At 48.5% G+C, this 576,716-nt stretch overlaps 1 protein-coding gene across 4 annotated transcripts; it reads right to left on the reverse strand.

The window, feature by feature from the left end:
* Nucleotides 1–12,046: 12,046 nt before the first annotated feature.
* Nucleotides 12,047–476,127, reverse strand: NRBP2 (nuclear receptor binding protein 2). 4 transcript variants are annotated; one of them, XR_011278688.1, is made up of 19 exons: nt 475,825–476,127; nt 217,498–217,620; nt 206,137–206,238; nt 205,685–205,774; nt 202,896–202,936; nt 200,625–200,719; nt 186,410–186,433; nt 175,477–175,566; nt 156,893–156,948; nt 139,631–139,726; nt 137,562–137,694; nt 101,592–101,694; nt 79,921–79,971; nt 77,195–77,330; nt 31,195–31,248; nt 25,867–25,930; nt 24,740–24,795; nt 18,014–21,776; nt 12,047–17,970 (listed from the first exon to the last, which is right to left on the reverse strand). XR_011278688.1 is itself a non-coding variant. In XM_069621852.1 (18 exons), exons 1-18 carry the CDS (start codon nt 475,936–475,938, stop codon nt 21,696–21,698), a joined length of 1,509 nt encoding a protein of 502 aa, XP_069477953.1. In that variant the 5' UTR covers nt 475,939–476,127; the 3' UTR covers nt 12,047–21,695. The 4 variants fall into 4 exon arrangements, 3 of the variants coding, with proteins under 3 accessions (XP_069477953.1, XP_069477954.1, XP_069477955.1); XM_069621852.1 differs by having other exon boundaries at nt 12,047–21,776; XM_069621853.1 differs by lacking the exon at nt 475,825–476,127 and adding an exon at nt 306,262–306,420 and having other exon boundaries at nt 12,047–21,776.
* Between the last annotated feature and the right edge of the window lie 100,589 nt (nt 476,128–576,716).

A 576,716-nucleotide genomic window follows, 5' to 3' on the forward strand; every position in this document is an offset into this window, starting at 1 on the left:
TGCTTCTGGTAACAGTAGCTTTAAGGAAACCACTTCATGACCAGTAGATACATGGAGCTGTCCTGTAAGTGAACGCTCTGTGTACAAATGCGTTGCTTGGTCCCACATGTCATGTATTCTCTGACGGTCCAGGCATCCCCTCTAACGTGCACATAGATGGGTGTATGCAGAACGGACCAGCAGAAGGCAAGTCTGATTCAATTTCTTTGCCGCAACCTGTAAGGAATGTAGTATTCCAATATGGTGGCAGGCAGAGCCTAAAACTGTGCAGGTATCAAGCACAGTACCATCTGAATGCCCCTGGCTGCTCCTGTGCTGTGACCTTACTTGTCACTGGTCTCCCGCTCCATTTCAAAACCTCACACAACTAACACTAGCCGCAGATTCCGCCTCAACCAGTACACTACTCAACTCATAGCTTCCACCTGTAGCCTTTTGCTAAAATTACTGAACAGCCCCTGGACCCTCTTAGAGTTGCCACTGATGTGCCTTTGTGAAACCAATGTATGTTAGGTTTTCAGACTATGGTCTGCCTGAAACTAAGGTAGGTGCAGCATGCAGTAGCGGGTAGGCACTCAGCGTTGCATGGTCAACCTGGGGCAGTTTAGAGCTTTAGACATACCAAGTAAACGTACATTTTGTAAGCAACCTCAAGTACGAAATAACTTGTTGCTGTCTGGTTTTTGGTTCCCCTTCACTCTCCAACACTCACCCAACTACTATTTCTTGATTAGGTCCACCTGTGTTCTATGCAGGTCTCCACTCTCCCCGCTCTATCACTCAACCATCTTCCCTATTTAATGATTGGCTCTACCTGTGTCCTACACAAGTCTCCACACTCCCCGCTCTATCACTCAACCATCTTCCCTATTTAATGATTGGCTCTACCTGTGTCCTACACATGTCTCCCCTTCCGTCTTCTTGCTCTATCACTCGACCATCGTCCATGTTTCTTGGTTATCTACACAAGTATCCTATTACCTCATCCATCTCTACCCCCCCTCCAGCACTATCTGAAATGTTGTCAGGCCTAGTATGATAGTCGCTTGTTTTGTTCCTCCCCTACCTTTCTGCACCCCTCTCCCTCCTCTTGTTTTTCTCCGGCTCTACCAGAAATGTCGTCAGGCCTAGTACGGTAGTCGCCTATCTGTTTCCATTTCCTTGCCACTCTCCCCCTCCCTTCCTTATCTATGTCTTCGCTCTTGCACTGAAATGTAGTCAGGCCGAGTACGATAGTTAATTTCACATCCTTACTGTTCATGGCCTGTAAGAATGTCATTGTATTTTCCCTTGTTCCCTCCCTTGCCTTGAAGTGCTTTGAAATACATTGTGTATATTCGCTATATAAATAAACGATCATATCATATCATATCACTCACCCATCTTACCTATATGATTAGTTCTACCTGTGTATTCATTTTGTTTTGTATTTATTTTGTAGTTATTAAGCACTATACGCCAAAGCGCTGTACAAATCAAAACTTCACAGTACAATAAAAATGATCACAATGACAATTACCACATTATACAAGATGAGCTTTGAGAGAAGCCGAAAAGATGAGTAAGAAAGAATAGAGCTAAGAGAAAGTGGAAGCACGTTCCAGCAAGTAAAGAAAAAACATAAACGAGACCAGCCGAGGAGCAGTTAAAAGAAAGATTGAGAGCACAGATAATGAGAAGGAAAATCAAAAGGAACAAAAGCAGAAAGATAAAGAGAGAAAGACAATACAAAGCTTTGAAAACTAGACAAAGAAAGTTAGATTTAAGACAAGAATGAAAAGAAAGCCAGCCTAAAGACAATGCATAAGAAATTGCGTCACTGGGCGCTAGAGAACAAAGCAGATGAACAGAAGAATTAAAGATGGATTTAATAGGAGCAAGACGAAAAGCAGGAAGACCAAAGAACTGAAGAACAGTAAAAAAGCAGAGCTAAAACCCAGAGAAGAAATAACTAACTTTGCTGCATCAAAGGTAAGAAAGGGTCCAGCTGTGTGTATATTATACAGATGGGCTCGACAAGAACGGGACTACAAAGAAATATGAAAAGAGAAAGAAAATGAATAGTCAAAATAGAGACCCCAGGCAGAAGATGAAATAGAGGAAAGAGAAGAAGGGGGAACCGAAATACCACTAGGAGAAGTAGGGGGGGGCAATAGTAGACACAGGAAACAATAGAACCTCTGTGTTCGCAGAATTAAGAACAAGATAATTATCAGACATCCAAGATTTAATAGCTAAAAGGCAAGAAAAGTATCAGGAATAGTAGAAGAGAAAGAGGAGGAGGATGGAAATAATTGGGTGTCATCAGCATAAACATGGTGAGAAAACCCAAACGAAGAAATAATAGAAGCAAGAGGAGACGTATGTAGAGAGAAAAGGAAAGGACCTAAGACCGAGCCTTGAGGCACACCATGCCAAGAGAAATAGCTGAAGAGTTGCCAGCCAAGAAACAGAATAGGTACGATTTTCAAGATAAGATAAAGCAAAGAAGAGCAGAGCCAGAGAACCCAAGAGAAGAAAGTGAGGGAAAAAGCAAAGAATGATGAACCGTGTCAGAAGGAGCAGATACATCCAACAAGAAGAGTAACGAAGAGTGTTTAGAATAACACGCTGAAAGTAAGGAATCTGAATCTGAAACAGATCGTAAACAAGGAAGGATACAATTAGCAGAAACAAAAAGCAAAACTTGCGAATATAATGATCACTCAAAGAGCTTAGAAAGAAAAGGGAGCAGAGATATAGGTGTGAAATTAGGAGGAAACGAAGGTTCAAAAGAACGCTTTAAGATAGGAAGAATAGATGCATGTTTGAACGATGTAGGAAAAGTGGAAGAAGGGAAATATTAAAAGGATAGGTGAGATAAGACAGAAGAGAACGATAGACCTTGGGTCTGAGGGAAGAAGGTAAAGGATCACGGGGGGCAGCAGTGGAATGGGGTCTGGTCAAGAGAAGTGCAGCGTTAGATACAGAAAGCAGAAGAAAAGAGGAAAACGTGGAGGAATGAGAAGGAGCGGGAGGAACTGAAGCCTGAGAAGAAGGAACTATAGCTGATGGGAGACCTTAGAGGAAAAATACTGAGCCAAGTCAGAAGCACAGAGAGAATGATCAGGAGGGGGAGGGAGGAGTAAGTGGGATAAAGTTTGAAATAATGCAGATGCGAAGAGTGGGATTTAAGAAGATTAGAATAATAAGAACGCTTGGCAGAGAGAAAAGACTCCTAATGAAATGAAAAGAAGAAAGAGCAAAGGAATCAGCCAGAATGTGACTTACGCCACTAACGTCACAATCGGCGAAGAGACTGTTGCACGGAACAAAGCTTTTGTGTAAGCAAAGGTTGTGATGGTTTGAGAGTAGGTGAAAAGGAAGAACCTGGATAAAGATTATCTAAACATGAAGAACGAGAAGAAAAAAGAGAAGCGCACCATCCGTGGAAAGATCTGTGACGGGTGAGAAGAAAGCTTGCCAATACACGAAGAAACGAAGTGAGGAGCATTGAAAGCACGAGGGTTGCAATGAGGGTATGAGAAGAATAAGTAGACCCTACTACCCCATTTCTTTAATTTCTTTTTACTATTTTTACTTGCTCATTTCTTGATTAGTTCTACCTGCTTCCCACGCAAGATGACCAGAATCCCTTTCCAATATTAATGGGTCAACTGCAGGTTTTTCGCTTTTGTCCCTTTGTGTTTATCCAAGATGCGCCTTAATGCCCAAAAGGAGATACCCGCATCTTAGGAAGGGGATTTCTGGAAGGCGAGGCGCATGCAGATGTGTCCTAGAAGATCCTAGCGCTCACTGAAGTATCGGGCCTTTAGAGAAACACTAGAAATGCAGTTTACAGGACTTTGCAAACAGGACAGCCCTCGGATGGGACCGATGGGACCTTACAAACAGTAGGAAAGTGACCCAGGTAGTCACCTAGATGCAAACAGGACAGACCTTGGATGGGATCTTGCCAACAGTAGGAAAGTGACCCCGGTAGCCACCTAGATGCAAACAGGACAGCCCTGGGATGGGAACTTACAAACAGTAGGAAAGTGACCCAGGTAGCCACCTAGATGCAAACAGGACAGCCCTGGGATGGGAACTTACAAACAGTAGGAAAGTGACCCAGGTAGCCACCTAGATGCAAACAGGACAGCCCTGGGATGGGAACTTACAAACAGTAGGCAAGTGACCCAGGTAGCCACCTAGATGCAAACAGGACAGTCCTCGGATGGGAACTTACAAACAGTAGGCAAGTGACCCAGGTAGCCACCTAGATGCAAACAGCACAGCCCTCGGATGGGAATTTACAAACAGTAGGCAAGTGACCCAGGTAGCCACCTAGATGCAAACAGGACAGCCCTGGGATGGGAATTTACAAACAGTAGGAAAGTGACCCAGGTAGCCACCTAGATGCAAACAGGACAGCCCTGGGATGGGAACTTACAAACAGTAGGAAAGTGACCCAGGTAGCCACCTAGATGCAAACAGGACAGCCCTTGGATGGGATCTTGCCAACAGTAGGAAAGTGACTCCGGTAGCCACCTAGGTGCAAACAGGACAGCCCTGGGATGGGAACTTACAAACAGTAGGAAAGTGACCCAGGTAGCCACTTAGATGCAAACAGGACAGCCCTGGGATGGGAACTTACCAACAGTAGGAAAGTGACCCAGGTAGCCACCTAGATGCAAACAGGACAGACCTTGGATGGGATCTTGCCAACAGTAGGAAAGTGACCCCGGTAGCCACCTAGATGCAAACAGGACAGCCTTGGGATGGGAACTTACAAACAGTAGGAAAGGGACCCAGATAGCCACCTAGATGCAAACAGGACAGCCCTGGGATGGGAACTTACAAACAGTAGGAAAGTGACCCAGGTAGCCACCTAGATGCAAACAGGACAGCCCTGGGATGGGAACTTACAAACAGTAGGAAAGTGACCCAGGTAGCCACCTAGATGCAAACAGGACAGCCCTGGGATGGGAACTTACAAACAGTAGGAAAGTGACCCAGGTAGCCACCTAGATGCAAACAGGACAGCCCTGGGATGGGAACTTACAAACAGTAGGAAAGTGACCCAGGTAGCCACCTAGATGGGGTTTTGGGAAATCTAGACCATTCAGGCTTCTAGGCTCCAACGATGCCCTTTAGTTACACTGGGGTTCACTTGCTTTAGGGGGTATCCTGAACCTTGCTTTTCCTACTAGCATCACAGCACACCACTGTATTGGAGAGCCTTCAGAAGGTAGCCAGAGAGAGCGTGCGAGGCTACATTTCAGGAGTGAAATCGGGGTATCCTTATTTGCTTAAGCCCTGGAGCATGGGTTGGGCTATCATACATGTTTCACAGCTTTGCGGCCAGCATTCAGAAGCAGCTGAACAGGGCATTTTATTCTAAGATAGCCCCTCCTGCACAGCTTACCTTCGCAGACACCCCCACACAGCTTTTCCCCACACCAGAACAAGCCTTCACGCCTCAAGGGAACGCTTGAGCACTTCCCAGAAACACCCATTGCTGCCAGGTTGGGTAACGTAGCATGACGTTCTACACACAGTGGCTGCTTTCTCCACTTCATTGGCCTGAAGGTGCCTGGTGTGTCCATGAAACGTATCAAAAGAACTTACGTAGCGAGATCAAGGCATCAAAAGTCCAGTGGCCAACAGGGTGCAGACAATATATTGGGCCTCATCACGAGTTTGGTGGTAATTCGGCCTTCTGCCGTTACTTGGTCCTGTGGTTTAGCACGGTATTAGAAGCAATGTAATGTGCCATTTGTATAGCGCCTAGTGCCATTGGTATGGCCAAAGAAATGCTGTAGGTGAACGCCTGTGGAAGACCAAAGTCTGAGGAATGAGAGATTGGTCAGAGGACTTTAGAATGCGTGCGTGAATTTTAGCCAGTACAAAGTAGGTAGGAGTGGCTAAGTCCCTGATAGCGACCCATGTAGAACTGGGTTGTGGATGGGTTCTGTGGAGGCTGTCGGCAGGGTATGCGAGTCAAGGGGACCGATTACGTGTCCAGCAAGAACACATTTCTATCGTGAGACTTAGCTGCATTCTAGTGGCAGAGGTGTTGTGCGATATCAGATGAAGTATTGGGTGACTGCAGATGTGTGCAGGTGTGTGGCCATGGTTTGGGAGGGATACAGCTATCTTCCATCAAGATGGCATGTGATACATACCTGTGAGTAACGGCTGATCGCTTGTTTCGTTGACAGAGTGCAGGTCCTGTCAAGCAGGTCTACGGCAATCCTTTCTGTGCGTGCTTGGTACTGTCTTGGAGTCTCCTCTTTTAAAACATTCATGCCCCCGCCTACCTGTCTGTGGTGCAGTTCCCCCGAGAGCCAGATTAGGTCAGTCAAGACGCAGGTGGGAAAAGCAAGGTCTTGAGTGCCTTCCCGAAGGCGAGGTACTCCTCTAAGTGGTGGATGCTAAAAGAATTAGCGTTCCATATGGTGGGTGCTTGGATGGAGAAAGCAGATCCCCCAATTCTTGTCGATTTGGTGGAATGGATGACAAGGCAAAGAGCGGTGCCTGATCTCAGATTTCTGGTGGGTTTGTAGGGAGTGAGTTTGTGTTATAAATATTCGGGGCCTATGTTGTGCAGAGCACGGTGGGTGATGCACATAGCCTTGAAGGTGGACGGTCGCCTGATAGGGAGCCAGTGCAGGACATGGAGGGTGGGTGTGACATGCTCTCTAAGGGCCGAGGGCCAGGAGGACCCTGGCTGCTGTGTTTTGTGCCCGTTGGAGTTCTGAATTGAGATGCAGGGACGCCCAGGTATAGGGAGTTGGCAAAGTCTAGGCGAGAGAGAGGACGATGGTCGTTAATGCAGCAACTCTTTGAGGGTAGGGGGTGTAGGGGAAGAAGCATCAAAGAATGCATAAGTGTAGATAGCACGAGTTTGACACAGAGTTGATGTGATGAGTAAGCGTCAGATCTACGTCCATGATGAAATCAAGGTTCTTTACTGTGTTGGAGGTAGGGGGCTGGTGTCTAAGGAGGTTGGCCAATGGGCAGGGTGGGGGGAAAGGACAGTCTTTCTGCAGATCATGATTTTAGTTGTTCCGTGGTTCAGAAGGAGTTGGTTAGCAGTCATCCAGTAGACTATTTCTATGAGACGAGGTCAGGGCGTGGCGGCCCGGGGGGGGGGGGTGGAGCTGTCCTTTGGGATCTTGAAGATGATTTGGGATTCATATGCATAGTCGTAGCCAGTCAGGCCATGCAAATGGATATAAGCGGGGAGGGGGGTAGGTAGAGGTTAAAGAGAAGGGGTGATGGAGGGGCACCCTGTGGTACACAGTTGATGACAGGGCACAGAGTTGAAGATAAGGGAGGCATGTATGTAATTTGGGATGTAGGAGAGGAAGGAGGATATCCACTTTAATGCTGCATCACAGATGAAGACTAAGGTTGAATCAGTTCCTTGGAGGGGTCTGAAGCTGGATTGGGCTGGGTCGAAAGGAGGTCATGGGAGGGTTTTTTTGAGCAGGGGTTTGGCGTGTGATGTATTGAAAACAGCTGGGAACGTGCCTGAAATGAGGGATGCGATAATGATGGATCTTGCAATGCTGCTGGTACAGGTTGAGGAAAGGATTTCTTTTAGGAGAGAAGGAGGGCAGGGATCTCCAGGAGATTCTGAGGGACAGCTGCTGGCCAGTAGCGTAAGGAATTCAGGATGGAAGATCAGACGGAATGTACAGAAGAACGGGCGGGTGGTGGGCAGGTCTGTGTGGGAGCAAGGGGGCTGGGTGGGAGTGCTCCTAATTTAGAGCTGATGGTGCGGTTTCTTTCCACGGCTATTTTGTGCAAGTGGTCAGAGAGGGTGTCACAGAATGCATGGGTGTGGAGTTGGGGTGGATGTGCAAACAGTGGCCTTGAATTCTGAGATGATCTTCTGGAGTTCTCTGCTGGTGTTGGGGGTGTTGGAAATACTGTTGCAGAAGAATGATTTTTTGGCCTTCTGAGTTTCCACCCTGTAGGCTTTGATCTGTTGGACGTACGCAGTTCTAGTCTGAGGTGAAGGGTCAGCCCGCCATCTGCATTCCAGGATGTAGTTTTGGGTTTTGGAGGGAGTGGGTGAACCATCTGAGGGAGGGACCTTGTTTGTTGGAGGAGGATCTGAAAGGGGGTAAAGCTCGAAGAACCTTGGAGAGCCATTGGCCAAAATGGCTGACAGAGAGCTGACCCGCCAGGGGTGGGAGGGAGGGTAGGGGGGCACGCAGGGATTCAGCCAAGTCCAGAGTTACTTTGACCTTGTTCCATAGAGGGAAGCGGGGGACAGTCCTGGGTTAGTTCAGGGGAAGGAGGGTCTGCTGTCGAGACTGAAGATGGCAGTGCGGTCTATACAGATTAGTGGTGGGCGGGGAGGAGGCGTAGAGATCCGTTCAAAGAACTGATGATTGCATCCTGTGGCCGGCAGAACAAGTGGGGCCTGATACCAGTTGAGCCAGGTGGAGGGCTTCCAGGTTGTCCAGGATTGGTTGTGGCATAGGGCTATGCGGAGCATCGAACCATATATTCAGCCCCGCCCCTAGCATGGTGAGAGAGAGGTAACCAGGATGGCCGCTAAGGAGTCACTGAGGAATTCAGCATCATTTCAGTTGTAGCTGGGGGGGTGAGCGGGTTCTATATAGGAGTAGGAAGCTATGAGTAAGAGATGGGGTGATGAGAAATGTTACCAAGAGAGATTTGCAGTGTGTGTTGCAGGCTTGTTCCTCCGAGTGTAGAATGGCGAGGCAGGATTTGTAGAGGATGGCAATTCTGCCTGCCCTGCTGGTTCTGTTGTTCATGATAATGGTATAGTCTGGGCAAAGGACTTGCGCGCAATGTTTAGGAAGTCCTGGGAGGACCAGGTTTCTGTGATGAACAGGATGTCAGGGCCTTGAGAGGGTATATATTGTGTCCATTTTTGGCAAAGGATCTGGCATTAATTAGGATGCAGGATAGTCCGATGCTAAGATTGTCATTCGCTGTGAGGAGAGAACGATTGGGGTGTGGAGGGATTCTGAAGATGAAGGTGGCTGCCCACAGATAAGGGGGGCAGAGGTGGGCTGGGGGAAGGACTGGAGCGGAGATCCCTTCATGGGGGGCCAGTGGGTGGGCCCGAAGGCTGTACTCCAGGGACTGATGAGGGGTGCGGAGTGTATTCTTGGTGGGCGTGAGAAGAGGGCTCAAGAGGTGAGGGCACTTAGGGAGTTGGTGGGTGTGGCGGTGAAAGATGGAAGGAGCGTGTGAGGGGTGTGGGGCAGTGTCTGGGGTGGTCATGTAGGATTAATGTTGTAGGGGAGAGGTCAGGAGGGTGTTTTCTGTGGTCGGATACAGGATCAGGGTGCTGACTTTTTGGGGGGGTGGCACAACGAGGAGTGCCTGGTGTGGTACAATAGGTTGAAAAGTGATTTAACTGGGTTGGGTGAATATGGGGAGACCATGAGGGTGTATGTGAGGGGGGATGTCATGGTCTGGAGGAGGGATAGACTCTGGGCCTCATTACGAGTTGGGCAGAATGGGTTTAACGGCACTGGTAATGGTGCCAGTAAACCCATTCCGCCCTATTACGAGGTTCCCTTGTGGGACCCGCTCTGAACGTCTGGTCAGACCAGGCATCCTTTGCGGGTCCCGCAAGGGGACCAGAGAGCTAATAACGGGCCCGTTATTAACAGGCCCATAATTAGCTCCCTCCCCATTCCCATTGAGCCCTGTGGGGGCTCAAAGGGGGGTGGGTTTTTTGAATGAGGAATTACCGGGTCCTCCAGGGTTGGAATGACTCGGTAATTCCTCATTCAAGGAACCCGGATCCGAGTTTGGGGGCAGCCATGGCGCTAATAGCACCATGGCTACCTCCAAACTCGTAATGAGGCCCAGTGTGCGGTGTGCTGGGACGAAAGGGTCCAGGTTGTGCTGTTTCTGTGTTTTAAGGGATTCTGGGGTGTCAGTGGCGTGTGTGCGAGGGTCCGCAGGGCAGAGGATTGAGGGGCCATGGCTAGGGTAGCCAGGGCAGTGTTCAGGGAGGCAAAGGGTGGGACATGTCTGAGTCGATGAGTGGAGGGGGGAAAGAAGGCCTGGAGGTGGAGTAGATTTGGAGGGGGTGGGTGGGATGCATGTGGACTGGCAGGGCCAGTTGGGAGGTCTGTGTAGGAAGGATTGCAGGGTTGGTCTGGTACTATCTCTGAGGGGCAGGAAGAGGAGGGAGCGGAGGTGAGTAAGTCTGGGATCTGGCTAAAGGGGTGGGCAGCTTTCTGGTACGACAGCGCTCCCCTTACTTTGGAGCTGCTTGGCATGGTGGATGATTAGGCGCCTCAACCCTGGAGGCGGATACTGGGGTAAGAGGTTGTAGGGCAATGGAATTCCCGATTTAGGAGTCTATAGGACTCCACGGGGACTTTTTGGTGGATTTACCGCTGATTGATTTACAGCACAGTAAACCCACTCATTTTTAGAAGTGACTCAGCTCCAGCTCGTTGCGGGAGGTAAAGCCTCCACTTTACCGCCAAATTTGCAATTTGGCGGTGCGGCAACAATGGCAGTAATTTAATTGCTGTAAAAAAAAAGTGTAGTCAACAGAATTAGCACCACTTCCTTCCTGCAGCGCCGAACTTGTAATGATGCGGATTCTCTTTTGTAAAGCCATCATGTTTTAGCAGCAGAAAGGCAAGACCTGAATGTAGCCACTGTTAATTCTGCAAACAAAGACAGCTAAGAAATGTCCGTCACATGACTGGGCTGCGCGAGATCTGCAGATATCCCGGGTAGACAAAGGGACCGTGGTCAGGAAGGAGCAACCAGGCAAAGCTACTTCAGATAAACTCTTGAGGAGTGATGGACGGCACGTAGAGCAGAGGTCCCATTCACAAACTCCTCGTAGAAGATCTAGTGACATTGGAAATCAAGACATAACATATAGGGCCTCATTACACGGTAGGCGGTAAACCATGGTGCTATTAGCACCATGGTTGCCACCGGTACCATACCGGTACCACCATGGAGGAAAGGGGAATTACCACCCCATTCCAAGGTTGGCGGGGCGGTAATTCCCCTTTTCTCCATGGCCCTTCCCCATTCCCATTTTTGCCCCATAGGGCATAATGGGAATGGGGAAGGAGCTAATTACGGCATCACAAATTGCGGTACCGTAATTAGCACCAATGTCCCTTTGCGGGTCCCAACTGTAATGTCTGGTCTACACCAGCCGTTAAGGTCAGGTCCGGCAAAGGGACCTCGTAGTAAGGCGGTATGGGTTAACGGTCACCGGTACCCTTACCGGTGACCATTGACCCATACCGCCTTCCGTGTAATGAGGCCCATAGACTTGTATATGGGTGACTATCAACTGCGGGGGAATATTCCACCAGGAGGGGAGCGGGGGGTTCAGTGTCACATCCTAGTGATGACGAGAGGGAAGCTTGAGTTTTCTATGGTGTGACTCTGTACCCCGAGGTGGAATATCCCCCCCCATAGTTGATGGCCATCCTTGTAGAACTGTAAGTTGCGTATGGGTGCCTTTCAATCGTTAAAGGTAGGGTATCTTTTCCCCTAAGAGGGCCGTCACTTCCTGTTTCGAAGTGGCTTGGCATGCCGGTGAGGGATCCGCAAGAGGTGGGACCCCAACAAGCGTTTTTGTGGCAACGGTTTAAGGTAGGCGTGACATCACAACAGTGAAATAGGAGCCCTGTTTCACTGTAGTGATTGCAGAGATAATTATGACATTTGGGTTGCAATGTATTGTACATGATTGGCTTAAATGGAGGCCACATATAACAAGCCTATTACTACCCACGCCACTGAGAATCCGAGGTGCAATTGGCATGTCAGGCACAGGGTTCTCTTCCGACATGCATCACTCCTTCAATAGAGATTAAGGTAGACCACCGGCTAGCCGGACCTTTTCCAATGGCAAGAACGTGCAAAAGATCTGGCGGATACCTTCAGGAACATGCACGAACACAGGGACCTTGCCACTGATTAAAGACACAAATTCAACTTTCAGACATCTTCTAGCTGAGCCAGACTTGGCAATAAGTACAATAAAACAACTCGAAAAATGAAAAGCCGAACAAGGAGACCCAAAACAAGGGACTTTATTTTCTTATTTATAGATTTTGGGCAGTCAGGTTTCTTAAAATATAATAAAAACTAGAAGATAAACCATATACAATTCACAAGGCACATATTCCCCCAAGCACTGGATGTCAATGGAATGTCCTGGGACAGGCCCAGCCAGATTCCCGGGACAAGAGCTCTCCAACAATGCAGCTTATTCCTGTAGTGTACATCCAAGGAGAAGACCCCGGGCTCAACACGAAGGCTCTCATAGGTTGCGCCAGCCTTGGCTCACATGGCTACCCAGACTGGGCAGCAGGACAGGTAAGGGGCAAACACGTGCAAGGCCAGTGCAACATTTCTGCTGGATCAGTCTCTGGTTTGAGTTTTGGGTGGAAAGAACTCGCCCGGTAATGGAGTAGAGAAGAGAGTAGAGCATAGTGTGTGATGAGCAAGTTGCCAACAATAGACGGTGATGCCTTTATGAGTTCACGACTGCCCTGTGCTCAAGCATAATTACAAAGCGTACATTGACTTGCAGGTCTGATCTCAGACGAATTCATGCCATCAGTGAGAACAAATCACAAGGCTTGAAGCTGGCATTCAGAGACATTCTCACTACTGTTGGGTAATGGAGGAAGAGTAGTCATGAAGATCACATTTTAAATAAGCAAGTTGTGCTCAAGTCTAGACTAAAGGAGCCCGGTTTTCATGCAATGTGCTACCACTCTAGACTCCCCTATATCCCGTATTTTTGGGTGTTGGTTTCACAGGCAGTACCTATGATGGAATGATTAAAAACGTTGGCTACCTCAATTTACGACCAATTCCTGATGCATTGGTGTTGAAACCTACCCATGTTGATCAAGGAACAAGCCAACTGTCGAACGACAACTAATAATTAACCTTTTTCGAAGACGCCTTCAATTCTCCCCCGATGTGCGAACCAGTCAGTCTGTGTGTGTGATATTGCTTATATATGTCACCAGTGGAGGTTCGGGGGGGGGGGGGACAGGCTTAAAGAAAAAAACAGCCATATGGGCAAATCCTGACAATAACTATGTATTTCTGAAGTCGCATTAGATCTTGCATTTAAGTAGCTGGGCATCAATGAGGCCATCGTCCACCTTTTCAAGGTCACTGGCGTGCCGTAACTCGTTCCACCCAGGAAGTCAGTTTCATGACGGACTCACTTGACATAGCTGACCGAGCCCTGCTGGTTCATCTGCTCTGGGAACGACATACCAACTGGACTTTGAGACACACCATCCTGTCTAAGATGTCTCTAGATACCCTGGATGTCTCTACTGACCGTCTGATAACCTGCACTGTCGGTTCTCTTTACATGACCGCCACCAGTAGAGGTAGGAGTCGCAACATGGCAAACATTATGCAAGGCCACTGCTTCAAACACTTGCAGTCCAAGTGCCTGGTCCTGGCTAACCTGAAATATCAAAGCAGAACGGTCATTCCAAAAATACTTGTTGCTTGGAGGCGGAGGGATATGTGGCGCCGGACAAAAGGGCACCTTCATAAACTTCCAGTTTTGGACGTGGTCCTTTTAAATGTCAGGCGTGTCAAATTTAAATTTGGTGCAGGAACACCAAGCATCCTTTTTTGAAATTCGGAAAAAGTATTAATTATACAATCTCAACAAGGGCTTGCAGCCATTTTAAAAAGATGCGGATAGGTCTAAAATATTTCTAGAAAATAGTGAGATTGCTACAGGGAGCGGTCTTTTAAAATGACCAGTTTCTTGTAGGATTTCCAACAAATAAATCATGAAATAAGAATCCATTTGTCAAAACGAAGAAATAAAGGCTGGAATAGTTCCAGTAGGAAAGCGGCCTCCTTAAAATGGGAGGCCACACAAGAGGGTCCTTTTTTCCATAACGGATCTGTCGCTCGCCACGTTCATAGCAGGTTGGCTTCACCTCTACTGGGTGCCTTACTCATGTATGGACTGAACTATTCTCCAAAAAGAACGAGCTCCAATGAGCGTGAACCTCACATCAGGGGTCGCTTTCACTTTAGCACAGGTTGGCACGGACGGAATTTGCCAATTCAAATGCTGCAATTATTGGCCTGGAATGTTGGTTGATGCCATAGTGTGGCTGAGGCAGTGTGGCGGTATCTTGGTAAGCCACTGGTGGAATGATTCATTTTTCTTGGCATGTGCCCCATCTAAAATGGAGCTCCACCCCTTTCACATTAGCGTAGGCATACTGAATACATGCCACTTACAAGCCCTCCAATAAGCAAGAGTCTGGCGTGCTGTATAGACACACTGGCCCTCATTAGGAGTACTGCAGTGTGGTAAAAAAGTGGTGGTAAAGTAGCAGTAATTGCGGTACTGCCAAATTACAGCACCACCGTAACAGGGGTTTGGCAGTACGGTGAACAATTTATCTCCAGCAAAAAGATGTAGGCAAATATTCCACCTTACTGTCATATATCATATTTACCGCACAGTATTATCTGCCGCTCACAGTAAATCTGTTCACAATCCCCATGGAGTTCTATGAACTCCAAAAAGGGAGACCAACACCATTGGGCTGCCACTCATAATCCAGTGGCAAGTCCACGGGACAAAGTGGCAGCAACGGTAAACGAGCGTGCAAGTAAATCAGTGGATTTACTACTGAATTACCACCAAACTCGTAATGAGGACTATAACCCCTCCAGTTCGTCCCCGCAAATAACTCCTGTTCAGTTTCTAGAGATGTTTTGATGCATGTTCCAAGTTGTACATCTCCTGAGGCTTAAAAACCCATTAAGCTGTGGCCAGGGGCTGCCATGCAGAAAATCACATTGACCACCTTTGCAATAAAACATTCTGCCAAGAATCCCTAGCAGGTTTAGAGCGAATGTCACAAGAGCATCCAGCTGATGAGCGGTGTAAACCATACGCCAGACACTAGCCCTGGGATGTTAATATTCATGCCACATATCCTCCAGGCAAGGGGTGCTGGCCCAGCCCCCCTGGAAGTGCCTCAACAGCAACCCAAACCTCAAGCCTTCAGAAAATCACTCCAGAAGAAAGCGGATCCATGTATAGCACCTCATTACGAGGCGACTCAGCCACTGAAGGAGAAGACGAGAGCTCTGAATTGAGCAGAGCAGTAGACCCTGAGGTTGCAGACTTAAATGGGCACAGACAGCTAGGTCTGCCCTGCCCTGTAAATCGCAGAAAATCCTAACACATCGCTCAAGTGTTTCGGCACTACGCTCTACAGAGCTAGGCTGCTCGCTCAGTTTATAGGTCTTTAGGACCCAGAGGGCTTAACAAATGAAATGCTCTTCCGATTCTTACCCAACATTCAGGCATCTGGCAGAGTCGTGAAGACGGATCAGCCAGACCGGCGCCTTCCCCAGGATCTTCAATTGGCTGAGGTCCCTGACTGTCAGCCCAGGGACATTTTTTTTGCAGAACCGGTTTCATGTGCTCAATTTTTAATACACACAACAGCCGAATTGCAGCATTAGTTTAAAGAACCTGCAATTTTGAAATCCTATTAGCAGGCAGTATTCTCTCATACGCACCCACTGTTGAGAAAATTGAAATCAGACTGAACTGGCGAACTCCTGAACCGGAGGGAAATGGGACTTGACACTTGACAGTTAAAGTACCCAATGACAAAATCTAATCAGAGGATCTAAAGTACTGAGGTGTTAATCCAAGCTCCAAACTTAAGAGACTTTGACCATATGAGGGTTACGGAAGTCTCATTTTATCCGATCCTACTATCGAACAATGGCACATATAAACAGAAGAGGCACTCATTCACCTGCCTACTAATGCCACAACGAGTAGCCTTTGCTTATTCCAGAGCCGTGGAGTCCTCGCTGACTAGGTTCTGTAAATGTGCGCATTGTACACCGGGTAGCACGATGCATGCGCTTATCCCCTTATGGTGTCCATGCTTTCTCCGCCATCAGGGGGCACACATGGCATGACAGAGGACGGCCTTTTATTGCCACATCACCCACACCAGCGTAGAGAAGTACCTAGTAACGTGATGTGCAACAAACGAAGTGTGGGTGCACTCAACTGTGTGCAAGGTGCTAGGTGAGTGAGACTAGATAGAAACAAAACAGAAACCGATTGGTGGCAGCTGAATAATGCAACCAAAGTCCATGCAGGTGCTGTGGTAACATGCAGAAAAAGTGATAATCTAATGTGAACAAAATAAGGCTAACAAAAATGGGCGACTGTGGTAAACCTACCAAAGTGCACCACGGTAGGTACATGAGAAAAATAGAATTGTACAAATATTTACGAGTGGAAGAAAAAACAAATGAATGTAGCATGTGAGCTAAAATACCAGCTCGCGCGGAAATACCCAAAACATAAGTGGTGCTGCAGAATTATTTTACTTAATTCATAGGGACCGAGCGGCACTGTAACCATCCCAGAATCAAGAGGTGAAAGGCTTTCGGCACCCCTTGCTGCGGTTAGAATGTTCCATAACAGGTTGCAGAGTGGTCCTCGGACTGTCAGAAGGGCATCAGAATGGAAGAAGTGTGCCTGTCTGACAGAATCCCACTTCTTTGCCTGCAGCACTGCCCACACCGGTCTACGACCTGGTGTCGTTGCTGCCGCCGCACAAATTGTGTACACAGAACTCCGATTTAAGCATCACACACCCTGAATCTTACGCACAACCAGCACCTTCCGCCTGGAGGGCTTTCAACGCCTACTGCGAGTAGAGTGGGAGGACTTCCCTAGAGGAGTGCCTCCAGTATTGAGGTTCTTAGGGGCAGGCTGGTATAAGGGCAAACAACTCTGCAAGGGACATTTGCCACCCCCGAGCCCCATATGCTGTGTGTTGCACTGCATGTTGATCTATGGCAGATTCAAGCTGCAGATGCCACATTTGTGTTAGACCCTTCAATGGGGCAACACTGGTTGCTTGCAATAAACAATCTGCCCCCCGCAACTCCTTGTGGGTGGCTCCATCCGTTGCTGCCTGATATGCCTTGATTTTAGAACCAGCCCAGGCTACAAGACTCAGAGGTAAGATGTCCTAGACCCCCAACACCACATGCAGCAGTCGCGAGGATCCTTGTGGCTGCAATTCATTCATCAATTTAAGGATTAGGGAAAACTCGATGAGGAAATGTATAGAAAGGAAAAGTGGAATAGGGTGTGCAAATAAACTGCATAATGTCACAAAGCTGTGACGCGCAAAGTGTTGTGTAATGAAAAAGAGGAGCCGGGTTTCCATTAATAGCCACCAAGTACTCTCCTCTGGCTGGGTTGTAGATGGATCCACTTAGCAACTCTGCCACTATGGAAACCTGATAGTATACCGACGGGTTGGGACTTATGGTGAGGTGCCCACAGATAGTAAAGACACAAGTGGTGAAGAGCATGAATTATTGCGCATTGGTGTAGTGTACACGGGAGCTCTGACTGATCCTATCCAGAGGACTGAGTTTCCTAACACAAGGGTGCCCCGCTGCTAATTCAAGCTACGGAAATCAGAAAATATTCCTTTATGTGAGACTGAGGATCCAGGGTGGTACACAGGATCTGCATCGTGGGCATTGATCTACCCCCACTCAGATACGCAATCCTCCCACCTCGCGACCAAGCTCCAGGATGTTAGTGAAATGTCTTGCTAGCTACATCTTCCTGAAACGCACTGAAGATTAGCTATGTTGTGAAAGAACTACAAGGCGGTGTCTCTGTATCTGCTGCTGTACGGGCGGTTCATTGCTGTCTCAACATCAAGGTGTGTGTGAGGTGGTCGCAGCACACAAGTACAGCACTGCATCATCCTTTGCACAACGTGATATTTTCTGCAGGTGAAATTTGCACTAATCTAGCAATTTGCACTAATCTAGCAATAATATCAAATGGCATCCACTTTGTATTCAAACCTCATGCCAAAAGGCATCTACTTCGTATTCAAGTGTCTCAAACCTCATGCCAAAAGGCACCTACTTCGTATTCAAGTGTCTCAAACCTCATGCCAAAAGGTACCTACTTCGTATTCAAGTGTCTCAAACCTCATGCCAAAAGGTACCTACTTCTTAATCAAGAAACCTCACGTTACAAGGTACCTACTTCCTAATCAAGTGTCTCAAACCTCATGCTCAAAAGGTACCTACTTCCTAATCAAGTGTCTCTCACCTTATGCCAAAAGGTACCTACCTCCTAATCAAGTGTCTCTCACCTCATGCTACAAGGTACCCACTTCCTAATCAAGTGTCTCAACCCTCATGCTACAAGGTACCTACTTCCTAACCAAGCGTCTCAAAGGTACCTACTTCCTAACCTAGCGTCTCAAAGGTACCTACTTCCTAATCAAGTGTCTCTCACCTCATGCCAAAAGGTACCTACCTCCTAATCAAGTGTCTCTCACCTCATGCTACAAGGTACCCACTTCCTAATCAAGTGTCTCAAACCTCATGCTAAAAGGTACCTACTTCTTATTCAAGAGACTCCCTCTCAAGCCAGAAGGCTTCTACTTCGTATTCAATGGACTCACACCTGAAGACAAATGGCTTTTGCTAGTCAGTGAAGTGACCATAACCTTCTAAATACAAACCTATTCCTAACATAGGCAGCAGAAGCCACCGGGCGCGATTTCATTGTCCTGGACAGGATTGCTGGATTAGTGCAGAGTGAATTCAATTAGCAATGTCCCATTTGACCTGCAATACACGTGGTGCTCTCCATGGGCGCCTTGAACTCCGATTTTCAAACTAAACTAATACTTAAGAAAAAAAAATCAAAACGCCAACTGTGCCACCCAACTAATTTGCTAAAGCTTATTTGATTCCACTCCGTCCAATAGCTACTTGTCAACCAGCAGTGAGTGTTGCGTTATGCACCAAACTGCCCCCAAAATCAACACTATAACCCAACCCCTCACTGTCATTGCTTAAAATCCTCATACGCCGTCAGTATTTACACGTACACAGTTATTACCAAGGATCCCCGTCTTCTAGGTTCGCAGTTCCCATTAAAAACAAACAATGTACCATTAAAATCTTGTTGTTGGGGCACTAGCCTCTGAAAGCGGCAAACAGTTTTAGGGGAGGAACTGTATGTAATAATGGCCCACCGATGTGGCCATGGATGAAGGCACATTCGTTCCACACCAGTGAAGCATCAAGCCCTCAACCACGAGGTGTTTTCTTACCCTTGCGAGAAACGAGCAAAACCCTAGCAGTTTGAACGCTGTTCAACAGGGCCCTGTACAATTAGGAAAGTCCTACTAAAAGTCACAGATTCACATAAAATGTTCGGGGCCGAGGCGCTACAACAATGACATTATACACAATGTTATTATCTAGGATCAACGCTGCCTGCAGCCACGGTGTAAGGAGACCATCATTTAAAACCCACAGCTCCCACTATCCGAAGACACCCGGATTTTCACCCAAAATGGGATTAAATAGTGTTATTTGTGAACAAAAAGGAAGAGGTATGTGGAGCAGAGCCTCGGAACCCAACCGTTCCAACACACCCATGCCTTTCGCAACCTAGATCAGGGATTTAAAAAGCAAAACCTGATTGCTTCAATTTTTGGAGGCACAAGCACCGAAAGATCAAGAACATGGAAAATGTGGCTTTGTATTAAGAGGATCCAAAACAATGTTAATGATAATGGATTGTGGGGATGGGTGGCCACCACTGAAGGATATATGTCAATCAATCGGCTACACTGGCGTTGAGCAACACCCGTCTAAACACCCTCTTAAATTTGAGAATCCATTTCCGATTGATATCCTGCTCGTCCATGGCACGTGGAAGGGTCTGTGCACGGAGCGCTCTAAATCAAAAAACTTATCAATAAATACAAGCATGACCAGACAGGCAAATATACTATATAGGAAACGAATGCTGGCGGGTGGTTATGGAGAGTGATTGTGTCGGAAAATAAATACCTGAACGAAAAGACAGATGAATAATTCACTTGTGTACATAAATGTGAATAAGGCGATGGAAGAAGGCATTTATTGGAAGAATAATAGATGAGTCAAGCGCTAGACTGAACGATGGACAGGGTGAGAAGGGAAATGGATGCCGGGATGGCTCCTATCAATAATGGATCCACTGACGGCCAATGGAAAATCAGTGTAGCATGTAAACTGATTTGTGTACGTAGACAGCAGTGGACAGATGAAATGACGACCAAGTGGATAGAAGGATGGATTAAAAAAAAAAGAACCAACCAAAAAGGACAGGATAATGCAAAGAGGATGGCTAATACAATCAACAGAAGAAAAGATGGATGTTGGGTCACATGCAATACCGGATGAATGGATGGGCAGGAGAAATAATTAGCAGAGGATTCAATGAACACATGTTCAGATGGATAACCAGATGCAGGGACACATGAAAACATGGACAGACACAAGCAATAACAGATGAAGCATGAGTGGCTCGATAAACATAGCAGCAGACAGAATGAACAAAAGGCAGGTGAGTGGTTCCATGGAGAGAAGAGCGTATGGAAGAACAAACTGAAGTTGATGAACCAAAACAGATGGATGTGCTCAGTAGGCGAGACAAAGTAAACTAGTGCAATACTGTGCGGCAAAAACAAATCTTCTCAATCTTCCTAAGGCAATACCACTTTGTGGTCAATCAGACAGGTCATGGTTTTCACTGCTATGCCACCTCTTGCCATCAAGTGATTGGATACCAATATTTGAGAAACAATTATGCTGGTGTTTTGGCTTCAGTGCCTGCAATAAGACCTTTGTAGTGTTAGAAGTGACCCCAGAATGCACTGTGATTCAACATCATCTTAATCTAGAACATACATCAGTTTCAATACTACGATTGGTCCGGTCTGTTTTCCCACAGCTAGCGACGTCCCAACCAACTGCCTTGAAAAGTGGTTCGATAATACAACGCAAAGGACTAAATAATAGAACACTAACATTTTAGGTAAGATTACAAGCAGTGCGATTGCACAATAGAGTCGACTGCTTTCGTGGCCAGAACCTGCTCCCTGAAGTGAAGGTCTCCTGTCCAGCACTTGACGCGGAATGGAGAAGATCGGTCTCAGAGCGCATCAGGAGGGATTATGGGCCGTAGAGTTCAAAGAGATTGCCACTAAAGAAGCAGACAGACTATCTGGACAATAGATGGCTCTCAGTTACATGCACAATTTCAACGGTGTGATGAATTCTAGAACAAGAAGTCAATTTCAAGACATCACAAATAGTCAAAAGCATGGCCCAACATCTTCTCCTTCGAAAGCTATTGGTCTGCCCAATGTTGGCTCAGTTTTGCACCCAGGCTGATGTGAAAGTGTGTTTTTCCAGCATCTGGGTTCTGCTGGATTTCCGATGGGTCTTTCTGATGAAGTCATGATTTCATTCATGAAAATCTTCTTTGGACCATTAATAAAACAAAATTTAAAAATAAGAGTCAGCAATCCCTGTTACAATCACACTCTGTCTGCTTTTCTTTCTCTGGATTGAGGCAAGCCATCACGCTTGCCTTCTCAGGAAGACTCACTCTCCATGTGCGTCGGTGCGGAGCGCTAAGCAAAATGGACAAGTAAGCGCGAGTAACGCGAGAGGCCGGGTTCACAGTTTACGCCACGCTCCTCGCAGGTCCAACGCGGGTGGGGCCTGCATCCTTCACCAGCTCTGCCCTACGACATCATGACTTTTGCAGGAGATCAAGGTGGGCCAGGAGATCACTGGATCACCTCGCACGGGTGGAGACTGTGCTTATGGAAGGCATCCTCTAGCAAACTGGTCAGCTTCTGGCAGTCGTCCTGGCACAAGGAGAAATGAAAAGGTTATTGCAATGGGATTGCCAGTCGGTAACAAAGAAGATCAAATAGGACCAAGAATAGCAAAGGGGAGGAGAACTGGAAAAGCATACGGTAGCGTGTGTGTATATAGGACACCGGGGAAGAAGTGGGTGGGGGAGAAAAGCAGCAGCCATGAATGGAGGCGGCATTTGCAGTGTGCCATTAAAGGAAATCAGATTAAAAGATTCTGAGAAAAGCAGTTTGAGTTATGATGGAATAATGATAAAGAAAAAGAGTCATACAATATCAGCTGATACGAAGAAAGGGAAGACAGAGAAGGCATGGTGATATAGGGTCCATGGAGATGGAAGTGATGAAAATAAGCAAAATGTGATGTAGAGAATAAGGGTACATTTGTGGATGAGGAGAGGGAAGAAAGAGGCCACTGAACGACATGTTGGGAAGCAGAGTGCCAAGGAAGAAGGTACAACAGAGAAATCCAAAAGCACCAGGGCAGAAAAATCAGGGGTTTGCAGAAGAAAGGTGGCACGAGGGAGATTATGAGTAAGAAGGATGACTCAAATAGTTGTGATGCAAATAGGTGGAGGGGGTGCAGATCAGAAGTGATTGAGGAGACAAAAGGAAGAGCGGGCCTGATGGGATAAGAACAAACTGAGTGCTCAAAACCGTGAAGTAGAAAAGAAAGGGAGAAGAAGGCAGGAGAGATAGAGAAAAGAAATAACAACAGGTAAAAGAGGATATGTAAGTGAATTCAGAGAAGAGGAGAAAGATCCATGGTCATGTGGCCAGTGCATTTATGAAAGAGGGATAGAAACAAGGGTTTGGAGAGTGGATTCAGTGAAGATGCAGAAAAGGGGGAATTGAGAAACCAGGACCACCAAGGACTTTGGATTCAAAACGTGACTGCTTAACATGCTAATAAATTCACCAATGGGGATAAAACTGGGTGCAGCAAGAAATTGAATGAATCTGGTGAACCTGCTGCATCTTAACCCTTTTTCTGATTGGACTGTTGTCACTGTGAGGAGTCAAGAATGGAACCCGGACAAATGTTAGCCATGTTTTTGGTTAAAGACTTTTATTGAAAATAAGAGGGTTTGGGAAAAGGCCTCTCTGTCCCTGCTTTTACAGGCATCTCCCTACATAAACCTAATTTAAGGACCTACCCGTGTCAGGATGTCAAAAAAAACTGTACTGCATCCAAAGTTCTATTCTGACCCTCGCACTATAAACTAAACTCTAACGTGAAAAGGGAAATATCTTTAACCATGGAAGGTTTAGAAAAATATTCATAAAGGAAGAACAAATGGTTCAAACAAAGGTTCAAGGGAAGAGGTCTTGGCTCCACAGGGTATTTACCTTCCCCTAGATTCTTCTTTACTCCTTGAGGTTTTTGTACACCACAGTTCTTTGGGCCTCACTTGGCCAACTACCACACTTGCACGCAAACAATAATAGCTTTACAATTTCGTTTTTTTTCAGGATACCTGGTATTTCTCTCTTAGTGTGGTTTCTTCTTTCTTGTTTAACACAATCTTTTTCAATTGCCTGGTATACTCTCCTGCCATGGCTTCTGGTTTTCACACACTTGTGACTGCCTGGTATACTCTCCTGCCCGGGCTTCTATTCATTCGGGGTCTTTGCCCGCTTTCAAAACTGCTAATAGATAATGTTGGATAACGAATCCCTCTGATATGTTATCCTCTCTCTGCTTAAGTATTTGCACTGTGTACACTCACACACTAGAAGAGGGGCTTTTTGTGATTTAAACTCCCCCTTTTCAATATGTCCATTCTTTATCTCTTTCATAGTTAATTGGTTCCCAAATGTTCGCACTCGCCATGCTCACTGATATGCCCCGGTGTCCACGCCTGTTTTCCTCTTGGCTCCGGCAAGTGAAACGCTGCTTTCCTTCATCTGCGAATGCCCAGGAGTCCCTCACCGTCTCCCGGCGTGCAAGCAGCATCTGTTAGCTCAGCAGCTTCTCTCTTCTCCGTCGGTCCTAGCTCTTCGGTTCTCCGTTCCTCTCAGAGAGGTGCAGCTCTCTTGCCAGTCGCCACAGCAGCTGTCCTTGATTCTCGGTTTGGGCTGCTTACATTGGCATAGGTGTGTGCCAGGAAACACTAGAGGACTCGCTGAGCTTGCAGTCTCTTTTGCCCCACATTGCTTGATCTCTCTTCTTCATCATCCCAGTATTTCCAGAAGTCCATTGTTGACAATTAAGTTATGGAATTTAAATAAGCATTTTTAAAAGGTTTGATGGCAAGTCAGTCCCGATTAATTGACAAGTGGAATTGAGGAAGGGTGATTTCATCAGCTTGGCAAGGTCGACCAAAGTTGGAAGGTTGGTCCATAGATTGGGTAAAAGGGGTTTCCTATGGGCTCAAGTGGGAATGGGGAAGAATATCTGGCGTCCGTGAATGGGCAATTACCGGGTCCGGTAAGGCGGTAATGACCCGGTAATTGCCCATTCGCGGGCGCTGTAAAGAAAATGATACCGGCGGCAGCCGTGCCGGTTTGAAGGGCGCGGCTACCACCAGTATCATAATGAGGCCCAATGACAAGTAGAACTTAGTTTAAACCATAGTATTAGTAGGTTAATGGAAAGTGATCAGTATGTAACTAGGAACACACAAAATAACATTGCAATAAAGCAGATCAGTGAGTGTGGAATGGTGGATGAAACGGGCAAAAGGGTGAGTGGGTGGGACAACAGGGAAGTTAATGGAGGGAGAAGAGATTAAGCAGATAAGAGCACGGAGAACAGAAAGAAGAGGCGAAAAGAGAGAAGTGGACAAGTAAGGAGAAACTCCTTGAGGCCAGCCAGAGAAGGAGATCCTGGAGACGAGGCAGTGGGGGTGCTTAGTGGGGGCAAGAGGATGGCCCAACACAGAGTCAAGACAAGGAAGGAGTTCACACAGCTTGTGTTTGTACACCGAACACGGCGCAGCCTGGAGACCCACCTCGTGAATGAAACCATAGTGCACCAGCTCTGTGGCGATCTCCCTGGAGCTGTCCGCTGCAGAAAGAGGAAACTAGGTTAGTAAATCGAGATACTCCTGCCTACACATCAACATCATTCATGCGCATCAGAGTTAGGGGAATGTCTACTGAAAACCTGCAACGCCATTAGCTAAGGCGTCTGCGCGACCCAAGGCAATGGTGGCACCCAACCTATTCCACACCAGGTCTAGTGGCGATTTTAAGACTTCCCGAAACCATACTGCCTCCCTTTTCGTGTCACAAGGGTACAAAGATAGCGCTGGTCCCAAAACAGTCATGATGACAAGACACAATACAATGATCTAACGAATGGATACACTATCACATCCTCAATTAGAGGGTGGCAGCACTGCACTAGTTGCCTGGAAGTGACCCTTCTTTGAGTGACCCTATTTGTCAGCCGAACCACCTTCGATTATACCCCAGCACTGTCAGGTGCCCAGTCCTCCACAGTCGCGTTTATTTAAGGCCTACTCGCGAGAGTAAAGCAACCCAGAACAATAATAGTTTGACAAAATGAGGGCCCAGAAAAAATTGGAATCCACAACATTTGGAGTTCAGATCAAATCCTGGGTGTTACTACTTAAGGAAATGGTGGCCCAGTGACAGTAAATTCGATATGTTGAGGTGGTTGGTGGAAAACCTTTCTTGTACTAGGTGAGAATTGTGGACATTTCAATATTTATTAACTTGGAGGTGTTCAAGAACGCCACACTTGGGGTAAACACCTGACACTGAGGCAAAATCTGGACGGCCACTAAAAAACTGGGCGAAAAAAGGTCAGGTATACAGACATAAATTCTGGCCAAAAGGTCCAATTTACAGACGCCAGAAATACACCTAATCACACAAAATGAAACCAATGTGTCCGATCCATCAATTCACGTTAAATATAAAGCTCATTTACATTTCAGAACTACAAAAGAGAACCTTGTATGGGTCACACAGTCGAGAACTCCAAGAAGAAGAACAGTGGAGCCAAGTCATGTGACGGGCGTTGCCACCCAGCATAATCACAAACAAAACCACACAGACACCATGATCACAGATAGTACAAAAAACAAAACAAGGGGAGCGGCACACATACAGGGCAGGAGGTCGCAACTTAACTGCCGGTGCAGCTTATCCTCCAATTTAAGGGACAGGGTGAGCTGAAAAAGAAAACAAAAGCTTTTAGAAACAATGGAGAAACAAGACGAGGGTTGAAATCTTTGACTTGTTAAATGCTTGCTACCAATCATAAGTACCTGAACCAGGATACAGACCCCACTAACCCAACCCTCAATCTTCTGCATACTTAAACCCACACAAAACCACACAACCATCTCTCTCCCAGCAATCCGCACGCACTTTACCACACCACATCAACAACACAAACTTCACCCACAGCACTCGAGGCCTTCACCCGATCCGATACTAGCACCAAAGCCCAGCACTCGGTGTATACCGAGCTGAAGCTGCCAACAGCACACCACTTCTCCCACTCTACTTCTCCCCACTTCCCGACTAACCCTACCCCGCCCTTCCGGTTTACAGATCCGCCAGAGCGCCTGGGGACCAATTCCGTTGGCGACAGTGCGCTATACAAGTACCGCTAACATAACATAACGAATGAACCTCTGGCTCTATGATGTGTTCAGTGCTGCACTGCTCCCGAGCTACGTCTGCGCTATAACCATAGATAATAATAATATATAATAATGCATTTTAGTTATGTGGAGATATGGACAACCTGGAGATGTTGTAAATGGCTCCATGATATAATCTATTAAACAAGATGGGTGCAATTTAATGTTTTGTAATAATTAGCTACTTTCAATAAAAGTTCCATACAAAATAATAAAGAAAAGTAAAAAGTAGAGCAGCAGACAACCGGTACGAAATAAGCGTCCCGGGAGGATAGCTCAGCGGCAACGTGCTCGCCTTAGAAACAAGATGACATGAAGCAACACGCGCTTAGAAACCTCTGGGTATTAAGCGTGTTATAAATTTGCAACAAAGACATATTCCTGTAACAGTGCCTCGATGCCCCAGGGCTGTGTGAGCGCTTTAAAAATGCAAATTTAAAAAAATGTGAAAGGAAAGGAGTGAAGCAAGCCCCGAAAAACACTGGGCGAGGTGGGAGGAACTTCAGTGATAAGCCAGGCAAATCAACTGGAGGTACTGGCTGAGGTGGGAGGAGCTTCAGGGATGAGCCATGCAAATCAACTGGAGGTATTGGCTGGGGTGGGAGGAGCTTCAGGGATGAGCCATGCAAATCAACTGGAGGTACTGGCTGAGGTGGGAGGAGCTTCAGGGATGAGCCATGCAAATCAACTGGAGGTATTGGCTGGGGTGGGAGGAGCTTCAGGGATGAGCCATGCAAATCAACTGGAGGCATTGGATGTGGAGGCATTGGATGAGGGGGAGGGGATCTAAAAAGGGAAAGGCCATGCAAATCGGTATTACCCAATTTGATGTTTTTTAATTGATCGAATGGTACATCTGGTTGAATTCCGCCAGTACCATTCGATCGATTAAAATCGATCAAATTGTGTAATCACTACAGAACATGGGGAGCACGGGTGTCCCCCCCGCCCCCGCTAACCATGTTTGGCATTGATGCCCTTGGTTGTAGCAGGGGTGTCTACCGCTTCCTGAGGATTGGAGGTGAGGGACGGAAAAACAAAACAAAAAGAGAAAAGTGGACCCTGCAGCGTCGGATCTGACCCACGTAAGAGGAACGGAACTGATGCCGCAGGGTGAGAAGGAAGCGTACGTGCAAAAGGTAATTGGGGGGAGGATGGGGTGTATTAGGGTGGTGGGGGCAAAGATTTATGGAGTTTTGCCGCTGCAAAATTGGTTTCGCTGTGAAATTGACTACGATCAACTCCACGGCAAACAATTCTGCCACGCCCAAATCACACAGATTCATGCAAATCACCCAAAAGAAATGCACTTTGTGGTGGAACAACCAACATCAGAGAAAGATGAAGTCATTGGCCAAGAGGAATTAGTGATGTTTGGTTTGGGGTGGAGGGATCTGGTAAAAGTCACACCACTTATCCAGAGGGTTTGGGAGGAAATGGCATAAAGTATTTAGGGGTTAATGCCCTCTATGTAGCAGCAGTTCCTTTGTTTAGGCACCAACACACCCACCAATGAGGCTCATGTTTCCACCTGGAAAGTCCAGAAACTATGGAGATGGCCGTCTCCACATTTCCGCAGCCGTAAGGTCTGCTTTATTTTAATTTTGCTAGTTTTGCCATTGGGTCTTCTTTTGAATCTTGCAACAACCCACCTAATGATTCCCTCATCCCTTCTGGGGGTCGAGATTCGCCAGTCGTCACAATCAGGATGATTAGATTAACTATACTGTAGACTAGCACCTTGGTGGCACGCCTTATCCAATCAGATTCCTTGGAAAGTGGGCTGTATTCTCTGATGAAAGCACGCATTCTAAGCGAGCTATTGGCCTCTCCCATCAGCTCGCGTTGTGCTTCACCCACTCCACTAGTGCACCTTAACAAAACACCAAAAAACACCAAACGTGCAGAGAGACACCTCTTCTGCAACACCATGATCACCTTGGAAATGGAAAAACTACTCTAAAAGTTAGTTTCCTTTCCACTTGGTGGCCATGTTGGATTGTGGTCAGCTTTCATTAATGAGAAAACACTCACACTCAGAACATCTTTTCATAAATGAAAATGCTTGCCATTGGCACCAGGCTGAATGCCGCGTTTCTAATGACAATTAGCTGTGTGGGCACTGCCAGCCCATGTTAAAGGACACACTTAATTCAGGTGGCGAGGTGGCACCGCCTTATGCACTGCCAGAATGATGAAGTTAAGCCAAGTCAGTGGCCAAAAGGCACACCCAGCAAGACCCTATACCAAACAAGCATTGCCGGTTCAGAGTTCAAGTTTCTAACCTTTACTCAATAGGCTGTATTTCGTTTTTACTTTTGACTATTATGTGGCGCTAATTCACCATCTTTAAACCAAAACTGTTACATGGGAGGACAGCAATGGGAATATGGCAGATGGGGAGGGACACAAAGAGTATAGGTGGCTAGATACCCACTCATTGACTGGCTATGGCCAATGCTAATCCCATGGTCATTCCCCCCAGTTCCGTCCCCTCACCGCCCAAAACATATCCTACTGGGATCTCTCGGAGCTCGCTTTATTTATTTATTTTTTATTATGTCGTTTTGGTTAAACACATAAAACCAACATCCTGTGTACATTAAACATTTTTTTAAAAAGATTTCCAATATTTAAAAGACCAAATCCAATTTCCCACAATTTTAAAACATCAAAAATACATTTTCAAACAAAATTTTAAAAGTGAAAAAACTATAAAATGAATCAATTTTCCTAAGAAATTGTTGCCAAATAAAGAATACTGACAACATTCTTTTCATGTGTTCGCCAGAGTAGACAGCGCCCCAAAATTGATCTGTTTCAACATTTTCTATTTTGGAAACATCAGAGCTATAATCAATGTTGTAATTGGATATAAGCCAAGGACAATTGGGGCCTCATCACGAGTTCGGCGGTAGCCCTTAAATGTGTTACCGCCGCATTTAAGGGTCCACCCAATCTCGAGTCAGGAGTGTTTATCCCCGGCTCAGAGATAGGGGTAAACACTCCATCAAAACGCCCATTTCGGTGCAATTAACGGCGGCGGTATTACCACGTGGTAATTGCGCTGAAAATTCCCCATTGGGGAATGGGAAGTAACAGTTAGCGCCCAAGCCGTGATCCGGTGGCAATACCACCGGACTAGTGGGCGCCAACACAAATAAAGGTGGGCGGTATTACAGCAAGGATACCACCCAACTCATGATCAGGCTCTTAGGGGCTACATGGCGGATGGTTTCAACCGCAGTTCTACATACTCGGCAGAGTCTCTCAGACCGAGGAATACCCTTCCATGCGCCTAATATCTCATGGGCCGTTAACTGGCAGAGGCGCAAACGCAACATGAAATCCTGGGGCCTCTTATTGTTGCAATTTACCAGATAGTTGCCAGGATGAGGAAAACGAAACCCTTGCCTTGCGTACACAAGCTATTTAGATTTAGCCGACAGAGGTTGTATACGTTGACATCCATCCCCAGAGTTTTGCTTTCTCTTTAGGTTAGAATAAAAGGCCCCGCTACCGTAAAACCAATATCACTATAATATTTGCAGATTTCCTATTCATAATATTTAAAACATTTTGGTTCAGTCCATTCTCCCTTAGCCACAAGGGAAACTTTGTGTATTAAATGATCTCGATTGGTGTCCAGATCCAAAAATTTCAGGTAAAACACCCCGCGCTTTAGCTCCCAAATAGTTTTCATAGAGGTTGAGACCAGTTCGCAATTTAAAGCCTCCATCCCAACAAGGATTTCCAAATGTTCCCTTTCAATGTTTGTAGCCACAATACTTCCCTTTCCAAAAAGAGTTCAAGCCCATAGAACATGCCCGGTACAATATAACGTCTGTATAGTTTGACAAGACCTGCAGCCGAGTAGCCTGCTTTATAAATTGCAAGGGCTTTAATCAAGCGCGCTTTTTTCATGGTTTTCATCTCAACAAAGTTTCGCAGCATGTCAACTTTTATCCCAGAGAACATAAGTATTCCCAAATAGGTGTATGCCTTGACTGTTTCAATATTATGAACATCTAATCTCCAGGCGACATTGCGTCTTTTTCTATTTTTAACCATCAATAGCTATTATTTTTGACCTAATGGGGTTAATAATCAGACAATTTTCTCCAGAGCGTCTGCCAATGGCCTCTAAACTACGCTTTAATCAAGCCGTGACATCATCCTTTGTACTGAAAGTGCCTGCCACTGTTATTTCAAAGCAGTCTTCTGAGAATTAATGGCTTAATTGGAGCTGTAAATGCAGTAATGGTTAATAATAATGTCTTGGCCAGGTCTGCCTTCAGGCACTTGAATTATAAGCAGTGTGCGTGTCCCTTCACCGAACTCCTATAAAAAAACAAGCATTGGCAAAGCTAACAGTTTTTGGTTTGTGCAAAGGCATTTTCCAGGCAATGCTATTAGATGCCCAGGTACTCGCGCCATTTTGCACCTGCTACCATCAATGGCCAGTTCATATCACTACAGGCAGTGCCTCGCAAGTGCCTTTCCCATGCCTTCACAAAAGCCCAAGCTGTCGGCATTGCCAGTGCTTGCTCTTATAGCTGGGCCCATGAGTAGAACAGTGAAGTTGGCATAGCGAGGCAGGGAGGAGTGACTCCCACATGGACATCACGCCTGCCGCCAGCCCCCCCACCACCCCCCGTGAGAAAGTGCCCATCATGCTGGTTGCTGGTTGGCCAAGATCTGACCCACATTTTGATAGCATAAGGAGAGGATACAGCCAGGGCCAGGAACAGAGGAAACACTGGCCAGAGACTGAAGCGGTAACTTACGTGCCACCGCGTCTTCTCCTCGTTGCGCTCCAGGCTGCACTGCATCTGCACCACCTGTGGATGAAAAGCACACACCTTTGTCAGCATTCCCACTGGGCGAAGGGGTGCAATCGTCTACCCTCTTATGGACCCCATACTTTTCCCTCTAGTTCACAAAGCATCTCCAATTCATCAGGATCGAATGTTGTAGAGTGGTCTCAGAACCCAGCACAGGAATGCCACCCAAAGGGTGTACAATAGAAATGCAGATACACCCCCCGGTATCGGCCTCTAGAGGACCAAGGGAGTAATGGAGGGCCTGCTGATTCCACCCATTCATGTGTACATTCAATTATTTCATACGTTTGGAATTTGATCAGTCCTTTCATTTCCCCAAAAGTTTTAAACCCTCTTAAATTTGTCACAAACTAATTATACACACCAGACACATACCCATAAGTAGCTTTTACCATAACAAACCCACACAAGTGCCAGACTCCCAAAATAGCATCAAAAACGTCTTCAACTAATGCGACATGACAGCATTCACACATCACATTATTCCATTCAAAATAAAACCAAGCTACACAACACAATACATATTTAAATCCCTGTATTATGACAATTATGGACACCGAAAAAGCCAGCAGAAGTAAATCTGTGCAGTTGCATGCTCCAATTCCCAATGCCAACAGGTGTTGGCCATCAATGCCTGAGCATGTCTTCATCTGATCTACTCTTGCAACTTTCCACAGCAAGACATTAAATCATTACCAGAACTGACATGTTCTTCTTTCTGAGCTTTGTACTGGGCTATAACACGTCACCTAGCAGTGACGCCAAAGCACTAGGAGGTCCACACAAAAGGAAATGATAGCACTGATAAATGAGGAGAATTAGAGGACAATAATCCTCAGAGTGGTGTTCGTCACCGCTTCGATTCCTGTCCTGATGTGACGGAACACGAAAAAAAAAACGGTGCATATATGTTTCTGCACACTTTACTGTTCCATTTGTAGACGCCTTCATCAGGACCAACTTAGCGTTAAATGAGTATTGTATATTTTCGGCAATGGAGACTTTAAACAGTATAAAGCCGAGCTAATTACACCACCCCTGTCAGAAACCCAAAACAGATGCTCTTACAAGGTACAAACATCACGACCACCAAAAGAATACCAAGAGCGGCCAACCCAGGTGGAATAGGGGAAATCAGTGTTGGGGAGTTCTATGAAAGTCCACCTATGGCAGGACTAGAGCACACTCCCTCTTAGGTCTACGGGGCTCCAATTCTTAGGTTTGGCCTGAACTACCCAAAAGGTGTGGTAGCTATGGCCAAGTAGCCAGGCTTAGTCTAGGAGGGAAAAGGGCTGTAGGTAAACACAAAGAACTCAGGGCGCACCAATAGTCAAGAATACACGTATATACTGTGGATCTATACAAGTAGGGTTATAAATACTAAGGTAACTAACACAATATTAGAGTCACAGTTAAGTAAATGTATTCACATTTATCCAGGAATACATTTAAGCATTACTCCAGGCAATAGTAAACTTTAGACAAATACACACAAGTAGTATGAAGGCATCATGAAGCAGGACACAGACAACAGATTCAAAGTTCAAAAATAAATATTTTAATAACTCAAATGTCAGGATGGCTGAAGGCCTAACTTGCCCAATGCTAAGGTGGGATTTCCCTGCCTAAAGAAACTAAGGATAGTCTGAGGCAGAAAGTTCAACTGAAAGGTCTGTCTGTGTACACATTGCCATCACAACTAAAGCTAAACAATGTGTAGGATTGTCAGCAATAAACGGAACGGTGTTCCAAATAAAGTTCTGAGCTTCCTCCAGCTCCTGACGTACTTTCAGCTCCCCTTCCCCAAGTTCAAGACAGTTTCACAAAGTCTCTGGGTTCCCTTACCTAAGTTCAAGACAACACAATTCCGAAAAAGGTCTCCGGTTTCCTTTCCCAAGACTTCAGCTTGCCAACTTGGTCTCACACTCTCAATATTCAAAAACAATTCCAGGTCAACTTTACACTCCTTTTGGTTTCTTAATAGTTCAATCAGATTGCTTTCTCCCGATTCACTTCAGCAACCTCTTTGGCTTTCACAGTTGGGGTATCCCCAGTCTAGGCGCAGTTGTCGGACCACATGGTCCACCCATCACAGGTCACACAACCAGGAACCCAGGCTCCTAGGCCCACACAGGTTCTTCTGTATTTTTACCTGTGTAATTGTTCACACTCACTTGGCTTTTCCTGGTCAGCCTCTTGGCTTTGCCACAATGTATTCTTTTCTTTGCCAGTCTCTTGGCTTTGCCACAATGTGTTTTCGCATATAGTTCACTTTGTGGTGTTTTTGTTCCTTCGTCACCTTGCTTTCATACTTTTTAGCAATCTTTCATGCTTGGTTTCCATTGTCTTTCATACGGCTTGTGCTTTGTTTTCAATAAACAGTACTTGAATTTCACACAGACTTATGATCGAGTCATAACTTTGCTAAAAGCCTTCATTTAGTTCGATATTCGATAACTGATCTTTTAATCTGCTGCTTGCATTTTAAATTGTCCTTAGATTTCCCCTCAACCCATTGCTTTGGGTTAATTTAATTTTGCCCATGCTTTTTCATTAATTCAGCATCTATTTTGGCTTTCCCACAGCCCACAGGAGCGCCCCAGTCCGAGGGCTCGTCCCTTCTCACTCACCTGTCCCTGGCGTCTCCTCCGGGCAGCTGTGCTTTTGGCTTCTGCTCCACCGACACGCTTTCCTTTGACCGCGATCCCGGCTTACACTGTACCTTCTCTTTGTATCTCGCCAGCAGCTCTGCTTTATCACCGTGCACGCTTTCGGTAACTCTGCTCCTTTCTTCTTTGTCCGCAGCACCAGCTCTGAACCTCCGACCAGTGAAGCTCCACATCTGTGGCCTTCTCGCTGCCCACCCAGGCCTTGGCTCCATAGATTCTTGGGATCGTCTGCCGGCGTCCTGGCCCTCCTGGTTTAGGACGATTGTACCGAAAAAAAATGGTTGCAACGACCAAAAGTTCTAAAAATGCTACCACCAAAGGTTCAAACACCAAAAGTTTGAACCATTGGTGGTAGCATTGTAAAAACATAAAATAAATGGGGGCTGCTTTATGGTAGTGAGAGGGGATTGCGGGGGACACCCCCGCAGCCTTCCGTTTGAAAAAAAAAACGATCACAGAAGTGAAAAGGGAACTGGCGCTACAGGAACCCAGCATGAAGATGAAGGTAAGTGGGGTTTGTTTATGTTGGGGGTGTGGGTCGGGGGGGGGGTGTTGTGTGTGTGCGTGTTCGCATGAGAAAGATCGTTTGGTAGTTCGCACCTTTCTCATGCGAACGTTTTGCCCGCGGTAGTTTCAGCCACGGGTAAATCACTTAGATTCGGCCGTCCTACAGGACCCACTTCCTGGTATGCAGGATTCTCCCTTCAGGCCCTCAACGATTGGCCCCGGCTCTCTGCTGCTGGACACTCTCCCTTTTATACACCTGCAACCACTTGACAGGTTGCAGGTGTGAGTTCATGATTGTAATTGCCTGGTCGTAAATAGTGGAGCACTTGAGACATGCCCAACCTTTATAACACTCTACAAGCTTCTTCCTCGACTCAGTACTAGAGTGGTGAAATGACTTACTCGTGTTCAATGCTCCTAGTTGCCTCTTCCTCATCCCAATACTATAGTGGGTGAAATGAGGGGAGATGGTTTGCAAAAGCCCCAGAAAAGGTACAGGAGAGGGCGGGATTAGCTCTCATAAGGAAAAGGGGGATCCCCTGTCTTGCCTGCGAACCTCCTCTACTTCATCCTCCTCCTAGTGTTCCCGTGTTTACGATGTCTTTAGTGTTTTTTCCAGGCAGAGGGGAAAAGGGTCTCAATATTCAGTAAATGCAGGTGGGACCAATAGTTCATGGAATGGAAATGGGGGTTACTGCGTCTCACCAAAGGACAACCCCCTACAATTCCCCCAAGTCTCCCCTACCCAGGTGATCCTCCCTCGCTCATCCACCACCCGGGGTCGGGATCCAAGAGCGACGGCCCTCCCCATGCCACCTGAGCAGAGGATTGATTGTTTATGCGCTTTTTCACAAATGTTACAAAGCGTAAATGATGGGGAGAAAAGTGGGAGGACGGCTTCAGGTTTGTCACAGTCGTCAGAGTAGCATTCAAGTTTAGCAAATCAATTATTGTAGCCAAGATTAAGTAACCCAACACAGATACTGGTAAGTACTGTAAGGCAGCCTACACTTAAAAAGGTCCATCCCTATCTGGGGATAGAAGTCTCAGAATCAGAAGAGGCACTGGGGAACCAGGGCCCATGGACAGCAAAACAAAGGAAGGCAAACACTTTGAAAGTTGTCAAAATAACAGGTTTCTTCTGAGTTGCAGACAAGTAACATGTTTCGTTAAAAGGTGGTTCAGGGAGGTCAGGCCCACCCTCTGTAGGACTGTTGAACAAAGGACAAGTCATCAAGAGTTTTTGCAAAAAAGACGACGGGCACCATTATAGTACAATGGTGCCCCATGTGTCCATTAGCGCAGCTGCGACAACAGCCTGCAGGTGCGATTCACACAATAAAAAAAAAAATAATAATCAGTAGAAATCATCCACTGCCACCAGCCACTCAGATGAACTTGTCACTGCAGCTAGAAAGTTCTTGGAGGATAGCTCAGCTGCAACGTGCTCGCCTTGGAAACAAGATGACACAAAGTAACGGGTTCGATCCCCAGGCCCGCGCTTAAAAACCTCTGGGATGCAACTAAGAGATATTTTCCTGTAACAGCGCCTCAATGCCCCGAGGCTGTGTGAGCCCTTTAAAAATGCAAAATAAATAAATAAAATAAAGATAGAGGAGAGGTGGAAAAAGGGATACATTGTGTCCCCCTCAGCACTCCACATAAGGTGGGGGCAGGGGGTGCTGACTCCAAAAAAATAATAGTGACGTAGGATAAAAAGTAGCCCCCTGTCCTTGGAAACAATAGTTATCACAAGGGGGGGGGGAGATTGCAGAGCACCCAGCAGCAGTGCACAGAAAGATATGATATGATAATGATAGTTTATTTATATAGCGCCTGTACACAATGTGTTTCAAAGTGCTTCAAGGCAAGGGAGGGAACAAGGAAAAGTACAACAACATTCTTACAGGCCATGAACTGTAAGGATGTGAAATTAACTATCGGCCTGACGACATTTCAGATAGTGCAAGAGCTAAGACATAGATAAGGAAGGGAGGGGGAGAGTGGGAAGGAAATGGAAACAACCAGGCGACTATCGTACTAGGCCTGACATTTCTGGGAGAGCCGGAGAAAAACAAAAAGGTAAGGGAGAGGGGTGCAGAAAGGGAGGGGAGGAACAAAACAAGTGACTATCGTACTAGGCCTGACAACGTTTCAGATAATGCTGGATGGAGGAGGGGGGGGGGGACAGCAAGGGGATGGGGGAGCGACAGATGAGGTTGCTATCATACTATGTCCAGGAACAATTCTGATAGAGTAAGTGCATAGAAGAAAGTAAGGGGAGGAGATAGGAAAAGGGAGAGGGGAGGGGAGGAGAGAACAGAGAGTAAGCAGCCAAAAAGAGTGGCGAAGCAAGAGCGGAGAGCAAATACAAATGCAGTTAAGAAAGTAAGGGGAGGAGGGGAGGAGATGGGAAAAGGGAGAGGGGAGGGGAAGGCGGGGTGCTGCAATAATACATTGCAGATGCCTTAAAAGAAGGAAAGAATTTCTCCAAAACGATACTACCAAAAAGGGGTGAAAAGCGTCCCTAGAGGTGGAAGAAAAGAGGAGTGAGTGGGGAAAAAGGTTCCATCTCACTCAGGGTTGATCCAATCAAGAGTCCAGCAAGACGTGGTGAGGGGGCTCAAAAGAGGGGAGGATATTGCACAAAAATGAAATTCTACCCAACAATCAGTTCATAGAAAAGCTTGTAGATGGAACGTAGCTCCTACAATAAACCACAGCTACTACCAAATGTGCTCTTTGCTTGAAGAGTTGCTAAACACAAAGTTAATGCTATGTTAATGTTAAAGGACATTTGTACCGCGCACCATCACCACCGAAGTGGTCCCCTGGCGGCTCTGAAAAAGGGGAGGAGAGGGGGTGAGTTAGTGGGAATAAGCTAGAAAAGTGCAAGAGAGCAGTTATGTGCTGTTGGCAGCCTCAGCCCGGTGGGCCCGTTGGCTGGGCTTGGGGTGTTTTACGGTCCGTAGTCGTCGTGTGCTGTTGAGCAAGTCTATGTGTGGTTTGTTTTGTTGTTGCATTGTTGTGAAGTTTGTGCGGATTGCTGCGTGTTAGGCTTGTGGTTGTGTTTGGTTATAGTTTGAGAGGTGTATGCAGAGGGATGGAATTGTTAGTTGGTTGGTTAGTTGGCATTGCTGTCCTTGCAATTGTGGGATTCCATCTAGGTGCAGTACATGCTGACATTCACATTTCTATCCAAATGCAACGCGAGCTAAAGTTTAAAATTGTAAGTGTGGTGCATGTTAAGAATAACATACGAGTGTGGCACATGCTAACAATCACATTTCTATCTAGATGCGACACAGGCTAAAGTTTAGTTCCCTACATGTGTGGCACTGGCATATGCATCACAAGGCAACATTTACAATCCCTTTACAGTGGTCACAAGTCTTCCTAAGTATGTATTATTGAAGTCTATGGCAGTCTACGCTATGGAAGGTAAGGTAGAGTGACAGGGCTGTCGACGACATGTCGATGGCAAGCCCTTCTCAGGAATCAAGATCGGTATACACTGACCCCGAGAGCCCTTCCCCCGTGATACGCTGACACCCAGGGAAAGGTTCTCTCAAGGCATGAGCACTACTGGACACCCTCCATATGTGAGGACTCTCAGTCAGAAAGGCCATCTAAAGTGTGGTACATGCTAACGTTAACAATCCCGTCTAGGTGTGGTATATGCTTACATTGGCAAGTAGTTAGTTAGTATGTAACGCAGGCAACATGTACAGTTCAGTCAGCCTTGAGTAGATTTAGGCTGGTGGTCATGAATCTCATTAAGTATGCATGATGTGAGGCTATGGTAATCCACAAAATTGAAAGGTAAGATAGAGTGGCAGGGGCTTTTGGAGTAGAGTAATTGCTCTGCACCCCACCCATGCCACACTCAGTTTTGTTGGTGTCTGATGGCTTCCTTGGCGTCCCCTGCGGACACCTGCAGACACATCTTGGGGCCGTCCTTTGCCTCGGGGTCCTTCGCCGCAGGGCTGCCGGGCAGAGGGCTGCCCTTGGATGTCATTGATGTGGGGTATGGGGACCAATCCGGATGGAGTGGGCGTGTTGGGAGGCGGGTAGAGGGAAACCAGGAAGCGGGTGGGCTGGGGGAGAGGGACCACGCGCTGAGTGCGCTATGGTGCTTTTAAGCACCTTTGCAATATAAAATTGCATGGTTTGGGGAAATGGGGGTCAGGAGACTCCTTACCTTTGGCCTGGGCTTACTGCAAATGGCGGAGAACGCCTACTGCAGACCCTCGCAAACGGCCTCTTTTTTTTTTTTTTAGAAAGGACCAATCGGGACGAGGGGGAGGCGGGCAGAGGGAAACCAGGAAGCGGGTGGGCTGGGGGAGAGGGACCACGTGCCGAGTGCGCTATGGTGCTTTTAAGCACCTTTGCAATATAAAATTGCATGGTTTGGGGAAATGGGGGTCAGGAGACTCCTTACCTTTGGCTTGAGCTTACTGCAAATGGTGGAGAACACCTACTGCAGACCCTCGCCACGGCCTCTGTTTTTTTTTCTTTTTAAAGTTCAGATAGTTACTTTTTCCTGTCATTTAATTGCACTGTTTGTTTACTTATCGATCTAGAATGTATCTAATTAACAATAGTTAGCAACCAAAGTTGGCAGATGCCTTTCACGCACAACCAGTGCGTTGTCAAGTCCTGGGGTGTGTGGCATGATTTCCTCTAAATAGTCAACCGTGAAATCTGCATGGTCTCACTTTGTCGAGATAAAATGCAAACAGGTGTGAAAACCGACAAGTGCCCGATTCAGCAGCCAATGCCACACACACACACACACACACACACACCCCCCCCCCCCCCCCCCCGGACCCTCTGGACCTCACTGGCGGCACCACACAGCATTCCCCGGATTTCTGGAAGTGGTGAAACAAGGACCGGACAGAGCTCTGTGCAAGCATCTGGACGCGATGAACAAAACTCAAAGATCCCTACGCGACCTTGAAAACCACATTTCAAAGCCCTAGAACGCACCGTTTATGAGATATTTGCTCCACAATGCATGAAACATCAATGTGGTCGTAGAAGGGCTGGACATAGCTCATTTTAAGTGTCTCGACCCAAGAAACAAAACTCAATGGTTTGAAAATGTTTCAAGGCTCTAGGACACACCGTTTCCGAGATATCTGCTCCGCTACACACTTCTCCATGCCAGGGTGAGGCAACAGGTGGGGAGAGTGCACAGAAGGTCCCATGATTCTACAGCACAACTCACCTCCCCTCCATGTCTGCTCTGGGGTATGTAAGCCAGCCACACGCACCCATTCTCAGTGCAGTTTACTTCAGAGTGAAAAGCACATCAAGCGATAAGTGCCTCGGAACAGGGACCTACAGAATCACTAATTGTCAACATGTGATGAGTGTCCTCATTTCTGTCTACAGAACCCGGGAGGAGTACGGGTACTTTTTGCTAAGACTGGAGACGCGTCGGGTGAAATTGACAAATGGAATTACAAGGATACAGAGAGGTCGCAAGGATAGGTCGCGTGTATGATTTCACATTCTCAAATGACTGTGTAAAGAAAGGATGCATCCGCAAAGAGGGGAGCTCTTACGCAGACACAAAGTGAGTGAAATAGAGATCCTAAACAGCGGGAGCTGTGCAAGAAATAAAGGGAGAGCAAAATTCCAAAAAACTGATAAACCTAAGAGACCCATTGAAGAAGTGTGAACTAGCGGGCTTCTGGGTTCACGGAAAGGAGACCCGGAGAAGCCTAAAGAAATTACCAGGAAAAGGTACAGTGAACTCCTTTTGCCAAGTGAACTTTGTGCCAAGGGAAATTTTGCCAAATGAAACCTGGCACTTTATAATCCTGAGTGCCTTAAACGTGGGGAAGAGAGCTGCAGAAAGGCTCCATTGTCACGTTAATTTTACTTTGAACACTATTCAGTTGGCCAAATCCCATTCACCCGGTTATTCTGTAGAAGTGAGGACAAGCATAGGTTTTAACACAGGCAGTATTTTGTTTTGGACCAACAGAATTAGACTTCCCTCAGTTTTCTTTCAATTAGGGAACATTGCCATTTTAGAGTTAGGGCAAGTTGGGTGTTACACCATCCTGACCATCGAGAACAAAAGCTTTCAAACTGTGTTTCACTTGTCTGTGTCGTCTCTTGATACCATGCCGGTCTCACAGTGTGCATTAACAATACAAGGATGACATATGTTTATCTCGGTTCTATTTGAATTTAACTAACCAAAGATTAAGGACATTTTAACGAACCCCCTGCAAGCACTCTGTTTCCACAGGTTTAAAACCCCTCCCCACCATGTATATATATATATTTTTTTTAATTCTGTCTTTCTTTCTTGTTTTGTATTCGTTATAATCTCATTCTTTATTCTTTTATTAAGTATAATCACTGGATACCGTTTATATCACCCAAATGGGGATGTGCCTCTTCCTAGTCCCAGTGTGAAGGCAGTGCTTTTGGGGGACATTTTGGAGGGAAGAAAGGGCCGACAGTAGCCTACAAAGGCTTGAGGAATAGAAGGTTCATTCTGAAATGGGAATGGGGGATACCATGTCTCACCAAAGGACGTCCTCGCCCCAAGTTCCCTCCACCCAGGTGATCGTCCATCGCATATCCATCCCCAGGGTCGGAATCCAAAAACAATGGCCTTTTCCTGGCCACTCTGCTGGCTACCAGCCAAGAAAAAAGTAATTTCAAAGCACTTTGGAGCACTCTGCATCACCCACAGGGATCTTCAGGGCTGTGGAGTCAAATTCACCAAATGTTATGTCTTGGGACTTTGTATAGCGCCTTTTACCATTGGTATGATCTTAAAGAGCTGTGGGATGAACACCCTTGGGCTTGGGGACCGCAGTCCAGGTCAGTGGAGAGACTAGGGTAGTAAATAGTGCATGGCCGCACTCCGCGTGTGTCCAGCTCGGGCGGTTTACGTAGTGTGTAGTTGCATTCTAACGCTAGGCATGGTGCAGTGGTTGTGTGAGATCAGTAGATTGTATGCAGCGAGGCCGAGTGACCCGGGTTGCTGCATTCTAGCGAGGTGGAGATTGTGCATGAGATTATGCGCACAGCTAGGCCGATTTATTTCGTGGGGGATACGTCTTCTAAAGACTGAGGTTTTCATGGAGGTGTACAAGTATGTGTGCCGCTAGGCCGAATTAATGAAGTGGTATAACTGCCTTCTATTGTTGTGGTGCAGAGCAGAGAGTTAGCATATTGGTATATGCGAGTATCTGTGCAAATTGGAGAGAGTCCCTTATTCCTGATTAAATTCTAGTGCCTGTCGTGCTGACCATAACTCTGTAATTTAGAGGTTCAGAGCTATTAGTTCCTCCACGCGACATTCTCAGTCTAGCGTGGAGTTTGTTTTGTGTGAGCTTGAGCGTGTCATTCACTGCTTGACAAGGGTTATCGGTATTAAGTTGCCAGATTCCAAGCCTTTACTGGGATAAGCGATTGCAGCTCTCCGGTCGTCCCTGTGTCTTGTTAAGTCTTGAATTGCTTATTGGTTGACACCATCTCAGTGTGCAGTTACTTCCAGTTCTGTTCTATCGAACCTACGAGTAAATCCAAGATATGACTGGTACTCTGTGAACCCGAAGGTCCAGCATCAGACCAGGCCGTGTTGTTGGTGCTTTGTCTGACTGACATTATTGCCTGCAGCGGAGGTTTGAGTGTTCCTGGACTAGTGTGTGGTTTGTGTATTGATAACAGGTGACAGCCCATCAATGTCACTTGCAGGAGCCTGCCTTGCCAGACTCCACCTAATTTCAGAGCCTATTCCTTTAAAGGTGTAACAAAGTCAGTCCATTTCTAATGTTAGTGCATAACTGCTGATGGGCCCATTTGTTCGGGTTCTGGGTACTGTTTATAGCGAGCGGTTGGGTGTTCACGTCCTAATTTATGGTGTGAATTCTGAACATTACACGGCATCATTGTCCCTTGCGATAGCTACGTGTGCTACAAGTCTCATCTTATAGGAGAGCGTAGAGCATATCCGCAAAAGGCAAAGAGTAAAGAGCAAGCCCAATAAAAGCTTCAGAACATAACTGATACTGGGTCTCGGGTAAAGAAGTTCAGGGAATTAATTCTCAGACCAATCCGGGTAAGCATCACCTGATCAGGGGCCACATAGCCTAGCTGGTAAACATTAACAGAGGTATACGACTAAGAACGTAGTGCATACCTGGTGGAAGACCATGACGTTGCACTCTGCATTTCCGACTTGTTCTACTAAGCGACTGCCTCTGATGTATTCCGAAGTTAGGTCCCCCTTGGCAGTTTGGTGCTCCAGCCCCTGAAGGTAAGCGCTGTCCCGGAACGCTTCCCACCAGCTTTCATCGTCTTGTACACCATTTGTGCTCGTTTGAGCCACAGCACGCTGAAGCCTGCTCCAATCCTTTTCCTCTAACGTTGCGTTCGTGCTGGATCTGGCTTCCTACCTGTACTAAATCGCTAACTCCCTACCAGTCATTTCACCTCCTGGTTTTCTACTTTAAGCCTGTTCTCTTGTTACTGAGTTTCAACATACTCCAATTGTGTGCTTGTCAACTGCCTGCTATATGTAACTTCTGATGCTCATCACCTCTATTCTAGATAGTCAGCCAGGCCTGTTCCGAATCTGCCTGTTTCATTCAAAATGTGGGCATTTTGACTGTATTTTTGGAAGTTGTATCTGGAAGGTTTGAATCTGCTTGCCTTAGTCAATTGTTGCCATTTTGACAGTATTTTTGGAAAACAAATCCTGTTGCTCTGAACCCGTGAGCTGCGCTAAATGCTATGCTTTTTCACATAATTGGGACATTCAAATCAGTGCACTATCTGTAAAATACTGCTGTGTCAATTGCTATGCCTTTTACCCTTAGCTTGATTGTAATTTCGGGGTGCTCACTTTACTGGCTGCGGCTCAATTTTTGAATGTTGAAATGATCTTTCCCTCTTCACTTTGTAACCTAGGCCTTATCCCTCATTAACTTTGACTTACTGTTTCATTTGACTCTTCTTCACCTGCCCTGCTATCAGCCGCCTGCTGAGTTCCTCATGCATTGCGAAGTCCCTCTATCTGCTCTGCGCCCTCCCCCTGCAATTATGGTGCTCTCCATCTCCCCCCCATCTACTCTAGCTGCTACTCTATCACCTTTCCTACCTCTCTCTTGAAGTCTGGAACGAACACATTTAAGAAAGCACTCCTAGTCTCCAACCTATTGCTGATATCTACAAACAAGACTATCACTGACATCCTCTTTGCTGTCCCCTCTCCTGACCCAAGGACTCCCAATATAGTCTCTATCCTCTCCCTCGTTTCTTCCTCATCCATTAATGGTAGTACCAGATGGGACGTTCTCCTGGAACACTTCTCATCTTCCAGGTGTATCATTAATGTCTACCAGAATGGCACTATCATGGCCCAGGGCTCTCAGCCCAACCTGCTCCTTCTTGACAGGCGTTTTACGGCTCTCATTAACTTCCTCCCTTCTCCTTTCCTTCCTCCACCTGCTTGCCTCTGGCCTCCTTGTCCCCCACCAACGGTAGTACCTCGTCCTTGTGCCCCACCTTGGAAGACCTTCAAAGGTGGCAAACAGCTTAACTTAGCTACCCTCAATTCTCGCTCTGCTGTCAAACACAGCTCTGACATCTGTCACCTCCTTGAAGACTTTGACCTCTATGTACCCGTCCTCACCGAGACGTGGTTCAATGCCAGATTTGTAAATGCTTTTGACACTCCTTTCTGAGGCATACAAGATCCACTCCAAGCCGAGGTCTAACGGGTCTGGAGGCGGAGTGGCCCTTGTCTTCCCTGAATAAGTCCCTACTTCTATCATACCCACTCAAAATTACTCTTCCTTTGAATGTCTTGTCTGCAAGCTTTCTCTCCTCTCGCTCCCTCTCGCCACCATCTACAGGACCTCTGGCCCGATCTCCCTATTCCTCTTGGAGTGGGCCAACCTCGCCTCTTCTCTACTGACCTCTACCTCTAAGTTTCTCCTCCTTGGAGACTTCAATATTCATCTAGACTCCCCTGAAGCGGGACACTTCACTCTTCCGCAACCTGTGTGACTCTTTCCCTCACTATTCTTCCCTCCAGTTCTACCCACTCAGCCGGCCACACCTTTGACGTGTTCATCTCAGCCGACACCTGACTCTCTAACCCTCTCACTACTCCTCTCTCCTGGTCGGAACATGCCCTCTCCTTATTTAATTTACTGACCATGCTCCCCTCCCATCTGGAGCTCCTGGCCTCCCCGGCTAAGCCTTTGCCCGCACTGACAACCTCTTCCGTCCGTCGACCAATGAAGCAAGTGTCATTAGTTGCTGTTGCTGCCTCCTTCATCCCCCCCCACTCCTGCTAATCACTCACACTGACTCAGCCCTCGCTAACCTCCACCTCTCCATCTCCAACACCCTCGACATCCTTGCCCCTGCCGCGAGGATCCGCATGAAGCCTACCTCCAAGTGCAATAGTTGGTATGATTCCGACCTAGTGCTGAGCCGCGGACAGGAAGTGGCAGGCTTCTAGCACATCCTTTGACAAACTGGCATGTCGCCTGCTCCAGAGGCAATGCAGACTCTCCATCTGCTCCATGAAACGGGCCCATATTCAAGCCTGCATCTATGGGGCCACAAACCACACAGCTTAACTTTTCATAATCTTTAAGGAACTCAATTGTACTGCAGTCTCCACTTATTTTCTTCCTTCCCAGGTCCTCTGCACAGCTCTGGACTCCCATTTCACAACGAAAACTCAAGACATCCAGTCCGCTCTTTCCTCTACCTCCCTTACTCCTCTACCTGCACACAGGCCTCCCTTGCCCCCCCTCTATGCTTCCCCCTGCTCTCCTTCTCACCCATAGCACCAGATGAGGTCACCAAAACAGTTTGCTCTATGAAAGTCTCCTCCAAACAGGTGCTTCCCTGCTCCTCTAGGACTATCAAGGACAACATTGCCTCTCTGGCTCCCTCTTTGCCTAAGTTCTGTAACCACTCTTTAGCCACTGGCTCCTTCCCTTTGCCCCTCAATCCCTCCCCTTGTGCAACCCCTACTAAAAAAGCCATCTGAGGACTCTTGCTGCCCGGCTAACTACCGCTGTATCTCCACTAAGACCTTTGTGGGCAAACTCTTAGAGAAGATGGTCATCTCCAAATTGATCCATCATACTGAATCTGTGTGATGTCTCCACGATCACCAGTCTGGCTTCAGAGCAGCCAGAGGAACAGACACTTCTCTCCTGAACACCTGTGAAGACGTGCCCTCAAACTGTCCTTCCGTTCTCATCCTCCTCGATCTGTCCTCTGCCTTTAACACAGTCAATCATTCCACCCTCATAAATCGGCTCCACGATACCCTGTGCATCACAGACCTGGCACTGGATTGGTTGACCCCTTTCCTTTCGTATCAGCGCTCCCAAGTGCAACTGGGCCCTTTCCTCTCCTCTACCTCACTCGCTACTTGCGGTATCCCTCAGGGCTCTATCCTCTTGCCGTGGCTTTTCAACGTTTACCTCGCCACTCTGGCCCACCTGATCTCCACTTTCTCTCTTCATTTCCAGTGTTCTGCTGTTGACACAGCTCCCCTTTAAGCTTCCCTCCTCCACCTTCACTCCTTCCTCTCTCATTCCCGACTGACTGCTATTCAGGCATGGCGTTCTGCTAATGATCTCTGCCTTAACGCCAGTAAGACTGACATCCTTCTCATTGGGACTCCTGCCCCATCCTTCCTTCCTACTCTCTGGCCGCCCTCCTTGGGCCACCCTCCCCTCACCCTTGTGTGAGGCAAAAAAATCTGGGTGTCATCTTCGACTCCTCTCACTCTCTCTCCCCTCATATCGCTGACCTTGCCAAAAGGCCCACTTCAGCTTCAACTCCTCAGACATTCTCGCTTTCTTCACCTTCCCCCAGAACCTCAATATCTCCAAAGGTCTGGTTCTTTCCAGGCTGTATTTCTGAAACAGCCTCTTCTTTAATCTACCTCTCTGCTCCCTCTGCCCTCTTCAACTAATCCAGAATAGGACTGCAAGATCTAGGGACTGCATCTCTCAGGCCCTAAAAGCTCTCCACTGGCTCCCAGTGGCTGCAAGGATCAAATTCAAGACCCTCTGCATCATCCACAAGGCTTTCTTGGGCCTCGGACCCTGCTACATCCAGCTTTCTCTCCATAATACCTCACTGCTAGAGTCCTTTGGTCCTTTAGCTCCAACTTTCTGCAGATCAGACGATTCTCCAAGCAGAGAGTGGGGGGGTAGGTCGCTTTCTTTGGCAGGCGCCTCCCTCTGGAACAGCCTCCCTACCCCTCTCCGACTTGAGCCGGATCTTCTTAAGTTCCGGAAGCTTCTCAAGACCTTCCTTTTCTCCTCCTCTTTCCCTCTACCCCTCCCTTGCTAATCGCCACCTGCCTAGTAGCCTGTGCCCCTATGAGTCTTACTGCGGCCAGGCCATCCTTCAACCAGTCTTCCCCTGCACCCCATACCAGCACTTGCCTCCGGGTACCCTGCCCTGACTAGCTTACCGAGTCTGGTCCACCCCCCATCCTCGCATTAGTTGACCCCTACCCCTGGACCCCTCGCCACCTGCTCTCCTGGGCTCCCCTCAGCACTTTCATAGCCCTTGGGGCCCCCCTCCTCCTGCACTACCTCCTCTCTCCCATCCCTTCGCCCTGTATTCCCCCTCCCCCTGCACTTCTTGGTACTGCATAGCACAATCGGAATGTCACAAGGCCTAGTAGGTCCGTTATTGTTGTTTTCTCCTCTGTCCCCCCCATAACTCTTCTTTTCTGTCTTGTGGCGAAACACTTTTTGCTGTTTAGGCACCATACAAATGTTCAATAAATAAGGAAAAATCAAGCGCAGTCATGGCGTAAGAACAGGAGTGCTACTAGGACGGACTCAGGTATGGAGTCCTGGGCATTAGTTATCAGATAACTAGACAGACATCTCCTGGTGTGAGGATGTAGTGCGTTACCGGTGGGAGACAAAGAACAGCATAGTCATAGCGTAAGTACATAATTGCAGCTATGGACTAGTTTAGGGTAACACAGTTAATGTGTTGGCGCATGAAAGCGACTGGGCGTTCATCGCCGAACAAGTAGGGGGCCAGCAAGTTCATAGCGTTGAATTAAGTTGATTGCTGGAGCTAGTTTACGTGTCCCGGTTGTTCTTACTTGCAAGTAAAGATGGGTTTCCAAGTCATTACTTGGCCGTGGGTGGTAGGTCGGGTGGCCAAAGGGGTCCCTTTCATAATTTATGGGGGAAAGCCAGGTTTTCAGTGCTTTCAGAGGGCTATGTAGTCTTGGCTGTATCAAATGCGGGGAGGCGCCGAGTTCCACAAATGTTGGTGCCAGGCTAAATCTAAATCCTGGCTGAATTAGAGGAGGGAACCTCTAGGAAGAGGGCCGTGCATGACCTTAGGGTGCGAGTTGGGAGGCAAGGCATAATCTTTTCTTGTAAGTATTTGGGGCCGGCTTTGTGCATGGTTTGGTGAGTAATGCACAGGATTTTGAAGGTGGCCCTTTGTCCAATTGGGAGCCAGTTCAGGGTGTTGAGAGCAGGTCAGATGTGATCCCTTTGTCCTAGTGCAAGGAACAGTCTAGCAGCCGAGTTTTGGACTCTTTGCAGTTCGTTTAGATGGTACGCCTGTGCACACAGGTAAAGCGAGTTTGCATAGTCTAGCCTTGACATGACAACGATATAATTGCAGCCAGTCTATTGGGGTAGGTAAGGGAATATGCGTTTCAGAAGCCCAAGGTCGAAGTGACAGGATTTGGGTACATTGTTGATGTGATAGAGGGTTAGGTCAGAGTCCATTGTGCAGCCAAGATTTTTGACAGTTGGGGTTGCTGTGGGGGGGGTGGGGTGGGTGGCTGAGGGTGGCCAGGGAGACGGTTGCAGGAATAGAGCTGTTTTGCCACACGCCATAATCTCGGTTTCCCCTGGGTTCAGAAGAAGGTGGTTACTCGTCATCCAGGAGGTCTAAGTCTGTGCGACGGGCTGCTAGGGCAGGGTGAGGTTTGGAGGTCGATTTGGGAATTCTCAGGATGATTTGTGTCTCATCAGCATAATTACAGCAGGTCGGGCTCTGAAAGTGGATGAGCCAAGGCATAGGGGGGGTCATGCAAAGGTTGAAGAAAAGGGGTGAGAGGCAGGCACCTTGGTGTACTCCAGTGCTCACAGGGGGTGTGGTGGAGAGGTAAGGGCGAGACAGGTGATTTGCTGTCTGTTAGTGAGGAATGATGTGATCCAACTTAGCGCTGAATCTCAGATTCCTACAGAGTGTAATCTATTAATAAGGATTGTGTGGTTAACAGTGTCAAACGCTGCCGAGCGGTCAAGAAGAACAAGTGCTGCGCATCCTTCTGAGCCTGCAGTGACTTTGAGGACACCCCAGACAGAGATCAGTGTGGTTTCTGTCCCATTGCATGGGTGGAAACCTGATTGCACGAAGTCTAGGAGGTTGTTGGATTCCACTAAACAGATGAGCTGAGAGTATGCAGTGCGGTCAATGAGCTTTGACAAGAATCAAGTGTTGTAAATGGGCCTGTAATTGATTGGTTGGAGATGGTCAAGGGATGCTTTCTTTAGAAGGGGTTCGGGAAGATGCCGAAGATAAGGGAGTCGTAAAGGATGGACTTCGCCAAATTCTCCCGCACATGTGGAGGTGAAGATGAGATGCGGGCCAAGGGGTGAGGCGGAAGGTGGGTTGGCGGATAGTAGCTTGACAAATTCCTCACTCGAGATAGGGTTGAAAGAGCAGAATGAAGGGGTCTTTGAGGGCAGGAGGGTTGATTCTTGCAGAGCGGGTGTTGGGCGGGCAGTGAGATTGGAAAGTTTGGTGTCGGTTTCCATCCTGTTTAGGGTTGTTTGATGGAAGTCTTCAGAGAGGTAGTTGCAGAGCGTTTGCGAGGAGGTGGTCGAGGCAGAGGTGCAGGAAGGGTTCAGGAATTCCGTGATGATCCTGTGGAGCTCTTTGCTGCTGAAAAAAAGCTCTGAGGAAAGCTCGGCGAACCAGCAAAAATATACTCCTAAAAACCAAACAATAAGTCTGAAAGAAACAGGGAGCTTTGGCCTTCTCCAACATCATGGCAAAACTCTGAAATGCTCTCCCAAAAGGCATGCACACAATCCAGGATCACCTTCCGCTCCAGAAAATGCTAAATAATTGGCTTTTCATCACACTTTAATCAATATTCCAACTGGACTACACATCAAAGTGCCCCTTCTGGGAATTCTCTCACCGCTGTGAATTTTCTGCCAGGTAGTGTTAGAAAAGATGCATCTTTACTGCACCTTTCCTCCCATTTTTTTATGGACCCCAAAAGTTTTTGCTTTTATTTTTGATCCGGACGTGTGCTTTGTACATTGCAGTGAAGCCTTAAGCTTCACTGCACTGGCTTTTGCTCATATGTTATGGGGAAACTGGCATGTCCTTCAGGCTGTCAGTAATGGGAAAACATTACTTTCCTTAGTCTTGCGACTTTGTTACTACTTTTATTAACGGATTATCACTTGTGGTAACTTTTGATCATTGTACAATGCATCTTCCAATGCCTGTACAATGGGATACACTTTTTGTTTTGCACTAGACTAACACTCAAAGGATATTTTGTTACTCTAGGTGTGCTAAATGGACAAGCTGGTGCCAGGAGTGACTTTACGATTTTTTGGTGCTTTTTGTTTCAGCCTTTCCTCCTTTGGCTACAAACTGTGGCTAGTGTCAAAACACGGTCGTGCCACATGGTTCTTCGCTTGTCCTTTGTCCATCGTGTTCTTTAGCCTTCTTCCTTGCCTGCAAGGCCAGGAAAATCCTTATAAGGACTTCCAGTGCCCGGGAAAGCAGAAGCTTTTGGCGGTCCCACTGGATGGCTGTGTGTGTTTGAAAGTCTGACAGCAACAAGTGAGGCCCTTTGCGCCGCCGTGCTGCGGTGACTACTGTCCGAAACAGCTTACCTGCGTCGAGTCCAGTCCTGAGATGGGTCCTGCATCGTATCTTTCTCCATTCTTCAACAGAGAGTCCTTGCACCAGTAAAAGACACCAACCACAGATCAGCTCGAACCTGCAACCCTTGTGAATCAAGTACTGAGGCTGCTGGTGGGAAAAGCAACCTCGGACCTTCTTCCATTGACCCGCCAAGTTCTGGGAAGAATCAGAGTATGGGGGTAAGTTACAGTGGTTCTTACCTGCCCCTAAACTCCCTTTAAGGTTTTCATAACTTTAGAAAAAACCTTTGGCTTTGCCATTGCTTGCTCGCGCAAGCCTTCCTAAGGTTGGGGACACTTCTATTAGTTAGAATACACTGTCCTCTAAATCTTGGAACTGTTAACTGGACCACAGAGACCCTACCTTCATGGTTTCCTACATCACAAACTGTCAGAACTTTCCTGAACTATTGGCCATAAGGCCCCAGACAATTTAGGGAAGAACATTTGAAGTTATGGTTAACTCTCTGTGGATCTGTAATACATAAAACTAATCTGCACTTTTTTTTTTTTTAATACAGGAGTTTGATTTGTGTTATGCCCTACTCTAGTGGCTGTATATTTGTAGTATTTTATTAGTGTTGTGTGATACTTCTACCTGTTAGTAGACATTCATCATAGTGTTGTTGGCCATAAATAAATAACTTTCTTTTATACATACTGTCTAAGTGTAATTTGTGAATCCCATTGTGTGTACTGTGAGGAACCCGAAGGTGTCTCACTTACTAGTCCCTGAGGATCTGTCACCCAGCTATTGAATCCAGGGGAGGGGGGGGAGGGAGGATCACCTGGATGGGAGGTCTTCGGGGAGTGGAAGTGGGACACCGACGGGCGAGACACGGTACCCCATTCCCTGCAACACCTTTTTCCCATCCAACCCTGTAGGATATTTAAAAACTCTACCGCCACCCTTTTTTAACATGAAGACTTTCTTACACCGTAACAGACAATGGACTAATACCAGAGCCGTTTGCCTGACCCATGTGGTGGGGCATGTCAGGTAGAGTCAGACAATTGACAACCATCACACACACACACCGGACGCCCCTTTACCTTCCCCACAGGGATATGGGATAAAAGGTGGAGCACGGAAGCACACTACGAGCCAGACCGAAACGCACAAGACTACAGCTATACTGGACCAGCAGTTCAAACGGAGGAGAAAGGCGGCAAGACTGGGAAGGACGACGAAGGGGGAACTGCCCTTGCCCTTTTCAACTCAGACCTGGGAAGTCTCTGACAGGGAAATCATAAGACTGGGAGTTACAGCTGGCGTTTGGAGGAACAGATGTCAACGGTGCACAGGGGGCTCCCTCATTGATAGCGCAGGTGAGGCGTGCTGGCTATCGTGGTACAGTCCTTGACTCCAGAGGCAAGACAAGCCAACAGGTTCAACACAGCCGGTGACTCGGAGGAAGCTGATAGCAAACCAATGTGCGTTGAGCCAAAGGTTGCAAATGGCAACATTAGATGAACACAAGAACTTGAGAACAAAGTACTTGTGTGTGATTCATCTTTTGGGAAAGCCCGAGAATGGCCAGCTACAGAGAGGTCAGGCGCCACAGGAGTGCTCATTCGAGGGACTCTCATTGGCCCCCTTTTCGCTGAAACTGCAAGTACCAGAAGGACCTAGGAAAGGGTGACGTGAGATATCAGTGTTCCTACCAAGGTCACGTTGAATCCTTTTTTACAATCAAAAGTCTCTGACCCATGGGTGAGAGAAATCTAGGGGAAAGGATCCCCACTTTCTGATAAAACTGAACTGTGAAATAAGGCAAGGGTGAACCTGACCGAGGGATGCCGAAAGAAAGCTAGGCGAAGGGAATCCACGCTTTCTGGTAAAATTGAGCAAATCATGAACTGTGTGAAAGACAGCTATGTGAACCCAACGGAGGGATGCCAAGGGAAAAGCTACTGAGAGTGATTCCTGCATCGAGGTAAAGCAGAGTAAACTGTATATTTGGAAAACGTGAACCCGGTCGAGGGATGTCTGAGTTGTGGTTAAAAGTAATACACCCGTGAACAGTGTGTAGACAAAAGTGAGCCCGTCGAGTGTTGTGTGCAGTGGGAAGTTGTTTAATAAGACATTACGGTTCTTGAATATTGTAAGGTGCATTTGAAAGGCTGTAGTGAACGCGACAGAGGGAGGCCCAAGTTGCAAGAAGGATCCAAGCCCGGCAGAGGGAGATCCAAGGGACGAAGAGCAATTGCCTGAGGTACAAGATTACCGAAGGAACGTTCGTTTGTTGTTTTAATCCATCAGACCCTCTAAGGCAAGAGACTTTGCAGAGAAGAGTCTTTGACCCCTGAGGGTTTTGGTATCATTGAACTGGCATTGTGAGCCTCAGGCTGGAGAGGTCCAGGTGTATTCTGTGTTAGAAGTCCTGCCTCTGCTAAAAACGTGGGGCAGGGAGACCCAGCCATACCATCCCGACTTATTATTTTGTGAACACTTCTTTCCTTTCTGGTGAACATTATCCCACACTCTGTTTGTAACTTAGTGGTAAGGACTGGCAATAGTTTTATTTTACAAGATGCTACTAGGACTGCTTTAGTATTATTTGATGGTCGTAGTTTGCTCTCATCTTAGCTTTAGGTTTAGTTCAGGCGTTTTTCTCACTCATTATAAGTTCAATGAAGAACCCTGAACTGTGATCACTTGTGTCTGTCTTTACTGTTGCCACCATGAGTTCCTTACAGTACTCATTGTGGACCCTTTACAAGCTCACCCCCTCTTGAGACTTAGCCTAGGCCTTTCATCACTGCTACCTTGAACTGGTTTGGCTACAGCCCCCAGTGTTGTCCATCACTAATCTGGCTTTCTATACATCTGTTCACCAGGCCAGAGTATAGAAAATCAATCCTAGCAGGTACCCGGTGTAATTTAGTGCCCAATGAAGTTACCGTACCTTGACCTGGACGTTGTAGCAGTTGTTCCCAAGGACCCCACCATGACTCTACACCCTCTAGAATACCATCTCTTCACATTCCTGGGGAATTATTCACACAATCACCATCTACTGCACGCGCCACATGCTTTGTCCTCCTCCCTGTGTCCCCCTTCCACTTGTGTAGGACCATTCGCAGAATACATTAAACTGCCAGAGACGGCAGCAGACCATTCCAGGGTTCCTCACCATGTCTCCTCACAATTCTCACGACTGACACGTTGCCAAAGGGGCACCCCTTCTGAGATGTTGCAGCATACCTTTCAAATGGACACTATGTTGCCCACTTGCCCTTCCACTGATCACGCCAAAACCACCAAATGTTTGCACTTATGCGCTCAAACACACTAACTGCAGATTAAGAAAGCCACTTGCGCATGGCAATTCAAGAACACCCCCAGCAGATGGATATCAGAAAAACAAAACACCTCACCTCTACAACCAATTTATATCCTGCAGCCCCAGCCAATAATTCTAAGCACCACAGGCACACAAGGCTCCTCGTCAGACACAAATGCCTCTATGTTCTTAACACAGAACTGCGCGCGGAGCTCCAGGTAAGTTCCGATCTGCATGGATCAACACAACGGCAAAGCTCTCTTGCATTTTCCCCATCTATTACTACCCTAACTAACACTGCTTGTTACAGGTCTGCCAGAGTGTGCGTCAGTCACACCATGGCAGCTGAAAATGGCAAAGAACCAAGTAACAGAACAAAGCGCTGTAAAAATGGTTACAATGTAACCTAAAAAGATGATTTACTAGAAACCCGGCATTGTTCTGCTGAGGCTACATCCTGTCAAAGAAACCAAAAGGCTTAATTGTATCACTGTACTGAGTGCAAGCAGAGAGTGAAAGAGACGGGGAGAGAGAGAGAGAGAGAGAGTGAAAAGAGAGGGGAGAGAGAGAGAGAGAGAGAGAGTGAAAGAGACGGAGAGAGAGAGAGTGAAAGAGACGGGGAGAGAGAGTGAAAGAGACGGAGAGAGAGAGAGACAGTGAAAGAGACGGAGAGAGAGAGAGAGTGAAAGAGATAAAGAGAGAGAGAGAGAGTGAAAAGAGACGGAGAGCGAGAGAGAGAGTGAAAGAGACGGGGAGAGAGAGAGAGAGAGAGAGAAAGAGACGGGAAGAGAGAGAGAGAGAAAGAGACGGAGAGAGAGAGAGAAAGAGAAAGAGACGGAGAGAGAGAGAGTGAAAGAGACGGAGAGAGAGACAGAGAGAGTGAAAGAGACGGAGAGAGAGAGACAGTGAAAGAGACGGGGAGAGAGAGAGAGTGAGAGTGAAAAGAGAGGGGAGAAAGAGACGGAGAGAGAGAGAGAGAGAGAGAGAGAGTGGAAGAGACGAGAGAGAGTGAAAAGAGAGGGGAGAGAGAGAGAGCGTGAAAAGAGACGGAGAGAGAGAGAGAGAGTGAAAAGAGAGGGGGGAGAGAGAGAGAGAGAGGAAGAGAGGAAGAGACGGGAGAGAGAGAGAAAGAGACGGAGAGAGAGAGAGAGAGAATGAAAGACGGAGAGAGTGAAAAGAGACGGGGAGAGAGAGTGAAAGAGACGGAGAGAGAGAGAGAGAGAGTGATAAGAGACGGAGAGAGAGAGAGAGTGAAAGAGACAGAGAGAGAGAGTGAAAGAGATGGAGAGAGAGAGAGAGAGAGAGAGAGAGTGAAAGAGACGGAGAGAGAGAGAGAGAGTGGAAGAGACGGGAGAGAGAGAAAGAGACGGGGAGAGAGAGAGAGAGAGACGGGGAGAGAGAGAGAGAGAGAGAAAGAGACGGAAAGAGAGAGAGTGAAAAGAGACGGAGAGAGAGAGAGAGTGAAAGAGAGAGAGAGAGAGAGAAAGAGACGGGGAGAGAGAGAGAGTGAAAGAGACGGGAGAGAGAGAGTGAAAAGAGACGGAGAGAGAGAGTGAAAGAGACAGAGAGAGAGAGAGTGAAAGAGACGGAGAGAGAGAGTGAAAGAGACGGAGAGAAAGAGAGAGTGAAAGAGACGGATAGAGAGAGAGAGAAAGATGGAGAGAGAGAGAGAGAGTGAAAGATTCGGAGAGAGAGAGTGAAAGAGACGGGGAGAGAGAGAGAGTGAAAGAGACGGGGAGAGAGAGTGAAAGAGACGGGGAGAGAGAGAGAGAAATAAACACTTAGATTGTTTTAATTGATATGGTCTACAGTATAGTACAGGGATTTAATCTTGCCTTGGTTTGTGGCGTCAATGTAGCAGGCTCCTCTGCTGCAGGTGACCTGTAGTCCCTTCTAGGCAAGACCTGCGATGGAACATGACCTTGACCATGACCTTGCTGCATGGCGTAGCCTGAAGGTCAGTGGGAGGTCAATTTAACAAGCCCTCTGGATTATTCTCAGAGGTAAGTCGCAGCAAACCCCCACTGCCCCCACCCAACACAACTGCAGGCACGTGAAAGATTCAGAGACACTCTCCAAGGCCTGTAATTCATGGGGAATGAGCCATCTTCCCGGGGTGGATATTCCTCGTTCGTGGATATTCAAGGTTGTTCACTTACATTCTTCTCACCAACCACTGGATTTTTACCAGAAGGGGAGTCGCTAAACAGTCTTTAAGTACCAAAGGTGAAGGAGCGAGTGTTAGGAAAGATGTTCCTCTTTGCAGCTTTCCCATATACTTCAATGGGACACCCAGCATATCTGCTGAGTATTTTGTGATTGCTGGGAAGGGAGTTTGGGGGTATTTAAATCTAAGTGCCTGGCTTAACTCACTTGGTTTTGAGGGCACTGGCGGGTCCTTAAGGCTACCAGTGAGGGGGAGCATATCCCCCATTTAAGTCTGCTGTAACACTGCTACCTCCCTTAACGAGAGTAGTACAGGGTGTTGCCATTCTTCTTGGAATATGGGTAGTTTTCCCATAGGAAGTGAAGCCTTGAAAGCTTGGTGGCAGTGGTACCATTTTTCATTTACCTTGTTTTAAAAATGTGTTTATGTATAACTCAGCACATCGGAGAACATGTACATTAACATACATTAACAATTGATTAGGGCCCCCTTAAAATGCACCACAGGAAGACCTTCCCCCGGTACCACCCCCTTTGTCCGTGTCCCCAGCTTGGTCTCATCTTTCAGTCCCAACGAGTGGGTCCCGACTCTACGTCTTTGCCGGTTGAGTGGAGGGCTCTCGCGATCAGGCGTGGCTTGTGGGTCAGGGCCGGATAGTTCTGGTCAGTCTAACAGCGGTGTCCAGATGTTCATAAAGCCGTGGAGTAGGCCCGCTTTGGCCGCAGTGACCTTTTCAGCTATGAGAATGTCCCAGATTTTGATCCACCACAGGGTCGTCAGGGGGCCCTCCTCAGTTTTCCAGGTGCGCGCTATCGTAATTTTGGCAGCTAGCAGGAGTTGAGTTATCAGTGCTGCCCTCCGACCTGGTCTTGGGTAGGCGTCTGGGATCGGAATCCTCAATAGGACATGTTTGGGGGGCCAGTGGTATTACCGTTTGGGTGATGTCCTTTATTGTAGCGAGGCATTGAGACCAGAACTCTTATCTTGGGGCAAGTCCACCACATATGGAAATAGGTTCCTGGCTGGCCGCAACGGCACCAGCATAATGGGTACAACGCCTGCTGAAAGTGGTGAAGGCGGAGCGGGGGGGAGAAGTACTAGCGCAGCAATAGTTTGTGGTTGCATTCCCGATTAGTGATGCACGGAAGGCCGTGCGCGTCCTGGACCAGATGTCCATCCAGGTGTGGTCCTCTATGTCGTGACCCAGGTCCGCCTCCCATTGTGTCATATACGAGGGCCTGGCGCGGAGGGGGCCATCTTGTAGTAATCTGTAGAGAGCCGTGATCTTCCCTTGGGCCGGCAGATAGTTTGTCAATTCCAGCGGGGCAGGGGTTCGGGTAGCTGCCTCTCGGGTTAGAGGGTGAGAGCACCAGTGCCTCAGCTGAGCATAGGTGAACCTATCTGTTTCTGCCAATTGGTAGGTTTGTTTGTATTGTTCGAAGGTGAGGGGGTGGCCTCCCTCAAAGAGCTGTCCCAATGATTCAAGGCCGCCCGCCACCCAGTTTCGAAAGTTTCTTGGATGAGTGCCCGGGGAGAAGGCTGGGTTAAGGAAGATGGGTGAAAGAGGGCTCAAGTTCCCTGGAATACTTTTGTGCCTGCGGGCCCAATCCCAGGCCTTGATAGAATGTTTGGTGGAGGACAGCAGATCTGGCCAAGCCCGGCGTAGGGCGGAGGGGATGAACGGTAGAATGCGGAGGGGAAGGGGGAGGTGGAATTGTTCAATTTCTACCCACTTTGGGTGTCCCTGGGCAATTCCCCATGCCTGAAGGTGGGCCAGCTGTGCTGCAATTTGATATTTGCGAAGGTCCGGCACACCTAGACCGCCCAGTTTCATACTGCCCATCATTGTCCTTCGAGGGATGCGTGCTTTCTTGCCCATCCAAACAAAGTCAATTATTTTCCATTGAAGCCGCTGTAGTGGGGCGAGCGGGATCGAAACAGGAAGAGCTGAGCATGCATAGAGGAATCGTGGGAGAAGGTTCATTTTGCATGCCTTGATACGGCCCAAGAGAGATTTCCTGAGCCTGCCAGCGATTGAGGTCCTTTTCCATTTCTGTGAAGAGGAGGGGGGGGGGGGGGGGGGGGAGTTTGTTTGGAATGTTTTTGCTGGGTGGGCGGGGATCTGAACCCCCAGATATGAGATGGACTCTGTATTCCACTGGAGTGGGCTTCGTTGCTCTAGGGTTTCCCTCTGTTCTGGGCTCAGTCCCACCCCCAGAGCCACCGATTTCCCGAAGTTGATCTCCAACCCTGCCACTCTCCCAAAGCTCTGGATCTCAGTGAGGGCTATCTTCATGGAAGCCGCGATATGAGCGACAGTCAGTAGCACGTCATCTGCGTAAAGCGCAATTTTATGTTGGGCGGGGCCCACTTGTAGGCCTCTATTCTGGGGGCTTTCGGCAGATCCGCTGGGACAAGGGCTCCATGGCTAGAGCAAAAAGCAGGGGAGACAGGGAGCAGCCCCGTCTTGTTCCACATGTGAGCGGGATCGGGTCTGATAGGAGGCCGTTGACTCTCAGCCGGATCCTAGGCGTTTAGTAATTTGCTAGTACCCCGTTCTGCGGAAAGTTGGGCCAAAGCCAAAGGCTTCAAGGTTGAGGCGTAGGTAACTCCAGTCCACCTTGTCAAAGGCCTTGGTTGCATCTAAAGCCAGCAGGGCGAATTGTTGCTTTTCCTGGTTGGCAATCTCCATCAAGTCCAAGGGCCTCCGAATGTTGTCTTTTGTTGCTCTATGCAATATAAATCCTGTTTGGTCTGGGTCTATGATGTTGGGGAGGATAGGCGCTAGGCGATTGGTCAGGACCTTGGAGTATATATTAGCGTCCAGGTTTAATAAAGAGACGGGTCTATATGAACTAGTGTCCACAGGATCTTTCCCGGGCTTGAGAATGAGGACTGTGGTGGACTCCTGCAAAGTTGAGGTGATGGTCCCACTAGTGGCAAATTAGTTAAATAGTCGCTTTAATGGCGCCACCAGTTGTGGTCGAAATAGTTTGTAAAAGTGGGTGGAAAATCCATCTGGGCACGGGGCCCTGGGTTTCAGACTTTTGATGGCTTTGTCGACTTCCTCGCCTGTGATGGGGACTTCAAGTCCTTTGCTTGTCATGGGTGCGAGGGGCGGGAGAGCTGCCTCCTTAATGTAGGCTTTTTGTTTGCCCAATTTCCTTGGGGTCGCCAACATTATTTCCAATTGATGGGCGACTGCCAGGCGTAATTTCTCGCATTCTGCGAATTGGGTAACTCCCTGTGAGTCGTGGAGGCCCAAAATGGCATTTCGTCTCTTGACTTTGGCCAGTTTGCTAACCAACAGCTTGTTGGCCTTGTTGTTATTGATGTAGTACCATTGTTTTGTCCTGGACAATAAATTCGCATGGCGTCGGCATAGTGCGCTTCCAATCTGTTCCTTGCCACCTGTAGGGCCCTGTATGTTCTCGGGGACCAACCCTTTCGTTTGTGGGTGGCTTCCGCTTCTTGAACCTGCGCCTCCAGAGAGGCGCGGGTTGCCCGGTTTCGTCTATGGAAGGCCGCGCCTTGGGTGAACAATTCCCCCCCGAGCATCACCTTCATGGCGTCCCAGGTAATGGCTGATGAGGTGTCCTCTTCCCGGTTTTCCCTGAAGAAGTTCTGGATCGATTTGGCAATGGAGTCTCTCACCGCATTGTCATTCAGGGTGGAGTCGTAGAGGTTCCATTGGCGGCGGGGAGGGTGATCCGGATTATGGGCTTGAATACTTAGTGAGGCTGGGGCGTGGTCAGAGAGGATCCGGCAGCCCATGGAGACCTTGGGCCTCATTCCGAGGCTGGAGCTATCCATGGAGTAAAGAGCACCATGGTAAGCAACCATGGAGCTATTTACTCCATGGAAATCCGGCATGGTGAATGGAGTAATTACCGGTCCATTCCAAGGTTGGAGGGACCGGTAAGTCCCCATTCACCATACCGGTTCCCCATCCCCATTCCTGCCCCCATAGGGCTCAATGGGAATGGGGAAGGAGTAAATTACGGCACCGTAAATTACGGTGCCGTAATTTACTCCAAGGTCCCTTTGCGGGTTGGATTTTTAACGCCTGCTAAAAGCAGGCGTTAAATGCCAACCCGCAAAAGGGAACTCGGAATATGGTGGTAAGTGTTAACGGTCACCGTTGCCATGAACGGTGACCGTTAACCCTTACCTCCAGCCTCGGAATGAGGCCCCTTGTCTGTAAAGGTCAGGAGCTGGGGGGAAGCCAGTAGTAAGTTGATCCTGGAGAAAGTGCGGTGCACATATGAATAGAAGGAAAAGTCCTCCTCTTCCGGATGTAATATCCTCCAGGTGTCAACAATGTTTAGCGTCCGAAATAGATGAAGCAGTCCCGTTGCTAGTGTTAAGTCCCGGTGGGAGGGGGGGTGCAATCTATCTTTAAGGGGGTCTGGTGCTCCGTTAAAGTCTCCCCCAATGAAGATTTGTCCCTCGATGAATGGAAGGAGGGACTCCTCTAAATCCTGATAAAATCCTTCCTGATGGTTGTTCGGGGCGTAGGCTGAGATGAGAGTGTAAAGTTAGCCGAAAATAATGCACTTGATTGCGATAAAGCGACCCTCCTGACATAGTAGCGTAACTAGAATCTGCGGATTCAGGTCCTTCGCAAAGAGAATGGCCGTACCACCCTTCTTGGAGCCATTAGACGCTAGGAATTGTAAAGGGAAAAATCTGCTACGTAGAAGGGTGACATCGGCTGGAATCAGGTGGGTCTCTTGCAAGAACGCCACAGAGGATCCCTCGTCCTTCAGCAGTTGCAGGATAGATTTCTTCTTTGGGGGGGGGGGGGATTAAGGCCTCTGACATTTAGACTGGTAAACTTCAACTTCCAATGTGGGGGCAGGCTACCCGCGCAGTCTATCTGTGAGGGATGGATGGGGGGGGGGCATCATCAGCCATGATCATGGGGGGTATGGTGCGTTGGGTTCTCCTGAGGATGAGGGTTTTTAAATGGCCTCCAACTGGAGGAGTGAGAGTGAACTACTAACTCGGGCCCCCCAACGAGGGGGACAGATTTTTAACTATCGGTGAGGCCCCACGCCACCAGGCTAACGATAGCCAATCCAGTTGACATTCTCTCCAAGGGTAACATGATGACTTCCACCTTGGGGGAGGGTGTGGACCGCATGGGGTCTGCGGCAAGCTTCAGATAGCTTCAATAATTCCGTCACCATACAGGTTTCAAGACGTCGTTTTTTAGGGGTCATTTCGGTTTGCGGTTTCTCTGCACTCTTGTCCAGCGGGCGCGTTTCGGCTTGGGGGGGATGTTGCACCCAGGTCGGGACTCGCTCCGCCAGGGGGTGGGACCCCACACCCCCAGGGGAGCCTGGGCGCAAAATTGATGCTGCATCGTCCAGGTGACTGACAGTGCATGGGGTGCCCTTATGCGAGAAGAACAAGTTACTTCTTACCTTGTAACGTTCTTTCGATGGGATGTTCTTCCGACGTATTCCTTATCTTAGATATCTCCTTCCAGCTCTGCTGGCCTCGGAAAATATTTCTTTAGCGGGCGCTGCGCGTCGATGTCCTCCGAGTCAATGTCCCTCGACAGCCGCCATATCGACGTCGACGTCATCCTGCCTATAAAGGCCGCGCGCAGCGTCCGTTGCTCAGTTCCGTTTTGTAGCCCACAGTATTTCTGTCTGGACTAGACTAATCACCCTGCGTAAGCTGCAACAACAAGGGAAGTAGAACTGCGGGGATGGATGGGAGGGTCGATAAGGAATATGTCGGAGGAACATCCCATCGAAAGAACGTTACAAGGTAAGAAGTAACTTGTTCTTCGAAGGGATTGTGTCCTCCGACGTATTCCTTATCTTAGATAGGCTCCCATAGCAGTATTCTATTATTGGAGGTGGGAGTACTGACTTCACGCTGTCTTCTATTGATGAATAGAGTGCAGTACAGCCCTTCCAAACCTAGTCTCTTGACTGGAGGAGGAATCCAAGTTGTAAAATCGTGTAAAGGTATGGACAGACGACCATGTGGCGGCCGCACAAATATCTTTAACCGGCACACCTCTTTTGAGGGTCGAATGAGCCCTAAGGTTTTGAGGGGGCTCTTTCCCTGCCAGTTTATAACATTCCAAAATGGCTAAAATGATCCATCTGGAAATGGTCTGCTTAGTTATTGGTAACCCCAGCTTGTGACCTGTGTAACCTACAAACAGCTGGTCTGCCTGTCTTATCCTGGCTAGTCTACTGATGTAAAAACTTAAAGCCCTTCTAGGGTCCAGCCTGTGTAACCTCTCTTCCTCTTTCCCCGGATGAGGAGGATAGAAAGATGGTAGGGTAATCTTCTGAGTGATATGGAATTCAGAAACCACCTTTGGGAGGAAATTAGGCTTCACTTGCAGGACAACTTTGTCTTTGTGAAAGATTGTATGAGGGGGTTTACAAGAAAGAGCTTGTAATTCGCTCACCCTTCTAGCAGATGTAAGTGCTATTAATAAAACAGTTTTAATGGTAAGGAATCTTAACGAACAAGAATGGAGTGGTTCGAAAGGTGTGCCCATCAGGAAGGTTAGGACTAAGTTTAAATCCCATAGGGGAACCTGGAATGGTCTTGGGGGATAAACATTGGTTAACCCCTTTAGAAACTGTATTACCAAGGGTAACTTGAAATAGGATGGTTCTTCCGCAGTGCGCTTAAAGATGGATAGCGCTGCGAGATAGCCCTTAATGGTGCCAACTTGAAGGCCTGAATTCGCCAAATAGAGTAGGAAGGACAAAACCATTGGTGTACCACATGAAAAGGGGTCGATATTCTGTTCTCTACACCAGCTGCAAAATCTGTTCCAACGGCAGCAGTATAAAGACTTTGTTGCTGGCTTCCTTGCCGAAGGCAACACCTCCATAACATCATCAGGGAGGTCCCAATCCTTGTACCTCAGCCTTTCAGAAGCCAAGCGTGAAGGTTGAGGGTTTTGATGTCTGGATGGAGAACCTGACCTCCCTTCTGTGAGAGTAGGTTCTCTCTGAGTGGAAGTCGAATTGGAGGGCAGATGGACAAGTCTAGAAGGTCCGGGTACCACGTTCTCCTGGCCCAATCCGGGGCAATTAGGATCATGGTTCTCCGGAATCTTCTCAACCTCCTGATCATTTGAGGAATGACAGGGACCGGTGGGAACGCGTACAGAAGCGGAAACTCCCAGTCCACTATGAACGCGTCTCCCAGAGCTCCTCTCGGGGGAAATTCCCTTGAGCAGAACCGATCGCATTTCCTGTTGACGCTGGTGGCGAACAGATCCACCTGAGGGGTTCCCCAAAGGGCGAAGATCTCTTGAAGGACTTCCTGAGCTAGTTCCCACTCGTGGGAGACTGTGCTCTGCCTGCTCAGAGCGTCCGCTGTCAAGTTCTTCTCTCCGGCTAGGTGAACTCCTTCTTGGATTGCCCAAAACCAGAGCTGCATCGCCTCTCTGCACAGGGGTAGTGATCCTACGCCTCCTCTTTTGTTGAGGTAATGCATGGCCACGTGTTGTCCGTCATTATCAGGACATTTTTCCCTTGTACAGCTGGCAGGAACGCCTTCAGCGCAAGTCTGATGGCTCTCAGCTCTAACAGGTTGATATGTAGTCTGGACTCCGATGGAGACCAACGACCGCTGATGGTCAAGTCGTTGGCGTGGGCTCCCCATCCCGTGAGTGAGGCATCCGTGACTACTGTTATCTCCGGCCAGGGTTGCCAAAACTGTTCTCCTTTCAGAATGTTCTCCTGACAGGCCCACCACTGAAGGTCTAGAGCCACCCTGTCGGGAACCTGAAGAAGATCTGTCATTCTCCCTGAGAATTGTGACCACTGAGTCCTCAGTGCCCACTGGAGGGATCTCATTCTCAGGCGAGCCTCTGGCACTAGGAAAATGCAGGATGCCATGAGGCCTAGCAACCTCAAAAAGTCGAAGGCTGGGAGACGTTGGGCATTTTGGAACTTGGTAACCATCTGTAGAATATCTTGAGCCCTCACCTCTGGTGGCGAGGCTTTTCCCAGGGAAGTGTCCAGGATCGCTCCTATGAACTGGAGTCTCTGCGATGGTATCATTTGTGACTTCTTTAAATTGAGGGAGAAGCCCAGTCTGTGAAGGGAGTGGCACACGTGATTTAGCTGGATCTGAGCTTGTTCCGAAGAAACAGCCCTGATCAACCAATCGTCCAGGTAGGGGTAGACGTGAATCCCTTCCCTCCTTAGACTTGCCGCCACTACCGACATTGACTTGGTGAAGACCCTCGGGGCGGAGGTCAGCATAAAAGCAGGACTCAAAATTGATAATGAGAGTTGTCAATTGCGAACCTCAGGTATTTCCTGTGTTTGAGATGGATAGGCACATGGAAATAAGCGTCCTGAAGGTCCAGAGATACCAACCAGTCCTGGAACTGAAGGGCCTGAAGGATCTGAGAAAGAGTTACCATCTTGAATTTGTCTTTCCTGAGGAATTTGTTCAATTCTCGCAAGTCCAAGAGGGGTCTCAGTCCTCCGTCTTTCTTTGGAATGAGAAAGTAAGGGGAGTACCAGCCCTTGTTTCTCTCCGCTACAGGTACCGGTTCTATGGCACCTTTCTCTAGCAGGTCCAAAATTTCCTGCAAGAGGAGCGGATCTGGAGCTTTCTGAGAGCTGATCCCCGGTGGATGACTCTGAGGTATGCGCAGGAGAGGCAGGCAGTAACCTTGTGCAACTGTCTCCAATGCCCAAGCATCTGACGTGATAGCCTGCCATTCCGCCAGATGTTGAGTTAACCTGCCTCCTACAGGTGTCTTGTGAGGGAAGTCCTCAGAGTGGTTTTGGGGCGGCTGATGCAGATGCCGATGGTAAAGAGGCACCTGCTGTTGCTGCGGCTTTTGAATATCTACCCCGTCCACCTCGGGTAGTTCTTCTTTGTCCCCTTTGAGCCGGTCGTCCTCTACCTCTTCCGAATGCGGAGTAGAAGCGAAAGGACTTGCCCCTCCCAGAGGTTCCTGTGGGACAAAAAGGTGTCTGACGGATTGCAGCGCCTAGGGATTTTGCTGCTGCTTTTGAAGTTTGCAGTTTCTCTAAACTGTCATCCGCCTTTTTCCCGAACAAAGAAGAGCCATGGAATGGCATGTTCAAGAGCCTGGCTTGCACATCTGGGGCAAAACCAGACTTTCTCAACCAAGCGAATCTCCTGGTTGTTGTACTTGCCGCCATTGCTTTGCTGATACTGTCAGCCGAATCAATGCCCGTCTGGAGGGATTCGCACATAGCGTCTTTACCGTCCTGTATGATATTCAGGAACGCCTCCCTTTCTTCTCCCTCCGGGATGCAGTCAGCCGCTGTAGAAGCACACTCCCAAAGTGTATGGCTGAATCTAGCAAGGGTGCAAGTAGCATTAACAGATTTTAACGCCATGCTACATGCAGAAAAAACTTTCTTTGCCATAGCATCATATTTTTTATCGTCCCTGTCCTGTGGGACGGTAGGGTAAGCAGTCTTGACATCAGTAGAAGATGCTGCCTGTACCACCAGACTTTCTGGGGATGGGTGTTTTGACAAAAACCCCGGGTCTGCAGAAGATACACTGTATTTTGTAGACAGTTTTTTATTTACTGCCGGGACGACATCTGGGGTTTCCCGGTTCGTCATAACCTTCCTCTGAAGAGCTTTATGAAAGGGCACTACAGGATCCTCCTGTGGGCCTTTGTCAAGAATATCCGTGAGGTCATCTTGTTGGAAGGACTGTGAAGGTGCAGACCACCCCGTAAACTCTGTGATCCTGGCCATTAAGGCTCTATAGGGGGTTTCAGCATGCTCCCCTGGGTCTGGCCTAGCAAACTCCACCTCAGGGAAAGTGTCTAAGCCACTTGCCTCATGTAAGGAATCATGAAGATCCTTTAACCTGCGTTCTTCAGAGGATAACTCCTCTCTAACTGGGGTTGCAGGTCCCTGCAACTCAAATGTGTCTTCCTGTTCAGACAATTCACCCTCTTCCATAATTGAGGACATAGTTCTCAATTGTTCTGAACTCATAAAGGGTGTAAACCCCATCTCCAAGGCAGAGGGTGCCAAACTTGTCATAATCGGCCTCGAAAACGTCGATGTCGTCGACGTCGAAGGCTTCGGGCGTGGCGTCGAAAACAAAGGCGGAGGCCTCGATGACCTCGACAGAATTGGGATTCTGCTCGAGGAAGTCGACAACCTCGACGCCATCGTCATCGAGGACCTGGGGATAGCCACTGGGTGTGTCGTAACCGTGACTTTTCTTGGCGTTGACGCCGGTGTCGAAGATGGCGTCGAGTCGACAGACCCGTGTGTCGAAGGTCCCTTCGACAACGGCGTCGAAGACACCGACCTCGGCGGCGACGGAACCTTCGTCGATGGCGTCGAGGGAACCTTCGAAGAAGGTTTTGAGGTCATAGCCTTACTCGAGGGTTCGAGACGCGCTCGAGAAGCTTCTTTCACCGGGTACTGCGACTCGCGGCGTTTTTGACCTTTCGACCAGAGCATCGCTCTCGGCAGTCTTCGAGGGGGTCGAGGCCGCTTTCTCGAAGACGCACATCATATTTTTGCAGAATTCCTCCCATTCAGCCCGGGAACTGTTTCGTGGGGCAAGGGATTCTCTTTGGAGAAACAGAGGAAGAGGAAGACGGAGAAGGGGATCTTCGACGTCTCCTCTTCGAGTGCTTCGATCTCGAGGAGTGATGGGACACACTCCGAGACCTGGAGCGCGAATGGTGACGAGGAGACGAATGTCTCGACTTCGTCGAGGAAGAAGAAGCTTTAAAAGTCTTACCTTTCTCCAGCTTCCCACTACGCTCCTTCAGGGCCTTAGCTGTCATGGACATACAGTCCTCGCACTCCGAACAATGGTGTTGAGCTCCCAAACACCACAGACAAACTCTGAGGGTCAGTCAGCGACATCTTTTTCCCACAATCTCGGCATTTTTTGAAGCCGGACCGAGGAGTTGTCGGTTCCGACGAAGAAGCCATCGAGTACGGATCGAATATCTCGAGGTAAATAGGATTAACCTGACAAAACTGAGCAACGGTATTCCGAGGCACTGAGTAAGCGCGGAAAAACGGAACTGAGCAACGGACGCTGCGCGCGGCCTTTATAGGCAGGATGACGTCGATACGGCGGCTGTCGAGGGACATCGACTCAGAGGACGTCGACGCGCAGCGCCCTCTAGAGAAAAATTTTCTGAGGCCAGGAGAGCTGGAAGGAGATATCTAAGATAAGGAATACGTCGGAGGACACAATCCCTTCGAATTGTAGCGCTGTAGGAAACAGCCACCGGTAGCGGATTTTCTGGTCTCGGAGGAAGAGAGTGAGTGGACAGAGCATTCTGCGTTTCTGCAAGGTTAAAGGGGAGAGATCCTGAAAAATTTGGAGTGGGGAGCTCTGAAAAGATAGTTTGTCGCATGAGCGACCAATCGCCGAGATGGCTTTCTTTGGTAGTGTAGAAAGTGACTCTCGCAATTACATCTGGGGGGGGGGGGAGTCAGAGTCGGTCCCTCGACGGGGGCGAAGCCTATGGGTGCGATCCAGCAAGAGCTGGGTCTTGTCCAGATTCGGCAACAATGATTGGAAGAAATTGCCCACGTACTCAGGGAGCTCCTTGTCCGATATCGATGTAGGCACCCCTCGGATGCGTAGCATATTGCGCCGGGAGCGATTTTCCATAACCTCCTGTTTGAATTCCAGGATCTCGGTTCTATCCATTAGGGTCTGGATGGTGCATTGGACTTCCTCTAAGGAGTTGGAGTGCTCCAGGGCCAGTTCCTCGGACTCCCTCATCCTGTGTTGGATACTGCTAACTCTTTGCTCTGTTTGTTCTAATTTTGCGATGAGTTCCGTCATGCAGGATCTAAATTCTGACTTGATGTCGGACATGAAGGCCTGAAGATCGTCTTTGGTTGCGAGGGTCCCTCCATCCTCTATAGCCTTCTGTGGTGTGAGTTTGGGCAGGTTATGGTTTCTTTCCCTTGTCGGTTTCCAGCAACATGGTGGAGATATCAGCGGATTTCTGTGGTTTCAGCGCTTTGGCCATGGTTCTAGGTGGGGGGAGCTTGCAGTGAATCATCCAGAGGTTGACGTGTAAACTGACGGGTGGGGTGCTGGTTGATCCGCTGGTAGTATCGGGGTGCCCGTGAGGCCACCGTGTCTAAGGGAAGCAGCAGCCGAGGAGGGGATGCGGTGGGCCGGGGCGCCCCTGGGATAAGCAGGCAAGGTGGACTTCTCAGCCTCTGTAGGGTAGTGGCAACGCTAATAGGATGGGGTGAGAAGAGGGCACAGGGCTCACAATGGTGTAGTGGTGGTAAGCTTTCGACTCACCCCCTGCCACAAGACTCCAGGTGGAAGATGGGGGAGTTTGGACCTTCCCAACAGATGTAGGCAGGAGGTGGGCAGGGGCGCTCCAGGAAGCCGACGGAGGCGTCAGTGCAGGGTGAAAGCAAACAGTGCGGGGGGTCCGCAATGTTTGGGGGCCCCCAGAGGGGGCTGCTGAAATTCATGTAGGTGAAGGGCCGTTCTTGTGGGCTCCAGGGAGGAGTCTGGCAAAAGGATGAAAGACGTGGACTAAATAACAGATCAAATGGGGAAAGGACTATGGAAAAAAGGCAAATGATGTGATCTAGGGAGGTGGCTGGGAGGCTAAGTGATATATACTCCTGCTAGGCACCACTAAGAACAATTTAACCAAATTGCAATTATTGCAAAACAAAGCACTAAGAGCAGCACTTGGAATGAAAAAAAGGGTATTATATCACAGGCTAGGAGAGCGGTACATTGGCTACCCATTCAAGCCAGAATACTACATAAAACACTTACCACCACTCAAACGCATCACCCAAAATGCCTCCATGTATCTTAACCAATGTCTCACGCAAAACGCCGAAGATCCAACTCCAGCACCCACTTACTCATCCCCCGTTTCAAGAACTCAAGAACAGGTAGCTCCAGCTTCCCTGTAGCAGCCCCCAGAACCTGGAACTCACTCCCCCCAAACGTAAGCAACGAGCCTTGCCATACCTACTCCAAGAAATTGCCAAAAGCCTAGCTATTCAACAAATTCTAACGTGTCTGCATTGTAACCATTTGTCGTGCTAAATATCTGTAAGCCTACACTAATGTTAGCCAATATTTGCTTGTAACTACCATGTCACGTTTCCTGTTATCACCTGACAACTCTCTCCTTTGCAACCAGAATGTTTTACTGTAAACTTGTAACCTATGCCCTGACACCCCCGGGTTTGGGCGTATAATTAAATGTAATAAATAAATAGCTGGTGTTAGGAGTACGTACATTTCATTTTATTTATTTATTTGATTGGGTAATTATAATGCGCCTATACAGCAAATGGTGTTTGAAGGCGCAAATATAGCAGGGGCTGCGTGGAAGTTGACTTATACTATGACATTGGTTAATGATCCTTTAATGGACTGTCAGAGTTAAAGCAAACCAGAGTTTATTTGCATTTTTTGTAAAGCGCTCACACTGGGTGGGGGCATCGAGGCGCTGTTACAGAATTCTTTTGTTGTTGTCTTAGTTGCATATTTATAACATGCTTAAATACTCAGAGGTTTCTAAGCACGGTCCCGGGGATCGAACCTGTGTTGCTTCGTGTCGTCTTGCTTCCAAGGCGAGCACGTTGCCACTGAGCTATCCTCCTGGGACAGTGTTGGCACTGACCCCCGAACCTCCCTCCATCCCCACCTATCATACTCCCACAAATATGCAGCATCCATGGGTTATGATTTTAAATTCTATCAAAAGGGTGTACGTAAGGCAGACAAAAGGGGCTTCCAATGTTGATAATGGACACTTCCTGGGACTCCACTTCCTGCGGCGCATAACGCTCAAGCAGCGCCTCCGGGCACTTTGGTAAATGGATGTCCATGGTGCATTGGGACTAGTTCAGGAGATAGATAAAATCATTGGGCACAGAGTCCCCGGATTTATAGTAGTATTAGAAGCTGTGGGCAAACTCAGCCCACAACCACGCATACTTGCAAATGCTTGTGAGTCACCCAATCATGAGATACTTTCACAGGTTGGTTGTCAGGGGAACATCGAGGATTCAGTTCTGAAGCCAGAAGACCTCATGAAATACTTGCCAGGTCTGGTCCTGGCTTCCTTTTCCTATGGTTGCCCACAGAATATATGACCACATCGGATTCCATTCAAACAAGGAAATCAAGTCTACCTTAGCTGGGAGGCCCCTCAGAAATACTGATGCAGTAGCGCCACCCAAGGGCTCTGTGCCAAAGAGGATATCCTGCCCTCCTGCCACGTGCTTCAGGTGGCTTGCCATGGCTTCTCACTGCCAATTTATTTTCCAGGGCATGGGAAGAGGCGTAGCGCAGGTCTTTCGATCCAACGGCCAGTTCCTTCTTTAACCTGTATCTCCCGTCTCGCGAGTTCAGTACGCGCGCTCTCCATGGCCCGCCCAGCCTTCTCATTGTATCCATATTAATGCATCCTTTCTGTGCATGCATGAGTACACCGTGCTCCGTTGCCCCTCGGCTAGGTCAGCGCTATATTAAAGGCAGTACATATATACAAAGCTTCACCATCACATCCCCAACTTCATCTTCCAGCCCGCGTCTTCCAGCCAGCGTCTTCCTATGCGCGTTGGTACTCCGTCTCAAGATAACCCTCTTATGTTAAGAAATATTGGGGCTATGGCGGTCTTATGATGTTTTACCGTAAGCCTGTGGCGAGGGTTTGGGGCACTGACGCGTAGCTAGATAGCAGGGATTCCTTGAAGCCTTACCTGGCTCGTCTGGTGATCTCCGCGGCTGGCTAGTCAAGGCCAACTCCTAGGAGGAGAGCACAATGGTATCACTCCAAACATTTAGTAAGAGAACAAACACAGGTGCTTGGCTGGTAGTACCTGAGGGGAACTCGAAGGACCAACATACGCTCAACCGGGAGTTAGCCTCTCATGCAAAGATAAGCGAGAAAGAGCAGCTCCTGACTAACCGATTGCGATATTGATCCGATATTGTGGTGCACACAATGTTAAGTATAGGATCAACGCCAAAGACGGCACCGCAACTGTGCGATGTATGTATGTATGGATGCCACTCAGGACGGACACGAACATACAGGAACTTCCGGCTCTGAAATCTCAATGGCTTGCGAATACTAAAGCTTCAGCTTTTGGCTCCTTGCAGGTCGGGTGGGGTAACAGTGGGGTTTGTTGGTCTCTGGTGGTGGAGTGCTGAATGAGCTGCAGGCCAGCTTTTTTGCAGAAGAGCCAGTGGAGAAGATGTTCTCTCAGAGCCAAAGTTAACTCTTGATGCTGTGGGGCGGTGCCGCTTGCCCGGAGACTGAAGTAGCTGTTCTGGTTACCGGAGCATATCTTCATGGTCCAGTGTTCATAGATAATGTTGGACCAGGGCTTGTTTTAGCGCCCCAAACACTGACTTCACTGTTCTTTGTATTTTCATATCGCGAGGCCTCTGGCTCTCTGGTGCCATGGCTTCAATCATCCGGTGCTCCAGCCTCTGGGTCAGGTCCACCCAGAGATGAGCAGCAACTCTTGTTACCCATAACCCAATTGGTTAAGAGGAGGAAGCGTCTGTTCCTTGGGCCCCTCGGATTCTGACAGCCACATACACCAGCAGAACCTTGCTGTCCGATTGGTCTCATCAGGCAAAGTTTGCAAACTGTCCTCTTTGGTTTGACACATCCATACCACCCAACCACAGAGGAGTGCATAGAAGCTCAACCACAGAGGAGTGCACAGAAGCTCAACCACAGAGGAGTGCACAGAAGCTCAACCACAGAGGAGCGCACAGAAGCTCAACCACAGAGGAGTGTACGGAAGCTCTATCTGAGCCACTCAACCACAGAGGAGTGTACGGAAGCTCTATCTGAGCCACTCAACCACAGAGGAGTGTACAGAAGCTCTATCTGAGCCACCCAACCACAGAGGAGTGTACAGAAGCTCTATCTGGGCCACCCAACCACAGAGGAGTGTACAGAAGCCCTATATGAGCCACCCAACTACAGAGGAGTGCACAGAAGCTCCACCTGAGCCACCCAACCACAGAGGAGTGTACAGAAGCTCCATCTCAGCCACCCAACCACAGAGGAGTGCACAGAAGCTCCATCTGAGCCACCCAACCACAGAGGAGTGTACAGAAGCTCTATCTGAGCCACCCAACCACAGAGGAGTGTACAGAAGCCCTATCTGAGCCACTCAACCACAGAGGAGTGCACAGAAGCTCCATCTGAGCCACCCAACCACAGAGGAGTGTACATTAGCTCTATCTGAGCCACTCAGCCACAGAGGAGTGTACAGAAGCGCTATCTGAGCTACCCAACGACAGAGGAGTGTACAGAAGCTGTATCTGAGCCACCCAACCACAGAGGAGTGTACAGAAGCACTGTCTGAGCCACCCAACGTCAGAGGAATGCACAGAAGCTCTATCTGAGCCACCCAACCACAGAGGAGTATACACAAGCTATATCTGAGCCACCCAACCACAGAGGATTGTACAGAAGCTCTATCTGAGCCACCCCATCACAGAGGAGTGCACGGAAGCTCAACCACAGAGGAGTGCACAGAAGCTCCATCTGAGCCACCCAACCACAGGGGAGTGTACAGAAGCTCTATCCGAGCCACCCAACGTCAGAGGAGTGCACAGAAGCTCCATCTGAGCCACCCAACGATAGAGGAATGCACAGAAGCTCTATCTGAGCCACCCAACCACAGAGGAGTATACACAAGCTCTATCTGAGCCACCCAACCACAGAGGAGTATACACAAGCTCTATCTGAGCCACCCAAACACAGAGGAGTGCACAGAAGCTCTATCTGAGCCACCCTACGACAGAGGCGTGTACAGAAGCTCCATTTGAGCCACCCAACGATAGAGGAGTGCACAGAAGCTCTATCTGAGCCACCCTACCACAGAGGAGTGCACAGAAGCTCCATCTGAGCCACCCAACTACAGAGGAGTGTACAGATGCTCTATCTGAGCCACCTAACGATTGAGGCGTGCACAGAAGCTCTGAGCCACCCAACCAAGGAAGAGTGCACAGAAGCTCTATCTGAGCCACCCAACCACAGAGGAGTGCACAGAAGCTCCATCTCAGCCACCCAACCACAGAGGAGTGCACAGAAGCTCCATCTGAGCCACCCAACCACAGAGGAGTGTACAGAAGCTCCACCTGAGCCACCCGACCACAGCGGCGTGTACAGAACCTCCATCTGAGCCACCCAACCACAGAGGAGTGCATAGAAGCTCCATCTGAGCCACCCTACCACGGAGGAGTGTACAGAAGCCCTATCTGAGCCACTCAGCCACAGAGGAGTGTACAGAAGCTCTATCTGAGCCACCCAACTACAGAGGAGTGTACAGAAGCCCTATCTGAGCCACTCAGCCACAGAGGAGTGTACAGAAGCTCTATCTGAGCCACTCAGCCACAGCGGAGTGTACAGAAGCTCTATCTGAGCCACTCACCCACAGCGGAGTGTACAGAAGCTCTATCTGAGCCACTCACCCACAGCGGAGTGTACAGAAGCTCTATCTGAGCCACTCACCCACAGCGGAGTGTACAGAAGCTCTATCTGAGCCACTCAGCCACAGAGGAGTGTACGGAAGCTCCATCTGAGCCACCCAACTACAGAGGAGTGCGCAGAAGCTCAACCACAGAGGAGTGCATAGAAGCTCCATCTGAGCCACCCTACCACGGAGGAGTGTACAGAAGCTCTATCTTAGCCACCCAGACAGAGGAGTGCACAGAAGCTCCATCTGAGCCACCCAACCACAGAGGAGTGTACAGAAGCTCTATCTGAGCCACCCAACGTCAGAGGAGTGCACCGAAGCTCCATCTGAGCCACACAACGATAGAGGAGTGCACAGAAGCTCTATCTGAGCCACCCTACGACAGAGGAGTGTACAGAAGCTCCATCTGAGCCACCCTACGACAGAGGAGTGTACAGAAGCTTCACCTGAGCCACCCTACGACAGAGGAGTGTACAGAAGCTCTATCTGAGCCACCCTACGACAGAGGAGTGTACAGAAGCTCTATCTGAGCCACCCAACCAAGGAGGAGTGTACAGAAGCTCTATCTGAGCCACCCGACCAAGGAGGAGTGCACAGAAGCTCTATCTGAGCCACCCGACCAAGGAGGAGTGCACAGAAGCTCTATCTGAGCCACCCGACCAAGGAGGAGTGCACAGAAGCTCTATCTGAGCCACCCGACCAAGGAGGAGTGCACAGAAGCTCTATTTAAGCCACCCGACCACAGAGGCGTGTACAGAACCTCCATCTGAGCTACCCAACGACAGAGGAGTGTACAGAAGCTCTAACTGAGCCACCCAACCACAGAGGCGTGTACAGAACCTCCATCTGAGCTACCCAACGACAGAGGAGTGTACAGAAGCTCTAACTGAGCCACCCAACCACAGAGGAGTGCACAGAAGCTCCATCTGAGCCACCCAACTACAGAGGAGTGTACAGAAGCCCTATCGGAGCCACTCAGCCACAGAGGAGTGTACAGAAGCTCTATCTGAGCCACTCAGCCACAGCGGAGTGTACAGAAGCTCTATCTGAGCCACTCAGCCACAGAGGAGTGTACAGAAGCTCTATCTGAGCCACTCAGCCACAGAGGAGTGTACAGAAGCTCCATCTGAGCCACCCAACTACAGAGGAGTGCGCAGAAGCTCCATCTGAGCCACCCAACCACAGAGGAGTGTGCAGAAGCCCTATCTGACTGCGTGACCACAGTCTCTGGACCACTCAGAGTTACAATAATTTTCAATGTTTAATTGGTGTGTTCAAAGCTCTTGAGAAAAATCATGTACCACACCCTCCGCCTCCTGTAGACCTTTATTGGGGAATGTAACCCCAGAATCGAGGAAAAGACACAAGCTATGGGTTGTGAGGAAGTCAGGTCCCCGACTCCAACACCATTTCTGAAGGGAACTGCAGCCACGTGGGCTTGCCAAACGGGGCAATATTGCCAGAGCCACAAGTAGCCCGGAGGTGGCACAGGGTGGCACTGCTGTGCCCACTCCAAGTCCCTGGGCATGCCCTGATCAGAGAGCCATACCTTCGGGGCCAGAGAACTTAGAATGGAGGGTTGCCCCAGGGCTCAAGTCAAGGCAACACGCCTGTGACAGAGCCCCCCTTGTGTTTTTAAGGAATACAAATAAAATAAACAGTTTCTTTGGAAGGGTGTAGCTACGTGGCCGGGAAAGACGGCACGCTTAGCCACAAGACCAGGTTAACTCTGTATTAAAACAGCATCAAAGGTCTTCTGTCACCAGCCAATGCATGCATCACAGTTCGCCCCCGCAGCCCCACACTTTTTATTTAGGACTCGGGCCCTGGTTACAGCCATGTCCCCCACTCCTACCTGCATTTTGGGACAGGTGACCCAATGTCACGTGATCCATCGGCTTATGCAATACTTGGATCATGGGAGCTGGGAGGGTGAGCATAGACCCAGGAGTTCACTCTGTGCAGAGTCCTACGAGTCCTGCGATAGTTACAGCACGATTCCCTACTACAGTGAAACAGGCTGCAGTGGTGGAAAACGCTGTGGGCCTGGAGTCAAAACAGCACGTTCTGGGGTGCTAGAGGGGTTCCCTACCCTGCCTGGGTGCAGCGATCAGATCAAGAAGGCCAGGCTCCTGCATTATGTTGCCGCAAGGCTCTGCTCGCGGACAGGGTCCCCAGCGGACACCTCTGCAATCCACACCAGCTGTGAGGAGTCCAATGAGAACAGCAAAACACAGCACAACAGAGCTGCAGGGAAAAGCAGGCAGGGCGTCTGCAGAAATGATCGAACGCGAAAATACCGACTGCAAAATGACCGCAGATCTTTGGTCTAATTTGTTAGGGATTTGTGTACGTTTTTAGTTAAAAAAAATAGATAGGGGTGGCGTAAGGTAAGGGGGGGGGGGGTGCAGGGGTCCTCCCTCGCAATTATTAAAATAATAATTCGACCCAAATAGATTCGGTCCTTTTGCAGTAGGTATTTTATTTTCGACCATTTCACGGTAGTCCGGTAAGCAGCACATGGTCAGGAAAGCGAGATGGGAGCCAAGAGGTCTGCTGAACCTCATGTAAACTCAGGATGCCAGAGCAGCAACAGCCAGCGAAACCAAGAAAAGTTTCATGCAGTGGGAGAACAAGCGGATCCATCCGGAAGGAAGGAATTCATGAATCTTTTGTAACGCGCTTTAGACCAGGGGACCAGTCCCTAAGGGTGGAACAGGGATTCGAACCTGCGTTGCTCTGCGTTGTCTTGCTACCAAGACCAACGCGTTGCCCCTGAGCCATGGCCTATTAAAGACCAGAGTGAGGCCGAGCAAAAAGGCGAAGCAGTCTTCCAGCAGAGTGTAGCAGGGGACAGAGCCGGATCACAGAGACATCCAAGGAAACCGGACATGGGATCACAGACACAGGAGGCGAGAGATCTGGAAGATCCCTGGCCCAGCTGAAGCAGGGAGCACCAGGCCTTTTCCTTTTGGCTGCAAGCTGTGCACTATGCCCCCATTTATTAATTTTATTGTTTTTTATAACGCACCTAATACCAGGGTGCCAAGCTGCGGATCTGGGAATCGAACCTCTGTTCTTCTGCGTGGTCTTGCATCCAAGACCAGCGGTTTTCCCCTGGGCTAGCCTCCGTTTCACAAGAGAACTCCTCCGTTTTCCCCTAACCAAAAGGAGCATGGGGCAAAGCCGGGCACCAGATGCCTGTGTGCGTGCTATATCCTTGAGATTAGAAAACCTGGGGGGATGCCCGTAGGCCCACTAAAAAGAGAACCCCCAGACCAGTGGTTCCTAAATTGTTCTCAAAGTGAAACCACTTGACCATCTAGGCGATGATGCCAACCACTTCCTACTGATTAATAAAGGTAAAAACCAGACTTCTTGTGGCACATGTTTTGCCAGTCCACCACAGGGCTTGGCAATTTGAACGGACCGGCCCCCACGCTTTAGCTCTGGGCAATGTACGGATGCCAACACAGTGTGGATAGGGAGCCACACAGTTTTCCTCAAAATCATATACCATTGAAGCTATTTGATAGTCTCGGGAGGATAGCTCAGGGACAACGCACTCGCCTTGGAAGCAAGACGACACGGAGGACCACAGGTTCGAACCCTGGGTCCGCGCTTCGAAACCTCTAGGTATTGAGCGTGTTATAAATAACATATCATAGTCATATGAACTGGAACTGGGGAGGACGAGGAAGCAAAGTAAAGCACCAGGCTTCCCTGGTCCGGCTAATGCACACCTCAATGGGACAAACACAACGTCAAGGCAATGTACGATTGGACGGCTTCCGACTGCGCTATAAGCTCACAATAGTTTCGCCTCTTTATAGGACTATGGGAGCCTCTGTGACCAGATATCCCCACTTACCTTTCTGGTCTCCACATCGACAGGCTCCGGCGTGGGGGTCTTGGTGTGTGGCACTTCTTCCTGGGACTGGGAGAGGGCCCTTGGCAACACGTGGGGGCGAGCAGCAGCAAAGTTCATGAGTGGGTAGATGCCATTCCTATGACGGAGACAGAAAAAGGGAGAGAAACCAGTTAAAACTAAAAACAATGCCCAGGGAAAAGGTCAAATAGATTGTAGGTCCATCTTTGTGTGGGCAGGGATGCCTGGGGTACGCTCCCCAATAATGGTAAAGATGGAGATGACGGCGTTCAAAGGCGAGAGGAGAACAGGTGGCCGGGGAGTGAGGAGACCAACAGGTGAACTGGGAGTGACCGACAGAGGCGTAGCCAGGAATGTCTAACAAGTGGGGCCTAAAGCTAATGTAGTTGGGTCTTCCACAGTGACATGAACATCTGTAAATGCCCACACAGTGCTGCTGAGTGGGCATTTCCAGATTTCAGGTGGGCCTTGCCCGCTCAGGCCCTATCCTGTCTACGCCTCCAGTGACAGACAGGTGGATTGGGGCTGCAAGACCAGCAACTAGACAGATATGGATCATTCAGTTGGTCAGGAGAGAGGCAAGTCGGCCTGAAAGTGCCACAAACAGTCTAGAAGAGAGGGCGACCAATCAGTGGGCTGAGAGACATGGAGGCGAAGAGGCGGGCTAAGAGAAGTAGACCAATAGGTGCCTGCGAGAGAGGGCGATCTGAATGTACAGGTGAAAGGGAGAGAGGGAGGTCTGCAGGAAGAAAGGGGCTGATTGGCTCAGAGCCACATGTATCTCTGTATTTAGGACGTTCATGATCGCGCTATAAACCTGATCATCCCCTCATCATGAAACTGCAGTGCCTCCTCAGCGAACATCACATCTCTCACCTCCAGGTAGTCCCAGTTAGGCAGCTAGAGCGATAGCTAGAAAAAGGAGCAATTCCCCGCTAGGTGCTGCGGAGGAAGCCAACTGATCTTGGGTGGCTTTCGAAGATCAGTCTTTTTGGCTCAGGCTATTTGAGGCAGAGCCCACTTCCACACCATTCCAAACCCGTGCATTGCAAAGCCTCTCTTCCTGCGATTCTCCAAGGTCAGTGGAAAAATCCACGATCTCCTTCCTCCGATGGAGCTTTCTTAGACCGGCTCCAAATGCTTCAGTGCTGATTCTAGCCTCAGCTGACCTGTCCTGAAGGGCTATCATGGAGTAATCTTGCTGTTGCTCCTGGATCCATCGACATGATGGTCCCAACTCTGGGGTCCTCCAATCTAGTTTCCAGCATGGGTTCGGAAACCTTCACGCCGGCCGTGAGGAATCCAAGTCTACACTCCTGCACTCAGTGCAGGGTTCTCCTCCAGGAGGTCATGCATGGTCCCCAGCATGAAGAACGCCTTCATTGCAGCTCCTCGGGGACCATGGTACCCTGGTAACTTAACCTCCTCTTAACTATAACCAGGAGCCCATGCGGAAAACTTTCTAACACTTTAAGACTGCAACATAGCACCCAAAAGTGTACTTACTATGTTCACTGTGCTCCATATTTGATATTAAATGTTACTTTGTGTGCCTAGAAGGGACATTTGACTGTTTGATACTTTACGGTTTTTAGTACTTACCTTAAATGTAAATTATACTTTTAGATGTAAATTACACCATAACGTGCACATTTACAGTGTACTATACTGTGTAGACATTCCTTGATTCTGTGCTGATGCTGTGTGTAAGCTGTATTTTATTACCACCCCTCTCCCATCGTAAGAGTGAAGCCGGAATGATCCGTCACAGCTACCATTGCGAGAGTCAGAAACAATGCAAGGGAAACCTAGTCAACCACTACTGGTTGGACTTCTCAAGCCCCCGCCAGGGGCCTTGTGGACATGTTGATGCATGGAGTGCGATTATAATGTTCTAAATATATTAATTCATCTCGCCAGGTTTACTGCACAGGGTTTTCAGCTGAAAATCATCCACGAAACGAAGAGGGCTCCGAATTCCACCATTCATCTGACATTGAGCCCAACGTGGTTTCATTAGATCTCGCGAGCATTCAAAGTGTCTCACCCACCAATTATTAAATGCCTCACAGGCTCAAGGCCTAGCCCATAGAGAGACCCATGGACCTGTGCCGAAATAGGTTGCCCGTGTTTCCCACAATCAACTGTACAGACATACAAGGTTGGCCTACTGGCTTCCGTCCAGTTGAGTGGTAGCACCTGACACAAACAAGACTCACCCATTGGCCTCGAAGCAGACCAATGGAAGTTCGGCAAATCCAAAAAGGCTGCCCTATTCTGGGCCACTTAGTGCCACCTGGATTTAGTGGTATGGGTAGGGCTTGAGCGGGCAAGGCCCGCTCCAAAATCTCTAAATGCCCACTCAGCAGCACTGTGTGGGGCATTTACAGATGTCAAGGTCACTGTGCAGGGCCTACCACCATTGGCTTCGGACCCCATATGTACAGTTAGACAATCCTGGTTATGCCTCTGCCCGGAGTGCCCCATCCTTCTGAACATCCAAATGTACCTACATCTAGTGAACTCTGCAGCATTTTAGGTCGTCTTGGGTGCAGAGGCCTACCGGGAAATCTCCAGAGTTCCCAATAGGCCAGTCCAGCCAACATAACCCTGCGCCAAGATTCCTTTCGCACCCGGATGCTTCCATCATGGGGCTACTAGGCTTCCATACCTTCTCACGCATGCTTGCCTGAACAGGCGCCACTCACCTGACATCTTCTAGAAACTTGTCGAGCTCCAGAGAAGAGATTTGGGAATACCTGGGAAGAGAAGGGAACAGGGCAACAGTGAACAACAGAGGAGAAGCCATGTGAACCATTAGTGGAGATGGATGGAGACACACATACATGATTTCAGCGTGGTACTCCTTGGGCCGTGTTGCAAAAGAGGCATGGTCCACAGACAGGCAAGTAAGAGGATAAGGCAATTCCCAGGCCGAGGGCTAGTCAAGGGTAATATACTTTACAATGTTGGAGTAAAGGGCCCTCAGCTGACCTACTTCTATAGTCTGGACAACAAACATCTGAGTAAGGCTTAGAAGCACAAAATCAGAGTTACACAAACACGCACACACGTCTACACAATGAACACAAACTCACACAACTATAGTGCAGGAAGAGATTACACTTTTGCATATAGCGCTATAGAAACCAAGTAAAAATGAAAAGAAAAACACTAATATTACAGGGCACTGAGCAACCACAGAGGACTGTAGAGGTGAATAGGTCTGTGGTGGGTTGGATGAGTTGGGCAGTGGTGCTTATGTGGAGTGGGGGCTTTGGAATAGAGCCAGCAAGTGGAGGCGGGGTACTGAAGAGGCCGGGCTTATTTAAAGAGGAGGCTGCAGCCCAAATGGAGAAAGGGAGTGGATGAGAGACTTTGGCCCTCATTAGGAGTGAGCCGGTCATGAAATAATGCAGGTAAAACGTCCGGTACTACCGCTTCCGGCTCACTCCAAGACTGCCGGTAAAGGGAAGTGAACTACCAGCAGGCCTGACCTACCCGTAGAGTAATCACTGAAGCACTGCAACGTTAACAGTGCTGGTGCATCAGTAATTCCCATCCCATGGAGTCCTGTTGGGCTCCATGGGATGGGAATTTACCGCTGTTTTATACCCCAGTAGCACCAGTGGGTTACCGGTAGACTAGTAATGAGGCCGTTTGACTGGAAGGAGCATAGATGGGGCCATTTTAAGCACTTTTGGGGCCCTTAGCACGGACATCTTTGGGACCCCCCTCCACCAAACCAAAGGAATTAAGGGATCGAGAATACTAGTCGCGCCGCCCACCCCAACCGTCACGCTCACAACCTATTCGGTTGATATGCTGTTTCGCAGCATAATAAGCATGTCTACTCCCTTTAAGTCCCCTTACCTCTTCATTCTTGCTCTAATCAGAATGATAAACAGGTAGCATTTGAATACCAACATTAGCAGTTTACGAAGAGTTTACTGTTATAGTACATGCAGGATAGTTTTAGTTATCAATAACATCCAGGAAGGTATGCAGCCTGAAGTATTAATGCAGGACCGTATGTAAAAGGTACAAGTAACCCATAATAGACAGAGAACTCAGATTAGCTGCCTCACAGAATGCAAAAGTGCTCGAGCATGGATTGAGGAGACCAATTGGAAGGAAGGAGAAAGCTACACATACCATAGCATGGATAGTGGATGCAGATTAGAAGCTACCAGGAAGGCGTCTTTATCCAGACAGACTGAGATTAGAAGTGGGATATGGTTTTCAAACAGTGTTGCCATTAGATATCAAAGGAACACATGCCTGTGGTGTGCGATATAAATATGCTCACTATTGACACAGTGAAACCATGAATAAGGCTTTTATGGAGATAATACCATGAGAAGGAAATCACCCTGAAGGGCTGACAATTATGAAAGGTTTAGGGACAGGAAATATTGAGAGGTTAGGCAATACAACATTAAATGAGATTCCCAGGATCATACATTGGTTACGGGGTGAAGCTGGGATTTGTGCCAACTCTGCAATTTCTGCATTTGAACACTTTCTTTTCCAGTTCTTACCATGAACTAAAACAATCTCATTTTATAAAAAAGGACATGGAAAGTACACAAATCACATTACCAAACATGACCATTTTTAAACAAAATATTATAGAAGGGTGTTATGCAAAATGGGAATGATTCTAGCTTAATTCTCTCCATCATCAAGGGAAGTATATAAGAACCAGCATACCAATCAATGTGAATTAAACACATTTAATCTGGGTTTGTATTTTGTATTTTAAAGCTTTAAATACTTCCAAAACATTGGCTTGTGACATTTTCATTTATAAACGTGCATAAAAGCCTTGGACTTTTACCAAAAAGCAAACCGTTTTTGTGTCAAACAAGCAGACCTTAAAATATGCTGCCAGAGGCCTGCAACATCTGGCGCTCCCTTTTCTGTCTACATGGACTACATAAGAAGAAAGATCAAGTAATGGGCTAAACGATACCAGCAGCATGCAAGAAGGCAAACGTCACAGAAGACAGCACAGTAATGTAAGATATATTAGATGATTTGACCAAGATCACTGCATAGTCTGCTGGCAAATCCGGGATACAAACATGAACGCTGTCGTTCCATAGTCTTGAATTTGAATTGTTTTCACCTTTTGGACTAACAGTTTATGCCATTGTTGAAGGCGATTGGCTAGATTTTACAACACCCCATCTGAACAAGCCAATTTCTAGACCTTCACCATACGGATGATATGTTAGTTTTTATAGCAGCCCCTGTCTGGTACAGGTACATTGCTGATAATAGCACCTGTTGTGCTGCAAAACCCAGTACATATGCAGGCAAGTTTATAAACTTCAGACATAGAAAAGGCTCAGCCAGCCTTGCTGGAATGTCATATTCAAATTTTGCATATGAACACATTTCTCTGCAATGGGTGCTTCACACACTGAGCTAACTTCTGAACCGTTGTGGCAATCAATTTATCAATATACATTTCACCTTTGCCTATTGTACATGATCAACATAATTCCGACAGGAAAGAAAAAGTGCTACAGAGTTGCGCCGTAAGAAACACACAAACTATGTATACCACAGTGAACACAGAAAGCAATACATGATGAATTGATCAAGGGAGAATGTACTTGTCAAAACAGAAAGGCAATGGTTTTATAGCCTCAGCAGCACCCCATAAAATATCCTGACATGAGCTATGTAAGACTGGTGAACAATGTAATCTTACTTCTTAAGATCAGACAGCCCTGTGGGGGCCCCTTCCAAGGTGGGGGCCGTGGACAAGTGCCCCTTTTGCCCTCCCATAAAAACTCTGAGCATAGAACCGCCGGCAACTGTACGCCGACGGGCTAGAAGAATCACGAATACACAGAATATAAAACATAGAACCTGAACCACATAACTTTTTCATATACAAACGAAAGGATGTGTGAGTGCATTCTCTTTATTTGTATCAGAAAAACGTGCACCATATTCACAAAGGGCATCGGAATATGCGCTTCACAGATTCCCACCCGACCCACGGGGCACAATGACAGAAACCAGAAAAGCAAAGGAGCTCTAACACATTTAAAAAGCATGTCTCGATTCACAACAAAGCAGTGCTAAAAGGGAAAAGGAAAGCATCCACCTGCACCTCTTTCGAACAGGCACACAGGGATGTGCAATGCACATAAGAATTGTTTGTCCGTTCTTATTCGTTTTAAACTAGCTCAGCAGCGGAATGAATCACTTGGCAGTTGGTGAGCAGTTGCATCTAGGCCTCGTCGTCTAAGCCCCACCCACCTGTCAATCACTGCTAAACTGTTGGCGCCTTCCTGTTTTGCCACCCTTTTCCCTGCTTAAGCAGCCCTACAGCCTCTATCCTTTTGCATTTGGTGAGCTGGTGCAAGTTGATCTAGGTCAAGTGGTCTATGCCCCACTAAACTTAGCCCTGCCTCTTCCTTTCTTCTCTTAACTCTTAGATAAAGGGCATCTGAAGACAAGGGTAGCGAAGAAAAGGGCAATTCCTGTTTGGACCGCTCAGACAACAGCTAATCAGGTGCCGACATGTGTTTTGTCCCTCCGTCCCCACCATCACAAGCCAACGCCAATGACATCGCCCCTCCTCCAAGGCATGGACTTCGCAATGCAGCAACCTTTACCCACAACCTTTACCCACATCAGCCTCCCATCAGCACCCCCTCACCGTCCACAGTGTTGTCAACATCCGGTAAGATATGACCCATGCGGCAGACATCTCACCGACCTCTTCACTACACACGACATTGACGCAAACTGCTTCACCAAGACCGGGCTGACACCCACCTCCACCCACATCCTAGACGTTCTTGTACCTGACGGCTACAGCATCCAACATAGAGACCAGTCGAACAAGACAGGGTGATTCCTCACAAGCATACACAAGACCTTGTTGGTCTGCACCATACTAGATGTCGCCAACATTGGCTCCTTTGAAGTCCTCTCCTGCCACTTCCTGCTCTCATCGACGGGCACAATTACCTTCCATCTCATCTACAGACTACACAAACCCACCACCTGGCCACTACCATGTCCCTCACACACACCAACATCATCTTCATAGGCGACTTCAACCTCCCAGGCAACAAGGCCACCAAACCGATGAAGGAAGTTCTCCTCAGCCTTCTCAACACCCTCCGTCTCACACAGCCCAAGAAAGACCCAATGCACGAGAAAGGTAACATCCTCGACCTAATAATCACAGCACTGCCTTCCTTCCACTACAGCTCTCCTCTCCCGCTTGACTGGTCTGACCAGCTGGCTGTTCCTTTTAACATCCTGCACACCACCCCAGTCAAGCGTTCCCAGCAGAAACCCATCAGACAAACCTTCAGAACCTTCAAGAATTTCCCGGTTGAAGCCCCCACACGAAAGACCTTTCCAACCTCCACCTCACATAGATCAAACACCCCCAACTGAACTGCGACTCTACTTGAAGCACTCAACACCACTCTCTCAGCAGCAGTTGACCGACAGACGCCTCTGAAACAACTCGCCTGCAAACCGAAACTGTCAGCACCCTGGTGATGCAAAAACTCAACCTCAAGAGTCATCAGAGAAAATCTGGCACCACTCCAGGACCGCATCCGACCTGCCGCTCCTCCAGGAACTCCAACAACTAATCAACACAATCAAGGCCTCCAACTATCAGAACACCATAGCAGAAGCTGACAACAAAAGCAGAGCCCTCTTCAAAGCGGTCAAGCACTACATCAACCCGCTACCAGACTCTGCCATACCATACTCCGTCGAAAAATCCACCGCCATCAACACCTTCAATGACAAAATCAGCAAGATTTGCCAGCTCTGCATCTACGGACCTTCCTCCAGTCGTCCCTCAAAGCCACATCGTACACAGACGACATCCTCACAGCATTCATCCTCATGAACTTCCCAGCAGAAGCTCCCCTTCCCTACCTGGAGCTCATCAACAGCTCCTAACTCAAGGCACCTTCTCATCGACCCTAAAGATAGAAGAATGAATCCTCCCTCTACTCTGGGTCCTAATAACCTAGGTAACTTTTCCCCATCACTCATCTTCCCTTGCTAGGTAAGATCATCAAGAAAATGGTAGCCGTGCAAATGCAGCAACACATTGACACCAACAATCTCCTACAAACCTACCCATCCGGGTTCAGACCCAGATGCACCATACAGGTGGTCGACGATAGGCTGTACATCCTTGACGGCGGCAACCCCTACCTCGTGGTTCTACTCGACACAGTAGACCACCAGGGGCTCACGGACACCCTACATTGGACTCCTCTAGATCACCAATGCAACCCGCCATCTGTGGAGTCCCGCAGGGTTCCATCCTCTCCCCAGTGATCTTCAATCTATACATGAAGCTGTATAGGGGGGGGAGGTGTCCTAGCCACACACAACATCCATATATCCACCAATACACCAACACACAGCTCTACTTAAAGACTGACTCCATTAAGGACATCCACAGGCACAAAAACGGCCTCTCTGATCCGGTCTTGGAGGTCCACTGCATAATTGAAGCTCAACCTCTCCAGGACTGAATTGCTACTCACCAACAAAACCGAAATACACAGACATACAGACCTGGCTGTCAACCAGGAACCCTGAGAGCATCACACCAGAGTTCACCTCCTGTGCCAAGTCACTCAGGTTCCACATCGACAAATCACCTCTCCTTCAAGACACACGTAGTTAAGAAAACTCAGACAGATTGGTGTCAGCAGTCTGTCCAGCGCAAAGTCAAGCTCTTTCTCGCTCCATACAGCTTTAGATCCACCATTCAAGCGCTGGTCCTATCCCGCCTAGATGGAGGCAATGCACTCCTCAAAGGCCTCTCGTAGTGATCCCTTGTGCCCCTGAGAAGTGTCCTACATGCGGCACACGCTTCATCCACGGTCTACACAGATACAACCACATCACCCTGGTCCTCATCGACCTTCACTGGCTCCCACTGCACGCACAAATCAACTTCAAGTCTTGCTGCATCATCTATGAGGCAGTCACCCTCATGCCACCCAGCTACCTCATGGAGAAACTAGCTCTGGAGGACAGCGCAACATCAGAAGCCAGGACCTGAACAGACGTGAAATCCACCGCTGCAAATAGGAAAGCACCAGAAAACAAGCCTCCTCTGCCCACGCCCCAAGACTATCGAACCTCCGCTCAGTCGGCATCAGATTTGCTCCCACACTCCTACAGTTCAGAAAAGAACTCAAGATCCACCTCTTCAAGGAGTCTCTCCTCAACACCTACGCCATCACATTGCTCCGTGCCACCTGACTTGCTAGACAACATCCTCTGCTCTCCTCCTTGCCACCATGTACAGCTGTACCCCTCCTCTGTACCCCTCTGTATCCTACACCCCGCAGTATATCTGTTCTGTTACCACTGAAAAGCGATATGTTATGCATCTGTACTGTTGCATACCTCTGTAAAGCACTCCGTTGCTTCTCAAAGCTAGGTCCGCGCTCAATAAATACCGTAGTAATAATAATCTCTATTCCGATTGCATTTCTATCCATCTGAACGCTTTTTTCTTTTGACATTTCACGGTGGCCGCCTCTCACGGGGCCTACCATGAACCGCGCTCTGTGGGTTCTTTGGGGCTACGATACATATTTTTAAATCTCTATTGACATGCGTTACGTGCAGTGTAGACCACATGGTGGTTTCTTGGCATGGTGGACGAAATAGAGCGAGCAGAAGAAAAAAGGCAAGCCTTGAGGCGGATCCAGAAAACAGGAAGGGGTGGAGAAGTGCAAAGGAGAAGAGTGCTCCAAAGTGAAGGGAACGAGACAGGAGAAGGCACGACCACCCATGCATGCATGGCAGAATCTCACAATGCTCATAGGGGCCTGAGCAGCAGAGTGGAGACCACGAGCGGGGCAGGGGTGTGGAGGGAGCACAGCCTTTCAGTTTATTTATGAGTAAGCATCACCTGTGCTGGAGCACCACCAACAAATGCGCAGGTCACCTTTGTAAACAGGGTGAGCTGCGCGTTGCCCAGAATCACAAAAGTCAAAAATGTTGATCCTCGCAGCTTTCTTCACTGCGTGACCGTGAATCAGACCCAGAGTCCAACCGGCTTTCGAGATGCAGCTGATGGATCCAAAGCATAGGTTTCCTTGCCACTGGGGGCCAGTGTATGACTCAAATCCAGCATCACAAGACGCCTTTCAACCCCCAGGACCAGGCTGTATCGTATGCAACCTATCAAGTAGTTGCAAAGACCGCACCAGTGCAGCAATTGCTGCAGTGGTCCAATTCTGTTGCAATCTCAGTAATTTATACTGGTCTTCAATACATTCAGGTCTAGTTAACACTTGATCAGAGCTTTGGAAAAAAAACAGCAGAATCAGTAGAATATTGCCCGATTGAAAAAGATATTCCAAGGGAAGGAACTGGCCGGCATGGGAGCTCTTCTGTTGGACTGATGAATAAGATGCGACAGATGCCACCAGGCACGAGCCAGTGTGCAGGGTTTGATCCTCTTAAGAAATTGCAAGTGAAAGGCTAAGCAGATAATACCATTACACCGGGATCCCAGGCATAAGGAAAAGTCAGATGTATTAACTGGGCAACCCGTCATACCACGTACCCTTATATCAGACCAGCGTCCCGAAAGCTGACCCAAGATCCTTCACGCGCCAAGCAACAGAAGACCCTCTCTGAGAAGATCCACAACAGATCCTGCCATTTTGGAAAGCCGCGGCGCGCCCAAGCAAGGGTACCACATTGCTTACCCGATCAAATGAATTAAAAACAACTATTTAGGTGTAAGAGCAGCATAGACGTGGCACATGGTCATTACAAACACAATCAGCCAAAGCATCAAGTCTCATCCATCGTCCCACTGCACAGTCCAAGTGGACCATCCACCAACATGAGTGGAGCACAGCATAACCATCCTCCATGGATTTTTTCATTGATTATTAAAAGCAGTGTACAGGCCAGAGGAAACCAAACCTCTCAAATGTTATCGAGCAGTCTGTGGAAATGCGGAATCAATTTGCCATTTGGACTACACAGCAGGTCAATACAAATCCGGGCACCTCCGTGGGGCCCGTGGCCTCACATTCATGCACTGCACTAGAGGCCCACAATCCTTAGGCAGGAGGTATGGTTCATAAAGTCCTTAAATAAGCAGAACAAGTTCAGACTATGTATCGAAGATGACCGTGGCCTTACTGGCGTACCAATCCCTGGCTACCTTCCTTGTTACCCGTCTGACCCACACCTCCAGCTTCTGCTCACTGCGCTTTCACTACCACCCCTTTTCACAGTGCCTCAAAGTTCCCCTGGGCAGAAGTCCCTCTCAGGCCTACTCCTATCCCATCCCTGCAACTCAAACCAATCTCAAACAGCAGCCTGCTAGTCCATCCTACGCCAGTCTCATCGATGCCCCGCACCTCGCGTCCCTAACCCAGTCCTTCCATAACCTCCTTCCTCGCTGATCCCCCCCCTAGCTCGCGGCCAGGGGCATCCGTGTGGCATGGCTAGTCCCCCAGGATGCTGCAACATATGCCGTTAAGCATGTTCACTCTGCCAACTTCATTCGCTCTCTTCAGATTTCCAAGAAAGTTGGTGGGGTCGGTGTATATATCAACAAGGCCAATCACTCTGCTCCAATCCAAACTCTGGATTTTCCCACGCCCTTCTTCAAAACACTCCAACACAATTCCTTTCAACAACCGCCCACTATCCTTATAATAAAACATATTTTGGGTCCCCACAAGTCCTCTCCTTAATGCAACCTTTTTAACCCCCCCACTCATTGCCCCAATGGAGGATTTAACTTCTCACAATTCCACCCCCCACGTCTCTCCCTTACCGAACCCCTCTGACCTCCTTTCACAACCATCCTACTCATGGCCAAGGAATCTCCCTTGACCTTTTCTAGCTATCTGCCCTCTTACCACAACTAACCTACCACAATTGTGCCTCGTCTTCTATACCTACCCCCGCCTAGTCTTCTACGTCCAAGTTCAAATCAGGCTAGAGGTAAGGTCCTTCCTCCTAACTTTGTCCCCCCCTCCTCTATGGTCGCAACACCCCCCTTTGAAAACCACTATCCTTCCATCGTATTTACTCCCTGCACCCCTCACCAGCCTTGGATCACCTGAGGTATTTTCCAACTAAAGACAGCCATATGACTCCACCTTGGACGATGGTGCGAATCCTGCACCGCCTACTCTTTAATGCATAATCCCTTTGCTCATGGAGAACGCCAAGCCAACCTACTCCCCCCCACCCCCCACCACATTTCCTCTCTTGGCTCAAACCCACACATACTCCACTCTGCCCTACAAGCTGTGTTGCCAACGCCTTGGAACAATCTTCTCATCACTCTCCGCTAAAGAGTCTGCCCTCCACTTCTCATCCAAGATCTCAAAGATACGCGATACCCTTACCACATGCATCTCCTTCCCTACCACTGCCTCTCTACCCTATCCTGACATTAACTCATTCGCTCTCACTTCAGCCGCTGAAAAGACAACACATCAAGTACCCTCAATAAACGACATAAATATCACCGCTACCAGCTCGTGCCCATCGTCACTCTAACTTCCCCTTATCTAATGAGATATTCTTTGCCCGCTGCAGGATACCCTCTGCCAAACTGAACAGAACAGTCATATCAACTATGAACACTTCTCTCCTTTTCCCTTTGACTCCTGTCTCTCCTCACATCGCAGACCTTGCCAAGAAGGCTCACTTTCAGCTGCACCGCCTCAGAGGCATTCTCCCTTTCCATACCTTCCTGCAAAAACTCAATGTCTCCAGAGCACTCTTCCTCTCCAGACTGGACTACTGCAATCACCAATTCCTCAATCTTCCTTTATCCTCCATTTGCCCCCTTCAACTAATCCAGAATAGGACTGCAAGACTTATCCTTGGTCTCAAGCCCAGGGACCGTATCTCTCCATTCCTAAAATCTCCCCACTCGCTCCCAGTTGCTGCTTGGATCAAGTCCAAAACCTTCCGAATCATCCACAAGGCTTTTTGGGGACTGGGACCCCCCCTTCATCCAACTCTCTCTCCCTAAATACTTCCCTGCTAGATCCCCTCGGTCTTCTATCTCCAACTCTGCAGATCAGACGCTTCTCTAAGCAGAGAGTGAGGGTGGATCACTCTCCTCTGCAGAACCCTCCCTCTGGAATGGTCTACCTGCCCCTCTCATGCAGGAGACGGATCTCCTCAAGTTCCAGAAGCTCCTCAAGATCCTACTTTTCTCTTCTTCCTTCCCTCTCCCACTCCCTTGCTAACACCCCCATCTGCCACAGTGGCTGTCTGCCTGGTTCTCTCCGAGTTCGACAGGGCACCAGCCCCCCCCTCCCAGCCCAGTACACCCCCTCCTTGCACTTAGCATGTGAACCCTCACCCCCTGCACCCCATGCAATCCCTGGCACTTGCCCTCCTGCACTCCCCTTAGCATTCACCTAGTATGACCGTTATTGTTATCTTTCTCCCTTGTCCCCCCTCACACACCGTTTTTTGTCTTGTGGCGTCTTGACACACCATGTGTTGTATAGGCGCCTTACAAATACCCAATATACAAATAAATAATTCTGGGTTCCGGAGGAGTCACTCCACAGAAACAGCCTGACCCATGCCTCCAACTTTCTTGCCTCTGCACATCAAACTAAATTATGTACCATCTTCATCAGTCTTGACCACTGTGCAGCCTATATCACTGTGGACAACACTGCTCCCCTTTGCACCCTCTAACCTTGGAATTAATGAGACTGAACTTGTTGTTATTGCAGCCTACATCTCCGATTGCTCCTTCTCCGTATACTGGAACATGAACACGTGCCAGCCGTTAATAGGTGGTGGTCCTACAATGCTCCCTCCTCCAATCATTCTTCATCCACTGCACTCTGCCTCTCTCCAAAAACTCTTCTTTGGGATTGCCTGCAACCGGTTCGCTGATGACACTCAAGTCTTCTTCTCGTTTCTTACCGTCACCTGGCCCTCGCCTCAAAGAGGTCAGATTGCCTCTCTGCCAACCATCACTGGACGGCACATTGCTGTCCAATGGCCAACTCCTCCGGGACTGACAAGCCTACGTCTGAATTGGACTACAGGTTGAAATAGATCCCGGAGAAGTGCTGGCCTCTGTGGCTATGTCAGCCTTGCCGCACACGACGAAGGACAATTCCACTCTGAGATCTACTTCAGAACAAGGCATCAAACAGGTCTGTTGTAAACAGGACACAATCTCTACCAGATGGTCAAAAGGATGCACTGTATTCTTCAGACAGAAGATAGAGGAAGAATAAAGAGGTCAGAAGGGAGAGAGAGAGAGCGCGAGTGCGCATAAAGTGTGAAGGGAGTAGAAATATTAGACCGGAGGGAGAGAAACAGCAGAAAGGATAGAAGAGAAGGAAATATTTCAGAGGCGGTTGCAGTAGTCCAGCCTAGAGAGGACCAGAGCTCTGGAGAAATTGAGTTTTTGCAGGAAGGTGAGGAAAGGGAGAATGCCTCTGAGGAGGTGCAGCCGAAAGTGAGTCTTCTTGGCAAGGTCCGCGATGTGAGGAAAGGAGAGACAGGAGTCAAAGAAAAACAGAGAGAAGTGATCATTGTTTATAGGACTGTTCTGTTCAGATGGCCAGAAGGGAGTGAGGGGGAGCAGAAAGAGCCAAATGGGAGGCAGGGAAGCAAAAGTAGAAAAATAAAGGGCAAAGGGGAGAGACGAGACAGAGGACAGAATGGAGAGAGAAGCAACAAAAAGTTCAAGTGCATACAACAGAAAGAGTTTAAAGTGCAAGAAGCAAGACAAAGTAGAAAGAAAAAAGTCAAAACAGAAAGATAAAGAAGAAGGTGACGCGAGCAGAAAGGGGGCCAAGAGCCAAAACAGAAAGAAAAGATGTGAAAAGGACAGAAGAGAGCAGACAGAGAGGGAAGAGACCCGACAGAGGCGGAAGAGAGGCGAAAGCAGACAGAGAGGGAAGAGAGGCAAAAGCAGACAGAGGGCAGAGAGGGAAGAGAGCAGACGGAGAGGGAAGAGACCCGACAGAGGCGGAAGAGAGGCGAAAGACAGAGAGGGAAGAGAGGCAAAAGCAGACAGAGGGCAGAAAGGGAAGAGAGCAGACGGAGAGGGAAGAGACCCGACAGAGGCGGAAGAGAGGCGAAAGACAGAGAGGGAAGAGAGGCAAAAGCAGACAGAGGGCAGAGAGGGAAGAGAGCAGACGGAGAGGGAAGAGACCCGACAGAGGCAGAAGAGAGGCAAAAGCAGACAGAGAGGGAAGAGAGGCGAAAGCAGGCAGAGGGAAGAGAGGCGAAAGCAGAGAGGGAAGAGAGCAGACGGAGAGGGAAGAGACCCGACAGAGGCAGAAGAGAGGCAAAAGCAGACAGAGAGGGAAGAGAGGCGAAAGCAGACAGAGGGAAGAGAGGCGAAAGCAGAGAGGGAAGAGAGCAGACGGAGAGGGAAGAGACCCGACAGAGGCGGAAGAGAGGCAAAAGCAGACAGAGAGGGAAGAGAGGCGAAAGCAGACAGAGGGAAGAGAGGCGAAAGCAGAGAGGGAAGAGAGCAGACGGAGAGGGAAGAGACCCGACAGAGGCAGAAGAGAGGCAAAAGCAGACAGAGAGGGAAGAGAGGCGAAAGCAGAGAGGGAAGAGAGCAGATGGAGAGGGAAGAGACCCGGCAGAGGCGGAAGAGAGGCAAAAGCCGACAGAGAGGGAAGAGAGGCGGAAGCAGACAGAGGGAAGAGAGGCGAAAGCAGACAGAGAGGGAAGAGAGGCGAAAGCAGACAGAGAGGGAAGAGAGCAGACGGAGAGGGAAGAGAAGCGAAAGCAGACAGAGGGAAGAGAGGCGAAAGCAGACAGAGGGAAGAGAGCAGATGGAGAGGGAAGAGAGCAGACGGAGAGGGAAGAGACTCGACAGAGGCAGAAGAGAGGCAAAAGCAGACAGAGAGGGAAGAGAGGCGAAAGCAGAGAGGGAAGAGAGCAGACGGAGAGGGAAGAGACCCGGCAGAGGCGGAAGAGAGGCAAAAGCCGACAGAGAGGGAAGAGAGGCGAAAGCAGACAGAGAGGGAAGAGAGGCGAAAGCAGACAGAGGGAAGAGAGGCGAAAGCAGACAGAGAGGGAAGAGAGCAGACGGAGAGGGAAGAGAAGCGAAAGCAGACAGAGAGGGAAGAGAGGCGAAAGCAGACAGAGAGGGAAGAGAGCAGACGGAGAGGGAAGAGAAGCGAAAGCAGACAGAGGGAAGAGAGGCGAAAGCATACAGAGAGGGAAGAGAGCAGACGGAGAGGGAAGAGAAGCGAAAGCAGGCAGAGAGGGAAGAGAGGCGAAAGCAGACAGAGGGAAGAGAGCAGACGGAGAGGGAAGAGAACCGAAAGCAGACAGAGGGAAGAGAAGCGAAAGCAGACAGAGAGGGAAGAGAGGTAAAAGAGGAGAGCGCCAAAAGAGAGGAGAGCGCCAAAAGAGAGGAGAAAGCCAAACGAGGAGGAAAGAGAGCAGAAAAGGGGAAGAAAGCTGAAAGATATATAGAGAATGAACTCGGTTTTGCATGAAACAGCCAGCCCCTAGAAATTGTCAATGATTAATAACTGGGAGAGCTCCTAATATTTTCATCTGTGGATGCTAACGAGCAGTGCCATCTTCTTGAGTGATCGAGCCACCTAACTCCACCCTGAAGCCTGGAAAATGGGCAGTTTGAGAGTCCATGACCAATGCCCGCCAGAATACGTGGCCGCCTAAAAAGCATAAAGCACTGCGAGAACCAGGATGTCTTCTGCGCACAGAACAAACAAGCAATGTTGCAACATCTACAATAGAAAGGATTTAGAAACCCAAAGTAAGCAGTGCAACTGTGCCAAGGGGTGAGACTCCATAGCTAAAGAGGCCAGAAGACAGGAAGACTGCATGCATAAGGACAGCTCCTTCTGCGGCATACTGGAACGCCGCGGAAGGAGGCTAGGAGAACCTGGCACACACCAAGGAAAGCCTCAGCAGAGTGAGTGCCAGCAACAGGGGTGTGCACAGAAATACAAGTGCAAGAAAAGACCTAAGCAACCATGGAAAGCCCACAAAGGCCAGCAAAGGAGAAAAGTACATGATGTCTTTATCTCTATGCAAAGTATCAAAAGGATTTACACATCAAGATCTAGTCTCATGAAGCGGGGTGGGGGGCAACCATGAAAGTCGTGGGAGGCATACAGGCAAACCTTCCACCTCTTCTCGAGCACAAACCTTGCAGCCACGATCCCAAATCAATATGCACAATTCAGAGCAAAGGCAGGCATCTTTTTTAAAGTCATGCAAACTATATAGACAGAATGCAAGCAGAATGTGGGTGCGGAGCGGGTTTACAGGGTACTCCTTTCCCAATGCAAGACAGGGGAGACCGTCTGTATGCAGAATGTGGGTGCGGAGCGGGCCAGGGTTCTCCTTTCCCAATGTAAGACAGGGGGCCGTCTGTATGCAGAATGTGGGTGCGGAGCGGGCTTACAGGGTACTCCTTTCCCAATGCAAGACAGGGGAGACCGTCTGTATGCAGAATGTGGGTACGGAGCGGGCTTGGAACAAGTTACTTACCTGTAACTGTTGTTCTCCAGCATGGGTCTGGCATGGATTCACATGCTCATGAATATTCCCTGTCAGGGTGGAAATCCTCGGTAAAGAAAAAACCAGTATCAGTTTCGTTTCTGATCTGTCTTTCGTAGTAGTAACCAATCACTGGTCTCTGCGTCATACTGACCATAGCCAATGACTGCCCTCTACCTAAGCCCCGCCTCTGGCAGCCATCTTCAGATTTGGTAGCACGAGAAGTGGCAGTATGACCAAGTGAAGAGCCGCAGAGGGGTAGGCGGGAGGGTTCGCATGTGAATCCATGCCAGACCCATGCTGGAGAACAACAGTTACAGGTAAGTAACTTGTTCCTTCTCCAGCATGGGGTCTGGCATGGATTCACATGCTCATGAATAAAGAATACATAGCAGTACACACATGCACAACCACGGGAGGTGGCAAAGGCTCAACATTAAGCATCACATCAAACTCAACATTAAGCAATTCTTACCTCCTCACCAGGCTCACCTTAGGCGAACAGGTTGCGCAGCACTGCTTGGCCGACCCTGGACTCCTCCCTGGAATCCCGATCGACACAGTAGAATTTCAACACAGTGAAGGTGTGCGTCGACCTCCACGTAGCAGCCCTGCAGATGTCCAGCAAGGGCACACCAGATAGGAACGCCGTGGTAGCTGCGATCGCTCTGGTGGAATGGGCTCTGACGGCCAGGCAGCGGTCGGTTTGCCAACCGATGACAGTGCATGATACAGCCGGAGAGCCATCTGGAAATGGAAGCCTTCGAGAGAGCCTTCCCTTGATTGACAGGTCCAAAGTTCACAAAGAGTTGTGACGTCTTCCAAAAACCCTTCGTGCGGTCCACGTAGAACTTCAGCGCTCTAGCCACATCCAGCGAGTGCAAAGTCCTTTCAGCCGGCGACGAAGGGGACGGGAAGAAAACAGGCAACACCAAGGGTTCGTTGAGATGGAAGTCCAACGGCACCTTGGGCATGAAGGAGGGGTGCGTCCTGAGCACTACCCTCGTGTCGTGAAAAGTCAAGTACGGGGCCTTGCAGGAAAGGGCCTGGATCTCTCCCACCCGTCGCGCGGAGGTGATGGCCACAAGAAACTCTGTTTTCCACAACAAGAACTTCAACGGAGCCGAGTGCAGAGGCTCGAACGGAGGTCCCATGAGCTTGGTCGGCACCACGTTGAGCTCCCACGCCGGGGCCGGACCCTTCACCGGCGCGAACGATCTGAACAGTCCCTTCATGAACTCTTTCACCAGACGATGAGACCACAAAGACGTCCGCCCCGTGGCTCTGGTGTATCGGGAGATCGCAGCAAGATGAATCTTGATGGACGCGTGCGCCAGTCCAGCTTTGGCCAGCGTCAGTAGGTACGGCAGTACTTGGGGAGCCGTAATCCGCAGAGGGTTAATCTTCTGTGCGTGGCACCAGACAGAGAACCTCTTCCATTTGTGTCCGTAGCATTTAAGAGTTGAGGACGCCCTGGCCTTTGCAAGAACCTCTCTGCAGTCGGCCGGTATGTCGTATCCTCCAAACTCCAACGCTGCAGGAGCCAGGCCTGTAAGTTCAGCGACTTCGGGTTGTGATGGAGGATGGCGCCTCCTTCCCTGGAGAGAAGATCCGCGTCCACTGGCAGCTTGATTGACGGGGACGCTGACAAGTCCAGAAGGTCCGGGAACCATATCTGCCTCGGCCACGCAGGTGCGACGAGGATCATCCTGCACCATGACCTCTTGAGCTGGTTGATGAGCCGGATCAGCAATGGCAATGGAGGGAACGCGTATAGAAACAGGCCCTCCCAGGGGAATGAGAAAGCATCGCCCATGCTCCTCGGCTGGGGAAACCTGCTGGCGAACCTCCGGCACTTGGAGTTCGTCGCCGTCGCGAACAGATCGATCTGGGGTGTGCCCCACCGTCGGAAGAGGCGGTCCACTAGATCCTGTCGTAGTTCCCACTCGTGGCACGAGCGCAGCTCCCTGCTGAGTGAGTCGGCGATGGTGTTTTTTATCCCTGCCAGATGAAACGGCACCAGAAACATCCTTTGGGCGACGGCCTAATGCCACAGACCCTGCGCTTCCCTGGACAGGGCAGGGGACCTGGTTCCGCCCTATTTCCTGATGTAGAACATGGTGGTGGTGTTGTCGGTGAAGATCCTCACCACCTTGCCCTTGAGGGACGGAAGGAAGGACCCGAGGGGCCAAAACACTGCATGGAGCTCCAGGACGTGGATATGGAGGGACTTCTCCGTCGGGAGCCAAAGGCCTCTCGCGTGCAGATTTTCGGTGTGCGCTCCCCACCCTTCTAGGGAGGCATCCGTGGTCACTGTCTCCTGGTGGCCGGGGGTCTGGAAGTCCATGCCCACCGTCAGATGTGCGCGGGTGCCCCACCACCGGATCGCTCGTCGGAAACTCTAGTCGAGTGTGATCCTCTCCTCGAAGCTGCCCGTCTGGATCCAGCGCGCGTCCAGGAACTCCTGCAACGGGCGCATCCGGAGCCTGCACAGGGGGATGAGGTAAATGCAAGAAGACATCATTCCGAGGAGGGACTTGATGGACCTCACTCTGGCCGCGTCCGCAACCAGCATCCGCTGCACCTTGCCCAAAATGTCCCTCGTCCTTTCCTCCGACGGAGAGGCCAGAAGTGACACTGTGTCGAGCTTCGCTCCCAGAAACAGTGCGTCTTGCACGGGCACCAGGTGGGACTTGGCGTAGTTTATGGAGAATCCCAGGTCCGTGAGAAGTTGGACGGTCCTTGCCGTGTGCGCCACAGCGAGCTCCCTCGTCTTGGCTCGGATGAGCCAGTCGTCCAGGTAGGGGTAGACGTGGATCCCCTCTCGGCGCAGCTGCGCCGCCTCCGGTGCGAGGCACTTGGCGAACACCCTGGATGCCGACCTTAGTCCGAAGGGAAGGGCTCTGAACTGATAGTGACGCCCTTGGACCACGAACCTGAGAAACTTTTGGTGTCCCTTTAGGATGGGAATATGGAAGTAGGCATCCTCCAAGTCCAACGACGACAGGAAATCGCCCTCCTCCAGCTGACCCAGGACGTGTTGGAGGGTGACCATCCGGAACTTCTGTGCCTTGATGAATTTGTTCAGTCGTCATAGGTCCAGGATGGGATGCCATCCTCCCGTCTTCTTCTTCACGAGGAAGTATCTTGAGCAAACTCCGGGGCCCCGAAGCCTCTTAAGGACGAGCTTGATGGCGCCCTTCCTGAGCATCGCCTTTGCCTCCAAGAGAAGTTGAGGGACGTGATGTTCTTTCCTGGCCACAGGGGGGACGTGCGGGCACCTTTTTTGAAACTCGAGCACGTGACCCCGGGCTAGGGCGTCCAGCACCCAACGGTCGGTGGAGATGGACTCCCACACGCTGACGAAGCTCGCCAGCCGGCCTCCCACCGGGGTGCTTCGGTGGGGGCCCGACCCCACGGCCGGTTCAGTCCTGCTTCGACGAGGCTTTGCCGCCTTGACCTCCTTGGCGACGACGGCGGGGTCCGCCTGACTTGCCTCGTCCCCTGTAAGCTTCCTGCGACGACGAACGGGCCGCTTGACGGTAGGTGGAAAATCTGCCGCCGGAACCTTTGGAGGCACCCTGTTTGCCTCCACTGCTCCGAAAGGGCGGCCGCCGTTGCTGGAAAACCCCAAGAGCCCGGGCCGTCTCCGTGTCTGCCTTGATGGCTTGAAGGGAATCGTCCACTGTTTTCCCAAACAGGTTGTTTCCATCAAACGGCATGTCCAAGTCTCTGGTCTGCACGTCTTGACGGAAGTCAGTAGCCTTGAGCCATCCACGCCGCCTAAGGCACACGCCGTTGCCCAACTGGCGAAATCCAGTGTCAGCGATGTCCGTCGCAATCGTAATGGCGTGGTCCGACGCCACCTCTCCTTCCTGCAAGATCTCTAGGGCATCCGCCCTCTTGTCGTCCGGTAGGAAGTCCAGCAGGGGGGCCAGTTTGTACCACAGCTCCCTGTCGTAGCGGGCTACGATAGCCAAGGCGTTGGCCGCCTTAATCGTCGTCGCTGCAGACGAGATGACCCTGCGTCCCATCGTATCCAAGTCGACGTAGAGGCCGCACCCCCCTCCCCACTTTCTTCCTGGCCGCCGCAGAGACGACGGAGTCCGGGGTCGGCTGTGCCCGGAGGCACAAGGGGGCCGCGTCCGGGACCCGGTACTTCTTCTCGTACCGATCCCTGCTAGCCGGCGTCGTGGATGGGTCTTGAGGAGGGCGAGGCCGTCATCCCAAATATCATCCAGTAGAGGCCCGGAGAGGCCCGGAGAGGACCGTCTTCCTCTTGGCCTCGCACGTTGATAAAGGAAACCTTCCTTCTTCTCTTCCGGGCAGAGCTGGAAGAGCTCGGATGCCCTGGCGATCATGGAGTGAAACGATCCAATCTCGTCGGGCAGGGAAGCCCGGGTGGGAGGCGACGACGGCAGATCCTCGTCGTAAACCTCGTCGTCCGTACTCGTCGCGGCCGTGTCAGTCCCCGTATCATCCCCACGAGTCGTTGACGGGGAGGAGGGCTGAACAGGGCGCGATGGCTGAAAAGGAGGTGGAGGATGAATCCTTCTTCTCTTAGGGGGAGGGCTCCCAGAAGGGCCTGGCTCCGGGTCCCCCGTCGGGAGCGGTTCCTCCGCTGGTGGTAACGGCAGTCTCGTCCTTATCTCCGAGCATAAGGATTGTATAGCCAACAAAATGGCCGCCGAGTTGTCTTGCGGCGCTGGTTGAGGGGAGTCCGACGGGCGGTCAGGGGCCCCGTCGGCACCCTCGACGTTATCGTCGTCTCCTTTGTCGGGATCCCTCCCGACGGGCTGGCCTTCTTCCACACCAACGCCGTGGCTTAAGACTTCGATCAGCTCTTCCTCAGAGGTTGAGGCTGAATCCACGACGACCTCTGAGGCAGGGAGGCAGGGAGACTGAGCCCTGAGGTCGCCACCACTGGTGTAGCCTCCACAGGCTGAGCCAGGGCTGCCCCGACTGTCTCGATAGAGGCCTTGGCCGGATGGATTAAGGCTTTCACCACCTTAGGTGCGCTCACCGCCTTCTCCTTGGGGGGAGGGACACTGCCTCGCTCTCCCTCCGATGGGGCCTTCGAGCTCGACCGGGGCCTCTCCAGGAGCTTCGCCGGGTGCTCAGCCTTCCTCTTACCCGAACCAGAGCGTTGGCTCGTGGTTGATGGTGCCGGGAGGATGCGCCCTGCCTGCCGACCGTTCGGCGCTCCCGGTGCCAGTGGACTCGCGGTGCTTGGCCTTGTGTTGGACCCCCATCGCCGGGGCGTCCTCAAAGGTCTTAAAAGACCGCTTGGATTTCTTCTTCTTCTTCTCGCCTGACGGGCTCTTCCCTTCCAGCCAGTTGGCGAGACGTTGATGGCGGTCCTTCATGGTCCGCTCCGACATATTGCCGCAGAACGCACAGTCCTTCTCCACGTGCGTCTTGTCCTCATGTAGGCAGTAAAGACAAAAGGAGTGTTCGTCCTCCTTAAAGACATTCTGAAGCTGGCATCCAGGGCAGACCCTGAACAGCTTTCCGGGCGTCGAGCTTCCCTTCTCCTGGGCCATGTCCGAGATGGGCCTGAGAAACTTCTGGAGTCCTCCAAAAGCGTGGCTCGACGAAATCTTCACCCTTGAGGGGCGTAGACGAATCCGACACGGGTTCCCGTTGATCGGATGAAGAAACGGTGGAGCTTGAGGCTCTTTTTGACTGAAAAAAATCGAAGTTTTTGTGAAAAAACGTGAAAAAATAGCACTAACGCCCGAGAGCAATAGCACGAGGATCCAAACACTTGAACGTGCGGTAAAAATCTGAAGATGGCTGCCAGAGGCGGGGCTTAGGTAGAGGGCAGTCATTGGCTGTGGTCAGTATGACGCAGAGACCAGTGATTGGTTACTACTACGAAAGACAGATCAGAAACGAAACTGATACTGGTTTTTTCTTTACCGAGGATTCCCAGCCTGACGACGGGGAATATTCATGAGCATGTGAATCCATGCCAGACCCCATGCTAGAGAAACAGGGTACTCCTCTCTCAATGCAAGACAGGGGAGACCGTCTGTATGCAGAATGTGGGTGCGGAGCAGGCCAGGGTTCTCCTTTTCCAATGTAAGACGGGGGACCGTCTGTATGTGTCAGTCTAGTCCGTCATGGTCCACGTCATGGTCCACGTGGACCACCACAGCCAAGGCTGAGGACCCCAGATCTCGCTGGGATTTCATTTCCCCGTGCCTTCCCTTGTTGCAGGGTTTGGGGAAGCAGACAGGGGGTGGCACGCAGTAACAGGAGAGATTTTGGATGAGGGAGATATTGACCGGAGGAGCAGTGAGACCGAGTAAACATGGAAGAGGGCGCCGATAGTGACCAGGAGATGAGGTGGTGTGGGAAAGGGGCTTACACGTCTCCCTTCATGCTTTCTCAGAAAACGGTGGTCATGTGGGTACTATTGATACAATGATTTACCCACGTTTTAACTTCAGCGCCACAATCACCCCAAACCAAAGTAAAGCCTCCTAGAAAGTGATCGTTTATGCACAATAAATGTAATAGTTTGTGTATAGGCTTTGCGCTTTCTTTTTCTGGTACGGCATATGAAAAAAGTAGCCATTGTGCTTAATACTGGCATTATTGGAACCCTTCCTCAAAGGAAGCCAAAAGAAATGGTGTTGAGGGGCAGGAGAATGGGCAGCTTAGGGATGCTCAGGGCATCAGCAGGCGGAGATGTATAATCGGAGCACGGGAGCCCATGCTTCCTCAAGGACAGAGCTAGACTGGCTCTAGCAAAGCCGGTGGAGCCCCATCCATGGTCACTCAACATGCAGCGACTTCTATGCTGGCTGAGGCAGCTCCTCACCTCCACTCCACCGGGGGTTGTCCCTTCCGGGGTATCTCGGCCACAATCGTGTTGGGGTCGATTAGCTTGGTCTTATCTTCCACTGAATTTTCTGGCATTAAATCTGCAGAGGAACAAAAAAGAATTCAGTTTAAAGAGAGGAGTTTGCAGAACAGGAGTACAAGAGACATTGGCCATTTCCTTAGGAGACATGAGCTTTACAATAAGACTGGGGCTCTGTGTCTGCGCCCTTTAGCCCATGTGTCTGCCTGATCAGGAAACATAAATTAGAGTGGCACGTGGCCACTACAAGAGCCGCAGACACCTGGCGGTTCACTAGTCCCAAGATGTCCAATTCCATCGAACCCCAATTCCAATGCAACTTCTTGAGTAGTGATCTCCCCGACATCCTGTGTGGCTCCCAGGTCTCTGTATCTGGCCGATACATGCCAACATACACCACGTGAGACTTAGTATTGCTTAAATCGTTACAAATTCAAGACTACAAGCCCCACAATTCAAAACAAAAGATAAAAACAGGACTGGAGAAACACCTTCCAAACATGTGGAATGTTGATGCGAAAGCTACCCCCCGTCCATCCCACATGACCGCCAATTCTAGTGTCCAACACACTTGCACATCTTCAACCCTCCGAACCCTCCTTTTTCACTTCATTTCTGAGAGACGCCTCTGTTTTGGCGTCACTCAATTTGCCCACCCAATGTGGCTCAGATATTAATCTACTCCCCTTGAGACTCCAGATCCAGCTACTGGTGCTCATCTCAGCCACCACATATTACCCGTTATTCAATTCCCCCGCATTAGCCCATGTATCATCTGAAAGCGTGTCCTTGCAGCTCTGTGGGACAATGCAAAAGGGGGTGGGTCGAGATTCCAATTGGCCTATTCCCACGTCCTGGCTTCTGGATCCCACCCTAATTGCAGAATTACACCCTCCAAATTCTCTTCACAAAAGGAATCCTGAATCCAGTTCAATGAGTTTTGCTATTCCACCCATCTTAATAGAAGCCTAGCCGACAAGCCGCACTAGACTCTTCATAGACATCCATAGCACTGTGATGAGTTTATGGCACTTTGGAACGTGCATATGGTACTGGTTGGGATTACACCAGAATAATTCTGAATCCAAATATCCGAACCAACTCAAGAAGAGGGCAAAGTACTGTTTTATTAACAATTATGTAAAACAGGAAGTTACAACGAACATCAACAGACGTACACTCAGTCTCTCAATGACCTTCACAATAAATACAATTTTTATAACTGAACATACGCCTGAGGGACGTCATACTACGTGGCAAGAGTGAAAAACCTATCAAGGGTCGGGATTGGTTAAGGAAAAGATCTAGATATACATTTGTATAGGAGCTAGGATTGTTATTGGCTGTCCTATCATGTGGACAACGTATGCCTACTTCTTAAAACAACAAGCAATAAGGTCCTTCATTATACAGACTAATACAATTGGTTGGCACCCTTGTGCCATGTCTGGAACATTCGGTTCATTTAGCAGCACATAAGCCCAGACCCAGGTGCAGGGAGATTGGGCAGGAAGCTACCTCACCACCTAATTAGCCCAGCATCTCTCATTGCCCATGCCTTCTGCCATGAAATTGTCTTTGTACTTGGCCCTGTAGAGTATTCTTGTCTTTGGGAATGCACAGGAGTGAGGACACTCGCTATCGTGTTTGGAACTCCAAGTTCAAGCCCTATTTCCATCCTTGGCTCACGTGACTGATCTGGTCCATTTTGCAGCTTTTAAATGTTCTAAATAAAACAAAACTTGGCATTCTTCCTGTTCTTTCTTGCACCCCAATGTGAGAGGATTCCTCCTCTGCACGCTCCTTCTTCAGAGTAGCTAGCAGACCTCGATTTCTAAGATCTTGACTTCGGGCCAGGCAGCCTCGCTACGCAGCTCCATAAACCTGCTGTTCTGCTACGACGCAGCTTTCCAATCTCCTTTCATGGTTTCTGGGTTACTTATTTCATGATACCAATGTCCAGTTTCTGTACAATGGCGGCTTCATTGGCATTCTATTCACTACTCATAGCTAGCCTCTATGCTGACTTGATCTACCTTGCCTTTCAGCATCTGTATATTAATTGAACTTTTGTTTCTGCAACATTTTGTGCACGTGTAATCTTCTTCTATTACACTTGAGAGTTCACTGGGTCCTTTCCTTCATCATTTGTTTCTTCAGGATCCATACATTATCTTCAGTTAATATCTCGGGACGTCATGCACACTTTCTCACAATGTCATCAGTCATTTGCTTAGCTCTCTCTCATATTCCTTCGGGGAGTTCCTCTTGCAGATTATCATCGCTTCAGGTGCACATTCGATAGGGTGTCTCAAGGGGTCTTCTTTCAAATACTTGCTGCGGTATTGGTACAATAGCTGGTGTTAGGCAAGGCACAATCTCATGCCTCCAATCCAGGGAAGGTAGGGGGGCGGGATCTCCTGCAGATGTACACAGCTGTTCCTCTACTGTGACCTCTGGCTTTTGCTTTGCATTCCCCATGGTTCCAATATCCTTCCCTCCTCATTGCAGGAGTATGTATGGCATTTATATAGCGTGAACATGCTATGAAGAAGCAGTGCGCTGTACAGGGGTGAATATGAGGCATATAGAAGGGCAGGCACATTTTGCGGCAGTCTCCTTGGGAGATGGGGAGGCAGGAGCTGGGTCTTTATGGTCCCTGGTGCTTTGAGGAACTTCCTAAACAGCAGGGTCTCCAAACCTTTCCTGAAGACTAGCGCTGGAGGTCTGAGGATGTCGGGCGGGGTGTTGCTCCACAGCACCAGTGCGTAACAGAAGAAGGCCCGTTTCCTGGTCTCCTCTTTTCAGCATGTGTTACTTTCCAATTGTTCAATGTTGCGTGTGTATCTCCTGGAATTGTGACAGTCCCTGTAAATGTGGACCTTGCCAGCTAGGTAAGGTGCTGCTGAACTTATTATTCACTTGCCTAGAACATGGGTTATTTTGAAGAGGATCCACGATGGGATTGGGAACCAGTCAAGCTTTTTGAGAATGGGAGAGAGGCGATCGAGTTTACTCACGCTGGTGATTACTCCGCCAGTGGCATGGTGAACTGCACCGAGTAGTGAGAGGACAGAGGCAGCGATGTATGAGGAGCACGTTGCCTCCCTCCACGTATGGCTCATGTGCTAAGAATGCCTGAACAGCGGGCCCAAGTCAAAGTTCGGCAGAAACGTTTTGTTAACGCTACACACTCCCTGCAGCAGCCATGTGTCCATCATATACATTTTAGGCATGACCAATGGTCTATGTCCAGAGTGGAGGAAGCATTTATTTAATGCTCTTAGATCTGTTTTATGTACAGAACACAATTCCAGAAGGGGATATACTTCTCCCTTCCAAGCTGAAACATTTTGCTTTTATTTTTTAATCTGACCTGTTCTTTTTGCAGTGAAGCCTTCAGTTTCGCTGCACTGGCTTTTGCTCATTTGTCAGGGGCAAACTGACATGTCTTTCAGGCTGCGAGTACTGGGAAACATTGTTTTCCTTAGTCGTGCTACATTGTCATCACTTTTGGTAACTTTTTATCATTGTACAATGCATCTTACAATGCAGTACAATGAGGTACACGTTTTGTCTTTCCCAGCCTAGAACAACACTCAGATTTTTGGTTATTTTAGGTTTGCTTAAGGGACAAGCTGATGGCAGCAGTTACGTTCTGCTATTTTGTAGTGCATTTTACTTTAGCCTTACCACGTTTGGTTACCTCATGTGACTAGTGTCCATACATGGCTGTGCCACAAAGTTTTTTGTTTGTCCCTTGGCCATCTTTTCTCCAACCCTTCTTCTTGAACTGTGAGGACAGGAAAATCCTTATATGGACCTTCCAGTGCTCGGGAAAGCGGAGGATTTTCGTGGGCTACTGCAGGGCCATGTGTGTTTGAGGCCAGGAAGTGGGGTTAGACTGTCTGGTCCCAATTCAGAAACTGGTTTCAGTGTGTCTAAATGGTATGCATGAGCTGTGCCACTAGTGCTCCTGACCGGACCACTGCTGTGGGGTGTGTTGGAAAGATCCCTGAAACCATTCTTGTGAGATCCTAGAAGATACCCAAAGAAGTTCAGTATCCTGTCCAGCTGCAAGACATGCAAAGAGACCGTGGACCCGTTGGAAGAAAGCCTGGCGACCAACTGTTGCTGCTGTCCTGGAAGAGCCCTGTCTTGTATGTGATCTTCAGCAGTCCTGTGAACGAGCTGTGGCCTTTGGAGTGGAGGGAACATCTATTCTTAACGTCAGCTCAGAGTCGTGCGAAGAAGAGCCCTCGGAAGGGACCCTGGATCCCCCAGTGGCTGCCCAGCTCAGAGTTTGGGCTACTGTGCTGCAGACATTGCCTTTCCGAGGCCTATAACTTTGGGGGTCGACAGCTTGTGCAATAGGACACATCTCAGCCAAATGTTGTGGTTCCAGCATCAAGGGGTTCCAAGATACGAGGCAAAGTCCAACCGCAACAAGTGTGTCCCCCTGCGTTGCCGTGAATCAGCGGCCATCGTCCAAAAGAGCTTTCCTGCTTCCAGTCCTGTGCTGAGAGGGGTCCTGCATAGAGTTTATTTATTGAACATTTGTATGGCACCTATACATCAGAAAGTGTTTCCAAGCACCACAAGAAATAAAAAGGGGACAGAGGAGAAATAACAGAAAATGTCCTACTAGGCCTTGTGACATTCGGGTCATGCAAGTGCAATAACGGGAAGTGCAGACGGAGGGGAAGGGGGAGAAGTGCAGGAAAGAGGGCCTTGGGGTGGCAGACAAGTGCAAGGGGGGCTGGATCATACTCAGTAGGCTAGTAAGGGAAGGGTGCCCAAGGGCAAGTGCTTGTGTGGGAGAGGGGGAGACTGGTTGAAGGGGGGGTCTGGCCCAGTAAGGCTCATGAGGGCGACAGGCAACCAGACAAGAGGCAGGTGGAATTAGCAGGGGAGGGGAAGGAAGAAGGAGGAGAAGAGAAAGGTCTTGAGAAACTTCTGCAATTTAAGGAAAACTGGCTCAAGACGAAGAGGGGCATGTAGGCCATTCCAGTGGGAGGCTCCTGCTGAAGAGAGAGATCTACCTGCCAATCTCTTCTTGTAGAAGTTTTTGACTTGCAGAGAGTTAGAGCTAGAGGAATGGAGAACGCTAGCAGGGAGGTATTTAGGGAGAGAGAGTTGGATGTGAAGAGGCTCCCGCCACAGGAAGCTTTGTGGATAATTTGATCATTGCAGCCACCTGGAGCAGTGGAGATTTTAGGGCTGGAGAGATGCAGCCCTCTGGCTTGAGGCAAAGGATAAGTCTTGCAAGTCCTATTCGGAATTAGTTGAAGAGGGTAGAGGGAGGAAAGATTTAGATTAAGAGGGAGGCTCTTGCAATAGTCAAGTCTGGAGAGAACCAGAACTCTGGAGACGTTGAGTTTCTGGGGGAAGGTGAGGAAAGGGGGAACGCCTCTGAGGAGGTGAAGCTGAAAGTGGGCCTTCATGGCAAGGTCAGCGATGTGAGTTGAGAAGGAGCAGTCAAAGATGACATCAAGGTTATTTGCCTCATGAGAGCGTGAGGGGAGGGGGCCCAAGGAGGGTGGCCAGAGATGAGGAAAAGAGGAGGGCAGGTGTCCCGATGAGAAGGTTCTCAGTCTCAACTGGCCTTAAGGCAGAGATCGTTAGGAGCACACCATGCCTGAACAGCAGTCAGACAGTCGGGAATGGAAGAGGAGGGGAGCTTAAAGGAGAACTGCGTGTCATCAGCATAGCATTGAAAATGAGGTGAGAAGGTGGAGATCAGGTGAGCGAGAGGGGCAAGGTAAATGTTGAAGAGCCATGGCGAGAGGCGAGAGCCCTGAGGGATGCCACAGTTGGAGAGTGAGATAGAGAGAAAGAGACGCAGTTGCACTTGGGAGGGTCTGTTCAAGAGAAAAGAGGTCAACCAGTCCAGTGCCCGGTCAGTGATGTCAAGGGTATCACATAGCCAATTTAAGAGGGTGGAGTGATTGACCGTATCAAAGTTCTTCTGTATTCACCAACCTGAAGAACTTGCACCAGCATTTGTCGCCGACCGGACAAGTGCCCGAACCTGCAACCCCTGGACATCAAGCAACCTTGCACCCTCTTCTGAAGACCTACCAAGTCATACAAAGAATCGGAGTACAGGGGTGAGCTGTAACAGTACTTACCTGAACCCTCTAACTGCCTTTTAAAAAAAGTTTGGTAACTTTTAGAAACGTTAATAACACTTTGACTTTGCCATTGCTTGTTCACGCAGGAATTGCGAAAGTGGGGGACACTTATTAGTAAGGATAACTTGTCCTCTACCTTTTGGAACTCTTCATTGGACCCCAGAAGCCCTCCACTAACTTTTTTTTCCCACCTCACAAAAATGTGTGGAACTGGTGAACCTTTGGTCACAAGGCCCCATACATTTTAGGGATGGACTTTTAAAGTTAGTGTTGTATCACTGTGGTCCTGTAGTGCTGCATACTAATACTTACCTTCCTTTGCAGGGGGTTATGCATTTTACCCTACTCCAGTGATTGTATATATGTATCTTTTATTTAGTCTTGTGTGATAATATTACATGCCAGTAGTAATTTTTCAGTGTTATAAAAATACTTATATATTTATGGCCATATAACGGATTGTCTTGGTGTGTTCCTTGACGTTTCACTGTGTGTACTCATTGAGGACCCCTTACAGGCTCACCACTTTGAGACTTAGACTTGACAACACACCTTGCTACCTTAAACTGGTTTGGCTACAGCTCCCAAAGTTGTCCTCGTCACTTAACTAGGTTGGCCTTCAATACATCTGTCCGCTAGGCCAGAGTATAGAAAATCAGTGCTAACAGACACTCAACAGAGGAGGCTTCAAACTGGACATCATGGGACACCAACCCTCCAGGTACCGACTCCCACTGGAAATCAAGTAAATGTAGACTCATACCCATCACTGGAGGTGTGGTCGACCATGGTCACTGCAGCGTGCGCTCGAGAGGAGGAGCGTTGCGCCTATGTTGGGCACGCTGCAAAGTTACTGTAAAAGTAAGTAGTGCCTAACCACATAGGTGTACATGCATGATGCAGTGGGTCGGAAAATTGATCCACTGGATTGCCATGAACTAGGGAGTGTTGATCAAGATCAGAGTGACGGGTACTTATGGTCTCTGAGAAGTTGGGGAGGTGTGGCAGTGATGAACACGAGTGATAGACTTTCGGGTTAAGCTGAGGTACAGGGAAGGCTGGTCGGCTACGGAAGAGAGTCTCCACCACTGCAGACTTCATGTTTGAGGAATGGAAGGCAGGAGTGCGATGGGCATGAAACTTTGGTAGATGCCAGGCATCAGCCACCAGCTTTTTTGATTTGCAGGCGAGGTCCCTGCAGAACATGTACAAGGTGAATGGACCATACCAACAAGACCTTGTTTGGCTTTCAATGCCCAAGCAGACATCTCTGCTCACTTAAGTTCATGTTAAGGTCATTGGCATTACAGTAGACAACTGACCCTCGGGTGGCCCTGCAGTGCTGTTGGCTGGTCTAGGTGTATTGCAAGCCCAGGCCTGGGTGCATTGTTGGAAGAGTGAGGATGGAATATGCCCCATGTCTGATGATCGGAGCAAAGGGCAGAAATGTGCTCCCATCACAGTGCTACAGCAAACAGGTGTGCTCTGGGTTACATCGGTGGATAGGTGCACAGCTGTTTGTGCCCTATGTGCGTTAAGATTGATGGCATGTAGGAGGGCCTGAGATGTGCTCGGTTTGTGGTGCTGCACACTTGTGGTGGGAGCAGCATGGCATCCCTATTTGTATCTCCTTGATCCGGCACCTCCCGCTCCTTCGCAGAGCTGGTGCTATGACCTGCCAAGTAATCGTAGTGTGGGTGTCCAGGCCGTGTAGTGTGTCTATGGTGTCATGTGTGAGGCGCAGTGAAGTGCATCGATTGTGCTACTGTACGTAGGCTCATCGCGGAAGAGTGTGTGAAAGCGACCGCTGGAGGGTTGAAGTAAGCTGGAAGTGGGCTCCTGTGAGCTCCACTGGCTTCCTTGGCAAACTGGTGTTGCCTTCTGGGCCACAGTGGCACACACATACACCCCCATTCTGCCGCGTGCGTGCGTGCGTGTGTGTGTGTGTGTGTGCAGAGAGAGAGAGAGAGAGGGAGAAAGAGGGAGAGGGAGAAAGAGAGAGAGAGAGAGAGAGGGAGAAAGAGAGAGAGAGAGAGAGGCGTAAACCATCTAGCCCTGGAATGTTCGGATTGAATAAAAATAGAGAAAGGACTAGAACTCCCCTGGCCCAGGAATGGGCTGGGCAGCGGAGAGAAAAGAACCCAGAAGGATTTGAAAAGTTGGAAAGTAAGAGAAAAGGAGAGAAGCAGAAAGCGACTTAATGGAGGGGAAGGGGGGGCACTGCCAGTGCCTAAATTCCGGAATATTGCACCAGGCAGTGCATGGGGAGTCCTCCACCCCCACAGTGGAATCTAAGGGGGGGCCAAGCCGCTTATGTCAGGGGCAACTCGGCCTCCCCGTGGCACCTATCGGTTCACCCAGGGACCACGCTGGAAGGCCCAGTGAGATCCATGGCACAGGCAGCACGACCAACCCTGCCACGTGTGGGGTGGCGGGCCAGACCAGACTTCCCAGCTGTACTCCCAAAAGCATGCCACATGCCCAGCGAGGCGGCCCACTCAGTGAAGTCCACCCAGGCTGCGTATGCCAAGTGTAGCACGGGAGGTGATTAGAGGTGGGCGAAAAAGACTCCTGTGTGGAACAGTGAAAATGAAGTTCCGGGTTGACTTTGCAGCCAACCCGGGTGAAGAGTAGGAGGTCGGGTGAAGAGTAGGAGTCGGGTGAAGAGTAGGAGGTGGACTAAGTCCTGGGATGCTCCATTGAGCAGCCCGGGTGAAGAGTAGGAGGTGGACTAAGTACTGGGATGCTCCATTGAGCAGCCCGGGCGAAGAGTAGGAGGTGGACTAAGTCCTGGGATGCTCCATTGAGCAGCCCGGGCGAAGGGTAGGAGGTGGACTAAGTCCTGGGTTGCTCCATTGAGCAGCCCGGGCGAAGAGTAGGAGGTGGACTAAGTCCTGGGATGCTCCATTGAGCAGCCCGGGCGAAGGGTAGGAGGTGGACTAAGTCCTGGGTTGCTCCATTGAGCAGCCCGGGCGAAGAGTAGGAGGTGGACTAAGTCCTGGGATGCTCCATTGAGCAGCCCGGGTGAAGAAAGCCCTGTGCACCCATCAGAGCAGCCCTGGTGAAGGTCGCGGCCAACCACCTGCGTCTTACGACGCATAGCTGGGGGGAGGGGGGAGACGTGCCAGAAAATGGCCATGGCACGTGGCAGTGATCAAGGCAGCATCCCCTGTTGCCATGGGGATGCTGCCTGACCTCAATATGGCAGCATAGGGATGCAGTCTGGTTTTAAAAAGGTGCTGTGGGTGCAGCGGTGATGTCGGATGGGCCCCCCAGCCAACGGGACCCACCCAGAAAATAAACGGAATGCTGCGGGTGCGGCAGTGATCGTGGGTGGGCTCCATAGCCAACAGGGCCCACCCTGAAAATAAGAAAGGGCTGGGGCTGCACAGTGACTTACAACATCTATACAACATAAAACACTGTCAGAATGGAGTGACAGCTGCAGGCAGCCACCCCTTCATAGTACCTTGACTGTGTGGTGCGTGGTGAACATGGGCAGACCCCCACTCCTACAGGAGGCTGCCCAGGGCTGAGAAAAAAAGAGCACGAGCTGTGCGGTGTGTACCGGTGGCCCTACATGGTGGACGGGGTCACCCTGAATAGTGAAGAGAGGCCAGGGCCGCCCCCCCGCACCCTGTCAACTGTCATCCAGGAGAAGACTCAGCACAGCATCATCAGTCAACATTACCTGCAGAAAGCTCACTATCCAGCATTGCCTGCAGCCAGCTCACCAGCTCACTATCCAGCATTGCTGCAGCCAGCTCACTATCCAGCATTGCCTGCAGCCAGCTCACCAGCTCACTATCCAGCATTGCCTGCAGCCAGCTCACTATCCAGCATTGCCTGCAGCCAGCTCACCAGCTCACTAGCCAGCATTGCCTGCAGCAAGCTCACTATCCAGTATTGCCTGCAGCCAGCTCACTATCCAGCATTGCCTGCAGCCAGCTCACCAGCTCACTATCCAGCATTGCCTGCAGAAAGCTCACTATCCATCATTGCCTGCAGCCAGCTCACCAGCTCACTATCCAGCATTGCCTGCAGCCAGCTCACTATCCAGCATTGCCTGCAGCCAGTTCCCCAGCTCACTATCCAGCATTGCCTGCAGCCAGCTCACTATCCAGCATTGCCTGCAGCCAGCTCACCAGCTCACTATCCAGCATTGCCTGCAGCAAGCTCACTGTCTAGCATTGCCTGCAGCCAGCTCACCAGCTCACTATCCAGCATTGCCTGCAGAAAGCTCACTATCTAGCATTGTCTGCAGCCAGCTCACCAGCTCACTATCCAGCATTGCCTGCAGCCGGCTCACTATCTAGCATTGCCTGCAGCCAGGTTACCAGCTCACTATCCAGCATTGCCTGCAGCCAGGTCACTATCTAGCATTGCCTGCAGCCAGCTCACCAGCTCACTATCCAGCATTGTCTGCAGCCAGCTCACCAGCTCACTTCCAGCATTGTCTGCAGCCAGCTCACCAGCTCACTATCCAACATTGCCTGCAGCAAGCTCACTATCCAGCATTGTCTGCAGCCAGATCACCAGCTCACTATCCAGCATTGCCTGCAGCCAGCTCACCAGCTCACTATCCAGCATTGCCTGCAGCCAGCTCACTATCCAGCATTGCCTGCAGCCAGCTCACTATCCAGCATTGCCTGCAGCCAGCTCACCAGCTCACTATCCAGCATTGCCTGCAGCCAGCTCACTATCCAGCATTGCCTGCAGCCAGCTCACCAGCTCACTATCCAGCATTGCCTGCAGCAAGCTCACTATCTAGCATTGCCTGCAGCCAGCTCACCAGCTCACTATCCAGCATTGCCTGCAGCCAGCTCACCAGCTCACTATCCAGCATTGCCTGCAGCAAGCTCACTATCTAGCATTGCCTGCAGCCAGCTCACCAGCTCACTATCCAGCATTGCCTGCAGCCGGCTCACTATCTAGCATTGCCTGCAGCCAGGTCACCAGCTCACTATCCAGCATTGCCTGCAGCCAGGTCACTATCTAGCATTGCCTGCAGCCAGCACACCAGCTCACCATCCAGCATTGTCTGCAGCCAGCTCACCAGCTCACTTCCAGCATTGTCTGCAGCCAGCTCACCAGCTCACTATGCAGCATTGCCTGCAGCAAGCTCACTATCCAGCATTGTCTGCAGCCAGATCACCAGCTCACTATCCAGCATTGCCTGCAGCCAGCTCACTATCCAGCATTGCCCACAGCCAGCTCACCAGCTCACTATCCAGCATTGCCTGCAGCCAGCTCACTATCCAGCATTGCCTGCAGCCAGCTCACCAGCTCACTATCCAGCATTGCCTGCAGCCAGCTCACTATCCAGCATTACCTGCAGCCAGCTCACCAGCTCACTATCCAGCACTGCCTGCAGCAAGCTCAATATCCAGCACTGCCTGCAGCCAGCTCACTATCCAGCATTGCCTGCAGCCAGCTCACTATCCAGCATTGCCTGCAGCAAGCTCACTATCCAGCATTGACTGCAGCCAGCTCACTATGCCGCATTGCATGTAGCAGGCGTCACAGCCAGCACAGGGCTAGCGCCCCCAGAGACAGACGTCAAGGTACTGTGAAGGGATGGCTGGCAGGACTGGAGCACATCACCCCATTGTGATAAAATGTTATATATTGAAGTCAATGTTTACATGTACATATTTAAGTATAGTTATGCAGGGTAATAGTCAGGGCTTTAAGTGGGATAAGAAATCGAGGGGGGCCCTCATTTGGGGGCGTGGCCTGTGGGGTGCGTGGCCTAAAACGTACGCAAATCGTAAGGTATGCACACACACATATATATGCATGTTATATATCTGTGTGCGTACCTTACTATGGTTTGTGTACTTTGCAAGCCATCTTTTCTAAACATAGAAATATGTATTTCTATGTTTAGAAAAGATGGCCTGCAAAGTACACAAACCATAGTAAGGTACGCACACAGATATATAACATGCATATATATGTGTGTGTGCATAAACATAGAAATATGTATTTCTATGTTTAGAAAAGATGGCCTGCAAAGTACACAAACCATAGTAAGGTACGCACACAGATATATAACATGCATATATATGTGTGTGTGCATACCTTACGGTTTGTCTACTTTTCAGGCCATTTTTTTTAAAAAACATTTCGGGTTTATAAAAGATGGCTTTGAAAGTACACAATTCAAGCCATCTTTCATAAAGCTTTGACTACGGACACAATTGTCCGTCGGCAAAGCTTTATAAAAGATGGCTTGAATTGTGTACTTTTCAAGCCATCTTTCATAAACCTCGAAATATGTCAAGGAATCCCCAGGTTCGCCGAGGGTTAAAGACGCCTCGGCGACCTGGGGAAACAAAGGGACAGTAACTGCCTCTGGTGACCCCTCGCGCGAGGGGTCACCAGAGGCAGTTACTATGACTTACAGAAGTGGCAGCCAGGCACAGCATCGCTGTGGTTGGCTGCCACTTCTGTCCGATTGCCTGACTTCATGGCAGGCGCATCTCCCGTCGCGGCTGCCGCCGCGACGGGATAATGCATCCCGCCAATGTTGCATGCGGTGGGACGGGGCCCCGGCAGGGCCCCGGCTCAGTCCCACTTTTTGGAGACTGCCGGGGCCCGGCCCCGGCAGGCCCCGGCCCACTTACAGCCCTAGTAATAGTTAAGTAGAGGGAAGCATAGAGTTGGGGAAATTAATGGGGGTATGTTAAGTAGGGGTAGGACGTTACGTAGAGATGGCCATTATTTTAAATAGGGGGTAGAGGGGTGGTACTGGAGTGAGATGGTGAGATAGGGTGGCGACCTGCCTGAAGCCGCCCAGCAAGATGGCACCACCCACAGAGGCAATCCTCTGGCCTCACACTCCGTCTGGGTAGTAGCTGAGTTTAGGTAGGGCTTCAGTTGTGCCATACTAACCCTAAGGGTCAACGAGACCCCTGTAAGGAAGGGTGAGCTGACGTAGCAGGTCTCTAGCCAGTTGGAGCTCACGCCAGGGAACTCCTAGGGAAAAGGTATTAGAGTTTTCATTAAATAAAGAGGGGTCCTCATTGGGATACCCATAATATTCACTCTGGTGTCTGTCCCTAAGTGGTCAAAGAACTTGGTTGGCGGTGGTTCCCATGTGGACTGTCCCTTGTTCATGGTGAGAGATGTGTGCCCTTGCTTGAACCAGGGCTGGGAAACAGGGGCTACACTGGTGATAGCCACGTACCTCTATTTAGATAGCGAGGTGGTGCGGCCTTTTTACCATGTTGGTTGTTAATTGCTCCCTAAAAAGCAGCAAAATGGCTACCAATTGTTTTCTGATCCCTATGACGTAGCCATTTTCTTTTTGGTTCTTCTTTGTCATGTTTCATGGTGGGAACAGCTCGTGTGTAAATGGGATTCAGTTGCGACTGGGCAAGGGTCCCCCAGACACCCCAATGAATCCCGGCTTGTGTGCCAGTGAAAGCAGAGTTTGGCCGCCCCTAGTCTATCCTGATTGGATGGCCATAAAACATTTGTTTGATGCTTGTAGGGCTGGGATAGGACCCAGCCCTCTGTGTGTGTCAATGGGTGATAGCGCGTGCCATTCAAGGGAACCTACCTGGAACTGCGCCCTGTGTAGCTGGAGCAATGAAGCAGGTAGTGGCGGCTCTGTGCGGATGCTGTGTTGCTTCCTCCACCGCCTGCTAGGCCTGGAACTGCGTCCTGTGTAGCTGGAGCAATGAAGCGGTTAGTGGCGGCTCCGTGCGGATGCTGTGTTGCTTCCTCCTCCGCCTGCTAGGCCTGGAACTGCGTCCTGTGTAGCTGGAGCAATGAAGCAGGTAGTGGCGGCTCTGTGCGGATGCTGTGTTGCTTCCTCCTCCGCCTGCTAGGCCTGGAACTGCGTCCTGTGTAGCTGGAGCAATGAAGCGGTTAGTGGCGGCTCCGTGCGGATGCTGTGTTGCTTCCTCCTCCGCCTGCTGGGCCTGGAACTGCGTCCTGTGTAGCTGGAGGAATGAAGCAGTTAGTGGCGGCTCCGTGCGGATGCTGTGTTGCTTCCTCCTCCTCCTGCTGGGCCTGGAACTGCGTCCTGTGTAGCTGGAGCAATGAAGCAGGATGTGGCGGCTCCGTGCGGATGCTTTGTTGCTTCCTCCTCAGCATGCTGGGCCTGGAACTGCGCCCTATGTAGCTGGAGCAATGAAGCAGTTAGTGGCGGCTCCGTGCGGATGCTGTGTTGCTTCCTCCTCAGCCTGCTAGGCCTGGAACTGCGCCCTGTGTAGCTGGAGCAATGAAGCAGGTAGTGGCGGCTCCGTGCGGATGCTGTGTTGCTTCCTCCTCAGCCTGCTAGGCCTGGAACTGCGTCATGTGTAGCTGGAGCAATGAAGCAGTTAGTGGCGGCTCCGTGCGGATGCTGTGTTGCTTCCACCTCAGCCTGCTGGGCCTGGAACTGCGTCCTGTGTAGCTGGAGCAATGAAGCAGTTAGTGGCGGCTCCGTGCGGATGCTGTGTTGCTTCCACCTCAGCCTGCTGGGCCTGGAACTGCGTCATGTGTAGCTGGAGCAATGAAGCAGTTAGTGGCGGCTCCGTGCGGATGCTTTGTTGCTTCGTCCTCAACCTGCTGGGCCTGGAACTGCGCCCTGTGTAGCTGGAGCAATGAAGCAGTTAGTGGCGGCTCCGTGCGGATGCTTTGTTGCTTCCTCCTCAACCTGCTGGGCCTGGAACTGCGCCCTATGTAGCTGGAGCAATGAAGCAGTTAGTGGCGGCTCCGAGCGGATGCTGTGTTGCTTCCTGCTCAGCCTGCTGGGCCTGGAACTGCGTGCTGTGTAGCTGGAGCAATGAAGCAGTTAGTGGCAGCTCCGTGCGGATGCTGTGTTGCTTCCTCCTCAGCCTGCTGGGCCTGGAACTGCGCCCTATGTAGCTGGAGCAATGATGCAGTTAGTGGCGGCTCCGTGCGGATGCTGTGTTGCTTCCTCCTCAGCCTGCTGGGCCTGGAACTGCGTCCTGTGTAGCTGGAGCAATGAAGCAGTTAGTGGCAGCTCCGTGCGGATGCTGTGTTGCTTCCACCTCAGCCTGCTGGGCCTGGAACTGCGCCCTGTGTAGCTGGAGCAATGAAGCAGTTAGTGGCGGCTCCGTGCGGATGCTGTGTTGCTTCCTCCTCAGCCTGCTGGGCCTGGAACTGCGTCCCGTGTAGCTGGAGCAATGAAGCGGTTAGTGGCGGCTCCGTGCTGATACAGTGTTGCTGCCTCCTCAGCCTGCTAGGCCAAAGGACCACCTTTTTGCACCCACACGAATCCTGCTTCAGGCTCCTCCTCCTCTTGATCCGGAGGGGACATTTGGATCCTACACGGCCCTGCAATATGAACCCCAGTAAGACTGAAGTGGGAGCCCCTGCCACCGGCGGGGAACTGAAAGGATTCCTGCCGTTCTCAAATGCCTGCCCCGTTGTGGGATATTGTAGGCTAGACCCCTTCAGTAGTCCTTCCGCAGGGGACTCCACTGCATCCCTAAACTCTGACTGGAGCATCTTGTGACCTGGCTTAAGAGGTCACTATTGTGCTGCTGTCACGAACAGCTCTTCGCAGGTCTCCTTGATGGGTCCACCAATGGTGTTTTCTTCTCCCACCCATCGCCAGGGACTCTCCCCGCCTAAGCGTGCAGCCAGACTGCTGGGTCACAGCTACCACTGAGAGCCAGGAGTATCTCATGCTACACACTGCACAAGCTACTGGTTGGCCTTCTGAAGCCCGCACCAGTGGCTGCAGAAAACCTCCCCACAGTACTGCTGAAGCGTATAACTGCCAAGGCCCGCCAGTCGTACATGGTCATGGAGCCCTTGAAATAATCTACACTCCTAATAATGCTGTTTCCGGTATTCCCTTTTTATGTGGTGGAAAAAGCCAACGTTTTCAAAGGAAGAGTCGTAACAGAAGGCCCATTGGGCGATTAGCTGAGTGTTCGGAAATGATTGGATGACAGAAAAGGTGGACCCGCTCTTCTCCCGTATCCATCTTCCTTAAAAGGAGTGGTGAGAGCCCCCCCACCCGCTCTTGAGGCCAGTGAGCAATGGGGCGTGTGGTGGACCAGTCCGTACTGGGTGTGTTGGTGCACCAGTCCGTATTGGGTGCGTTGGTGCACCAGTCCGTACTGGGTGTGTGTCGTTAAGAGCGGTGAAGGTTAGTTGCGCCCCCTGACATTTTTCATACTGCAAATCTCAGCAAAAACAAAAACACCTAACTGAATGGGCCGGCGGGGGCAGCGTTTTTTTTTATAAGGGTGTATGTGGCCCCGTTGGTGGCGCCTTTGGTGACGGTGACAGGTGACCACGAACACTTGAGCCCCGCCAGCAGTCTAGTCACAGAAAGGTCGTAGTAGGCCCTGTACACGCAGGGCCCCCCGGATCCCAAGACAGTGGCTATTTCTATCGTGGGCACTAGTCTGCCACCCCCACCCTGACCAGGGGTCCAGCGCTTCCTAGAGAGCCAAGCACTGCTATGGATTTTCGCCTCCCATGAGTTTCCGCCTCCTCTGCTGGAGTGAGGCAAGTATGAGGCCCTCACTCGGGTCACCACTACCAGTGGATGGCGCCAGCTCTTCTGAGGAGTCCCACATCTTCACTCTATCCCAAGCCTGTCCTGCTCAAAATCCTCCAACAGAGGGCGAGTGAGACACATAGGGAGAGAGGTGGGGGCGTGAGGGGGGCAGGAGGAGGGAAAGAAGCATGAAAGAGAGGCTGCGAGCAAGGAGGAGATGGGCACGGAGCCGAGGCAAGAGAAGAGACCAGAGAAAGGCGTGGAGACCTGAGGTGAAAGGGCAAGCGACGGAGGGGCTTGCCATGGACTCGCCCCACTATCCTGCACGTGCCCCCAAGCTTGAGGACATCTGGTTCCCAAGCATGGCACCTCCCGTCTGCACACGCTCCGCCCGGGTACCGGATGCCTGCCTGCCTCCCTGGAACCGGTGTCCTTCTAAACACACAGCGGTGTGTACTTCCTCTGCGAGCACACACCCTTCTCCCAGACCCACAATGGGTGCTGCTGGGCCAGAGATGTCTATCGCGAAGGCCGCTCCATTCCCGGGATCCGGCGAGGGCACAGGGGGTGCCGGAAACCCCGGGCACAATGCGTGCCCCAGAGGCACGCCACCCTGTCCTTCCAGTGAGAGGGGACACACCCCAGCGCCAGTGGCACAGCGCGTGCCCCTGCCACGGCGATGGTCACAGAACAGGAGCCTGGCCAGTGCCAGACACCAGTGCACCCAGCAGCCCACGCACCGACCGTTCCCCTGGTATCAGATTGCAAAGAGACCCTCCTGAACCTAGCCTTTTCTCTACAGAACGCCATTGCGAGGACCACGCTTGAACCCATCCTGTTCTCTAAAGGTGAATGATATTAGATAAGTAAAGGGATTGCCAGCACCTATCCTGTTCTCTAGATATCAATAATGAAATGATCTGGAGTGTATCCATTCTGTTGCTCAGGGATCGGTATTTTAAGTTGGCATCCATCTTGTTCTCCAGAAACCAACATTTAAAGGGTCCAGCTGTTAACCATCCCGTTGTCTGGATATCAATATTGTATTGTCGTCATTTATAGAGCGCCATTTCCCCATTTGTATGGCCTCAATGGGCTTTTTGGATGGAACGCCCTCAGGGACTGAAGTCCTGGAATGGGGGAAGAACGTTCTAAGAGAAGACTTTAAGAGGCGGGTGTGCATTCTGCCAAGATTAGGACTTAGAAAGGGCTGGCTAGGCTCCAGTAAGCAACCCAAGAGGTCAGGTAAAAGGGCGGGTGCTGCAGGTGGCCAAGACAGAGCGCTAGTGCAGGAGACGATGTGTGTCCAGCTAGACCGCGTTTGTCATAGGTTGTCGCTTGACAGGAATGGCGGAGGCGTTGAGGCAAGTCTGGGGTTTAAGTGCGAGAAGTTATGCGAGCAGCTAGACCGAATTGGACATCGCCGTGGCTGCATTCTAGGGTGCGTGGATGGGGAGCCGTGCCTGCGGACTCGCAGCACTGTGGTACGGTTACCCCCAAGTCATCTAAGGCGATAGGCTGGTCGCCCAAATGCATCTAGAATGCTACCATAGAGATGGACTAGGCTCATGGGATTCTCTGTGTGCAGTAGGGCAAATACATTAAATAGAGATTGCTACTACATGTCTTCCACCTGTGTACAGGCGCGTTATAAATGACTTATCATATCATACTAAGAAGATTAACCAAGTGATCTAATAAGCGCGATGGCAGGGCATACTTGCATGAAGCACTGTGCATTTCAGCGGCTAACCTGAGCAGTCGGAGGTGCGAAAGGGGTTGGTCGCAAGTAAACTGGAGCGTCATGGGCGGGCTGGAACCTTGTAGGCTTGGTACTGTCAAATGGTACCACATGTGGAAATTAGATGCAGTGCCAGGCCACCAACCTATCTGGATCCAACCCTATGGCATGGGTATTGTACGGGTCTCTCCTGTTACCCACAATATATTTCCCATCCCCATCAGAAACCACCATCTAATTGCGTCATGTTTTATGCCCTCCAGGAGCATCTCAGTGCGTCACCATTCCTACCCCCAAATCCATTTAAGTGCATACCATGTCCTATACCCCATGTTAAACTGGCGCACTTCCTCTCTACCTCCAACAAACCTATGAACTGAGCGCTCTGAGAGCTTGGGCTAGCCCCTTTGAGAATTAGATGGGCCAATCTATCTAAGTGCATAACATGTCCTATCCCCAAATCAAACTAGGCGCCCTTCAACTGTTACCTCTAGTGATCAAGCTAATTGAACATTCTGTGTGTTTAGGGCAAGCCCCTTTGATCTTCAATTGGGGTAGGGTCTGCCGTGTACGGCATCTAGGTATTCGGCCGAGGCAGGAGTTTGGATGCGGCCCTGGTGTATTTTTCAGGCCTCATCTGCAACCCAGATACTTTCAGAGGCAACGTAAAGCGCCTATCAGTTTTTCAGGTGTTGTTTAGTAACCAAAGTGCACCAGTTAAGAGTGCAGGCGGTCCGTGGGGGGGGGGATGTGCCCGACGTGTGATCGTCTGCGGGAGTGGAATGGGATGAGTTTAGCACGGTGGGCCGCTGCGACATCAGCCAACATCCGCTGTAACATGAACGGTCAGTGTTTTAGTGGGCCGCGTGAGAAACAGTCGAGGATAATGCAGAGGTGGAATCAGGAAGAGGAAGCAAACAGCCAAGTTTTGAGGGCCTTTCTGAATGCGAGGTGGCTGTCAATGTGGCGGAAGTGGGACGGTAGAGAGTTCCATACGGTGGGAGCTTCGATGGAGAAGGAGGAACCTCCCAGTCTGATGGAGTTGCAATAGGGGATTCCAAGGAGAAGTGCTGCACCAGATCAGAGGAGCCTGGAGGGTTGGTAGCGTATGAGTTTATGCCGGAGGAATCCAGGGCCAGTGTTGTGGATGGCATGGTGAGTAATGCACATGGATTTCAAGGTAGTCCATTGACCAAAAGGGAGTCGGTGTAGAACTCTGAGTGCATGACTGATGTGTTCTCCAGGTGGGAGACGTCACTGGGAAACCAGGCCGCAGCGTTTTGTTTTCTTTGGAGTTTCCTTAGTTGGAACGCTGGTGCGCCTAGTTGAGGGCAGTTTCCATAATCTAAGCAGGAGAGGATGGCATAGATTTGGTGTGGGCAGGTGAGGTACGGGAAGTGTTACCTGAGGATGCGTAGGTGGAAGAAGCAGGTTCGGGATGCGCAATTGATGTGTTGGGAGAGGGATAGATTCGAGGCCAGTGAGCATTCAAGGTTTCTCACCAAAGTGGAAGTTGTCGGGGGTTGAGGGACTTTTTGAGTCCAGGGGATAGGTTTGGGGAAGGATAGCGGTTTTACGCCGCATACTAGGATTTCTGTTTTTCCAGGGTGGTGGAGGTGGTTGGTTGGTTGTCATCCAGTGGTCAATATCGGTGAGACATGATGAGAGATCCAGACTGGTGGCATCTGGTGATTTGGGGAGTTTCAGGAGGATCGGAGTGTCTTCTGCGTAGTTATAACAGATGAGGTTGTGGGAGCGGATGAGTGCAGCGAATGGGTCAAGATAGATATTGAAGAGGAGTGTTGAAATGGCCAACCTTTTATCCACCCTGTTCGCCAAAGATCATGATTGATAGAGGCTGGCTGGTAACCAGACTCTTCTTTAGAGACTAGTGAAGCAGTCCAGCGGGTACCATCCTGTCCTCTTCAGTTCAGCAGTGGTACTGCCCGGCATATACCCATCCTGCGCTTTTCTTCCCGTGTCCTGCTTTTGACAGAGAAAGGCCAGCACACTGTAAATGTCAGATTGTGCCAGTAAAGCGCATGGTCCTTAGGAAGGACACACATACGACTTGTTTCTTCAAAGTCATTTATTTCAGTTACCAGTTAATGTTCACATCATGCCGTCCTTTCCTCAGTGAGCACAAGGAAATGGCCCTATTAAGGTTGTGTTAAAAACATGCACAGACAGACGTCAGTTTGAAAGGTAGAAACTCCAAGGAGACCTTCAACAAAACCACCAAAGTGAAAAAAAGATATATCAATTATATTCAGGATAGGAAGAACCACTCACATGTGCAAACATGAGTGCTCGAGGGTACAGGCTCCCTGTTTCTACCCATGGTACAGAACAAAGCGGACTAAGGGGACAGCCAGAGACCCATTCAAACCTTAACACTGGTATAAGAGCAACATGACTCTAGGATCTATAGCCCAACGCCATGCAGTCAAGGCCTCAGACAGGCATGCTATGCCAGAGACAACGTGAGTCCAGTACCCGAGGCATGCTAAAGCACAGACACAAGGAGCCCAGGGCCCCGGCATGCTATCCCATAGACACAAGGAGCCCAGGGCCAAGGCAGGCTATACCACAGACAAAGGGAGTCCAGGGACCCAGGCATACTATCCCACAGACACAGGGAGCCCAGGGGCACAGGCATGCTAGCCCACAGGGAGTCCAGGGTTCCAGGCATGCTCTCACACAGACGCAGCGAGTCCAGGGCCCCAGGTATGCAATCCCACAGACACATCGAGTTGAGGGCCTCGGGCACACTATCCCACAGACACAGCAAGTCGAGAGCCCTAGGCATGCTATCCCACAGACACAGTGTCCAGGGCCCCAGGCAAGCTAGCCCACAGACACAGCAAGTCAATTACCTGAGGCATGCTCTCCCACAGACACAGCCAGTCTAGGGCACCAGGCGTGCTCTCCCACAGACAAAGCAAGTTCATTACCTGAGGAATGCTATCCCACAGACACAGCGAGTGCAGGACCTCAGGCATGCTATCCCACAGACACAGCAAGTCCATGGTCCCAGTCATGCTATCCCACAGACACAGCGAGTCGAGGACCCCGGCTTGCTATCCCATAGACACAGCAAACCCAGTACCTGAGGCATGCTATCCCACAGACACAGGCAGTCCAGTACCCAAGGCATGGTATCCCAGAGATACAGCGAGTCCAGGGCCCCAGGCATGCTCTCCCACAGACGCAGCGAGTCCAGGGCCCCAGGCATGCTCTCCCACAGATGCAGCGAGTCCAGGGCCCCAGGCATGCTATCCCACAGACTCAGCGAGTCGAGGACCCCGGGCATGCTATCCCATAGACACAGTGAACCAAGTACCTGAGGCATTCTATCCCACAGACACAGTGAGTCCAGGGCCCCAGGCACGCTATTCAACATACACAGCGAGTCCAGGGCCCCAGGCATGCTATCCCACAGACACAGCAAGTCCAGTACCTGAGGCATTCTATCCCAGAGACACAGCGAGCCCAGTACCGGAGGCATGCCATCCCACAGATACAGCAAGTCCATGGCCCCAGTCATGCCATCCCAATGACACAGCCAGTCTAGGGCCCCCAAGTATGCTCTCCCACAGACGCAGCGAGTCCAGGGCCCCAGGCATGCTATCCCACAGACACAGCGAGTCCAGGGCCCCAGGCATGCTATCCCACACACATAGCGAGTCGAGGGCACTAGGCATGCTATCCCACAGATGCAGCCAGTCTAGGGCCCCAGGCATGCTCTCCCACAGACACAGCGAGTCCAGTACCTGAGGCATGCTATCCCAGAGACACAGCGAGCCCAGTACCTGAGGCATGCTATCCCACAGACACAGCAAGTCCATGGCCCCAGTCATGCCATCCCAATGACACAGCCAGTCTAGGGCCCCAAGCATGCTCTCCCACAGACGCAGCGAGTCCAGTGCCCCAGGCATGCTATCCCACAGACACAGCGAGTCGGGGGCACTATGCATGCTATCCCACAGATGCAGCCAGTCTAGGGCCCCAGGCATGCTCTTCCATCGACACAGCGAGTCCAGGGTCCCAGGCATGCTATCCCACAGACACAGTAGGCCCATGGCCCCAGTCATGCCATCCCACAGACACAGCGAGTCCAGGGCCCCAGGCATGCTAGCCCACAGACACAGGGAGTCCAGGGCCCCAGGCATGCTAGCCCACAGACACAGGAAGTCCAGGGCCCCAGGCATGCTATCCCAGAGACACAGCAAGTCCAGTAACTGAGGCATGCTATCCCAGAGACACAGCGAGCCCAGTACCGGAGGCATGCTATCCCACAGACACAGTAAGCCCATGGCCCCAGTCATGCTATCCCACAGACACAGCGAGTCCAGGGCCCCAGGCAAGCTAGCCCACAGACACAGCAAGTCCATGGCCCCAGGCATGCTACCCCACAGACACAGCGAGTCCAGGGCCCCAGCCATGCTAGCCCACAGACACAGGGAGTCCAGGGCCCCAGCCATGCTAGCCCACAGACACAGGGAGTCCAGGGCCCCAGGCATGCTAGCCCACAGACACAGGGAGTCCAGGGCCCCAGGCATGCTAGCCCACAGACACTGAGTCCAGGGCCCTAGGCATGCTATCCCACAGACACAGGGAACCTAGGGCCCCAGGCATGCTAGCCCACAGACACAGGGAGTCCAGGGCCCCAGGCATGCTAGCCCATAGACACAGCAAGTCCATGGCCCCAGGCATGCTACCCCACAGACACAGCGAGTCCAGGGCCCCAGCCATGCTAGCCCACAGACACAGGGAGTCCAGGGCCCCAGCCATGCTAGCCCACAGACACAGGGAGTCCAGGGCCCCAGGCATGCTAGCCCACAGACACAGGGAGTCCAGGGCCCCAGGCATGCTAGCCCAGAGACACAGCGAGTCCAGGGCCCCAGGCACGATATCCCATACACGGAGTCCAGGGCCCCAGGAACGCTATCCCAGACACGAAGTCCAGGGCCCCAGGCACGCTATGCCACAGATACAGAGTCCAGGGGCCCAGATATGCGATTCTACAGACAGAGGGAATCCAAGCAGTGCTCATTTTGTAAAAAGAATAAGGGCCCGGCCTAAATATTTTCTAGCACGCCAGTGCCATGTCAGGGTGGCAGCTCAAGGCCTACTACTGCCCCCACCTACTGGCTCACCACAGTGTCAACATATTTGGGGTTGCAGCTGCAACTGCCATTGGCTTATTTGGGGTGATGTGGGATTTACAAACAATCAAAATAGCAATGTAGTAGGTGTGCTTTGAAATGCAACACCAACTTGTTTCACTAATTCTTTAAATGTATCATCTTCGTTACCAATTTCCTTTTAATGTATAGGTGGCAAGGGGAACATTTTCATCGGCAAGTCCCAGAAAGCAGAGCAAAAGTGCTTTCTTCCTATAGTAAGGCGGTGGATCAAGGCAGACACCATCATGACTGAACCGATTAACTGGTCTGTCAAGCACCACAGATCTTCTAGGCTGCCAGTCAGCACACACCCTCCCCTTTGCAGTGACCTTTCCCTGCACTTGGCCTTCTGGTGGTGCTACTGGCTGGTGACTTGTCATGTTTTCTCTGTGCCAGGTGCCCCCGGCCCCACTAACTCTAGCAACAGTGCGTCGCCAATCGCAGTCACGAGACAGCGTGTATTTAAGAGTCAGTGATTTATTTTGACCCAATATTGGTGCACCCCATGCTGGCTGCATACGAGAACAAAAGCAGCAAGTGCCAAGCTTAGCAAGGCCCTACATGTGCCCGCTGAGTGCCCCTGCTGCACATGCCAGCAAAGCCACCGTCAGACTCACCCTGGTACATGTACCTGCGCCCGCCCTCATGTTCACTGAACTAGTGACCTGCAGTTGTACTACAAGTTACTACAGTAGTGCAGCAGCACCAATGGAATGTTAGCAGACTAGGTTGCCTTACTTTTTTGGGAAATCAGTGATCGTTCCCTTACTTTATTCAACCCAAAGCACCGGTCCAGGACAGCAGTGATGGCAGCTTTATTTATTTAGTAACTTCTTCCCTACTGGAGATTTGAACCTGAGTCGTACGCAGTGGCGTATATAGGCTTTCTGCTGCCCCAGGCCCAAATAAGTGCATGTACCACCCCCCCACCTTTACTCCACCTCTGCCCCTTCAACAAACTGTCCGCCTTGTCCAAACTATGCCCCTTAACCCCCATTTTGGCTCCATAACATTGTAGGGACATTAAGGTTGCAGGGATTAGAAAGTTATTGCTTCCTCTCTATCAGTTCAAGCCCGTCATCTTCCATATTATGTTAGTTGGAAGAGTGTTTTAGACCTCTGCTGCCCAAGATTTGGAGAAGGCAGTGTGTTCTACAGTGGAGTGCACTAGAGGTAATTGTTACGGCTAATTGTCTACTTCTGGTTACATCTGAAAACAATCTTTTAGAGGAAGTGATCAGAACATAAGCCCTCTGCACACTGGACACAATTAAGAGAAGGTTAGGAGGAGGAATATCTGGTTTCTCTCACAAATTGCCTGCTGTCACTTTATGAGAAGCACCTTGACTGGCCTGTAACATTAATGCAACATAAAAGGTCTACGCCCCAGTCTTGTCAAACGATAAAGTTTACACATGAACTATATGCAAGTGTTACAGGCAATTCTTATAACAAGCATTGGCAATGCCAACAGTTTGAGCTTTCGTTTCGGCACGGGAAAGGTATTTGCCAGGCACTTGTGTAGTATTAGCCACAGATGATAGCAGGTGCAAACTGGTGCGAGTACCTGAGCATCTAATGGCAGTGCCTGGCAAATGCCCAATACTTACACACAAGCCACCCCGGTTGGGCTTGGCAATGCTTGTTTTAAACAGGACTGCAGTGAAGGACACACACTAAATCGAGTAACTGAAGGCAGCCCTGGTCAAGACATTTTTGTTACACCAGTAGTGGGCTCACAGCTTCAATGAAGACGTTCATTCTCAGAAGACTCCTTTGAAAAAGCAGTGGCAGGCACTTCTAGTGCAAAGTTTGATATTCAGGATTGATGAAGCGAGTTCAAAAAGTGCCCATGAAGTTGTGTTTTCGGTGGGCTGGGGCAGGAACGGGGTCGCAATGGCCATAGGGATTAGCACGGCCATGGGCAGTCGATCAGTGGGTAAACCCGCTTGTCCCCCTCCAGATTTGCCATTTCTACCCATTTGTCTAATGCAATCGTTTTGGCCTATAGGTGGCGCAAGACTAAAAAGCCCAAACTAAAAATGTTCAGTGTTGTTAGTAAAGGGGCTCCTGATGGTGCAGAGGCCCAGCAGGAAATGTCCAGGCTTCCCTGTGGGCCAGTCCACCACTGGTTCCAGTCCCGCGTTTTGGCTGGGCGAATGTTGCAACGTCTTTGCACGTTACATGGTTACAATAATAAACTGCATCTTCATTACGGTGGGCTGAGCCATTTGCTGAAAGCGCTGCCATTTTGCTGTCGATTAATCAGCTCCATAGAAAGACAATACCAGTCCTCGTTTGCGCCGACAGTGCGTTGGCTCGCGCTGCTGGAAATGAGCGCCTTTTCAGGTTTGGTGGCACTGCTAGTCATCAGGCAGGGACCAGAGTCCACACAACAGACGCTGCAGTGAGAATTTATAGCAGAAGAGCGGCAGAAACAATGGCCGTGCGTGGGGGCGGCAGCACCGGTGGCAAGCCCAGTATTTGTTTGTTGGATTATTTTAAATGCTAACAGACACGCGCGCGCTCTCAGGCACACATGCAGAATATTTGCTGAGAATGCCAGAGTTATGCGGTGACAATTTTATTTTTTTAATTTTATTTATTGTGCATTTGGTTACAAAATAAAACCTTAAGCACACATTTTGAATACAAGAAAACATTTAAGAAAAATCTGACAATCCACCAATATGCAAGCAATATTAAAATCTACACATCTAGTACATACATTTCCATCTTTAAAAACCAACATGATAAATCAAATTTCATCCCGGAGACTGGCCATTTACAACACCTTGTAAATATCTGTTCAAGAGCAATTTTACCTCCTCAATCCATGCACAGTAACCTGCACCTGTTATGGACAATGAGGTGGCACCATATAAGGTACTCCAAAACTGATTCCCCTCTGTGTTACCAGTCTCTGCTACCATGGAGGCAGATGCCTTTTCGTATTATGATTTTAGCCATATATAGGTAGAATATGTAAACTGAGGTAGGCGATGTATTCCCTCATTTTCCTATTGCACGGTTTCAACAGGTAGGAGGCCGGCCTATCCACCACAAAACCCCGTTGGATGTATTCCTTACATCGTCTTTTCTTAGAACGTTTTTGCATCCACTCAGCTCTGTCCCATGCCCAGGTCGTCTTCTTTAGCTGCCTCTCATAAACGGCCATTTCTAATATCACCTCTAAAGGAAAATGTATATTATCGCAATGTTCCCACGCCTCCTTGTGTAAGCAACTCAGAAAAGAATTTAAGGGTTCTACTTGTAGTCTTTTGGACACTAGCCCCATTATCGTATTGTCCTCTTTTGTTCTGATCACAAGAGAGCAATACAGCTTGCAACGCTTCAGTAACCAGTGTGTCTTACGAGAACGGAGGCCCATCTCACATCGTACTGCCTCCATCGGAGTCCCTTTTGGCACATTTAACATAGATTTAAGGATTTTCCCTTCCAGCGTGTCCAGAAAAGTTCTATATCCGGCCGAGAGCAGTTCCATTCCATACAACGGGGCAGGGACGATGCTACTTTGATATTTTTATTATGACACCTTCCTCGTCAGTTCCACCCACGCTAGCAATGCACAGTTTCTTTAGAATGCAGGGAATAACGTAGTCCCCATGATATGAGATCTTTGGTGCCACATTAATCAGGATCCCCAAGTCAATGTAGTGATTGCCTTCAAGCTTTATACCATTAAGCTTCCAACTAAAAGGAGTCTGGCCGTTTACCTCCATTTCCAAACACCATGATTAACAAATCATTCTCCCTAGCGTAGTCCAATACGTGTATGATCCATTAGTATTGTGTCATCCACATAGATGAGCCATGGGATTGGATCATTGCCTATCCAGGGGGGAGGGGGAAATTCCTCACGTCAGTCAAATAAAAATCAAAGTCCAATGTAGAACTGTTGTATAGAAAGGGGGCGCCAAAAGACATCTCTGTTTAAGTCCAACGTTAGATGGAACCTGGCACGTTAAATTCCCCTCTTGCGATAGGTGTAGTGAAACTACTACTATCGCTGTACAAGGCCTTGACAACATTATTATTAGACTACAGTATTGCGTATGGTCTAAGCCCCATGTCTTGAGCTTATTCCAAAGTTTGACGTGACACAGTCTTTTGCCTTTGAAAAATCCACATAGCACACATACAATTTTCCTCCATGATGTTTAGTATCCTCAATCATATATTGTGGAGCGCAGTTGTTATGCATTGCGCTATGAGATTTACGCAGGTGTGCTGTCTCCTCCACCCATTTAGTCTGTTTTTTTAGAAGCAATGTGGCAAAGATCTTCGCACTAGTATCCAGCATCGCAAGGAGTCTATAGTTAGTAGGTTTAGTTTCTCCACCTTTTTTGTATACAGGGACCAGGATAGATTCTCGCCAGCTGTCTGGAATCGCCGCCCGTGCCATGATTTTATCAAACCATTGGAGAAGGATCTCCGCCCAGCACGAGGGATTACATTTATAGGTACTGTACAAAAAATGGCACCCTCATTTGTGCGCACCCGCAGTCACTGCGACTTTGGAGGCGCACAAAATGAGGGTAAGATGTATTGCGCCCAAGCAGAGCGGGGGTGTCCCCCGCTCTACCTGTGCGCAGTAACAGGGGGTGGGAGGTCCCCCGCTTACCATTTTGGAATGCGGGGGAAACGTAAGTAAAAAAAAATAAAAAAAGCACCCTGCAGCGTCAGCTCTAACCCACGTTAGTGGGAAGAGCTGACGCTGCAGGGATCGCAGGGGGCGTGCGGCTCACTTCTGCGTGTACTGCCCTAAAGGTGAGTGGAGTAGGGGTAATGTAGGCCGGGGGAAGCAGGCACAGTGATCCATGTGATCACTGCGCTGCGCCGTAACTGCCGTCTGCATTTTCAGCCGTCGCTGTTACGGGGGCGCAGTGATCACATAGATCCGATTTATATACTATGTTTGCCACTGCGTCCAAGCCGAGTGCCCTGGACGTTTTTAGCCTTTTAATTGTCGCGCTCTGACACACTTGTGTACGAGCGCGATAGAAATAAAATATATCCTATCATACTGCGTCCATGTCTGCAGCTTCAAAGTCAGTACGTTTTCCCCCTTTAGGTGTAACCGCCTCTGTTTTGGGATCATAATAGAACGCTCCCAAGTATGTTATCCGAGATTTCTCTTCAATAAGGTTACGTTCAAGTGCTGTTTTCCCTGCCAGAAAAGACCTAAAGAAGGACCAAAAATGTTTTGCATCATTTGTGCGCAGCAAGTCAAACATGTTTATCCAGTTTGCACTAGAAAGGGAGCTTTGATGTTGTCGAACCAAGTTTTTAAATGTTGTGTTCAATTTCTTTAAGTGGGCTGGGCACATTGATTTAGACAGATAGTCTTGCTTCTTGACTTTTGCATTCTCCTTTTTTAGTACACTCTTTTTTTGGGAAAATGTCCATATGAAAAGCACTGTGCAACTGCCTATGTCTCCCCTTGCTCATACCATGCAAATAGAGTCTATCAAAGATTTCTATCAATACTGTATTCAGGTCCCAATCACAGTCAATCAGACTGTTCACAAATGAGGAGACATCATCCTGGAAATGAGAGTTTAGTCTCTCAGTACTTGTATTCGTCCAACAAATACAATTCCCATGGTTGCTTACCACCCCCCCCCCCGCACAAAGCTTTCTGGGTACAGGGAAACGTCTTGCTTCTATGGTATAACCCCATGTCAATACCAAGTGATCACTGAGATTAGTCTGGAGTAGGATCATGGGAGTACAACATGGCCACATCCCTTGGCTAACAAACACAATGCAAGTGGTGGTCTTCCAGCTAATCCATGTTTTCTCAATAGGGTTGTTGGTTTTCCCATTCAAATGAAGACACATTAAGTTATACATCTCCAGACACCAATTTCCTTCCCTTTTTTCCAGGGGCTCTCTCCCATTTTTGTTAATGGTAGGGACTCTTTAATACCATCTGCGTCAGGCAAGACGCCCTCTTGCCCAAAGATATGTTCATTGAAATCCCCTGCCATGATCACTCACCCAGTAGGGTGGTGATCGTACCAGTTGTCTAAAGTGTCAATCACTTTCGTATGAATCATAATTAATTTAGGAGTAGGAGGGATGCCGGAAAATGCATCTTATCCTATATGACACGGAGAGTACATAAGGTAGACAGTTTTTATAGGGAGAAAGAGGTCTTTGCCCCTATGGCCAAACCTCCCATGGTTCGGCCACGTAGATTTTGCATCGCTGTGCTACAGATTACATTAAAATCATCTATAATAAAAATCATCCACTCGCCAAGTCTCCTGTAACAAAAACACATCACATGAAATGAACACATTTAGGCCAATTGGATTCGTCAAAAAGGAATTAAAACCACGAGTGCCAGGAGGCCCACTTAAAATGAGCCATGTTCCCCGTCTTTCACGACCTGTTCATTTCATTCTCTTTAAAATATTCTAGGGCCCAAGATGCTGTGCTACTCCTGGCCTCTGCGAGCCTTGCTTTGGATGTAGTGAGCGGTGTCGTCATTTCCATAGGGTCCCAATACTTTGCTAATGGGTCGGCTCCCCACACCTCGCTCGTAGTTAATCTCCTGGCTGCCGATATTCTGCTTCCAGCAGGCAGTTCTGGGGGAGTCTTAACGCTACCATTGCTGGCGCGGGGAATGCCATAATGACCCAATTTGTGGCACTATACGCATCTGGCAGAGTTAGTTGAGTGATGTACTATCTCGTGATATTTCTCAGTGCTGGTATACGATAGAATAGTTTCATTAGAGTAGTGAGGGCTACTGGATAGAGGGTGGATCTCCTCCAATTTGATGCCCCTCCCCAAAGTTGAAAGATCCTGGTTTTGCTCTGCAGCAAAACTTCACAGTTTTCATTCCTTTCCATTTGTGAGGGCCAACTATGATATAGCCACTTGAACTGGGCCATGTGCAGCCATCACCAGGGAGGTCTCCATATAGTCATTACACGTGTCAACCCTTTTATCAGTGGGTCCTCCCAGTGAGACACCCTTCCTTGTTTTGGGCAGCTGTACTATTGGCGGCTTCAATTGTTCTTTTGACGAGCCTGGCCATAACCATCTTTCCAGCGTGCCACGCAATTCTACTGGTCATTTGCTACCGTCGACCAAGGTGTTTATGACTATTGTGGGCTCGCTTTCCCTCTGGCCTTGCAATGTACCCACAAGTACAACTTCCTGTGCCTCGTTACTCCCACCCGTCAGAGTGTCAGGTACATTTACAATTGGCTGCTCTTTTCGTGTTCTATTCCTTACTACAGTTGGAGGAGATGCGATTTTCCTTTTTTCCTTGCACCACCTTGTTTCAGCCCTGCCTTGCTTTTTGAGATGTGCGCCAAGACTACCGCTTCATATATTAACATGGACAGTTCCGGAGGCTCGGAACTCCTTTTTCCCTCTCCCAATGTAGGCTGCATTTGATCAACTGCAATCACCGTCGTAGAACGCACGTTGTTTTCTGAATGGGCCAGTGCCTTAGCTCATTATCCATGCTTGGGCACATCTGTTGTGTGTCACCCGTATTTTCCACCAGTTATGGATGCAGGGGCTGGGCATTTGCGGCCATGACAAATTCCACAACTTTAGCCAGGGTTTTCTTCACCTTCCGCTGTTCAGTTGCAAGCATAGTACAGAGTAGTAGTAACAAGTCAATCAAAGCTGCAATCGCGTTTAAAGTTACTGAACTCGACGCATCAACTTATGGCGCAAAGTATTCGGGGCACAGTACCCGCTGCATTGGTTGTTCCCGATTCCATGTCCGTACCAGTTATGCAGTCGCTCTCGCTCTCACGATCGCGGTCATGACTACTTGAGGGACTGGACTCTACTGCGTGCTTCTGTGAATTTGGTGAGACAGACAGCCTTGTTCCAATCGCATTTCCGAGGGTAGACGAGTTTAGAATCTCATTTGCCTCTACTCTAGTGAAAGTGCATTGAGGGAAAATGTCCGAATAAAATACTGCGATCTACCTCTATTTTGGGCCTTTTCAGAACTGTGTAGCCGATGGAAAAGGGAGAGGAGGATATTGGGGCAGAGGGATTAATATAGAGTCCCTGGAGGCACCTCTGCCAATGTCTGAAGAAACCAGTGCCAACAGCAAAAACAACCCAGGGGTGATGGAACCACATGAGACTCCCTTTAATATCGAAGGATCAGCAGGGGAGCAGACCGGATATTATCATCTTGTCCACTACATCGTCCCCATTGTTATATACCTCCTTTGACAATAACAATTAATTGGTAAAGCATTGTAATAAACTTGGTAGAAATGAATTGAGTCCAAATTGTATTTTTAAAATGCTACAAAGAAAATGAGTGCACATACAGACAGATTGACATTGCACTCCCATGGTAGAAACCCGGGAGAGGAGGGACTGAAAACAGGAAGGGCTCCCTCTGTGAACCCTGCCGAAGGAGACGAAGCTGTGGGATACTTCCACGGATATAGAGCACCACTCAAAGCCGCCCCCTGCTCCTCCATGCCTTGCCAGTGGAAAACAAATGTGCAGTTTTAAATCTGGATGTATGCATGAAAAGAAAAGAAAAGCAATAAATATTTGTAGAAGTTAAAAAGAAGGTTAATCCATTTTTTTTAACATTAGTGTTCTTGTGAAATCGTATCTTACATATATTTGAAAGTCGCTCTACATACAAATCGAAAATATAAATAGAAGAAATGCGGTAATCAGCTGAAAATGTATCATTTTATTTGGAAGATGCATAGTACATTTGCCATTCAAAGATGGTCGGCTTATTTCCAGAGAGCTTCCCTGCTTATTTCCAAGATGGCTGCCTCCATGGAAGAGCTCACTTAAAATTAAAGAGTTCTGAGATGGGCAGGGAATGTGGGGGGCGGGGAGGGCGGGATTACAACTGTTTCCCTTCTCAAATGCCATCTCCATTGGAAAAGCATTGCAGATCTACTTTCAAAGCACATCTTTGAAGCTCTTATGTTAATGACAATAGTTTCAGCTTTTAAGGTCGCGCTTTCAGCGCCACCTAATAGCCCAAACTAAAAATGTTCAATAAAAAGAACTCAACCCCCTTCTCATGGTTACAGTTCTGGTGTGAGCAGGGGGCAAAATGGAGATAAGGCAAGTTGCCTGCTGCAGCCAATGTACCTCCAATCTCTTGGTTTGGAGCGCCATTAAAATATGGCAAACTCGCAAGTGAAGTTAGTAAGCTCTGCCTGGGCATACACACCTCAGTAAAGCCAGTTGGAGAGGTTTCTTGGACTCTTTGGCTGTGCGTTCTCACGGTGGAGTAATGGATAAGGGCGACCCCGAAAATTCATGTGTGGGAAGAAACCGCATTCCTGGTAGCTGCACAATGCAGGCACATTTTATAACAAATGAAGTGGTAAACACTCTTTACATCATTGCTGTTTGTGCAGTTGTCCAAAATACCCAACACTCCAAGAGTAAAATAGAGCAATGGACTGGAAGTTCCAGCACAATATTGCCTTTGTGGTTATGGTTACATAGGAACATTTTGAGATTTGTGGGCATAGATATAGATGTCCTGCTGTCGTTTAAAGTACTGTTTCAAAGTAAAGGTCCTACCTTGTATTTTAAATATAATGAATGCAAAGATTGATAAGCATCACAGTTATGCATTGTGCGACATACTTTGCAGTTGGTTCTCCTGGTAGTACTGATCGTGCAGCAGAATGCCATCACAGACACGTGATGAACTCATCAGGGATGCAGTTTGCCTGCTTAGCACTGAGCAGCTCCTGTATAGATGGCTGAATGGATATCTTTACGGGACGCCTTTGCAGCTGCGAGACAGTGCGTACCTTTGCATCACAGGTTTTGTTCTCGCCCTTCTATAGCTCTGGGTATCCTTTCACAAGTTTCTTGATGCACGTGTGCATTCAGATTTACTCCTCGCCATTTTAACTTCTCTATGATCTCTTTCATGCTTGCACCTTTTGGGCGGCCACAGACCTCTGAAATGTGGCGCTGTGGAGAGAAATGAGTGCTGGGTTCTGAACATCATTTTAGTGCCACCTGTGGGAGCTCTGTACTTGACTTAAGCATAGGCAGGCACTTACTATTGTAAATGATTAATCATTTTAAACCTTTAGTTTTCTGAAGGGAAACCTCTCATTTTTGCAATGGTTTAAAAAAATGCATGTTGTGTATTTGAACATAAAAGTGATTGCTTAACACATTATGTGTGTCTTGATTAGAAAAAACTACGATAATGTTGAGTGGCACCATTAAAAACCAATGAGGTTTTGGCTGTTTTGCATATTAAAGAGCATTTTGGGAAGATAAGACTAAAGAGCTTTACATCTGTCATGTATGTCTGTGAGAGTTGTATGACTGAATCACTGAATACCTGAAGCACGCTGGGTTTGGTACAAGTTTCCTTTAAAAAAAAAAAAGTTTTAAAACGGAAAAAGTCACCCTAACAAAGCTTTTGCAAATATCAAGCACATATACAAGTTTGGCCATCAAAGACTTTAGCTGTCAGAGTGGAATGACTGCTAGCAGCTGAAAATTACTCACAGTGTTGGTTCAGGCAGACTTGGGACAACATTATTGGCTTTATACTTAAAAAATGACTACCAGTAAATTCAAAATAAATTGCAATCAAATGCTGCCCCTCTGGCAATCTGCCTGCCGGGGCCTAGTCAGCCTTGTTGTAAATACGTCTATGGTTGTGCGGGTAACACTCCAGTGGCACACCACGCTGAGCTATCTTGCAGGTAATGGGCTGCTGTTGTTCCTCTGTATAGACTGCCTGGGACATAACACCCATTGTCAAGCAGTCACAAAGCCCCGTTCTCAGCACTGATGTGTGCCTTCTGCAATGAATCATGGAGTGCTGCAGCCACAGTGTCTGTACAGGTAATGGGCACACGTGTGTGGCTATAGCCCTAAGCAGAACCCTTAAGAGTTGGGAATGGTGGGTGGTTGGAAGGCAGAGGCTGCTTAAAGCTGCATGCTGTGGCGGACAGTGACGAACCAATGGTTCTTTAAATGCTGCATTTTCTTTCGTTGTGCTCTCGTCAGTCTTAATAGTACTGTAAGCACAGCAGTGTGAGGTGCTGTGGAGAAAAGGAAGGTACAGTGTTTGCTTTGTGGGGGGGGGTCGAGTATGGGTTCGCTGGGGAGAAGGGGCGGGGCGGGGGAAACATAGTTCCACTCCTATTTTTCATTACACTTCGACCACAGACTAGAACAGTGTGCGGACATGACGAACAGGAGCGCCCCGCGCAGTCACCTCTCAGGTAATTATTTTTTTTTATTTATTTTTTACATTTGTAAAGTGCCCAAGAGCATCAGGGCACTGTTGCATCCGGTTACACTGATTAAAAACAGTAGAAAGTACTTAATGTCATGAAACAGGGGAGGACCTGTCTAGGTGAAGAACCAGGTCTTCAGAGCTTTCCAGAATGGTAAGTAGACGGGTTCTGCTCTTAGTTCGGGAGGGAGGGAGATGCAATATTTATTATTATTATTATTAATGAAACTACTCAACTTGCACGGCAGCGCCAGCAAAGCTAAACACTGTTGCTGCATGTGGTGTGACTAAGCCTGAATGACAGTTAAAGTAAAGTTGCCAAAACTCCACATCATAATTGGTCTTCAACGGGAACAGAAGAGACAGGAAAGGGCTTGACGCCTGGATATGAGAGTGGTGCGACAAGGCACCTTCAGAGCCAGTCGCCAACATCCTCCACCGCGCATGAGGCTGCGTAAGGCCGCCCACAATGAAGCCGTGCAAACATCTCGGCGGCTCAGGATCAGTGTGCATCACCCAATGGAGGGAGGGCAGCAAGATACAAAATGGCCGCATTGTGCAAAGTCTTTCAGCATTTGGGGGGTGGGGTTTAGACACACCATTGGTCTGGGGCTGATCTGACCCAGCCAGTGTACTGCACAATATTATGGGCTCCGCCTAGGAGGCTAGACACATCTATCAAAGAGGCTACATCATGCCACACAGTTAAGAAAAAAAGGGAGGGTGTGACGTAAGGGGATCTAGAAATAGCAAAATAAGGACATTCAAGAGGAAAAAGAAATAGGAAGCGATATGATATATCGCATTTATAACGCGCCTATACACAAGTGTTTCAAGGCGCGACGAGGGAAGGGAGGGGGAACAGAGGAAAGACAGACAACGATCCTTCTAGGCCAAGTGTCATTCAGATTGCGCAAGTGAATATGAAAATATGAAAAGGGGAGATGGAGAAAAATAAACAGAAAGAAAAAGGACAAGAGAGCAAGATAGACAAAGCGTGCAAGAAAGGTCAAGCGACCAGAAGAACTGGAAGCGTCGGGACCAGAGCGCAACAGAGCGGGAGCACCACCATCAGAAGCAAAGGGTGCGGGAGGGCGCAGGAGCTGGCTGGCACTTACACTGGTTATTGATGAAGCAATGGGCAGACAGAAGCTTGAGCGAGTGCACCTCAAAGAGCACGCGATGGAAGAGGAGGCTGTTAGCCGTTGGCCGCTTGCTGGGGTTGCTGGACAAACACTGGATGATGAACTCCTGCAATGGAAATAAAGAAGAGACTATGGAATAGACTCAAACAGAAGAGGTTGCTGTGTCTGCATGCCTCATGAGACGCCACACACCCCTACGTGCAGAGACTGTCCTGGAAACACTTCATATGCAGATAGAGGCAACCAATGAGAGAAGATGTCCTGTCCCCCGCCCCAGGGTGCAACAACCTATTAGCAGCTTCTCCGGCCGCTCCACCTGTATTCACTTGGTGGGAGCTTAGCAGAGCCACTATAAATACACAGGTTCAAAAAGAGCTTGGCTGATGAGCAGTGATATGAAAAGAAGGGTTTGGGTCATGAGGCCACAAGTCTTTGATCAGCAATATGGCCGCAAGCATACCTACAAAGGCCCACCATAAGACCTCCAAGTTGCTAATTCAGGACTTCCCTTATACCAACCAACGCAATCTGGTGTTTGGTGCAACTGCTACAACCGAAGTGCCCCAATACAGCAACTACAAGACACAACATGAAGCCCCGAACTGGGGTCAAGGAGCCCGGGTGATTGAGTAACATGTTGACCCTGCAGCCTACTGTAGCGGCTCGGCTTTAGCGCGCTACAAGTGCGGGGATCCGGCTACCCTTGACTTTGTAATGTACACCTCCAGAGTTCCAGAAGAGACTATGAGAACCATTGCACAGACTCGGGTGGCCACAGCTGGCGTGAGGCAGAAGGGGGGCATTAGAGAACTAAGACAGATACTAACCCCCCCCATACTAATAATGCACATTGATTGATCCCAGCTGAACTAGAAAAGAACTGGCCCAGTTGGCAGTGAGTGGCATCCACTGAATACCAGCAGTGGGACAGCCTCTAAATTACCCCTTTTACCATGAAAGCCAGCAGTCCATCGGGCAGTCCCTGGAGGAGCTGCCCTCATGGCCTTCAGATGACAGGACTGCCCCATGGGGGCGGGGGATTTCTATGCTGCACTCATAATTGCTGTGCTAGTCAAACAGGGCCTTCAAGGTGAGAAAGGGGCGCACTGGTTTGCTGTCAGGAACAAAGGAGCGCGTTTGGCTCGGGGAGATCTCAGGTTAGGTTTGACTGCAGTTTATCAAATATGCCCTTCACAGATGACGACACAACTATTTCAGGCATTTTTTAAAAGCAGTCCGGGCTAGGAGGATAGTTCAGGGGCAATGCAGTGGTCTTGGAAGCAGGGTAACGCAGAGCAACACAGGTTCGAATCCCGGTCTCGCACTTGGAGATTGGTCGCGGGTATTTAGCACTTTATAGAAGATGAATTAATTATTCAATTTCTTTGGGTGTTAAAATCCTCTCCCTCGACACCATTGTTCGGCTGATCTTCCAGGAGCTGGACGGTGAGTGTTGTAAAATAAAAGCTCTCAGTATTTACTCTACTGCAAGTATATTGCCCGAATTATAAACATTCTGTATAATTTTCTTTCTAAACCTCCACCCATTTTTTTTATCTGCAGTACAGGTTGGAAGCCTCGTCATTGGCATTACAGTTTACAAATCTTACATTTATGCCAATTCACACTTTAGGATACATTAAAAGGCACACACACCCTGCTTACTCTATAGAAAAGAATTACTATTGAGTTATGCAAAATATAAAAGTTTCCGTTGGTTAAAGAATTAAGCAGACTCTGAATAAATAACTTCTATTGCAATAGGGGTTAGCAATAACTAACAGACTCAAGATAGTCGCATGACAGAAGTTTGCAAGAGAGCTATGAGAGAATGAATGTGCCGGGAAAGTGAATGGTGCCGGGAAAGTGAATGGTGCCGGGAAAGTGAATGGTGCCGGGGAAGAGCGCAGCAATAAAGAGTAAGGGCAGCTAAGGGGAAAGTCCATTTGGAGGAGGGGTAATTGGGCACAGGGAGCAGACGGGGCATACAGATGTGCACTATGGCCGTACACTCCTATGCAGATACTACCAGCATCACTCACCCTCATGTTGGGGTCATCCAAGGACTGACCAGCGAGGGCAATTGCAGCTTCCGAGACGCGGGTGTCACCATTTCCTTGCAGCTCCAGGACGGCCATCTGTGCATAGACAGAGAAGACAGACATTACAATACAATAATCATTGCAGCGCCGGCTAACTCCTGATGTTTCCCCACTAATCGATAGCTATGATCATATAGCATTTGGCTAAGCTACCAATGAGCCCTAGGTTTTGGATTTCAGGTACAACAGAGAGACAAAGGGTTTAGGAAAGGGGTTCAGAAGACCACCTGGAACTTTATTAAGGTTTCCTATGTGTTACAGACAAAATAAATCTGTATTACAATCGGTGTGAGGTGCTCTCAAACAATTGCCATTTGGTAAAAACAGAACTCGGCTCCTACTAGTTGCACATTTTCTACTTTTATATAGAGAACTAGCATTTATGAGCCCTAACACTGCAATTTAAAACAAATGAAAGAAATCAAAGAAACCCATAAAACGTGGAAGTACCTTTGTGAGGAATTCAACCATCCGCGTGGTGGGTGTGCACTTGCCTGGGCTTTGAAAAAATTTGATATGAAATGATGGCAGATTAACCTCCTGAAAATGTATTGGGCTAATCCACACACATGTTCCTATGCTCAGTGCACGACAAACACATGGGCCTGTGCACCATGGGTGTACACAGCCTACAGGCGCCAACCACCCCCCTAACCCCATCACATTTAGTTGGAACGTGACAGCCAGGGGTACATCTAGGTATCTCAAAAGGGAGAGGGCAAAACCTTCCTCCGGCCATGGCCAGCCTGATTAAATGACAAAGGCTCCATGGATCTGCCCTATCCTTTGTTGGCCCTGCTGGTGGCAGCTATGCATACTGATGAGAGTTAATTAAAGCAGGCTCACGAAAGGCCTGGTCGCAGGGCTAACAAAAGACATGAAACCCCAACACCTTTGATATACATCTGTGTCAACCTGAAGCCAGCTCCTGCCTCTTAGTATCAAAGTCAGTGAAATGTCATGACTGGGACAGCCGTTTACAGTAGTCATCCCTGCAGGGGCACACCATTCAGAAGGTATGAGTATGTTGCTTGGCTGTGACCGAAAGTCTGGTCTCGCTGCAGCTTCAAGGGAGAACTGCTGCTTTAATCAAATCAGGAAACACAGAGGTCAATTAACCAGAGAGACCTTTCATCTTCAACAGACAGGAAGATAGGTGGGACTTGGCGGTACATGTTTTCACCCCTTTACCTTTCCTGTTGCAAAGCACTCTGGTTATGACCTCACGCATACAGGAGATTGTTGGTGGGGACCCAGTCTTGGTCCATTAAGATAGGCTTAGCCTACACCAATCACTGTGGCCCATTTGGTTTTAAAAGAGGGTCGAGCCCCTCTTTTGGGAGACCATCCGAGGACTTTGCAAGGAGTAACCAGAACAACTAATTTGGACCCTGGCTGAAGGTAGAGTCTGCCTTACAGCTTTTGCCAGTGAAGGAAGGCCAGGATTTCTAATGAGGGAAGCAAGATCGCTCCCCTAAACATCTCCCAGGAAACATAGTGAGATACCGAACCCAGAGGGCCCTTCAAGCAGCTCCAGGACTGGTACCCAGCCAGCACACAGTGTGTTCTGCTAGGCTCTGCAAGCAAGCGTCCTAGGTGGGAAATGCCAGAGAGTCTCTGAACCAAACCAAGGACAAGGCAGCTGCCTGCAACACTCTCCTCAGCTTTGGGCCGTCTGCCTTAAAGGACATGAGCCCAGTGAAGAAGCTAGGAGTACATCAACAAGCATCAACCAGCGTCTGCCTTAAAGGACTTTTTTTGAGCCACAACCGAGTGCACCACTGACTGTTATCATGCTGCAGTGGCCAACGTCATCCGAGACACCTCGACCAGTGTTTCAGACCGACCAAACAGTACTGAGATGATTCCCGATCCTGAGTCGCTGTGTAGGCCAGCCAGCAGCCGTCTGTCCAGCCTTGCTCGCCAAACTGTCTGCCACCTGATACCTGCAGCTGTCTCCCGTCTTGAACTCTGTCACAGAAGCTGCAAAGCTCCCTGAAACCGACTCTACACTGTCGAGCACCAAGAACTTCTCCAAGCACAAGTTACATTGTGGTTCTGTCCCCCTGGCTGTTCCTTAGTCATTGCTCCCTTTGTACTGAAACCAAGTATCCTTGAACTATTGTGATTGATTACTTTACCGACTACCCTCCTGTCAGTATCCAGAGTGCATCCCTTTTCCTTCTTGAAACTGTTCTCTGCATTCCTTTACAGGTTGGGTTGTATTTTGTAGAGTGCTAGAACTGTCTCTTGAATAATAATAAAGTAGATATTTGTATACAACCTTGAGAAATGCGTTTCATCCACACCACTTGCTGCGCCACATGCACAATTGTGTTGGAGTGAGTTACAACGCTGCTTGATAAATAATTTCAAATTTAAACCCACGACTCTTTTTCGGACTGCATCTACGCAGATCACATATGGACCCAAGCAGAAAAGCAGAGGACTAGCCCTGATTTGAGAAAGGCACAGTAAAGTGCCGAAACACGTGTAATCACATAGGGCCAGAAATAAATTGTATTGGATAACCATCAAACCAGAAATTAGAAATGATTTATCAAGCAGCATTGTAACTCACCCCAACACAATAGTGCATGTGACGCAGCAAGTGGTGTGGATTAAACACATTTCTCCTGTTTTTGCCAACGGAGTAGAGGAACTCGAGATCTCTGTTTCACGCACGAATGCAACACGTTTAAAATTATACTTGATTCTGGGCGCAGGGTACTTCAAAATGATATCACCTAAAAAGTTCCTCATGTGAAACATTTGTATACAACCTTGACTGGATTGGGTAATAATTGGATAATAAACATATCAAAACATACCACATGCTATCAGGGCAGACAGATTTAGTATTTAATTTACGTAAATTGGCACAATGACCCAAGGGTTTCTCAGCGCTAAACTGAAAGCTTAAGAGTGTACATGAGTAAACCAAAGGCACAACAAAAAGGTTTACAGTTCCTTTCTAAATTCATAGAGAGGGGTTCTTTTCCTGCTATTCAGTGGGAGGCTGTTCCATAGTCCGTTACCCATGATGGTACTGGATCGCCCATATGCCCTCGATCTTCCGAACCTTGGGACAAGAGAGGCGAAGGGACGAGCTTAGAAGCCGGGTTGAATGATGCCAAACAAATCTCCTTCTCAGATAATCGGTAGGGTTGCCATCGAAGGTCTCATGAATAGGTGTCAAAAGTTTAAACTTGATCCTGGCTTGAACCAGAAAGCCAGTGTAGCCTTTGCAAGATTGGCATAATATGGGCTTGTTTATGGGTGTTCTTAACTAGACAGGAAGCCCTGTCTTATAAGGTTTGGAGCCGTTGAATGGACTGCTTGGTTAGGCCAGCATAGAGGCTGTTACAATAGTCCAGTGTTGCGCCTATGATTGCATGTGCAAGTGTGGTATAGTCCACTTCTGATATCAGACGTCTGATGCATCTCCAAATCATTAGCTCGCTACTGATTTGTGAGGTAAGTGACGGAGAATAGTCAAAGATTATTCCTAATGATTTAGCTTGATCAAGAACCTGAATTTCACACTTGGATTCCGACATGTCAACAGACCGAGGGGTCCCTTTACAAAGCACATATGAAAAAGGGTTGAATATCATTTTGGGTCTATTCGGAATCAAAGCAATATTGTCATTGTATGATCCATCTAGCCGAAAGACTACCCAGGCGTCATCAGCAGAACAACACCCAGATCAGTTAAAAGATCATGCAATGATTTAACAGATGTTGAAAAACAAGGGTGATGTATATGCCCCCTGGGGTACGCCACACGTAAGGACGTATGAGCCAGATGAGTACCCCTTAACGTTTACTCTTGATACTCCACTTGGCAGAAATGTGTTGGAATAACTTACTGCCGTCTCACATACTTTAGCCACTTCCATAAGCCGGTCCAACAGAAGTGTCGGCAATCCGCAAGAAGAGAGTATCTTGAACATCCAATAATGCCACATCTGCACAGTGATTCGGCCGGAAACCAGCCTGCCTATCCCCCAGTAACACTTTGCTTTCCAGGTGATCCTGCAGTTGAATTTTAGCAGCCTTATCTAGTACTTTCAACAGAAATGGGACTTTGCAGACCGGACTACAATTTCCTACATTTCCTGGATCCAAGGAATGCCTAATTAGCAAAGGAGTAATACAAGTCAGTTTTAAAATATCAAGGATCCCAGCTGTCTGGAAGAACTGGTAGTAAACTGTGTAATCAATGGGGACAGTGCGTTATAACCTATACAGTCTGTAGGGTTTCATGTCATGACTATATGTTGCCTTTGCCACTGTAATGCACTTGGGGACCAGAGTGTGAGCGTAGTCCGTAATCTTGGGCAGCTTTTTATCTGAATTCTTATTTAGGCTATTTGCTGCACTGCACTTATCCAAACTAAGAATATTGTTGACCACATGGTCCATGTGATGCATAGCCCTGTCTTTACGGACCATGCTAGCCTTTTGATCCGTATCTTTAGCTGCCTCCAACTTTGCCGAAGGCTCCTGCCAATTGTGAAAGGAAGAGAGTCTACTCCCGATATCTTTAATATTTTAACTAAAGGCCAATTGAATCTGGTTACATCAAATACCAGTCCAATCTCTTTTGTGCTATCTGGGTAATTCTTTTGCTCCTGTAAGAAGTTGAACATTGCCTTTGTAAGGTTTAGCGGCTCTCAAAAGACGCTCGGTCAGAAATGTTTGTTTGCCTCTATTTAGGCTGCCTCATATCTTGCCCACAGGGACTTTAATTTCAAGGCATTTGCTTGGTCTGGGTATCACCTCCAAGTATGTTCCAATTTTCTAACATCCCTTTTCATGTTAGCAAGTACTTCGTCACCCTATTTATTCCCATAATGTTTGGCATTAAGTTTGTCTGATGGGTGCTATCTCATCAATAGTATGAGAGATGGTAGAATTGTGCAAGTTCTGCTACCCCAATGCCCTCCGCGTCTTCAGAATATTTCAGACTTTGCAAAAATGGGGTCAAGCTCATACACCAATAATGTAGGTTTACTTGATGATCATCTCGCCATTATTCATCAGGCTACTGATATATTTCTATTCAGTCCAACCCACCCATGTCAGTGAGCCATTAATTTCATTGATATTGTAAGCAAATACCCAGCCGAGAGATATCCCTCCCTTCCCTGACATGAGTGGAACATATATCTAAATATAGACAGGACAATAAGCGGAGCAGAGATATTAGTCTTTGATGTTATGTCGGCAAAGCCCCTGTAGAAAGAGGGGTCATATTTAGGTACACGGTATACAATCATTAAATTAATGGCATAAGAGACAGGGGTGTATGATGAGGTCTATAAGATTTCCCCATTGGAGATTAAGTAACGTATCTGTATTATTTGTATTTTATTTATTTGTATAGCGCACCAGGCCCAAAGGCACCTGGGCGCATATCTTGGTACAACATAGGTGCAGGTTAGACAGTAGTTACAGTTACAGAGGGTTTCATAAAATGATTCATAAGGTGACCATGGGTTACAATACCGATAAAGATGCGAGAAAGCAGGAAGGGCAAAATAGATGCAGTACATAGTAAGCAGTACATAATAAGCAGGAAAGACAAGATAAATACAGTACATAGTAAGCACAATATACAGGGTAGTTATTGGTGTTGTTGAGGGTGAACACAAATGGATTATTACATCAAAGTCAATGTATGGAATACAACAGTATCTAAAAGTTAGAAGATGGATATTGAGTGCAGTAGCAGGTAACGGCTAGTCTTGTGTGGAGGATAGCCAGAGTTTAGCTTTTTGTTTGAATAAAGTTGGAGTAGATTCGGATCTTATGGTTAGTGGAAGCGAGTTCCATAGTTCGGAAGCATGAACTGGGAATCTTACACCACCAGCTTTCTGAACTTTGTATCTGGGGATGGTCAGGCAATGTGCTTGAGCCGATATAAGTAGCCGGGTGGGCACATACTGAGAGAAGCGAGAGGCTAGATAGAGGCCTGGTTGTTCACACATTTGTGTGTGAGGGCGTGAGATTTAAGTGATATTCTTTGTGTTACTGAAAGCCAGTGTAGACTCTTCCTTGTTTCGGGATGTGTACAGATCTGGGGATGTTGAGGGCCGCTCTAATGGCATTATTTTGAGTAACCTGGAGTTTATTGAGGTTACGTTGGTTAGTCCCTTAATATAATGCATTGCAGTAATCGAGTTTAGACATAACCAATGTCCTGGCCAGAGTAATGCAGTTCTGTGTGGAAAGGAAGGGACGGCATGCTGTGATGAGCTTGCATGTGTACGCAGAGGCAGAGACAACAGCATTAGTTTGTCTATTGAGTGATAGCGTGGAATCAAGATAGATTCCTAAAGTTTTGGTGTCAGTGGACACTTTGATGGAGTTGCCATCAATATTGAAGGTTTTGAACGATGGGTCAAGCCTATTCAGTCGCTGTTGGGATCCCAAGATGAGAAGCTCTGTCTTGTCATCGTTAAAACAGCGCTCATGTTGGGCCATCCAGGCTTGAATGACTTGGTAGATGTCGTTCAATGCTTTGGAGTCAACCTTGTAATCACCAGTGATGGGAATGAGTATCTGTGTGTGGTCAGCATAGTTGGTGTAAGTGACACCCAGATAATCGAGTACATCAAACAAAAGTTTGGTGAATACATTATAAAGTGTTGGTGAAACACAGGAGCTTTGTGGCACCCCACACGGCACTGGAGTCGATCAGCGGATGAAGTGGGTGAGAATACTCATGTGACTATTGTCCAGGAAGGGACTGATCCATTTGGTGTCTTTTTCAGAAAAGTGGGCAGCTGATTTCAAATGGCGACAGAGGATTTGGTGATTGACCAAGTCAAAAGCTGCCGAAAGGTCAAGGAGTAATAGAAGGGCCAGTTTGCCATTGTCTTTTAAGTCCTCAATTTGAGATCTAGTAAGGCTGTTTCTGTCCCGTGCTTGAGTCTAAATCCAGATTGTCTAGTGCCGAATAAATTGTTTGTTTCTAAGTACTTCTGGATCTGTAGATATGCTGCTCTGTCCAGTATTTTTAGACGGAACGGGACCGTAGTGATGGGTCTGTAATTAGTTGGTATACAGGGGTCAAGGGTGGGTTTTTTCAGCAAGGGGATGACCCAAGAATCCTTAAGATTGTCAGGGACAATGCCCGACTGAAATGAGGAGTTGATAAAGGTATGGATGAAAGGGGCAAGTTCATGCGCAGATTCCTTGATAGTGGAGGCAGGACAGGAATTTCCCTGTCAGTTGGAGGGTTTCAGTTTGCTAATGATGCTTTCTACCTCTAGAATGTTAAGAGGAGCAAAGCTGAACGGTGTATGAGTGAATGTAGGGGTAGTCGTCTTAATGGTCGAGTGTTTCGTTTGGGAATTGGTTTGTAGGCAGCTTTGCTTAGCATTAATTTTAGGCTGTAGGGTAGTTATTTTGGTGAGGAGGGCTTTTTGAATATTGTTGCACCCAGTGCTGTCTTTGCTGCAGGTATCAGGGATGGACGAAGGGGGTTCTAGTTCTTTGAGAATTTTGAATAACTCCTTCGTGTTAGATTCTGCTTGCGAGATACATGGGTTGTACGTCTCTTTTTGCTTGTACAATCGCTTGAAGAGGTTGTCTTTGTTGGTCTCACATGGGAGACTTTTCCAGAGAGCTTCTGCGTTGCGTTTTTCTTTGCGTAATACTCTCAGCTGTGGGGTGAACCATGTGTTCAAGTGAGCACGCTGTTTAGAATTCCTTAATTTGAGAGGTGCTATGGTATTGATAGCTTTGAGTAGGGTTTGGTTAAAGGTGTCCACTAGGACTGTTGGGTCATCATGCAACAAGGCACAATAATTAAGTATTGGTAAAATGAGAAGGAGCAGTTTGTCCCTGGTGATGTCCTTTTTGTTTCTTGTGGGTATGAAGGGTGCAATATTAGGTTTGGGACGTGGGTCATTGGCTGGTATGTTAAAGATGATGATGATGTGGTGGTGGTGGTCAGACCATGTGCATGCAGAGTTGGAGCTTATAGATGTGTTACAGTTTAGGTCAGAAATCCAATCGAGCGTTCTTCCCTTGTTATGTTTAGGTTCGAGAATGCGATGAGAATCCTAAATTGGAGATATTAGTGGCAATCTCGCCGGCATGGAGGTCCTTAGGGTCCGATAGCCCGAGATTGAGGTCACCAAGTAGTAAGACTTGGAAGTTTGGTTTAGTGTTGTCGGTAAGTTTAGTTTTAGTTTAGTTTATTATTTGTATAGCGCCGCCTGGCCCTAGGGCATCCAGGCGCTTGCGATGAATACAACAAGAATAATACAACAGAAATGTACAAACCGATTACATATTTACAAATTTACAGTCTTGGTGCATGCTAGTAAGGTAGGGCTAGGCAGTTTACGTTTCTTTGGATAGAAGCCAAATTTTGGTGTTGTGTCTAAATCTGTGAAAGGAAGGTTCTGATCTCAGCTCGAGTGGAAGTGAATTCCAAAGTTTGGAGGCAAGCACGGGGAAGCTGGAGCCACCTGCTTTTTGGAGCTTAAATCTTGGGATATTTAAGCAATGTGTTTGAGCTGATCTGGTAGGGCGCGCTGGGGTGTGGTGATTGAGATTGTCGGATAGGTATCTGGGTGCTTGGTTAGCTAGGCATTTGTGTGTGAGTGAGATGGTTTTATATTCAATTCTTTGTGGTATGGATAGCCAATGGCAGGTGCGTCTGGCGTCCGAAATGTGTTCATGTTTGGGTATGTTCAGGGCTGCTCGCAAGGCGTTGTTTTGTATGACTTGTAGTTTGTTGATGTTTTTCTGACTGGTTCCCAAGTATAACGCATTGCAGTAGTCAACTTTGGAAAGGACTAGCGCTCTGGCTAAGGTGATGCAGTTGGATGGTGAGAGGTAAGGTCTGCTGGCATTGATGAGTTTACAGGTGTAAGCAGTGGCTGATGATATGGAATTGATCTGTCTTGTCAGTGTGAGGGAGGAGTCGAGGTAGATTCCTAGGGTTTTGACGCTGTTAGAGACGATGATGTTATTGCCGTCTATAGTGAATGCTTGATAGAGTTTGTCGAGTTTATTAAGTCTGGGTTGGGAACCTAGGAGAAGAAGTTCGGTCTTGTCGTCATTGAGGCATAGGCCATGCTTGGCCATCCATTCTTGGATAATGGAATAAATGTTGTTGAGAGCAGTGAGGTCGGTGGAGTAGTCGCCTGTTAAAGGGATCAGTATTTGGGTGTCATCTGCGTAGTTGGTGTAGATGACACCCAAGCGGTCCAATATGTCAAAGAGGGGTTTCGTGAACACATTATATAGAGTGGGGGAGACGCAGGAGCCCTGGGGGACACCGCAAGTGACTGGGGCTGGGATGGCAGAGGCTGTGGGTGCGTAGACTCTCATGGATCTGTTGTTAAGGAAGGAATGGATCCATGCGTTGGCGTTATCTGAAAATTTGGCTGCTGAGGATAGATGTTTGCAGAGGATGTCGTGGTTGACCAGGTCGAAGGCGGCCGATAAGTCAAGAAGGAGAAGGATGGCTAGTTTACCATTGTCTTTAATGTTGTCCATCTGTATCTTAAGGTCAATCAGGGAGGTCTCAGTGCCGTGTTTGGGGCGGAATCCTGATTGTCTGAGTCCTAGTAAGTTATTTTTCTCAAGGTGGTTCTGTATCTGAAGATAGGCAGCTCTGTCGAGGATTTTTAGTAGGAAGGGTACGGTCGTAATGGGTCTGTAGTTGGTGGGGACATTAGGGTCAAGGGTGGGCTTCTTAAGTAAAGGAAGAACCCAGGAGTCCTTGAGGTTGTTGGGCACTATGTTGGAGGTGAAAGATGAGTTGATGAGGGAAGTGATGAAGGGAGCAAGTTGTTTGGCTGCATCTTTAATGACTGGGGCTGGGCAGGTATCGCCTTGGCATTTGGACGGTTTAAGAGAGTAGATTATTTCTTCAACCTCTTTGATGGTTATGGTGGAAAACTCAAAGAGGTTATTGTCATCATTTTGGGGGGTGGTGTGGGTGTGTGTAGAGGGGGTGATGTTATCAGTGAGGGTGAGGCTTTCTTTCTTTGCCAGGATTTTGGCTTGTAGTGTGGCAATTTTGCCTAGGAGTGCTTCCTGGATGCTCGTGCACCAGTGGATGTCTTTGTTACAAGTGTCTGGAGTGGGGGAGGGTGATTCGAGTTCTCTCAGGATACTGAATAGCTCTTTGGTATTAGATTTGGCGTTGCTGATTCTTTCATTGTACATGTTTTTTTTAGACTGGATGATGGCTGATTTATAGATGTTCGATGCCAGTGCGTAAGATGTCTTATTAATAGTGGATGGTGACTGTTTCCATGCTAATTCAGCTTGTCTTTTGGATTTGCGGAGTGTTTTTAGTTTGGGGGTGAACCAAGAATTGAGGTGTGCTCGTGGTTTGGCTTTCCGAAGCTTGAGTGGTGCTATGGTGTTTATGGCCTTAAGGATAGTTGTGTTGTATAACTCTACTAGTTCAGTAGGGTTGGTCATGGTGGGTGAGAAGTCGATGATGGGTTGGAGTAACGGGAGGAGTTTCTCTAGTGTGATATTTTTGTTGTTTCTTGTGAGTGTGGGTGGGGCATTGGAGGAAGGCCCTGGTGTTTGAGTGCCTTTGTTGATGGTGAAGGTAATAAGGTGGTGATCAGTCCAAGCGCATGGAGTGTTGGAAAGGATGGTAGTGTTGCAGTTGAGGTCAGCTATCCAGTCAAGGATGCGGCCTTTGTTGTGTGTGGGTTGTGTGATATGGTGGGTGAGTCCTAATTCTGAAATTGTGTTGGCGACAGTGTGAGCTTTGTCATCTTTCTCATCATTGAGACCTAGATTAAAGTCTCCTAGGATGAGTAGTCGACAGTTAGGTTTGATATTGTCAGAGAGTAAAAGGGCTATGTCGTCATTAAAGGATAGTATAGGGCCTGGCGGTCTGTAAATGAGGTGGATGGTGATAGTGCTTGTGTGCGTTGTGTATAGTTTGAGGGTGAGTAGTTCCGCTGATGGCAGTGATTGGTTTTGTATGTGTCTTATGTTGATGGAGCTTTTTGCAATAATGGCTACTCCACCACCTTTAGCTGTTTGTCTGTCTGCACGGTAGATGGTATAGTCATTGGGTATAGCAAGTGATAGAGAGGGGCCAGACGCTGGGTGGAGCCAGGTCTCTGTAATAGCTATGATGGACATGTCATCCGAGAATGAGGTGAGAGGGCCTGGAGGTCTGTAGATGAGGTGCAATGAGGCAGTGTTGGTATTGGATGGAGAGAGTTTGACTGACAGGGACTCGGCAGAGCTAAGTTGTATGTTTGGGATTAGTCTCATGTTGATGTCGTCTTTGTGTTAAATGCAACGCCTCCTCCTTTGGAGAGGTTAGAGTGGCGGTCATTTCTGATCATGGAGTATCTGTCTGGGATAGCTAAAGCCAATAGCGGACCTGAAGCTGCATGTAGCCAAGTTTCTGTGATGGCGATGAAGTCAAGGTTTTGTGATGTGATGAGGTCAGCGATGTCAAGAGCGTGAGCCGGAAGGGATTTAGCATTGATAAGAGCTCCCTTTACCTCTTTTTTAGGGGAGGTCATAGGGTGGTCGGGCTGTGCCTGCATAGTAGGAGGCGGGTTGATGGTACGGCGTCGGTGAGTATTATGATGGGAGCAAGGTATGTGAAGGAATCTGGATCTCAATCTGCGATTCCTCATGTGGGGTGAACAACGTTGATTGGGGGTGGGTTTTGTTGCAAAGTGTTGTAACCACAGGGCGGGCGAGTTAAGATAAGGATTGGTTGTGTGGACAAGGTTTGAATTTATAGTGTTGCTATAAGTGGGCATGATGGGCGTGGTGATGTGGTGAGCCAGAGGTTTGGTGACAAGGTTCATGGTTGAGAAAAGTGTAATAAGATAGTGGGTCTCGGGTGTAGTGATACTACGCGATACACTGCGTGTACAAGCTGGCAAGGTAGTCGTAACCAGGTGTGCAGAGAGGAGGCAGACGAGGAGGTGCAGCAACATAGCGAGACACAGAAGCAATGTGGGCTGGCTAGATATAGGTAGACTGATAAGAGTGTGGCAATGGAACGTGGTCAATAACACTGTCACTAATGGTGGTTGTGCACAGTAATGAGATACAAGTCGGAGAGCATGCTATTAAGTGCTAGCACAATCACACGTAAGCGCGAGATAAGGGGAGACGGCGGGGGTTATAATGCATAAAGCAAGCACTATTGAAGGCTAACAATAAAGAAAGCAAAGGTTCTTTGAACATAGCTATTTCACGGCAATGCAACAACTCTACAGCAATTTGTATTTAGTGATGGAGCCCACATGTTGGAAAGGATACAAGGCGTGACTGCGAGTCTAGATGCCACGTAGTATTAGGATGTACAAGAAAATGCAGAAATGAAGGAGTGTAACAATAAAAGTGCACATCAAGACAAAGGCAGTATATGAGCTGTGTCTTACGTTAAACAGGTTACAGGGGATAGTTATTACTGTCGACTAGCAGAGAGTCAGGATTAGTACATCGCTGGCCTGTGATGCTATAGGGCGTGATCGCCCAGTATGTGCTCAGTGATTCGGGGTTAAGGTATGCATGATTGCAGCAGGGTGATCAACACATGGTCAGTCTCTTCCCGGAAGTCAGGAAGTTGGCAAAGTGTTTGGCCGGTGTAGTGCGAGGTAGTGGATGTCTGATGGTTTCTGATGAGAGTAGAAGGCTCTTGGTTCCGACTGCATTGATGAGTCTACTGGGCATCTAGAGATTGGGCTCGGCAAGGGGTGAAATGTTCATAGAGGGGGTTCCGCGGAGCAGTGTCCTGTGCCGTTCTGCCGGTGCAGACAGGGGCAGACAGGAAGGGGCCTTCGTCTGCGTGGGCCTTAGGCGAGATGGGCCAGCTTCCGCCTCCGGCTTGCCTCACTGCCTATGGCTGTGTACCCAAGTTGGTTGCTAGGCAACCATTGTAAACGTGGTGAAAGCGGCGGCCATCCAACGTAGCAGAGACTTTAATTTCCCCAAATCCCTACTAATCAAAGCTACGCCACCTCCCCTCCCTGCTGACCGGCTTTAGGTGATCAAAGAGAAACCTGGTGGGAGGGAGGCCTTAATAGAAGGCCCTGAATAATCTCTGAGCCAGGTTTCTGTAATAGCCAACGTGTCTAGATCTCCATCTGTAGTGAGAGCAAATATTTCCATAGCATGAGCTCGAACGGAGCAGACATTTAACAAAGCCCACGCAAGATGGTTCGGATCTGAAGCATTGGAATTTACCTTGCAAACAGGATTGACATCCGCAGGCTCGCGCATCAGGTCGTCTGTACCAGTCACCCTAGAAGGGCACATCTCGTAAAGAGAGGAATGAGGCGATTTATTGCACGTTCCAACTGGATCAGGGATTCCCTTGTGTAGGGGAAATGTGGTCACTACAAGTCTATGCTTGCGTGGGAATATAGTTGCCCTCACTATACGAGTAACCATTTTATTGGTTGAGGATTCTACGTAGGTTGAGTGACTTGCCAAAGGCACTCTGCTAAACCCAATAGCTGACTCCCTGATGGTCTTTGCCTCCAATAAGGGAAGCATGGAAGGGCCATGAACTATACCATCTGGCTTCTGGCTCATATGTGATTTAAGGCCTTCTATATATTGGTGGCTGTTTCTATAATGTCCTCATGGGATACGGTAAGGTATTTCTTGATGATATTCGCTACTCGTGCAGTGTGAAACAGTATATTTATTTCAGAAATAAGAAGGCACACAAGCTGTACTGTGACAAGAGCCTTCTCGGTGCAAGTTAGTTACGTCTGACAGGCGCTGCCTGGTGATGTAAAAGAGCTGCGCCCCTCTGATCTAAGAGTAACCTATTTTCCTAGCAATCTGTTCTTTCATGCAACTCATGAAATAAAATACTAATCATTTAAAAGCAAGCTATGAAAAAGGGTGCATAGATGCAATTATAATGTGCACAAGTGCAGTGTCAGAACATTTCATCAATCCTAAATTTTATAATTGAAGAACTTGTAAAAATAGACTATTGACTGCCATGGTGCACGTCGGAGGTGGCCGTGTTAGGCGGTGCGGCTTGACTTTTCCTCTATCGTTGTAGGGTGCTTTACTCGGAACACAGAGTTCAACTCTCGCTGTGACAGAACTCAGGCACGGCGAGCCGAGTTTGTTGGCGATGCGTGCATGGCCGCGTTATCAGCTGTGTGAGTGTGGCGTCATACAGTGGTTGGGGACCGGCGACCCCCTAGTTCCTGACCGGCGGCTGTTTTTTCACCTCCTGTCCCTTCAGCTACTTACTGCCGGCTGCCTGCGGTCACACGCGGGAATACGTTGTTGTTGCAATTCGTAGCACGCCCAGAGCGCTCGTCTCAGGATTCCGATGGGCCTGGGAGCATTATTGTCGGGTAAGCTCCCGTTGCTCCTCCTCCGCTCATTTCCAGTGGTGCTGGTACAGTGCCTCTGCATTTTCGCTGCAGTTCTGTTGCCATTATGTCAGGTCTGACGCCAAAGAGCGTCTTAAGTGGGGATAAAGCTACTGTCCAGCCCAAAGACCAAGAGAATACAGAGATTTCCAGTCCTCAATATGCTTGGAGGGTGTTCCTTACCCCGCTCACCTTCTTTGGCTCCCCATGGGAGGGGCAGTGGATTCTCTGAGGTTCTTGCTCTAAGTGCTAAAAGGAGATGAAAGCTCCAGAAGGACCAGCTCCTTCTTAATCTTTTTTCCAGCAAAAAAGAAAAAAAATTAAATTGGTGCATCTGGGAAAAGTGGGAATGCAATACAATCCTGTACGCATTCCCCTACACCACCTGCACTTAATCCCTTTGATGATCTTGATGCAGAGAAAGGGGGCACGCTAAGATCGAGGCACCTGACAAATCCGAAGCCTACAATCAGATGAGTGACCAATCGACATCAAGTCACCAATCTTCAAAAACGGGACAGTCAGGACTCATGACTCCAAACATAACTGAGAGGGGGTTGGATAGATCTAAGGTTCCTGACACTTGGCTGCTCCATAAGAACAGGCTTCTGCTGGACCTAGCAGCCTGTTCAGACCTTGCAGAGTTTGTCTTGGGTGGCATTGGTGGGCTCAAAACCTTATGAGTTGGAAATATCAAGCCCCCATAAGTCACTACAACCTGCACATAACACAATGGATAAATACTCGCAAACAACAGCTATTCAGCAGGGGTTACACATCAGGGCTGTCAAACTGACACCTCTGAGTTACCGCCATTGAGGTCTATGCAGCAAGTGAAACTAGCAGTCTCTGTTGCATGTCCTGAGATCAATAGGTTTGAGACCATGGACTTTTCAATGAACAAGGACTTACGGATCAAGAGCTCTGCTATGGGGAAAATGACTGACTATAAGCTTAGGAGCTTTACTTCGGATCCCAGAAATTCCGGCATTACAAATGTGACGAAACCAGCTCAGTCTGAATCCAGGGAGGTCCTTAAGAACAAAATATTAGCTTGGCTTAATCGAAAAGTGATATCCAACTGCGTTAGACCTCAGGACCTGAAGGTTCTTAGGAGAATACATATCGGGAACGAGTGCAGCTCAGAGAACACGGACTGCATTGTAGTGGGATGTGGATCCAGTAGCCTATCCTTGTTTTTGCATAACATTATCAAGTTGAATCCTCTATCACTGACTTCTAAATTAAATATTGTATTGAACTGATCTCCCCTAGCTATGGACCCATTACTTTTTACCGTTTGGCCTCATTTTATGTTTTATGTTGTATATTTGTATGTTGTCTTTTTGTCTGCATGCGCCATCATGCCTCCGGGTCCATGGAGCGCGTTATAAATAAATACATGTAAATTGTTTTAACAGCTAAACTACAAGCAAGTAACTTGCACAATGATAACAGATTCAAATGAAAAGAGAACATCAAAGGTCAGACTCTTCAGCAGCTGGGCATTTACAATAATTCTGTAAATCTCCCTGGTGGTCCACTTGGGCCTTTTCCTTTACTTCGGACCACACAGCAGCATCAGAACTGGGTGGAATTCTCTGGCAGCTACTGTACAAACTAACACTAAAGAAATCAGGCTAGAACCTTGGCTCGGTTGCCCACCACCGACACCCTAATTCTCTTGAATCTACGCCATTGATACTTGCAGATGAAAAGTGCATGTAAAGCCAAACCAGAAGAGCACTCACCAGACCCAGGGCAGGAGACACAGTTTGTCCTTAAATCACATCCGTGACCTGTGCACGAATTCCCCCTTCGCCAACAAATAGGTCCAACTTGCGTACAACGAGATGTACTTGACAACCCACATACTGCATAGGCACCATTCTTAGGCAGGTCTGCTCGCCTGGACCAGTGTCTCCCATCATCATCATCATCTCAATGGTCAAATTGCAGAACACAAGACAGCATGACCACTCCTGCTCGGATCTAGACGCACGCACAGGGATCGCTTTCCTGGCTTTAAAACTGCTCCAGGCCAACCGGTCACACTCACCCATTGCACCTGGTGCATGATCCAGCCATGTCATCCACTTCCACTCACAAAGACACAACTCCAGGCTGAAATGTACTACAATGACCACTGCTCCAAAACAAGAATACAAGACGCGTAAGCCATGCCACAGCTGCTGATCAATCTGAAAAGCATGATGACATCCAACGGGCTATACCACCCAGAAAGGAAACATGGTAATCAAAGGTGGTGACATAGCAAGTTCTACTCAGCTGCCCCATTTATATACCTAAATACCAGGTCAAGTGCAGGCGACACCAGAGCGGGTGCCAGCGCACAGGCATTTCCAGCTATAGACAGAGGGGTACAACAGCAGCAGCATCGCCTCCGGGACTCCACAGCCCATGCACTGTACGGAGAGAGAGCAAACCTGACTGCACTGTCCACGTAGCCACGGACCATGGCAAGCAATGATATGATATATGATATGGCATTTGTAACGCGCCTATACACAGGTGTTTCAAGCAATGGCGAGAAAGCTTAGCGGTACTACAGAGACTGCACGTGTAGAGTCACCCTTTGCATCAACCTTCACACTATCTTAGTAGATACCTGATCTGCTGCCAAACTGGAGACTTTTTCCACTTTGTTCAAGTAAGTTCCTACTATTAATCCTGACTCTCCAGTTTACCCACACTGCAGTTCATGCAAATAACCTAATCTACCTGCCCCTGTGATTAGCCAGAATTGGGAGCTCGTATAAGCAGGCTGATGCGGACCCCAAGTGTTGAATGCTACACACACACGTACCTCAAGTGCACACATCCCGAAGGAGAAGATGTCCACAGCCGTGCCGTCCTCCAGGGCTGCAACAAAATGCAAGGACAACACATTAGAATTATACACCACACACACACACACACACACTACTCAAATTAACCCCACCCAAGTGTGAGATATTGCTGGACCTTTCTAACATTCTGTCACCTTTTAGTCATTTGAAAACATATGAAAACATTTAAAAACATATTAAACATTTGCTTTCATAAGCATTGGAAACACATTTCAAAATACACCATTAAAAATCCCAATCCTCCCTTTATGCGGAAAAAGCATTTAATCGAATCAAATGGAATTATATGTTTGAAGCCCTCAAATGGCATGGCCTTGATACCCCCTTCATTTTCATAATAAAAATACTTTGTTCTAATCCCAAAACTGCCATTTTCATTAATGGGCAAATGTCTCTATACTCCCCCCACCCCCTTATTCAGAGGCACACGTCAGGGATGTCCACTCTCCCCACTCCTCTTCCTTTTAGCCTTAGAACCCCTTCTTAGAAGGAATTAGACAAAATGACAGCATAATGGGTATACAGTGCGGCAATGTGCAGATTAAAACAGCGGCATATGCGGACGATATATCACTGCCGCTAAAGAACCGGGATACCTCCCTACCACATCTTGCAGACATCATCTCACAATTCTCTTTAGCATCCGGCCATAAGCTTAACGGTGACAAATCGGAAAGCTTACCTCTCAATGTGCAATGCACGAAACATCACACACGCTACGGGTGTGAAATGGTGTCCTACCGGCTTAAAATATATAGGCATCCATATCTCCAATTCTATCAAAGATATTACCAAACATAATAAAGGATCTCTAAGAGATCACTAACTCTTGGTCGCCCCTGTACTTGTCCCGGTGGGCCCGATTAGAATCTATTAAAATGAGGATTTCTCCCATTATCATGTTCTCTTTGTATATTCTACCAACACCTCTTCCCTCCTCCTCCTTCAAATCTCTAGATTTGTGTTTGATAACATGTCTATGGGGAAATAAGAAACACAGAATATCACTATGCAAACGCTAAACACCACGTATCGTCAGGGGAGTGGGATTTCCGTGTTTAAAAAAATATTTTTGTCTTGAAACAAGTACAGCTATGGTTTACTCATGAACAGTCCAATGATGCGCCTCGATGGCTGGGTCTGGAGAGAGCCATGGTGTCCCCTCTACCTCTGGCTACCTCGTCAAAACGAAAAATAGATTTAGAAAATGCACAAGTATTATCCTATCTGCCCATTACCTCAGAACCTATATGTTTCCGTATGCTTCAAATCCCTCCAAAAATATCTCATATCTTTGGTTTAATTCGCTGATTAGAGTTAAGAAATGGTCCATTTTCTGGAGGCTGTGGCTCTCTTTAGGCATCAAATATCTTAATAAAATGTTTGTACATGTTGTGCCAGTTACTTTTAACAAGCTTGCTACTAAATTCCATGTCCCCTTCTCATACATGCAACAATACATGTCCATCATTGATGTAATTGTAGAAAACTATGACCCCCTCAGACGTAATACTGCGGCCAATGTAGATAGACAATCATTGCACAATTCCAACAGAATGGCCTCCCTGTTCCATAAAGCTCTTTTGGAGATGCCTTCCATGGAAAATATGCGAAACTGCTATCAGGCTCGGCAACAAGACTGCGCTCTGCAAGACCATCAACTACAATGGCCTCCAGCATGGAACCACATATCCAGAAACACCTCATCAGCGAGTCTATTGCAAACCCTTTGCTTCCTTCACCATAGAGCGTCTATCACCCCCTCTTTACTTTTCAAATGCGGCTCCACGCAAAATGAGAACTGTTGGAGCTGCCTTCAATCTACAAGAACTTTTAAGCATATGGTTCTCGATTGTAAATATGTTATACCTATTTAGCTCAGTGTGTGGAACTCGCTAAAAGAAAATGATCACCTACAGTTTGATTTTTGTCCGCAAGTTCTCTATACTGGAAATGTTACGCCAATACATATTATGGATAAAAATAATGGTCATTTGTTTAATCTCCTTGTGTTAGTCGCCATCAAAACTATAACGTCCAACTGGAAAAATGTAGACCGACTTAATTACAAGGTGTGGTGGAATTCAATACGTAATATTCATAAATTAGAAAGATGCAATTCGTACACTCCTCCGCTACTACTAAAGCATGAATTGAAATGGAAACCTTTCATAGACTGTTTAGCCTGTGATACCTCTGCTTAGTCGATACCCAATAAGTCAAGTTTATGCGCTTCATCCCTATGCTTTTCCCTCTTATTCCTACCCTTCCTCTTGTATATGCTCCGTCTGCCCCGTCTCGTCTTGATATACCTCTTATTCCCCGCTACTGCCCCAAAATTTAAATATTCATATACACTAACCTCACTCATATCCATGCAAAACCTTCATGTATTCCAACAGACAGTTTATTATGCACATTTGTTAATTTACTGCTCTAATAATTTGATGAGTTTAATTGCAATCCTTTTATGCCTTGTATGGTTGGGACTAAAAAAAACATTTAAACAACAACAAAAAATCCCAAGCTTAAAGACAGTCGGCCACCCTCTAGCCCCACTTCATTTGTTTCATGCAGAGCTAAATCACAGGCTGGAAGTGGAGGTCTGCGTCATGAAGCTGGAGATACCCGCTTATTTTTCCAGCTTTAGGCAGGCTCAAGCTTATTTATTTATTTATTTATTTATTGTTCGCTTGTTAGGAGCTTATACGAGTTGGTGGCAGAACTCTCTCTTCGGCAGGGGCCTCCCTCTGGAACAGCCTTCCTGTCTCCTTGAAACAGGAGGAGAACCATCTCCGGTTCTGGACGCACCTCAAAACCTTCCTCTTTGCCTCTGCTTTCTCGCCCCCTCTCCCCTGCTAAACTCTTGGCAGAAACTGCACCGGTTACCTGGCCAGCCTTTCTGATTCTCGGGCCCAGGCCCCGCCAGTTGCCCCCCTGCACTGCCTCACTTGCTACCCCGACACCTGGGGACTGCTTTTCTGTATCCCTACAGTCCCCCTACCAGCACTTATGTCAGCACTTACCTTGCACTTGCCACCAGTGGCCGTCTTTATCTTATTTATTCTACTATCCCTTGTACTGCACTTTTCTCCTCTTCCTTCCCCACGCACATCTACCTCTCCCCCTCCCCATGCACTTGCGCGATCTGAATCACACCTGGCCTAGTAGGATCGTTTTCTGTCTTCCCTTTGTCTTCCCCCCTCCATTGCCTCGTCGCGCCTTGAAACACCAATGTATAGGCGCGTTATAAATGCAATATCATATCATATACAGCAAGTAAATTCTGTTTCAAAGCGCCCACAGGGCAACAGGGCGGAAACATGCTATTGAGAGACATTAATCAACATAAGATAATAAATACAGTGGAGGGGGAAAAGAAATTGCAAACCTACTCTGCCTTGTGAGTATTCAGACAGGGGCTTGTGTGGCAAGAGCTGGTCAGGTGGAATTGCCCATTTACCATCATCCATAGTTACAGAGGATAGATACGGTCCATAACCACAACCGAGTCTGCCCGTTTCCCTACCTTCATTAATATTTTATAATGAGCTTAATACCGGAGACCAGTCTCGAAGCGCAGGACCTGCATTCGAACTTGTGTTGCTCTGCGCTGTCTTGCTTCCAACACCAACGCATTGCCCCCGAGCTATCCTCCAGAGGAACAAAGCCTCCAGCTGGCACACGGATTAGAGCCCTGAACCTGCCCCAGGTTTTGATTCTGACCTGCTGGAAAGAGGTCACACCCTATCCTGTAAAGAGCTTCCTGGTGCTACTCCTGAGGCTCTACCAACTCGCCTGCTCATATGTTGCCTTACACTAGAGATTGCGTCAAAGCTTTTGGAGTACAACTCCCATGAGCCCACCTCGCACAGCCACTGCTGAGGGTTCATGGGCATACTATCCCCAAACATCAGCAGGTTGTAGACCTCTGTCGCAGAGGCGCACATATTATGGACGGTGCGCAGCTCCGCTAGTGTACGACCTCCCCGGAGGGGTTTACGGGACTATGAGATCCCTCACCATGCGGATGGTCCTGCTCTGCTCATTCTCGTTTCTCCATTCATCCTTCTGTTGCTGTGGCACCCACAACTGGACAAAACACCTCAAACGAGGCCTCCACCCTGATACCAAACTGGTAAGACAGGATACTTTTACCGGGAGTTCCACCATTAACGGTGGCCTCAAACATTCTTCAACTTCTTGCAGTGTAGAAGTTTGGGACGAAATTGGTTAAAACACCCCCCAAACCTCTCTTCGGTCTGCTGGCCTCCAGTACAACATTCCCGAATGCATGGCTTTGAACAATATTTCCTTACATTTTGACTCGTTCTCTCCGTCCAGGGTGTCAAGATGGTTAGAAATCCTGGCGTTTTTGCAAGCGGACACACTGGATTCTGGTTCCTAACTGTAGGGTGAGGGTAGAGGAGAGGGGGCAGGCGATACTGGATGGAAAGGGGGGGGAAATGTTGTACCAAATTTATGAATTCATCATATTACTTGGACCTTGGTTGGCACCTTGCAGTCCATCTCAATAGTGAGATTGTGTGAGTGGCCATCAAGCAGTAGATTGCTAGGACAGACTATCAAGCACAGGCCGGAGATTGCTAGGACAGACTATCAAGCACAGGCCGGAGATTGCTAGGACAGACTATCAAGCACAGGCCGGAGATTGCTAGGACAGACTATCAAGCACAGGCCAGAGAGTGCTAGGACAGACTATCAAGCACAGGCCGGAGATTGCTAGGACAGACTATCAATCACAGGCCGGAGATTGCTAGGACAGACCATCAAGCACAGGCCGGAGATTGCTAGGACAGACTATCAAGCACAGGCCGGAGATTGCTAGGACAGACCATCAAGCACAGGCCGGAGATTGCTAGGACAGACTATCAAGCACAGGCCGGAGATTGCTAGGACAGACTATCAAGCACAGGCCGGAGATTGCTAGGACAGACTATCAAGCACAGGCCGGAGATTGCTAGGACAGACCATCAAGCACAGGCCGGAGATTGCTAGGAAAGACTATCAAGCACATGCCGGAGATTGCTAGGACAGACTAGTAAACACAGGCCGTAGATTGCTAGGACAGACTATCAAGAACAGGCCGGAGATTGCTAGGAAAGACTAGTAAAAACAGGCCGGAGATTGCTAGGACAGATTATAAAGCACAGGCCGTAGATTGCTAGGACAGATTATAAAGCAGAGGCTGGAGATTGCCAGGACAGATTATAAAGCACAAGCCAGAGAGTGCTAGGACAGACTATCAAGCACAGGCCAGAGATTGCTAGGACAGACTATCAAGCACAGGCCCGAGAGTGCTAGGACAGATTATCAAGCACAGGTCGGAGATTGCTAGGACAGACTATCAAGCACAGGCCGGAGATTGCTAGGACAGACTATCAAGCACAGGCCAGAGAGTGCTAGGACAGACTATCAAGCACAGGCCAGAGAGTGCTAGGACAGACTATCAATCACAGGCCGGAGATTGCTAGGACAGACCATCAAGCACAGGCCGGAGATTGCTAGGACAGACTATCAAGCACAGGCGGAGATTGCTAGGACAGACTATCAAGCACAGGCTGGAGATTGCTAGGACAGACCATCAAGCACAGGCCGGAGATTGCCAGGACAGATTATAAAGCACAGGCCGGCGATTGCCAGGACAGATATAAAGCACAGGCCGGAGATTGCTAGGACAGAATATCAAGCACAGGCCGACGATTGCTAGGACAGATTATAAAGCACAGGCTGGCGATTGCTAGGACAGATTATAAAGCACAGACCGTAGATTGCTAGGGCAGATCATCGAGCACAGGCCGGAGATTGCTAGGAAAGACTATCAAGCACAGGCTGGAGATTGCTCGGACAGACTAGTAAACACAGGCCGGAGATTGCTAGGACAGATTATCAAGCACAGGCCGGAGATTGCTAGGAAAGATTATAAAGCACAGGCCTTAAATTGCTAGGACAGATTATAAAGCACAGGCTGGAGATTACCAGGACAGATTATAAAGCACAGGCCGGCGATTGCCAGGACAGATATAAAGCACAGGCCGGAGATTGCTAGGACAGAATATCAAGCACAGGCCTGCGATTGCTAGGACAGATTATAAAGCACAGGCTGGCGATTGCTAGGACAGATCATAAAGCACAGGCCGGAGATTGCCAGGACAGATTATAAAGCACAGGCGAGAGATTTCTAGGACAGATTATAAAGCACAGGCCGGAGATTGCTAGGGCACATTATCAAGCACAGGCCGGAGATTGGTAGGAAAGATTATAAAGCACAGGCCGTAAATTGCTAGGACAGATTATAAAGCACAGGCTAGAGATTGCCAGGACAGATTATAAAGCACAGGCCGGCTATTGCCAGGACAGATTATAAAGCACAGGCTGGAGATTGCCAGGACAGATTATAATGCACAGGCCGGAGATTTCTAGGGCAGATTATCAAGAACAGGCCGGAGATTTATTGGTGGGGCAGCCTAACTCACCAGTCCCCCCCTGAATCTCATCACCAGTGTAATAAGCCGCAACTCTACTACAACCGGGAAATTATACAAAATTGTAGCCCGTCAACCATAACCGCAGATCGACAAGTTCAGAACTTCAGCCTTGACACCGTCTGCCTGGTGGACAAGAGCTGCACAGTGCCTACAAGGGTATATTTAGTGCTCTGCAACTTTCAGAGGTCTTCCTAAATGATAGTTAAAAAAATTCCTTTGGCCGAAGTAGCTGCTTCCAAAATGTGACAGGAGCTCTGAAAAAGGAGCATAAGAGAATGTTGGCTTTCCAGAAACACAACATATGTCGTCACACTTTGGGATTTTCAGAGATCCATGAATCCTTCCGATAGGGCTCCGTTTCACCATCTTCGCAGCAGCTCGGTGGGGGCACCAGCACGCGGCACAGTCTCACTTGCAAGACATGATTTTTGCACGGGCTGCAAAGGGCAAAAGGGAGCAAACACAGCTGCTTGATCCCCGGTTTGATGTGGTTGAGTTTCTGTGGCCTCCATACCAGCCTGGCAGCCGCATGAAGTCTTGCCTTCGAAGGAGCGGAAGTAGGTTGAGGCAGAGGAGCCAGGTCAGAGTTTCCCAGAGTCAATCCTAGAGATAGGAAAAGCCTGGAAAAGGAACGCAGACCAGAGAAATGGTAGCAACAGCAAACGAAGCAAGTCACGTGCACGGAAAATAAACCAAAGTTGCCGATTTCTGAACACAGACACGCAAAGGGAGCTAGGAGTCCAGATAGAAGCCCAACATATTTAGCAGAGGTAGACATGGAAGGAGTGGCAGATTTAAGGCAAAGGGCCCCGTGGGCAGCACCTGACACAGGGCCCTAGGTGGGGGGGTCATAGAGGCGGAGCCTTGGGTGGGCGGAGTTAACTGTGGTCACAGTGCACAATGGCAAACTTTAGGGACAAAAGCAATTTTTTATTAAGTTGTCTTCATTACAGCTACCTAGGGGTCTAGCTAACTGGAAACAGCTGGGTCTCCTCTGCAGGCTTTGCTATTAATGCTAAATATTGTAAACTTAGAGGACATACGCGTCCTTGTAGCAGAAAAGTGATGTCATTGTGTTTGTGCGGGCGTTGCTGCAGCCATGCATTGCAAAATGGCAGCATTTCATAGTGTTAAGCTTTTGCTGCACGAGTTGGAGAGTGAAAACCTCGGCTCTGTATAAGGGTGAACTAGTATGGAATTACAGAGCCCTTTACAATACTGTGTATCTGCGTGTACTTTAGATGCAAAACAGATCAATGTGGACGGTGTTAAAAACCAACCAAGAAGAGCATTGATGTTTGTGACAACAGTGTGAAGAGCTGCTTGTGATCGCTGCAGGACCAGATGCTGTATCTATTAGTTTATTCATTTGTTTTTTTTCCCAAAAGATGATAGAATGCTGTGACACTCCCCAATCATACCACACCCCTATGTGCCCGATTTACAAAACGTTTCCTATGGGATTTTTCCATTGAAAAGTGCTTTTATGGCGCCTTCTAGGGTAGGGCTGTGCTCCGTAAAGTTCCTAAATAAAGGAAAAGTAAAAAAAAAAAGCAACACAGAACAACGTGCTGATGCGGATTGTCGTAATATTTAAAAACCTATGTATTGCAGCATGTATTTTGAAGAAGATACTGACATTTGTATATAACAAAGCCCTAACCCTGCGACAACTAACATGCAAAACACGCCACAAGAACTGTGGTGGTTTTTTTTCCCCATCAGTGACCAACCCCCCTCTTCATTTTGCACCAACCTTGTTTGGCTTTGTTTATGCTGTGAACGCTGTCACATAAAAGCCTGACATGTTCCCTCAGGGCTGACAAACAGTGCTAAGATCCACACTGAGCCACACGGCGATGGCACGTGTGCTCTCTGGCAGCAGTCAAGGGGAAAGTGAGCAGAGACCTTGCCACAGCTCTAAGGGCCCTGTGCTGTGTGGAAGGGGCGGGCCCTAGAACAGGGGCCCACTCGCCATTAGTCTGACTGACGACCGTTAGATCCGCCTCTGCATGGAAGGAGTAGCTCAGGCACCATCCAGCACGGTCTCCTTTCGGCCTCCAAATGGTAGGGCGGTAATCAGGCGGTACTTCTGCTGGTCAAGGGAATTTAGTTCCTAGCGAGGGGGGGGGGCATCGTCAGCATAGAATGTGGGTTTCATGGACGGCAATGGGAGCGAGATCCTGCCAAGGGAGCGCACAAATTCCGACCAACAATAGTCAACTGTAGAGCCACGGGCTGGGAGAACGATGCTGGTTTCACTACATCGTCATGAAGATTGTTGGAGAAATAGTGTGTGGATACGCCATATTTATGAATGGAGCGGGGGTGTTGCGGGGGTCCTACAAGGAGTTGCAACCATGGGCAGATTTGGAAACAGAATGATTAGGAGCCACAGTAACGGTCCAACAGCAAAACTGCGTCCAAGCAGGGGTGGACTGGCCTATAGGGAACTTTGGGGAGATTTCCTGGTAGTCCTGTGCACCCCGGGCAGGGGTGGACTGGCCTATTGGGAACTCTGGGGATTTCCTGGTAGGCCTCTGCACCCCGGGCAGGGGTGGACTGGCCTATAGGGAACTCTGGGGATTTCCTGGTAGTCCTGTGCACCCCGGGCAGGGGTGGACTGGCCTATAGGGAACTCTGGGGTGGACTGGCCTATAGGGAACTCAGGGGATTTTCCCGGTTGGGCCTCTGCACACTGGGACTCTTTTGTGTTTTATTTCCAAATGTTCTCATAGGAAAAGGGTTGGGCTTGCTGAACAGGTGTAATATTGGACCACTTTGACAATTCTTATCAGGGCCACCTTTGGTTCCCAGCCCGCCACTACACCTGCCTGCCAAATGCACAACCTTTGCTGTTTTGCACCATACATCTTGGGTGGTTCACCCCACCCTTGTGAGTTTTCTTTCCTCCTGACCGCCTAGAGTAGGTTGTTTTTCAAGCACTTGAATTGTGATTGGGTACTTTCTCTTGCCAAGGTGTTCATGAGCTGCAAGAGTTCTTACAGGGTCTCATTGTACTCTCGTTATCACTCCTCCCAGCGTATAAGCCTGGTTTGTCTCATTGCCATGAATGCCCCCTTTGCCTCTTTCCTCCACCTGCCATTCGGTTGACGGGTCTGAGCACCAGGCACTGCTATTTCCCCTTTGTTGGGAATTCTCAATTAAGGGGCTGCCTAAATTGCCCAATATTTGCACGAGTCCATTAAGTAATCCTACTGCTTCCCCGCTAGCCTGGTTCTTTCTGAGCTGGCTGCATTTTGGCTGCCTCTGGCAGGATCTTCTGTCCTAAATCCTACTCTGACTTTGTGGGCTCCCAGGTTGGCATCTTCCCCCCCCTAACGCTAGCTCTGATCTCTTGGCAAGAAGTGCACAGAACCAAGAAGTCGACCCAATCAAAGTATCTCTCTGGGCTTCCAAGCCTATGTACAAGTCCGCCATATTTGAGGCTTGGACGCAGGGATGGACTGGCCTTTAGGGAACTCTGGAGATTTCCCGTCGGCCTCTGCAACCCGGGTAGGGGTGGACTGGGCTATAGGGAACTCTGTAGATTACCCGGTAGGCCTCTGCAACCCGGGCAGGGGTGGACTCGGCTATAGGGAACTCTGGAGATTACCTGGTAGGCCTCTGCAACCCGGCCAGGGGTGGGCTGGGCTATAGGGAACTCTGGAGATTACCCTGTAGGCCTCTGCAACCCGGGCAGGGGTGGACTGGGCTATAGGGAACTCTGGAGATTACCCGGTAGGCCTCTGCAACCCGGACAGGGGTGGACTGGGCTATTTTCCCCGTAGGCCTCTGCAACCTGCGTGCAGAGGCCTACGGGGAAATCTCCAGAGTTCCCTATAGGCCTGTCCACCCCTGGGCAGGTGACGACCGTTCGACTTTAGCAGACAGACATTCAATCAAGTGAAGAATACTAACCCGAGGGAGAGAGGAGCAGCGATGGAAAGAGCAGCGATGTTAAGAGCAGGGCAATCCCGCTACCAAGTTCATGGGACCGATTTTTATAGAAAATGTCCTAGCATTTAGGAATAGAAATACTGCCCATTGTGTACATCTGGAGACTGGCCAGTGATGCCGGTGGTCCTCTAAGCAGAAGAGAGCCAAATGGGGCGCACTCTGCAAGTTCAGTCGCATGGAAAATGCGCTACTGATGACCGTATAGTCACGCGAAGGGGAGAGAAAGAATTGAAGATGCTTTAAGAAAGCAGAGGAATATTTTGCTGCGGAAATGCGTTGCAGTCTGTGATAGGAGCGGGTGATGCAGAGAAGAGATGACATACTGCCCAAGCATGTCACGAAGAAGGGTCGAGTGTGGCATGCTAGAAAGGGTGCGTGCTTGCCAATTGGATTGCCTGGAATGCAGGCAAGGACTACATTCCAAGCAGAGGTCGAAGTGAGCAGGAACGGTCAGAGCAGTGTTCCAGTACTTTTTTTAAAACATTTTTTTTTACTGTCAACAACTCCATTGCTTTCTAGTTTTTGCAACCATTTTCACCATTCCGGAATTGTTCTTTGTTAAGTTAAAAGCACTCGTCTCCAATTTACCAGAGAGAAAACGAAATCTGTTTGAACTCAATTGGCTGTCAACCAACATGACTGCCGCCCTTGAGAAATGTGTTGCACGTTGCCATCTTCCTTCCTACTCTGTCCGCTGCCAGAAACATTGGTACACTTCTGTCACTGCTTCCAAGCAATGCAAGAAGCTCGCTTCCTCTCCCGGCTTAATGGCATTCTTACTTTAGTCATCCAAGTCCCTGGATTGGCCCCAGTGCTCCTCTTCGTGGCCGGAAGAGGCATCTAGAAGAGCGCTCCTTTTTGAAAGGAGTTTCTTGCCAGTTTTTATAGCAGCCACCTTTTTGTTTTGCTCAAGTGAAACTTGTTTGTGCGCCAAGTGCCTTGTGCCCGGAGGTTGACCAACCTTTGGTAATTTTGAATAAAACTCATATGTACATATAGCCGAGCCCAGATCGCCATAAAGCCGGCTAGCGTGGTGTACACCAACCACTAAAGGCATAGGAGACCTTGCTAAATGCCCCTGTGGGTCTGCGGGTCTTTAAAGCCTGCCCCCCCCCCCACTGCTCCAGCAGTTTTGAGGTGCATATCACAGGACTGTGCCAAATACACATTGGGGTCCAACAGGAGCGGCCCTTTGCACTGTTCTGAAAATAAAAGCCACAATAAGAGAGAGATACTAGAATGGCAAAGGTGGGATTGCAATGGTTCTAGTCCGTCATCGACATCATCTCATCGGGCATCTCCCACAGCTCACATCTGTTCTTCTCCTCTTGGATGATCTGCAGCTCTTGACATGGTCCTTCACCCCTCCGTCCCTTGCACCCCTTCCTCCACAGGTATCCCTGGCGCCAACTGAGTGGTTTTAATCCACATAACCTGCATTTACTGTACTGCAAATGTCCTCCTACTGTGGAGGCCCTCAGGATTCTGTTCCTAGCCCTCGGCTGTGTTCAACAAACAGCATCCCTTTTACCTCTTGGACCCTCTTGGTACATGAAGGATTTAAAGATGTTCTCCCTCCCCCGCTCCACTTATTCGATTCTCTATACACTGGACTCGCGCGTCGGGGTTGACCACTAGAATCCTTACAAAAACTCTCTGCTTCTGTGTTTCCTCAACAATTCCATTCCCTTTGATCTGCATCTCGGACTATTCTCACCCGTAAACCGTGATTTACACGCAACCATTTCTCAACAAATCACCCTTGTTGCTTGGTCATGGAACATTAACGTGTAGGAGGTTAGGAAAATTAGTCAAGACTTGATAGAGAAGGTTCAAGAAAGTAAAAAGAAAATGGACCATTGGTCATCGCTTTATATTCGGAAGCATTTTAAAGAACTTCTCTTTTCACACTTTCTAAACCCTCTTCCTGCTCATTTACTTTCATGCTTTTCTGCTCAAGGTAATGGAAGTAGCTTCCTCATCTGGAAAAACTGCATCTATACTTTATGAAACTGCTGGCCCGTGGTCTGTTTCTGATCAGGCTCGCAGAGTGTTGTTCCCATTGGGTCCAACTCCCAACCATTAACTGGTCCAGATTATTTTCTCCTGTCGGCTCCGTGACAGCCACAGAATGCTGTGAAGGTCCAACGCCCGCATCCCTATTAGAATAGATCTGTCTATAGAATCAGGACTAACAAATAGTCACCCAACTAGAGGGATGAGTTTTCCAGGCATACCTTGAAGGGTACGCTGCAACACATCACTCGGACCATCTCGCTACACATGGTCTAACTTGACTCTCCAATCCGGTTTTCTGGCAGATGTGGAATGGAACAGCGACTGCGCAGGCGGCAGGCCATGGCATGGCATGAATGCGCTGGATGGTTAAGTCTCGTGCTTGCTTGCGGTTCTGAATCTCTCAGCAGAATGTGACATGGCCAGCCATGGGGCACATCTCTCCAGGCTTTGCGTTTGGGGGACAGGCCCTGGAGTGGCCACCATTCTTCGGCACTGCACTTTCAGTTCACCAAGGCGACGCCCTGCAGGCGAGGCCTGCTATCCACATCTCGTGGGGTGCCACAGGGATCAGCCCTGTTCTACATCCACACTGATTTGCTGAGTGATCGGCTTCTGCGCCCAGGCCTCGCCATTAAACTGCTAGACAATGACACAATGATATGTCAAAGTGTGCGCCTAATAGGCGTCCTCACACTGCGGGACTGTCTTGCTGCCAGAGAAGAGGTCCCACTCCTCCCTCAAAATCAATCTCACAAAAACAGAACGGGTGTTATTGACTTCTGCAGAGTTCATCTTTGAAGTGTAGATCGTACCATCCTCACCACCGTCCCTTGGTAGATCCAGCTTTGGCTCGGATTTGTGCTCGCTTGTTTTTGCTTGGACTCTGCTCCAACTCTAAAATCAGAAATAAAAAAAAAATGGTAGATGGAAGATTTTGAATTAATCTGAACCACTGGCACTGCTCTGGGCAACCTTCCACAACACGGTTGAACATGTCTGGAGATGCTTGTAGTCTCGTGCAGAGGGGATGTGACGAAGCAGTTTGGGCTGGACTGCCCCTTTTGGGGTGGGACTAAGCCTTGTTAGGCAGAATTGCATGCAGTACCCTCTGGGATCACCACACACAATTAGGACTACAGGTGTAAGCCAGACCAACCTTTGGTATGAGTCTGTACCACACAGTTTGTTGGTAGCAAGCTGAGCAGCCAGGCTTATCTCAAGAGTGAATGTGAGCAGCACAAGTAGTTACACAAAGGACTGTCAATAACAGTGGTTCAAGTACACACTTATATTCAAGATTTCCTGGTAAAACACTTATTAAATACACAATCATTTATAAAACATTTCACCTGAAGAAGACAACTTAATATTATAGACCAATACACTTCAATACAAAGGTTTTTGAGACAGGTTGAGCTCCCTTGAAAAAGGAGCCAGATGGCAGTTCAGTTACTTAGCAGTGAGCAAAAAGGACAAAAGTAAGTAGAATAGATCACATATACTTCAAAAGGGACAATGTAAGTAGAATAGATCACATATACTTATTAGACAGTGCAAATAGTTTCATTTCACCAGGGGAGTTCACTTCAAGTCAATAGGCCAGGCCAAAGTCAATGGGCTAGTGTTCTGGATAGGAAAGAGCAGTTCTGGTATCAAATGGTAAAGTCTTTGCAAAAGTTCTCAGAAGTAGTTTAGGCGAAAAATAATCATTTGTGGGGTCACAAGCTGATTAGGCCTGTAAGTTGGGAAAGTTTCACAAACATTCACCGCGGGAGTGGCGTTCTCCCAATCGGGTTGGCACAGTACCTTTTTATGAAGAAAACAAATGTTGCTCAAGTAATGGTTCCTGGCAGTTCCTGAATAAGCACGTGATCGTTGAAGAAAGCAAACAAAACAGAGTCATTTCCGTTTCCAGTAGCTGTAGATTCAAGAACACAAACTGGTTTCCCTCTCACTGGCTAAACCTTAACCAGCATTGAGAATGGTATCCAGGTGTCTTCTGAACTGATTGGTCCCACCAACTCAAAGGAAGAAGCCGTCCATTGAAGGAGCTTCTCTGTCGAATGGAGTTGTGGCGATTCGGACCTGCAGCAGGGCTTCAACAGGCAAACCAACGGTCCAGTGGTTGCAGCAGCCGTCCTCTTCTAGCTCGTCTTCGGTTCTTTCGTTCCAGTGGTCGACTCTGCCTTCGAGTCCTGGAGAATCACCTTTTACACAGTTTTCTCCCTTTCATTCCAGCCTAGTTGTCTCTCACCCAGCAGGTTGGCTGTCCTTGCCGGACAGTCAGCCAGCCAATCATGCTAGGAGACTAAGCACAGGGAGTTTCGGGCACCTCCCTCACTTCCTGCCCACCCCAGACACTCCGATGCCAAAGGCACACAAACAAAGGGACCAAACCTGGTTTGGTGCACAGAGGCACACACTAGTAGGACATTTCCAAAAAGAAATGGCAAAAAAAGAAGACCGGGACCCCTTTAAACAAAAGGGGCAGTCAGTTACTTAGCAATGAGCAAAAAGGACAAAGGTAAGTAGAATAGATCACATATACTTTCTAGGCAGTGCAAATAGTTTCAGTTCACCGGAATAGTTCAATTCAAGTCAATAGGCCAGGCCAAAGTCAATGGGCTAGCGTTCTGGATAGGAAAGAGCAGTTCTGGTATCAAACGGTAAAGTCTTTGCAAAAGTTCTCAGAAGTAGTTTAGGCGAAAAAGAATCATTTGTGGGGTCACAAGCTGATTAGGCCTGTAATTTGGGAAAGTTTCACAAACTTTCACCACGGGAGTGGCGTTCTCCCAATCGGATTGGCACAGTACCTTTTTATGAAGAAAACAAATGTTGCTGAAATTGTGGTTCCTGGCAGTTCCTGTAGATCTCGCTTTTCCTGAGCCTCAGTCGTGGGGATAGGAGGGAGGACATCAGGGGACTCCGGCACTGCACGTGATCGTTGAAGAAAGCAAACAAAACGGAGTCACTTCAGTTTCCAGTAGCTGTAGATTCAAGAACACATACTGGTGTCCCTCACCCTGGTTAATCCTAACCAGCCTTGAGAATGGTATCCAGGTGTCTTATGAGTTGATTGGTCCCACCAACTCAAAAGGAAGAAACCGTCCTTGAAGGAGCTTCTCTGTCGAATGGAGTTTGGCAATTCGGACCTGCAGCAGGGCTTCACCGGGCAAACGAACGGTCCAGTGGTTGCAGCAGCCGTACTCTTCCAGGTGGTCTTTGGTTCTTTCATTCCAGTGGCCGAGTCTGCCTTCCAAGCCAAGAAACTCACCTTTTATCCAGTTCTCTCCCTTTCATGCCAGCCTAGCTGTCACTCAACCAGCAGGGTGGCTGACCTTGCCGTACAACAGCCAGCCAATCACGCCAGAGTGCATTTGGGTCTCCTCCCTCACTTCCTGCCCACCCCAGACACTCAGACGCCAAGGGCGGACTTCAGTCCTGAAGCCCGCCAAAGGCATACGAACAAAGGGACCAAACCTGGTTTGGCACGCAGAGACAAACACTAGAAGGACCTTTCCAAAAAGAAATGGTGAAAAAACAAGACTGGGACCAGTTTAAACAAAGGGGCTTAAGGCGCTATCTTGAAAAACATGGCTTCTGTGATTTTTAGCTACCGGTGTTCACGGTCGGGGAAAAATCCTGGTAGTTCATTGTAAAACCACTGCCACCAGCCTTTTCAATAGGAAAGGGTAGAACCTGACTGCTACATGAGTGTTTAGACACAGAGGATACCATGTAACCCCTCCAGCACTCCATTGTAAGATCGTGTGTGCTGGGTCTATGAATTTTGAAAAGACTAGTAAAGTCAATTTCACTTTACATTCTCTGGGAAACAGTGGTTCATACCAGAGAAGGTTTCTAAACCTTTGGGAAGTCTAAAAGACATCCCTGTGCCACTGCACTGAGGGTGCTGTGTGACACACATGAAAAGATGATGCCTATGGAGTTATCTAAAACTCCATAATCAGAGAACACAAGTGTAAAAAACACATCAAAACACACGAGAGTGGGAAAAAAGGCTCACACTCTTTCCAGGTAAAAAAAATCAAGTCCTCAAAATTCTGCAAAGTTGTTGGGGGTCTCTAAGGTGAAGGGAATTAGCATATTTATGAGAATTCTCCCCAACAAGCCTGATGTGCATATGGTCTTTCCCCTTTTGTAATGGCTTCGCAGGTGACGAACGCTGGTCTGGAGGGTTGCCCGGAGCAATTTCCAGAGGTTAAGATCAATTCTAAACCTTCCAGCCATCACCTCTTTATTTTTGCTTACTCTAAAATCACACATTTGCAAACTCATTTGCACCCGTCGATCAGCTTTACCTGGTTTTTGACTGCTGCGGATAGCTGTTTCTAGACTGGATGGCGGAACGGTGTGTGTAGTAAAGTTGAAGTGCTGGTGCCTCGAGTAACTTCCACTGGTAAGTCCTGTTTCAGTTATATCTTTAGGTAAGTACTATGTACATGTAGGACCCACCAGTGCCCACCAGCCAGGTAACCATCCCTAATGGCCTTGGGTGGGGATACCCAAGGCAAGTCACATGCCATTCATCACATTGCACACATGACATCACCCACACGCATGTACCCATACACGCACAGGCAGAAGGAGGAGAAAGGAAAACAGGTCCCAGACCTATCTCAGATTTCCAGCATCTGCTCCTTCTCCACGGGATCAACACCTCCTACCGCTGCCAGGTTGGTGATGGGTGCAAAGGAAATCGATGAAATCGGATCTATTTCGTCCGGTCGCACTGGTTTCCCTTGCACTTTCTGAAACGGTTTCAACATCAATTTGAAGCCCTTGTCCTGCTGCACAGTACCGGCGGGCCTTACGCTACGCGCAACACCGACTCTCCATCGCGATGCATCAATGGATGCTAATCGTGCCATTTCTGCCTATGCCCACTTGCTTTGGGATTCTCTACTCGCCATAACCAGCCTTTTGCAAAGTGTTAGAAACACACGGATTTGCTTTGGCTTTTACTTTGGGATTTCTGCTGTTCTACATTTGTGGGTGGGTGGATCTTCTCCATTTTATCCTTTAACAATTATTTTGTTTATTTAGTGTTTTTATGGTTCATTAAACCTTATAACACTTGCAAAACATAACCAAAATACATATACTATTTATCCAAACCATATCATCACTATTTACAAGTGCAAAATTATAGCCCAATCAATTCCAAACATCTAACATCAATCAGAAAATGTGTAATTTATTTGTAACAATTACATTATTTAATTTCTAGAATATTCCCCTTTTTCTTTATACAATGGTTTACTTTCTGATTGCTCCAAGATTAAAAATAAATGAATACACTGTCCTTCCTAACTACGCCATGACCTCTTTTCAGTCCATCCACAACCTTTTGTTTTGGGCGACTATCCATCGATTACCATTCTAGACATTTTTGCCAACGCCAGTGGCTGGTCTGTTCTCCAGTCCCCCAGTTTCACGCCTAAGGACTGTTTTAAAAGAAGTTACACTTTGGCTCCTCCCTATCTCACTCCTTGCAACTCCCCATCACTGCATTAGAAGTCTTTACTCTTCATCACTTTACCTTTTTACTGCTACCCCTGCCCCCCCCCCCCGCTCCTTCAGTATTCCGCTTCTTGTGGTCCCATTTCATCCACATCACTTCTTCCACCCGGTGCACCTTTTATCACACAGCACTTTGCATGCAGGCACTTGGCTTAGCATGGGCCTACAAGTCACGTCAAGCAAAGCTACATTGGTTTTAAAGGCAAGACTAGCTGAACGGGGCCCCGGTGACATGTGGACCGTAAGCAACTTTGCCTTTTGCTTCCTGGAGCTGAAACTGAGAAACACAGTTGCCACTTGTCAAACAGCGCCCCCTCAGGCTAATCAATATTGCTTTTCCTCCTTTTGCTAAATGACTTGCTGTCATTTCCTGCATCTATTACTACTGATTTAATGTCAAGGTCTTAGATAAGAGAAGGAGGTTGTTAAGTGAGAGTGTAGGCCATCAGCATGCAAACCATTTGCAAGCTACCCTTCCATAGACAAACCAGAGAGATGCGCAACTTTACCTCCATACTCCGGCGGGAAGAAGTGTAGCGTCCGGTGCTCCTCCCTCTGGATTTTCACCGGGCTGCGGAGCTCATCTGGAACCGGGAGTTCTGCGTAAGGGAGAAGGAAACATTACTCCATTGAGATGAATCTTCTTCAATCTCAATGAATGCACAACCTACAACCATAAGAACCAACTCTCCACACCCCAGGTCTGGACACCACAGCGGCACCAAGTAACAGGATACAGAAATACTCAGCACACACAGCACAAGAGCCACAATGTTTACACCATCAAAAGGGTCCTTAAGGCTTACACCATTAATGGTAACTAAGAATAAACATCACTGGTTATCAAAGACAGTCAACAAGGAAGGTCAATGTCCTTGCATCAAGTTCCATTATGAAAATGGTTAACACCATTTACACACGTAGCACTCTTTGCAACATATGTGGCAGAGTGGTATTACCAACACAAGGGCATTGTTACTTTGTCTCAAAGTGTCATTCCTTATTCTTTTGTAAGACCATGTTTCTTGCATACAGTAGGTCTCTCCTTTAAATCCTTTCTTGGGTTTGCCACTCAATAGACTGTTTTGCTATCTCTTTCCAAGTCTTCCACAATTCTCAATCCTTCTCAAGTTCAAATACTTTCTAGGCGCTTCTCAGGGTTCTCTGTGCTAATCTTGTGTTTAGATGCTTTCTGGGTCTTAAGAGGTTCTCTCAAGCTTCAGCGTCTCCGCCTATCAGTCAGGTCCTGGGAGTCCGGGATGGTCTCCGCCATCCTCATGGTACTTCAGCTTGAGGCTTCCTTCTCCAGCTCCAAATGACAACTCGCTACTTCCAGAAATCTTGCCCATCTTACACCCCGTCCACTTGAGCTCTGACTGACTGGGAGCTTCCCTCCAATTTCTTTGAAACTCCCAGAACCTATGGAATTCCAGTCTTGCCTCTCCTACAATCAACCTCTGCTTGCTTTCTGGCCCTTGTCAGATGAGGAATGTAAACTAGGTCATATGAAGGGGAATCTAAACAAGCTAGACTGGTGATCTAAACAATGTCGGCCATCTTGATTTTTGTGTGCGGAAGCCATGACGTGGAACTGCTACATCTCAGAGAGAACATTGATCAAATGCCAGTTTCCAGGTGTAACAGTTTTCTTTTCTGGGTTTATGGAGGATTGGTCACACAAGCTTTATTATGCAACAACATTCCAGGTAAAGAGGAACAGGGGCAATTAAAAAGGATTGGGTAATTTAGAGGGTGATAGAAAGCAATTAAAGCAGAAGCACACAAATATAATTGGAGGGTAAATAGGTAACCAAAAGGGTCCCTTCGCCCCACCCATTTGCCAGCCAGCCCCAAGAATGTGCACCCCATCCAATCATTAGCTCTACTCCCAGTTCAGTCTCTCCCCTCCACCATCAAGATTTTGAAAGGATCTGGAAGAGGGTAGTGAAGCGTAAGATGCCATTGCTGCACAGGTAGGGAGTCCACACGGACAATGCATTGCCCAGAGCCTTGGCACAAAGTGGGGTGTGGTGCCTAGGGCAGATGGGATCCACAGCTGTGGACATGATCCCAAGGTCTGGAAGAGCTATTCACTAGATCCAAAGCTCAAGATCTGTAGGCCGATAGGGAAGGGGCATCTCCCCCAGCATGATCTCAGACTACCCTGCATTGATAATTAAAAGCCCGCTGCTACACTTAGCCGGCCCAAAAACAACAGAACCTAATTATTTTTGTTAGCAGCAAATAGTGCTCCAGCAAGATTAACAGTAGATACCAGAACGTAATTCGAGCAGGTGGGTGCTGTTCTATTTTCACAGATAGCTGAAGATCATGGCGGCACGGTGCGAGGCTTTAGGGCCTGTATTTAATAGGCATTGTAGTAGGGCGAAAAGAAATGACTGTAGGCAGGGTCAGGATATTTCCCTAGAACCCTAATGTATCAGTGGGTAAATGATTTAGGCAGAACTTGGGCTCTTAGCACAACTTGCAGGTACCGGTGATCAAGCAAGCAAGGAGGCCACACTCTTAGGAGTTGAGCGGGACAGACACAACACAGGATCAAACTTTAAAAAGACACTGAATAAAAAGACCACACCAGAGTTAAGCACACGTTATATAGCTTTGCGTAAAGGTAAATTATGTACATGTGAAAAACCAAAGGGTCTTTCCCAAACTACTTCCCGGGGATCTTCTAAGCAGGTGGCCAGGAGCAGACCATCACTTTTGGATCCCAACTCCATGGGGTGGACATGCAAGGGAAGATCTCCTGGGTAGAGGGCCTTCAGAGATTGGGGAGGGAATACCCGAGCGTGAGACATGGCACCCCCCCCTTTTCTTGATAGTGACCTTCCCAAAGCCCCTCAGCCTTTATAGGGTATGTTCAAGCACACACTCCTTTTCCCCAAACACTATCCAAAGACTGAGCCGAAAAAGAGTAAGTAAGAGGAGTGCAGATTTCCCATGAGAAACACCACTATGGTACTGGGACGAGGAAGATGCAGATCAAAGCAATAAAACTTCCCCAATGGTCACGTCCCACTAACGAGGCCAGGCGGGGTCAGGCAATTGATTTCAATTATGCCCACCTGCACCTGTTAATTACTCAGATGGATATAACAGGAACACACCTGTTTGGCAAAGCGAGCAAGTAGGGCGAGTAGAGTGAGTTGGACGGCGGGCCGGAGAGGCAGCAGACCCAGAGCTGCCCAAACCAAGGCCACGGAGAGCGAGACGTCGGGACACTAATACTGCAGAGTGTAGCAGGAGAAAGCGCGGTGAGAAGGTAGTGTCTGCAGAGACTCAAGGATTTGTCAGATGGGATCCGTGGGGCGTATTAATCCCATACTCTGTGTGGCAAGAGAGGTGCTCATTCCGGTGGGAAAAGCAGAAGGGTATGAGGGGTGGGTAGAGAGACCCTGGCCTCAGACAGCAAAAACACTGAAGGAAGGAGCGGCGAAAACCATAACCGGTGAGTTTCTGAAGTGAAAGAAAAGCCTGTAGTTGTCGAGATACGGCTTAGATATTGAGATATGAACAAAGAGAAAGAACGTATGAAAAAGGATATTCAGTAGCAGAGTGGTCACATATAATGGTACACACATCCCAAAGTCTCTGTGAAGGAAAAGAAGCATTGCTGCAGCAGGGGAGCTGAACGCGAGTGAAGTGTGAGCAAAACTGAAATCCTTTTGAACAAGAAACTGAAGTAAGAATAAAACTGTAATGAGATACTGTGAATGAAACAAGAGTGTGAAGAAGTGCATTGAGGTGTCCCTCAGGCAGGAGGTTGATCCAGGAGGTCCGAAGAGACCCCATTTTAAAGACCAAAGCTAGGCACCTGGTTGCGTGACCTGTAATGGGTGGACTGTGTGGTCTGCAACTTGCGCCACAACCGGGGGCTGGGGGACCTAAGTGAAAGAAGGAATCATTTGAGATACTGAAGTTGAAAGTCAGATGGACTTGGTTTTGCATGGGGAAGGGAGTCCCGCAAGGAACAAATGAAGAGGGATATTTTCAAAAGGAACTGTTGTGAACTTTACTTCTGTGTTTGGAAACAAACTTTGAACATTGGTACATTGAAGGATAACCAGGAGGGTCTAAGCCAGAGACCAGGGGAGCATGAAAGAAACTGAAGAAGTGAATCCAGATAAGGAAAGGTCCTGTGAGTTTTGAACCCTGAGAACTTGTGGAACTTTCTTAGCCAGAGTGTCTTGAACTTGGGGAAGGGAGCCGCGGAAGAGATGCATATTCACAATGACTTTTTGATTTGAACACTATTAAGTTGGCCAAATCCCACACATCCTATTACTTTGTAGAAGAGAGGGCGAGAGTAGGTTTTGAACAGACCGTAGTTTACTTTTGACTGACAGACTTAGATTTCCCTTAGTTTTCTTTTCATTAGAGAACATTACCACCTTAGGGTTGGGGCAAGATAGGTATTTTTCCATCCCGACCATCAACAATAAAGGTTTTCCAAGTCCATTTGTCTGTCATCTCTTGATACCATGCCGGTCTCAACAGTAACAGTTAGGCAAACCTGAAAAACACCCAAAAGCTGGTGGGTGGAATCAGGGAGAGGATTGAAAGTGGGATAGCCATTTGTTTAATCACACCAGGCCTTGGTATGATCAATGTTCTCCAATGGGAGCAGGCAGGCTTATTCAAACTCAACGGTGGCACAGATCTCCCTTAGAAGTAACCGGGATGATGGACTGACCCATGATTCAGAGTGGCAGGTGGTCCTGATGCCGAGCGGTTAGAAGGGGAGAAATAGGATGCGTGTTTGTGACAGCGCGAGTAAGACGCAGCTCTGAGTGTCCTGAGGATGTAGACATGTGTATCTTCACGATGAAAGCAGCAGGAGTGCTGAGGAGGAGGTATGGTGCAGACGTGCCTAGTTCAAGGGGGGGCACCAGCACTGGTGGCAGAAGTTGCCAGAAGGGCTCTAGGGACGGCACCAAGTCAGTAGCATACAGCTAGGCTTGTGGGCACGTTATGTCGTCATTCTCCTTGTTTTGGTCGGTCATAATATTTGGTAGTCACAGTTCTCAGACTGTCAGCGGATGAGTGGTTTGGTGGTTATTATGGTATTTATTGGGTGCAGACCGAGCTTTGAGAAGCAACAGCACGCTTTATAGAGCTAAATACCAATACAGATACATAACTGCACACTTTACAGAGGTGTACAACATTACAGATGCAGAATGGAGCCCTTTTCAATGTTAACAGAACAGATATACAGTGGGGTGATGGATACAGAGGGGCACAGAGGAGGGGTATCGCTGTACTGGGTGGTGGAGAGGGGTGGGCAGCTTCTAGTGAGTCAGGTGGTGTGAGGGTCGACGTGAAGGCCTAGGATGCGAGACTCCTTTAAGAGGTGGGTCTTCAGTTATTTTCTGAATTGTAGGAGCGAGTCCGATACTGACAGAGAGGAGGTTCCATAGTCTTGGGGCATTGGCAGAGAAGTCTTGTTATCGGAACCTTTCCTGGCTTCTGGTGGTGCACTGTCCGCCGGAGATACTGAGTTTCTCCGAGGGGTAGCTGGGTGATTTCAGGGCGACTGTCTTATCGATGATGTAGCAAGACTTGAAGGTGATTTGTGGGTGCACTAGGAGCCTTTGATGGCGGTGTCCAGTTAATATGTCGAATGACAAAAATGTCGAAAAAATTTGGCCCCAAAAAAAAAAAGTTGAATGTTATTTTTTTATTTTAATGTTTTTTTTTGCTTTCGTGCATTAAAAAAGGTGTTTAAAAAAAAAAGCAGGGGGTTGGGGGCAAACCCCCATTTCGAACTGAAAATTTGAAAAAAATGACATGCGACTTTTTTTTTTCGGCCAACATTTTTCAACATTTTTGCATTCGAGATTATGTGATTCGACAATGTCACTTTAAACCTTTGATGGCCTGCGTAGACCTTTGATGAGGCATGCGGCCACGTGTAGGACACTTCAGGGGTACAAGGGAGGATGACGGGAGGCCTTTGAGGAGTGCATTGCCCCTATCCAGGTGGGATAGAACCGGTTCTTGAACGGTGGATCTAAAGCTGTCTGGATGGAGAAAGGGCTTGACTTTTCGCAGGAGGGAGAGCCTATACCAAGCTGTCTGAGTTTTCTTGAACTTGGCGCAGGAGGTGAGCTCGGGTGTGAAGCCCTCTGGGTTTATGGTTGATAGCCAGTTCTGTATGTCTGGGTGTTCGCTGCTGTAGGTGAGTTGTACAAATTTGTCCTTGGAGGGGTTGAGCTTCAAGTATGCACTGACGTACAAGACTGGATCAGCGAGAGGCAGGTTTTGAGCCTATGGATGTCCTTGATGGAATCGATCTTGAGGTATAGCTGTGTCGTAGGCGTACTGGCTCGGATGGCTCCCAGCAGCTCCATGTATAGATTGCAGATCACTGGGCAGAGGATGGAACCCTGCAGGACTCCAAAGGAGATGGGTAGCATTGGCGATCTAGAGAAGTCCATCTGAACAAACGGTTTGCGGTTGGCGAGGTAGGACTTGAACCAGCGTAGGACAAGGTTGCTGATCCCAAATGCGCCGAGTGTCTGTAAGCACCTGGTGGTCTACTGTGTCGAAAGCAGCAGAGAGGTCAAGTAGAACCGGGAGTGGACATCATCAAGGATGTTGAGGGTGTCGTCGACCACCTGTATGTTTGCTGTTCCCGTGCTGCATCCGGGTCTGAATCCAGATTGGTAATTTTGGAGGAGATTGTTGGTGTCGATTTGGTGCTGCAGTTGTGCGGCTACAGCGTTCTCAATGATCTTACCTAGGAAGGGAAGATGGGTGATGGGGTGGTAGTTACCTAGGTTGTTGGGATGATCCAGAGTGGGTTTCTTTAGTAGAGGCAGGATTTGTCCTGTTTTTAGGGGAGATGGGAAGGTGCCTTGAGTTAGGGAGCTGTTGATCTCCAGGTAGGGAAGGAGAGCTTCTGCAGGGAGGGTCTTGAGGATGGATGCTGGGAGGATATCATCTGTATATTATGTGGGTTTGAGGGCAGCCAGGGTTTCTACCAGGTCCTCCGTAGAGAATGTCTCGAATGTTGTCCAGGGTGTGGAGATTTTGTGAGGAGGAACGTGAGGTGGGTCTGTGGATGCAGAGCTGGTGTCTATGTGCTGGCAAATCTTGCTGATTTTGTCGATGAAGAAGGTGTTGATGGCAGTGGAATTTTCGATGAAGTGTGGTATGGCAGGGTTGGGTAGCGGGTTGACGCATTGCTTGGCCGCTTTGCTGTCGCTTTGGTGCCACTTTTGCTGTCGGCTTCTGCTATGGTATTCTGATAGTAGGAGGCCTTGGCTGTGTTGATTAGTTGGCGGTTGCTCAGAGTTCCTTGAGGCGTGCCAGGTTGGATGCAGCCCTGGAGCGGCACCAGTTCTCTCTCGTTTCCTGATGACTCTTTTGCTGAGGTTGAGTTCTTGCGTGTACCAGGGTGCCGACGGTTTTGGTTTGCAGGTGTGTTGTTTCAGAGGACCGTGTTAGTCGATTGAGGCTGAGAGGGTGGCGTTGAGTGCTTCCAGTAGCAAGTTCTAGTTCGGTTGGGGGTGTTCGGTCCATGTAAGGTGCAGGTTGGCAAGGTCTTCTGTGAGGGCTTTTACTGGGAAGTCCTTGAAGGACCTGAAGGTTTGTCTGCTGGGTTTCCGCTGAGAGTGCTTGACTGCGGTGGTGTGCAGGATGTTGAAAGGCATGGCTAGGTGGTCAGACCAGTCAGCAGGAGAGCAGAGATGTAGTGGAGGGAAGACAGTGCGGCGAGGATTAGGTCGAGGATGTTACCTTTCTCGTGTGTTGGGCCTTTTGTGTGCTGTGTGAGGTTGCGGGTGTCGATAATGCAGACGAGAGCTTCCTTCATCGGTCTGGCGTCCCTGCCTCTGTACCATCATGGTTGGTGGAGGGATTCAGCAAGCAATATGCACTTGATGGCAGAGTGTTCAAGGCATTCGAGAACAATGGTCTGGCAAATCAGGGGGAGTGAGCAGCAACGTTGGTCCCACTTTGGTAGGAGGAAGGCTGCTTTCCACAGGGTCTTGGAAGGTTGAAGGTTCCAGACGGACTCTTCCCACCCCCCCATACCTGCCCATGGCCGATTTTCATACAACCATTTTCTTTCTCATCCATAGACATGCACCCAAGGGTCTACGTGTAAATTGAATAGACCCTCCAAATGTGGAATTGAGGCTTTGGAGGAAGAAATAAGTGCCCCAATTAGGGGGCTGCATCCAATAAAATGTTTTAGTGGTCATCAAACCTGTGGGGCCCCCCATACACAAATATACAAGGTTTTCACAGAGGTAAATTGGGGTCCATCTTGTACCCTTACCTGGATGGTGCAGGGGCCTCCTCAGGGGAGTGCATGAGGTACGCGCCTCTCTGAAAATCCTTTCGAGGACAATCACCAAGACAGTCGTGAGAAAGTGAAAACATACATGCATAACGGACCAGATGTCGAGTGAGGACTTTTGGCTCACAGCAATTGCCACCAAATCCCCATGGAGGGATCCTAGACCAAGGCTTACTGCGTGCCGTCAAGTAAGGGTAACTATAGCGAAGGACTTCACTCCCAGTTGATCGAGGGGAAACAGCGGGATAACGAGGGGGAGTAGGAGAAGAGTGCCAAACGTCAAAACAGCTGCCCAGGCTCCCCATCTATGATTAGGGTAGACCACTGCCCCAGGTAAATAAGAGGTGCTGGGGACGACTAACCGTGCCACTTGTCCCATTTCTGGAGGTCTAATAAAAAGGTCACAGGAGCAGTGGTTCATTTCAGTGCCTGGTTTAGGCCCTGCTGGCAGCAGCTCCAGTCTTATGCAGACTTCATGGTTTCGATGACACTACAGAGCTGGACTGGACCGACGATGATAATAATAATGGAGAACTGCTTCGACTCCTGTAACGTTGCAAGACCGTGAGAAGAACTGGAGGGGAGATGAAGTTGAAGAGACCCTTTTCAGGATCGCCAGGCACCGGGATGAGGATGAGTGAACGCAAGTTCTAGGCAGGCCCCTCTTAACTGCGGAGAGCAGCAGGTCGACCAGCTTAGAGTTCCATAACTAAGGTTCTGGTAGAGCTTCCAACCCTACAGTCAGAAGATGTGTGTCGCTACTCTAGATAGTGCAGGCCCTTTGGTTTCCCAGTAAGACTACCACATTAATAAAGTAGCAGGGCAACAGTGCAGGACACAATACTGGTTAAACCCACCAGTCTTAAAGGAGGGGGGCACCTGGTTTGAGTCGCCCCTTAGAAAAGAAAAAGGCCCAGGGCTTACCAGTTGTTGGTTTGGCCAGTGCAGGTTGCAGCTGCTGTCCTGTGGCGTCCTGTGTTTTTGTTCTAGTGGGCATCCTCTAGCCGGGTCTGAGAGGGCAGTAATGCGCCCAATAAAGAACAGGACTTAGATCATGGGGAGCAGGCATTTTGAAAATAAGGTACTCAAAAATGTATTGTTGCAGTTAAAGAAAAGGTGCATGGTAGTGCAGCAGAAAAGGAGTAAATCGGTTCACTGCCACCACCCTGTTCAGAGCATATCACAAAAGTAACCAAATTGTTACTCGCCAAAACGTTAAGGGGATACAGGCTCGTCCTGCAGCATTACACTCAAGGTGGCCTGTGTTCCAATCTAAAAACAAAGGTGGAAAGAAAATGAAAGACTTTCCCTGCACTGGTAACAAACAGGGCTGATCAGTGCAGCCCAAACGAAGTGAGCAGAGCAGGTGAGTGAGGCAAAAAGGGCAAAATGGACCCCAAAACATCAGTCAGGATGCATACCATTGGCAGGTATGCTGGTGAATAGATCCGAGCCAACAGTGGGGAGTTGCAAAAAGAGACCCTTTCCTAACAGATGGGAACCAGTGATTTTAATGGGTGGAACGATCCTTACAGTGACCCTACCAAGAAGCCCCATCCATGCAACAGAAGGGCCAGGCCACACCCATGCCAATGTGCCCTCTGCCAATGAAGCCCCCGATAAACCTTAACAGAGTTGGTGAACACGCTTAAGCTTTCATCCATCAATTCATGCAACCCTCCTGCACGTCCCCCCACACCTCCACCAAGGCCCATACTCCAACAAGCCATGCAGTAACTTCTGCTTACTTTACAGCCATTTGTCCCAAAGCAGTGCAGATGTGCAAAGAGGATTGGTTGTCTCAAAGAGAAGTGTGACGGCAGCTGGATGAAACAATGGGACAAATGCCTAAAACTAGAGACATCGCACAAGAAAGACTCCAGATCCAAAAAAAGAAAAGGGAGCAATCTTTCCACGAAGATGGCTATCTGTCCCATAGCCAGTGCAACCATGTAGCCATCTACCCATCAATCTGGGTCCCTTCCTAGATATCCCTCTGTCCCATAGTCAGTACCCCCATTCAGCCATATCCATCTAGCCATCAACCAGGGTCCCTCCCCTAGATTTCCTCTGTCCCATAGTCAGTGCAACCATGTAGCAACCTAACCATCAGTCAGCGTTCCCTCAAACATCCATTGGCCTAATGAGTGCAACCTTGTGGCCATCTACACTATCTATCCATCAGTCAGGGTTCCCTCCTAACTATTCATCTGCCCCATAGTCTGTGCAATCTTGCGTCCGTCCGATACTCAGTGCAATTTTGCAGCCACCCACCCATCCATCCATCCATCCATCCATCCATCCATCCACATTCCCAGTCATCCACCCATCCTTCCACCCACCCCACATATCCCACCCACCTTGTCATCCCTCCGTCTCATAGTCAATGCAACCGTGTAGCTATCAGCTCGTCTGCCCAACCATCAGAGCCCTCTTCTAGATATCCATCTTTCCCATAGTCAGTGCAATCTTGTAGCTATCCATCTGTCCATCAGTCAAGCCCCCTCCCCTTCGATAGCCATCGGTCAGTCAATACGAGCTTCTGACTTCACCTGTTCTTGTATCAGTCAACCTTTCACCTATCCATCCATAAGTGCACCATCCCAGCTTCCCATCTGGCCACTAGTCCGAGCAAACTCCCAGTTGTGCATTGGGCAGCCAGGGCAAGCTCATAGCAGTGCATCTGTCCATGTATCTTTGCAAGGTCATATTTATACGTTATTTTGCCCGTTTGTCAGTGCGACTGCCTAGCTATTCATTGGTCCGTCAATGGAAGCCCCTAGCCATGTACCTGCTCATCAGTCTAAACCACATGTTTGCAATCCATCTGCCGCCAGCCAGACCAACCTCCTAGTTATTAATGCATCTACTCAGAAGTTTCCCTATCAGTCATTGCAACCTTCGTCTTGCCACACATTTCATCTTTCTACTTAGTTAGGCATTCACCCTCCAAACCTTCACACTGTATATGTACTGCACATCTTAGCCGCTTGAAAATGTATCATAAAGAAAGGATCAGGTACGGATAAAGCACTTGCATCACTAACCTGTACTGCACAAGTTTTCCATTTTAGGCAAATCTAAAATGACGCATTCAATTCAGAAGCACTCACCGTTTGCAAACACTCTGTGCCAGACTGCAGTCCAAGCGGCGGGGGATGTAGGAGAAAAGAAAAAAGGATTAGAGAGATTTCATGGACAATGAAAATTAAGCAGCTGCATTCACCAGATTCAGGAAGCGGAGCTAAACCCAGACAAACATCGTGTACAAATACACCACTGGCACCCCACCAGAGGTGACACCGACCTCCGCCCCGGAACCTTTCCACGCCAGTGGATCCTCATGGACTCTCCGCTACAAGGAAAGGATGTCCTGACCCAGAGGCTGGTGGCACTGCTAGGGATTAATGGGCGGGCACCAAATCCACTGACCTTGACCATTGGTCCATTGTTACCAGGGCGGACAGGGTCATTGCTTCCGGCATTTCTCAACCACTTCCATGAAAAGCAACCCATTCCAGCTTAGTATGCAAACTAAGGTAGAAAATGCGTGTATTGTTTAATACTGGAGCATACATGTATATTGATACTCCTACTCCAGGCTTCAAGGGCTGGAATCCTGACTGGTTTTCAGGATACAACTCATTAATTAGGAGAATAAATTTGCATACATTTAAAATAAGCATATGCAAATTGCTTCTCATGAATTATTAATAAGGGATATCCTGAAAGCCTGTCAGGATTAGGGCCCTCAAGGCCTGGAGTTGGACAACCATGGGTGTGATATTAACATGGAATCAGTTCAGGATTTCTTCAATACTGCCAGGCTTCGAAGGGAATCCTGTGTGTTACAAATTGTTCCAAATATTTATTTAGATTTTTTCGGGGCGTACAAGACAATGCACTGGATTAGGTTCACGTATTTTGAAAGGGGTACATTGCGTTGGACTCAAGTTCAATATTCAAAGTCAGAGTTCGCTCATGTTCGATCATTTCCCAAAACAATGAGATACAGAGGTTTTGAACACGCTCCGTCTTGAAGCGGTGGACACCATTGATTCTTAAGGCACATGTTCAATGTTTCGGGCACAGGGAGCTCTTCAGGCGACAAAGGGACATCAGGAGATGCGTAATCGTAACGGGGTGGGGAACAGCCCCGCTTTTAGGCATTGTTGATACACACGCCTGCCAGGAAGACTTGTGGGTTAGAAACAGGCTGAGTATTAACAGGGTGGGCAAAGCACTGTTTCGGGTACGTTTTGACACCCCTGGGGGGAGGACACAACTTCATATTAATGGGTATGGAAGAAGTTAATTATTGATTGATGAACACAAGTGCATTCAAAGGATCTCCTTTATTGCCTGTGATTAAGATTGTTGGGGGTGCAAGAGGATCCACTGGGTTTGGTGCTTGTCGATGTCCTTCGGAGGGCAACCATGGAACACCGAAGGTCTGGAGTATCGTTTGTAGCCCTCGCTGAACATACTCTCTCTTTACAGATTAATAATCCTAAATGCAGTTCAAAGCACTTACCCGCGCTAGTGCGGAGAACGGGTAGGCCACGTTCTTGGCACTTCCTTCCCTGTGCCAAGATCAGAACATACATGTTCTGAATGCATTTGTTGGCAACTGCACTCGAGTCAGCGGATTAAACGTCGCCCGCACCTTCAGACCAAGGTGGCAATCATCCAGCATACCTATACGGCTTCTGTACCAGCCTCCCGTGCCAGTCAATGCTGTTAAAGAATGGGCACGTCACTGCTGGTGCTACAAGTGCCAAAGGGAAATGAATAACTGAAGAAAGAAGAATTGGCCTTACGCAGCCACGTGGAAGACCCCGGCCAATGCACTGATAAATGACTTACACCCTGAGGAACCCCGCGGCAGACAGCACATCCCCACATGTACCCACTCTCCCTTTTTAGGCGTTGACCTTGGGGTAGCATTGCTGCCTTCTCCTCACTCACCTTCTGACATTCGTTTTTGTCGCTGGTCCTGCTGTCGCTCCCCTGAATGCTCTCTTTTTTCCACCTCTTTCGATCCCTGCCCCCATCTTCCTAGTGACACAGGCCTGTCTCATTCTTCGGTGTGAAGGGGGGGGGGGCACAGTTGTCCCTACCATACTATCTATTGTACTGTCCTTTTGTGGGGGGACACTCCCAGGAACCCAACCTGTTTTTGATATTTAGCAAAAGGGGACACCCAGGTGACCCTAGTCCCCCCCTCTTTATTTGTATTTATTCATTACCTCCCGTCCCAACGCCCCCCCCCCACCACCTACCTCCGCATGGTGGTTAGGAAGTAAAAAGTGTTTACTGTAACATCCTGATGGGCGAGGGGAAACAGTGTGTGGACCTCACAATACTGTTGACCCATTCTACAGTGGTGGGTGCAGGACAGCGGCAGGTCTATTGAAATAGTAGCCGCTGGGGTCGGCTGTGGGCTTCTTTAACAGTTACGGTTGTGGCTATTTCATAGCAGGTGGGGAAGATGCCTGTTGAGGGGGGAGAGATTGTAGAAAGAGGAGAGGTGGCCGCTGCAGGTTCATTGATCATTTGCACAATGGGAACACAGAGAATGGGCATGAGTTTAGTGGGAGAGAAATGGCATAGTGAAGAAAGTGTCGGAATAATAGGCAGGGGAGAGAGGTCCAGGGTAAGAGCCAAGACGCTGGACAGGGTGTCGTGTATTTTAGGGATACTAGAGGGCATGGGAAGCTTGGCCTGGAGGGTCATTACTAGTTTATGGGTTGAGAGAGCGTAGTAGAGCTAGTTAGAGGATTTTGCAGAGTCATGATGAGTAGTAAGGGCAAGGATAGAGCATTTGTAGGCAGCAAGATTGGCAGATGAGGTATTTTTGTGCCGTCAGCAAAGGTGAAGGTGTACAGAAGCTCTTAGATGTTGGAGATCTGGAGAGATTAATGGCTTATGGTGTGGGCAGAGGGGGGAGAAAAAGTGAACGAGAGAGGGACGTGAAAGCAGAGAGGGAAATTAAAAAGACTGCCGTAGCGCTCCTGCATACGAACACCGCATAGCCTTAGGAACACTTTTACAGACTGGAAAATGCATGTTACTGACTGGGTAGTTAAAGGAACAGAGCATCAACCACAACCTGCTTGTGAGCCACCGCAGCTGGCACCAGTATAGACCAATTTATTCTTTTCAGTCTCCCTAGCCCCTTTCAACCTTTGGTGTCTTGTGGAGTCCCCCAAGGCTCATCTTGTTCCCTCATCCTTCCTAATGCCCATGTTCTGCCTTTCAATATCTTTGCTGGGGACGATGAGATCATCCAGAAATGTGCTGGTGACCAGAGAGTCGAGGCACATAGTTGCACATGCTTAAGGTGGACAATCGGGGATGGATGGGCTGCAAATGGTTAAAACTTAAACCGTGACAAAACAGAAACAATTGTAATTGGGGCGATGTGAGCCACTATGGCATCCCACCATCAAACTGGAAGATCTGGGGCCATTCCCCCGGACTGATAGTAGCGATCGGAAATCTTATTTTAGGATTGCCGCCAAGTTATCTCTGGTGCCTCAGGTAAATCCAGAGTATGTTAGGAAAGTCATCCACACTCCGGCTCGGGGTGGACAAAACAATGGCTGCTGCAGGTGGGGGGCGGGGGGGTTGCTTAGTTTATCTTAATGCACCACTTTAGTTGGGATCTCCGTTGCAACTTCAGAGTGTAATGAATGCGGCAACACTGTTGGTCTTAGGCCACACTGATCACACTTCACTAGCCTGAGGAGTCTATAGGCTCCCTGTGAACAACGGGTTGACTTGATCCTACTTCACTAGCATGAGGAGTCTATTGGCTTTCCCGTGAACAACGGGTTGACTTGATCCTACTTCACTAGCCTGAGGAATCTATAGGCTCCCTGTGAACAACGGGTTGACTTGATCCTACTTCACTAGCCTGAGGAATCTATAGGCTCCCTGTGAACAACGGGTTGACTTGATCCTACTTCACTAGCATGAGGAGTCTATTGGCTTTCCCGTGAACTACGGGTTGACTTGATCCTACTTCACTAGCATGAGGAGTCTACTGGATTCCCCTTGAACAGCTGGTTGACTTTGGAGTCTAAGTCTTGTTCATCACAGGAACTAAACCCTGCTTATTCATCAAAGGCATATTGACTCCCCACCTCCTATCTAGACCCCACCACCTCCCGTCTTCACAGGGTCCCAGAGGTCTTGGACAGACCCAAATAAATCAAGCCCACCCGTCCCACCTCCAAACTATAGAATGCTCTACCCCAGGTTTTAAGACCAGCAAATGCATGTCACATTGTGCAAACGTTGAAAACCTTGCTTTTACCCACTTATCTGCTCCTTGCTCTGCAACATTGCCCGTCCACAGTCCCCAAGAGACTGATAGGACGAGTCAGTTCCACAGGCACATAAACTAAAGTGACCTGTACCCCCTCTCCTCCCCTGCCCCCTCCCATTTATTTGACCTCCCCGCCTCCTTCATCTTCTTTTAGCTCCCTCCCTCGCTCGCTCGCTCCGATGACCGCCCTCCACCTTCCTATCCTTGCCACTCTTGAATCACTTATGTTCTCCCGCATCTCCGATCACCTTCCCACCATTACTCTCGCCACATTCAATTTCTTTCAATTTAATTGCATTTCATTAATCTTTAATGCAATGGGAGAGAAACAGGAGGCCTTGTACTTATGCTGCATTAAGCCTGACTAGCGGGCATTTTGTTTTTCTCAACACCGCAAAATCACTGCTTTTATCAGAAGTGGGCAGGGCTTACCCATCTGAGGGAAAACACAGCAAATGTGCTCTGAGATCTGACTCGACCCTACATGGCAGGGCACAAAGACGGTGCAGGTTTGGTACATTTCTGTAGTCAACTGCCTTGCCAAAAGGTGGCTTTTCACCCACCCTAAATCAAGCAGGTTTATTTTATTTATTTTTATTGTATTCATTTATAAAGTGCGCAGCAGCCCAAGGGCATCATGGCGTTGTTACGGAAATCATAAACGTAGGTTACAAGTGGATATTTGTCTTATTTGAACAGCCACGTTTTGAGGGCTTTACGGAAAGCCCCGTTGGAAGGTTCTGCTCCGAGTGAGGGGGGCAGCGAGTTCCATTGTTTGGCCGCAATATAGGGGAAGCTAGCACCTCCCGCTTTGTCACGTCTGACTTTGGGGAGCAGTAGTTTGTAGGTGTACAGTGTTCTAGTGGGTCTAGAAGACTGGGCTCCGATTATTTTCCGGGAGAGAGAGGGCGGGGCTGAATTGGTGCGGCACTTGTGAATGATGGCTAGTGTTTTGAGCAGGGCACTCTGATGGGCAAACAGTTGACTTTACGTTCTTGCTCTCATGATATGTTCCCTTTTTGGGATGCCGAGAGCTGCCCGGATCGCATTATTTTGGATGACTTGTCGTTTTTGGAGGATGTGCCAGCGAATAGGACATTGCAATTGTCCAACCTTGAGACTTTGACGGCTGTGCCGATGGAAAGGCAACTCGCAGTGGACAAGAATGGTCTAGCTGCGTTCAGTAGTTTGGTGGAGTAAACTGCGGAGGAGGCAATGGAGCCGACTTGGAGCGCCAGAGAGTGGCATCTAGGTACACCCCCTAGGGTCTTAGCAGAAAAGACCGGGATCTGTATGTTATCTATTGGCTGTTGAGTTTCTTTAGTGTCGCCGGAGGACCTATTAGTAGGATTCCGGTCTTGTCCCTGTTAAGGTATAAACCGTTTGCCACCATCAAGACCTGGATGGTGGAGTAGGCTGTATTGAGGGCCTTTGAGTCTTATTCGTAGATGCCTGTGAGGGGGAGGAGGACTTGAGCGTCATTGGCGTAGTTGGTGTAGGTTATGCTGATCGAGCCCAGAATGTCAAATAAAGGTCTGGTGAAGATCTTATATAGTGTGGGAGAGATGAAGGAGCCCTGTGGGACTCCGCATGGAATGGGGGAGGGGACAGCGCTCACATGCTCTGCAAACACTCTCAGGAGTCTGCCCTCAAGGAATGTGTCAATCCAGGATGTTGCCTCACACAAGAAGCTAGCCGATGTAGTGAGGTGGTGGCAGAGTATTTTATGATATTCTATTTTTTATTTATTTTGATTTTTGTAAATGCGCCAACTCGTTGAAGGGCTCAGGGTGCACGTAAAACAATAGAAGGTGAGCGTCAGATAGAAGAAGACGGATTTAGATTCAGGGAGCATTAAGGCTGCTGATAGGTCCAGAAGGAGGAGCAGAGCTGGCTTGCCTTTGTCTCTGATTTCGTTCATTTGATTTTTTTAAGTCAAGCAGCGCACTGAAATAAGTGGCTTTGGCCAAAATAATTGCCTGTTTGTACACTATAGATGCTTTCGAGAACTCTACTTTAGCGGAGTCAACAGGATTTTTTTATCGGAGTTCGAGTAGCTCAGGAGTGAACCATGAGTTGGAATGCCTAATGGGTTTTGCTCTCCGAGCTGTGAGGGGCAACAGAATCAACTGCCTGCTTAGGCATGGAGGTGTACATGTCTGCAAGTATGTTGGGATCCTTGCAGAAGGAAGGTTTGAACTCTGGTATGTCCAGGAAGGGGGTCAAGTTATCTTTTGTCAACTTCTGTGAAGTGCTCACTAGTGCTGGAGGTAGAGGGATGTTTGCAGGCTTGTGTTTCTTGGGATGAGGGATGGAGAAGTGTATGATATGGCAGTCTGACCATGGACCTGGGGAGTTAGATATGATGGATGATTGACAATTGAGGTCCGCAATCCAATCTAGAGTGTGTCCTTTGCTATGCGTGGAAGTTGTGATGCAATGTATAAATCCTAGGGTTTCGAGAGCTTCGGTGAGTGCCATGGCTTGCGTGTCCTCAGGGTCATTGAGGCCTAGGTTCAGGTCACCCAATAGGATAATCTTGGAGGAGTTCATTAGGTTGTCATTAAGGAGGTGTAGGAGATTATCATGGAAGCTGGACACGGGGAGGGGGTAGACAATGTGAAATGTGATGGTGCAGGTGGGAGAGATGGAGAGCTTGAGTGACAGGATGTCCCCATTTCCTTCGAGGGAGGAGTTGATCTTTCTGAAGGGAAGGGACTCTTTGGCTAAGAGTGCTACCCCTCCTCCTCTGGCATTGGGGCGGTCGAGGGGATAGATTGCGTAGCCCATGGGCAGAGCTAGCGATATCTAGGCCTCCTGGAGCCCGGTTTCTGAGATGGCTAGGGCTATCCAGGTTGTCGGAGGTGAGCAGGTCATGGATGTACATGGCATGTGCTGGAAGGGATTGGGCATTTATGAGGGCACTTCGGGGCATGGCGAGTTTCTGGTCCTTGGAGGGATAGGGGGACAGAGTGAGAGGGATAGGGAGAGAATGTATGTATGTATATGTATGTATTGGGGTAGGCCTAGAGTAGTACCATGCAGGGGTTTGCTGGCAGCACTGGGGTGTCTGACAGAGTCAACATTAGTGAGCATTCTGGAAGCATTGGGTCTGGGCTTGCAATGCCAGTTATGGGACGGTTTGCTGTGTCGGCATGAGGTGGAGCAACAACCTGTGCAGTAGATACACGAGTCAGCAGCATTTGGCAAACCAATCTGACCAGTATGTGCAAGTATAATGGCAGTAATGTTCTGTTTAGTAACAGAGGGTTTGCGAGATACATTGGCGTACAAGAGTCCGTTACCCGGCGTAGCACGGAGTGAAGCTTTGTAAACATCAGTCAGGCTGGTGTTTGGCATGAGGGCTGGGTAAATAGACAGTGAGGCGAGTGTCTTAGTGCTGCTGGTCAGAGAGCCTGTGAGCACTTTAGATGCCTGTGTGCCCCTCCGTGTGTGTTGATCCCGTTGAGTGTCATGTTTACAGTTTGGCTTTGCAGAAGATGAAGTGAAGCCTAGAGGGCTAGTCCGGCAGTTATTGATAGGCTGCGGCTGTATGGTCTCTGATGCAATGCAGGACATCTTCTTGGTGGGAAAGTATGGTATTAGAGCCGGAGGTGGGCCTCGGTGATTGCAGGCTAGTCATCGCTGGAACGAGGCCTAAGATGCCTTACGGGGCAGAGGGGGGTGGGGTTTGCGCGCGAGTTCCGGTGGCGCAGTATTCGTTGTGGGGTGGGATCAATGCGGGCGGTAGGAAGTGGAAAGGGGCGGGCTTCAGGATGTACTGCGCACAGGCAGGCATGATCACTCTAGGGATAGGGGGTGGCAGCGGGGATCTCATGTTGCAGAAACGGCTCTGGGGACTCGGCTTACCTTCAGTGCGGTATAGGGAGGTGAATGTCGTGCTGATGATGGGCATTGTGCGGGGGACTCTCAATGCCACCATGCTACGCCGGCGGGGACCGGCAGAGACTCCTGATGTGGGCCTTTGCTTCTGGGGGATTATGTGCTGGGGATCCACGGAAAAGGTCAATGCAGCCACATGAGATTCAATATCTGAGGCTACAGCGCTGTTCCTCAAGCCTCTTCCAGCCAGCACAAGACACTGCCCTTGTGCACCAGTGGCCCGTTGCTTCTTGAGACTAATGGCCAAAGCCATTGTGACACACTAGAGCAGAAAATGCCATGGCATTCTGCTCGACCTCAAGGCTCATTATCCGGCAGACAGTGTTGTTTGGTGCCACAGAGAGATGGAACCAAACACAGGAGATTCTGGTTACCCTTCTGACAGAACCAGTGGCAGGCCAGGTTTCGCGGGCACTGGTGGCTGAAGGGCTACTATGCCCCTATAATGAATCACAATCTTCGCCATCAATTACAACAATCAACAATATGAAAAGTTAATTACCTGTAACAATAGTTGTGCAGCTGGACAGTCATCTGACATTGTCATATTTTGGATGGGGCTGGATTTATAAGAAGTATTTTCAAATACTGGCCAATGATTGGCGTCTGCTATGGGCAGGCGCATAATGAGACACTGGTGTGATGTTGACCCCAAACCCAAATGTACCAGTGGCATGATTCAATTGTTATTACACTGAACCTCTTTTCCGTAACGCTGTGCCCATACAAACGCATATGATCAATCTAGTCATCAACACACTTTTTCCAACTTTATACCAGGTGGGTTGTATGTCAATATACAACATCCAACTTTTAAAACTGTTGCACCAGTCAAGCTACTTGATTCTGAAGTAGCCTGAACCTGCCAGAGGTTTAGTTAGATACTGTGCACAGGGTGCAGGGTAGGAAGCCCTGTAAGAGGTGGGGATAATTTGAGAAGTCTGCAATGTTAGATGAATTATGGAGCACTGTCTCACATACACATCTTACCTAAACAATCTAAATTTGGGCCGTAATATGTAGTTAAGGACTCAAAGCTGCTACTTTGCAAATGTATTGAAGAGGAATGTTACCAAGAACAGCCACTGCCTCTGCACCCTCTGTGTAGAGTCCAGTTTTCCTGATATTTGAAAACTATATGATATCTGTACACGGTTTGCAACATGCCTGCTAGAGCAGACATCCCATGTCTTGTTCACATACCGCATTAAGGCTCTCCACATGCCTAATAGGTGAAGACTCCTATTATTCGAGGAGTGCCACAGTCCATGAAGATAATCATTAATCGAAGGATTAACATAAAATAACTGGGTAGTTCTGTAGCATGTGCAGCTTCTTTGCTGAAATAGACTATTCTACTCTCTGGCTGATGAACTAAATCTTGTGGATGAAATAACATTTTCCATCAGCGAGCGGTTTGTTCGATGATTATAGTTAACAAAATAGGAGTCATGTCCCATACCTTGACTGCAGACAGCCTTTGATGGACACATTTAAGACCCAAGAAACCTCACCGGCTCCCCTGCAAAGACCAGTCTATATAAGCAGTCTGCTATGGATTACAACCCAATACCTCTTAACATCTTCAGTCGATGCACAGAATTCATAATAATTCAGATAGGAGAATGAGACCATCAAATAGTTAAATACAACTTTTTCATATAGAATACTGGTAAAAACGGAATTTGGTATAGAGAATCCCAGTTCATAGATAAAAGGAGGACAGACTTAAGATTGACTAAAACCCTCCGATCCCAGTCAATAGGACGGACAAACTGAAATCAAGAGATCATCTGCCGAATAGAACCTTGAATATACATTAGTTTGAAAAGATAAAGAACAATCATTTGAGTAATTTATAGCACAGAGCCCGGGGAAAATTCGTCCTTTGTTCACATCACTGGTTTTAGCAGAAGATTGAAATACTTAAGTGACCGATCTAAAGCATCGGCCTGGGATAGAGTAGACAACACAGGAAAATATCATCAGCTTAGTAAAACTGATATTCTTATACGCCATTATCAAATTAGTCAACATATCGGTTCTATGAACGGGTCAATTAAAGCAAACACAGATGATATTATAATAAACGTTCTTACAAACAAAATAAGCACCGAAAACACAAAGCAAAAATGTTAACGTCATTGTTCCCACTTTCCTTCGATCTACACACCATCCCCGATCTCATGGACTGGGACGCGTCATTATGGCGATCTAACAGGATGTGAATGTTTTCTAGAAAGCCATCATACTGCGGTTGCCCTATGCGACTCCTCGGCTAACACAGCTGCCCGAACTATTAACACAAATGTACGCGTGGCTTGGGAGAAAGAGGCATCATTATTAAACTGGATTTATTGGGGGGCAGGGGTACGACCCTTGATAATATACTGGATTTCAAACATGTTGTGGATAAATGTGCAATTTGTAAACAAAGTCCACTATATAACGAGTTTATCTGCAGGGCTGTCCAACTCTGGGCCTCAAGGGCAGAATCCTGATGGGTTTTCAGGGTATCCCTCATTAATATTCATGAGGAGAAATGTGCAAACATTTAGAATCAGTGTATGCAAATTTAATGAGGAGTATCCTGAAAACCCAGGCTGGATCCAGGCCATTGAGGCCTGGAATTGGAATATTCCGATCTAACAGCAGATCTGCTTCGCACCTACCCTCCGCAGGGTTCCTCAGGGAGTTTGTTACACTATCCATGTCATAAGCACATAGCGTGGATACCACTCTGCCTTCCCCTGTACCCCACAGCGTACTCTATTTCTATGTAGCAATCGATCAAGTAACGTTTACCTTGCGGTTCCTTGCCGCTGAATGGAGAAGGGTTCCTGCTCACTGTAGAGGATACGCTGTAGGTCGAGTAGCCAAAAGGGCACGTAGGAAAGCCTTGAGTGCATTTTTCTTTACGTCATCCAGAATCACATCCAGAACAATCTGTTTAAATGCATCTAGTGAAAGGTTTGCATTGAACAGATCCAGAGAGTGACTTATGCTCCCCTTCTCCATGATAACAGCATAAACCAGTTCGAAGGAAATAGGAAGGCTACATGTGCCCGACAGGGATCTGTGGGAAAGACAGGATGTCCAAGCCCACATCCCCAATTAGTGCCTCCAATGACCTGAAAGTGCTTTTGCCGGCATTTATTTTTCCCAGTTTGTTCCAGATTTTCTTTAGAACAGTGAATAGGAGAGGGGCAGGGGCATCGACCGCACTTTAAAGCAAGATATGTGGCCCATCCGGTATCCGAGAGCAGTGGAAGGATGGATGGTGGGTGGAAAAGGCCATGTCTACAGAGCCGACTTCTATTATGAACGGCTATGCCTCGGGTGAGGGGCGATTGCGAGTATTAAATGTTAATATAGAGCCTAGTTCGTACAGGTCGTTAATGAGATCCGAAGCCCACTGACTACGGAGCAAAGGGAAGAGGGGAATGTGTAAAGAGCACTTCCTAGATGTGAATGTTCTACTTTGCACTGGATTGGGAGATTATTGACTACTAAATAACTCTGTGGTCATTGGTCCACATTCACTGTGTTTCTGGCATCGAGAACTCAAGTCGGCTAAAGATCGAGCTACGTAGTTATTGAGGAAGATTTACCGGCACAGAAGTTCTATTTGCTCTAAGGAAATTTGGGGTCATGATGAAGAGGGTCAACAAGGATTTGACTCTTTCTCGCTCATAATTGTGTAGGCCCATTGCTGCACATAAACAGTCCACTCTCTGGATACAATCAGTCATGAAACTCTTATAGCAAGCGGGGGGGGGGGAGGAGACGATCTATTGCGTTAGGCTGGGACTGGGCATAGAGCCACAAAAAGCCAGGGGGGATATATTGCGCTAGGCTAGGATTCAGTTTATAGACCCACCAAAAGCACAGAGGATCTATTGCGTTAGGCTGGGACTGGGCGTATAGACCCATTAAAAAAAGGGGGGTATATTGCGTTAGGCTGGGACTGGGCTTATAGATCCACTGAAAGTAAAGTCCAGTGGAATTTCAGAATGCCAAAAATGTACATTTCTTCCATACGTATTTATTTATCAGTCATTTGTAAGGCGCTTTATACAACAGAATTGTGTTTCAAAGCGTCACAAGCCTAAAGGGGAAAATCATAACAGTGGCAAGAAACAAAGAGCAATATATATATATATATATATATATATATATATATATATATATATATATATATATATATACACACATATACACACATACAGTCGTGGTCCTAATGGGCCTCGTGGCATTCGGCCGTGCAAGTGCATTGATGAAATGTGCAGGGGAGGAGGAAGGAAAGGGGGAGCAGAGGAGTGGAGAAGTGCAGTGAGGAGGGCCCAGAGGGAAGTGCTACGGGGAGCCACGAGGAGCACCTCAGGCTAAGTGCTAGTGCAGGCAGCTCTCAAGGGTGGTGTGTGGGGCCACCAGACTGGGGCCCACAGGGCAATGCAGTTGGGGGGAGAGGGGTGCTGGTGATGACTGGGAGGAAGGGCCCGAGTGCCTGTGGGGTTCATGAGGATCAGGCCACCGGTAACAGCAGCAGTGGGGTGATTAGCAAGGAAGGGAGAGAGGGAAAGAGGCAGAGAAGAGCAGAGTTTTGAGCAGTTTCCAGAACTTAAGGAGGTCCGGCTCATATCGGAGAGGGGTAGGGAGGCTGTTCCAAAGGGAGGATCCAGCCGCAGAAAGAGATCTGCCCCACACTCTCTGCTTAGAGAAACGTTTCACATTCAGAGTTCGAATGAGAGGAGCCGAGGGCTCTAGCAGAGGAGTATTTAGGGTGGGAAAGTTGGAGATTGCGTGGTCCCAGGCCCCAGAAGGTCTTGATGAGGATGCAGAGGGTCTTGAATTTGATCCTTGCAGCCACTGGGAGCCAGTGGAGATATTTTAGGGCTGGGGAGATATGGCCCCTTGGCTTGAGGCCAAGGATAAGTCTTGCAGCCTTATTCTGGATTAGCAGGAGGGGGGGGCGAAGAGAGGAGAGAGGGAGATTGATTGCAGTAGTCTAGTCTGGAAAGGACCAGAGCTCTGGAGACATTGAGCTTCTGGGGGAAGGTGAGAAAAGGAAGAATGCCCGAGGAGGTGGAGCTGGAAATGGGACTTTTGGCAAGGTCAATGATGTGACGGATGAAGGAGAGGGCAGAGTCGAAGATGACCCTGAGGTGTTTGGCCTCTTGAGGTGGTGAGGGTAGAGGGCCCAAAGAGGGGTGCCAAAGGGTCGGAGGAAAAGAGGGCACAGGTGTCCAGATGACGAGGATCTCCATCTTACTGGCATTAAGACAGATCATTCGCTGAACACCATGCCGGAATGGTGGCTAGACAGTCAGGGATGAGAGAGGAAGAAGAGGAGGAAGTAGAGGGAAGTTTGAAGTAAAGCTGTGTATCATGGCCATAACACTGGAAATTAGGACAGAAAGAAGCCAGGGTAATAGGATAGAGCCCTGGGATACACCACTGGTAAAGAGGGTGGTGGAGGAGGAGAAAGGGCCCAATTTCATCTCGGAGGGGCGGTTAGAGAGTAAAAATGTCAGCTAGTCTACTGCCCGGTCAGTGATGCGGAGGGTGTCACAGAGTCGTTTTATGAGGATGAATGTTTGACCATATTCATTGTGAAAATTCTGAAATGGCAGTAATGTAAGTATTACATGGGTTGAGAGCAGGTCCATGTGCTACTTTTTGGGGAAACAGACCATTTATTTTCAGAAATTTATTTTCATTGTAACGATTGCGCACAACAGGATGCCAACGTATCCCCTATGCCAGGGTTTGCTGGCCCGTCACCCACTTGATGTTTTCACCTGCAGCTTCCACAATCCCACACCCCTGAGTATGCTGGCTGGGGCCGATGGGATATTCAAGTCAAAACATCTGGCGTGACATGTTGGCTACCCCTGCCCTACACCAAAGGGCTGCTGTTTGTTCGCATGTTGACTGACTGGGATAAGGCGGTCCAGAACAGGCTCTCCCCCACATGCACCCCACAACCTCCGCCATTTTGAATTGCAATGCTTTCCGCATATGGAGGACGAGCCCCGGGTCCCTTCCCCTCCAGCAGCCAGGCAGAGCATGAGATGGTGGTGCGCGGGTACCTGATCCGATCTTGATGAGCCCATTGTGCTGGATGAATATGGTGTCGCTGGTCAGGTTGCCATGGATGATGGGAGGGTCGCAGGAGTGCAGGTAGCTTTGCAAAGGCAGGAGAGAAATGCAACATGTTATTGGACGTCCGCCAGGCACGGGTGTCAGAAGCAAGGTGCCCTTTGCCAGGAGAGAAACAGAGCCATTAATGGGAGGGTGGAAGGCAGTTGGGAAGTTAGAGAGGGCATCAGAAATAGCAAACTCTATGCAAGGAAGAAAAGAGAACGTGTTAGCCTGGTGGGGCATCAGATCAAGGGGTTGAAACAGGATAGCTATTACCAGGAGCTACAGAAATCTGTATTCCTTCATTGCAACATTAAGGTGCCCATTTGTTAACCCAGATTCACTCTTCCCACCACGGGCATGCCCATACTGGAAGGTCATCTAGACTACTAGTCGAACTGCCACTGATTTACCTCTAAACCTTACTGCCCCAGCTGCCATGTTGATAATAATTCTGCTGGATGAGCTCTTTCAACCTGCACCACAAATTCGGTCTCTCACAATTTGTGTGAGCAATGAACTTCCTGATCCAGCCAACCTACAAAGACTGGTCAGTGCTGAACCTTTCTGCAAATGTTGGACTTGGCTCAACCCTTAACTGCGTTCTCAGGTTCTGCACGGGACCTGCTTATTGCAAAGGGTTGCACTTTCACTGTGAAGGGGGAATGGAGGCGCGGTGCAAGACATGGGGATAGCAGAGCCGCGCAGGGCACAGAGAGGATGCCAGAGCGGCGCAAGGCAGGGGAAACCAGAGCGGCGCAAGGCACGGGATGCCAGAGCGGCGCAAGGCAGGGGACAGGAGGGGACGCCAGAGAGGTGCAAGGCAGGGGACGCCAGAGCGGTGCACGGCAGGGGACAGGAGGGAATGCCAGAGCGGCACAAGGCAGGGGACAGGAGGGGACGCCAGAGCGGCGCAAGGCAGGGGACAGGAGGGGACGCCAGAGCGGCGCAAGGCAGGGGACAGGAAGGGACGCCAAAGCGGCGCATGGCAGGGGACAGGAGGGGACGCCAGAGCAGCGCATGGCAGGGGACAGGAGGGGACGCCAGAGCGGCGCAAGGCAGGGGACAGGAGGGGACGCCAGAGCGGCGCAAGGCAGGGCACAGGGGGGTACACCAAGGTGGAGCAAGGCAGGGGACGCCAGAGCGGTGCAAGGCAGGCGACGGTAGGGGACGCCAGAGCAGTACAAGGCAGGCGACGGTAGGGGACGCCAGAGCGGCGCAAGGCAGGGGATGCCAGAGCGGTGCACGGCAGGGGACAGGAGGGGACGCCAGAGCGGCGCAAGGCAGGGGACAGGAGGGGACGCCAGAGCGGCGCAAGGCAGGGGACAGGAGGGGACGCCAGAGCGGCACAAGGCAGGGGACAGGAGGGGATGCCAGAGGGATGCAAGGCAGGGTACAGGGGGGTACACCAAGGTGGAGCAAGGCAGGGGACACCAGAGTGGCGCAAGGCAGGCGACGGTAGGGGACGCCAGAGCGGTGCAAGGCAGGCGACGGTAGGGGACGCCAGAGCGGTGCAAGGCAGGGGACAGGAGGGGACGCCAGAGCGGCGCAAGGCAGGGGGCACCAGAGCGGCGCAAGGCAGGGGACAGGAGGGGACGCCAGAGAGGTGCAAGGCAGGGGACAGTACGGGATCCCAGAGCGGTGCAAGGCAGGGGGCACCACAGCGGCGCAAGGCAGGGGACAGGAGGGGATGCCAGAGCGATGCAAGGCAGGGGACAGGGGGGTACACCAAAGTGGAGCAAAGCAGGGGACGCCAGAGCGGCGCAAGGCAGGGGACGGTAGGGGACGCCAGAGCGGCGCAAGGCAGGAGATGGGAGGAGACGTCAGAGCAGCGCAAGCAAGGGGACGGGAGCGTGGCACATGGCAGGGAACGCCATGGATGGCACATGGCAGGGGAGTCCAGGGTGGCACATGGCAGGGGTCGCCGGATACCAGAGTTGTGCAAGGCAAGGATGTAGAGCTGTTTAAGACATGGCTACTGCTCAAATATCAACAGAATATTACTCTTAAGAGCTCCCCCATGGACTTGGATAACTTTTTTTTATATCAACCCCAGTGAGATTACATTAGTAACACTACCAGCAATCATTCCATTTGTATGTAACCGATTTACCTTGGTTTGGCTGGAGTCAGTCTGCGGTGCAAAGCTGGACACGTCTAATCATTCATTCATTCAGTCAGTCACTCACTGACGCATTCAGTCACATCTTGGCTCTTACCTAAGAGCAGACAGGATCTGTGTGCACCAGCGCTTCCAAGCCTGCAAGAAGGGGGAGAAGAGGAAACATGAGAATCACGGCTGGGTGCATTAGGAGCAACTTCCACCCACGTGGCGGCATTCGGGCATAGTGCTTAGCCCGCGTAAACCAAAGCGGCACTTACTGAAGATACCGCAACACCTAGAGCCGTGGAGCCACCAATGGACAGATCTTAGCAGCACCGCTCTGTCTGGTAGCGGGCTCCTTCACCCTCCTTCAGGATGCCACTACAGTGAAGCATACGCTCATGGGGGGGGGGGGTTGGCACGGAGCGGGACGTGTCCATGTGCTCAGGGAAGGGAGCAATGGTGCTGCATGGGTAACCTCAACAGATGGGAACGGGGATCCAAGTGGGCAGCACCAGAGGGTACACTCGTGCCATGCCTCGTTTAGGGAAGGAGCAGAGGAGATTAGGTGGCAGTGCCAATTTCAAGCCAGCCCCTCCATGATTGGTAATGCCACAGTGCAGGTGTAGGGGAATCGCAGGGGCCACACTATGCTTGAACAACAGCAAGTAATACAGCAGGGGAACAAGCACACCTGTGAGAATAAGGGGCGGCAACAAGATCGGGGGGCGCTTGTGTTGGGATGTGGCTCACGGCTAGTAGAGAATGGGTCTGGGTCTTGTAAAGTGGGGCCTGTGGGCATGGAGTGAAGAAAGCACCCATTCCCCCTCCTTGGGGGATACAAAATTGTACAGCACTGTTATGCGTCCCTGGCAGCACAGGAACCCCTGTATGTGGGGCTTAAGGGGTGCCTGTGGGGGATAGTTTTAAAGACCTACGAGACTCTTGTAGGGCTCAGATAGGACCTGTGTAGGGAAGGGTTTAGAGTGTGAGCATATAAATAGAAGTGTTGTGTCTTTCTGAAGGCCAAGGTGGTCGGCCGAGTTGTTATGCTGCGTTTTCCAGTCTGCAATCTATTTTTTACTCAGCCTAATTGAAGGCTGCAACCAATGTTGGGACCTTTGAAGCCCATAGGATGGCTGGGCAGGGGCCCTCCCAGAGTACTCCATTTTGTCCTCAGAGTGTTGGGTCATGGGCGGGTGTGCCATTCTAGAGGTGACCTACATGAACCTCTGTAAAAGGTGCTGGAGAGATGAGACACCCTGATAATCTTCGAGTCCCGCCCTCTGAAGGAGCAGCAGACTCGGTCTCTCTTCGCTCCAGGGAACCCCGCTTCAGGCCCTTGCTCCGTCTCGAGCCTGTGGACCTCGCTACATCCCCTGGACCTGCTGCCCTGCCCTAGCCCTCACCTGGAGCTTCCTGGACGAGCCTGCACAGTATAGTTACTGAAAAATATACCCTTTATTATAAGCATCAAGAAATACCCACAGTTAAGTTAAGTACTTAGAAATAGTCACATGCATTATAAAAAGAAAACAACTGTAGAAAAGACATGCAACACGCTTGAAATCCGTACAAGAGAGTAAAGTGTTTAACCCATTTGAATGCTCAGCAGTGCAGTGGGTTGATGTAAATGCCTTTCCTTCCAGGGTGCTCATGTCTCACTGCTCTGGTTCCATATTGTAGGTCACTCACAAAGGGGGGCGAGGGGGGCAATTGCTGTGAATGGATTTTAAACCCTAGGATTCCGTGTGTTAGCTATGCTGGCTCCCTCAGTACCCAAAGGGCATATACACAACGAACACACACCATTCTTACACACTCCAACACACACTCCAACACACTCCCCCAATGCAAAGAAACAACCTGAAAATGCAGAATTACTTCAAACCGTTGAAAGCAAATGTCAGATTTTGGGTTGCAAAAAAGGAAGACGAGTGGACACGGGCATGTCTCTTTAAAGAGTCACTGTGTCCAGGCAATGGACCCTGTGAATGCAGGCCGGGCCGCAAACAGACAAGGTGAGGGTCACGCGCCCAAGGGCCCGTGCCAGTGATGGCACCGGGAGCCAACGTATTCTGAGCCTCAGGCAGACATTTCTCCTTTTCTGCACAGAAGCTTATGGACCCATGGGGAAATTCTATATTCAAATCAGGCTTGGGCCCACCCTTCACGGAGCAGTCCAGCCTGAACTTCATCTCATCCCTTCTGCACAAGACCACCAGCAGCCCCCCAGATATGTTTCGGCCTCACAGGGAATCAAGCTGCACCTCACAGACGAGGGCCAACACATGCATTGGGACGCTTGTGCTTTCTTGCGGAGGGGACCTGGCCTAGCAGTGCCATCTGCAATGATCCCGTTGGTGGCCGGACCAAGGACATGGCTGGTCCCCTTCTGCAATGGAGCAGACTGGCTACAAACAATGGTGTGGAGGGTTGCCCAGAGCAATGCCAGTGGTTAAGATTAAATCAGAACCTTCCACCCATCACATTGTTTGGTTATGGTATGGTATGGTTTGCAACCTCACTATTAACTATGGCTTTCTTTCTCCTGACGCAACACTAATATTCCTTTTAGCGAGGGGCCAAGGAACACTTGCATAGTTCCTCTGCCTTCGCCATAAAGTTTCAGACAGTGAAAGGTTCCAGGCCATGCCAGGGCTGTCCCCTTAAGATTTCTAACATGCACCAAATGATCGGTTCTCAACGCCGAACATTGCTCGCCACTCTGGTTCTAGCAAGGCGATGGGCCTAAGCTGGGCTGTTTGTGGTATGAGGTGGTTAGCGGCTCACATATCTGCGTGATTAAGGGTTTAAGTACATATTGGTCACCAATTTCAAATGGTGCGGGTCCAGCTCGAAGGACGCGCACTATATAATCAAGACAAGAGAAGGGGCACGTACCCGCGAGTTCATCGTTTTGTGGTTCTTCTTGGTCTTCTTCAAGAACTGCTTCAGGCTTCCAGACGAGACGTACTCTGTTATGAAAACCACCTGCAATAAAGGAGTGAAAAATGGTTCCACTTCAGGAGGCCCAATGGCAAGGCTCTCTTCCTGTCCAGCTCCTTACCCAGCTCTTGGTACCCGCTTTTCCTCATCTCTACCCGCCCATCCACACTCGTCCATCACATTTTGATTAACATCGCCTCTTCTCTGTACACCCTCCTTTCAGCAATGGGCGATGCATTGACAAAATCAAATGTTATTTTGCGTTCCAAATAAATCAGCTATTCGAAGACGATATTTATTGGAGATCAAAAAACCACACAAGGGACAAGGGGTAACTAGCTACTCCAACTGTCCACTCTCACACATTAGGAGTCCATCACAGGGTGTATACGCGGGCCGATACTCACCCGAGCTGCAGACTCCCGCACATCCAGCCAGTATTTGTGAAACTTCACGACGTTTGGATGATCCACATCCATTAGGTTTTCAAACATTGTCCTGATTTTTTCCTAAAAGAACAAACATTGTTACTGAATGAAGTGACAGAATGAGCAAATAATCTTGATGGAGACAATCCAACTGCCCTTCAATTCATAGCAATCTTGGTGGAGGATCTTGTGATCACCAAATGACGTAAATATCCAAACTTAAGTTTGAGGCAGTGATTAGTACACGGACTATGATACTGGGAGAGGTCATCAAAATCTAACTTGTGGTATTGGATTACGATTATTTTAGGTGTTGTCTTGAAGACTGATGAGGATCCAATGTTTTGTTTTAAGTGTAAATGGTTAATTTGCTTAATTGACTTTGAAGTATAACCAATGTACATTTTAACAGAAAGAACAAACATGGGATAAACTGATGAGTCCATTTGAATGGCGAGGGGAAATCTGGATGAGCAGAGTTGAATTCATTGATACCGTGTGCCTGGCCATGACGCCCACTTTCTCTAGACTAATGGGCTGTCCTTCTGGCACAGAATGAGCCCAGAGGACTTCAGCACAGCTCAAAGTAAAGCGTATGTTGGATGCCTGGGCAGATGTGTCTCGTTCCGTCCCGATGCTGCATGTCTTGTGGCAGTGGGCCATCTAGACGAATGCGGTGGGCTGTACGAGAAGTATAGGAGTTGCTATGGTGATACTTATCCCTACATCCCAGACCCGTCAATCCGAATTATAAAACGTTCATGAAAGTACCTCTATCAAAAGTGGGTGCAGTCCGCTAGCAATGAAACTCCAGCAGCCGAGCAAATAAATAAGGTTGGCATGGATTGGTCAAACTGGGTGGCTACTGTAGAGTGAGCATTCAACAAAAGGCAACTGTAGAAAGGGCCAATCAAGGTTAAGCCTAAAGTGATGCCGAAGACGCGCAGGACGCCTTGGCCATTATTACAGGAGCAGAGATCTAGTCCAGGGGAGGGGGGCCTCCCAACTTCATAGCACCCCAAGAGAGAGCCAAATGCACAACTAATATCTTGGAGAGCGGTTGGCCCCAGTTGGGGCCACCGCACGTGACCGCAGGCCGCCAAGAGGGCCTGAATGCCCCATTCCCCATCCCGGAATCACCCGTGGGGCCTTGCAAACATTACGATTGTATGGGTACATTCACAGATGGCTGTAGGGTGGTTCACAAAGGTGATATGTGAAAGTAAGGAAGAACAGTGCATTAAAAAGTGAAGATTCCTGCAGCCTTCCTTATCTCCCGGAAACATTAGGTTAAAAGGAGCAGGAACACAGCTCTTGTAGCAAATGTCGCCATAATGAGCAATGTGCTCTATCAAATAACCGGTTTAATGTCGCGGGATCTCATGGCCTTAGGATTATGAGGAACCCAAAAGGGGATGACCCTGAAACCCAAAACTCTGATGAGGGGGGCTAGAAGTCTGTAGAGAAGACTACGTCAATGTGTTACCAACTTCACTTTCAGGTCTTGTAGGCTCTTGCTGTAACCAAGACATAACCTTCAGAACTCCTCCTGAATATTACAATGGACCATGTATAGGACAGCTCAGTGGTAACGTGCTCACCTTGGAAGCAAGACGCGAAGCAACACAGGTTCGATCCCCGGGTCCACGCTTAGAAACCTCTGGGTATTAACTGCATTATAAATAACCAATTACAATGGACCATGTGTGAAAGAAATATGGTAATATAAACGTTAACTTGTACAGCCCACGTCTGCCATATTGGCAGCCTTGCTGCGTGTGGCCCTTCAAGAAAAGAGGTGGGCTTGTTCATGCGAGAGAGGGAAAGGATGATGTGAATATTGTGGTGGTGAGCACAGGTCACATGTAAAAGTGTGCCAGTCTAATTCAAGGCGTGATAGTGGCAGAGAGAATCTTGTGCGCGTGGTACATCGAGAGAGCAGAGTGCAAGATTGATTCGTTCAAGACAGTGCTGCAAGCCCCTAGTTTTCCACTGGTGTCGGGGACACACACCAGGGGGTTGATGGGGCCAGACGAGCGAGATGTGATGTTGCTTCGATAATTTGCCTTATTTTTAGAAGCTTGCTGCTGTGTGTGATGTGCGATTGGACGAGTACTGTAGGGTGGAGAGAGAGAAGATTTGAGTCTGTTATAGGAAGCATGAAATGGCTAAGTGAGAGTTAACCTTTGGGCTAAAGAGTGTTGGTCCAATGCTTAAGTGGGTGGTTGCCATCTATGGTTGTAGAGGATAACTGCGGTTCTAATCTGGTTAAATGGCTACAGTGAGATTGACCCAAATGAATCTGACCGCCCATCAGATTCCATTTAAAGGGTGTGGGTTCATCGATCCAAATGAGACTGATCTCCCATACGCCGAGGCTGATCTCCCATACGCCGAGGTTGATCTCCCATACGCCGAAGCTGATCTCCCATACGCCGAAGCTGATCTGATGTAGTCTGTGTGGGTTTGTGGTACAAATAGGTTGAAGAGTTTCTGTGTGGCTGATGTTCCAGAGGATTGTTGTGTGGGCCCGTGCTTGTGTCCATTGAGCAGCGAGGTCTACAGGGATTTTATTAATGTCAGATAGTCATCCTCCGTGCACAGACATCGCAGCATCGAGTTCCAGAGTTTGTTTGAGAGGAAGGAGAAGAAAGGCCTTTTGTGGTGTTCGATTAAGGCTTGGAAGCATTGCTGGAACAAAGCGTTCAATGGTTTGTAGTGGATGAATTCCCTGGTCGTCCCTGCCGTGGAACACGCAGTGGATTAGGGATAAGGTTTTGAAATGAATCCTCCGTTTGATCTAGAGCCCATGGACTGTTTGGATGGGTGGTGGCGGGTACGCATGCATTTTAAGTCACAGGAGACTTCTAGTTGTAGCATTTGCAACTTTTAGCCATTTCCGTATATGCAACCTGGAGCCCCAGATAGTGGCTATTCATGTGGTCTAGTCTTGAAAGTACTGGTGCGATCACTGCCATCATTCTGTGCATGAACATCAGTACAGCATGATTTGCCGGATCATTGATGGGAGTTTAAAAAAGCAGCTCATTATGATGGCTTTATCTCATGTTTCTAGCATGAGTTTGGTGTACACCAAGAGTTGGAGGTTTTTGGCCGCTGTAGGGAGCGGCAAACTTTCCAATTGCCTGGGGTCTGGAGGTAGATATTGGACTATTGTGTGCCTGTAAATCCTAAGACCGGTTTTGACCGAATTAAGTTTGTCTTTTTCAAGTCACCTGGAAGTCAACATGCCTAATGTATGATATGATATAACGCAACTGCACACAAGTGTTTCTAGACGTGAGTATGTACTAAGATCTGAATAATTTGATGCACATTTCTTTGTGAGATTGTACATGACTTGGGTCTCCTGTGCTTTAATACAGCATTATGTGAGGGTGGAGTTAGTGTTAAGTTCCAGAGGCGAAGTCATGAACTGGGTAGTGTGACGAATCAAGGGTTTCCATCACTTCTCCCTGGGGGAGCCTTTCCCTGTGAGGCTAGGGAGGTGAGCCTACTGGGCAATACCATCCCTAGGGGTAGAGGCATGCAGCTCCACACCAGGAGAAACTTTCCCCATGCGGACAAGGATTCCCGTTTTTGAGGAACTCCCTAAGCAAAATATCACTAACCCATCTTCAAGAACGTCTAGTGAAAGAGAACATGAAGAACAAACTAAAATGTGTTATTGTCCAGCTAACACCCTGAATGGACCTATGAAGAAACACTTACATGGTACTGAGATGAGGAAAACCACTGGAGTGTAAATAAAACAGAGAAGAAGGAGTTTGACACTTTGAAGTCCCACGGCAGCGTCATAAATCTAGAAGGTGGAGACATTGGTGAGAGGAGAACCTGCGAGTTTCAAATCAGCTGGGAGAAAGACGCTTCGAGAAACTTGGACGCACAGCGTCCGATGATGGAAAGAAGCCTGAGTGCAGCTTCTAATGTGCGGTACTGGAGGAGCAACGAGACACGGGAGCTAGAGATTGATACATGGCGTTCGAACACAGAGTGAGTGACAAGTGGTGGTGCGACCATAGCAGGGTGGACCTGGAATTCCATAAACATGACGATATCACTTTCATAAGGACATTGCGTAGCGAGCCGATCGAAGGAGGCACGAAGGAAAGAGAAGCCAAACTGAAATCTGAAGAAGAGGGTCACAGCCTGCCAGAAATCCCAATTACGTTCTTCCTGAGCAAAACAGGCAATGGGGAAAGCGGGAGACCCAGGAGGGGGATCGAAGAGAACTACTGGAACACGTATAATCATCCCAGTCGAGATGTATTACTGAGAATGAACAAAAGACAAGAGAATCATTATTTCAATCTGCAAACACGTCCCAGTCAAGATAAAGAGTGGATATTGAGTAAAGGGAATATCCTACATTTGATTAAAGAGAAAGAAACAGAATTGTCCCATGGAAGAAAAGAGATAATCACAAATGGGATCAAACACGAAAAGAACAGATCCGAAAGAACAAGTGAGTGAAAGAGGCTGTTGAGACCTTAAAGAACCCAGTATCTGAACTGTATGATTTGATCAAAATAGTTACTAAGAACTTCCTAAGAATACTGTATTGAACTGAACTTGGTGAGGAACCAGTTTACAGGAGAAGGGAGTCATTTTCCTGTGCCTTAGTTGTTCTTATAGTGGCAGGGTCAGGATAGGTTAATTTTGACAGTGGACAGAAGTTGGTTTGTGACGCTCACTGATGACGGGAAGGAAAGCATGGTATCAAAGTAAGAAAGACAAGTGATCATAGTTCAAGGGTGTTTATTGAACTTTTATCATGGGTGTGAAAAACGCCGATCTACGCCTAAATCTACGATGGGAGCAAGCTAAGACCATCAAATAATAATACAGTCCTCTAGTCACATAGAAAAGGGCCTATACGAAGAAAGAAAACTATTACCAATCCTTCCCACTATGCTACAAAATAGTGTTGGATAATGTGCACAAAAAAAAGAAGTTTTCACAAAATGATAAGTCAGGATGTGTAGGCCTGGGCTCCTCTTCCCCACCTTTTTAGCACGGGCCAATGCAGATCACTTCAGCACAGCACACTCCTGAGCTTCTCTGGCACAAGATCACAGTTACTTTCTTCTAGATCAGGGCCTTTCTTTGCCCACGTCTCTTTGGTTTTAGAGTCTATGTCCTCAGAGTGTCTGAAGTTCCATAAAACAAGAGAAAAGGTTCCTTCCTTGATATTCAGTCGGACGATTTACCCTTCACCCTGGATCCCCCCTCTTCCGGGCTCCGATCTTTGACATTCATAATTAGTCCACCTCAGCCGGGCTCAGACCAATTCTCTCACAATATCTTCCTGGGTGATTTTTGCTATTCAACCTGGGATCCTCCTCAGCCAGGTCTCGGAGCAATTTTAACACGTAGGCAACTGAAGACTTTCGAATGTGCAGAGGATTCCACTCAACCCATTGAAAGACCACTTCAAATCACCTTTTAGTAATCTATTACACGCTCAGGCGTACCAAAACAGAGACCTTCAATTCAGCACATACATGGTGCCAGACCACGGTTTCTGGTACCATTCTTGATTTCTTAAAGCTCAATCGTACACAAGTTCTTTGTTCATACAATGTTGCTGCTTGCAACCTTGAGCATCACAGAGCCCGGCTAGTTATCAGCTGCTCCTGACTCACCAGATATGCTGAGCTTGTTTTCGTTGCTTTGTTGTCAGAGTCGAGGACGGTAGCTTAGTGGCAATATCTTCTCCCCCTCTTGAACGTCAACGCGGGCGGGCCCTGTGTACCTTCGACAAACGCTGCATTGTTTGTCACCCGTTATCCCTGGTCATATGTTTCTTTTTCTCGAGGCTTCCTGAAAGTCGCAATCCTTCCTTGAAAAGGGCAAAGGCAATTCCCTCCTTGTCGTCATCTCCGATTTTGCCGTCTTTCTCCTCGATTTAAACTGCCACCCCGGAATAGCTGTTTCCTTGTGTATTTGTCCTCGCTCAGAGTGTGCTTTCATGCTTGCCTTTTATCCGTGTGGGGAAGTGTGATGGAAGTTAGGTTTGTGAAATTAGCAGTAATTGCCCGACTTTGCCTAACCCTTGTGTTGGGACATGTCAGGTATACAGCTCTAGTGTTAGTTCGTTGTTGCTCACGATGAACTGCCTGTGAGAAAGTGTTTGGGTTCCAAAAAGGGGGGGGGTTGTGTTTCTAGATATCCTACCTGGTAGGATGGGGAAAGGGTTTTATGAGGAAGGGGATACTGCGTCGCCCCCTTTGGCGTCCCACTTCCACTCCCCGAAGATACCCCATCCACGTGATCCTCCCGCACTGGTCCACCCCCAGGAACTGGATCCAATAGCGATGGCCGTGTCTTGGCCACCTGGATGACAGATCCCTGGGGACTAGCGAGTGAGACACCTTCAGGTTTCTCACATGACCGACAAGCACCTTAGTTTGCATTGTTAGGTAGGGAACACCCTTAGCCTATGGAAAGTTGGGAGTTTTCACCTTTCATTTAATAATTACAGCAGTGAGATGGAAAACTAGAGTCTTATTTTTCCTACCCGCCACAGAAGGTATTGAAGAGGCTCCCAGACCAACGAGGCCCCCAAGCTCCGAGTGTAGATGCAGGCTCGGTAAACACAGCCCTTGTTCACCAGTGTCCTACCACTCTAGAGGGTCTGCACTGCACATGGGTCAAGGACTCAGGGGGACACCTCAGGATACCTATGAAGTGTAGGCCGCTGGAAAAAAAACTGCAGGCCCCCTGCATCACAGACAGCAGTTGTCTCTCGGGTAAGAGGCCTGTAGTGGATGTACTGCAGAAAACCTCCAAAATGGTAACTCAGTGTCTCTCGCACCAACTCAGATATAAACAGAAGGGGAGATGCCTGAAGAGGGGGACCTAAACATAGCCCTCATTGCACCTATCCCACTCTCAGCGCGTCGACAGACAAACAAGAGATGTACATCGCTCATGCCCCCCCTCCTCCCCTTCATATATGGTGTATATCAAGTGTAAGAGACGCTATTCACCACACAGCCATTCAGACCATATCTTGATGACGTTACAGAAGAGACGAGCCTGCAATATATAGAGCAAGTCGACAGACCGCAGTCACACAGAGCCGATGACGTCACGACTGACATGACATAGATGCATTAGACATGAAGCACATATGCACCAATGCACAAAGCTACATAGACCTTTTAGTGTATTTTACATAAACACGAATTATATGCTTATGGCTCATATCGCTAGAGGACTGACACACAAATATACTCCTTTTGCGGAGCACGAAACAGCAAGACGCATAAGAATACATATGGACAGCTTCCTGAAGCTTAATGCAACTAACATGGACAGCCATGCAATAAATATGGATGACACCGGTACATTGGAGTGAATGGGAGAAGCTTTGAGAACGTGAGACACAGAGAAAGCTGATGGACTGATCCAGCTGAAGCTGACAGAGCAGGCTTCCAGCGCAGTTACCATGCACCGATAGCCAAGGACACAGGGGGAAGGAACGTTCAATGATACGCAGAAACAATAGGGCAACCGCAAGAAGCGAAAGCAGAAGATCCTCATAATTACAAACAAAGGAGAGCCATTTCGTGGCCCACACACACGTGACCTGAACATGGAGGGCAATGTCTATTCATATGAGCTAGGTAGAGCTTGCCGTTTCCCCTGGACTGAATACAGGGAAATACAAATGTAGCACAAGTTCGAAGACAAATGTGTCTCGAGGCACAGGAGATCGGGGAAGGTAACTTATTAGTAACACGCAGCACCTTTGGCGTCGTTCCCACTACCTTGAATGTTGCACTTGGCCTGGTACCTGTCCCTGTCTGTCCAAACCCTATTCACCTACTCCGATGTGTACTTACAATGTTGCATCTGCCAATCACCTTTCACTAACCTGTAACTTTGCATTCGATACTTTTGGAGGTAGTCTCAGGAGGAGCCACCAGATATGGTTACCCAATGGGTGCAATAACACCTATGGAAATGTTTATATAGCTCACCTTACTAACCTATCGTGTTGCACGTTAGGTATTTGGGGTGTAAATGCGTTTTGTGACATCATTAGTGACCAAAGCCAGCTGACAACCGCATAGAGACACAGCGTGAGGGTGGAGAATGTTACGTTGTTCATGCTGGCATCCCGGTCATTTGAACGCGTGATAAAGGCAGTTGATCTTTGCCCTATGGCTGGGTCTTCCGTTTTTGGTGCAGGTGATTTCCAGGGCGTACATCTGGAGGCTGCTACTAGTCCTCTGACCCCTTTAACATGCTGGTTATGTTATTCCATTCATAATTCCAATTTAACGGGCCCTGGAGCCAAGTGCTCCAATTAAGGGCAGCCATTATGTTCAGGCTCCACTGCACCACACATTAGTAGCAGTAGTTTGTCATTTATAAAGCACCTTTATCCCATTAGTGTGGCCTAAATGCGCTTTTGTGGGGTTTGGAGGAGAACGCCCTCGGGGGACCGAAGTCCAAGGTACGGGCAAATTGTCAGTAGGGTTAGAATGCGTGTGTTTTCGTGATTTGAGGTAACGATGCATGTTCACATTTGTCTTAGGGCAGTACAAAAAACAAGACAGTGGATCTCAGCAGTAATGGAAGAAAGATCGATCTAAGTTGATCTAAGGAGATGAGCAAAGGAAGCAATATGGTGATCAACTGTGGACGCTAAGGAAGACAGGGCTCCAGCGGCGCAGCGAGAACCTTGTTTAACTGCTTCCAGGAGACCAATGGGAGAAGAGCAGATGTAGCCACGTGGGTATGCGTGACCGGAGAGGAAACTGTTGGACAGGACAGTGTGTGGATAAGACTGTTCAAATCATGCAGCTGCTCAGTAGTCTGCAACCTGTGGCTCTCCAGATGTTTTATACTACACCTCCCATGATCCCTCACCATTAATTATGCTGGATAGGTGTGATGGGATTGCAGTCCAAAACATCTGGAGAGCCAAAGGCTTCAGACCCCTACATTGGGACTTTGTAATAGAAACCCCATATAGACATTTCAGAGTTGGGAATAATAGAAAGTGGGAGTTGTGAATGTTGTCCGTTTGGCTTCCACTAAAATAATTTGACAAAGCTCCTACCGAGCAGACGACACAAATCTAAAGCGGAGGTTTTGCTCGGGTAGAACTGAAACACAATACGGGATTCATGCAAAGACTGGTCGGAACGGTGACCACTGCCAGGCCGCACTGGTGAACAGTACATTACGAGAGGTTGGCCAAACTCAACAGAATGACATACATATAGAGCCAATTCTGACCAATGTACCAAACCTCTTCCACGTTTCCAAACTCCGTAGCAAGGTGGTGGGGGAGAACTAGGTGAGTTCAGGGTGCATGAAGAGGGATCAACGGTGGAGACCAGCCTAGAGAATCGGGTGCACATTTGGAGGCCACATCTCAGTAAATATGAAGATGGGTTAGACATGGCCTCAAAGACGTTGACCCAGCAGTGCAAGGTGCTCATCAGAAGCGGTGGGGTGAGAGAAAGGGCAATATACAACACTGAAAAGTGGTGGACGGAGAGCTTTGGAGTAATAACCACTGGCAATTGATTTGGGCAGCAATCCATTGGTCCTTAATCTACTGTACCATTACAGCAGGGGAAACGCATATTCATATCAGCCTGGACCCCAGGCCCACTGAACTTGCTAGGTCACACCCCTCTGCATGAGGTCACAGGCAACTCTAGACATGTTTCAGCCTCATTGGGGATCATCAGGGAGGGGTGGGATGGGGACCTGGCTAGCAATACCCATAACACTTAGGGTGGTAAAGTCACACACTTTTCCTCCAAAACAGAATGTAATTAAAAGGCCAGGGGGACAGACTGTGGCTATAACATAAGAACACAGGCAGATATACAGAGTCACAAGGGCGAGCAGCAGAGCTGATCTGCAATACTTGCCCGTCACACTACATACATGTACTGGAGATTGATTGAGAGGCAGAGAGGGGGGGGAGAAAGCGGGGGAGAGAGAGGGGGCTAGAGAGGAAGCGGTAGAGGGCGAAAAAGAGAAAGGGGGTAGAGAGAGGGAGAGAAAGCAGTAGAGGGCGAAAAAGAGAAAGGGGAGGGAGAGAGAAAGAAGTAGATAGGGGTAGAGAGAAAGAGGTAGCGAGGGAGAGAAAGGTTGAGAGAGAAGGGGAGAGAGGTGCAGAGAGGAGAGAAAAAAGGTAGACGGGGAGAGAGAAAGAGATAGAGAGAAAAAGGTAGAGGGGGGAAATAGAAAGCGGTATAGGGGGGAAATAGAAAGCGGTAGAGGGGGAACGAGAGTGAGAGGTAGAGATGGGAAGAGTGAGGTAGAGAGGGGGAGAGATTGAGGTAGAGAGGTGGAGAGCGAGAGGTAGAGAGGGGAGAGAGCGAGAGGTAGAGAGGGAGAGAGCGAGAGGTAGAGAGGGAGAGAGCGAGAGGTAGAGAGGGAGAGAGCGAGAGGTAGAGAGGGAGAGAGCGAGAGGTAGAGAGGGGGGAGAGCGAGAGGTAGAGAGGGGGGAGAGCGAGAGGTAGAGAGGGGGGAGAGCGAGAGGTAGAGAGGGGGGAGAGCGAGAGGTAGAGAGGGGGGAGAGCGAGAGGTAGAGAGGGCGGAGAGGTAGAGAGGGGGTGGAGAGCGAGAGGTAGAGAGGGGGGAGAGTGAGAAGTAGAGATGGGGGGAGCGAACGAGATCCAGAGGGGGAGAGGGAATGAGGTCCAGAGGGGGAGAGTGGAAGAAAGAGGTGGAGAGGGGAAGAAAGAGGTGGAGAGGGGAAGAAAGAGGGGGAGAAAAGGGTAGAGAGAGGGGGAGAAAAGGGTAGAGAGAGGGGGAGAAAAGGGTAGAGAGAGGGGGAGAAAAGGGTAGAGAGAGGGGGAGAAGAGGGTAGAGAGAGGGGGAGAAAGGGTAGAGAGAGAGAAAGAAAGTTAGAGACGGGGAGAACGAGAGGTGGAGAGGGAACGAGGTACAGACGGGGAGAGAGGGAAAGGTGGGGGAGAAGGGAGAAAGAGGTAGACACAAGAAGAGAATGAGGTAGAGAGGGGGGATAGAAAGTAGGAGAGGAAGGGGGGGCATTAGAGGGAGGGATTAGAGGCAGGATTCGTGGATGGGGGTGGAGGATCCCTCTGAGATCGGAGGTATAGAGCACCTCCTGGTAAAAGGACAGGAAACACATAGAAGGAAAGGAGCAGAGACCTCTATCAAAGGGAGCTTTTCCAGAGGACTTACAAGGGGCCCTTTAATCAAGCTAATGTATTATGGGAACTGTAGTCTTGGGACACTTCACCTGAAGGAATAGGATTAAAGAGAGATTAGAATGGTTCTCAGGAAAGAGCTGATGAGAATGTCGCGAGTCCGTACCTCGTGCGCCTTGAAGATCTTCTTGTCGGTGAACTGCAGCTCGTTCCACACCACCTCCACCCCCTCCTCGGTGTCCATGGCCAGGAACGTGCTCTCGATCCCCGGCATGTTGCCCTGGTTGACCTGCGCAAAAGGAAAGTAGAAAGCGACGTCATTCCGAGTCCAGCCTTAAATCAGGCCAGTAAGTAGCCTCTCGCTGCACGAGGTTTCATTTACTGTAGAGTAAGTAGCACACACAGAGCTGCACACACCTGCAGAAAGTTCATGCTTCCATCAGAAACATCAGAATGCGCCTCCCACTCCGCCCGACTGGCATACGTCACTCCCAAACTACACCTCTGTCGTGCGACAAAACCCCCCCTCAATATAAATAAATAATTGCTATATAAATGAAGCTGGTTTCATTAATTTGTAATTCAAGTACTTTACAGAAGAATTCTAATGTGAAAACACAGCTGTTGCTGCCCAAGTACATGTTTTTTCTGTCACCTGCCCCTAGAGAAGGCCTTGCCTGAATGCAGTTTCAAACTGTCCGTACTGGCACAATGCATTGTGAACAGCCGACCGGGGTCCGAGGGCCCACGACCTGGCCCTGTGTTGCAGGTGTTCTGTTCGTATCCCCTCACTTGTATTTCATTAGGGGCAATACTAGACTAACCATATGAATTATTTTCTGATAGAAGGTTATCATTCCAACATGTACAGTCCGGTACACCTCTATTGTACTCTTTCAAATTACCTCTCTGAGAGTGGGAAAGGGGACCAATAGCACCAATGAGGATTCATGTATGCTTTGAATTAAATCACAGAGCATTTCAGGAATGTAACAGTGAGATCTCTACATAAACAAGTCTGTGATAAAAGGATTGTATGTGTGAATTTCTAAATGCATAACCGATGCATGGCTTGGTGCTCACAGCACGGTTCACAATACTCACCCCAACATTAAAATGTTTGTAACCATGAACCATACATGCTCATTTGGACAGCTTAAGTTTTTGGATGCGAGTATAAAATGGCTGCAACATCAGCCACACAAATGGGGTACACAGGCTCTTTTGCTTCTGGTTTCTGAAGAATTTTAGATTAGGAAGGGCTGAGCCTCACTGTGGGCATGCCCAACCCCAATACAGAAACATCTTTTGGGAATTATATCTACAGACAGGTGAGGATACAGCACAAGAGACACCCAATAAACAATACACAGAAAGGGCTGTGCCTCTTACAAACTTCAGCCTGACCAGTAATAAGCAGATGAAGAGTTTTAAACAAAAACGGTTTCTAATGCACGGTAGAGGGTCCACGGTTCCTCAGCCACTACCTCCTCGCTATTACGCAGGCGTCTGGGGTTATTTCTGGGAAAACGAGCAGGCCCATGCTTTACCTAACAGAGCTGGCATTAGCACCTCACATTAGTGCTGGCCTGCAGCTAGGGAACATCAAGGTGTGGCAGTGTAGAAAGGGCATTTGGCCGAGTGGATTTACAATGGGTGGCAACTTCTTTGATTGCTTTATGTGTTTAAGTGCAAACTCATCAGAGCCACATATACGTTCCAGTGTGCTACTGTATGGACATAGGACACATCGGACAAAACAGGCATATGTGCCGCAACGGGGTGGTGGCTTGTACAGTGCACAAATCATTGCTGCACACAGATCACTGCGAAGGTTTGCCATGGACTACTGTCTGCATGGTGACACAAATGACCCGCCTTTCGTAATCAAGGTGCCAAGCGACAATGACTTGCCATCTGGTGTGCGCACTAGGTAGTCGCTGGCTTGTTTAGAAAATGAGAAGACCTTTGATGTTAAATGTTAAAGGTATTTGTACCGCGCACCGTCACCAACGGAATTGGTCCCCAGGCGCTCTGGCGGATCTGTAAATGATAAAGGTGGGATGGGTTAGTAGGGTGAAGAAGGGAGTAGGATAGTGAGAGGAGTGGTGTTCTGTTGGCAGCTTCAACTCAGTATACACCGGGTGCTGAGCTTTGGTGCGGGTATCGGATTGGAGTCAGTCCGCGTGTGCTGTTGCTCCGGCTTATGTGTTGTTGCAGTGTTGTGAAGTGCGTGCGGCTTGTTGTGCGAGAGATGGTTGTGTGAGTTCTTCGAGTGAGACAGGTATGCAGAGTTTGAGCTTATATTGGTTAGTGGGTTAGCTGAGCGGGTGCATTTAGTCCAAATCCCAAAGCAGCCACTAGAATACGTAAGCAAGAAAACTAGAGTTAAGCTTCCCAGGGACGTGCCATATGCAACTAAAAAGTAACATACAAAAAAAAAAAAAAAACGTTTTGGTGTATCAAATAAAGAGACATAAAATAAAGAAAATAGTTTAAAACTTTTCTGTGCGGCACTTTAATTCTCTTTGAAGAATGCAACGGTTTGCACAGCTAACGGATACTTGTGCTGGCCTGGTGAATAAAAATGCCCCATGTTCAGTTCTTAACACTGAAATGTTAAGCACATGCTGTGTAAAACAATGGCTTGCTAAATGAGCCATCACTTATACATTACCCCCCCTTGAAAGGCTGTCAACACAAAGAATGATGGGTGCAGGTTGTGTGACTCCAGAGCACCTCACATGCTGCGTTTGGAATATTCCAACGCATCGCAGTCATCCACGGCAGAGAGAAGCCAGCTGCATATTGCAGAGGAGCCTCCGGCACAGCAGGCTGCTTAAGCTGGTGTCTGGCAAGCTCAGAAGCAGCTTTCTGGGTGGGCCCCTTCCGGCGGTCCCCCCTGAGCCATTGAGCTCTGCGCACCGGCCCATTGTCCGCTCTGCCCATGCCAAGAAACAGAGTTGAGGGGCACAGTACTGTCTGTTGTGTGATGCCCATTATAGCGATCACGCTCGTGTTCCATTGTCATTGGAAGGGGTTATATTGTGTGGGTGCACAATATTGTTGCTTTGTTCTGACTTATAGGGGGTCCATCGCATTAACATGCAACTGGTTTCGTTTCTTTTGCGCCAACATGTCTGCCAGTGCAGCCCCGTCTTGGGTGAGGCATTGGGTGGGAGAAAGGACAGGCGCTTGACCGACCCCATGCGCCTGGATGCAGATCCTTGACTGGGCTCTGTGTATCCTGGTACATGGGGTGCCAATGAGGACGGTACCCAAGGAGCATCGGGCACCGCCAGCAATACGCTTTTAATATATTGCTCAGTAATGCACAACCAGGACCCCAGCATTTATTTATTTATTTGGCATTTATAATGCGCCTATACAGCAGATGCGATTTGAAGGTGTGAATACAAAAAGGGAGGGGGGGAGGGGGGCAGGGATGAAGAATAACAAACACTGTCCTACTAGGCCTTGTGCCATTCAGATCGTGCAAGTGCAGTAACCTGAAAAGTGGGGGATGTGGGGGCGCTGGTCAGAGCGAGCGGAAGGCGATCATGCTAAGGAGGGAAAGGAAGTGCAGGCTGGGGCGGGGGAGGGGGACAAGCGCCAGGGGAATGCAAGGAGGGCAGGGAATGAAGGGCCACATGCGAAGGGCGGGGCTGGAAGGGCTCAGAAGGGGTGCAGGCCCCACCAGGTTAGTACAGGGGAGGGAGCCCGGTAGGGCAAGTGCTGATTTGGGAGGCGGGGCGCGGGGGCGGGGGGGAGTCAGGGTAGACTGAGGTGCTGGGGTATATTGGGCAGGGAAGGCCTGGTGCCCTGTGCGACGCAGAAGGAACCGGGCAGCCAGTCAAAATGCAGAAGAGGGGGGACATTAGCAGGGGCGGGGGAAGAGGGAAGGAAGAGGAGATAAGGAGGGTCTTGAGAAGCTTCTAGAATTAAGGAGTTCAGACTGAAGCCTGAGGGGGGCAGGGAGGCCATTCCAGAGGGGGAAACCGGCAGAGGAGAGAGATCCACCCTCCACTCTCTGCTTAGAAAGGAGTATGTTCTGCAGAGAGTTGCAGCTCGAGGACCGAAAGGCTCTAGCAGGGAGGAATTTAGCACCCTCAACTGGCACTGCCAGCAGTCCCGGGACCATTGTCCCTTCCACTCCCTTAACCCTCTTACCCAACCGGATATTGAGCCCCTCGGGAAAGTCTTCATAGCAAGCGGCATAACTATCCCGTTATCAGCATTGCCCTTGGCAGCTTCACCCACTGCACTGAAAAACTGTTAAGTGGACATTGGCAGCATAGCAACCTCCATCCCTCCTTACATCCCCTTGCCTTGGTTGCTCCAGATGGTAGCATGGCTCCCAGGAAGGAGGGCACTGGTGCCCTCTGGTCAACCTATCCATTGTAAGTCATTGCCCCAGAAGATGAGCAGGTCATTGCTAGCACCTTAAACCCCCCAGGGAGGATGGCTCGCACGCGCTTCAGGCGCCCAGCCTCTTATAAAGGGCGGGATAACAAACAGTCTGTGGATTCCTTCAGCAAGGCATCTCCGACTTTTAGTTGGAGGACCTGGATACTGTCCTTTGTGCGTCCATGCTTCACAGGGGATCACACAACAGCAAAGGGGCACAATACACAAATGACTGCAGATTCTCAGCTTACATGCCTTGCCAGCGTGTCATCCCCATTTGCTCGCCCCCTCCCAACTTTAATTAAGCCAGTGACCCACGCCCGACTTGGGACACCAACAAATGACTCCCCAAGACGCACCACAAACACTTCTGCCAGACTGGATCCCTGCAGGAATGTGCACTCGTTTCCTCGTGCCATTTCAATGTTTAGTTGTGCACAGCTTTTCATCAACATTTTCAAATGAAGTAAACCAAAAAACCAACCTGTTAATACACCGGACATTGCTACTTTACGCATACCCAAGCGGGGAACTCGAGTTTGCATATGCAACCGGGAGTTCCTGAGGATATTTTTTTAAACATTTTTTACATAGCTTTTTCTGATAATTTTCAAGAAAAATACACCAACCAAAAAAAACATGTGCAGCCCATTCTCTCCCAACCCCACCCCATGAAGCCCTCGAGTCAAAACCAAAATCAGCGACACATTCAGTTCAGGTCTGAATCTAAATATCTCCGTCCCCCTCCCCCACCCCCCCACACTCCCCTAGATCTCCTTGAAAACCTCGCTTTCCCTTTTCTGCCTCGAAAGAACCTTGGCAACAATAGGTAAGGCATACATTTCCTGTGGCCAAGCCGACTCATTTGGGTACGTTGGGGATTTCCATTCTCATAGGATGAGCTACTTTGACGTCAGTGGGGCCCTAAAAACCAGGAACCATTGCAGATAATAAAGGCCTTCCAGCAAGGTCTCCTCCCCCAAAACTCAACGTGGCAAAGTCATATTCCAGCAGATCCACACGGAGAACCTTATTCAATATAGCCGCAATATCACACCGCAAGCTCTGCACCTTCGGACAATCCCGAAGCATGTGCTCCAAGGTGCCAGATGCTTAGGTCCCAGACATGCCTCAGAATCAGTCAGACCTCACTTCTTCATCCTATCTGGGGTCCAATAAGCACGGTCTCAGCCTTGCACCCAGACTGAAATACATCTTTGGAATGTTCCCCGAAATAGAGACCCATCTTGCCTCAATCATGGGCGTCTGACCAGGCTTCTAGCAACCTGACACCATCTTGCCTCAGTCATGGGCGTCTGACCAGGCTTCTAGCAACCCGACACCATCTTGCCTCAGTCATGGGCGTCTGACCAGGCTTCTAGCAACCAGACGCCATCTGGCCTCAGTCATGGGCGTCTAACCAAGCTTCTAGCAACTCGACGCCATCTGGCCTCAGTCATGGGCGTCTGACCAGGCTTCTAGCAACCCGACATCATCTTGCCTAAGTCATGGGCGTCTGACCTAACCAAGCTTCTAGCAACCAGACGCCATCTGGCCTCAGTCATGGGCGTCTGACCAGGCTGCTAGCAACCCGAAACCATCTTGCCTCAGTCATGGGCGTCTGACCTACCCAAGCTTCTAGCAACCTGACACCATCTTGCCTCAGTCATGGGCGTCTGACCAGGCTTCTAGCAACCCGACATCATCTTGCCTCAGTCATGGACGTCTGACCTAACCAAGCTTCTAGCAACCAGACGCCATCTGGCCTCAGTCATGGGCATCTGACCTAACCAAGCTTCTAGCAACCCGACACCATCTTGCCCCAGTCATGGGCGTCTGACCTACCCAAGCTTCTAGCAACCTGACACCATCTTGCCTCAGTCATGGGCGTCTGACCTAACCAAGCTTCTAGCAACCAGACGCCATCTGGCCTCAGTCATGGGGGTCTGACCAGGCTTCTAGCAACCCGACACCATCTGGCCTCAGTCATGGGCATCTGACCTAACCAAGCTTCTAGCAACCCGACACCATCTTGCCCCAGTCATGGGCGTCCGACCTACCCAAGCTTCTAGCAACCTGACACCATCTTGCCTCAGTCATGGGCGTCTGACCTAACCAAGCTTCTAGCAACCAGACGCCATCTGGCCTCAGCCATGGGCGTCTGACCAGGCTGCTAGTAACCTGACACCATCTTGCCTCAGTCATGGGCGCCTGACCTACCCAAGCTTCTAGCAACCACACGCCATCTGGCCTCAGTCATGGGCGTCTGACCAGGCTTCTAGCAACTCGGCATTCCCCTTTTTCCCACTGCTCAAGAGTGTAAACCACAGAGGCCATATGTACTTGCTTCCCTACCTGTATGATGGCCTCTTTCACTGAAATGCTGTCATCTCCTTGACGCAACGCCCCCAAGGCGCGCTTTGGGGACCTGTATTCCCCATACATGCAATTCTGAATTCCACGCATCTCTAGTGAACCCAGGGGGGGTGCTTAAATCAGTAACACGTCATACATGGATGGGATGCAGAATAACTCTTACACCAAATAAGACCGACTCAGGAAGTTGCAAAAAGTCTCCTCCGACTGTTTTATTATCCATTGTCTAAGACAGACGGAGTTACAATGGACATCAAAGAACGTTCGCTTACGTTCTCTCAAACATTTCACATAAAAAAACACAGCTTTATACTAGAAATTCATCATAAGTCATGCCAATCCATGTGGCAAATAAGAAAAACCTACCGGGGGGGGGGGTTGTGATATGCTCTAAGGGGACATCAAAGTATACTTTCTATATAGAGACTGGTTGTGATTGGGTCTCTATAATCAAGTGGACAACTTATGCTTACACCTAGTGCAAGTCATCCACATCAGTTATTAGGTAAACGGCATACTATTGGCTCTCAAAATATACAGCCTTTCGTTATATGATCATCTAATTAGTTGGCACGCTTGTACCCTTCTGGAACATTCGGCTCACTAGCAGCACGTAGGCTGGTACCCCAGGTGCCAGTGGGTGGACTTTGACCATGTCTCCCCACCCAATTAGCCCAACATCTCTCATGCCTTCTGCCATTCAAATTGTCTTTGAACTTGGCCTTGCAAGTATCACTGCTCCTGGGAATAAAAGGGAGTACAGGCGCACACTATCTGAAGTCAAAGCCGCATGCCCATGTTCTATTTCCATCCTTGGCTCACGTGACAGGAGACCGTATTTCGGCATGTTTTGCAGCAGTTAAGTGTCTTTAATTAACAAACTTGGCACTCAATATTATTTCTTTGTACCTTAACACGAGACGATTCAGCATCTCACAGTTACTGTTATTTTCAGATAGATAACCAGTTCTTGCCTACTTCATCCTTTGACACCAGGCCAGACAGCTCTTCCAGGCCTTTCCATGCTTTTAGCTTCATGTTGCTGCGACACAGCTTTTCTGATTCTTCCTTCTTCACGGGTCCGAGCTTACGAAACCTGTGACACTGATGTCCAGCTTCTATATAATGGCGGCACTGCCTGCAGTCTCTTCACTATATATAGCCAGCCTTTAGGATTAGTCTACTTGCGTTGCTGCATCTATAAAGTTATTGAACGATTTGCATTTTCCGCAGTGCTCTTCAAACGTGCAATCTTTATTCAGCATATGAACGTTGAAAGTAGCTCCTGGTAGCTGTTGGTTTCAAGCTAACCAAGCTTTACGGTGCTAGAAGCAGGAGCTAAATAGTGCCAGCTCCACTCAATGTCAAACCCTGTCATGGGCATACAGTACACAGCTGAATGATTGCACCATGCCTGCCTTAAGCTAAAAGGACCGCCATATAGGTCAGAGTAAGGCCACACAACTACAGTGCGGTCAGGTCCAACACATAGACTGTCTTGTCAGGGTTGAAGCATAAGGGCATTGCGGATAAGGAGTAGCTCGGGAAGGTGCATTTTCTTTGAAATGCACCACGACTAATGTGTAAGCTGTGGGAAGATACATTAGTGATACGCACCATTGCAGGCCAGTGGCAGGAATTGCAATCGTGCAAAGTAGACAGTAGTAATGCACTGTACAAACCAAACACGTTTTATACTATATGGGTTTGCTGGATAGCCGAGGTCATGACGAAGGACTGAGAAATCGGGAACATGTCGTCGTGACACTGTGTGCTGTACACCAGATTACACATGTTAAGTTGTAAGCCATTAGCCAGGCATTAAAGGTCACTTGCCCGCTCAGTTATGCACGACCGGCAAACAGTTTCTCACTCGCCAAGAGTCAATTATCACTAGCCAATGTCTAGAGGATAAATGCATATGTTGTGGCCTGGTTAATAGGCTTTTAACAAAATACACCATATCACAGATGTAGGGGCAGCACGTGGGACTTGTGTTGCAGATTTAGTGAGCACAGAAAGGCAAGTAGTTATTCATACTGGTATCCAACAGAGACACTTTCTTTAACTGGGCCACTTGCCCTGCCCGCAGCACAATGCTGGCACAGTAAAGTGGCCTTGATGTGCCAGGGGGGACCGTTATCACACCGGATGCAGGAGCTGGAACAGGTCTTCTAACAGAGTGCTACAAGGCTCTAGCTAGTCTAGGGGATGCAGAGTGCTACTGTATGAATAAGCAGACAAGGCTCTGGCTAGTCTAGGGGATAAAGAGTGCTACTGTATGAATAAGAAGACAAGGCTCTGGCTAGTCTAGGGGATGCAGAGTGCTACTGTATGAATAAGCAGACAAGGCTCTGGCTAGTCTAGGGGATGCAGAGTGCTACTGTATGAATAAGCAGACAAGGCTCTGGCTAGTCTAGGGGATGCAGAGTGCTACTGTATGAATAAGCAGAAAAGGCTCTGGCTAGTCTAGGGGATGCAGAGTGCTACTGTATGAATAAGCAGACAAGGCTCTAGCTAGTCTAGGGGATGCAGAGTGCTACTGTATGAATAAGCAGACAAGGCTCTGACTAGTCTAGGGGATAAAGAGTGCTACTGTATGAATAAGAAGACAAGGCTCTGGCTAGTCTAGGGGATAAAGAGTGCTACTGTATGAATAAGAAGACAAGGCTCTGGCTAGTCTAGGGGATGCAGAGTGCTACTGTATGAATAAGCAGACAAGGCTCTGGCTAGTCTAGGGGATGCAGAGTGCTACTCTATGAATAAGCAGACAAGGCTCTGACTAGTCTAGGGGATGCAGAGTGCTACTGTATGAATAAGCAGACAAGGCTCTGGCTAGTCTAGGGGATGCAGAGTGCTACTGTATGAATAAGCTTACAAGGCTCTGGCTAGTCTAGGGGATGCAGAGTGCTACTGTATGAATAAGCAGACAAGGCTCTGGCTAGTCTAGGGGATGCAGAGTGCTACTGTATGAATACGCAGACAAGGCTCTGGCTAGTCTAGGGGATGCAGAGTGCTACTGTATGAATAAGCAGACAAGGCTCTAGCTAGTCTAGGGGATGCAGAGTACTACTGTATGAATAAGCAGAGAAGGTTCTAGCTAGTCTAGGGGATGCAGAGTGCTACTGAATATGCAGACAAGGCTCTAGCTAGTCTAGGGGATGCAGAATGCTACTGAATATGCAGACAAGGCTCTAGCTAGTCTAGGGGATGCAGAATGCTACTGTATGAATAGGCAGACAAGGCTCTAGCTAGTCTAGGGGATGCAGAGTGCTACTGTATGAATAAGCAGACAAGGCTCTAGCTAGTCTAGCGGATGCAGAGTGCTACTGTATGAATAAGCAGACAATGCTCTAGCTAGTCTAGCGGATGCAGAGTGCTACTGTATGAATAAGCAGACAAGGCTCTAGCTAGTCTAGGGGATGCAGAGTGCTACTGAATAAGCAGACAAGGTGCTAGCTAGTCTAGGGGATGCAGAGTGCTACTGTATGAATAAGCAGACAAGGCTCTAGATAGTCTAGGGGATGCAAAGTGCTACTGTATGAATAAACAGACAAGGCTCTAGCTAGTCTAGGGGATGCAGAGTGCTACTGTATGAATAAGCAGACAAGGCTCTAGATAGTCTAGGGGATGCAGAGTGCTACTGAATAAGCAGACAAGGCTCTGGCTAGTCTAGGGGATGCAGAGTGCTACTGTATGAATAAGCAGACAAGGCTCTAGCTAGTCTAGGTGATGCAGAGTGCTACTGAATAAGCAAACAAGGCTCTAGCTAGTCTAGGGGATGCAGAGTGCTACTGAATAAGCAGACAAGGCGCTAGCTAGTCTAGGGGATGCAAAGTGCTACTGCGTGAATAAGCAGACAAGGCTCTAGCTAGTCTAGGGGATGCAGAGTACTACTGTATGAATAAACAGACAAGGCTCTAGCTAGTCTAGGGGTTGCAGAGTGCTACTGTATGAATAAGCAGACAAGGCTCTAGCTAGTCTAGGGGATGCACTGTTACAATCAGGTTTGGACTTGCCTTGCATTAAGACCGTTTTTATTTCGGGGGTTCTGCGCCTATATTTAGGGGCTCTAAAACATTTTGCTGTTTGCCCATCTCTTTTTGGATCACCGATTTCTTGTTGGTGGCCACAGGGACTTCTCCCCGCCATTGCCAGTTTACCTTCAGTTAAGGAGTAGGGAGGGTCATGGGTCGCCTAGAAGGCTCCTAGTCCCAGGGGTCTCTCTCAGGCGCCCAGGTTTTGCCCTAGGGCGATTCCATCACCCTACATTGGTTTTAGGGAGTAGGCTAGTGGCAGCTGTACTTGGGTTTTGCTTTCACTAGGGGGGCACAAGACATTTTGTTGCATTGGAAGCCCAATGCGCCTTTTTGGTAGCCATTAGGGTCCCAATATATGTTATGGGGTCCTGCTTTAGGGCATTTTGCATTTTAGATTTTCCTTTGTTCATAGCCAAAGGTAGGCCTAAACTCGCCATTTTGGCCACACAGGCCATCTGTGAGCCTACGTGGCAGCGTCTTGGTTGATTTTCGACTGGCCTCTAATCCCACTGCGCAAGAGTCCAGTCCATCATCCTGTGGGGGGGAGGGGAGAGCGAAGAGGGGAGAGGAACTCCCCTATCACGCCCGCACGATGCGAGATGCCAGTCCCTCGCACATTCTGTAGGGGTGAACAGGGCTCAGGGGCAGTCCCGATGGCCAAACAAAATGGTTGGCCACCCGATTCCTTTCTCCCTTCCCCGCTTCTGTGATTGGCGGGCTACCTTTGACCAGACACTTTTTACAGTGTTACTCAAGGCTTTGTCCAGTCACTGCCCTCTCTCTTAGCTCCCTTGTCCTGGAACCAGGGAGCTGCAGGTCTGCTGACTGGCTAGAGGAGATTACTGTTTTCTAGATACTCTACCTGCCTCACTGGCTGGAGGTGATCATTTGGGCATTTCCTGGTTAGGGTTTTCTGCTGGTAGAAGGCCAGTCTTGGCTTCCTGCACCCTACTGTTGTCTATTTCGATGTCGAGTCAAGTCTTTTATCCTGGGGCCATTTCCTGTGTAATTTATTGCCACTTGGTTTCCACTACGGCCTTCACCCTTGACATGGGATGTTGCCTCTGCCTTGTTGGGTAGTGGGGCGCAACTATCCCACCTCATATGCCCCTTGGGCCATCCTGGGTCGCCACCCACCCCCCTCTCTTCATCGAGGGCCCATTTTCTGTGGCCATGCCAACCAACCTTTATCCACGAGCTGTTCGAGTCAGAGTTCACCGATTCCTAGGTCTTCCCAGAGTCCACCTCGCCAGTATTCCTACTGCTGGCTCGGACAGCTCCAGAATGGAAGGTCCTTTCTTCTTTTCTATCATGGTCGATCTTCATTGGCTCAGGGACAAGCCATGGGCACCAAATCCTATAACCGGCACCAGAGAACACGCCCTGCACTTACTGGGTCGTTTCGCGTTGCTGTGTCGTTTTCATCAAAACTGCCATAATGAATACTTCCATCTGGTTCCTGGGGGGTGGAGGGGCAATTATTTGAGATAACCCCTCCCCCACTCCGCCATTCCCCACCCTCAGAGTGCTCCCTTTGGTTCAGGGCTGAGATTCTAATGAAGGCTCTACTGCATTTCCCCCCCCCCCCCCATGTACATACACTGGAGGGTGGGGGGGGGGAATCTTCCTGCATGGCTGCAGCCTCTCCTGGGGCTTCTGGTTCTTCAGCCCACCTCTAGATCTCTTCATTGTGGTCTCCTCTGGTGCTCCCTGGTGTGGTTTCCTACCAAATCAGCACCAGTGTGGCAAAACCGAGCCTCATCTTCATATTTCTCGTACACGCGGCTGGTCTTATGGGCCTGCCCCATTGACTTCTAATGGAACATTCCATCCACTCTGGAAAGCTCCTAAAGTGACTTTGGGGGTACTTACCTGCCCCTGGACATGTTTTCCCTCTACTCACAAGGAGTTCAAAGCCAGAACTGTATTTTTAGTATCAACCACGGTATTTTATATGCATTTTTGATGTCCTGATTGTCCTGGGAGGATAGCTCAGTGGCAACGTGCTCGCCTTGGAAACAAGACGGCACAAAGCAACACGGGTTCGATCCCCGGGTCCGCGATTAGAAACCTCTGGGTATTAAGTGCATTATAAAGACGAATCTAAGACATATTCCTGTAACAGTGCCTCGACGCCCCGGGGCTGTGTGAGCGCTTTATAAATGCAACAACAAAAAAATGATGTACACTGGATCTCATTTTCGTGACTATGCAGCTGTTTTCTCTGAAGTGTATTGCACTGGCAATTATTTCTAAAATGGATGCCGATTTCTTGGCAGCCTTTGGCTCTGTAAGAACTGCCCTCTTGCACGATGTTTTATTGTGATGTGTGCATTTGCTTTATTCAGATGCTGTGGTCTAGAGATTATAGAGGACTATGCTCCCAATGGGGCAACATGACGGTTCTCTTCCCACCACTGGTCTATACGTGTTGTGTGCTTACTGCACCATGTAGCAAGAGTGGCCTGCGTCTTTAGCACACTCTGTGTTGTGCGGGTCCTAGGGATTTGTACCTGTGCAGGGGGTCTGCAACCTGTGACTGTTTTGGACTACAAACCTCATGACCCTTCAGCATGGACTAGGCTGCCTTGAGCTGATGGGAGTTGTAGTCCAGAACATCTGGTGATCCAAAGGATGCAGACCCTCGAGTTAGAGCACCCGATTCCCTTACCCTGCCGTTCAGGCAATATATGTTGTGTGCCTATCTGTGATAGTGGACCGATATCTGAGCAGATGGGTGAGCAGACGCCTGGCAGACAATACTCTATAATATACTGTGTATTCTGTAATACTGTGTACTATGTGGCTAAGGACTTATTTCAAATAATAGAGACCTGTACGTGTAACATAATATATATATAGTTTTCAGTGCATCGCTGTGGTGAATTTTCTATAGAAAATTGCGTGGACTAATTGTACCTTAGAGTCAAGTACTGCCAGTTAGGGAGAATTCTCTTTTAAGGCTAATTTCCCTTACTTATAGAGTCCCCCAGCAGCTTTGCTCGATTTCCAGGGTTTATTTTTTACTCTGCTAAGAGTGAGACTTTTCTTTCCACTATTAGACAGGTTGTTGATGTGTGTTTTAGGCTATTTTTGTGCTTATGGTCTATGGGGTTTTTCTCACCCTCATAGGTATCATCTTTTTACACGTGTGTTACACAGCACCCTCAGTGCAGTAACACAGGTGTGTCATAGTGACCCCCCAAATATAGACTCCATACCCTGGGACTGACTACTGTCTCCCAGGGCATGTAAAGTTACTATTGACTTAACACAACCAGTACAAACCATCTTACTATGGAGGTACTGGAAAGGGTTAATAGTTTTTCCCTGGTGTTCATTTTCGAGAGGGTACTATCCAGTCCCTCTCTCCAAAGTTTCTGGCTGGTGGCAGTGGTTACTACCATTAATATTCAACCGCTAATATTTTCCAATGGGATTTTCCCATTGTTCGAGGCTACCACTTTTACTGACAGCCTCTAACATACCACCGTTTTATTTTATTATTAACTTTAATCCAGTGTTTTTTTTTGCCAGATCTTTGATAATATTTCTTTCTTGTGTCTTTCTCCGAAATCCTAACCCAGGTCGTGAATCCTTTGTTCGTCCTTTTGGCGGGCTTCTGCACAGAAACCCTCCTTTCTGCGCCACTGAGTTTGTGGTAGACAGGATGTGTGCGAGGGGGAATAGGCACCCTGGACAGGGTTACCTAGACAACCTAAGTCACACTCTGCACTGTGTGAGTGACAGCTCGGCTATATGAATGGTGTTTTTTCTGCATAATAGCAGAGATCTGAGGACTGGAGGACAAGACGTTGCCACTGGACCTAAGAAATCCGAAGAGGAGAGAAGCTGAAGACATCTGCAACAACTGAATCACCGGTAAAGCCCTGCTGCAGATCCTCACCACTTTTCTACAACGATTCGAGAAGATCTTCGCCTGCAAGAGTCTTCGTCCTGTGAGCTGGTGGGGCCAACCAGTTCGCCAATCGCCTTCCAGGACCTGCCTTGGTCAAATCGCCAGTGCCAAACACTCAGACCGGATAGCCAGGCACCTGTCCACCACGACCGCGATTTAAAGGAGTGTACCTTTTATTCCATTTTGGCATCCCTGCGGCTGGCTTCATCCCTGGGCAGTGCAGTGACTCGAACCTTCCTCCACGACGAGAGCTTCTCTTCCTCGGCTGGATCTCCCAAACTACAGGAACTGCCAGGAACTACCGCCACCGCAGGAGCCTCATCCACTTTTAAGGTACATTGTTCCGCCAGGCCTCCCGTTTCGTTGGGTACTGCTAAAGGTGTTTTAAATCATTTACTTACTTTCTGGGCTGGCCGCCCCTATCGTCTAACATTGTCTTTTACCTTCTACATCCGCCTTTTCAAACCTTAAACAAAGACTTGACTGGAGCTACTAGAACAGTTTGATCCTGGGCACTTGCCTTGTACCACCAACTCTGGCACATGCTTATTGACTCTGGCTAAATCTGTTACAACTGCCTTCTCTAGATCGCTTTTCCTCAAGAAATGTGTTGGTGCACCTAACTCTTACAACCACCTTTTCCTTCCCCTTTAAATATTGTGAAGTGCCAATTTGCTTGGTTTTCACCTAGGTATTGCTTATGCTAAAGTACTGCCTTGCCTAACTTGTTCACAATCCAATTGGGAAGTGTTGCTGGGGTGTTTAGGAGTCTAACCCTGTATAACTTGTCCTTTCCCTCCCTCTGAAGAAATTGTTAGAGTGCCATTTCCGATTGGTTTTACACTGTGCCATTTTGATCAGTTTTCACTCTTGCTTAAACTTGTCTACAATTTAAATTAGGGAGCTGTGTATACTTTTCTTGACTGTTTTAACTTGCTTTAGATGTGTGTGGAATTGAGAGTGTGTAAAATAAAAATATATATTCTTTTAAATACAAATCTTTGGTCAGTGTTTCCTTGTTCCATAGTCTAGTGGGCCTATTGTGTAAACTCTGAATACTGCTCATCTCCCTCTTGAGATAAGTCTGGCTGCTCAGCCACAGCTACCAACTAAATCTGTGTGGTACAGACTGATACCAATGGGGATTTATTGCTCATACCTGTAGTCCTAATCTTCTGTAGTGCTCCCTAAGGGAACTGCATAGGATTCTGCCTAACACTGTCGCAGAATCTTGCGGCTTCCATTTAAGAGAGGTTTGGCATCCATTTCTGGCTGGGTGTTGCCCCCTCCCCCCCCTAGAACCCTTCCCTGCAACACTCGGCACACTGGTTAGACATCAAACATGCATAGAGCGGGTGTGCAACCGCACATTTGCAAGTGAGGGCCCCATTCCCAAGGTAGCGGGGCATTCTGTGCGATGGTAACCAGAGGTCGAAGCGGCCGGGAGCAGTGTTGCCATACATTTTATTTTTAAGTTTCACTGTTCCTATACTTTTACTTTAAAAAAAAAACGTTCTGGAATGGTTTGAGTTTTAAAATTAAAGTGTAGGAAGAAGTTGAAGCTTGCTGTTCAGTGCACTGCACATTCCCATAAATAGCAGGTGTGTTTGTTTGGGGGTTTGGATTGTGTGAGGGAGGGGGCGCAGGGATGAGGTTAGTGGGGAGCGGGGCAGGCCAGCAAGTGATGGCAACGCATGACTCGATGCTGTATGAAGGGTTGCCTCCAGGCTGCACCCGGTCCCATCACGTGCGGCATGGTGCCAGGCACAGGTGGGTGGGGAGTATCGATAACAGATCAGCTGGGTAATCGCAGCCATTAAATACTACTGTGCGGTGGGTGGCGCAGGGATTGGCCAGACCCATGGGTTTCAATCAGCCAATTACTAGTATTATGTTTGCAAAAAATACAAAAACAGCATATGCTGTCAAGCGCCTAAGATCCTGGGCTCTCTGATGCATGAAGCACTACCCGCAGCTGTCACGCGAGGGCACAGAGCCTCGGCTACCAGGCCGCGAGCCTAATGTCTGCTCCAAGTGCACTCATGTTCTTGCCAATGGGCAAATCAAGCCAACAAAACAAAATAAATGAACACATACGCCAATTAAGCAAGACTTTGGCAAAGGCGTGATGAAGCAGCCCAGCACCCACGTGCCTCTTTTTCCGGGACGCGACCCCTTTGCGACCAGCGTTGCATTCCGGAAGTGCGTAGAAGTGGAAAAGACACAACCTTAAACATGGCCGTTTAGCGCCACCCTGTGGGGAGGTGGAAATTATTTTCCTTTAGACCCATTGCCAATGGAAACAGAAAAGAGACAATAAACAGGACGTTCTTCTCGAGACAGCGGTTCATGCGTCAGGGCAAAGGGTGCATTGCGTGTCGTGCAATATTGCAAATGCGGAGGCACGAGAATCCCACGGGAGGCGGCTAGGGTGCACAGGGTAAAGGCATACCTCTCAACTCACCCGCTTTTGGCTGGTGTCACCCACCACTTAAGCAGCTCCCTCACCCGCCAAGCTCCCCACACGCCCATAGCAATCAATGGGCTTCTCACCCGCCAAATACAAAATCGGGTGTTTTCACCGGCCCAGCGACCATGAAAGGTTGAGAGCTATGGTAAAGACTAGAGTCACCCCAGTGGATAAGGAAACCCGCACCCAAGTAGAAGTGCCTGCTTTGGACAATATAATAAACACTGCGGCAGGAGAGTGCTAACGTGCCCAGGGTATTCGGGTGGGCGAGCCTACAATGATCACATATGGGAGTTCAGGACCAGTGGAGAAGCTTTGCTGAAAATGTCGGGGGGGGGGGGGGGGGCATGACCTCAGAAAAAAAGGTGCCTCATTCAAATACATGGGGACAAAATAGTGTGCCCTGAAAGTTGAGGGGGGGGCAAACACCCCCGTGCCCCCCTAAAAGTACGCCCATATTCAGGACAAACGTAGGGGCCTGAAATGTAAGGTAATGCGGATGGAGTATTAGCCCCCAACCTCTGGAAGCCATCAGTGTGGACAGGGCCCCCATGGGAGTAATAGCTTTGAATAAGTGAACGTGTCCTGCCACCGGGAGTGCCAATGTGTAAGGTGCAGTTAAAGGGGGCGGGAGGATAGCTCAGGGGAAACGGGCTCGTCTTAAAGCAAGGCAACGCAGAGCAACACAGGTTCGAATCCCAGTCCTGTGCTTAGACCGCTCTCCGGTAATTAGCATGTTACAAAAAATGAATTAAAGGTTACCAACCATGACCTCTGAAAAATATCAATGCAGGTTTGGGAGTGAGACAGAGAGGGGGTGGGGGGCAGAGAGAGAGAGAGAGAGAGAGAAGAGGTGGGAGGTAGTCAGAAAGAGGAGAGATGAAGGATGAAAGTTCCGATGGTGGTTCAAAGTGTGTTTTTTTTTTTTTTTTTTTTTCACCCAAATGATCATGTTGTAGTAGTTAGTAGTTACAGATTCTTCAATGGGTGGCCACAACATACGTGAGTTAGGGGTGTTTAAAGCAGTTGGAAAATCCTGCGTATTGAAAAATACAGTCTTCTGAACCTATGTTTTTTTGTTTTATTATTTATAATGCGCGACACCCTCGGGTCACATGGCGCAACAGTTACAGGTATACGCAAAGCTTAGTTACAACAGAGTAAGTATTGACATGCAGGTAGTACATACATGTTTACATACAGGAATTAAACACAGGGTATATACAGATGTGACCTATTTGCAGGTGGCTGGTGTAGAAGCAGGAGTGCGGTTGATGCATACAACTTGCTTACGGGAGTCGTATGATCAGGTATACGTGATCGTAGGGTGAAATGAGCAGGTATACGGCTAAGTGCAAGGTAGTAGTGGCTCCTGGCAGTGAATCCTAGCTATTTACTAGATTACTGACCGTTGGCTTTCAGCCACAAGATGGAATTTGTCCTGAGGTTTTGGTAGGGTAGGTCTATCACCCCGACCGTTCCCCAGAACCCCAAAGGTTGAGACACCAAGAGTGAGCTTTATAAATACGTTTGCTCTCTGTAGGACTATTAGTTGCTGTGGTGGAAATGGAAAAAATGTGAAGTGGGATCCCACAAGGGCCGTGGTGAAGGCGGGGTTCTGAGGAGGTGGAGCTCGGAAGGGGGGGGAGCTGGCAGTTGAACTCTGCTCAAGTAAATGTTCAAAATAATAGTTTGAAAATGGTGCAATTTCTATCATGCTGCTTCTTTCCAGTAACTACGCTGGTAAAATATAAAAGCTGCTTCCCTTTTGAACCCAGCAATCTATAGTGCAATATTCCCTGGAAAACAAAATATCCAAATATGAGACATGTGTTTTGATGACAATTGTGTGGTATTGTGGGTAAGCGTCAACACTGGGAACGGTATCAGTCACAGTAACACTGCTGCAGTGGAGCCACAGAGTTCATGCTCCTGCTGTAGAGGTCAGTGTAAATCTGCAACTCACAGGCTGCAACTGCGCTAAGATAGCTCATGGGATTCCTGCACCTATTGTAAACAGGGCTGGCGATCGCGCCACGAGTTCTGCCCCCACTCACACCGTTCCCCCTGCAGCAAACAGGCGCTATGCCTACAGCTCATATCATGCAAACTTCAGTATCGTACCGATATCTTAATTTTGCATAACAGTGAGCTGGAGGCAATGCGCCATTAATTTGCTATTGGCCAAGAGGGGCGCGCCGGGCCACACACACAATACAAGAACAGCAGGTTGCTCAATTGACACAAACACTCATGAACTGAGCTCCCTGCTATTCTTGTGTTGTGTGTGGCCCAGCGAGGCCTAATTACTTCATATGCGCGGCAGCAAAACTTTTCTCCATGTCCCTCGGTTCACTGAACCAAGGGACATTGAGAAAAAACATTTCAGTGCACCCCCGCCACCCGGACGGGAGCGCACTGAAAAATCTCACACAGGGCGTTGTGTGGGATCTTTGCCGGGGCTGAGGCAGAGGCAAGCCGGATCTCGAGATCTGAAGGCAGATCTCGGATCCACCGAGAGCCGGGCCATTGGCCAGCGCTGATCAGTTGGCCTATTGGGAAAAGCTTTTCTGTTACCGTCTATATTCGTCCAGAGTCTCTCCCAATGCCTATTAGCAGAGCTCCTGCCACTAAGTCAACGGCTAATCCCTTATCTGAGTTACCGTCCCGTCCTAAGTCCTTTAGTTCAGGTATAAGAAGTGGGTTTTTTCAAGAAGGACGTACTCTTTCAGAGTACAGCACTTTGACTGCATCGGCAGTATCCAGCAGGAGACGGCTGTCTGAGGTGCTGGCAAGGAGTGCTCGTAGGAGACGGCACTTCCGGGATACAAGGCTTGATCAGGATAATGATCTAGGCCCTATTGTAGGCATGCCAGGGAAAACTAGTGTTAATGTCAATGGGTCTTGTACTGCACACTGTTGACACTTGCGTTGTGTCTTGGCACTCTGGCAGTTCTGCAAAGGAAGGAGGATTGGTGGGGTCGGTTAGTGGGATTGAGAGGGAGAAGAGCAAGAGAGCTTTGATGTGTTGTTGGCAGCTTCAGTTCGGAGTAACCGGTCCCTTAGTGTAGGTAGGATTTTGGTTGGTAGCCATCATGTGGTATTGAGGTATGATTGTGCATGGTTTGGTTTCATGTTGGGTGTTGTGAAGTGCGTGTGGTTTGTGGTGCGGTAGAGGTATGGTTGGGTTTAGCTCAGAGAAAAGTTGAAAAACCACCTAATGCACCAGTTCTCTTAAAGTTTTAACATCAGTTCTGAAAACCATTAGAATTTGATTCACATCTTTGTTTAATATAGAAAAGGACCACCTTAGAAATACAATTATTATAAAAGGACAAATTGTGAAATTGTTAAAGTTAAGACTGTCCATTTACTGCCCCTTCGGACAATTAGGTTTGAACAATTCCTGCCAACACATGTTTCGACCTCCTTTTTAAGGTCTTCATCAGGGCTATTGTACATATTATTGACAACAAAAAATAAGTCGTAATAGAAACGGTTAATTAAGATAAAAATACAATTAAATAGAAAAATAAATGGTAACTAATACGAACCAACACGCCAGCAAACCATAAGTGTGACACATTTCCTACTCCCCAAGTATTGAGTTGGGAGATGAGGGAGTGGCCAATCAGGTCGACTTTTTTGGCGCAACAGGGGAAGTGTTAACTGGGAATCAAAACAGAAGTTCTGATTGCTTAGTATCATCCTCGATTTTATCACTGCCGTTCCCCATGAAAAGGATGGAGGAAGCTATAGCTGAAGGACTTGTACGGTTTCCTTTATATGACGTGGTGATAGTGTCGAGCCAAGTAACCCCGGGAGATGGTATCACATTAAAGAGAACATCGTTGGTGAGCTCAACGCGGTCACACACACCTAGCAGATTCTGCTCATGGGTTGACTTGACTCTTTGGATAAGAGGGTACTACAGGTTCATCCCGACAGGGCTGATAAGTCTTGCCAAACGGACCAGAATTGGTGTACGGTGGAATAATACTGTCGAACAGACCAGAAAGAAACTAATAATTTGGGTAATGTTAACTGGGATTCTTCTGAATATCAGGTTGGGCCAATATATCCTGCCCCTGGCCCAGTAGCACTTTCTCCCTGGTATATTAAACCATTGTTTAAAAAAATCCCAAAAGCCGGCTATATCCGTGGCTACCTTATGCAGAACTTCCGTCCAACTTCCCCGATGAGAGGGACATTCACCTCAGAAAATCCCATACGTCTGCGATCTCGGACATTAACTGAAGAAAGTTTACCAGGGATCGGAGGAACGTCACAATGACTAATGTGGAGAAGCCTGGCAAGTTCGAGCCGAAAGACGCCCTCGGGAATAAAGTCCTGGCCTGGTTACGTTCTAGAGCTGGCCGAGGTTGCATCCGAATCGAGGATTTGATCATTCTCCATAGGGTGCAAATCAATGAACGGTGCACTGCGAGCAACACAGATTGCGTCATAATAGGCTGTGGACAGAGTAACTTCCCATGTGAAACCGAGCAACATGTCACCAAATACCAACGTGAGAATCACACCGGACTAGCTTGTTTCGATTCATTCCTTTCCAATGTTGGTCAGTTTCTTATACTTTTTTATTTTTTTGATACATAGGAGATGTTTGCTTGGTTCTAACCACTGTAATTTCTTTTGGTTGATTTATTTTGTTCTGCGTTTGTTTACATGCATGTACTTATTTGTCATGTGTTGTATGTCTCTTTTTCGTGAGCGCGCGTTGGCCTTTGGGCGCGTGCCGCTGTGTAAAAGATAAAATGAATAAGCGCAACCGCTCTTTTTGCAGAACACAGTGGGGTTATTTAAGAGTATATGCTTCTTGCATGCAGAGGACCACAAGCACATGGTGCCGAGTACACGTGGGCAGAGGGAGCAGCTGGCCTCCTCCTTCTTGAGCCACGGGGGCAGGAGTGTCATTTTGCCCCTGTGGATATCGTGCATGTATTTGTATGGGGCGACCACAAGCGAAAAAAAGGACGGCGTGCTGTGGGCTTTTAAATAAATAAAATAAATCGCTCGGCGCGACAAGGCTTCCGGCTCCTCTCCGGCTGGGTTGAGGCTCGGTGAAGTGTTGGCGTGCCTGGTGCCAAATTAGCAAGTGATGCTCAAAGTAGGACGGAAGCCTCCTGAGTCTTAACTGCAGGGTGGAGGGGCAAGGAGAGGGTGGACAGGGCAAAGCTGTTTGGCAGGTGCAGAAGAAACAAGGAGAAGGTGGAGATCTCATTTTTAGAATACGGAGGAAAGACAGCTCAGCAGGCTAGGCGACTGTTGCTGAAATGTTATAGGCTTATACGTGCCTTTAAATGCTCTAGCTGCCCCCGCCACCCCCCAATTCTTGCAGCAAAATGTGCTCTATAATGGGTTGTTTCAATCTGGGGGTGGGTACTGCTCCCTCGAATTTCTGCACCTGTAGAAAAATCAAAAGTTGGCTCGCATCCACTTACTCGTTGCTGGTCCCCCTGCATGCAATTCTAAACATTTACAAAGCAGAGTATAATTGAAGGCGAAATTGCATTTATTCTTCGCGGTTACACTCCATTTTGTAAAAGCATGTAAATGCCTGCAGCAAATGACGCTTTGCGGGCAGCATTTTATGATGGAATCCTACTGGATCCGCCGGCTCTCTAACAGATGTAAACGCCAGGTGTAGTCGAGAGGAAGCCACTGGTTTTACACCTGCATGCAAATCTCATGCAGGCGGAAAGCCAAGCACTCTTCCAAGACTGAAAACAGCACAGAGATGTGGACGCTTACGCCTTGCAAAGAAATGAATATAACCCGGAACATAAAAGTAAGGCGTAATGCAGGGATTTGCAACCTGCGGCTCTCCAGGTTTTTTACTACAACTCCCATGATCCCTCATCATTGACTGTGCTGGCTAGGGCCGATGGGCGCTGTAGTCCAAAACATCTAGGGAGGCAACGGTTGCAGACCTCTGGCGCAGTGGGCAACGCCTTGCGTTTACACCTTATTTCTGCAATCTACGGCACTCCCCCCCCCCCCCCCTGCAGCACAGCTGCTTTGGGGCGTTGTTTGGTGACCTGGGCTGTGCTCTGCCACATCATGCTGTGACCAATATCTACCCCCCCACCCCCACCTCGTACCCTAAACGGCAACCACACAAGCCCAGGGTCGGACTGTGGCATAAAATTGGCACGGGCAACAATGAAAAAATGTGCTACAGTTGCAAATGGCAATTCATTCCTTTTGTGGTTGGCTACTTGTGTAGTAGGGGGTGGGGCATGGGGGGGGGAAGGATGAATGTGTTGCATATTCCCCATAGTTGGATCAACACACACACCCACACACCCTCTCCTCCCCCTGCGCTACCCCCCCACACCCCACCCCAGACTGCTGAAACAATCACATGGCCAGTGCTTTACGTTGGATAAGAAATCCAGGGGGTGTGATGTTTGTATCACGCGGTGATGCACATTTTTGGGGGTGGGCCTAAAAACGGTCTGGTGCACCCTCCAATACCAAAGCCTTTAAAAGAAGTTGGCCTGCGTAGAGTGACCCAACGGACCCAAACGAGTGTTCATATGTGCAACGAACCGAAAGTATATTTTATTTTTTTTTTTTTATATTTTTTACATTTGTAAAGCGCACTGCAGCCCTGAGGCATAGAGGCGCTGATAAGTGGTGCTTAAGAAGGCTTGATTAAGGGTTACAAAAAAGCCACCCCAGAGGAGATCTTAGAGTATACAAGCAGAGTTACAGATACATAGGTCCAAGGTAGCGAAACAGAGAACAGGCACATTAATTGAAGAGACTAGTCTTGATGGCCTTGCGAAAGGCCGTGTGAGAGTCGAGTCGTCTGATGTGCGGTGGAAGGGAATTCCAGAGGGTGGATGCCATGGTGGGAAAGCTTGTGCCACCAGCACGTACTCGGCGGGTTTTTGGCACAGTTAGTAAATTGGAGTAGGCCACTCTGGAGGGCCTGGAAGCACAAGGTTTAGAAAATCTCTGGGCGAGATATATGGGGGCCAGATCGTGAAGACATTTGTGCGTGAGGGCAAGGGTTTTGAACAGGATTCTTTCCTTGACTGGGAGCCAATGGACCTGACGCCTGAGGTCAGAGATGTGGTCCCTGCGTGATAGTCCAGTGGCGGCCCTTAGGGCATTGTTTTGGACTAGTTGGAGTTTCGCTAGGTTTTTTCCAGACGTACCTATTAGAAGGGCGTTGCAGTAGTCCACTCTTGAGCCAATGATTGCCCTGGCGATAGTTAGGCAATTCTGTTGGGAGAGGTACGGTCTGATTGCGTTGAGCAGTTTGGAGTAGTAGGCTGAGGAGGATGCAATGGCATTGACCTGCCTGTTCATGTTCAGGTTCGAGTCCAGGTAGACACCCAAGGTCTTGACTGTTTGGGATACAGGGATATGAATGTTATCTATGGTGAAGGAGTTGTATTGCTTGTCCAGCTTGCCCAGGGTGGACTGGGAGCCAATCAGCAGAAGCTCGGTTTTCTCGCTGTTGAGGCATAACCAGTTTTCTGCCATCCAGGATTGGATGGTGGTGTAAATGGAGTCGAGCGTGTTCAGGTCAGACAGGTAGTCCCCAGAGAGGGGGATAAGCACCTGAGTGTCATCAGCATAGTTAGTGTATGAGATGCCCAGGGCGTCTAGGATCTTGAACAGCGGCCTCGTGAAGAGGTTGTAGAGGGTAGGGGCGATGCATGATCCCTGAGGGACGCCACATTGGATGATGCTCGGGTCAGCGCAGGAGGAGTCGGAGAAGACCTTCATTGCTCTGTCCTGCAGGAAGGAGGTTATCCAGTTGCAGGCAGTCGGGGAGAAGTTGGCTGCGGTGGCAAGATGGTGGCATAGGGTCTTGTGATCCACCAAGTCGAATGCAGCTGATAGGTCCAAAAGGAGGAGTAGAGCAGGTTTGCCTGCATCTCTGAGGTCGTCCATCTGGTTTTTGAGGTCAAGAAGTGCCGTTTCGGTGCCATGTCTTGGCCTGAAGCCTGACTGCCGAAGACCAAGAAGATGGTTATCTTCGAGGAATTTTTGAACTTGCAGGTAAGCTGCTTTGTCCAAGATTTTTAGTAAAAATGGGACAGTGGTACTGGGTCTATAATTCCCTGGGACCGAAGGGTCTAAGGAGGGTTTTTTGATAAGCAGACGAACCCATGCTTCCTTGAGCTCAGCTGGAACATGGCCAGACTTGAATGAAGCATTAATGAAGGCAGTGATGAGGGGGACAAGGGCAGGGGCACAATCCTTGATCACCTGGGCTGGGCAGACATCCCCTTTACAATTGGAGGGCTTGATGGATCTAAGGAGGGCAGCGACTTCGGATTCAGTCATGTCCTTGAACTCAAACAGAGGGGCTTGGCAGGTGTCAGCTGGTGGAGCAGGGGAGCCAGTGTGTTTGGCTAGAAGGTTGTTGAGGGCTTTTTGGTGTGCAAGGATCTTGGAGTGTAGAGTGTCCAATTTATCCAGCATGGCGGATTGAATTTTGTTGCACCAGGCTTCATCTTTTAGGAGAGTAGAAGGGGGGGACGCAGGGGTCTCGAGCTCTCTAAAGATGGAGAAGATTTCTTTGGTCCCTGATTTGGCTTCTGAAATCCTAGTGTTGAAGGAAGACGCCTTAGCCTTGATTATGGAGATTTTGTATTCAGTGGATAGGGCCTTAAAAGCGGCTTTGGTGGTGTCATTGGGGTTATTCTTCCAGGCCGAGAGTGCAGCTCTTTTTTTTTTGACGTAGCTGTGAGAGCTCCTGGGTGAACCAGGCATTGGTATGTTTGACCTTTTTTGCTTTTTTGAGGGTAAGAGGGGCTGCAGTGTCCACGGCCTTGGTGATGATCCTTTTGAAGTCTTTAGCAAGTATTGATGGATCATTAGAGAAGGGCGGAGAAAGTGCAGGTACGAGGAGATGTTTAGTAAGGTTCTCCTTTGTGAGCTGGCGAGAGCTTCTGGTATATCTTCTACTTTAAAGTATATATACTTCAAATCAAAATAGGTCAGTGCACGATGCAATCCCATAGATTGTTTAAAAAATCTCTGATTCTTATATACTAATGAACATAATTGTAATACTTTGATATCATGTGTTGCAATAATCACACCTGTTCTAAAACATCTTAATTCTAAAAGTATTTAACTGATGTTGTAATTATAAACATGACAGAGTGACATCTACTGGCGAAGAGCAGTATTGTCACTCATCTTTGTATTTACATTAGTGCAAGGAATAGATATGGTCGGGAAAGTAATTGTAATTATGTATTTGCAAAGCACTTATACACAAGTGAAGTGCTTCAAAGCGCTTCAAGGCAGGAAGGTAGCAAGGGAATTCTTAGGCCTTGAAGATGCCGAATGATCTGACAATAACTAGCACACTAGGCCCGAGGCATATCTACTAGTGTAAGTGCGTGACAAAGAGTGGGGGACGAAGGGGGGGGGGGAAGAGGGAAAAGGACATAAAGAGCAATAAACTACCGTGCTAGGCTAGGCCTGGCGAGATTGGCGGTTGGTCACGTAATGCATCTATACATGAGTATTTCAGGCGCAACGAAGGCAAGGGCGGGGAGACGGAAGGAGGATAGGACAGACGCCAGTACATTCGAGGTCGTGCAAGTGCGCAGACAGGAAGTGCGAGGGCGGGGGAGGAAGACAAGTGCACCCAGTCCAGCTGGGGCCTGGTTTAAGTGCAGGGTGGTTGCCCCTTTCATGGAACATGTCCCAAGTGCAGTAGTGCCAAGCAGAGTGCAGAGGCCCGGAGGCAAGTACAGGGCTGACATGGGAGCCTGGGACCCGTGAGGCTCTGGAGGTGCATCAGGCAACCAGTCAGCCAACTGAGCAGGTTGGGGATGAGAAAGAGGGAGGGATGCAGGAGAGAAGAGAAAGGAGGTTAGCAGGGGAGAGGAGAGGGAAAGAGGAAGAGAAGATGAAGGTTTTGAGGAAGTTCCAGAATTTAAGGAGGTCCGGCTCAAGACGGAGAAAGGCAGGGCGGCTGTTCCAGAGGGAGGCACCTGCAGAGTAGAAGGATACGATATGGCATTTATAACGCGCCTATACACAAGTGTTTCAAGGCGCGACGAGGCAAGGGAGGGGAGGGTAACAGAGGTAAGACAGAGACAACAATCTTACTAGGCCAGGTGACATTGAGATCGCTCAAGTGCAGGAGAGGGGGAGAGGGGAAAAGTTCAAGGGGTAAGGGAGAGGGGAGATCTACACCGAAATCTGTTTTGAAAAACAGCTCACCCGCATAGAGTTGGAGGAGGCCGAGTGGAGGGCTCTAGAGGAAGAGTATTTAGAAAGAGCGTTGTAGATAGTAAAGGCCCCGGCCCCAGAAAGCCTTGTGGACGATGCAGAGGGACTTGAACTGAATCCTTGCAGCCACTGGGAGCCAGTGGAGTGATATCAGCGCCAGAGAGATGCGGCCCCTGGACTTGAGGCCAAGGATAAGTCTTGTGGTTCTGTTCTGGATAGGTAGAAGAGGTCGGAGAGTAGAAGTAGGAAGATTGAGAAAGACTGTTGCAGTAGTCCAGTCTGGGGAGAAATAGGGCTCTGGAGAAGGTGAGCCTTTGGGGGATGGTGAGAAGAGGTAGAATGCCTCTGAGGAGGTGCAGCTGGTAGCGGGGCTTTTGGAGATGCCAGAGATGTGAGGAGAGAGTGGAATCAAAGATGATCCCCAGATTTTTTGCCTCACTGGCGGGTGAAGGCGCATGTCCAAGGCATCCCAATGAGGACGACCTCCGTCTTGCTGGCATTAAGGCAGAGATCATTAGCAGCACACCAGGACTGAATTGCAGACAGTCAGGAATGAGCGAGGAAGAGGCAGAGGGGAGCCTGAAAGAGCTGTGTCATCCGCATAACAATGAAAATTGGAGGAGAAGGCAGAGACTGTCTGGGCCAAAGGGGCCATGTAAACATTGAAAAAACAGGGGAATAGATGAGATCCCTGGGGGACACCACAAGTAGAGAGCGATAGCGGAGAGAAAGTATTTTCTGAGAGTCCTGTAGAGCCCTGCTTGCAGGGAAACATGTGGGGACTGCTGGGGTTCAGCCCTGGCCAACCCCGGCTCACTTAAATAGTGTGACCATATTTCAAAAGTAAAAAACCGGGACAGGGCAACTAACATAAAAGTAAGACTAACTGTTGAAAGTGGATGTCAAGGCACTACACTTCAGTAGTGGTTGGAGGAGAACGGAGTTTAAGTGGTACTGTTCAAATAAACACATAACATAATTGATTTATCACAAACTAACACTACCTTAAATTGTAGAATGCAGCATTTCTTCTGTGTGGGGTTGTGCATTCCTGCCCGCCAGCCCTGAAGAACAACTACCAAAAACCAGCACCACTCAGTTTCCGATGGAAACAATCTTGAGAAATGGGGACAGAGCTCTAAAATCCGGGACAGTCCCGGCAAATCCGGGACGTCTGGGCACCCTGCACTTAAAGCCCTGTGCATGGCTAATGCTCACCCACACGCAGGTAACCAACTGCTGGGCTTCCTGGCACAGGCGATCAACTAGCAACATATGCTCTGCTCCCACTAATCCCACCCACAACCATGCCCTCTATTCTCGTGGGATAAAAGTGCCAAGAGGCCACGCAAATGGCTGAAACAGCGCTATAGTAAGGCCCGGTGACATAAGGGGGACAGTACCCTGGCATATACCATGACCTCTATCACAGGATGGTGGCATCAGGGCACAGGAGGCAATCAGGCAGTCTTGACAATTCTCTGCCTAGACTCTGACACGCGAAGCTTGCCCTTTCCGACCCCTTAAGTGATCTATGCCAGCGCTTGCCCTCTTAGGAACGTGCCGTGCAAGTCTACTGGGGCATAAGGAAAAGGAACCCGCTCCCTGGTTACACTGCAAACCACCAGCACTCTGTCCGCCTATGCATGTGCATGGACAAAGCACAAGAAATCAAAGGAAGAGACGAATTTACAGAGGGGGGAAAGGGGGTGCAGAGGACAGGACCCCGGCAGACCCCACCCACCGGGGGTTCTAAAAAGGTGGTCACAAACGCAGTCGTGGCGGGAATGGCTGCCCCATGGGGGGGGGGGGGGCATGGCCCAGGTGCGCATTGTGCGGGGGGGGGGTCTGCAGGGCCCCACCTCAGCGAAGCGGTCATGCACTCACAATGCGCAGGCCGAGCAGAGTTTATGCATTCATCGGGGGTCGGGTGGGCAACCTTTCCGGGTCTCACCCTTCCGCCCTCGCCCCCTCCCTGCCCTGCTGAACAGCATGTGAGGAGGGCGTCCAGGGCTCTGGACAGAGTCCAGCGGTGGGGCGCTTCAGACAAAGCTGCAGTGTGTGCGCCGTGCGCATCACATGGCGGTCTCCAGTGCCGTCCCGCTGGCTCAGCAGGTCTGGCCCTGGCACGCGGCGACACTGGCCCGGGCATTATTCACGTCCAGCAGGGGGGAGGGGTGGGGGGGGTGGAACAGAAGCCAAGTGGCAGCTTGGGGGTCCGGGCAACCGCTTCGCGCGGAGGAAGGGTCCACTTGGGGGCCAAAGAAAAAAGGGGGGGGCATAGACAAAGGTAGGGGAAGAGCATGGTCACTGCTCTTCTTAGGTAGGGGGGCACAAGGGGGGGCAAAGGGTTTCACAGGGGGGGGGCGGCCCCCCAGACCTCCCCCTAGAGACGCCACTGCAGTTGCTCCCCTTCTGTGAGAGGACGACCCAAAGGGGTCAGTTGTGGGGGTCAGGGGGGCTCTAATGCACCTCATTACCCTTCTGTCGCTGCGTGCGCGCGCGCATTCCGCACAACCTTGCACTCTCAGGGCTTTGCATATCACCACCATGGCTTGCTTGCATTGTGGATGAATTCGTGCATTTTTCTTATTCTTGTGAAATTGTAAACAGTATTTTTATGTGTGTAGGTTTACATACAATATATCTATTGCGTGCGAAAGGTTGCTGAAAAACACCTAAAATCACCAAATTCAAAAACATTGCATTATTCAAGCCTTGAAAAAGGGCCAACCAGGCCGAAAAGTGGCTCGGCTGCGCTTCATAGGCCGTCAGCAGCAGCGGGCACGAGTGCTTCTCTATGGGGGGACGACCATCTTGCACTTGCCCTGTTGAAGATAGGTGCAATGTGCCACCAGTGCCAGTTGGCTGAATGCCACAGTGACCTATCTTTTCCCCTCAGTACTTTCAGGGCTGCAGATACAATGTTGAGGTGAAAGTATTGTACCCCCTAATTTTGGAAGCTCCATTTTTTTCTGAGATAGTTCTCAATATTTCTCCCAGTATTTTCAGGCAAGTAAACACGAAATGTTCATTTATAAACCATATAAACACAGAAGTTAAGTTGCTGTAGGGCAGTTTTCTTTCTGCCCTGTGATGCTGAGAAGTGTGCCCTTGTGCTCGTTTTGGGGGGTGTTCGCGGTCCCGGTTTCCGGCGTGCACTTGGCTCTTCGTTGCGGTAGGTCCCGGATGCTTCTTTGAGGGGTGGCGTTCCATTGTGGGGGGTCGTCCTCTGTGCGCCGAGTCCTTAAGGTGGAGTTCCGGAGCTTGAGAACTCCAAGCAATGTTTGGCTTTGGCACTGCTGGTTTATTTAGCACGCGAGCCTGTTTTGAAACGCTGTCTTCTTGGCAAGCAAGGGCGCTCTCCAGCACAGTCCGTGCTTGCCCAAGATCACAGACGGACCACGCGGATGCGCTGGGAATCGAGGCTCGCGGACGCGTGCCAAGCCATGCCCTCGTCTCACCCCCGAGCAAGGATGCCACTCCCCTGCAGAGGATGTGCCCTGACAGATGGGGGCACCCGGGGCGCCACGCAAGTCTCGAGTATTGCAGAGCGTGCAGAGGTGGGGTCGGGTCAGGAGAGGTAAACACGTGTGCCGAGGCTCAGCCAAGAGCCTCATCCCAGCCCCGTGGCTCCAGTTGGATGGTGGAGCTCCAGGTTCCGCCTCCCTCCACCGAGCCCCTGGCAGAGGAGTTACCCAAGACCCGGATCCCAGGCAGGGCGTGGGCTGGCACAGGAAGCCCGCCGCACTCCCACATGTAAAGGTAAACCTATTCAATAACCCCCGCGGATGTATGCGCAGAACCTCGTGGGTCGCGACCATGAAATGCATCGAAAAACCAGATGGATTAGAGTCCCTCCCCCCTCCCTGCCCCCTCCTCCCCCCTCAGAGATGCTTTTCCACGTGTGAGACAAACAACTTGCCTGTAGAATTTAAAACCCCATTTTCTCATCCAATAAGTGTTAGAGCAGGAACGTAGGACCCCGCCCCCCCCCAACTTTGTGGGGGGAGGGTCTGGGGCTGCTCTGTCACTGCACACACAAACCAAAATGGCCGCGGGTGAGAGTGCTGCACCCTCCCCGCGCCCCCCCCCCCCCCCCAAGAGAAACACCCCAGAAGGTTTATATAACCGTTTGACGCCAGTTTAACAAACACACTTTCACTTTGTTGCCAGTTATTGTGCGACTTGCGCAATCTGCCACGACTTGCGCAATCTGCCACGACTTGCGCAATCTGCCCGGGTCCTTTTCATGCTCTTGTTTTTCTTTTTCTGCGCTCGGAACTCGAGACCGCGCAGAAGCTGCTGCGTCCAGGCCTTTCGGATTAGGGGTATTTGAACCCTCTCATCCATGCAAACAATGCCAGCGTTTGCGCGATGAGGAGACAGAATATGACATGGCATGTATAACGCGCCTAAAAGCCACCTATACACGTGTTTCGAGGCGCGCGGAGGCAAGGAAGGGAGAACCGAGGGGAGACGGACAACGATCCTACTAGGCCAGGTGACATTGAGATTGCGCAAGTGCAGGGGAGGGGGAAGGGGAAAGGCGTGGAGGGAAACGAGAGGTGTGCACTTGATAGGACAGCAATACAATAAATAAGAGTGCGGCCAGCTGGTGGCAAGTGCAGGGCAAGTGCAGACTTCGGGTGTCAAGTGCCGGTGGGGGGTTGTAGGGATACAGAAACAGTCCCTGAGTGCTAGGGGCACCAGGGGGGGGCGGGGGGGGGAGTGCAGGTGTGCAACTGGCGGGGTGGGGCCTGGGCCCACGATCAGAGGATAGCCAGGTAACCACTACAGTTTCAGCCAGGAGATCAGCAGGGAAGAGGTGCGGGGGGGGGGAGAAAAAGCAGAAGCAAAGAGGAAGGTCTTGAGGTGCTTCCAGAACCAAAGATGGTTCTCCTGAAGTTTCAGAGAGGCAGGGAGGCTGTTCCAGAGGGAGGCCCCAGCAGAAGAAAGTGATCTACCACCAACTCGCTGCTGGGAGAAGCGACTGACCCCGAGGGAGTTGGAGGCGGTTGAGCAAAGCGCTCGAGAAGTAAGATATTTAGGATGAACAAGTTGAAGGTATTGAGGACCCAGGCCCCAGAAGGCCTTTTGGATAATACAGAGGGATTTGAATTTAATCCTCACAGCCACCGGGAGCCAGTGGAGAGATTTCAGTCCTGGAGAGATACAATCCCTGGGCTTGAGGCCAAGGACAAGTCTTGCAGAACAGTTCTGGATGAGTTGCAGAGGGCGGAGAGTAGAAGCTGGGAGATTTAGCAAGAGGCTGTTGCAGTAGTCCAGCTTAGAGAGAACCAGGGCTCTGGAGACAGTGAGCTTCTGGGGGAAGGTGAGGAAAGGAAGAATACCTTTGAGGAGGTGTAGATGGTAGTGTGATTTCTTTGGGACGTCAGAGATGTGAGGAGAGAAGGAGAGTGTGGAGTCGAAGATGACCCCGAGGTTCTTAGCCTCAAAGGTGGGAGCAGGAAGAGGTCCAAGAGATATGGGCCAGAGAGCAACAGGAAAGGAGGGTGCAGGTGTGCCGATGAGGAGAATCTCGGTCTTACTGGCATTAAGGCAGAGATCATTGGCGGCACACCACTCCTGGATGGCACGGTACCTTGCGGGCCCGGCCTGGCTTATGGGGGAATGCCCCCATGTGCAGACACCGCATTCTAGTGCAGACTAGTTTCTTTGCTCAAACTGGGCCCGTGTCTGGCCACATTTATTTATTTCATTTATAAAGCGCACAAACAGCCCAGAGGCATTGAGGCGCTGAAAGTGGGTGAGTCTGTGCGGCTGGTAGTCGCAGCCAAGGTTACTGAACATATATTCTATAAAATGCACCATTTGGAACACATAGGTCCGAGCACACAGAAAGTTGCACCCTCAGCAAGTCGTTGGTGGGCCCATTAGAAAACAGGGCACGCCGTAGGCACCCAGCCAAGACAGTAAACCTAGCTACATCTGTGCCATCACAACAGCGGCCGCCACTGGGAAAATGGCAGCCGTAATTGCACCATTCGTCACAGGTTTTAATTTAATTTTATGGTGCACTTTTACGATTTGAGTTTTGAATGCAAGGCGCTTTTTATTTTTTTAAGCAAGGGTCCAAATGATGCAGGACGGAGGGAGGGGTGCGAGGACTGGAGCTCCACATCGGGTTCACACATGAGCAGGTGTCTGGCGCGGCCTCCGTGTAATGGCGTTTCTCAGGCAATGGGATAGATAATTGGCTTCTAAATGGTGCTACATTCCGCGAGTGGCTGCGGAGGCGCGCGCCATGTTGCTGAATACCCACGGGATGCGCGGGTTACCTTGCTGCGCCTGAGGACTTTTGTTTCCAGTCCAACGCTGCTCACAGACGATGGAAGCTGCAGCCTCGGCAGCAGAGGGGCCTCCCCTTTATTTTTATTTATTTTTTACATTTATAAAGCGCACAAACAGCCCCAGGGCATCATGGCGCTGTTACAAACATGCTTACTTAGTTGCATGGAGAGGAGGGGGAGGGATGCGGAAAGGAAAAAGAGCCTGACTGAGTTTCGTGGTTACAGTGAACCTGTTGGCAGTAGGTAACAGTTATGACAGTAATGTAACGAGTAGGGGGAGGTGGAAATCATAGGTGTGGATGCATTAGCAAGGCAGAGTGGTGAGGGTACGCAGGCTAGGCAGGTGATTGGCGTAAGAGGGCAGAAAGGATTAGTTGAAAAGGAGGGTTTTCCGCAAGGACATGTGTGATGTCTCAGCCCTGAGGGTGTTGGGTAGGGCATTCCAGAGTTTAGCAGCAATGTGAAGGAAGCTGGCACCACCAGCTTTGTCCCTTTTTATTGTGGGAATGTACAGCTGGTTGGTGTGAGGAGCTCTCTTGGGTGTGGAGGAGGTGGCTCCAACGATTTTCTCAGACGGGTACAGAGGGGCAGTGGGCGCCAGGCATTTATGAGGTATGGATAGCGTCTTGAAGGTAATCCGATCTTTGTCGGGGAGCCAATGGGCCTCGCGTCTGGGATGCAAGATGTGATCTCTTTTGGAGAGGTTTGAAGCGGCTTCGAGAGCATTGTTTTGAATGGCTTGGAGTCCATTCACATTTTCTACCGACGTGCCAGCTAAAAGGACTTTACAGTAGTCCAATTTGGCACCGATGGTAGCTCTGGATATTGTGAGGCAGTTCTGCTTGGACGAGTAAGGTTTAACTGCATTTATGAGTTTAGTTGTAAAAGAGATGGAGGAGGTGATCACGCTCACCTGACGTGACAGAGCGTGGAGTCCAGGTAGACCCCTAGGGTCTTTACTGATGGTGAGACAGTGATGATAGTATTAACAATGGTGAAGGCGCAGTAATGTTTACTAAGTTTGCTGAGAGTTTCTTTAGGGCAGACTAAGAGAATCTCAGTTTTGTCTCCATTGACACAGAGCCCATTAGCAGCCATCCATGATTGAATCGTGGCATAGATCTTGTTGCAAGACTTGGCATCTTCTTTGTAGGAGCCAGAGAGAGGTATGAGGACCTGAGTATCGTCGGCATAGTTTGTGTATGCTATGCCGGAAGTGTCCAACTTGTCAAAGAGAGGTTTAGTAAACATGTTGTACAATGTCGGTGCTGTGCAAGAGCCTCGGGGGACTCCGGAGTGGATGGTAGTCAGAGCTGCGCAGGCCTGGTTAGAGAAGACCTTCATGGCTCTCCCTTCCAGGAAGGAGGTGATCCAGGAGGTGGGTTCTGGGGAGAATTGAGCCGATTTGGTAAGAGGTCTGCTGAGTGTCTTGTGGTCCAAGATCAAACGCAGCAGAGCGATTTAGAAGGAGGAGAAGCGCTGGTTTGCCTTAGTCCATGATTTCTATAATCTGGGTTTTCATGTCGAGTAGTGCAGATTCTTTACCGTGACCTTAGCGGAAGCCAGATTGCCTCTTACCTAGGATGAGATTGGACTCGAGGGAGTGCTGAATTTGATTGTAAGCTGCCTTATTGAGGATTAAGAGAAACGGGACCGTACTAATAGGGCGGTAATTGTTCGGAGAAGGGTCGAGAGCGATTTTTGAATTTTTTTTAAAAGAGGGGGATACCCGTGCTTCTTTGAGACAGGGTGGGACAAGGCCGGATGTGAATGAGGCATTAATGAAGGCTGTGAGAAAAGGTGCAAGGAAGTCAGCGCATTCTTTAATGATATTGGCTGGACAGAGGTCACCTTTGCAGATGCTTGGCTTTTAGGTGCTTGAGGAGGTCAAGTCTTCTGTTTCAGTGACGTCTCTGAAGGAGAAAAGGTTCTTGTCTTGGAGAGTGGAGTTTTTGATGGGCGAGAGGGGTGGGTCGGGCTGGAGCAAGGCTGTGTGGTGTGCCTGAATTTTGTTCTGCAGAAGGTCGATTTGATCAAGCATGGCAGTTTGAATACTTGAGCACCAGGCTTCATCTTTAACAGTGTCGTCTGAGCTAGAGGTAGGAGTGACCAACTCTCTGAAAATAACATTTCTTTGGAGTGGGACTTGGCATTTGTTATTTAGTATTGAAAGAGTTGGACTTAGTTTGGATAATGGCTTTTTTTATATAAGGGTAGAGAATTTAGAGTAGTCGTTGGGATTAATTTGCCATTGGGTCAAAGCGTTACGTTTGTGGGTGCGTCATGCGTGAAGTTCTGATGTATACCAGGAATACACGTGCATAGATTTTTTTTAGCTTTTTTTTAGTTCTAGGGGGCGATGGCATCAATTGCAATTTTGAGTGTGTCATTCTACAGTCCGCTAAGAAGCCAGGGTGATTAGAGAATGGGGGCTTGAAAGCGGGGCCTCAAGAAATGGAAGGAGGCTGTCTTTGGAGAGTTAACGTGCACTTCCAGCCCACACTGGTGGTGCTGAGGGGTAGGATTTAGTGGCAGTGGCTCTGGGGATTGTGAATTGAATGAGGTGGTGGTGGTGGTCTGTCCAAGGGCAAGGGGTATTGGAGCTGATGGTGATGGGAGCCGTTCTGATCGGCCAGCCAGTCCAGGGTGCGACCTTTGCAATGGGTGGGGCTGGTGATTCATTGCTCAAAGCCCAAGCCCTTGAGTTCCTTAGCAAGAGCTGTGGCTCGTGTATCTTTAGTGTCATTGAGGCCCAAGTTTAAGTCACCAAGCAGAATAGTTTTGGTGGAAGTTTTCAGGTTGTCCTCTAGGAGGTGGAGTCGGTTGCCATGAAAGTCTGAGGCCGGCCCAGTAGACAGTGTGCAGGGTAACAGTGCAGTTAGGGGAAATTGAGAGTTTGGCAGAGATGGTGTCGGCATTGCCTTCCAGTGGGGGAGGGGGGTTGACTTTTCTGAGGGATAGAGCGTCTCTGACTAAGATAGCTACTCCCCCACCTTTCATATGCAGTCTGTCTTGCCGGTGAATGGTGTAGCCTGGTGGGAGGGTTAAGGCGATAACAGGAAAGGCTGCTTCATGAAGGCAGGTCTCCGTAATCGCTAGAATGCCGAGGTCAAGATTGGTGAGAAGATCGCGAATCTCAGTGGCGTGGGCGGGGAGTGCCCAAGCGTTAACGAGAGCGCATTTGAAAGAAGGGAGGGGAGTGCTTTTGTATATGGAGGGGGTAACTATGGGTGCTGTAGAGGAGGGGTGGAGGACTACGGGTGGGCAAGGCATGGTAGAGAGATTCATGGGGTGAGAAAAGAGGACCTTAGGTGTGGCGTGGGAGTTGTCTGGGAAAAGCATAGGCCCAGAAGGGAGTAGTTTGGTCGAGGCTTTTTCTGAGGTAGCGGGCAAGGGGTACGTGGCGTTGGATCGCATAGAAACAGACCAGCATGGTGTACATATACCTAACATAAGGTTCCTTAGAGCTGTTGGCCTAGTGCACATTTGGTGTTGTACAGGTTTGGTGCGAGACCTAAGCATGTGTAGTCTCGGGGCTAGGTGGTCTGAGTGGATAGATGTGGCGGCTGCACACAAGTTAGGTGCATTTTCTTGTGTGCAGGAGAGGGGGAAGAAGGAAGGGGGAATGTCACCCGAGTTGGGCAGAGGGGTAGCCATCTCCCACAGGAAAGGAGGTCAAGCTTGTTAGGGTTATACGTGCTGTGACTGAGCACCAGGTGTGCACATTGAGGGAGGCAGTCTGTTCAATATGGCAGTAGGCAAGGAAATGGGAAAGGCCCCTTGGTGGAAATACAATGGCAGAAATATAATAGAAGACAATGCGTTCAGTCCCGGCGATGATGAAAAATGAGGGGCTCGCTCCCTTACAAATAAAAGCAATGGCAGTGGGCAGTCAAACAGTGGCAAAAATACAATGATGGCCAAGCTGATCTGAACGGCAGTAAGCACGCAAGGAAAGTTGGGTTAAGGCATTGAAGCGTAATACATTGACAAGGATAAGGTACACTTTGGTGGGATGGGCGATCTAGAAGCTTTGAGGCTCCTTGGTTATGCGCCGTAACAGCGAACACAGATAGGACGGGGAACCGTAGGCACCATCAATACTATTCATACAAATGTCGAAATAACTATCTTGGGCTGTGCTAGATCAGGAAGCAATTTTGACGGGAGGAATGGTTACACAAAGCTACAGCAGCGCAGGCGGCATTGCTACTGCGTGGCCGCAACAGTTGAGGAAACAGGCGGGTAAAGACGCGGTCATTGTACCTTAGGGCTGGAGGGGGGGCAGGTAGGCAGAAAGTGCGGTAGCGGGCCGTGCAGCAGGATCAGTCGTTGGTGCTGGCAGGCGCGGAAGTACTGCCCGTGCCAACCGCGGGCTGTAGTTGGAGTTAGCAGGAGAGACTGGGTATATAACTTAGAATGTTGTCATGGTTAGAGAAGACTGTTACAGGTACTGCGTAGATACGTGCAGTAGAGATGATAACTAGCACGCGTGCAGGGAAGGACGGCTACTGCGATTAGATGTCATTCATTCTTAGCCATTTCACAATGTTACGTCTGAAACTGAGATATGTTTGTTCCACTCTTGGTGCAAGAGGAAGTGAATTCCAGGTTTGAGCCGCTTTGACTGGGAAGCTGTTGCCGCCAGATTGAACTAAGTTGAACCTAGGTATGTTAAGGCAGAACGAGTTGGCAGTCCTAGTGAGGCGGCTTGAAGTTTCCCTGACTATACGTTCAGAGAGGTATGGAGAGGCGGCATTATTGAGGCCTTTAAAGGTTAGAGATGCTGTTTTAAGGAGTATTGTCTCGTTTATTGTCAACTAGTCTTCTTAACTCGGATTTATGCTCTCTATTAGGAACATTTAGTGCTGTTTTGAGAGAGTTCTGTAAAGTTTGGATTTTATTTAGGATGTATTTACGGACTCCCATTTAAAGGGCATTGCAGTAATCCAATTTCGAGAGTATGAGGGTATTAGCTAGGGTAATACAGCTAGATTTAGAAAGGTACGGCCTGCAAGCTCTGATTAATGTGGATGTGTATGTTGTGGCCGATGCAATACTATTTACTTGTTTAGTCAGAGTTAGGTTTTTATCTTGATTCAACCTTAAGGTTTTGACGTCCTTTACGACCGTGATATTGTTTCCATCAATGTTAAACGTAGTGTACTCGGTGTTGAGTTTTCTTAGGTTGGCAGTAGTTCCAAGGATCAAAAGCTTGGTTTTGTCGTCATTCAGGCACAGACCATGGGTTGCCATCCAAGCCTGAATGAGAAGGTAGATTTTGTTCACAAGAGCCGTATCCTCGAGGTAATTGCCCGAAAGAGGTAGGAGGATATGGGTGTCATCTGCATAGTTCGTGTAGGTGACACCCAGATTATCCAATTTGTTGAAGAGCGGGTTTGTGACTATGTGCAACATAGTAGGCGAGACACAGGAGCCTTGTGGTATGCCACATGTTATAGGTATAGGGTCTGCTGAAGCTGAGGGGGAGAAGACTCATCGTCCCGTTATTTAAGAAGGATTGGACCCATGCTATTGCGACCTTGGAGAAGTGAGTCGCTGAGGCAAGGTGTTTGCAGAAAACTTCATGGTTCACCAAGTCAAAAGCAGCTGACAATTCGAGGAGTAGCAGGGTGGTTTTCCCTTTATCCTCCAGTTCTTCAATTTGAGTTTTTAGGCCAATTAGTGCCGTTTCAGTAAACCCGATTGGCGGGCACCTGGAAGCTGGTTCGTTTCGAGGTACTGCTTCATTTGGAGGTACGCAACTCTATCGAGTATTTTAAGTAAAAAAGATGCCCTGGTAATTGGCCTATAATTATTTGGGATGGAAGGGTCCAAAGTTTGCTTTTTTAATAAAGGTAGGACCCAAGATTCTTTTATATTACAATGTTTGCTGAGAAGGAGGCATTGATGAGTTTAGATATGAAAAGGTACAAGGTCTCTGGCTGCATCGTTGATTAACCATGCTGGGCAGGCCTTGATGGTTTCAGAGAGGAGAGGATTTTCTCAACTTCATGTATGGAAACCTTAGAGAAGTTGAATTGGTCTGGTAAATTGGTCGACCATTAGGAGTTGATAGTGGCGTTTCCTGGTTAAGTAGGGAGGACTTCTTGTTAGCAATTTTGTTTTGGAGGAACACGATTTTATTTGCTAACGTGTTCTGCATGTTTGTACACCAGCGTTTGTCTTTAATAATATTGTCTGCAGGGGGATAGGAGCTTCCATTTCATGTAGAATTGTGAATAGCTCCTTAGTATTAGATCTTGCTTTAGTAATCCTGTCATTGTAGAGGTCCTTTCTTGTACGGATTATTTCTTTTTTATAGTTGTTCGCGAAGTTAATCAGATTAGTCTTATTTTCTTCAGAGGGGGTGTGTCGCCATAGTGCTTCTAGTTTTCTTTTTTCTAGTCTGAGGGCTTTTAGATGTGGTGTAAACGAGGCATTCAAATGCGCATGTTGTTTACTTTTTCGCAATTTGATAGGTGCAATGATGTCGAAGGCATTAGACATGGTATTGTTATAGGCGTCAACTAGTGTTAGGATCAGAGGTGTTCAGGAGAGAGTTCAGGGGTGGCAGGATGTGTGGTAATAGCCTGTCCATTGTGATATGTGTTTTGTTCCTTTTAAGTTGAGGGGGAACTATGTCTTTGTTAGTTGGTGCTCTTTTGTTGATAGTCAACGTAAAGGCAATCAGGAGGTGGTCAGTCCACACTAGTGGTGTTATAGCGTTGATCGATAGTTCATAATTCATGTCAGCCACCCAGTCTAACGTTCTGCCTTTGTCATGGGTTGGTTGTGTCACTCTTTGGTTAAGTCCCTGTTCTGAAAGAAGGTTTGATATAGTTTGCGTGTTTTTTTTCATAAAAATCAGTTCCACTCCCCGCTGAAAAATGAATTGTACGTTGATCTGGAACAGATAATGACGGCTTGTTCCACACAGACTGTCACTTCATTTAGGGTTGACATGCAGAACTTGGACAAAATCGGCTCCTCCGAGTTGGAGTTAACTTCTAAACCTGATGCGGTGACGCATAACTCTTCCGGGAGGATTAGAGACGGACGGTTGAAGCGTTATCCAGTTATTCCTCATATTGGTAATATGCTAGCTTTCCCCAAAGGAGAGAGAGATCATATGTCAATCTATCTAAAATGTTTCCCTTGTCCAAAGAGTCGTAAAATGTACATGAGATTAAAACTGAATCAACTCCACACAAAAGAGAGACTGAAAAACTGGTCCATCACCCATCTGTCCTGGGAGGCTAGCTCAGTGGCAACGTGCTCGCCTTGGAAGCAGGATGACACGAAGCAAAACAGGTTCGAACCCCGGGTCCGCGATTAGAAACCTCGGGATATTTAAGCGCATTATAAATACTTAAGTAAGACAAAACAACTACGCAACTAAAACAAACAATTCCTGCAACAGCGCCTCGATGCCCGCGGGCTGTGTGAGCGCTTTCAAAATGCAAAAAATAAATAAATCTAAGGATGCGATGTCGGCTTGCCTTTTTGTACATCGCCAATTTGGACTGCAAGCCTTGACCACTGGATCCTGGACTGGCAATTTCTGAACGTGATAACATCTACTACTTTTGTAAAAAGACTGGACTGCTTTTCATCTGACCCTTCTAAGGAATTGTTGTGGGCCAGATTTATTTGGGGAGACAACTTGTCTTTTTATTGCTTTAGTTTGTTTTTTGAATGAAATTGAGTCTATTTTTGAAAAAAATGAAGAATTCTTAATGTGTACTTTAAAATGTGTTTTTTCAAATGTATGAATTCTATTTTTGTATCCGTTTTCTTATTTGTGTTGGGTTTTTTGCAAACCAATTCACAATTTCTTTTTTAAAAAAACACCATTTAGGACTGACATTGCTTGAAAGCCTATACTATATAGGAAGCAACAGGTTCCTTATAGACCCAAGAGCGAACTCTTGTAACCAGGCAAGCATTGCCTTACCTCTTTGGTGACACAGAACTATCAGCATAATATTTTAGGGGGAACACCTGCCTGGCATATCACAGAGAGCAGCTTCATTTCCAGTTACCCAGACCTAACCCTCCCGTATCCCAGACAGCAGAGCTAGCCAGCCTTTGGGCTACACAGACCCAGCAGTGTCATAGTATAGACAGCAGAGCCATCTCTCTAACCCAGATGTAACCTGAACACAGACCCAGCAGTGCCATAGTATAGACAGCAGAGCCATCTCTCTTACCCAGATCTATCCCAAGCACATGACAGACAGCAGAGCTAGCCAGCCTTTGGGCTACACAGACCCAGAAGTGCCATAGTACACACAGCACAGATATCACCGAATGGACGCTGTTCACATTATACTGGCCAATCGCATGCCTCTGGGATCCCGACAACAATGGGTGTGTGGTGTTTTGGTGTGTGTTAATGGCTTCTGTGATGAGTCATGGGATCCCGTCACTTCTACCCAAGGGTTGGGGGAGCCCTTCCCTGTGAGGCGATACCGCTACCAGACATTTCCCCTAGGGGTGGTACACTGCGGGAGGTCCTCACAGGGAGAGAGACTGCCCTCATGGGGGCACAGGCCCCGCTCCCTAACCCCATCAACCTTGATACCACTTGAGAACACTAGGGCTTGTTATTCTAATACCTCTTCCCTCCCTTCAGTAATACCTAACATCTCACCTTATCCGAGTACTGAGATGAAGAAGACGCCCCAAGGAACTTTAAAGAACTCCTCATTAACATTGGTAGAAAGTACTGGGAAGAGGTGGCTCCACAGAGGCCTGAAGAATACATCACAGAATCAATCAAAAGTGGCATTCTAGTGTTCCGCCAAGGAGGTTCCCACCCCAAGATACAAAAAGCAAAGAAGGGTGAAGAAGAGAGAGAGAGAGGAACTGGTATACAACCTGGCCAGCCCGGGAAGTTCAAACCGTTCAAACCAGGGAAGGAGACAAGGAGTCGCGAATCAGCTGCACTTCGGACATCAGCATCATGGAATCCGCAGAAGAATGCCCAGAGGGAAGTTGCAGGAAAGAGGATGGTGGCGTAACCTCATGAGGTGTACCAAGTGGTCCAAGAACGGTGCCAACACAGTCGAGCAGCAGAGGGACCTGCGGAGCCGCTGCCAGACCCGAAAGAAAGAGGAAGCTGATTACTGGAGCTGCAGAGAAGCTCAGAATCCCCAGGAAGAACCAGTGGCGTTTCCTGCTGCAACAACAGGTAACAAGAAGCACAGGAGACCTGGTCGGGGCGTGGGACCAGCTGCGGGCAGCCTCCGAAGTGATCATCACAGTGGCGACCATAAGCCCACTGACCCCCAGAGACGGGTCGGAGAGCCCAGCCAGCACAAACCAAGCACCAGAGGAGAACTTCCTCATCACAGTTGGGTGGGGTGCATTTAAAGGCCTCAAAAGAAGTCCCTTTCACACAAATGGAAGGATTTTAAACAAAAACAAAAAATAAAAAAGGGCCTGGCCTTTGTTTCTGTTTTTCAAGTAAAATTAAAGAGCCATGTGGAAAGGGACTTACCTGTCATTACCAATGGATAAGCAGCCACGTAATTCACCCAAGAAAGAGGAATCAAAGAATCCTGAGACATGAAAAATAGGATTTTTAAACATTGAAAACAAAAACGGCCTGCACGTGTGTGCAAATTAAAACGGTTTGAAAAAGTATAAGTGGAAAAAAAAAACACTGCTCACAGAAAAATGTCAGGTAAACAAAACACGATGGTTGACAAAGAGCAATGTATATTGTGTTTCACCCACAAAACTCCAGTGACATTCGAAGAGCCACTTTGTCTTCATGAAAAAAATGTCAGCCCAAGGCAGACCCTTTTTCTAGCTGTGGAGAAAACTTCACAAGGACATCTCCCACTCCCAGCTTGGATGTCACAGCTCCCATCGAATGACTAATCGCAATAAAAATGTCCTGCTAAAGACGTTGAAATTCAGTGTTCTCCAGACCCGCTGGCCCTGAAAGAAAAAGTTACCCTTGGCTGGAGCATGACTAATATGTGTGAACATGGGGGCACTCGCTTCAAAGAGCAAGCTTCCAAAACAAAGGAGATTGAGAAAAGAAAACTGAGCACAGGCTGACCCAGTGAAAACAAATGGCTGGAAGCAGGAGCAGGACCATTTGTCCAACATGAAGATTCACAATTTATGTAAAAGGACTATCATTTAGGCATTTTCTCAGCCACCATGAGGCAGGTGGATTTCATCTATACCAATTGTAATGTCATTTCCAGGTGGTTTTTGGGATATAAAATTAATCTGCCTGTGACTCTGGGAACTGTAATGGCCAGGTAAACTAGGTTTTTGGCTGATCTGAACATGTTCCAAATGTAAGAGGTGGTGAGCGGGTGGAAAATGAAATTAGGGATATGCTTAATTACTTATATATTCATAACTGTTGTGCTTTTTATGGAAACTGCAGAAAGGTGTCACAAGGATGTGCTACATGATAAGGATTTGGTGGTCAGTTTATCTAATTCCCCATCATTAGCTGAAACAGAAAATATGTTTAGTATGGCAGTTGCATCTTTGTTTTGTTAAAAGTGCAGCTAGGACTTGACTCCTGAGTTCTAGGGAGGTGTATGGGTAAAAAATTAAGTGTGTGTTAGAGTTTGAGTGAGAAAATCTAGCAGGAACAGGGTGATTTTGTGTCTAGTTCAAAAAGCCAATTGTGAAAATGACTACTGTACATATTGGGGAAACCAGGGAGCATCTCCTAACTAAATTATTTCTCAAAGGAGAATGAGCTGAGGACGATGCAGGAAACTGGCAAACCAGAATTGTGCGGGAGGTTACCTCAGTAAGTAATGATATTTGGCTTGAAGCCGGAATATTGCTCAAAGCATTTGAAGCATTTTATAGAATTATGGTTTTGCCAAAAAGTTGAGAGAACAAATGGCATTTACAAGTAGGTATTGCCATATGTTGCTCCAGACCCCTAAACCAATCCGAACTTGGAGGCTGGGTTTGGCAGGAGAGAGAAGGGTAACTGTGCAATCCCAGTGCAGGGATTATTGCAGGGTACCTCCCAGAGATTGTAAAATTGGATTGGTGGTGTCATTGCTGTTATATAAAGGGGACTGCACTGGGACGGGACACACAAAAAGAGGAAAGGAAAAAGGAGAGACAGGAACAGCCAGACAAGAGACAGACCATCAGGAGGGCTGCTGAAACTTACCACTTGACAGACATCAGAGGAGACTGCTGAGAGTGTATCTGGGTGGAGCGGTCTATTCCTAGGAAGCGGACTGGGTCCTATGGTGGAGAGTGGGAGGCCATCTTCAAGAGTGGAGTGACCAGACCCCTGCCCCATCTTTCCAGAGTGTCCTGAGAACGCAGCTGGCTTTCCTGAACCCTAAACAGAGGATTGCTTTGTAAGCCCTTGGAAACCAAAAAAGTTGGGGGTAGTCTGTTTGCCTTGAATCCTTTCCCTTTATATTGGTGTGTTGGTTTGGGGGGGGGGGGGGTGACTGTGTAGATCCTTAGCCTATGTAACCAAAAATATTAATTTAATTAATTCACCATTTGGCAGAATACTACGGGGTGAATTTTGTCAAAATTTCGAAATTAACAAAGCTTGCTTCCCAGTGTGTGCTAAAAACTATAGCCTATAAATTAATTGGGTAATCCTTGTTGTCCAGCTGACCCCGACACAGGCCTTTCAGTAAGGGGGAGGGGGGTCTGAAATCCAAAAACCACAAATCATTCCAATTTTTCTGTCCAACACACAGGGAAGTCTGAAAAAACAAACTGATATTAAACCAAAAGTATGGGCAAAATCATAATTACCAATCTTGAAATCCTACTGCTAGCCTTTTAAGCCTGCAGGAAAATCAAAACCGTACAACATTACATAAGTGCCTTTGTTATTGATCAGCAATTATTTTGTGAAGTGAAATTTGCAGAAAGTAAGGATTGTGATGATGTTCTTTTTAACTCACTTTTGTGATTTATTTATGCTGAGAGAAGTTGATTGTGTTCTGCCACGGATAAAGTGGTGTTTTGACATTTTTTCGTGCTAATTTCTATTACTTTAAATTTAAATAAATAACAATACATTTCCTGTACCCTAGACTGGTTCTTGGCTCATTGTTAGCTCAGGGGCATTATATATGCCTGGAATAGGGCTAAAACAAAAACAAAAATAATCTGTTAAATAGTTTGTTGCATAACCACTTGAGTGGGGAGGGAAGAACTCCCCGTGTTGAGGGAGGCTCATCAATAAACCATTACAGTGGCGAAAATAAGGCCACCGATCACCAGAGACGGGTCGGTGTCCCTAGCCAGAACAAACCAAGCACCCGGGGAGAACTAATAAGCCCACTGACCACCAGAGATGGGTCGGTGTCCCTAGCCAGCACAAACCAAGCACCCGGGGAGAACTAATAAGCCCACTGACCACCAGAGATGGGTCGGTGTCCCTAGCCAGCACAAACCAACCCCCCGGGGAGAACTTCATCGTAGTGGCGACCATAAGCCCAATGACCACCAGAGATGGGTGGGAGACCCCAACCATTTCAAACAAAGCATCAGAGGAGAGCTTCCTCGTCTCAGTGGCAGCAATAAGCCCAGTGATCAGTAAAGAAGATTGGGGACTTTGCCAACAACAAAACAGAGTGGCAAAGTGTAAATCAAGCTATAGGCTGTGAGAAAGAACCTTCAAGCTACGAGGAGGAGGGAGCCCTTCTCTTGGAAAAGGGGCCAAAGCTCATGGGACATACTCTAAAGAGGCTTGGGGATGGGAGTCATTCCCCCTGGACTTGTGATATGTGCCAAGCAATACCAGGAGAATGGAGTCATTCTCCTGGGACCAAACAGAGCTGCAGTGATGCCAGGGCAAGGGAGTCATTCTCCTGGGACCAAACAGAGAGCTGCAGAGACGCCAGGGCAAGGGAGTCATTCTCCTGGGACCACACAGAGCTGCAGAGACGCCAGGGCAAGGGAGTCATTCTCCTGGGACCAAACAGAGAGCTGCAGAGACGGCAGGGCAAGGGAGTCATTCTCCTGGGACCAAACAGAGAGCTGCAGAGACGCCAGGGCAAGGGAGTCATTCTCCTGGGACCAAACAGAGCTGCAGACACGCCAGGGCAAGGGCGTCATTCTCCCCGATTTTATTGGAAACTTTCAATCTACACCAGGAGACGGGAGCCATTCTCCTGGAGAAGGAACTTTCCTGGTGACTTATTCTTTAGTTGTCGTGTAAGGGATAGAAGCAGGTTGTGAGACAGGACGGTGGGCTTGGATTTGACTGACATTCGGACAGACTCTTTAGTATCAGTTTTGAGGCAGGGAATCCGCTCTTAGAAAATAGGGATCGTGAGGGACTTTTATCCACAAATAAAGGTCCATAAGCAACAGCATGCCACCTTTGTGTCGGCTCCCTTCTTCGACGCCCTTACACTTCCATATTAGTGCTGGCTGAGAGCGGGCAGGAGAAACCCGAGGGTGCAAGCTTCAATCACATCACAGCAGCGCACAGGCCCAGGTGTTCCACGGTGGAGGGTGAGATGAGGGGGGAAAACAACACCGAACCTCATCACAAGGGTGTGGTCCCAGAATTGCCCCCGTTTCAAGATGGGGGTCTGGATGTACGACGCGTGCCCATAAGTAATGACGGGCAACTTCGCCAAGCTCCCAATGACAGAAGGGAAATGGTGCATCTTTCAGGGGGCGCATGTCCCACAGAAATCCTGCACCCCCAGTTCTGCAAATAGGAACTTTGCGTGCATCGGAACTGCCGAAATCCTAGGTGCAGAGCTTGGGTGGGACCCCCTGGTGCGGTGCCAAGATATGCAGAACTAGCCCCCCATCCCGCTTCCAGGTGCTGAAAGGACAAATCATTACCCCTAACCCCCCACAAAGAATCCGTGGGGCACTAGATTACAGACCTGCAGTCCCCGCCTACACATGACACGTTCAGACCCCTGGAGGGCCGACTCAGCCGTTCATCCTTCCAAGGCCGATACACTCTTTACCCTTACATGGGGTAATAGCCATCATTACAGGGTGCTTAGAAATGGGGGAAGCCATCATGAGGCACTATATAACATGTATTCATAACAATTATCATCCAGTATGTGGATTTTCGATGGATGTGCGTGCGTTAGGGACTGGGCCGGCGTACACCCGCCCATTCCCGAGACACAGCCCCTCCCAGGAAGCAGGGCAGCCCTCCGAGTACCCTGGAGGGATGCGTGCAGCAGCCATTGTGTCCCGACATCAAATCCCAGGGCGCTCCGAGCGAGTAGTTCTGCTTCCCAATTCGGCTGGGCGAGGAATGAGGATGGTGAAAAGGGAACGGCGCCCCAAGCCCCGCTAGCGTTACGCGTTTGGTGATTCAAGCATAGTGTTAAAACTGCCTGAAGCTCGCTACCCGCTTTGGACTGGGACTCCCAGCATCCCCCAATCAGCAGTTATGCTGCGTAGGGTTGATGGGAGTTGTAGTTCGCCAACTGGCCCAGAGAGAAGACAGGGGTCGCCTTTGCCAATTCATTGATTGCCGTTTATAAAAAAAAGAGGGGGGCGGAATGGGATTGTGGGGGTCGTTGCGGATTCAGTAGGACATGGCGATCTAGCCAGTGCCTTAAGTGGCACTACAAAATGAGCCAGGGCTCATCAAGGAGGCGTGGCCTAATGGCGGGGGTAGCCAGCTGGCCCATTAGGCCACGCCCCCCTGACAAGCTGTTGCTCAATGGGCTGCTGGCACCCCTGCCAGGCAGCCTTTTGTAGAGATCAGCACCCTTTCCCAAAAGAAAAGAGGGTGCTGATCTCTGCATTTATGTTCTAATGGCTTCCCTGGCAGGGGACAGCGCCTCCACCATTAAAGCTGAAAGGGTGAGGCCGCTGGAAGCTGAGGCCCTTTCCTGAAGACTGAAACTCCTGTGAATGTGCGGGAGCTTCAGGATTTAGAAAACAAGACCTCTGCTTCCAGCGGCCTCACGTTTTCTCCATAATGATGGCGCCAGCCCACAGGCATCTCTTTCTCGAGCGAGAGATTCAGACTTTAGAAAAAAAGCCTTTTCGTGTAGTGGCCGGGGCTGCCAGGGCAGATAAGTGGGCCCCGGCAGGGCCCTGCCTCAAAACAAAATTTCGGAGACTGCCGGGGCCCGGCCCCGCCAGGCCCCGGCCCACTTAAAGCCCTGGATCTAGCGATTTGCGTCATTTGGTATTCGGCGAAGGGGCCGGTAAGTGCAAGGGGAAGCCACGGGTTGTAAGGTGGGGTCTTCCGGGGAACGACGAGGGGGTAGGGGTGCACGCCATGCAAGTTCCACCGAAACGAGGAAGAATGGCAAGCATAGTAACCTTATGTCACCAAGTAAGCCTGCTTGCAGAGCGCCACAATGCCATTGGGCCGCTTTGTGCGCTATATAAGTGTACAAAATAAAAAAATAAAATACAAATAGTTCCAGCGCTCCCAGTGGGACCTTGGCTACAAGGTCAAACATTGCGGCAATTGTGTGTTTCCCGGATTTGCGGAAACGAGCAGGGCACACAATTAGGCAAACAAACTGCCTGATAAAACCCATGAACAATAATTGAGACATAGTGCTTAGTTACAGCATTGTAGGTTCATGCCACTATAATTATGACGAGCAAAACAAAGAAACATATGTTGCTATTAATGGAACACAATTTTCTTTTTCACAGCCAATGCTTTACGCCATGAACACATGCATGTGCCAGAACATGGCATTATTGACGAAAGACATTGTGAAAGTAAAGGTTTTTGAGGAATGCAAAATAGATCCAAGTTGGTTCGTTTCAAAGTCCACAGATCTGGGCAGCAGGAGGATTGGTTCAAAGGACCCCAGGGTGGTTTATCCCATTCCTCCTTCTTGCGCGTTTCGGCTGAAGAGCCCTTCATCAGGTGATTAATATCTGTGTTCCCTGGCTGAAATGTCAATAACAGTGTGTGTCCGTGTCAAGTACTTCGTGGCAGTATGTGGTTCATATGACACCTGTAAACACTGAAATCCAACCAAAATATAATAATCAGAAAGGCAGACAAAGGAGGAGCAATAGTTCTACTCCACAGACGGGACTACATCACAGAATGTGAACGCCAACTTAGTGATACTTCCTTCTATGAACTGCTCACTACGGAGCCTACTAAGTGACTACAATCCTTGATTAACCTCAGGGTCGTGAAAGCTGAAGAAAGAGGGTGGATATCTAAGCAAGAGGCAGAATATTCGACGCCCACTCACCCAAGCGTTCCAAAGTTTCATACTCTGCCCAAGATCCATAAAACCCTTGAGAACCCCCCTGCTAGACCAATTGTGTCCGGCTGTGGCTCCCTTTTAGAACCACTCTCTAAATTTGCAGATCGTCCATATGTGAAATTAATGGCATCTTACATTCAGGACACAACAGAAGTTATCAGATTGGTGGAAGGGTTTAAGATCAACAATCATGACCTACTTGTTACCTTGGATGTTGTCTCATTATATACTCAAATTCCCCAGGCAGCAACTTTGAGTATGTTAGAAGAGAAATTGTTATCCTCTAGAACAGGTAAACCCCGAACTGTTTTATTCTCTGGTGCACAGAGATGGCATTATGTGAAAACTATTTTATTTTCAACAATCGGTTTTACAAGCAAAAACATGGCACTGCCATGGGGTCAGCGGTGGCACCAACCCTTGCAAATTTGCATGTAGAAACCATTGAAGTCCATACCATTATGACCAACCTCAATCCATATAGAAAATATATTCAACTATGGAAAAGGTTTATTGATGATGTTTTTATGATTTGGTCAGGTGATATGTTGCATTTTGATGCATTTGTACTCTGGCTGAACTCACAAAATCCCTGTTTGCAGTTTACTAAAACTGTGAGCCTTGAAGCAGTCAATTTCTTGGATTTGACCATCTACGTTAACAAAGAACTGTCAATACTTTAAGTTAGACTTTTTCATAAAGAAACTGATAAAAACTCCATCTTAGCTTACTCTAGCTTTCATCCCAAACATACTAAACAAAATTTGCCTTTCGGACAATTTTTGCGAATGAAGCGCAACAGCAGTACCAAAAGAGAAGCTGACAACTTGAAACAAAACTTGATTCAGAGGGGTTACCCCAGGAAGATTGTTAAGACAGCCTACACAAGAGCGCCCAACAATAACACAAGAGCGCCCAACAATAACAGACGCTATTTTGGAATACAGAGAGAAAAAAACGAATAATGATAACGTGTTTGTTAGCACGTATAACCCACTCTCCAATGACATATCCAAGATTGTGAGAAACTGGCATATATTAGAAAATGGAGACTGCCCCCGGTCTACACCCAAGTGTGCCTTTCGTAGGAGTAAAAACCTGAAGGAACTAGTCACTAGAAATTATGTGGCCCTAAAACCTAGTGTTCAATCCACACTAACCGAGAGTTGGGGGTTTGCCTAGAACTATAGGACATAGCCCTTGTGGCCACTGCAATTGTTGTGCACAAACTATCAGATCTAAAGATATCGATCTGGGCCTTCACAAGAGATGGGAACAAAGAGTATTGACAAATTGTAACTCAATGATGGTGTTGTATGCTATCTGGTGCCCGTGTAATAGATTGTACAATGGTAAGACTGAAAGGAAAGACCACCAATGCACCACTAGTGGGCCACTTTACTAGTTTGGGACACAAACCTGAAGAACTAAGGTGGACAGTAGTTATGAAAATTGAACAATCCCAAGACTCCAACATTGATAAACATATGCTGAGCGTACTCGAACAAAAAATGATTTTCTTAACGAAAAGTTACCCCCATGGACTGAACGAGAACATTGACTGGAGTGTATTTATTAAATAATACACCTAACTATATTTTCGTTCATGATTGCCACATATAAGGGCCTTTTTAGACAACTTGTGACCCAATCGGTCTCTTACAAAACTAGTCACTTTCCCTTGAGACGCTAGGCTGTATTCTCTGATGGTGTAAACATACATTTACACATCCAGTAAGACTTCTGGCCCCTAGCATCTTTACAATCTTCATTGTATCACCTCCAATCTATATCGTGTCCCACCCTAGTCCATATGGACTATAGGTGTGACCACAGGTGTACAAAACCTACTATTGGTGTTATGATTGGTTCCTTTCATTTAGTGCCTTCTGCACCTTGCTTTACCATAGTAGCGCCTTAAGGTGAGGCTCGCACTCGTTCGAACTCGTATTCGCCCTCACAACACCTACCAGTTCCGTTATGATTGGCTTCACTCTTCTAGTGCCCGCCACACCTCATTTACCCATAGCAATATCTAGCGTAAAGCATGGACTCGTTCAAAGGAACTTTGTATTTACTTACCGAACTGTCGCTTTTTTTGCAAGTAGTGCATTTACGTCTTTCTGCATGTCTTCAACTTCATAATACAAATAACAATTACTCTATTTAGGGCACAATTATGCTCTGCAGCTTGAGGACAGCCATACATTTGAGCTGTATTACAAACGATCAAGCATTTTTGTGCGATACACTAGAGATTAGTGTACCTTCCAGAACACATGCGCAGTAAGATACCAGACCTACCACTAGCGTGCCAGGTTCCCATAGCAACGGATCTCGTAGTTACGTACTACAGGACCCGGTACGCCGAAGTGAGTAATATTATTCAAACATTTCTTTGGGGCATATACCGAACTTGCCCAACATATGTTTGCTTCTCCCGCGAGCTACACACAATTGTATGTGATTCCTACCCGGTGCAATAGTTGCATCTTGCAATACGGCGTACCCGTCTCCGTTAGTGTAGCGTTAATCGCTACTGCACATGCGCAGTATACGTTTACGCACAGAACTTAGCATGCGAGCTGCTCTAGCAACAATTGCTAGTTCGCTGTTGTGCGGAACGAAGGAGCAGCCTTGCCGCCATGGTGTCCACACGATCCTAAATCCCAGGTAATTCAGAAACTTTCCGCGCTTCTTGTCCATCTAGCTATGCATCGCCAGCTCATAGGAACAGCCCTACCCTTCAGTCTCGCGCTATACCTTCTCTCACACAACCTGTGCATGAGTGGCTGTTCATTTGAGCTACTCTTTAGTAGTAGGTATCGCGCCCCTCTAGCAACCACTCTTAAATTAAGGACATTTATTACCATTGATTTAATTGTCCCACTTCAGAGGCTGGTAATACTCACTACCCGCTATATACTAAGATAGGGGCCAGTTCTCATCTCATCTTACATCTAGTATCACCTACGTCATTATGCTGATACCATTTCAATATACATCTTGCAGGGCATGACTACCAGTCTAGACCACCACTATTTGTACTGAAAACACGACTGTACCACAAGACAAAGGAAACAATGTCTGAAGTAAGGCTCTACCAGAGCTTCTATTATTTTTATAATTTGGATTGTAAATACATAGCACCCACTGTATTGCTTACAGGTAGTCATCTTTACACACGCGGATTATAGGACGTGGAGTTACGCGTTTGTGTGTTTACAGGGATCTCCCTGGGGACTGCGCCACTAAGAATCCATGCAGTACCTAAGAATTACTTACCGACACTAAGAGACGGTAAGCTCCCCATTAAGGGCTTCGTCAATCAACAATGATTACTTATGTTTTTGATTGTGCAACCACAATAATTATAATGTGGTTTTATGTTTTTATGATGACGTTTGGCCTGGATCTACTCCTTTGTACTAAGAACAAGAGGTTGTGGGCTTATATGATTTAGAATTGCCTACTAGGAATACTATCAAGGACTCCACACTGCCACAACAGCTTCAACGTGTTAAGTTCTGCCAAGATACCATCACAATTTAGGCTGTGGGTCTGTTTGTCCCAGCCTCCACAGCCTCCACACCTCCCTGAAGAAGTTCCTAATACCAATCCTAAGGACTATGGGAACGAAACATGTAGGGCTACTACAGATACTAACACAGAGTATTTGTACAAGGATTAAAACTCCTCTGGTGTACTTTAGGTATACTCTGACTAAGGCAACGTGTTTAGAGACATTTAATAAGGAAAATTCTCAATTGATGTATCTTGTGTGGTTTCTGTTTAGTAAAAGTTGAAGGTTGAATTTACTGAAAGTTTTTACACAAATTCTTTAAATATTTCCATGTACACTTGGAGTTGTTCATGTATCTAAGAGAGAGATACAGTTCAATTGCGTATTTTGCACTTTATTAGCTAGGTGGGGACGAGTACATAGCACTTTTTTGGAAGCACTGGTCACTTTGTTAGTTTTTTATATGTTAGTTTTTATGTACATGTTTTAAACTTTGTATGCCTTGTATTAAAATTTGATTTTAACAGATTCAGCAATGAAGTTAGGTTGTATTTTCCATGAACTTCTATGTGTCACTGTCCTGAATTGTTTTCTAGTGTGACCAATTCCAATCATCCAGTGAACGGAGTGTCCAAACCGCTATTAGGTACGGGAGCTTTTTTGTTCTTTGTTTTCTAAAAGGATATGTCAGGTTTGCTGCTCCCTTGAAACCTATAGATCTACCTGATTTCCCTCCAATTGTTTCTAGGGAAGGTGACTGGCCTGCTGGTCGCCTGCTAGTGGGGGAATGTTGCCAGGTGCCACCTGTGTGCCCAGTGCTGGGACTTCACCCAGGCAGTGTTTGCTTTCCCACACTGTTGAAACACTAGCACGGAGGAACGGACACGTTCAGACCGCACCCGTGGGTTAAGTGCGCCTTAAAAGTCACACGCCAGACATGGGACAGCCTGTGCCCCGCGTCTGGGAGGCACCGATGTTAGTCGTTCGAGTGCTCCTGCCAGGGGTGAAGTCCTAAAAATTAAAGTGGGGGGGCTCATCAACAAATGCAATGGGATGGGACGTCGCCAGAAATTAACATATCAAGGTGAAATATGCACATTTAATTAAATTGGCTTTGCATAACCACCCACATTGCACAGGACGAATGGCATTTGCCTTTCATAAAATCAACACACACAAAACCAAGAGGATATTTTCTTCCAATAGTGTTTTTGAAAACGTTAAAAGGTGTGCATGTTTTAAACTCCAAGAACCAATGCAAATGTTTTCCCTGGGACTTGCAGTACCGAAATGGGACATTTCACCTTTAGTTGTTTGTTATTTTTCATCAGGTTATTTAGTGCAGTGGTGAAGTGTCCGTCCTACAAACCTTACCACTGTGGTTCGATCCCTGTGGTTGGCTTAATGCATACATTCAAAGAAGATATTCAATGTTTCTCATTTTAGCTGGGGCGGGGCTGAGTCCACCCTCTGAAAAAGGTGGGTGGACTCTGTCCCCCCGCGTGTACCCTCCACTTCAGCTCTGCTGGAGATAGATCGAGTAAGCACCCACCTGTCGTGCTTGGAGGTTGATTTTCTATTTTTTTTCATTTGTATAGCGCCAAAAACAGCCCATGGGCACCAATAAACACTGTGGTTTGTTGGGGCTTCGTGGAAGCACAGTTGGCAGGAAGCGCTGTGTAACTGATACATGGGCAGACACACGTGACAGCCTATGTATCGAGGAGCCATTATGGGCACACGGGTTGGCATGCGTCCTGTCTCTTAAAGACAGGACTCGGACCAGGCGACCCACTTGTGGGTGGGGGGTAGAGGGGGTTGAGTACTACCTCGTCCTTTAAATGGGGTGGTTAATTTGGGGGGGGGCTCTTGTTAGGGGGCATGGTTTAAAGATGAGTGCTTAAGCCACACACACCCTAACAAGAGCCCCCAAGCCCCCCTCATCCCAGCCCTTGCATTCAAAGAGCTGTGGTTAAAGAAATGCCTGCGGGGGATGTCGACCCTCCCAGGCAACCCTTTAACCAAACACGGTTAATGGGGTTCGTGCTGCATGTTAGCTCTTTACCCAGAAACAAAAGGAGAGGCTTGCCAACTCAGCCAAAGAGACATCACACAGCAGGTTTAGCCGAAGCACTGCTCGGTTACACACCGGACTTATTTTTTCTAATCCGAAATGCTGACACCTGCAGGCAGTCGTGTAACTGTGGAGACGTCAGCTAAATGGCTTCCTGAAAGGTCGGCGTTGCTGGGGCTAGTTGGGCTGTGCCCCTGCATCGCCCCGGATCAGGAGCGCATCTGAGAGACGGCTGGGGCTTAGCCCCGGCCCACTTAAAGTCCTGGCTTCCTATGAAAGTGAGCTTCCAGCAGCTAGGCTTGCCCTCAATCAAATACCCAAAAGATAAAACAATGTTGGCTTTATTTAGATTCAATAAAGAAGAAAGTGAGACTATTTTCCAAGCAAGCCAGTGCACGTGCTCCGTGGGGTGTTCATTGTGGTCATACTGGGGCAGTATTGGCAAAATATGGCTGTGGGGGAGTCTCTCCCGCCCCAGTGTTAATGCCCCGTCATATTCTGGTGTCTTGTTCGCACCCTGCAGAGGCTTCTAATGGGGGCTTCACTGATAAGTCTCCCAAAGGCCACCCCCTAAACTAGTTTACCTCACTTGACAAGGTACTCAAACCTACTGGCAGTACAACTGCACCTCAACCCCCCCACCGCTTCTCGCTCACCGACACCACCACCTTGCTCGACAGTCCACGCGCCTGTCCGTGGTTTATCCTCCCCATTACCCAGAGGCGTTGCTAGGGGCTGAGCGGGCTATAGCCCCCGGGTCTTTTGGTTGTAGCCCTGGATAAAAACTCAGGGATTACAGCGAAAAAGGCTATAGCGAGCCCCCAGTCCCAACAGACCCAAAGCTCTCCGGTCTCCGCCTTACCTCCCACTCCCCCGACCCCTGGAAGAAAGGCCACCCCACTTTGACATCCCAAGACACCCCTGAAGAAGCAGTGCCTTTCCCTTGCGGAGGGCACTAAAGCCCTCTTCTGGTGATGCGATGATTAAAAATACAATACGCCTGGCAAAAAAACAAGAAAGCAGATGGGAGCCTGGTCCTGGTGTCCGCCCGCGCGGCTCTACGGATGTGCTCAGAGCAGAGCCGCAGGAAGGAGCGCCCACATCATTGCTGCCCGCCCTCAAGAGGAACTTTAATAGGAAAACAGGCTTCTTGACTGGGTCCAAGCTAATAGGAGTTACAAAGTGGGCGCTGTGTGATATTTACAGTACAGTTTAACTTGCCTAAAACAAGACCCCCCCTCCCCCCATAAGGAATTAGAATGACAAAGATATAGAACAAGCGGCAAGTAATGCTGCGAAACGCGTCGATTTTCTTGGGAAGCATGGAAGATGTATTTTAAACGAATAAAGAAGCCATTAATGAAACGAAGATAACTGCCTATTTTTTTTTTTTTTTTTTTTAAGCCTGGTATGAAGGAGAAGGAGAGTGCTCCTTAAATGACTGACGCTAAGTCGGTTCTTTTGAAAATATATAGATATATATATATTCAATGAAAACAACTTTAGTTAATGATCAGTTGACCCCTGAAATTCAAGGCTTAGCCCGGCGCATTCCCATTGATCTCCCCCATAATTATCTATCCCCCATAATTCCTCTTTCCATGGCATTGTGAATCCTTTCTCTTCTAATAAAAAGAATTGCTCCATATTGGAGGCGCGCTTCCAGGGATGGTTACTAGGTGGCGTTGTAGCATGTGTGACCTGGCTCAAATAGATTATTCTGCATACGATTTACATACACACACACACATGCTTAATTTGTAAAAAAAATAAGTGCCAGGGCCCAATTATTTTCTAGCCCTCCTGTGACCCGGCAGGTGGGCACCACCACTGCCACAGCTCTGAGCTGCTCCCCACACAGTGTTGACATATTTGGGGTCACGCTACAGCTCACACCTGCTCATTGTGGTTGATGGATGCACTGGCCATCACCACTTCGTCATTAGAGTGAGTCTGAGGTAATAAGTGCCAGAACTCAAAAATGAAAGCCAGGAATGACTCCTGGCAAAACCCCCCATAAATTAAGCACTGATGTCACATACACACCTACCCATCCACCCTCCCAAAAGAAGTAAAATCAACCTGGAAATATGTAAAGTTTAATTTGATATGGACAGAGTTAGTATATCATTGAAGCTCATTTCCCAAAATTCTATTACTAATAATTTAACTCGCTTGACAGATTTGGATGAAATCCTCCCTTGATCCCCCAAAAAACACTTTGTCCTGGGCCCCTCCAAACTTAATGTTTGGTAACATTTGTTAAAAGGTGGAGCAGTCATTCAGTTTTGGGCCCACTTTCATTAATTTTTCCATAGAAAAAAAGTTCTTCTATTGAACACCCGCAGCCTGAAAACCGCTGGACTGTTGTGCACCAAAGAAGAAACAAGTTCTCTGGGCACTTGAACTTCAGAAATTGACATGCATTTTATCCATCAGACTAATTATAATAAGTAGCAGATGGGTAAAATGCTATATTTTGTACCTTTTTAGTGGCATTTCAGACATTTTGTGGCAGATTTAAAAATTAAAAAAAGTTGTGTCCCATTTTCAAAATCGCTTTAATCGAGTGAGAGGAATTCGACCATCCCCACCGAGTGTGTTGTCGCCTGGGCTTTTAAAAAAATGTTGTAATGAAATTGAAATGATGGGAGATCAACCTCTGGGAAATGTGTGGGGCTAATCCGCACACATTTCCCTTTGCTCGCTGCACAACAAACACAGTCACGTGTACTCTGGGTGGAGACTACAGGCGCGGTCCTCCTGTCATGTTCAGCTGGAATGTGACAGCCATGGGTACATCAAAGCATCAAGAAGAGGGAAGGCAAAACATTACTCTTGCCATGGCAGCCTCATTAACTGACAAAGGCTCGATAAATCCGCCCTACCCTTTGTCCGCCTTGCTGGTGGCAACGCATACTGATGCGAGGTTAACCGTAAGTTCACTCCCGCCTCTTAGTTTCAAGGGCAGTGAAATGTCATATCTGGGACTACTGTTTACAGTTTTCATCCCCGCAGGGGGGCCCCATTCAGGAAGGTGCGATTATGTGGTTTGGCAGTGACCGAAAAGTCTGGTCTCAACGCCGCTTCAAGGAAGACCTGCCGCTTTTAATCAGGAACCACAGAGAGCTCAATTAACCAGAGAGACACTTTGATCCACAACAGAGAGGAAGATGGGCGGGACTTGGTAGTACATGTTGTCACCCCTTTACCTTTCCGGCTGCAAAGCACTCTGGTTATGACCTCACCTCAGTAGATTGTTGGTGGGGATAGTTCATCGAGGTAGGCTTAGGCTACACCAATCATTGTGGCCTATTTGGCTTTAAGAGGGCCGAGCCCCTCTTTTGGAGGATCATCTGAAGACTTTGCAAGGAATAACATGAAGAACTCAGCATTGGACCCTGGCTGAAGGTACAGTCTGCCTTACATCTTCTACCAGTAAAGGAAGGCCAGGATTTCAAAGTGGGAAGCAAGATCCCTCCCCTAAACATCTCCCAGTGAACAGAGGAAGATCCTGAATCCAGAGGACCCTCTAGCTGCTCCTGAACCAGTACCCAGCCAGCACACAGCGTGCCCTGCTAGGGTCTGCAGCAAGCTTCCTAGGTGGGAAGTGCCAGAGAGTCTCAGAACCAAACCATGGATAAGGAAGCAGCCTGCAACACTTTCCTCAGCTTTGGGACGTCCACCTTGAAGGACGACAAGCATCAACCAGTGTCCAATCTTAAGGAGCCCTTCGAGCTGCAATGGACTGCACCGCTGACTATTGTCATGCCAAGGTTGCTCACACCGTCCGAGACCCCTCAGCCAGTGCTTAAGTCTTGCCCACCAGAGACGATTCCTGACCCGTGCCGCCGTGTAGGCCAGCCTGCAGCCGTCCATTCAGTCTCGCTCGCCGAAATGCCATGCCAGAAGCTTCAAAGTGCCCTGAAATCGACTGGACGCTGTTGAGCACCAAGAAATTCTACAAGCAGTGACTGGCCAGACACAAGCAGTCTACATCTTCTGAGCGCTACACTGGTGCCGCCAGAGCTATGACTAACCATAGAGATGCAGTCTGCATCTCCTGAGCGCTACACTGGTGCAGTCAGAGCAGTGACTGTCCAGAGACATGCAGTCTACATCTCCCGAGTGCTACACTGGTGCCGCCAGAGCCGTGACTAAGCATAGAGACGCAGTCTACAGCTCCTGAGCATTACACTGGTGCAGTCAGAGCAGTGATTGACCAGAGACACACAGTCTACATCTCCCGAGTGCTACACTGGTGCCGCCAGAGCCGTGACTAAGCATAGAGGCGCAGTCTACAGCTCCTGAGCATTACACTGGTGCAATCAGAGCAGTGATTGGCCAGAGACACACAGTCTACATCTCCAGAGTGCTACACTGGTGCCGCCAGAGCCGTGACTAAGCATAGAGACGCAGACTACAGCTTCTGAGCATTACACTGGTGCCGCCAGAGCCGTGACTAAGCATAGAGGCACAGTCTACAGCTCCTGAGCATTACACTGGTGCCGCCAGAGCCGTGACTAAGCATAGAGATGCAGTCTACAGCTCCCGAGCGTTACACTGGTGCCGCCAGAGCCGTGACTAAGCATAGAGGCGCAGTCTACAGCTCACAAGCGTTACACTGGTGCTGCCAGAGCCGTGACTAAGCATAGAGGCGCAGTCTACAGCTCCCGAGCGTTACACTGGTGCCGCCAGAGCCGTGACTAAGCATAGAGGCGCAGTCTACAGCTCCAGCGTGTTACACTGGTGCCAACAAAGCCCACTGATTCGCGGATGTAGCTCAAATGCTGGTGCCGTGTCTGCAAAGCCTTCCCTCTACATAGCCAGTTAAGCCGCCCTACTTGGTGAACACCACTTACCTGGAACCACAATGTCGATGCTATTGATGCTATTGACGATCCCTTGAAAAGTAATCCACCGGGTTGATGGGCCACTCTGCCAGATTACCTGCCCTCCCCACCAACTCTCCTGCGTCTTCCAAGCACACCGTTTTTTAGATATACAGACATTTTTCCTCGAAAAAAAGTAAACTCCTGTTAAGATTAGTGTCTTGGCAATAAAGATGGCTAAGAGAAATGCGCATATAGTGAGTGACTTTCAATGCAGAGTTTCCCATCTCTTCAGTCACTGTGAAAACAACAGGATCATAATATATGGTGGGGGGACAGGCGCGGCCTAAAACCCACCTACCCTCACAGCGACCCACCAGAGACCTTCTTTCCTCAAAATTCACCCGGTGGCAAACTCAAGAACCACACATACTCCATCCGCACACACACACACACACAAACACACTACACAAACACACTACACAAACACACTACACAAACACACTACACAAACACGCACCCGTCTATGCCATGGACAGTCAGACAGCGCTAGAAGACCACAACAGTAGCAATATAACAGAGCACAACAAGTATTTAAATAGTAAGCTCTCTCTTACCACTGTAACAAGGGTCTCCTGGTTGGAGGTGGTAGTGCCCTGTGCTGACACAATATGAAAGAGCTCTCTGTGATTTGGAGTCCTGAATTTAAAATAGGAACAGCAAAAGTCCCAGAATGCACCTACATGCATATATAACAACAAACAGGATTACGTTGTTGTAGAAAAAACAAGGGAGGGCACGGGCAAGCCGTTGGTTTCCTTTTAATCATTAAAGGGGTCAGACGTGGTAGCACAAAAACAAGGGTTTTGTAGGAAAATGTATTTAATTACTCAGAGTATCTGTAGCAAAAAACTGGGAGTTCATATCCTCGAACTCAAGTGCAAGGGGTGACAAGAGTGGCAAATCCAATAGGGTTGGTACATAGCTGTCCAGAACTGAAGATTAGATTCTGTAGCTGTGTGGTGGTAATCCGACCTGGAAAAGGTCAACTGTTCATATTCTGTTTTCCTGTGTTGTTACTTTAATGGTTCCCGTGGGTCACAGGGAGTCAGGAATACTTGAGGTTCAATGATTGGAAATGCACAAATTAAAAATGGTCAAGGGGCCAAAATGGTGAGGGAAGGCTCTTCTAAATAATGCACACTCTTTCCATCTGGGTGTGCGCAGGAACAGTTGTTCTCTCGCAATATCTTATTCCTTTCCGTGAAGATATTTGGTGTAGGTCATGAGCCCTCATGACCTGTGGGGTCGACCGGTTTCAATGGCACTCATAATTGGGGCCATCTTCATCAGGACCGTGATTCAAAAAAGGGGGGATCAATCCGAAAGTTTCAGAGTGTCTGAAACGGGGACAAGTATCTCCTGTAGGGATACAGAAAAGGGGGGGGGGGGAGAGAAAAACGGGGGGGAAGATGAGAATACAAGGGCTTTGAAAAATCTAGCCTTGAAGAGAAGTGTGATCTAAACCTTACCCCAAGAGCAAGAGGATCAGTGTGGATCAAGATACAATCTAATTGAGGTGAGAATTACAGGACTATTGCTGGTGCCTGATCACCAGTGTCTATTAATGCCTCATCGGAAGGGGGGGGAGGAGGGGAGGAGTGGTGGGGTGAGGTGACCTGGTCACAAAGGGGAACGTGCTAGGTGGCATATGAAAAACAATTGAAACAAGGGAAGGGGGCCATGGGTACCTCTATGCACAAAGTGTGTGCTGGAGGGGGTCTGTCACAGGCTGGCTGGTAACTCTGGAAGACAGGAAAAGAAAGTCTGTAACAAACAGGCTTGTAACATATATGGAAATACAACTGGAATGCAGGCTGCTCTGTAGAGCTGGTGTGGCAGCAAGGGCAGTACCTGATCTGCGTCTTCAGTGGAGGCGTCTGCTTCGTTCGGTGGAACCGCTCGGAATGAGCGCGATACCGAAGTAAGGCCAAGCGCCTATAAAAACAAGGTTGCAGTGCGCGCCCGCCTAGCGTCAAGGTGACGTCAGCGGGCGTCAAGGCAACGTCCTGTGGAGTGCGGTGTGGGCCCACACAGGGGTGACGTGCCCAAGCGCCCATAGAAAGATAAAAAAAAACACGTGTGGACAGCTGATGGATTCTAAAGCTGTGTAAGGTGCTTGGAGGCTAAACGCACCAAGGGGGGGGCATAACTCCTTTTTTTTGTAGGGAAAGGGAGAGGGGTGGGAGGGAAGGGGGTGGGGAAAGAAAGGGGAGGGGTGGAAGGGAACGGAGAAGGAGAAGAGAGGGAGGAAAGGGAGGGGAGCCTAAGGAGTTGGGAAAACATGCCTGTGTAAATGCAGCAAAAACGGGGGGGGGTCCCGGGAATCATAGGGAAGCTCACTCAAGAGGGCTGGTCACACAGTGGGAGGTTACTGTGAGAAGGGATGGTCACTCAAAAGGAGGGGAGAGAGACGAGAGACAAAAGGAGGGAAGACTGGACCAGTACTATGCTAGCACCGCTAGGTCGTGCCACTGGATATTTTCATTCAGTCCTTTGGAGCATGTGTTGAGTCTGTAAATCCACTGCTGTTCCCTTCTGAACAGAATGTTGTTAAAGTTACCCCCTCTCACAGGAGGTGTGACCCTTTCTATGATGGTCCAGTATGTCCTTCGGCTACAAAATGTTGGACTAAGGGAGCAGTAAGTTTGTTGGTGCGTATGCATGACCGATGTTCGACCATGCGTATACAGACTTTCCTAGTTGTCATGCCAACGTACCCAAGATCACAGGGGCACGTGATCATGTAGATCACTCCTTTGGAGTTGCAATTGGTCAATGTCATTTGCCTCCATGGTGTCTGCCATCCTATGTCGATCTCTGTGGTGCGTGATGTCTGGGGGCAAATGGAGCAATTGCCGCAGGGGGCATGTCCTCTGGGTGGAGCTGTGTCCCAGAGGGTACGCTGGCTAGGTCCTGTGATCGGGATATTGTGTGTTAGTGTTTTAACCACTTTATCTTGCAAGTTTGATCGTCTTTTAAGAGCAAAACGTGGTACAGAGATGGTGGTATGCCCTGTGTTCAAGATCGGCCATAAAGTCTTGACTTCTTTCTTGATCTTGTTAAGTAGGGGCGAGTAACTGAATACTGCTGTAATTCCTGTAGTGATGGTTGGTTTTGTGTGTTGTTGCAGGGTTACAGATCTAGGAATATTTCTAGCTCTTTTGTAAGTGTCCCTAATGATTTTCTGAGGGTACCCCCTGTCTGCCAATTGTTGTCGTAGGAGGCTGGACTGTGTGGTGTAGGTGGGGGTCTGGCTGCACAGCCTGCGGTATCGCAAGAATTGTCCGAAAGGGAGATTGTCTCCGAGTGCTTTAGGGTGGTAACTAGAATAGCATAGAAGGGAGTTTGTCGGTGGACTTTTTGTAGACACTTGAGACTAGTCTACCATTGTTTGTGGAGATTGCAAGGTCCAGAAAATGAGTGGAGTGTTTCTCTTTGTCTAGTGTGAACTTGAAGGTACGCATACATATGTAATGTTGTGCTCACACTTGGAGTTTGTACTAATCACCATATGCGTTAAAAGAATGTACCCTTTGTTAAAAGAAGAGGCCTTCTCTTGATACGGCGGCGTTTAAGACCTGCTGACCTGGCAAGAACTTGTTTTTAACAGAAGAATTGTGTTTGGTCACTGTATGTCGAAGCATGCTGAGCCTGCTAAAACTATCTGCAGATTACGGGTGGGGGAAGGAATGAGTAAGCATGGCCTTGAGCACAGAGATACGGCCACAAAGGGGCACGAAAGAATGTGAAGACCGGGATAACAGGAAACCACGATAAACCACGATAGCAAAGGTGCAATGGTTGTTCGTTAAACTCCAACTGGATACTTCAGATAAACTCCAACTGGAGATCCGCCCTGGGGTGGACGTGTTCTATGTGCAAGGCAATGTAAACAGAAAAGTATAAAAGAGCATGATGTGTAGAGGAAGGCGCGGCACTTCGACGACTTGCTTAGCGAGACGTTTGAACTTGCAGCCCATTCGCGAATGCTTGTGCATTAATAAAGTAATGTTTACTTGGCTCTTTTCTGTCTGAGTTATTGCAGGGTCCCTCATTGTACTGGTTATGGTGACGGCGAGAAATCGCACCCACAATTTTGGTGTCAGAAGTGGGATGCGAAGGAGCGACAGTCCGTCACTGGGTGAGGAACGCCGCGGCGGAACCGGAGAAGGAATTGATCACAGGGCCCCAACAACTGAATCCGCACCTTTGATTGCAACCAACGCGTCATCCTTGTTTTTCCGGCTCCGTCGGCGGTGGAACAGCAGGCTGTCGCCCTTCGGGTCCGGAACACTCTGGCGGGACCCTTAAGGTAAGTGGTATGGATGGATGCATGATGGAATAAGGAAATAACAATTTAGGGTTTATGAAGAGGACAGTGGTATGTCCGTCTATGGAATAATAATGATGAAACGGTGATGTATTGATATTGGTATGGCGATATATGTCAGGAGGATGTACTGTTAATTTTAGCCTATTAATGCACATTTGGGAAAGGTGAGTGTTTTTAGGCAATTGCGGTATACCAACAAAATGGGTCAAGCGGCTTCCAGCAAGAGTGGTATAGGCAAGAGACACTATGCCCCTCTTGAAGGAACCCCTGCATTTGATATGTTGATTAAACATGGATTGAATTCAACATTGTTCTTAAGGGAGTGGTCTGAATATACAAAAGATTCGATTGAGCATAAATGGCCAGATACCGGGTCCTTTGATGTGGACCGCATATCCAAAGTAGAAATAGAATTAGTAAAAAGACGGGTCAGACCCGCACAGTTTGAGGCTATACGACTATGGAGGGTAGAAGCAATGCGCAGGCGCAATGCTCAGAACAAACAAAAGGCAAAGGGGCAGAAGAGAACAGTAAATCAAAAATTACGTGACCTAGAGATAAAAGAGAAGGATGAGAAACTAGACCAGTTGGATAGACGTATTATGATTAAGAATAGCGGGGGTATGTATCCTGCCTTGCCGGCGCCTCGGTATGAAGATGAGATAGGACTAGAAGCAGAACAAACAACGACTGAATTGTTATTTCCAGGGGCTACGGCTCCTCCGAGAGAAGGTGAGGGTGAGAGGGCGGAATTCCCAATGAAGTATGGAGACCCAGATAGGTTGATAGACCATAGGAGAACGACTACTGTAGAAAAGGATAGAGATGGAGACTTGCAAATCCTTATGACCGGGCTGTATGGCACACCCCTCAATGACAGCCTACGGGACCAATTGGGGCGTTTGACACCTTTGGAATTTAGGACAGTGGCCACTAAACTATATACCTTTTATGAGGGTAACTGTAAATTGAGAGGACAGAGTACTGCGGATCTGCCCTCAGCATATCAGGACGCTGTCGCGTTACTACCAGTGACTGCGTCCAGTGTTCAGTTATGGGGATGTATGTCCGACATAATAGCGGAAGTCATAAGGGGGCGGTGTTGAATGGGAGAAGGAAAAGAGGGCATGGGAAAGAGAGGTGAGGGAAAGAGAGGCTAAACTCAAAGATGCAGACCAGGCGGGCCAAAACGTAGCTAATCGTTTGATAGCATCAATACACTCGCAGTCCATGTCCACCCTGGTGAGTCTGATGGAGGGCCTTGGCTGGCCTATACAAGTAAACGTAATTAAATATCTTCTTATTAGGGTGGATGATATAGAAGAGGAAAAGGAGCCTAGATATGTGTCCCAGTGGAATAGGATTAAGACAGAATTGGATAAGAAACTGCTCTCTAATATAACAGTGGATGATTCTGGGGCGGAAGAATGGAGAATGGCTAAGGTGGAGAAACTGTTAAAAGATTATAAAAAAATAAAAGAGAAAAACCTTAGTCACCAGTCCTCTGCTTCATCACCAGTGCAGGCCCTTGTAAGTGAACAAACAAACATGGAAAAGTTACTATCAATGCCAATGAGAGAGTGTCAACCCACCATAGATGCAGTTACTGGTAACATGATGCTCACCTATGTGTATGTCCCCTTATCTCGAATAGAATTGATGCATATCACCAAGTCCATCCCCGACCCCCGTATAGACCCGGCAGGATTCTACAAAGAAGTGGGAAAGCTATTCAGACCCGGGTTATTTACTGTAGAGGATGTAGATAACATATTGTTAGCTATTGTCCCAGAGGAGATATGGACCCCCTTTCGTGCCAAAGACAATGATACAATAAAATGGAAAGATGTAATGGAGGCGAGTAAAAATAGGAAACTGCATGAGGAATATCCCGAACCCCTAAGGGGGCATGGCATGGCAGTCCTGAGGGCTCTAGAAAAGGTATTACCCCCATTTGATGTGAATGTGGAGAAACTGTCTGCTGTGATACAGGGTGCAAGTGAGGAAGTAGCACAGTACTTCCTGCGTTACGAAGCAGCATTTAAAGCACACAGTGGGCTAGAGATAGGGTCTGAGACGGGCCAACGGTACTTTGCCACAAACTTTATAGAAGGGCTCCACGGGCCAATCCAGGAGAACATTAGGAAGGCAGAAAGTACGTGGATGACTAGAAACCCCCGGGATCTCCTCGAAATGGCCAGGTATTATGAAAGAGGAGAAAGAGTAAAGGGACAACAAAAGGCACGACAAGAGAAGGATCTAAAAACTAAAGTGTTGATGCAACAGTTGCATCAAGGGCCCCAAGGCAGGTATAACTACAATAATAATGGCCCGTCACAGGGCTATAGTAGCAACATGGTAGGGGGCCAAGGGACAGGTAGAGGTACAGTGCAAGGAGGTGTGCTATATGGGAGGAGGGATGGGCTACCCCAAGATGTATGTGCCTTCTGCAAGAGACCCGGACACTGGAAATCCCAGTGTCCCCAGAGTGGTGGGAGAGGAAGGGGCGTACGGCCCCTTTTACAGACAACATTTGCCCCAGGAAATAGGACTGGTGGGTACGGCAATCAAGACAATAGAATGTTTAAACCCCCTCAACCCAATGCCTTTGACGGACAAGCAAGAGGGGATGTTCCCTGGCCGACCCCGCCTCCCCCCAATCTACTGTATCAGCCACAACAAACACCACAAGTACAAGGTGTATGCCAGAGCGAAGGATGTGGGGAAGGGGTATACTATAATGACGACTTCCAGGATAACACAAGTGATATGTCCTGAGGAGGCCGAAATGAGACAGCGGGAGTGGTACAAGTACCTATAGATCAGAGGGGGCCTTATGCCTCCATTAGGATCGGCCCCCACCGAAACTTGAGATGTCTGGTAGACACGGGAGCTGGAAACAGTTCCGTGAATATCAGAGCCGTCCCCGCTGTCCCATTATCGGATAAAAGCAAGGTATCAGTTGGATTTGGGGGAAATCCAAAAAAGACTCCTGTAAGTGAAATAGTAGAGGCGGAACTTCATGGGGTAAAATGGGAGAATGGGTGGCTATTGACCAATCACTGCCCAGAAAACTTGTTAGGTATTGATGCATTAAAGACACTAGGGGCCACAATATATTGCTCCCCTCAGGGGGTGAGAATGACTATAAGCAAACCTATGGGTATGATAGGAGTAACGCAAACCCTGCCCCCGGAACTCCAAGACATCCCGAATGAACTATGGGCCACTCATGGGAATGATGTAGGGGTGTTGGATGTTTCCCCAGTAGTAATCAAACTAAAGCCCGGTGCCAGGTTGCCCAGGATAAAACAATATCGCATATCACACGAGGGAGAGCAGGCACTATATCAAATAGTACAGGATATGATACGGTTAGGGGTGGTAGAGCCAACAAATGATAGCCCTTGTAACTCTCCGATCCTTCCAGTACACAAGAAAGGTGATGAAGCAGTACCCTATCGTTTCATTATTGATTTGAGGGAGATAAACAAAATAGTAGAACCCAGATATCCAGTTGTCCCTAATATTGCAAGTGTACTCACTTTAATTCCCAAAACAGCGAAATGGTTTACGGTAATTGATTTGAAAAATGCCTTCTTCAGCATTCCTATTGCCGAAGAAAGCAGGTACCTGTTTAGTTTCACTCTTCGAGATAGACAGTACCAATTTACTAGAGCCCCGCAGGGATATACAGAAAGTCCCGCCATATTCAGCCAAGCACTAAAAACACAGATGGATAACCTAGCCCTACCCGCTAACACTGCTCTGATACAATATGTTGATGATTTGCTATTATGTGCAGCCACCGAAGAGGAATGCCATTATGTGACCAGAGTGGTGCTAATGCACTTAGCAGAGAATAAGCACAAGGTAGCCCTAGCCAAAATGCAGTATGTAAAACAAAAGGTCCATTATTTAGGCTTTGAGTTGTCCGAAGAGGGGCGAACTCTGTCTACTGATCGCATTGCTTTGATACAGTCCATAAAAGGCCCCGACACGGCAAAAGGTCTCCGAAGGATAATTGGTGTTTTATCCTATTGTAGGCACTGGATTCCTGAATTCTCTGTATTGATCCAGCCCATGCTAAAAGCCTTAAAAGAAGTACAAGAAAACGGACCATTAGAATGGACACCTGAGATGGAAAAAGCCCTGACAGCTATGAAAGATGTTCTATGCCACGCACCGGCCTTAGGCACACCTGATTATACCAAGAGATTTTGCCTTTTCGTTGATGAACAGGAAGTTTGCGCTGTGTCAGTCTTAACGCAGGAACAAGGGGGTAAACAGAGACCATGTGCATATTTCTCCAGTGCTCTGGACTCAGTAGCTCGAGGCCTACCCCCCATGCATGAGAGCAGTGGCCGCAGCAGCGGCAGCCCTAAAACAAAGTGCAGGTATCATCCTAGGGAGCGAAGTGACAGTAAAAGCCCCACATGCGGTGGACGTTCTCCTGAATAGAGTGCATACACAGCATTTGACCACAGCTAGACTCACACAGTATGAGATGATTCTGTTTGCCAGTAATGTAAAAATCGAACGATGTAACACTTTGAATCCAGCGACACTGCTTCCTTTGCCCGTCTCACCTAATGACATTAGGCATGATTGTGTGATCCAAATGGAAGAACACACTAAGGGTAGAGCAGACCTGCAAGATACCCCGCTGGTTGATAATGAGGGTATATTATTCTGTGATGGTTCCTGTTTCAAACTGCCAAATGGGGAGACAACAGCAGGGTATGCTGTAACCACAGGGGAGCGGTTGATTGAGAGTGGGAAAGTTTGTGAAAAATAGGCCCAGGCAGCAGAATTGATTGCGCTATGGAGAGCATTAGTGTTAAGCAGCGGTATGAAAGTGACAATTTATACTGATTCAGCCTACGCTCATGGGGTGGTTTCCAGTTTTGGTAAACTCTGGGGAGAGCGTGGGTTTTTAACCTCCCAAGGTGATACTATTAAACATGCCCAATTGATTGCTGAATTATTACAAGCCCTTACGTTGCCCAAGATGGTGGCCATAGTGAAATGCCCAGCGCATAAAAGGACTCTAGATTATGTCACGCAAGGAAACTCCTTAGCCGACCAGATGGCTAAACTAGCTGCCACAAGGGATACACGGTGGGAGGCCCGACAACTCATAGTGGGGAGGGATGTGACTATGGAAGGGACGAAGGAGCGCATAAAGGAAATCCAAGCAGATGCAACCATTGAAGAAAGACTATCTTGGCACAAGGATGATCAATACGAGGAGACGGTAGATGGGCTATGGGCACATACCAATACGAATACTTGGGTACTACCTGATGCATACTTACCTGTGATAGTGAGTGTGGCTATGAAAGAAGTTTTGAGTGCTGTGTGGTACAACAAAAGATTGGGAATGTATTGTCGTCAATGGGCAAAACAATGTGAAATATGTGTTCTATACAATGTGGGGAAAGGTGTACCAGCCCCGGCGGGCCACAGTAAGTTACCCACCTGCCCTTTTGAGGTGGTGTATATGGACTTTATACAGCTGGAGCCTGTAAATAAACATTCCTACTGTTTGGTGATGAGATGTGGGTTCTCAGGATGGGTGGAAGCATATCCCCTGCGGGACAATAGTGCCACCTCCACAGCACAATGCATATTGAAACACTGGGTGCCCTTGTATACGGTCCCCAGATATCTATGGTCTGACAATGGGACTCATTTTACTGGTGAAGTAGTACGCAAAGTTTGCAAGGCCCTTGGTATTGATCAACGCTTCCATGCAGTTTTTCATCCTCAATCAGCTGGGATTATAGAGGGCACAAATAAGGTACTGAAGAACAAACTGGCAAAGGCTTGTGCTGAAACGGGACTGAAATGGCCGGATGCATTGCCTATTGCATTATTGAGTATGCGTACTATGCCTAAGCGTACACATGGTTTATCTCCTTTCGAAATTGTTATGGGGCGTCCACCAAGTATTGGGACCCCCATATCACCTAAGAGATTGTCTGAGCAAGCATGGCCTGCATTACAACAGTATTGTATTGGGTTAACTAATAGACTGATTTCTATTAATGCACAGGTGAACGCAGTAGCTCCATCTCCTCTGATAGGAGAAGGTCACGACGTGCAGCCCGGTGACTGGGTTGTTATAAAAGCCTTCGATCGCACCAGCGGACTGCAACCCAGATGGAGGGGCCCGTTTCAGGTGCTCCTCGCAACACAAACTGCGGTAAAAGTTGATGGCAAATCGCACTGGTACCACGTGAATCACGTCAAGAAGACGCTTCCGTTACGGATTCCTCCAGAAAAGGGAACCAACCAACCCCAGGTTGCAACAGTACTGCCAGACGCCATTAGTAGGTGTGCCCATCGTCTCCGCTCCCGTGACGTGTATGTGCCAAGCAACGTGTAAGGACACTGTTTTGAACTTTGATCATTAGGGAGATGAACATTTGGACTCTCTTGTTGGTTTTAGCAGGATTGTGCCTTACTGAAGACAACGGGCTTGTAGCCTGAAGGGCCTCCGGCGTTCCCCTCATGGGACAAGCACTACGAGACGTGGGACAGATCGGATGAAGGTTTTCAGTGAGACCTACCACTATTAGAGTAATAAGGACACTGGTGCTTTAAATAGGGAATACAGCTATATCGCTAGGTTGCATCTGATACGCATACGTACCTATAATTGAGCCACATACTGAATTATGTCTGCACCCGTATATGCTGGTTTAATCCCTGAGCAGATAAATGTATGCTCCCCAAACACAGAAGGTAAGAGAAAAACACCACTTTGCACCACAAGGAACAAAATCTTATTTTTTGTAGTTGTAGGAATTTGTCTCTGCATCCAATGTTTCCCGGTATGTGTGTCGTGCTGTGTTTCCATGTGTTCTTCCAGCATAACGCGCCTAAAGCCAATGGATAAAAGCCATGTACAACAGGAATTTTTTGACATGGGAGGCCTGGAGAAGATTATGGTACATACAGTATGTAATGATGTTGCTTTCCTGCCATCTGCTTATGCTAGGACGGTTTAGATTGATGCTCAAGTGTGAGCAAAGGGTGGATTGAAGGTACGCATACATATGTAATGTTGTGCTCACACTTGGAGTTTGTACTAATCACCATATGCGTTAAAAGAATGTACCCTTTGTTAAAAGAAGAGGCCTTCTCTTGATACGGCGGCGTTTAAGACCTGCTGACCTGGCAAGAACTTGTTTTTAACAGAAGAATTGTGTTTGGTCACTCTATGTCGAAGCATGCTGAGCCTGCTAAAACTATCTGCAGATTACGGGTGGGGGAAGGAATGAGTAAGCATGGCCTTGAGCACAGAGATACGGGCACAAAGGGGCACGAAAGAATGTGAAGACCGGGATAACAGGAAACCACGATAAACCACGATAGCAAAGGTGCAATGGTTGTTCGTTAAACTCCAACTGGATACTTCAGATAAACTCCAACTGGAGATCCGCCCTGGGGTGGACGTGTTCTATGTGCAAGGCAATGTAAACAGAAAAGTATAAAAGAGCATGATGTGTAGAGGAAGGCGCGGCACTTCGACGACTTGCTTAGCGAGACGTTTGAACTTGCAGCCCATTCGCGAATGCTTGTGCATTAATAAAGTAATGTTTACTTGGCTCTTTTCTGTCCGAGTTATTGCAGGGTCCCTCATTGTACTGGTTATGGTGACGGCGAGAAATCGCACCCACAAACTTTACGTGTGGATTGAGTGAGTTGAGCCAAGCATGAAAAGAAGCAAGGTCCCGTTCCGCCCCTTTGAAGATTAAGAAAATGTCGTCTATGTATCTACGCCATGTGCCAAGATTGGCAAGGAAAGGGTTGGTAGTAGGGTAGATATGTTCTTGTTCAAAGAGGTCGACATACAGGTTGGCAAGACTGGGGGAAAAAGTAGCTCCCATCGCGGTACCGGATACCTGTTGGTAGAAGGTATTTTGAAATAAAAAATAGTTCTTGGTCAGTGCGATCTCTGCCAGTTGGTGGATGAAGGTTGTTGACACACCATGTAGTTCAATACCAGAATGTAATAATCTGCTCAGCATATTCAAAGTTTCTTGTTGGGGGATCCGAGTGTACAGAGACTCAATGTCAATTGTAACTAGCCATTCTTGTTGTGGATCGTACTGCAGGGTATCAAGTAGATTCAGCATATTGGTGGAGTCTTTGACATAGCTAGTCATTTTGGGAATCTGGTCCTTTATTAAAAAAAGTCTACAAATTGAGAGAGGGGTTCCAAAATGGAGCCAATGCCGGAAACAATTGGGCGCCCTGGTGGGGGCACAATGCCCTTGTGGAACTTAGATAGGGCATACATCGCCGGAATGCGGGGATGAGGCGGGGAAAGAAAAGCCGCCTCACGTGCTCGGATGTATCCTTCAGACTCGGCTTCATAGATGATTGGAGCTATCATTTCTCGAAGAGCAGGTGTGGGGTCCGTGCGGAGCATTTTATAGCTGGTATTATCACTCAGAAGGTTGTTGACCATGTTGATATAATTGGTGGTGTCCATAATGACAATGGCTCCGCCCTTGTCGGCCGGTTTTATGGTAATGGCTGGATTTTTAGCTAGATCGGAAAGTGCTGCCAGTTGGGGTTTAGTACAGTTATTGTTGATGAATGGAATGGTCCGTTCGAGCTCTGAGATTTTCTTAAGTAATGCTTGTTCAAAGGTGACTGATTCTGGAGTATTCATACAATGTGGAGGAAAAAACTGTGAAGGTGGGCGCAAGCCCGTCGCATCAGTGGTCTCAATTGTCTCATTGGTGAAGTACTGCTTCAGTCTTATTTTCCGCATCAGTTGTGTACATTCGACCCTCGTTTGGAACGGGTCGTACCGTGCTGTAGGGATGAAGGATAGACCCTTTTGCAGAATTTCTTGTTCAGCTTTAGTCAGTGTATGTGTGGACTGATTGACGATCAATAAGGGAGCAGTGCTGTGTGTTTCCTTGGCCTCTGCTGCGGGTGACTACCGTAGGCGGCGGATGGTTCTGCCATCGTGCGCAGTGCTGGCCTCTCCCTCGTGGGCCTAAATAAAGGAACCGCAGGGGGGGGTGCCTAGGTTGGGCCCGCTAAATTGCACGCGCTTCTTGTTCCAGTTGGCGTTACCCGAGCTGTTGCTCGAGTTACTGCTCGAGCTGTTCCAAGAGCGGTTTGCGTTGCCGCATTGAAGGTTTTGGAAACGTAGCTGAGCGGCGTCCCGTCTGGATTGTTTTGCCTCTTCTGTGAAGTAAGTACATGCAAACATTTTCAGAGCTCTGCAAGACTAGAGGAGCTTCTGAACTTGAAAGACTGGAACGTGCATCCCTGCAGCCGTAGTCGCCTCCTCTTGCATGTACCCCCAGACCATTCGCTCAGAGGGAGTCCGCGTCTCCTCGAAGTTTCAAAATGGCGTCTGTCCAGGTCCTGCTCTCTCGCACTCAAAAGTCCCCTCGGTTCCCTGCTCCCGCCAAATGGCTATACTAGGAACTGCGCAAGCTCAGACAAAAGCCAAGCCCACTGCATGGCTTGCTCAACATGCTTCATGCAGCCCCCTGCACACCACCAAACATGTATTCGTCACGACGCAGACATGTGCATTACAACTACATACATGCAAATACAGAAAGCAGGGTCATAACTCCCAACATTACAACATTCAAGAGAGTGGCCTTTTAAATCTTGATAGCCGCTTTTTTCCCAAATCACCAATGAAAAGCACAGAACCCTGGGCAGTTAAGAATGTCGCTGGGCACCATCACCGTAGGGCCAACTACCATGCTGGCTTCCCTCCCGTGCCAATTAATGACAAGATGTCATGCGTTGAATGTATCATGTAAGTTACATGTGTGACTGCAGGATATTCAGTCTTCATGTGTTATGCATGTAATAGAGCCCTTAACTGTAGACAGTTCCCCTATGGGATTCATAGACCATTTATAACACCCATTTCCCCTCTTGTACCGCAACACATAGAACACAGCCAATTCCCATGAACAATTCTGACCAACTGCCACATAGTCACTGACCTAGCAGTCCTCGCCGCACCTAAACACAATGCCCCGCAGGGCTTTTTAAAATAATGTTTTAAACTCGTCAACACTGCCAGCAACTGAATATTCAGCCTATTCGAATTGCATGAAATCTAATGCTCTTTTATTTTCATGTTTGCACAGACTATGGTCTTCCAAAGTGCCTTCCAACCCACAGCGCTTCCAACCCATAGCAATGGCAGTAGGCGCTATACAAATATCAAACATAACAGTTTTCTCTGCCGCGGCCTTGCTGGGCACATGGTGGAAATGAGTTTCTGTGACAGCACCTCCCACCCCCAGTCTCTGGCTCTCATTAGCATTGCGTGGAAAACACCAGTGACAGACCAGCATCAGTGGACCCTGACTTGATCCCGCTTGATTTACACATTGCATCTCAGTGTATCCAAGCACCTAGGAGCGTGGAATGCCACAATTATCCATCCATCCATTAGATGCTTATATAGCGCTAAACGCCCATGGGCCTCAGGGCGCTTAGGACTAGTAATCCTGAAAGCACGTTGTGGATAGGATTTTTACGCCCTGGGCGCATGGACCAACACCTTCACCACCAGTACAGCATTAGCATGTGCGTTATTTACTAATGCAACAAACCACTCTAATACACCTGAGCGGAACGCCCAGAATCCTACATCACCTAGCTTTGCTTTCTCCGGTTGCAGTTCTAGAGGTGACCATTGGCAGGATGCAGTAAATGGCAACAGTGCCAGAGGGACACGATTCTTCCTTTTGCATGCATGCATGTTTCAGTGACATTTGCATTTCTGCCAGCAACTGTTGGAATCATGTCTGGATTTGCTGTCACCTGTGGACAAGCCGGAGTCTGAATTAAAGGATGCAACTCTGAGCCTCAGGGTCGGGTGGCTGATGAATCTAAATATAAGCCGTGCCTGGTTCCGGCATGGTGATCTCTGGGGCGCCACAATTATAGTGCCAAAACCTACTGACGTCATTTTATTATCAGCTTGGTTACATGTCACCTCCCTGAGCAATGGCTCCTATGCATTCACTGTCTGGAACAGAGTTTTTGCCCAAAACAAAGTGTTTGGCGTCGTTCCACCAAAAGCCTTTGTCCGGGCTTTGTGAAAGCACTGTCATTTCCCAGGACGACAGGTACTGCCTTCAGGGGAGCAGGAAGAGGTCCAGTTCTTCAAAGGGAGGCTCTGCCAGGCCATGGGAAGTCACGCCAGGGTTTTGATTAACAGAGACTGTGGATGTAGGCAGTCAGAGGAAAGGACCTGCGTAAACAAGACGAGAGCTACAGTCCAACATGGTGGATCTTCTTAGGGCTCCCAATCATGTTCCCCACCTCATTTCCTGCAGACAAAGCACTCTGGGTATGACATCAGCCAAGAAGATTCTGGAAGGGCAGTCATGAGTGGACCTCTGACAGGCTAGAAAGAAACCAATCGGCTGTGATCTTTTGCCCATTAGAGAGGGGCCTCTACTTAGTTGATCCCTCTTGACTCTGATAGAAAAATTCAACTGTAACTGTTGCGAGTACAGTCCTGTTCCACGGCTTTCTTCCATAGAGGCGAGAGCTCCAGGGAAGGGGCTTCCACTTCCCCTTAAGCTTCCTATGGAAATATTGGGAATGGCTACTGAATAGATGAGACCCAGTGCAGCTGAGAGCACTGGTACCCAGGACCTGCACACTGGAGGGGACAGAGCCCTGCCAGTGCTCTCTACAAACCTTCCCTGTTGAGAAGTGCAAGAGAAAGGACTTGCTCCTAGAAGCCTGGACGTAGTCTCCTAGCAACCCAGAAGCCGCCCAACACCTTTCTCCTGCATGAAGACGTCTTTCGAGCTGGTTCGACCATGCTCGACTCACTTCACGCTGCTACAATATCTGCACTGCTGCCTTTGCCAAGCTAGGTCCTTCAATGTGCTCAACTGCTTTTCGACTCGTCTTGACGCCAACTTGACCCATTGAAGACAATCGCATCAAAGTGACCGCTGGCTCGACCTCATGAAAGCAGCTGACTCACTATATCTTGACCGCCGACTCGACCCAGTGGAAGCCTCTTCGCCAATGCAGACTCGATCCATCGAGTGCTGGTTCGACCCATCAGGTGCCCTCGTCTGGAATCGCCTCGATGTGGATTTGTCTTTGGGAAGCCCAACTAGACCTGACTCGACACTAACTACAGTCGAGCACATTGAAGCATGACTTGATGCTGTTGAACCTCAAAGACAAGCCTTTACAGGGCATTCGATGTGCTCCTGTACCACCAACCTGCCTTAAACGGCCCCAATGACCTGCAAGGCCCCACTCCCTACGGTTTTAAAGACATCTCCAATTCCTTTGACATTTGATGCTGAAATCCGTACCCGTGCACTCCTAACTGCAACCCACAGTGCCCCCTTTATACCAAAGTCTGCAGTTTCTGTATTTTCCTTTACAGGAGTGGGTTCTAGTGTTTAGGATTAGTTTGCTTATATTGTTAGTTTAATTACCATATCTTTTCTTTAAAATCTTGGTCTGACTTTTTTTATTTTGGTTCCCCGGTACTATTGTGCTGTTTGGCTGCTTGTATACCAGTTCACATCCCTTTTTAGGTTCATAGCCTGCCTTTGGCCTGCGCTACCTTAAGAGGCAAAGCGGGTACACGTGTCACCTTTATGACTGGGGTCACTGCTGGTTTAGCAGTAGTGTGGGGCTAAATAAGAGTTGTATTTACTAGTGATCCCTGTACTCCTGCAGATCAGTAGTCACTTCATCATCAAAAGAGCCAGAGGAGGTGGCACTAGCTTCCCTACGGTGGCAGCAATCCTCTGGAACTCCCTCCCACCTGAACTAAGAGCAATGGAATCGTATTGGTCCTTCCGGAAGTCCCTAAAAACGTGGCTTTTCTTTCACCTAAACTAACTTTTTGTTTCTCTTCCTGGCCCCCTTTGCCAGCAGTGGTTAGAAAATGCCTGTACTCCTATCAACACTGCAATGCATTACTGTAAGTTCTTTTCTGCGTGTAACTGGTCTTTGCAGCAGCGCCCTGATGCCCTCATGCTTAGGCGCTTTACAAATACAAAAATAAATCAATCACACTTCCCCCATTTGAAACGGCTGCTTTGGTGAGGCTATGGACTGGGCAAGCGCACTTGCCTTGAGGAGGGTAAGCGCACAGCCCTTATGCGCATACATCTTTCTTGACCAAACCAAGGGCACCAAACCTGCAGCTGGAGACATACTTTTAATGGCGGTGGGAATGAAAAACAGCTGCGGCTTTGGAAAACTGGCCCATGTTGAATAATAGGGAACAAGGGCCCTTTAAAAGCCCATCTTCTGGATGGGGGAGGGGCAATGTACAAACGCCTTTTGCAAAAAGCATGCCTTGAGTAGCTCGGTTACACCGCAGCATCGACCGGCCGTCCTAGTAGATTAAAATGAGATGGCAGAGACAGCACTGTGACAAATCAACTTCCGGGGCACCAGTGACCAGACACACACGTGGGTTAGCAGAGGACACTACCCACCGTCTGGGACGTGCAGTACGCGAGCACTCACCTGGCAGGCGCGTAGCCTACACCATGGCACCGAAATGAAGCCCTACTAACAGAAACATAAGACAGCGATCAAAACAATGAATGGATGAGTAGGGACTAACACCAGCTTCTGGGCGCTAGTCATCAACCAGTAAGCCAGAGATAAAACCGGCTTCTGGGTGTCAGATATTGTCCAGTAAGCAGGTGCTAAAAATGCCTCCTTGGGGCCAGACATCACCCAGTAAGCAGGATCTAACATCAGCTCCTATGGGCCAGACAACACCCAGTAAGCAGGAGCTAAAACCGGCTCCTATGGGCCAGACAACAACCAGTAGGCAGGAGCTAAAACCGGCTCCTATGGGCCAGACGTCGCCCAGTAAGCAGGAGCTAAAACCGGCTCCTATGGGCCAGACGTCGCCCAGTAAGCAGGAGCTAAAACCGGCTCCTATGGGCCAGACGTCGCCCAGTAAACAGGAGCAAAACCGGCTCCTATGGGCCAGACGTCGCCCAGTAAGCAGGAGCTAAAACCGGCTCCTATGGGCCAGACGTCGCCCAGTAAGCAGGAGCTAAAACCGGCTCCTATGGGCCAGACGTCGCCCAGTAAGCAGGAGCTAAACCGGCTCCTATGGGCCAGACGTCGCCCAGTAAACAGGAGCTAAAACCGGCTCCTATGGGCCAGACGTCGCCCAGTAAACAGGAGCTAAAACCGGCTCCTATGGGCCAGACGTCGCCCAGTAAGCAGGAGCTAAAACCGGCTCCTATGGGCCAGACGTCGCCCAGTAAGCAGGAGCTAAAACCGGCTCCTATGGGCCAGACGTCGCCCAGTAAGCAGGAGCTAAAACCGGCTCCTATGGGCCAGACGTCGCCCAGTAAGCAGGAGCTAAAACCCTTCGCGGTCACCAGATGTTCTGGTTTTGCCGGGACTGTCCCGGAATTGGGCCCTCTGTCTCACCTCAAGATTTTATTTAAGAGAGTGAGACCATGCACTTTCAGGAAGAATTTAAATCCACATATCTCGATGCAAAATGCTAGTTTCGTGACAATTTAAAATCGCAATTATAAACCAAATAATTATAATAGTCGCCTAACATCATCATCCATGCAGGGGCGGGCTCGAACCCCCACCCTTCCGGGTCTGCACGCACTGATTGCGCCACAGAGACTGCCTGGAAAAACAGGAACATTGCAAGGCTTGCAATGGCAATCGGAGCAAAGGCTCCTTTGGTTGTAACAGGCTCGCGGTTCTAGCCTAACGGGCACAGTTTATATCCAGGGGCATTTCTGTACCCATGCCCCCCAATACCACATATCAACCCACCCGCACACACCCCTTTTCCTACTACTGTACAGTAGTCACGGTAGCTGCTGCCAACTCGTAGTCCTACCTTTATGTTAGTAGTTTGTCCCTTTTTTTAAATTTTTTTTTTAGTTTGCGCGACTGCGTGACGTGAAACGATTGTATTTAAGTAGATAGGGAAAATGGCAAACAAGGAGGGACACAAAGCCTGCAGGCGTTGGTTTTTTGCCTACCCATAGCCGTGCTAATCCCCATGGCCAGTCCCTACCCTACCCACCCAAAACACCTCCTCACAGGAACTCTTTGAGCTCCTTTTATCAAGCCTTGCCATTAACCTTTTCACTGGAACCTTTTCACTGGAAGTACCTGCCAGTGTTTTATTTATTTATTGTGCGTTTAGTTTATTCAAAATGAACTTTGCACAAACCGCTCATTACAAACTCTCCAATTCATAGTAAAATTCGACATTCAAATCGAATATGATATGGCATTCATAATGAGCCTATACACAAGTGAATAAAACATTTCACTTCTTAAATAAAATACAGTAAAACAAAATTGGGAAATTAATCTACAGCGCATCAAATCCTTCTAGCTTTCACACCAGAGTCTAGTACTGAGAGCGCTGGCTAATCCTTCTAGCGATTACACCAGAGTCTAGCACTGAGAGCTCTGGCTAATCCTTCCAGCTATCACACCAGAGTCTAGTACTGAGAACGCTGGCTAATCATTCCAGCTTTCACACCAGAGTCTAGTACTGAGAGCGCTGGCTAATCCTTCTAGCGATTACACCAGAGTCTAGTACTGAGAGCTCTGGCTAATCCTTCCAGCTATCACACCAGAGTCTAGTACTGAGAACGCTGGCTAATCATTCCAGCTATCACACCAGAGTCTAGTACTGAGAGCGCTGGCTAATCCTTCTAGCTTTCATACCAGAGTCTAGTACTGAGAGCGCTGGCTAATCCTTCTAGCGATTACACCAGAGTCTAGTACTGAGAGCTCTGGCTAATCCTTTCAGCTATCACACCAGAGTCTAGTACTGAGAACGCTGGCTAATCCTTCTAGCGATCACACCAGAGTCTAGTACTGAGAGCTCTGGCTAATCCTTCTAGCAATCACACCAGAGTCTAGTACTGAGAGCGCTGGCTAATCCTTCTAGCTATCACACCAGAGTCTAGTACTGCGAGCTCTGGCTAATCCATCCAGCTATCACACCAGAGTCTAGTACTGAGAACGCTGGCTAATCATTCCAGCTATCACACCAGAGTCTAGTACTGAGAGCTCTGGCTAATCCTTCTAGCGATCACACCAGAGTCTAGTACTGAGAACGCTGGCTAATCCTTCTAGCGATCACACCAGAGTCTAGTACTGAGAGCTCTGGCTAATCCTTCTAGCAATCACACCAGAGTCTAGTACTGAGAGCGCTGGCTAATCCTTCTAGCTATCACACCAGAGTCTAGTACTGAGAGCTCTGGCTAATCCTTCCAGCTATCACACCAGAGTCTAGTACTGAGAACGCTGGCTAATCATTCCAGCTATCACACCAGAGTCTAGTACTGAGAGCTCTGGCTAATCCTTCTAGCGATCACACCAGAGTCTAGTACTGAGAGCTCTGGCTAATCCTTCCAGCTATCACACCAAAGTCTAGTACTGAGAGCTCTGGCTAATCCTTCTAGCGATCACACCAGAGTCTAGTACTGAGAGCGCTGGCTAATCCTTCTAGCCATCACACCAGAGTCTAGTACTGAGAGCTCTGGCTAATCCTTCCAGCTATCACACCAGAGTCTAGTACTGAGAGCGCTGGCTAATCCTTCTAGCAATCACACCAGAGTCTAGTACTGAGAGCGCTGGCTAATCCTTCTAGCTATCACACCAGAGTCTAGTACCGAGAGCTCTGGCTAATCCTTCCAGCTATCACACCAGAGTCTAGCACTGAGAGCTCTGGCTAATCCTTCTAGCTATCACACCAGTCTAGTACTGAGAGCTCTGGCTAATCCTTCCAGCTATCACACCAGAGTCTAGTACTGAGAGCGCTGGCTAATCCTTCTAGCTATCACACCAGAGTCTAGCACTGAGAGCTCTGGCTAATCCTTCCAGCGATCACACCAGAGTCTAGTACTGAGAGCGCTGGCTAATCCTTCTAGCTATCACACCAGAGTCTAGTACTGAGAGCTCTGGCTAATCCTTCTAGCCATCTGGCTAATCCTTCCAGCTATCACACCAGAGTCTAGTACTGAGAACGCTGGCTAATCCTTCTAGCGATCACACCAGAGTCTAGTACTGAGAGCTCTGGCTAATCCTTCTAGCAATCACACCAGAGTCTAGTACTGAGAGCTCTGGCTAATCCTTCTAGCCATCACACCAGAGTCTAGTACTGAGAGTTCTGGCTTATCCTTCTAGCTATCACCTGGATGCTCCACTCATGACCCCCACATCCGGACCCCCCTAACCTCAATGTAGATGCTCCACCTGTGACCCCCAAATCCTGATGCATCCCAACACTTGGACCCCAGATCTTCATTGCTCCTCCAATGGCCCCAGATAAAGATGCCTCCACACATCAAGATCTAGAGGCTCCACCCGTCACTCCCCCACCCCCCCACCCCCGCACAACCATGATGCATCTGCACATAGGGACCCCAAGAAACAGATGTTCCACCTGTGACCCCAGATCATGATGCATCCCGAAACTTTGACCCCAGATCTGGATAATCTACCCAGACCCGAACAACGCTCACTCGTGTCCCCCAAGATCACAGCACTCCCTCTCCACCCATCCGACTCCATGCATCACTATGCTACCCCAAACTCTGCCCCTCCCCCGCATCTCAACACTACTCAGTTACCCCCAGATCTAAAAGGTCCTCCACATCCTCCATTTCAAGAAGCTTCTCTTGAGACGTCCATACTTTTTTTCCAGCCTACCGCCTCCTCATCACAATGCCCCCCAATATGACCTCCAGACTTCAACGCTCCTCCATTAAATCCCTGTGGATCCAGTTGCGATGCAGATCCTAAGAATGCTAAACTCCCATAAACACCAGGCTATGACGATTCACTCCATGACCTCGAGTTCACAAGGATCGCCCACCCTGTGCCCGCTAGAGCACACCAATATCCCTCCTGTGCCCCCAGATCTCCACATGCCCCCGCCTCAGAATGCTGGCTTCACCCTTTGAACCCAGGGCTCCTACCCCCTCTGCCCGACCTCAGGGATCACCATCCCGTGGAACACCCCTTTGCACCAAAACTATCAGGACCATAAGTAGGCAGGATGGTGGCAGAATGACCTGTAAGAAGAACATTGATACGGCACGTGCGTCAGCTCTGTGGGCCCAGGCCAGCTGTGGGAGGGCTATGGGTATTCCCCCAGACAGGCCAGACCCTGCCCTACTGGCAGGAATCTGGCCTGGTGGGATTGCCCCCATCCTTTGAAAGGGCAGGCAACAGGGCCAGCCACTCCACAGGACACTGGCCTGCAAACAGAAATCAAAAAGGCACACCCATTCACCAAGAGCCAGGCCTCACCAGAGGCGGCATGGTTAAAGGCCTTGGTTTCTATGGAGAAGGCAAGGGGGAGGAGTTATTGTGGCCAGGGAGAGATCTGTACAGTTTGGGTAGAAAGCTGCCATTCTGTAACTCTGCTCCGCTTTCTCTTTCCATTACCCCCCCCCCCCAACGTCCTGTACCACAAACACTTTGGGTCTGATGTCAGAGAGGCAAAGTCCACTCAGTTCAAGAGCAGGGACTGGACCCCAAAAGCAGAATAGATTTAGTCCAATCACATGTGGCTCTTCCCCTTTAAAAGAAGGTGCCCCCAAACCACTTCTTGGAATCATCTTGAAGCATCTTTGGATCATCACTTGAGAAGATTTCGCTGGACCCTGCTTCGAGACAGTCCTTTCTAAAGTCCTCCAGTTCTGAGGTGAAGGAAGGTGTTTCAAGGCAAGCTCGGTCCTCTAACCATCCCCAGGAACCATTGGGGGTGAACTCTGCTGCTGGACCATACGCCTGCCTCTCCGCCAGACCCCCTGTTGCCTGGGACCTCACCGTGTTGCAGGTTGCCTGATGGCGAATGGGAGGCTGAGAAAAGGACTGTCATTGGCCGTTGAGACCCTGGAGTGGGACTCGCAGCATCTGAAAGCCAGAACAGCCAAGGCCCCTGTTGTCGACAATAGCATCTTCCGAGCTGTGACTCAAGTAATCTAGCAGGACCCTTTGACCCTGCACTTTGCAGTCGTTTCTTCCACTGTTCGACTCCGCTAGCCGCTGCACCGCACCAGCAAAAGTGCGTTGTTGCCTATGCTCGAACCACAAAGTACTGCTTCCTTGCCTTGCTCGAGCCACCATTGGAAACACCAGCTTCTTCATTGATGCTCCTGTAACTTAACCGACCCGACCCTGGTGTTAGCCAAAAAGCGACCTCCGAGCCGCCACATGGAATCCACTCACCTGTGCATCCTAGTACCAGCTCATCACTGTTGGACTGCGAGCACAGACTGTACCCGGGGATCGCCAGATCCCCACAGGGAGAGTAGACTATTTGAGACTGCAGCTACCTTCCGTTCGGCCCCGGCACACAGCCAGCTCACCGATGGGCCATCACAACTTCTGCATCCTCGACCCAATCCAACACAGTGATTGACGCAGAGAAGCCTGGTTTGATGCTGTTGAACCACCAAGACATTTGCAAAGGTACTCTTGACCGATATCGGCTGCCCAGCCCATCTTTGGGCTCTGGAGACTGCATAGGCCATTTTAACCCCCTGTTGTAACTCAAGAAATATCCTGTTTGAACAGTGTAGTCTTTAAATTGACTCCCCCCGCCTTCTCATTACCCAGAGTGCTGCATCTATTCTATCTTTGAATATCCTGTGTTCTTGCTTTGAAGCTTGTGATGCACTCTTCGAGCTGGACTCTCAGGCAGGGCGATTTGCATGCATAAACTAGATCAGCAGCCGCGAGGACTGATGGCCTTGTGTTCAAACAAAGAAATCTCAGCTCTGTTGCCGAGAAGGATGTGCCCACGACTAACCTTAGAGATCTCAGGCTCTTTGATCTTGGAGCAAAGGGATCGGACAGACTTTGACACCTGCAGGACTTTTCTCAGCAGATGTGGTACAAGGGCAGTGTTTGGCTCCACTACAGCCCTTTGACCACCAGGAGGGGAGGAGACGCCTGGAGCACCGCCTCCCAACGTGCAGGGCTCTTTGAAACACGCCCTGAGGAAGGCGACTTGACGACCACCACTTTTGACCGCCGAAACGAGTTCTATCGAAGGACCCTGACTGAGGGTCAGAACACCTTTACTCTTTGGTGATGCCACACACACACACACACACACACACACACACACGTTGGCAGACCCACTATGGAAAAAAGATTCTAGTAATGTAAAACTGAGCATTTAAAAGACATCCTAGGTGATGCAAAAGAAACATGAATTGACTCGAAAATAATTATAATTAGTTATTTATAACCCGCTTGATACCCAGAGGTTTCTAAGCGGATCAAACCTGTGTTGCTACGCGTCGTCTTGCTTTCAAGGCGTGCGCGTTGCACCTCAGCTATCCCCCACGAGAGTTTTTGTAATAAACAACATGGACATAAAGGGACATACCAAATGAAAATTTGAATGATTAGACAATTTGGTTATACCCCGCATGATCAAAGTGCTGGGGGAATAAGGAAAGAAACGCTGGATCGTCTTACCAATTTTGGACATTTCTGATCCTTTGTTCTTTTTACATTTTCTTAAATAAACCTTTGTCTGTTCTGCACTGTGTTGGCGGAAGAAGACTCTTGCCTCAAGAAAGGCCACCACACTCTTTGGGTCTTTCATCTACTCTAATCGACCGATTCTAAGGTTCTGTCCATTGGTGCAAAGTCAAGGGGACTTTTTATTCTTTGTTGTCTAAGGTTTGATTTATGTCATGTCACAGCTGACATCACACCTCTGTTTTGATGAGACTGTTTGAACAAACATTGTCTCCTTTAAACGTTCCGACAATGATAATAATTTTCTTTAGGTCTTTGTATTTTCCAGAGTCGTATCAGAAAAGTACCAAATGGGATATTTGGTTTGGATACCCGTAGATATACATTGGATCATTAATTAGAATAATAATTTGCTCCAGTGGTGGAGTTTCTTGTGTTGGACTTTCACAGGATTGTCTAGTTATCACAGGATTGTCTAGTTAAAATTGTACATGGTGTGTTTGTTTGAAGAATATAGGTTTGCAGAATTTTGATTGGACATCCCTTTATTTTGGACTGTAGTACTTTGCTGTGTGTGTTGCTCCCAGATCACACCCCTCTTAAGAGCAGAGCCTTCACCCGGCCCACGTTACCACAAATGGCGAAGGAGCTATATCTCTTAACTGTGCCTGTTATACCTTTATGATTGTGTTGGCTCATAGTTTGTGTGAGGGCAGAGTGGACTTTTAGCCTCTACTCACTGTTGTACTGTTGCAGGGCAGTAGTTAATGTGTCACCCCCAACATCCCCAGGACCTCACTGCTCCCCCCCAATTATGTGTGCCACAAGTGCTCCCCATGCCCCCCACTTCAGAATGCTGGCTTCACCCTTTTACCTCACAGCACATTGCTTCCACCCCTATCCCTCCCCAGCCCCCAACACCACGGGTGATGTCTATCCTGTGAGTGCTCCCTCCCCCCCAAATCACCAGCCCCTTCCCCATCCCCCACCATGTGTGCCACAAGATCTGCCCCATGCGCCACACCTCAGAATGCTGGCTGGTCCCCGTTAAACCTCAGCGAACACCCCCCTTCACTGATCGATCCATCCATCCATACATCCATCCATCCATCCAATCACACTTTAACCCCCAGACCAAGCCCCCCCCCCCATCTCTCTACAGGCTCCCCACTCTGATCCGACCTACAAACCGAACCCCCACCTCACAATTCAGTCTGCACCCCTACCCCCCCTACCCCCCCGCCCCCCAACACAGAGCCCTCTTACCCTGTGACCACCCACGGGGCTCCAGCCTGCCAGCGAGCGCGAGGCTTTGAGTGTAGCTGGCAGATAGGGCTGGGCTGTAATCCAGCACACCACGCTTGGTCTTAGTGGGCAAGAGGCCAGAGGGGTCACAGAGTCCTGCCAGGCGAGGGGCCCGGTCCCGTCACGAGGCCCAAAATCCATGGATTCTAAGACGCATCTCCCGCCAGGTCTGCAACAGGCCCGGCTCCTGGTGCCATGGGACCCCCCTCCCAGTCACGTGACGCCTTACCCTGGCTGTTCTGTTGTAGTTTCACATTTTAAACATGTCAAAATCCCAGCATGCAGTGCTGTCAGCGAGACTCCAGAACCGGATGAAAGAGTGACATAGAACACGGGGCTAACTTGCTGCTATGCATTCTGGGGCCTGGTTGGACTTGTTGCCCCTTTGCCTCCCTCATGTGGGGGAAATGTACTATGGTGTGCGCGCGGGGTAAATAATAACGATACACGTCTTGGCATGGTTGTCAGACAGCTCTTGCTACTTAGTGTTGCGGCTTCACGGCACCACAGTTGTCAACATGACCCATCCCAATCTGTAGGTGCTTATCCAGTACTGGTTTTTTCTCTCCATTCGGGGACTTGTAGTCCCAGTTTTATAATGGGAAAAGTGAAACTGCAAGTGCCAAAATGCAAAGAAAAAAAAATCGCCTGGATAACCACCTAGAGATTGGAACGGGTCATGTAGGCAGCTATGTAAACAGCATGCATCGCTATTCAATAAACAAGGCGGCGTGGCTGTAACACCCACAGGGACATGGTCCATCTCACCAGAATTCAAACCTGAGAGCAGAAAGTGCAACCGGATCCCTGCAGCGGACGCTCAACCAAATGAGCTACCCATCTGAAAACTAGCAGATTGTGGAATGCTGCGTGCCCAGCTGCACGCTACCACAGGCTGAAGTGGGGGTTTTATTATAATCAACGCATGGAATTGAGAAAGTCAATGGCAATCAGCAAGTGAGACCCGCTATAGCGCCTAGAAGTTATGTTAATATGCTTTACAGCGCCAAATCACCACTGTGCTAGTTTCACAGCGCCTAGGGTTATCCTTGGAGTGGCAAACTACTATGCCCCCCCCTCACATGTCCCTACTCACCCCCCATAAAGGGGATTCCAGTAGGGCGACCTGATTTCCAAAGCAAAAAACCGTGAAGCTGGCACGAGGGAGCAGGTTCGACCACTTTCCCTACAAAGGTAAGTCTAGAAATAGGACAGAGCTTTCCTGGATCAGAGGGGTCAGACTCGGCGCCTTTTTCTTTAGTGGTAAAACCACGCTATGGTTTACGCCAGAAGAGCAGCGCCCAGAGCCCTGTGATCCAAGACTCGGAGATGGCCTGCATGCAGAGGGATTATCCTTTTGGACTCCGGTCTCTGGCAGGGAGTCCATATGTCCCGGTTTTGCCAGAACTGTCCAGGAATGAGCGCCTCTATACCCCCTCGCCTTGAGAGTTTTTTTTTAAATTTTAAATCCATTTCCCAGATTTGCAAAAAAAGGGAGGGTGGCCACAGCAGAAACGCAAGCTGACATTTTTGCATAATAAACAGTTGAACAGTTTCCCAGCTTCCCATTGTCACCTTTGTCAGGTCTCTGACACCGCAGGGTAGCCTTGAACCTTCAACCTTGTGTTCATAGCCACAAGCCTTTACTGATTGTGCCACAGAGACTGACTGTACAACAAAGCCTGTAACAAACAAAGCAAATGCTACATGGCCAGGGCACAGCCATCGCTATTTGATCCAGTTCCTGGGGGTGGCCCAGTGGGGGATAATCACCTGGATGAGGGGTCTTCGGAGAGTGGAAGTGGGACACTGAAGGGTGAGACGCGGTATCCCGTTCCGCGTAACACCTTTTCCCCGTCCTACCAGGTAGGATACCTAGAAGCTCAACCGCCCCTGCCTCCCTTTCCCGACACAAACACTTTCTCACGGACAGTTCATCGTGAGGGACAACGCACTAACACCAGAGCCATATAGCTGATATCTCCCAACACAAGGGTCAGGCAGAGTCAGGCAATGACTAAATTACACACACCTGACTTACATAACACTTCCCCCACACTGATAAAAGGCGGAGCACAAAAGCACACTCTGAGCAAGGCAAAACACAGGAGGAAGCAGCAGTTCAGAGATGGCAGTTTAACATGAGGAGCAAGGTGGCAAGACCAGAAAGGGTTGCAAGGAGGGAATTGCCCTTGGCCTTTTCAGAGGGAGAAAACCACTACTTTCACAAGCCCTCAAGGATAAGAAACATAAGACCGGGAATTAAAGCTGCAGAAAGGTTCCATTGTGTGTAGAAAGTACCTGGGCCTCTCCCGCATCGAGAACCGCAGCGGGGAGGAGCGATTGCTGCAGTGGTACTGTCCTTGGCTCCCACAACAAAGCCACTCCAGTAAAGTCAACACAGCCGGTGAGTCGGGGAGACTGATAGCAGACCGGTGTATGTTGGAACCAAGGTTGCAAGCAGCAACATTGTATGAAGAAACCTGCAAAGAACAGAGTGAAAGCTGTATGTGATGAGTGACGCGAGCATAATTGAACATCCAAGGAGCAATTGAACTTTTGAAACCAAGGTAGATGCCATAGACAAAGAGGTCCGGTGCCACGTGGGTGCTCAATCGAAGAACTGTTAGGCATCCAACTGAGTGAAACATTGTGAACTGTGCAATCGAAGTGGTCCTGCAACGGGTCAAGCCAAACCCTGTGCACATTCGAAAGTCTTCGATTGATAAATACGTACTGTAATTGGTCCGAACACGACTGAGGGAGACTGACTGAGAAAAGGGATCTGAGCCCAGCTGCGGGGGATCCCGGGTGAAGAGTGAATCACCCTATGTGAATATTTGGAAAGGAACTTTCTTTGATTCATCAGGCCCTTTGAAGCAAGAGACTTTTAGACAACCTGAGAGACTTGGGCATAGAAGCACTGATGCGTGTAATGGAACTGTGTCCCCGAGCCGAAGAAGCTCCGGAGTGTGCTATGCTCGAGTGAACCCCCTTGTCCCTTGCTGAATACGTGGGGAAGGGAGGCTAATGGCCTGAACATCCTGACTTATTTTGAGAACACTTCTTTTTCATGAATATTCCCCCAAACTATTTGTAACTTAGCAGTAAGGATTGGCAATAGGTTTTTAGTATAGGCCCTTATATTTTGATGAAGGTTCCACAAGGACTGCATTATTATTTTGATGGTCGTAGCTTGCTCCCATCCTAGATTTAGGTTTAGATAGGCGTTTATGACGTCCTTGATAAAGTTCAATAAACACCCTTGAACTGTGGTCACTTGTGTCCCTTTATTTTCAAAATCTAGTCTCTGGGAGAAGCAGATGGTTTGGCTTCACAAGAAGCAGCTGAAAGTTGATGCAAGATGGAGGGCCATGGAGTGAAACATTATTGGATAGGAGAGTTGATCGGGATCGGACATTAACCTATCAGGACAGCAAGGTCGAAACTGGAATTCATGGAGCAGGAGCTGAAAGTAGCTCCTGCGCGTCAGGACTCTCCTCTGACCAGGAGCTAGTCATCATGACCCAGGAGCTTTTAATGTCCAATCGTGTGAATAGAGTGCCTGAACGATGGAAAAACTTGTTTTCCGAACTATGGCATTTGCGTATTGAACCCCTCTTTAGATTGCTGTGTTGCTCCGTCATCTACTTACATTGCGCACGGTTTCTGATGAATCCATGGTCGCTGACCACATTGCTTTACGTGTCTTCACTTTTGACATTCTCTTTAAATTGCATCAATCTTGCTGCTGCCTCATTTAGTCTTTGCCTAACTTTGCTGCCTTGCCATCACTCATCCAGTGCACGCGTCACTGCATTCATCTCGGTCGCTTTACTGCTGCATGTAAGCTGCTGCCTTTCTTTTCCCTGCTGTCACCTTGCTCACTCTTTCTCTTGCTGCAGCAGCAGAACGAGGCACTAACACATAGTAAGCAAATCACACTTCCTTATGTGTCTAGTACCTATGACCATTGATGCTTTACATGCCTTCTAGAAGTGTAAGGGACATGTTAATGCATGGGCCTAGAGACCCAAGCTACTCCTCACTGATGAGCCCCAACAAGGGCGAAATGGGGATGCTTGTGGTCTCGTGCAGAAGGGTTGTGGCCTAGCAGTTCGGGCTGGACTGCCCCTTTTGGGGTGGGGCCAAGCCTGATTTGCATATGGTCTTTCCCTTCTGTAATGGCTTGGCAGGCGAAGAACGGTGGTCTGGAGGGTTGCCCAGAGCATTGCCAGTGGTTAAGATTCACTCTAAACCTTCCAGCCATCACCTCTTTGTTTTTACTTTGTCACCCCAAGTGGCACGGGTATGCCCAGACGTGGGTCCCGTGCCTGCTGGGCCTAGAGACCCAAGCTACTCCTCACTGATGAGTCCCAACAAGGGCGAAATGGGGATGCTTGTGGTCTCGTGCAGAAGGGATGTGGCCTAGCAGTTTGGGCTGGACTGCCCCTTTTGGGGTGGGGCCAAGCCTGATTTGCATATGTTCTTTCCCCTTCTGTAATGGCTTGGCAGGTGAAGAACGGTGGTCTGGAGGGTTGCCCAGAGCATTGCCAGTGGTTAAGATTCACTCTAAACCTTCCAGCCATCACCTCTTTGTTTTTGCAATGCAAATTCCCAGACACAGACTTAATGTCAGATAGGTATTTTTGCATTGCAGCATTTGGCTTGGCCGGGTAGCTGGTTGCATCAAGTGAAACAGACTCTTCTAGGCCCGATTCAGGAGCTAAAATCCCAGCGATTTTGAACCCTGTTTGACTAATTCCTCTCCATGCGCGGAGACTTGTCATTTGAGCACTGTTCGGATAATGCTTCCTATCTCGCCGCGGACACTCGAGAAAGGGTATTGGTTATTGGTGATTCTTTAAGGGCAATATAACACTGCAATAGATTGATTCTTGAAATTTCACTCAATGTTTTTGCATCCATGGATTCTCCCATCAATTTGGGCGGATCGCCTGTGGCACGGACGTTTCCTGTCACATGATCCTTAGGTGTACTAACACCTAACACAGCACCCGTAGGAGTCCCAATGCAGAATAGGGTCTATGTTTACATTCAAATGTGTTTACTTAGCAATGATTTAGCTTGGCTTACATTTTTAAAGGTGTGATGCAAGGATGGGAAAATATCTGGCGTTAAAAAAATGCAAGCATAGGTTGTTTTTTTCCCTGCTAATTTTCAAACTTCAGGGCCATTCTTTTCTGGAGAGTTGGAACATAACTGTTGACTTCTTGGGCTCTGACTTTTGATGCTCATTGGTGATTACATGCGTGATCCAACTACATCCCTCTTCAGCAATCTGTACTTCAAGTGGATTGAACGATATACTTTTGATCTCAGCAGCAAATTAGAAGTGAAGTGAGGTTCTTAATCCTGCTAAGATTTAATGTGTTTCAGACAAGTCTCCCCAAACTGAAGTGATTCCGAGAGAGAGCCTAGTGGAGCGGCAATGACCAATGATATGATAGGTTATTTATAACGGGCTTAATACCCAGAGGTTTCTAAGCGTGGACCCAGGGATCAAACCTGTGTTGCTTCTAAGGAAAGCACATTGCCTCAGAGCTATCCTCCTGAGACGATGGCAGACTCATGTGGCTAGCGGCTATACTACACTACACTACACTACAAAAATGCAACCTGGGCATCAAGAAATACCCCTCACTGGGTTTTGAGGAGTATCTTCTAGCTCATCCAATGGATAGGAATTTGGGAATTCAGCCCCCTCATGTTGATACACATCCTGATGGCTCCAGTGTTTTTCTTTTTAATTACAACTGCTGAGCTGGATGGCCTGCTGAATGTGTGCTCCTGTGACGTTCACTAGTTCACCTTCTAAAATTGAGCATTTTTAGTTGCAGGTATGAGAATCAAAGAAATTATATTTTTTACATAATTGACGGAGCAGGGAAAATGTAGATAGATGTACAATAAAAATTAAATACATAAATGAAATGAATAGTGCCTGACGTTCACACAGCTTTAGAATACCACATTCAGTGCTTTGGCTTTCCGGGGGCATGGAGCTTGGCACTGGTGCCCATTCCCTGTACTGCGATCCTCCGAACGATGCCTTAGCCTGGCACATCAGCACACTGTAGCGGGGTTCAAAATCGAGGGGAGATGGGGCCGTTTAGCTCTTGTTTGTAGCCTAAAAAAGCCTGGTTAGCTTGACACAAACCACTAGCAGGAGCTACGTCTGGCTCCCCAGGCCCACTGATGCAGAACAAACGCACCTAAGTGACCTTGACTGTTCTGCGTTTGGGACAATCTATTAATAAAACATTAGGACACATCTATAAGACATTTTACAGCAGAAGGGTTGTAAATAATGGAGTCTGATGCATCTTATGTGGAAGTACTTGTGGAACACTTTGTACCAGCTACTTGTTCCCCCGTGGTGCCTCCTGGGTTACAGGTTAATGCTGGATACACAGGAGCTGCTTTTTTCTCCCGCTTATTCAACCTTAATTTTGACCCCCTGCTACAGTGTCTTAAAGTGCTCAAAACAGCCGGTCGCATATTACCGCTTAATGAAACACCAAAAACAAGGTCCTTCCTTTTTTTCTAAAGATACACGTTAAAGAACACGGTCTGGGCGCACAGCGGGTAGAGCGCTCGCTTTGACATCTGTGCAGAGCCTGCTGCGGCAGGTTCGAATCCCGGCAGGGCCAAAACTCAGCCTTTCATCCTGCCGAGGTCGATAAATGAGCACCACACACCGTGGGTAATAATAATCAGCGCTCAGATACCTGAGGGTTCGTAGCGCTATATAAATGCTAAATTATTATTACAGCTTAAACCCTGTTCCAGTGTCACCTTATGATGACACTAACGCCCTCAATTCCCAGTCGAACTGCAACGCTTACTACGTTAACAGACCGTCTAGTGACATACGCAGCTGTGAGCTACCGGGGATCCTTACATGTTGAACCCTGGACCTTGATCACCCCCACACCATTGCATGTACTTCAGGTGGCCTGCACCCCTATGGACAGCTTTGAATGCAGGCCACGCAGTTGCATCAGGTATTTGCACAAACATGTTTCCTCCGAAGAATTGTTGTATTCGGTTCATGCATTCAATCGCCATGACCGGAATATAGACAGACTCAGTGCAGAAAATGGGTCGGAACAAGACATTGCGGCGCCCCGGCAAAAAATATCTTGCCGGAGCCCCGCTCCATCCTCCAGACCCGGGGGGGTCCCCAGACACGTCTCTCGCAGATGCTGTGCCTCATCGAGCAGACTGCTTTCAGAAGACTGTGTTCGCGCCGAGCCGCCTGAAAGCAGCCTGCTTGTTGTAGTGCAGGCTGCTCCCACTGCACAAAAGACAAGAAAGTGGTCTGCTCGTTACGAGCATTTAGAACGCGAGGTTAAGGATAACTATGGCAGCTCCCTTGCAGCAGCTTGGATGGGTGTTGAAGGCATCAAAGTGGTTAGAAGATGTAGGGAGAGACAAAGGTCATGTCCTTGGTATATTGGTCGATGGAAGACAAGGCGAGTCTTGTTCTACACTCCCACTTAAGGGAGCTTGGCTGGCACAGTGAGAAACCTGAAGGTGTCTCACCTGCTAATAGCCAGGGATCTGTCATCTAGCTTGCTAGAACATGGCCATCACTTTTGGTTCCAGTTCCTGAGGATGGACCAGTGTGGGAGGGATACTTACCCCCCTTTCCCGACACAAACACTTTCTCACGGAAAACACACAGAGAAAAACAGAACAACATCCGAGCCGTATACCCGACATGTTCCAATACAAAAGTCAGGCAGTGTCAGGCAATTACTGATCATTACACACACCTGACTTCCATCACACTTCCCTTTATCCACATCACATGGATAAAAGGCGGAGCATGAAAGCATACTCTGAGCAAGGCAAAGCACACAAGGAAGCAGCAGTTCCCAGATGGCAATTTAATGCAAGGAGAAAGACTGCAAGACCGAAGATGGTTATAAGGAAGGAAGTGCCCTTGACCTTTGCAGAGAACGATTGTTACTTTCATAAGGAGTAGAGGTCTTCTCTACCTCTGCAGCAGCTGACCCAGTACCCATTACATGTGGCGTTCCCCAGGGCTCCTGCGTATCTCCTACTATGTATAACATCTTCACAAAGCCCCTGTTCGATGATCTAGACCTTCTGGGTATCACCTAAACTAACTACGCAGATGACACTCAGATTCTCATCCCACTCTCGGGGGATTATGAACAGGATTTGGCCTTGGTGAATAGGATATACCTCATCATTCAGGCATGGATGGCCTGCCACGGTCTATGCCTGAATGATGACAAAACGGAACTCATCATACTGGGGAATACTCAAAACATCAAAAAACTGAACGATAGCCATTCCGGTCCACTAACAACTGCCTCACCTTATCAAGAGCATTGGTATTATCCAAACTGGACTACTGCAACGCCCTATATATAGGGTCTAGAAAACACACGCTGCAAAAAATCCAAACTTTGCAGAATAATGCCCTTAGAGCCGCCCTAGGAATCCCAAAAAGAGAGCATATCTCCGACATCAGAATACAATCTAATTGGCTCTCTACAGCAGACAAAATTAAACTTCAAACAGCATCACTAACATACAAAAGTATCAACGATCTAGCCCCAAAATACCAAACGGAAAGGTTCCAAAGAAGAATTTCCAATAGACTCACCAGAGTAGCATATTCTAACCAGCTAGTTGTGCCCCCCTTTAAACTGAGCACCGCCTGAGGTAACAGTTTCCCTGTCAAAGCAGCCCAGCTGTGGAACTCCCTCCCTACCTCGTTAAGGTCTGACCAATCCTACTCACACTTTAGACTTAACTGCATTAAATGGCTCAAAGAAAATGACTCGTAACTGACAGACACCAGGACTATCTACATCCTACCCACCTGCTAATCTGGAGCGACCGCATACTCACATGCTCCTCCATCACAGCTTACTCCACCATGCTTTTTGCCTTAATGTATACTGTGTATACATCTCTATCTACAATTACTTGTGTATATAATTCTGTACTCTACTAGGTGCACAAACTGTATATTACCCCGTGTACAAACCGTAATGTCATCACCAATGTATCTATTATTAACTATTTTTGAAATGTGTATCTGTAACCTGTAAGCTTAAAGTATTCTTGCACACGCGCCCGGATACCCTCGGGTCTGGCGCGCGCTATATATAAATAAACAAACAAGCCTTTTGGAATAAGAAACGTAAGACATGGAATCAACGCTGAATAAACCTGCACTGTGTGTTGGAGGTACCAAGGCTCTCCCTCGACGATAGCCCAGGCGGGGACTATCATTGGCCGCCATGGTACTGTCCTTGGCTCCCACAACAAAGCAGTGCCTGTGAAGTCAGCACAGCCGGTGAGGTGGCGACCGGCCTGTGTTGAAGCCAAGGTTGCAAGCAGCAACAATGTATAGAGAAAACTTGAAGATAACAGTGTGTGAAGCATACGTGACAAGTGACACGAATGTAATTAAATATCAGATGAGTGAAACCTTTTGAAGCCGAGACAGATAACGTAAACAGAGTGGTCCAGCGCCATGTGGGTGCTCATTCGAAAGTCTGTTAGGTATCCAACTGAATGGTGGCAAATGCAAAACGGGACTGTGAAATCGAAGTGGTCCTGCAACGGGTCAAGCCAAACCCTGTGCACATTTTAAAGTCGTTACTTGATGTTAACTGAAATTGGTCCAAATCAGCTGAGGGAGACTAATTGTATGAAGGGGATCTGAGCCCAGCTGATGAGGATCTGGGGTGAACCGTGAGTTACCCGAGAAAGAATATCCTATGAACATTGTAAAAGAGGATCCGAGCCTGGAAGAGGGGGATCCGGGGTGAATAGTGAATCTCCTGAATTGAGTACTTGTAAGAGTAAAAATAACTTTTGTTTGTTTTGTAGTATCAGGCCCTCTGCATGAAGAGACTTTGATAGGCAAAGAGACTTAGGCACAGAAGGCCCTGATGCTAATGATTGAACTGCATCATCGTGCTAAAGAAGCAAGAGATTGTGCTATGCTCGAGTGAACCACATTGTCCCGTGCTGAAAACGTGGGGAAGGGAGGCCAACGGCCCGCTGACCTATCACTTTGTTAACACTTCTTTCCATAAACACTACCCCACACTATTTGTATTTAGAAGCAAGGACTGGCAATAGTTTATTTTAGTATAGACCCTTTAATTTTGACAAGACACCACTAGGACTGCATTATTATTTGATGGTCGTAGCTCGCTCCTATCTGTACATACAGTGTGTCTGTCTCACTGTTGATACCATGCCTTCCTTACAGCACCTACAGGGTATCCACCACCTGCAGTGAACAGGTTCCTGGATCCAGTGCGGGCGGCAGCAGTCGCCTCCACTGTTCCTCCACTGTTCCTTGGGGATGTTTAGGGCACAGAGCCCTCCTCTGCCGCCTTGGATAACTTCTATTTTTGCCTCTACGGCAGAGGACTTTGTACCAGCTGTACCCCAAAAGAGGTCCAGTGAAACCTCCTCATCCTTGTAAGGGTCCAAAGATGAATTAAAGAATGTGGGGTGCTCTTCTCCTTTTAAAGGCAAAATGTCACTGTGGATTGGTTCAAAGTATGCCTGCTGTGAGGGGTCTGAACCCGGTTGTAGAAAAATGCCCATTGCCTTATGGTATTGCACCCAGAGTGCTTTGTCTGCAGGAAATGGAGGGTGCAGTAAAATAAAAAGTGAGAGCGCCCTAATAGAGACCAAGATGATGGGGCCCCATCTCTGTAAATCCACCTCATTCCCATGCTTGATGACTTTAAAGGGACTACAGCGGTCCGCAAACTGGTGTGAGTGGCTTTGTCAGTGCTGCCTTTGAGTCACTGGTTTCTAGGAGACTTGGAGGAAAATGGTGTCCGCCTTCTGGAGAATTAAAGAGGCAGCATCTTGGTCATTCATCTGCATGGTTGTAGTGACAATCAGACCACATGCAAATTCACCTCAGTCCCGTCATAGCTGGGCCCTTCTCACAGAGCGGACATGAGTGATACCAAATTGTTGTGGCTGTAGATTGTTTGCTCTTAGCAGTCACCATGCCACAGCTAGGCACAGCTTAACTAAGGCATCAAATTATTATAGTTTATAGGTGGAGAAGATTAAAAAGCCAGCTCTGTGTGCAGGGACTTTGTGTCCCAGAAGCTGTCAGGGATGCACATGCGCTATTTGCACCTGCTCTATGCCACTGATGAACTGGGGCTAAGGGTGTATGTAGACTGTCTCTGCAAGGGCACATGGTAGCACTCATTTTGTCATGGACCATTTATGAAAAGGAGGAGTCCGATTAGCAGACCTCCCTTTCAGAATTATATTTTGTCCATCATTTTACTTATACAAATCAATAAAGCTAGGGATTCCAGAACTTGGCAGATCACATCCCTTAACAGAACCTTCATTCCCTGTACAGCCGAGGCTGTCCTCATTCCTGCAGCTCCATGAAGCTCTTCTTGCATAGATGCATCCCCCAAAATGTATTGTATAGATAGAGGCAGTACCCTCATTTATGGTGCACAAGCAGCTTCTAAATTCTCAGGACACAGACAGCTCCCTCATTTGCTGGCACAGCTCCAGCTATGGTCCTGTATAGATATAGCTCCCAACATGTCTTGTATAGATTCAAGCAGCTCTACATGGAGGCAGCTCCCTCATTCTCTGTACAGCTGCATCTCCATCCAAGCTCCCTGTATAGATACAGTTCTGCATTGCCTGTATAGATGGAGGGAGCTCCCTTGTGGCCTGTGAAGCCCATTCATTCCAGGCAGACCATTACCGACATCCTCTTTTCTGTCCACTCTCCAGACCCATGGACCAGTCCCCCACCCCCTCTGGTCTCCACTCATTCCCTTTCTCCTCCTCACCCATTAATGGTGGCACTAGATGGAAAATACTCTTGGCATTCTTCTCATCCACTAGGTGCATCATCAAGGTCTATCAAAATGGCACCATCATGGCACAAGGCTCTCAACCTACTCTCCTGCTCCTTGACTCACGCCTGCCCTCTCTTATAAACTCCCTCCATTCTCCAGCCACTCCATCTCATCTCCCCACCATCACCTATGGGAGTACCACAACCCTATACCCCCCCCCACCTGCTTGGAATACATTCAAAGGTTGTAACCAGCTTCACTTAGTTACTCTGAATGCTCGCTCTGCTGTCAAATACTCCTCTGACATCTGTCTCCTTCTCAAAGACTTTGACCTTGATGTTCTCGCTCTTACCAAGACATGGTTCAATGTCAGCTCCGTCACTGCTCTTGATACTACTCCCCGACTGCTACAACATCCTCCCCAAATCCAGACCCAACAGTTCTGGATGTAGAGTGGCCCGGATCTCCCCCAAGTACGTCCCTGCTTCCATCATACCCACTCAATCCTACTCCTCTTTTAAATTCCTCATCTATAGGCTTGGGGTCTCGCATTCTCTCTCCCTCACCCTCACCCTCACCCTCACCCTCACCCTCACCCTCAACACTATCTACAGGCCCCATCTAATTCTTCCTCTCTGAATGGGCCAACCTTGTCTCCTCCCTCTCAACTCCTTCTTCCAAACTCCTCCTCCTTGGTGACTTCAACATCCACCTCGACTCCCTTGAATCATCCACCTCTCAGTTCTGTGTCCTCCGACTCCCTCGCTCTCCATTCTTCCTTCCGGTCCAAGCCACTATGCCGTTCACACTCTGGACGCCATCATTTCTGGCTAACATTCCTATCTCTAATCCGGTCACCACCCACCTTTCCTGGTCTGACCACTCCTTTCCTCTATCTAAGCCACCCCAAGCACTGCCAGCCTCCTTCGCTGTCCTCCGACCAATCTAGTGAGTGTCCGTTGCTGCTTTTGCCTCCACCTTCATCCCCCCTCCCACTTCTGACTCTCCCTCAGACTCTGTCCTCTCTAACCTGCACCTCTCCATCTAACACCCTTGACATCCTTGCCCCAGTCATGTGGATCCGCCTAAAACCTGCCTCCAAGAACAACAGCTGGTACAGCGCCGATCTAGCATCTCTGAAACGCAAGTCCAGAGTTGCAGAATGGAAGTGACAGACCTTGGGTTTACCTTCTGACAAACTGGCCTGCCGCCTGCTCCAAAGGAAATATTGCTTCTCTATACGCTTCAAGAAGCGGGCCCACATCTAAGCCTGCATCTCTGGAGCCACTATCAACACAGCCAAACTTTTCAAAATCTGCAAGGAACTCGCCAATCCAGTTGCATTTTCCACCTCTCTCCTTCCTTCCCAGGGTCTCTGCACCGCTTTGCATCCCATGCCACATCAAAATCACAGGACATCTTGCCCCGACTCTCTTCCAACCCCATCTCCACTCCCAAGCCTGCTCCCCTCCTTCCACTCTCCTCCCTCATGCCCATAGCACCGGATGAGGTGTCTAAAGTGGTCCGCTCTATAAATCTCTCCTCCAAAGAGGTGCTGACTTGCTTTTCCAGAACCATCAAGGACAACATCTCCCGTCTCGCCCCGGCTCTTGCCGACTTCTGCAACCACTCCTTCACTACTGGCTCTTTCCTTCTATCCCTCAAGCACTCCCTTGTGCTCCATCTCTTTAGAAAAGCTGTCTCCTGACCCCTCCTGCCCGACTAACTGTTGCCCTATTTTCACTACCCCATTCCTGAGTAAACTCCTGGAGAAACACGTCCTCCCCTAACGTATCCTCCACACTGACCTTGTTGGCTGCCTTCATGACCATCCATCTGGGTTCCGGGCAACCAGAGACATGGCAATTGCTCTCCTGAATACATGTGAAACCATGCTCGCAAATCTAGACTGCAACTCTCCCGCTGTCCTCATTCTCCTTGATCACTCCTCTGCCTTTGACAAGGTCAACCATTCTATCCTCATACATTACTGATAGGGCACTGGATTGGCTGACTTCTTTCCTCACTAACTGCCCTTCCCAGGTACAGCTTGGCCTGTTCTCCACCAGCATCACACTACCTGTGGCGTCCCCCAGGGCTCTATCGTATCGCCATGGCTCTTCAATCGCTATGTCGCCCCTCTTGCTCACTGGATCTCCTCATTCTCTCCTCATTTTCAGTGTTATGCCGATGACACACAGCTTTCCTTCAAACTCCTTTCTACTACCTCCTCTTCCTCCCCGACTGTCTGCTCGTCAGGAATGGTGTGCAGCTGATCTTCGTCTCAATGCCAGTAAGGCAGAGGTCCTTCCCATCGAGACAGCTGCACTCTCTTTGCTCCTACCCTCTGGCCACCCTCTTTGGACCCTCTACCCCCACCATCCTGTAAGTTCAAAAATCTTGGGTCACTGTCGATTCTGCTCTCTCCTTAACGACATGGAACTTAAATCCCACTTCCAGCTCTACCTCCTCAAAGGCGTGCTTCCTTTCCCCTCCTTCCCCCAGAAGCTCAATGTCTCCAGAGCTCTTGTTCCCTCTAGGCCCCACTACTGCAACAGCCTCTACCTCAATCTCGCTCTTTCCTCCCTTTGCCCCCCCCCCCAGCTAAAACAGAACAGGGCTGCAAGACTCATCTTTGACTCAAGCCCAGGGTCTGTATCTCCCCAGCCCTAAAATCTCTCCACTGGCTCCTGGTGGCTGCAAGGATCAACTGAAGACCCTCTGCATCCTCCACAAGGCCTTTTGAGGCCTGGGACTACCCTATCTCCAACTTTCCCTCCCTAAATACTCCCCTGATAGAGCCCTTGCGCTCCTTTAATTCCAGCTCTTTGACAAGCACAGAGTGGGGGGCAGGTCTCTCACCTCAGCTGGTGTCTCCCTTTGGAACAGCCTGCCTGCACCCCTCAGATTTGAGCCGGACCTCCTTAAGTTCCGGAAACTGCTCACAACTCTGCTGTTCACTACCTCTTTCCCCTTTCCCTTCCCTGCTAATCACCCCACTGACGCAGTGACTGGTGCCTTGATCCTCAGGAATCTCACAGGATTCCAGGCCCTTCCTCCCAGTCGATACCAGCACCCTCCCCCCACTGCACTTCCCTTGTGGGCACCCGCTTGGGGGCTCTGCGCCCCACCCCTGGGCGTTGCCTGCACCAGCACTTAGCCCGATGTTCTCCTCCTTGGCTCCACTTAGCACTTCCCTCCCAGGACCTTCCCCAGCACTTGTCCACTCCTCTGCTCCCCCTCTCCTTCCATCCCCATCTCCTGCACTTCTCCTCACTGCACTTGCACGTCCGAATGCCACAAGGTCTAGTAGGACCACAACTGTACATTTACTGTTTGCCATTGTTATCTCTCCCCTGTTCCCTTCCCATTTAGCCTTGTGGCGCTTTGAAACACAATTCTGTTGTATAGGCACCTAACGAAGGCGCAACAAAATAATAAATAAATGGAATGATGCAAGCACTCTGGATACTAAGGGTGGAAAAGGCAATACACAACTTCAATGTCATTGAAAAGGATGCGTCTTTTGGGAAAAAAGAGTGAAGGTGGCTTAACCAGTATATAGGGTGGCAACAAACGGACCAGGCAACTGGGGCCTTCCAATGGTACCTTAATCAATTATTGGTGGTTCAACTGCGGCAAACCAGGCTTCTCAACGTTGTGCGAGCAGAAATCGAAATCTGTACAGACGTGGCGAATCACAGTGAACAGGTGTCAAGTCTGGTTTGAGATGAATCTTGATGCAGCAATCGAAGGATGCAGGTCGATTAAGCCGCTAGGGTCATTATTGATGTCCATTCAGGGGTCGGCGAAGATGCTGGTAGTTTGAGGCACAGTTCAAGACGTGGCAGTTTGCAGTCTTCCCCTGCGGCAAGCTCCTTGTCCAAGGAATGGAAATCGATGCACCCAGCTGGTGCTGTGTGGCAGCAAATTGGTTCCAGGAGCAACAACATTGATTTGAAGAGTGCCAAAGTGGGTTCCATTGGTTCAAGAGCGCTTGGACGTGGTAGACTAGGATTTGCTGGTAGTTTCACGTTTCAGAATTCAGAAAATGAGTTGTGTTGCTTCTTCAGTTGCTGCGAGTCCCAATCCAGGGGCTCAGGGGCAAGATGCGCCCTTGTTCTCGCTGTCCCTTATTCACGTTCCCCCACCCAGGGGAGAATGGCTAAAACCTGCAGGAGTTCTTCACCTCCAGGGAGCTCCTGGGTACCAGTGTAGATGGCAGAAATGCAGGTCTTGTTCCAGCAGTAGTGCGCCCCCACTGTGCCCTGGGAGAGTTTAAGGGGCTTGCCTCTACCTTGGAACAATCATTTCAATGGCCGAGGGCTGTGGAAAGATCAACTCTCCCAAAAGAGGCCCAAATGTGTTAGTCTTGCAGTTCACCGATGTATACAAGAAAGAGGGAGACCCTCTTTGTGGTATCCTGGTCTGACTGTGATGAATGGCTGAGTGTGTGCAAGAGCCTCCTAGAATGTTTAAGTGGAGCTTGGAGTGTGGGGGGCCTGAGGATTCTAGAGAGTGACGGTTGGGACTGGGAGATGGACTGGGAACCAGGGCAGAGGCTTATCACCTACTCTCCTACCTATTATGACTATACTATGTAACCAAGAAGAATAAAGCCCGTTTCCTTTTTTTACACTTACCTGAGTCAGCCTGGTTCCTGCTCCCTGTCATCACTGGCTCAGCGATACATCATTTGGCGACGAGGATTTTGAACCTGGACTATGGTATGGAGAGTGGAGGAGAACTGAGGAGTATGGAGCCTGATGCCGTTTGAAGAAGCGCTACCATGAAGTACTGAAGAGAAAAATCCTAATGCCTATGTACCCGTCTTGGCAACGGAAGATGAAGCAATCCTGGTAATGGCTGTGGCATCAGGCATTGGTAACCCATCCATTAAGACTTTGGCATGAGGATGGGTACTGGAGTAGCGGAGGGAGATTGGCAGCAGGAGTTTTGCCATTTCATACCAGGATACCACACTCTCCTTTATAAAGACCACCACTGGGGATTAGTTCAAAGAAAGCCTGCTTTAAGGGGGTCCAATTCTTGTTAAGATAACACGCGACTGGAGCCTTTTTTCATCATACGCAAAGTGCTTTTCTGTGCAGGACGTGTGGTATACAGGAAGGAAACAACTAAGATGGGGAAAGCACCCCACCCCTTTGGTTCTGCTCTGCCTGCCTGTCTAACCCCCTCCCCCACCCCCTGCACTTCATAGGCCCCTTCGTGTGCAACCCCCATTGTGAGGCAGGCCGTTGTTCTAGAATTGCCCCTTTGATTCCAGGCTCGGCCATCTCCAGGCCGGGCAAGGGCAGAGTTACCCAACCTCCCATGACATCAATAGTGCCAGGCCTCCTGCCCTCTGTCCCATTTACTGAAATGCAGACAGAAAGGTGCCCGGAATCTACATTGCCTCTCATAGGTAGTCTGCGCTCACAGTGTAGACACTGGTACAAGTCAGATGTGGTTCAATAATTATGTGAACTACCAACCAGAATATAAAAACTAGGTATGGCTTATATTTCCAGATGACCCTCCTACCTCCTGGTGGGCAGTTGATCATAATTGAAGCCTTAAATGCAGCCTCTCTATGGCAGCGACTAGGCTGTCACGGCAGCTCTGTAACCGGGTACCCGTAACGCCGGAACCTGCTCTGTGCCGCTGGAGAGCGGATCAGAACAGGTGCACACCATGCGTTGGGATTGGAGTTTAATGAAAGAGGATCTGGTTAGCAGACCACGTTCTCCAATATAGAATGACCTGCATGGTTTCATTATTTTATAAATCCAGGGCTTTTCCATCCTTACCAGGTGGCAATTCCTCAAACTTGCTCCCTGGTTTCCTGTGTGGAGGCAGCTCCCACCATCACCCTGTGTGAGGGTGCCACTCCCCCCCCCTCCCTGCATGGGTGCCGCCCTCTCCCCTCCCTGCATGCATGGGTACTACTCCCATGCCTCCCTCCCTGCACGGGTGCCACCCTCTCGCCTCCCGCCATGCATGGCTACTGCTCCCATGCCTCCCTGCACTGATGCAGCAGCCTCCCCTCCCTGCATGGGTGCCACCCACTCGCCTCCCTGCTCGCATGGGTACTGCTCCCATGCCTCCCTCCACTGATGCAGCTGCCTCCCCTCCCTGCATGGGTGCCGCCCACTCACCTCCCTGCTCATTGGGTACTGCTCCCATGCCTTCCTGCACTAACGAAGCCGCCTCCCCTCCCTGCATGGGTGCCGCTCCCTCCTCTCCCTACATGGGTGCAACGCCCTCAGCTAAACACCTGCTTATGTGGAGAGGTGAGTGTGTGTGTGTCTGTGTGTGTCTGTCTGTCTGTCTGTCTGTCTGTCTGTCTGTGTGTGTGTGTAGCCCCCGCCCTCACACACTCCACACAACTTGCGCTGCTCCAATCTATGCAGCATGTGCGCGCCTTCTGCCCGTTCTCCTGCCTCCCCTTCCCTCCCCCTCATATCGCGCCTTCGATCCCTCGCCTTAGTTGACCCCCTGCACACACCCCACCTTCAGTCTCTTGTTTCCATCTGTTTGTTCTTTTGCCTTCCTCAGCCTAGTCTTCCTCTCGGCTCTCGGCTTCTTTTCTCCCAGAGCCCCCGAGACGGAGCTAATCAGCCAAACACAGGCCACCGTGCGGCCAGCGCCTAGACCAGCAGCCCGCCCCAGGTATTAATAACCCAAGCCAGCGCCAAGAAGCACAGCCAGCCCACAGAAGCGCCTAGACCAGCAGCCACACCCGGGTATTAACCCAAGCCAGCGCCAAGAAGCACAGCCAGCCCACAGAAGCGCCTAGACCAGCAGCCAGCCCCGGGTATTAATAACCCAAGCCAGCGCCAAGAAGCGCCAGCCAGCCCACAGAAGCGCCTAGATCAGCAGCCAGCCCCGGGTATTAATAACCCAACCCAGCGCCAAGAAGCCCAGCCAGCCCACAGAGGCGCCTAGACCACCAGCCAGCACCAGGTATTAATAACCCAAGCAAGCGCCAAGAAGCCCAGCCAGCCCACAGAGGCGCTTAGACCAGCAGCCAGATCCGGGTATTAATAACCCAAGCCAGCGCCAAGAAGCACAGCCAGCCCACAGAAGCGCCTAGACCAGCAGCCAGCCCCGGGTATTAATAACCCAAGCCAGCGCCAAGAAGCACAGCCAGCCCACAGAAGCGCCTAGACCACAAGCCAGCCCCAGGTATTAATAACCCAAGCCAGCGCCAAGAAGCGCTGCCAGCCCACAGAAGCGCCTAGACCACAAGCCAGCCCGGGTATTAATAACCCAAGCCAGCGCCAAGAAGCACAGCCAGCCCACAGAAGCGCCTAGAACACCAGCCAGCCCCGGGTATTAATAACCCAAGCCAGCGCCAAGAAGCCCAGACAGCCCACAGAAGCGCCTAGACCACCAGCCATCCCCAGGTATTAATAACCCAAGCCAGCGCCAGTGCGCCTAGACCACCAGGCAGCCCTACGTATTAATAACCCAAGCCAGCGCCAAGAAGCCTAGCCAGCCAACAGAAGCTCCTAGACCACCAGGCAGCCCCGGGTATTAATAACCCAAGCCAGCGCCAAGAAGCACAGCCAGCCCACAGAAGCCGGGCCATTCCCTAGAAGAGCGACCAGACCCCAAGAAGCCCGGACACCTCAGACGCCCGGGCCGTGGGGTGCTCAGAAGGCCAGCCAGCGGCCACGAGCCCCCTCCACCCCCCATCGTCACCTAGAAGCGAGTCAGTCAGTGAGCCTCACACCCCAGAACCCCCGTCAACTAGAAGCGTCAGTGAGCCTCACCCCCCCCTCACCTAGAAGCGAGTCAGTGAGCCTCACACCCCTGAACCCCCCCCGTCACTTAGAAGCGTCAGTCAGTGAGCCTCACACCCCAGAACCCCCCCCTGTCACTTAGAAGCGTCAGTCAGTGAGCCTCGCACCCCAGAACCCCCCCCCCCGTCACTTAGAAGCGTCAGTCAGTGAGCCTCACACCCCAGAACCCCCCCCCGTCACTTAGAAGCGTCAGTCAGTGAGCCACACACCCCTCGAATCCCCCCCACCCCCCCATCGTCACCTAGAAGCAAGTCAGCCAGTGAGCCTCAGACCCCTGAATTCCCCTTCACATGTACCCTGGCGCCAAGTAACCGCACACTGTCCGCATCGCATGGAGCGCTGGTGTGGCATATAACCGTGCCCCGGGCACGATATGCGATGGAGGGCGCCACGGCGGCTACCAGTGGCGCAGCACCATTGAGCTGACTGGGCTTCACCTCCCGCCCTATCCCGAAATCTTGGGCTATGTTGATCCGACCTGGCTGCCCTACACAACCCTGGCCGGACAGCGCAGGGCACAGATGTGAACACTGTCGCACCTGCATTCAGATGCATCATTTTTAGGCAATTGAAATCGTGATGTGGGTACAGTACTTGCATGCCAGGCGATTGAGGGGAGGGGGTAGGGGTAGGGGTAGGGGAGGCGGGGGGAGAGGGGGCTAGGAGACGGCTCATTCTCCCAGCAGTCCTTAAGTATGTGCTTTCAGACTTAAAGGAGAGAGTTAACTGCTTGTAACATCGAAGCTGCACTAGAAAAGTCTCATTGAAATGCGCAAAGTTAGATGCCCCTCACACAAATAAGTGAGCGCCTTTCCTGACATTTGAATGTGTAGTGCCCTCACCCCCACGAAATGTAGGTTGTGTTGCGCCCCTGGCATCTACCCTCATCACATGTGGGCATCGGATCTTGGACCCTGGTGAAGGGCGCAGGCCTCGGGCCCTGCAGCCCGGATGCTCAAATATGTTGCAAGCCAGGAGGAGCAGTATAGAATTACCATCCTGCCACGTACCCAAACACCGCCTACCGCTTGCCCCACTGTACTCCTGCCAAGCACTCATTGCTGTGCACCTCGTTTCACAGACGAACATATTGAGAATTGCAGAAAAGGTCGCAGAGTTGTACTGTTTAGTGAAGCAGCCTTCTGAGATAGCAGCCCTTGCCACAAACATCAATGCCTCTAGCTGGGCCAGTGGATTTTCTTGTATTTTTTTTATTGGGGGGTCGGGGGGGGGCGGGAGGTAAATATTTGCCACAAGTTTGGAAGAGCGTAGAGAGGGAGACTGAGCCAAGATGCGTTAAGGGAGGGTCGAGGGGGTAGAAGTTCTCCCACCTAGAATACTTTTTGAATAATGGGTTTAAATGGTGACTTGTACAGCACACTGAGGACGCAGATTACGTCAGCCGCCGTAACCTTGCGAGACCCCGGTGCGCGAAGCAGAGGACGGCTCAAGCAACCCTGGCACTTCTCCCGATTGAGAGCGCAGGGCCTTGCAAGAACCAGTGCCCACAATGGACTTCAACAGGACTATCAAAAGGCAAAGGACCTGCCCTTGCGGGGATGCCAGGTTGGGCGAGCCTGGGGGCATGGGAGTTCAAGTGGTGGCATCAGGAAAACGCCAGAGAAAACTGGTTTCCCAGCAAGGGGGGTGTAAGGAAGGCATGGTATCAAACAGTAAGACAGACACAAGGGATCACACTTCAACGGTGTTTATAGAACTTCAATTGGTTTTGAAAAACACAGATGTAATCCTAAATCTAAAGATGGGAGCAAGCTGCGACCATCAAAAAATAATAATGCAGTCCAAGTAGAGTCTGTCACAATAAAAGGGCCTATATTAATGAACCTATTGCCAGTCCTTACTTCTAAATACAAATGGTGTGGGAAACAATGTTAGGCAAAAGAAAATGTTCAAGAACTGATATGACGACATATTCAAGCCGTTGGCTTCCCTTCCCCACGTTTTCAGCACGGGACAAGGCGGCACTCTCGAGCTTGGCTCACTCTCTGGCTTGTCTAGCACGATGATGCAATTCAAAACTTCAACATCAGGGCCTTCTGTGCCAAAGTCTCTTTGCCCTTCAAAGTCTCTTATTTCGGAGGGCCTGATGCAACACGACAAACATTAAAGTTCCTTTCTTAGGATTTCACGTATACAACTTCTCCACTGATTTAGTTTACCCCTGGTCCTCCTCCGTCAGACTCAGACCCACCTTAACACCAATATCTTCACTTGGTCTCCCTTGTTCGGGCTCTGACCAAATACTTCACATATACAACTTCTCAGGTGATTCACTGTTCACCCCGGGTGCCCCTCCATCGGGCACAGGCCCCACCTTAACACCAAAACCTTCAATTGGTCTCCCTCCGCCGGGCTTGGACCAAATGTTCTTTATCAAATATTCTCTACCCTCTCCTCTCTGAGTTCTATTGCCCCGCCCTCACTATCCTATTTTCCCCTCTGTTGAAAGTATATTGGCTTATCGTACTACATCATATGTTGCTGTTTAACCACTGTATTTACAAAATGCCAATGAACAAAGTAAAAAAAAAAAAACTTTATATACTTTATCACAATCTAATACTTTCGACTGTGTGCAGGATTTTGCTTGACCCGTCGCAGGACCACTTCGATTCAGAATCACTCGTTCGATACATTTCTCACTTTCACCACTTCTCAGCTGGATACCTTACAGAGACCTTTGATTGAGCACCCATGTGGTTCCGGACAACTCTGTCAAAGTGTATATCTTGCTTTAAAGTTCAGTCACTCATCAGCAGTTCAACTTAATGTGCGTCTCTTATCACACACGTTTGAACAATTTTCGTTCTGGTGCTCGCCATACAATGTTGCTGCTTGCAACCTTGGCTTCAACACAGACCGGTATTGTATCAGTCTCCCCAACTCACCGGCTCTGTTGATTTCACTGACGCAGCTTTGTTCTTGGAGCCAAGGATGGTACCATGGCAGTTGGTGACTCTCCCAGCCTTGATTATTGATGTAAAAAGGAACCAGGTATCTCAGACACACAATGCAGAATTCTTCAGCCTGTTTCCTGGTCTTGTTGTATTCGAGGTTTTGGGAAATAACGGTTCCTTGTCGAAAAGGTCAAGGTAACTTCCCTCCTTGGGAGCCCCTTCTGTTTTGCCATCTTTCCTCCCTCGCTCGCTCAGCTACTGTCTCTAAACTGTTGTTCCCTTGTGTGCTTTGCCTCACTTAGAGTGTATCCTCGTGCTCCACCTTTTATCTGTGCGGGGAAGCTTAATGGACATCAGGTGTGTGTGATGGTCAGTAATTGCCCGACCTCGCCGGACCATTGTATTGGGACACGTCGGGTATACTGCTTGGGTGTTAGTCTGTTTTCTCTCATAGCGGTCTGTCCATGTGAAAGTGTTTGTGTTTTAAAGGGGCGGGGGGTGTAGAGTTGCTAAATATTCTACCTGGTAGGATCGAATAAAGGTATTAGAGGGAAGGGGATGCCGCACCTCACAATCCGATGTCCCACTCCCCGAAGACCCCTAACCCCAGGTGATCCTCTCGCACTGGTTCACCCCCAGGAACTGGATCCAAAAGCGATGGCCGTGTCCTGGCCACCTGGATGGCAGATGCTAGGAGACTAGTGGGTGAGACACCTTCTGGTTTCTTACAGGGGCCAGGCTGGCTTCAAAGCCTCATAAAAAGGGAAGGCAAAAGTGCAAGGAGCGCAGTTCTCCGCCTTACCTTGGGGATTTTGCATTGCGTGTTCCTGCTGTCCGGGCCCGCACCATCTCGATAGAGGACGATGACGTATTTAAAGCGGCCATCCGCAGGATCATCAAGAGGTTTTCAAATAAGGAGAATACTGTGCTGCACCGATTGTAGTTTTACACCAGGAAACAGGAGAGCACAGAGCCAGCAGATGACTACGCCGCCAGAATGCTTGGGTTGGCTGCACTCCGCGGGTTTGGAGAGAATGCCGAGAACATGATATGTGACATGTTGATTGTGCAACCAACTGCAGAAAAGTGCAGGACAAATTAATACTAGAAAAGCAATTGCAATTGTGTAAAGCTGTCCAGATGGCAGCACAGAGGAAGAGAGCTTGTGTAGGTGCAAAAAAATGCCGGGATCCGCGCCGGCGACAGAAGTACCTGCGGTGCAATGGAAAGGGCAAAAGACAAACCAAGACGACAGTTCAACGATGAAAGAGGAGGGAAGAGAGAACCTCTGAACTGCCACAGTGGCACCAGCACACCCCACTTGGCGAATGACGAGGACTGTCCCGCAAGGAATAAAGAATGCTGAAACTGCAGGAGGCATGGTCATATCGCGACAGCCGGCAGATGTCGGGGAAAGAAGGTCACTTACATAGAAGGCGACATGGATATGAGTGGGAAAGATGTATGTGAGGAAAATAGGCCTACAGTCATCATGGTGAACAGTTCAATGGTGAGAATGGAAAAGCTACATTGTATGAAAGGTGGATGGCAACGAAACTCAAGTGATGGTCGACTCGTGGAAAGATTTAACCACCCTGCCCATTCAAACCTACAAGGAAATGGAGGGGCAGCACAGAGTGGAAGTAAGAAGGACAGAACATGGGCCCACTGTTTTTGGGGGAGCCTCAGTGAAACATTTTGGCTACATCAATGCAGACATCTAATTCATAGGCAGACAAACGATGACCAGAGTTTATTTTTTCCCAGAAGTTGTTCTGTTGGTATTGGGGTGGGATGACCAGCACAAGCTGAACATTAGGCTGGATCCCAGCACAGATGATCAAGTGCTCTCAATCTAACTCCAGGAGGAGCGCCTGTGTTGAGAGAGGAATTCCCCACCTGGTTTTCCAAATTGCCAGGGATAATAAGAAACTACGTCCACAAGATCCGCCTGTGACCCAATGCAATCCCAGGCAAGCACATGCTGAGACCCGGGCCTGCAACCGCAAGTAGCGCTGTGCAGCACCAACTAGCGAGAATGGTCAAATAAGGTACCATCGAGACGGTGGAGTCGTCGGAATGGCTGAGCCCGGTGGTACTCAAAGAAACAGCAGTCAAACGCAATCAGGGTGTGCATTGACCTGTGCAGTCTGAACATGGAAGCAATAACAGATAGTTATCCACTACCCTGCATAAATGAACTAATACTCTTGATGAAAGAAGCCAAATTATTTTCAAAACTAGATATGAGACACTTATCAAAAGGTAAGCCGACACAAAGAGCCAAGACCGCTAACAGCGTTCGGCACCCTGTTTGGCACCTACCAATTCACCTGCAGGCCATTTGGGTTGTCATCAGCCGCTTCAGCGTTCCAAAGGAAGATGGACTCCCTGCTCGCACCATAGGGAATGTGTCATACTTTCAGGCCGACATCCTTATTTATGCAGAAGAGGCAGAGAATCATGAGGTGGTCCTGAGGAAGCTACTTGTGGAACTTCAGGAGGCAGGAGTACATCTGAGATATGAAACGTGCAAGATCAAAGTAAGCAAAGTGGAATACCTGGGGTATAAAATACCAAATGATGGCATTGATCCCAAGAAGAACCTCCTGTAAGCCCTAGTTAAAGCCCCAGCCCCGACCTCAAAGGATGAACTAAGATCCTTTCTAGGACTGGCAGAGTACTACGCAAAATGTGTACCCCAGTTCTCAGACACCACAGCCCCATTGAGAGAACACCAGAGGAAAGAGGCAGAATATGAATAGCGACAATAGACAAAAATCAACATTTGAGGAAGTCAAAAAGAGAATAGTCGGTCACGGACCATAAACCACTGATTCACACGTTAAGCCCAGGAGGCACGAAGATGTCCACACCAAGGCTAGAGCGCACAGCAGCCAAACAGCAAAAGTACACCTACAAAATAATGCACATAGGTTGTAAGAATACACAAGCAGACTGCATGTCGCGCCTACCAGAACACAGGGAACTGGCCACCACATTCCTCAAAGATGAATGCATGGTGGCGTAGGCGAGTGATTGATGAAGCAGAAATTCCTGGAAATGAGTGAAAACCATTGGATGGAAGACTCGGCCAAAGATGCGACCATCAGAAGAGTTAGTGAATGGGTTTGATATGAGTGGCTCAGTGAAAGGACCATCCCGGCAAGATTGAGGCTTTACTGGGAAGTAAGGGAGAAGATTTATGAGGCATAGGGGTTGTTAATGAGAGGGGGATCAAGTGATACCGCCTCTAGGAATGAGTGCGAAGGCCATACTGGTGGCCATGCATGGACAAAGACATCTGAGTAATGATGGAAAGATGCCATGAATGTGTCAACAGCGATAAGAGACTCAAGGTACGGCAAGCGCCTTTGATCCACACTAGGATTCCTGAAGGGGTATGGCACAAGATAGGTCTCAACTTCATCGGACCTCTTGATTCAATGTCGGTTGACCACAGGTATGGAGTGGTAATGATAGATTACCTATCAAAGTGGGTAGAGGCAGAATTAATGCCCAATATCACCAGGGCTCCAGTCAAAGAAGAGTTAACCACAGACTTTCAGAGGGAAGGCCTACCAAAAGAAATTGTGACCGACAACGGTGTCCAGCTAGCATTGAGAGAAATGGAGAACTGTTTGCAAGAACCTAACATCACGCAAATAAAAGCAAGTCTCTCATCACCCCCAGGCTAACAGATTTGTAGAAAGGACAAACAGATTCATTAAAGGTGCCTTACAACTGGCTGTGGCCTGGGGGGATGGACCCTTACCAAACCGTTAAGGAAGCGATAGCGGCCCACCGCCTCACTCCAAATGCAACCACTAATATCTCTCCCGTCCACATGTTGAGAGTGAGGAGGGCTGCCGCCTCCATTCTGGTACCCCCGTGGGTAGCCAACGGGATGCAGGATGACACAGTCAATATGAAAAATGTAGTGTGGAGAATTGAAAAGAGTAAAGACCAGAGGAAAGTAAGGACTGACACTCGCAGAGCAGCTCTGAGAAAAGAAGTGTATGAAGGTGACATGCTTAAAATGAAATTGCCACACAAGGTTCAACTAACAGGATCCATGTACAGTCAACCCATTGAAGTAGTGCAAAAAGGCACTAATCATGTGTGCAGCTGAGATGGTAAAGGGGCAATCTAGAAAAAGTTGCTGTGTTCAGAAGGCGGCTCCCCGAGTCGAGAGTCGCCCATGATAGAACCAGCCCTAGAGGACCGCAAAGCCTACAGGGTACAGGAGAGTGTTGGAAGAGAGGCCAGTTTGGAGGAGATTCAGGAGATGACCAGACATCACAAAAGATGTGAGAATTGCAAAGTGAAGGCAACATATCTACCAGCCAGCGAAAGATCAAAAGAAGCAGAGCCATGGCCGAGCGAGAATAACCCCCAACATGCGAGGTGGAGACCGACGAAATACAAGGAGTTCGTGATGGAGTAGTACCAAGCTGCTCAACAAAAGGAGATGTGCGAGGACCCATCCTCAAGATTACGGCGGCCGCCATAACCTTGCGAGATCTGTATGGGCATGCATGCACCCCGGCGTGCATAGGATGACGCAGCAAGGGAGGAAGTAGACGCCCCCTGTCGCGTCTCCCGATTGAGAGGATAGGGCCTTACAAGAACCAGTGCCCACAACAGACTATAAAGAGACTCCTACAGCAGTAATGCAACTAGGGTTTATACATAGTTAAAAGGGGAGAGCAGGGAAGTAACTGTTTTATGCTTCAAGCCAAAATAGGTGTCTGTGATTAAACAAGTCACCCAAATAAAAAGCAACATTGTAATGTGACGCCACAACACACACTCTGTGAAAAATTGGGTAAAAAGCCAGACAGTTTGCAATCGGTTTTGTTGGGTTACCCTCATGCAAAATCCAATAGATGCAAGTCACCAACAGTGCACGGGAGCACTTCCCCGTGCACTTTCAGGCACTTCCCCACAATATATGCCGGTATTAAATAAAAAAAAAATGTGTTCAGACTGGCTGTGCCCATACATTTCCATACTGGCTATACCTATATGTACTAGTATTCCCATGTAAGAAAATACTCAACTTTGCTTTGTGCATAAAGCCAGTAAGGATACCATAAAAAAACATGTTCAAAGTGACTGCAGCAATACATGCCAGTCCAGACATGCAATAACACTTATCATGCGTGCTTCATTTTAGATGCCTAGTAAAAATGCCATGCTGCGTAAAATATTCTAGCTAGACTGGCTGCACCAAAATGCCAGTCTAGTCGCGTGCTAACACTTATGCCTGCTTTATCACAGATAGATGCCCAGAAAAAAATGTCATGCCACAGCTATGAACGGCTAGCCTTGCTGCACTTTCCACTTTGACAGCTTAAACCGCGGCTGCGCCATAATGGGCACGGGTGGAGTGGGCACCCACTCGCCAATTGTGGACGGGATGCCCCTGCTAAGTCTTGGCCCTGCCCTAGCACGGTTCCAGTGGCTAGAAACCCTGTAATCATTCTGGACTCGGAGCTCGGCGTAAAACCGCAGCTCTCATAAGATTCCAGATCATGTTACTCCCATTGCATTCTCAAAAGCCCCTCCCTCTCACTCACTGTTCAAAGGTTGGGAAGGCTTCTGGGTCATCTGGTCTAGCTTTTAATAGCAGCATGTATGCCAAGTACGCAATAATGACAGGCCGTTCTGCCAGATTAACGGCAGGCGTGCAGCGAGGGCAGACTGCTGCAGACATTGCTATAGGTCCTACAAACGCTGGCAGCCATCCAGTGGCTCCCCATTAAGAAATACATCTGGGCTCCATGGGAAAATGCCTTCTGGGAGAAAGTTGCCAGGACACATCTGGGCTCCATGGGAAAATGCCTTCTGGGAGAAAGTTGCCAGGACACATCTGGGCTCCATGGGAAAATGCCTTCTGGGAGAAAGTTGCCAGGACACATCTGGGCTCTATGGGACAATGTCTTCTGGGAGAAAGTTGCCAGGCAGGCGACGCACCCCAAATACCCCCCTGTACCCTTAAAAGCCTTCCCACACATATTGCAGGGTGAATAACAGGTTCCAGTCGAACTCCAGTCCTGGAATATTTGGGGAAAATGCTTGATTTTCAGGGGAGTGCACATTTAGGAAACGTCACTCCAAACCTCGCGCAGACAGACCCGTGGAGGTCTCCTGCTGAGGCAGCACAGCCTCTGGGGGGGAAATGGGATCAAGTTCAGCCAAGCGTGGGTTAGATGAACCCTGGGGGCGTTCCGGGTTAAATTGCTGCATTTTGATGCCAAGGTGCTGCAGGCCCTTCCCATGGATGCATGTGCGAATGAAGGGGGCTCGGATTATCTGACAGTGCAGGTCTGGGACTAGAGGCTAGGCATGTTTTGGGGACCTCCTTTGGGTCCGCAGAACTAAAGATATAATCATCTTATTGGGGAATGTGTTTTTAGCACGCAGACCAGGTCAGTAGTCCACCTACCGTAGGCTATAGCACCCTTAACCAAACAGCTAAAAGACACAATTCAACCAACGGCCCATTTCCACCGAACAGAATGCCACATGCGTGACCCCCGCGCCTCCCCCAAGACAAATCTACTGCACTTTCAAGATACACAACAAAAGAAAGCGTGGCGCGGGCAGCTGCTTGTAGTCATTGTTTGGAAAGGGCATGCAGTTTGTTGTGTGGTGAGAAAACAACTGAAGTGCTGTATAAAAAAAAAACATCAAACTGTGTGCAGACGAAACAAGCAGACATTATGGCAATAGAATAAGTCTGCAAATGAAAAGGGGGTTTAATTTGCGTTTCAATTTCTTGTCTTAAAAGATTAAATTGATAACAGAAGTAGGGGGAGAGGGACTTAGAATCACAATCTGTTGCAGCACTACGCCATGCACACCCACGCTCCTTCCAACATTCTCACCTCGCAGCACTACGCCATGCACACCCGCGCTCCTTCCAACGTTCTCACCTCGCAGCACTACGCCATGCACACCCACGCTCCTTCCAACATTGGGCCTCATTAGGACCCAGGCGGATTTCGCGGTGCTAAATGCACCGCGAAGCACGGCGGAAAGCCGTCGATAGCGCCATGGGGGTTGGCGGATTTACCGCCCCATTCCGACCTCGGCGGAGCGGTAAATCCCCAATCCCCATTCTGCCCTTCCCCATTCCCATTCTTGCCCCATAGGGTATAATGGGAGTGGGGAAGGAGTTAATTACGCCACCGTAAAATACGGTGGCGTAATTAACAACGAGGTCCCGTAGCGCCATGGTTTTCTCCGCCTGGTAAAACCAGGCGGAGAAAACCTCCATGGCGCTAAGGGAACTCGTAGTACGGCGGACGGGTCCGCCGCGATTAGCGCTGGCGGAAACCCACTCCGCCTGGGTCCTAATGAGGCCCATTCTCACCTCGCAGCACTACGCCATGCACACCCGCGCTCCTTCCAACGTTCTCACCTCGCAGCACTACGCCATGCACACCCGCGCTCCTTCCAACGTTCTCACCTCGCAGCACTACTCCATCCACACCCGCGCTCCTTCCAACGTTCTCACCTCGCAGCACTACTCCATCCACACCCGCGCTCCTTCCAACGGTCTCACCTCGCAGCACTACGCCATGCACACCCATGCCCCTCAATGTTGCCTAGGTCGGGGGAGGCATGCAATGTTGCCTAGGTCGGGGGAGGCATGCAATGTTGCCTAGGTCGGGGGAGGCATGCAATGTTGCCGGGGGAGGCATGCAATGTTGCCTAGGTCGGAGGAGGCATGCAATGTTGCCTAGGACGGAGGAGGCATGCAATGTTGCCTAGGTCGGTGGAGGCCTGCAATGTTGCCTAGGTCGGTGGAGGCCTGCAATGTTGCCTAGGTCGGAGGAGGCATGCAATGTTGCCTAGGTCGGAGGAGGCATGCAATGTTGCCTAGGTCGGTGGAGGCATGCAATGTTGCCTAGGTCGGTGGAGGCATGCAATGTTGCCTAGGTCGGTGGAGGCATGCAATGTTGCCTAGGTCGGTGGAGGCATGCAATGTTGCCTAGGTCGGTGGAGGCATGCAATGTTGCCTAGGACGGAGGAGGCATGCAATGTTGCCTAGGTCGGAGGAGGCATGCAATGTTGCCTAGGACGGAGGAGGCATGCAATGTTGCCTAGGTCGGAGGAGCCATACAATGACATTGTTTTTGATTTGAAAGGGCCTTTCAACCAAGTGTTATGGATATTCTGCTGCTCCCTCATATTGTACCACCTGGAGCGCCTTCAATCGAGGACTTCTCTTCCCTCCTGAATGCGCTCCAATTGGTGTTCGATTCGGGCGACTCGATTCCTCCTGGAAAGAATTGATTCAATCTTTTGATCTGGTCTGTTAGGCTTAGTAGGATTTTCGCTGTCCATGGGAATCTCTCCTTCACACCTGAAACGAATCCCCGCACATCAATACATGCACCCCCCCTTCTTCCTCCCACCATCTCATCACTCTAGACACTTTGCGGTAATGAGAGCTTGGGCTGGACCAGACATTGCGTCATGCCAAAGTGAGCATTCACTGGGAAACCTACATCGAGACCATGGGTCCATGACCTTTGGCTCACCAGAGGTTTTGGACTACAACTCCCATCAGCCATAAACAGCATAGTCAATGATGAGGGATTGTGTGAGCTGTAGGCCAAAACATCTTGTGAGCCATAGGTTGCAGACCCCTGATCTAGACCTCCACCTGTAGAAAACATGTATGCTGCAAGTCTAAACAAGCATTGGCCAAAAGTCCTGGCTTCTGTGTAGGCACGGAACAGGCCAAGGCACCGTATGGATGAATAGGCTCTTCCCAGGAACTACCATAGCGGAACTTCCGGGACATACGATGGCAACATCTGGGAAATGGTGTTGGTACATGGGCATATTATGGCAGCTCCTGGCAACTTCCAATGCAAACTCCAAAACTGTTGGCTTAGCCAAAGCTGGTTGTTATGTAGAGTTCAGATGACATTTTATAACACCAAGAGCTGATTTACAGTCGCAATAAAGGCAGAAAGACTGCTTAAAATAAACCCTGGTGTATCAAATTCAAAGGACAGAGCTACAGCAAGGGGGTCCCTTGAAGGCAGGTGCCGAGGGGGGTGCAGGTCGTGGGTTGGATAGATAGAGGCCAATGGGCGGATAACAAGCCAACACCTACAGGCTGTGCGTCCCACCTCGCCTGCCCTCTCCCCTTCTCATGACAAGAGGTTTAGCTTCCAAGAAGCGCTTGCATCCCTGCCGAATGACCAACACTAAAGATGGCGGCAGGTTTCTACTAGTGAAGGCAAGCTGGCTTTGCTCTGGTGTGCAGTGAGCACCACCAACCCCAGAGAGCAGGAAAGAGCAAGAGGAAAGCATCTCAGTTGCTGGGGAAACGGGTGCTAATAGACGCCATCTCTTGGGAAAGAGGTTCCACGGAGGCTTTCTCCCCAAGTCGCGCGATAGCTCGCAGTGGCGCTGAACTCACTGTGCAACCTCGTGGCAATATCCCATCCAGGTTATTTAACCCCTTACGTGTCAAGGACGAGTATGATCGTCCTTTTTGCATAGACTTAAATAACCTGGCACTTACGGTTCCCAGCAAAAAAGGCGGGGCTTAAGATGGAGGGCAGGGTGGGTCGACACCACTGATCGCCCATGCAAGGGCATAGGATTTGAACACAGACTGAAGGGACGGCCCCCTGCTATTATTTCAGTGACTTGTCTGTGGGCAGTTTTTAGTGGTGCTAAAATGCGTGAAGATTTTTTTGTGCTGATTCAATTATTTTTTAAGGGAAACTACGCCAACACGCTTATGTGGTTTGGTTGCATGTAACTAAAAAGGCCTAAATGTCACGATCTCTGGCCTACGTGACCCTTCCCCTTTTTTCCTGAGCTAAACATTAGAGCCCTGGGTGAGGCTCGGCTGAAGATGTGTGGGGACACATTTCAACCAGATTGGTTGGGGGCTCTCCTCCGAGCTCAGAGCGGAAAGCAGTCCGAGGCACCCGTGAACATCCGTCGATAATGACGAGATGGCAGCCAGCAGAAACAATAAATGGACACTGGAAAGCTATAAATCCTTCTTTGTCAGCAAGTGGCTGATGTGGAGAAACCATGCAACAAGGTAATAACATTTCTGTATACCCCAAAGGAAGTGGCGGCCGGAAGGGCTCCAGCAGCTTGTAAGGCGAGCGCTGCCAAGCGCACATTTAAAGCCCTAGAATCAAAGTACTATATAAAGGGATATATTTCTATGGAAATGGCAGTCGCCACAGCTGGATGCCCACGTTGTTTCTCATATTGGTCACTTAATGTATTGCATGACTTTAATTTCCACACCTGTATTTCACTCTATGTGGCCCACCAGGGGTCAAGTGGGTGGGGGGGGGGACTCATTAACATAGGCAATGAGATGTGATGTCACCAGAAATTAGCATATCAAGGCAAAATATGCAACTTTCATTCAATTGGCTTTGAATAACCACACACATTGCACGGGACGAACAGACATTTGCCTTTCATAAAATCAACACAACCAAAAAACCAAGGGGGTATATATTTTTCTAATAGTGTTTAAAAATGAAAGAAAAGCGTGCGCGTATGAAACCCCATGCATCAATGGCAATTTATTCCCTGGCGGGTGCACTCCCAGAGTATGACATTTCACCTTTTGTTGTTAGTTATTTTTTACGGTTATATGGAGGAGTGGTGAAGTGCCCGACCTCTGGACCTTGCGACCACAGTTTGAAGCCCCAAGTCGTACTTGAAATAAAATGATAAATGTGAAAAAGACAGTCAAAGTGTCCTGTTTTACACACTACCTCTAAAATACCAGGGAGGACAATGTTCATTTACCCTCTAAAAAAAGTGGGAGGATGCCGTCCACCCACACGTACCTTCGACTTGAGCCGTGTTCTCACCTCAGGCACACCTTACAACTGCCAGTTTTACAGCTAATGAATCGCCTCTCCCTGAGAAAAACTCTTCCTCCTCTCCTCGGGAGTCCTCCCCAATCCCTGCATGTGTACCTACCTGTCCCCATCCCGTGACCTTCTCCCATCTTTCCTGTCACTCGGACAGCTGTGTTCATTGTGGCATCTAACTGCAGCTCTCGTGGGAACGATCTCCTCCCCTTCCAAGGAGGCATGCCTATGTTGGTCACCTGCCCCCTCTTCCTGCCACAAGCCCCTCTGGACCCTGGATCAGCTGTGTGGGAACCATTGTGTCTGTTATTGAGTATGTTTGCCCACCTGTCATGTCCCTGCCCCCTTCCTTGACCAAACTCTGGAGGGGGAAGCGACCGCTGTGAAGGGAGTGAGGGGGCGTGTGCCTGCAGGTGTCGTCCTTCACCCTGTAAATCCCTGCCCTTTCCTGTCACTTGTGTCAATCAGGTGGAGGTGGGAGGGGTCAGGATCTGGAGGGGCGGAGCAACAGCCTTCTGAATGGACAGGGGACTGTGGCTCACTCCTTAATGGTTGCAATGCTGTGCTGGATGTGTAGTTGGGGGGGCCGGGGGCTGCATAGGCCCTTAACAGGTACACTTCTCCCAACCGGTTGGTGTGGGTCTGTCTCTCTCACTGTGCCTCTCACACTCCCTCTCTGCCTCTCCCTCTCTCGGTGCGCCTCTCACTTTTCTTCTGTGCCACAATCCCTCGCTCTGTGCCGCGGTCGGTGTCTCGCTTTTTGCCTCTTCCTCTGGGTATACCTAGCCAATATGCCTGCCATCAATACCCCATCTTGTGGCCACAGCCCAGTGCAGACAGTCATCTGTGTCCAGTGTACCTAACTCAGTCTGCTGGCAATGTGCCTACTTCCCTGTCTGTAACAAATCTGCTCCCGATTTCGGCAAAGACTGTGGGGCCTTCTTTTGTGTTCCCACTTTTCTGTGTAGCCTGCCTGTAATTACCAGAGGGGGGACCCAGTCCTGCATACACAACGCACCCCCACTGGGGTCTTAACTCGCTGGCCCAAAACTGTGTCCCTGCCTGAGGTCTCCCTCACAACCTCCTCCGCTTTGAGGGGGTTTCCCTCTGTACGTGTACACTTCTCATCCCTTCTGAAGACAAAGTGGTTTAGCTATCGAACATCACTAATTACGGATTACTCATAACACTTTCCTTTTAAGATATCGATTTATCCAATGGATGCGTTAAGCAGGCCAACGCGCTGCGCTTTCGCGTGTGGAGAAGATGGAGGTTAAATGCACTGAGTAGGTGTGGGGTGAGATGGCTGAGGGCACAGGAGAGAGAAATTAAGAGGGAAGAGTGAATGCATTAGTCTGATGTGCCTGGCAAAAGTTCTTAAAGTGGCAATGATTTCCAGAGGAGGGAACCCTGAACTTCCAATCTTCCACCGCCGTGGAACATTTTGGGACTGAGAGAAGCGAAGCATGCAACGTTATAAGGGATCTTTTGGGATCAGTGAGCTGGATTTAACTGCATAGGCAGGTTTGCCAACGTAGCGCCTTGTGGGTAAAGGGCATAACGTGCCAGTGAAGATGACAGTCCATGAAACGTAATAAGGTTATCAATTGGACAAGGATTTATTTTTATTTAGTACATGACATTTAAGTTTTACACCTGCAAGTGCACTTAAGTGGCTTAAACCGCAAGCATTTATACCCCAATAAAAAGAGGTAAATGAGTAAAGAATGATGCATGGCTGCCGAGCGGCACTGTTGGGTAAAGTCATTGAAAAACAAGCATTGGCAATGCCAATAATGTTGGCTTTTGTGTAGGAATAGGAAAGGTGTTTTCCAGGCACAGCCGTAGTTTTAACTGGTAGCAGCTGCAAAATGGTGTGAATACCTGGGCATATAATAGCAGTGTCTGTCAAATGCCACCAGCCAAAATATTGGCTTTGCCAATGCTCGTTTTTCACAGGACGACAGTGAAGGACACGTAAAGTGTTTATAAATCGAGTGACTGAAGGCAGACTAGGTTAAGACATTTTTATTACACCAGGAGCCCGTTCACAGCTCCAATAAGTCCCTTAACTCTCAGAAGATTGCTTTGAAAAAAAACACGCTGGCAGGGACATGGAGGGCAAAGTTTGTTGGTAAGGCTTGATAAATCGAGCTCAAAGAGATCCTAGGAGGATGCATTTTGTGCGGGGAAGGGCAGTAACATGGTGGGAATGGCCATAGGCAGTCAATGGGCCTCATTCCGAGTACGGCGCTAACCAATGGCGCTATTAACGCCTTGGTTGACGCCGTACCCGGACCGGCAGCGCCTTGGTGGTTGGCGGAATTACCGCCCCATTCCAAGGTTGGCGGGGCGGTAATTCCCCAATCCCCATTTACCCTTCCCCATTCCCATTCTTGCCCCATAGGGCATAATGGGAGTGGGGAAGGCGTCAATTACGCCACCGTAAATTACGGTGGCGTAATTAACATCAAGGTCCCTTAGCGCCATGGTATTTAACGCCTGCTAAAAGCAGGTGTTAAAAGCACCATGGCGCTAAGGGAACTCGGAGTATGGCGGTAAGGGATTACCGCCACCGCTCTCGTTAGCGGTGGCCGCTATCCCTTACCGCCATACTCGGAATGAGGCCCAATAGGTGGGCAAATAAGCAACCACCTACAAGCTTTGTACCCCTCCTCATATGACACGTCTTCCCATAGGCACTCTAGTGCAATAGTTTCAGCTAGCGCCACCCAAGAGCTCAAACTAGAAACGGGAGCCAGTAAAAAGCAAGTCCTGTGCAAAGGATGTGGGTGAGACGCTGAAGACATCTAAGCCAGACTGGGACGATGTACTGTCTCCCATCTCTGGATTTAGTGACCCATCCCCCTCCCATAACACGGGAAGTGCAGAGTTACAGCTCAGCAACATACAGCCATTCAAAGATTATTAAATACAGACCTTAAAAAATGGGGGGTGGGGGGAGGGGAATGCTCCTGGAAGGTGAAGAGCCCAGTCAGTGGTTATAAAAAGTAACCCAAAAAAAACAGAACTTGATAAATAAGGGAATAGAGGGTGGGGGGAGGGGGTGGAGAGATGGCGGCGCGGGGAGCCAGCCATCAGGTGGGATGAAACGCAGGCTTTCACTGGCAGTTCAAACATAAAATACAATTAGTCCCAAAGCTGCCACTATATTATTTTAGAATCGGATTCATCTTGTTCAAATGTGTGTCCTCAAAAAACAGATATCACTGCTGAGTTCAAGCCTGCGCTCTTAGCCACCTGATTGGCTGGCTCCCCCGCCAGGGCACTAATGGGCTGTAGGCTAGGGTGACCAGACGTCTCGGTTTTGCCGGGACTGTCCCAGTATTTGGTGCTCTGTTCCCCTTTCTCGAGATGATGTTCCCATTGGAAACTGCAGCCGTTCTGGTTTTTGGTCTTTGTAGCTGGCAGGCAGGAATACAATCTCGCACAGAGGAAATGCTGCATTTTGCAACTTCACTGTGTTAGTTTGTGATTAATTGCAATATGTGTTTATTTGAACATTAACACTTAAACCCCCTTCTCCTCCAAACGCTACAGACAGCCACTTTCAAGAGTTAGTCCTACTTTTATGTTTACTTGCCATGTCCCGGATTTTTACTTATTAAATCTGGCCACCCTACCTACCGTAGGCTAAACCATGGGACTGGATAACGCTGCTCCCCATGACTTGGCCTAGCTGGAAAATGTGTCACGCACAGAGGGGAATACATAACGGGCCCAGTGGAGAGATGCGGGCCAATTCGGGAACTTCCCACAAAGCCCTGCCAGGAAAGTGCTTTTTTTCTGAAGAGGACCGGGCTACGGGGACCCGTTGCTATGGAGCTGGTTTCCACCATGGGGACGGGGCAGTGGCGTCAGACACAAGCGCAGAGAACAGATCCTCGGGTTGAGTGCCATTCCAGGCTGGGGGGCCATGCGGGGGAGGGCAGATGTGCACCGACGACGATGGAGTGCCAGAAAGATTGCATGTCCCTGAGAATACGATAAGTTTAGAGACCGGAGTGGGGAAGCGATTACTCCAACCAACGCGGGTCTACGACCTGGACTATGGCCCCCATGATCCCTCACCACTGACTATGCTAGCTAGGGCTGATGGGAGGTGTAATCAATAAGCACCTGAAGGGTGCAGGTCTAGCATCATGCCAAATCAAGCATTGTGAAAGCCAACAGGTTTGGTTTGCTACATGTAATCCCTTCGGGTGCCCAGGCTACCCCCGAGGTCCTAGGCCGCGATACCGGGGGAGAGACTTGCGTGGCAGAAAGAGCACTGCTGCAAGAAAGGAGTAAAGTATCCCCGACTCTGCACCCACCCTCAATACGCACCCACGGTTACGCGACACCTCCCACAGCCATGAGCTGATCCATGGCTCGCACCATTCCACACCAAAATGCTGCGCAGGCCCCAACACCAAATAGCTGTCCTCCTGAAGGCTGGGCTAAAATGCCACCTGCGAGCAAAAACCAAAACATGAGACGCTAACGCGCCACATGAGCCAAACCTAAGACTGCCTCCAAAATGGCGGCCTGCTCTCTACACTCAAACAGTATACCAAAGAAGCAGGGTCTCCCGAAACGCAAACACAAGGCAAAGCAGAGGGCTACCACCTGGCGAATGAGTTAGACCACGTCCTGCCAACTCATCACACAGACTCTGACCCGGTCCCCGGCTTTACACCGTCTACACACAGTTTTGGTTCCGGTCCAGACCTTGATCACGTGGGTGCTGTCCTTTCCTCAGCCAACAGCACAGTTATAGGGGTCTCGCGGGATAAGTTGCCTTGCGAGACGGATGAGCACAAGAGCGCCATTAAGCCGGCGCAGAGGACACAGAGCAGGTCGGTCTCCCGGCGCTCCTCATAAGGGAGGCATAAGAGACTCATTGGGACATTATCCATTATACCACCCTGCACCATTTATGGCCTGCAGCTCATGGACTCAAGCTGCACCTTTCTACATTGTTTGTACTGCTAATGTTACTGCAGCAATAAACCCAGAAGCCATCTCACCATTTATTTTCTACATATTTGGCGACGAGGATCAGGACTTGAACCCGCACAGCATCATGCAAGGAGCAACGCCGCCCTCGCCCCCGCCGTTTCTACAAACGCCAGGTAGGCCTACAATTCCACGGCCATAATGGAATCCTCCGTTTACCACTTACCTGGAAGCACTAGGAGGTGCGGGGTACACAGCGGCAAGGCGCAGAGCCATGTTATTGAATGCGCCGGCTGTGTAAAGACAGAGTGTTTGCAGGCTTTACGCCCGAGTTGGTGGCTAATGACGACGTATATAAGGAGGCGGTCAGGAGAATAATAAAGCGCTTTGCCAGCAAAGAAAGTGACAGTATTACACAGGATACGGTTCTACAGTCGCTAACAAGAGGCATCTGAACCTGTAGACGACTACGTGACCAAGCTGCGCGAACTAGCTGCACTGTGCAACTTTGGAAATAACGCAGAACGATTAATCTGCGATATGCTGCCAGTCCACACCAACAGCAAAAAAGTGCAGGACACATTTATTTTGGAGAAGGAACTCCAGCTAGAAAAGGCCATTGAGATTGCGAGAGCAGCAGAAGAAACCGCAGGGCGACGGAAAGAATATGCAGGAAGCCCCGGCCCAGCGGAAGTCCAAACTATCACCTTTAGGAATAAGAAAGAAACAAGGTACTGACGCGGGAGAAGGGAAGTGGGGAAAGAAAGAACCATTGAAGTGTCGTAGGTGCGCCAGCACCAAACACTTTGCCAACATCAGAGAATGTCCCACAAGAGACAAGGAGTGCTCGGTGTGCAATAAAATTGGACATTTCTCGTTGGTATGCAGGTGGCGCAATAAAAAGGTTACGAACATCAATCCAGAACACAATGCGGAGGGAGAGTCCCCATTGGAAGAAGAAGGGAGACCTACAGTGTTAATGGTAAACAGCCACGAGCCAGGAGGGAAAAGCCCCACTGTGCTATCAGAGTGAACGGCATGGAGACGAGAGTCATGGCAGATTCGGCTTCCGATTTGACCATACTGCCCCTACGCACATACAAAGATATGGTGGGCACTGAAACGGTTGAAGTCCTCAGCACACGCCACAAGCCCACTGTATTTGGAGGTGCGTCATTTGACCTATTAGGATACATCAAAGGGAAGGTGGAGTTCAAGGGGAGAGAAACAACCACAAGAATATATTTCAGCCAGGAAGGCCCAGCAGTCCTTGGATGGGACGACGAGGCTAAACTGGAGATCAAATTGGATCCCAGCTCGGAAGATCAAGTGTTAACAGTTAGTACAAGAGGAGCGCCGGTAGTTAGAGGATTTTCCCAAGCCGTTTTCGGAAGGGCCAGATAAAATTCAAAAACTTTGTACACAAGATACTGCTCAAGGCCAATGCAGTCCCATTAAAGCATAAAGTAGGCCTGAGCCAGCGACAGCCAGAGGCATACTCAGAACCAAGCTCAATAAAATGGTGAAGGAGGGCACCACTGAGGAGGCAGAAGCCTCAGAGTGGTTGAGTCCCATCGTTCTTATAAAAAAACAAGACTTGAAGGTGTGCATTGACCTTCGCAGCCTTAACCTGGAGGTCATTTCAGATAGCTACCCCCTCTCGAGCATAAATGAACTCATCTTCATGATGAAGGAAGGCAAAGTGTTCTCCAAGTTGGATATGAGGGATGCATATCATCAAATTCACCTGCACTAGGAATCCAAGCCACTCACTGCCTTTATCACCCCGTTTGGCAGCTACCAGTTCACCAAGATGCCTTTGAGTCCGTCGTCCTCAGCATCGGCGTTTCAGCGCATGATGGACTTGTTACTACGTGACATAGGAAACGTGCCCTACTTTCAGGACGATGTACTGGTCTACGCCACGGACGAACACACACAATGTCATTCTCAAGAGAGTTCTCACCAAATTACAGGAGGCTGGAGTCAAGTTGAGACACGAAAAGTGTGTCCTAAGGGCACGAGAAGTTGAATATTTGGGGTACAAGATTTCTTCCTGGGGTATAAACCCCAAACAAAACCTGGTACAAGCCATAGTCAAGGCTCCAGAACCAACTAATAAGGAAGAAGTAAGGTTGTTTCTGGGACTCGCAGAATATTATGCCAAATTCATCCCCTACATTTTCAGAAATCACGACGCTGCTGAGAAACCTACTAAAAAAAAAAAAGGCACAAAGTTCACATGGCTGAAGGCCCAGAAGGAGGCCGTAGAGAATATAAAAGGGCGAATAGTGGAAGCACCGTGCCTACAGCCGTTCAATACGGAATGGAGTACAGTCATCACCACGAATGCCAGTGCGTGCGGGCTGGGTGCCGTACTCACCCAGAAGAAAGGGGACGTTGAGCACGTTGTGGCATTCGCCTCTAATGCCCTGTCCACGGCTGAGAAGAATTACTCCACAGTAGAGAAAGAGATGCTAGCCTGCGCATGGGCTGTTGAACATTTCAGGACTTGTGTGGTGCACAACATTTTAACTGATCACCGACCATAAGCCCCTCATTCATATGCTCAGTCCAGGAGAGACAATCGTCTACACCCCGGTTGGCACGCACTAGGGCCAAACTGTAGGAATATACTTTCGAAATTAACCACATAGCCGGGTGGAGAAATGCCCAGGCGGACTGCATGTCAAGGTTACCGGGGGACAAAGACAAGTCCACCACCTTCCTGCAGGATGAATGCATTGTAGCGTAATTCCAGGACCTCAGGAGTCCAGATTTCCTAGAATTAAGCAAAGGACATTGGAATGAAGAGGACATTAAAGAACCCACGCCTTATGAAGCCTACAAGAACAAGAATCGTCACCTCAAACTACAGAGGCTGGGGCGGCAGATGCTCCTCTGCGCCAACCACACACTAATATCGTACGACCGTGGTCGGAGAAAGGAAACCTGGGAGTTCGAACACCCCCTTCTTCCAAAGACACAACCACCTAACTGCCCGAGCATTTGCAGCCCCTCAGACCTGCTGCCTCGGTGCCCAACTGGCATCAGCACAAATCCTTGCTTGTGTGGATTACATTCAGGGCTTTAAGTGGGCGGGGGACCCTGGGCTAAATCTTGTTCCGAAGTGGAACCCTGCCGGGGCTCGCTAATCTCCCCTGGCAGCCCCGGCCGCTCCAGGACACGGCCTTTTTTTTTATAAAGCCTGAAGCTCTCACTCATGTATGAGAGCTACAGGCTTCAGACAAAAAAAAGCTTAATCCATAATGGTGGCACTTCACCTGTGAGGCATCCCTTCAAGCAAGAGATGCCTGTGGTCTGGCATCACCATTAAGTTAGAAAGGCTCATTCGCTGGAGTTTCAGGCTTTAGGAAAAAAAAGGTGTCGTCTCCAGCAGCCTCAGCTTTTCAGCCTTGGTGACTCTACCTCTCCCAACCTGGCGAGGGGCAGCGCCACCTTTAGCAAAGAATGCAGAGATCAGCATCCTCTCTTCAAAAGGCAGCCTGGCAGAGGAGGTGCCTGTAGCCCATTGAGACGGGGTTCGTCGTGGCCTAACTAGTCGGCAGCCTCCCCCGCCGCTAGGCCACGTCCCCTGGCTCATTTCCAAATGCCACTTAAGACACAGATTACATTCCTAGTGTACACATGTCATCCACTCACACAGGCCTGCCAGCCCAACATGCAGAACTCGAGTCTCAAAACTTGCAATCGCCACTGGCGATTGGCTAGTAAGAAGCGGAGTGCATGTGGAGAGCCAAGGGGCAGAGTGACCATGTCTAGCTACTAGCTTGCAAAGAAGCGGAGTGCATGTGGAGAGCCAAGGGGCAGAGTGACCATGTCTAGCTACTAGCTTGCAAAGAAGCGGAGTGCATGTGGCGAGCCAAGGGGCAGAGTGACAAGGTCTAGCTACTAGCTTGCAAAGAAGCGGAGTGCATGTGGAGTGCGTGTGCAGAGCTAAGGGGCAGAGTGACAAGGTCTAGCTACTAGCTTGCAAAGAAGCGGAGTGCATGTGGAGAGCCAAGGGGCAGAGTGGCAAGGTCTAGCTACTAGCTTGCAAAGAAGCGTAGTGTGTGTGGAGAGCCAAGGGACAGAGTGACAAGGTCTAGCTACTAGCTTGCAAAGAAGCGGAGTGCAGGTGGAGAGCCAAGGGGCAGAGTGACAAGGTCTAGCTACTAGCTTGCAAAGAAGCGGAGTGCATGTGGAGAGCCAAGGGGCAGAGTGACCATGTCTAGCTACTAGCTTGCAAAGAAGCGGAGTGCCTGTGGAGAGCCAAGAGGCAGAGTGACCATGTCTAGCTACTAGCTTTTAAAGAAGCGGCGTGGATGTGGAGAGCCATGGGGTAGAGTGGCAATGTCTAGCTACTAGCTTGCAAAGAAGCAGAGTGCATGTGGAGAGCCAAGGGGCAGAGTGACAAGCGGAGTGCATGTGGAGTGCCAAGGGGCAGAGTGACAAGGTCTAGCTACTAGCTTGCAAAGAAGCGGAGTGCATGTGGAGAGCCAAGGGGCAGAGTGACCATGTCAAGCTACTAGCTTGCAAAGAGGCAGAGTGCATGTGGAAAACCAAGGGGCAGAGCGACATGGAGAACCAAGGGGCAGAGCGACATGGAGAACCAAGGGGCAGAGCGACATGGAGAACCAAGGGGCAGAGCGACAAGGTCTAGCTTCTAGCTTGTAAAGAAGCGGAGTGCATGTGGAGAGCCAAGGGGCAGAGTGACCATGTCAAGCTACTAGCTTGCAAAGAGGCAGAGTGCATGTGGAAAACCAAGGGGCAGAGCGACATGGAGAACCAAGGGGCAGAGCGACATGGAGAACCAAGGGGCAGAGCGACATGGAGAACCAAGGGGCAGAGCGACAAGGTCTAGCTACTAGCTTGCAAAGAAGCGGAGTGCATGTGGGGAGCCGAGGGGCAGAGTGGCAAGGTATAGCTACTAGCTTGCCACTTTAAAGGTTTGCCCTGGTGCTGGCTCTGGCGAGAAGCAGCTGGGAGGGGGTACGAGCCATTATCAGCGTGCCCTTGGAGGCAGGCGACAGAAGATACACTCAGTGCAAGGGTGAGCGGGTGCCGAGGTGCTCCCAAGGGCCCCGAGGTCGGCGACGTCTCTCCCGCTGAGGACACCGGCAAATGCCTCGTGTGCCGAACCCGCCTTCGCTCAGGTTCCAGGGCTCGTGAACACGGGCCCAGGGCGCAAGACGAGGGGCCACTTTTTGTTTAGGGCTCAAGCCCTGTGTCGTGGCCTCCGGCACAACGGTTAATGAGGGTCAGGGTGACTTCTCCCTTGGGAGAGGAGTGTGTGGGGTGTGTGTGTGTTTAAATGTGCACAGTCCAGAGGCGATCGACCAACACCAGGGTACTTTAGAAATGTCTGCCGATTCCAGTTTCTATCTAGCAAGGGGGGGGGGGGGGGCGGGCATCCAGTTAACCACTAATTGCATTATTGGGAATTCCGGGAGGGTGTGGTGGACGGGGGTATTTCTGAGAGCTGCGCTAGGCTTCAGGGCCCCTTCAGGTCAATTCCGCTGAACTAGGCGGCGCTGGTGGGGAGACGCGGGGAGATGCGGGCCATTCCCCCCCCACCCCCTCTTTACCCCTCCATAGAGAGCCAGTGTCCTTGGATGAGCAATCGCAGGTCGTGCTTGGGTGAGCCCCGGCCACTGCTGCCCTCAGACCCCCAGAGAGACGGCGAGGGGCCCCGGGCCCGACACCTACGGCCCAATCGCCTCCCACTCGCAGTCCAAGAACCCAACTACTACCCGGAGCTTCCCTTCCCTCCACTCGGGTCCAATAGCGCCACTTCAACAGACCCACGTGACACCAGGGCTGCATGCAGGGCCCATCTTCATTCACACTTAATGGGCCCCGTGTTATGGGGCCACCAAACCTTTCTACATTAGTTCTATGTAACGCCTCGTGACCAGGAGGAGACTGGGTCTATATAGGTAGACACCCCCTTTAAGAGCGTTCTTGTCACAATAGCCATTTGGTGTAAACGCTCTAGAAGGATTGAAAAAAGTTTTAAGTTTGCATTTTTCCATGCATTGGACAAAAGATTGCACTGGCCACAGCTCATGCTACAGTTCACGTTTGGTACTAGCTCCCCTGATCTAGCCCAGCTCCTCCACTACCCACATCTAGCCCAGCTCCTCTGCTACCATTATGTAGCCCAGCTACCCTGCTCCCCTCATCTAGCCATGCTCCTCTGCTACCCACATCTAGCCCAACTCCTCTGCTACCATCATGTAGCCCTGCTCCCCTCATCTAGCCATGCTCCTCTGATCTCGCCCAGCCCCTCTGCTACACGTATGCAGCCCAGCTCCTCCGCTACCCACACCTAGTCCAGCTCTTCTGCTACCCACACCTAGTCCAGCTCTTCTGCTACCCACACCTAGCCCAGCTCCTCTGCTACCCATACCTAGCCCAGCTCCTCCGCTACCCACACCTAGCCCAGCTCCTCTGCTACCATTATGTAGCCCAGCTCCCCTGCTCCCCTCATCTAGCCAACTCCTCTGACCTAGCCCAGCCCCTCTGCTACAAATATGCAGCCCAGCTCCTCCGCTACCTACATGTAGCCCAGCTCCTCCACTACCCACATCTAGCCCAGCTCCTCAGCTACCCATCTAGCCCAGCTCCTCCGCCACCCACACCTAGCCCAGCTCCTCCGCCACCCACACCTAGCCCAGCTACTCCGCTACCCACACCTAGGCCAGCTCCCCTGCTCCCCTCATCTAGCCATGCTCCTCTGCCACACGTATGCAGCCGAGCTCCTCCGTTACCCATGACTAGCCCAACTCCTCCGCTACCGACATCTAGCCCAGTTCCTCTGCTACCATTATGTAGCCCAGTTCCCCTGCATGTATTTTTCCCCATTGTCTACCCCGCTCTAATATCCTGTCCGTGTCAGCGTCGTTCTCCCAGGTCATGGAAACTGACGCCTCTGCCGCAGACGCGCACTCACGCAGCTGACGCGCACTCACGCAGCAGACGCGCACTCACTTGCACTCCTCCGGCAGAGCAAATAGCTCAGCGGTGTGCACTGTCCACCTGGAGGACCTGGGGGCTTCCAGGGCCTGCTCTGCAGGCCTCATGTTACACACCCTTCAGCTACACCTAGACTACCCCCCTCTTGAAATGTTCTTAATAATAATAATAATAATACTACTAATATAGCATTTGTATAGTGATACGAACCCTCAGGTATCTGAGCGCTGCTTCTTATTACCCACGGTGTGTGGTGCTCGTTTATCGACCTCGGAAGGATGAAAGGCTGAGTTTGGCTCTGCCGGGATCACACTTTGCACAGATGTCAAAGCAAGCGCTCTACTCGCTGTGCTATCGGACCGGCTGTAAGTCTAATGTGCTCTAGCACATTGAAGCATCTCATGTGCTAGATGGAATTACCAATAATCATCTCAGACCTAAATAACTGGGCAGACTCAAAGAATGTGGCAAAATACTACTTTATTATCAGCATAATCTGGCAAATAACAATTAGTAATTCACGCACTCACACCCAAATGTGATTATACAAAGGTTTCATACCTCCAGATCCATCATCTATGATGTCATCCTATGTGGCAACTAAAACTTATTGAAGGGAGGGATTGGTTAAGGGAATATGTGTACCTATAGTATATATAAGTGTTAATAACTTCATTGGCTGCCCCTTGTCCGATGGGCACGCCCTGAACCACCTCCTAATATGTAGAATACTGATTATAGCGGGAAAAATGGCAGCAGGTTGTTCTTTGCAACCTTCTATTGCTACATAGACCCTCCAATTGGTTGGCATGCCTTCCCAACCTTGGACTTTCGGCTCATTAGCAGCATGCAAGTAAAACGAAACTCTGGTGCCGCAAGCAACATCCTACTACTTCCACTTTCCCTAATTAGTCCATCGTCTCATCGTTCAGGCCCCAAGCCAAGGCTTCTCCTTTGTTGTTGACCTCAAAGTCTGTTCTCTATTCTGGGACATTCAATGGAGTGTACACACACAGTTATCTTGGGTTGGGCTTAATGAATAGCCCTTGTTTTCAACTTCTGAACAACGCGTGAGGAGACCACAAATGTGTCCATCTGGACCTTCTATTTACTGCTATTTCAGTAAATTGAATTGCGTCTCATTACCCTTCTTGGCCTCTAGAGACTTACTCAGTCTTACATAGGGTTTCTGCATCTTTAATCGTCTAATGCTTGGCTCTTGCAGAGGTTTTCTCCTTCACTTAATCTAAGAGAAATATGGCCGATCCTTTTGGCACCCCTTGGACCTTGCAATTATTCCTTGAAGTAGCATCCTTGATCACAGCCCAAAAGACTCCTTTTTATTCCTCACCCAAAGCTCTTTTTCCATCATCTCCTGACTCTGCAGGTCTGGTCTGTCTCTGAGGTAGCTCCACTGGTTTTAACATGAGTGCAACGTCCATCTTTCCATCATGGCCGCTGCTCTAGCCATGATATGTTTTCCTCTACAGCAAGCTTCTATATGTCTCATCTACCTGGCGTTTCTGTGTATATACATTTATTAGTCAGCAGGTTACTTTATCATCTTTGCATATACATATACGATTTCTTCATATTAAATTAAATATTACTCTCTTTACTTCAGTAAAATGTTTACTCTGAGTATTTGCATATCATTGCAGTGAGTCTCGGTATCTTTCCTCTAGGACGTCACTCTGCTCTTGTCAGATTTCACTTATAGCTCTATAATGTCCAATGGTGTGTGCAGACACCCTTCCACCCTCAGTGTGCGAGGGTACATTCGGTGCAGTTGTCCGAGTGCATATCGTCTCTCAGACACTCAGTGCAGTATTGGAATGAAACCTGGTGTCCCACATGGGGCTCTTCTCCTACTGTTCCAGTATGACAGAGGTGAGGGGGGGGACGGGAGCTAGGGATAACATGCCCAGCTGCTCCTCTACAGTAACAAACCTAGAATAAAGACAGTCTGAGATAAGGGAGTGTTAAGCGCTTTATAAATTAGAAAAAACGAGTCCCGGGACATTATCTGTGCTCTCCTTACCAGAAACCTCTGACCTGCTCAGGGTACTGCCACCCACTCCTCTAAGAATTCTCTTCAGTTCCAATTGTCAACTATGCAATTCTCCCTTGCTATTGGCTTTCATAGATGTAACTCTGACATGGGTCCTCCCCCTACTACATCACACTCACTACCAACTCTGCCCCCTCCTGGAAGGCAGTGACCTCTGCAGGCACAGCAGCTGACCAACCCAACACATGAGACACAAACAAGGGAGGGGAATATTGTAACCTCACTGCTTGCCAGCAGTATCTCCTGAGGAAAACACATGGCCGACACATGCTAACCACTAATCCCAAATTAAGAATGGGGTTAGAGCCATGCGCAGGTGATCGGAAGGAGCTTTACAAAGCATTGTCATAAAATGTCCTCTAGGCCCAGTGCTCCGCAAGCCCCGGGTACTGGGCACAACAAAAAGCTGCAGTGAGCAGTCGGGAGTCAATATTCTGTATTCTGAAAAGGCTCTTAGCTCAGGCAGGAATTTCCTGACTGTATTAACTCAAGGACAGACAAGCCGAAGCGAAGCACCTTATTGATTTGCTGTACTGCCAGCGTATCCTGTTGGCACTTTGGGGTGGAGTCAAACGACACCCACACCGAGGTCGAAGGCATCACTCGATCTTATATGGAAACGACTCCTAGCAGCAGAAATTAAAATTGACTTTAGGTTAGTGCCCCAGGTTGCCTGGATATGGCACTATTGCCAAGAAGTAGGAGCTTGGACCAACGATGCGCGCTATCGGTCAGAATCCGTTGCCCGGGCAACCGTAGAACCAAAGGCGTAAATTAAGCTGTGCTGAAAGCTTTGCAGTCACGACTGCTGTGAGTCCACCGTGACCTTGAAAAGCCCAGAACACCGAGTCAGCATAACCAGCGCACTGCACTACTGACATTTTACAGTACTTGAGGATCCATCTAGACATATGCTGCCGGGTTTACCAGCAGCATGGCAATTAACAGCCACAAATAGTCTGAACAGGATGTATGGATGGATATGGACATCAAGCTAGACTAGACGCTAAGTGGCCGCCCAAGCGTTTGCATAATTCACAGATCACTCTACGCTTCTGAGCACTGTGATGTCGCTTGCAGCGAGTACGCTGCTCATGTCTGGACCAAGCTATACACTCGGAGGAGCACCCAGCTGGGTGGTGCCGCGTTCACTCGATTACAGTCTGGATCCATAGTATTAGCCCGAAGGAGGCAATCCTTGGCCGGGAAGAGTACATTGCACGCCATTTTTCAGCCTCTGCGTGGATGGTACTTTACAAAGCCAGTGCTTTTAAGATTATGCCAAGACACTGAGATCTGCACCGGCCAAATAAGTCTGCTGCTGATTGACGGGTGCGTTTTACCCCTTTTCTGCTTTCACCAGTTAGACCCCCACCGCCCATGAAGGTATTCATTTTAAAATTGCATGGAGTTAAATTCTATGCAAAAGTATCCAGCTACAGCAAAGCCAACTTGTACGCTTAGTCTCCTTACAATCAGAGACGTATTTACAACAAGGCCGACTAGGCCCAGGCCCAGGGCGGCAGATTGCCAGAGGTGCAGCATTTTATTGCAGTTCATTTTCAATTTACTGGTGGTCCTTTTTTATATATAAAGCACTTTAGCTGTTAGCCTCATTCCACTCTAACAGCTAAAATCTTATCAAATATATATATATATACATACTTATAAAAGCTTTATTGTCAGGGTGATTTTATTAAAAGAAATGAAATGCGTACCAAACGCAGCGCGCATTAGGTCTTTAGTGATTCAGTCCTACAACTCCCACAGGCATATGACAGATATAAAGCTCTTTGGTCATTCTCACCGTCCCAAAATGCTCTTTAATATGCAAAACAGCCCAAGACTCATTGATTTTATTGGTGCCGCTTCACAATATCTTTGGAGTTCTTTCTAATCAATACACACAGACAGTGGTAAGCAATCACTTTATATCCAAATGCACGACATGCATTTTTTAAACAGTTGCAAAATAGAGGGCTTTTCCGTCAGAAAAGTAAAGGTTTAAAATGATGCATCACGTTACAATATGAAATGCAAGCCGAGGGGTCTGCAATGTGAGGCGGACAACTGCTTGTAGAGTTCTGAAAATATGACATTTAATTAAAGGAATTCTATAAAGAAAATACCTTGTTTGCCCTACACTACAAAGGAATTCCCTACCTAGTCTAAAGACTAAGGGAACATTCTTTAGCATGGGAAACCAGGCCCTCACACTAAACAAACATGCAGAGGAAATGTCATAGCAACACAATACAATAAACCATATCGACACAATGCCTGAATGGCCTTCTCCTGCCCTGGGTAAGATCCCGTCCTCACGATTCAAGTTCAAATATTCAACCAAAGAAAAGAAAGGTTTGGACACATTTCTTGAAAGTTCAAAGTCAAAGCAAAAGTGCAACAAACACAATATCCACTTGTGGTAAAACTCTTGTTCCTGGATGAAAAGAACCCCTTCCAACTTCCAGAAAAGAAACGGCACCAGTAGAAATCCTGGTTATGATGATACATTGTTTCTTCTTCACGGTAATCTGCCACAGTTCAAAAGTAAGTGTAATGTCCTCCAAATGCCAATAGGACACACTTCTTTAAAATCTCTTCAGTTACAACGTTACATTTTGTATACTCGTTCGGGTGCTTTCTCTGCGCTACTGCATCTCTGTTCAACAACCACTCTTCTACTGTTGGTACCATGTGAGTAATCATACTTGTCCCACAGTACGTTACTGCTTCAAACCACTTCAATGTGACATCTACGGACGACTCAATATACCACCACAGTTCAAGTATTATTACTACTGCATAGTGCTGTTGAATTATTAAGCAGGTTTTGACCAGACACTTCAACCTCTTCAGGTAAGCAAGTCCCTCTTCCTTTTAATGGCTTTCCTAACGGGGCCCGTCTTACCACTGCCTATAAGACTCTCCTTTCAAGCTTCGGCACTTCTTTCGCCTCACAGGTTGTGCTCTACTTTGGAATATATTTCAGAAGCATTTGATCCCCGCTCCCCAGCTTCGCTCCCAGATTTCTGTCAGTCATCAGCCCATACAATTACCCAGAAGCTCATGTGCCACTCTCAGCTTCAGGTACTAACGGGGTACTCGTTTCTTATGCCACTTCACTTTGCACCTAGGTGGCGCTCCGCTAGACAGTTTTACTAAACAAAGGGAATGCCTCTTGGTGTGGGGCAATGCTTGTTCTTCCCTCCAAGACTTTGTACTCTTTACTTCTTGGAAATAGAACAAACGTCACTTCTGGGTACAATATAGAGTTTAGTTTCTCAAGTGAAAACACAATTAGGTACACGCAACCTCTTCAAGGACATTTTAAGGTTTTAAGTTGAGTAATTAATTATTGGAACAGTCTCCCTACCACTCTGAAACTTGAGAACCATCTCCGGTTCTGGAAGCACCTCAAGACCTACCTCTTTGCTTCTGCCTTTTCTCTTCCTCTCCCCTGCTGAATTCCTGGCTTGAACTGAAACTGCACTGGTCACCAGGCTACCCTCTGATCTCGTGTCCAGGTCCCCTCCCTGCCAGTTGCACACCTGCACTGCCCCCTGGCAACCCTTACACTTCGGTCTGTATCTGTAACCCTACAGTCCCCCAACCTGCACTTTGGACACCTGTTGTCTGCGCTTACCCTTGTACTTGTCACCAACTGGCTGCACCTTTTATTGTTTGATCCCATGCACTGCACTGCACTGCCCCATCCTCTTTCCCCCCCACCCCTCTCCCTTGCACTTGTGCGATCTCAATGTCACCTGGCCTAGTAAGATCGTGGTCTCAGTCTTCCCTTTGTTCCCCCTCCCTGTCGCGCCTTGAAACACTGGTGTATAAATGCCATATCATATCATATTCCCATGTAATGGTGAAGGATGAGATTCTGACTTCCTTCGGGAATTATAATTAGGAACATGCGACATCTTTCAACTAGTTTTCACGCTCTGTAACTTATAACTCATATATAGACAGCGTTCGGTATTCGGCAGTGGTTTAGGAAGCGTTCCCTTGTATTAATTAGGACACGCGACCACTCTGTTATACAGCAACAGTCTTTAGATATATCAACAATGGGTTTCAAGTACTTTAGCTTCTTATGCGAACAATGAAGTTAAACGCAAGTGCTACAATTCCATTGTTAGTGAGACTGCTGATATAACCAACAGCTTTTACTCGCATCTAACAATACGCAAGTCTGTTAGGAGCTAGCTACTGTTACCGGCAAGGCGCTCACAGTCCATCTGAACGCTGTACTTCTCTCACCGGCTTCAATGACACTGGCTTTGCGAGTTGCACTGCTTCCTCAACTTCCTCTGCTTCTGGCTAACTGGGGTTGCACACCCTTCTCAAGCACGGGTGTCTACAGCATGGCCACTTAATTTGGGAGTTTCCTTTTCTCCAGAGACCCTTGGCTTGCCCTTTGCTTCTAGCCTTCGTCTGCTGCACCTCCACGGCTCTGCAATAACGGTAACAAGGCTCATATGGGGAAAACCCAGGCTCCTGCACGTCTTGCTTGTTTGTTTGTTTATTTATTTGATAATGCGCACCAAGCCCAGGGGCAGCTGGGTGCAGTGCTACAAGAATACTCGAAGCTTAGTTACAGTGTTACATAGTTGGTACATGCATAGATTACATAGATTACATAGATTACATAGATTACATTACAGTATGGGAGACAGGTACAATGCAGGATTAGTGACAGCCATTCTTAAAGATAGCGTATACTACAGAAAATGAAGTGAAACACCAGATGGGTGGCCTATAGTTGCACTTGGGAGAGCAGGAAAGAGTGTCATAATAGTTTGAGTTGTGCAAGTCAGGAAAGAGAGATGTTATAGGTCATTCGAGCGAAGCCATTTGAGGGCGTTAATTCTGAAACTGGTGTACGGGAGGGGGCATCTAAGGTCAGTAGGGAGTGAGTTCCATGCTTGTGCAGCTTTGACTGGGAAGCTAGTTCCTCCCGCCGTAGCGCGTTTAAATCTGGGAGTGTCAAGCAGGAAAGTATTGGCAGATTTCAGTGGTCTGGTGGCGGTTTTCCTAGGGATTTTTTCCGAAAGGTAGGGAGGTGCTAGTATGGTGAGACATTTGGAGGTGAGGGATATAGTTTTAAGGAAGATTCTGTCTTTTATTTTTAGCCAGTGGGCCTCTTTCCTAAATTTTGAGATATGCTCTCTATGAGGTATGTTCAACGCTGCTCTAAGAGCGTTGTTCTGCAATCTTTGAAGTTTGTCAGTGACATACTTGTTGGCTCCGGAGTATAGGGCATTACAGTAATCAAGTCGGGACATGATGAGCGCATTTGCCAGAGTAATGCAGCTGTCTTTAGACAGGAATGGTCTAGCGGCTCAGATTAATTTGCAAGTGTAGGCAGTAGTAGAGGAGAGCGAGTTGACTTGCTTTTTTAGGTTGAGGGAGGAGTCCAGGTAGAATCCTAACGTTTTAACCTCCGGCAGGACCTTAATGATGTTATTGTCAATGTTAAAGGATTTGTAATTTGGGGTTCGTTTTTAGATTAGAATTGGAGCCGAGGAGTAGTATCTCAGTCTTATCGTCATTCAGGCAGAGGCCAAGGGTTGCCATCCAAGCCTGAATTAGGGTGTATATTTTGTTCACCATAGCCAGGTCTTCTTCATAGTTGCCCGAAAGGGGTATGAGGATCTGGGTGTCATCTGCATAATTAGTGTAGGTGACTCCCAGTCTGTCCAACTTGTCGAATAGTGGTTTAGTGAAAATGTTATACAACGTTGGTGAGACACAGGATCCCTGTGGGACTCTGCACGAGATTTGGATGGGATCGGTGCAAGAGGAAGAGAAAACTCATCGTGCAATTGGCTAAAAAGGATTGCACCCAGGCAATGGCTTCTCCTGTGAAGTTGGCAGCGAGTCTTAAGTGGCTGCATAACACTGCGTGGCCACCAAGTAAAAGGCTGCTGACAAGTCCAACAGAAGTAGCAAGGTGGTTTTGCCATTGTCCTTTGGTTCCTCAATTTTAGTCTTGAGGTCTAGCAAAGCTGTTTCAGTGCCATGGAGGGGGCGGAATCCTGATTGTCGAGATCCTGGCAAGTGATTAGTTTCAAGGTAGTCTTGAATTTGTAGATCAGCTTCCCTGTCAATAATTTTGAGTAAGAGGGGTACCGTTGTAATGGGTCTATAGTTGGTGGGTATTGAGGGGTCAAGGGTTTGCTTTTTCAGTAAGGGGAGGACCCAGGATTCTTTCAGGTTAGTCGGTACCGTATTTGATTTGAAGGAGGAATTAATTAGATTTGAGATTAATGGAGCTAGGTCTCTAGCTGAGTCCTTGATTATTTGCGCTGGGCAACTGTCACCCTTGCAGTTGGAGGGTTTCAAGGAGAGAATTACCTTTTCGGTGTCAATGATAGAGATAGTCTTGAAGCTAAATGGCGGAGTAGTGTTGTACTCCGGAGGCGGTGGTTGGTTATCAGTGAGCACGGAGTCTTTTTTTTTTTTTAATTATTTTGAGTTGGAGGAAGGAGATTTTATTAGTCAAGGCACTCTGTATATTGGTGCACCATGTCTTGTCCTTTGGGAAAGTGTCAGTTGGTTGTATTGGGTTTTCCATTTCACAGAGGATGGAGAAGAGCTCTTGTGTGCTAGATTGGGCCTTTGTGATTCTGTCATTAAATAGGTTTTTCATTGTGATTGTGACTTCTTTCTTATAGTGTTTAGATAGTTGGGCTAGTTTAGCTTTATTACTATCAGTAGGAGATTTACACCAGGTGGCTTGTAATTTCCTTTTCTGTTTTCTAAGTTCATTTAGTTGGGGGGTGAACCAGGCGTTCAGGTGCCCTACTTGCTTGCCTTTACGCAGTTTTAAGAGGGCAATGGTATCTAGAGCCTTGGTCATGGCTTGGTTAAAGGTGTCCACTAGTGTGGCTGGATCAGTGTTATTCTCCAGGCCATTAATGGCAGGGGGGGAGAAGTGGGATGAGTTTTTCGGAAGAGATGTCTTTTTTACTCCTAGTGGGTAGGGGGGTATCATGTTGATAATTTTAGGAGTAAGAAGATCAAGTGAGGCAGTAAAGTTGATTAAGTAGTGGTCTGTCCAACGTTGAGGGACAATGTCAGAGATGGTGATGTTACAATTGAGTTCAAATACCCAGTCGAGGGTTCTGCCTTTAATGTGGGTAGGTGAAAGGATTTTTTGGGTAAGCCCATGGTCGTTCAGTAGAGAGGCTATAGCGTGGGCATGCTTGTTGTCTGGGTCGTTGAAGCCGATATAGAAGTCACCCAGTACTAGGGTTTTGGGAGTGGTTTTGCGTGTTATTCGCTATGAGACTAGTGAGGTCCTCCTCGAATGTCCCTAGTGGTCCTGGAGGCCTATAGATCAGATGGATGGTCATGGTACAGTACTTGGAAAGTTGTAGTTTGGCTGTGAGTATTTCACACGATGAGCAAGGTGGTGAGTCGGCTAGTCTGATAGGTAGGGTGTTTTTGGAGATGATGGCTAGGCCACCGCCTTTAGTTTTAGGGCTGTCAGCTCGGAGTATGTTGTAATTGTCAGGTATAGCTAACATCAGAGTGGGGCCTGCTGCTTCATGGAGCCATGTCTCACTGATAGCGAGCAGGTCCAACTTACCGTTACTTAGAATGTCAGAGATTTCCGAGGCGTGTGCAACCCTGGATCTTGCGTTAATGAGAGAACCCGTTAGTGTCAGGGAACTTTTTTGGTTGCAGCTCTGTGTGGGTTTAATTGAGCATTGGCTGTGGCTAATGCGCTTCTTTGTTTGGACTTTGGTAGGCATTGGGTTTGGAGTTTCTTTTTTAGTTGTTTGTGCGCACTTGGCTAAGTGGTGTGAAGTAGGGTGGAATCCGATAGTAGTGTTGTTTCTTTTGGGTTCGTAAATACGGGGTAGCCTTGCCCGGAGTCTGTTGTTTCTATCCAGGGGAGGGTTAGCATTAAGGGAGGCGGCTGCCAAGATAGTGAGGAGCGCCATTGTGAGTAGGATGGACTGAGTGTTCGGGTTTTTGCTCATGATGTGAGGTTTGCCTAAGTTCCAGATCATCTATAGTGGCAGGAGTGTGCAAGTAGATGTAGCTGGCTAGGGGTTCTTGAAGTTAAATTACATTCTTTTAAGTTAGGTTCCCGATTGCGCCGAGAGGCTACTAGGACTTTGCAGAATGGGTACAAATAGGCAGTAAGGTCACATTAGCCTAGTGACTAGCGTGTAGCGGTAGCGCAGTGGGGTTCTCTAACTAGCTTGGTGGCACTGGCATGTAGCAATAGTCAGGTAAGGGTTCGCCTAAATTCAGTTTTGCTATGAGGCTAAACGGGCATGTGCAAGGCAGGAGCAATTAGCAGTTTCAGTAACACAATAGGGTTCACCTAGGTACGATTGTGCTGGAGGCTAGGTAGAGCTGGCATGTAGCAGTAGTCAAGCAAGGTACATCAAATACGGTTTTTCGAAGAGGCTAAATGGGCATGTGCAAGCAGGAGCAGTATACAGTAGCACTAGTACAGTTCATCTAAATACGAGCTTTACTACCAGGCTCATGAGGCATGAGGCAGCTAAAAGGCTCAGTAGGCATGTGCAGGCAGGAGCAGTATGCAGTAGCACTAGCACAGTTCATCTAAATACGAGCTTTACTACCAGGCTCATGAGGCATGAGGCAGCTAAAAGGCTCAGTAGGCATGTGCAGGCAGGAGCAATATACAGTAACACTAGCACAGTTCATCGGAGTGCGAGTTTTGCTATGAGGCAATGTAGGTATATGCAAAGCAGGGACAGGAGGCAGTAACAGTAGAGCAAGGTTCACCCAAGTTCGATTTTTACTGTAGGGGCTAGGAAGGGAAGTGCAGAAGAGGTGAAGTTAGACAGTACAAGTTTGCCTAGGATACAGGTGTTCATCATTTCCACATGCCACCAGAACAAATGTGCAGTGTGGAACCTTCTCACTTTGCAGCGTTAGCAGGGGGCAAGGTTGCAGTGTACAGGCAGTAGCTTCCTCACTGCTGACAGTCAGGGGGAGTGTTGGATGCAACGTGTGGGTGAAGTACTTGTTGTTATAGGGTCGTATCGCGTGGCAAGAGAAAGCAGATTTGTAGTGCAGGGCGTTTCGGAGAGGCGGTACTTCGTGATTTAATGTTCCGAGGGAAAGATTGTAGGTTGAAGGATAACTAGATTACGCTTGCGTTAGGGAGCGTGTTGTTACGCTTACCGTGGTAACAGGCTGCGCAGCCTCTGCATTTAAGAGTTTAGGAGAACATGACTCTCAGAGCTTGCAGGTGCAATCTGCTGTCTCCACGCTCCACTATTCCCTCTATTCTCTCCTCTACTGCTGGTGCTCCTACAGCCTGCCTTACAGCTCTCGTTCCAGCTCCTTCTACTCCTGCCTTCATGGTGGAGCCTTTGATGCCTCACAGGTTCAATGCGCGTCTTCAGGTATGGGCAATTAACCTTAAGGGTCTAACTACTACAATGGCTACCAGGCTTAATTGCCAGACTACATCAACATGCCTCTTCAGCACTCTTCCTCGTCTGAGTACCTCTAGGAATCTGGGACTTGTAGTTTCTTCCAGTAAAGTTAGGTTTTTCAACATCTACATTATTTGTAAGGGTAGATGTTATGCCTTTAAGGTTTTTAACAGAGGGGTAATGAGAATTATCTATTATGGAGGAAGGTGGTTTAGTGAAGATATTCCCATAATCCTTTACATTATACTCTTGGGTTTGAGAAAGGCGTTTAGTCTGGGATACCAGAAAGGCTCTTTTTTTCGGTATAGTTTGTTCTGATTTTCTATCTTTGGGGTTCACAACCGTATATCTTATTTTCGTTTGAGAGATATTAAAATGACATAAGCCAAAACCTCTTTAGGTGCAGTGATAAGAATATTCCTGTCAGAGGAAAAATACTGTGTCTCATTCCACAGAATCTCCTTAACACCCTCGGCTTCGTCTCCTTCCAGCTGATCCTCCCACAGTACACCTCCCCCAGGATTAGGATCAAGAAGTGTCTGCCTTCCCCTAGGGCACCGCGAGGGATCCGTAGGCATCCTCACACTATGCGCAAGTCAAGTACAGAGCTCCCACAGGTGGCACTAAAATGATGTTCAAAACCCAGCACTCATTTCTCTCCACAGCGCCACATTTCAGAGGTCCGTGGCCGCCCAAAAGGTGCAAGCATGAAAGAGATCATAGAGAAGTTAAAATGTCGAAGAGTAAATCTGAATGCACAAGTGCATCAAGAAACCTGTGAAAGGATACCCAGAGCTATAGAAGGGTGAGAACAAAAACTGTGATGCAAAGGTACGCACTGTCTCACAGCTGCAAAGGCGTCCCGTAAAGATATCCATTCAGCCATCTTTACAGAAGCTGCTCAGTGCTAAGCAGGCAAATGGAATACCTACTGGGTTTATCATGTGTCTTTGATGACATTCTGCTGCACGCTCAGTACTACCAGGAGAACCAAGTGCAAAGTATGTCGCACACTGCAAACCTGTGATGCTTATAGAAGTAAACTTCACATTAATTATATTTTCAATACAAGGTAGGACTTTTACTGAGAAACAGTACTTCAAACAACAGCAGGACATCTAAATCTATACCCACAAATCTCAAAATGTTTCTATGTATTGTACAGTTCAACCAACTCTGCATAGAGTTAAGAAACATTTTAAAAAGCCTTAAACGCAAGCTGGCAAGACCCATAGACTAAACTACACCCAAAAACACAATATTATGCTGGGACGTCCAATCCATTGCTCAATATTACATTTTGCACCTGGAGTGTTGGGTATTTTGGACAATTGCACAAACAGCAATGATGTAAACAGTGTTTACCACTTCCTTTGTTATCAAATGTGCCTGCATTGTGCAGCTACCAGGAATGCTGCTGCTTCCCACGCATGAATGTTCAGGGTCGCCCTTATCCATTACTCCACCGTGAGAACGCACAGCCAAAGATTCCAAGAACCGATAAAACAGAAGATGGCAGGCTTGAATAATAGAGAGGAAGCAATACATTTCAAATCCTGGGAACCTTAAAAAAGTCCTTCTGTTATGGAGCCACAATTGGGGGAAAAGGGGTGTAGTGTGGACAACGTGAGTAGCCTTTGTTGAAGGGGTGGAATCCGGTGAAGGGGCAGAGTCGGGCTGTGGTGGAGTTAAGGTGGAGGTTGGGGGGGGTGGCATGCACTCATTTGGGCCTAGGGCAGCAGAAAGCCTAAATACGCCACTGCCTACAATGGGTCACACTGCACAGCGCCATCGTGAATTTGTACCCAGGGGCGCGCAGTGCACAAGGCGCCGCGCACACATCTTCTGGCCTGGGGGGGGGGAAGGACATACGCCACTCAGCAAGGGTTGTATAGACCGAAAGAACACGGCTAGGGCGAATCCCCACCAGGCTGTACTCCTTGGATTCTCCCACTGAATGCTGACTAAAGGCTCCCCTTCAAATCTTTTTAGGTCTGGCTCAATACAGCGTTAGCTCTCTGGGCACCAGTACTATGGACCAGAAGAAGAAAAAAAAAGGGCCCCTTTTTGCAAAGTTGAAAGCAGACAGACACGGGGTTAGTGACGTGGGCGGAAATCATGAATTTTGATTGGTGGCTTAGGGCTGCGCCCTTCCCTGAAGAAAAATGAAATGTGTAAACAGGCAGCAACATGCCAGCCTTCCATTTCCCGCGTTCCAATGCCATTGCTTCGTGCAGAAATGCTACACCCCGGGACAAACACAAGCTGCCATTCTTGAAACTCGAGCGGAGTAGGGGAGAGGCTCCAATCTGCTTTTAAAATAGAGCGTGGGGGGTCACAGGTCAGAATGCCAGGCAGTTAGATGGGCCCGGCTGTTGCCTTTGCAAGGTTAGGGGGCATCCTGAGTTGGGTAATCGCTTCATAGCAAAGTAAATAACAGATGTGGCTGTGGCCGGAAGCGCTATGCAAGGCATAACCCGTTCTTATGGGCGCAGCGCTTCAGCATACAGAGTTTGCAAAAGTTAGCACAATTTTCTTCCTTTGCACGAAGCAGCTACTGCTTCACATAAGCGTTTTGTGATGGCGCATTCCCATAGGAAAATGTTCTCTGAATCAGGCCCCAAACGTACCAGGGCACAGGTTACATTCGGTCTGCCCGTCATCCATCGAAGGGCGCCACCAAACCTTGGAGAGAGGCCTAGTCCAAGCCCACCAACTAGGCTGAATGAGAGGCGAACTAGCCATGTACCCAGGGGCGTTGCTAGGGGGTGGCTTAGGGGGCTATAGCCCCTGATCTTTTGGTTGTAGCCCCGGATAGAATCTCAGGAGCTACAGCCAAAAGACTAGCTAGCCCCCAGTCCCGACAGTTCCGACATCAGTTTAGCCCCGGGTCTTTTCCAGACCTAGCAACTCTCCTGCATGTACCTGTCCTATGTGTGCGTTTCAGAGGCAGCGCCACCTGACCTGGGGCAAGGGCTCATTGCAGCCCATCGAACATGGCGGGCACCTCTACCCTCTCCCTCAAACCGAGCGAGCTGTGAGGGCACAGAGTCAATGCCCACCCCCTGTGGGCGCGCAGAGCTGTATTCGGGACATGGGGGACCGAGCCCAGGGTGGAAGCGGCAGCGCTCATTGGACGGCTCGCTGCATGAACATTCCATGGAAGAGCGCTACATTCGATGCTCACACCCCCTGAGCTACTACAAGGCCATGCGCGCCCCGAGACGGGCCTACAACGCCACAGCAAAGACATTACTGCCTTCCAGAAACCCCGACACAACACCACAACATGTCATCCGTGTGTATCAGGGGACTATCCAGCATTGAAAGAGCAGGGGTTAAAGGGGGGGGGAAGGGGCGGGGGAATCGAGCCAGGAAAAATGCCCTGCTACTTTCCCGCCAAATGGCTCATTCGCGCCCCAAACCGCCCCCTCTGCCCCAATCTACTTTTTTGGTAATATTAGTGGCAGATGGCATTTTAACACCAAAAATAAAACGACAGGATCATTACGGATGTAGGACACTCATCTGTCCAGGCGCTCTGGGGCAAAATATAAGCAAACCTTATTTGCGTATGGATTGCCCCAGTGACTTCACAGAAAAGGACACTGCACGGAGCATCACCAGCCGTTGATACTTGGAGGCCCCATGGAAGTGGCTTTAGGATAAGGTGCCTTAAATAAGCCAAGTGGTGCAAATAACTGGTGCAAAATACCTAAATTGTACCATTATTATATATGGAGCAACTCTATAGTCTTTGGGCTTTTGATACCACGATATATTAACATCACTTACGGAGCTGCAGATACAATGATTTGCCCAGGATCACACACTTTGGTTACATGTTGAAAACCAGGATGTGGACAGGTTTAGTTGATATAGATTTTTTGTTAAGGTTTTCCTTTGCATTTCATGTGCTTAAATAATTCTTTATCTATAGCGATGCCTTGGCAGCAAACCACATCACACAAAGTAGCCTTTCATATTAAACCAACTATATACATTTGTCATAGAAATATTTATTTTATTTATTTATTTATTTTATTTATTTGTTGGTAGCTCCCAGACCTGGAGGTAGAATGGCGATAGTAGAAGTTACAGTACACTCAATGCAGTGGTCACAGACCAGGACAGTAAAAGTTCAGACTTTAGGCCAGTGAAGAGACACTTGGGCCACACAGAGTTTTCGTTGCAGGCATACACATGTCAGGTAAGGCAGAGGTAGTTAGGCATATTTGTAAAACAATGCCGTTTTATTGTTTACGGAAGATCGGATAGGAGGGTTCGTCTTGGTTACCGGGGTGGTGGGGCTGTGGAGGAGCGTGTTCCAGAGAGTGGGGGCGATGACATTGCAACATGTTCCTCCGGCTCTTTTTCTGTTGAATCTCGGGCTAGTTCGGGAAGTGGAGGAAGCGGACCGCAGGATGCAGAGTTTAGGCTTTTTAGCGATGCCGTGGGCGAGATATGGGGCGGCAGTGATGGGGACTGGTGGGTGATGGAAAGGATTTGGAATGCAACCCGCGTCATGATTGGTAGCCAGTGCGCTTCACGTCTTACTAGCAAGATATGATCGGATCGTTTCAATGCCCACACCGCCCAGAGGGTGTTATTTTGGATCAGCTGCAGTTAATTGATGTTTTTGGTGGAGGTTCCTACAAGGCTGGCATTGCAGTCATCTAATTTGCTGCCAATAATGGCACTTGCCAGCGTAAGGCAGTTGTAGGGGGGTTAAGGAATTTTCTGGAAAGGTCGATTAGTTTAGTGGAATAGGCTGCGGAGGAGGCAACAACCTTGACATGCGTGTGCATGTTTAGCTCAGAGTAGAAGAGATAGACTCACAAAGTTTTAACATGCGTCGATACAGGGATGATATTCCCGTCAATGCAAAAGGAGGCACAAGCAGGGTCATGGTGTTTAAGTCGGTGCAGGGATCCTACAATGAGGAGTGCCGTTTCGTCATCATTCAGGCAGAGACGGCGATTCGCCCTCCAGGCCTGAATCATGATGCAGCTCTGGTTGATATAGGCAGAGTCCAGTTCATGATTACTGGTGAGCCTCAGGAGGACCTACGTGTCATTGGCAACGTTTGTGTAAGGGATATTTAGTCTGTCTACGTGATGAAAGAGGTTTGATGTACTTATTTTACAGTGTAGGCGAGAGACAAGACCCTTGAGGGACCCCATATGAGACGTGGATAGGATTGGCTGCTTGATCACCAGCAAAGACTCTGGAGGATTGTTCGCTCATGAAGGATTTGATCCATTTAGCCGCTTCAATGGAGAGTTTGAAGGTAGCAGTGAGCTGGTGACATAAGATAACGTGATCGACAAGATCAAAGGCTGCCAAGAGGTCTAGTAGGAGAATAGAAATCCCCAGCGTCTCAATATTGATCCAGATGAATTTAAGGGCAAGGAGTCTGATTCAGTGCCTTCTCTGGGCCGGAATCCGGATTGGCAAATACCAAGTACATTGTGGGCTTCTAGGTGGGTTTGAAGTTGGGAATAGACGGTGCGGTCGAGAATTTTTAGGAGGTAAGGCACCATCGAGATAGGGTGGTAGTTTGTGGGGAGGGTGGGGTCTAGTGAGGGTTTTTTCAGGAAAAGCATGACTCGGGATTCTTTGATCGAATTAGGCACTGAGTGGGCAGTAAAGGAAGAGTTGATTAATTTAGCAATGGTGTGGGTGAGGGAGTCTGCTCAAATATGCTGAGCAATAAGTTGGCTTTAGTTGTATTCTCCCCATCCTGCATGCAAAGTCACAATAGCATCATGTTGATTAATGTAAACCTAACAGACCCCCCTTGGGTTTTAAAGCCATTAAAGCCATAACCACTATGCCATAAACCATGCAACCTTCTCACTTCCAATCACTCTCTCCCATTCCCATTTCTAAAGGGACAAACGTCCCTGCTAATAGCCACCCCCTACCTCCCATCAGTGCCCAATTGCTTAGATTGTAATGCTCTGTTGACACAGAGCAACGTGAGAGCCCCCCTCTGCTGCCCAGAGCTCCTTGGCACATTGTCCTGGCAGTGGAACACCTCTCCCGTTGGGCACCCTCATTGAGGTGCTGAATGGGAGAGTTGTCCCACTGACAATGTCCCGATCTGGCTCTGCAAAGAGCCAACAAGGAGGCAGTTTGCCCCCTCTGCTCCCACCCCTACCCTTGCTCGGTACGCCACTTGTGTGTATACTACCACCTTGAGGTAGCGCCAAAGCACAATAGTGAAATAGACGGAAGAGGCGGGGGGGTTTGGTAGATAAATCAGTGAGTCATACCTCAATGTGGAGTAGGGTGAGACCAACCAGGGCAGAGTTCACAGGCAAGCTGCGCCCACACGCGTCCCGCACACCCTGGTCTCTACAGATATACTCTTGATATTAGTGTCTAAGATAGGAGAGCAAGGCTCCGTTTGCATTGGTCTCAGTAACGCACCAGACAGGCTGTCTGAGACAGAAGACGAGCTTTCCCTTGGGTTACACTCGTCCGCACAAGGCTCCAGACAGCAGACCCATCCTGTGGGTTACATTACTCTGGGAAACGCCTACGTCAGCAGCGCTATACCCTCAAGTTAGAGCTCTCCCAACAGTCCCATGTCATGCATACTTCACATGTAATTCCCATAGCTCCATGCATGCCAGCCAACATGATCTATTCCATGTGGGAGGCACTAGTCCAGTCCTAGGTTTAATGTTACAATCTGGGACTTGCAGTGCTGCGTTTATAATGGGGAGACCTAGGACTAAAAGTCCCAGAATGCAAAGTTAAAACTAGGACTGGAGTAGTGTCTGTCGAATGGAATGGATAATGTTGGCACGTATATAGCTCAACCGGCCTAAAAAAGAATTGGCTTGTAGGGACATTTTTGGATATCCAGGCAGGCCGACAGGGGTGGGACATTGTCAGTATCGCGTCAGACGTGAGCGAGCCAAAGTCCTGGAAGCGCCCTATAGAGCATCTATCACAGGGCTTGCATTCAGGCCAAGCGTTGGAGTCCTTCGTTTGCGGGGCCCCTCGTGACTCAGACAAATAAATCTTACTAGCTTTTCTCAAGTCATTGTTTCGGGCTTTCGCTGTGCTGCTGGCTGCCTTTTCTGCTATGCTAGCAAACAGACCCATGACATTTATTTATTTATATACAGGAAGGAACAATGCTCCTTTGATTGCAAAAGAATGTACAATAGATAAGAAATCAGATTAGACGGGAAGCAGTGAACCTCTTACAACGGGGTGAGTTTGAGGTACATTCTGACCAGGTTGTGGAGGGGAGTAAATGGAACAGTCACCTGGGACAATACATGGGTGGGCCTACAGAGATTAAGGACAACCAACATTACAAACGTTTAAGTGCCCGTAGTTGGTACAGCCAGCTGTGTTGGGGATGAGACGATGATGGGTGAAGGGCTACAGTGCAGGCAGAAAAAGTGAGGGACAGAGACCGGGGGAAAATGTTAGCTAGAAGGCAGATGAGAAGTAGGTTAAGAGGGTAACTCCAAGGCGAGGAGGCAGTCTTGTAGTGTGGTTTTGAATAAATCAGTGAGGACTGTTTCTCGGATGTCTGGGTGAAGAGAATTCCATACAAGTGGAGCAAGAAGAGAGAAGGAGCGGAGGCGAGAGGACGCACAGGGAGGGTGAGGAGCCACAAGGGTAGTCGAGGAAGCAGAGCTGAGATTACGAGAAGGCTTGTAGAGTTGGATAGAGGATAAATACAGTGGTGCCTTACCGTGGATAGATTTGTGAACCAGGAGAAGACATTCAAATCTGGCCCTGTTTTGCATCGCCAGCCATCCAGCCTGGTGACGTACGAGGAAATAGGTGTGATGTGAGGAAGTTCAAAGAGAGCCCCGGTAGTAAAATTAATGATCTTGGAGAGCACAGAAAGCATAGTTGGGGAGACGAAATAGGATGCTGGCATAGTAGTCCAGTTTAGAGAAGACAAACGTGGTTAATAGATGCTTGGTGGTGTTGAAAGGAAGGAGGTGCCCGATTTTCATAATATTTAGGAGGTTGAGACAAGGTGCTGCTCCAGTTTTGGGGAAATTAGAGAAGGTGTGAGAAGGGTTATGGATCACGCAGAGGTTTCTATCTGAAGAAGAGTAGGGGAGAGTGTCAGGTGGGAACTGAATGGGCAGCGGAAGAGATGAGAGAGAGAGCATTTGGCAGGAAAGAAGAGCACCTCGGTTTTGATAGAGTTTAACAGCAGAGGGTGCAAAGCCATCCAATATTGAATGGCAGAGAGACCGTTAGAATTTCTGATAGAAAAATCAGTGGAGAGTTCAGGAAAAGAGAAGATTTTAGTGTTGCCCACAAAATGTTGGTACAAGAATCCAAAGGATGGGCTTCGTGCCCCAAAAGTAGAGGTGTAAAGTGGAGTGGACCGAGGGTAGAGCATTGTGGAACACTAACAGAGGAGTGAGTTGAGACGGGTTGTTGCTCCAGGAGACAGAGCATTGGTGAGGTGCAAGGTAGGATTCAATCCAGGCAAGGGCTCAATCGTGAATCCCAGTGAGTATTAAGGAGATCAGAGGGGCCAACAAGTGCTTAGCAGAGGCTATGATCATCTGCATCCATTAAGCCCATCCTTTTGCTTTCTCTAGGGTTGTGCCCCAGGGGGCAGCCACCAGGTCCAGCTGAAGGTGGCACAAACCTGCATGTGCGGACCAATGACATGCCTCCCCACAAGGGGTTCAGCAATCACAGGCAGGCTGCACCCTGCATGGAGGTTAATGAAGTTCAAGGTGGGGCTCGTGCTGTGCCGCCAGAATGAGAAAACCAGGGAGATCTCCCCCTGCAGTTTGCATTAGGAATCGCAGCCTCTATTATAATCTAAGTGCCATTCCGCTGCCTCCTTCAATGAAAGCCATTTTCTCAGGTTCCACTGAATCCAGTTCTGCATGACATGTTGCCGGGATCAAAACAAGGTTTGATGATCAGGAGCTAGAAGCTTTCTGCCATGGCATAAGGCCAGACCTTTTGGCTTCGTCAATCGCTGCTCTCAAAGTAAAATGTACATTAAGGATGTCCATTTCTTTTTTAAGGATGGTCCTAGCCATCAGGTTGGAACATTTATCAGTGTTGCATTTGTAGAAATTTTTTTTGTGAACGGTTACAGTTTTGATAGTGTACTGATTTCCTGTTGCCACTGAACCAGTTCGGGTCTCTCAGCCAGTTTAAAATACATCCTGCTCACAGTTCCTTCTGGGACTCCAATCCCCAGAACTCCCTGAGGCGCGCTCTGTTCTTGCATCATTAGAGCGAGCCTGCAGGCTTTCATTTACTCGGGTCAGAGCAAAGCTATCACGCAAGGCCATTTTAGGCCTTTTTAGGCCGGGAGGGACTAGTCCCTCCACTCACCTTGCCATTCAAGTTTACCCACGAACTACAAGATTCCCTGCATTGTGATACAAGGTATTGACCATTACGCACTAACTTATCTTCTCAAATTACCTGGCCAAACTATGATGGGCTCAGAATATGTATCCTTTGCTTACTCTGAGAAAAACCGAGCCCCAATGATTATTTAAAGCATTTCATTAAATTAAATAGCGAGCAAAAACCGTTCCTAGGAGCAGTTATTCACACAAACGGCACATTGGTCTTTCCCTCCAACGAGAGGTTCCAAGTCATACTAAAGCAAATCCCGTATTATAGAGCGGGTCGCCAGAGAACAGGAAAGTAACGCGACTGCTCGGCATGATGGCGCCATGAGTCGTCATCGTGCCACGTGCAAGGCTGCACATGCGTCCAGTGCAAGAGTGGTTAGCGAAGCAATGGCCGAAGGCGAAAGGCAATTGGCACGATCCGATGGAGATTTTGCAAACAGTGGGGTTAGCCATTCAATGGTGAACATGTTACAAGGGAAACTCTTATGTGAACCCGCCAACACACATCACACGCATCACTCCCAGTATGGGGTGCCCATTGTCTCCACCAATACAGCGCAGTGGGCACAAACGCTTGCCAAAAAGCACATGAATGTTCTGGAATAGCTAGCGGTTTACAAGGCACTGCAAGCTTTTCAACACAACTCAATGGGGAAAACAGATAGCACAACCGTCATGTGTTAGATCTACAAACCCGGGCAGGGCTCCCTCCCTCAGCCTATCCGCATAGCACAGAAGCCTCCGATGATCCCATTGCAACATGCTATAGGGGAGCGCAAATGCCCCGCAAACACACAAATCAACCATCGGAACACGGGTCAGAGATGCCCTCAGACATACATGCTGGAGGCAACCACACCGACCTGTTTGCCACAAAGGAAACAGCAAAATGCCCAAGATACGCCTCCAGGTTCCCACAGAGAGGGGGGGAACTCACTGTGGATCAGGAATGTCTCCCACAGAGAGAGTCCAAGGGGAACTCACTGTGGATCAGGAATGTCTCCCACAGAGAGGGTCCAAGGGGAACTCAATGTGGATCAGGAATGTCTCCCACAGAGAGGGTCCAAGGGGAACTCAATGTGGATCAGGAATGTCTCCCACAGAGAGGGTCCAAGGGGAACTCACTGTGGATCAGGAATGTCTCCCACAGAGAGGGTCCAAGGGGAACTCACTGTGGATCAGGAATGTCTCCCACAGAGAGGGTCCAAGGGGAACTCACTGTGGATCAGGAATGTCTCCCACAGAGAGGGTCCAAGGGGAACTCAATGTGGATCAGGAATGTCTCCCACAGAGAGGGTCCAAGGATCAGGAATGTCTCCCACAGAGAGGGTCCAAGGGGAACTCAATGTGGATCAGGAATGTCTCCCACAGAGAGGGTCCAAGGGGAACTCACTGTGGATCAGGAATGTCTCCCACAGAGAGGGTCCAAGGGGAACTCACTGTGGATCAGGAATGTCTCCCACAGAGAGGGTCCAAGGGGAACTCACTGTGGATCAGGAATGTCTCCCACAGAGAGGGTCCAAGGGGAACTCACTGTGGATCAGGAATGTCTCCCACAGAGAGGGTCCAAGGGGAACTCAATGTGGATCAGGAATGTCTCCCACAGAGAGGGTCCAAGGGGAACTCACTGTGGATCAGGAATGTCTCCCACAGAGAGGGTCCAAGGGGAACTCAATGTGGATCAGGAATGTCTCCCACAGAGAGGGTCCAAGGGGAACTCACTGTGGATCAGGAATGTCTCCCACAGAGAGGGTCCAAGGGGAACTCAATGTGGATCAGGAATGTCTCCCACAGAGAGGGTCCAAGGGGAACTCAATGTGGATCAGGAATGTCTCCCACAGAGAGGGTCCAAGGGGAACTCACTGTGGATCAGGAATGTCTCCCACAGAGAGGGTCCAAGGGGAACTCAATGTGGATCAGGAATGTCTCCCACAGAGAGGGTCCAAGGGGAACTCAATGTGGATCAGGAATGTCTCCCACAGAGAGGGTCCAAGGGGAACTCACTGTGGATCAGGAATGTCTCCCACAGAGAGGGTCCAAGGGGAACTCAATGTGGATCAGGAATGTCTCCCACAGAGAGGGTCCAAGGGGAACTCAATGTGGATCAGGAATGTCTCCCACAGAGAGGGTCCAAGGATCAGGAATGTCTCCCACAGAGAGGGTCCAAGGGGAACTCAATGTGGATCAGGAATGTCTCCCACAGAGAGGGTCCAAGGGGAACTCAATGTGGATCAGGAATGTCTCCCACAGAGAGGGTCCATGGATCAGGAATGTCTTCCACAGAGAGGGTCCAAGGGGAACTCACTGTGGATCAGGAATGTCTCCCACAGAGAGGGTCCAAGGATCAGGAATGTCTCCCACAGAGAGGGTCCAAGGGGAACTCAATGTGGATCAGGAATGTCTCCCACAGAGAGGGTCCATGGATCAGGAATGTCTCCCACAGAGAGGGTCCAAGGGGAACTCAATGTGGATCAGGAATGTCTCCCACAGAGAGGGTCCATGGATCAGGAATGTCTTCCACAGAGAGGGTCCAAGGGGAACTCACTGAGGATCAGGAATGTCTGCTCACATCTTGAACAAACAAATCCACAAAATGCACCAGGGACATTTAAACATGATCCCAATCGCTCCAATGTGGGAACGTCACACGTGCTATTCCCACCTGCTCAAAATGTCCATTTGCCCACCCATAAAGTTACCATGCCCTTACAACATGTGTCAGAATCCGGGTTTAATCCTCAACCACAAACAACCAATTTAGCAGCTTGCCTCCTGAAGACAGCGTTTTGACACCTTCATTTTCCTGGCAAATGCATGCAAATATTAAAAGAAGCATGTAAACCTAACACTGGACACGGCTACTTTAAAAAAAATGATTTGTGGTGTGGAGTAAAAAAGTCAAATCTTAATCCCATTGACTGCTCACCTTGGCGCATTATGCCCCATCTACTACACGTGTGCCACTCAGGCCCCGGGCTTCAATTCAATAAAAGTCTGCGTAAACAACATCGCAGAATAAGGTGCCTTGGTGGAAAGTTCCAGTCGTGAAAGCCGTCATGGAGGGAGCCAAGAGGCTTTATCCTCCTGTTGCAAACCCACCAGCTGGTTGGGATTTAAATATTGTCTTAAGTAAACGTATGAGACCTCTTTTTGAACCTATGCCTAGAGCAAACCTCAAAGACCTCACTTAAAAGGCTGCATTATATACTCCAAAGCAGGCACAGTGAACTGCATAACATTTCAATACACCAAAACAGGCTCCCAGGAACCTTCATAAGATTTAAAAACACCAAAGCGGGCTCTCATTGACCGGCATAAGATCATAATACTCTAAAACAGGCACTCAGTGGCCCCTCCATTTCAGCCGGGGTAAGGCATGGGAGCTGTTTACTACATACCGACTCTATTTACATTTTCACTGTGATGCCCGTGCTAACAGGCATCCGTGCCTCTTTCGGTCTTCCCTTGCTTTTCCCTCCATCATGCCCACACCCACCCCTCCCTGATAAGCATTTGCTCCAGAAAGCGCAGCGTTTAGCCGAGAGCTCCAGGGCAGCCTTACCCAGACAGCCGACGAAGGGCAAAAGGCGAAGGGCACGTCCCTCGCCCGTTAGCCCCGTTCGCCCTGCAAAGCCTTTCTACCTCAACAATCTGGTAAGGTTGCAGGATCCCCGAGAACAGCCAGAGCACCATTTCTGAAATAGGGCCACTACACTATTATGACTATTTAACTTAACTGTGGTGCTACCATTTTCTTGAATCCAGGTGCCCTCCGCAATGTTTCTAAATGTAGCTTCGTATTAGAATATAGCTTTCGTTTTGAGTTTAGCTGGATATTTGAGTTAGCCACTACTTTTTAAATTTAGCGAGACATTTTAGTTAGCTAGTGTTTTTAAAGTTAGCTGTGCATTCTAGAGTGTAGCCAATGTATTGCATCTGGGTGAATTTTTGTATTATATTAGTGCATTTTTATAGCCAATGTGTAGAATATAGCTGCGCTTTGAATTAAGCCCCTTCTAAATTCAGCTGCATCTATGCAACCAAGGAACCAGGCAGGACACAGGTACGTATCACACTCTATGCTTATGGAAACTAGCCGAAGGCACGGCCACCCACCTGCACGCATCTGCTATCATACACTACTCTAAGACACATTGCACAACACCTCTGCCATAAGAATGCAGCTACCCCCATGATACATAATGTGGTCTAGCTGCACACAATTATTTTCATGCTCTCACACACTCTCCAGCCTACCTCTCAGCACCTATACACATGCCAGGTCGACATGGATGGATAGCAGGGAGTTGGTCACCCCTACCTGCCTTTGTATTGGCTAAAATGCACACACACATTCTAAACTCCTCTGGTGAATTTCCCATATCTGGACGTCGGATCCCTGAGGGCGTTCAACCTACAGCGCATTGAGACCATACGAATGGTGAAAGGCACGATACAAATGACAATTACAATACAATACTGTCCAATATAAAATGGAATGTACTCCGATACTCCTGCTCCCCCTCAGGGATGTCCACTCTCCAGTCACAACTGTGATGAGTCCGTAGATGAGGCACTTCTCCCCGAGGGAGGAGTCCCTTCCGATGAGGCCTGGAAGGTGAGGCTGCTACGAGACAGTCCCCCTGGGGTGATACTCAGCGGGAGGGTCACATGAGGAGAGAATCCCTCTCTAGGGACAAGAACAACCATCTGGAGAGAATGCGGGTCAACATCCCTCACCCTCCACCAACTTCCTTTACCTCCCCTCAATCGCCACAGCCAACCTTCTCATCCCTCACTTCCATACCACAGACATCCATGTGTCTCTACAAAACCCAGTATTTAACTTCCACCAGGACGAGGCAGATTATGGACTACCCAAGATAAACATCCTTGGCTCAGACTTGGATGAAGATCAAAGACTACGCAGAACGAATACATGGTACTGGGACAAGGAGGGGGTGCAGAGTCCTACCGACTATTCCTAATAGTAAGCCTTCTAGTGGTTCTCTTACTCCCATTGGAGAAGCACACATAGAAATAGAGGAAGGACTACATCAGAGGGAGAGAAGCCCTCCCTGGAGGAGCTGCAAGATTCGAAGCTGGTGAGCGAGGACAAGCAGGGAGAACCAGAGCAAGACGTGAGTCAGCTGGCAGAGGTGGCGCTGGCAAGTCTGCCGTGGATGGACCGACGAAACGGGAGGAAGAACGGTCATCCACCCCAACCGAGGGGGCTGAATCGTGCAGTCAGCTGGAGACACAAAGCCCAAGAAGGATAAGACGTGGGGGAGCGGCTGCAGCTGCTGGAAAAGCAGCCCAAAGCCCTAGAGGGAATGCAGAGAAGCCCACAAACAGCCAAAAAGCACCTGCAAGTGGCCTGTAGGTATTTGGGTTGCCAGGATGGTTTTGGGGACACCAGAAGGGCTGGGGAGTGATGAAAGGCTGGTCTGGGACCGGCACCCAATAAAGAATAGCCTCCTGGGCCATCTTCTTCGTAGCAGTACCTTTCAGGGTAGTGAACCAGGTCTGCCAGAGCAGGAAAGAGAAGAAAAGCCAGTGGAAGGAGCAATTCCAGCTGGTGCTATGAACTGTGAAATGAAGGCCGAGAATGTCCAGGGGAAGGGAGTCATTCCCCTGGCTTTGTGTCAAGATACCTGGAGAAGGGAGGCTTTCTCCAGGAACCCAATAATGAAGAAGCAACTATGGGCAAGAAGGAATGTTGATGTTTGAACCAGAACGTTACCTTTTGAGTTTGAATTGAGAACTTTACTACCTTTTAGCATTACTACCTGGAACTTTGTGTTGTGCCTTAGAAAGGGATTGAGACCTGGGGATGGGAGTCATTCCTTCAGGTAAAGATCCCCATCCAACAATTGGATCTTGTATTCATTGTCCAGAAGAAGGGAAACATTCTTCTGGACCAAGAAGATCCACAACCTCTTGAGTTTAGTTATAAGTGTGACAGTACTGTGTTTTTTGTTACACCCCAGTGGACTCCTGATTTACGCCGATATCCTGACCGAACCTTTAGTATTTTAGTTGAGGTAGGGAACCCTTCTTAGAGTATGAAAAGTTAGGTTTTCTCTTCATTTCTGGTATAATAAAAGTTTATGCCGACAACAATGCCACCTCTCTGTCAGGCTCCTCCTTCTACACCCTTACTAAACCCCCAATCTCCAATACGTCTATTACCGCGACCTGGCTAACAGAAGACAGTCAAGGTATTTTTCACCTGCTGGCTTTTTTATAAAGTGGGTCGATAGAGAACACCTCCGGGGTGGAGGAGTTGCCATCATTATCAAGAATTCCTCATCGGTCTTTCAATTTGAATCAGTAAAAATCAATGAATCGTCCCCTTTAAAATGACCCCTTCAGAAGCAATTAGAGACCCATTATTTTATCAGCCCCTGGCACGGCTTGTAATCTTCTGTCCTGTTTTGAGAATTTTCTCTCCACCTTTTCACTCAGGGATGAGAAACCTCTTACTCTGGACAATGCCAACATCTGGGTGGATTGTCCCTATTTCAATGGACCTGTCCGACGCCTCGATTTATTTGTACGCCTTTCACAGAAGTCTCACGCCTCATCCAGCTCCCACAGGGATGGTCATTGCCGTGATGTGATTCGCTCAAGAAACTTAAACCCGATCCTTTTCTCTACTCTTCCGCTCTCCTGGGGCGATTACTTTGCTGGATTCTTTGTAATGTATCCGTTGCACCGTATTAATTATCATCGCCACGTCACGATTGGGCCTAAAAAGGCACTGGTGCAGATGCTTTACTTTCGTCTTCACCAAGTGGTGACAAAGACCTCTCTACAACCTCTTCTATTTAAAAATCAATGCCAATTATCATTCAAAGAGGCAATTGACGTCCTTATGCACTTTCCACTTGTTCAGATAATAAATCCCAGTAACCCTTGCAATTAGAGTCATATAAGTTTATCGGCCCCCAGGCTCGGCTTGTAATTTTCCATCCTGTAGACCTAACAGTTGTCAAAAATATCAAAAGAACTAATAATGTGCCAGAAAGCGAGGAGCGTTCCTCATCCAAGCGAAGTACGCACCCTTAGCATATAAAAAGCAATTACGATGGCTAAAACTGCCTTCCTGCAAGGCTCAGTCAACTCAGCGATTAACAAGCCTGCCAAGCTTTTTTCAATTGTAAACACATTTCTTAATCCTCCAAGTTCTTCTCAAGAACTGTCTCCCTCAGGCCTTATTTCTAATGAATTCAATAAATGCTTTACTGAAGAGACTCATGTGATCAACTCAAACCTTCTGTCCGCTGATGCTGTACATCCATTCTCCGTACTGAATTTTCCTTTACTTTAAAAAAAAGTATCACAAGATTCTGTCTACTCTCTAATGAGTATGCAGAAATCCACACTCTACCTCCTTTCATCGTTCAGGTCCATTCAGAAGCTCTTTACAGCTTTTTATGCATTTTGCCAATCTTTCTCTTACTGAAGGTATCACCCCACATGATTTGAAAACTACCATCATCACGCCTTTGCTCAAGAAACCTTCTTTTGACCCAACAAACTGGAGATTTATGGGTCCATAGCCGGTTTACCTCGGATGACCAAGATTCTTGAAAAAGTGGTAGTCACTCAATTTATGGATTTTGTAGAGAGCAACAAAATCTTGGACCAGCCTCAATCAGGCTTTCGGCCCAGACATGGGACCAAGAGAGCTCTGGTCTCACTCCGAGAGGAGCTCCTACGCTTTGCTGATCAAGGGTACTGATCCCTCCTGGTCATGCCAGACCCATCGGCTGCATTGGATACGATGGATCACGCAATTCTCCTGCTCAAACTTTCAGAAACTCTGGGAGCTTCTGGTCCTGCCTTAGAAAGATTTCAGAGCTTCCTTTCTGGTAGAATCCAGTATGTGAAATTGGGACCATTCACTTCAACCCCATTATATGTGGAGACGCACGCAGAACCTCGTTATCCACACTTTTTTAATATCTATATTCTAACTCCAATGGTCCTCATTTGGAAATTCCACTCAAACACCGGCGGGACCCAATTGGTTTTCAAGGTATCCGGCCCGCACAACCCCTTTGACCAGCTTCAGACTTGCCTTGAGGAGGTTGACTGATAATAAACCTCAACGCAATCCCACAAACACAGAGCTAATGCCGGAGATGTAAGCATTTGCTGTGCGACACCCCGCAGCACCCTCTTCCCCTTCAGTTACTTGCTCTACAACCTTCCAACCACTGACCCAGAGTTAACGCCATCTAAATAAATTAACAAGGTAGTTAAATCAGTCTTTCTTCCTTCGGTTGTTGCGTTGCATCCTGCCTTTTCACCCTCAGTCAGACAATGCCACGGTGGCGAGTGTGTTAGTAACCTCACGCCTGCATTATGCCACGGCACTATATGTAGACTTACGAAACCATCCCACATCGTCCCCAAATAACACAAAGCACAGCCATCGGACTTCTTGTACATCTTCCTAGACATTCGTCTATTACCGGCTCCAGACGGTCTCTGCTTTGGCTTCCCATTTGCCAACAGATTACTTTCAAGATTTAAGAGTCTATAAATGTGCCCGTGGCCTGGCTCCGCAATATCTTATACAGAGAACAAGTTACTTTCTAACCTGGTAACGTTCTTTCGATGGGATGGTCCGACGACGTATTCCATATCTATGACATGTAATCACCACAGCTGTGCTGCTTCTGAAACTTTTTTCGGCGTCTGCGTCCTGCATCGATGACGTCGATGCGCCGTCGTCGAGGACCTCCTCCGACGTCATCCGATGTGATAAGTAGGACGCACAACGCCCGTAGCCTCAGTTGTAGTTTTTTCCCCCAGAACGTGTGACATTAGTCAACTGCCAGTCAGACACAAAGCCTTGCGGAACGTAAGCTGCAATCGTAAAAGAAATTCTGCAGCGGGGAAGGCAGGGCGGGAGCGATATGGAATACGTCGTCGGACCATCCCATCGAAAGAACGTTACCAGGTAAGAAAGTAACTTGTTCTTCGAGGGGATTGGGTCCTCCGACGTATTCCATATCTATGACAGACTCCCAAAGCAGTACCAGAGCAAGGAGGAGGGAAAGAATTTAGAATCAAAATTTAGAATAGCCAATCAAATAGCAGAGCAAAGGACCGCCTTGCCAAAGGCCAGATCCTGTCCTCGGATGGAATCGAGGGAATAGTGACGTACAAATGTATGTACTGAAGCCCAATATGGTAGAAAATATAGGGCGCCTGGCGGAGTCCTGATTTACCCAGGTGGGTATATGTACAGAAAAAAGGAATAATCAGGATGAAGAAGATCGTACAAGTAAGCCAGTTGTGCCGTGCATGTATATTTATTTTACATTGACACAGTCCTTTTTTAGTTCATTCAACAATTTATTTTACAGGTCTTTCGATAAGCACGAACGTTTTTTGGCATCAAACGGACAAAAGTGATTGTGAACGGTGGTAACACGGGTTAAGTGTCAACCTCTGATGTATTGAGGTTAAAACTCCACACTGAAGTACATTCCCTGTATAGATGTGATGCGATTTCTCTCAGATCTGGGACCCACTGTGGCCCTTCACAGTCAGCGGGAACCCGAGAGATATCGGCCTGAAGCACTCTCAGGCATATTCCTAAGTGCAATCACGCACACACTATCCTTCAACCACGTGAGGATATTTCCCAGCTTGCCACTGCCACCGGAGCAGCAGGTAAGCCGTTTCTCAGTTGCACCATGAGATGTAACACCATGGCCAAATTTAGCCAGTATTTAATACTATCCTAAATTAATTATATCACCCCTTTTTGAAGATCCTCACTGCCTCTCTTAAACCCACAGAATCAACGGACAGCACCACCAATGGTGCCTTTCCTGACGAAGGCCAGCATATAGACCGGCTTCAATCAAGCCATGTTTTGGCCGAAACACACCTGTGTCGATCCCCGTGACACAACTGTATCTTCCCCCTTGTGTATGTTGTGTAAATATCTGTTGTGTACACCTTGTGTGAACTAACCCTGGGGCCATTTTCAAGCCTCAGGTATACTTTCCCTGCTTGATAGTTCTTTCTCTATCACATCTATACAGGGAATGTACTTCAGTGTGGAGTTTTAACCTCAATACATCAGAGGTTGACACTTAACCCGTGTTACCACCGTTCACAATCACTTTTGTCCGTTTGATGCCAAAAAACTTTCGTGCTTATTGAAAGACCTGTAAAATAAATTGTTGAATGAACTAAAAAAGGACTGTGTCAATGTAAAATAAATATACATGCACGGCACAACTGGCTTACTTGTAGGATCTTCTTCATCCCGATTATTCCTTTTTTCTGTACTGAAGCCCAGGTGGCTGCATCACAGATGTTGCGAATAGGAACACCCCTCTGCAGGGCAGTTGATGCAGCCATACCCCTGGTAGAATAGGCCCGCAAGCCAGCCGGTGGGTCCTTACCCGCCAAGCGGTAACACTCCGAGATGGCCAAAAAAATCCAGCGAGACAAAGTCGGTTTCGTCACAGCTTGCCCCAAACGCTTTCCAGCGTAACCAATAAAGAGTTGATCGTCCACTCTGACGCGGGACATGCGTGAAACATAAAAGCTTAAAGCTCTCCTAGGATCAACCTATGGAGCCTCTCCTCTTCCTTACCAGGATGCGGAGGAGGATAGAATGCCGGAAGAACAACCTTCTGGGCCAAATGAAATTCCGTCACTACCTTCGGAAGAAAAGAAGGACGCACTCTAAGGACAACCCTGTCCTTGTGAAATACAGTGAAGGGTGGCTTAACTGAAAGTGCCTGTAACTCACTCACTCTGCGAGCGGAAGTAACCGCAACTAAAAACACAGTTTTCAGAGTTAACAGCCTCAAATGGCAAGAATGTAAAGGCTCAAACGGAGCACCCATAAGAAACTTAAGAACAAGGTTTAAATCCCACCCGGGCACCAGGAAAGGTGACGGAGGGAACACATTAGTGAGCCCTTTCAGAAACTGTGAAATTAAAGGGATTTTAAAGTAAGAACACTCTTCAGACGAGCGCTTAAAGATAGACAGCGCCGCCAGGTAACCTTTAATGGTACCCACTTGCAAGCCCCTGTGGGCCAAAGAAAGTAAAAAAAGATAGAACCATGGGGATGTCACATGCAAAAGGATCCACATTCTGAACTCTGCACCAGTTTCAGAATTTACGCCAACGGCAATTGTACAGAGACTTTGTTGCTGGCCTTCGGGCCGAAAGCAACACCTCCATCACGTCTTCAGGGAGGTCCCAATCCTTATACCTCAACCTTTCAGAAGCCAAGCGTGAGGGTTGAGGGATCTGACCTCTGGATGGAGAACCTGACCCCCCCCCTCCCGTGAGAGCAGATCGTCTCGGTAGGGAAGACGACGTGGAGGGCAGATGGACAAGTCGAGAAGGTCCGGGTACCACGTCCTCCGAGCCCACGCCGGAGCAATGAGAATCATCCGGGAACCGAACTTCCGTAACCTCCGCAGCACTTGCAGGATGACGGGGACTGGAGGAAACGCGTACAGCAGCGGGAATGACCACTCCACCACGAACGCGTCTCCTAAGGCTCCTTTCGGAGGAAATTCCCGCGAGCAAAACCTGTCGCACTTCCGGTTGACACTGGAGGCGAAGAGATCCACTCGAGGGGTCCCCCAAAGGGCGAAGATCTCCAGGAGAATCTCCTGAGCCAACTCCCACTCATGAGAGATCGCGCTCTGCCTGCTCAGAGCGTCCGCCGTCACGTTTTCGTCCCCGGCCAGATGAACTGCCGAGATCGAAACTTCCTGCTGGATGGCCCAGAACTCGAGCTGCATCGCCTCCCTGCACAGAGGAATTGACCCTGCCCCCCCCCTTTTTGTTGAGGTAGTGCATGGCCACTGTGTTGTCCGTCAGGATCAGGACATTCTTTCCTCGCACAGTCGGCAGAAAAGCCTTCAGGGCTAGCCTGACGGCGACTCGGCTTTCAGAAACTGAAAGTGCGAGTCGCCAACCGCGAACCTCAGGTACTTCTTGTGCTTGGGATGGATCGGCATATGGAAGTAAGCATCCTTGAGGTCGAGTGACACCAACCAGTCCTGAAGCTGAAGGGCCTGGAGGACTTGAGAGAGAGTAACCATCTTGAACTTGTCCTTCCTGAGGAGTTTGTTCAAACCGCGCAAGTCCATGATGGGTCTCAATCCCCCGTCTTTGTTCGAAATCAAAAAATAAGGGGAATACCATCCCTTGTTCCTCTCCGCTACAGGCACCAGTTCTATGGCACCTTTCTCCAGCAGGGCTTGAATTTCCTGCGCAAGGAGCGGATCCGGACTCTGCAAAGAGAGGTTCCCCGGTGGATTGTCGCGAGGCCTGTGCCGAAAGGGAAGACAGTAGCCGTGGGTTATGATCTCCAGAACCCACACATCTGAAGTAATGGCTTGCCACTCTACAAGATGATGTGCCAGCCTTCCCCCAACCGGCGAACCATGGGACATGGCCTCATGACTGAGTGGGAGCGGCTGCGGCGTTACCTGAGGGCAAAGAGGCAACTGCCCGAGCAGCCTTGGCACCACAGGTACCCTGTCGTCGACCTCTGGTACCCCTGCGTTGGCCTCTTTGACTGCCAGCTCCTCTCGCTTTACTGAAGGAAGAGTAGTACCGAAAGGAACCACCCCTCCACTGCTGTCCCCTAGGACGAAAAGGCGTAGGTTGGCGAACTGCAGCGCCCAACGACTTCGCTGCAGCTTTTGAGGTCTGCAACCTCTCAAGGCTCTCGTCAGCCTTGCTGCCAAAAAGGTGTTCACCGTCAAAGGGCATGTTGAGGAGCCGGGACTGCACATCAGGAGCAAACCCGACTTCCGCAACCACGCAAACCTGCGTATCACGGTGCTCGCCGCCATGGACCTACTGACGCATTCAGCCAAGTCCAAACCCGACTGAACGGACTCACACATGGCATCCTTACCATCCTGGACCATAGCAAGGAAACCATCCCGTTCGTCCCCTTCGGGAATATGTTCAGCCGCTAACGCAACACAGTTCCACAGTGTGTGTGAAACGAGACAAGGCACAAATGGAGTTGGCCGCCTGAAGCGCCATACCACCAGAAGAAAACACTTTCTTCGCCCAGCCATCAAAACGTTTGTCGTCCCTATCAGGAGGGATGGTAGGGTACGACGCCTGCTTTGCTGGGGCCGTGGCCAACTGCACCACCAAACTCTCCGGAGTGGGGTGCCTGGTCAAGTAGCAGGGGTCGCTACTGGCTGGACGGTATTTTCGCGACAAGGATCTTCCCACCGCCGGGAGACTTACCGGAGCAGTCCAAGCCGCCGCCACCCTTCTCTGTAAAGCCATATGGAACGGCAGTACCGGGTCAGTTGGGGGACCAACATCAAGGATGTCCGTTAGATCATCCTGCACAAACTCCCCTGGGGGAGCAGACCATCCCAAGTACTCAGAAACCCTAGCCATAAGGCGCCGGTACGAGGAATCGGCATGAGAGCCAGGCTCAGGCCTACAAAACTCCACCTCCGGAGAGGTGTCCAGTCCACTGGCATGCAGCGACTGCCTCAAATCGTCAAACTGACTATGGCCCGAGACAATTTCATCTGGAACCTGACTAGGAACCAGGCCATCAGAATCCTCATCCGCCTCTGAAATATATTCCAGGTGGCGAAAAGAAGGCACCCGAGAGTGCTTGCTCTTAACCAGAGCCTTCCTAGGGGGTTCCCCTGTGCCACGGGGTACCTCCAACACGAAAGGCGTCGAGCGAATCGGCGTTGAGAGAACAGGCATTGGCGCCGAGAAGATCGGCGTCGAGGAAATCGGCGTCGACGTCAGATGCAGCGCCGCCAGCATCGGCGGCGTCGACACAGCCCTCGAAGCCGGAGCCCCGAGCGTGTCCTTCGATGTCTTCCTCGAAGACCTCACAGGTGCACACGGTCTCGAACGCGTCGAGGACCGGGACCTGGAACGGGTACGTCGAGAACGAGTCTCCTTGTCCGAGCGGGACCTCTCCCGTGACTCGTGCTGACCACTCTTGCGCGGTGTCTCTCGACCTCTCACGACCGACCCCACTCGGGGCGCGGACGGCTTAGTACCCTGCGACTCGAGAATCACCAGCATTTTCTTCCCGAAGTAAGCCCATTCATCCGGCGTCGCACGGCTGGTAGGGTAAGCGACGTGCCGGGCAGAGTCCTCCGAAGAGGACCTGGAAGACGACCGGTGTCGGCGCTTCCGAGAATGCCTCGAAGAGGTTGAGGAGTGGCGAGACCGACTCCTAGAAGGAGACCCACGAGACTTCCGACGATGACGCGGAGAGTCACCTCTCGAATCATCCGTCGAAAGCCCCGCAGACTTCGACTTCCGGGGCTTGGACACCCGACCTACCGACAACTTCTTCTTACGTTCGCGTAAGGCTTTGGACGTGAGCGACTGGCAGTCGATACAGTCATCCGTGTCGTGGGCCTCCCCGAGGCACCAGAGGCCTGCGTCGTGCGAGTCCGTCACCGACATCTTGGACCCACAGTCCCTGCACTTCTTGAAGCCCGGACGCGGGGTCGAAGACGAAGTAGAAGACATCTTCACACGAAGGATTTTCACAAAAACGAACAGGTTCGAAGAACCGAGAAGAACAGAACTCCAAAGAGTCGAGGCGTTAACCGAGATTCACGAAGCAACACGTTCGCGGAAAAAACAGAACTGAGGCTACGGGCGTTGTGCGTCCTACTTATCACATCGATGACGTCGGACGTCGGAGGAGGTCCTCGACGACGGCGCATCGACGTCATCGACGCAGGACGCATGAGCCGTTAAAAAGTTTCCGAAGCAGCACAGCTGTGTTGATTACATGTCATAGATATGGAATACGTCGGAGGACCCAATCCCTTCGAATTCACACTTACTGCCCTTCACGTACACTTCCATCAGCACAGCGCCACAGTGTAACCATCCTCTCTTCCCGTTGCACCACGAGAGGTGATCAATGGTTTTCTGTACGGGGTAATCTTCCAACCCAGCTCTGATGCCCCAATTTTCAGCTAATCTTTCGAAAAGGAATTTGAAAACGTACCTTTTTACCCAAATCATTTTGCTCCATTTCTGCTCAATGCTTTACTAAGTTACATCTCTGCCTAGATGCGATGAATACTGCTTGGTACACCGGCTCAGTGTATTGCGCATTACACTTCTCAAAATCAAATCAAGCTGCTCGCAGGGAGCTGGTCTGGCTTCCAGTAGCGTAGAGAATTCTCTGTCTCGGGAGGATAGCTCAGGGGAAACGTGCTTGCCTTAGAAGCAAGACGACAGAGCACCACAGGTCCGAAGCTGCTCGCAGTGACCTGCTGTGGCTTCCAGTGGCATAGAGAATTCATCTTAAAATTCTCTGTCTCGGGAGGATAGCTCAGGGGCAACGTGCTTGCCTTGGAAGCAAGACGACACGGAGCACCACAGGTTCGATCCCCAGGTCCGCGCTTAGAAACCACTGGGCACTGAGCACGTTATAAACAACCTATCATATCATATATCTCTACATCATCTTCAAATTCATCCCTGTGGTCGCTTCTGCCTACTTCAAGGACATCACAACACAGTACATCCCAGGAGGGAACCTCTGGTCTATTGAAGATCACAGACAGTAATACCTAGGACTCGGTCAGAGGAGATAGAAAGAATATATTCGCAAATTCTTTTCACAATGGTCATAGTTTCTCTAGTTTCAGGATCCAGTTGAAGCAGCATCTGTTCAGGGAGATGTTGGTTCCAGGGGAGTTGAGATAAGTGAGTAGTAGAGATATATATAAGTGCGGCAACTGACCAACGGAGAGAAAATGAAAAACCATATAGGGGTGCCGCCATCTCTTGCCCGTTCCACTGGCATGGCCGTCAACCTGCCCTATCCGCAAACCCTTTTTATATGCCCGTTTCATCACGCTCCCATCCAGGGGTGTCATTTGGGTGTCGCAATTGTGACCCTGATGTCTCCCTTGCTACTCCGAGGTCTCCCTTGCTACCCCTAAAAAAAAGGTTTCCTTTATTATTATTATTATTATTTTTTTTAATGTAAGCTCCTGGGCTGTGACCAGTGCCATGTGGCTCTTTATTTTCGGAGTGGCAGACCTTGTTCAGGCCTCTTTTTTAAAAAGATTTTTTTTTTAAAGTGGGTTTCACAAGTGTAACAGTTTGAGCAGTGACCCTAACTAAGAAAGAAAAGGAATAACAATGTGTCTTTCTGGAATTCTATGCAATACTTGCTAGACTAATTAAAGGTTTATTGCAGGTGCACTTCAAGGGGGACTGATTTTGTCTGTTCATAAACACCTCAACTCAGCCTTTCATCCTTCTGAGATCGATAAATGGGTACCAACACAGGTTGGGTGATATTGTATATATATTTGCTCTATATAAAGCGCTTAATGATGTGCTATAATATAGCACTTGTGCTTATCATTTGGCCTTGGGCATCTGCTTGCATTCAAGGTAATCTGGTAATATGAGCCTATACACACTGATATTAATGATATATATGGTGATCCATTCTTGTATGGAATTCATATCACTTTATAGTCATACCGTAAACATATTTTTTGTAGTGTACTTAGTAACAATGATATGTGATGCCACTTCCTGTTTTGTGAAGGGGTGAAAGGTCGTATTCCATCATTTCCCGGGATGTCACTTCAGGGTGGCGGGGGTCAAAAGACATCACTTCCCATGGTGTCATCAGAGGTCAAAGGTTGTGTGATGTCACTTCCGCTCCCCCTCGCATTTTGGTGAAATTACGTCCCTGCTCCCCGTCTACAATGGCCCTCTGCCAAGGTAAGGACCCATACTTTTTTTGATACACTTCGAACACTGATTCTATGTCAGAAATGTCTGGTGACCAGTGGCGTCGCCAAGAATCAAATTTACGGGGGCCACAGAGAGGGCGACAGACAAAAGTAGGGGGGCCGCCTCTAAAAGGGCATGGTGTATGCTTTTCCCCAAATTGACACGAGTCCAAAGCGGCCTGGGGGAGGTCAAAAACGTGCATTTACACAGCAGGCAATTCTGTTGTATACAAGTATATATCTTGATGGTAACAATATTGTCTCATCCCATATCTTGTATATATAATGTAATGTAATATTTATACCCATCTTTGTAACACTCTTCTGTAACTACCTTCCTAAACATGCGCCCTGATGCCCTCGGGCAGGTTGCGTAATACAAATAAACAAATACAAATATCGATATTGAAAATATATATTGATATATCTCCAAAACTCTATATATTGCCCAGCCCTACCACTGACTCTCTAAACACAAATACCCCCTCCCAGCAGCAGACGTTGCTGGGTGGAACGGGAGGGAGGCCTTAATGTCTGCTTACCACTTTCTAAATACCCCCTCCCAGCGGCAGACGTTGCTGGGGGAACGGGAGGGAGGCCTTAATGTCTGCTTACCACTTTCTAAATACACCCTCCCAGCGGCAGACGTTGCTGGGGGAACGGGATGGAGGCCTTATTGACTGCTGATCACTTTCTAAATACCCCTCCCAGCGGCAGACGTTGCTGGGGGAACGGGAGGGAGGCCTTATTGACTGCTGATCACTTTCTAAATACCCCCTCCCAGCGGCAGACTTTGCTGGGGGAACGGGAGGGAGGCCTTAATGACTGCTGATCACTTTCTAAATACACCCTCCCAGCGGCAGACGTTGCTGGGGGAACGGGATGGAGGCCTTATTGACTGCTGATCACTTTCTAAATACCCCTCCCAGCGGCAGACGTTGCTGGGGGAACGGGAGGGAGGCCTTATTGACTGCTGATCACTTTCTAAATACCCCCTCCCAGCGGCAGACGTTGCTGGGGGAACGGGATGGAGGCCTTAATGACTGCTTACCACTTTCTAAATACCCCCTCCCAGCGGCAGACGTTGCTGGGGGAACGGGATGGAGGCCTTAATGACTGCTTACCACTTTCTAAATACCCCCTCCCAGCGGCAGACGTTGCTGGGGGAACGGGATGGAGGCCTTATTGACTGCTGATCACTTTCTTTCTTCTGGCAGAGCATGTAAAGTGGGAGCGATTTACCAGTGATGCCCATTTAAGAGACCATTATTTTGGACAAGATGTTCTTAATGTTTACGTGTTAAGAAATGCAAAGGGACATTTTTATTCTGAAAGCACACACAGAGCACCAGTTAAGTTCACGCCTGGTTTCAGAGGTTGCCTGTTGTCATTGGCTGCTAATGACACCTGCCATCCTATGCACTTTGAAAGGACAGTGTCCATATTGTGCCCCAATCGCACCTGCTGTAGGTGGCCTTTCACAAGTGTGCCATTCATATGCACGGGTCGCCATGCCTTTTTGTGCATCGCGCATTTGGCTGCAGAAGCTTTACTGGACGGCTGTGGGTTCCTGTCCCAGCAGTGTCTTTGTGTGGACATTCTATAATGTAGCAACAAGAGCGGCGAGAATATCCAGACGGGCATATGAAGTAGAGGAGCACAGTGTGCGTCAGTGTGCGTCAGTGTGCGCGCGCGCTATAACAGCGGCCAACCAGCGACAAGATATGATCCTGTACAGCAGTGTCTTCTGCAGAGATGGAGCCACTCTGATGTCGAGGGCAGTGTGTCCCTTTCAGGCCCGAAGAAAACAAACAGGCTAAGCAAAACGCATGCAAACGAGCAAATGACGGCTGGGGAAAGGAGGACAGCAGATTAGATCACCGAGCCCCCTGCTGCCCTCAGCGAAGCAAACCAACACCACCAGGTCTCCAACAGACACGGACACCAAAAGAAGTCTGCATCTCTCCCACAGTGCCAGGCGCCCATGTGCGGCCTCACAAGGCTTTCTAGATACCCCAAGCCACCTAGAAACATCCCCCCCCCCCAAGCATAGAGATTTCAATGGGACCTCTCCGCGGTGATCACTTTCAGCCAGTCTGATCTTTCCTCGTCAATTACATAACACGTTTCGATGAGTTCTGCCTGCATCAGGGTTGTGCATGGACAGTGGTCCTCTGAAGGACAGTGGTTTCCATGTTCTTAGGGAGAGTGTATGGATGGCATGGTCTGTATGGTTTACTTTTCAATGCACACATGCATCAACACATTCTTGCTTGAATATACATGTGTTGCTGGGGTGCAGTTGTGCAAAGGCACAGTCAGAGACACCTGTTGTGGTGTGTGTGTATATAGGCAAAACCCTACATCTCCCCATGGTAGCCAGAGCCCTTCTGCGGCACACAGGCACCTTTACACAACACACACTGCGGCAGCCCCTGCACCTGCCACGCCTTGCTTTCCCCCAGAAGACTCTGGCGCGAGGCATCGCTTAGTGAGCCCGGGGGTGGGGGGGGGGGGGGCTTCATTTAAGGCATTCTGGGAGACAAACCCTTGTTCAATTCAAACTACAGAAATCACACTTCAGCCCCTGAAAGCAATGACTGGTCAAAGGAAACCCCAAAAGGAACAGGGATAGGGCTGGGCCCTGGTGCTTCCCTTTAGGTGCCCAGCATCTTGGAAGCAGGGGCCCTATTCCAAGAGGGGTGCTCCCCCCGCCATCACCACCACCATCATCATCATCATCATCATCATCAACTTGAACGCGTGACGTTTAATAATGGGGTGGTTCTGGACCATTTCAACCCTAGGCCAAGTTGTAGTGCTTTTCTTTGCCTGGACACTTAACTATTTCTGTGTCCAAATGAAGGTCTGCGTGTATGATATGGGGTGTGGTGGAGCAGCAGCCTGATACGGGGCCTCCCCGGCTCCCCCCTTAATGGTGTAAGGTGTGTTGGGCTGGCAGGGGATCACCAAACAGGCCCATGGAACTGGTGCTGAAATGCTCCCCCTTCACCCCCCCATTCAGCCCAACACATTAAAAGCCCCTTCCTTCCATTTCTCTTAATCTCTCAGATCGAAACTGTGCCATCTCGCAGTTAGGGCAGCGTGTGGCCCAGTGGATCACCCTGGGGCCCAGCGGATCACCCTGGGGCCCAGTGGATCACTCTGGGGCCCAGCGGATCACCCTGGGGCCCAGCGGATCACCCTGGGGCCCAGTGGATCACCCTGGGGCCCAGTGGATCACTCTGGAAGACTGACCTGGTTCTTTTGGTTGATCTTCAAGAAAATTCAGTTCCCGAGAATCCAAAATGCATCTCTGAACCCCACGGTGACCCCCCCCCCCCCTAACGCCAACTTCTTCCTCTGATGAGTGAAATAATGCGGCTCTGTAGGCACTTCCGGTGAGTGCTCAGCAAGTCCCCAAGATGTCTAGTGCGAACCGGGTCCATGGGATGCGATCCAATACCATTTTTTTAATCAAATATTACTGGGGAAAAAATGAAATACCCATTGTGTTTCTTATTCGGGGAGCCCCTACAAAGCCCCACCACCCCCTAATTCACCTGCATGTTTACCCCCACCCCATATCTGTTTCTTGTTCAGTATTTTGTCAGTAGCATTTAATTGGGCATTTTATTTTCGGTGACATCACTGGACACAGCGGGAAGCCACTGGCTGCCATCACCCAGGCTTACATCTCTCCGCTGCCTGGGCAGGCACCTCCCCCAAACAAGCATTCCCCCCCCCCCCCTCACACAGCAACATTCTCACAGCATTCTTCCCGACCTCACACATCCCACCCATCCAAGCCCTTCACAGCACGCGCGCACAGGGCTGCCAGGAGGCCCAGCCTGACGCCCTCAGGCAGCCCTGGCACAGCAGCCAACGCCGCGCAAGTGGATCGCCTGGGGGGCGGTGATCTGCGTCCACAGACACGATTCCATTAGATCCCTAGGCCCTCATCTCGCGTCTGCCATTTCTTTGACAACGCACCTCTGCGATACCGGCTCAAACGGGTGCATTGTATCGACAAAACCATTTGCGTCGGCATCTCGCTGTGCTTTAATACACTTTTAATCACTATGGATGTTCTATTTTGCTTATGAAGGCTTTACTTTGGTAATCCTCGTCTTTTGTCATTTCCTCATTTATTCATGTGTTTTGACTGGTTTGTGCACCTGGTCCAGGATCATCTATTCTCTGAGAAGAGGCATAACCTGCTATTAACCCTTTATTGGTTTGGACTGTTAGGAAGAGCGGCCCGAAAGCTCTTCTCCTGCGGCGCGGAGAATCCGCAGGCCTGTTATAGATAGTGAGGAAATCCTGCTCCTCACCAGTATACCAGAGTTAATAGACTTCATTGTTACAGAAAACACCACACACACAAACCTCAATGACCAGTTCAGTTTATCCCGTGCAGGCAGAGGTCAATTAGACCATTGAGAAAGATACAAGACGAAGGGGCCATCCATCCCTGTGGTTTGAAGAGCAGCAGGCGACCAAGAAATAATTTGGCGCACACGTAGGTTGTGGCATTGCCAACCAGTCTTGAAGCAGGCTAGCAAACCGTGCAGTGCATTCTGGGACTTGCAGAAGAGATCTCCAAGGCTTTCTAGGAGCCCCTGCTTCAGCGGGACCCTCTGGATTGGGTGCACACCAGAAGCGATGGGGACCAGAAACTAGTCGCGCCAGCAGCCCTACAGATAGCAGGTGTGTCTGCCACGTTTACTCCCTAAAAATAGGCAAATGCTCCCAACAAAAGACACACAGGAGTCTGCTCCCCACTTGCATCCACATAGCTCCAAGAATCTGTTTGGATCAGTGGAGCAGGTAGGGTCACAGGAAGAAACTCCTCTAGTAGACCTGCCTGATCTGAAGAGACGGAACTGTCCTATGCGTTAAAGTACAGGAAGGCCTTTGTGCAAAGAAATATTAACGACAAAACATTTCGATATTACAGTTAGTACTGTTGGGAATGTGACTTTTTTTTTTTTTAGAGAGTAAAAAAGTAAGTCATTTTACTCCCAACTTAAAAAACTTGGGAGTAAAATACTCTTACTTCAAAATCTTATCTGGAGCACTGGGTACCAGAATACAAAGAGATGTTGGCTATAAAGCCATGGCTGGTAGCAGGGGTCACACATGACATGGAGCCATGTTGCAGCCAAGCCTCCAATGGATCTGTGCCAGAACAGCATTCCGTTTGCTCCTGCCTTTCCCCATTCACCACCCACTGACCAGGCTGATCACCACTTAACCACTGGCGTTGCTGAACCTCAGGCCTTCCTGTTCCGCGATTCACGTAAAGGCCCTCCCTCCCGCCAGCCATGCCTTCAGGACCTCAGCTCTTCAGCCGTCCCAATTTCTCCCAACATCTCGCTGTAGCTTTCTAACAATACCACTTCAGAAGCCTTTTGCTTGAAAATGTCTTTGTTGAATCTCAGTCAAAATGATATCCCTTGTGACCATCTAAATCAAAAGTCCATTTGATGTCCCCGGAGATGGCGGCCATGTTTCCCAGTCACGTGGCCAGCCCTGCGCTTGATTGCCGAGGGACATGATCTGGCTAGGCCCAGTGCCACCGATCACGCAGGGAGTCAATATTGATTTACAGCCCCCCCCCCCCATCAAAAAAATATCAGGAGGCGACGGCAACCTCATTAGCTTGAATACAAAGACTGGATGACAACATATCTGTCAATTGTTGTTCATTTGTCCCCCAGCAGCAGACCAAGCCAGTGACTCAGCTGTTAGGAGGGTGGTGTGGGGGGGGGGGGGGCGCTTTACACCTCAGCGTGAAATGGTCACCTGAGCAGCCCCCACATGTGCAGAAGGTGGGCTCCCCTCAGAGATCCGGGGTTCCTCTTGCTAGCACAATACAAGCAACAAAATCATGTCCTCAAGCCGACCACCACTAGTTCTTGTCTGGACCCCGGTGCAAGTGCAGTTTTTGACAACAGTGCAACTTGCATTCACATCAAGCGGGGTTCATAATTGCTGGGAGCTGTTTAGCGCCTGCTCCCAGGCTAGGAGAGCCTGCTCCCAGGCTAGGAGGGCCTGCTCCCAGGCTAGGAGGGCCTGCTTAGCTTGGCTCCAACAGCCACCAGGAGCTATTTACAGCTCCCCAGGCCATCTGGTGCCGTACAAACATTAACTCTCTGTATTTGGGAACATCTCTGAATCAGCACGAGAGTCATCTGGGAGACTTGTAAAGCAGGGCGGCTTGTATATAAAATGGACAAAACGTTCCAGGTGTGCATCTCACATAAAGGTCAGATTGCTGGCACGCTAAGTACTGGCTACTGGTTTCCCAAGGGGTAGCTCCTGCCTACTAGGTCATACCAATACTCAGGAGCTAGTTTCAGCTCCTGAAATCTTGCCTCATGTGCTATTTATACATTTATATAGCGCACTAAACCCGTAGGCATCAAGGCGCTAGTTACAATCTTTACAATATCGAAAGAGGACAGGAAATGTGCATAATTAGTGTATAGTAGTTTCGATTAAAAAAAAAAGTGTTCCCTAATTGCAACTCAAACAGGAGCAGATCTTTTTACACGTGTGTGAAATCGAATTTTTAAAAAAATAGCAGCAGTTTAAAAATATATCTTTTTTAAATGAAAAAAATAAATAATTTTCAAAATATAAAATGATGAAATCAAAATAGATCAAATCAGGTCTCAATCCCTCAGTTCTTTTGAAGAAAATCTAGGCTTCTAAAACGGATCCATTTGATTCAATCATTCTAGTGGCAAGACTTCAACAAAATTAATATGTGCCCTCCTAAAAAAATAAAAATAAATGTATTCTCTATACTTCCCCTAGTATTACCAAATAATCACCATATAGGATTCTGCTGGTGGGATTCTAAATATTGGGCTATCCTTCATTGATGCATTTAATTTCTTGAATGTATATAGCGCTTTCGGCAAAGCGATGGCCAGCTTGAAAGACGGTACAATTTAAAGTGCAAAAGTGCAATGACAAAGTCCTATTAAGATGACGTCAGGCGATGTGCTGTAAGTGAGAAGCGGAAAGAGCACAAGGAAGAGGAAGAAAAAGTTTGGCAGTGGGAGGGAGAATACCAAGGTCTAGGGGCCGGTAAAGGGAAAGCAAGAAAACGGGTGGGCCACATGGGGAGGGAAGGGGTGGCGACAGAAAGAGTGATGGGTAGTGAAGAGGAGGAGCTAGCGTGTAGAAGGAAACCAAAGAGCAGAGATAGGGAGGAGCAAGACCAAGCGTACATTTGAAAGCAACGCACAGGAAATGAAAAAGCCGGGACGCGAAAGCAAACCTGGAAAAAGAAGTGGGAAGCATTTGCAACGGGCACGCGCGGAGAGGCGGGAGAGAGCGTGCGGATAGCAGAGCTAAAGAGGGAACGTAAAGGGGCTGGACCATGGGCAGGGAGAACGTCGAGAAGAGCAGAGCAGTAATCAAGTCTGGAAAGAATTAGAGAAGAAATAAGGTGGAGTGGAAAGTTAGAAGAGAGCACATTCTTTGCATATTAATAAGCTGAAAACGCAAGAATGGGCAGTGGCAGAAACATGGGATGCAAAAGAGATATCAGAATCAAATATGAAGTTACGAGCCGAAGTGGAGAGAGAAGTAGAAGGTGTGGGAAAGGAGATGGCGGAAGGAGCGGGAGAAGAAGAAACAGAAGATGGGAAGAACAGCATTCTTGCTTTAGGCGGACTGAGGCGGAGGGACGGTGAATGCATCAGAGATTGAACAGATGATAGACAGGCAGAGACGTTACTATGGACACCTGCAGAAAAGGTGGAGAACGATACATCTGGGTGTCTGCATAGAAGTGGACCTGGGAATATATGGGCGGGGCCGAGCCTGTGGGTCTTGCCTGGCTCTTGGGGCCAAAGGAAAGGACCACAAAACAAGCCTTCTCTGCCTACGCCCCAAGACTATGGAACCTCCTCCCAGTCAGCATCAGTCTCTCCTCCCCAACACCTAGGCCATCACGTTACCCCCTGTGCCACCCAACTTGCTAGACGGCGTCTGCCCCTCTCCAGCCCGCCACCCTGTACAGCTGTACCCATCCTACGGGTCACTGTGTATTCTACCGCACCCCCCCCCGCTGTACATCTGTTCAGTTGCTACCTCGGAAGAGCGCTCAGTTATGAATTTGTACCATTGTACACCTCTAGAAAGCGCTCTGTTGCTTCTCCAAGCCAGGTCTGCGCTCAATAAATAGCATAATAATAATAGTATTAATAAAAGCACAAGCAGAGCCTGGAAACTGGCCATGCGAAACAGCGGAGGGGCCTGGTTGGGGGCAAGAAAAGGGGGTGGGGCAAGGAAATGAGCTAAGTGGTTTAGGGAGGCAAGAAAAGGGCTAAATGGACAAGAAAAATGGTGTCCAGTCAAATGGTCGACAGGACAAATGGTAGACACAATTTGGTCGACAGGTCAAATGGCCGAATTTTTTTTTTTTATTTATATATATTTTAGGTTTTCGTTTAGGGAAAAAAGGGGTTTTAGCAAAAAAAGGGGTTGGGGGACCCCCTCCCCCCAAAAAAAAAAAAAAAATTATTCGACCATTTGACCTGTCGACCTTTTGGTGTCGTCCATTTGTCCTGTTGACCATTTATTTTCGACCAAATGACCTAGAACCGAGAAAAATGCATAAAATTGACTGGCGCAGGAAAAGGGGCTAAAGAAGGCGAGAACAGGGGCTATGAAAATAAGAGCTAGTGGGCAACAAAGGTGCTCACTTATCTGTTGGAATTTGCCGCGGCCTCGCAGCACTACAAGGAAGTGTTCCACTACTGCCCACAGCCAATGAATGTGTGACTGGGGCAGGACAAACAAAAAATACACGCTCCTGGTGTGGCGGCAACAGTTACAGGAGCGTGTCTGCCCGACTTCCTATCCTGCCCCAGCCCATCAATGATTGGCACACCAGGAGAACATCTCTTTTTTTATATTTTTGGTTTAAACGTTGCCCCGGTGGGGCTTGTGGGCGGCGCTTGCTCCGGGCAGGCACTGACCCAAGAGGGGAATCTGGCCGGAGCCCTAAGTGGGGCTCAACATAGGAGTGGTAAGAGAGACCCAAGGATTTAATGGTGTGGGCAAGGGGTGGGGGGGTGGCGTACAGAGAGAAAAAGGGGCGGGCCCGGACAGAGCTTTGGGCGATACCATGTTGGAGGGGAGCAGGAGAGGAAAGGTCACAAAACCGACAAAGAACAATCGGAGAGATGTTCACTGTAACAGCGCCACTGTGCCTCAGGACTGCTGTGCGCTATATGAATGCTAATATATAAATAAATAAATAAATAAATAAGAGGGTCGTGGTTACCTGTCTTTTCACTAATGAAATTCAGCCCTGAGCCGAGGTTACGGAGCCATTTTTGGACCCTGCTGGAGCTGGGCCCCAGCCCAGTTATAGCCCACCCTGAAACTGAAGTCATAAAAAGCCTTCATTGGGCTGGGGCCAGGTCTTTAAGTGGGCAAAACGCGGTCCTTGCCCCGCGGCGCCGCTCCTTCACTCCTCTGCAAGGAGCACCTGGCAGAACTTTAGCCCCCGGCTGCGGAAAGTAATGCGTCCAGGGAAGGCCTCGGCCTGCCTGTAAAGCAGGACAGACCGCTTCCGTGGGTGTGTACGAGGGTTTAGCGGGTAATTGAAAACGCGGGCTCACCTCGAACATGATGGGTTCCCAGTCAATTGGTCGAAAACATTTGGTCGACAGGACAACTGGTCGACACCATTTGGTCGAATGCCAAATGGTCGAATTTTTTTTTTTTTTTTACCCCTTTTTTGGTTTTTTTTGGGGGGGTCCCCCCCCAACCCCCTTTTTTTCTTTTTTCTTTTTTTTCCCCACACAAAAACCCACAAAACACATATATATATATATATATATAAAAAAAAAAAATTCGACCATTTGGTATTCGACCAAATGGTGTCGACCAGTTTGCTGTCGACCAGTTTGCTGTCGACCAGTTTGCTGTCGACCAATTGACTGGACACCATCCACAACCCCTAGACCTAACTCACGGACTGGGCAGTGCTGTGGTGTGGTGGACAGCGTCTGCCCCCTCCACCACGCCCCCCTCCCCAGGCTGTCTACCCCCTGGGGGCACATCTAAATGTAAATGATTTAACCACTGGGGGGCCATTATTTACCATTGACTAGGTGCAGAGCGTGACGCCTTCAGTTCTAGGCGACCCAGGCGTTGCTGATGTATCCTAACGGGGTCATTTCAGGGATAAAAGGGGCTCAAGTACTGGTGTGGGGGGTCACTGACAGCCATGCACGCCGCCCTCGGACTGTCTGCACCAGAAGAGACCCGATGGTGGGGGCGGATAGCCGTGCATTTGGTATTTAAAGCCCCCTATTATGACAATGCAGAGAGAAACTCTCTACTAATAGGGGGCTTTAAATACCAAATGCACGGCTATCCGCCCCCACCATCGGGTCTCTTCGGGTGCAGACAGTCCGAGGGCGGCGTGCATGGCTGTCATAATCCAAGGACGTCATTTCACCAAAATGCCAGGCGTAGCAGAAGCGACATCACACGGCCCTTGACCTCGGATGACATCACAGGAAGTGATGTCATTTGGCCCTACCCTGAAGCGATGGAACACGACCCTTCACCCCTTGACAAAACTGGAAGTGGCATCACATAGCATTGTTCCTAGGTTCACTACGAAAAATCTGGTTACAATATCACTGTAACGTGATATACATTTCATACAAGAATGGGTCACCATATGTATCATTAATATCTGTGTGTATTTCCCTTGTTGCCAAATGAGTGTGAATGCAAGCAGACATCTATGGCCAAATCATAATGATGTGTTACTATATAGTTACTATATAAGCTCTTTTTTACAGAACAAATATGCAGACAATATCACCCAACCTGTGTTGGTACTCACTTATCGACCTCAGAAGAATGAAAGGCCGAGTTGGGCGTGCCGGGATTCGAACCTGCAGCTCACACATACACAACAGCAACGAGCACTCAACCCACTGAGCTAGCTCACCGGCTTCAGCTATCTTACCAGCTATAGTAAAAAGAGCAATTACATGTCTGAATGTTCTCGGCCAGAAAGCAAATTACACTCTGTAGTGGATACCATTAAACTGGTTACTGAGATTTTACAGCAGGCCAGTTCATCTGCAGGTCTGGTGCAAAGTTGGCCACATGTCAAGCCTGCATGGAGCTACTGTTCAGGCTTCAGAGGTTGGCAATATACATACCATTGGGAGGGTTCATAACTGTGTATTAAAGAATTTAGAGAAGCTCAGGGAAAGCAGCGCACTCACAGGACATCCCATACTCTGAGCACTCGTTACCTCATACATGCAAACAAACATCCTGAACAGTATGCCAGGGAGATAGGACGCACTTAATAAAACATTTATTGTGGCACAATGAGATCAAGGGCCTCTTGATGTGCTATGGTCAAACATTTCTACACTGTACATAAGCCTTTAGGCACAAGGATGTTGTCAAGTGACCGAGGACACCTAGATGGAATGTCTTGCGATGGTCGTAACAGACAATGGCAGAAAAAGACATGCTATAACTGCAACTTGCGAAAAGCAAAATACATTGTCAAAAAGTGATGCTTATTCTACTCCAAATGCTTTTTGGAATTTTTTTGTCTACATTGTGAATTTGAGGTGTTCAAGAACAGACTAAATCAGTGACTCACCCCCTGATGTGTGTCTTGAAATAAACCTTTCATGAGTCTAGCAATTATTGTATAGAATTCCAGAAAGACAAATTATTTGGTATTCCTATTCTTTCTTATTTAGGGTCACTGCTCAAAGAGTCAGACTTGTGGAACCCCCTGTTTTTTGGGTGTTTTTTAGAGGCCTGAACAAGGAAGCTAGCAACTCCAGAAACAAAGAGTCACAAAACAAGAGCCACAAATGGCGGGCGGTGGCCGCAGCCCAGGAGGTTCTGTTGAAAAAAAATATCAAATAAATACCCCTTGCGACCTCAAATGACGTCCCTGTGTGCAGCTATGTATGTGCGAAGATCTATATGTTCTTATGCTTGTGATGTGATATGATATATGGCATTTATAACGCACCTGCACACAAGTACCTAAGTATACCTTCCGGGGCCACTTACTGTAACCGTCAAGCAAGCCTTCTTTAAATCTCCTTATAGCGCCTCGTTGCCTCTGGGCTGTAGTGCGCTCTACAAATACTAAAATAAAAAATAAAATAAGTATTTCTAGACGTAACATGACAAGGGAGGGACAACAGAGGGATAGGACAGGTTATTTATAAGACAGGGGAAGAACAGACACGCGATCTTACTAGGCCTTGTGTAGTTCGGTACATGCAAGTGCGAGGGGAAAGAAAAGGGCGGGGGGGGGGGGGGGGAGTGCTAGGGGCCCATGTGAGGTGTATGGACCACCCAATGGAATTACCATAACTGCCACTTGGCCCGGGGGATTTACTGCCAGACTACAAGTGGTGGTGGCAGTGTAAGTCCCCATTATTTAGGAGTCCATAGGACTCCATTGGGGTTTTTGGTGGAATTACCACTGGAGGAATTACTGCTGCATTAATTACCACAATTCTGTGGCAGAAAGTGGGAGGATTCACCTCCAGCATGATGCTGGAGGGAACCCCCCCACGCCAGGGGTATACTCGTATGGTGGAGCGGGTAAAGTGGCGGTTATTCCGTTACCGGCACTTTCTTCCCACACCACCATACTCGTAATGAGGCCCAATAAATCCAGATTTGACCGGTCTCCCGAGACGGTATTCACACCTTGACGAAAGAGAAGCCAGTTCAAGTGGCTGGGGTTTTAGGGTGCGTCAGCCAGAGCTGAATGGGCTCCCTGCAGCGTCATTTACAGCTCTGTTGCCAGATAAGGGCCACCCAGTAGGCATCAATTAATGTAAAATGGGGCATGGGGCAAGTTCTCAGAGAGACCCTGTCCCGTGTAAAGCTCCAAGTCTTCGTGCAAAGCAGTAGTGCAGGGGCTGTTATTTTTGATAGTCCATTTGCATTTTAAAGGCAAGCCCAGACAACAGGTCTCTCTAGCTATTTGGTTCATTTGTGAAAGAAAAGGTCCACTTTATACTTAAAGAAATCTGCAAAGCTGCCTGCTTGTTTAAAAGCAAACAATGTTAATTCATATACATCTCTCCTTCACAACCACCATATAGAGTAAGGAGGCAGTGGAGGGAAAGAAGCCAACAAGTGGTCAGTGTCTGCTTTGAAGCCAATGCCAATTTGCATTAACAAAAGCTAAACTACAAGTCCCAGAATGCAAACCAAGAGTTGAATAAACAGCCAATGCTGGATGAGTGGCCTCGGCCATGTTATGGGGCCACTCCTCAATGCTTTAGGCGGTCTTGGAATGTAGTCCCCTCGCTGCAGATTTATAAAGCTAATCAACTTCAAGCGAGAGCTACACCATTATTATTCACAGTTTATTCGTTGCTAGCTAGGAAATCGGTTATTTATATAGCGCTTTCACCAAAGCGCTTACATAGAACATATTTACAGGCAATATAACCCAATCCCAGTTGGAACTGTCTGAGATTCAACCAGTCGGGACAAACGTGTCCTAATATTAACTTTCAACCACTGCGAGACACACGCAATCCACCCAGATGGACAACGTTTAGACCACTGGATCAACTTATGAACCTGTTACAATGTGAAAACTCATTAAGAGTTCAAATTGCTGATTAAGCGACAACATTTTTTCTTGTTTCATGTCTCACAATTTACTGTTTTCTCTTTAGCACACTATGTTGAAGTTGTATATATATGTTTTTTCTTGATTTGATTTGAAAAAAACACACTATGGTTTAGTCTTTTTCACAACCAATGTTTTATGTTTCACACTAAACTGTAAATACGTATATTCAATACAACCTATATATTTACATAAACCCCTAGTGAGTATATGGTGTTTTTTCTTCTGGACTTATCTTCCTTCGGGGACAAATAATTCAATTATGATCCATTCCATTAGTAAAAAAACAGAGAAGGCTCCTTGATTTCTCAAACTAAGTCATGCTTTACTCAATGACACATAATCAAGATGAAGCCTTCTATGTAGCAGTACTAGTTTTTGTGTATTATAATATAACCCAATCAGTCTCAAGTCAAATTAACCGGCCATGCCTCTAAAACAATTGCAACAAACCATTCCTATATATTTATTTAATTAATTTAATGTGATAGTTTTACAAAGAAAACATTTTCACATAAATGATCAGTCAAATTAATCAAACAAGCAGACAAACAAATCACAATAAAAGAAATCTGAAACAGGGACTCAAATTAAAATGCAACAGATTTACATAAAATTAGCTCACATTTCAGATAAACTAAAAATCACAAGAAACCACTAAAAAAGTTTATACAAAGAGTTCACCACTGATGTTGAATGCTAATCCTCAAGCACACCTCAGTTTGCTGATGCCAGTCAATTGGCCATATCAAAATAATTCATTTACCAAGCATCATTCATACTAACACATTGATTTAGTTAGATAGTTGGGTCAATTGGGCTCGCTTGTTCCATTACCTAGACCCTAGACCCTATGCGGCTGTTTCCTTAACACACAGCACTCTTTCTGCAACAGACCACACTCTGTATAGAGACATACGAGGACTCGCATTTAATGGGTTAAAATGCATTGGTACCAAAACGAGAATTCTTTTATGGAATCAAAATGGCGTATGAATCCACCATAATTCTTTGTGTAGGCATTTCCCGTACTGGGACACTCGGTTAACATACGTTTTGCAGATTCAGAAACCCTTTTATTCCTACATATTCGGCATATACGTTCATCCTTAGGAATCGGGCGCTCCAAACCAACTGCGGCCAATATTGGGAGGTGATCGATTCGAAGTAACAATATACATCTCCTAAGTTTGGCAGATGGGCATAGATTCAGATATTTTTGCGACCTTTTAAACGTATACACCAAGTTATGGATAAATGTATAGCTCTTTAAGCTATCAAGATGTACCAAATGGCCATGCCAATCCCAATTATCCATACACCTGCCCAAAGTGTAATTCATATTTACATATTCCTCTCCCCATTTAGTGGTCCAACATATGTCTCCAGTTTGTCCATACTTGCTCCAAGTACGGAGTGCCCACTTTCTTTTCGAATGTCGTCTCCCATACTATTCAGAAGCAAATTTACTGGGTCATTAAGGGTTTTAATGTACAATTCGGCCCTCTTTTTTTAGGAGCAACGATTTTAGTGAAAGAAGATCCAGCTCTGACCTCAATATGGCCACAGGAATACACTGGGGGAGACCCAATAACTTCCTCCAGAATTTTCCTTCAATAATTTGGAGCCACTTTAGGTCCTCATCAGTTAACGCTTCTAGTCCATATATTACCATGGGAACCATGCATCGCATGTATAGGTGCTGTGCACCCCATAAGAAGTAGCCGCTTTGTTTACAAGTGAATTGCTATATTGGCGCAGTTAGCTGAGCTGCTTTGACTGTACGTGACTGCATACAAGAATGATGGCCCCCATTCAAATCAAACTCCACCCCTAAGAGGGAGTACAATGCATTTCTAAAGTCCTAACACACATACGGGGCTCACTATCTTTCCATCATTGTATACCATTAGTAAGGTTTTATCGCGGTTAATAATCAAACCGTTTGTTTCAGCAAACAGCCAGAGCGCTTCAGCAGATCTCTGTAATCCACTAAAGGTGTGATCTAGTATTACTAAATTGTCTGCATATGCTAATACAGAACAATGTTTAGTGCCAATATCAGGGGGACAATTATGGACCGACTGAATTGATTGAGGGATGTCGGACACAAACAGGTTGTAAAGCAGGGGGGCGGTGACGCATCCCTGCGCGACTCCCCGGTCCTGTTTAATGAGTATGGTTGTTGTGCCTAGAGGCATTGTAACACAAAAAGGAGAGCAACACACAACTGTATGTCATTAAGGTTAGGCAGTGGGAGAAACCCATTAGATATAGCGCAACAGCACTCAAAAGTGTGGCCAAGGAGATACAGGGTCAGTTGGAAGACAGTAGGATAGAAAAGAAACACGGTCTAACCCTGTCCTAAACCAAAGGTTTAGGAAATCCTTACCCTAGGAAATGCTGGTGTGCCGCTTACAAAAAAAAGGGGTGGGGGGGGGGGGGAACAGTAAAATAAGTCAAAGAGAATTCCCTTTTGAAAAACGCCAACAACATGAAGTTTGTTCGACTCCTGTATGTCCTTGGTCACTATTAGTCCTCACAGAGGAAAATAGGCAGAAGGAGGAGATGTAAAAGTAAAGTTTACACCTTGGACTAGAACCACATATAAATTATAACAAATCTGAGCTGTCTATTGTGGGTACATTACACTTTTACTATCCCATAGACAGGTCAAGACTTACCAAGGTGACTCTACAGGTAAAATTAGAAAGACATTTTAGAGAAAAAGGGTCAGAGAAATATTATTATTGTACTGCTGAAATACAAGCTTATTAGTACAGCAGATACCCCCTGGTGGGGATGAGCCAATTTCCAAGTGAAAACAAAATGAAGACAACATATAGGCCACGTTAACCATTCCTATAGAGTGTTTAACTGGTAGACAGGGACGTGGGACTACATAAAGAGACATATAAAAGGTTCTTCATGGTAAAGGTAGAGCATGTTTTGATTCTCCACCATGTAGCAACCACTGTCTACCGGTTTCAGTGGTGTATTTTGGGTGTAACCACTTTCTTCAGGACAGTCTTCTAAAACAAGGGGGAAGTATTAAATGGTGGTACTCAATATTCCGTCACCATATTTCTGCCACAGGGTTTTAATACTTTACCCCATTTTCTAGTGCCAGTGTAGGAAGGCTCATGTAGAGAACCTTTTCGACTGCAATTTATGTATGCCGAATTTGTTGTGCATATGGGCAGAATTACCACATAGGTGATCCCAATTAGAGCCACTTTACGGAGCGCTGTGTTGGGCTTGCCGGCTCGGACCAGCTGTTGTGTCCCCCGAAATGGGTATGGTTGTGCCTAGAGGCATACCGTAGTATTGCTGTGCAAAAGCTTCAAATAATAGAGAATGCCAACCGGGCAGCCCAATTTCTGGAGTTGAAGCCAGAGCCACTCTCTGGACACCATGTCAAATGCTGGTTTAAAATCAATAGAAGGGGCATATAAACAGGGATTGTTGGGTCGCAAAGCTCTACTACTAAGGCCATCCATAACTAGTCAATTGTGTGCCGTGGAATATCCAGCTCTAAAGCCACTCGGAAAACGATCCAGAACCCCGCATCTATCAACCCAGGCTTGCAGTTCCCGGAGGAGTAGCGCAGCAAATCATTTTCCTGTACAGTCCAACATGGACAAAAGTCTGTAGTTACCGGGATCAGTTTTAGTCCCTCTCTTAAAAACAGGTACAAGAATGGTCATCTGCCAGGAACTAGGCATTCATCCCTCCGCTAGTACCTTATCAAATAGTATTTTTTTAGTAAACTAAATTGGAAGTTACTGTTATTTGTAAAAAAACAAAAAAAATGATTGGCATTTTCAATAAAACCAGCACCGTTGTGCCAACAACCTTGTTCCCCATCTCCCCACCCCCGATACAACATTTCTCATTGTTGGATACCATTCAAGCAACACCACCCTAATGTTATGCATACAATGCGTCATTCCAACTTTGTGTGCATGTCCTACAACATCTGGCTCATGTCCGCCCGCTCCAACCAAGTCCTGTCAGAAGCTCTTCGGGGACGATGTTAGATCATCATTTGTGTCTCGGGGGTACTTAATACAAAATTGTAGGTAGGGTCCCACATGTTTCCGGTGCCGGTTGGAGTGCGAGTCTTGGACCTGTATCTCATTTCCATATCATTACAATACAGGATGTCCGCTCGCCATTATGCCCCCCTTGGGACTGCCCTCACCATGCCATTGCCACCCTCCGTTTGGCTGGGATCAGGGTCAGTCCTATTAGCTTTCGTGTGCTTTTGGGAATCATTTTGGTGTACCCCAGTAACGCCATTGGTGGACTCGGCTCTATACTCTTCCCCGCTATTCCACGGATTGTTTCGAATACTTGATCCCAGAACCGCCGTGTGGGAGGGCATCCCCATACCACGTGCAGGAAGTCAGCTGAGGCACTGTCACATTTCACGCATCTGCCTGAGGCATCGGGGAAGAAACCTTTAAGTTGGTCTGGAGCATGGTAAAAATGATGCAAATATTTGAAATGAATTAGTTTGAATTTCGCATTGGTAGCCTCTTTCCTTGCCCTTTCGCAACAATACTTCCACATTTCAGAGATGCCATACCCCAAAGTGAACTCCCACTTCCTCCTCGGAGGCTCTCGTCTCCTTCCTCACCTTAAGGCTCATGGCACGCAACACCGAAGTCACCTTATTCCGGGCTCACCTTCAAACATTTTGTCTAGAATGGGGCAACTTGTGGTTCTTCAGGGACGGTCTCGAATAGTTACGATTGGTTATTTATAACACACTTAATACCCAGAGTTTTCTAAGCACTGACCCGGGGTTCGAACCTGTGGTGCTACGTGTTGTCTTGCTTCCAAGGTGAGCACGCTGCCCCTGAGCTATCCTCCCGAGTTTTCGCATAGCCCCTCTCAGTCTGTAATATTGGAATAGATCTAGTCCCGATAATAACCCTTTACTTTTCAATTCTTCCAGTGTTACAAGGGACCCATTCGGGAAGAGATTCCAATAGCATGTTACTGCATATCGCTTCATTAGGTCTACAAAGCTTGCCTCACTGGTGATGGGTATCTCTGGTTTGTGTGTGTATACTATCGGCAATTTGGGAGCGTATAGGACCTCCCTCCTGGACTTTTGCTCTAAACGAGTCCACACCCTACATGTAACCTACCATATTGCGTGCCCGATGTGCCCTGCTAGGCGCAGTGAGAATAACAGACCGCAGGAGCGATGGCACCGCAATTGCCCTCTCCACTTCCACATGTCGTATGTCCTTCCCGTACCGCAAACCAATAGAGGAGAAACCCAGCTTGTGTTACGTTGAAATATATGTTTTTTAATAACGGCAGTGTGAGACCCCCTTCATGTATGGGCGCCACCAATTTGTCACAGGAGACCATAGCCTGTTTGCCCGCCCATATGAACTGTAGTACTGCAGATTTTAGTTCTCGAAAGTATTCCCCGGGTACCTTTATTGGCCCCTTGAGAAAAACAGAAACCTGGGCAGCAGCGTCATTTTGATCAGGGAGATTCTACCATATAAATTAAGAGGCAGATTCCCCCACCTATCCATCGCTGCTTTGGTCCGTGCTAGTACTCACCGATAGTTCCCGTCATACACCACGGTTGTATCACTTGCTATGTTGATCCCCAGATAACGGGTCTGGGTCATGCGCCACTGGATCCCCCACCTGTCCAGATATTGTTCCACATTGTTGGTTAGTGGGAATAAAACTGATTTAGAAGTGTTCACCCTCAACCTCGAGAGATCCCCGAATCGTTGGACATCCTGCATAATCGGGTTAAGGCAGGCAGTGCTGGAAATGGAAAGCATTTAATGGGGGAACTATCACTTCTTAGGTGGGGCGGGGCTTTGGGAAGGAGGGGGTGGGGGGCGCAGCCCCCCGGCCACGTTGTGCAACACAATGGGCCTCATTCTAAGTTTTCTAGTTCGGAAACAAAGGTGCCGGTAAGCTAACTGGCACAGTTGTTACCAGACCGGCAAACTAAAGGTTTGCTTGCCGGAGCCACTGTGCCCGTGGGTCACGGTAGGCAAAGCCGTCACGGAAGCACCGGCACCATTATCAATGGTGCTTCCGTGTCCCCATTCCCATAGAGTCCTCTCGGACTATGGAAATGGGGATGGGATTAACAAAATTGCTGGCGGACTGACTTCCTGGCCGCCGTACTTGGAATAGCCCGGTGGCACTGGGAAGTCAGGTGCCGGTAATTCCTTATGGGCCGGCAGCAACCCTCCAGTACCACCGGCAGGGTTACCGCCGGACCGGTAATGAGGCCGAGTATCTCTATATAGATCCCAATCCTGGCGATTTGCATTAAAACAAAGAGCATTATGGGAACAAAATAATGTCCACAATTTTAAATGTTAAACATGTCTTATAGTGATTCATTAAGAAAATATTTTAAGCAAAAAATGGATTCTTCTGTTTTGATTGGTCACAATATTCACCCTAATAAATAGTTGTCTGGAAAATGCAGGACATATATACCAGTTCAGCTGCAAAACTGTATGTTAATGAGGCTTTGGCATTTCTGTGCGTGAAGAATGAGTTGTGCAGCGTGGTCTGCTCCATGAGGAACAGGATTTGCGAGAGTCGTGTCGGGGACCCCGGGGTCTAGAGGACAGACTGGGTCTGGAGGACAGAGCGGGGCTCTGCAAGACATTTGCCGGAGCCCAGATCCGTCTTGTTCCGGGCCATTTCTTGCACTGATTACAGCAAAAAGAGCTGGTGAAATAACATCCGTCATGTAGCGAAAAGGCGCTGGCACTCACGATCACAGACCGAAACCTTCCAGCGACGGCGGGCAAAGCATTCAACTGAAATTAAAAATAAAATGCCCTGGGGGGGCGTGGCCAGCAGCCGACCGATGAGGACGTGAGTTTCACTGCTCCCATGCCACCAGCCTCATCTTGCACTAATCCTGCCTTAAAATGCATCTGTGAGACAACCCAAAATATCTCATCGGAGCGTAAAATCCTGCTGCATCGGATCGCTCTGAAACGGGTCAAAATCCCAGGCGAGTGAAAGGCACGGAACCCGAAACGAACGTCGCGGCTAAGATGGCCGCCGTGTGTGTACGTTAGACAGAAAGCGCGGCGGATAAGAGCGAGTCCCAGAAGCAGATCCAGACACCAAACGCAGCGGCTGCGGGCTAATGTGAGGCGGCGGCTTTGTGCCCAATGAACTGATCCTTGCGGAGGAGCTGTGCGGCAACTGAGAGCGAGCCCCGCCCACTCCCCTGCCGTGAGGGCTGGCCCTGCAGACCGGCACTGAGAGAGCGCTCCCGCCTTAAGGGAGATGCCGAGTATGCGAGCCTGGTGCAAACTCGGAGCACGGAGACCGGAGAAGTTGCACTGGGGCTGAGGGGGAGCGTGCCTCTCCCACTGAACATATCCCTTCGGAAGCGAGAGGGGGAAAGAGAGCCTTGGCCGTTTCTGCGGTGGTGCATACTGGAGGCCACAAAACGAGGAAGATTTACAGCGTGACGGCAGGCCCTCCGCTTTGCGTAGAGCGCCTGCACGGAATCCCCTAAACCGGGAACCACTGCTCCAGCGACCCTACTCCAGGGCATGAAACACGGCGGTAAGGAGTGGAAGGTGGTGGGGTAAGAGGAGCTGGCGCTAGGAGAGCGAGACGCTGCCGCCCCCCCCTACAGTTGATAGATCTGCAGCTAGAGCCCGGGATTTCATCGGTACCCGCCCGTGACTGGGGAAGAATACCGCTCTGCCACCCAAGTGCCCAAATTACAGTGCCGAAACACCAAAGGCAAGCTGACCACTGGCATCACCGGGGGGTATGCCAAAAGGCCACACTACAACGCCGCTACCAGACACATAAGCCGCGCAGAGGCAGTACTCGCCATTGCAAGCAATCATTCCAGATTAACCGACACAGCCCGCAGCAAACTCGCATTGCAACATCTGAAACTGTCCTCTCCCTCGGGGAGAAGTATCCAGTAGAGCATAACGTGTGATAGTGGCAATCCGGCTGGGTCCTCCCCGCTTAACCCTGTCTCCACGAACAGCCAATCAACTCGTGGACCCGGCAGCACGGAAGAGAACCGCAGAGTCCCCGTGCACAGCATACATTGATTGCCAAAGACATAGCACACAATACTGCCCACCTGTGCTGGACCATTACTAAGAGCGAGCACCACGGCCGCTGGCTGTCAGGTTATGGGACATTAAGGGAACGGTGAACACACAGCTGGCACAGATATAAGAGACTACCGCTCACCACATCAAGAGCCACTGCAATCATCACCAGTATCCCAGCAACAGTGACCCATCCTATCAGCCAGCACTCTCCCCTTCGGGGTTGGACACCAGCCTCCAGCGCCACCAACCCTCATAAGCAAAATGGGGAAAGATAAGCCCAGGAAATCATCTACACAAAGTAGAATTGAACAATATTCATCTACACCGGTGTCTCGCTCACCAGAGCGGCTGCCATCGGCTGAATTACACCGCACAGAAGAAAATATCTCCCTCAGAGACACAATGAGCACCATTGCCAGCTCCAGGACCTCAATGGAGAAAAAGATGGACAGTATTGGTGCGGATGTGTCCCTATTACATCACGACCTACAAAAACTGACCTCCCGCACGGGAGAAGTGGAGACACGGATCTCGGAAACTGAAGATGGCCTACGAGGAGTAAATCGGCAAGTGTCAAGCATGCTAGCACGCATTAAAATCCTGGAAGCAAGAGCAGATGACAGCGAAGGCAGATCCAGATGTAACAATAACCGCATAATCGGCCTTCCTGAAAAAGCAGAAGGAGATTGCATGGAACTGTTCTCGAAGAATGGCTGGTGAAAACCTACGACGTGGAGACCTTCTCCGGGTTCTTCTCTATCGAGCGGGCCCACCGTATTACAACGGGCAAGGTCACATCAGGAGCTCCACCGCGGACAATCATCGCCAGATTCCTGAACTACAGGGACAGAGACACTGTACTCCAATTGGCGAGATCGAAAGGGACAATCACATTCAACGGATCAAGGATAGCCTTCTTCCCTGACTTTACCAGATAGGTACAGAAAGCACGTCGGTCATTTGACCCGCTCAAGAAACGTTTGCAATCAATGGGAGTCAAATATGGGCTAATCTTCCCCGCCCAGCTCAAGATATTTCACAAAGGCACAACTGTGCACTTCACTGACCCTAAGGAATCGTGGAGTTGGGCTGAGAGACACAGAGGGGGATTGGAGCGCGGAGGGGAGAAGAAGGGAACGCAATAGTCCACGGCCAGAGCGGCCGCCGGAACAGGAACCGGAGCAGCAAGCACGACTAGAAAACCCGCAGCAGGGAGATGTATAAATTAAGAACAGCTTTGAGCAAAATGCTAGAGCCACCAGGAAGAGAAATGCAACAAAGCTCTCGCTCCATATAACAGACTAACCACAGAGCACATCTAGGCTGGTGGCCAACCAAACACCTGCCCCCCCCGGACCAAGACTTAATCACCGGCACCACACAGCGGTGCTGTAAAGTTCAACTGTTCACAAGTTTATGTTGGGTCGACAGATACTTCAGTTGGGGGTGGAGTGTAGGGAGGGGAGAGTTGGGGACAACGTTTGTTTACAATGTTTAGCATACAATGGTATTATGACCACAGTGAGCATGGTCTATGCTGTCATCATGCTGCAAACACATCCCGAGAAACGCACCCGTGAGAACATACTCGACATACCCGATGTCAACTGAGACGGCTCCAACCACTAGGCGCCCAACGCTCATGACATGGAATGTCAATGGGCTAGGATCCAGTATCAAAAGAAGGCTGGTGCTACAACACCTGAACCGACATTCCCGGACATAGTTCTCCTGACTGAGACCCACCTCATGCAAGTTCTTCCTAAGGTCCAACTACCGCACAGCAGTACACGCAGGTTTCTCCATGGGTGCGAGAGGAGTGCTGATACTGATCCACAAAATGCTTCCCATAGAGATCAAGCACATCACACAAGACAAAGGTGGCCGCTATGTACACATCCAGGCAATACTCTGGAATCAAACCCTGGCGATCATGGCAATACATTCCCCTCCAACCCTACTCCGTGCTCTTCTAGAAGACATTACCCCGATCCTGGCAGACAGCGCCGCAGGTACATGGGTGGTGGGAGGGGACTTCAACGAAGTCATGGACAATGGCGCAGACCGCTCACACTTGAGAGCCAGGAACCCTACTGCCACCACCAAACTGGCGGTTGCGTCTGCACTGGGACTACGAGATGCATGGCGAGACATACACAAAGATGTGCGGGAATATTCCTTCCACACTCTGGGATGCACGCCTCTATGTCTAGAATAGACTATTTCTTTCTGCCAAAGCAGAATGTGCACAAAATATGCAACGCATCCTTCCTCCCACGGGGTATCTCGGATCACTCCCCGTTAATACTCGAACTAGAAACAGGGAGGCCGTGTCCCCAGTCTACATGGAGACTGAACTCCTATTACCTGGGGTTCCCAGAGCTACAGGAGAAGATGGAGGCAGCTACCGCCAACTACTTTGAGCTAAAATCAGACTTGGTTGATGACCCCCAACATACTGTGGCAGGCCTACAAGTCAGTCCTGAGAGGCGAAATCATCTCGTGGACATCAGCAAAGAAAAAAAAAATTAAAAAAAAAAAAAAAAAACACATAGTGAACCGATCAAAACAGCCGAAAAAGAAGTTGTGAGCAAGGAAGCAGAGCACATCGCCAGGGATACCCCCGAGACGAACCGAGCCCTAACGCTAGCGCATAAGCGACTCCACAACCTATCGCTGGACTGCGCCAGAAAAGCACATCACGCCATGAAGGCACGCCTTTATGAAATGGGAGAAAAAGCTGGGAAAATGCTTGCATGGCTGGAGAAACGAGAAGAAGGGCAATGGAAGGTGAAGTGTATTAAAACAGCAAACGCAGAACTAGTCTCCACTGATGCAGAGATTGCAGAACGATTTGCTGATTTCTACGAAAATCTCTACAAGTCCCCAAACACCACACCAACCTGAGCCATGCTCGACAGCACTGATCTCCCAGCACTCACCACAGAACAGGCCACTGTGTTAGACAGCAAAATAACAGCGGATGAAATAATAGCGGCCATCTCTCAACTTCAAACAGGCAAGACTCCAGGACCCAACGGGTTCCCAATCGACATCTGGAAAAAGCTGAACCACCTGGACATATCCACCGAGCTTCTCAACATGTTCGAAAGTTCCCCAACAAAGGGAAAGCTCCCGCCAGACTTCCGTAAGGCCACCATAATAGTGATCCCCAAAGAAGGCAAACCCCCAGATGAGTGCAGCACATATAGGCCCATATCCCTAATCAATAGCAAAGCCAACATTCTTGCTAAAATGCTAGCTAATAGACTCCAAACGGTCAATACAACATTGATCCACCCGGACCAATGCGGCTCCACGCCCCAGAGGTCGACGAGAATTAATATTCGCAGGCTCCATCTGGCACTAGAGCGCGCACCTGTATTACAACAATCGTTAGCGTTACTGGCCATAGATTTTGAGAAGGCCTTTGATTCATTTTACTGGGAGGCTCCATGGGCAATCATGAGAAAGATGCAATTTGGCGATTCCTTTATAAAATGGGTCCAACTCCTCTATAACAGCCCACTGGCAGAGGTGAGGGTGAATGGTTGGCCTTCGCGAGAGTTCCAATTGGGAAAGGGTACCAGGCAAGGCTGCCCACTTTCGGCTATGCCATTTGCATTAATAATAGAACCGCTAGCAGTCATCCTGCGGGGATCAACCACGTGGAGCGGTTTCCGGTGGAACTCAGAATGGGAGGACAGGGTATCCTTGTATGCCGATGACCTCCTAGTGTACCTGGGGGATCTGGCGGTCTCCTGCCCTGTAGTAACTCAAATACTGATAGACTATGGAGTCTTTAGCGGACTAAGAGTGAACTGAATCAGTGCTCTTTCCGGTGAAGGGGGTAGACTGCTTTCCGCCACTTGGCTCCCCATATCGTACAGAATCCATACAGTTTTGATACCTTGCCATCCTAATAAAGAATAAACTAGACAACTATGTAACCCAAATTCTACATCCACTGATCAAAAGATACGCGCAAGAAGTAGTTCACTGGGCATCTCTACCGCTAACACTGTTAGGCAGAGCAGCACTCTTCAAGATGCTGACCCTGTGCCGACTCCTCTACATCCTACAGAACGCCCCTCTCAGTATTCCCTTGGCAGAGTTCCGCACAATAGATAGAACAACACGTAAGCTCCTATGGGGAGGGAAGCATCCGAGGATAGCGCTTAAAACCCTCCAACGCTCAGTCTGGGAGGGGGGGGGGAATAGGGCTCCCGAACATTCAGGTCTACTACTGGGCGACCCAAATGGTGACGATAAACCATATGCTGCATGGGAACCCGAAACTCCCCCACATACAAGCTGAAATTGCTGCCCGACAGGATATGACCCCGATTGAAAGTCTATACAACAGTGTGAACCGCCATCCCGGGGGCACGAACACAACGCATACAGCCCAAATATGGAGAGATGCTCATAAGCACATAGGTTGGGAAAACACACTCAGCTCAGTCCAGCCTATCTGGAATAACACCCATCTTGAAGGTCTCTGCAAGCTGGTATTCATACCATCAAGCAAATATATGCAAATAACCAAATAACCCCATTTGCTGAGATCTCAACCACATACAGTCTTCCTGCCACTGAAGGTTTCCACTATAACCAGCTACACCATGCACTAACGGAAGATAGAGCTCTCCTGCTGGAAACGCCAGAGTGCACACCCATAGAAAGAAATATAGTTATTGTCAGTGTGAAAGGCAAGATCGCATCCACCATGTACAACGCTATCTCCTCAAATGCCACAAAAGAACTGTCAAGCCTGAAATTGAAACGGGAAGGGGACGTGGGCCCAATTCTACCCGAAGACTGGATTGAGACCCTGATGTATCCCAGGGAAATGGCAATCTCGGTGAGAATCAGACTCATTGAGCTGAAAATACTCCACACACACACAGTAGTCCCTCACACAGCGCTACTACACGTATGCAAAGTTATATGTTTATGGGTTAAATGTCATTGTAAACCGAAAATACAATAAAATACATTATCAAAAAAAAAAATTAAAAAAAATAAAATGGCTGCTTGGCTTAAAAACAGCCTATCCCCCAGACCAGAACACAACACAACACGGTGGCTGCAAATGGAATGGACAGTATTCACTTACTCAAGATTCTCATAAAATTCAAATGAAGTTAATAAACAATCGAAAAAGGAAATTAATCACAAATGCAATTCTTTTAATGGAAACATTCCGCTCAACAAAGACCAGAAAAAAATATCCATACGCCCATCGCCAAATTAAAAGTAGAAATGAAAAAAAAGTTATAATTGAAAAAAGTTGAACATATTGCATGAAACAATAAGTAAAACGTGTGTTGCAAACATCAGCAACACAAAAGCAAAAGCTTCCTTGTTCCCACCCAACACCAATATATTTAGTTATTTATTGTTAATTTATATAGCGCGTATACGCAGGTGAAGCGCTTCAAAGCGCTTACCAATGAGCCAACACCGTGCATAGAAAACGATATAACGATTTAAAAAACACCAAAAAGATCAAGTAAAATAGAAACGCCGATACAGTGAGCGCCAGGGGGTATCCTTGGTGCAGCCCTATATCCGTAGCCTCCGGAAAAGCAGGTATACAGAGCGATGTGACTTCTGTGTACACTTAGATTAACACGCGCAATACATGCCAAGTCACAGCACGTGTGCATAGAAAGCAAACAGAACCACTTCAGGCAAGCAGAAGATGAATACAACGCACGGCACTCCCACTGGAGCACTGCAGCCTCTGTTCCAGACATGCGGCACCCCCACTGGAGCACTGCAACCTCTATTCCAGACGCAGCACCCCCACTGGAGCACTGCAGCCTCTGTTCCAGATACGCGGCACCCCCACTGGAGCACTGCAGCCTCTGTTCCAGACTCACGGCACATCCACTGGAGCACTGCAGCCTCTGTTCCAGACATGCGGCACCCCCACTGGAGCACTGCAACCTCTTTGCCAGACGCAGCACCCCCACTGGAGCACTGCAGCCTCTGTTCCAGATACGCGGCACCCCCACTGGAGCACTGCAGCCTCTGTTCCAGACTCACGGCACATCCACTGGAGCACTGCAACCTCTATTCCAGACGCAGCACCCCCACTGGAGCACTGCAGCCTCTGTTCCAGATACGCGGCACCCCCACTGGAGCACTGCAGCCTCTGTTCCAGACTCACGGCACATCCACTGGAGCACTGCAGCCTCTGTTCCAGACATGCGGCACCCCCACTGGAGCACTGCAACCTCTATTCCAGACGCAGCACCCCCACTGGAGCACTGCAGCCTCTGTTCCAGATACGCGGCACCCCCACTGGAGCACTGCAGCCTCTGTTCCAGACTCACGGCACATCCACTGGAGCACTGCAGCCTCTTTTCCAGATGCAGCACTCCCACTGGAGCACTGCAGCCTATGTTCCAGACGCAGCACTCCCACTGGAGCCTCTGTTCCAGACATGCGGCACCCCCACTGGAGCACAAGCTCTGTTCCAGGCGCGGCACCCCCACTGGAGCACGGCAAGCTCTGTTCCATGCGTGGCACCCCCACTGGAGCACTGCAAGCTCTGTTCCAGGCGCGGCACCCCCACTGGAGCACTGCAAGCTCTGTTCCAGGCGCGGCACCCCCACTGGAGCACTGCAATCTCTGTTCCAGAGACGCAGAGGGAGCTGCAGTCACACAACACCTGCGCCAAGGCCTGTATAGTTACCCCACAACAGGCAGCTTCGGACAGAAATAGAAGTTTCTCGAGTGCCCCCATTCCCTCTGTGCGAAACCCTACAACATAAGAAAACTTGGAGGATCCTCCTCTCACCAAGCCCCGAAAACCTGGAACGACCTTCCAAAGTACATACGTAACGCAAGAAACCTCATATTCAGGAAATTACTCAAAACCTGGCTCTTCATGCCATAACTAGAAAGACTGGCCACAGGGGCACCAACGTAACTAAAAACAACAATGAAAGTAGTGACCGCGATACACACCGATCTATCAATGGGAAAAGCCGAGGTAAATATCCTACAACATACTAAAAGGACCAAACGGGAGACAGTCACAATACGACCAAAGACAGTAAACATAGCAAACAGACAGAAAGACTAGAACAAATCATCAAGAGGACCATGACCTTAACTATTACCTTCCCCAACAGCCCTAAGGACAAAACAGAGAGGGAAAGGAAGCTCTGCACCACGGGCCTAATACAATGGGTGAGAAACAGAATGTTTCATCACTATACACGGTCCACCGTTACAAAGCAGGAAGCACAATGCCCCACCACACAAAACTACAACTAAACGACAGTCCCAAGGATGTTCACCCCAGGGAAACCAAAGAACCAGTCAGGACAGAAGGATATGAACATTTGAATACATAGGCTCACCAAGACGGATCCACTAGGACAACACATCAACAAGACCCGGACCCTGAACCATTGAAAGCCTTAACTGACCAGGTCACATTAGATCACCTGACAATAGTTATCACCCACCCAGTCACACACCTGAAGATCAGGTTCAGATGCACCCACCAATCCAAACTATACTCAATAGGATACAGTTGGATCAGCGCAACACCACCAAAGCGAGTCGGCCCACGAGGAACCAGCAACATCCCAACCCACTGGTATACAACTCTAACGGAACCATAAGTACCTGAATCAGGATACAGTCCCCACTAACCCAACCCTCAATCTTCTGCATACTTAAACCCACACAAAACCACACAACCATCTCTCTCCCAGCAATCCGCACGCACTTTACCACACTGCATCAACAACACAAACTTCACTCACCGCACTCAAAGCCTTTGCCCGATCCGATACTAGCACCAAAGCCCAGCACTCTGTGTATACCGAGCTGAAGCTGCCAACAGCACACCACTTCTCCCACTCTCCTCCTCCCCTCTTCCCGACTAACCCTACCCACCCTTCCTGTTAACAGATCCGCCAGAGCGCCTGGGGACCAATTCCGTTGGGGACAGTGCGCTATACAAGTACCGCTAACCTAACGTATCTCCAGTTCCTCTGCCTGGTAACAGAACATCTGGTATCAGTTCCTGTTGAGCTCAGACCTAGGGCATTTAGGACTCCAGAGAAAGCTGGGTGTCAGGGTGCAGGTTCTTTGAAATGAGCCTGTCCCGGACATTTGACGATATAGGTCCTGCCCCTCGAGGGATTACACCCCACTCTATCAAGTGCTTCCTTCTGGGAAGGCCTGGCTGATCAAAAGATGCTGTAGAGAGCCCATTTCTTGCATATTGAAGGCTTTTGAGCCCATGTGATCAGTGGCAGATGGGTGTGGCCTATGGGGAGCTTCTTTTCGCTTGTTTGTAAGGCCTTCTGCCCGAGAACCAACTCCAGGGAAAGTCATTAGGTTTGAAGGCCCGCTTCAAAACCAGTGTTCACACTTTTCCCCTGGGAAAGCAAGCCACCCCCTCCTGTTGCTCTAACTGGGGGTGTGGGAGGGCAGAGAGGAAGGGAGGAATGCTGTTTAGCTGTCCATGCCTAGGTTGGTTTCATTCACAAATGCAGACTCTAAAATAAATGTAATGTTGCTCTGTTTAAAATGACAATTGCAATGGAGACATTTTTGCAATCAAACTCACGTCAAAGACTTAAATCTAGACCATCTCTGTAGGTTTCAGTATACAAAGCAGATTCGCAGTTCTGTAAAGGAACATATACACAGTGTACGGCCCAATTCGGTTTTGTGCACTTAAAGTCTGGAACATGGAAGGGAAAAAAAAAGCTTTCCTTCAGAGAGAGGCCTTGTTTACCCCTAGTCCTCAGTGGCCCATATTAGAGGCTGTGCATGGCACAGAGCCCCTCGAGCCCCTCTGCTACGGGTGGGACAGTGCTCATGAACCACGCTCAGGGTGCCAAGTCTTCAAAGTCACTAAGGGCCTGGCAGCATGGATTGCCAAAAGAGATCAGCATTTCACTTCAATACACTTCGGGGCGTCCTCCCTACAAGAAAATGAAAAGAAGGGATTCTGCAATGCAATACCCAAGGCCAAGGCACTGTTTTAAGGGGCTCCAATATAAAAGAAGGTCTTTATAAAATCTGAACGTGGGGTAATGCAGGCAAGTGCTCCCGAGGTCCCTCAAGCAGAGCCATTTCTGCCATCACTTGGTAGACAGACTGCATGGTCTCCAGCTTTGATCTCATTTGCTCAGCCTATGGGATTCATTTAATTTTTCCAAGGCCCGCTTTTTTTTTTTTTTTTTTTTATTTTACATACATTCACTGGTTTTCTCCCTCCAACATTTGCAGCCAGACAGCTGTAAACATTTGCCATCATTTCTCTTATAATTATTTTCAATGCCGTACTATTCTGCTAAAAACCCTGCCTTGTGTACAATGGCTAATCCCTTTAGGTACGCAAATATCAAGCCCACCCCTCCATCTTCCCGAGCCATGATGATAAAATCATAATCACTTTTGTATACAGCGCCTCATGACGGATTCCTTCCACTTCTAAGTGCTGTTATAGTAGCTGTTCTTGCCCATGTTATCATTACTCAATTCATCAACCTCGGGCGGGCGAAGGGGTGTGGCGGCGCTACCATGCGTGGAACTTGTGAAGTGCCAGCTGGCCCCATGCGCGAGGCAGGCTCTTACCGTTTACACACACTTTCCACCCCAGCACCGTGTCCATCATCCGTCTCTGGGTGGTCTGCGATCAGTCTTTGTTGCCATTTCCAGGGGAGACTACACCGAGGGCGTGGGCCCCGAAAACAGAATGTTCTTCTGCCGGTTACCCCGTTACACCTCCTCGCGCAAGATCCTGGCCAGTCATATTCAGCCATTTTGAGGTATTTTAATCTGTACTCGCCATCATCCCGCACCAATTTTTGGTTATGGCATTCTTAAATCTAAAAACGGAGCTCACCAATAAGTACACATTGTGCACAACACCTCAAAATGAGATGCAAAGCACATGTTCCCCTCCCCCTTTAGGAATGCCCTGCTAAACAGAGAATGCAAATGCAATAGACTGCCCAGTACCTCAGACATCTCCAGGCTCCCCTACGCATCGCGGACATTTTGATTTTAGTCTTGGCTGATGGGGTGCGGCACCGCCTCTTCCCAACTCTTGCTGTGTACACGGTAGAAGGCTCAAGAGATCGATATATCGCTTAGTATTGGAGGCCAAACGGTCCATGCTGGATCCTTCTGCAGCAAAGGTCGCACACTGCACGGAGTGCTGTGGCGTGCACGTGCCCAGAGGAGGGCCAGGCTGGGTCGTTACTTGCTACCCGCGCTCCTCAGTCGTTAGCCAACGATACACGTCCCTTGGCGTTTGATCGCAATTTCTGGTAATGGGGTGAGCACGTGGGCTTTTGACGGCAATTTCTGGTTATGGTGAAGGATCCCGAGGTTTTCATGGAAATAGCTGCAACGTGAAAGCAACTCAGTCATTTGATGCGCGCACTGGAGGAAGTGGTGGTAGCACCAGGGCATGGAATGTCGATAGCTGGCAAAAAGTAAATACCTATATAAAAGCCTAAACTATTGTCTTGGTCAATGCTGGATTTCTAGCTTTTATTAAATCCACAGGTAGTGGAGGCTCAGGTCAGGAACCGGACGTGAAGGCTACACTAGTTGGTTTGATGGCTCCATCGTGTGCCTACACAACCCCGCACAGGTTAGGCCAGGTGGCATCGCGAGCCCTTCTACCACCGATCGCTCCAGTGCTCACCCGATTCTGCTCACTGGCATTTCTATTTTTCTGCCAAGCCCGTGCACAGACACGCGCCTATTGTAGGGGTCAGGTTTCCTTATACATCTTGGGCACTGAACCATATTTCACTACCTCGGCACATTTATGTTCAAACCCAAATCCTTGTTGCAGTGTTTTTTTAATACTTTGCGAGATCACCAGACCTGTCCTTTTCCACGCCCGAGAAGAAGAATCGCAATCCAGGCTCCCTGGGCTAGGGGGCTGCTGGGACACCACCAGGCCCTCAGCAGGGGAGCCTCCCGTGACGCTCCAATCCAGGGGTCTGCAACCTTTGGCACGCCAGATGTTTTGGACTACAAACCCCATCAGCCCTAACCAGCATAGTCAATGGCAAGGGATCATGGGAGTCGTAGTCAAAAACATCTGGAGAGCCACATGTTGCAGAACCCTGCTCCAATCCAATGGCCAGAACACTGTTCAGGATGCACAGAGGCAGAGCATGCCAGAGGCTCCCGACAGTGCCCCCAGTGACAGCGGTCTAGAGTTCCCCACTGTACCCACTGGCTCTGGCCACACCCAGTGACACTGCCCTAGAGTTCCCCATTGTACCCACTGGCTCTGGCCACACCCAGTGTCAGTGCCACTGGTAACAGCAGTCTTGAGGTCCCCATTGTACCCAGTGCTCTCCGGAATTTATTACCACATCAGTGACACTGCTCTGGAGTTCACCATTGTACCCACTGGCTCTTGCCACATCCAGTGTCAGGGCACCCAGTGACAGTGCTCTGGAGTTTCCCAATGTACCCACGGGCTCTGGCCACATCCAGTGTCGAGGCACCCAGTGACACTGCTCTAGAGTTCCCCATTGTACCCACTGGCTCTGGCCACATCCAGTGTCAGGGCACCCAGTGACAGCAGTCTAGAGGTCCCCATTGTACCCAGTGCTCTCCGGCATTTATTACCACAGCAGTGACACTGCTCTGGAGTTCCCCATTGTACCCACTGGCTCTGGCCACATCCAGTGACAGTGCTCTAGAGTTCCCCATTGTACCCACTGGCCCTGGCCACATCCAGTGACAGTGCTCTAGAGTTCCCCATTGTACCCACTGGCTCTGGCCACATCCAGTGACAGTGCTCTAGAGTTCCCCATTGTACCCACTGGCCCTGGCCACATCCAGTGACAGTGCTCTAGAGTTCCCCAATGTACCCACTGGCTCTTGCCACATCCAGTGTCAGAGCACCCAGTGACACTGCTCTAGAGTTCCCCACTGTACTCACGGGCTCTGGCCACATCCAGTGTCAGGGCACCCAGTGACAGCAGTCTAGAGGTCCCCATTGTACCCAGTGCTCTCCGGCATTTATTACCACAACAGTGACAGTGCTCTGGAGTTCCCCATTGTACCCACTGGCTCTGGCCACATCCAGTGACACTGCTCTGGAGTTCCCCATTGTACCCACTGGCCCTGGCCACATCCAGTGACAGTGCTCTGGAGTTCCCCATTGTACCCACTGGCTCTGGCCACATCCAGTGACAGTGCTCTGGAGTTCCCCATTGTACCTACTGGCCCTGGCCACATCCAGTGAAACTGCTCTAGAGTTCCCCATTGTACCTACTGGCCCTGGCCACATCCAGTGACACTGCTCTGGAGTTCCCCATTGTACCCACTGGCTCTGGTCACATCCAGTGACAGTGCTCTGGAGTTCCCCATTGTACCTACTGGCCCTGGCCACATCCAGTGACAGTGCTCTAGAGTTCCCCATTGTACCCACTGGCCCTGGCCACATCCAGTGACACTGCTCTAGAGTTCCCCATTGTACCCACTGGCTCTGGCCACATCCAGTGACAGTGCACCCAGTGCCTGCTGTCCAGTGTTCCTCAACGCATTCGGAGGTCACCCTCGTGCCCCTTGTTGTAACCAATGCTCCTCAATGTTCCCTGGTCCATCCAGTGCCAATGCTTCCTGGGGTTGCTTTGGGCAGCGCTGCCACTAGAGGTACTGGGTCCAATGCCCCTCAGTGCCAGGTTTGCAGTGGATAGAAAGGGCCATCTAGTCCAGCTCACTCTTTTTTGACTATATATTAGGTTTGCAAGTACATAAGCTACCTCTGCCATGGACATACGATGGCACAGGGCAGAAGGCAAAAGGAAATCTAAGATGTGGGAACCGGCAGATGGGAGTCTAGGGGAGAGTGGGCTGCAGACTAGTGCCCAATGAGGGCGACCACTGCTCTGCAGTCCTCAGTGGGTTAAGGGTGCGCAACCCCTTGCGCCACTTCGAAAACAATCATGTTAGGTACCAGGAAACTAGCTCGCCGGGTTAAGCACTCGCTGCTGAGATCAGTGTGTGATCTGCAGGTCAGATGTTCGAATCCGGCAAAGGCAACTCAGCCTTTCATCTTCACGACAGGTTAAGGACTTGCTGATTCAGTTTCATAATGATTATATAAAAATATTTTCCATGTGATTTGGCGAAAGCGCTTTACAAAGAACACATTATTATTAATATAATGACCGTGTGGCGATACATCTTTGCTGGCCAAGTTGAAGCCTGCCTTCCACACGCGACCACTTTCGTCATCCTGTGAGCCCAGATGTCCCTGGGCTGCAAGGGCGCTTTATAAATAAACACGCACTTCGCCCATCCCCCCAATCCCCCACCCCCTCCAAACAAGTAAAATGTGCACACACGTGATCTGAGATTATGTAGAGATGTTCTGGGGGTATATTAGGGTATGCCGATTTATAGCGCACCGCGGCCATTTGCATGGCCTCCAGGCGCTTTCTGGGAGCCATTATAAAGGCACATACAGAGAGCCAGCCTGTAAAGGCGACAGCGTCGAATGCCATTCTCTGTAGATGCCTTTTGCCTACTTAGCAGCGGTTTAATAATGCAGAAAGACGCTGGCACCGGAACCAGCATACGGGGGAGAGAGCTGAAAGGGGTGCCAGATGGCCACCAAGCAAAGAATAATTTAATGCCCAGCGGACTGCATGCAGACAGGAGTCTGCCAGGCCCTAGATAAACCCACAGGCTCGTCCTGCAGGCGTGCGAGCGAGCGAGCGAGGCCCTCCGCAGAGTGGGTTCAACCAGCCAGAATTTGCCAACCTTCCTAAATGATGGGCTTGTCCAGCAGAAGGTTTATTCTAAATGGCTGGATTGGACCCCACTAATCCGGAATGGTCCATCCAAGGTCGGGGGGGGGGGGGGGGACAGCTCCTAGTCCAAGGGTCTCTAGATGTGTACTCCCATGATTCCCCCCCCTCCACTATGTGGGCCGGGCCTCTGGGAGTTATCAAAAACAATTGGGGAGCCAAAGGTTGTAGACCCCACACCCCTGGCCTGGATGCTCACCCACTATCGCAAATACCTTAATAAAGAGAACCTCGTCGAATGAGGCTAACAGATCTTTAATGACTCCCCATCAGGGTGGGGGGGGGGGAGTCTTGGCCCCAACTATCAAAATCCCCCACGCCACTCCGCCCTGCCCCCCACGCTTCACTGTGGTTCCAGCCATCAGCCCATTGGCATCTTACCCTTGACGTAGAAAGGAGAAGAGAAACGTGGATTATGGGGGCTGGCCTGCTTTCCGCGCTAGCGTAGCGAGCACTGGATAGTACAGGATGGTGGCGCCGCTTCAAAGGCCTGCAGGATCGCTCCGCTAGGATCATCTCGGGAGGATAGCTCAGGGGCAACGTGCTCGCCTTGGAAGCAAGACAACACGGAGCAACACAGGTTCGATCCCCGGGTCCGCGCTTAGAAACCTCTGGGCATTAAACGCGTTATAAATGACTTGCCATATCATGATCATATTTTCGAGCTCGTCGAATATTTCACTCATTCATATCCAGGCGGCATGTAACCTTTTCCCCAAAGCGCGGCCAAGCTAAGCACGCGTCGGAGCGCTATCCCCCACAGCTAAAGGGCTGTGGGACGAGGGGTCTTCTCCGGTGCACCCGCCGTGCTGTGAAGACGGAACATGGAACCGCAGAGTGACCTCAAGGAGTAGGCGGTGGTACTTACTGATCACTAACAGAGGGCTATCGGCCAGGGGCCTGGGTATCAAACCCATTAAACAATACACCATGGGCCTTGGAGACTAGGTGTCCCAGTCCAACCGTAACCCCTAAATACGCGCTTTCCTCTATAGCCAGGGCGAAGGTCATTGGACATGGGCCAACTGCACAATTGCCCACACTCAGTTGGGACTATACAGTAGTGCCCTTTTTTGTGAAGAGTTTGACGGGTAGGACCGGGCACCTTGAAGGAGCTCCTCTGGGAGTGGTCGGGCTATAAACCCAGTTGGACCGTTGGAGGGCTTTCTCCATTTACTTTGGGAGATGAGTGAAACGGATATGGCTGGAGAAGAGCATTGCTTACTACTAGTCTGGCAGGAAATCGGAGGCATCCCGGGCAGTGAGCTGTTTATCGGCGGCCATTTTAAATGGACTATAGATTATATGTTAACAGAGCGAGTTTGTATCCAGGGGTTATGAGGTGGTGGGCCTTATTAGAGCAGTGGTCTTCAAACTGGGGGACTCTCCCCCTCCCCTAGAGGGGCCTGAACGATGTCCAGACTCTTTACAAAGGGATTAAGAGGACCGATTTAAACATTTTAAAAAAAAAGTATTACAGTGACTACTTTTAATAGAAAATATAAACAGTAGAAGATCTGCTTATATTTTTTTAAAAACCTGAGCCTACCAGCCCCTTTAGGCACTCTAGGGAGGGCCAACCCCTGGGTGGGGGGCCCAGAAGCAATATTCTTAATCAAGGGGGGGGGCTCAGTATGAAAACATTTGAAGACCGCTGGATTAGAGGGAAACCAAAGGGGTTATCCCGGGGTTACAAGATGGCGGCCTGACCCAATTTCCGCTGCATAAAACGTTACAGGGAATTGTACGAATTGCTACTCTTCAGTCGGTTACTTCTGATAAAACTCTGGCGGCTGGACACGTCTGTGGCGTTTTAGGTTTCCAGTTTTCGACCGTTAAACGCTTCGTGATGCAGGTTACACGAGTCCCTGAAAACGGATATCGGGCGCTTAGTTAAATATTGATGCGTTATAAACGTTGCAAGTTTCCTGGTGGGCTGGTTTCAGCGCTGCCTTTCTTTATAACCACTTGAAGTTCTGCCCGTGCTCTGCCGAGAAGGCGGGCACTGGTGGGCATTCCATACTTCTACAGAATGCCAGGGCAGATCCCTAGCGCAGCACGCGGCGCTCTTAAATGCAAGCTGACAGAGCTTCATGTCTGAAAAAATGAAGTGCCAGGGATTAAATATTTTGAGGCACACTTGTCACCCGAGCCGACTCTTGGCCTTGCCCATTACCAGCACTTTCCCGGCAGGGTTCGAAATTGAGGGGAGCAGGGCACTGTTTGGCTCCTACTTGTTGCCTAGTAAAGCCCGGTTAGATTGACACCAACAGCGGCCAGGAGCTACATTTGGCTCCTAGGGCCAACTCATCCCATAGGTGTTTCTGCGGCATTAGTACCCGGCACGGCAAAACCACAGGATACACTTCCTGTGGATTGGCTCATTTCCGAGCCATATCACAGTGTAATCCTGTGGATGCACTTGCGTGCATCGCACGCCGGGTACACTTATGCGCCGGTCGTCGTCTTTTGTTTCTCCAGGCGACAATGGAAAGGGAGAAGGGACTACGCATACTCTCTTCTCCCTTTCCATGGTGGCCATTTTCTTAGTTTACTATGGCCGCTACGGAAACAGAAAACGGACTACTTTTTCTGTCCGTTTCAGCCATTTATTTATTTATTTATTTATTTATTTATTTATTTATTTATTTTTCCGGCTGCAAAATGCAATACGTCTCGTAGGCAGGGCAAACAAAAATAATGTGTTGCGGCTTATTGCCTCAATATAAGTGTGTTTGAGACAATCTATAAATAAATCTTAGCACACGTCTATAGTCATTTAAAGCAGAAGGGATCATACAGCATGAACAAAATGATATGTATTCATCTTACATGAATGTAAGATTTGCAGAACCCTCTGCACTAGCTCCTGTTCCCCAGTGGTAGCTCCTCTTCACTGGCTAATGCTGGATACCCAGGTGCCGCTTTTAGCTCCTGCTTCCCTAATCTCAATTTCGATTTCTGCCCTGCCGCCTCAAAAGACAAAAATTGAATACTATTGCAAGTGCTTCTAAACAAGATGAATCCATGCAGTCATTGTCATCGGACTATTGTTATTGTGACTTTGCACGGAAATGTAAAAAGAAGGCCCTGCTCATGACAATGGAATGTAGATTTTAAAAAAGCACCAAGTCTGAAAAGTAAGTCCTGGTGCTCGGCCCCGGCAAGCACCGGTGCAAATGAAGCCGTGCCTACTGCCACTAAAACAGCTCAGTGAATTAGACGTGCTTGCGAGTTATCCGTGGGCCACCGGCCGCTCATGTCTTTCTGTCTCAGCCCTATACACGGTTTGAAACTGCTGGGGGCTATTTAGCTCCGGCTTCTACTCTAGGAGAGCCTGGTCAGCCAGCTTGAAACCAACAGCTACAAGGCCAACGGGTGTGATACAAACATGCATACGTGACATTAACTTTGAGAAGGTTAATAAAAAAGGTATTGTGACAGACCTAGTACACATTTAAACAAAATGAATCATCGATAATGGGCAGAAAGTTAAAGCGTGCCTCTCCTGTAGACGTTAGCTTTGCGGTGCGCTGGGTACTCGCTCCCGGTTCCCCAGCAGTAGCTCCTGCCTATTGGATAATGCCGACACCCAGGAGCCTTATAGAATCTGAGTGCCCCGCCATGATCTTCCAATGATCGATCCATTGAATACCACTATACTTGGCATCAGCACCCTGGGGAGAGAGAGAGAGGCCAGTTAGGTGGCCTGGAACTCGGCTGAGAAATGACGGTATCCGCCCACGTTCCTCTGTGTCCTCCTGGCGCCTCGCCCAGGTTGGCCACTTTTCTTTTTGACTGTTGGCTCCGGGCCACCTTCCCAGCTTTGTACACTGCCCTCCCGTCCCATGCCTCCTCCCACTTACGTGCCTCCAAGAAGCTCACTTTCTGGCTCAGCTTCCTGGCTGCAGCCGGGTGGGGGTGGGCATTGGGATGGTGAGCGGCATAAAATGGTCAATGTCCCCTTTCTATTTATTTCCCCCCATGACCGTTTTAAGTGTGTCGTTTTATTATTTAATTAAAATGGGAGTTCGGTGAATAGGGCAATGCAGGTTTCCACATTTAAACAAAATGGTGAAAGCAACTACTAGCAGACCTGATGAAACCCCACAGGGCGTCAATAGCGATAACCCCGACGCTTGTGGGCTGGTAAGGTCTCTGAGCCCAAACTTTGATCAGGGCCTACTTGGGCTCCAAGTAGCAGGACGTGCGTGGGTGGTATCGCTTTAATACCACCACATATCACTTGGAGGCCCTTCTCGACCTCCTCTTAGCTATACAGAATGCAGTCAATAACTACTATTATGGCCTGCATTCCGAGTTCATAAGCAGACTAGAACACCAGAAAGCCTAACTTCAACTCTTCTGCATAACAAAAAAAAAGATACTCCATGGAAGGGAGGGTGTAATTTTCCTGCACCTTCCACATGACAAACACAATCCAATGCAACTCCCCAATAGAAAGGCAAAGGTGTGAGAAGACACAATCCAACGCAACTCCCCAATAGAAAGGCAAAGGTGTGAGAAGACACAATCCAACGCAACTCCCCAATAGAAAAGCAAAGGTGTGAGAAGAAACAATCCAACGCAACTCCCCAATAGAAAGGCAAAGGTGTGAGAAGACACAATCCAACGCAACTCCCCAATAGAAAAGCAAAGGTGTGAGAAGACACAATCCAACGCAACTCCCCAATAGAAAGGCAAAGGTGTGAGAAGACACAATCCAACGCAACTCCCCAATAGAAAAGCAAAGGTGTGAGAAGACACAATCCAACGCAACTCCCCAATAGAAAGGCAAAGGTGTGAGAAGACACAATCCAACGCAACTCCCCAATAGAAAAGCAAAGGTGTGAGAAGACACAATCCAACGCAACTCCCCAATAGAAAAGCAAAGGTGTGAGAAGACACAATCCAACGCAACTCCCCAATAGAAAAGCAAAGGTGTGAGAAGACACAATCCAACGCAACTCCCCAATAGAAAAGCAAAGGTGTGAGAAGACACAATCCAACGCAACTCCCCAATAGAAAAGCAAAGGTGTGAGAAGACACAATCCAACGCAACTCCCCAATAGAAAAGCAAAGGTGTGAGAAGACACAATCCAACGCAACTCCCCAATAGAAAAGCAAAGGTGTGAGAAGACACAATCCAACGCAACTCCCCGATATAAAGGCAAAGGTGTGAGAAGACACAATCCAACGCAACTCCCCAATAGAAAAGCAAAGGTGTGAGAAGACACAATCCAACGCAACTCCCCAATAGAAAAGCAAAGGTGTGAGAAGACACAATCCAACGCAACTCCCCAATAGAAAAGCAAAGGTGTGAGAAGACACAATCCAACGCAACTCCCCGATAGAAAAGCAAAGGTGTGAGAAGAGACAATCCAACGCAATTCCCCAATATAGAGGCAAAGGTGTGAGAAGAGACAATCCAACGCAACTCCCCAATAGAAAAGCAAAGGTGTGAGAAGACACAATCCAACGCAACTCCCCAATAGAAAAGCAAAGGTGTGAGAAGACACAATCCAACGCAACTCCCCAATAGAAAAGCAAAGGTGTGAAGACACAATCCAACGCAACTCCCCAATAGAAAAGCAAAGGTGTGAGAAGACACAATCCAACGCAACTCCCCAATAGAAAAGCAAAGGTGTGAGAAGACACAATCCAACGCAACTCCCCAATAGAAAAGCAAAGGTGTGAAGACACAATCCAACGCAACTCCCCAATAGAAAAGCAAAGGTGTGAGAAGACACAATCCAACGCAACTCCCCAATAGAAAAGCAAAGGTGTGAGAAGACACAATCCAACGCAACTCCCTGATATAAAGGCAAAGGTGTGAGAAGACACAATCCAACACAACTCCCCGATATAGAGGCAAAGGTGTGAGAAGAGACAATCCAACGCAACTCCCCGATATAGAGGCAAAGGTGTGAGAAGAGACAATCCAACGCAACTCCCCAATATAAAGGCAAAGGTGTGAGAAGACACAATCCAACGCAACTCCCCGATATAAAGGCAAAGGTGTGAGAAGACACAATCCAACGCAACTCCCCGATATAAAGGCAAAGGTGTGAGAAGACACAATCCAACGCAACTCCCAGCTATAAAGGCAAAGGTGTGAGAAGACACAATCCAACGCAACTCCCCGATATAAAGGCAAAGGTGTGAGAAGACACAATCCAACGCAACTCCCCGATATAAAGGCAAAGGTGTGAGACCTGCTTCTCGCTTTCCAAAACAGAATCCCTTCATTGGCACGAGTGTACGCTCATTTTAAAAACGTACTCAATTCAACAAAACCTACAATTAAAAGGATAACAAAACGTTCGATTCATTAACAAGTTCCATCTACATACTTAACTCATTGGTAAAATAATATGTTTAGTTACGCAAAAGTCTCAGGTGAGATCATTATCGTAAGGGTTAATTAACATTGCCCAACATAAAGTCCTTGGCAAATGACCCCCCCCAACCCCGTCCTCAATCTACAGTGATAAAAGTGGGAGGAGTCTTGCATCAAACGCTATACAGGCTTAGTTCAGGGGTTGCTGCTCTTTGTGGCAAGTTGGCCTCATGAGGTTGTTCCGTGGCTGCTCCACATTTCATCAATATTTGGCACACTCAGCCACTGGAAATGTGGCCCAATAGAAGCACTACAGAGGAAGGCAGCCCAACAAAACTCTCCCCCACCCACCCCCCCCCCGCTTCGTACACCAGTGCATTCAAATTTTTGTTTACACGGTTGGATTCGGGGCCGATAGAGGGCGCTGCTGTAAGCCTCCAAGACCCGGGAACAGAATCACTGCACATGGGCACCGTTCAGGGCTTCATAATACCTCAGTGGTTGGGTGCCTGCTGTGGGCATGTTGTCTCATGCTATTGGGTTTTATTAAAGGGCCCTACTCTCATTTTTAAGAGGCACTTTGGAACTGCAAACACGCAAGTGGGTTGGGTTTGGTTAGCGGACGCAGTACACGTTAGCTTTCGCTTTGTGCTGATGTGTGCAGATCATAAGGAAATGGGCTTTGTGTGATGGCAGAATACGTGGGCTGTGTGCATTGCGGATGACCAACAAGTAAACGTTAACCTAGATTTTATTTAAGCACCGAGAGTGGTTGCGATAAACACCTGCATGGAGCAAGGGCCTTTCTCTAGCAGAACAGGGATCCATCCTTGGGAGCGGCCTAGATCAGGTGCCAGGATGAGGCCAATGCCGGGGTTCTTCTCGTGGGTATACAGGTTCTCTAAACACTGCACGATTGTGGGGGTGAATGTTTGGAATTGAAAATGGTATGTACTTCCCTAGCATACTCCTGCATTAGAATAATGAGTAGGAACTGCAACCAACATGTTTACACAACTGTTTCTTGCCTGTGCGGGGTAAGGCTTGCGACTTTTCTGCGCAGGACTTTGTAATGAAGACTCTTTGCCTAGTGTGTAGCTATGCTCGTACCCACATCTCTCGCTTCTGAGTCGTATCCCTTTTGGCATATGTAAACGAGTTTTAGGCTCCCGCTTGTTAAGGAAAAAGCAGCATTAGCAGATGGAAGTCATTATACAGTACGTGTGCTTGCCCGCCTCAAAGCATGCGAGAACCGCGGAGTACGTTCAGTTCCACTAAATGTATCACTTTATGCTTTCCTTTCTGATAACGCTGTCCTAACATGTGAGAACGCAGCTGGTATCAAAGAATTGGATAGAGGGGCTTTGCTCCCGCTTGTCACATTGTTTCGGTAGGATTCCTTGCCGTGTCTGCGTCTCCCCTTCCATTGAAATGCATGTGTTTCTTTGGGTAGAAGAGAACGGTGCTTGGAGGCGGGTTCTCACTTGCGTCAAAGTCTCATACTGTCGTTGGTTTGTCAATGGAATAGTCAGTGGTCAGTTTTCCCTGTGACACGGGGATAGAGCAGAGCGCCCAAACGGCTTCTGGCTCAGGGTGAAGAGTTGGGGGTGTAGCGCCCAGCTCAGTACATGGAATCATTGTCCGGACGGGAGCTATGGCATTGCATATAGTGCTGTCTATCTTAGAATGCCGGACCATACCTGGCGATTCCGCATTGGTCAGGCCAGCGGCATGCCTCCTTTGCCCCCCCTGCCCCCCCCGTTCCAGATCTGCAGTGATGGGAAAAACCTGGCAGCCATCTTTGCATCCGGTGAAAGCCTGGAACCCTCATTAGGGCTGCAATGTCCCACTTCAGGCTCTAGACTCCGATCCACAGGACCCCCCCCCCCCCCCTATTCGGCAGACCTTCCTCCTAGCGTGGCTCAGCGCCTCCTCCGTCCTGGTAGGTTCACGCGTGGCATACCCAGCTGTGACTGGTGATGTCCCTGGCTCCTGGGCTTCCTTCATCCCACTACGCCGACCAATCAGAGGGCGGGGGCCCGTGCCATCTCAGTAACGGGAGCGGGCTGGAGAGAGAAGCGGCCAAGAGCACAGGATAGTCTGCTAGCGCGGGGGGGGGGGGGGGTGCCGCAACTGCAGCGTCTTGTGCTTCCAAGAAAACCGCGGCGCCAAATTCATGGCTGAACAACAGTTTTCTAAAGACATTTATTTTTAGAGCGGAAAAGGGCCTTCCTCGCCAGGCACGGGCGCACCAGCTGTGTCCAGAGGTTTTGCGGAAATAGATTTTATTTTTGAAAATGGCGTGGGCGCAGCAAGGACTCGCGGGCGCCTTTCCCCGCTCGGATCTTTGTCTTTTGGCTGGTTTTTGAGGAGGCCTCGCGGCAGCTCAGCTTCCCCCCGCAGAAGCCCCAGACACCGCGGGGGGGGGGGGGATGAGGGGGGAATGCCGAATATGCCTGGCTACGCTTGTGTTCGAGAACCGCTGAAAACGCCTCGCACTCGCTGGCAGGAGTTTTTCTTTTTTAAATTATGCCTTATTTTCATTACCGCTCTAAATTACGGCTACGCCAATTAACTTCCGCAACGGTCAATTATCCCGCGATGGTGCACCGGAGAATGTTCATTAAGGTTTCTTTGAAGACATGCCAGGTTAGAAAGAGCTGCGCGAGCGCAACGTGCACTCTGCACGCGGGAAAGAGGCCCCCTCTGGAAGGGCCGTGCGATGCAGCACGTCATGTCTCCATGCATGCCCAGCTGCGTGTTCAAGCCGACCATGCAGCTTACAGCAATTTGCACCCGCATCAAAATTGGGCATTTTTAAACCTGCTGCAAACATTTTAGAATTTCTACTAGAATGGTGCAAAATATAGTATTTTAGCCAGTGGTGGAAATGGAAAAAAAATGTAAAGTGGGTTCCCACAAGGGTAGGGTGGGGGCAGAGTTTTGAGGAGGGATGGAGTTCCGAGGAGGCAGAGTTTAGAGGGGCGGGGTGGAGGGCTGGCATTCAGGACTCCGCTTTGAAAATGTTCAAAAATAATAGTTTAACAATTGTGCAATTTCTTTCATGCCGCTTCTTTCCTATAACTACGCTGTCAAAGTATAAAAAGGTGCTCACCTTTTAAACCCAGCAATCTATAGTGGACTATTCCCGGGAAAAAAATACATCCAAAAATGAGACATGTGCTTTGATGCCAAGTCTGTGTGGCTTGTGGGTAAGCGTCAACACTGGGCACATGCAAGCTGGATGAAATCCTGGTAGCTCAACACTTTGAGCAAGCTTGCCGGCCTCAAAAACACCCAAGGGGTGCTGCGTCTGCTCTTGGGGGAAAAAAGCAACACTGTCCACCCACATGTATCCTTGTGGCCTGAAAAGCAGCACAGGGCCACAATCAGAAAATAATTGCTCCAGTCTCCAGGATTGCAAACTCTCTTGCCCCATCGGGGGAAAATAGTCAGGACTCACTCTCACGCTCATCTCCCCTCCTCATCCACCCTTGTTTGGCTTTCAACAATACTCTGCTTTATAAAAATGTCTTTAAAAAAAAGGCTGTGAGGGGCCCGAGAAGAGGTGCGAGGGGGCTTGGAAGTTGAGAAAAGGGGTGCAAAGGGTCGGGGGACAAGAAATGCGGTGCAAAGGGGCTGGGGGCAGTGCAAAGGAGCTGGAGAGCACACAAAAACATACAGCTTTAAATTCACCACTGCACCACTGCATACAGGAGCGTGCTCGCGTGACTTCATGTCCATCCTGGCTGCCTGACTTCCTGTTGTCCAGCCAATCTGAGTGGCTGGGGCAGGACAGGAAGTCAGGCAGCCGGGACCTGCAGGAAGTCGGGCCAACACGCTCCTGTTGTGCAGTCAGCACTTCAGGATCATGTTTAAACATTTTTTTTAAAAAATCCATTTTATAATTTTAAAGGAGGTTGTGGGCAGCTGGAGGGGCTTGTGGCAGTCCCCTGCTTTGGGCAGGCACTGACCCGTGATGAGGGGCCAGCCCGAGCCCCTCTAGACTCACCGACCCAGGGACAGCCCTAGGAATTAGTTTAGTTTATCATTTATAAAGCGCACCCAACCTTGAGGTACCTGGGACGCTGGAGCTTACGACAGAGTTACAGAAGCATACATATGGAGTACATAAGAGAGACCTGCTCTTCAACAATGTTACAGGTGGGTCGAGTTTGCAAATTGAAACAAATAAGAGCATAGTGTCACTGGCGGTTACAGTATGGTCGACAGTGCAAGAAATACAATAATACATTGTGAACTGTGTTTAGGGTGGTATGCGTTCAGTGGCCGTAGGTCGCGATTAGCCTGGGCGAATTAGGGTTTTTTTGTCAGAGAGACAGATTTTCACTTTAGCGCTGAAAAACCAGAAGGATTGTTCAGCTCGGATGGTAAGAGGGAGAGAGTTCCAGCATTTGGCGGCCAGGACTGGGGAACTAGCTCCTCCCACCGTTTTGAGATTGTACCTTGGGATAGTCAGGCAGTGTGAATAGAATGATCTCGAGCGTCTGACGGGTATGTTTCTCGAGAATTTGTCAGCAAGGTATTTAGGGGCAGTATTGGCAAGCATTTATGTGTGATAACTAGAGTACGGAGCAAGATTCTGTCGCGCACCGGGAGCCAGTGGGAATCCCGTTGATGCTTGAGATATGGTTAGACCTGGGGACATTTAACACCGATCTCAAGGCATTATTCTGTAGAACCTGCAATCTATTAAGATTCCGTTCTGTGGCGCCTAAGAAGAGAGAATTACAGTAGTCCAGCTTTGATAGGACTAGTGCCCTGGCTAATGTGATGCAGCTATTGGGGGACAAGTAAGGTTTGCAGGCATTAATCGGTTTATTGGTATAACCCGTTGTTGAGATAGTGGCACTCACATGTTTCTTAAGTGAAATAGTAGAGTCCAGATAGACGCCTAGTGTTTTGACCTCCTTTGCAACTTTGATGGTGTTCCCGTCAACGTTAAAGGACAAGTACCGTGAGTCAAGTTTATTTAGACGTGCTTGGGATCCAATGATCAGTAGCTCCGTCTTGTCATCACTGAGGCACAGGCTGTGGGCAGCCATCCACGCCTGAATCGCGAGGTAGATTTTGTTTATCCGTTTGGAGTTATTTTCGTAGCCATCAGTCAACATAATGAGAACCTAGGTGTCATCTGCGTAATTCGTGAAGGTGACATCCAAGTTATCAAGACAAGCTTTGTGAAAATGTTGTAGAGAGTCGGGGAGACGCACAAGCCCCGGGGTCCTCCGCAGTAGATGGGGGCTGTATCAGCTGAGGCTGAGGGCGCAAAGACCCTGGTTGTTCGCTTGGAGAGAAACGATTGGATCCAGTTGGAAGCGTCTGTGGAAAAGGCAGCGGCAGTGGTCAGCTGTTCAGTGAGGATCTGGTGATCGACATAATCAAACGATGCATGAGAGTGCCATCCAGTCCTGATTTTCCCTGTAATTCTGGGACTTTAAAGATTTCTGAAATTTCAAACAGGAGAGAAAAAACTACAGGTGCCAGAATACAATAAGTGAATCCTTAGACCAATGTTAATGCAAAATAACATGGTTGTTGCTTTATTATCCACATCCTGAATGGAAATCTAGAAGGCCCACAATTTAAAATATTACAAGCATGAAAAACATTCTATTTTCAGACCACTATGGATAAAGCAATCCCTTTTTTAAAATGTCAAACCTTTAAAAGGGGAGCTTTATTTTAAGTGAACACCTTCTTGCTAAGGTAATGAGTCCATCAGTGCCAAATAAAGGGTGTGCTGGATAAGAGACGGGGCATGTTGCAGGTCATTAAAAAAGCCACAGGCGGCCCAGTGCAGGACGCTGCCACAGGCGGCCCAGTGCAGGACGCTGCGTGCGGCCTTGCATAAGAATGGCAACCAGCCTGAGCTTTCAAACTGCAGCCACTGGGATTGAGACCATTCTCTGTGCCTTGGCTTCTATCAGTCCCGCCCTCTTTGGATGTGCGTTTACATTGTGAAAGAAGCCAAGCCTGGCTGGGAAGGGTCATGCGGCCGCATGGTGGCTGGATCCGCCACAGACTACAGTGCTGGAGATTCACAGGGTCTGACCCTGGGTTAGGGTGACCAGATGTCCTGGATTTGCCGGGATGGTCCCGGAATTGGGCCCTCCGTTTCCCCCTCCCCCGCCCCCGTGACCGGAGAGTTTTTTACATTTAAAAACCCTGTCACGGTTTTGGGCAAAGGGCGAGTAAAACAATCATAAATTGTAATTATTTTCACAACACTTTCAGAATTTTGAAGTTGGAGGACTGGCTCGAACCCCCAACCTTTCAGGTATAAGTCACAACACTTACTGACTGTGCCACAGAGACTGGCTTGGAAATGATTGTACAGCAAGCCATTTAACCCCTTACGTGCCAAGGACGAGTATGCTCGTCCTTTTGGCATAGACTTGCATAATAGCCTGGCACTTTATCAATTAGAGCAAAAGCTTGTTTTTTTTTCCATGCCAAGATTCGCAGACAAAACTGCACAATTTAGATCATATATAATTTATAGAAAGGAGAAGTGCTGGAAATAGTGTTGGGTGGCGGTTGTGGGGGCGTGTTGGGAGAGGGACAGTAACGGGTGGGCTGCAATGGGGTAGTCCTTTTATGATGTTAGCCGTCCCAATTTTTCTGTTTTGGAAATCTGGTCACCCTACTCTGGGTCAGTGTTAGGGAGAATTCTCATAAATGGTTAATTTCCCTTACCTAATGAGTTCCTCAGCAGCTTTGCTGGATTTCTAGGGTTTATTTTTTTCACCTGGTAAAAGTGTGAGTCTTTTTCCCCACTCTTACATGTGTTTTTACCATTTGTGTGATCTTGGGCTCTGGAGCCTCACCTACTCCAAGAGCACCAGGTTTGTGTGTGTTACACAGCACCTTCAGTGCAGTAACACAGGGTTGTCTTTTAGACTTCCCTCTGACTCAATTTTTCTGGGACGGACTACTGTCTCCCAGAAACATGTAAAGTTGCCATTTGTAGTCTCTTTAAACTACAGACCCAGTACACCCCATCTTACATGGAGTATTGGAAAGGGTTAAATCCTATTCATTTTTGTCTGTCTCTTGGAGCACCGTTTCGCTCCATTTACATTAAGACTTGGCTGGTGGCAGTGGTAACTACCCTAACTTTTCTACCGCGGTTATCTTATATAACCATGTTGTTGTTTTAGGCTATTATATTAGCCTCAAACATAATCCCGCTGGACCACATCCATTTTATTTTGGCTCCGGCTGGGTTTAGTCGCCATTTCTTTTTGTTAAAGTCTTTCTCGTGTTCTTCTCTGCGCGCCAAACCAGAGTTGATTCCTTTGTTTGCTGTCTTTTTGCGGGCTTCTGCACAGAAGCCCTCGTTAAGGCGCCTGAAAGTCTGGGTAGGCAGGATGTGAGGGAGGGGTCTTCGGACCCCTGCCATGGGTTCTCTTGGTAACAACAAGTCGGACTCTTGTCTGATTTGCTAAGGGGACAGTCCTTGCCAGGACAGCCACCCTGCTGTGCGATTGACAGCCAGGCTGTATGAATGGGGGAAAACTGCATAAAAAGAATGTCTCCGGGACTGGAAAGGCAGAGTCGCCACTGGAACGCAAGAACCAATGAGGAGCTGACAGAAGAGGGCCCCTTAAACGACTGAACCACCCGGTGAAGCCCTGCTGCAGGTCCGAATCGTCAAAATCCGCCGACAGAGAAGATACTCAAGGAAACTTCGTCCCTTGAGGTGGTGGGACCAACCAGTTCGCCCAAACTGCAAGCCAGGACCCCTCCTCTGGTCGAATTCACTGTACAGAGCTACAGTGGGCCAGATAGCCAGGAAGGTCGGACCCTGCTTGGGTTTTAAGGAGCGCACCTTTTTTTCATTGTTTTGCTCTGCTGTTGGTTTCTTCCCTGGGTAGTGCAGGACCCTCCAGTCTTCCTACTTCGTGTCAGTCCGACAGTCGCTTCAGGAACCGTGAACCTGCAGGAACTACCAGAAACGTCCCCCTCAACTGCAGCTTCCACTCCGTTTTAAAGGTACTGTGCAAACCCGGTTGCTCGTTTCGTTCAGCGGCGGGGAAAGTGTGTGAAATCTTTCGTCAATCCGAGGGCTTGTTCTTCTCTTCTTTTTAAATTAACTTTTCTACCACCCAACCTCGTCCGAAATCCGTGGCAAACTTTACGAGAACTACCCTGAACCGTGGGATCTTGAGCAAAATACTTTTGTCCTATTGACTTTGGCCCTAAGCCTTTTCTACCTGATTCTATCACTGTAGTTCCTCGTGTTCTATTGCCCCGAGTACTTACCTGTTGGTGTGGTTCAATTTCTATTAACTTTGTCTTTCCCTCCCTTTTAAATTGCTGGAGTGTCATTTTGCTCCCACTTCATTTTGTGAGCTTAACTTTTCTGGAATTTAAGGGAAGTGGTGTGGTGTATTGAGAGTGTGATTTTTAAACTGCTTATAATGGTGTAATGTTATACAACTGAAGAGTGAAATAAATGTATATTCTTTTACTTGAAAACCTTGAGTCAGTGTTTGCCTGAATCATAGTAATTGCTGTCCTTTGTGGAACTATTTGATACTGCTCACTTACTCTTGAGATAAGTCTGGCTGCTCCGCTACTGCTACCACTTTAACTGTGTAGTACAGGCTTGTACCAAAGGTGAATTTGTACTGTCACTTGTAGTCTTAATTGAGTGTGGTGATCCCAAAGGGCACTGCATATAATTCTGCCTAACAGACAGCCTCTGCATGGGGCCCCGTAAGCACGAGGCCAAGTGCAGCTGCACATGGACACTTGCCTAGCCCGGCCCTGCCCCACCTCTAAGGCCAGGGCAGGGGCAGGCAAGGGCTGAGATGCGGGTTAGACACAGGAGACCGGATCTCAGATGTAGCCGGAGCCGGCCCATTGGCCAGCGCTGATTTTAGCCCTCGGCTGATCGACAAAACAATGTAAATTCATGATATCCACCCGTCTCCCAAAGCCCCGCACACCATCAATAGGAAGGAAGTTCCTCTGTGAGAGATTTTTTTCATTTTGGAAGGACTGTAAATGGTTTATTAGCTAATGAGAGCCACATCACTTAAGTATAAATGCTGCAAAATATACATATTTGTCCCTTTTCTTGATGCAACATTTGGAATTCAATGCCACAATATTTGGAGGCGGAGTGCTCCGTTTGACAGGGATGCAATGAATTGTGTTTCTATATCCACTCTTGGGAGGATAGCTCAGGGGCAACACGCTCGCCTTGGAAGCAACCCAATGCGGAGCAACACATGTCCGATTCCCGGGTCGCTCTTTGAAACCTCGGGTTATTAAGCGTGTTATAAATAACCAAATTACAATTTCAAGCACAGTGAACTAGGGCAAAGCAGTCAATAGACCACCTGTGAATCCATGATACAGAGAGAACAAGGCATTGCTACGTGAAGGTCAGGGCTCTTTTTGGATGGCCAGTGGGGCGCCCCCTAACAATTTCTTTCCACTCACTGCAGACTATCTGGACAGAACCCCTTCAATCGAAAAAGCAAAGGGGTGGTTGAGGAGAACCTCCAGCCAAGGTCCTCCTAAAGTGGGCAGCCACTGGAGGAAGGAGGAGAGGCACTGTGGCCACGCGGTGGGTGGGCAGCTCCTGCTACAGGACCCGGGGTGTAGGCGGGGGAAAGGCGTAACCCCTTTCCAACGGCATTGGATATTTTTGCTTACTTAGAATATCCTAGGTTTGTGACTGCACAGAAATTACTCATTTCGTTCGATCACAGACATATAATCCAAAATTGGTGTTTCATCAATATATTGCGGCCACTAGTTGCGTCAACCTACCGCGCGGCACGTGGCGTGGCACTACACGGCGCAATTTGACAAAAATGAACTCGGCATGAATGATGCATGCAAAGGAGTAGAACAACTAACAAAAGGAGATTTTGGTTGATTTTTTTACTTTTTAAAGAAACTTGCTTTTTGAATGGATCTAAATTTGGTTCTCTGGTTCAGACAGAATTTTGGTGATGGAAGTGTATATATCCCACTTGCCGAATCGTGGATGCGAGGCAAGTTGGCCGTTGGGATAAAACGGCCTAGTTGTCCATTCACAATCTTCTTGTCCTTTGTCTAGCAAAGCTTATTGTATTTCGGGTCGCATCCCCCTGACCAAACTCCACAGTCCGTGACCCGAAGACACTATCCACCAGAAAGGTCATTGCCAACCTTGCATTTCTCTCTGGAGAGAATGAAAAAGGTTTCCAGGGGGATTGATTAAACGGCCAACACTGCATGTTTTACACTCAATTTTGAGAACTGTTGGGAGGAAAGAACCAATAGTTTGGAAATGATTAGGTTGAACCCTTTTCTGTGCAACCAAGGCTTCTTGGATAGGGCAGTAAAGATTGTAATCGCTCATTCTCTGCAACAGCTGCAAACATCTTTAGAACTCTACCGAAGGAAGAGCTGATCACCACCATGCACCCACCTGCGATACTCCCCAGGAGGCAATGACCTGCTGATCCCACCATGCACCCACCTGCGATACTCCCCAGGACAAAATGACCTGCTGATCACCACCATGCACCCACCTGCGATACTTCCCAGGAGGCAACGACTTGCTGATCACCACCATGCACCCACCTGCGATACTCCCCAGGTGGCAATGACCTGCTGATCACCACCATGCACCCACCTGCGATACTCCCCAGGTGGCAATGACCTGCTGATCACCACCATGCACCCACCTGCGATACTCCCCAGGTGGCAATGACCTGCTGATCACCACCATGCACCCACCTGCGATACTCCCCAGGTGGCAATGACCTGCTGATCACCACCATGCACCCACCTGCGATACTTCCCAGGAGGCAATGACCTGCTGATCACCACCATGCACCCACCTGCGATACTTCCCAGGAGGCAACGACCTGCTGATCACCACCATGCACCCACCTGCGATACTCCCCAGGTGGCAACGACCTGCTGATCACCATCATGCACCCACCTGCGATACTCCCCAGGTGGCAACGACCTGCTGATCACCATCATGCACCCACCTGCGATACTTCCCAGGACAAAATGACCTGCTGATCACCACCATGCACCCATCTGCGATACTTCCCAGGTGGCAATGACCTGCTGATCCCACCATGCACCCACCTGCGATACTTCCCAGGTGGCAATGACCTGCTGATCACCATCATGCACCCACCTGCGATACTTCCCAGGTGGAAATGACCTGCTGATCCCACCATGCACCCACCTGCCATACTTCCCAGGAGGCAATGACCTGCTGATCCCACCATGCACCCACCTGCCATACTTCCCAGGTGGCAATGACCTGCTGATCCCACCATGCACCCACCTGCGATACTTCCCAAGTGGCAATGACCTGCTGATCACCACCATGCACCCACCTGCGATACTTCCCAGGTGGCAATGACCTGCTGATCACCACCATGCACCCACCTGCGATACTTCCCAGGTGGCAATGACCTGCTGATCCCACCATGCACCCACCTGCCATACTTCCCAGGTGGCAATGACCTGACGCAACATTGCCCCAAGACGTCCCAGGATCCTCTGTCACCCGTACATCCCACACTTGAACTTTCTGGCCTGCAGTACCAAGACCCCGGATCCTTGATGAATGCTTTGCCTTTCACATTGAAACAAGCAGACACGAGGAAGGAATGAGGGCCCAACGAGGAAACGCATTTATGAGATAAATCAGAAAATCATCAATCTAATAAAAGTCCGCCCCCACTCTCCACATACTCCTCCTCTCCCCCCCCATTGCTCCCTTCCCTCCCCGACACCATTTATTTGGGGAGGTCACTCTCCCAATCCCCCATTTCCTTATGTTATCAACCCCAACAGACCCCCTTCCCATCCCTTTTAACACCTTAACCACTCCCCCATATACATTTCGATTAGCTTTTGATATTTTTTTTCTGTAAACAAATCCATCGAAAAAACTGTCAGCAAAAGGACGTCGTACCATCGCTTTTAGATCCTGAACCTGGGGGTGGACATGTGAGGGAGTATCACCAGGGTGGAGGGAACTTGGGGAGTCATGATATCTCCCATTCCCTGTTCAGAATTAACCCTCAAGCCTTTATGGGCTGTCACTCCTTTGCCTCTTCTTCCCCTCAAAATGTTCCCCAGAAACGCCACCTCAAAACTGAGATGAGGAGCAGAAAACAGAGTTATGCACACTTCCTTTAAGGCAAAGCTCCCAAAACACCATTTTCGTACTGGGACGAAGAAGAACAGTTCGGAGTCAATGCAGACTACATGTCATTTGTTTCAAGGTGAGCGGACTAGCTCTAATGATCCCAAGCCTGAGCGCGGGATATTGAAAGAGCCTGATGGACATCAGCTGAATAGCAGGAGAGGAAGGCAGAGTAGGCGGAGTGTGAGCGCAGTGGCATGATAATGACTGAAGAACCAAGACCGGGTGCAGAATGAAAGCAGCGGAAAGCGAGGCGGTTGGATGGCAGAGTTCTGGGGTGGACTGCGAGGAAGAGGAAGTCACTAGCTTGAGGAATCATGCCGGGAAACCAAACCCGCTGCCAGCATGCAGACTGTGAGAGCTAAACCACAGAATGCATTCGCGCATTGCTACAGCCAGACGCCCTGAAGGAAAGCAAGACTGTAGCGGCTGGGACATTGCAGAAGTGCTGTGAAGGACATCTGGTGAGTCTGCCTGGGAAAGGGGGTCCAGACACTGCAAGAAAGTGGTTTAGTCCAAACGTGCAATACATTCATGCAACTTTTGAATATGGAACGTAGGAAAGTCAATTGTGAATGCTGAAACAAGTACTATTGAATACCGAACAAACTAAAAGACATTAAAAGCACTTTTGAATGCTGCCCAGAGCAAACGCAAGTTGTGAGCACTCGTGAGTGGAGTGAAAGAAAGGTGGTACATGTGGCAGATACCACAGAATGTATTGTTTGAGACCCAAGCAGGAGCAAAAGGCAACAGATCCCAAGAAGGGTATGAGATGAGAAGCCACATATTGGGCAAAGCTAAAACAGTTCAAGAGCCAGAGGAACACAGAAAAAGGTAGCAAAGAGCACAGTGGCCCAACAAGCCATGGAACAGTGTTAGAAGAGTGTGACACTGGTGGAAAAAAATAAAGAAATAAATAAAAACAAAAATAAAGCTTCACTGTCAAAGGAAGGCAGTGGCCAATTGTTGATGGGAAGCAGTCAAGAAGGGGTATCGGTTGCGTGACCTGCAATGGGTGGACCGCGCGATCAGACAACTGCACCTACACCGAGTGCCCCCCTGTATGGAGAAGCCAAGGAAAGCATCCATAAAGAAGTTTGTGTTTTGTAACAGCCGCTTAGGCAATTTGGAAGTTAAGAAACAGCACTGTCTATGTAAGCCAGTGAAAAGAGCTGAGAAGGGTCCCAACGAATTGTGTTGGTTTGAAAAGCTAGAAGACTTCGAACTCTTGGGAAGGGAACCCCTTTTGTTGTTTTGTTGAAAGCTGGAAGATTTGAACATGGGGAAGGGAAACCCTGCATTGAATGAACTGCTCTGAACTTGGGGAAAGGGGAAGTTAATTACAAGGCGAGAGCAGGAAGAAGCTTGGAAAGTTATTTTGAACACTAATCATTTTGGTGCCGACATCTCTACACCGTGTATACATTTAGACCCAAGGGCAAGCATAGGTTTGGGAAACAGACAGACATTTGATTTGGACATCCTGATGCAGACCATCCTTCGTTTTCTTTAGGGCGGGACATCCCTCCTTTGAATAGGTCAAGTTGGTCATTACTCCACCCTGCCTTTTGATTTTAATCAAAGATTGGTTAACAAACTTGAATCTGTTGTCCGTGTCTAACTCATGATGCCTTCACAGGACATTAATCCATTTCCTTTACACCCTGGACCACAATGCCCTGATTGACTCAGAAAAGAGGGCTGGCTGGGAGGGGAGCGGGGGCGCTTCCGGCAATGCTAAAGAGAAAAAAGGCAGAACGGCTTTCTTAACACCTGCATTAAGGCATTACTGTGCCCGCAGAGCCTGTTCAAGATCCCACTCCAAGTCCAATTCTCCCTTTGTAAAGTAATGGCAAAAAAACAAAAAAACAAAAAACACATTAACTGCATATATCCCAAAGCTCACATAAAAGCAACGAGCGAGTGCAAAAGGAAAATGTGCCATCTGGAGAGCTTGATCGCACACGCACACGCACACACACACGCACACACACGCACACACACGGAAAAACATTGAAAGACATTAAAAGAGAGAGTGAACTGGGTGTACCAATGTGCAAGGCATGATGAAAAGCCTTAGAAGATCCATTCAGAGGTGGTATCAGGAGATCAACTGAGCCCTGAACAATGAACACATGATCAAGATGCATCAATAGACGCTGAAAGATCACTAAATGAGAGTCAATATCACAGACAGAAGCCACAAGTCAGGGGCGCATATGTCAGCACACGGAGGGAGGCCTATGGGTGTGTTGCGCTCATACAAGAAACAAACTAAACGCATAGAATCATGAACGGCGGTGGACAGTTCTAGAGAAAGTACAAACATCACAGAGCAAGGCCGACATCAGCAAACATCTCAAACAATGAGAAACATACTGGATAGCAAGAACGGACTCTGTGAGAGGAGGAATGAATGACCAAGATGAGTGGACCTTCACGCACAATTAAATGCTTACTAGGAACCACTCCATAGGCACGGCATCGTTCCTCATTTTAAATATATGTCAGTTCGGGTCAACTTTACTCTGTCCTTCATGCTTCAGCGCGACGCTGACCAACTCGCCTACCCCGAACATATCATGGTGCTATAGGTCATTACCAGTGGTCGAAGTGGGCAGGAGCGGTGCTCCTCTACTTTTCTAAAAAATGTATTACGTTTTACTGTTCCTATACTTTTATTTGAAAAAGAAACCGTTCCAGATTTTTTTTGTTATAAAATAAAAGTGTAGAAGGCGGTTGAAACTTGCTCTTCCCTTAAACAGCAGACACATGTGCTTGAGCGTTTGTATTGTGCATGGGAGGGGGCATGGCGAGGGGGTTTGTGGGGAGCGGGGGCAGGCCAGTAGGGAACATAGTTACACTACTTCTTTTCGTACACTACTTCTTTTCGTACACTTCGACCACTGGTCCATACACTGTATCTGTGTACCACAGGCCTATGTTTCTAATGCATTTCCGTTATGCCTTTCTGGGAGGGACCATCACTAATTTCCCAAATGATCATTAATACCCAATGAACCCCAGTTATGATATGGAAATTGTATGGTAGGGCTCACTCCCAGACCAGCTGGGCAGCCTCTGTAGTAGTTCCAAGCGGAGCTTTATTAACATATCTACAGGCATACAGCTCCCGTTACTTGTAGCATTGTACAGGACACGGATCATGCAGTACACCCACCAGCCATCCTCACATCACCAGCTCAGGCCCCCGTTAGGCAGAATCCTGTGCAGTGCCCTTAGGGACCACTACACACAATTAAGACTACAGGTGGCAATACAAGTTTTACCTTTGGTACAAGCCTGTACCGCTATGTCAGAGTAGTAGCAGTGGTGGAGCAGCCAGTCTTATCTCAAGAGTATGTGAGCAGTAGGAAAGATTACACAAAGGGACCACAATTACTGTGACTCAAGCAAACACTGACTCATGGTTTCAGGTAGAAAATATATGAGTATATTTATTTTTAAACCATTCGTTATAAACACAACACTTATATTAAACTTAAACAAAAACCACACTTTAAATATACTACAACTAACCAATTCACTTTGTACAGTATGTCTCAAGGTAAGTACCCGGTGTTTGAATGAACCAGTGTTACGAACAAAACACGTTACCGCAAATACGATTGCAATCACTTTTTGACAGTTCGGTCTACTAAATAAACACGTATCCGTGACATGAAACGCTACCGGGGCAAAACACACTTAGCACCTGAGATACCCAGAGGGAGTTGGAGGTAAAAATCACAGGCAATATTTTGGTTAGGCAGGCAGAATCAAGACACACTCAAAGACAGGAGTTCAAAAGTCAAAGGGGCGGAGCCAGGGTCAAGTGACACCGGGGGCCTGTTGCCGAAGATCACACAGTCAGACAGTTCACAATTCAACATAGCCAAAAGTACTTCGATATTGTCAATGTTTATAAGCAAAAGTTATAAGGAGGAGGGAAGACAAGGGCAAGCCTTGGAGATGAAGAAAAGGGATTCACCCAGTTTCCTCAAGTAGAACACAGAACCTTGTTCCAATGGTGCAGCTGGTGCCCTGGCAGTTGTTCCTACTGGTTTCCCGCAGACCCACGATTCCTAGAGCTTTGTTGTGAAGGAGGACGTCTGAAGGGGGACGTCTGAAGGGGGTCTGCACCACACAGAGATGAAGCCGGCAGCATCGACAACGGATAAAAGGTGGGCTCCTTAAAAACAGGAGAGGCTCTTCAAATGGCTATCCGGACCACTACAGCAGTGTGCAGCGATTTCGACCAAGGAAGAGGATCCTCTGGCTGTAGAAGATGAGCTGGTTATCCCCACCAAGCTCAAGGGAAGAAGACTCTGGGCTGGATCTCCTCTTAGTCATTGAAGGGAAGATAGCTCAGGACTGCATCAGGGCTGCAACGGGACGGGGTAGTTGCAGCAGCCGTCATTCTCTCCACTTCTCTTCGGTTCCTTGTAGTTCCGGTGGCGACTCTGAGAGACCTGCCTTTTATGCGCAAAACCCCCATTCACACAGCCTGGCTGTCAATCACCAAGCAAGGGGGTTGTCCAGCCTGGACAACCACATCAGCCAATCATGGCAAAGTGCGAATTGGGTTTTCTAGGATACCCTGTGCAAGGGGTGACTACACCCCTCCCTCACATTCAGGCCACCTAGACACCCAGGCGCCTGGTGGAGGGCTTCTGAGCAGAAGCCCACCAAAAGACGGTGAACAAAGAAGGCAAACCTAGATTGCCGCGCAAAGTAAAACATGAGAAGGACTTTCACAAAAATAAATGGCGAATAAACTCAACCGGAGCCAAAAGAAAGACGATTTGGTCAAGCGGGTTTATGTTCGAGGCTAATATAATAGCCAAGAACAATACCACATTTATCTAATATAATCGCGGTAGAAAAGTTAGGGTAGATACCACTGCCACCAGCCAAGTCTAAATGTTAAAAGAGCGAAACAATGCTCTAGGAGGTACAGATAAAAAGGGATACAAATTAACCATTTCCAGTAGTCCATGGAAGATGGGGTGTACTGCATCTGTGGTAGATTGACTAAGTAAAGTTAATGGCAACTTTACCCTTTTCTGGTGGACTGTAGTCAGCCTCAGAAATGGAGCCGGGGAAAGTCTCAAAGACAACCCTGTGCCACGGCACTGAAGGTGCTGTGTGACACACAAAAAGAAGGGGGCTACTGAAGTGGTGTACTTCAGAGTCCACAATCACAAAAACAGAGAAATACACATGGCAAAACACAGGTAAGAGTGGGGGAAAAGCTCACACTCTTACCAAGTGGAAAAAAAATAAACTCCAGAAGTCCAGCAAAGCTGCTGGGGGACTCACTAGGTGAGGGAAATTAGCCATAAATTAGAATTCTCCCCAACAGCCCCCAACTGACACTCATGGAACTCTCACACACAGCAGTCACCCAACATGCTCCTGAGCAGTCTATCAGAACATCCATCAACATTCTACCGGCACGCATCCCTGGCCAACAAGACAGAACGACCCCACTCCTATGCATTCAAGATATTATGACGGGCCAGTGGCACGTACAATAACTGACACCAACCTACAGATACTGTACATGACAGTGTATGTTGACTTCACTCTGTGACGCCCTCTTCTTAAACAACCGATGCTCGCATGACATTGAACGCAGTTTGGCCCGTGAAGTTCTCTAAACAGTAGGAAGGTGGATATTTAGGAGACAATAGTGTTCACGGTTTCCTTCTTACAAACCATTTCCGACACTGGAGACGGCTCGTTTATTTATGCCCATTATTCAGAACGCTAGACGTGGTGAGATCACATCCGTGACATCATATGCAATCTGTCGGGTTCACTGCCCTACCACAGCGTGAGGACACCGGAGCTCGACACCCGCATACATTCAATTTGGTAAGGCCATACCGTATCAGGGAGACATTTTCCTGTCTGCATGGCCTTTCACGGGGAGTTGCTAGGTCTGGAAAAGATTGGGGGTTACGCTAATGTTGGGACTTGGGTCTAACTAGCCTTTTTGGTTATAACCTCTGAGCTTCTATCCGGGGCTACAACCAAAAGACCCGAGGCTATATCCCCCTCAGCCCCCCTCCCTCAGCCCCCCACCCCCCAGCAACGCCTCTGCGTTAACCATTCATTTTACTCTGAATCTTGCAGGCCAGCACAACTGAACATTTAGGCTAGATGCGTTGAATTCGATTCTGGACACAGAGGCGTTGCTAGAGGGGACGGGGGGGGGTGGGGAGGGGGAGGGGCTGGGCAGGCTATAGCCCCGGGTCTTTTGGTTGTAGCCCCGGATAGAAGCTCAGGGGCTACAACCAAAATGCTAGCTAGCCCCGAGTCCCGCCAGTCTCGACATTAGCGTAGCCCCAGATCCTTTCCAGACCTAGCAAGACCCCTGCGGACACCACTGGGCGCATAGTGATTTATTACGAGAGCCATCGGGTCACACATGACCACAATAGGTAGGCGTGTCTTCGGCCAATCAGCTACCTTACTAGCATCGTTTATTTGCTGTTTCTAGAACGTTCCTATACGGCTCGTGATGCATCTTGCGGAGGACGAGTAGTGACACCTCTTGCAATAAAACAGACCCACAGCTGAGGTAGCAGCTTGTTAGTAGGACTATGAAAGGTAGTCACAAGGTCTGGCATATATAACACATGAATAATTACGTTATGGAGACTTTTGCACCATTATACAAAGGGAATACATCTTGTGGGAGATGGGATTGATCGGTTATTTATAACGCGCTTAATACCCAGGAGGTTTCTAAGCGCAGACCCGGGGACCGAACCTGTGGTGCTCCCTGTTGTCCTGCTTCCAAGGTAAGCAAGTTGCCCCCAGGCTATCCTCCCGACACGCGTATTCTACGGACCTGCTTTTTTTCTCCCTCTCGCCCTCTACCTGGACTTTTTCCCGCCCTTACTAGTTTTCAGCCTCACTGACAATTACCAATAATGTAGGACTTGGAGTAGCCATGTGCACAAACACACGCGCGCGCAGGACATGGACTAACAAGACTTGAACTTTGTGCTACTGGAAATGTTCAAACACTTGTTATGTTATTGAATGACGTTTTCATGTCAGTTTGAAGCACCCCTGAAAGTTGAAACCCATGTTGGTTAAAGGGAGACACCACTATGTGGCAAGTCACTGATTTGGTTAAAGAGAATCCATTGTCAGAGAGAAACACCATTGTGTACAACTTCACGAATTTGGTTTAGGAGAAAAGCTATTCTGTGTAAAGTCAGTAATCTTTATACATTGCGTTACCAATGTGGGGAAGGAGAAAAAAACATTGGCTGCCAAAAGGAAAGCAATTTTGTTTTCACTAATGAAGGAGAGTAGCCCTCTTATGCAGAACAAAATATTCACGTTACCGATAATATGGTCTAATAAGACATTATTTTAAATCATTGATTGTTGGATTATCATTTCATTTTGCAATGTTGGTTTGAAACTACTCTCAGACTCATTTGGAATTTTTTTTCAAGAAAGCGTCACAGTTGCTGCATACAATGGTTCAAACCATTTATTTTTGTTCATAGTCGCCCCCCTCGACTCCATATAAACAGGGTAACTATCGAGGAGGTACATGAACGGGGTAACTATCGAGGAGGTACAAGAACAGGGTAACTATCGAGGAGGTGCAAGAACGGGGTAACTATCGAGGAGGTGCAAGAACGGGGTAACTATCGAGGAGGTGCAAGAACGGGGTAACTATCGAGGAGGTGCAAGAACGGGGTAACTATCGAGGAGGTACAAGAACGGGGTAACTATCGAGGAGGTACAAGAACGGGGTAACTATCGAGGAGGTACAAGAACGGGGTAACTATTGAGGAGGTACAAGAACAGGGTAACTATCGAGGAGGTACAAGAACGGGGTAACTATCGAGGAGGTACAAGAACAGGGTAACTATCGAGGAGGTACAAGAACAGGGTAACTATCGAGGAGGTACAAGAACAGGGTAACTATCGAGGAGGTATTTGTGCGATGCATCACAATGCAGGGGCTTTCCAGGAGCACCTGGAATGAAAGGATGCAGACGTTCCTCCTGGCGAAAGATTAGTCACTCGGGATGAAACAAGGAAAGGACGCAGGCTCCTCCAGGTAAGTACAATGCTTCCCCTTTACTCGGCTTCAAGGATACGTGCATCCGGCCACGTCTTTCCCCCCCTTCAGCTACCCAACTTCACCCGAATCCGTTACATTCCAGAGCTCTCCCTTCAACACTCTGGGATTCACGGACTAACGTGTCATGCAGGGCCGAGCAAGCACAAACACGCACTCTAAGGTTAACATTACAACTCTTTAACACACCCCTCTTCCTTGGACGGTGCGAACGGAATTCTAGCTGCATTCAAACGGCAAAGCTGGAAAGTGCGGGGTGGAAAAGCAGGTGCAGGGCACGGCAACGAAAGGGTAAATACGAACAAACTAGAACCTATGATAGTGGTGAGAAACAGCATAGGTGGGGAGCCAGGGTGCCACTGGGGAGGCACCAATGACCTTAAAATGTCCTAACCAACCATCACCACTCTCCTTTTATTCCAGACATCACGAACTTCCAACCATACGGCACTCCTGTAATCTCTCTCAACTATCTTGGGTTCAGAAAACTTCAAATTCAAATTGTTTTGCTCCTTCAGGAAGTTTGATTGTTACCTGATCACCAACCACCAGATCACCGACTACTCCTGCACCCATACTTATCATATCTCAATTTAGAGAATGCACCACGCCCGCTTATCCTCTCTCCAACACGTCTGACTAAGAAGCAACCATCTTGTAGTGACCCAACCAAGAGTCAACATTGTGTTGGGCTTGCGAACTCCCATGACCTCGAATGGTGAGACACCATTGGTCGGGTGAGAAATCACTCTGTACTGAAATACCTTCCAAAGCAAGTGCCTCTGCCAATCCATATCATTCAGCACGGACAACCTCACTCCATCCATAATGGTGCGGTTGAATCGTTCCACACACCATTGCTCTGAGGGTGGTATAAATCAGTTATCTCATGCTCCACTCCCTTCTCCTTGAGCCACGCCTGAAACTCCCTCAAAACAAACTGTGGTTCATTATCACTTTGCAATTGTGAGGTCTCTCTCCATCTCCAGAACACATTCTCCAGAAACGTAATCAGGTTTCTAGAGATAACATCCTTGACAACCCCCACTTCAGGCCACTTGGAGAGAAGATCCATCACTACCACAATGTAACTGTCCCTGGAGCCAGAAAAATTCAAAGTCCCAAGTAAATCTATTGCTACCATGATCCAAGGCACCATGGGCACTAGAAGAACAACCATTGGAGGAACCGTGGTCTCCAGGACTTTGTCACTATTGAGACATTCCTCACACTCATTGACATGCATCTAAATGAAGTCATCCATATGCGGCCACCAAAAGTCTAAGCGAAGAACAGACTTTGTTCTGCAAATAGCCATATGGCCTTTATGACCCAAATCAAAGACTGGTCCGCTCATGCAGTGCAGAGCCAGTAACTTTTGTCCCCTGCACACAAACTCTCCTGCCATATTCAACTCATCCTTCACTCTCCTGTAATCATGGACAATTCACCAACCACCCGATTACCCACTCTCCATTTATCTCTAATCAACGGTTAGACTTCCCGATACTCTTCATCCTCCAAACACGCCGCCAAACATTCGCTCACCTGAAGACCATCTTCCACAGAGAATATATCCTTGACTACATCCACAAGCGTTTCATTCTTATCCTCAACATTCACAGGATTAACGGACAGGGCATCCGCTACAACATTCTCTCTGCCACAAAGTGGAGGGGCTGGGCAAGTGCTAAAGGAGCCAAGAATTCAAGGGCCAGGGGAACAAGGTTTGGGGTGAACTAGTGCGAGTAGGGGGGGGGGGGGTGGGCTCAGTAGGTTGGTCAGAGAAGGGTGCCCGATAGCAAATGCTGGTTATAGGGGTATTGAAGGAGAGTGGTCGAGGAAGGCCTGGCCCTAGTGGACTCATAAGGTACCAGGAAGCCAGTCGCAATAACAGGGGGCATTAGCGAGGGAAGGAGGAAGAGAAAAAGAAGGTCTTGAGGAGTTTCTGGAACTTAAGGAGGTCCGGCTCAAGGCTGAGAGGCCATTCCAGAGGGAGGTTCCTGCCGAAGAAAGATCTAGCCCCCACTCTCTGCTTGGAGAAATGTCAGATCTGCAGAGAGTTGGAGCTAGAGGACCGAAAGACTCTAGCAGCGAGGTATTTAGGGAGAGAAAGTTGGATGTAGTGGGGTCACAGGCCCCGGAACGCCTTGTGGATGATGCAGAGGGCCTTGAATTTTGATCCTTGCAGCCACCAGGAGCCAATGTAGAGATTTTAGGGCTGGAGAGATGCAGTCCCTTGGCTCGAGGCCAAGGATAAGTCTCGCAGTCCTATTCTGGATAAGCTGAAGAGGGCGGAAAGACGCAGATTGAGTAGGAGGCTGTTGCAATAGTCCAGCCTAGAGAGAACCAGAGCTCTGGAGACATTGACTTTCTGGGGGGGGTGGGGGGGAGATGAGGAAAGTGAGAATGCCTCAGAGAAGGTGAAGCCGATAGTGGGCCTTCTTGGCAAGGTCAGCAGTATGGGGGAGAGAGAGGAGTCGAAGATGACACCCAGGTTTTTGCCTCACACTAGGGTGAGGGGTGGAGTACCATGGAGGGCGACCAGATAGTAGGAGGGGACAGGGGTCCCCATGAGTCTATCTTATTGGTACTAAAGGCAGAGTTGATTAGAAGCACACCATGCCTGAAAAGCAGTCAGACAATCGGGAATGAGAGATGGAGAGGAGGCAGAGGAGAGGAGCTTAAAGGAGAGCTGTGCGTCATCAGCATAACACTGGAAATGAGAGAAGTTGGAAATCAAATGGGCGCAAGGGGAAAGGTAGATGTGGAAAAGCCAGGGGGAAGAGGATAGGGCACTGAGGGATGCCGCAGGTAGAGGGTGAAGCAGAAGAGAGAAAAGGGGCCCAGTTGAACTGGGGAGGGTCGATGAGAAAGGAAAGGCCAACCAGTCCAGCTGCCGGTCCGTGATGAGGATGGCATGATTGACAGGGTGAAAAGGCAGAGGACAGTTCGAGGAGGATGAGAACGGAAGTAGAGTTTGAGTCGAGGTTAGAGAGCAGGTCTTCGCGGGTGTTCAGGAGAGCAGTTTCCATGCCCCTGGCTGCCCTAAATCCCAACTGGCGGTCGGGGAGACAGCCAATAGATTCAGTGTGAAGGATTAGTTGGGAGATGACAAACTTCTCGAAGAGTTTTCCCAAGAAAGGGGTAGTGGAGATAGGGTGGTAATTAGCCAGGCAGGAAGGAAGGGTGTACACAAGAGAGTGCTTGATGGGTAGTGGGAAGGAGCCAGTGGGCAAAGGAATAGTTACAGAACTCAGTCAAGAAGGGAGTGAGGGAGGGTGGGAGGGAGGCAATGTTGGCCATGATAGGTGTGGAAGAGCAGGGAAGCACCTGTTTGTAGGAGACTTTCATAGAGCAGACTGTCCTGGTGACCTACTCAGGTGCTGGGATCACCCCTTCCACTAGAAAGCATGGGTTCCATTTAAGAGAAAGGGCACTTCTGAATTTGGGTATTGTGCTGCTGTTTGGTCTGTTCTGTCATTGCATTTTACTAATAAAGTGTTCACTAATCCAGCGAACCAGTAGTGGTCATTTTCCTCAACACAACCCATACCAGGCCCAGGTGACATCCTAAGCCATGAAAAAACTAGAACCCAGAGATTATTACCACAGCCAGTAGAGATGGCCCCAACAAAAACTGCTCAAATAGCACCGCCCACCGAAATACCAGCCAACAAGGAATATTAACCAAGGGAAAGAACATATCACTCACAAGCCCAGCGACTGGACAACATGCAATTAAAGCCTGTGGAGATTCAGACAATCCAACACAAAGGACCAGAAACATTAACCGAATTAAAACCCTCCAAACCCAAACAAGAAATCAGCCACCAACCAACAAACCCCCTAATCCAACAACAAAACCCCAAAAATGCTGCCACCAAGCAAGACAAAAGAAAGTACCATAAAAGAACAAATCAGACAAAAGAAGACCATTCATCTCAACTTACCACACCAAAGATCCAACGAAACCCCAACCCAGAAGAGAGTCCCTAAATCACTATGTGTCACGCGACCCATCAACCTAAAACCCAGCTCCACAACCAGCCATCCATCCATCCATATCCACCGCAACACCACAAGGAGGGATCCTGAAAACACCAGGGACAGACATGAGATGGACAGAAGACACACAATCAAACCAAAGAACTTAAATACACTGTTGATTACTAAAAACTGGCGAGAAAACAACTCTGATCAACGCAAACCTACAGACAACATCGAAGATCACATCAACCCAAAACATAATCTTCTAGAACTACTCAACGACGAAATGGAAGCAACAGAAATCTGCCAAACAACAACAGCACTCAACCGAGAGCCAAAAGGAAAGACAAAAGAATTACCAACACCACCCAAAAAGACAAGCAAACCTCAGGAAACTAAATAATTCACTGCAAACTAGTCAACACCAGATCAATTTCAAACAACTCCACAGGGATATATGATCTCCTCAGCGATGGTGGAATGGACATCATATAGCTCACCGAAACCTGGCTAATGAAAGAACTCAAGGTAGTCACACACAAATTCTTACCCCAATAACTTCAAACTGAAACAAGCAAATGGAAGGAAAGTGGAGGAGATATCACCATTGCACAGAAGGACCACCTAAAGATAACAGCGTTGTCACTAAATATCCCAAACCGTGGATCATTTCTCCTCCACCTAGCCTTAGATCACAAACCCAACCTTTCCTTCCTTTCTCGTACAGACTGCTGATATGCAACCCTCCTTTCAGAGGCATTTATAGACCCCATTACCAATGTAGTCATACCATATGCCCACCTGATCATACAAGGAGCTTTCAATACATGGTTTGAAGAAGACAAACACCAACTCAGCCAAAACACTAACATCTCAACTATCAATGAAGCATCTACAGCAACTGATGACGGGAGCGACCCACTCGGCAGGGAACACTCTAGACTCTATTCTGCAAAAGAAAAATCGGATTACACCAGCACCCCCAATTCATATCCTCTGAAGAGACCACCTTCTAACCTTTGTTATCCACCCGCCAGCACGAAACTGGAAATTCATGAACATCTACACCAGACTAAAATCCACCCAGCACTGCATTGGAGACAAGTCCCATAGAGGAAAGAAGGGAAGCAATACAAAAATGGATTATGGACATCCTAAAGGATATCCCAGCGGAAATAACCTTTCACTCCCTCGCCAAAGAAAACGGCAAGATCCAGATTACCGAAGGGGAAAAAAAAAACAGGAAACTGGAAGAAGAGTGGAGGAAAATTGATGACCAATAGAAAAGAATTGCATACGAAAGACAGCTACGGCTATATATAACTGAAATCCTTAAAGCAAAAACATTATGCTGCACCGAACGCATCACCAAAGCAAGCAACACCCAGAAAGGAAGGTTTAGCATCAAGAACGAGCTAAGAAATCCCACAGCTTGCAATAACGCACCCACTCCATTCAAGAAACTGTTTGGTGGCCTTGCAAATCAGAAACATCCACCAAGTCATCAATAGAATTCCCAAGAACACATAACTCCAACAGCTACCTCCAGAAGTAACCACAAGACTAAAATCTGCTGCACCAATTTCGACAGAAGAATTCACCAACCTGAGGCATCAAAGCAACAAAGCAGGATCACCAGCAGACCTTTGCCCACTAGACATATACAAGATTATCCTCACCCAAGAGATGCCTGCAGAATACTCACGGAACCCCTTTAACCATTCACTGGCAACAGGAGTTGTACCACAAAGAATCAAAGCGGCATAAATCAAATCTTTCCTCAAAGACAGAGTGTGAAACACAGAAGACCTAATCAACTACCAACCTATCTCAAACACCTCTTTCCTGGCGAAACTGTCAGAAAGCGACATATATAAACAAATCCAGGAATATGTAGTAATCAATTGGATACTAGACCAGTACAAGTTGGTTTCAGACCAATGAGCAGATCGGTAACACTGCCATTATCCATTTGGGATGATCTAAAAACAAACAGCGACTCCAACATCACCTCAGCTCTAATCCTACTAGACCCATCAGCAGCCTTCGACAATTCACCATGGAACCCCAGGGATGGAGATTGCATGAGCTAAAAGTAGCTCCTGCACATCAAGCATCAACCAGTGACCAGGAGCTAGCACTGGGAAACCAGGACGTAGTTGTGTTCTGCAGATCTAACTTTCACATGTGCAAACAGATCAGTGTGTTCATTATTTATGACCCTTCTAGGCTTTGAATGTCATGGAGATGTGCTCTAATGTTTATTTATAGATTATCCAAGGCACACAGTTAAATTCACATAGGTGCGATTGTTCAGCATCAGTTGGCCTGGCGAGCCAAAAGGTAGCTCCTGGTAGCTGTTGTATCAACCTAACCAGGCTCTTCTAGACCACAAGCAGAAGCTAAATAGCTCCCTGCTCCCCTCAATTTCAAACCCTGAACCCTCATCAAAAGACTCAGAGAAATAAGAATGAGCAACCTGGCTTGGCTATGGTTAAAATCCTTTCAAACAGAAAGAACGGAAACAACTTGACTAGCCCCCTTCAATTCAGCACCACGCACTCCAACCTGTGGCGTTCCACAAGGCTCATCACTCACCACTACTCTTCAACGTCTACATGACCCTACTAATCAAAAGACATGGACTCACCCGCTACACCCATGCAGACAGATAAATCATCGATAAAATTAACACCACCGGAGAACTACACCAAACCCTCCATCGACTGCCCAACACAAATAAAAGGATGGATGGGCACCAAGAGTCTTAACTCAAGCCGGCCAGAACGGAAATCATGACCACGCCCAATAACATGTTGAACCAGCATCATGGCCTAGCAAAATGGGAAAATGACCACAGTCCTCCAAAGTAGATAAAAATCTTAGAATATTAATGGGCAATGACGTTAACGCTCGAACCACAAGTCAAGGCAGTAGTAAACAAGTCCTCCTTACACCTATGCACAAATGGATACTGCCTTTCCTAACCTTTCCACACAAAAACACAGTCCTCTCCCTCAAGAATAGACTACAGTAAAACACATCTACCTTGAGATGCCAGACTACCTCAACAAAAAACGACAAGGAACACAGAACATGGTGGGAAGTCTACCCCTCAGACTCACTAAGAAAGAACACATCACACAAGCACCGAGAACCCTGCACCGGCTACCAGTCAAAAAAAGAAATTTACTTCAAAACCTGTTGCAAAATGTGCAGCGCAATCTACTGCCATGGGACATCCGTCATACAGGAAAGACATTGCCATCTACAATCTGAAGTCAGCCCTAAGAACCAGCAAGCATCCACCTCGGAGCAAAGCAATATTAAAAACTGAGGTTTTGTGGATCGGCATTCTCTTGGACCCACCTAAATAGGAAGATCAAAGAGAAGAACCCGACCGCAACACAAGGAGAAGCACCACAAACCAAAACAAAGAAAACCGAACCAACTGAATCTGGGCTGGCCCGACGAAGGGAAAGTCTATTTAACGGATTGGGTTGAGGCCACTAATTAAGCCTAACCAAATCAAAGTAACCCACAAGACAGCACAGACCTCTCAAACCACCAACCCTACTAAACTGTACATTCTCCCACAAACTCACCCTCAACAACTACAAAAAAATATTTTAAAAAAAACACACACATACATACCTTTACCACAGCACACCCTTCCAACATCTGACTCAACCCAACCTCTACAGAAAACCACACAACAGACACGCAAAACAATCCCAAATTATTTATTTTAATTGGTTATTTATAACACGCTTAATACCCAGAGGTTTCTAAGCGCAGACCCGGGGATCGAACCTGTGTTGCTCTGCATCGTCTTGCTTCCAAGGCGAGCGCGTTGCCCCTGAGCTATCTTCCCGAGACAACCCAACTCGGGAGGATTCACACAACAAAACAAGACTAAACCCGTACCAACTCAAAGCATACCCAACACACACTGACTGAAGCCATCAACAGTTCAGCAGAAGCTCTCTTGCTCTCTCTGCTTACTAACCCGCCTTCCTTTTCAGATATGCAAGAGCTCCCAGAGTCCATGAAACTGACACTGTTGCACAGAACAAGTCTCAATACTTTATAGGGCCTGCCAGTGTTATTGCTCAGCAGTATTCTTAGGGGGCATTATAGAGCGAGTTGGCAGAGTATAATGAGAGCATAAAAGCAAGGCGCAATGCTTTTATGCTTTCGGGAGTTTCTGCCCCGGCTCATTTTCCTGCTGCAGCACCAGAGGGGACGCGCAGCGGAGAGGAGTGCAGCAGGGAGGGTCCCTCTGCCATCTTGTGTGAGCACTTTGTTTTACGCCGGCATGAGATTTTCAAGTCTGCATAACACGAATGGATCCCTCTGGAACGCTAATGAGCAGGCGGGATCCAGAGGAATCCATTAGGAAAAGCTGCCTGCGCAGCGGAATGTGTAGGTGGCGTTTACTTTTTTGCTAAGTGGAGAGCAACAGTAAAGAGTCAAGTCAAGGTTTTACACCTTACTTTTGCACTACGCCTTACAAAAAGTTGAAAATTGCAGGCAGGGAAGCCCACCACATGTAAATGCAAGCGTTGGTGGACCCCTGCCTGCAATCTGCATTTATTCGAGATCACCCCATAAGACTGAATGGCTTAGTTACTGTTGCAAATGAGCTCCTGGTGCAATGAAAAAAAGTCTCATGATAGTGTGCATTATGAGTAACTTGTGCCCCCTCGTCCATTGCTTGCACGGAAATCCGGCTAAAACGAGCATTGGCAAAGCCAACAGTGTTACCTTGTCTATCTGTATCAGATAAGCATTTGCAAAGCACTGACATCACATGCCCAGGTACTCCCATCATTGCCATTTTATGGCCAGGAAGTATTGTTCTGGCAGTGTCTGGCAAATACCTACACAAAAGCCAAAATGGTTGGCTTTACCCAGTGTTTGTTTTACGCACCCCATGCAGTTAGCTTGCCATGCAATCCCAACTCAGAATTAGGTGGGGTTCTAAAACCAAATGGTATTTAAAATATGATATGATAGGTTATTTATAAAGTGCTTAATACCCAGAGGTTTCTATGCGCGGACCCGGAATCAAACCTGTGGTGCTCCTTATCGTGTTGCTTCCACGGCGAGCACGTTGCCCCTGAGCTATCCTCCAGAGACCACTCGATTTAGCGGTTACCACCGTACTCATAAGGAGACATGTTTTTAGAGATGACGCTTTGTGCAAATAAAAAACCCCACGCCTCGTTTTATAAAAATGCAAAGGTTATTTTTGCATCTCCAACTTCCCTTCCTCAGTGGAAACTAGTTTGGCTTTGGTAAGTCAGTTTCTTTTCACATCAGCCCTTAACAAGGCTTCAAAATACGCACTTGCCACTGGCGAGCGCTAAATCCCTCTTGATGAGTAATAGCTGCGTGCATAAGGCGACCTGAAATTCATTCCAATGGACGAGTGACTTTAGACCAGGCTAGTAGCTTGCAACATACATTTTTTGTCCCTGCTTTAACTGCTGGTTTGTGTACATTCCACCGCACTTCTAGCAAAGCTCAGCCTGCGCTACCCAGAGACGAGCCAAGGACGCTTCAAAAGAGGCGTTCAATCTGCAAGCAGTGGAGCAGGATGCTGTGGCAGCCCAGCTAATGGGTATTAACCCTATAAACGACAGACAGCTCGAAAATAGATTTCTGCTAGTGGTTTTTTTTTCTGCAACTGTGCAATGCCAGCGACTTGGAGCTTTCGCAAAGGGGGATGCGTACGGGGTGTGTTCGTGCATCTTTAATGCCCATGGAATAGAAAGCGGACTGCAAGAGAGCCATGGTACAGCAGATCACAGGGCACAATGGGCCTGGCGGTTCAACGTCCACTGCCAAGTCACTGCTGTGGGGTGGGTCAACTCTAACGGACCCATTTCCTAGTGACGTCACAGGAAGTGAACATATACGCAAGTTAAATATGCAAATTTCATTTGACTTTACCCACTGTTGAAGAAAGTGCGCAGGGCAAATAAACATTTGCCACTAGAATCGATTTGCCCGATGCATCGATGCCCAGTTACAAAACAGACGCAAGTTTTAGATCTCAGAATCACCAACAAAGCATGTCCCGTTTACCAGAATGTCAATATGAGATCATTTAGTGCCTGACCCAGGTTCGAATCCCGGCCGCGGCGCTATCTACTTCATATGGCTGCTTCAAACTCTTTTTAAACATTTGTATTCAATAAACAGAGCGGACTGCGGCCACCCCCTCAAAAAAAGTGGGCGGACGCAGCCGCCCGCGTGGTGCCTCGATTCGTGGCCTGGTTGGTACGCATCATTAAATAGAGCACACTAACCCAAGTACAGGAAATAACGCACAGGCGGGCGCAGAGGTCAAATCAGTAGCACCTGCCACCATCGAAAGGGCGCAGGAGGCATCAAGGCGCTTTTCAGTGGCGCGCAGTTCAAAACGGAATTTACTGGAAATAATTAAGAAACGTTCCCGGTTTCTGATTCTCAATGCACTGACCTAACATTGCAACTCCACTGGTGCTGCAGCAGGCGGGGGGGGGGGGGGGGGGGGGGACTGCAGCTCGGAATGTGCCTAGGGGGCGCTCCCGCACCTCCCCGCACGCGCAGACAGCCTGGGCTGCCTTTTGAGCGCTCCAGCTTCTGCGGGCATGGGTAGGAACCACGAAGCGCTCTCTGCTTCCTGCTTCGGCTGCACAGGAGACAGGGCTTTCGTGGGAGATACATAAATACTTTATTTCGGTTTGCATCATTGACATACAAAATAAAGAACATTCAGAGAACATAAAAACCATGAACCTCAGCTAAAATACAATACAGTTCAGAGTACAAGAGGAATGTTAAAATGTATAATTAAAATTACTAATTTCGTGGAAGGCACCAACAGAGAGATGCAAAGCCCATACCAGTGCTGATGGCAAGCTTAACTTTAATGTATTGTGTGTGTATTTATGAGTGAGTGTATGATATTGATATACAAGTACGCAAGTGCATAGTATATTGTTGTGCATGTGACTAAGCAAGTGCCTGTGTGTGCATGCACTTGTGCTGGGACAGGATGCAGGTTTATGGTCAGGGAAGGGCAGTATGCAATGGCACTTTAATGGGGATCTATAAAGTAAGCATGAGAAGTGTTATTACCTGGCTAGACTGCCATATTTTGGTGCAGCCAGTCTAGCTAGAATTTCTTACTGTGGCATGGCTTTTTTTGTTGGGCATCAAGAGTAAAACAAAGATGATAAGTGTTATTATGTTTTCTTACAGTATAATTACTGGTGTTATGCACAAACCAGCCACACGTATGTTCTTATATGGGAATGCTGCCATATATTGGTGCAGCCAGCATGGAAATGTATGGGCACAGCAAGCGTGAAAATGATTTTCATTCTGGCATATATTGTGGAGAATAGCATCATACAAACATGTTGGGGAAATGCTCCTGTGCACTGTTGGTGACCTGCATCGTAGATTTTATTTCTTGAGTTACCTTACAAAACCGATTGTAAGCTGTCTTTTTACTGAATTATTTATTTTTTTATTTATATGCAGGAGGAGCAATGCTCTTTTGATCACAAAAGTACATACAAAAGCTAGTAAATCCGATTTGACGGGAAGCAGTTAACTTCTTACAAAGGGGCGAGTTAGAGAGACATTCTGACCAGGTTGTGGAGGGGAGTAAATGGAACAGTCAATGGGGACAATACATAGGTGGATATACATAGATTAAGAACAATGAACATTGGACATAAGTGCAACTACGTCGTGCGGCCAGCTGTGCTCGGGGTGTGACCATGATGGCTGAAGTGCTAGAGAGGAGGCACAGGAAGTGAGGGACAGAGGCAGGTTAGAGGTGAGGGGAAAAAAACGTTAATTAACAGGCAGATGAGAGTGAGGTTAAGAGGGTAACTCTGTGGCGAGGAGGTATGTTTTTTGTGTGGTTTTGAACAAATCCATGTGGACTGTTCAACGGATGTCCAGGGGAAGAGAATTCCATGCAAATGGAGCAAGAAGAGAGAAGGAGCGGAGGCGAGAGGAAACACATGGAGGACAAGGAGCCACAAGGGTAGTCGAGGAGGCAGAGCAGAGACTACGAGAAGGCTTGTGGAGTTGGATAGAAGAGGGTAGATACAGTGATGCCTTACCGTGGACAGATTTGTGAACCAGGAGAAGACATTTAAATCAGGCTTGCATCGTCAGCAACCCAGCCTGGTGATGGTACGAGGCAGTAGGTGTGACATGAGGGAGTTCAAATAGAGAGTCCTTGTATGATCTTATCGAGAGGACACAACGCATAATTGGGGAGACCACAGAGAATGCTGGCACAGTAAAAGGGTGGTTAGGAGATGCGGGGCAGTGTTGAAAGGAAGGAAGGAAGGAAGTACCAGTTTCTCCTAATATTTAGGAGTTTGAGGCGAGCTGCTCTTCTAGTCTTGGAGATGAAAGTAGAAAAGGGTCATAGATGACACAAAGGTTTCTATCTAATGAGGAGTAGGGGAGAGTGTCGGGTGGGAACTGGATAGGCAGAGGAAGAGATGAGAGAGAGCTTTTGGCAGGAAAGAAGAGCTCATCTGTTTTGGTAGAGTTTAATATTAGAGAGTGCAAAGCTATCCAATATTGAATGGCAGAGAGACAGTTGGAAATTTCGATGGAGAGATCAGAGGAGAGTTCAGGAAAAGACAAGAAGATTTGGGTGTCGTTCGCAAAGAGTTGCTATGAGAAGCCAGATGGGGAGATAAGTGCCCCAAGAGCAGAGGTGTAGAGTGTAAAGAGGGGCAGGGGGCTATGGCAGAGCTTTTTGGAACACCAACAGTTAGTGGAGTGAGTTGAGGGGTGTTGTTGCTCCAGGAGTCAGAGATTAGGTAGGATTTAAAACGTGAAGGAGCTAAATCGTGAATCCCAAGTAGAAAGAGATCAGAGTGATCGGCACTGTCAAAGGCAGCAGACATGACACTGAGAATTAGGATAGATAGGCTGGAGTGCTTAGCAGAGGCGATGAAGTTGGGCACATTCATGAGAGCAGTTTCCGTGGCGTCACAGGAGCGGAAACCTGCTTGTAGGGGGTCTCAAAGGTTGTGGATGTCTAAGAAATTGGTAAAACTGTTGAACGCAACCCTTTCGAGTGTGTTAGAGTAGTGTAGAAGGAGAGACACGGGCAAAAGTTAGCCAGTAGGTTCGGGTCAGCCCCTTGTCTTTTTAGAAGAGGGATGGCCGTGGCTGTTTTGAAAAGAGAGGGACAGCAAGCAGAGCCGAAGGATAGGTTGAAGAGTTCATCGAGGTGAGAGGCCACTTATGGGGCAATAGGCTCTACTAGCTGAGGAGCAAGTGGGTCTGATGGGGCACGAGATGGGTTAGCCTTCATCAATATAGATAGGACTTTCAACAGTATTAGTGTGACTGAAGTGGGAGATAGAGGCAGAGGATGATGGTAGAGTAGGTAGAGGATGATGGTAGAGTAGGTAGAGGATGCTGGAAGAGCAGGCAGAGGATGATGGTAGAGCAGGCAGAGTGTAAAATGTAAGAGGAGGGAGGGAGTGTGAAGAGGTCAGGAGAGAGTCTCTCATTTTGGTACTTTTGCAGTGAAGTATTCAGCTAGGTCATTAGCTGTCATTGATAGCCATAGACTTGGGAGGAGTGAGTCTACGGTGCCCTGTACCCGACGAGGTTGGAGGCGGATCCAAGGAGGATTAGGTAGAATTCCCTTTTCACTCTATCAAGAGTGGACATGAGAGAGTTCAGGGCAGCTAGGTGGAGTCACAGGTCCTCATGCGAGTGGGCACGGCGACGCATATCTGTGCAGAGAGAGAGAGCGTGTGAATGGGGTGACCCATGGCAAAGGATGCATAGACTTAGGAGTGAAAGTGAGAGGAGAAGGAGTCATATACTAGGGATTGGAAGTCGGAGAAGGCAGTGTTGGTGGAAGAGGCATCGGATGCGACGGAGGAGATTGGGCACTGAAACAGAGAAGGACATAGCAGAAACCCATACCCGCCTGGCCTTTGCTCTGGACGCCTGGACCAACAGACGCCCAAAAGATACTACTTATATACCCAAAGTAACCCGGAAGTAACCCGGAAGTAACTTTGGCAGAGTTCACGTGAGCAGTCCCTAGATCGATCCTGGATGCTTCTTTTGATCCCCCTGCAGGCAGCCTCAGGCAGATGGAAAGGGATTCTGGTGGTGTTGGGGTGAGCTCGGAGTTGCTCCCAGCCCCGTTGAAGCCCGCTATTCACAGAAAGTGTGCTCCATAAGGCACCATTTGAACCCATTTTTCAAAAAAAACATCTGCTTTGGAAAGACGTGGGAGGGTCCAGAATCCCTATGGTCGTTTGGGGCCCCCTTGCTACACTTGGTTGTGGGAAACACCCTTCCAATTAAAATAAATTCGCCAGCTGCGAACGGATCACATCGGGCCAGTGGTAAAAAGAAGTAGATGCATTACCGCCTAATTTTGTTGTTGTGGGTATTTGCCTAATGTTAGGGTGCAAAACAGAAATATACGCCGTTTATCAAGAAAGATGGGCCGATCAATGTGTGATCCAGCCACAGATCGGTGCCCCGCGTCAACTTAAGTCAAACAAGACTACAACAACCAGAATGCATTTCTTTGGTAAGTGAAAGTCCAGGACTGGAAAACTGGCGTCATGTGGTCACCCTAACCGATGACCAGTGGGGGCTCCAAACTCTCCAATCAGACAACAGCGGATGTACGCACCCGCTTCACACCAGTCACAATGGATCTGTTGCAATGGACGAACCCACACTGGTCTCAACACCCATGAAAAAAGGAGTACCTCCGCACGTATGACCGTAAATCGAAAGTCAGATTGGAAGAGAAATAGAAACCAGAGTCGATTAATTTTTCTCAGTTCCCGATACAAATGACAAGACGGCGATTGCGTGCACATAACTCGTGCGCTCCTACAGCGCCCACTGCTATTGCCTACTTACAACTGAGGGCAGGCGGGGGGAATGCTTGCCGCACGAGGGAAGGTGGGGGGAATGCTTGCCGCACGAGGGAAGGCGGGGGGGGAATGCTTGCCGCACGTGGGAAGGCAGGGGGGAATGCTTGCCGCACGTGGGAAGGCGGGGGGGAATGCTTGCCGCACGAGGGAAGGCGGGGGGATGCTTGCCGCACGAGAGAAGGCGGGGGGGGATGCTTGCCGCACGAGAGAAGGCGGGGGGGGATGCTTGCCGCACGAGAGAAGGCGGGGGGGGATGCTTGCCGCATCGCCCCACCTGAGCCTTTCCCGGGTATTCTCTACCCCATGGGTGCACAACATACGGCCCGCGGGCCAGTTGCGGCCCGCCATGCCCTTTTGACTGGCCCGCGAGGCACAAAGACTTTCCTTAGGAAAGTCTTTGTTGACTTCCGGGCTGGTGAAAACACTGGCCCTCATTGGCTTAGCACACACACGCATCACGTCGCTCCTACGAGCCACGTAATGCGTGTGTGCTGCACCAATGGAGGGCCAGCACTACGGCTGGCGTGGTCCATAAGGCTTGATGCCGGAAGGCATTTCAGCCTTGGACCATGCCAGCCGTAGTGCGATTCCAGCAACTTCCAGCTTACCTGCCTGCCTTCCAGCACGTCTCCGGTAAGTGGTCTGTTTGTGTTTGTGTGTCGGGTTTGTTTTGCTTTATGTTTGTGTGTATGAATGTTTGTGTTTGAATGTATTTTGTGTGTATGTTGAGATGCGGGGGTGGGGGGTGTGTCGGATGTGTATGAATGTTTGTGTTTGAATGTATTCTGAGTGTATGTTGAGATGCGTGGGTGGGGGGTGTGTCGGATGTGTATGAATGTTTGTGTTTGAATGTATGTTGAGATGCGGTGGTTCGGGGGGTGTCGGATGTGTATGAATGTTTGTGTTTGAATGTATTTTGAGTGTATGTTGAGATGCGGGGGTGGGGGGGTGTCGGATGTGTATGAATGTTTGTGTTTGAATGTATTTTGTGTGTATGTTGAGATGCAGGGGTGGGGGGGTGTCGGATGTGTGTCGGATGTGTATGAATGTTTTGATTTGAATGTTTTTCGTGTGCTGAGTTGGGGGGTGGGGGTTTGGGTCTGTATGGGTGCTTGTTTGAGAGTTTGCTGATTTGGGGGGGTGGGGGGTTCGGGTCTGTATGGGTGCATGCTTGAGTGTGTGCTGAGTTGGGGGTGGGGGTTTGGAGTTGGGAGGGTGGGGGGGGTTCGGGTCTGTATGGGTGCATGTTTGTGTGTGTGCTGAGTTGGGGGGTGGGGGTTCGGGTCTGTATGGGTGCTTGTTTGAGAGTTTGCTGATTTGGGGGGGGTGGGGGGTTTGGGTCTTTATGGGTGCATGTTTGTGTGTGTGCTGATTTGGGGGGTGGGGGGTTCGGGTCTGTATGGGTGCATGTTTGTATGTGTGCTGATATGGGGGGTGGGGGTTCGGGTCTGTATGGGTACATGTTTGTGTGTGTACTGATTTGGGGGGTTCGGGTCTGTATGGGTGCATGTTTGTGTGTGTGCTGATTTGGGGGGTGGGGGGTTCGGGTCTGTATGGGTGCATGTTTGTGTGTGTGCTGATTTGGGGGGTGGGGGGGTTCAGGTCTGTATGGGTGCATGCTTGAGTGTGTTTGGGGCATAGTGTTTGGTTGGGGGTGAGGGGACCATGGGGCATAGTGTTTGGTTGGGGGTGAGGGGATCATGGGGCATAGTGTTTGGTTGGGGGTGAGGGGGCCACGGGGCATAGTGTTTGTTTGGGGGTGAGGGGGCCATGGGGCATAGTGTTTGGTTGGGGGCCATGGGGCATAGTGTTTGGTTGGGGTGGGAGCCATGGGGCAGTGTTTGGTTGGCGGTGAGAGACAGGGGGCATAGTGTATGCTTGGGGGGTGAGGGACAGGGGGCATAGTGTTTGGTTGGAGGTGGGAGCCATGGGGCATAGTGTTTGGTTGGGGGTTAGGGGGGTGAGGGGGCCATGGGGCATAGGGTTTGGTTGGCGGTGAGGGACAGGGGGCATAGTGTTTGCTTGGGGGGTGAGGGACAGGGGGCATAGTGTTTGGTTGGGGGTGGGAGCCATGGGGCATAGTGTTTGGTTGGGGATGAGGGGGCCATGGGGCATAGTGTTTGGTTGGCGGTGAGAGACAGGGGGCATAGTGTATGCTTGGGGGGGGTGAGGGACAGGGGGCATAGTGTTTGGTTGGAGGTGGGAGCCATGGGGCATAGTGTTTGGTTGGGGGTTAGGGGGCCATGGGGCATAGTGTTTGGTTGGGGGTGAGGGGGCATGGGGCATAGTGTTTGGTTGGCGGTGAGAGACAGGGGGCATAGTGTTTGCTTGGGGGGTGAGGGACAGGGGGCATAGTGTTTGGTTGGAGGTGGGAGCCATGGGGCATAGTGTTTGGTTGGGGGTTAGGTGGTGTGGGGGCCATGGGGCATAGCGTTTGGTTGGGGGTGAGGGGGCCATGGGGCATAGTGTTTGGTTGGGGGTGAGGGGCCCATGGGGCATAGTGTTAGGTTGGGGGTGAGGGGGCCATGGGGCATGGGAGCCATGGGGCATAGTGTTGCACTCCAAGAGTGAACTCAATAATAAAGCTAAAACAGGCACAGTTAGGAGATGTACATCCTTTGCTTTTTTGAGGAAACCTGACTCAACGAAGGCCATACTCCTCTTGGTTAACCCAAACAGCAAACTATAGCAGTCCAAAATAACGGAATGTCCAATCAAGGGTCAATAAAATATATATAATTTAATTAAACAGACGATATACAATAACTAAATCGAAATAAATGATAGCAATGGAAAATGTGTAGTACAAAATGTAAGTTTGAAATGCAATAAAAATCGTTACCCCTCAAAAACATATTCTTTTTCCATGTGTTTAATACAAATTGGGGGTTGCAAAAGCCTTCTGACATGTCCCGCCTACCGCCCCGCCCACTTTTCGGCCCACTATAGCCCTCATGTAAGGTACTTTCGGCCCTCTGTCAAAATCAGTTGTGCACCCCTGCTCTACCCTATCAGCCCCATGCGCGCCCAAAAGGGTGAATACAAAAGCGCCCCGCCCAACGCCTTCCCACACATATTTACTGCAAACGGCCTCGCCTGTCTCCACCCTCCGGGCGGCAGACTGGCACACATGGCCTCCTTATCAGGCGTGCGGCACCCTGCCTGCCGAGGCTGCACACACGGGGGGGAGGGGGAGCAGAGGAGACTAACACCCCAATCCCATATGCTGCACCTGGCATGAGGGGGGGCACGGGGGAACACAGCAGCGGCTGTTTATACCAACCATGTGTTTGTTATTCCCCCCAACACGTCAGTTGTTTGGTGTTAGCCACCCACCGAACCACACAAAACCAACTCCAAGTTGGGGGTGGCGGGGGGGGACCGGGGAAGGTCTGTGTGTGTTGAAAGCCTTCCAGCAAGCGGTGGGATCTCTGGCTCACAAAGTTGTGTTTGATGTTCACTGCTTTATTAAGGCCGAGCGGCCCCTGCGTGGTTGTGACGCTTTCCAGAGCCCAGGGCGCAAGCCATAACGAACATTCCTAGAACGTCACCCAATGCACCATACTGTGCATCGGTTCCCTGCCTCCCCATATAAGTGCAAATCCTAACGCACGAATGTAGCCCCCACGTGTATACAGCGCCTAGAAGCGTTCTGCAGTGTGCTGGGGTGTGGGCCAGCGTGCTGCGTGTTGCAGGCCTTGAAATCTGTGTTTTAGGCGCTCGCCTCTGCGTGCATTTTTGCATGGCTGTCCATCTCCTGTAGAGGGGGGGGGGGGGGGGAGGACTGGGAGCTTGCACATGAGAACGGCAAGAGTTCATTAAAGGCAATTTGTTTCGTTGTATAGCGCAACTGCGCATGCTCGGCTGAGTACGGCTTAGAGCATTTCATACACACACACATATCATGGCATATGAAATACCGTTATCATGCCAAGGGCAGTGCCGGAGATTATGCCCTTCGTTCCCACGTCTGTGATCGTACATGGGCGGTGGTAACCACCCGCCAGCTCGGGCACAGGTAGGTAGGTAGGCCCGGGCGAAGTGAGGGCTGTGGGCCGTTACTGGCCATGTACATCATTCAATAAGGGGGCGATTGCCATTCCCCCCACCCCCAGGGGTCGGTGGTGCTGGAAGCACAGCACACAGCTCCAGTCCAGCAAGTAAGTGGGGAGGGGAGACAGGGAGTGGCTCCCCGTTATCGCCCCATAATCAAGAGGGTACCGCCCGGGGAATGGAAAACGTGGCCGGTGCAGTGGGTTCTCTCCCACATTTCCAGCCACCTGATTGGCTGAGCGCCCTTCCCCAGAGTGCAAAGTGTTACTATGCCAACTTTTCCTAAAGATTGGATTTGCCTAACACGGGAAGTGACTTTGGGGGCATCTAAACTTAAAAGGTTAGGAATGTAGGACACTCAGACTCCAAGGCATTCCCAGATTATTGGGACATTGCCATCCTGCTCCATGCAGACCAGCCACCAGAGAGTTGTGGTGAACGACACCAGGCTCACAGCTTCAGGGCATAATATTGGGCTCCGGCTTGTCTCGCCTTCTTTCATCACCTGCATTCATTTATAAGCGTCCAACTCCTGGCACGGACACGTCAGGCCGGTGGCTTGGGAACCCCAGTTTTCTCCCTTTTAACAGAGAGTCATTACACATTAAACTAGTGAAGGCATCCGCGTGTGATAACTAATCGCAGATAAACACGCTTCGCTGCTATGACAACCATAATCCAGCCCACGGTTTATTTTTCCCTCACTTTATTGTGTGTTCACTGGTTAATCCCCGGTTCCCATCACCTCCGCCCTAACCATCCTTTTATATAGGGGTGGGCGAGCCTGGCGAGGCCTGGGCTCAAACGGAGGTTCCCGCACACCACCCTCCGAACCAGGACTTCCTGTCCCGCCCCCGGAACACCACAATTTGCAGGGGGCAGAAAAGGGAGTCCCTGTCACTCGTGCAGGAGGCAGGCGTGCAGCGGGCCCGCAGCAACGCCCCGCTCCCACCTTCCTTATTTTGGGAATGTATTTCCATTTTGATGGCGCTGCGTAGGCAAAATGGAAATCAAATGCCAAAATAAGGAGAAAGAAAAAAAATGTGGCCTTGATGGCGGGTCGGGGGGCCCCCCGACAAGGCACCAGGGCCATGTTTATTCATTTTTTTTAATGTGGGGGGATAGCGGGATTTCATGGGCTCGGCCCGTGGTGGGCTCCTAGAGCCAGGCCGGACCCCCAGGCTCGGCCATACCCATGAAATCCCTGGCTCCCCCAGCTCTACTTTTATATCCACAAAGGTCGGACGAAAGCCTGGCGGTGGCCCCAATGTGCCACTTCTCAGACAAGGGGCCTGGTCACGACTTTGGTGGTATTAGCCCTACCGCCGAACTCTCCGGCGCTAATAGCGCCGGATCACGAGTTCGGCGGTAATGTAATTCCCCATTGAGCCCATTCAGGAATGCCCCATTCCCCATTGGGCTCAATGGGGAAAATTCACGCTCTTACCGCCAGCGGATTTCCCGCCGGCGGTAATAACACACATTTTCGGCAGATTTCCCCCCAGCCAAGAGCTAGGGCGAAATCCGCCGAAGTCCTGATTTGGCGGACCCTTAAATCCGGTGGTAATAGCGTGACCGCCAGATTTGAGGGTTACTGCCAAAGTCGTGATGGGGCCCAAGGTCAGGCACCATATGACCACTGCGGTGGCGATGGACGCAGCATAAAAATATAACATCACACACAGTGCAATGTCATTCTCCGCTACGCTAGCCAGTTGGGCATGAAAAAGTGGCTTGCCTGTAACACTTGTTCTCCAGCACAGGAAGGCTTCTCGGAGTCGCGTGCTTTAGAGCTCGTCCGCGCAGATGAAGCGTGTCTGGATGGTGAGGAGAATCGGAAATCTCATGTGAATCTGGACCGTATATACTGCTGGAGACTGTAGCGCTGGTTCTGCAGCAGCGACGTCATCGACAAGTTCAAATGCCTTTAAGGGTCAGACAGAGGTCGAAGTGGGCAGGAACTAAAGGCTACAACACCCCCAGTGGTGGAAATGGAAAAAAATGAAAGGGGGAATCTCACAAAGGCCAGGGTGGAGGCAGAGTTTGAAGAAACGGGTGGGGTTCGGAGGAAAGGGAGTTCTGAGGGGTCACAGCAGGCAGTTGAACTCCACTCAAAGCGAATGTTCAAAATAATCGTTTTTAAATTGTGCAATTTCTTTGAAGCTGCTTCTTTCCAATAACTACGCTGGCAAAATATAAAAGGCCCTCATCTTTTTAAACCCATCAAGCTATGGTGCAATATCGCCTGGAAATCAAAATATCCAAATTTGAGACATGTGCTTTGATGGCAATTCTGTGTGGCCTTGTGGGTAAGCGTCGACACTGGACACGTGCAACACTTGAGCAAGTTTGCCAGCCTCAAAAACAGCCAAGGGGTGCTGTGCCTGCCCTCTGGAGAAAAAAAAGCAACACTGTCCACCCACACGTATCCTTGTGGCCTGAAAAGCAGTACAGGGCCACAAACAAGGAAAATAACTGCCAAGTCTCCAGGATTGCAAACACTCTTGCCCCATCCAGGGAAAATATTCAGGGCGCGCTTGCACTCTCATCTGCCCTCCTCACTCGCCTGTTTGGCTTTCAACAATGCTCTGCAAATGGCCTTAAAAGTACATTGTACTGTATGCACACAAGTATATTGAACGATGTATGTACCTTACCATGGTTTGTGTACTTTTCAAGCCATCTTTTATAAACACAAGGAGAAACGTGGTAGGCAAAACGCGTACAATTGTGACCCCTCTCTCTCTCCTCCCATTTTGAACGAGATACTACACCAGAATCGTTGCTGGCATAGTTTACTGAGGCCCCGGCTTCCCCTGTGTTCCCTCTGGGAAGCTGGTAGGGGGGACGGAGGGCTTGGTAATGTAATCTGCTCTGCACGCACTCGCATAGAACAGGCTTGATCACTGAGCCGCCAGCCCGGGACGGGTCCCGAGATCCGGCCCGATATCTGATGCAGGAACGCGGGCACGGCAAGAGCCGTCCCCTTGGCCATCGCTCCACTGAGAACCGCTCCTGGACAGCAGGCGACGGGAAGGGCACGTTTGCGTGTTTTGCTGCCCCCTTACTGCGTATTCGAAGCCCAGACCTGCTGATCTGCTCTAATGTCACACTTTGTTGAGCTATTTTGCAGCTGCTGGCTTTCAGTTATTTATTTCAGTAGCCCCCTTCGTGGCCTCCCGCAGTGATGAACGTGAAATTGCAGCCGGCACAGCTGTGTGTGTAGTTAACGTGCGGTTGGGAGAGTTGACTTTAGTCTTTGCTGTGTCCCTTAAGACATAGTGGGTTATTCGCAAATGGGGGGGGCGGGTGGGCATAAGAAGGGCAAGGACCAAAAGTAATCGTGGTCGTTTATGAGGCCCTTTCTTTCCGTCAGTGGCGGGGGAAGGGGTGAAGGGCAGGGCCCAGGTATGGGGCTTGTATTGCTGAAGAGTGGTGGTGTGTGTACGGAGGGCCGGGGAGGGGAGTAGTAAGGCCTGCAGGAACATAGTGCCACGATATATTGTTTTAATTCGTCCCCTTAGGTCAGCAGGCACTGGTCATGGAAATCTAAACAGCATTTAAATTTGGTGAGCATACCCACTGCGAGACACAGCGTTACCGAAAGGTAGAAATGAAAAAGTTACTGCCCTGTAATACTTAGAAATCTGTAAAGGATGCCACACTCATAAAGACTCTAATGTTTAGGTTTACTGGTTTTTACAGCTGAAACCCATCTTTAGGCGCTACAATCCATTTGCCTTTAGGCCATCACAGGTCAGACCACTGCCTAGACCATAGGCTTTACCGATCTCTAGAGACAATCCTGAGGTTGAGGGATGCCTGGGTAGGGAGGGAAGGGCCCATCCTTGATGAGATAGAGGGACGGCTCTTAGACAGCCCCTTCCAATCATCACATGAACATCTTTGAACTGTCTTAGAGAGTTGATGTGTTTTTGCCCCCTGCCCACCCTCCCAGGGATTCAGGGGGCAAAAAAACTATTATTTTTTTAAAGCTCAAATATTGGACAAAACTCTTCGTAAATCAAAGAACTTGCAATATCGTTTCCAATCTCTGTTCCAGAGTGAGAATGAATGAATGAACGATCCATGGTCCAGGGTATCCCTTGGATGTGATTGGGAATTGCACACGCTATATAGGCTTCACCCTGCCAGTGTTCCCATGGAACCCCACTATGCAACAGCGTGACCAAGACTCCACATCTTTCAGGATTGTCTTACAAATCTTAAGAACACTACATATTTGCGTGCTTGAGGAAAGTAACCACTGTAGTGACATCACCGTTAGGGTAGCAACAATAGTACTCTACTGATGCAACTCCCAGGTGCGTCCAACATCTCCCACATCACAGCCTAATGCACTATGCAAATGCTTCCACTATCCATCAGACTAACACAAAATGCAGCGTCTACATCACATGGCACGATGGACCGTCCAATGGTCTCCAGCATCCCAGGCTCAACACGTTAACAATATGGCTCCATCGACACCATCCCAGAACACTGGGCATAGGGCCCCATGGACCCCAGCACCCTGGACACAGGGCCTCCTCCAGGGACCCCAGCCCAGCCCACTGGACATGGGGCCTCCATGGACCCCAGCACCCTGGACATGGGGCCTCCATGGACCCCAGCACCCTGGACATGGGGCCTCCATGGACCCCAGCACCCTGGACATGGGGCCTCCATGGACCCCAGCACCCTGGGCATGGGGCCGCACCCTACACCCCAGCACCCTGGACATGGGGCCGCACCCTGGACATGGGGCCGCACCCTGGACATGGGGCCGCACCCTGGACATGGGGCCGCACCCTGGACCCCAGCACCCTGGACATGGGGCCGCACCCTGGACCCCAGCACCCTGGACATGGGGCCGCACCCTGCACCCCAGCACCCTGGACATGGGGCCGCACCCTGCACCCCAGCACCCTGGACATGGGGCCGCACCCTGCACCCCAGCACGCTGGACATGGGGCCGCACCCTGCACCCTGGACATGGGGCCGCACCCTGCACCCTGGACATGGGGCCGCACCCTGCACCCTGGACATGGGGCCGCACCCTGCACCCTGGACATGGGGCCGCACCCTGCACCCTGGACATGGGGCCGCACCCTGGACATGGGGCCGCAACCTGCACCCCAGACATGGGGCCGCACCCTGCACCCCAGCACCCTGGACATACACGGACCCCAGCACCCTGGACATGGGGCCCCATGGACCCCAGCACCCTGGACATACACGGACCTCCATGGACCCCAGCACCCTGGACATGGGGCTCCATCGAACCTAGCTCAACTCACTGGGCTAAGCTTTGCATCACCCCCACCCAAAACGTTATACATATGGGGGCTCAATCATCCCCAATCTCAACAACTGACCATAGGGCCCCATTGCCCTCTACCCAACCCACTGTACAGTGATCCATTGACACCAGCACAGCACATTATGCACAGGACTGAATCAACTCCAGCCCAACACATTGTACCTGACTCCCATAGTCCCTCACCAAATACATTGTACATAGTTTGGATTGTCGCCAAGCTCAACACGTTGACCATCAGGCTCCATTGTGAACAGTCCAACTCATTGTACATAGTGATCCATTGACACCAGCCGAACACATAGGGCTCCATCTCCCTCATTCCAACAGATTGTGCATCGCCCTCCGCCAGACACCTTGTACATAGCTTTCCATCGTCCCCTGCCCAACACATTGTATATAGGGCTCCATTGCCCACAGCTCAACAAACTTTACACAGGTCCCCAACACGCCCAGACATTTGCTTCGAGCATGTCAAACTTAACATGTTGACCATGTGTTTCCATCAACCCAGCACAACACATTGCAGGCATGTCTCCATCATCCACGGTCCAATACATATAGCTCTATCATACCAAACATGGAAACGCTGTACAAGCCTCCACTTGCCATACCCAGCATTCTGGGAGCAGCCACAGTCTGACCGAGCCAGTCCCACAATTCACGTAGCCCCCCCTTAGCTTCGGCCAACAGCCCTAATCTCTGGAAGCCATGGGCTCTGATTTCTGCAGACAGTATGCCACTCTCATGCAGACTGCCCCCAGCCCCCCACCCTCCAACAGCAGGTCCTGCAACATTTCCATGCACCATTCAACGAAGGATGCAGCATAAACATAGCTTGCTTCCTGGTCCCTGCAGACAACCCCCCCGCCCCACACATCTTAAGACGTCTACTCTGAGTTCCTGCGCAATCTCCCCCAGCTCCCAGACCCCGCACCTCCTCACTGCAGTCCCCGTTCTTCAGTACCCGCACGCGACCCTCTGTTAGAGTGCCTGCACCCTTTCCAGGGTGGGCTGCAGCCCATCGCCCCAGTCCCCTTTTGCTCACAGTCTGCGCCCATCGTGTCCCACTCAATGCCCCTTCAGGCCATGCAGGCCCGCTGCCGCACCGTTTCCCACTATGCGGCTCCCGGGGGCTCCATGTTTACCAGTAAATGTCCCACAGCCTCTCGGGGCATTTCCTGTGGCGTAGCCTGTTCTTGCCCATGCAGCCTCTTCTGTGCCATGTCTTCCAGAACCCCTACCAGCAGCAGTCCCCTATTCTGGCCTTTACAAGCAGTCCATGCTCCCTTTTCAGTAGCAGTCCTGCCCCTGCGCCCCACCGTCTCCAACCTGCATGAGTTCCTGCACACTCCTAGTTACTGCTGTATGGTCCTTACAGTCCACACACTCCCTGTGGCATTCCCTGCACTCCTTCTCCCCAGCCGTTTCTGCTGAAGCTCTGCACCCCCCCCCCCACCGCAGCTCCTGCTGTAGCCCCTGCACCCCCTACTTCCATAGTTCCTCCTGAAGCCATTGCACCCCCCCTGTAGTTCCTGCTGAAGAACCTGCACCCCCCACCGCAGCTCCTGCTGTAGCCCTTGCACCCCCTACTTCCACAGTTCCTGTTGAAGCTCTTGCAGCCCCCACACTTCCAGCGGTAGCCCATACACCCCCCGCAATTCCTGCAGTAGCCCTTGCAGCCCCAAACTGCCGTTCCCGCTGTGGCCCTTGCACCCCCCCCCCTGTAGTTTCCGCTGAAGAACCTGCACCCCCCACCGCAGCTCCTGCTGTAGCCCCTGCACCCCCTACTTCCACAGTTCCTGTTGAAGCTCTTGCAGCCCCCACACTTCCAGCGGTAGCCCATACACCCCCCGCAATTCCTGCAGTAGCCCTTGCACCCCCACTGCCGCCGTTCCCGCTGTGGCCCTTGCACCCCCCCCCGTAGTTCCTGCTGAAGCACGTGCAGCCCCCACCGCTACAGTTCCTGCTGTATGTATTGCAGCCAGCCCCCGGCATTTCCTCCAGCAGGCAGACCCAGTAGCATTTCCCGCGGCCAGCAGTTCCTGCGGCGGTCCCTGCGGCCGTCCCTGCAGCCCCTCCTGCGGCCGTCCCTGCAGGCAGCCTCCCACAGGCGTCCCCGCAGCGCCCTCACCTGCTCCTTGCGCTTCTGCCAGCGGCCGCAGGGACTCTCCTCCAGCACTTCGCTCTCATCCTCGCTCTCGTCCTCCTTCCCCCCAGAGAGCCCCCGGTCCTTCTCCGAGGACATGCTGCAGCGGGCAGAGGCGTGCAGTGCGCTGGGGCCGCTGGGTGCTACTGTGAGAGGCAGTAATCCTCCAGCGGAAGGGAGGATGGGGCGAATCCTCGGAGAGTTAGAGCGATGCCAGCATTTCCCAGCGCCGGGCGCGACCCGGATCCCACAGAGCGTGCAGCGGAGACAAGTGACAGCCTCCAGCAGCAGGGCCGCCAGACCCCCGAGCCAGGCCACGCCCACAGCCAGCCGCCGCGTCCCGTGATAGGGCGTCCGCCGCATCAGGCCACGCCTCCAAAACAGAGCTGCGCCCATGTGACCCCCAGAACCCCGCCCACGGCGGGAAGCACCGCCCGCGTCTCTGTGCGTCTCCGCGAGGGGACCCCGCCCACGGCAGGAAGCACCGCCCTCATCTCTGTGCGTCTCCGCAAGGGGACCCCGCCCACGGCTGGAAGCACCGCCTTCGTCTCCGTGCGTCTCCGCGAGGGGACCCCGCCCACTGCCCTGCGTGACCCGCACAGCGCTACGCCCCCTGCACTGCACGCAGAGCTCAATGAGGGCACTTAGAGGAAGGGACCCTGCCCGCCAATGCAAGCCCCGCCCCCACACGAAAAACACACACACACTCTGCTGACGTCATTAACCGATGACCCTTGGTCAATAGATAGACTGTGTACAAAACGTCTTTATCATTGCCCTCTGTTAACGGTTCTCTGGTTACATTAATGTATTCCGAGTCTCATGACAACCACATTATTTTCCGATTTCCGAATTCCCTTTCTTAAAGCGTACATTTCTGTAGATGCTCCTACGCATTTTGCAAATTGAGGGGCACTCTGGATGCTGAGCCCATTTGACTTGGGGAGAGCCGCAATTCTGTGCCCACGGTCGGACTGGGGCACGTCGCGGCCACCAATGAAAAAGTGGCCCACAGTTGCAAATAGCAATGCATTCCTTTTGTGGCAGACTGCCTGAGTAGTACCCAAGGAGGAGGTTTTTGATAAAATGTGCTGCAGATTGCGCAGTTTAAAGAATATTTATTCAGTAACACTGATCAAAACTACTAGCCACATGGGGAAGTAACTTATCAAAGTGGCTCACTTTGACTCAAAAAACGGGCCCACACTACCATTTTGTGTTTTTGATTCGGTATTGCCCTGTAGGGCAGTCCGAGCCTAGGGGTTCGTATTGACTGGGGCGCTTCTGGACTCAGCCCTGTTAGGGTGCAAACATTTATCTCATGCCTGGGCCTTTCCACATCTCCATCACTTAATTTTTAATGCTAAAAGTCAACGGAGAGATTATAAGTGACACTGTTTCTCTTTTCTGGCTGATTTCAGAGTTAAAAACCCGGTGCATGACATGGGACCACTTGGTCATAATGTACAGGGGGATGGAGGGAGGGTAGTGCCCTGCACAGCAGACCTCTAGCTTCATCTGTTCTCCATTTAGAGCCAAAAGCACGCACAGCAAAAAGCGTCTGGCAGATTTGGAAAATTAATCTGTTTCATGGCACTGAATGCATTTAATAACAACTGTGCTGTAGCACCTTGAAGCGTCTCGTGTGCCAGATGGAATTACCAATAATGATGTCAGACCCAAATAACCGGACAACCTCAAACAATATGGCAAAGTGCTACTTTATTGTCAGCTCGAATAAAGTAGGGTAATTTGGCGAACAACAAACTGTAGTCCACGCACTCACACTTCAATTTTGATTACACAGAGGTTTACACCTCAATGTACGTCATCTATGACATCATCCTACGTGGAAAACTGTTGGACCCATTGAAGGGAGGGATTGGTTAAGGGAACATATACACCTATATATCATATGAGTATTAGTAATATTACTGGATGCCCCTTAACTAATAGGCATACCTTGAACCACCCCTAAATACATATAATACAGATTATAACAGACTAATAGCAACGGGTTGGCCTGTGCAACATTGTATAGCATGTTGCTACATAGACCATCTGATTGGTTGACATCCTCTCCGACCCTTAGACTTTCGGCTTTTTAGCAGCACATAAGCAAAACGAAACCCAGGGGCAGAGAGCAACGTCATACTAGTACCAACTTGCCCAATTGGTCCATCATCTCTCATCCGTCAGGCCCCAAGCGAAGGCTTCTTCTTTGTAGTTGAGTCATTTGTGAGGAGACCACAATTTTGTTCATTTCATCCTTTTATTTAGTGCTCAGTGTCATTACTCCTCATGACCTCTGGAGACTTGCTCACTCCACCTTGCATAGGCTGTTCGCATCTTTGATTGTTCATTACCCGGTGCTTGCAGATGTTTTCTTCTTTGCTTAATCTAAGAGAAATATTTCTTATGTACATGGCTTATCCTCTTGACTCCCTTCGTGCCTTGCCCGGTAAAGATGTAATCAATCCTGGTGAACAGGGCATGGGGTGAAGAGTAAAAAGAGTAACTCCTACTCCCAGGGTTCAATTCCCTCCAGACATCCATCAAGTCCAGGTTGGTCAGCACTGTGTTAAGAGCTGTTGACGCTGTTGATAGACCTCTGTAGAGGAGGAGCTAAGTACTCTCCCTCCAACTGCCCCGCCCATATTACCTATAGAATGGGAACCAAGGTATGTGACATATGCGGAACAGTTAAATCAGCAAAGAGCAGAGCGTGGACTCTGTTCAGTACCCATAAGAGTACCAGTACTTAAGAGAGTTTGAGAGGTAAAGTACCCATTGAGAAAACCGTACCTGCATGCAAGACAATATGATGGTCATCTGAATGAGGTTCCTGAAGAAGCAGAGAAACTGAAAGGCAAGGATGAATGGTGACGGCACGGGGAAAGAGATGACACACACAGAATAGATACAGAGATCAGAGAATGCAGATATTCTATAAAGCATCAAGAAAGCAACAAGGATAAGTGACATCTTGGACTCAGGATGAAGAAGCTTATGCCGCAGAAACAGATGCAGATATCAAATCATTTTACACGTATACAGATACAGAAGAAACGCGAGCAGCAAACTGATCGTGAAGCTAGCTCTAAGCTTATTATAGATAGACCGCGGCAAGCGCCAATACATATATATATACTTCTATAGATGCAGATGGACAAGTTAAAGATGGATGTTTCCAGTATAGGTTATAAATCAGTGCTGAACATAAAGGCCTCACTTCAGTGTGTTACAGTTAAAAGCAAGTTTTAGTTGCACAAATGAATCTAATCAAACTGAGATAGGACTAGCCAGGAAGCCAAAAGTCTTATCAAACAAGACTTGGCTTACATTGGATACAAATTAAGTGAAGGAACAAGGGGCTCCTGACCAGGAAGCTTGAGCAAAATAAAATATGTCAGAGGAGTATTATAAGAGAATATGAAATACAAGAAAAGCTCGATTCCATGGTGTCCAGTCATGTGGAAGAAAGAAATTGGACGATAAAGGTGGTCACACCTATGCACGAAATCTGACTGTGCCTACACTCCTTAAAATTCTCAGAGTAAAGAACAAACCCAAGGCGAAACCTCAAAGCACTAATTGACACTAGACTGTTGAGGTGAGGATGCATTGATATAATAATTGGTGGGAAGCTGGTTTCTAGATGAGCCCACTAGCACATGGATGTTCAGTCTGCATGCTGCTAAACATAGGTGGAAAAGTACTGAGGGGGGGCAGAAGCCAACCAATTGTAGAGGACCATGTAATCAAGGGTCCTATAGTTTGTGTAGCCAATGGAACGTCATGTATTTAGTGACGTTCAAAGTTGTCATTTTGAGGGGGGGCTTAGTTGCCCCACCTGATGTTAAGCACCCTATCCCTTTCTTTCACGGTTCTATACTGATATGGAACTTATGCTTAGACATTCACTTAGAACCAATCACTCCCTCCGATAGGTTTTTGTAGTTTGCCACGTAGGTAGTGACGCAGGTCAACGTCATTGATGACAATTTTATGCAATATTACCTCAGTTTCTACCAAGATGCATTGAGTAAGAGGATGGTACAACTGCTGATGTTCGTTGTACTCCCCGTTTTATATACTTGTCAATAAAACAGACTCCCCTTTTGCCAAACTACTTGAGTCATTTTGATTATTGATGTATGAATAAAATCTGCATCCCCATCCATCTCCAGGGTATTACTACTCATCTTAAAGATCTGAGAAAACCCAGTTTACCTCCCAGAGGGGATAGGATCTGTCCAGCAAAGGATCTCTAGTGCAATTAAAATTACCTCCCCATATGAAAAAGCACACTCGGTGGTGCCCAACTCGAGCACATAGTGTTGTGAACATGTGTTGGAATGCTGTGAATCGGGAAATAAGAGTTAAATATGCACACCTCAACGTGATCTATGTATACCCGCAAAATAAGTTACCTCCCATTCCTGTCTTTGTCCACTTCCAGCAGCTGGAACGGCATAGAGTCATTTATCCATGGAAATAGCCCTCTAGCATATTTAGAGTACGCCACCCTGTACCCCTGCCCACTCCATCGTTCCCTGGCCCCCTCAAGTTTATCAGCTGGCAGATGGGTCTCCTGTAGCAGGGCAATGGACACTCTCTTTCGATTTAGGAAAGATTTCACCATGTTCCTATGTAAATACGTGCCCAACCCCCGCACGTTCCAAGTCAATACTTCAATAGAGGTCATATTGCAAATGTCTACAACCTAATCTGTGCACCAAATCAGCCAACCTTCACCAACCTTTCATGGCTGATCCCACATCAACGCCCAGTCCCCCCCTCCCACCCAGCCAGATAATCCTTTTATGTGACAAGCTTACCCATAATGCATGGAAAAAGGGAAACCAACTACAGAATAAACCAAAAAATATACATTCGCCCAGCAACTACACAGTGTGTATAGTACCCGTACCAGCAGGGCCTATGCAGGCCATTGTGTGTCGAGCAATGGTTGTCAGCAACAGGCCGACACCAATTTATGCGCGGGACAGACCAATAAGACCAGTGGTAGGTGATCAAACGTTGCCCCCATAGTATGTGAATGCAATTTTTCGGACGGAAGAAGACTTCACCTGCCGCATGTGACTTGGCAGAAGGCCCACAATCAGAAGCCCAAGTGCATCATACCAGATGAGAATCCAACCCATGTCTTTGATGGTGCTCATTGCACCATGTGGTAGGTTCTTCCCCGCTAGTCAGATTGTTGTGCTCCAACCACGTGTTAGCTGCCACAGGGGTTTCAAGGAACTGTGCTCTGCCCTTAATTTTGAGCCGGGCAGGATACATAAGCATGTATTTCACATTTAGGTGCCAGAGTCTCACCTTGATCGGTACAAAAGAGTTCCTGGCCCTCTGGACCGCTGGTGTGTGATCTGGGTAAATAGCAATTTTGGAGTTGTCCTGTTGGATCTCGCCCCCTTCCGTGGAGTGTTTCAGGATCACCTCCCTATCTTGAAAGTTCAGAATCTTCACGATAACAGTTCTGGGGTGTGACCCCGGCGGGGCCTCTTCTGCAGCGAGCGGTGAAACCTTTTGATAAGTTCCCAGGGCCTATTTCTTGCACCAATATGTTCTCCACATACTAAGTGGGGTTTGAGCGCTTGAGACCCTCCGGGAGCCCAAGTAACCTGGCGTTGTTTCGTCGGGCCCTTCGCTTGGCATCCTCAGACTGCAGTTCCAAAATGGTGTTCCTTCTCTCCAGATCTCGGGCCCGGGTTTCAAGGTCCTTCGTAGACTCCTGCATTTCCTTCAGCTCTGTCTCAGCCGACGTAACTCTCTCAGCCAAATTACGGACATCCTAGCGCAGCCGCTGAACATCTACCTTGACCTCATCTATTTTCGTCTCCAACAAGGATCTTAGTGCAGCTATTGGAGCTAGCACCAAATCTTCCTGGGTGCCAGTGCCAGAAGCACATGTCACCGTCTGTGATGCAGACGCACTCTGTCCCGAGTCCCAGGGCCTACCCGCTTTGTTAAAATCCATAATTGTGGGTTTGCCTTTGCCCTTGGTGGGGGACATATTCAGATGAGGGCGAAGCAGCCAGTGGTCAAGGTCCCAGTGTGTGTAGCTGCATTCCAGTGTGCCTATTCAGCCATCCGTGCCCAACACTCAGTAAACTCTGCAGCAACCAGACAGAGGCGGAACACAGCGGAGTCCCTGCAGGGGCCTTCATGTACACCTCCAAAACCAAAAAGCAATTGCAGCAGACAGGGGATAAAAGTACCACAGAACTAGTGCACCTTGGCCAGCACAGGGAGCAGACCACCGCTCAAGTGTATAAGACCCAAATTCAGGTTTATGATTGCGTAGCAGCGTGACAGATTCTACTCGTTGCAGCACCACCTTCACCCTACTCCAGGTGCAGTAAAAGAAAACATCCATTTGGCAGGTTACAAACATTCAGTGCTTATCATCGTCCAATATGCTGCTGCCTCACTGCCGGATGTCAGGTCACCACAGCCAGGATGCAGTAATCCCGAATGCAGCAGGGGCCTCAACGGGGCTGCTGCTAGACCACCACCAATCCAGACATCACGAGGCAGCTCAGGGTGAACCGGAGTGGACCCGCCCCAAGCGTGGGCCAAATCCTGCTTCCCCCGGATCCGCAATGCAGCAGTACCTTCCCGGCCCCCAGCCAAGTCCTCTTCTGGGCAGCCGGTCCTGCCGACAGTGCATGCCGCCCTGCTTCCGCTCCTTATCCTTGCCGCTCCTCACTCTCCAGGTATTCAGTTGACTTGCCCCAGATTCGCCCCCAGCTCCTTTGCCATTCCACGTGCGGGGGCAAGCGCACAATCAGCCGCGCTGCTCCGGTTCACACACCGTCCCTCAGGTCTGGTCTTGCCACGTAGCAGTCCACCTACGCGGAGTCCGGTCGGTGTTCAGATAAGGGCACGGTGCGTGTCACAGCCGACTTGCAATCTTCGTAAGTGTTAGGAAAGATTCCCATTTATGTGAAGTTTTCCCCCAGTTGTGTACCCCCCAACTTTTTGCTGTTGTTTTAACACCATAGTCTGGCTTTGCCAGTGAAGCACAGCCTTCAGCTGTACCCCACTGGGCTTTTGCTCCCTTTATTATGGGGAAACTGACATGTCCTTAAATACAGTCAGTACTGGGAGACTTTATTTCCCTTGGTCCTTTCCAATGTTGCAATTTTCTGCAACATGTTACAAGTGCACAATGTACCGTACAGTACAGTGCACTTGGGTCTTTCATTTCCAAAGGCCCTAGACTCCTTCAAAGGATTTTTAGGGGAAGTGCAGATGTGCCTTGGACAGGGCTGGTGTCAACTTATCTTTTCGCATATTTTTCACTCTTTCTTGCCATGCAAACTGCGTTTACTGCTGTTGGCACAGGAAGGTGGCCTGGCTCCAAAATGGCCATGCCACAAGGTTCTTTGTCCTGTCCTTTGGCCATCTTGCCCCTTTGCCTTCCCCAGGTCGAGCCGACCCGGGTCAGTCCTTATTTGGGCATGCATTCTCCCACGAAACGCCAAGCTTCCGCGGGCTTCTGCAAGAATTGTGTGTGTGCTTCCAGGATGTGGGCTGGACTGTATGCTTCCAATACACATGCTGGGTGCCAGAGAGTCTGGTGTGCTGTGAATGACTGGGACCATCGTGGTCCATGATTGGTCCACATCTGGTGTGCCTGTATGTGAGCAGATCTCCCATTGGGTCCTCTTCGTTTTTTTGGTGCGAAGGAGATTCTGGACAAGAGAAGGCCCCAAACACTCACACCAGGTCAATCTCTTGAGCTCTCACTGAACCCAGGATAGGATCCAAGTATCCTGAAACTAAGAAGCTGATTTGAGGAACCGCTGGTGACACGCTGGAAGGTTTGGCACCCTGAGCCCACTGTTGTCCCGCTGGACTCCTCTGCATCTGATCGAACAAGAAGGTCTGCGAAAACGCTTCGACCCATTGGAATAGTGGGAACAACTATTCTTGGCATCTTCATCGAACCCTCAGAAAGCCTTCTTCAAAACCTTCTCGGAAGTATCCATGGGCCAACCAATGGGCTGACCAGGTTGCACAGGACATTTGCTCTGACACTGCAGCTGTTTCCAGAAACTTGGTACATCGCAAGCTCTATGTTCACGGAACTCTCACATCGAATTTCATACACTTGGCATTCCCACGTCTGGACTAAAGAGAGAGCGCACAAACCGGAGTACACACTGTTACTGTGTCGCCGGCCATGGGGACGAACTTCCCAGGTGCCTTGCTGCTGTGCCCCTGTATGCCCTAAAGCCTGCTACAGTGAAACTGGCCTGATCCATCCACCAGGAGCAGAGAAATTGCCTCTGCCCTGTTTGGGAATCATTGCTGTAACTTTGCCGCTAAAAGCCGAAGAGCCGCACAACTGTCGCATTTGAACCTGCAACCGAAGTGGACTCGACATTGCCAAAGTTTGGTCCAGATTGCGCCGGGGTCGGTGAGTACTTGCAACCCTTACTGGTAGCTCCTAGTGCATCCACCCTCTTTTACGCACAATTGTCCCCTGAGGGCTACTCACCTTTCCATAGGTAGACTGAGCTACCGTCCCATTCCCAACTCCTGGAACCTGTTCTGCCCTTTTGGTGGGAACTTGTTCTTCATCGCCTCACCCACCTTCTAGAGGTGCTACAGCCCCTGCAAGAGACCATGTTTTTCACCCTTCTGCACGATCGCGTGCACCAGCGTTAACAGTACTTTTGAGCACTAGCCTCCACTATTCGTAGGGACTGGGCTGCCTCTCAGTTAGGAATTCAGTGGTTAAGAACTGTCTTAAGATGATTTGCACTGCTTGCTTATCCCCATTTTAGGTTGTGGACCCATTCTGTGCTTTTTAACCCTTCAGCCCATTTGGTATTGTACATATGTATTGTAGTAGAATTGTATTGGTTTTAAGGTATTACTGTTGATAATTACTGTGTGTTGAAACTCAAAGGCCTTGAATAAATGTATTTGTATTTTTAATATATATATACACCTGACTGGGAGTGATTTGTAGTGTCCTTTACTCTGTGTGCTTATTGAGGTCTTTCAGTCACCCTCACCCCTCATGAGACCTAGTCTTGACTGCCCCCAATACTACCTTGATTGATCTGGCTTGTCCAGAAGGTTACCCAGTTCCAAGAAACTAGGCTGGCCTTCTGAACCACTGCCCACCAGGTCAGAGTTTAGAAATCCATCTTAACAGTCAGCCTGCAGGCTGGTGTCCCAAGCTTTCCCCAATAGTGGACGAGCCAAAGTGTGTTGATTCAGCGTGGTCGCGTCTCCACCATCCTCCTCCTCCTCTTCACTGCAGTGCGGCCCTGCCCGCCATCTTCCGTCACACTGGGCCGGAATTCCAATGGCTCTCTCTTTGATACAGCCTTCCAATTTGAGCCGGAACAACTACTCACCGCAGGGCGTTAGTTTCCCTTGCACTTTGCAGTGTCTGCATGCAGTCAGGGTTTCCCACAGCCGCCGAACGCAGGATCAATTCATGATCATGATGGGAGCTCCGTAGTTTCACATCTTCACCGCATGGGCTCAGGCCATGCCCCTCCTCCACGTGTCTTTCGCGGCCTGTCGGAGGCAACCACCTCCAGAAGGGAAATCTTGGGGTTTTCGACCTGCTGCTCTCGTCCCTTGGTCCGTCACTCTGCTCCAGTAGGTTTGCCTTCACCCCGGAAGTTCTGCTCATACTCATATTCCGTCTTGCTCAGAGTGTGTCTTTAGGTGTTGCCTTTTATCTGTGTGGTATCAGGTGTATGCACTTGAAGTCAAGTGCCTGACTTCGCCTGACCAGATTAACAGGACATGTCCAGTACGATGTATGAGAGTTAGTCGTGTTACTCAAAGTCACCCTCTTCCACAGCCCAGTGTTTGTGTAAAAAGGGGGGAGTTGGGACCTTGGAATAGGATGGGGTAGGTGAACAGAAAAAGGGGGAATACCCTGTATCACCATTGGCTGCCTCACCCCCACGCCCCAAAGACACCTCACGTAGGTGATCATCTGGCACTGGTCCACCCCCAGGAACTGGATCCAAAAGCGATGGCCATGTCCTGGCCACCTGGATGACAAGTCCCAGAGGACTAGCGGGTGAGACACCCTTTGGTTTCTCACAGTGCTTCAGTGCTAAAGGTTAAACAAGTTAGTAATATCTTGTACTTCACAGTTTCAGGTATATGAACTGCTTTAAGGGAAACAAGAACCAGACTGGTGCTGTTGATTATACAAGTGTATCTTCCACACTCTCTGCAGGTTACGCTCCTCTCCCTCTGAATAGTCTCTTTCCGAAAGGCAGCCACCCTGCCATTCTTGTTTCTCCTCTTTTCTGTCAATCAACTTCTGATAATGATTCTGCTCACCTTTCACACTTCTTTGGCTTTGGCAATGTGGACTTTGGGACCACTTTTCTAGAGGGGCAACAGTCTTTATCATTGCTCAGTATCTTAACCACCTTTCTTTGGCTTGGCCAGTTCTGGTTCTTTTGTTTTGCCTAGGTTTACGTCTCTTTTGGCTTTGGCAATGATGGTTTCTCTTTTCTTCTAGAATTAAAGTCCTCTTTTGGTGTAGGCTCTCACTCTGCCCCACAATATCACAATCACACTTCTCTGGTATGATTATACAGTTCTTAATGTGCCCTACGCGCCTTCTTAAATCAGCTTGATTCACATTGGAAGTATTAATCTACTTTGTATTAGCTCGACAGTTGAAAAGCAACTTGTGCTTAAACACTACTTCGTTAATCTCAATTGTGAGTTTCAGTTGCCTAGATTTGTCAAGTGGGCGGTTACGGAGCGCCCCGGGGTCACAATGTAACATTGAATTCACCGGGTCTGGTGTGCGTGACCATTCGCCTCGGTGCCCCCACGTCTCCTGGTTTGATTTCTCTGCGCGGCCCGGTAATCTTCTTTGCACGGCTTCCCATGGTCCACGTCTGTCAGTTTCAGAGATCTGACTCCTACAGCAACGTAGAACTCCTTCGCCCTCTGTGCTTGTCTGACAATGGGAGCAGCAGCAAATGGTACGCCTTTGGCTGCACGCCCTCTGCAGCTGCAAACTTGAGCCTCTGAGACCCGCTCTGGATCGGTATCACAATTAAACCTGGCTGAGGTCCCGGCTTCTCCGCTCACATCTGTCTTCTGGTTTTGCTGCCACATGGAGAATACAAATCTGCTCCACCTGCTACTATTGCTGTCTCCTTCTCCTTCTCTAATGGCCTGCACTTGAGGAGAATTTGTATGCCTCCCAGTCATCCTCAGGTCTGGGTCATTCCTCCTGATTGACTGCAATCTGCAGTCTTGTTCCTCTGCAGTCTTCTTTCTCATCCCAGTACTCTGGGAATTATGGGACTAAAAGTCCCCAATTTCAAATTTGGTTTTGGTCACAGTTTCTACTTTACAATAGGTCATCAAAAGATTGGGTCCTTTTTACCAGTGGTTTTCCCACTCCTCCTGACATGGGTTTCTCCATCCCCTCCCCCCGGCTCTCATGTGATCCTCCCGCAGAACACCACCGCCTGGGTCAGGATCAGAAAGCGTCTGCCTTTGCCTGGCCACATGAGAAGGGTCTCTGATTGATCACATATGTCTATCTGGGCTTCTCAGTTTATAAAGGCCCTAGAAAAATTGAACATTTCAGCAAGATAAAAAGAAATTTGTGCTCATTGCGTGGCCTAAAATGAGGAGATTGAATTTCAAATTTGGAACCTTCTCACTGTCCCCATTAATCATTTACTATAGAACCAAGGTGTTGCCTGCTTTATTACACGACACTGCTATTCAAGTTGATTATGGTGATAAACATTGGCAAATCTTGGAAGGGTGTATATGGCGAAGAGTCCTAGGATTGCCAAAATGTTTCCAAAGTATTAGATACAAACTGGGTTTGCTTTCTATTGCTGTCCGTGTGATGTGGAGGGCCTTGGCGTTCCTTAAATTAATCTTGGTGTCCCTGGAAAACTCACTGTTCGGTGGTCTGAATGTTTTACTGAATAATGGAAATGTGCAATGTTTATCAGAATGGCTAACTAAATGTATTTCGATGGTTTGTCAGTTGAATAGGATATCGAATTTTACAGAAGAAACTCCACATAAGATTAAAAAAGGCACTATGGCATTAGATTGGTGTCGAACACGTGAAATTCCCATGATTTACTCCTTCTTTAGTGTATTACTCTCACGCCATAAAGCCGTTTTATAAGTCTGAATTGTATTTATTTATTTTTTACATTTATAAAGCGCACACGCGGTCCTGGGGCATCGCGGCCCTGTTACAATAGGCTGTATATCAAGAGGTGCCCTTGCCCAAGGCGGAGGTGTACATTTTTAAGGTTTCAGTTTAATCTTTACCAACCATGGCGGTTGCAGTGTCAAGAAAGGGGCGGGAGATGACTCGCAGATGCTGTAGGTTATGTAAAATGAAAGATCAACTAAAGGCATTAGAACACATTGGGCCTCATTACGATTCCGGCGGTAGCCCTGCCAGTGCTTTCGGCGGGTTGCCGCAAGACTCGTAACATTTTACCAGCACCTAGCTCCCCGGTGCCGGAAAATGTTAATCCCCTTTCACGTGGAGTCCCATAGGACTCCACGGGAATGGGATCACGGAAGCACCGACACTGTTGCTCACTGTCCCAGTGCTTCTGTGACGAGTCTGCCTGCCGGGGCCGCTGCGCCCAGGGTCAGACCTGTCTGGTGCAGTGGCCCCGGCAGGCAATGAGGTCCATTGTGGTGGTCTGTTCTATGAGCCCACTCTATAAGGCACAATCACTTTAACACTTTTTTAATGAAACAGGGACTATATGATCAAAAAGCGTTCTGGGCAGAATTCCAAAAGGTTTGCAAGTTTTACTGTCACTAGCTGCTTTAAGATGTGTTGAGGAACTATTTTTGTAGCATTTTATTGAATTCTTTATTGTATGATTGTTGTAATAATCTATGCGTAAGGTTACTTGTTCACCAAAACCTCTTGCAATAGTCAGTTGTAAATGGTTTATCATTCTTTGTGAGGAGTGAAGCATGCTTTCTGTGGTGTCGTACCACACCCCAATCTACCAAATGGCATATACGGGGCCTCATTATGAGTGCGGTGGTCCGGAAACAAGCAGGGGTCAAGTCCTAAAATTTAAAGTGGGGGGACTCATCACCAAATGCAATGGAATGCGACATCGCCAGAAATGAGCATATCAAGGTGAAATATGCACATTTCATTAAATTGGCTTCGCATAACCACCCAAATTGCACAGGACGAATGGCATTTGCCTTTCATAAAATCAACACACACACACACAAAACCTAGAGTGGATATGTTCCTCTAATAGTGTTTTTGAAAACGTTAAAAGGTGTGAATGTTTTAAATTCCAAGAACCAATACAAATGTTTTCCCTGGGACTTGCAGTACCGAAATGCAGCATTTCATCTTTAGTTGTTTGTTATTTTTCATCAAGTTATATACTGCAGTGGTAAAGTGTCCGGATTGCGGTTTGATCCCCAAGGTCATCTTAAATTTATAAATTCAAAGAGGTAATTCAATGTTTTTCACTTTAGCTGGGGGGACTGATTCCACCCTCTGTATAAAGTGGGTGGACTCAGTCCTCCCGCGTGTACCCTCGACTTGAGCCCTGGAAACAAGGGTGCTGGTAACCCTTGTTTTCTGGACCGCCACACCCCGAGTCTGCCTGCCGAGGCTGCGGCATACGACAGGTCTGACACTGATGGGCGCAAATGGCCAGGAATATGGAGAAGGAGGGCACAGGAACAGTTCTTGAAAAATAATTGTCAGAGAAACCCAGGTCACACTTCAATTCCGGGTGATGGCAAACAGAGGCATTTCATTGATTAGCTTGCAAGTAAAGGAAAACTGCATCCTGCATCTAACTGGACACCACCTGGCTCATCTGTGTCACCCTCCAGACACCTTACTTTATAAAGCACTGGCCACCTGACCTGAGAATGATCCAGAAAACCCACCATTGTATTAGGCCTACCGGCACATTATTATTATAATTGTTCTTTTATAACGCGCCTGATAAATCTCTATGGAACGTTGAGTTGGAGGCTGCCCCAAACAAGCTCTGGTGCGGCTTGACTCAGTGACGTGTGTTTTCGTAGGTCCTTTCCTCTACTTTCTGGTACGCTGTTTGGAGCGTTTGCTGTGTCTGGAGCTGTCGGCTCTTAGCTGTCGACTGAAGTTCCATGTCCCAGTCAGCAGAGTGTGCCTTTGGAGATCCCACCCCCCCTGTGGGGCCACGGTGGGTAAAAGGGGGCACAGAGTTTTGAGGTGTACGCGGGGAGAACAAGGAGCATGGCTCCTCAAGGAAACACTGCCCTGTGCTGAGGGTACGCTGTGCAGAGCCTTACATAGTATCTTCCCCTTTAGTGGGGGCTAGACGGGCTTTCTCTTTCTGCAAGTTTCCGCCAGCTCTTTGTTGTGAGGGGAAAAAGGATGCAGGGCCCTTTAAGGTGAAACGAAAGGAGAAGAGGGAAGAGGGGCGGGGCGGGAGGAGGGGAAGCGGGAAGGAGGGAGAAGGCCGTGGGTAATTAATAAAGAAGGAGTTAAGACGTATCTCGAGTCTGCGTCTCATTTCAGGCCCGCGCGGGCCCATAACAACTGGCGACGTGTAAGGATGAACCCCGCCATCGAGGAGGCGAAGGACGCAAGCAGAAAGCAGCCGGAGTCACGGAGAGACCCGGTGCCGCCAGCAGTGAGCGGTTGGATCGATGCCGGTGAGGAGGTCCGGCAACACACGCCAGAAGGTAGCAGGAGGGGACAGAGGAGTGCGGCGAGCAGCAGAGTCACAGAGGGACCCAGTGCCACCCCAGAGCAGCGATACCAGTGCCGGAGAGGAGATCCAGCACACCAGCCAGAAGGGAAAGGAAGACAGGAGGCACGCGGTGAGGTGCCGGAGTCAATGAGCGACTCAGCGCTCCAGCGAGGAGATGAGCAGTAGCGACGGCAAGGAGGCCCATCAGAAAACAGAGGAGCGTAGAGGTCGCCGCCACAGGAGAACGACGGAAACCTGCAAACCATCGGAAAAGGAGGCCCAGCAGCACGAGAGGATGGCAGCAAGCCACGTACGCGGTACGCACAGGTACAGTGACGGGGAGGACCCGGCATGTGGGGAAAGGGGCACAGATCAACCGCGACCGCCTATGCCATAAAACACTCAACAGCGGGGAGGCAAAGACACACGCCAGTGCCAGTTATCAGTCACTTGAAAGCGAGGAAGCAAAGGCACCCGCCAGTGCCAACTATAAGCCACTTGAAAGCGAGGAAACAAAGGCACATGCCAGTGCCAGCCATAAAACACTTGAAAGCGAGGAAGCAAAGGAACACGCCAGTACCAACCATAAGGCACTTGAAAGTGAGGAAACAAAGGCACACACCAGTGCCAGCCATAAGACACTTGAAAGCGAGGAAACAAAGGTACACGCCAGTGCCAACCATAAATCACTTGAAAGCGAGGAAGCGCAGGGACGCGCTAGTGCCAATCAAAAAGCACTTGAACACGAGGACTGTGGCCGCGGTGCCACAACCATGCCCAGACACCATCAACCATGTCGCAGTCAGGGGGTGCAGCAGTAAACACCACAGCACCCGCCACACCCAGAGTGACGCCCACCAACCCGGTATCCTTCCTACGCTGCCCGAACCCGTTCTCACTAGAACCCCAGGAGAATCAAGGACAGAGATGGCAGGAGTGGATGGACGAGTTCGAAGAGTTTATGAGGGCTGTAGGAAACCAAGACGCACCAAACAAGCTAGACATCTTTGCAAATCTGGTGGGAAAAGACATGAAGAGTGTCATCAAGACCATCCCGCCAGCAGAGAGGACAACATACCAAAAACTCATCGAAGCCATCAATAGCTGCCTAGTAGTCATTCCAAACAGGGACTATGAATGCTACATCTTCAATCAGTGCACCCAGATGCCGCAAGAAACAATCAGACAATTCATATTACGCTTGCAAAGGAAAATCACGTACTGCGACTTCGCTAAATTCAATGACGATGAAGCCTTCCACTTAAGGGTCATTGAAGGATGTCTGTCATCAATATTCCGCAAACACCTATTGAAGAAGCCACTACCCCTGAAAGAGATAGCTGAGTTAGCCAGAGTGTACGAGAGGGTGGGCACCCAGGCCGCCCACATGGAGAACCCGAAGAAGCTGGACTCCATTGCGGCCATCACCAGCAGCCAATCAGGCTGCCAACCTGGCAACACATACCGACAAGACCAGTGGAACACCACGAGACGGACACCACCAGAAAGACAATGTTATCGGTGCGGCTTTGAGTTTCCACACAAGGGCCAGTGCCCCGCCATAGGCCAAATGTGTATGAGGTGTGGCCAAGAGAATCATTTGCAGAGCATGTGCCGGGAAAAGGCACCCCTACTACCAGCATACCGGCCACCCAGCCAACAAGCAGTGAGGCGCTTTGAGGCACCGAGACCTTTTAACCTGAGGCGCTTTGAGGCACCGAGACCTTTTAACCCACGACCATACCCTAAACGAGAGAACACCAAGACCGCCACCAACCCCAGACCCGCTGCCAACGCCGGGTTCATCAGACCAGTAGAGAACTTACAAGTAGAACAGGCGAATGAGACTTACGCCAACCAAGAACAAATATACCACATGCAATCCTACCCGGAGGAAGAACCCCAGAGGGAGAGTGTCACCAGGAACCCCTATGAGAACCCACCCCTCGAAGAACAATCAGCAGAACAGGAACAATATGCAGAATATGACTGATACAGCAGAGTACGTCCGCCTCATCTCTGAAGCCTCTGACGATAGCACTGCACCCTGTGGGACAGTCCACCTAGGGGGAATCGACACCCCATTCCTGGTAGATACCGGTGCCACCGTCAATGTCATGAGCCACCTCACATACGAACACCTGGCAGATAAGTTCCCACTACAACCATCACACGCCCACATCTTCCAATGGGGCACAATGCAACCGCTGACTTCCAAAGGACAGTTCGCGTGTGACCTCATCCACAGGGGTAAGAGAGTCCAGACGATGATACACGTCATCCACAGCCAAGCTACAGGAAGGTGTCTACTCAGCCACAAAACCGTTGTCGCCTTACACCTCATCGACATCCACTATGATGAATCAGAAGCAATTCATGGGCTCCGGCCCAACTCCCAACTCATACAGGCCATCGACCAGAAAGCCCTGGACATTGAAATACTAAAAACCACCTATCCGGCCCTATTCGAAGGAGTGGGCATGCTGAAGGACAATGTAATCAAGCTACACATTGACCCATTGGTACGATTGTTGCCACAACACCCCAGGCGGATAGGGCTTCACCTACAAGCAAAAGTCACCCATGAACTACAGACACTTCTAAATAATGACATCATAGACAGGGCCTACACCGTGGGTGTCCCCACTTGTAGTCGTCCCCAAAGCAGATGGACGCCTCCGCCTCTGTGTTGACATGAGGATCCCCAATACAGCGATTCAACGGGAGAGACACCCAGGCCCGAACATCGAAGACATGTTAATAAGGCTCAACCAAGCCACCAAATTCTCAAAGTTAGATCTCAACCAAGGCTACCACCAGCTAGTCATCGATCCCGAGTCGAGACTCATCACAACATTCACTGCTCACGAAGGTCTTTTTCGCTACAAACGGCTGAACTTCGACATCTCATCTGCCGCCGAAATTTTCCAGGAAACAATCCACAAAGTAATCAGTCCGATCACCAACGTATTCAATTCCAGTCGTTCAGGAAACCTGCCATTGGGTGGCTTCTGACAAAAAGTCAACCTTTAAGTTAGACTTAGCTATAAACTGTACATATTGCACATGTCTCATTTTGTCATTATTGGTTGCTATCACTTCCACTGTCTGTATTTTCTGTATATATCTGTTGTTCAACTATCACTGCTTATTACCATGTATATATCTGTTGTTCAACTATCACTGCTCATTACCATGTACTGTGCCTTGTAACTTGTACTAAGCGCCCTTTTACTCCCGGGTCTGGAGCGCTATAGAAATAAAATAAACAAACAAACAATCAAACAAAGACATCCTCATATTTGGTGTCACCCAGGACCAACACGACGCAGCTTTACACCAAGTCTGCCACATCCTCCAAGACGCTGGACTCACTCTCAATAGTCAGAAATGCGAGATCAATACTCACACCTTGTGCTTCTTCGGCCACATTTTCTCGGACCAAGGCATCAAAGAAGATCCAGACAAAATCCGTGCCATAACAAACCTACCCAACCCAAAGGACGCATCTGAACTCCGGTCATTCCTGGGCATGGTGTAATGCTCACCTGGTATACACGGTGACGTCACTCAGCCTGTTCTGACCGCTTACAACTTCAAACCCTTCCCTGGAGTCTACTCGACTGGAGACTGGGCCTGAAACACAGGATTGGTAGAGTTTAACTCCCTATTGTCTCTGTGTGCTTGAACCCCTTCTCCCCCGGGGTCCAACCGTTCCCTTTGATCCACAGCTCACCTTGTTTTCTTGGAAAGTGTGATCTCCGTCCTGCTTTCAGCGCAGGGGCGCATTGATTGATGCAGGCTCGTTGCTGCCTAGTTACTTCACTGGCAAGAGTCAGACAGGTAAGTATAATGAGTCTTTTGAACAGTACTCTAACTTCCTTCCTTTCCTTCCTTAGATGATGGCCGGTGTCCGGGGATGGTGACGTGCTGCTGAGATGAGTAGCGCCGAAGGTGAGTGAGAGCGCGATGCGGGATGCAACCCTTTTGTATTTATATTGAACTGAGTTCTTTTTCTGTGTCTTTTAGGTGCCGCGACGTTTTCAGCGTGGATGCCGGTTATGAAGAAGAAATGTGGTGAGTAAGCACGGTATGCTGCGCCTCGAGATGTTTCCACGCTAACCTAGAGTGTCTTTTCCCTCTTGTAGATGGATGAGAAGTTTCTGAGACAGAGTTCCCCCAGAGCGGCTGGGATTCAGGTAAGCGTTTGAAGCTCGTACAGTCTTTAAAAATAAGCAAAGATTTGCTGAATGCTTACTAATGCCTTTTTTCTGTTCTTTTCCATTTTCCTCAGGAAGCAGCGTGCCGGGATGGGAATGACACCGCCGAAGATGCCCGCAGAACAGAAGGAGCGATGAATGATGGGCAGAAGCGCTGCAGTGGAAGGCTGTTCCTAACGGTGTTCTTGTTCTTGCAGGAGCTGAGCGCAGAAGAAAGATGCAGGCCTACTGGAGACCGATCCGAATAAGGTGAGTGTCACGCTGCAGGTGCAGAAAACGCAAAGTGTGTTTCTCAGCCTGGGCATGGCTTAAATAGTCTCTGGGTATCCCAGGTGTCTCTGGGCTGAACCACACCCAAAAGACTAGACTGCACATGCAGTTCTGGGAACCGAAATATGTGGGGGCATCCATCTTGTCCCCATCAATGCACTACAAGTCCAATCCCCAATGTTATCCTATGGGAGTGAGTGAGTCTGGTGCCACAAGCGCCAAGTCTGACTCCAAGTGGGTCTTTGGAGGGATGGAGAGGCCCTTGAGGGCCATGTAGGTGATCGTGGCCTGGCTCCAGCCTGACATCTTGGAGGGCTGGGGACATGAGGGGCAGGAATCATGACACATGGCAGGGCACTCCGCCCGCTACCTCCCACAATACACCTCACTCACGTGCCCGCTCTGACAATTGCATATGGACAGACCAGTGCCAACAAGCATTCTCCTCCATAAAACGAGAACTGGCAACCAATCGCCAACTAGCATACTTCAACCCGCAATGGCACACTGAAATCACTGTAGCCACCAGTCCGGTAGGGCTAGGGGCAATACTGGCTCAGACCGACCCACAGCACGACGCCACAACCCACATTGTAGCTTATGCTAGTCGCGCACTGAACGCCACCGAACAAGCCTACTCGCAGGCGGAGCACGAGAGTTTAGCCGCCATGTGGGCGTGCGAAAAATTTCACCATTTCATCATCGGACACACCTTCACACTCATAACGGACCACCAGGCCCTGCTGGCCCTCTTCGGCAGCCCAAAAATAAAAATGCCTCCGCGCATTGAACGATGGGGCATTCGCCTCCAGGAATACGACTATATAATCATCCACAAACCTGGGGGCGATGCCAACTTCGCAGACTATCTGTCGCGACACCCGAACGAGGCGGCCGACAACACAATGCAAGGAGAAGTCGAAGGATACGTTGCATACCTGTCACTGAATGCCCTTCCCGCAGCGATCACAGCACAACTGTTTGCAGAAAAGAGCAGAGCAGTCCCCACCATCAGGGCAGCAGTACACCTCACCAACATGAACAAGTGGCGACAAGCGGCCAATGAACACTTTGAGCCTGGTGGGGGGAAGTAGACAGAAGAGACTTAGCCAGAATGGAGAAAATACACAACGAACTGGCCACAACAAGCCAAGGCACGCTACTCAGAGGGAATCGCCTTGTAGCACCCAAAAGCCTAAGAAGCCACTGGTCATGATCGCACACGAAGGCCATCGAGGCGTGGCCTACACGAAAAAGATATTGCGGAACCAGTTGTGGTTCCCCCACATGGACACCGTAGTGGACGACATACTAAGACACTGCAACTCGTGCCAAGTCAATGCAGCCGGCTCACCACCTTGCCCACTGCAGATAGTTCCACTCCTGGAGGGACCATGGCAGCGCATAGCACTCGACTTTTATGGCCCACTGGAAGAGGGAGGCCACCTGCGAGTGGCTATTGACGCGTACTCCCGATTCCCACTGGTGAAGCACATGCGATCAACAGCCTTCCACCACGTTGTGGGCATAGTAGATGAACTGTTTAGCGAGTGGGGCATCCCGGTGAAAACGGACAACGGGTCCCCGTTTCAAGGACAGGAATTTAAGAAATTTGCAGCACATCTAGGGTTCCACCACCAAAGAATCACACCACTATGGCCCCAGGCCAACGGGATGGTGAAACGCTTCATGGCGAATATCAAGCGCATGCGCCAGAAGGCGACGACAGACCAAACCTCGAAGCCACAAGCCATCTCACAGATGCTACGAAGCTATCGGCACACGCCACACGAGGCGACCGGCCGAACCCCGGCTGAACTCATGATCAAGTACAAGCCACAGTCCCGACTGCCCCAACTCGAGGATTATACACCACAGGAGGATGACGAGATACGACAGCGAGATGCGGAGAAAAGACAAAAGGCCAAGGAATGGGCCGACAGGAAACAGAAAGCCAGAGAACCACTAATCCCAGTAGGGGAGACCATACTGGTTCGGCAAACCCAGCGCCGGAAGACAGACTCGAGACATCAGCCCAAGCCGATGATAGTGACAGAAGTAAAAGGACCCATGATCACAGCAACAGGAGACCAAGGCGAGGTAACCAGAAACGTATCCTATTTTAGGAGACTGTTCCAAGAAGATCAGATTGAGGACATACCTCTAGAGGAGGAGGACCTCGAGGACCTAAAGACTCCCCCCGATCCGCCCGAGGCGCCCATGCCAGCGCACCCAAACGACGAAGGAGACGACCAGGCCAGACGGCCCCACAGGTCGACCAGAAGGCCCACCCGGCTCATCGAAGAAATGTAGAACACGGACTCAGTCGATAAGTAAGGGGGGGTGTTGTGAAGGGAAAAAGGACGCAGGGCCCTTTAATGCAAAACGAAAGGAGAAGAGGGAAGAGGGGTGGGGCGGGAGTATGGGAGGCGGGAAGGAGGGAGAAGGCGGTGGGTAATAAAGAAGGAGTCTGCGTCTCATTTCAGGCCCGGGCGGGCCCATAACACTCTTGCAGTCCTGCTCTTTCCCTGCCCTTGTCAGTGAGTGCATTCTACACCCTGCAGCCGCAGGTCGATGCGGCTGGTGGAAATATTTGGAGCTTGGAGTGTGAGACCCCGGACAGAGACAGCACAGATAGAGTGGTCTTGATGCTTATCTGTCTCTTGAAATTGTTTTTTGCTTAGGTGCCTAGGGCTTTGTAGAGGCTTTTCTTCTTTTTGTGGAATTTTGCTTCTTGGGACTTTTGGAGGCGTGTGAAGGTCCTCTTTCTGGGCTTCCTGCTCTTAAGCTCCTGTGGTGACCTAATCTTGGGCAGATAGTTTGCCCTTGTGAAGCTTCGAAATCGTCACCGCTATGGCCTAAGGAGTGAGTTGCCACATACTGGGAAACACCCTTGCAGTCCCTCAGGTGTGACTGCAATTAGTTAAAGGACCCTGCAGGGCAAGAAGCCCAAACCAACTCAAGTAGATAGGAAGCCCAAAATGTGTGGGTTTCTTTTAGGGCCTGCGGTAACATCAGCACCATTAGCTGGCGATGGATTGGCAGCTGCCCCCGCTGGCGTCCCCAGTGCTGGCTTATTTACACCTTTTTCTTCTCCACTAATTGATAATAACGAATCTCTTTTAAAATGGCAGAAGCCATTGGAGAAACCTATCATTGAGCATGATAACATCTCTGGCGCCAATCTCTCTGCTACCCTCGACCTTGATAATTCTCTTTGTCTTTCGGACGAGACATATAGCGATCCTGAGGTGGAGTGTGCAAATGAAGATATGAATTCAATCCATGCCAGTTTATTATCCCATTAATCTCTTGGAGACATTTCTGGCGCCATGCCATTGGACACAATTATGGCACAATTGGATGCTCTTTTTTTTATTGTGTAGCAATCTGGCACAGAACCAATGCGAAACAAAAAATATCTTGGTAAGGGTGGCCGATGGTATATTGGGCCGTAGTACGGACCGCACCCAATTACAAGGACTAGAGTCAGGGGTTTGTGGCACTGTGGAGTCATCACCAGAGGGTTTTGTGCCACCAGTACCCCTGATCGCAAAGGAACACAGTATCCCCTATGCCACTTTGTCCCGCGTGTCGGATCCCCTTTGTTTTGGCGCCGACTCCATCCTCCGGGGCTCAGTGACCATAACTGCGGAAACTGAGGAGCTGGCTTTAGCTGCTCTTATTAATGAACTATCGATGATGAATAGCCCTCCCCAGGTCCATAACAGTAGAAAGCAATGCTTAGAGCGCCAAGCTAAGAATAAGCCACCTCTAGTTGGCTGTCCCGCTTTGTCTGGTGCAGCTACCCCCTAGTTTCATACTGTTACTTCTGAGCATACATTGGTTGCTAAAGACCAGGGTGACGGCAGTATCAGGCAGGTAGCCATGCACAGACCTATAGGAGTTACATCCAGGACGGTGCCAAGACGGATGGTCCCATGCAATGTGAACCAGGTGGCAAGTTTGGAGCAACTACTGTGTGTCCCTCCAGGACCTTCCATCTTGCCAATGGGCTCACTGCGGTACAGGGGCACACCTTTGCCCCAACCATCTCTCCAAACCTGGTTTCTTTACCTGTACCTTGGAAACTCTCCCGCAGTGAATTCGACAATTTGTCTCACTTTGGGAAGCTACGAAAAATTGAGGAAATTAACCCTAAAGCTTGAGAGCCAGTTCCTGAATAGATCTTGGGAGGATAGCCCAGGGGCAATGTGCTCGCCTTGGAAGCAAGACTGCATGGAGCAACACAGGTTTGATCTCCGGGTCCGCGCTTAGAAACCTCCGGGTATTAAGCGCGTTATAAATAACCTATCATATCATGTCCTTTTTGCTTGCTTTATGGAATCAACTCCAGGGTCGTCCAGCTATCGCTCGTACCGATCTGTTACATATTGAGCTCCCAAATTGGTCTAGTGCCACAAATTGGGTTTTTATTGAATTCGTATCACCTGTGATAATTTCTTTGATGTATATGTGCTCTGACATATTGCAAAATATGGGTTTTCGACTAACTGCGAGTCGTAACCTGGTGGGCCGGAGGAGTGTTGTTGACCGCGCCAGGGGCTCTGTGATTAATGGGATGGCCACCGAGTTGTATAGTTCGAAGGAGTATTGACAGTCTAATTATCCTGAGATCGCACAATGGGAAACAAGGCCTACGAATGACGTCCCTTGTGCTAATGTCATGGATTTAACAGCCAGTGCATATGTGTGGACCTTTAACATCAACTCATGAGGCTAATTTTGTGTCAATACCTCCAAACCACATATGTGTACAATCTGAATCATTACACCTGATGTCGTGGAACATTGCTGGTCTCCAGAAACATATGGATGACCCATCTTGCTTGGACCTGGTTTGTCCTTATGGCGTAATTGCTCTGCAGGAAACTGGTGGCCCATGACATTCAGGGTCAGTACAACCCTCCATTGATGGTTTTTATCTCTCTTATTTTCTCATTTCATGTTTTCAGTTGTACTGACATCAGCCCCAGTGTGGGTTTACCAATGAGTCTGGTGCCTTAAATTTAGAAGCATTCATATCAGAAGCTGGGACTGTATTCTAAAGCGAATCCAGGGGAATCCTTACAACATGATATGGGAGCCAGAAATCTGGTTTAAAATGTCAAATACGTCATTTTGGAAATGTATGTCGTACGAAAAAGTTATCAAATAATGAACCCTATCTTTTGATTTCTAGAAAACCTAATTGAAGACTATGGATCCTTGAGGACTTTAAATTGTGTTGCTCCTGAAGAAGGGTCTTGATACCCGAAACACTTAGAGCTCCATCTATATAATATTTGGTTGTAATTAAATAAAAGTTTACTTTGTTGATATACATGTAACTATGAATGAATTTTCTATACAATTTGTATGGTTAATATACTCTAATCGTTGACTGTAATCAGTATAAGAGGTGTGCTAGGGGTGCGAGGGTCCTTACCTTTAGGACTCTATTCTTTTCCTATTAGCTTGCGACCTTGTGCCAGGGTCTTTTTTTTCCTCCCACGCACTCCGAATCTAAGCAATTCTTAAAAAGATACTTTCTGTGAATCTTTTGTACCTAGATGAACAAGGTGTGCACCAGTAGGGAATTTGCATTTGTTTACAGGCCTGATAAAGTATGATTTTACAGATTTACAAGAGCCAGGCCAGACAGGCCGCTCTTTACGGTGCCGAGTTGTGGTGGGCCTGTAACTCTGACAAACTCAAGGTCGACGAACATAAATTGCTTAAGCATTCCTGGGCTTGCCTGCAAACACACCGAATGCCGCAGTTTTCTGGGAGTTGGGCCTGCAAAGCATCGGCTTTGAATGTCACACAACGCCAGTGTTTTATTGGGCTAGACTCTGGACAAACAGCAATTTGGGTCAGTAGAGAGGTGCTGTTAGAGATGTTTTGTCTCAGTCAGGTGGAGTTAATTTACTCTGGTTTTCAGCCATTAAAAAAAGAGTTGATTGGCCTGGGGCTGGAGAGCTATTGGTTTCGGACACAATCCCAGAGAATTTTAAAATATTAGAAAAAAAAGGCATATGAAAGCAAATGGATGAGAGAAACTCGAGCAATACCTGCAAACTCAGCTAGTCTGGCTCTTTATTTGTCCAGGAAAGAATATTTGGACAGAATGAAACTGAAAACAATGAAAGCTCTTTACATGAAATTGCGTATTGGTAGCTGAGGTCAAGCATAATTGTAACTGGAGCATCTCAGCCGCTTGCCCTTTTTATCTATGTGAGATGGAACGTATAGTGCCTTTTTATCTTGTTTTGCCCCGAGTATTGTCATATTGGGAAAAGATTTTTGAGACGATTTTTAAACAGTTTTATATTAGAAGGATTAATGAGTGTCTTGACCTTTATATGGGGGGGGGGGAGGGGACTGTGAGTTGGCAACTCATTGTCTGGGGAATTACTTGCTCGGATCTTCGAGAAAGAGAAGTAAATATGTCACCTCATAGCCAGTCATTGATGCTCAGTCTGTTGTTGTTTGCACTTTTTTACATTTTTAAACCTGCGGCTCGCAGCTTATGGTATAATAGTTGCTGCATTTTATAGAGTTTCATTAACGATTCAATTATTCATTGTGATTTATTGTGTGATTTGTAATGTTGGATATTTTTCTGTATTACTTTTATGATCTATGCATTGGCTCGAAATAAAGTAATGAATTTAAATAACGCGCCTAATACCAGAGACCAGTTTCTAAGCACGAGACCGGGATTTGAACCTGTGTTGCTATGCTTTGTCTTTTTTCCAAGACAGACGCGTTGTCCCTGAGCTGCTGCCCACCAAAACAACAGAGGCATTCATCCTCGACTAGTCCTTCCTTCATTTACTTTCCCAATAGTGACATAGTCAGCCTATCCTGAGGGAGCCCTTCAAGCCCATGACAACTTCTGGTCACTTAGGAGCGGCCTTATTGTGCATACCAGTTTATATTGGCCCTGTGTGCTAAGCAAGGGCCTTTCAGCTTGGCCCAGTGACCTTGGCAGAGCACCAACCATATTTTCTCAATATCCCCTCAGCACTTTAATGCAATCTACACCATATAAAATCTACCTTATTATTATTTATAATTTTCATGAGCAAATCCTAGTTCCTCAGCCAGTTACAGTAGGAACCAAGGCTTTATGGGAACTGGACCAATGCAGAGAGGCCTTTAATACTCCCCTAGATTACTGTCATGGGCCAGGCAGCGCAGGCACACATGGGTCAGGATACCTACACAGACACAGAGGACCTGCACACTCACATGTTGCAAGAACTTGGACCAATGTGGTACCGCGGCTAAGCCCCACATATGAGGGACCTAAAAATAAATATATATGTTAAGTAAAATTGAGCTTTATTTTCCATTTGACTTTTAATTCCTGACCAGAATTAACTGCAAGTCCAAGAATGCAAAAGCATTTTCAGGCCGTATTTGAATTTTGTAAAAGTAATTTCGAGACGTGAAGACACACAACAAAACGTAGTTGGCCTGATGTACAGGTGCATTTTTGAATGGGAAAACCCCATTTAAAAAGGGTTTGTAAATCAGGCCCAGTGTGGTAAGGCACAGTGTGGTGGCACATTTTGTAGGCCATTTTTTCCAAAGATTTCTCGGGGGGAGAACCCCCCCGCACTCACCTTTGGGGATGGGCTCGCGCGCTACGCGCGCTGGCTATTGAATTCACCTTGGAAAATTTACGCCCCACCAGCTTTCAAACTTACCAGCCGCCACTGGTGGTACGGCGATGGGGATTGAGGAGCTGGCCACCACCGCAGAAGAAAAACCCCAAAAGTGCTCTGAGTCGAAGTCACCTGAGAGTTCAAACTCTCACAGGAACTGGTAATCGGTCCGCCATATAACCCAGAATCCAATCTAACTTCTGCCCCTACCTGTGGCACTTTCCTGGCTCAACCTTCCTTTGGTTAATGCGTTCATCGTGCTGGAGCTTCCTGGAGCTTCCGCTGTATCCTACAGAACTTACCTGATACCGCGAGCAGTGCTACTGCAACTACCAGACATCCTGAAGAACTTACAAAAAGAGGTCAGGGCTCCCCCTGCAAGAAAGAGCATGGTATGGTAACCTGTTCTGTGGGAATGTACCCACTAGCCACATGTTCTAGCTCACTGTACCTTTCACAAAGGAGGAATATCCTTTTGCACATCAGTCTTTGCCCCACCAACAAGGGCAGTCCAGCTCCGAAATGCCAGGCAAACCTTTGAACAAGACTACCAACAGCAACCCAGACACGTGTTTCGGCCTTGTCGGGCCTAATCAGTGACATTGAGCTGTGCCTCTCTGAGCACAGTGAGCAAGGGGTTATGTTTCCCTGGCATTTCGGTGCTGGACTGCCCTTGTGGGCGGGACAAAATCTGATATGCAAATGGTTTTTCCTCCTTTGTGAAAAGTACAGTGAGAAAAAAGCAATGGCTGCGGACTCTCAAAGTGAGAAAAAAAACACAGAACAGGTGATCATGCCATGTTCTTTCTAGAGAGGGGCGCCTGCCACCTTTTTGTATTTTTGCAAGGAACTTGGGGTTGGTCACCCTAAGTTATCTGGGGGAACCCAGACGTGGACCACTTGTTCACTGTGCTAAGAGAGGCACAGCTCCACCTCACTGATGAGGCCCAACAAGGATGAAAAACGTGTCTGGGGTTGCTGTTGTTACTCTTGTTCAAAGGAGGTTTGCCTGGCATTTCGGTGCTGGACTGCCCTTGTGGGCGGGACAAAGTCTGATATGCAAATGGGTATTCCTCCTTTGTGAAAAGTACAGTGAGCGAAAATCAATGGCTGCGGACTCTCAAAGTGATAAAAAAAACACCGAACAGGTGATCATGCCATGTTCTGCAAAAAGCTATGGCTGCATACTCTCAAAGTGGAAAAAAACTCCAGAACAAGTTATCATGCCATGTTCTTTCTAGAGAGGGGCAACTGCTACCTTTTTTGTAATCCTGAAGAATTTACCTGTATTTATGTTTTTCTTTGAACTCTTGCCAAAAACCAGCCATTATCAAAGCTTCTGCTACCATGTGGGAGAATGCACCTGACCATACCGAAGAACTTACCCGAATAAGTCATATGCTTCCTTCATCTCCGATGAGAACCCTGGTGTTAACGAAGCGGCTTCTACCATCTGTGAGAAATCTGCGGGCAGTCTCACATTTAACCCGTTTAGGATCCCCCCGAGGTAACACAGAGAAGGGCAAGACTGCTGAATTCTTACCCGGGGGTGTGTCTGAGAAGGGGTACTACTGGGCTGGAGGGTCCTTGAAGAACAGAAGTGGGATACCAAGGGTAAGACATGGTATCCCCTCTTACTAATCCCGATCTATCCTACCTCCCCTCTACTGTCATAGAATATTGTCACGCATGTCCTGCCCTACCACAAGACCTTCCGTCAAACACTCACACTCGGAGGAAAGTAAGGTGAATTATAAAAGCCCAGGGCAGCAAACCCCTTTTTTTGTATAACTACAACACTGACTTACTCTCCCATCCCTTTAATCTTATAAACTACAGTGAGACCCTCTCTCTTCCTTACCTGTTAACCTCATTTATTGAGGATACCAGAGTGAAAGAAGTAGAACCACCTTCCTGTTGTAAGGCACGCCATCTTCATTTCCCTAAGTACTATTTACGTACTGTTATGTTATGGCCATTTTTAGAGCGCAGGGTCGCCCGTAGGCATCATGGCGCTAGAGAGGTCGAAAGGCCACCAACAGAACAACTTAACGTAGCCAGAAAATGCTAACAGCTCAGAACAGATGAGTCTTTAGAGCTTTCCGAAAAGCTAAATGGTTAGGCATCAGTTTCATAAACAGTGGAAGGGTATTCCACAATTGAGTTTCTGCAATTGAAAAGGCGCACCCCTCTCCCCCCGAGTGAGGCGTAAGGAAGGTACATGTAGCAGGCCCACGGCCGCTGACCGCAGAGGGCGATTGGGAACATAGCGGTCAAAATTGGCATTTAGATACTAAGCTCCCTGATCCTGAAAAGTGCGATGAACAATGCAGAAGGGATTAAACTGAATGCGCGGAGCCACTGGGAGCCAATGAAGGGACCGTAAAACCGGGGTTATGTGGGACCCATTGGGGGTACCTGTTGCTACCCTGGCTGCCAGATTATGGAGACGTTGTAATCGTCCTACCAACCCCTTAGGCTACGTCAAGTACAAGAGTTGCAGTAGTCCAGCCTACTCAGAATCATAGCAGCCACTACAGGAGGGCGTAGCAATATTGGAATCAGATGGAGCACCTTTCTTAAGATTTTCAGCTGAAAATGCCCCATCTGGCATGCCGCCGATACCTGGGCAGCCATGGATAAGTTGGCAGACATAAATACCCCAAAGTTTTATACCTTAATCGCAGGTACAGGAAGCAAACCCAGAGAGGAAGACCAAAATGACGAAATTCAGAGTGAGGGATCAGGAGGGGACCCCACCACCAACACCTCAGTTTTGTCCCCATTCAATTTTAACCAGTTGTGTCTCATCCACTTCCCAGTGGCCGTCAGGCACTTATGTAGGCATGCCGACACCTCAGACTAAGATCGAGACGAATCAGTAACTGGGTATTGTCGGCATACGAATAGCACCTGACGCCGAAGGAGCTGATAAGGCACAACAATAGAAAGATATAAACATTGAAAGGAATGGCAGAAAAAACAGAACCCTGGAGAGCACCACAGTTCAGGTGACGAGGCTTGGACATCAACGGGGGAAGAGAAAGAGTCTGGAATCTGTTGGCAATGTAAGAGCTGAACCAGGCCAGTACCTGACCTGAGACACCAATCTGGCCCAGGTGGGCGAGCAGGGTGGCATGATCCATGGTATTGAATTCCGCAGAGAGATCTAAAAGAATCAGGGCGCCGACAGTCCCCCTGTCAACCAGCCTGGCCATATTGTCCTGTACAGAGACAAGGACACTCTCCGTGCCCCTGCCAGGACGAAAACCAGACTAGGCTGGGTCATGCATCCTGCACAATTCCAGAAAAGAAGACAGAATAGGAGAGACCAGTGATTCCAGAAGTTTTGTCAGAAAAGGACAGAGAGAAATAGGTCGGAAATTGGAAGTAAGAGAAGGGTACAAAGAGGGTTTCTTCAAAAGGGGAATGACCAGGGCTGCTTTAAGCTCAGTGGGGATAACCCCCGACTGGAAGGAAGTGTTCACGGCAGCCGTGATCTCGCCCAGGAGATCAGCAGATATCTCCTTAATCACTTCCAATGGCAGCGGATCAGAAGGAGCACAAGACTTAATCTTTTGAATAGCATTAGAGTCCATGTCCTCAGAAAAAGGAGGGAAGAGGGACCAACTAGAGCCAGAGTTAATAACATCACCATCAAAAGGCAAATTACCGAGCAGCGGATTATGAGCTGAAGAAGCCAATTTCCCTGCAATGTTTGTACTGATAGTTGCAACCTTAGTAATAAAGAACTCCGATAGAGAGTCACATAACTCCTGGGTAGGTCTGCTGGAGGGTGCACTGTGACGAAGAAGAGGAAGTCAAGCAGAGTACAGACTTCCTATGAGAAACACCATTATAGTACTGAGAAGAAGAAGATGCAGATCAAGCCACATCAACCCCTACATTTTCTATGTCCCACTAACAAGGCCATGCAAGGTCAGGCTATTGACATTAACCATGCACACCTGCAGCCTTTTTGATGAGGAGAGGAAATTACTGACGGGCCCATTGGTCAGTACTCACCCTCGAAAACCAGTTATACAAGATAGCTGCAACATGTGAGGACAGAGTGCAGGATTCACTTACTCCAGCAAGATTCAATAACCAAGACTCAATAAATTGGCAAAGGGAAGTCCGTTTAATGATACACACATTGGCAAATGGAAATCAGCAGCATCACGAACACCTGCCTCACCCCGACTTCCCCAAACTTCGGTCAAACAGCCTCTTTTATGGGCAAAATTCATCATCATTGATGTCTAATTCTACAAAAAATTATCACGCAATATAATTGGTTGGGAAAGGTAACTTAAGTATAGGTGCTACATCTGTATATGGAAATAAAGCGAGTGGATTGGATAACTCTTATCGGGTGGGCGTCTATGCCCATCCCTCTACAACACACGTGATTGACGTCAATACAAGTACGACGTCTCATTGGTTACAGTGTCTATAGTACCCTAGATTACATGGCCCATTGTGATTGGGCAAGTTACACCCCTAAACATAAATCTCCATTTTAATTAGCAGCATGCAGAATAGACACCCAGGTGCCTAGTGTCCCAAGATTCACCCTGCCTCCCTTCCATCAATCAGTGTTTTAGGGCTACGTGTCAATTAGTTGGCTGGGTATGGCCTCGGACCTGTAGTCTCTTATCAGGAAACGTTATGGCATCCTCGGGTTCTGGATGACATCAGGCGGTGGTACATCTTTGCGCCTGTCTGGTCACGTGTTGGTTCACCATGAATCTGCTTCAGTTTCCAGCCTTATGTGCATTTAAGTCCGTGTTCGCTTGGCCACCTGCATGGGCCTCTCTAATCTTGACCTTCACGGGCGGGCTGGTATTCTCTGTAGTTGGAGTCTCGTGAGCTCATGCTCACCTCCCCTTCTCTGGTCAGTCTCGATTTCCCCGGCATGAGCCTCTTTGCTGAGTTTTGAAACTTGGCCTGTCAGGCCTTTGGCCGCCTGGGTACATTTCTGCTTTCACAAAATGGAGTTGCACGCGTACATTGTGTTGTATTGAGGTAGATATATGGTTGGCAATTGCCGCTCTATTCGTCTACTAGGCATTGTAGGCAGTATCGATTTCTTAGCATCTTGCGTTTCAAGCTTATTTACACACATTCAACAGGGCGGTTGCTTCCATCTGGTCTCACGGCACCATTCTCTTGCATTTTGCCAGTGTCTCCCCCCTGTATCCGTTATAATTATCCTTGCAGTTACTAGTACTGGCATACGTGCTTTCATTAGCCAATTCTGTTTGTTCTTGGGGCTGCTCGGGCCCTTGGTTTATTTCCATTGGCCTTCCATTAAGGCTTTAGGGGTCTCTGCGTGGACCGGGTGCAGGTATTCCTTATTTCGCATCAGCGGCTGGTACGGCGGTCTGATAGGGTACCGTGCTGCCCAGGGTTGTCGTGTTATGGCTGCTTCAACCGGTACCGATTTCCTTATGTACACGGGGCAGAGTCCCAGTGCGGCTCTCTGTTGGTTCATTTGCTCCTCATACATCACGTACCTCGGCGAGTACTTTACTGGCGACTCGCAATGGGGGGCAGGGGTGCAGGTCATATCTGGGACCTCCTCTACACTCCCCCCTCTGGTCGGTTCATCGACCACTTCTGCTTCTTCCTTTATATTCAGTTTCTTTGATTCTTCAGATTCTTGTTCATCATCTTCTGGGTTTACACAAGACGGCATGAAAGTATGCAATTTTGGTGTCCATATCTTTATCACCCCTTTCAAGCTTTCTGCTGTTTTCACATGCTCATCTTTGTTCCAGGTCATCAACTGGCATTGTCCATTTGGACTGCAGCATATCCATTTGTCTTCATACCTTCTTCGTTTCTTGGGATAAGTGAATTTTGTTCCCTCTGGTGCAAATTCACTGGCCTTCACAAAGTCCTTTATCTCCTCATCTGTCAGGTCTCTGGGCTTCCAGCATGGCTCGACATCGACCATAATTTTCATCCCAATGGCCTTCTTTGCAGTTTTCTTGCACTGTGTGATGATTATCTTGATAACACAGAATCCTAGCAGCACCATTGCTAGCAAGGCTCCTAGAAACATGAATATACCAGCCATCCATTGTGGGACCCATGACAATAGGTTTCCAAACCAGCTGTCGTCATCCACTTCATCTGTTTCATCAATCATCTGGTTCTTTAGGGTTGTCAACATGCTTATGGCCTCTGTGAGGGTTCAATTGTCTTCGTTGTGTGATGGTGTAAAAGTGCAACATGATTCTCCAATTTTTTCACAAACACCTCCATCCATCGCTGTGATCATGTCAAGCACATATCTGTTCTGGAGAGTCATCAGCCGGACTGCTCTTAGTTCTTCTTTGATCGCATTGTATCCTTTCATAGTGGTATTGATGGTCTGCAGTAATTCCCATCTCGTTATCTGCAACCACTTAGTGTTTGCAGCAACCTGGATATGCGGCAAGAGTATTGTTGTAAATACGGATGAAGTCAGGCTAAACAGCCTGTGTTCATAGGGAATGGCATAAAATGCGTCCTCTGATTTGGCGGAGAAGTAATTCTCTCTCTTCATCCTTAGTTCCACAGACCTCCATTTCCTCAGGTGAGCATCTGCTTTTGGGAAACTGTCCAAATTCAGTTCATTTTTTGGAATCACTAGTGCAGGAATGTGGACGTTCACCAGTGTGCATATGCGGTTCGTTGCGACATCCCTGGGGCTTCGTATATTCCTCCGCAGTTTTGGTTCTCCCCCATTTTCCTCGTGCTATTACTTCTAAAGCACAGTTTCGGGTTTTCCAGCGGTAGTATTTGTAGGGGGCCTCCTCTGTCTTCGACCCACATTAACAGCTTTACCAATTTTGGCCATAGTGGTTTACATAGTCTGTGAATTTTCTATTGCTTCTTGGCAGGCTCCAAGGACCATCCAAGCTCGGCAGATTACGACTCCTTCTTCCCAACCGTCTGGGGAAACCACTGATCCCCAGATCTGCATTTGGCCTCGGTTCTTCCAGATTTGAGCTTCTTCTGCCGTTTTCCCTTGGACGTTCAGTCTTGAGTTTATTTCCCACCTTATTCCTGATCCTTTGACGTCAGGGTTTTCATATCTAATCACATGATTCTTGGTGTGCGCCCTGTTTCTTGTTTTGATGTCCTGGACAAACCCGTCTTCATCAGGGTAGTCCTTTTTGTTGGCCCATGTCAACGAGGTGTCTCTTCCCATAACTTGTCCTCTGGTGTTGCACATCGCTACGTGTGACAGACAGTGTGCTGAGGGGATTTCTACAGCCACAAAGATTTTGGACTTCCCCATGCTGTACTGCAGGAGTGCACAGACGAAACACTCTCCTTCTGATTGCCTTCGTCCAACTTCCTTCATGTGTTGGTACCAAATGCTGTTTCCAAGATGGGCTGTGCTGTCCAAGTAATCGTTTAGTTCGTTGTCAGTTTCATATGGGCTTTTCTCGATTCTTAACGTTTTTCTGTAATTGGCTATTACTATATCTCTGAATGCGTCTGTGCTGCTCTTTCGTTCAAGTAGTCTCTCAGATATTATCCTTGGTGGTGCAGGTCTCACTTCCTCCACTGCAGTAGCAGAGGAAGGGCTTGCATTTCTTTTCCTCCCCTCATGCACACTTTTGTAGAACTCCTCCCACCACATTTGGCTTATCATCCTCCCAACACGTGGCAGTGTCGTAGGCTCGGTAGTTACTTCTGGTGTTTAAGCTGGCGTGCTCTTTGTTACTGTCTCAGTGGTTTTCTTGCCCAGCTCCTCATGTTGCTTCTTTGCTCTAAGTATGAGCGGAAACACATACTCGACTACTGCATGTGTTTTCTCAGTGAGTTCTTTCGTGGCTTCCTCCGTTCTATTGAGGTATTTTGCTATGCCATCTCTGTTCGGTTTCTCGCTTGGTTCCCTGTTTTCTGGAGCTGTTTGTTCCACGGGTGACTTTTCTCTTTGAGTTGTTTTGGCCTGCGGTTGCGGAGCCATTGACTCTTGCCCTTGTTCGTGTGCACTCAGTGTATGGGTGCGTGCCGTGGACAGTGCTGCATTACCATTCATTCCGTGCTGACCCTGTCTCCAGTTTTTCTCACCATTCATTACTTCAAGTGTATACGTATTACTGCTAATTACATTAAACTGTAAATCGTTTGCTTTATCATCAGTTTTTCTTGGGACAGGGATAACAATATAAGGTCTGGGTGTTTTGTGGGGCCCAGACGTTCATTACCTGGTGGATGCACAGACATTGGGACGCTTGGTGCACCAATAAAAAATGCAGTTCTGCTAGTTAGAGACAAAAATACTGCAATAATCACTATGCATATACATATAATGGCTTTGAAAGACAGCTCACATCATCTCCTTCCAGGAAATAGGGGGCCCCCTTCCGCTGGTGGCACGACTAAGTTACTGTTTTGGGCCCCCATTTCAAACAAGTCCATAGTCAATAGTTTATTTTTCTTCTTACTCTAATCTCGTCGCTCAAAAGTTCAGTAAATACCAACGTGACAAGTGCTGTTCAATGTCCCCCCTCTTGCGAGTGATGATGATAGTCTCTGAGTATCGAGTACAGTTCCTTTGCTAGACTATGGGAAACGATTAGACTATCGTTTTCAGCACATCATATTTATTCTGTATTGTTGTGGGAACCGCATTCCCAGGGTACTCTTCCAACTCGCCTTGGCCCTGAGGATATGCAGGAAAATGTTCACAGTGACACCATGAAAGGATGGATTCGTTACAAATCACGCAAAAATAAAATATTGGAAAAATAAAAATAAAAATAAAAGTGAACATATGAGAAGGTAGGAAAAAATAAGAAAACGGTTGAAAAAGGTAAACATGGCTGTGAAGTTCGTGTCTCTGTTCCTTTCACTTGGTCCTTCGAGGTCGAGTTGCTGACCAGTCTCTCTTTCCCTCATTTACTCCACTGTGGGACGATGATGAAGGAATAGAAAAAATATGAAAAATGAGACCAAGATGTTGGTATCCTCGATTTTGCTTTTCTTGATCTGTCCTAAGTTAGCAGCATGAATAACTATGTCTTTGCTTCCTTGCTCTGTTCCCGGTGGGAGGATGATGAAAAGTTTTATCTTGGATCTCCCCCTTCTAAGGCTCTTTTTAGCAGTGGATGTCCATAGTTGCTTCTTAGTTGTGACGCAATAGCCCTCAGGAGTCTGTTCAATTGAGCATTTTTGCTGGATCATTGAGAAAAGCGGGCACACCAATGTTGCAGGGTCTGCCCACTAGTTCTGGAAAGTCTTCAATGAGATGAAAGAAAACACGAAACGCATATCAACTGTCTTCAGGTGTTAATGACATTTGCTCTGATTCTTTGGCTCTTAGGTCACAGGCCTTTCTTGCAGTGTGATCAGTCTTTGTCTCCTTGATCTGTCCCTCGGCGAAAGGTCTCACTGGAATCTCCTTAGGAATTCTCGGTGGAAGGTGGACAGTTCCACTTGGAGCATGATGCCATGGAGAAGGGTCTTCATGTGTAGGAAATTGACTGGATCTCTAAGGAAAGTGACAACGTCAACATCAGCAGGCCTTCCCACCATTTCTGGATAGTCTGTGACTAGCCTAATCATGATGTTGTGGGCTAGTTGCGTGTCTGCAGGGGACAGGGAAATTTGCTTTGTTTTCTGGGTCCTGATCACAAGTCTTTTTGTTGTTGTGAGCAGTTCTTGCACTTTCCTGCTGTGTGGATTGCTACCACTTGATTCAATTTACCCCATATTTGATTCAGGAAGTCATTATTTCGGGGATCTCTGATGAAAATTAGTGTATCTGTGGTTCTCCCGACAAGTCCTGGGCACTCCTCTATGATTCAAAAGAATAAAGTGTAGGTAAGTTCATCAATGACCGCTTGAAGTGGGAGCATTAGTTTTTTGTTCACTGTGCTCGGGCAACTCGGCGAAGACCTCTGTGATGACAGTCAGTAGTTGCCTGATTACCTTCTTATTTTCTGGATCTTGAATGTATTCTGTGACACTTGTTTCTCTCCCTATGAGTAATGGATAGGTGAGTATTACTAACTGAAAATAGGTGAGTACATCCCACTTAAGACTTCTGCTAGGGTGAATCATATGTCCGTGAACAAAGTCTTGATACTGGATGCTTCAGGATAATGGTTTTAGTTTACAGGAATGTCCTATTTTACTGTTTATCAGAGTCTGAGAGTTCATGTTCAATGCTTTGTGGCTCAATGTGATCAAGCTACCCGTGTCAGTGTGGTTTCAGAATATGCGGTTTCTTCTTTAGCCTGCAGTTTCAGCTGCACATTGCGTTCGTTGAAAGTCTTGTATTTCATTCAGTGCTTAGAGGAAAAGTTCAGTGTATAGCCACAATTTTCACAGCAAGTTCTTTAGTTTGTCTCTTCTGCTCGTGCGTCCTTCTCCCTCGTCATAGACCTTGTCTGCACGTGCTGAGGCCCTTCTCCGTTGTCTGTGGATTCCTCAGCGGTAGATGCAGTAGGAGTGCTCTCTCCTATGAACGGCTTGATATCGTTCAGGAAGGTTCAGGCTCTTCTGCCCACGAGCTTAACAGCGGACGGGGTGCAGTCCTCCACGATGAAAGGGCCATTAAACCTTGGGTCGTCCCATCTTTTCCTTGTAAAATTCCTCACGAGGACGCTGTCTCCAGGGAAGACAAGAGGCGCACAAAGGCTGTGAGCTGCGCCTGCATCAGCACTATCTGTTGTGGTTTGCGCCATGCTGTCCCCTTTCCGCCGTCACTGCAGCTGGCCTGTAATGACAGTGGCACTGGATGTGAGACAGTCCAGATACGCTTTCATTTCTTCTTCTAGAACCTCCCTAGTTGTCTGAGTATCATATCTAGCTCTGTCTCGGAGGTAAGGGGAGTCCTCATCCTTCTCCCAGTAACTATTTCGTTTGGCGTGAGAGGATGGTCGGAGCCTGGTTGGTTCCGAAGCGCTTACAATGCCAGTGGTAGTCAGTGCATCCATCCCTTTCTTAATGTGAGCTTCAACTTGGCTATCCTTTCCTTGAGCAAGTCGTTGATTCTTTCACATATCCCGTTTCCCTCTGGATGATACACCGACGAGAACTTGTGCTTTATACCAAGCAACAAGCTAATCTGTTTGAACACTGCGTTCACGAAATGAGCCCCATTATCTGATCTCATTACCTCGCACACCCCCCATCTAGGGGAAACCTCCCTCACCAGGAATCTAGCAGCACAGGCAGCATCAGGGTGTGCACAGGGACCTGCTTCTACCCATCTGGAAAAGGGACACACCACCACAAGTAAATACCTGTACCCATTACACACCTGAATCATATTGACATAATCAATATGAAGATGTTGGAAAGGTCCATTTGGTCTGGGAATGACTCCTCTCACTACTTTTAAAGTGTGCCCAAAGGTAAATTGTTGGCAGACAATGCAGTTTACCATAAAGAATGCAACATGCTCTGCTAAATTCGGTATAAACCAGTATTCAGCGAGCGTTGCGGCAAGATTTTCTTTTGACATGTGCATGGGGTAGTGAAGCTGTTCTAGCGCTACTTTTAGAAGGGCGACAGGCATTACTGGTTTACCAGTGCTGTCTTGCCTCTACAATCCGTCCGAGGGGTTTAAAGAACACCCTCGACGCTTCCACAGATTTTTCTCCTCCTGAGGTGCCTCCCCTTGGAGCTCCATTAACTGAGACTGCCCCATATTACTATAGGCTTCTGGTGTGGCTCGTGCTACCATCATTCTCTCATGGGTACGTGCCACATCCACGTCCATAATTATTTCAGCCTTGGATGCCATACGTTTGGCTTCCGTGTCCGCTTCATGATTCCAACGTGACACGAAATCTGTCCCCTTGGTATGAGCAGCGCATTTTACGACCGCTATGCCCACTGGGAGCTGTAGTGCTTTTATCAGCCTGTCCAACAGGGCTGCGTGCTGCACTGGCATGCCGTCTGCTCGGAGGTAGCCCCTCCTTTTCCAGTGTGCCAGTCCTGCGTGCACTGTTGACGTCACATAGGCGGAGTTACTGTACACTGTTACTTCCTGGTCTGCGTGATTCTTAATGGCGAGTATCAATGCCACTAGTTCTGCAGACTGTGCCGAATAATGAGATGGTATTCGTGCACTGACAAGTACTTGGAATTCTCCATTCGCCATTTGTTTGATCACGGCCACGCCTGTATACCTTTGTCCGTCTTCTTGGTCAATTCTCGAAGACCCGTCAGTAAAGACAATCTCCCCACTCGCCAGGGCATTATAGTCAATAGCTGGACAGAGTCATGTCGGCATTGCTCTTCAGTGATGCTGCAGATTAGAATGTCATCTACATACTGTAAAACAATACTGTCCATCACAATATTGCTTAGGTCCATTTGCAAGACTCAGTTGAAAATGGACAGAGATTCGCAATACCCCTGTGGCAACCTTGTACCTTTCAGGCGCATTTGTCTGAAAGTAAATGACGTCAGATCTTGTGAGTCACGGTGCAATGGAATCGAGAAAAAATAATTTTTCAAATCGATCACCGTGAAGTATTTTGCCTCAGTGAGTATGTTGCACAAAATTGTGGATGGATTAGGGACTAGAGGGAACTCGGCTTCGACTGTCGTTCAATGCTCGTAAATGCTGGATTAAATGCCAGGACCCTCCCTTTGATTTCTTGACAGGATAAATCACTGTGTTGCACAGTGATTCTGACGTCACTAGGATGCCCTGCTCCATCATGGCAGAGATTGTCTTTGTGATCCCTTCATCTGCTTCTCTGGACATGGGATACTGTCGTGCCTGTGGCAGAATTGCTCCTGGCTTCAATTTAATTTTTACTTCGCCAGCCCCCTTCAAGAGACCTACATCACAAGGCCCTGCAGTCTATACTTTGGCTGGCACTAGGGCCATGTCGTCATTGAAATATTCCGGGCGTACCAGCGCTAACATCATCCTCTGCGGCACCTCCAGCTTGATCATTTTGACCCAAAATATGAGACTCACTTCCACCCGTGTCTCTTCTAGGTCAGGGTGTTCTTTGAACAGATCATCATCTGTGACGTCAGTCACTCAATACCCTCTTCGATGGCGACAATCGCACACCATGGTCTGCCATCGTCGTCATATCCTTCAACTAATACTACCTTTCCTTGCACCGCGGCAGATTGTATTTTTTAAGGAAAATACTTCCCCTCCTCTTTGTGCATAGGTATTCTTGGCCTGAATAGAAACTCATCAGGGGTTCTCATAGGTTTGTCTGCGAGGCCTGGCAATCCCGCCATAAGCACTTGTACACCATATGCAACAACATCTGGCTCCAGTGGTAGAGCTCTCATAGCTGCACGTCCAGAGAATGCTCTGATCATTTTGCACACGTTTGCATAATGCATTCCTGGGGTGGAGCACACTATGCCATCCTCAGTGAACGAGATGGTCATATTCAACTTTGTCATCAAGTCCCGACCCATGATATTCACCGGGGATTGACGAGAATACAATAAAGGTACATTTATGTCTCACTCTCCAACTGAGACCGGGAGTGCATCAGTAAAGGGAACTCTGCTATGAGCTCCAGTAAAACTCTGGGTATCTCTGGCCTCGCCGGACAAGGAGAACTTACCTTCTCGTATGCAGGAGCGCGTTGCACCCGTGTCAACTAAGAAGGAATATTCTTTCCCCCTATAGTGATATTTACCCTAGGTTCCATGTTAGGGTCTGGTGTCACTGATACGATAGAACACATCAGAGTTCCCTGTGAGCCGTCCTATTTCATATATAGGTTCAGTCCACTGTATACCTGTGGGTTTCCCCCACCAGAATTAGTGCCCTGAGCCACTTGCGGCAATCTCTGCTGGGGTTGTCCCTGTGGTACATTCCCCATGTTCTGTGGCTGGACCACTTGCTGTGCACCTTGCTGCAAGCCAGCCGCCTGCTGCTGCACGGTATAGTTTTGTGCACTGCCTGCTGTGGGGTAGCGGGTTGATTCACCATGCCTGCCCCCATACCTTGGTTGTTCTGCCACATGCTTTGGCTTCTGCACATGCGCGCCACATGTCCTGTCACTCCACACAGCCAACACACTGGCAGTGGTCGGGCCATCTGTCCATCTGGCATAGTCAGACTGCCCATCGGTGAGTTCTGGATACCATTTTGAACATTCTGTAAACCTCCTTGGTTACCTCTAAACCCTCCCTGATTACTCTGCCATCCTCTTCCTCCAAATCCCCTTCCTCTCGGGTAAAATCCCACCTTACCCTGATTAGTCTGTGGCAGGTTGGTTGCACACTGTGCACTCGATTCGGCTGGGCTTGTTAGCATGGCTCCCTCGAGAACATACTTTGAGAGCTTCCTTTGCACTAGCTTTGCCTCTTCTCCCTTACACGTTGCCTCTTTCTTCCGATTCTTTTCTTGCAACAGTCTACAGTAATGTGATATGATATGATATGATATTTGTATCGCGCTCGTACACAAGTGTTTCAGAGCGTGACTAGGCAAGGGAGGGGAACAAGGGAGAACACAGCACAACATAAAAACTATCTTACTAGGCCCAGTGACATTGAGAACGCGCATGGGAAAGGGAAAAGGGAAAAAGTGCATGGAAGGGGGAGAGTGGAAAGTGCAGAAGCCGAGGAGCGCAGATAAATAAAATAAATAGAAAATTAAGGCAAACTGTGGTAGTGCAGCCAGCAAGTGGCAAGTGCTGTGTTTAAGGCAGCAGACTGGGTAAGTCAGAATAAGTGCAGAAAAAGAAGAAAAACGGGGGTGGGGGGCTGTATGGGTACAGATACAGTCCCCAGTGCAAGGGGGGGCAGGAGGCAGTGCAGGAAGGTGGCAGGGTGAGCAGGTACATGGGCCATGGGGACAGAGGGTGGCCAGGTGCACATCAGCAGGGGAGAAGGGGAGCGAAGGCAGAAGCAAAGAGGAAGGTTTTGAGGTGCTTCCGGAACCGGAGATGGTTCTCCTCAAGTTTTAGAGTGGCAGGGAGGCTGTTCCAGAGGGAGGCCCCAGCCGAAGATAGAGATCTACCCCAGCTCGTTTCTTTGAAAAACGACTGACCCTGAGGGAGTTAGAGGTAGAGGAGCGAAGAGCTCGAGAGGGGAGGTATTTGCGGAGGGATAGCTGAAGGTATTTTGGACCCAGGCCCCAGAGAGCCTTGTGGACAATGCAGAGGGTTTTGAATTTAATCCTTGCATCCACTGGGAGCCAATGGAGAGATTTCAAAGCTGGAGAGATACGATCCCAGGGCTTGAGGCCAAGGACAAGTCTTGCAGTCCTGTTCTGGATAAGTTGCAGAGGGCGGATACTAGAGGCAGGTAGATTTAGAAAGAGGCTGTTACAATAGTCCAAGCTAGAGAGAACCAGAGCTTGGAATACCATGAGCTTCTGGGGGAAGGAGAGGAAAGGCAGAATACCTCTGAGGAGGTGCAGTCGGAAGTTTGACTTTTTAGAGACATCAGAGATATGGGCCGAGAAGGAAAGTGTGGAGTCAAAGATGACGCTAAGGTTCTTAGCCTCGTAGATAGGGGTAGGAGGAGGGCCCAGGGAGGCCGGCCAGAGAGTGAGGGAAAAGGATGGAGATGGTGTGCCGATGAGGAGGATCTCCGTCTTGCTGGCATTCAGACAAAGATCATTGGCGGCACACCAATTTTGAATGGCAGTTAGGCAGTCAAAGATGAGAGAGGGAGAGGAGGTGTCCGAGGGCAGCCGGAAAATGAGTTGAGTGTCATCAGCATAGCACTGGAAATTTGAGCAGGAAATGGCAATGCAGTGAGCGAGAGTTGCCAAGTATTGGTTGAAAAGCCAGGGTGAGAGGTTAGACCCCTGGGGAACCCCACAGGTGGAGAGGAAGATAGATGATAGGAAAGACCACAGTTGGACCTGGGAGGGTCGATCAGAGAGAGAGGAAAGAGGTCAGCCAGGCCAGAGCCTGATCAGTGATACCCAGATTATCACGGAGATGGTTGAGCAGGATGGTGTGATTGACCGTGTCGAAGGCAGAAGAGAGATCAAGGATGAGGACAGAGGGAATGTTAGAATCAAGGTTGGAGAGCAGATCTTCATGGATATTGAGGAAAGCAGTTTCCGTGCTTCTGGCCACTCTGAAGCCAGACTGGTGGTCATGGAGACAACCAACAGAATCTGAATGAAGGTTAAGCTGAGAGATGGCCAGCTTTTCCAGGAGTTGGCCCAGAAAGGGGGTACTGGAAATTGGGCGATAGTTTGCCAGACAGGAAGGATCAGCTGTGGGTTTCTTGAGAAGAGGATGCACAAGGGAGTGCTTCAGAGGGGAGGGGAAGGATCCTGAGGCAAACGAGTGGTTGCAAAAATCAGCAAGGGCAGGAGCGAGGGTGTCAATGTGGTCCTTGATGGTTTTGGAGGAACAGGGATGAACCTGTTTTGACGAGGCTTTCATAGATCGGACTTGTCTAGCAACCTCGTCAGGGGAGAAAATAGGAAAGGAAGAGAAGGATGGTGAGGGGTGCTTAAAGCACAGACTGAGAGGAAATAGGAGGGGGAGGGGAGGCGAGGGTGGACAGTATGTCCTGGGTTTTAGAGATAAAGTGTGAGGCAAGGGCATTGCAGAGAGCCTGGGAGGCAAGAGGAGGGGAGGAGACTGCTGCAGAGTTGGTAAGCTCCTTGCAGATTTTAAAGAGTTCGGCCGAGTTGTTGGATGCCGCAGAGACACGGGCTTGAATGTGGTCTCTCTTCTTAGTGCGGACAGAGAGTCGGTATTGCCTTTGGAGCAGGTGACAGGCCAGTTTGTCAGAGGATGAGCAAGAAGACCTCCATATCCTCTCAGCCGCCCTACACTTACGTTTAAATGTAGCTAGGTCGGAGTCATACCAGGAATTGCACTTGGCTTTGGACTTCAAGCGGATCCTCATGACAGGGGTAAGAGCATCAAGAGTATCAGAAATGGAAGAGTAGAGAAGGGACAGGGTTGTGTCGGGGTGTGAGTCAGCCAGGGGAGGAGGAGGGGGAGAGAAGGTGGCAGCGAAAGCCTCAGCTGACACACGCTTCATAGGTCGGATGCCCAAGAAGGTAAGTGGAAGTGTTGGGGTGTGGTTGGCTTGGGGAGTAGAGAGTGAGAGATGGGAGGAGAGGAGGCAGTGGTCACTCCAGGAGAGAGGAGTGGTCAGAGGAATAGAGAGGGGGAGGCCAGGGGAGATCAAGACATCAAGTGTGTGTCCTGCAGAGTGCGTCGGGCCAGAGGGGAGGATAGAGAGGGAGAGGGTATCGCAAAGGTTGCGAAAGAGCAGCGATGAGGGACAGTGAGAATCGAGGTGTATGTTGAGGTCACCAAGGAGGAGGAGTTGAGTGGTTGAGGCCAGGAGGGAGGAGGAGAGGTTGGCCCACTCAGAGAGAAAAGAGGTGTTTTGCCCGGCGGGCCGGTAGATAGTAGCAAGAGTAAGAGAGTGGCTAGGAGAGAGTGAGAGCCTGAAGACAAGGCATTCAAAAGAGGAGTAAATCTGAATGGGAATGATAGTGGCAGGAATCCACTCAGGAAAGATCAGGGCTACGCCCCCTCCAGGTCGAGTGGATATGGGTGCGGAGAGGATCTTGTAGCCCTCAGGGAGTAGAGTGTCAAAGCTTGTGTCAGAGCTAGCCGTGAACCATGTCTCCGTAAGACCGAGGACATCAAGGTCCACTTCTTCAAGGAGGTGGCAGATGTCAGAGGCGTGTTTGACAGCAGAGCGAGAGTTGAGAGTGGCAAGATGAAGAAGGTTGCCGGCCATAAAGACCTTCCGGGGAGGGGTACAAATCAGAGGTACGCCCTGCAGAGTTGTGGAGGTAGCCTGAAGAGTGGCAGAGGAGGAGGAAAAAGTGGGTAAGGTAGCCAGGGAGTGAGAAGAGGGGACAGCTGGAGATGAGAGGAAGTTGATGAGGCGAGGGAAACACCGATTGAAGAGGAGGAGATTGGCCTGCGGACCTTGGACCATGACAGTGCCATTTAGGTAGACATTAAGGATGACTCTGGAGGAGTCGAAAGAAGCCATGAGGACTTCCCAGCGAGTGCCACCATTAATGGGAGGAGACAGGACAAAGCACAGAGATCATATGAGGGGTCCATAGATCCAGCGAAGGAACAACAAAGAGGATGTCGGTGAGGGTCTGTCTGGAAGAGGCGCTGGTATAGGTATCAGCCATGGGGAGTCCAGGGTTGGAGGCCAAGATATCCTTTTTACATTTTTTCTCTTCCAGACTTAGGGAGAAGGGAAGGGCAGTTGATAGAGAAGCAGTTGGAATAGATGGGAGAAACAGAAAGCGCCATGAGTGGAAATGAGAAGAGGCAGAGGGAGGAGTAAGCAAGTAAAGCAGTATTGGACAGTCACTGGGCTAGCAGGTTACAATCAATGGCCAAATGTTACATGCAGAAATACAGTGAAGTTGAACTTTCAAGTAAATGCAAAAATACACCCAAGTTTGACTTTCAAGTAAATGCAAGAATACACCCAAGTTTGACTTTCAAGTAAATGCAGAAATACAGTGAAGTTGAACTTTCAAGTAAATGCAAAAATACACCCAAGTTTGACTTTCAAGTAAATGCAGAAATTCACTGAAGTTGAACTTTCAAGTAAATGCAAAAATACACCCAAGTTTGACTTTCAAGTAAATGCAAGAATACACCCAAGTTTGACTTTCAATTAAATGCAAGAATACACCCAAGTTTGACTTTCAAGTAAATGCAAAAATACACCCAAGTTTGCCTTTCAAGTAAATGCAAGAATGCACCCAAGTTTGACTTTCAAGTAAATGCAAGAATGCACCCAAGTTTGCCTTTCAAGTAAATGCAAAAATACACCCAAGTTTGCCTTTCAATTAAATGCAAAAATACACCCAAGTTTGCCTTTCAAGTAAATGCAAGAATACACCCAAGTTTGACTTTCAAGTAAATGCAAAAATACACCCAAGTTTGACTTTCAAGTAAATGCAAAAATACACCCAAGTTTGCCTTTCAAGTAAATGCAAGAATACACCCAAGTTTGACTTTCAAGTAAATGCAAAAATACACCCAAGTTTGCCTTTCAAGTAAATGCAAGAATGCACCCAAGTTTGACTTTCAAGTAAATGCAAAAATACACCCAAGTTTGACTTTCAAGTAAATGCAAGAATGCACCCAAGTTTGCCTTTCAAGTAAATGCAAAAATACACCCAAGCTTGCCTTTCAAGTAAATGCAAAAATACACCCAAGTTTGCCTTTCAAGTAAATGCAAGAATACACCCAAGTTTGACTTTCAAGTAAATGCAAAAATACACCCAAGTTTGACTTTCAAGTAAATGCAAAAATACACCCAAGTTTGACTTTCAAGTAAATGCAAGAATACACCCAAGTTTGACTTAAAAGTTAAATGGGAGACCAGTAGTTAAGGAATTTAGAGTGGTAGTCAGATGGTAGAGGTGAGCATAGATAAGCTTCACATGAGAGCATGACAGGAAGAGTTGGGTACCCTCTGAGAAGGGAGTACAGGTAAATCAAGGAGGGAACTAACCCAAACAGAATATGGTAAGAGAGTCATGGTAGTCCAATAGTCCAGGGAAGCAGCCTCAGTGACAATGAGGGTTTGGCTGTTGCAGAATCTCATGATGCAGCCTGTGAAGCAGACAGGGACCTTAGAAAGTAGACCTTTGAAACAGGGGCCGGCTGAAGTCTGCCGGTCCCCCGATTGGCTTGAAAACAAAGCGAAAACAAAGCAAATTGCAATTGTCAACTGGATTTCGGCCCACGGTTTAGCTTCTATTCCTACCAATTTTTGTAGCTGTTTTTGCACTGGTTCTGGTAACCCGTGGCACAATATATGATAGAATACAGGGATAGATTTCGTCCAAGACTCATGCGGTTCGAGCACCCACACGTCTTGAAAATTCCGGATATAAAGCAACGGATCCTCTGACTCTTTCATTTTTCAAGTCATTATAGCTCCCATATCAGATGTGTCTGGATATAGTGTATGCAGCGCTTTCCATACTGCTGCTCTACAGTTATTAAATGGCGCTCTGTCATGAGAGGTGTTAGTAATGGTTACCCTAGGGTATCCTGCCCTTTTCCATACATCATCTGCTCTTTCACCGAGTATAGCAATTAGGAGACGCTTGATGTCCCCTATGGCTAGGGTGACGCCCCCCCGTCATTTTTTCTAGCTCATGTATCCACTTCCCGGCTCCTGATGTTGTTACGAACCGTTCCCAACGGTGGTCTTTTCTGCGCCGGTGGCGCTTCATGCCATCTATTCACGCCGTCACTCCCAAGATGGCGTCGCGGAATCGAATGGACGTTCTAGAACCCATTCCATCCATTGAGGAAACTCCGCCCGGTGATTTGATCATGTCACTTAAACCGCCGGAATGGAAGACTCAGCGCGTTGCTACTGTTGTTAGTGGTCACGCTCCGTAAGTCTTCGCTTAGGAGAAATACTGGAATTTCGTTTCCGAATTGGTTCCAACCTTCCACCTCCTCCCTTTATTGAAACCTGCTTGTCTAGCCTCTTTTCTCTTTCCCAGGCTGACCGCGACCAATCACTGTCACTTCATAGCGTTCAAGAGCTCGTTACCGGTGAAGTCGCCTTCAGACCTGCTCACAGTCCGTAGGTTACCTCCCCTCTCCCTTCGATTCATATTTCATCACACAGGAAGCCCCGTTTTATACTTACCTCTCATTGTTTCCCCCTCGTGTCTATTCATTAGGAATCTCCGGACTACATCTCCTATCATTCATCCCGGGAACCTCCATTCACATCCCCCTTCGTACTCAGACTGGGTAGGTGGAGCCAAATCCCTTACATATTCCTACAACCTGTCTTCTCTTAAAACATCACTGACCTTGTTTTCTTCCTCTCCCAAAGTTCCCGCCGGTCCTGAACCTCTCAACAAACCCACCTCCGAGAATCGCCATAGAAATCGGCGAACTATCGGAGAACCTTCGGGAGAAACCCGCACGCTGAAACATTTCCACCTCGAGGCTGCAGCAGAAGTCTTGTCAAATCCCATTAACTCAACGCTCTCATGCGGCACAGGGTTTTTTCCCCTTTACAAAGGGTTTCCCTGCCGCATCCTTCATTTGCCGAGTTAGAGGCGAAGGGAGGGTGTAACAGGTGAACTCCTGATAGCCTCATCTCACTATTGAAGACAAGGTAGGAAATCTCCAGTTGTTGTGTGGTGTTGGGGGGAAACTGAGTGAGCCATTACGTTCCCACAGTTACAACTAACTCTAAAGTTAACAGATAGCAACGCCTGTGGGTGATAGCTGGGTAGTGTTTTGACTCTCTTGGTGCTCCCTACCTCACCGCAAATTAGTATGGAGCAGCAGGTCCAACAGTTGATGTCGGCTGTACAAGCCCTCTCAGGGGAGGTCCAACAGCTTAAACAGGAAAACCAAATATTGCGACAACAGGTGGGTCGCTCAGCCCATAGCTCAGAGGTTCCCCCGGGTCCACTTCCATTCGGAAATTTCGATGGAAATCCACATGCCGTTAAGGAATACCTAGAGGCTTGCACAGTTCAGTTTGCTTTTAAGGCAGCCTTTTTTCCTACGGATCGCGACAAGGTGGGCCATATGATCGCCCAAATGACGGGCGCAGCATTAGCATGGGCTACCCCCCTTGTCACTAATAATAACCCGATTCTGGACTCCTACCCCGCCTTTTGCAACAGTGTCAAAAGCATGTTTGGCAGGCAAGAAATCACGATAGCCTCACAAAAGAGGCTGTTGGACCTTAAGCAGGGAAGTCAGGACCTCTTGACATACATTACTAGGTTTAAGCAGATGTCCGCCGACACCTCCTGGGCAGACGACGCTCTAGTTACCATATTTCGACGAGGGCTATCTGAAGACCTAAAGGACGAAGTTTCACGAGTCCCCCGTCCTCACAACTTAACGGAATTTATTGCATTAACAATGCAACTAGACTATCGCCTCCAGGAAAGACAGCGAGAACGACACAAGGGTCGTTCACAAAAAGCCTTTTATGAAGGGACAGTCCCTCTACCCAAGACTTCAGTAACAGAAGAACCGATGCAATTAGGTTCCACTAGAGGTCCTCTTTCTCCAGAAGAAAGGTCCAGAAGAAAATCGTTAAGTTTGTGCATGTATTGTGGGGCTAGTACACATACGGTAAAGGAGTGTCCCCTTACTCCCAAAAGGAAATCGGGAAACGCCAGCGCCCGGCCGTGAGGGGAACAACGGTCCAGGGCTCTTGACAGTTACCGGTTCCCTATCGGCCATACACTCGGATCCCGACCCTGTCCCAGAAAGCGCCATGATTGTGCTAGAAGTGACCCTATCCTGGGACAACATACAGCTTCAAAGAGTGTCTGCTCTCATAGATAGTGGAGCTGCAGTGAACTTTATTGACGATGTCTGGGCTGCACGACATGGCATTCCGAGAAGAGCAAAACCCATAGCAATCCCAGTGGAAAGCGTGGATGGTAGCCCCTTAACCTCAGGACCCATTACTAATCATACTGGCCCTTTAAATTTGAGCCTTTCTAATCACCATGAATCACTGGTGTTAGACATTATCAAAACAGCCCATTACCCATTAATCTTAGGGTTACCTTGGTTGAGGAAACACAATCCTTACATAAATTGGGCTGCCGGCACTTTGTTCCTAGGCTCGGAACACTGTGTTCAACACTGCTTAGGATCAAACAACCCGTCCCTAAACCAATACACAACCAACCAGGGGCTCCACCAGGTGAAGATTCTTCCCCCTGTCTACCAACAATATCAGGAAGTCTTTGCACAGACAGAGTACTCCTCTCTTCCACCACGCCGCAGAGATGACTGCGCTATCGATCTAATCCCTGACAGTCCTCTCCCCTTTGGGAGAATGTATATACTATCTGCCAAGGAAAAGGAAGTACTGAAAGATTACTTACACACACATGTACAGAACGGGTTGATTACTGAGTCTAATTCCCCGGCAGCAGCTTCTTTGTTTTTTATCCCGAAAAAAGACTCTGCCAAACTTCACCCATGTATAGATTATCGAGGGTTGAACAAAATTACAGTCCCAGACAGGTACCCTATGCCCTTAATACCTGACATATTGGAGGCGGTCAGGGGTGCACAGATATACACCAAGCTAGACCTCAGGGGAGCCTACCACTTGATATGCATAAAATCCGGGGATGAGTGGAAAACAGCCTTCCGCACCCCTTTTGGTCACTACCAGTACCAAGTTATGCCCTTTGGTCTTACCAACGCTCCCGCAGTGTTGCAAAGGTTCATGGACCACTTGTTCGCAGATATATTGCTACATTATGTTATCATCTATCTGGACGATATCCTGGTCTTTTCTCCCAATGAAACTACACACGTTCAACATGTCAAATGTGTCCTTTCCCGTCTGCAAGATAACCATCTATTTTGTAAAATAGAAAAGTGCGAATTCCATCAGTCTTCTGTCACTTACTTGGGGTATGTCCTTTCACCGCAAGGAATCTCTATGGACCCGACAAAGATCTCCGCCATTAGGGACTGGCCATCCCCCAAGTCCATCAAAGACATACAGAGGTTTTTGGGATTCGCCAACTTTTATAGACGGTTTATTCCACACTTCTCTTCTCTTTCTCAATCACTTACACATTTGCTCAAAAAAGGGGTCCCATTTGTTTGGACTCCCGAAACCCAGACCTCCTTTAACGCTTTGAAATCCGTGTTCACTAGAGCACCCATCTTGGCGGTTCCAGATCAAAACCGACCATTTATAGTGGAATGAGACGCTTCCCATTCGGCACTTGGAGCGGTCCTATTACAGCCGGATGCACAGAATATGGAAAGACCAGTAGCATATTTGTCAAAAACCCTCACTCAAGCGGAGCTCAACTACACAATCTTGGAGAAGGAGCTCCTGGCTATAAAAAGAGCTTTTGAGGAGTGGCGACATCTGCTGTTGGGAGCGCAACACCCTATAGAAGTGAGGACGGATCACCAAAATCTACAAACTCTGCAGTATGCACAGACATGCAATAGTCGCCAAGCTCGATGGGCACATTTCTTTTCACCGTTCCGAATCACTTTTACCTTCATTCCAGGTAGAGTTAATTTAAAAGCGGATGCTCTATCTCGACGGGAGGGCAAGGACCATAAGAGCTTTAAACCGGAGCCCTTATTCCCCGTTGCTAAGTTCATTCCAGTCATACATCTTTTTATACAGAAAATCCGAGATCATACTCAGAGGATGTTGACGGTCAATCCAGACATTACCACTCAGCAAGAGTTATCAGTTAACAACGGACTCCTATTTAAAGGAGATAGGCTATTCATCCCTAATGAAACCCTTCAATTGGAGGTACTGCGACTATGCCATGATTCACGGATCGCTGGGCATAGAGGAATCTCCAATACCGTAGAACTGATCCTCAGGCATTTTTGGTGGGCCACGGTTAAGGAGGATGTACGGGAATACATAGCTTCCTGTGCAATTTGTCTACAGACTAAAGGTCCTCGCAGACCACCTGTGGGGAAATTGGTGCAAATGCCACTACCCAATAGACCCTGGCAAATTATATCCACTGACTTTATTGTGGACCTTCCAGACTCGGACCATTGTTCCACCATTATGGTCACCGTGGATTCGCTAACTAAAATGGCACATTTCATCCCCCTTCCATCTGTACCTTCTGCCCTAGTATGACCCAAGTCTTTTTGGATCGTATCTTCTCTTTAGATGGTCTTCCCGACACGATTATCTCTGATCAGGGTCCCCAGTTCACCTCCCGGTTCTGGAAACATTTGTGTAACACCTTAGGAATCTCACGTGCTCTGAGTTCGGGCTTCCACCTTCAAGCTAACGGACAAACGGAACGCCTAAATCAGACGCTAGTGGGATACCTCCGATGCTATATTTCGGCAGCACAAGACAATTGGAAAGACCTACTACCTCTTGCAGAATTTGCGTATAATAATGCTGTGCATTCGGCCACAAAAGTCAACCCTTTCTACTGTACCTATGGCTTTCATCCTTCCGTATTTCCATCAGTCTCCCCTTCTTCCTCAATCTTCCCGAGCTTGGAGAAGCTTTCGGACTCCGTTCGACAAGGACACCAAAGGGCATTGGAAGCCTTGAAGGTGGCACAGGATAGAAGCAAGGCGCAGACGGACAAACACAGATCCCCAGATCCTCCTCTTGCTGTAGGGGATCGTGTATGGTTGGCTAGGACGTTTTTGCCCCAGAGACTCTTCCCTTCTAAACTGTCCCCTAAGTACTTTGGACCTTTTAAAGTGCTTGAGCGGAAGGGATTGGCGGCCTTCAAATTGGAGCTACCCAGGTCATGGAGCAGGATCCACCCTACTTTCCATGTCTCTCAGCTGACACCGGATATTCGGAACCGTTTTCATCTTGTCCCTACTGGTACACCCCCTCCGATACTTCGGAGTTTTGGCCCCGAATAGAAGGTATCAGATATCTGTGATGCACGTTTTCACAGGAGGTCTCTGCAGTTGTTGGTCGATTGGAAGGGCTATTCACCGGCTGAGAGATCCTGGGAGCCCGCCTCTGCGGTACATGCTCAGTGCTTGATTCGCGCCTTCTATCGCCGGCATCCGGGTAAACCGGGTGCCACCTCCTTTGGCAGGGGGCATACTGTTACGAACCGTTCCCAACGGTGGTCTTTTCTGCGCCGGAGGCGCTTCATGCCATCTATTCACGCCGTCACTCCCAAGATGGCGTCGCGGAATCGAATGGACGGTCTAGAACCCATTCCATCCATTGAGGAAACTCCGCCCGGTGATTTGATCATGTTACTTGAACCGCCGGAATGGAAGACTCAGCGCGTTGCTACTGTTGTTAGTGGTCACGCTCCGTAAGTCTTCGCTTAGGAGAAATACTGGAATTTCGTTTCCGAATTGGTTCCAACCTTCCACCTCCGCCCTTTATTGAAACCTGCTTGTCTATCCTCTTTTCTCTTTCCCAGGGTGACCGCGACCAATCACTGTCACTTCATAGCGTTCAAGAGCTCGTTACCGGTGAAGTCGCCTTCAGACCTGCTCACAGTCCGTAGGTTACCTCCCCTCTCCCTTCGATTCACATTTCATCACACAGGAAGCCCCGTTCTATACTTACCTCTCATTGTTTCCCCCTCGTGTCTATTCATTAGGAATCTCCGGACTACATCTCCCATCATTCATCCCGGGAATCTCCATTCACATCCCCCTTCGTACTCAGACTGGGTAGGTGGAGCCAAATCCCTTACATATTCCTACAACCTGCCTTCTCTTAAAACATCACTGACCTTGTTTTCTTCCTCTCCCAAAGTTCCTGCCGGTCCCGAACCTCTCAACAAACCCAACTCTGAGAATCGGCATAGCAATCGGCGAACTATCGGAGAACCTTCGGGAGAAACCCGCATGCTGAAGCATTTCCACCTCGAGGCTGCAGCAGAAGTCTTGTCAAATCCCATTAACTCAACGCTCTCAAGCGGCACAGGGTTTTTTCCCCTTTACAAAGGGTTTCCCTGCCGCATCCTCCATTTGCCGAGTTAGAGGCGAAGGGAGGGTGTAACAGGTGAACTCCTGATAGCCTCATCTCACTATTGAAGACAAGGTAGGAAATCTCCAGTTGTTGTGTGGTGTTGGGGGGAAACTGAGTGAGCCATTACGTTCCCACAGTTACAACTAACTCTAAAGTTAACAGATGTCAACATTGGAAGCTTATTTTTAAGATTCTCTCGGTCCATGTGTGCCCATGGAGTATATTGCGGTCTTGCTCCCCCCTTTTCTAACAGTGGGAATTGGAATGCACAATCCTCCTTTTCCTTCTCTATACCTCCTCGGTCTCTCACCGGGGTGGCGTTCCCGCCTTGCCGTCTACCTTGCAATGCCCTTAATCTATCTGTATAGGCAGGTGCTGACACCCCCCTCTGACCGTGGTGTGTTTCTTCATGTCGGCTGGACTGTCCAACAGACTTCGGTGTCCTATTTATGGACCCGCCAGCATCTGACCATCGTACCTCTTGGTTCCCTGGGAGCCGCTTTTCGCACCGTCTCCCTTTGTCATGCATCACGTCCTCTGCTTCTCCACCAGAGTCAGACTCTGAATACTCCCAGTTCACACAACTTCTTGCATCATCTTCGTTCTGTCCAACTTCTAGTCTATCTAGGGAACGTCCCCTACTCCCACTACTTAGGGTGACATCCTCAGTGTCATATAGCGCTCATCTTCCCTTCCCTCTTGGGAGATTAGTTCCAGTCCCATCTCATCATATATTTTATCAATTGCTTCCCCGATGCTTCTGGTGTCAAAGTCATCATCAATAATTGTCCCGCGTGTACCTGGTACCGCATCGCTTGCAGGAAAGAACTCTTCTATGTCTTCCCAGTCTACAACAGGATTGGGTTTTTTAACTTCCCGTTGCAAATATTCTAAATCTCACATCCTTTGCTTGCGTTTATACTCTGCTTCCTCATCCATTTCTCTTCGCTTCTTTGCTTCCCCTCTAGCCTTATCTTTTCTCTTCTTCACTTTCCTTTTGTGAACTCTCCTTTCTTCCTCCAACGTTAGCATGTTCTGCCTGTACTTTTCATAGGCTGTATATTGCGTGCGACTGAGTGGTATATCTTGCTCTTCGCAATATAGTTGTTCTCGCCTCAACCTATTCTTCTTTCTTGCCCTCTCGTCTCTTATGTCCACTTCTTTCTCCCTTTCCTTTCTTTGCGCCTCGTCAGACCGTTCACTTGGCCTTGCAGCATCACTTACTTTTCCATCTAATTTCAATAGTATCTGCCCTCCCATTCATTTCGTCTTTAGCAAATGTTAACTCATTGCTTCCTTTCCACTTCTTTCCCTCTCTCTCTCTATCGAGAGGTGCACTCGTTTGTGCCTGGCCCTTTCTTTCCTCACCTTGCCTCTCTTTGTCCCATGGTTTCGTGGAAGGCGACTCAATTTCCTGTTCCTTCACTTTCGTCTTTTCACTGCTACATGCAGGTGACTCATATGCAGGGTTGCTATAACCTGTGGCTGCCTTAAGTTCTCTTAGTGGGTACAGACCCGCCGACTTACTTCCCTCAGCAACTGGTTCCGGCGGGGCAGGTGGCGCGGTAGGCGTCTCACCGCCCTCCGTACATACATTTAATATCCAGTCTGCGGGGGGTTCTTCTTCCTTTACTTGTTCAAACATTTTCCAAAGCTCGAGAACAGCAAGGCGTTTCTCGAGCTTCTTCCCACTATATGTGGCATGTGAGAAGGTGGTCATGTGCTGTAAAACAGCCTTAGACAATGACCCTTTCTGGGGCCACGGCATGAACATTTTATTTGCGGTGCCCTTAACCCACTCCTGGCTATATTTCTTCAGCTTTGTTGCATGCTTTGGCAATTGTTTGCACAAATGTACAAGTGGGGTAACTTTCTCCATTCTTAATTTTGTCACCAACAATGTTCACACAGTTTTTCAACTTTTCGCTATTATGAGCGAGCACCACATACGCAAGCTCCAATCCAACTTTTCCGCAAAAGTTTATACCAACAGTTTACTCAAGACTCATCAATTCAGTGGCGATTCCCTCTCATTTACAGAATCGCGTAAAAAGCAAAAATGCATTGCCATCAATCAATAATACAACAATTCCACGTTCAGCATACAGAGGACATATAGGACAGACGCTTGACAGACTAGACGGACACCAGCTGGTCATACGTATACCTGCCTTCTAATCACTACCCCGTCATGGGATTTGAACGAACCCCATTATGGCGTCTTTAAACGCCATCGTAGCCTAATGTCCCCCCTCTGTGGGCTCAGGGTTCACGTTCCTTCTGACCACTCTTTAAAGCGCAGGAACAAGGCGAATTTTACAGTTTTCTCTCAGGTGCCCCCCCAGTATTCCTTACAGTTTTCTCTCGGGTGCCCCCCTAGGCATTGTAGGCAGTATCGTTTTATTAGCATCTTGCGTTTCAAGCTTATTTACACACATTCAACAGGGCGGTTGCTTCCATCTGGTCTCACGGCACCATTCTCTTGCAATTTACCAGTGTCTCCCCCCTGTATCCGTTATAATTATCCTTGCAGTTACTAGTACTGGCATACGTGCTTTCAGTAGCCAATTCTGTTTGTTCTCGGGGCTGCTCGGGCCCTTGGTTTATTTCCATTGGCCTTCCATTAAGGCTTTAGGGGTCTCCCCGTGGATCAGGTGCACGTATTCCTTATTTCGCATCAGCGGCTGGTATGGCAGTCTGATAGGGTACCGTGCTGCCCAGGGTTGTCGTTTTATGGCTGCTTCAACCGGTACCAATCTCCTTATGTACACGGGGCAGAGTGCCAGTGCGGCTCTCTGTTGGTTCATTTGCTCCTCATACATCACGTACCTCGGTGGGTACTTTACTGGCGACTCGCAATGGGGGGCAGGGGTGCAGGTCATATCTGAGGCTTGATCTACAGCCAGTCAAGTATACAGGACAGTATAAAAAGCACCCAAGCACTCAGTGGTTATAACTAGTCGGGAGGAGAACTGTCGAGCCGTGGCTCCCCAGGACCAGATGGAGAAATCCAGGATGCTGCGATGCTGAGGGCTTACATGAGAGATTGCCCTATAACAGCATGGCCAGAAGCCTGCCCCTCCAGTTGCGAGTAAGGATCTGGAAAAGGGAGCCGGGAGGCATGCTTATCCCTTTCTATGTGAATGCCAAGTGCTTGTTCTCTTGGATCGAGTCAGAGACCCAGGATTGTCTGAGGGGCAGGTGGGAAGATCCTGACCTGTGTGAGAAACCTGAAGGTGTCTCCCAATCTAGTCCCTGGGGACCTGGACACTGCCATCGCTATTGGTTCCAGTTCCTGGGGGTGGACCAGTGCGGGAGGATCACCTGGAGGGGGGGTCCTCAGGGACTGGAATGGGATCGCTGGCGGTTAAGACGCGGTATTCCCCTTCTGTTAACCCCTCTTCCCCTTCCTAATATAGAGGACATTCAACTTCTTTACCCCCATGTCCCCTTTTCTAACACAAATACTTTTGCGCACGACGAAAGACGATGAACAAACACCTAAGCCATCTACCTGACTTGTCCCAACACAAGGGTCAGGCAAAGCCAGGCAATTGACCGGAATTACACACACCTGACGGCCCTTTCTCTTCCCCACTGGGATAAAAGGTGGAGCACAACAGCACAGTATGAGCAAGGCAGACCACACGACGAGAGGGCTAACTCAGCACGGCAGTTCTAGAGGATGAGAAGGACACCGGGAAGCAAGAGGGTGACAATTAGAGAAGCAACCTTAGAGGACACAATAGAGGGAGAGGGAACACACAAGGGAGGAGTAATTCGAATATGCATGGGGGAACAGTGGGACCAAATCAGTGTGCGTATTGTAAGGAGGAAGGACACCGGCGAGCGCAATGTCCGCATCTTCAGAATAGAAATGGGTCTGGTCAGAGGAGACAGCATAGAGGGCACCAAGGAGCGAATGGACCAAATAGGAACAGTATGCAGCAGCACCACAATAATGGAGGTAATCAAAACCAAGCCCAAAACCAAAGTGCCCCTAACCAGAGTCAGGGACAGCAAAACCAACAGTATGGAAACCAGAGTGGGGGAAATAGAGGGAAGAGTGGGAACGTTTTCGATACACAGCCAAACACGTATTGCAGTAACAGTAATGATTACACATCGGACGATGTGTTATTTCCCCATTAGGACAGCCCAGGACAGGGGTCAGAACCAGTGTCTATTCCCGTGAATCAGAGAGGACCCTACGTAGAAATGAGAGTCGGGAATGAGGAGCACCGCTTTCTTGTAGATGCAGGAGCGCAAAAGTGTTCAATAGACCATCACTTGGTTCCGGATATACCACTGTCAGGGCAAAAGAATGTTTCCGTAGGGTTCGCAGGTACACCAGTCATAAACCCAGTGTCCCAACCAGTCCCAGTTACTATAGGACCATTCACTGAACATTTTCCTTTCCTTTTAACAGAAAATTGTGGGGAGAACCTGTTGGGATTAAATTTGTTGAAAAAATTAGGTTCCGTTATACTTTGCACGGCAGACGGGGTGTTCCTAATGATTTGGCCACAAAATGCCCCTGTGTCAGAATTCATGTCTGAAACTTTACCAGGAGAACTAAGTAAAGTGCCAACCTGTATATGGGCAATGCATGACAACGATGTAGGATGCTTGAGAATAGAGCCAGTAAAGATAATTTTGAAAGAGGGTGTTACCCTACCGCGAATTCCCCAATACAGAATTTCGGCTGAAGGTGAGAAAGGATTGAAGAGTATTGTTACAGATTTGGTGAAATTAGGGGTAATTGAAGAAGTTACAGGCAGTACATGCAACAGCCCGATTCTTCCAGTTTATAAAAAAGGAGGCAATGAAGTACCATACCGTTTTATCATTGATTTGCATGCACTAAACAAAGTAGTAGATCCACAATTTCCCTTAGTGCCAGATGTCACTACAATATTGACAATGATACCTGTTTCAGCAGAATACTTTAGTGTAGTTGATCTAAAAAATGCGTTCTTTAGCATTCCGGTGGACAAGGACAGCAGATATTTGTTCGCGTTCACATTAGGAGGACGATTATTTACATTCACGCGGATTCCACAAGGTTACGCGGAAAGTCCGAGTATTTACAGTAGAGCATTGAAAGAGCAGCTAGACATGCTAGACTTACCAGTGGGTTGTGTACTCTTGCAATACATAGACAATCTATTGTTAGCTGCAGACACAGAGGAGATTTGTAATGCAAGCACTGTATTACTACTGTCACACCTAGCGGCACATGGCCATAAAGCTAGTTTGAAGAAATTTCAATATAATCGAAAGGAGGTGGCTTATTTGGGCTACCTACTTTCGAAAGAAGGGAGAAGGCTAACGCCAGAATGCATAGAAAGTATTTCTTGTATGCCTATTCCAAAGACACAGAAAGGAGTCAGAGCCATAATAGGCATGGCTTCATATTGCCGACAATGGATCGGTAATTTTGCGTTAATTGTGAAACCGATGGTGAATTTGACTAGAAAGGATGCGGTTATGCCTTTACAGTGGGATGAGGAATGTCAGAAAGCATTTGATCAATTTAAAACTGCATTATGTTCTGCTCCAGTTTTGGGCACGCCGAATTATGAGAAGGTTTTTAGACAGTTTGTGTGTGAAAGTGAAGGATGTGCATTGGCGGTTTTGACACAGGAACAAGGTGGAAGAAATAGGCCATGCAGCTATTTTTCTTCTGCGCTGGACCCTGTAGCGCGCGCACTACCACGATGTTTGCGATCTGTCGCGGCGGCTGCTGCGTCAGTGAAACAAACGGAAGGGATGGTATTGGGGCATACTTTAATTCTGATGGTGCCACATGCCATAGACATTCTATTAAATAGTACACAGACGCAACACCTCACCTCTGCTAGATTGACAAGATATGAGATTATCTTGTTCGCGCCCCATATCCAAATTATGAGGTGTAGCGCTTTGAATCCTGCAGAATTAATGCCACTACCCATAAGAGAAATTGGGGAGAATGAATCACCTCCCCATGATTGCTTAATGGTCACTGAGGAAGAAACCAAGGGGAGAGTTGATTTAAGTGATACCCCACAGAAAGAGCCAGATGGAGAGTTATTTTGTGACGGCTCTTGTTTTAAATTACCTGACGGCACAACAACTGCCGCGTACGCTATCACTACCCAAGAGAGCGTTGTAGAAAGCAAAAGAATCCCCTACAACAAGCCGCAGAGATAATAGCATTGACCAGAGCCTGCGAGATTTCTGAAAATTTGAATGTGAATATCTATACTGATAGTCAGTATGCTTTTGGGGTGGTTCATAACTTTGGTCGACTCTGGGCTGAGAGAGGGTTTTTGACATCACATGGTGCCAGAATTCTAGCAATAGTGAAATGCGAGGCACACAAAAAGGTAACATGCAAAGTAGGAGAGGGAAACGCGTTTGCAGACAAAATTGCGAAACAAACTGCCACTGATTTAAATACCAAAATGATGACGGTTCAGACTGAGGAAGTACCCTGTATGATAGAAAATGGAGTTGCCACTGTCAAAGAAAATGCAGGCCGAAGCTACGGCCGATGAAATACAAGGGGGGCAGAGGGCTCTGCTGAGTTAGATCTGGAGGGTTGTTGGGTGGACAAGTGAACTAGAAACTGGATGTTGCCAAATTCGTATGTGACTGCAATGGTCACAATGGCCCATAGCCCTACTCACATCTGTGCGAAAAAGATAATACAGCACCTATCTACAGTATGGCAGAATGTAAACATAAAAAGAATGCAGAGAGGTTGGCGCAGAACTGTATCACATGTTTACAACACAATGTAGGAAAGGGAACAGTGACTCCAATAGGCAGTTTTGGCCCGCCCTCTATGCCTTTTGAGGTGATCCATTTTGATTTCATAGAGATGGAGAGATGCCAAAATTTGAAATATGTCTTAGTGGTGATCTGTGCATTCAGCAAGTGGGTGGAGGCATATCCCTTAAAAGACTGCACAGCAATGAGCACGGCAAAAGTAATGCTTAAAGAATATTTTTCCCGTTTTGGCTTACCCCGTGTCCTATGGTCAGATAATGGCCCACATTTTGTGGGTGCAGTGGTGTTACAGATATGTGCGGGTCTTCAGATTGATAAGAGATTCCATAGTTCAAGGCATCCGAGTTCGGCCGGTCTTGTGGAGAGGCACAACGGGATTCTCAAGTCAAAAATCAGCAAAATATGTGCAGGAAGCAATTTGAGTTGGGAGGATGCATTACCAATAGCGCTATTATGCATGCGTACGTCTGTACAGGCTAAAACTGGGCTCTCCCCGTATGAAATAGTAATGGGGAGGCCGGCAAATGTTTGGTGCGCACCTCAGCCAAAACGACTTAGAGAGGAAGAACATCCTGTGCTTAGTACTTATTGTGGCCTTTTAATGCAGAAATTGCGTTTGATTCATCAGCAGGTGCAGGAGGCTTTACCAGTGAGATACACTGGTCCGGGGCCCGCACTGGAGCCAAGCAACTGGGTGCTGCTTAAAATTTTTGAAAGAAAGTCATCGTTAGCACCCAGGTGGCGCAGCCCCTATCAAGTACTCTTGGCAACGCAGACGGCGATACGGCTGGATGGACGGAAGTCGTGGATCCATGCCACCCATGCCAAAAAGATTCCAACTTCACCGAAAGACTTGCCTGACCCAGACGACCGGAAAGAGACAGCGGTCCCAGAAACGGAAGAAACTGTTGCCAGTAAGCCGCCACCAAATCTGCCCAAGAGAGAAGTGAAACTCTAAACAAAGCCTGAGATGATTGCCAAAAAGGGGGAAGGGCAAAGAGTGCCCCAACGTTGCCCAGCAGAATCTACATCACTGTTGGCCGACACAAAATCTGCCTTGCAAATACCAGCAGAAACTAAACGTGTACCCCTTTGGCGCCCACCAGCACTTTCCAGCACGCCAAAGACCGGATCTGCATCACTGGCGCGGCGCACACCATCACCTGCAGTAGCACCACAGGCTGACTTTGAGCCTGAATCTGGAAGGGCACCAGCACTGTTCACGGATCACACAATACCAGGAGTGAGGCGATACAATTTGCGGCCTCGAAAGACAAAGTTCTTTGGTATTTATGTCAACCTCTGGTTCTGCTCATGGACGGAGAAGGAACTAGAGGTGTAGAGGAGAGAAGCGTGAGAATTGTGCAAGTCGGCCAATTCAAGACTCGCGGCTCCTCGGTGCGATCATAAAAAGTACATATGTCCTGAATCAGAGCGGACAAGCTGGGCGCACATGGTACTAAGGCAATAAGATAACTGATCAAAAGTCCTCTGAGCAGTATGAGAAAGGACAAGTGATCTTGCCTAAAAATAAATAAGCAAATCCAGGTTATAAAGGACTGGCAGAACTGAACTAAGACAATTCCGTTGAACTTATTGACATCAGAGCAAGTGCAATAAGGAAGAAGAAGGACGATGAGAAACATGTCGGGACCGGTTCCAGCCTCCTCCTGCACCACTGCTGAGTCAATTGTAAAGACTGTAAGCTTAAGATAAACACATGGTAAAAAGAATTGTATGCTGGCACTGACAATAATTATGTGCTTTATGAGCGTGGTAGCACCAATAACGACAGCCCTAGTATTATGGTATGTGGAATCGATACACCCATTGGGAATGTTTTTACCAATAGTTAATATATCCACTACTGAAAGCCCGGTTCAGATGATTACTTATACCCTGTCCCCAATGGAAGAAAGACACAGGGAAGGGTTTGGGAACAACACGTTGTTATTAATTATGAATATGACACATGCAATTCTGAAGAAAACACATTGCTGGGTATGTGCACATTTACCGCAGCATGCTGGGAAAGGAATAGGTTGGTATGTACAGCCATTACCATTAAGTTCTGCATGTAGTGCATCTTTAAGTGCAATGTTCTATGGGAAATGGAATAAGAGTAGTACGGGTCAATTAGACAGAACAAACATGAATGAGTTTGAGGAAATAATAATGAGGCCTGTGGGCTGTTCCATATTCCATAAAGCACAAGTAATGACCCCAGAGCCTACGAGGAAAAGTACGCGAAAGATAACACGACAAAATAGACAAGATAGATTGTCCCCACCGGTTAAAACATCTGTGATGCTGTTTCGCGTAAGAACAGACGGGAACAAATATGCAGTTCCCCCTTCTTACACGGTGAATTATAACCCCAGCACTGTCCCTTTTTGTCTAAAAAAGAAAGGCTCCTTTTCAGTCGGAACATTTACTGGATGCATGAATACAGTGGTATTGAAATGGGAAATAGACCAGTATATGTGGGAGATCCAGTTTATTTTATATGTGGCGAGAAAGCATATCCTTGGTTGCCCAGAAACTTGGGAGGTACATGTTACCTAGGTCTACTCTTCCCAGGAGTGTTCCTCTTAGAAACAGCAGACATGGCCAGACTATCCAGATCTAGAGTCAAAAGGAGTAGCGAAGGTGTTTTGATAGCGACTGACGTAGCAAAATCATTCATTCCATTCTTGTCCCAGATAGTGAACTCCTATAATATAAGGCAGCTGTCCAGAATACTAAAAGATACCATAAACACAACGAAAGATATACTATTTAACATGACGTTGGAAGAAAAAGGAATCAGGTTAATGACGCTGCAAAATAGAATGGCTCTCGATGTGATCCTGGTTGATCGTGGGGGAATTTGCAAAATAGTGGGATCAGCGTGTTGTGTATTTGTAGATGACTATTCCCCTACAATCTTTGAAGCAATAAAGAAAATGCATGTCCTAAGTTCCGAACTCCCTACTGGAGAAGGAGGCTGGGGAATAGAGTCCTGGTTTTGGGGAATACTGCGTTCTTGGGGATGGAAGTTGATTTCGATATTAGTAGTGGTGTTTGGAATATTCATAATGTGCTGCTGTTGCATACACTGCCTACCAATAGTTTGCACTGAGGTAACTGAGGGATGTACTAAGGGATGTATGCATATGATGACAAAAAGAAAACAAACTCATGGTCAGGCTGACCAAGACACAAATGAGATGAAAACAGTAAAAGAATTGATGGCTATATATATTAATGAAGATGATGATGCTTGCAATAGCATGCAAAATTCAGACATAACTACTTATCGTCATTAGAGGAGGATACAATGAATGGATGAGACGTTTGGCATACGGCCAAAGGAGGGTTTGTCAGTCGAGAAAAATGTATACCTCTCATATGTGACGGCAAACATATTTTGGTGGCCGTGGGCCAACCGTCTCATGCACGATATGACAGACATATAGGTTTCCGAGTTTGCCAATGAATGTCCATTTTGATGTAACAAGGATCGCCATTTTGTTTTCTAACCATTGCTCATTGCTTTCTGTTCTTATTGCTTTGCAGTACATTTTCTGCTTACACTGCTCGACTGTAAAACATTGTTGTCTGCACGTGAAAGGACAAGGCCGCAGGGCCACGAGGATAACAAGAGTTTGTTGAAACACAATGTAGGCAGCACCGGGAAGGAATGCCCGGCTCCCTCCCGAATGTAGCCTTGAAGCAGAGCTGCAGGGCATTTAATCATTTCGCAGCTGCCAGCCAGTCTCGTTATATGGTAGAATATGTTTAGAATAAAGCAGCTAAAGGCTTGAATTATGCTCTTTTCACGGCCCCCCTTTACTGAGCCCTGTTAGAGCGTGTCGGCTCCCAGGACACAAATAGCACCTCATAGATAGCACGGTCTGGAATGCGACTCTTCCCCCGTATGTAGCTCGCTTCCAAGAGCAGAAGCACTGTGTTCTCTTCAACAACTGAAAGATGCCTCCGCACTTGCAAATTGCATATTGTTACTAGAATAGATATTTGAAGGTGTCATAATTGTTGAAAGTGCCCATCACCACACCGAGTTCAAAGAAACCCAATAAAGGGGGGTGTTAAACATGTCATAGCTGATTGTATGATATGCATTTTGTATATATGTAACTGATGTACGTAATTCACTCTCTTGCGTCCCTCGAGATCTAGAGGTACACGTCGCGGGGCGTGAGACTGAGTTGGCCAACTTAGACTATTTGCTTTGCAATAAACCCTAGCTTTGGGAATACAACCTCGTGTCTGGCTTATCTATCGTGTGTGGTGACTCGCCTTGTTTCCATAGACGTAAGGGACCCCTAGGGGCCCTTTCACACTCAATGAGGTGCTGTTTTCTCAATTAGGTATCTTACCTGGTCAACAAGATCTGTTCTTTAAAACACAAGCATTGCTAGATACCCTTCCTCTCTCTCATTACCACATATAACTGTGGGATCGGATAATTCTAAAAGTTTGACCATGTTTTTCCTTCATCTGACATAGTGCCCTGAATCCACCTCTGGCCAACCCCTTTCTTTTTGGTGCCCAATCACTATCAATTGCGGGACCATCAGGTTTAGCGCTTAATCCACCACAACCCACTACTTTGATAGACTCAGACTTGGAAGAGTCGGACGATTTTGAAACCGTATCCGACGGAATCAAAAGTTGTTTTCTTTCTGATTCAGAACCCTCTACTTTACTTTTACTTTACTTTACTTTAGTTTATTTATAGTGTGCAACCATAAACCCTTAGGCGTGAGGGCGCAGACAAGATACCAACAAACAGGTAACATAAAATCAGGGCCAGGCAGCTGAGAAGTAAGATGAGTACTGGGGGAGGCAGATTGAGACTACATGGCCTCATCAATGGAACAACCAGGCCTTAAGCTCTTTCTTGAAGAGGAAGAGGGGGAATGGCCTCGCAGTGCCGGTGGCAGTGAGTTCCATGTCAAGGGAGCAGCACCAGAGAAGGCTCCTGTCTGTGCCTTCCTAGTTCTACATCTCGGCAAGAAGAGATAGTTCTGGTTACTCAACATCAAATTTCTACTATTAGGTTTCTCCCTGATATGATCTTGCAGGTAGGGGGGCATAATGCCCGGTCTACATTTGAAGGTGATGACTAGAAGTCTAAATGTAATACATGCTTCCACTGAAAGTCAATGTAATTAATGTCTAGCCTCTGAGACATGGGCACGGTGGGTAAGTCCAATGACCACTCTAACTGCACCGTTTTGTACCACTTGGAGTGTATTTATGACTGCCTTACTGACTCCTACAAGAAGATTACTGCAGTAGACGATTTTAGCCCCTATTATTGCTCGAGCAATTGATTCTGGATTGGCTTGTGAGACGTACGGTCTGAGGTGAGCTAGTATTTTAATATAATAAATAGCTGCTGATACCGTACTCCCTACGTGAGATTTCATGTTTAGCAGCTGGTCGAGAAAGACACCAAGGATTTTTACTTTGGGTTAGGGGGAAATGGTCACATCCCTGTGATGCTGGAAATGCATCGGATGGACAGGGCCTCCGTATCCTTGTCCTTTACTGCTTTTGATCGTATGTCCTGTGGTGTTTTCTGTGCAGGGGTTCATGTGGGACTCCTGGCGGTGCAGCTCTCTCTTTTGGTTTGGTGTACAGACCCATGGGATACCCTTATGGCACCCATGGGTATGTGTAAAACCCTGTGCCCCTAGTGTATGTTTCTGGGCACCTGCGGGTGGCCCACAGAGCATGATATGGGCTAGTGGCAGCTCCATGCTGAATTTGACAGATGCTCGGAGTATCCTCCATTTTGGGATACCCAGGCCCTGCCATTGGAATCAGTTGATTCCTGATAGGAAACTAGATGGCCTTTGTGGCCTCTTGCTTTCTATTGCCTGTTACCTTGTTTTCCCAAAGTCCTGGGAAGTGTAACGCTCACCTGGCTCCCACGGAGGCGCTGATCTAGTCTTGGTTGCTGTGGCCTCTTCAAGCGTGATGCGCAGAACTCTGACCACTGATTGAACAGGACCCCCAAATCTTGCTTGTCTGGCCCGTAGGAATATCCTTCTGCAGATGAGAAAGGGGATTAACTGTCTGCAGAATAGTGTGCTTGCTCACCCCTTTCCCCCTTCGTTCTTCTCTGACTTCCTCCAAAACCCCCGGTTTAAGCTCACCTTATGGTTTGGAAGGATGAACTCTCCATCCTGCTTCTGGTGCAGGGGCGCGAGTTCGTCCAGTTACTTCACTGGTTTTCAGAATGGCGCTGGCAAAATCCACTTGACTTTTCTGAGCGATACGCCATAAGTATGAAGATTCAAAAGTTCAAGTGTGAGCCTCTTTTTATGTTGTCTTCCTAACCTGTGATCTGTCCTTTATTTCAGGTGCAGAACGAAGGCGATGCGTTGAGGGGTTAAATTGCCGATGGTAAAATCAGGTGAGTTAGTGATGAGGGCGACCCCTCTAAATGTCTTTATAATTCCCCAGTAATGTCTTTTGTCCTTTCCCCATAGGGGCCGGGGTGCGGTACCTGCCAACGAAGCGGCGCCGACCCGAAATGTGGAATGGTTCACCAAGAAAAGCCGGTAAGTATTATGGCTGAAAATTCGGCTTTCCTCCTGTGTTCCCTCTGCTCAGCTTTTGTCTCTTCTTCTCTCCCCTAGGTGCAGAGATGTGGCGACCGGTGCTGACAGCCGCGATGGAGCCGGGAGATGTCTCGAGGACAGGTGAGTGAAGCGTGGCGCTGCAGTGAGCAACGCGATGCTTTTAAATGGAAGTCTTTCTTCAAGAATCCTGGAGTGAAGATTCCGGATGCAGGTAAGAAGTTTGAATAAGTTCTTGGTTTTCACCTTTCTCTTCTTTTCTTTCCTTACAGGTGTTCCAGGTTCGAGGCGGGCGTGGCTGGAGTCCAGGTGCAGGGGCAGACATGGTGAGCGTTCAGCTGCTGGGATGCAGAACAACGCGAAGCACGTGTGGCTGTCCGGGCATGGCTTAAATAGCCTTGGAAGAAGTCCTAGGTAAGTATTCTTCCACAGCCCCACCCAAGTAACAAAATAGTCCCTTCAGTAAAAAAGTCCCTCCTAAGCCTCATTTGGCTTGGGTCTTCATGCAGCATGGTCTGCATCAGGTGAGTATGCAGCATGGGCTGCATCAGGTAAGTGCACCAAACACTTTCCTTTATGAGCCTGGCGCCTATGGCGCCAGGACTGATGTCCAACATCAGCCTGGAGCCAAAGGTGCCAGGACAGAGTCCAAAGAGCCCCTATAAGTGGCCGCTGGGCTTTTACCCAGGGGCATGATGCCTGCTCCCGGGGGTGCTGGGCCTGGCCTGGTGCTCCGGGGGTAGGCATCATGACAGCACTCCCCACCCAAGGCCCCTCCCAAGGTCGTTCCCTCTGGAGGTTTCGGTTTGTTTGGGAAATTCCGATGGAACCTTTTTACTAGCCGAGGTGCATGTACGTGGTCGTTGGGTTCCCAAGACCTTTCCTGCGGCCCGTACCCCTTCCAATCAATTAGATAGAAAAGTTTTGATTTTGAGATCTTAGAATCCAAAATGTTCTTCACCTCGAATTCAGGCTCCCCATCTATCTGGATTGGTTCTGGTGGCTTTATTAATCTGGTTCCTGGTTGCACTGGTTTCAAAAGTGATACATGAAAAACAGGGTGAATGCGCATGTTAGCTGGTAGATCTAGCTTGACTGCCACTGGGTTAATTATAGCTTTGATCGAGTAAGGGCCTAAATACCTTGGATTAAAAGTCTGAGGTCCCTTGAGCGATAAGTGTTTGGTAGCCAACCATACTTGATCCCCTATTTGGTATGGAGGCGCCTCTCTTCCATGCAGATCCGCATTCTTTTTGTATTTCCCTTTCGCATGTTGTAAGTGTGCAGTTGCATCCTTGAAGGCTTGAGTAATCGTAGAATGCAAATGGTCCACTGCGGGCATTTCAAGGCTCAAAGGTGAGTCCAAGTCTGAAGTACGAGGGTGATGTCCATATAGGGTATAAAAGGGGCTCTGACCAGTTCCAGAGTGTATTGAGTTATTGTATGCATATTCAGCCACCCATAAAATATCCTTCCAATTACCCTCCGATTGGTGCAACATACATCGTAGATATTGTTCAAGGGTCTGGTCCGTTCTCTCCGTCTGACCATTGGTCTGTGGGTGGTGGCTGGTTGAGAGTCTTACGTCGATTTGTGCCAGTTGATAACACTTTTTCCAAAAATGAGAAATAAACTGGCTTCCCCGATCGGAGACTAGTATGGACGACGAATCCATGCAAACGGATGATATTTTCGAGGAATTCCTTGGCAAGAACAAAAGCTGAAGGTAATCCTTTCAACGGAATAAAATGGGCCATCTTGGAAAATAAATCCACCACAACCAGAATAGTATTGTATCCATTACAAGAGGGCAGGTCCGTGATAAAATCTAGTGACAAGGTGTGCCAAGGTGCTGGTGGAATGTCTAAGGGTTGAAGAAGACCGGCGGGTTTTGTTTTTTGACCTTTGTTTTGGGCGCAAACTCCACAGGACATCACAAAAGATTTAATATCCTTTCGCCAGGAAGGCCACCAGAATTGTCGTTTAATTTTTTCCTCTGTTTTGGCAATGCCAGGATGTCCTTCCATCAGAGTATCATGATGACGGGAAATAACCAGTCCTTGCAATTTCTTTTCTGGCAAAAATAAGCGTCCTTGGAAGTAAGGTAAGCCATCGTTGACAGAAAAGTAAGACCCCCTTTTGATCCAATCCTGCAAGGCTGAAGAGTCCAGGAATTGTTTTACCCGTGCTTGCATGTCTTCAAGGGTTTGTAAAGTGGTTATCCCCAAAATTCTTTGTTCGGGAATTATCGGCACAGGTTCTGAGTTTGTGTCCATTTCTCCCATTCCAATTCGAGATAGCGCGTCCGCTTTGCCATTCTTACAGCCAGGATGGTAAATGATTACAAAATCGAACTCAGCAAAGAACAAAGCCCATCGGAGCTGTCGTGAAGACTGAGCCTTGGCAGTTTTTAAATATTGTAAATTTCGGTGATCAGTGATCACGGTGATGGTATGCCTGGCACCAAGAAGTTAATGCCTCCAAGCCTTAAAGGCGGACTTAATGGCTAATAATTCCTTATCGGTGATTGCATAATTTATCTCCGGCGGCGAGAACTTTCTGGACCAAAATGCTACGGGGTGCAGTTGGTTGGTTTCGGGGTCTCTCTGAGACAGGACAGCTCCCATGGCTAAGCTGGACGCGTCGGTTTCGACTATATATGGGAGATCGGGACGCGGGTGTTTCAAAATAGGTGCAGACGTAAATTTAGCTTTCAATTCCTGAAAGGCCTGTTCAGCTTCCTCGGTCCATTCAAAACGTTTATTTTTCCGCAAGAGTGCAGTGATGGGTTGCACCACACGTGAAAATTCCGGGATAAACCTGCGATAAAAATTGGCAAAACCAAGCATGCTTTGGACACCTTTAACCGAACTAGGTGATGGCCATTTGAGGATGGCATCCACTTTCCGTGAGTCCATTCGGACCCCTTTAGGTGTCAGGATGAATCCAAGAAACTCAACCTCGGTGGTATGGAAAACGCATTTTTCCAGCTTTGCAAACAGTTTGTGCTGGCGCAATTTCTCTAGGACGGCCCTGACATGTTTTCTGTGATCTGATTCCGAAGAAGAGTACACCAGAATGTCATCGATATACACGACAACACAGACATCGATGAGTTCCCGAAGGACATTGTTCATGAAGAATTGGAAGGCAGCAGGCGCGTTGCACAACCCGAAAGGCATCACCTGGTATTCGAATAGTCCATATTTTCTACGGAAGGCCGTTTTCCATTTGTCGCCTTCTTTTACTCGTACCAGATGATAAGCCCCCCGGAGATCTAACTTGGTGTATACGCAAGCGTCCTTCACCTGGTCAAGGAGTTCAGGGATCAAAGGCAGAGGGTAACGATTTTTAACAGTTATCTGGTTCAATGCGCGGTAATCGATACAAGTTCTAAGGCCGCCTTCTTTTTTTGGCACGATGAACAAAGCCGAGGATGCCGGAGACTTTGACGGGCGAATGAAACCATTGGCTAGGTATTGATCTAAATATTGTCTCAAATGCAGATTCTCCGGTTCAGTAAGGGCATAAATCCTGCTACAAGGGGGTTGTGCACCGGGCACCAGATCGATTTAGCAATCGTACGATCTGTGAGGAGGTAACGTGTTGGCCTGTTCCTTTTGGAAGACGTCCTGAAAGTCTTGGTATTCCGGAGGTAGTTGCATGGAGACAGAGGTTACTGATGCTAGACTGATCTTCAGATTTTCTGGGTAGCAGGTTTGTGCACAATCCGGGAAGGTTATTCTCTTCGCTCGCCAATCAATTTGAGGATTATGCGTCTCTAACCAAGGGATTCCGAGAATAACTTGAAACTGTGGAGCCTTGATTACATCAAACACAACTGCCTCCCGATGGCCGTCCGGACCTACAAGTGTCACCTCAGCTGTGGAATGTGTTACCGGTCCAGAGGCAATTTCGGTTCCATCAACTGTGGTGATGACATCTTTGCTGGTTTTAGGACGCAGAGGGAGGTTAATCCTGGAGACCAATTCACGATCCACATAGTTTCCTATAGCCCCACTATCGATGTATGCCTTTATTGCATGCAACCGCTTAGGCTGGTCCGGATCTACGAGGACCATTGGCACAATGAAATGCGAGGTCTGAGAGTTAGTTTTCAAGCTCGGCAAGCGGACCCCTACGCTTGTCGGGCGCGGTCGCATCCCGATACATAGTTTTCATTGATTTTATCTGCGGCTCCTACCACCTTCCTGGGCGGCTTTGCCGGGCAATCTCGTAGAAAGTGTCCAGAGGACCCACAATAAAGACATAATTGCATCTGCCGTCTTCTTTCACGTTCCTTTTGAGTTAGAGGTCCTTTAACCCCTCCGATTTGCATTGGCTCAGAGGCTTCAGCCCCCATGAGGTTAGCGTGGGTCTTGACCAACACCCGGGTCTCAAACTTGGACCGATCTGCTTTTCTGTTTTGCAGTCTGTGATCCAATTGGACCACTAAGTCTATATATTCTGAGCATTCTTGGGGCGGATTTACAACTTGGGCCAGGACATCTTTAAATTCTCCGCGTAGACCTCGATAAAATAACGTGATTCTTTTATCCTCTGGCCACCCAGTTTCCACAATTAGTCTATTAAAGGTTGCAATGTAGGATAGGAGGTCTTGATTGCTCTGTCGCAGAGATAGAAGTTCGTCATCCAGAGCCTGCCCCTGGGAGTGACGAGCAAATAACCTTTCCATGCTTGCTTGAAATCCTTGAAAATCACGAAGAATCGGGTCATCTTAAGTTACCAGTGGAACTGACCAATCGGCAGCACTTCCGCTGTGATATGACAATACAAAGGCTACCTTGGTCTGGTCATTAGGGAAGGCCCCAGGTCTGCATAGGAAATGCAAACGACACTGATTCATGAATACGGCAAATCGTTTGGGGTCCCCAGCAAAGCGTTCGGGTGGGGCCAGCGGCATGTTTCCAGGTAGATTAATCTGCACCGGGTTACTGGAAAGCACAGGAGCGGGGTTCCCTCCCGGAACCGGGTAAAGGAGTTTGTCCAGCTTGACCTTGAAAAAGCTGTCTAGCCAGGTCATCAGCTCTTTCCTTTTCCTCCTGAGAGCATTAGTCTCTTGACGAGCGGCGTGTATTCGGCCCGTAATTCCCCCAGTAGTTGGGCCAACTGGTCAGTCTCCGAAGTTTCCATAGCGCCTGGGTGGGAATTTGTAGGAAGGCTTCGCGTTCTGTAACGCTCACCTGGCCCCCACGGAGGCGCTGGTCTAGTCTGGGTTGCTGTGGCCTCTTCAAGCGTGATGCGCAGAACTCGGACCACCGATTGAACAGGACCCCCAAATCTTGCTTGTCTGGCCTGTAGGAATATCCTTCTGCAGATGAGAAAGGGGATTAACTGTCTGCAGAATAGTGTGCTTGCTCGCCCCTTTCCCCCTTCGTTCTTCTCTGACTTCCTCCAAAACCCCCGGTTTAAGCTCACCTTATGGTTTGGAAGGATGAACTCTCCATCCTGCTTCTGGTCCAGGGGCGCGCGTTCGTCCAGTTACTTCACTGGTTTTCAGAATGGCGCTGGCAAAATCCACTTGACTTTTCTGAGCGATACGCCGTAAGTATGAAGATTCAAAAGTTCAAGTGTGAGCCTCTTTTTATGTTGTCTTCCTAACCTGTGATCTGTCCTTTATTTCAGGTGCAGAACGAAGGCGATGCGTTGAGAGGTTAAATTGCCGATGGTAAAATCAGGTGAGTTAGTGATGAGGGCGACCCCTCTAAATGTCTTTATAATTCCCCAGTAATGTCTTTTGTCCTTTCCCCATAGGGGCTGGGGTGCGGTACCTGCCAACGAAGCGGCGCCGACCCGAAATGTGGAATGGTTCACCAAGAAAAGCCGGTAAGTATTATCGCTGAAAATTCGACTTTCCTCCTGTGTTCCCTCTGCTCACCTTTTGTCTTTTCTTCTCTCCCCTAGGTGCAGAGATGTGGCGACAGGTGCTGACAGCCGCGATGGAGCCGGGAGATGTCTCTAGGACAGGTGAGTGAAGCGCGGCGCTGCAGCGAGCAACGCAATGCTTTTAAATGGAAGTCTTTCTTCAAGAATGCTGGAGTGAAGATTCCGGATGCAGGTAAGAAGTTTGAATAAGTTCTTGGTTTTCACCTTTCTCTTCTCTTCTTTCCTTACAGGTGTTCCAGGTTCGAGGCGGGCGTGGCTGGAGTCCAGGTGCAGGAGCAGACACGGTGAGCGTTCAGCTGCTGGGATGCAGAACAACGCGAAGCACGTGTGGCTGTCCGGGCGTGGCTTAAATAGCCTTGGAAGAAGTCCTACGTAAGTATTCTTCCACAGCCCCACCCAAGTAACAAAATAGTCCCTTCAGTAAAATAGTCCCTCCTAAGCCTCATTTGGCTTGAGTCTTCATGCAGCATGGTCTGCATCAGGTGAGTATGCAGCATGGTCTGCATCAGGTAAGTGCACCAAACACTTTCCTTTATGAGCCTGGCGCCTTTGGCGCCAGGACTGATGTCCAACATGAGCCTGGCGCCAAAGGCACCAGGACAGAGTCCAAAGAGCCCCTATAAGGGGCCGCTGGGCTTTTACCCGGGGGAATGAGGCCTGCTCCCGGGGGTGCTGGGCCAGGCCTGGTGCTCCGGGGGTAGGCATCATGACAGGAAGCCCTGACTCTGTCCCTTCCCCCTGACCGGCTGTTGGGTGGAAGTTCCATATATGGTGTTGTAGCGAAGTCCAGGCCAGACTGGCTGGAGCCTTCCCAGTGACTGTATGTTGTGGGTAGACCCTGTGGGTGGGACATGGGTGAATGGAGTGTGTGACCAATATGCACTTCTTGTTGTGGATGTCTGGTTTCTGGTGTTTGACACAATGACTGAGACAGCCCTGCCCGAAACTGGTATGAATGCAATGTGGAGTGTTGATTGGCTTGTTACTTGTCCCAATACACATAACTTGTTGTGCGTGTCTGGAGAGAAGTGAATGGGCTGAATGCACTATGCACCTGATTGGCTGCCTGCCTGCATGAATGCCCTCTGACCGATTGGTTGCCTGAGTGTGACCCAGCAGAATGAATGGGATATCAACTTGTATATCTGAGGGCCTCTCACTGCTAGAATTTGTGTTCAGAAGCTGAAGTCCCAAAGAGAAGCGCCCGGACTGTTGTCCCCCACTGTCGACGACCGCCGTTGCCGTGCTCCCGTTGCCTAAGAACTTTCGATTCATGGATGCGCTCGTCCGCACCGCCGCCCGCCTTATCCTGCCGGAGAAGGTCAGGCTGTCGACGTGCCGAGGAGCATCCACCGGTGGGTTTCCCACCACCCAAAGACCACAGAGATGCCGACGACTCAACGCCTTTGCTGGGCCACAGTTCTTCAAACTCTTTGCGGTCATGAGCTATCGACACAAGGTGCCCCACATGCCTCTTCCTTGCAGGACGTTTACGCTTCCCTGTTGATGAGCACCGCTAGGAAAGAAGCTGCCACTTCACCGTCGTAGTTCAACCTGTTTTCTCCGTCGGACGTTTGACGACCCGTGACTCCTGCCTTAAAGGGAGGGCACTCAAGAAGGGCCGTCGATTACCCGACGAGTAACGCTACAATGCCAGGTACTTTGGGGTTGCAGAACTATTGGAAAGTCTCTTGTGAACAATATGTGAACCGGGCTTGTGATATCTCTTTAGTCTACAGGTTGCCCAGGTGGGGGGATCTCCACACAGAACTGTGTCAAGGTATCGGGCCAGTATTCTGCCACTTGTTCTAACCAACTGCTTTCCTCTTTTTGATTTGTGTGCTATTTAACCGGACAGTTGATGCACTTTAAAGAGATCTAATAGTAATTGTGGTACCACCTAGAACTGTATATTTGCCATTATAGATAACCAAGTACAAAGTGAGTTATCATGATATTGTACATAACCTTGAATAGTAATTATATAAAGACTGTGTTTTAACTAATACAGTGTGCGGACATTCCTTTGTGGGTGCTTGGGGACTACACTGTCCTTAAGAACCAGCCTGCATCACCTCCTGAGAAGCTAGGCCTTCATTGCTCGTCCATTGCTACCACAATAGAGAATCTTGGCTGGGGTCCTCTGTGCCTCTCCTCTACCATATAGAGACCAGAAGTACAGACACCCCCCTCTGATCTTTACAATCCCCAGATGAAAGTACTTGTAGGCAGGATCCAGCTTAGCCAGTGTTGCTGGCGTTCCCACGATCATAAGCTCAGTTTTTCTTCAATTTCTTGCTAGGTTGTTGCGCATCATCCAATTCTCTATATAGTAAAAATTCTATTAAGTTCCAATTTGTCTTGAGAATGGGAACCTGTAAGAGGAATAACACATTGAGTGTCATCGGCATAATTCGAGAATAGGACACCTTCCTGTTGCAAATGTGCAAAGAAGGAGGCCATGAAAATATTGTAAATACATGTGGAGGTACTGGCTCCCTGCGGTACGCCGTACTACACGGGAATAAGAGGAGCCATAGCTTCATCGACACACGCCCTGCTTACCCTATTTGCAAGGAAGGATACAATCCAACGCACTGCGGCAGAGGAAAAATTTGCCACTTCCTCCAGTCTATCTACCAGAATGGCATGATTGACCAGATCGAATGCTGCAGATTGGTCCAGAGAAATGAGGAGGGTTGTGAGACCTTTGTCAATTCGAACCAATAGCCTAGATTTCAGCTCCAATAACGAGGTTTCCGTGCCGAAACCCTGTCTAAATCTGGACTGAAGAGGATTCAGAATAGGGAATTGGTTTAGATTTTGTGCTATCTGAATATAAGCAACGTGGTCTCAAATTTTGAGGAAGAAAGGAGCATTCGTTATGGGATTGTGATTTAATGGATTATCTTGTGCCTGTCCTGGTTTTTTCTACAAAAGGAACCCTTACTGCATCTTAAGAAATGTTAGACTTGGCCAATGTTATTGTCCAGTTAGCAGCCCATCAAATGCAGGCAGAGACTAGACTGCAAGAAAACCTAACTAAGCTATTTGAACTTTAAGCAAGGCTCCTGCTACCAAAGCGGGTGCTCCAACCCTATCTTGAAGGTGAAGACTTAGGGAATTTTTTGATAAACTTGGAACGCCTAGCAGAACAAATGGGATGGGAAGAAAACCTAAAAAGATGCTATTTGGCCCCTCTCTAGAAGGATGAATTACAAACTTCCTATCAGCTAATTAATCTTGCTCACAGAGCCACCTTTCGGTCCATCAAAGAGGGGCTACTTAAAAGAGTGGGGCAGGCCGGCGATTTCTATCAGTAGAAATTAAGGGCCATTCAATTGAACCCAGGGGAAAACCTCTTAGAAATGGGGGAACATGTCAAAAACACAGTGGCCTTCTGGATTAGTGATAAATCATTAGAGGAACTAATGGAAATTATCATTTTGGAACAATTCACTAATTTCTTACCCCCTTTTTTGCAGAAGGCTGTGCTGCAACTAAATTGACCTACCCTTGCTATAGCTATAGAGACTGCACAAAATCATTCAGATGCAGCTAAACATTTCCACTCTGTACATCGTTGGGAGGAATGGAAGGATCATAAACCTCTCCACCAACCTCCGACTAATAGATTAACCAGGGGGGTCGTTCCGAAGTAAGGAAGGCTTAACACGGGAGAGAGTGGAAAGCAGAAAGACTGATTTGAAAACCAAAGATGACGATAAAAGAGAGGATGTAAAAGGAGGCAAACCATCTCTTCCAATCTGTTTCTCTTGTAGAGAAACAGGACACTTAGCCAGACACTGCCCAAAGAATACAAAAGAGGAAACTATGGAAATAGGGTGTTTGAAAGACGAAGAGTGGGAAGAACCTGAAGAAGAACTAGAAACTTTAATATCTGTTCATGTTAGACTCATACCGATTTTTCCTATGAAACAGCGTGGATATACTGGAGACAGGTACAGCCCTTAATTGACTCAGGGAGTATACAAACTGCTATATGAGCTAATTTGGTTTCAAAAAGAGATCTAGATGACACACCCCTAGTCAGTGTCACCTGTGTACACAGAGACAACAAAGTCTACCGTAAAATACCTGTATGCATTGAAATACGGAGTGAATTGTGTGAAGTACCATCAGCCATCATTCCAGGACTCCCCAAAGAAATTATTCTAGGGAGGGACGCCCCTCATTTTCTACTCTTTTTAAAAAACTCCACCTCCTTTTCAGGATTTTCTATCCCAGAGCTCTTGGCAAACAAGGTGTTACTCCCAAAACTCTCCCATATGGAATTGGAGAAATCTGAACCCAGAAAACCCCAAATAGATCTTAAATCTCAATTCATAGGTTATTGTAGAGCAGAGGTCTTCAAACTGTTGGGCACCCCTACAGGAGGCACCAGAGCCCAGTATGAAATGTAAAAAAAAATAAATAAAAAAAAATAAATAAAAAAAAATACGTTTTTTTTAGTTTGGAGGAAATGTGAGGGGGCAGCTCACATGGTCAGACTGGGCCATAAAACGGTCTTGGGGACCAATGAAAAAATGGCCAGCAGTTGCAAATGGATATTCAGTCCTTTAGTCACAGACTGAATAGTACCCAAGGGGTTGTTTTTTGTTTAAATGTAAAAAAATTGTGATATTTAAAGAATATGTATTCAGCAACAATGGTCAAAAACTACTAGCTGCATAGTGAAGTAACTCCTCAAAGTGGCCCACATTGTCCAAAAAAGTGGCCCATTTCAACTGGCCTACACTAGCATTTTGCATTTTTGGTATGGTCATTGCCCTATTGCCCTATAGGCCAGTCCAAGCCTGCGGGCTCCTCCATAATGGGTGAGGGGGCGTCCACCCACTGGCCCCCTCACCCATTATGGAGGAGCCGAGGAGCTGATTTTTCCAGCTGAGGGAGTGCTCCTATGCTGGCTGAACTGTCAAAGGGAGACACTGGGCCTCATTACGAGTTTGGAGGTAACCATGCCGCTATTTGCGGCATGGCTGCCTCCAAACTCGTTCCAACTCCGGCCTGGTGAATGGAGCAATTACCGGTCCATTCCGAGGTCGGAGGGACCAGTAATTCCCCATTCACCAGGGCCATTCCCCATTTCCATTTGAGCCCCCATAGGGCTCAATGGGAAGGGGGAAGGCGGCAATAACGGTACCGCAAATTGCCGTACCGTTATTGACCCCGGTATCCCTTTGTGGGTCCCGTCCTTAACGCCTGCAAAAACCAGGTGTTAAGGAAGGACCCGCAAAGGGAACTCGTAGTAGGGCGGTAAGGGATTACCGGCATCGGTGCCCTTACCGGTGCCAGTAATCCCTTACCGCCCACCTCGTAATGAGGCCCACTGTTTGCCTTTGACAGTTCAGTTCCCCAGCCGCACATGATCATTGAGCCATGCAACGCTGGGGGAGTTTTGCTTTGCCAGCCTTGCATAGCTCATTGGAAATGCTGACTGGGGCACTGCATGTACGTATGTGCGAGGGGGTTCTCCTGGGAGTAGGGTGGTGAGAGCCCAGGGTCTGTACTGGGAATAGGGTGCAGTGACGGCACGCAAAAGTTCATAGCGATTTCTACATACTGTCCATCTGGCACTTTTAGGGGGGCCGGGGCTGCCCAAACTTTGCTCAGGGGGGCCCTGGCCAAAAAAGTTTGAAGACCACTGTTGTAGAGAGACCAGTACGACCACCCCACCACTACCTATAACAACTAAAACCATTCAATGGAATATGTGCACATTTATGGATATATGTCATCCCTGTTCTCTTCCAGGTATTAACATCATAGGACCTAGGCAAAGAACAGGCATATCCACCTCGCTAGGGGAAGGGTATGTGAGAAACCTGAAGCTGTCTCCCAATCTAGACCACGAGGATCTGTCATCCAGGTGGCCAGGGCACGGCCATCGCTATTGGATCAAGTTCCTGGGGGTAGACCAGTGCGGGATGATCACCTGGAAGGGGGAGTCCTCGGGGAGTGGAACGGGAATGCTGATGGGCAAGACGCAGTATTCCCTTCTGTCAACCCCTCTTCCCCTTCCTACCACAGAGGACATTCAACCTGTTTACCCCCCCCCCTTTTTTCTAACACAAAAAAGACATTCACACACCACGAAAGATGATGGACAAACACCCAAGCTGTCTACCTGACTTGTCCCAACACAAGGGTGCCAGGACCCTTGCCCCTGGCCCTCACTGGCAAGTCAAGCCTTCCAGGTAGTGCCAGGTCAAAGGCCTTAAAATCTCATCCAAGACTCTCTTGCAGTCAGTCCTGGCGCCTTTGGCGCCAGGCTCATAACCATCATGAAGACCAACATTAGAATGGGACTATTTACTTGGGACTATTTAACTTGGGGGGGATTCAGCCAACATGGAGGCACACACATAGCTCAGTTACAAGGAACTGAGCTATGCGGTCTAGTCTTTTGGGTGTGGCAGGCCTGGAACTACTTTACCTGGACTACTTTGGGTGTGGCAGGCCTGGGACTATTTTACCTGGACTACTTTGGGTGTGGCAGGCCTGGGACTATTTACCTGGACTACTTTACCTGAGACTATTTAAACCACACCCAAACAGCAGAACATGCTTTGCGTTATTCTGCTGTGGGCAGTATAACGCTCACCATGTCCAGTTCTTTGATCCCAGTTTACCTGAAACCAAGGACCTGCAGAGAGAGAAAGAACACTACGAAACTTACCTGGAACAGTATCCTGTCTTCAATCCATCGCTGACTTCAGTTCCACTCACCCGAAGGTACGAACTCCATCATCCGGCACCGCATGCATCCTGGAATACCATAACCTGGAAAGAGGAGAAAGAAAGACAGCATTAGTAAGCATTTACTCACGTTTCCTCCTGAATGAAGAAAGCCACACAATTCTTACCTGGGTAGTCATCTCCTGGTCAGTATCATTACTGGAACATTACGGTGCTCAGCAAGCAGTGCTTTAAGTGGGGTAAGAAATTGAGGGGGGGCCCTCGTTTGGGGGCGTGGCATCCGCTGTGGGCGTGGCCTAAAAGTGCACAAATCATAGTAGGGTGCGCAAACAAATATATAGATGTAGTAGAGCATTTATATATTTGTATGCGTACTAGTATGGTTTGTGTATTTTTCAAGCCTTCTTTTATAAACATAGCAATGTTACATATTTCTATGTTTATAAAAGGTGGCTTGAAAGTGTACAAACCATAGTAAGTTACGCACACTTGTGTGCTTACCTTACTATGGTTTGTGTACTTTTCAAGCCACCTTTTATAAACATAGACATTTGTAACATATTTCTATGTTCATAAAAGATGGCTTGTAACGTACAAGCCATCTTTTATAAAGCGTTGAGGACGGACAAAACCCAAGGTGGTTTTGTCCGTCGACAAAGCTTTATAAAAGATGCCTTGAATTGTGTACGTTTCAAGCCGTCTGTTATAAACGTAGAAATATTTCTACGTTTATAAAAGATGGCTTGAAACGTACACATTTCAAGGCATCGTTTATAAAGATTTGCCAAAGGAGACAGGCACCTCGGGCTCAGTGATCGCTGCTCTGAGCAGATAGATCACAGAGCCCAAGGCGTCTTTCACCCTCTGGGAACCCGCGGGCTCCGTGATATAATCTACATATTAGATCATGGAGCCTGCAGGTTCACAGAGGGTCAGTGACCTGGCGAGGGCAAACAAAGGAACTGTAACTTCCCTGATGACCCCTCAGATGGGGGGTCATCAGGGAAGTTACAGTGACTGACAGAAGTGCCAGCCAACCTCAGCGACGCTGTGCCTGGCTGGCACTTCTGTCCACTTGCCTAACGTTACACTGGCAGGCGCATCTCCCGTCGCGGCTGCGGCTGTGGCGGGATAATGCGTCCTCCCATGGCGTGGTGGGACCGGAGGGGGCCCGTTAGGGCCCCGGCTCAGCCCCACTTTTCGGAGACTGGCGGGGCCCGGCCCCGGCAGGCCCCGGCCCACTTAAAGCACTGTCAGCAAGGAACATCGCAACCTGCAAGGAGAGAAAAGACACAGGTTAGCAATATAAAAGGTGATACAGCAGTATTATACAGCACCGCGCATCGCTCCTTACTCACCAGACAGCATCGCGCACACCGTGCTTTCGCCTACCGGCCCATGCTCATCTTCAAACTGCATGACAACACCAAAATACCTTTCCATACCTAAAAGGAAAGAAGCAAGACATTATTATTCGAACTAAGAGGAACATAAGAACTGCATATAAAGACTGTAAAGCAGCAAACCTACGGAGTCGCAGCAGGCCTGGATTCCCACAGGGGGGCTTGCACCAGTGAAGTAACTTGGTCGCTGCTCGCCCCCCACATCTACGCCCCCCTGCCACGAGGAGCAGGACGGAGAATCCACCTTTTATAATATTAAGGTGAGACGGCCCAAGGGGGAGGAAGGAGTTGAGGCCAAGGGAGATGGGAAAACATAAAGACAATCTGGTATTGAATCCAGCTCTCCTATATTGCAGACCCATCTTTAACCAGAGGCCTTACCAAGGGACCGAGAGAGGGTTTGAGAGTGCAAATCATCCAACCAGGGCTGGGTGGCGTCCCTGTGGATACCAGGTGAGCGTAACAAAGGGTCAGGCAGAGCCAGGCAATTGACCGGAATTACACACACCTGACGGCCTTTTCCCTTCCACACTGGGATAAAAGGTGGAGCACGAAAGCACAGTACGAGCAAGGCAGACCGCACAACGAGAGGCCTAACTCAGCACGGCAGTTCAAGAGGAGGAGAAAGATGGCACAAAGCGAGAGGGTGACAGGGAGAGAAGCGACCTTGCCCTTTCCAAGACAGGCCTGTGGAACCTCCTCAGAAGGAAGCATAAAACCGCAAACAATAGCCCGCGTGTGTTGTAGCAGATGTCAATGGTAGAAACTGGGAAGCCTATGAATGCAAGCTATGCCAAAGGGAACCCGAGAAAGAGAAGCTGAGCTATGAGAGGGGTCTGAGTCAAGAAGAGGGGGAACCCAGGGGTGAAGAACTATCACCCAAATAAAGCCAGAGAAGAGTGCTAGAACTTTTGTTGAACTTTTGTTTTGTGATACATTGAATCCGGCAGGGCCTCGAAAGCAAGAGAACATAGCTATCGGTGGTCCTTGTATCATTAAAGAACTTTCTAAGGATCTGCGTCCGGAAGAGGGTGATCCAAGTGTGCAATGCAAGCAGAAAAGAACCTTTTGTTAATATTTGAATACATCAGGCCTACAGCGGCAAGAGACTTTTTGTAGAAAAGAGACTTAACCACTGAAGGTCCTGGTTGCTGAGGGCGAAACTGTTTGCTCGTGCTGGGAAAGCTTGAGCGTGTGCTGTGCTCCACAGTCTCACCTTATCCCGTGCTGAAAATGTGGGAAAGGGAGACCCCAGCCACTGCACCCTGATATATTCTTTGTGCACCCTTCTTTCTTTCTTATGAACATTTTCCCACACTTGTTTTGCATTTAGCGTAAAGAATGTTGAGAAACATTGAGGTGGCCCTCAGGCCAGAGGTTGAGCCAGGAGGACCGCAGAGACCCCACAAGGAGAACAGGTGAGCTTAAACAAAGTAAGGCACCTGGTTGCACAACCTGTAGTGGGTCAACCGTGCAGTCTGACAACTACACCACGACCAGGGGAGCCTTATCTGTGAAAGAGAGCTGCATGGAGTACAGAGGCTACAAACCAAAAGAACTTGGTTTAGAGTGCGGAAGGGAGTCCCAGCAGGAACGAAGGAAAAAGTAGAATTATTGAGCTTTGGTACTTAACAGGAGGCAACATTGAACCAGTTGGGCATTTGTGAGTTGGAGAACAATCAAGAGAGTCTGGTCGGGTGAGGGTAGCCTGAGAGACCCATTGCAGAGGTACATCCTGACAAGAAAAAGATACTGTGAGCTTGAGTTGCCAAGTAAATCCTGAGAACCTGTGGAACTTTCTAAACCTGGGTGCCTTGAACTCGGGTAAGGGAGCTGCAGAGGAGCTCCTTTATCATGCTAACTCTACTTTGAACATTACCTGAGTGTCTTGAACTTGGGGAAGGGGGCTACGGAAGAGCTCCATTGTCATATTAACTTTACTTTGAACACTATTGAGTTGACCAAATTCCTTACACCCTGTTTTCTTATAGAAGTGAGAGCAAGCATAGGTTTTCGACACAGACAGTGGACCTCATTACAATTGTGGCAGTCTGGATACAACGGTGCCAGTAAGCCTACCGGCATCGTTGTTTCTGGACCGACACACTGCAACTCTGCGGGCGGGTGCCGTCTGTGATGCTGTAAATGCATTGGAGGGACAGGGCCTCCATGTCCTTGTCCTGTACTCCTTTTATCATGTGTGTTCTGTGTTATTTTCTGCACAGGAGTCCATGTGGGACTCCTGGCTGTGCAGATCTTCCTCTTTTTGGTTGTGGTGAACAGCCCTTGGGATACCCTTATGGCACCCATGGGTGGGAGTACAACCCTGTAGACCTAATGTATGTTTTGGGCACTTGTGTGTGGCCCACAGAGCAGTGTATGGGCTGGTGGCAGCTCCATGCTGAATTTGACAGGTGCTCTGGGTATCCTCCTTTTTGGAATACCCAGGCCCTGCCATAGGAATCAGTGGATTCCTGATAGGAGACAAGATGGCCCCTGTGGTCTCTTGCTTTCTATTACCTGTGACCTTGTTTTCCCAATGTCCTGGGAAGCCCTGACTCTGTCCCTTCCCCTGCCTGGCTGTTGGGTGGAAGTTCCATATATTGTATTGTGGGAAAGTCCAGGCCAGACTCGCTGGAGCCTTCCCAATGACTGTATGTTGTGGGTACACACTTGGGGTGGGACCTGGGTAAATGGAGTGTGTGACCAATATACATTTCATGTTATGGGTGTCTGGTTTCTGGTGTGTGACACAATTAATGAGACAGCCCTGCCCAACACTGGTATGAATGCAGTGTGGTGTGCTGAAAGGCTGGGCGCTTGTCCCAATCCACATTCCTTGTTGTGAGTGCCTGGATGGAGAAAAATGGCCTGAATACACTGTGAGCCTGATTGGCTGCCTGCTGAACGCCCTTCTGAATGATTTGCTGCCTGAGCCTGACTCAGCAGTGTGAATGTGGGACAGAACAATATATCTGGGGAGCTGTCACTGACTAGAATTGTTCAGAAGCTGAAGTCAAAACTTGATGCTGAACCTTGAAGCCCAGCTGAAATAAGAAGGCTTTGTTGCTGTTTTCCTTCGACGCAATCCGAAAGCTGTCGTGTCTCCAAGAACTGATCCAAGAGAGGACTTGGCTAGGAGACATATTCCCGAGCTACGAGGGAACATCATGCACCAGCTAACCTTCGCCAAGGCTCCCTGGAACTCAGTCATTGAAAGGCTGGCGGCCGCAGACGGGGACCGCTGAGGAATCTGAAGTGAAGCGCCAGGACGTCGAGGCCATCGACGACCATCACCATCGACCGAGGTTCAGAGAACCGCTGTAACCTTGATGACTGGAGCTGCAACACTCCATTGCCTAAGAAACTTTGAAATCAAGGACTCATCACCATCAACCGCTTTGTCCCGCCGGAGAAAGTCAAGGTCGCCGACGAACTGAGGAGAATCCACCAGAGGGTTTCCACACGAAGTCCACAAAGACGCAGATGAAGTTCCAAAAGCCAAGCGTGGTCGAGTCCCGATCGCCAATGCCGACGACCCAATGTCCTTGCTGGGCCTCTGTTCTCCATTGACTCTTTGTGACAACAAACTCTCGTCATTGAGGTGCACCGCCTGCCTTGTCTTCGCAGGACGTCTATGGCCGACCGTCGACGAGCACCGCAAAGGCCAAAGCTGCTGCCTCGATGACATTGTTCATCTTTTCTTTGCGGAATCTCGATGACCTGTGGCTCCTGCATGGCAGTCCACTCAAGAGGGATACATTGACAACCCATCGAAGAACTCTGCTAAACTCAGATACTTTGGGGTAGTACAACCTTTTTAGAAGGAACCAAGACTTAAACAATATATGGACTGGGCTTGTTGATACACTTTAGTTACAGGTTGCCCAGGTGGGGGGATCCTCACACAGAGCTGTGTCATGTGGTAGGGACCCAGTATTCTGCCATTTGTTTAACCAAACTTTTCTTCTTTCCCATGTCTATTGTTGATTCACTTTATTAATTGATTTGTATGCCATTGGAAACTATCCGCAGTTGGTGCATTGTAAAGGAGTAAAGAGTATTGCCAAAGCACAAAGTGTGTTATTGTGCATGTATATATTCAGAACCTTATTTATATAAAGAACTGCGTTACCACTAACATAGTGTGTGGACATTCATTTGTCGAGGATTGGTGGACTCCACTATACTTAAGAAACAGCCTGCATCACCCCCATCAGAGCTAAGCCTTGATTGCTAGTCTATTGAAACCAACAATAGACCATTTTTGTTGGTGTGCTCTGTGCTTCTACTCTGCCATATAGAGGGAAGGAGTACAGATAACCTCCCTCCAGCCTTCACACTGTCCCGCCCGCCAGGGTTATAACTGCTGGGCGGACGGCACCCGCCTGCAGAGTTCGCCTGCAAGCCGAACTGTGTTTAACAAAAAGTATCCAGCAGCTAATTTGAACTTTGAGATTATTAAAGATATGATTGAGGAAAGAGGGGGAAAACCAGAAACAGAGGAGGCCGGCACCACGTGGGTGCTCAAGAAGGAAACTCCGGGCGATTACCAAAGGGTAGAAACTATCATAACCAGAAGCCCCGGGGAAGAGGTGAAAATAGGTCAAAGTGGTCATACAGGGGTCTTGTAAAATCCTCTGTGCTGTAGAAAGTCTTTGACCGACAGATGATTGCAAAGCTAAGGGAAATTAATCCTGCTTAGTGAAATTAGTGCATGAACAGTGTGTGGTAAAAGTTGGCAAGAGTGAATCTGGAAGAAGGAAGCCGACAATCAGAGACAAAGCCTCGAGTGCTGTTTAAAAAGACATTAAGACTTGTGAAAGTAAGAGATATTGGAAGACCAGGGGAAGTGAATTGTCCCCCTTGTCAAGTAGGTCCGAGCCTTGTCGAGGGAGATCCAGGGGTGAAAAGTCATCACCCAAAGTTCATTGAGAAATGGAGTGTTCAATTGATTGGTTGATTAGGGCACGTGAGGGAATCGCTCCCGGTAGACGGGGAACCAGGGGAGAAGCCATCACCCAACGTGAACTGTGTAAAATAACTTTTTGTTTGTGTTCGTTTGTTGGATACATCAGGCCTTGAAGGCAAGAGACTTTTTAATGCAAAGAGACTTTACCATCGAAGACCTGATAGCTGTAATGGAATTGTCTGCTCGTGCTGAGAAAGCTCAAGTGTGTGCTGTGCCAGCTGGAACGATACTGTCAGCTTGTGCCGGGAAGGCTCAAGCATGTAAGTCCCACCTTGTCCCGTGCTAAAAATGTGGGGACCGGAGACCTCAAGGCAATCACATTCCTGCTTATTATTTGAACAATATTTCCCTTATTTTGATACCCTATGCCACAGTCTTTCTGTAATTAGTTTTAAGGAATTGGCAATAGGTTTTTCTCGGTATAGGCCCTTTTTTTATGACACAACGCCACTAGGATAGTCTTATTTTTCATTTGAAGGTTGACGCTTGCTCCTATCTTAGATTTAGGTTTAGCTTAGGGGTTTTCCACCCTGCATTCATTATCCAATACACACCAATGAACTGTGATCACTTGTGTCTGTCTTTACTGTTGCCACCATGAGTTACTTACATATGGTGTCAGCAGGCGGGTGCTACTCAATTGAAACTAATTGGGGAACCCTACAATTTCAAAATCTTAGTCAGAGAGCCTCTAACCCTTCCATCGCCACCAAGGAGTGAATAGGGTTTGATATCTGTAGCAGTAGGGAAGCTAGCATTATCCCTGGGAACAGAGGAATGATTCCTACAGCCTTGGTTTTAATACCACCTCTGGGGTGTTACATTCGATTGGCCCCAAAATCTGGCCTAGCGTGGAGGTTCGGGATAGAGGCATTATTGATCCTTACAAACCATGGTGAGATCCCTTTTGAGGTACGTCAAGGAGATCAAATTGCCCATGGGATTTTTGAAAGAGCTCTATTTACTCAGTTTAAAGAAAGTGAACCAGATAAAACAGAAAGAGGTAACTTATGTGTGGAGGAGATGCTAGACTTGCTCGGCCCCCCTCCCACCTCAAATTGAATGCAGATAACCTGTCAGGCTGATCAATAGTTCCAGTATTGCAAACATTACAATTGCAGTTCTTTTTAGGCCTAAAAGCACATTTTAGGATGACATATATTTTTTAGGGTCAGAATGCATCATGCAATTGAGCATATGTCAGGTATTACATACATATTGTGAATATCAAAAATTTAGTCTGAAAACTGAATAGGAAAAAAGTTATGGATAAAAGTAGAAATAATAAACTCATCATTTGGTAACGGCATAGAGTATTCAGGCCCAGGCTCAAGTATTTTCTAAAATGGATGCCGGAATAATTCTCTAACATCCGTTCACGGATAGTTCACTGCAGCCGGTGCATATATTTAGAACTTCTTGGCAGCAATTCTGATATTGATGGGTTGAGGGAGGCCAGATAGCGTTCTGGGAAAGTAGCAATTAGAGCAGACAGCTGAGATGAACAAGCACGGTATTGCCTCCGGTGATCTGATAAAGACTGCTCCATTCAAGACATCAAAGGATTTATAATGAAGGTCAGTAGGATCTCACACAAATTTAATAAGCCTATATGCCAGTCAGGTGAGGCATGCAAAGTTATGTCATGTGGACCTGGTGAGTGGCAGTTATATCTTTCAATCACAGGTAAAGAAGGGTTTTTCTTGTGGATGTAAAAGTCAATTAAAATGCATTGCGTAAAGAAATGTAAAGTTGCATCAGCCAGAGAAAAGTATAAAAAGGAGCTGATTTAAGAGCTCAATGCTGCCACCTCTGATGTCTCAATAAAGATGACTTTTGAAACCAGCCATGGTTCCCGCTCTGCCTCTTTGCCTTGTGTCCCATCTCTGCTGCCTGATCCACAGATGTCAATGGCGAGAGAGGACATTGGGCCCTCCACCTCACTTGGCAACCACGAAATAGGGACCCTGAAGAGAAGACTTTTTCTTCCCGGGACAAGTATCTATGTTTGCTGACAGACATGAGGGGGTGTGCCCTGGGGAGAATGGCAGGGTAAGTAAATTAATCTGCAGTGTTCCCCCAACCTTGCCAGTGGTGTCTCCTATGGCTGGCAGCATATGATGATGGCGGGCGTACTTTGACACGTGTGGATTTTGGTATGTATATGGGGGACTGGGGTAAAGAGGGAGAGAATAAAGACATGTATTATTAAGGGGTCTTTAAAATGTAATCCAAGAGTAATCAGGGGTCTTTATAAAAGTAATCTAGCAGTAATCTAGACATAATTTAGAAGTAATCTAGAAATAATTTAGAAGTAATCAAGAAGCAATTCATAAGTAATATAGAGGTAATTTAAAAGTAATCCAAAAGTAATTTAAAGGTAATGAATGGTTTAAAATGTAATATGGTAGTTTAGAAAAGTAACGGGTTGTCTGTGTTTAGTTAATGACGAAGGGTGTCACATAGATGTGTTGATTAATGATATCAGTCGAGGAGTGTCGCAGATAATGATGTGAGACGAAGAGCGTTACAGATAAACCCAAGAGACCTACTCTCAGGAGCGTCTAGAAGAAGTCATTATACACTCCAAGTGGAGTAAAAGTAGGTTGTGCAGTCGACAGGTTCCTGTTAGATAAGGACTTAAACTCCTATCAGGGTATTTAGGGGAGATAGCAGCGAAGAGTGCTGAGCAGAAGATACATGTGAAGCCTGCTTGCATGTCTATTTTTCTGTCTTGTCTATCTGTTATGTGTTATGTGTGAAATTAAATGTGTTGAGGAGCAAACATGAGGTGTAAATAATTGAAACAGGTCAACAAAGTGCATTATTTATTGAAGGTAGATGGTGTGTAGCACCCAAGATGTAGGCAGAGACTAGTGAAAAAAGATAGAAGTTTTTTGAGTAAGCCATTAATAAGGGCATTCAAATGTGTTCGTTTTGAAACACTATGAAGAAAGGAACAGGCAAAACATTATAAAAGTGTAAAGTGTGGTTACTTTAAATCCTTGCAGCAGGCAGGTGCTGGGAGCCACGGGGATAATTCTATAAATCTAAACACTTGACATCTTTAGGAATCCAAAGAGCTTTCAACGATTAGGAATCCGCAGTGTGGTTCATGTCAAACAAAGGAAAGATAAAGTACAACAGAAATGAAAAAGAATAATTTGGCTTTAAAACAGCCAGCTACTCAGTTACAAAGACAGGAATTTAGGTGCTATAAATCAAAGTGAAGCAAAATGTGACATTAGATTCTAGTCTCCCTGTTCATAATCAACAGAATGAGGTATATTACACATTTTAAAAGTCAAATTCCACACAGTTATAGCCTTTTTTCTTAGTGCAATGTGTATAGCTTGACAGGAGGCCAACACAGGCACACACAGCAAACAATGTCCAAGCATGCTGGAAGAAACTGCAGTTCTTGATTCAAGGACTAAGAGATGAGCAGTTGGCAGAGTTAGGAGGGTAATTATGATCACAGGGATAGTTCTTTGAGTTAATGTAACTTAGAGAGCTTGCGCAGGCGAAACAGCAATGTGCGGTTGTTAAATGGTTTTAGCAAGACTATACTTGAATTATTTGTATGATCATTAATGTTGAAAAAATAGGAAGAAAATTGCGTTTAAAGTGTCATGAAAAAGTTTATGGAAAAAATGATTAAAATTAGTAAGATTGATATTAGTATATGTGTAAGCATGTAAGGAAAGTGTTTAGAAATTTATTTTTTTTGTTTTAGGCAGAAAAGCTATATATGTTTGTATCTTGTGTTGAATATATTGTTTAGAATTAAGGGCTGCTCTCAGATATTGATAGTTGAGGGACAGGGAGGCCGCATTGTGATATGCATTGCAATATAATGAAGAAGCATGCAGTGCCGTGCTGTGCATAGAAGTTTAAGATTTGCACCAAAAACCTAGAGCACATTGTAGAGGTGGTGCAAAGGGGAACAATGTTTCCCTCACCATACATTGGGCCTCATTACACGGATGGCGGTAAGGATTTACCGGTACCGGTAAAATACCGGTACCGGTAAATCCTTACCGCCTTACTACGAGGTCCCTTTGCGGGTTGGGGGATTTAACGCCTGCTCTTTGCAGGCGTTAAAAACCAACCCGCAAAGGGACCCAGGGAGCTAATTACGGTACCGCAATTTGCGGTACCGTAATTAGCGCCTTCCCCATTCCCATTGAGCCCTATGGGGAAAAAATCGGAATGGGGAAGGGCAATGGTGGAAGGGGGAATTACCGCCCCGCCAACCTTGGAATGGGGCGGTAATTCCCCTTTCCGCCAAGGCGGTGCCGGTAATTTACCGGCATGAACCATGGCGCTAATAGCGCCATGGTTCTCCACCATCCCTGTAATGAGGCCCATTATGTCTATAAAATATGGAGACATTTGGAGAGGAAATTGGAAAGAAATGTGTCTAGAATCACAAGAGTTGAGAAAGTATTGCTAAGATTTAAAATGTAATTATGAGTGCAAATTGTAATTAAATGTAGGTCAATGTATTAGCGGTTGACATTGAACTAAGTATAGTGAATATGTATGCCGAAAAGCAAAATAATTGAGATAAAAAACGTTTTGGGAAATATTAAAGCTTTTGCATTTATACTGAGGAAACAATGAGCAATGAGGGAAAGTGCTCGCAAAGTGCACTGAGACTAAAGACACACACACGTACACATGCATGCACATACTCATACATGCACACAAGTACACATGATCTTATGAATGTACAGGAAATCAGTGAACTATAAGACAATGCATTTAAGAACACACATGGGTAGTCAGAAGAAGGAATTCAATATTGCAAAGAGAGCACACACACCCATAGATGCAGGATGCTTTTGCTTTATATTTAGAAGTACTAGTTCAGAACCTTATATTGTATTTGAAATGAAATACAAGGATACCTGAGTTTTTTGAAGAAAATTAAAATGGAAAGTGAAGATTTGCTTGTTTATTTTGAGGAGCACTGAGATTCTTGCAGTACGAAAGCAAGGATGAAAACAGTAAAAATATTTCACCATGGTTTTATGTCAGTGGTTGTTTGAATAAGTACAGAGATGCTTGAGAAAGTCTGTGGGAGTGGAACCAAGGTCATGGGATAAGATACAGTTGACTATTGACATTTTGTCAGGCTGCTGCAATAGGGGAATCATGAGAAAAGCTTGCAGAAGCCAAGTTAGTTCAAAAAGAAAGTGTCAAAATATGCCATAGGAGGGGCAATACTGACAAGTGGAGGAGGATTGGGAATACGGCAAGCAGTGGGTGCATCGTAGGTGAATAATTAGCACCAGATGGGCCAAGAAAGGAATGGATTCATGCCATAAGATAAAGGAATGACCTACAGAGGAAGGGGTGTTTTTAAAAAAAAAATAACCAAGGCAGGTTTCAGAATGTGCAGAATGTGCTGGACTCGGAAATCGCTGGGCATGCCAACCCAACACAAGGGATTGGGTATGAGGACCCCGGTACCATGGCTGGTAGTGAACCATTCGGGAGACAGCAATCGGCTTTGCTGTCTCGCTTAACGGTCACTGGCACATCCATACCCAGGGGCCTGTTTATGGAGAGATTGATCTGTGAGGTGCGAGGCCACCAGTGTGTTTCAATGGCGGACCCTTTAGTGAAATACATCTTTTGTCTTCCATATAGAACCCCCCACTTTTGAGGAGTTGCCTCAGGGCACAAAATACAGACTCACTAGTGCCATCTTTTGTGGAATCTACCATGGGACCGGTTCGGCTTTTCCGGTCCAAAGTCATTTGTGACCTGCGCACCAGGTAAATGGGCTTATAATATGCTTGGGTGAACGGCATCTTGTTACCACTGCGTGACCTCTGCTTTGGGATAGGCTTCAAATAGCAAAGATGGGTTCCTAAGGTATAATATATGCATTTATAAATACAACTCCAGGTGAAATCAGTAAGAACAAGGAACGATTCGGTCGTGTTCCAATTACATGGAAGCTTGATGAATCGTGAGGCATAGAGAAGGCCTTGTTGCCCATTGAAGACAGAGCTTCAATAGAGAAGACTGCACAATTGAAATGTCTCAGGTAGGCTTTGGCTCAAGGAATGTAGGCTTTACACATAGGGGTGGGATGTTCTAATGTCTCTCTGTGTAGTCTGGAGCTGAATGTCAAATTACATGTGGAGGGTCTCATATGGTGCCATTGACTGTTTTGGTATACATGGGGGCTCCCCCTTCTTTTGGATGGCTTTGGGAGAGTGGCATTTTACAACCCTTCCAACTAGACAGGAAGAATAGTTTTCTTTTTCTCTTGTCCTACCCTTTTATCAAATCACACTTAAACTGTAATACAAAAGATGCAACAATATAGTAATTCCCTCACTATCACACATAATGGTGTAGTGAGGTAGGATGATGTCTAATAGTTACACAACTCACTAAGTAACTGTTTTACTTGTAAGTTTGACATATTTTCCTTTGATTAGTAATGCTTTTCTATTTTTACTTTGAGAGATTTATTAAGACAAGTATGTTTATTTTTCTTTTCTCTCCTCTGGGGCATGTATTTATTCGTTCATTGATGGGAACTAGGAATACATTGAGAAAAGAACAAAGAACCCAATGAACAAAACCACGACAACAAATACCATTGTGAGCCAAAATCAAATGTGTGTTTTTTCTTTTGTCCTGATGAGGGCTTTGGCATGAGATTATTCTCAAGCCTGGTCCGAAACTCGAGTCGACACGACAATTTTCAGGAAGAAAAATGTGTAGTTCTTCTATGTATTATATACAAAGGTGTAACAATTTAATACATTTGAACGATTTTAATGTATGCCAACAATACAAAATAAGAGCGATGTATCTTTGTGACAATGAATAATGTCCAACATCAAGGGCCTAAAGATCAGGCCCATTGGTTTGTTTTGACCAAAAAGTGTTTATTGTGTTTTTTTTGCATATGTATGAATGGTTCTTTTGAATGAGGTTGTCAGTGATTGACATGAGTGCCGTGTAGATGTGATCACAGTATGGTGTGGTGTTTTTAGATAATGAAATTGTACCATATTAGATTTTAGGTTCAATTGTTCTTCACTCTGGTTTTTTATGCAACATGAATGGGTGATTATCAATTGTGTATTTTTGTATTGCTGTTTTTGTGACAATAATGTTTATATGAAGAAAAAAGAATAAAATTACAATTAAATAATTAATAAAACAAACATGGTAGGAAAAACATTAAAACTTCTCCAAATTAATTTACTTGAAGGTATTGTATTTCTACCTATTTTTAAACAATTAAATGCAAAGAGAGTCAGTACATGCCTAGTGGCATTGGCACCCTTTCTATTGCAGAATTATAATCAAGGCATGCAGGGAGGGCAAATTAGAAAAGCGCCTCTTGTATGCTGGGCATGTTGCATGAAAAGCCACATTGCGCACATGTAAAAGCCAAGGTATGCACAAGATGAACAGTTCTCAAGAGGGGGGACAGTTTATCCCCCAGTATATAGCTCATGAGCTAGGGAAGGGTTTGCCCAGGATCAGGCAGTGTATCAGACATGGGTGCTGAGAATACAACAGGAACAGCAATTAGAGCAAGTGTAAAAACTGATTCACTATAGGGACAATTTTAGTGACCCCCATGCAGATTCAGCAATATGCAAACACAGGACAGATATTGACACCAGGATAGGCAGTGCCATTATGGTAGGAGGAAATCCTTTCGTAGGTACAGGGTTATATGCACCCACAATAGAACAGTTCGCATGACAACTTAATGTGCTCAGAATTATTAAGTGATGATACGCCGCAAGAGGTGCCAAGAGTTAAAGTGGCAGTAGGAGGCGAAATCTTTGCTCTATTGATAGACGGTGGGACTGCATGTCTTTGAAAAAAGGAGGAAAAGTGATAAATGGTTGGAATTATCAGAAGATTGTGGGTTCTTTGGACGTATAAGTTGAGTTTCATTTTGTTGATGAATCATCAGTCTTTATAGGAGAGTGTGTTATGACTGATTTTTGTTATATTTGGGACAGACACTAGTTAAAAGATTTTGGGAAGGGATTGGATGACAAAACAGAAATGTGATGATTTTATTTATTTTGGTCAAGGGATGGTGTGTTCCACTTTTGGAATGCACCATTTGGCATGTTCAGGGCAAATGGCTCTGCGAGGTGTCATGGTAAAACCACAGGTTTTTTGTATTATGAGGTGAGCATTGTACTAAACATGGCTATTTGGCCCAGTGGAGAAAGTGGTGAGAATATTTGATGCATTTTTGTTTAAACCACGGATACCTATGGATAAAGAGGGGGGACAGATAATCCCTCTAAAATAAGACGCAGCCATGAGTACAAAAGAAAAAGGCAATGCTCAAGGGAAGGGACAATGAGAGCAGACCATGTAGGACAGTGATGGGTCTAATGGAAGGGTCTATGTTGATTGACGTCGTTGATGGCGACATATCTAGATAGGGCTCAACAGATGATGAAGCAGTGTTTCTTTAGGAGCATCACACACTGAAAAGGAAAAGGGAAAATCTTATAGCATATGGCAATAATGTAGCAGCGCGCAGCACAAATTCAGGAAAGTTTACAGAGAATGCCAAGTGTCTTGTGGACAACAGGCCTTCATGGCATAGGTTTATTGAAATGAATAGGGGAACAAAATAAAAATATAGGCATGTAAGGTGAAGAGGAAGTGTCAAGTACCGCCCCCCACTCCAGTTGTCCCCCTCCCATTGCCTATCGAGTTCACACCAAAGCATGTGACGTATGGAGAACAGTTAAATCAGCAGAGAGCAGCACATGGGCTCTGCCCAGTACCTATCAGTGTAACAGCACCTATTAATATACCGACACCTAAGCAAACCTGGACAGTAAGGTAACCAATGAGAGAGCGATATCTACATCCTAGACAATATGACGGTTGTTTGAATGAATTACCCAAAGAAGCGAAGAAGATAATGAAGGAAGATGAATGGTGACGTCAGAAGAAATCAGACTGACGCACATATAGAAGATATAATTACCTAAGAATACTGACAAGACACGAAAGATAAAGGAGATATGTCATAATGTGCACGGGCTCGTGCAGGGACACTCGTGGAATGTTATGATTGTTCGGAAGAGAACATTCCACGGTGGCCGTTGGCTGGAGGTGGCAGAGAGCAGGCTGGTGGGGTCGCGTAAATAAATACATATAATATACTTACATGTGTACGGTGGATTTACATCAGTGGCGACGAGGATTTTACGTGACCCCGTTCCACGTGTGCATCGGCCGGCTGTTGGGTGCTGCTGCCTGCCCGTCCTAGCGTTGCAGCTGACGACGTGGATTAAGGTCGGAATTCGTTGGAGCCGCCTGCCGCCTACCCCTGTGCCGTTAGGGGCGGAAGCGGCCACAGGCGGGCTCCGTTGGTGGGCGTGTGGTTCTCAGTGGCGATTGGCGGCCAGGAGCTCACCAGGGGCATCAAGCCGATTCGGGAGGCGGCTACGGGCCCTCCTGTGTCCCGAAGGGGAAGAAGCCGGGGCAGCAGGGCGACATCGTTGCGCTGGCAAGTCGCAAACAAGCATCGCTGTTGGGGATCCGGTTGGTGTCTCGCAGGAGGAGCACTCGTCTAGCGGTACGTTGTACGGAGGGCTGTATCCCGGTGTTGTGTTCGGCGCAAGAGACTGTATGTCGGCTGACAGCTCCGCCCCCGGCAGCGCATGCGCAATGCGCAGATCACTGCTGCCTGCTTGAGGGAGGAAGGAGGGGCTGCGGTGGCGCTGCGCGGCGTATATTAAGGATCAGCTGACTTCTGCTGTTCAGGAGCCTCATACAAACGCTGCACACGGGCACCTGGAGCTTGAGTTCTTCTACGTGCCACCAGACAGGATATTGGTGGTAAGGTCGGGCATATGACTGCTGTGGAGCACTGTGCATACGGTTTGGGCTGTGATCTGGAAGTGGAATTTAAATCTCTTGATTGGTTGTGACTCACCCGGTGCATATTGACGGTTGTACTGCAATTACGTGTGGGTGCACGTGCACAAGGTGCCACTGACGGATCATCTCAAGGGAACAAGAAGTCTGGAGGTTCTCACTAGGGTGGGGGAAAGATTCTTGTTGGGGGTTTAAGGAACAAGGATTTCCCTCAGCAATGTTACATACGGCTGCAAGGCCTCCGCCAGCTTTTCTGCCAAATCCTGGAGAGCCTGTTGCTCCTTGGGAGCAGTGGGTGGATGCCTTCAAAGTATATTTGAGGGCTGCTGGCGGGGCAAAGTTCAACGATGATGAAAAGGAGGCTGCACTGCTGAATTGTATTGGGACTGAGGGCTTGAGAGTTTTTCGGCACCTGCCAGGGGAAAACGTAATGGTTCAAGGGGGAGGTGAGGGAGAAATGGTTATTAGTGCATATGAGACAGCTTTGAAGAAGTTACAATTGCGTTTTGGTAAAAGAGTTAACGTGGTATTAGAGCGGTATAAGTTTTTCTCTAGGGCACAAGGCTCTACGGAAAGCATAGATACTTATGTTACGGCACTACGTGCACTCATGGCTACATGTGGGTTTCCTGGCAATGGTGAGGAACACATAAGGGATCAGGTTATGATGAAGACATCTAATCAGAAAATCAGAGAAAGGTTATGGATAGAGAGTGATCCTTCACTTGAGAAGGTGTTGGAGATTGCAAGAGCAATTGAAGCTTCTAAAACCAGTGTACAAATGCTTACTGAGAGGGATATGAATAGGGAGATGGTGCATGCAGTAGTAGCAAAGAACAAGAAAGGTTTGGATAGGGCTGGGGTGCAAGGGACTAGAGCACCTAAGAGTAAGGAGGGGTGCAAGAATTGTGGCTGGTCAAGTCACACGGCTGAGTCTAAATCTTGTCCTGCCTGCAATGTTGAATGCAGGAAGTGTAAGCGTTTGGGCCATTTTGCACGTATGTGTAAGGGGCAGTTGGTCGCTAGTGTGGCATTAGAAGACTCTACCATGTTATTAGAAGGGACATCAGGAGGGGGATCTAATCAAAGCGTCATATTACATGTGGAGGGAAGTGGGCGGAAGGGTCCATGGGTGTCGGTGTTGGTGGATCAGCACCCTGTGGATATGCTGGTGGTTTCGGGGTCACCTTATACACTGGTGGCCCCGGAAGTGTATCAAGAAGTGTTGGGTAAAGATATTTCTACTTTATTGGCTACAGATATCAAACCATGTGCATATGGGCAGAGTCCCATCGACCTACTGGGCTACAATTGGTCGAAATTTTCTTTCAAAGGGAGGCAGACCTTGGGTAAGTTGTATGTGGCTTCAAAGGGCACAAATGTGTTGGGTTGGGATGAGCAGGCTGCACTTAAAATACAGATTCACCCGGGTGAGAAGGAACCGGTTCTCAGTGTCACGGAGGGAGCAGGACAGAATGATAAAATGGTTACTTCTACGGTGCTTATGAGTGAATTTCCTGAGGTGATTTCGGACACTCTGGGTAGGCTCAGAGGTTTTACACATCGCATTGTTTTGAAGAAGGGTGCGGTTCCCAAAGTACATAAAGTGAGGGGAGTGCCAGTAGCGGCGAGGGAGGCATTCAAGGAGGAATTGGCCAAATTGCAGTCAGCAGGGATAATTGAGCCCATTGAGTCCTCAGAGTGGTTGTTTCCCGTGGTTTTGGTTAAAAAGGGGGATGGGAGCATCAGAATGTGTGTAGATCTCCGGGAGCTGAATTCAAGCATATGGGTGGATCGGCACCCATTGCCGAATATTAATGAGTTGTTGTTGACATTAGGAGATGCCAAGTATTTTTCAACTTTTGATCTGTCAACAGCGTACCATCAAATCGACCTGCATGTTGACTCTAGACCACTTACTTCGTTTGTGACTCCGTTTGGGGCATACAGATTCTGTCGCATGCCATTTGGCCTTGCTTCGGCTTCGGCAGTCTTCCAGAGGTTGATGCAACAGATGTTGGGTGGGGTGGTGGGAGTCAGTTATTTTCAAGATGACATTCTAATCTGGGGCAGTAGCAGGGAGGAACATGATGCCAGGGTAAGGAGGGTCATGCAGATTCTTAAGGACAAAGGTCTGACTGTAAAGTTAATCAAGTGTCAGGTAGGTGTGGAAGAGGTCACATATTTGGGACATGTATTGAGTTCACGAGGTGTGAGTCCCAAAAGGGAGTTGGTGCAGGTGTTGAGGGATACACCAGCTCCGGTCAATAAGGATCAGCTAAGGGCTTTTTTGGGCCTTGCGGAGTACTATGTTAAGTTTATACCCAATTATGCGGAAAAAACAGTGGCCATGAGAGCGCTTATGAGGAAGTGTGTAAAATTTGCATGGTCTCAGGAGTGTGCAGTGGAATTTGGGTTGGTGAAGAAGGATGTAGAAAATGCTCCTTGCCTGAAATCGTTTGACCCGAAAAATAAAACGGCCCTGACTGTGGATGCAAGTGAAGTGGGTTTGGGGGCAGTGCTGGAGCAGTGGATAAGTGGTGAATGGATGCCAGTGGCTTTTGCCTCAAGGACTTTGAGAGATGTTGAAACTAGATATTCGGTAATTGAGAGAGAGACTTTGGCAGTGTTATGGGCTTCAAAACACTTTAGGACGTTTTTGTGGGGCATTCCTTATATTGTCAGAACGGACCATAAACCGTTGGTGCAAGTGTTTTCTACCAAGGGAGTGATGGCAGTATCCCCGAGGATTGCGAAATGGTCAGTACAACTACAGGATTACAATTTTTCATTGCAGTATTTTCCGGGGAAGTTGAATGTTGTGGCAGACTGCCTGTCCCGTTTGCCTATGGTGGAAGAGGGCAATCAGACGGTTTTAAGGAAAGATGAAGACTGGCAGGAATGTCAGGTTGCTTATGTGACGTCTGCGGTGGAGAAATCGTTGTGGGATCAGGAGTCTGAGGCCGATCTTGAGTTAAAGTGGATTAAGGAAGGTCTAGTGAAAGGGTGGCACACGGTAAAGGACAGGCCTGAAGGGAAAGGTTATGCCCAAGTTTTACATGAATTAGCCGAGGGTCCATGGGGTGTGTCTAGGGGAAGTAGGTTGATACCCCCTGTGAGTTTGAGAGGGAGAATAGTCACGTTAGCACATGTTGGTCATTTGGGTCGATCTTTGACTAAGAGGAGACTCAGGGAGGAGTACTGGTGGCCGGCTATGGACAAGGATGTTGGACAGGTGGTGAAAGACAGTCAGGCATGCTCTGTTAGCGATAAAAGCAAGGTACTGCATCCACAACCTGTACATCCTGTAGAGGTGCCAGAACAAGTGTGGTCGAAATTGGCTTTAGATATCATGGGTCCGTTTGAGTGTTTAGAGCCTGAGTGCAGATATATGTTGGTGTTGGTGGACTATACATCCAGGTGGATTGAGGTGGCTGCGTGTTCTTGCGTCACAACTGATTCTGTCATGGATTTCTTGAGGAAAATTTTTGATCGTGAGGGATTACCTGCAACCTTAGTCACAGATAATGGGGTGCAGTTCACTTCCAGAGCGATGAGAGAGTTTTTGGAACAACATGCTATTTCCCATTTTAGAACAGCTTTGTACAATCCTTCTGCAAATGGATTAGTGGAGAGGGCCAATGGTACTATTAAGTCAGCTATACAGTTAGCTTTGGCTAATGGTTTGGATTGGCAGGAAGTGGTGACACAATATCTGGCTGCATATCGCAGAACGCCAGCCACAAGTACGGGTAGATCTCCATTTGAGCTTATGGGGGGCAGGAAAGCAGGTACTATGTTGAGAACCCTGGCGATGGGTGGTGGTGGGCCATGTGATATGGATTTACAAGCTATTCATCGCAGTATTTTGGCGCGACAGGAGGCCATGGAGTCTTCACAAAGGTGTAGAAAGGAATTGAATGTTGAGCTTGGGGATGAGGTGTACATACGAAATCCCAGGATGGTTCATAAAGGTCACAGCAAGTTTTTGCCCTCAAGGAGAGTTGTTAGGGTTGGAAAAGGCCATGTGAGATTGGAGGATGGTTCTGTTTGGAGCAAAAAACGGGTGGTGGTGGATGGTTGCAAACGTGGGGAGAGGGCAGGTGTGGAGTCTGATGGGGAGTGTCACGGAACAGGGCTGGATTATGAACCTGTGAGTTCACAAGGCATCAGCCTTGAACAGGAAGAGGGTGTTCCACTTCCACGTTCTGGGGGTGCCGAAAGGAATGTGGAGGGTCAAAATGCTTCTGATCAACAACCTGATGTAGGACAAGAAGGGGGTCGTCTTGCCAGGAGGTGTGGCCCCCCTATAAGGTTTAGAGATTATATTTGTTAAACATGAAATTTACATGTTATGGTACAATGCATCTTTGTGGTCAATATTGCTTTATCCATGAATGCAATTGGTGTTAATGATGAGATATATATATATATATATAGTTATGTTCAGGTTTCCATGTTCAAAATGTTCGCGATGTATGTGTCACAGGATATTAACAATTGTGTTATGCAAGGGAAGAGGATATGTCGTAATGTGCACGGGCTCGTGCAGGGACACTCGTGGAATGTTATGATTGTTCGGAAGAGAACATTCCACGGTGGCCGTTGGCTGGAGGTGGCAGAGAGCAGGCTGGTGGGGTCGCGTAAATAAATACATATAATATACTTACATGTGTACGGTGGATTTACATCAAGATACCATGGATAAGTGACAGCTTGGGTTTAAGATGAAGAAACTTATGCCACATACATGATGAAGATATTTAGTTAGTTTAAACGTGTACAGATGCAAGTAACTGCAAGAAGCAAAGAAATCATTAAGCTAGCTATGCTTAATAGTCAAACAGATTGCGGCAAGTGCCAACGTTTACAGGTATATACCTCAAGAAGAACTTTATTTTTATTTCTTTATTTATTTATTTTTATTGTAACAATTAGTTATTTATACAACTTTAATTACAACATTTTTTTAAACACATTCTTTGTTCTCTTCTCCAATCCTAAACCTTGTTTCCTCTTCAGTACATTAAGTTCTAGATTGGAAATTTGCAGTTCTTCCAAATTGAAGTTCATTTTAACAAGGTTCGGCTTCTAAAATCTTTTCAAGAAAATCCACCACTGCACAAGTTACTCTAACATTATTTCCAGATATTAATGTGTACCACAGATTTTCAGTTTTTTGGAAGGTCGATGTTAGATGCTGGAAAAAAAATGACCGGTTGGTGGACACATAGCTACATTCAGTGATTAAATGTT

The sequence above is a fragment of the Ambystoma mexicanum genome, chromosome 5q (genome assembly GCF_040938575.1).
Source record: "Ambystoma mexicanum isolate Mex_15411 chromosome 5q, UKY_AmexF1_1, whole genome shotgun sequence".
NCBI classification, from domain to species: domain Eukaryota; kingdom Metazoa; phylum Chordata; class Amphibia; order Caudata; family Ambystomatidae; genus Ambystoma; species Ambystoma mexicanum.

Excerpts from the sequence above, each read along its gene's own strand:
- NRBP2 (XM_069621852.1), bottom strand. The coding sequence starts at position 475,938 with ATGTCCTCGGAGAAGGACCGGGGGCTCTCTGGGGGGAAGGAGGACGAG. Across the intron at positions 206,239-217,497 it reads AGATCTTCAAGGCGCACGAG|GAAAAAATCAGGACAATGTT; the intron begins GTACGGACTCGC and ends TTGTTCTTTTAG. Across the intron at positions 79,972-101,591 it reads CAACCCCCGGTGGAGTGGAG|GTATTCCCAAATCTCTTCTC; the intron begins GTGAGGAGCTGC and ends TTCTCTTCCCAG.